This window comes from Bos javanicus, chromosome 20 (genome assembly GCF_032452875.1).
Source record: "Bos javanicus breed banteng chromosome 20, ARS-OSU_banteng_1.0, whole genome shotgun sequence".
In the NCBI taxonomy this organism is placed as follows: domain Eukaryota; kingdom Metazoa; phylum Chordata; class Mammalia; order Artiodactyla; family Bovidae; genus Bos; species Bos javanicus.
The window spans coordinates 2658154-3234869 of record NC_083887.1 but is presented as its reverse complement, the minus strand read 5'-3'; the positions used below and the strand labels follow the sequence as shown (position 1 = coordinate 3234869).

The 576716-nt window shown below is 41.3% G+C and overlaps 5 protein-coding genes and 1 non-coding gene across 7 annotated transcripts; 1 reads left to right on the top strand and 5 right to left on the bottom strand.

Annotated features, from left to right (window-relative positions):
- Positions 1–62453: 62453 nt before the first annotated feature.
- Positions 62454–98100, bottom strand: FGF18 (fibroblast growth factor 18). The gene is made up of 5 exons (XM_061393201.1): positions 97977–98100; positions 97769–97805; positions 82756–82936; positions 70007–70113; positions 62454–63129 (listed from the first exon to the last, which is right to left on the bottom strand). Exons 1-5 carry the CDS (start codon positions 98006–98008, stop codon positions 62863–62865), a joined length of 624 nt encoding a protein of 207 aa, XP_061249185.1. The 5' UTR covers positions 98009–98100; the 3' UTR covers positions 62454–62862.
- Positions 72267–72742, top strand: LOC133233413 (small ribosomal subunit protein uS8-like). Its single transcript, XM_061393202.1, has one exon. The coding sequence runs from the start codon at positions 72309–72311 to the stop codon at positions 72699–72701; it is 393 nt and encodes a 130-aa protein (XP_061249186.1). The 5' UTR covers positions 72267–72308; the 3' UTR covers positions 72702–72742.
- An 8665-nt stretch (positions 98101–106765) lies between the features above and the next one.
- On the bottom strand, positions 106766–119677 carry NPM1 (nucleophosmin 1). Of its 2 annotated transcripts, XM_061393199.1 has the most exons (11): positions 119490–119677; positions 117633–117712; positions 116957–117076; positions 116571–116664; positions 116264–116370; positions 116098–116168; positions 112581–112635; positions 112145–112228; positions 111303–111404; positions 109467–109541; positions 106766–107138 (listed from the first exon to the last, which is right to left on the bottom strand). In XM_061393199.1, exons 1-11 carry the CDS (start codon positions 119545–119547, stop codon positions 107100–107102), a joined length of 885 nt encoding a protein of 294 aa, XP_061249183.1. In that variant the 5' UTR covers positions 119548–119677; the 3' UTR covers positions 106766–107099. The 2 variants fall into 2 exon arrangements, with proteins under 2 accessions (XP_061249183.1, XP_061249184.1); XM_061393200.1 differs by lacking the exons at positions 106766–107138; positions 109467–109541 and adding an exon at positions 109974–110297 and having other exon boundaries at positions 119490–119644.
- Positions 119678–163589: 43912 nt separating this feature from the next.
- On the bottom strand, positions 163590–166810 carry TLX3 (T cell leukemia homeobox 3). Its single transcript, XM_061393139.1, has 3 exons — positions 166004–166810; positions 165404–165647; positions 163590–164468 (listed from the first exon to the last, which is right to left on the bottom strand). The coding sequence occupies exons 1-3, from the start codon at positions 166563–166565 to the stop codon at positions 164258–164260; spliced, it is 1017 nt and encodes a 338-aa protein (XP_061249123.1). The 5' UTR covers positions 166566–166810; the 3' UTR covers positions 163590–164257.
- A 9249-nt stretch (positions 166811–176059) lies between these two features.
- Positions 176060–541998, bottom strand: RANBP17 (RAN binding protein 17). Its single transcript, XM_061393198.1, has 28 exons — positions 541813–541998; positions 527611–527757; positions 524014–524104; positions 515204–515370; positions 510595–510660; positions 504791–504895; positions 503845–504010; positions 500607–500680; positions 498293–498412; positions 496793–496939; positions 496101–496273; positions 493702–493895; positions 454100–454205; positions 433720–433855; positions 286257–286330; positions 285153–285233; positions 275902–275965; positions 275701–275809; positions 258353–258456; positions 252594–252682; positions 242856–242963; positions 240628–240710; positions 228825–229039; positions 224780–224918; positions 207630–207796; positions 180449–180547; positions 178451–178578; positions 176060–176477 (listed from the first exon to the last, which is right to left on the bottom strand). Exons 1-28 carry the CDS (start codon positions 541828–541830, stop codon positions 176387–176389), a joined length of 3261 nt encoding a protein of 1086 aa, XP_061249182.1. The 5' UTR covers positions 541831–541998; the 3' UTR covers positions 176060–176386.
- Positions 432323–432395, bottom strand: TRNAC-GCA (transfer RNA cysteine (anticodon GCA)). Its single transcript has one exon. It is a non-coding gene; the product is annotated as a tRNA-Cys (tRNA).
- Positions 541999–576716: the final 34718 nt, after the last annotated feature.

Here is a 576716-nt window from a genome sequence, read left to right as displayed (position 1 = left end):
AGTCTCTCCCCGGGCCCAGCGTGCCAGCTGTCCTCCGTTTAGAGCCTTTTTGGGGTGCCCTCCAGATCGAGCGCTCCATTAGCAGCGCACTCCCTCACACCCGGAGAGCCTCAGGCCCCTCACTCCGGCAGAGCTGGCCCTTCCTTGAGGGTGTCCTCCCACCACGCCCCCCAGGGGAGGCTGGGTTTCCTTTCACACCTCAGAGAAAGGAAGTGGAGGTGGCGCGCCGCCTTGCTCCCCATGGCCACTTTCTGAACTTCCTGCTCCCTCCTTCCTCAATCACCCACTCCTTGGGGTTCAGGCCGATAGGTTACACCTCACCCCCATCACGATAGTCCACCAGCCTCTCCTTTGCTCTTCACTCACTGAGGGCTCCCTTCTCAACCTGTGTCTTGCTCCTGCCCTGGTCCCTTGGACACCCCCACAGACGTCCCAACCGAGTCCTTGGCCTCCCTGACCATGGACATCCTCGTCACCAATGCCCCTCTGCTCCAAATCAGCTGTCATAATTTGTTACCAGAAATACAAGAAGTCAAACCTTGCATTCTCCAACTACATCCATCTGTCTTTGAGGTTCATTTGCCCCCCGTCTGCTCCCTCTGAGCAGTTCTCAACTCATCCATTGATTCTAGCAGCTCTGTCCCCCACTTAGCTGAGTTCCTGCACCTCTTCTCCAGCCCAGATCCCACGGCACATCTGTGTCATCACGACATACTCTCCCCTTCCAGCCTTCTCCGCCTCCATCACCCTGAGCCATGAGCCTGGATTAGGTCCACCCACCCTACACACCCCACTGCTCCTGCTTTGAACTCATCTGAAGGAGCTCACCCAGCCAGGCAGATGGTCTCTGGAGCCACAGTCCCTCCCCTGCACCAGGTGCCCCGCTGCCAGCAGGCTGACCCTCCACTCCAGCCTGCTTGCCCTCCCTCCTTCCACAACAGCTATTTCATCGCTCCTTCCTGCTCCTCCACCCTCTGATCACCCTTCCTCCTTCAGCCTCACCCTTGCCCAAGCCCTATCCTGTTTCCCGTAAGATATGAGAGTGTCTTGATCTTCATAAGGGAGATGGAAGCCTACAGATGGGAGTCCCTGCCTCCCCCAGCCACGCCCCTGTATTCCCCACTCTCCTTTCCCCTCACCATGGAGATGATGGTCCAGCTGCTCCCAAAGGCTGGTCTCCCCAGCTGGGCTCTCCCATCCCGTCTCCCCTGGTGATCTGACACCCATCAATGCACTGTGTCCTGAATCTCTATTTTCTCCTTTGCTGGGTTCTTTGTTGTCAGCATTTTTAAATGTTCCTGTCTTGGATTTCATTCCCTTTCTCAACTAACTGTTTCAGAAATTTTCAGTTGTCTATCCTCTCACCTCCACACCATGCTTTCACTCTCAACTTGCTTCAACCAAACTTTCAGCCCTGGCTTCCCAGCAGCTGCTCTCATTTAGTCCCCTGATGATGACTGCGTCACCGAATCCAGGGGGCTCACAGCATAAGTGCTGGTCACCCATCTCCCTCTCACTGTCCTAGTTTTCTCCTACCTCTGGCCACAGCTTCGGTCTCCTCTGGGGCTAGGGTGACCAGATGTCCTAGTTTGCCTGCAACTGCAGGATAGTTGGTCATTTTATTTGGGGTGCTGTCTTCTCTGCCTGGATTGAACTCCATGAGCTTGATCATCCACAACTTTTCTTCCTACTCTGCTCTCTTGTCCCAAGTGTTGTCTCACATCCGTGTAAATTAAATAGAATCCACCTGCCAGGGCTCCTCAGTGGTAAAGAATCTGCCTGTTATTGCAGGAGACACGGGTTCAAACCCTGATATAGAAAGATCCCACATGTTGTGAAGCAACTGAGCCTATGTGCCACAACCACTGAGCCTGTGCTCTAGAGCCCAGGAGCCACAACCACTGAGCCTCTCTCTAGAGCCCAGGAACCACAACCACTGAGCCTCTGTTCTAGAGCCCAGGAGCCACAACCACTGAGCCTCTGTTCTAGAGCCCAGGAGCCACAACCACTGAGCCTCTCTCTAGAGCCCAGGAGCCTCAACTACTGAGCCTCTGCTCTAGAGCCCAGGAGCCTCAACCACTGAGCCTCTGCTCTAGAGCCCAGGAGCCTCAACCACTGAGCCCACGTGTTGCCATTACTGAAGCCTGTGCACCTGAAAGCCTGTGCTCTACAGCACTAGAAGCCACCACAGTGAGAAACTTGATGTGGCAACTGGAGAGTAGCCCCGGATCTCTGCAACTAGAGAAAAGCCCAAGCAGCAATGAAGGCCCAGCACAGCCAAAAATAAATACATAAATAAATAAAAATTTTAAAGAAAAGCACACCTGCCATTGACTCCTAAAGGTGGGTCCTCCACTTCTCTGAGCTGTTGTTCCTGTCCCCTGAGCTCCTCCAGGGCAGGGTCACATGTTATTCCATCCTGTGTCCATGCTGTCTGATGCCCACATGGGATCTGGGGCTCTGCAATGATAAGTGAAGTGAAAGTCATTCAGTCGTGTCCGACTCTTGGCGACCCCATGGACTATACAGTCCACGGAATTCTCCAGGCAGGAATACTGGAGGAGGTAGCCTTTCCCTTCTCCAGGAGATCTTTCCTACTCAGAGATCAAACCCAGGTCTCCCGGATTGCAGGCAGATTCTTTACCAGCTGAGCCACCAGGAAGCCTATAATGATAAAGTTTGCTATAAGAACAGCTAGCATACCCTGAGGGCTCACCACGTGCCCTGACTGCTCCAAGTGCCTTATATGAGCCAACTCACTTAATCCCCCATTGTGGAGGAGGGGAAACCGAGGCTACAGAGGATCAGTGGCAAGCCCAGGGCCACACTGCCAGGAAGCATGGAGCCAGGGTGGGAACACAAGCAGCCTGGCTGTACCGCTTACCTGTCTTCCCAGTGCAAGGCCGCCCAGTGGAGCAGGGAACGACTCTTGTTTATTGAGTTGAGCTGAGCAGAGGTAGCTCCCCACCAGAGTAAATGCAGAGATCCCAGAGTTCAGCCAACCTCCTCCTGTTCTTAGAACTGGAGCCAGAGATGCCATTTGCCAAATGCTAAAGAAATATGTAAGGGAGCGGTTAAAGCTTAACCAGGGGGCAGGGGAGGGGGCAGACACTCCTTGGTTTTAAATGCCCGCATTTCACCTACCAGCTCTTGGACCTTGTTCAAGCAACGTGTTTATTTCATACCTCAATTTCCTCATCTTTAAAATGGGAGATAGTCAAAGTAAAGATTTTTAAAGTGAGGTTTTTGTTCATTTGAAATAGTTATTTTAAATAGTTTTAACTTATTTATTTGACTGTGCGGGGTCTTAGTTGCAGTGTGTGGGATCTCCCAGTTTGAGGCATGCAGGGTTTTTTTTTTAAGTTGCAGCAAAAGGGATCTTTCATTGCAGCATGAAGGATCTTTCGTTGAGGCATGTGAACTCTTAGTTGCAGCATGGGGGATCTAGTTTCCTGACAAGGGATCGAACCGGGGGTCCCTGCATTGGGAGTGCAGAATCTTAGCCACCGGACCACCAGGGATGTCCCCGAAGTAAAGATTAAATGAGAAGAATACACACGATGCCCTTAACACAGCAGCAAGTACAAAGCCGACGAGCAGTAAGTATTTGCTGCACACATCCTATATACCAGGTGCTGCGTCGCCTGCTGGGGCACCCATTGGAGAAGGCCAGGCAGGGGGAGGCCCATCTGCAGCCGTGGGCGGAGGAGAATCTCTGCAGAAACCGATCTCTGCGGGATTTGGTTGCTTTGGTAACAGAGTTGCTGAGCTGTGTCTAAACAGCTTGTGCCTGGGGTGAAACAACTTGCTCGGTTGCTGTCACACCTCTGTGCCTTTGCACAGGCTACTCTGCTGGCATTCTTTCCCTCACCCTTGTTTAACTGGAAAACTCCTGCCCAACCTGTGATACCCAGCCTGCACACTACCTTCGCTGTGAGGCTGCCTCTGATTCCTGCTAAATAGAATCAGTCTGCCTTTCACTGGGCTTCCCCAAATGTGTTGTGTACACTCTTGCATTCACTTACAAATTAAGTAAATAGAAGATCAATCGATCCATAGATAGATAGACCAATCAAACAAACATTTGCTGAGTACCTACTTGGGGCACTAATGTTACAAATTATTCCCAAATACTAGCATCTATTGAGTATTTATTATTAGTCGGGCAGTTTTTAGTGCTCTATGTATAATTTTCACAACAACACTAAGAGATAGGAACTGTAATTATCTCCATTGTACAGATGGATGCACTGAGGAACTGTTAGCCAGGTCTCACAGCTAGGAATCGCTGACGTCAGGGCTGCGGCTGGGCTCTTAGTCACTCTCATACTGCCTCTTCTGGGCTGAGTAAGTCAGTCCTTGCCCTTGACTTTCAGCCGCATCCACTGTTTATTTCTACGGTGGTTTGCCTGGGACTGAAGGGTTTCACAGGATGTCAGACTCTCAGTGCTATATGTAGGAAAATCCTGCCTAACCCTGGACAAGTCAGTCGCCTTGGTCTTCCCTCAGAAATCTCCTAGAATCAGGTTCACACCATCTGTAGACTCCACACCCACCTTCCCGAGCAGTCTCCGAAGGAAAGAAAAAGCTGTGTCCAAGTGAGATCTTGTCCAAAGACAGGGAAGCCCCCCGCCCTGGCTGCTTGTCCAGACCCTCCCAGTCCCCAAGGCCTGCAGGCTGGCGGAAGCGGACTTGAGGAGGGGCTGGCCCGAGGCCTGTGGGCAGGGCGGTGACCTCAGAGCAGGTGCCGGGCTCGCTTCATCCCCGGAGTGAGGCCGAGTGACCGCAGAGGGGCTCGCTTCCTGCCTCAGCCCATTCCCAGGCCCAGGCCTCCCTCAGCAGGGCCGAGGGGATGCTTTTCCCAGTTCAGCCAGGAGCTGGGGAGACTTGGCCTGCACTCTCCTTGGTGCCAGCAGGCCCTTCCGAGGTGAAGGAGGAGAAAGCCATCCAGGCAAGCGGGGATCTTTCCCCTCTGCCCATCTCCTCTTCTTCCCAGCCCACGCTCTGGCCCTTGGGATCCACTCAGACACCCCTCTCCTCCATATAAAGCAGTTACTTAAAGCTGAGGGAGGGACAACATTCTAGAAAAAATTGAGAAAAATAGGGTATGTAGCATCAGGCCTGAAAAGAAAAAGTCTTCAGTAAATAGCAACTCCATCCATTAGTGTAAAACTATGTCACATAGTCCCTAGCTTAAAAACAATAAACTCGTTGACTCCCACAGCCCCAGCAGCGATCACCCTACTTTCCTTCTCCCCTCCTGGTAGAATGCCTCAAAAGACTGTGCTTACTCTCTCCATTTCCTCGCGTCCCTTTCTCCCAACCCTGCCTGCACCATCCCCACCTTCCATGAGCACTGCATTTCGGTAACACAAAGGCCTCCCGTGGGCAACGTGGGCAACGTGCAGCCCCCCTTTCCTCCACCTCTTCCCCCTGCTTCTCCTCCCCCTCCTCCTCCACCTCAATCCCCCAGCTGCCCTGTGCCCAAGGGATGCTCTCTCTCCTTCTTCACACCTCCTTTGCACTTAGCTTTTGGACTCACTTTCCCTGGTTCCACTCCTGCCCTCTGGCCACTCTTTGTCTGCTGCCTTGGCTGATTACCCTTCATCTGCTGCCTCTAAATATCAGAGCGCCTCGAGTTTCTGTCTTCTCTCTACAAAACTTTCTTTGGGGTGGATCTCATCAGTGTCCCTCCTCTAAATATGCTCTCTGGATGTCAACTACTTCCAACACCGGTTTTTTGTCCAGACAGTAGATTTGCTTCTCTTTAATATCCCAGATACGTATGTATGCAAACACCTCTGCCCTTCTGACTCCCCTTCTCCATATCCCCAAATCTACAGAGCTGCCTCCAAAGCAGCTGCTCCAACCACTTTACGAAAAGTAGCTCACACCTCCGTAAACACCTGCCTCCAAAACTTGCTTTGTTTCTCTTCATATCGTTTACCACAGCCTGTTGTTTTGTATATTTATTTGCTTATATTAAAAAATATAATCTCCTTCTCTCAGTACAGGTCCTCTCTGCTGTAGCTCCAATTCTTCTAATAAATATACATTGTAATTATAAGTATATATAATAGATACCTTTAACATAGACACATTCTATTAATATGCTCCCGTGCTATACCAGAGGAACACCTGGCACGGAGTAGGCACACTGTACATATTTGTGGAATGAATTAATGTATGAATGGACAAAGTAGTAGTAATAAATAAGCATTTGAATGAGTGAGTAAATTAATTAAACATTAAGTAATTAAAACATTAACATAATTAAAACATTATGTTAATGACAAATAAAAAGTGGCATACTATGGAGAACAAGTCAACAATGTAAAGGAATGGATTACTGATATATGCAACTACGTGGACACACCCCCAAATCATTAATCAAAGTGAAAGGAGTCAGACATACAGAGGGCACATGTGGGGTTCCATTTATATAAAATTCTAGAGAATGCAAGTTAATCCACAGAAGCAGAAAGCAGACCCGCGGTTGCCTGGGAATGGAGCTGGGGGAGGCACGGGCTGCAGAGGCAGTTATGAAGGTGTTTCGTGTTTTGATTGTGGCGAAGGTTTCACTTGTGCATGTGTGTGTGCTAAGTCGCTCGGTCGTGTCTGGCTCTTTGTGACCTTGTGGACTGTAGCCCTCCAGGCTCCTCTGTCCATGGGATTCTCTAGGCAAGAGTACTGGAGCGGGTTGCCATGCCCTCGTCCAGGGGATCTTCCCGACCCAGGGATTGAACCTGTGTCTCTTAAGTCTCCTGCATTGGCAAGTGGGTTATTTGCCACTAGCACCACCTGGGAAGGCCTCACTGGTGCACATATTTGTCAAAACTCAAATTATTCACTTTAAATGGATGCAGTTTATGGTACATAAATTACACCTAGGGCTCTAAATACACAGATGGAACTCAAATTGGCACAACTTAGGTCTTTCTTTCCCAACCAGGCTTTTCCCAGTGAGGATGGAAATGGGAACTTGTGTTTATGTAATGCTTATTATATTCCAGACAACTTGTCATAATTATTTCACTGCTTTACACAAAGGACTTGAGCAATATTATTCCCATTTTATAGAGAAGGGCTCTGAGTTTCAATAAAGGAAAGTGACATCTCCAAAATCATACAGCCCAAAAGATGGCAGAGCCAAGATTCAAACCTGGGTTTCTCAGACTCCCAAGCTATATCATGAACTTCATCCCACCCCGATAGAAACTTGGTGTGTTTGTGTGTGCGTGTGTGTGACTGTGTGTGTGGCCTTGGACATGCCTCTCATCTGTCCTGAAGAAAGCATGGATTGCCACTGCAAGGGGACCAAATGTGTTTCTCATCATTTTTAAGTATCATGAGAAGATTCAGGGAGAAGCAGTAGCCAGGCCCAGATGTTGTCTTGGTCCATTGAGGACAAAGAAATCATTCCAGTTGGAGCAAGAGACTCAGCCAGGGGTGTCCCTTTTGAGCTGAGAGAGGTCGAAGTCTATTCAGTGCCTCAGTGTGGGGCTCAGGGGGTCACATCAGCAGTGTCAGGGAGGTGTGTATGTTGAAGCTGGGGTGGGAGGATTCAGAAGAGACCCCAGTATGAATCTGCTCTGTAAATCATAACCTACCACCCATAAGGGAGAAAGACGGGGAGAAGCAGAGGAATGCATTAAACTGACACATTTGAAAGCTTAACAATATTCAGGGCACTGTGCCAGACACTTGCACACACACCTCACTTGAGCCTCACAGCACCCTGCCAGGTAGATAGAATTTTATTTCTCTTTTTTAAGATAAAGAAACAGAGGCTCAGAGGAATGAAGGAGCTCGTATAAATCACACAAATGGTACGTGATATGTTGCTTTCCTCCTACCAAGTCTTTCTTCCATAATAAAGGTCTTGTCACCTCTAGATTTTCCCAATTTAACATTTGCCCAAAGAACCCTACTGTCCAATACATCTATTCACATATACATCCACTCACTTATCCACCCTTCCACCCATTTATACTTATATCTAATCTATATACTTTACCATTCAATTATCCGTTAATTCAATCATCCGTTCATACATGCATTCACCCAGCCGTCCATCAGTGCATGTATATATGCGTCCAGCAACAGATTCACTATAAAACGTCCAACTAGTCAATCAACCATTTGACCACCTATGGCCCACACCCAGACTCAGTCAATTACACATCCACCTGTCTGTCTGTCCCCTACCTATTAATTTAACCAACCATCCCATTATTCATTCATTAATTCATCCTCCCATCCAAACACATAACAAACCACATACTATCCATCATCTCATCCACATGTCCAATCACCCACTCTCAGCCACCCACTTTCCACATATTCAAAACTATATACATGCTGCCATGGTTAATTTCATGTGTCAAGTTGGCTAGGCCATGGTGCCCAGGTATTTTGTCAAACGGTAGTCAAGATGCAGTGTGAAGATGTTTTTAAATGAGATTAACATTTAGATTAATGGTAAATTTTCAGTAAAGCAGGTTACCTTCCATAATATGGGTGAGCCTCATCCAATGAGTTCCTTAAGAGGAAAAAATGTTGAGCTCCCTGAGGAAGAGGGGATTCTGAAGCTTATGGATTTGAGAGATGTTTTAAAGCAGCATTGGCAGAACTTGGTGACTGAAAGATAATGGCATCAGAGAGAACCCCATGTTTCTGGCTTGAGAGCAGAGATAAGCGGAGGTATCACGGCTGAGAACAAGGAGATGGGAGACGGGGAAGGGAAGGCGACAGTTCAAGCTTGGTTACCGTGGCTTGGTGGTTCCGGGGGCCTCTGTGGGGCACAGTGAGAAGAAGGGGAGATAGGATCAGCTGAAGATTAAGAAACCAAAAACCGAGGGTAGATGATTGAGTCGGAAGGACTGAGCAGGTGACAATCGCTTTGAACTGAGGGGTCTCAGGGCCATTAACAGACTTCTATCAGGGAACAGCAAGGGGATCCCAAAAGACTCGTTTCTCCCCTGGCTGGGATCCTGACCTCCCCCTACTCTGAGCTCCTGGGTGGAGTTTGGCTCTGACCAGGGGACCCTCCAAGCCGCTCCTTCTTTCCCTGGGGTTCATGGAGGGTTCACAGGAGCAGACAGACCCCGTAGGGCTCCTGCACAGATGGGAAATGGGGCCATCTCAGGCTCCAGCCCAGGGGTGGGCCCCAGAGCTCCAGCTGGAAACCCCATTTGGGGGCTGCAGGGATGTGTGTAAAACTGCTCCCTGGGTGGCTCAGGCTGTGCAGCTCAGAGAACAAACTGTTGTCTCTGCCATAAATCCCCTCAGCCATAAAGCCCCTTCCCCCCTGACCCCTTGGTTGGGGTGAGCAACTGAGGGCAGGGCAGGGCAGGGTGATGACCTCCTGACTCCAGGGCCACTGGCCTCCCGGCCCACCAGGCCGCTCCTTTCAAGGCCTCCTGAGCCCGCACAGGGCCCTGACTCTGTGGGACGCAGGCCTGGCCTGGGAGTCAGAAACGCTGGTTCAAAGCCCGGCTGTACCTTGGCTTCCCCTCAGGTCATTCTCCCCGTTCATATCTCAGTCTCCTCTTAGCAAATTGTCTTTGAGAACCCCAGTCTAGCCTCTGGAGGGGACAGTGGGGACAGATGAAGGGGCAGTTTCATTAGCAAGCTCCACAGCCACTGAACCTCTCTGGGCCTCAGGCTCCCTACCTAGAAAACCGGGGTAATGTTAAGACCTACGTCACGGTGTTGCGTGGACAAAACGAGACACTAAACTAGGTCCTGCCAGCAAAGTACAGAATCCGAGGCTTTTGAGCAAAGTCTTTTGAAAGAAAAGAGTATCCTTTGGTAAAAATATTATAGGAGCTAGAATTGTTATTTAACACTTTGACGACTAGGAAAAATGTGATTCATGATGATTTTGTGAACTGCCTTGGAAATGACATCATATGTTTTGTAGTGCTTCATTTTCCTAGGATTTTTATTAATTTATTTCATAAATGTGTGTACTATATAAAAATTAATGCATGTGGTACAACACTAAGAATGTATACATGAGAAGTCAACCATCTTCACACCCAAATTTCCCAGTGACCTAGATCCCAACCACTATTACAATTTTCTTTATTCTTCCAGAGAACTTCATCTATCTATATCTATATCTATCTATATATATATGGCGGAAGGGGCTTGCCAGGTGGTACTAGTAGTAAAGAACCCACCTGACAATGCAGGAAACATAAAAAGACATGGGTTCGATCTCTGGGTGGGGAAGATCCCCTGGAGGAGGGCATGGCAAACCACTCCAGTATTCTTGCCTGGAGAATCCCATGGACAGAGGAGCCTAGTGGGCTACGGTCTGTGGGGTCACAGAGTCAGACACGACTGAAGTGACTTAGCATGCACATACATATATAGAAAGATAAGGGAGGAAGCCAAACACACCGAGGAATAACGTGAACGGCAGGGACCTTGAGAAGCGTGGAAGGTTGAGAATGCTCAGAGGAATCCGTGATGCACCGTGGAGATCTCCCCCTTCAGCCCCACGGTGCTCACTCCCCAGCTGCCCACAGGGCCACCTGAGGAGGGCACAGAACCGAGCCCCTCCCCAGGACCAGCCCTCAGACTCGCCAAAGGCTACACTCCTCTCGGGGCAGCCCCCATCCAAACACCGGCCTCCTTGGTTCAATTCCAAGTGCCCCAGAGATGGCCATGGGATTGGGAGGCCTTCGAGTCCAGTGCAAGGCCACCCGTTTCCCCTCTGCCCAGGCCCGCTCTCACCCCCTCAGAGGACTCCCAGCCACGCAGCAGTGGGGCGAGCCCAGAAACCTCACTGGTGTTTTGAGAGGTTGGGGAAAGCAGTCACTACAGCAACCCTGATGCAGATGGCGTGGCCAAGCATCAGACCATGGTATCAGAAAGTTACCGGCCATTCATCAGACCAGGCAAAGGAGAAGTGGTGAGTATACTGGAGACTTTGGTGAGAAACCTGCTAAACAGAGAGCGGAAGAGAAAGTGTATGAAGATGTGGGGACCCGCCATGTGAGTGCTAGTTTAAGGGCCCAGTCGTCTGGGAGCATGCTGAGTCAACGCCCTTGAGACTAAAGAACCACTTATGCATCTCACAGCTCCCACCGTGAAGATGGGAGTTCAGCACCTGGTAAGACCCTTTAGGTTCTAGAGGCAGCAGGTTTCACGCTGGGAAATACTGTTCTGATCCATTTACCAAGTGAACACAGAAGCTGGGCTGTGTGGGGGGTGGGCAAGGAAGCAAATTAATTAATACAATTATTTTTTTTAAGTGGGGGAAAGGACAATATAGGTGTAGGGGAGTAAGCGGTACAAACTATTAGGTATAAAATAAGCTACAAGTATGTATTGTGCAACTCGGGGAATATAACCAATATTTTACAATAACCACAAATGGAGTATAACTTTAAAAAATAATGGCTCACTCTATGGTATACCTGTACATGGAATATTGTGTGGCAACTATACTTCAGGAAAAATAATAAAATAAAATTTAAAATAAAAATAACAAATAAAAAGCCCCCAAATGGCCTATGGCTTAACCAAAGACAAACTTATTTCTCATGCACGTCAAGTCCCATGATAGTGAGGGGTTGATGGTTCTGCTTCACGGAGTCACCCAGGGACCCAGGATTTTCCATCCTGTGGCTCTAGCATCTCCTAGGGCTTGAGTCTTTTGAGTCATCTGCAAATGGCCAGGAAATAAAAGAAGCCAGAGACACAAAGGATCCTGCAGGGCGCTGCACGGCTGTGGCCCCGTCTCTCCCACACGCTCCAGGACCTGCACCTCTTCACGGCCTCACTTAGCTGCAAGGGAGGGTGGAAATGTAGTCCAGCTGTGAGTTCGGGGGACAAGAGGAGACAGATTTGGAGCACACTTCACCAGTCTCTGCCCCAGGCTTTGAGCAGGGAGGCCACCACTATGCTTGGCACACAGCTAAGGGCTTGGAAGGCCTCACTGGTGCCTGCCTCCCTGTAGAGCTAATATTTAGCTAGGACTTCCAGTTCAGGGGGCTGTTGGCACACGACGGCTGCTCTGCTAGGCCAGACTCTGTCCTGTCACTCACCGTACTGAACACCGCCCTGCATCCCCTGGCTTAGACTGCTTCCCATAATCGCTCAGCATCTGATGTCGGAATTAGACCCTCAGAGGTGAACCCAGGCTCTGCCCTTCGCTGGGTGACTTTGCTCAAGTCACTTAACCTTGATTTTGTCTTGCTTAGCCAGGCGCTGTGAATCAGTGGAATCCGAGAGGAGACCATGCGTGTTGAGCCAGTGCCTGGTGCGTACCAAGGACTCAATTTGGTGTCATTCTCCCTTTTTTCTACAAAACCAGTGTTTACTCTTGGAGTCTTTCTGAGTTAAGATGTATTTGGATATTAATTTAGTCCTGATATAAGTACACTAGGTTGAATTTCACAATAGGGAGACCAGTAAAAGTCTTCCAGGATATGGACTAGCTCAAAGCTGTGTGTAGAATCACCTGGGGGGCTTTTAACTTGGCATCTCCCTTCTTCTAACTCTGGCCAACCAGTTCAGGCATCCTAACCCAGAAATATCAGCAAAGGAAAGATCTGGAAAGAATCTGAGGCAGAGCTGAGGGGCAGGCAGGGAAATGGGATCTGGAACCATTACCTGTTCTATCAAAGGAGTGAGAGTGTGTTGCTCAAGCCTCAGCAGAGAGAAGGGGGTCAGTAGGGCTTGAGGAAGCTCCCTCTTGACCTCCACTCAGCTCCTCCCAGGCATGGGGCGGGAGGCTTGCTCTGCCCCCTCCTCTGGAAGCCCCACTCCCTAGTTGTCCTGCTTCCAACCAGCCCCCTGTGATCCATTCTTCACAATTCCTGTCCAGGGGGAATCCTTCTAAAGCGCAGCCTTGACTTTCAACCCTACCTGCAGTCCTGCCGTGGCCCTCACCATGTTCGGAGTGGACCTAAGCCCTTGCAGGCCTGCACAATTCACCTTGACCTTGAGCCCTGTCTCCCTCTGTACCCCTCAGTACACTCCTCGCCTCCCACACACACACACCACTCACTGTTTATGCTCCCCTCTGAGCTTCTTTGGGTTTCCAGAAAACACCAGGCATTCGCTTTCTCTCTCACTCTGAGGTTTAGCACATCCTGGTCCTTTGGGCTGAAATGCTGTTTCCCCACCCCCACCCAGTTAATTCCGACTCATTCTGCAGAGCCCGACCTTAAATTTCATCTCTGCCAGGAAGTATATCCATGCTTACCAGAGATTTTGTGTTAAGTGACCTCCACTCATCAACTTCTACAGCCCTCTGTCCCCTTCCCAATGCCACATTCCAGTTTATTCTGAATGAATGCAGTGGTACTATAATGGTACTCTGTGTTATAATTTGAGATGCCTCAACATTCAACTTCGGCCTCAGAATTCAACCCAAATGTACTATTTGGCTTCAGCCTTGGTCTCTGCTTTGTAAAGCCAGTAACCAAATGCCAACTTCACGGTCACTTTTGGCATCCCTAAATTGTGTGTGACAAATGGTCATGTAATCATGTAGGTTTCCCAACGTGTCCAATCACTGTAACGACATCAGTAATACTTAGAAGACACACCATTGTTAATATCTAAACCTTTGCTTCCGAACATAGGCAATGATTCTAAATATAACTCCGAGTGAAAATTGCCTTGGAGGATTAATGTCTTATTGGTCAAAGAGCGATGTATTATTACCAGCTTAAAAGCCTGCAATAACTCGTGACAGTTATGAGCACTGTTCATTTTATGCACAAAAGCAATCATTAGGAAAGCTCACATAGTTAGTTAGGGTTAACAAATTGGCAGCAGATGGGAATCAACTCCCACTTTTCTGCATATCTTGGGAGGCGAGGCTCTGAACTATGTTTTCAGTCCTGGAAGATAGATGGTCCCTCCACAGCAGTGGACGCTTGTCTACTATCCAGTAGAACAAAGAAAATGTCTTCCTCCAGGGCAAAAGTCAGGCAAGATTTCTGCCCACTAAAACAATCTAATTCCCCCTACTTCAGGCTGCTCAGCTGTGGCACAAACCGACTGCATGTACAGCATTCGCCTGGCCTTTCCACATCTGCCCACATCAGTGAAATTCACGCTGCCTGCTGCATCAATGTACTTTGATTGTTCTTTGACCCGGGAGGCCTGTGTCTTCTGCCAGCCTCCATGAAGCCCTGCAGGCCAATCTGTTAACTTACAAGTAGGTAACATCTCAGACCCTTTACAGGTCTTGACAATGGTTTATTTGAATTTTTTTATAATGTCAGATTTTTAAAATTCTATTTATTTATTTATTTTTGGTGGTGCTGAGTCTTCGTTGCTGCACGCAGGCTCTCCTCTCCTTGCAGCGAGTGGGGTCTCCTCTGTCGTGGTGTGTGGGCTTCTCACTGCCTGCTTCTCTTGTCGCACAGGCTCCACAGCTGTGCTGCACAAGCTTAGCTGCTCTGAGGCATGTGCGATCTTTCCAGACCAGAGAGGGGATCTGTGTCCCCCACATTGGCAAGATTCCTACCCACTGTACCGCCAGGGAAGTCCTATTTGAATATGAAGATAGAGTTTGTCTTTGGTCAGTTTCCCTGGGAAACTGGCTCTGAGATGGACACATGGATGGAGAGATGGAGGAAGAAAGGAAGAATTCCTCTCAGGTGTTCAGACAGGAGAGGTGACTTATCTTCCCTGCAGGTCTGGGGAAGAGAGGCAGGTATGAAGCAGTAGACAGTGGATGAACTCTCACATGCGGCTGCCGGACCCAGCACTTCTCCTGTTTCCAATCTGGCACTGGCCCTCTCCAAAGAGGGCTGCGATTAAACCCAGCTGAACCCTAAGCCCCGAGGATGCGAACTTGACAAATTCTGCACCCCAACTGACAGGCAGATGGGGTTGTCAACCATAGAGAAGGAGGGCTGCAAAAAATCAGGGTACAGACCTCCCCCCTGGGCTGAACACTTGAATCAGGGGATTAGGCACATGACTATTTTTGGCCAGGTGAAATTTGTGAAAAGCAGACAGGGCTCAAAATGCAGAAGAAACCTGCTTTGAATTTGCAGAGCAGACCTCCATGAGAGTGGAGGGGGGCTTACTAGGGAGCTCCCTTTCTAAGAGAAGGAGGTGGAGGAAATTTGAGGGAAAAGGTGGGGGAGGGCTCACCCCCACTGGACTCCCACCATGGGTCAGGCAAGATGTCGAGAGGCTCAGAAATGACATCTCCAAACTCCGGTCACCCCTCCACCGCCTCCACATGCAAGGACCACCTGTATGTTGCTCCTGCTGAGGATGCAAACTCTCAATAGGAATAATAACAGCAAAGGGATCAGCAAACTTTCTATAAAGGGGCAGATAATGATGTATGGCAAAACCAATACAATATTGTAAAGTAAAAAAAAAATAATAATAATAAAAAAATTTAAAAATAAATAAATAAATATCTTGGGTTTGTGGCCCTATGGTCTTGTCCCATAGTTCTGCTCTGCCATTGTGGTGTGACAATAGACAATCTGTAAACAAATGCATGGGGGTGTGTGCCAATAAAACTTTATTTGTATAAATAAAATATATTTTATTTTGGACTGGTTTTGGCACACAGGCCGTAGTTTGCCCACCCAAATGTCAACTTAAGTTTACAAAATATTGCGTAGCATGTTTTATTCTTTATGTGTTTTATTGAAGTATAATTGACTTAAATGTGTTAATTTCTGTACAAGAAAGTGATTCAGATATACATATGTTATATGTATGTTACATATGTTCTTTTTCATATTCTTTTGCATTATGGTTTATCACAGCATATTGAATATAGCTCCCTGTTATTCAGTAGGACCTTATTGTTAATCTGTAGGCTGCTTTAAATATAAGCATTGAACAAACTGAAGATTTTTAAGCCCACAAAATGCAAGATAGCCTCAAGATAATTTAAGGACTTTTAAAAATTATCAGTCCATATAGTATTATAGGCAAGGCAGTGTAATAAATGGTGAGATGAAACCTCTTTTCTTTTAATCCCATCAGGGTGGTTCTGGGGCAGTACATAGGGTGACCAGATTGAATACAGGATACCCAGTAAAATTCAAGTTTCAGATAAACAGCAAACAATGTTTTAGTATAGATATATCCAAGCTTAACAGTTAGAAGAAACTAGAATATTTGGAACATATTTACACTAAAAAAATATTTGTTGTGTTTCTTTTTTTGTGTGTGTGTGTGTTTCTAAAGACATCTTTATTTCCTAAATCTGGCAATCCTAACAGTATGTGTAATCATATTTGAAGAGACTGTTGAACCTCTGTCTATGTTTAAGGCCCTACACGATTACGAGGCCAAGGCCAAATGGAACTGATGTCTCCAAATTGCCAGCACCACCCTGCAGAAACTCTGAAGTCAGAATAGAGAAGCCACCTCTGAAGCCAGCAGATCTAGATCTGTGCACAAATTGCCTGGCGCCTAGAAGGGGCCCCATAAACTGTAGTTGCAGTCTCCGCTCATTTGCAGTATCCTGCTGTGTTTTACTCTTCCTTCATAGACAAGATCACAGTTCTGTGATCTTGACCAAGTTCCCCAACTTTTCCTGAGCTTTTGTCTCCCCATCTGTAACATGGGGATAACAAAGGCACCTTTTGCAGGAGTTTGTGATGTGGAATTAAATGAACTTGTCAAATAGTACAAGCTGGAAACTAATATGCTGTCAAGAGATTTTTTAGTAAAATATGATAACAGCTCATTCATTCTCCCATCAAATCCTCAAAAACAGAGAGGTGGCTATTAAGGTCTCCATTTCATAAATCAGGTAAACTGAGGCTCCATGAAGTGAGGTCATTCACAGGAAATAAACACCAGAGATAGATTTGAACCAGTGGCCTGACTCCAGTCATCTCAGCAATAGGCAGGACTAGGCCAGATCCACCAGCCAGGCCATAAGAGGCAGGCCCGACTATGCTTTGGCCTCCATAGACCTCAGACACCAGTCCCCACCCCTGGTCTGCTGAGCAAGCTCCCAGCTGCAGGCAGCTGATGCTTGCCTGTAGAACTGGGACATTTTCAGCTGGGTCAGTTTGAACTTCTAGAACCAGACCACCCAGGGCTTACCTGACTGCTGCAGAGAAGCTGGAGGAGAATCTCTCTGCCCCTCCAGTATCCTCTCTGCTCAACCCTGAGGACTTTTGTAGTGCCCTGGGGCATAGAGACTTCCCGACCTTAGTTGCCCAGGCGTCGTCCTCCTGCATTTCTAGGCCTTACCTGATGCGTTTCTCTGGCAGCACGGGGCACACTTGAAATCATCTCATCAATTATGTGTCGTGATTTGCTTACTGCTTGTCTTCACCACAGACCTCGCAGCTCCAGAAAGCAGCAAGACTTCACCTGTGTGTTTCTGGCTCAGGTAGGAACCCACTCAACACTTGTTGAAGGACTGACAAATTGAGGCAACTATCTTTTGGGCACCCCTTATGTTTTAAATGGGCTTCCCAGGTGGCTCAGTGGTAAAGAATCTGCCTGCCAATGCAAGAGACACAGGTTCAATCCCTGGGTCAGAAAGACCCCCTGGAAAAGAAAATGGCAACCCACATCAGTATTCTTGCATGGGAAATCCCATGGACAGGGGAGCCTGACAGGCTACAGTCCACAGGGTCGCAAAGAGTTGGACACACTTAGCAACTAAACAAAAACAGCAAAATACATATCCTAAACATTTTGCCTTAATTTGCTCATTGCATCATCACACCAGTTCTTTAAGATTGGAATTGGCAGACCCATTTTACAGATGAAGGAACTGAGGCTAAGAGCCAAAGTCCTAGAAAGCACTATGACAGGGCCATTAAGAATGGGGCCTCTGCCACTTGCTGGCTGTGTAATTTGTAATGACAAATCCCAAATCTGTATGATGGGAACAATAATCTTGGCTACTTCAAAGGACCATTTGAGAATTCTCAGAGAGTAGCAGAAAGTATTCAGCCATCTGTGAACATAATAAATATCCTGCAATTACTAGTTATGCTTTTTTCTGAGTTATTAGAGCAATTTTGAGGTTTAGTGGCTTAGTCATGTCCAACTCTTTGTGACCTCATTGGCTGTAGCCTGCCAGGCTCCCCTGTCCATAGGATTTTCCCAGCAAGAATACCATAGTGGGTTGCCATTTCCTTCCCCAGGGGGTCTTCCTGACCCAGGGATTGAACCAGAGTATCTGGCGTATCCTGCATTGGCAGGTAGGCTCTTTACCAAGGAGCCATGAGGAAGCCCTTTAGCACAATACCACGTACTTGTTAGAGTTATAATTGTGCAGCTAGAACACACAGTGCTATGATCTGACTTCACTGTCCATCCCGCTACTTCAGAGAGAAGCCAGACAAGAGGGGCAGAGGCGGGGGCCTGGAGATCAGAGTCCTTTCACGGCTTCAGCTAGGCACGGTTCCACACTGGACCTTTCCCTAAAAAGGGACACCTGGCTTTGCAGTTCCTGACTCAGTAGGCCCTGAGGGGCTGGCAGGCAGCAGGCTGGCTGAAAGCTCCACCTTTAACTGCACGGCTGAGTCATGCCACCACCCCAGGCTGAGGAGGGGGCAGACTGCTAAGGAGAGAATGGGAAAGGGGAGGAAAGGGCCAGCTCAAGGTCTGGGCTTTCCTGCCCTGAGCATAGTCATTCATCTCTATTCTCCCCTGAACCTGGAGTGAAAGCTTGCTCGGCCCCTGGAAAAGGTGAGTCCTCCCGAGCAAGCAGCATTTCCGGGTGCAAGCATCCTGGGAAAGACCCAGGCGCTGGGGCAGGACCCAGCCGAGGTGAAATCCAGGCTCACCCACCCTGGATGTGTGACCTTGGACAGGTAGCTTCAGACATTGGGCCTCAGTTTTATGCACAGAATGAGCACAGAAAACACACCATACTGGGAGGCTGTGGAAATCATCTAAAACTAATGTTAAAAATACTCTTGGTAAACCGTAGGAGCTCCCTAAATGTCAGGTGGCTTTCCCTCCCCTCTCTGCTCCTACATCTGTCTCCCTGCCCCCCATCTCCCTCTAGGTCTCTTTCTCTCTCTTCCCTGCTCATTTCAGGGCAGGAGTTGGAAGGAACTTGAAGACCATCTTGGAGTCAAGCCTTAGGCCCTGCAGAAGGGATCTAGGGCCAAGTATAACATCAGATTATTAAAAATGTGGATTGTAAACACCAGCATAACTGGCCAGAACACAGTGGCCACCAGACCACAGCCCAGCTGCTCCCCATGCCCAAGGCCACACCTCCTGCTGCCCCTGGATCTGGGATGGATCCAGCTCCACAGGCAGCAGCAGAGGCGGGTGTGTTTTCCCTGAGCTGAGCCCAGGGGCCCTGGCCGAACACTGTCCTCCCAGTCAGAAGGCCTGGAGAACAGCTGCAGGGTCTGTCCTCAGAGGGGTGAGGGCCTCCCACCCCGGCCTCTGAGCCTGGCCATCCATCAGGCCTGGAGGAGGTAGCCAGAGACCAGGCCCACGGGGACTCTGCCCAACAGCGTGGTGCTTGGTGCAACCCACAGACCAGGATGGAACCCCATACCCCCACAGAGCAGCTGTGTGAGACTGAGTGGGTCACTTTACTTACTTCTCTGAGCCCCAGGGTCCTCATCTAAAAAACTGAGGACGTTCAGGGTGACCCCATCTCCAAATTGTGGAGTGAAGATTAAATGAGACCGTGCTTCTTAAACTCAGGATCTGGGGACTTCCCTACTGGTCCAGTGGTTAAGGCTCTGCTTTCAACGCAGGGGTGCAGGTTCGATTCCTGATCAGGGGGACTAAGATTCCATATGCCATGTGGCCTGGCCAACACAATAAATAAATAAAGCACAGTGTCTGACAGAATTAAAGCATACCCTTGGTTAAGCCCCAGGCTCAACAAGATTGAGGCTGCAGATAAAGATGCCATCATAACTGGGGGCCCTGTGGTTACTAGAGTGGTCACTTTCATTAGCGTCCAAAGGTGAGCAGCCTGTGTGGGAGTGAGTGAATGGGCTATGGAGCCAAACAGCTGCACTGGAACCCCAGCCCCGTGATATTATGGTTGTCACCGTCCCAGCCGAGCTCCAGGAACCCCACCTACAAATAGCAATACGACCTAGCTTCCTGCCCTCACTTGCTCATTTGGGAAATTACTGAAATGTTTACTGAGTACCTGCTGTGTGTGCACACTTCTAGAGCCCATGGGAGCACCAGGCTGGGTTCTCATCCTCCAGGTTACTGTAAAGACTCAGGGAGATACTGTATGGACAATGCCTGGCCTTCAGCAAATGCCCATCTGTCCTACACTGATGCCTGCCTGCCCCTTCCCTCTTTTTCTCCCTCCTCCCCTCTCCCTCCCTCCTTCCTTCTGTCCTTCCTTCTTTCCCTCCTTCCTACCAGTAAGACGTGAGTCAGACATTGGCCCTCTGGGAATAATTACACCAACTATAGGGGCAGGGGGTCCAACCCTCCCTTCCCCAAACAGGTGCCAAGACCTCCCTGGCAGGTGCAGACCACGGGGGCTGGAAGGAAAAGACAGAGTCGGTGGCTGCACCAGGAGAGAAGGTTTAGGAAAACAACCCACTCGAGTTACTTTCTAAATTATTAAAGCTTTGGCCCGGAGCTTCCTCGTCGTGCAGAAGCTCTCTGACCCTCTGGTCTGGGAGGGAAGGAGAGCGGCACCGGATGCCTCAGCGGCCCTCTCAGCACTCCGGTCCAGCCCAGGCGCCCGGGGAAGCCCCTTTCGGGGAGGAGACGATGTGGCTCATGCACAGGGACTGGCCCGAGGACTCCCACAGTCACGCCAGGGTCGTGACCCCACGGAGAACGGGGCTGCGGGGTCTTCCACGGCCAAGGCCTCGCGGGCCTGTGGGCCTGTCTCATCACCGCCCAGCCTGGCTGAAACCCGAGCCCGAGAGATAGAGCCCCAGCGGAGCCAGCCAGCTCTGTCCTAACGTAATTTAGCTGTAATCGCAGCGTGTTTTCCTTCGCTATAATTAGTAAAATGTGGTTGTTTTCTGTGTTCCTGGAAGATGTCTGAACTGGAGCCAGCTCCCCGTAGTTTTTCTGACAAGCTCTCCCCAACGGGCCCATCAGCACCACCATGGATTTCCTGACACTTTAACCCCTTCACCTGAGTCCTCCTGATTCCTCAGTCGGAGCCTCTCCCTCCTGGGGCCCCCAAGGACAGGCCCCTGGCTCAGCACAGTGCAGGGCACACCGTAGGTACCCAGTAAATGCGAGTGGGCGACCAGGCCATCACACCATCAACAATAACAAAAGGCATGTAGGAATGCATTCCTTGTTTAGGAATTCTACAGGATCCTCAAAGAAGTGTGTGTTGTGTGTGTGCAGCTGTCCACATAGGGGTGTATCCATGACAACCAGCGGAGCCAGCTCTGTGTGGGACACCTGCTGTGATTCTAGGTTCCTGTGCCCACCTGATGGAGCTGGAGCCCCTGTATGTAAATATGAGCCCCCTCTGTCTTGGGGCCACCCAGAGGGTACCAGAACTGATCCTGAACGTTTTGAAGACCATGTGGGAGGTGGGGACAGGCCAAACGTTGTGGCATGCCCAAGTCCTACAGTCCCCCAATCCATTTATCACGTCTTCTGCCTTGGATTATAATTAGGCACAGTCCTCATTTGTCCTTTCCTTCAGGCATCCAGCCAATGTTTATCTGATCCTACTGTGCCTTGTCATCTATCATTCTTGGTGGCTCTCCGTTGGGTCTTCTGTAATTGGGTCTCGGTCCCCCACTTATTCATTCCGTCAACGAACATTTGTTAAATAATTACATGGACTAGACTTTGGGTTTGGGCTTTTGGTTTTTTGGTTTAATTTTTACACAAAGGATTCAGATTCACATTTTCCACCTTTGTCAAAGTCTCTCCCAACAGGAGATGTATTTAGGATAGGTTTGAGATTTTTTTTATTATTATTTGATCAGTCATACAGAAAATGAAGTGGTAAGAGTACCCATCTCATAGAGTTCTTCTGTGCATTTCACATCTAAAGGCTCAATAGGTGGCACACAGGAAGTAATCATTAATTATCAGCGATGATAATTATTATTGCACAGAGTGGTGGAGCAGTCAGGGACACAGACTTAACACTACTTCCTGACCTTAGGCAGGCTACTTAACCTCCCTGAGGGCATTTTGAACCTGACTGATGTGTAAGGGCTCAGTAAATATTAATTATTATGTGAGTAATTATGTGGACTTTACTTTTTCAATTGACTTGTAATTCTTGAAAATTTCCCCCCACCCCATCAACCACTTCTCCAGTCGGACCGCTAAATTTCTGTCACTGGCAGAAATCAACTAGCTGGGCCCCCGGACACTGCATCAGAGAATGCTGCTCCCTGGTTGGCTGAATTAGCCTGGACCCTGAACATTCTGAATGGCTTGAACACTAGTGGGTGTGGCCTATTCTCCATACCGCTGCTGCTGCTGCTAAGTCATTTCAGTCGTGTCCAACTCTGTGCAACCCCATAGACGGCAGCCCACCAGGCTCCCCGTCCCTGGGATTCTCTAGGCAAGAATATTGGAGTGGGTTGCCATTTCCTTCTCTAATGCATGAAAGTGAAAAGTGAAAGTGAAGTCGCTCAGTCGTGTCCGACTCTTAGCGACCCCATGGACTGCAGCCTACCAGGCTCCTCCATCCATGGGATTTTCCAGGCAAGAGTACTGGAGTGGGGTGCCATTGCCTTCTCCATACCGCACCCAGCAGTAATTGGAGAGTAATATCCAACCCAACTCCAGTATTCTTGCCTGGAGAATCCCAGGGACGCGGGAGCCTGGTGGGCTGCCGTCTATGGGGTCACACAGAGTCGGACACGACTGAAGCGACTTAGCAGCAGCAGCAATATCCAAAGGTGGATTTACTTGGGTTATTTTTTTTTTCAAGTTTTATTGAAATGTTATTACATTTACAGTGTGCTGTTAGTTTCTAGTGCACATCAAGTGATACATATATATACCTTTTTAAACATTCTCTTCCATTACAATTTGTTATAAGATATTGAGTGTGTGTGTGTGTGTGTGCCCACTCAGTGTGTCCGACTCTTTGTGACTCATGGACTGTAGCCTGCGGGTCCTCTGTCCATGGAATTTTCCATGAAGTAGGTTGCCATTTCCTACGCCAGGGGATCTTCCCCACCCAGAGACTGAACCCACTGTCTCTTACACCTCCTGCATTGGTAGGCAGATTCTTTACCCCTGAGAAGATATTAGGTATAGTTCCCTATATTAGGAGTTTGGGATTAAAATATACACACTGTGAAAGTCGCTCAGTCATGTCCTACTCTACACAGTCCATAGAATTCTCCAGGCCAGAATACTGGAGTGGGTAGCCTTTCCCTTCTCCAGGGGATCTTCCCAACCCAGGGATCGAATCCAGGTCTCCCACACTGCAGGCGAATTCTTTACCACCTGAGCCACAAGGAAAACCGAAAATATACACACTACTATATATAAAATAGAGCTTCCCAGGTGGCACTAGTGGTAAAGAATCCACCTGCTAATGCAGAGGATGCAAGAGATGTGAATTCAATCCCTGGGTCTGAAAGATCCCCTGCAACCCACTTCACTATTCTTGCCTGGAAAATTCCTGGACCAAGGAGCCTGGTGAGCTACAGTCAATGGGTCCGCAAAGATCTGGACACAGCTGAGCGACTGAGCACACACATGGCAGATATGTAAAATAACCAACAGGAATCTACCCCATAGCACAGGGAGCTATACCTTGGTTATCGTTCTTTATCTTTTTTCATTAAATCTTACCAGTGTCCAGCTCTACGATTTTTGCAGATAAATTCCTCCAAAACACATCCCCCTTATTAAGTGCATAAATGTGGTGTTATTTGCCCCGTCGGACACTTGAATGACTGAAATGGGAGCGTTCTTGCATGAGAAGCTAAGTTCCACATTCTTGCCTTAGGCGGGAGAGTATTCTTGGTCCCAACACCTGGCCCTTGCTCACCTGAGAAAACTCGAGTTCTCCGCTCAATAGGGTATGTCCCTCTGCCAAGACCTCCTCTGGCCAGATGCACAAAGAGATTCCTTTTTGAATCATGGAACCAAATGGAGAATTTCTCCATGCCATGTGCTACCTCTGAGATATGAAGTGGTGGTCTTGCTTCCTCATTCATTCCTCTACTCACTCACTTACTATGCCTTTATTGCTCCCCTGGGCTCCAGGGAGATATTTAGAAGAGATACATCATGAAGAAATGACACGGAGAGAACATGTAATGTGAAATGGCATTTAAAGGCAATACAGAGAACCAAAACTGAATATAAGAAAAAACTCTTCTGGACTTGGCTGGTGGTCCAGCGGTTAAGACTCAGTGCTCCCACTGGAGTGGGCACTGGTTTGATTCCTGGTTGGGAAAAGAAGTTCCCATGTGCTGTGTGATGCATGAAAAAATAAAATTATTTTTTTAAAAAAAGAAAGAATAAAGAAAAATTTTCACCTCACCAGCAATCATGAAATGAAGAAAAATTTAAAATTTGCCTCATCTTTTGATAAAGATTAACAAGGTTGGTATTAGTACTGAGAGTATGAGAAAACAGGCCTTGTCATTTAGTGTTAGTGGGATTGTAAACTGAACTAACATTTTTGGAAGACAATTGAACAAGTTAACATATGGAATTTATCTTAAAGTAAAACTTGGTTACAAAAAAATCCACAAGTTTGATTGAACATATCAAGGTCGATTAAAGGTATATTGTCCCTCTTTTTTTATTTACAAATGCCTACTTTTAAAAACATAAATAAATAAATAAAAAGACAAATCAATGTATGTCTATATGTAACCTCATTCCTTAGTCTCATATTATAGGTATGTTATAAGAATGGATATTTAACTTGGCTTCAGAATGTTTTACAGGAAAAATAATTCTTAACTGATCAAGTCCTTGCTACTAATATGTTTGTGTTTTCATCATGACATCATATGCTTCTAAATTAATAATTTTCATTGTAGAAAAATAGAGTGAATTTATATTAGTCTTTGCAAACTGATAATAGCATTGTAAATTTATGAGATGAGATTAACAGAAAAAATATAGAAGAATATAGTTATTTTAACTGTAATATTACTAACTGTAGGGTGAAAAGGGGGGGGTCCAGTTAGAGTGAACTATGTTATTATAGATTGTTACTCACAATTTCTTTTTGATCATTTCTTTAGTCTATGAGGTGAAACAAGTTATTAATTAAAATTTGAAAATTCAAAAAAAAAAAGTAAAACTTGGGCAAAAACATAAAGAGAGACATTTTGTTATGGCATTTATAGTAAGAAATGTAAAATAATACAAACAACTATCAAACAACATTCATTGAAGACAAAGACAGATGTTTGTGTCAATGAAAGAGATCTAAAACAAAAAATTTACAAAGCAAAGTTGCAGACATAATCAATTCAGTTCAGTCGCTCAGTCGTGTCCGACTCTTTGCGACCCCATGAATCACAGCACGCCAGGCCTCCCTGTCCATCACCAACTCCAGGAGTTCACCCAGACCCACGTCCGTCGAGTCAGTGATGCCATCCAGCCATCTCATCCTCTGTCGTCCCCTTCTCCTCCTGCCCTCAATCCCTCCCAGCATCAGTCTTTTCCAATGAGTCAACTCTTCGCATGAGGTGGCCAAAGTACTGGAGTTTCAGCTTTAGCATCATTCCTTCCAAAGAAATCCCAGGGCTGATCTTCTTCAGAATGGACTGGTTGGATCTCCTTGCAGACATAGTAAATGTATATATAATATAGACAGACATTTTGTAAAATACTCCAAAAGGATATGTTGCTCTTGATAGTTGTTCTTTTCATGGGATGATTTTTTTTTAATCAACAAACTTTATTTTAATAGCAATTTTAGGTTTACAGCAAAACTGAGTGGAAAATACAGAGTTCTTATATGTGCCTGTGCCCACACAGGCACAAGCTCCCCCACTACTAACATCCTACTCTAGAGCCACCAATTTGTTAAAATAACGGACCTATATTGACACATCATTACCACTCAAAGTCCATAATTTACATTAGGTTCACTTTTGGTGAACTCTATGGGTTTGGATGTATAATGACATGTCCTGGAGGAGGGCATGGCAACCCACTCCAGTATTCTTGTCTGGAGAATCCCCATGGACAGAGGAGCCTGGTGGGCTACAGTCCATGGGGTCGAAAAGAGTCAGACACGACTGAGTGACTAAGCACAACACAGCCCATAATGACATGTAGTGGCTCAGCTGGTAAAGAACCCGCCTGCCATTGCAGGAGATGCAAGAGACGTGGGTTCAATCCCTGGGTCGGGAAGACTTGAGGAAGGAAATGGCAACTTGCACCAGTATTCTTGCCTGGAAAATTCCACGGACAGAGGAGCCTGGCGGGCTACAGTCCATGGGGTTGCAAAGAGTTGGACACAACTGATCACAAACACACACACACAATGACACGTATCCACCACTATAGCATCATAAAAAATAGCTTCACTGCCCTGAAAATCCTCTGTGCTCCACCTATTCATCCCTCTCATCCTAACTCATGGAAATCACTAAGTTTTTTATTATTTTATTAGTTTTGCCTTTCCGGTATGCCATATAGTTGGGATAACACAGCGTATAGCCTTTTCAGATTAACTCCTTTCATCTAGTAATATACGTGTAAGGTTCCTCCCTGTCTTTTCATGGCCTGATAGCCCATTTCTCTTTAGAAAGTGTCTGGATGTAGCCCAGTGTATTCATTCATCCATTCACCTACTGAAGGACATCTCGGTCACCTTCAAGTCTCGGCCATCACGAATCAAGTTTCTGTAAACATCCATATGCAGGTTTACACGTGAGCACAGTTTTCCATTCGTTTGGGTAAATATCAAGGAGCAGGACTGCTGGCTCACATGGGAAGAGTACGGTTAGTTTTATAAGAAACTGCCAAACTGTGTCCCACTGCGGCTGTACCAGTTTGCATTCTTACCAGCGATGAAATAGGTTTCCTATTGTGTTACATCCTCACCAGTATTTGGTAATGTCAGCATTTTGGACTCTGCCATTCTCATAGGTGTGTAGCGTTATCTCATTGTCATCTTAATTTGCAATATGTGATGTTGAACATGCATTCATGTTCAACAGCATGTGATGCTGAATATCTTTTCATCTGCTTTCATATGTTTACTTGCCATCTGTATATCCTCCATGGTGAGATGTCTGTTCAGTAGGTCTTTTGCTCATTTTTTAATTAGGTTGTTCATTTTCTTGTCATTGACTTTGAAGAGTCCTTCATTCACTGGGTTGGCCAAAGAGTTCATTTGATTTTTCCAGGAGATGGCTCAAATAGCACTTAGTTATCTTTAACTTCATTCAGAACAATTTTGTTAGATTGTATTGTGGCAGCTGTCATAGCAGCGTGAATTTTTTTAAAAACTTGCCAAAACCAGTAAATTTTTGTATATTGAAGATGGAAGAAAAAAGCAACATTTTCAACATATTATTCTTCATTATTTCAAGAAAGGTAAAAATGCAACTGAAATGCAAAAAAAAAAAAAAAAGATTTGTGTGTTGTGTGGAGAAAGTGCCGTGACTGATTGAACATGTCAAAAGTTTGTGAAGTTCCCTGCTGGAGATTTCTCGCTGGACGATGCGCCACAGTTGGGTAGACCAGCTGAAGCTGATAGCCATCAAATTGAGACATTAATTGAGAACAAACAACATTATACCACATGGGCGATAGCCAACATACCCAAAATATCCAAAGGAAGCACTGAAAATCATTTGCACCAGCTTGGATATGCTAATTGCTTGATGTTTGGGTTTCACATAAGTGAAAAAAAACCTTCTTGACCATATTTCTGTATGTGATTCTCTACTGAAACAAAATAAAAATGTTCTATTTTAAAAACAAATTGTGACAGGCAGTGAAAAGTGGATATGTGCAATAATGTGGAACAGAAGAATTTGTGGGGCAAGTGAATTGAACCACCAGCAACCACACCAAAGGCCAGCTTTCATCCAAAGAAGGTGATGTTGTGTATACAGTGGGATTGGAAGGGAATCCTCTATTATGAGCTCCTTCTGGAAAACAAGTGATCAATTCCAACAAGTACTGCTCCCAATTAGACCAATTGAAGGTAGCACTCGACTGATGAAAAGCATCCAGAATTAGTCAACAGAAAATGTATAATCTTCCATTAGGATAGCGCAAGACTACATGTTTCTTTGATGACCAGGCAAAAACTGCTGCAGCTTGGCTGGGAAGTTCTGATTCATCTACCATATTCACCAGACATTGCACCTTCAGATTTCCATTTATTTTGGTCTTTATAAAATTCTCTTAACGGAAAAAATTTCCATTCTCTAGAAGACTGTAAAAGGCACCTGGAATAGTTCTTTGCTCAAAAAGATAGAACGTTTTGGAAAGAATTATGAAGTTGCCTGAAAAATGGCAGAAGGTAGTGGAACAAAACGATGAATATGTTGTTCAATAAAGTGCTTGGTGGAAATGAAAAATGTGTTTTTATTTCTACTTAAAAACCAAAGGAACTTTTTGACCAACCCGGTATTTTGGCTAACAGTCCTTTATCAGATGTGGTTTTACAAAGATTTTCTCCCAGACTGTGACTTGTCTTCTCATTCTGTTGACATTGTCCCATAGCAGAAGTTCTTAATTTTAATGAAGTTGAACTTAACAATTATTTCTATCATACATCATACATTGGTGTTGTACCTAAAAAGACATCACCCTGTCCAAGGTCATCTATGTATCCTCAAAATCTGCAGGATGGGACAGCAGGCTGGAGGCCCAGATAAGAGCAAATGTCACAGTTCAAGCCCAAAGGCCATTTACTGCAGAATTCCCTCTTGCTCTGGATAGGTCAGTCTTTTCAGACCTATTCAGCCCTTCAAATGATTGAGTGAGGCTCACCTGCATTACGGAGGGCACTCTGCTTTACTCAAAGTCCACCAATTTAAAAGGACAAAGAGGGAAGGACATTCACTACACAATGAAAAAGGGGTCAATACTCCAAAAATAAATAACAATCCTTAATGTGTATGTGCCTCAGAATATAACACCAAAGTATGTGAGACAAAAGCGGATAGGATGGCAAGAGAACTAGATGAATTCACCACTGCAGTTGGGAGCTTTAGCAATCCTCTATCAGCACCACACGGATCCTGCGGGCAGAAAGTCAGAAGGGACAGAGTGGAACTCAAGACCACCATCAATCACCTGGATATAATTTAAATGCTAACCTCCAAAACACCCTCAAAGAAACATCCAAAATAATATTTGGCACTGTGGCCAAACCAAGTTGACAAAATTAACCATCTCATCATCTTTTACAAGTCTGCATTTTCTCAGAATATTTACAGTGTGTCTGTTGTGTTTAAAATCAGAAAAAATAACAATACGAAAAAATAAATGAAGAGCATAAAATGTGGTAAATGGTGAGTAATGATATATTAAAATTCTAGGAGGCACTAGTAATGTGTTGCTTCAAAATGTGATATTAGGAAACTTGGTAAGGAATAATGTTCGAATCATGTGTAAAGGAAGAGCTCAGCACTCAGTGAGCATCCCGAGTGGGCAGAATCACCAGCGTGTAGGGACGATGACCTTGATGACTTCTATTTTAGCTGCTCAGATGTCTTTTGGTTTTGCCTCCATCCAAGTTGTCCTCATGTGTCCAAATACATGAGGTGGTGTTTTTAAGGGAAAATGAAGCTGGAAAATGTTGTTGGTGAAGCTTTGTCAGGACCAGGCAACAGGACCCAAAAGGGGGGTGGGTGGTGTAAACGGGAGGCAGAAAGCAAGAGAAGGAGGGAGGAGGGAGGAGGGGCCGAGGGGAGAAGGAGGCGGAGCAGATGAGCGCCGCATTGAGGACCCCAAGGCTGGTGCGGAAGCGGGCCGCGCCAAAGGGCGTCCAGAGGGAGTTTCCGCAAGGGTCTCCCTAAAGGTCTCGTTTCCCCAACACAGCTCTCACCAGGTGTCAGCCTCCCTCTGTGCCTTTTATGACTTTTTTACTGACTCCCCATTACCCTCAGAATAAGCCCTAAGTCACCTAGCCTGACGCTCCAAGTGTACATGTGTACAGGGGTCCCCAAACTTGTCTTCGGATGCAGCTGCTCTGGCCACGCCCAACTTCTGGAATGCACTCAGCTTTCTCATCACCTCCTTCTGCCTGGAAGTCTTGCCAGCACTCTGGTCACCCTGCAGGGTGTCATCTGTCTGTCTGAACAGACGGAACCTTCTACCAGTCTGTACAGTGACTAGGGTGTTGTGTCCGCCTCCTCCTGACACTGTGGCCCCAGAAATCAGAGACATATGTCATTTATTCTGATGTCCTAGATGGCAGCCTGTGCCACAGACCTGTGCTGTGTAGTCTGGAGTCAGTCACCAGCTCCTGGCTTCTCCAGGTACCACCTGCACACGAGCCCCACCCTCGGCCATCGTCACCACACGTGCACCACAGCAGGCTTGGGCAGGTGGCAGAGGGGAAAGGCCACAGCCGATGACAGGAACGCTAGCTCTCGGCTACTGCATGCTTGCCACGGGCCGGGCGATACTGCCCACGGACTATTTAATCATCAGTAAAAACTGATGAAGTTGGTACCACTGTGAGCCCCATTCACAAATGACGACATGGAGGCTAGACAGGATAAGTCTTTGCCCCAAATCGCCAAGCATGAGGCCAGGATTTGCACCCCAACTGTTAGCTTTCACAGCCCACACACTCTTAAGCATCAGACTCCATAAAAATTATAGAAAAACCGAAGACAATCTTACCTCTTATCACAACTTTATGAAATGATCCTAGAGTTTGTTTGGAAGGGTAATGGTGAGAGAAAAGCCATGAAATAGTTGGCAAAAGAAAAAAATAATCGGGGGAACTTTTATGGCAGTACAGTGGTTAAGACTCCACAGTTCAATACGGGAGGTGCAGGTCCAATCCCTGGTTGGGGAACTAAGAGCTCACACGCAGCATAGCATGAAAAAAAATTAAAAAGAAATGATTAGGATAAGAGAGGTCTTACTCCACCAGATATTAAAATGCATTATAAAGTCACAATACTTAAAACTGGGGAATTGAGTCTAACCTCGTAGACAAGGATTTACGAGAATGAAATCATATAACGAAGAGGTTGTTCCACTTTTACAGCATCTTGCAAGATCCGTAGGGTGGGTGCTGTTACCACTACCCGCATTGCATTGCCCTCTTACAGACGTGGAAGCCAGGTTCCAGAGGGGAGGAAGTCACAGGAGACCATCTGAGCAGAAGTGCCTCAAGCCATGAAGGGAGGGGAACGGAGTCAAGAAAACAAAGATAAGAACTTTTTCTCCTTTGGAAGTGCATGAGCAACAAGCCAGGAATAGAAACTGTTCCCTCTTCTGAACCCTGGACAGGCATCATTAATCTATCTTCGTATTCTTCCTGGCGGAACCAACACAGCCTGAAATTCTTATTAATGCAAAGCCGCAGCCAATCAGTGAGGATTGACTCATGAGATGAAAATATTTGCCATCTTAATCTGGGTCAAACCACTTCCTTGCAGATGTTGGACTGGGGCATAGAGTGGCGCTCTGTTGCAGCACACTGTTTGGAGCCCTTCCAACAGCTTCAACCAAATCCCATTCTCACCGTGTGTGACCTGGGTCAGGGGCGCCCCTCCCCACGATCTCAGATGCCGTCAGCCCAGCCCCACCCCAGGCGCGGCTGCCGGAAACACGGTGCCCTTCCAATGGCTTCAGAGGAGATCCCCCCTCAATGTTTTCTGTCTCCTCCTCCAAAAGCCCGCCGCCGGCTGTCCTGTGGCCCCTCTCCACCCTATTTTCCCCAAGTGTGGACACAGTCCCCTCTCCTTTGTTCCCCAAAGTGCCTCGAATATAGGGCTTCGACCCATGCCTGAAGGATATCCCTTCAAAGAACAAAACTCAGTTTAAATATAAGGACAGGGACTTCCCTGGTGGCCCAGTGGTTAAGACTTCAAGCTCCCAATGCAGGGGACCCGGGTTGGATCCCTGGTTGGGGAACTAAGATCCCTCATGCCACACAGCATGGCCCCCCAAAATAAATAGGATGACAGGAAATCTTGTATCCTTAGGGTTTGTTGACCCTGTGCCCCAATGAAAGTAATCTCTTGCATGCTTCTCCTTCTGCTTTTGGGAGCTGCAGAGATGGCAGCTTCCCTCGGAAGATGTGTGGAGTGGCTCAGCACACGGTGGCGACTCTCGGCATCTCCCTCCTCCACCCTTTCTCGGGCCATCCCACTGCCCAAGTTTCCGTTTCTCCTCGACTGTTACCCTTCCCTGATCTCTCCTCACCCTCAGTTCAGCTTTTCTTTCTGTAGGGGACATCCTGGGCTGACTTAGGGGTCCTGCCTCAAGGATCCCACAGACCCCTCTAACATTTTACCAGGTTGGATTTGATCTCCAGGCTTGTTTGGCCTGCCCAGGTTTTTTTAAAAAACACACACACACACACACACACACACAAACTTTTAACAATCTGATTCATGCTTTCCCCCCGCCCCAGATGTGTAAAAATTAGTTTTAAAACATTTTTCCAAGTTTGAGAAAATGGAAGAATTGACACACATATCAAAATATCTGCTTTGGTTTTAAAAACTAGGGACTGTGACCACATCGGGTCCACATGGCAACAAGTGACTCGTGCTGAGAGCAGCTACCACCACCCCACTCGGGTGTGTCTCTGAAGTTCACCACAGTCCCCACCATTCCCTATTGCCTCACCCTTGGCCCCATCACGGATTAACCCTGCCCATCTGGCCTGCGTGACGTGGATTGGTGACCCCTGCGCTGCTCTGCATTGTTCTTCCCTGATCTGCCTTCGCATCTCTAACTAGACTGAGCTCTACATTCTCATCTGCATAAACGGGGTGAAAGCGCAACTGTTCCTCCCTCCCAGGGTTGCTGTAAGGGTTCACTGTGATCATGCTCAGCACCAGCCTGGACCCCAGCAGTGCACACATGATTAGTTCTGATGCCCACAGCCCCAGCCTGAGCCACCAAACAAGTCCCCCCAGCTGCAGGGAGGTGAGGTCCACACTGCAGCTGAACTTGGTTACTCCAGCATCACGGCAGAAGTCAGAAAGTTCCAAAGGTCCAATTCGTACATGTAATAAGGTGGACCAAGGTGGGGCCTGGTATTGGGAAGTTATCCCATTATGCAGAAAGAAAGCCTCACACACAGCAGGGACCATATCCCACCCTGGTGCTTTTGTGCTGGACAAACTGCTGTGAGACCATTAAGTCAACGCACATGACCACAAGTTGCTCCAGCATCTTACCCAGGAGAACTTCCAGGCTGCACTCAGGTTAGAGGTGGGATGGGGGCTGCTTGTTTGGGATGGCTTAGGGGAAAACTGCTGGAGCTTATAGGGGCCCAGTATCTACCTTACAAGCCACCTCTTGGCTGCCATGACCTATAACAGCCTATGGGACCCAGAGGTCTCTACCAGGGCCGGGGTCTCCTCACCAGGAGGAAGACCCATTGATTGCCCAGTCACTGGGGTCAAGGTCGGAAGCACCACCCCCAGTCATCCCAGGCCTGGACCTACACAGATTCTTCTACTTGTCTTAACGTCAGGGCAGCGCATTGAATGAGAATTGGACTGGGGCCCAGGAGGCCTGAAGTCTTCTCCTCATCTGCCCTTAACCAGCTCTCTGCCCTCAGCCACCCCTGCTCCTCTTTGGGACCAGAAAGGGATCCATCTGACCAGGATCTTCCAGCTGTGACCTGGGGGGCCTCAGGCTTCTGGGTCCTTGCTTCCTCTGTTTCTACTCACTTATATCTCTTAAATATTGAGATTCTGGGTAAAATTCATTCTACACAAATTTCTAAACTACACTTTTACAGCACTGTGTGGAAGCTGAGTCACAAACTCGGCCAAGAGGTCTGAGTTCAAATGAGTAAGCTTGGGCAAGACAGTTGCTTTCATCAAGCCTCAGTTTCCCCATCCATAAAATGGGAATCACACTAGAACACATCCCATGGGATAATTTTAAGTACAGGGCAAGCTTATGTATGTAGAACACTTGACACTTGTGTCTGGCTCATGGCAGACGCTTCAAAGATGTTGTCTCTGCTGCTGCTCCTGCTGCTGCTAAGTCGCTTCAGTGTCCAACTCTGTGTGACCCCACAGACGGCAGCCCACCAGGCTCCCCGTCCCTGGGATTCTTCAGGCAAGAACACTGGAGTGGGTTGCCATTTCCTTCTCCAATGCATAAAAGTGAAAAGTGAAAGTGAAGTCGCTCAGTCGTCTCCAACTCTTCGCGACCCCGTGGACTGCAGCCTACCAGGCTCTTCCGTCCATGGGATTTTCCAGGCAAGAGTACTGGAGTGGGGTGCCATGGCCTTCTCCGTGTTATCTCTAGTACAATTATTAAAAGATCTGCTGGATGTTTTTCTCTTCAAGTTTCTTCAAACCATTCCTTTTGGTGGTCTCTGAGCACCTCATCCTAGCTCCCATCTCTAGTTCCCATCCCAGTCATCATCCTTCACCCTGGACTGACTCTAAGGGTTACTGAGCCTTCAGCTTTGGGCCTGAGATCGATGCCAGTTGGATATGGATACAGGTCCTAGTTTCGTTGGGGCTTCCAAGGTGGTGCAGGGGCAAAGACTCTGCTTGCCAATTCAGGAAATGCAAGAGATGTAGGTTTAATCTCTGGGTCCAAAAGGTTACCAGGAGTAGAGAATGGCCGCCCAGTCCAGTATTCTTGCCTGGAAAATTCCATGGGCAGAGGAGCCTGGCGGGCTACAGTCCACGGGGTCTCAAAGAGTTGGACACAGCTGAGCTGGGTGACCTTGGGTCAGTCACTCTACTTTTCCAGAGCACAGTTCACCATCTGTTAAGTGGTGATGATGGCACTATCCGCCTCCTAGGGGTCTGTCGGGACTGGAGCGACACCTGACACGGGTAAATCCTCAATGAGCATTGGCTGTTATCGTTAGGTTCCATTGGGGTAAGCATTTTGGTTTGGTTTTAATCGGTTTGGGGAGTGGTGGGCGCCCTCTAGCGGTGGAGCCCCACATGGAGGGGTGCCTTAGCCTCTAGCCTGGGGGTTGGAGGGTAAGGAAGGCAGGGCAGTTGGGACCTAGATCTTAGATGTGTACCTTCTTGGGACTGCAGATGAGTCTCAACCCAATGCTGCCATAGCTGGGCCTGGGACCTGTAAGCTACTTTGGTGGGGAGGGCAGAGTAGAGAAGTCCAACTTGGACCCCTGTGTAAACCTCTCTACAAAGAAAGCACAGTGCCCGCCAGGGTGCCAGGGGACAGACAGGGGAGGGCACAAAGGCAGTTCTTCTGTGGCTAGATTCACCCTCACCACCATCCTCCAGGCCCATTTTACAGATGGAAACATTGAGGTTCGCAGAAGGGAAGGGACTCTCCCAAGGCCACACAGGGCAGCCAAGGCAGAACAGACCAGAGCTCAGACTCCAGATCCAGGGCTCTCTACCCTACGAGGTCAACTGGCCAAGCCAGGCAGTGGGGAGCAGAGGACATTTTCACTGAATCAGAGAGGGAAGTTTCGAAGGAGAAGGAAGAAAAAAAGAAGCAGCAGGCAAAGTTTCCAGGGCTGGAGCCCTGCCCAGCCAGTCCCAGGGCTCAGGGAGGGTGGGAATGACGCAGCCTGGGCCCGTGGCAGTCTCAGGAGCACCATTCACCGGGAATCTGCCTGCGGGGGCAGCCAGGACTGCAGAGGCTCCGGGAAGGATGGCTGAGCTGATGGCCCAGGCTGACTCCGCAGGAGCTGTGTGCATGGAGCCAAGCATGAGCTCAGGAGCGGGTCCATCTCAGCACCTGCGAGAACCCGGCCACGTTCACACACAGGCACCCAGGCATGGCAGTTCCTGGGTGGGCAGCAGAGGCGTTCTCAGCCGGGAAGGGGTCAGCCTGGAGCAGGGAAATCCCTCAAGGCCAGTGAGAGGGGGTGGCCACGAGCAGGCGTCCAAGCCCAGCTGCCGGCTGAGGCCAAGGCCCGAGGCTGTGGACCCAGCCAGCTCACTTTCCTGGCTCCGAAGGCCTGCTTCTTGTCCTCCAACCTGGGGAGGCCTCGCCCACTGTGCGTCCTAAAGCCTTTCTCATACATTAGAGCTCAACTGAGACTCATGCTGTCTTGTCACCTGCAGACAGGGACGCTGAGCCCTGGGGAGGGGAAGGGGCCGTGGGGTTTCAGGGTCATTCTACCCCGCATGGCTGTCCATCATTCTTGGAATCCATGAAGTCAGACTAGAGGGATGGAGGAGGAGACTAGCCCCGAGCCCAGCTCTCCCCAGCAACAGGCTCCCAGGGAGCGTGAGACCCCGAGGCACACGGTGACAGAGAGAAAGCAGGCTTTGACACCTGCTGAACCCAAGTTCAGTCCTGGCTACTATCTGTTGTACCTGTTCTCATCCCTTTAGCTGTGTTAACTGAGCGAATCCTTTCCACAGGCCTCTGACACAGTGCTACTGATGGTTCCACTTATGGATGAAGAACCTGAGAGCTGGGAATGGACAGAGTGCAGATTTGCACTCAGCCTGTCTGGGCCCTTAAACACTGAGCTATGATGTCCACTTAGGAAGCATGGAAAGCACATCATGGACATTAGATGTGCTGTGGGGCTGGGAGCTTAGGAGTTGAGTGGAGGTGACATCACCAGAAGGGAAGGAGCTCTCGGGGTGGGGGGCGGGGGGAGATGCTGGAATCTCTTTGGACCACGTGGATAAAGTGGGCCTGGGAGACGCAGAAGAAACTGAGTCAGGGACGGGCCCTAGTGGGCCTCTGGGGTCCCAGCTCACAGCTCCCTTCGCGGAGTCGTCTGCTCCTTACTAATTGCTGAGGCGTTTCTCTGGACCTGGCCCAGGACTGGCTTCAAAGGGCAAGGTAAATGAGGGCCCCAGGCCCCTGGACCCTCAAATGGGAACAGGCCCAGCTGGACGCCATTACAGTGAGGAAGCAGGAAGCCAAGACATCTCTAAGAGGACGTCACTGCCCAAGGGAGGACACTGCGCTCTGACCCCAGGGCTGAGGCCTCCCGTCGACCCTGCCCAGCCCAGCATGCTGCTTTAAGAGATCTGGCCCCTTTAAGAAGAGAGCCGGGGGCAAGGCAATTTCCCACTGTGTGCCCCTCTGGCTACAAGACTCCTGAGTCTCATGCCAAGGCTGAGCTGGGGATAGAGAGCCCCCCTGCTTCCCCCTTGACCTCCAGGCCGCCCACCGCCACCCCCGGCTGCAGCCCCAGGCCCCCTGTGCCTTGGTCCTGGCCCCTCGGCGGCCCCAGCCATCCCCTCCGCTCTTGACCCCGTTCCCTGGCTGGGACTCCTGGCTGGGCTGCCGCAGCTCGGCCCTTCCCATTCCGTGTTTGGCAGAGAGGTGTCTGTTCTCAAGCCGGGGCCCAGGGGGCCAGCCAGGGCCAGTGATGGAGGGGGAGATGGAGGGCAGGGTTGTCTAGAGGGAACCCCCTTTCCGGAGGAGCTGGCTCCACACACCGCAGGGCTGGAGGGCCAAAGCAGGCAGAAGGGAGACCGGCCCAAATGCGTGGGCTGGAGAGCATCTATCTCCATGGAAGACCAAAGACAGTGCTTAAGCTTCTGGAGGAACTGATCGAGCAAGGAGAGTCCAAACCCGCAAGAAGAGAAAGAATCCATCTGCCTGGGCAAGCTTGGCCTTCAGTCACAGGAAAGCATGACGCCAGGAGCTGGGTGAGCCCTGCTCCGGGCCTGGCACTCTGTAGTCCACACCGGTACCTGTCCCCCTTCCCACCTCAAGCTCTCACCCAACCAGGAGCACACGTTAGACCCTGGCTTTGGGGTCTGACAAATGCTGGGTTCAAATCCTGTCTCCACCACTTCCCCCTGCATTATCTGGGACAAGGCATGTCACTTCTATGGCCTTGGTTTCCTCACCTGCAGAATGGTGATAATCATACCCAGGGTGTGTGTGCTGAGTCACTTCAGTCTTGTCTGACTCTTTGCGGCCCTATGGACCATAGCCCGCTAGGATCTTCTGTCCATGGGATTCTCCAGGCAAGAATACTGGAGCAGGTTGCCATTTCCTTCTCCAGGGGATCTTCGCAACCCAGGGATTCAAACCTGTGTCTCTTACATCTCCAGTACTGGCAGGTGGATTCTTTACCACCAGCGCCACCTGGGAAGGCCCACCCAGCATACGGCCTACTATAATAAACGCCTGGCAGGCAGGTCTGCCTGCCCCATGCACCCACCCAGGTCTCATCCATCCTTGTGGAACCCCAGGTGGGATTCCCAGCCCACGTCTCAGTCAGCCCTGCCACCCTCCTGCCTGTGTGGGGCAGACGTTCAGCAGGGATGCCCAGAGCTACGTGGCAGCCTCTTGCAGAGAGAACTGCGGACCCTCAGTGCAGAAGATGCCTAGCACCCAGCCAGCTGACATCGCTGGAATCAAAGTGAGACAGAGATGGCCGCCTGAGAGGGGGATGACTCTCCCCTGAGCTGAGTCATAAGGTCCCAGGTCAAGTCTCCGCAAGCTGCTCTTGATCCTTCTGAGCCTTGCTTTCCCATCTGGGAAGTGGAGCGCATGGGAGGGTCCCCAGAGACTCCAGCGTGGAGGTGGTTTGCGAGCCCGGGCCGAGCGAAGCCAAGGGTTGCAGATTCAGGGCTCAAGGCTGCTCTCGCCTTTGTTTGTTTTATTGAGTAAAAGAAAATACTTTGAACATTTTATGGGGACTTGGGGAGGGGAGGAGGGGCCAGAGAGAGGCTTCATCCAAAAGAAACAGCCTCCAAGGAGGATCTTGCCAAGAAAACACAAGGGCGGGGGCCAGGAGGGTTCTCCTCTGAGCGTGGCCAGGGATGGGAGCCTAAGGGGGCATCACAGCCCGGAGAGAAGACAGAGGGCTGTGCGAGGGGAAGGGACTTCTTGGCCAACTGGGTCCTCCCTGGATACTGAACAGCGGCAGCCCCCTTCCCTGGCCATCAAGGCTTCCTTCCCTGTAACTGCTGCCTCTTCCCCTGGGGTCACGCCAGAAACCCCTAGCTCCCCACTCACTCCCACTGGGGCAAGTTCATTCAGCCCCTGGTGATCTCACTGACTCATTCATTCAGTAGCACAGGCAGCCATTTTCTGTTCATTCATTCATTCCTTTTTTCTCACTCATTCATTCATCCATCCTCACTGATTCATTCATTCACTGATATACTCGCTTGAAGGTGAAGAGTCACAGATGCTGTCTTGAGGCATTCTGGGGTTAGGACAAGACACGCTCCCCACAGGCAGTCGCTGAGAGAGAGCCCACATAAGGCTGTCGGAGGCCGATGGGTCAGCTGCGAGAACCTCACAGACAAGAGGGGGATCTGCAAAGGCGAGTAGAGGGCACCAGGTGGTAAAAGGAAGGCAAATGGCAGAGGTGAGCAAGAGCATGGTGCATCAGACGGGGGAGGGAGACCAGGAAAGGGACTGAGCTCAGCACACACAGCACAGGCTGCCTCTGGCCCTGCAGCCCCCAGGACAGCCGGGGGCCCGCACCCCTGGGGGCCAGGCTCCCCTGGAACTCCTCAGCCTTCCACGTGGGCCTTCTCGCTCCAGCTGGGCCAGGCCGGGCCTCCAGCTGGGGCCCCTCCCGTTCAGCCCGGGGAAACCCTGGCGTGCCCCTCCCCCGCCCCGCCCTCAGGAAACCCCCGCGCTTCCTGCCGTCTGGGTCTCACAGAGCTAAAAACCTTCCTCTGGGCTCCCATCCTCGGAGGCCGCAGGTCTTGAAATTCAAGCTCAGAGACTGCCAAAGCAGCTCGAAAACTGCTGAGTATTTTTCTGGAGGAGGAGAGAGAGAAGTTGAAAGGAGAAGGGCGAGGGGCCTGGAAAATGGAGGAAGCTGGCGGCCGGTCGGCTCCGGAGTAAACCCATGCCTGTCTCTCGCAATAAGGGACGCCCCCAGGTGCACCCCGGCTCCTCCAGTAGGGGCCCTGGTTCCAGGCCACATCTCCATCCTGAGGGGTCTTTCATCCAAGGGCATGATTCTCTCCAGGGAAGTCACTCAGGCCCTTTGCCTGAAGATGTTAAAACCCCCCAGGTCACCACTCCTGTTGGGGACACTGGCTGCCACCCAAGACTTCAGGAGAAAAGCCCAAGATGACAGGCAAGCTCCCCACTTACTCCTCAAAGCATAGCAGAAAGAGGAATGTCTGAATGCAAGGACCATTTCTGCCCCTCACTTGGGTCGCTCAAACCACCTTTCTGAATTTCAGTGTCATTGGGGGTAATAGCTATGATAATACTTACGGCCTGCTTACTACTTGCCAGGCTCTGGCTAAACACATGCCCACATTTAATCCTCATGACAATTCTGTGAAGTAGGTACTAATATTACCACCACTTTACAGATTAGGAAGCTAAGATCCAAGAGGGTATCGCCCAAGGTGATCCAAGCAACAAAAGGGAGGATTCCAACCCAGCCGCTGTGACTCTGGATTCTACAGACTAGACTTATGCTTCATGCAGTCATTGGACAAACAAATCTGGAAACTCTTCTTGTCCTGGGCACTGTGGATGGAGAGGTGAATCTTGTATCTGCTCTCAAGGAGCTTCCAACCCATTCAGTGAGACAGATAAGCAATCGGTTATAAGATAGCATGATTGTTGTCACAAGAGATGAGTTACAGGAGGCTGGGTGAATTAGTCAGGACGTTCAATGCAAGCTGCTTTAACAAACAACCCCTGCATCTTAGTGACTTAAAAAGACATCACATGTTGCAATACATTGGCAGGGGCTTCTGCTCCGTGTAATTATTAGGAGAGCCAGGCCTCCTTGGAGCCTTCTACTGGAATCCTCTACTGGATGTTAGCCAATAAGCAGGAGAGAGGCGTTGTGGAGGACTGCATGGAACATTTTATGACCTGGCCCGGAATTCATGTACCTGGCTTGTCCTTGTTCCATCGGCTAGAACTAGTCACACTGCCCCACTTAACTGCACGAGAGGCTGGAAAGTGAGGAGCCAGGATTGATGTGTATCTAGCGGGTCTCCGCCACAGGGGAGACAAAGGAGAACATCACCCCACGCAGCTGAGCAGAGAAGCTTCCTAGAGAAAATGAGGACCAAACTGGGTCCAGCAATGAAGTGGGCAGTGGGAGGGCATTCCAGGCAGAGAGAACTATGTAAGATCATCTCTCAAAAATGCTTTGCAATGAATTCTATAAATCTCAGTTATGATGATTGAGTAATATCCTAAGAAATGGAGGGAAGGAAGGTATCTGAGGTCAGGTTGCCCAAAGCAGACTTTGAGTTGAGTATTTGAAAGCAAGTGATTTATTAAAGCACTACTTTCAGTCAGAGAGTTGGAGAAGGTCAACAGGGAAGGGAAGGCAGCCAAGCAAGGGTGCAAGCTGGTGCAATGGTGTGGCTGAGGCTTCAGCCTGATCCTGCAGTGAGACTCTGGGGTGGACATTACCCCTCTGAGTTTGCACAGATTTCAAACATGGGCACTGGGCTTTCAGACTGCAATATCAGCCAGTCACTGGTCAAAAGGCAGAGTGGAAGGAGAATGGAAGTCCTCAGGCATGGCCCTCCCTGGGCACCTCTGTGGAGCTTCTCCAGTTCTGGGCAGCCCTCCAGAGAGAGTGCAGACATAGGCCAATAGGCCCAGGGAACACGACGCCAGGAGAGATGGGGAGCTGGGCAGAGCGCCAGCACTGGGTGCACAGACAGAGTGCCCCCCAGGGGAGCCGGACCAGGGTGGGTGCTGGGCCTGGCAAAGCCCCCAAAGGACTACAAATCACACCCTTAGGGCCTCTCCAGCTGGAAGAAGGTGGAACTGGTGAAAGAGCAATGGACACAGAACCTGAGCTCTAATCCTGACTTTGCCACTGGGGGAGTGTGTTACTCTCAGAGATCAGCACTCTTGACTGTAAGATAAGAATGACAATATATTAAAAAAAAAAAATCCAATCAGAAAGTGGGCAGAGGACATTTCTCCATAAAAGACACAGATAATGGCCAATCAGCACATGAAAAAATTCTTAACATGGCTAATTATTAAAGAAATGCAAATCAAAACCACAGTAAGGTATCATGTCACACAATGGTCAGAATGGCCCATCATCACAAAGTCTACAAACAAAGAAAGGATGTGGATTCCCACCTACGTTGTTGGTGATTGGTGCAGCCACTATGGAGAATAATAGCATCAAGGGCCCTTAAAAAACTAAAAACAGACCTACCATATGATCCTACACTCCAAATTCTGGGCATTTATCTGGAGAAAAGCTCTAATTTGAAAATATACACACACCTTAATGTTCATAGCAACACTATTTACAATGGCTAAGACATGGAAACAACCCAAGCGCCCATCAACAGAAGAGTGACCTAAGAAGATGTGGGATGCAACGTTCCTCAGTCCAAAAAAGAATAAACTAGGGCCATTTGCAGCAACACAGATGGGCCTAAAGAATATTATACTTAGTGAAGCAAGTCAGACAAATGTTATATGACATATAAATCGATCTAAACAACACAAATCAATCCATTTATAAAACAAAGGGCTCACCACCACAGATACAAACTACTATACATAACATAGATAAGCACGACGATTTACTCTATAATACAGGGAACAATATTCAGTATCTTGTAAAAACCTATAATGGAAATAATCTGAAAAAAAAATGAATTGCTTTGCTGTACACCTGAAACAAACACAGCATTGTAGATCAACTACACGCTAGTAAAAACTAAAATAAAAAAGAGGGATAACATTAACTCGGAAGGCTGTGCTGGAAATTAGAGGTGGGGCCAGGAATACACAGTAGGTGCTCAATAAATGGTGACCATCCTTGCCGATTTGCTCCTTGACTCCACATCCCTGAGTCTCAGGTGTTCTCCAGCAGCATTACATGCATCGACCGTGAGGGAAATCTTTAGTCTGTGTCCCAGCACATGATATGATTCTCACCCGCTTCTCAGTCCTGAAGGTGCCAGGAGGATGAGGAAAGAGAGGGGCGAACTTCACCTGGAGCCTGGAGGCCTGCCCTATGGAAATGACTCCCCACTGGGAAGAACTCCCACCCCTCGTTGTCAGAATCGGGAGGCACCTGACAGTCATTGAAACAGATGGGGAAACTGAGGCGCCGGGAAAGGGATTTTCCCGAGGTCCCATAGTCTCCAAAACAGGACTGGCAGATAGGTGTCACCACATGACTCTGGTCAGTTGGTTGTGGGTACAGTAAGATTCCTGGGGTTTATCTAGCTAGGCTCAGTGAGAAAGAATGCCAGGCTCAATTAGTCATGTCTGCCTTGGGTTGAGAAAGTACATAGGAGGTATTTACATTACGGCAGAAGAAGATTTTAAAAATGCATTGGCCCTGCTCACCAACCTCTACCTTCTCCCTACAGGGCTTAACAACACTTTTATTCATAGAAGATGGTTCCAAAATAAGTCAAAAGAACTTAAGGGGAAAAAAACCCTAGTGTCCCAAATTGGGAAATCACTTACTAAAAGCCAGGACATGGCAATGGTAACTCTTGACCATCACTCAGGCACCTTGGAATCCAGTGACTCAAGCATCCTGAATTTTAGCGGACATTTCTTGTTCCTATTTCCCCTTCCTTTTAGTGTCTCAGTTTTCTCTTGCAGAATCGCCTGTTCCCCATTGTACACAGTCTATTGTGTCTCTTCTACCCGACTCCATCTAAGCCTGGAGTTTGAACTTTACCCAGGGAAACAAAGAGATTGGATATGATAGAGGCTTGTCCCCTCCAGTGGTGGCTTGTTGATCAGCCATTCAGGCTCAGAATAGAGAGGTGCCCCATCACAGATCACTGCTACCGTCTGTGTCTCTTGCTAGTCAGGAAGTTCCTCAAGGACAAGGACCCTGTCTCATTCACTGGTGTATTTCCAAAGTCTAGCACAATCTCTGACATAGTCATTTTTGATCTGATGTCTGGCATTCAGTGATTTTTGTTGTTCTTGAATGAATGAATGAATGAATGTACAGGTATAAGAAAACATGCAAGTTCTGAATCAGCGGACAAGATTTTAAAGCTAGCCCTGCTTCTCACTAACCATGTGAGCTTGGGCGAGCCTGTTACTTCTCTGAACCTCAGTTCTCTCATCTGTAAATTGGATACATATGGTAAACAATCTGCCTGCCATGCAGGAGACCCAGGTTCAGTCCCCATGTTGGGAAGATCCCCTGGAGAAGGGAATGGCTACCCATTCCAGTATTCTTGCCTGTAAAATCCCATGGACAGAGGAGCCTGGCAGGCTGCAGTTCAAGGGGTCGCAAAGAGTCGGACATGACTGAGTGATTAACACTTTCTTTCACTCTCACACACATACCTCCCAGGATCGTGGGCATGTTTAAATGAGACAATGGACGTGAAAATGCTTTACAAACTGTAAGTGATGTGCAGAGGGTAATCACACCAAGGAAGAAAAGAGACTGATAATAGGCCTGGCTAATACAAAGTCCACCTAGCAAATAATGAGAGTCGGGATGAAGCAGGCATCGTCCCGTCCAAAAATAGCTTGTAATTCAATGTCTGTGTCAAGTTGAAAGCTACGGAAATTTTGATTCAAATATAAGGAGAATCTGTTGACTAAAAAACTAAGAGCGGAATTCCCCTGTGGTCCAGTGGTTGGGAATCAGCACTTTCACTGTCTGGCCTGAGTTCAATCCCTGGTGTGGGAACTAAGATCCTGCAAGCTGCATGGCATGGCCAAAACAAAACAAAAACAAAACTGGGAAATGTTTGGCACCGGCTTCAGGTCAGGTTCAATCCAGTAGTTTAAATGATGTCATTAAAAATTTAGTTGCTAAATACCAATCAGAGGCCCAGTTACGGAGCACATGGTAAGGACAGAGAACATTTTTGTTGAAAAAATATTAACAAAATTGCCCTTCATCTGACATACAGAACAAATATAAACTTTGATGATTCAGGAGTCCTGGTCTGTGGTTGCGTACAGAAGAAATTAACTTAGGCCAAAAAAAGCTTACTGGAAGAACTTTAGAGAGGCTGGAGAATAAGGCTTGAAAATAGTCAGGAGTCAGTGATTGGCAGGGCCAGGTCAGGAAAGGCCTTGTAAGCCATCACAAAGAATCCCAAGGTCAATGAGAAGCGTGGAGGAATGGGAACAGAGGAGTGATATGCTATGTACATCATAGAAACTCCCTCTGGCTGCAGCCTGCAGTAAAGATGGAAGCAAGAGACAGGGGAAAAGGAAGCAGAGACAGGGCTGTTGCTGTGGTCCCAATGAGAGGTGATGGGAGCCCAGATGGAGTGGTGGTGAGATAGTGCTGAAGCCCAGGGACCTGAGAAGGGGAATAAAGGGAATGAACAGGATGTGGGGGGAGACTGGATATGGCAGAAGAGTCAGGAATTATCTGCAAGTTCTGAGCCTGGCAGCTGGCACTTGCTGAAATGGGGGACATGGAGAAAGGACATCTTCCCCCACCATGCCTTAAGTGGGGGTGGTATGCCCGGTACCCTTTGTCCTGCAGAAGGCTTAGCGCAGGCAGCCTGCCTAGAGAACTGGCCAGAGAGGGGTGGGCTAGCAGAGGGTGCCCAATCTGGTATCGGACATCAGGGTAATACCAGACTCCTTTTGGGTACAGAGATGGGCCTCCAGAGCCAAGTTCTGGGATGCTCTCTGCCTCTGGCTTCCCGCCATGGGCATCATCTGCAGAGAATATTCAAAGATGTAAACATGATGATTTCATCAAGGTCCGCGTGTCAGGGGACACATGTGCAGGCGATGGCAGCCCATCAAACCGTGGAAATTCTGACCCGGGAGGTTCAGACACAACAATGTGGAGGCCTCCCTCCCCCGCATCCCCTCTGGCCTGTGCCCAGTTCTCAAACGTGGTTAATTAATGTAATGAATTATGACAAACGTGTATGGCGCCTCTGATTTGCTGACAGCTGATACAAACAGAGGCTGTGGCCAAGAATCCCAATGCGTACATTATACACACACACACACACACACACCACAACTCCACCAAAAATAGCTTGCAACTGGGTTTGTAATTCGGTGACTTTTCCATCTGTACTGGAACATGGCAAGAAGTGACTGCTGCTGGTAGGGATAAAGGGAAGAGTTGGAAATATGTCACTCTCAATTTTTTGTTATTATTATAAAGCCTTTTTTTCTTAACCACTGTTGCTCCCTACGACATACACTCATTGGTTACCTTTAGTCAACCCTGTATTCCATGAGGGAAGGACTCACATTCACTGAGGACCTACTATGTGCCAAGAGCTTTATATACTAACTCTGAACTCTTGGTTGGAAGCAACAGAACTCCAACTGCATCAGCTTCGGTTAAAACAAAAAGGGGGGGTGGGGAGGATATAGAAAGGATCCCGAAATATCTCATTGTTATTACTGCTGCTGTTTAGTCACTAAGTCATGCCTGAATCTTTTGTGACCCCATGGACTGTAGCCCACCAAGCTCCTCTGTCCATGGGATTTCCCAGGCAAGAATACTGGAATGGGTTGCCATTTCCTTCTCCAAGGGATCTTCATGACCAAGGGATCAAATTCATGTCTCCTGCATTGGCAGGCGGGTTCTTTACCCCTGAACCACCAGGGAAGCTTGAAATATCTCACACAAACAAAACTGAACATTCAAACCATAAGAAGAGCAGAGAAGGAGCTAAAGCCTGTGACTCAAATCCCAGCAGAGAAAGAAAAGCAGTCTCTCTCTCCCCCACTCTCCCTCCCCCTCTCTCTCATCTCTGTCTCTCTCTGTCTCTCTCTCTCTCTCTGTGTTATAGTAAATCTCATTTTTCATGGATTCTGTGTTTGAAAATTTGTTTACTTGTTAAATTTATTTGCAACCCAGATCAATATTTGTAGCATTTCATAGTCATTTGTGGACATGCACAGAGTGGTGAGAAATTTGAGTCATGTGTTCCTAAGGTTTGCTAAGGTCAAACTAGATGACATTCTGCCTTCTGGTCTCAGCTCTCATATTATGAAAAATCATCTTTCTTTTAAGTCTATTTAATGCCATATTTTTTCTCATTTTAGTGATTTTTGTTGACGATTTCACTGTTGAAAATGACTCCAAGCACATGAAGTGCTCTCTAGGGATCCTAAGTGCAAGAACGCTGTGATGTGTCTTATGGAGAAAACATGTGTGTTAGATAAGGTTCCTTCAGAAGTGAGTTAGAGCGTTGCTGGCTGTGAGCTTAATGTTAGTGAGTCAACAATGTACGTTAAGTAAATTGTCTTTAAACAGGAACACAAGTAACACAAGGTCCAGATCACCTTATCTGTCTCCTCAGAAACCTGCATACAGGACAAGAAGCAACAGTTAGACCTTATGTGGAACAATGGACCGGTTCCAGATTGGGAAAGGCGTACGTCAAGGCTGTGTACTGTCATCCTGCTTATTTAACTTACATGCAGAATATATCATGTGAAATACAGGGGTGGTGAATCACAAGCTGGAATCAAGATTGTTGGGAGAAATATCAACAACCTCAGATACATAGATGATACCACCCTAAAAGCAGAAAGTGAAGAAGAACTAAAGAGTCTCTTGATGAAGGTGAAAGAGGAGAGTGAAATAGTTGGCTTAAAACTCAACATTCAAAAAACTAAGATCATGGCATCCAGGTCCATCACTTTCATAGCAAATAGATGAGGAAAAAGTGGAATGAGTGACAAGTTTACTTCCTTGGCTCCAAACACTGCAGATGGTGCCTGCAGCCATGAAATTAGAGGACACCTGCTCCTTGGAAGAAAAGCTATGACCAACCTAGACAGCATATTCAAAAGCAGAGACATTACTTTGCCAACAAAGGTCCATCTAGTCAAAGCTATGTTTTTTCCAGTAGTCATGTACGGATGTGAGAATTGGACCGTAAAGAAGGCTGAGTGTGAAGAATTGATGCTTTTGAACTGTGGTGCTGGAGAAGACTCTTGAGAGTCCCTTGGACTGCAAAGAGATCCAACCAGTCCATCCTAAAGGAAATCAGTCCTGACTGTTCATTGGAGGGACTGATGCTGAAGCTGAATCTCTAATACTCTGGCCGCCTGATTCGAAGAGATGACTCATTGGAAAAGACCGTGATGCTGGGAAACATTGAGGGCAGGAGGAGAAGGGGATGACAGAGAATCAGATGGTTGGCTGGCATTACTGACTCAATGGACATGAATTTGATCCAACTCCAGGAGATGGTGAGGGGCAGCAAAGCCTGGCATGCCTCAGTTCATGGGATCTCAAAGACTTGGACATGACTGAGTGACTGAACAACAACACTGCATTGATCAGTTGATGAGAATGTGACCAGGGGCTCACAGGAGCCTAAACCTGTATTTCCCCGAGGAGCAATAGTTGGATATTTACTAGTTCAGTTTGTGGTCACTTACAGAACATAACTACCATGAACAATAAGAATGAACTGTATCTCCTATTTCTCCTTCTCTTTGCCTGCCTCCCTCACTCCAGGTCAGGGTCCTTGGCAGGGCAAGGAATAGCCAACAGTTCTCAAGTCACACGCCTCATAACTTCTGCCACTATAGAGAGGCTTTTCTTGCTTTGACAAATTCTCAGAGAAGATACTGGACTAATTGAATATGGTATGGTACAAATAGGGATACATGTCATACATGTATATGGCATCTCCCAGTAGAACTACATAAATTACAGAAACAGAAGTTTCTGAAAGAATAAAAGTCTATTCTCAAATGACTGGGGAAAAAACTGAGCAGACGAACACATGCACATGCACACACACATACAGGTTTTATCACTGCACAAGTTTTATCAGAGGCACGTACCACCTATAACATCACCAACTAGCTTTCCTTAAATGAACTCTTTTTCCCTATGCTTAGATACATTTGAAAGGAAAATGTAAATTTCTGCCATGTATAGAATTTGATCATTAAAATAAACTCATAGCTGTTCAAATAAAAAACAAACATTAGCCCACAAATCATCTAAAACTAACCACATGTTTAGAAACAGGTTTACATTTTTGTCTCTATCCCAAGACTAGATACCTGTTTCAGAGGGAACCATTCAGCCCAGCACAAAGTCTGGGGCAGAGTGAATACTCAGTAAACTTTATATATAGGCTAAGATTACAGCTACCTGCATCTCACTCCTATGTACGTTTGGAGAGAAGACTAGCTGAAGAAGAGGAAGGAAGCATGAGGGACCAGAGGGAGGCAGAGAGAGGGAAATGTGCTGCTGCCTAACCTGGCTAAACCCTATCTGACTTTACCTCTCAGAACTGGGCCATCCGTGCACTTACAATGTACATTTCCTATTTTCTCAGTATCTTTGTCTGGGCAGTGTCACCTTCCTGAAATGCTTTTTTCTTTCTCATGACTCGTTCTTCAAATTCTACCTTCTCTTCTGTGTTATTAGTTGGGAAACTTTCAGCAACACATAACAGAAGACCCAACTGAAAGAGACTTATATGTAAGAAAATTTTGTTATCTCAGACAGTGAGAATCTCAAGGCAGAAAGGCCTCATGTTGCTTTATTTAGGAGCTTAACTGGCATTGAGGATCCAGGTTCCTTTCTTCTTTGTTCTATTGCCCTCAGTATAACAACTGGTTCTCCTCATGGTTGCAAAAAGGCTACAATTGCTCCAACCATCACGTCCTCACCAAAATCTAGACCCAGAGAGGGGATTATGATTTCCCTGTGTCCGTTTTTAAGGTTAAGAAACTTCCATAGAAATATGTCCAACCACCACCACCACCGCCGCCACCGCCACAGACCATCCCTCATAGCTCATTGGTCAGAATAGAATCATATACCCCTGTCTTAAGCCAATCACTGGCTAGGGGAATATGATTAGTATGACAAGCACTGATGAATCAAGACTCACCCCATTGAGGATAAGACTGGCATAAAACTTCTGTGAAGTACGTGACCCCATAGGCAAGCAGGGAACCCAAACCAAATCTGTGATCTGTAATGAGAAATCTGCCACATTCTATTAAATAACTAGCTTCAAATCACTTGGATAAAATCCCTCTTGGGTCCATGGAAGCCTCATGTCTAATGATTCAGATGTCTCTAGTCTCGTCTCCCTTCTCAACTCTTCTGCACAAGGTCCCCTCCACATCATCTATCTTCCTTGTCTAGACTTGCTGAATTAATTTAAAGTTACCATACCAGAGTATAATTTATAATTTATCTGTTTATGTGTCTGTCTTTGCCAACAGGCTGTCAGATCCATCTGGGGTGGCCCAGACCCGGACTGAGATCTAAGGGCCTGGCCTGTCTAATGCCTAAATCTAAGTGTGAATGCTAGTTACATTGAATTTACTCAATTGAATTGTGAGGGACAAGGGGAGGAGCAGGGGAGAGAAGCAAGAAAGCAGGAGGAAAGAAGACAAAGCCATCAGTGAAATACAGGCTTTGGTTGCAGACAAAACATAGGCTGCCTAGAAGAGCCAATTCACTAACTAGCATGGAGGTTCTATTGTGGGAAATAATCATTTGTTAGCTTAAATAAGCCCCTTCGCCTCAATTACGTGTAATGGAATACAAAGGTATTGACTCAGCCTGAGGAGGGAGGCAGAAGTTCAAACCTACCACCACTCTCTTGCAGGCACTAATTGCCCCAAGGCTTAGGTCAAAGGTTATGGCAGGATTACAATTGACAGTGAAAACAAAAGCCAGGCCTTGACTCCTTGAATTAGCTAATTTGCCCCTCTCTTCTGCCCATTTGCCCTAGCTTCTAATCGACGTGCTCTCTTGGCTGGCAAGTCCCTCTGCCCAACAAAGCCACTGTTTGCAACCCTCTCTGGCTAACCTGAATCTTCATCACACTCAGGACCTGCCCCAAACTGCCTGGAGGTACAGAAAGCAAGTGTTAGAAATCACTGGGGGTTGTGAGGAAGCAATTTGGAGGAACTGATTTCTGTCCTTACAATAATCACTGAGCTAGATGAACACTCACAAGTCCCAGACACTGTTCTAAGAACTTTAAAATGTACGAGATAACCCAGGGACACCTTGTCATACCCAGAAGCAAAACAGCGATCAGAACAGTAAGGCAATGACAGAAAGACGCATGAGTCACCCCAAGGAGTCCTCACTGGCCAAAGATGAAGGGATCTGCCCTTCACAAAGACTGATCATGGCCATGCATTGAAAGACATTCAGTTTCTTGGGACTTCCCTGGTGATGCAGTGGCTAAGACTCCATGCTCCCAATGCAGGGGGTCTGGGTTCGATCCCCGGTCAGGAAACTAGATCCCACATGCTGCAACTGAGTTCACATGTTGCAACTAAGACACAGCACAGCCAAATAATAAATATTTTTTAAAAACAAGGAAAGAAAGACATTAAGTTTCTTAAAATTCTCACAGCGGTACTAAAAAAAAATGCTTTGGTCATCTTTGGAGAATGCTAGTTAATGAAGTATTCTGAAAGCTGGTAAATAAAAAATCAGGTACTTGTCTTTCTGTGTGAATCTCTTGGGGTAACTGAATAGCTGATGGAGAAAAGTTCCTGTTTACAGAAGAATCCCAGTCAATCACTGCAGAAGAATTGATAGCACTAGAAAAATAACCATTTTGCCACTTTGCTGAAAAAAATGGATCTGGGCCAAGGTTTTCCAATCTCAGTACAACTGACACTTTGTCCAGATGACTCTTCGTTGTGGGGTCTGTTCTGTACATTGTATGATGTTTAGCAACATCCTTGGTCTCTACCCACTAGAGGCCCATAGCTGCCGTCCAATTGTGACAACCAAAAGTGTCCCGACACACTTGTCCTGAAGTCACCCTGGTTGGGAATGATCCTCAATGACTGCTTTCCCATGAGGAACAGAATCACATGTGAATCTAAAGCAGCCCCCTGGGGGTTCTTGAGGAAGGTGTGGTACCCAACACCTTCATCCTTGTCCATCAGCCCAGGGCCCCGCCTCCCCAGCAAAACAGAAACCTGAGGAGAGTCCTGGAGTAACATCCCCTCCCCCATTTTTTCCAACCAAGTTGAAATAACGAATCCTCCCTGGGCACCCTCTCTGTGTTTTCCTGGAGGCTTTGCTCTCTTAGCCAGATCTTTGCACATGCTGCTTCTTCTACCTAGAAGGTTCCACCCCTCCCACCCCCTTCTATTCTTGCCGGCGCTTCCTCCTTTTTTCAGCTCTCAGCTTCCAGGCCTCCTCCTCCAGGACATCCTCGCTGACTGACTCCCTCTTTGTACTCTCCTCGCCTGTTGTGTCCTAACCACAGTGTGTGGTCACTGTTAACTGTCTCCTCAATAAGACTGGGGGCAGAGATCACAGTTCTCATCTCCAAGGAGCCCAGTATAGAGTAGGTACTCAGAAAAGGAAGGAAGCGGGAAGGAAGAAGCGGGGAAGGCAGCAGGGAGGCATGGCCTTGTGCCAACTTAGTGGTGTGCATTTGGCAGAGTGTTGGAGTGTGACTGTTCCTGTGTGTACAGACCAGGGTATGTGTGAACTTGGAGATACACGCACCGTGCAAGAGTGCTGTGCCAAATGGGGGCTGTGGGGCTGTCCCCGGTGATCCAGTGGTTAAGAATCTGCCTGCCAATGCAGGGGACACCAGCTCAGCCCCCGTCGGGGATCTAAGATTCCACAAGCCACGGACAACTAAGTCCCCACACCACAGCTAAGGAGCTCTTGCGCCACAACCAAAGATCCTGCAGGATGCAACTGAGACCCGAGGCAGCCAAATAGAGAAACCTTTTATATATATACATATATATGCACACACATATACACGCACGTGTATATATACATAGATACACACACAGATACATATATATACACATGTACATATATATAGCTTCCCAGATGGTGCTAGTGGTAAAGAACCCACCTGCCGATGCAGGAGACACAAAAGTCATGGGTTCAATCCCTGGGTCCGGAAGAGCACAGCAACCCACTCCAGTTTCCTTGCTGGCAGAATCCTATTGACAGAGGAGCTTGGTGGGCTACAGTCAATAGAGTTGCAAAGAGTCGGACACAACTGAAGTGCCTTAGTATACATGCATATATGTGTGTATATATATATGAGTGGACATTTTTTTTAATGGGGGCTATGAAAGCCATGGCCTTGACTGTCTCTCCCCTTCCCAGCTGCATCTCCCATCACTCTACCTCACACTCCCTAGTTTCGGCCAGGTTATATTCCATATATCTTTATATCTTTTTGCTTCTCTCTGCTGTCACATTGATGTTCCTTTTGCCTGGACTGCCCTTCCCCACTTTCTCCTTGCAGTTAAATCTCCATTTACTGTTTTAGAGTCCAGCTGTTCACTTCAACTGTGAGCTCCCCAAAGGTTGCCTGTTGAGGTCCCCCCTCATGAGACCATGCTGAGGCACCTTTGTGCTCCCAGCTGCAGAAGGCAAGCAGGCAACCAGTGTCCTGGGGAGTTTTCAGAATGAGACTATACACCTATGCCTCAGTATAGCAAGCACAGATGCACAAATTGAACTGGATCAGGGTCTTCACACTTTTTTGTTACGAATTCCCTTAAATAACTTTGAGAAGATATCTTTTCGGTAAAAACCATGTCTTACAAATTACATTCATCTAATTCTAATAAATACACAAGAAGAATGAATAAATGAGTAGTGACAAGTGACAGCAAATAGAAGATTTACACCCAAGTGAACAAGTGAAAAATGATGGGTTTATGGTAGCCAGTCATCTTTATTCAAAAGTTAAATGAAAATATTTCCCCTGCAAGTCTTAGTAAATGTTCAAGAAAGACAAAACACTAACTTTCCTCTGCTGCATTTTACTCAGATATGACCTGTAGGAAGTAATTTTGGAACATTTCGGCTACTTCGTCTTGAAATTGGCAAAACATCCCACAGAAACGTGAACCAAAGGAGAAGATGAGAAACGTTCCTGGCTCCTTCTCATCTCAGAGAATGGTGACGATGCAGCAGGACCCAGACTGGCATTTCAAAGAACATTCTTTTCAAAGACTTGAATATTGCCATTCCAAGACGGTTTGATAGGTAGGTAGGTAGGTAGACAGATGGAGAGGTAAAGCACGGAATTTAGCTGTGAGCTGGTGTCCCTTAAGTCAAATAAATTACTCTCACCACCACTGATACATCTTTTGTTTTCATAAGACCATCGCTTAGTAGTGAATGCATTATAGATAATATTTGGGGAATAAAAGAAGCAAGGTAATTGAAGAAAATTGTCAGTACTCCCACCACCCCACAGTACCTGAATTCAGAATAATCCAATCTGGACCAAAACAGGATACACATTTTGCCCTTACAGAATAGGGCAAAGACAAGGGAAAGCCGGAGGCTTAGATTCACGGCACCATGATTAAGGGGAGCTCCCCACACTGAGGGCATCCCTTCATTCCATGAGCTGGAACTTTCTACACCCCAGGCAACGCCTGCAATGCCGGGAGGGTGAGAGGTGCACCTCTCTACAGTAAAGTTGAGGAGGGGCAGGAAGGGAGCCAGGGACCATGGGGAAGTTCTCCGGCAGATCAGTTTAGGAAAGAGCACTTGGGAAAGTTGCGTGTTGTGTGTGCTAAGCTGCGTCAGTCGTGTCTGACTCTGTGCGACCCCATGGACTGTAGCCCGCCAGGCTCCTCTGACCAGGGATTCTCCAGGCGAGAATACTGGAGCGGGTTGCCATTTCCTCCTCCAGGGGAGATGCCAACTCAGGGATCGAACCTTCACTTCCTCCATCTCTGCATTGGTAGGTGGGTTGTTTACCACTAGCTCCACCTGGGAGAGTCGATTCCCATAAGATTATTGTACCCATGGGCCTCTCAGAAAGCCTTCACATAGCACAGTTGTATACATCCCCATTCTGAAGGCCTGGATGGGTACACACGCCCTTACGCACTCGGATAAGACGGGATCAGAGCGAGGGTAAGAGAAAGGTGCAGACCAGTGATTCCCTAAGTGCAGCTCCCAGACCAGCAGCAGTGCCAGCTGGGAACTTGCCAGTTCTTGGGCCTACCCCGCACCTCTCACAGCAGAACACGTAGGGGTGAAGACTGGCTGAACAAGCCCTTCTGCGGACTCTGATGCACACCCAAACAGAGAACACTGGAGCAAACCATTCTTGCTTTTGCCCCTTTCTTCTGATATTAATAATAACATTTCCATATTCCTTTGGGAAACCACCCCTCTGCTCCTTTCAGATGATACTGTTGATAGAACTGGCCAATGGCTTCCCCACCCCAGGTCCAAGGACTTGCCCATGACTAGACCTTGTCACTCAAATATTCTCTCTCCCTGATCACAGTGGTTGGTTCAAGAACATGCAAGAGAGAGAACTGATCCAGAATCAACCCTGGGACTTTTACAAAGCCCCTGAAAAAGGTAGGGCTTCCCAGGTGGCTCAGCGGTAAAGAACCTGCCTGCAACGGAGCAGACACAGAGTTCGATCCCTGGTTACTGTGTGGACTGGAAGGGCTGGAGTGAAGCAGGGAGAGGAACCTGGAGGGGGACGTGGCAATCAACTCCAGTATTTTCGCCTGGCGAACCCCATGGACTGAGGGGCCTGGAGGGCTACAGTCAATAGGGTAGCAAAGAGTCAGACATGACTGAGTGACTGAGCATGCACACACACAAAAAGGTATGTTCCCTCTTCCCTGAAGTCATTAAGCCAATTAGATATAAGTAACTACAGGAAAAATCTTCTTGAGAATGAAGCCAACGTTGCAGAAACTGGGAAAGGAGACTGAGCACCAGCTTTACCTGAAGCCAGTCCCTGTGCATTTTTCTGTTACACCAGCCAAGAAATTTCCTTATAAGCTTAAGTCAGATTTCATGTGTTTCTGTCAGTTCTAGCCAAAGAACCCAGAATAACACAGAGACGGAAGTAGAGATTCAGCAGGAGAGAGAGGTAAGATTCTAAAACCCAGTGGACCTACTTTCAAACCCTGGCTTCACTGCTTAATAACTGAGTGACTTTGAGCATGTCACTTTGCCTCTTTGATTTGCTGTCTGTGGATAGAACAGGTTAAGACCAACTCCCTGGGGGACTGTTATATGGTAACAAGAGTCATGTGCAGGATTCCAGCAGTCTGATGGATGACCTTAACCAAGCTTTGACTTCCTGACCTTGACCTTCTCAGGGCCTCAGTTTTCTCATCTGTAGGAAGCAGATAAAATTAACTATCTCAGAGGACTCGGATGAGACTTAAGAGAATTGGGGTAATCAATAGGTGATCAATATTGGTGATCAGTAGGTGACAATCAGCCCCATATGATTGAAACATCAGTCTATGAGAGTCATTTAAAATCAGCAGCACCTCTGATCCACCCTAGGGGCCACAGTGGGGCCTGCAGCTGCAGTGGTCAGTCTGGTAGATTGGAATATTCACTGAGTGGAGGAGCTGGGGAGAAATTCTTACAGGTGCTCATTAGGTCCGTGAAGCTGCCCTCAGGAGGGGAGGAATGCCTGGTTCATTACTGGCCCACTCTGCAGGAGGCCAGTCACCAGCAGGCTACCTGCCATCTCCTCTCCTTGCCAGAGCTGGGAGTTTCAGCCAGGGGCCAGGCTGTCCCGGGGAAGGGTGGCAAGGGTGAGCCTCGCCGCCGTCTGGTCCCCAACTCCTCACCAGACCCACTGCTAATTGCATGGTTGGGGGGCAGCCTTCACATCTTTGGCATTAGACTCACTATTGTTTCTTTGGAAGCCCCAATCTTGGGGCTGTGCAGGAAGGGCTCTGCCTGTTCATGGGGCTTTCGAGCCCCCAGCATCCTAGCCCAGGTTTGTTAGGCTCCATCCTGGACAGGTAGTCAGGAGAGCATCTCATTCCTGTGCTCAGCTGGGGCTTCACCCCCCGCCCCCTCCTCAGCCCACCTGGGCGGCAGGAAGACTCCAGACCCAGCCTCTCCTGTGTTCATGTCGTCCCCACTCACCCAGTAGGAACACTTTACTTTTCTTGCCCCAAGTTTTGGTGCCTTATTCCCCTCTCCATCCCCAACAAAAGCAAGGAGAGGAGGAATGGTGGGGAAGTGGAAAGTAGGAACAGAGAAGCCTGGATTCAAATCTGGCTCTGTCACTTTCTACCATTAAACTTGAGGCCAATGGCATTTTTCTAGGGGCCTCAGTTTCCCTATCTACAAAAGGGGCCTCCTAATATCTGTCTTGCAAGGTCTTTGTGCCAGTCAAATGTGATGATAGTAACAGCTAAGGTACCAAGAGCTTACTCTGCACCAGGAACCATCCTGAACAGTCTGTGTGCACGTCACTGTGATCATAAGCATTGGTCCAGAGTAGGTGTCTGACAGACAACACTTCCTCCTCCCATCCCAGTAGTCAGGGGAGGGGTGGCCACAGGGGGAGGAGACTGAATTCAAACAATGCCTAGCGTGGTTTTTCCAGCAGTCATGCATGGATGGAGAGTTGGACCATACAGAAAGCTGAGCACCAAAGAACTGATGCATTCAAATGGTGATGCTGGAGAGGACTCTTGACTGTCCCTTGGACTGCAACAAGATCAAACCAGTCAATCCTAAAGGAAATCAGTCCTGAATATTCATTGGAAGGACTGATGCTAAAGTTGAAGCTCCAATACTTTGGCCACCTGATGCAAAGAGCTGACTCACTGGAAAAGACCCTGATGCTAGGAAAAGATTGAAGGCAAAAGGAGAAGAGGGCAGCAGAGGATGGGATGGTTAAGATAGCATCACCGACTCAATGGGCATGAATTTGAGCAAACTCTGGGAGACAGTGGAGGACAGAGGAGCCTGGTGTGCTACATCCATGGGGTTGCAAAGAGCTGGACATGACTTCAGAGACTGAACAACAACAAAAATCAAAGGGTGGGGCGGGCAGGCGGAGAGCACACTGCCATCCCCAAACCCGCTTCTCTCCCTATGTGGGGACTGAGCCCACTGTTACTGCCCCTACCAGCCTCCTGAAACACCAGGCAAGGGTCCATCTGTATTCACTTCTGGTGCTCAGGCGCACAGTACCACTGGAGGGGTGAGGACCAGAGGGTGAGGGTCTGGGATCAAGAGACCTCAGCCCTTTCCTTCTGCCCTCTTCTTCTCTGGGTCAGAGAAGCAAATTTTGAAAGGATGCTAAGGGGGACCTGACTGGCCACTGAAGGAGCCCTTGAGCGTCAAGCTCCCTGGAAGAGCTCTGACTCACGTCCCTTTGCTACAACTCATGAGGTTCACCATCAGCATCATCACTATTCTAATGGGCTCTCTCATTAACTTGTTGGGTGCTCTGGAGCAAGTCACTTCCTCTGCCTGAGTCATGGTTCTTTCCTCTCTAAAGTGATGAGGTTGGGACTTTGCAGACGGTTCAGTGGTTAAAACTCCATCCTTCCACTGGGGGCACAGGTTTGATTCCCGGTCAGGGAACTAAGATCCCACATATTCCCTGGGTCTTGACCAAAGGGAAAAACAGTGGTGATGAGGCTGAAGAGAGACAGAGAGAAAAGACTGAGGATAAAGCACTTGCATGGGTGCCTTCCAGCTCTTATTACAGGAATAATCCCCAATTATTTGCTCTCCTATCTCTTTTGAACATCACATGGGCCCTGCCAGGTAAGAATGGTTGGATTAATGAAGGACACTGCTCATGGAAGACATGACATGCCCAGGATCACACAGCTGGCAAAGTAGCCAAGTGAAAACCAACTCTGGTACCTTAGGTCCCCCACCCTCGTGACCTCTGTGACACTGGCATCCTGGGGAGGATCCAGAGGGCCAGGGACAGGCTGTCATTAGGCACCTGAAAATGTTGTTTATATTTGCCTCCACCCTCTGGGAGCTGGAAGATGATGGACACCCAGGCAGGATCAGGGAGCTGAGAGGAGAGTGCTCCAGCCACTCAGGCTGTCATCAAACCATAGAAACAGACGGCCCTGGGTTCAAATCCTAGCTCCTCTACTTACTGTCTGTGTGCCCTCAGGCAAGTGACTTCACCTCTCTGAGCCTGCTTTATAAAGTGAGGCTAAAAATGCCCACCCCAAAGGCTTGTTGGGTAGATTCAATAAGCTCGTGCTTGGTACATAGAAGATGCTTCAGAAGTGGTGGTTATTATTACTCAGAAGTGGTGGGCTCTGTGCAGCTGGACTGTGGAAATACTCATTCAACGCTTTCCTCAGGGAAGCATCCTAAGACATCCTCTTTGGCTGAGGAATCTTCTCAGCAGCCCTCTGCACTGATTAGCATGTTTCTCACAGCTCGGGAAATATCCAGAAATCTCTGTCTGCATCTTCCAAAGTCAGGCCCAGACAGGGGGCGTGACTCAATCCAGGGCTCCAGATCCTCCAAGTCTCTGGAGGACTAAGGAGGGGAAATCACCACCAGCCCTGGGCACCTGGGATGGAGTCAAGGCAAGTTGGTGGATGTGGGTGGTGTGGGCAGCCTGTGGGATGAGGATGGAGGCCTGAGGATGCGCTGGGAGGGCAGGCAGGCCACAGTCAGCAGCAGAAGGATGCGCTTGGGGGGAGGCAGGCCACAGTCAGCAGCAGAAGGCAGTGCAGTGCAGGTTCATCCTGGCTTCAGGCACCCCCGGCTGCAGTCTGCCCGTCCTTCCCCACACAGGAGCCAGAGCAGACCCTTGACAGTGTCAGACACATCACACGTGGCTCCCCATCTCACGCCAAATAAAAAAGCTCAAGGGGCGGTTTTGTTGTTGCTGTTCAGTTGCTAAGTCATGTCCGACTCTTTTGTGACCTGCAGTCCACCAGACTCCTCTGTCCATGGGATTTCCCAGGCAAGAATACTGGAGTGGGATCTTCCCAACCTAGAGATCGAACCCAGGTCTCCTGCATTGGCAGGCAGATTCTTCATTGCTGAGCCACCAGGGAAGGAGTGGTGGTTTAGCCCCTGCAACACTCAGCTTCTCCCCTCCATTGATTCTGCAATGAGCCCACGGGCCCCTCAAATTATTTCCCTGACAGGCTTCTAGCCCTGCGTCCTCCCTGTTGCCTCTGCCTGGCTCGCTCTTACCCTCGGTGCCTGCACGGGACTCCTCCGCCAGAGCCCTTCCCTTCCCTTCCCTTTCTATCTAAAATAGCAGCTCCATCACCTCTATCTCCTCGCCCTATTTTCTTTTTCCTTATGTTTTACTATCACCTGAAATCGTTTATACTTATTCAGTTTGCTGTATCTTCCCCCAAGGGACCGTAAGCTCTGTGAGGCGGGGACTCTGCTCAGCTAACTACGGTATCTCCAGACCCTGAGACAGCATCTGGCTCACAGTAAACAGTATGTATTTATCAGATGCATGAGTGATTGATTCAATGGACTGATTGAATACCCATGGCACTATTTTCTAGCTTGGATTGCTTTGGGCAGGTCATTTCACTTCTCTGAAACTTCCGACACAAAAGACAGGACATGTTCAACTCACAGGGTTATGGCTTCAGTGAAATAAAATAGTAGAGGGTGAAGGGAACTGGCACATAATAGGTGCCCAATAAATGACCACCACAGTCACCATTATTATCATCAAGGATCTCAGATTCATCACTTGCTCACGGAGGCCTTGGGCATGTCAAGAGTTCTCTCTGAGCCCCAGTCTGTTCATCAGTCCAACTGTCCAACACAAGATTTTGCTGGATGCCAGGGAAGTGGACACGAAGCACCCAGCAGGGGGTCTGACATCCAGTAAGCTCTCACCAAGTAGGAAGTACTGCAATCGAAGAGTGTCTAGGGTTTGGATACCCACTCCACCACTTATTCTGTGACCTTGGGAAAGCAGCTAAACTTCTCTGAGTCTCCTCACCCGTACCCTGAGGATAATGATAGTCCCTTCCTCACAAATCATCCTGAAGTCACAGTGCAATAAGGCCCCTGAAAGGGCTTCACAAAGCCCTCAGGAAGATGCACTGCGAAGGGCAGGAAGGCGAGGGCGCAGGGGTGAAGAGACAGAACCAAGAGCGGTGTTTGGCCTCAGTTCTGAGGGGGTCACAGAGGGAGCTAAAAGAAGCCTGGCTCCCTCTGTCCAGGAGGCCTCTGCAGGTGGTGCTGCCCGCACCCACCTCACCCCCTGCCCCTGCCCCTGCCCTCTCCGTAGGGCCTCACTGGGGACCTCTTCTGGCCGTTCCTGGCAAGGGGCATTTTCAACGGAGGCAGGTGACAGCAGCAGGACCCTAGAAGAGACCCTCAGTCAACCTGAAGCCCAATCCACTTTCCACCCCAGGACCAAGGCGGCCTCTCCCCCACATCCTAGGGCAGGCCCTAGGGAAAAAAGACCTTGAAGCCAAAGTCCCCAGAGGTTTCTTAGGCCAGACACACTCCTCATGCTCTAGCCCGTGAGGGTCTGCGGAAGAAACACCAGGTCCCCTCCCAACCTGGGCATCTGACCCCCTCCACCACCGAAAGGAGAGTGGGGACCACCCGTGCCTTGTTTAGTCTCTGCCTGGCAAAACCCAGGGGTCAGCTCCCCAAATGACTCAATCAATAAGCCTTACTGCATATTCATGATTTTTTTTTTTTTTTTTTGGATCTGTTTTGATGAATTCTCAGTACCTAAGAGTGGCTGGCACTTAGTAAGGGTTTAATAAATATATGTTGAATCAGTGATTCAATTAATCAATGCATGAAGCAATGAATCGTTGCTATCAAGAGAATTACTGTAAGTGAAGTTACCAGCAGGCTGTGATTTTTTTATGTTTTTTTATAAATCCCCAGGGCCTTGAAAAAAGACCCTGATGCTGGGGAAGATTGAGGGCAGGAGGAGAAGGGGGTGACAGAGGATGAGATGGTTGAATGGCATCACCAATTCAATGGTCATGAGTTTGCACAAACTCTGGGAGACAGGGAAGGACAGGGAAGTCTGGCATGCTGCAGTCCATGGGTCGCAAAGAGTCCAACATGACTTAGTGCCTGAACAACAACAAGGCCTTGAATACCCTTGGGACATAAATGTGCGTGACAGCACATGTATGTGAACGTATGACTGAGTCAACCACTGAATCATGACTCACTAGAATGTAATCTTTCTGGAAGCAAGGGTTACCATCTGCTTTGTTTAAGGCTGCATCCTCAGTGCTTAGACCAGTGCCTGGAGCACGGCCGTGTGGAATGAATGAATGATAAATGAATGAGCGAGGCCCCAGCTCTCAGCCCAACGACCTCAGACCAAGAACAAACATGGAAGGGCACCTGAGCCCTGCCCCCGGCCACCACTCGCCTCTTGATTTTTTAAATAATTTGTCAATTGTTTTTAATTGTTGAGGCAGTAATACTTGGTTCATGAAACTGCAATATACAGAGAGGTGAAATAAATAGCTTATATATATATAATATATATAATATAGCTGGTTTTAAAATATTCCCTTATTCATTGGTGTACTAGGTCACGTGAGTCACGGAAGGTCGATAGCAGCATCCTCCAGAACTGTGAGTAATGCAGGGTCACCGTGATTGGACGAGGCCGTCTGTCGTCGAAAGTCGAGGCGCCGAGAATTCTGAGGGGCACGCCTTCCCTGCGCGGTGTCTCAGGGCAGCTTGCAGCGGACAATAAATAAATGACTGCAAACCAGAGAGCGATTTTTGTTGGACTCTGGGGCAGGGACAGGGGATTGGGAAAGAGGGGGAGTTGGCTGGGTGGGGGGAACACTACTTTCTCTTTGTTTTTCTTTTTTGTGTTTTTGCCTTTTTTTTTTTTTTTTTTTTTGCTTTAAGAACCTTTGGGAAAAAGGACTTTGGTTTCTCAGAGTGTCGTTTTCCTCATTCAAGTCCTCCTCTGGGGACGAGTTTCGAGTTGTCTGTTCCTAGAGAGACACAAGCACCTGTGCATTGACAACAGTCCCTTGGCGTGAGTCTTTTGTCAGCGGGTTTCAAGTCAACAATAAAATCCTTATCGCTCCCCTTCCCCCAAGAATTTTGGTTCAGTTTTTGTCTTCTCTTAAACACAATGTACAAAAATAGAAATTCTTCCTTATTTTTCATGTAAAAATATTCCTCTGATTGCAGTTCTCCGTGAGTGTGAGTGTGGGCTGGGGCGGCCTGGGGGGGCGCGGCAGGGCCGCCTAGCCGGGGTGCGTGGGGCGGATCCGCCGGGACCGCTTGGTCACCGTGGTGTACTTGAAGGGCTTCTGCAGTTCGGCCTGTCCCTTGGGGTAGCGTTTCATGAAGTGCACATCCTGCTGGTTCTCGCGGGTCTTGGGGCCCTTCCGCGGCCGCCCCTTCTTGGTGAAGCCCACGTACCAGCCGGAGTACTTGGCCGACATCAGGGCTGTGTAGTTGTTCTCCAGGACCTTCTCAATGAACACACACTCTTTGCTGGTGCCATCAGGCTGCAGGAAGAGAGGGAAGGAGCAGGTGAGAGAGGAAGGGCAGATGCAAGGGGCAGAGCTGTGTAGAGAAGGCAGGGACGGGGGCCAAGGCTTGAGACGGCAAAGTAGAAAGGGCCTGGCCCCAGGCATTGGCCTCAGCAGTTTCACTCCCCGGATCCCTAGAGTGGACTTGACTTGGCGGCCCCTGCATCCTTCCCTGCTCACCAATTAGGTACCAGCCTCCCATTACCATTCAGGGATCCCTTTCTTTTCCACTCCCACGATGGAGCCAGGGGCTTCCACCTCAGCTCTACTAGAACAAAAGATTCAGATCTGACCAATCAAAATATAATTTCCTGTGATTGGTGCAGAGCACAGCACGTGGCCTGAGTCATCCAATCAGCAGCCCTCAAGATCCTGTTATAAATAATCCCCCCAAACATAGGCCAGTTTAAACTTGGGAAATAGGTAAGGCTGAAGCAAAGGCAGTCACTGTACCCCCATGAGGGGAAATGCTGCCTAACAACAAGGTCAGCTTGGAGGAAGAAAGCCAAGAGGAAGAGAATGAAAGAAACCAAGTCCTCCTCACATCTTTCAGTTTTTGGACCTACCCAGCTATATCTGAAGCTCAAGTTACCTCACTGTTATGTGGGCCAATAATATCTCATTTCCTTTAAAACAGTTGAGACTGTGTTCTATCACATGCAATAGAAAGAAGTCCCAACTCATGTGCACGAAACCGGGGACCAAGTTAACTGCCTACTCAACAGCCATTCAACTCCACTGTTACAGAGTTAAACATAAATTACATTTAATGTGGTACATCTTAATGTTTGTTGTGAAGAGGGGTGGAAGCCTCTGAAAATAAGGGCTTTGGCATGACCAAACTTCAAAGCCTATACCCATGGTTCTAAGATTTTAGGGTCCCAGGTGAACTCCCTGGGAGACTATGCCAGGCAAGGAGCACTAGATTCATAGTCAGACGCTGAATCAACTCACACTTCCTTATGTGACCTCAGGCTAGTTAATTTCATTCTCTAAACTTTGGATTCCTTGCCTGGACCAAACACGGAAAATGACTCCTGCGTCATAGAGATGTTATGAGGAATGATGCTTATAAATGAGCCAGGCACACAGTAGGAACTTTTCACATTATTTCTGAAGAGCAGGTGGTTCCGAAGGTCTGACCTCCCTCCTTGGATCTGAACAAAAGGTGGTGGAAAGCAGACTTTGAATCTCCTCCTTGAAAAAGCCGAATTGCTCGGTGTGGCAGAGTGGGAAACACACAGAGTTGGAAGGCCTGAATTAGCAGCACTCGAGTTTCCAACTAACATCTCCAAATTTAGGCCGGGCCCACTCCTCGTTACAGACGGGTGCCCAGCCAAGTTGGAAGCCCAGCGGTCTGGCTGTGTGTGGAGACTGAGGTGCAAGTTCCAGCCTTTTGTTTGAAGTGGAAAACGGGCTGGAGCTTCCAGGAACGTTCACCTTTGAGCGGAGGGCAAGCTTGGGCCCTGCAGACAAAGTGCTGAACTTTGCAGAAAGGGACAGGCAGGGTAAGAAAACATTCTCTGGAGGAGAGATCTTTCGAGGAGGCTGCAGAGTTTACAGGGGGTGGGCCTGGGAGAAGCACGCAGGACCCAGAGGACATTATGGGTTGAGTGAGCAGAGAGGGCCTATTGTGAGGGAAGCTGGGGCATATGTGCAAGGGAGATAAAAAGGAGTGGGCTCTGGGCTCCCCATGGATAATTCTAGAAGCTGCCTATCCAACTTGAGTCCAGGTCCCTTGGATGGTTTTGATGGAACAGTCAGAGAAAACTGAATAAAGCCTATACCATGGCTGGTTCCCCATCTTAGAATATCTGCCTAGAAAACTGCTTTCAACATTCAAGAGTCAGTTCAGTAACCACCTCCTCCAGGAAGCCTTCCCTGACTGCCGTCTAGCTCCCTGGGTATTTCCTCCTCTTCCTTCAAGACTCCATTTGAGCATTGTGTGTGTTCGTTGCTCAGTTGTGTCCAACTCTTTGCGACCCCATGTAGCCTACCAGGCTGCTCTGTCCATGGGATTTTCCAGGCAAGAATACTGGAGAGGGTTGCCATTCCTTTCTCCCATTTAGCAGCATGCTTTATTCAACTCACATACTCCATCTTCTGAATCCCCTCCACACCCACTCCTTCTCCTGCCTGCCCAACAGAGTAGTTCTGTATCTGCCTGCTCCTCATCAGCCCAGGAGCTTCAGGAGGTCAAGACTGCTTCTCGCTTGCTCTCATGGCTTCGACATAGGTCTTAGCCCAGGACAGGGGCACCCGGAGAATTTGTGGTTAAATGGATGAGAGTTCTGCTGGGACACAGATGGAGGGAGTGACACATTAATTGGTTTTCCTCCAAAAGAAAATGGACTCTGCCTCCTGGATCCCTTACGAATGTCCCAGAGGCAGCTGTGAGTTGTGAGAGGCCCCTCCTGGGAGATGTGCTGAGAACAGTGAGGGCCCAAGCTCTCAGCCTGCCCACCTTGGTGTCCCTACTCATCCATTTACTCATTCATTCAGCATTTACTGATTGCCAACTAGAGCCCACATATTTCCACATCCACTGTCTCATTTAATCCTCTTAACTTGCCAAGGGAGACTCTACCTGGTAGGAGAAAACAATTCAAATACACAAGAATGGCTTTCCCAAGATCATGGAGCTGTTAGGCGGCAAAGCCAGGATTTGAAGCTGCACTTGCCACTGCAGCTCACTTCTCTGCTGTCTAATCCCAGACAGGCCCATGGGAGAAAGGGTATGGAAGAGTGGGTGCTGCCCATCAAAACACCTCAGGTCCCCCAGGACCACAGAGCTGCCATGCTCAGGAAGCAGTGATTGGAGGTTCAAGGGCCAGCACAGGGCCTGGCACATATGCTCTTGCCTGGGTTGAGGATCTGGGGTTCAGGCTGAGGTTCTGACACCCCAGAGGTCAGGAGCCCTTGGGAGGAGCCATAGGCCCTATAACCATCACGAGTTCCCACCTGAACTCAGACTCAGTGGATAAGAAGCTCACAGGTAGGCCACCCTGGAGCCTGACCCTTGCCTTTCTCCTCACCACCTCTATGACCCTGCTTATGGCCTGCAGAGATTTTTTAAAAAACACATGTGCATGGGCCTCACCCCCCAAAATGCTGACTCAATTGGTTCAGGCAAGGCAGATCACCAATATTTAGAGAGTAACGGAACAGCCCATCCCAGAACCTTGGTGATTTAGTAGAATTTGATCATCTCTGGAAATCTACCACCTCCAACCTCCTTCTTTCCAAACTGGAGTCCTATTCCTTCTGTTTGATCTGAAGACTGAATCCTGATGACATCACTTGGCCCCTAGATCTAGTCTTCCTTGAAATCAGAACTACCCCCTGGATGTTTTTAGTGACCTAGACAAAAAAAAAAAAAAACAAGACTTTTGCTTAAAGGCATTTTGAATTAGGTTTCAGTCACATTCAACCAAAGCAGTCTTCATAAACATGCAGTGTACAAGGGACCCCCTGCTCTGAATGGGTTTGGGGCCCCATGTTGCCCCAAAGGGGACACACCAATGATCACACAGGAGGAGACAGATGAGAAAAATCCACCTGGGTTGAATCTCCAGAGATGGGGAACAACTGCTTAGCACACAGTGCTTGACATTCAACAACTCTTTTATGGAATGAAAGGAAGTACTATCTCCTGGGTCGGGTGGAGGTGGGGTCCAGAGAGGTGGCAAGGAGAAGGGGGCTTCTCCTCTCTCGGGGGCTTGGGAGAAGAGCTCTGGCATGCGATCAGTACGATGCAGCAGAGAGGAGCAAGGCCCAGGGTCTGGAGCATCGGCAGAGGCTCTCTTGGGGGTTCAGTGACGTGTCCAGCTGTGGCCAGATACGTAGAAGATTGACACCCAGGGTCAAAGCCATCCAAGTAAGCTATCCTGTTGAGCCAAAGGAGCCAGAGCCTGAACTGAGGTCAAGGGTTCCCACAGGTGAAGAACCTGACTTTCAAGGGGAATGTAGCTCATGTTTAACAAGTAAGTGCCTACTCAGTGTCAGGATTATCTTCCCATTTTACAGGAGAGGACACTGAGGCTCAGTGTGGTCACAGCACTTAAGATTCCCAGGCCTGACGTGGCTAATTCTGGCTGTAGGTTGAGTCAATTCTCAAAAGGTAAGCACCACATTTCTGTTTCTTTGGTATCCTTTGAGCAGGTATAAGAAGCATGATGGATGGATCCAGAATTGGCCCTCAGAGCCATTAGCCTGGTGGGGGATGCAAGCAGGAAAACAGCCAGTGCCAACCCAGGTGAGCAGACTGCAGAGAGAGGGCTGTGTGAGTAGCCGTGGGCTCCAGGGTGGGTGTGCTGACTGGGCAGTCAGGGAAGCCAGAGATCATGAAGGGAGGAGCCAAGACTCAGGGTGGATGGTCGAGGGAAAGGGTGTCCTGGCAGAGGGAACCGCATGCACACAGCCTGAAGGCCGCATCCAAGGAGTGGAGGCTGGCAGTGCCGTGTGTCTGGGACATAGCAACACGAGGGCAGGCAGGCTCTCTCCAAGGAGTGTAGCCTTTCTTGGGTAGAAGGTGAGGGCCTGAGGACTGGTTCTGGTTGAGCTGCCGGTGGAGAGGAGGGGCGAGCTTTAGAAAAAGCTGAGAGTGGGCAGAGGGGAAAGGCCTGGAGGTGGAGCCTGAGGCAGCGGAGGAGCACTATTCTGGAGAAGGTACGAGGGCAGAACAGAGGCAGGAGTTAGGGCAGGACCAGACACAGACCAGCCATCAAGAGTAACCCCAGGTCGGGGTCTGATCGGCTGCCGACCTGTGACAGAACTGCCAGCCAAGGACCCGGGGCTCCCAACTGCAGGACCCAGAGAGTGGGCGCTGGGCTGGGTAGGGGCCAAGAGGGGGACCCGCCCGGCCGAGTCGGGATAGGTGGATGGGTAGCCGGATGCCCGTGGAGCCTCCGTGGCCAGCCCGGGAGCCGGGAGGGGAAACTTGGGGGTGGGGGGTGGTGGGGGGGACCCTGCAGCAAGGTGGAGGGGCACCTTGCCTGTAGCAAGGGTGGAGGGAAGTGGAGCGCGGGGCGGGCCTCGCCGCCAGCTGAACCGTCCCCAATATTAATGACGGGAGAGAGGGCGAGGGGGCAGGAAATCGGAGCCGGCTCCTGTGGAAGCGGTGACTCAGCGGCCAGCCGGCGGGCGGGCGGCGGGCAGCGGCCCGAGGGGACGGGGCTGTTCTTTTGACCCCAGGACGGCCCTCCTGGGGTCAAGATGCCGGGAACCACGCAGACGGGGAGGGAGGGGCACGCGGGCACTGGGCACGGCCCCTCCTTTAAACAGGGGAAAAAAGGGGGGTGAGGGGAGAAAGGCTAGCCCACAACTGCAAGCAGGTTCGGCCTGGGAGGCGGCCCAGGCGGGCAGGAGAACAAAGCGCCCGACGCGGGGCTGGCCGCGCCGCCGCAGGAAACGCACAGCCAGGCCAGGGGACCCGGCGCCCGGCCCGCCTGCCGCCCCTGCCCCGGACCCCTCGCTGGCCGGCCGCGGACAGACGCGGTGAGTGAGTCCGCGGAAAGTGAATCACTAATTAAAACCACTCCTAGGCATCCCGGGGCGCGCTACGGATTACTATTCTGTTGCTCTTTGAGAAGCTCCAGCTGGAACCCTTGCCTTCTAAATTGGGCTTCGAAGCCCGCCAAGCTCTAGCCCGTGACCTGGGAAGAGTGCCCGGACACGGCCAAGCCTCAGCTTTTTCATCTATGAAATGGGAATGGTGGAAGTCTGTTCTTCCCCGACCCACCTTATGGTATTATTTTGAAGCATTTTTTGCTTAGTGCCTGGCAGAAAGTAGGTGCTCAATTAACAGAGGCTATTGGTACCCTTGTTATTAACAAATAATCAGAGACACTCTCCTGGCTCAGGTCTCTGGCCTGTCATCCTCTCCCCAGGATATGGAGGGGAGGGGGGAAGAGGGATAAGAATTGGGGGATTCTGGGAGTCAAAGCCATGGCTTAAACAGAAACTGAAGTCATGCTTCCTTCCCCCACCCTAACAAGGTGTAATAAATGCAGGTCGTCACAGAGGGCCTTGCCTCAAGGAGAAGAAGCCATCCTCTTTGGAATCTGGGTCTACCCTCTACCCTCCACTCCAACTGACCAGCAGAAGCCACCCCCTCATTATACAAGTTGGACAGGGGGTGAGTAGGGTCCCTGCAGAGAGAAGGGAACTTGGAGCATGAATCCACTATAGAGCTACTGCCTGTAACACCTTCCACAGGAGCACCCAAAGGAAGCAAGTGTGTGAACTTCACAAACAAGGACACTCCGGCCAAAAGGGGCAGCAGCATCAAAATGCAGCATCAGTGGAGGCTCAGAATCCCTGGCACGTGGGTCCACCCCACCCATATCCTACCCCCGCCCTAATATGTTACATGCCTGTTCCAAAGTAATAAAACCTTTCTGAAATGCTAGAATCACAAGGCCGAAGAGGCTGCTGGGTTCCAGAGGTGTGGCTGTGGGGAGTCATAAACCCCCTGTGATTATTAAAACAGCGCTGCAGCCCCAGGCCCTGGCCCGCTGGTTCCCTGCTGCCAGACGTCAGGTACATTCAGACTGGGAGCCTCAGACCCCCTGGGGGCTCTCCCACTGCCAAGCAAGCCAGAGCTCCACGTCCACTAGGAGAGATCGGGGCCCCATGTGCTCCCCAAAGTCACAGCCGCAATCTGGCAGGCTACAGGTGAGGGGACAGAGACGTGGGGGTGATGAAGAGATCTCACAATGGGGATCTCTGTCTCACACACACATACACATTCATGGGACCTCTTTCCCGTTTAGGGCTGATGGGGCCCAGGAGGCGCTGCTCCAGCTGCCCTGGGTTGCTGGGGGACCCACCCAAGTCCCAGACCACCACTTACCTTCCCCACAAGCTTGCCTTTCCGGTTCATACACAGGTAGAACTCCGTCTCCTTGCCCTTGATCCGGACTTGACTACCGAAGGTATCTGTCTCCACTAGGAGCTGGGCTTCGAAAGGCAGAAGGAGAACAAGACACATTTTTTTACCAGGGCAGTGGCTGGCCTGAAGACTCAGCAACATGATCCCTGACCCTGACCTTGCCCTTGAACCTCCCACTGCCCCCAGAATCAAGTATGGGGGCGGGGGGTGCTTCCCACAGGTCTCTCTGGAGCATGTGCCCCTCAGGCAGGGAGAAAGGCTGACACCTGTTCCCAACTTCTGGACTCTCTGGACTCCACTGGGGACCCAGATCGCTCCTGGTGCTAAATACCAGTGTGACTTCTCCTGCCCTCATCACCCACCTTCCCCTGCCCCTCAATTCCCTTCCCCAATTCAGGACACACAACCACACAAATAACCCCAAAGAAGAGCAGTCTCTGGACTGAAGGGTCAGACATTCAGATGCCTATGAGCTCACACAGGCATTACAATGTGCACGTGCGCGCGCGCGCACACACACACACACACACACACACACACAATACATACACATGCGTCTTGCCTTGTGGAATGCTAAGCTACTTCCTCCAAAATTTAGGTCAGAAGCCCCTTCCTCCAGGGCAAACATCTGGGTGTCCCCTTCCTGATGGGGATATGAGAGAGGGAGTGCCCTGGCCACTTGAAATGGGGAAACGTCTGGAAAGGGTAATTCAAGGCCCCAGGGAAAAGAGGCTATCAATATAATATTTCACTTTCCTCAGTCAAAGCCATTAAGACTTGGGGACTTCCCTAGCGGTTCGGTGGTTAACACTCCATGCTTCCAATGAGGGGGCTACGGGTTCAATCCCTGGTTGGGGAACTAAGATCCCACATGTCACATGCCACACAGTGTGGATAGAAAAAAAAGGCCGCCAAGGCTAAAGGATAACTAACTCTCAGGAGCCCGGAAGTCCCAATCAGAACCCAGTACCCTCTGGTCTGGAATGGGAGACCTCATGTTAAATCCCCATACTCCACAAAAACATGGGGTGTCCAGATGATCCTGGATGGGGTAGTCAGAGCTGACCCCCAAAGCCTGACTGAACAAGAACATCTAGTGGCCGAAGGGTGACTGTCTCTTGATTAGGCATACTGTAAGACCCCTCCCTGTCCCTTGGCCACTTCACATTTTCTCCCTGGTAGGATGCTGTGTGACTTTGGCAGGTCACATGCCCTCTCTGAATTTGAATCCCAGAGCCTGGATTTCCCTACCACCTCCATCCCCCTTCTTTGCCTCTGACTCCCCATTCTCACCCTCCCTCCCCTGACCCTTTGCTTCCCAACACCTGCCCCTCCCTCACCCACAAAATTTTAATTTCAGTGACAAGGGACTTGCTTCTCCATAACAAAATCATAGTTCTAAATACAGTATCCTTGGAGCCACAAACAGTGTACCTCAGTGCCCCTAAAATACAAGAGGTATGATTTTAATAAAAAAAATTTTTAAATATATACCCTGGTGCCCTGCTGTGAAAATTAAAACCATCTGGAACTCAGGATTTCCAATAATTAATCTAGCCCTCCTTTGACACCACTACTAATTAAAATGTGATACCCACCTTTCCAAGGAAAAAAAGAAGAATTTACATAAAATTTAAAGATCTAACAAGAATTTAGTAATTCTAGGAACAAAGGTGGGGGCACATTCTTCTCTCTACCTTCCCCCATCCCTAGTAAACACTGAGTTGAGAATATTAGTGAACACTCTTCATGCTCCCTGCTTCCCTAAATCCAAACTCCCTGTAACTCTCTTGTTAGCTTAGTCCCTGGGAACCAAGGGTCAATCACCACAGCACTTCTGAGACTTGCTTTCAGCATCTCCTCACAAACTCAGGCCCCACCTGGGATGGGGGTTGTTAGGGGTCAGGAGAGTCCCCGACCCCCAGGAGCTTCTGACAAAGGCAGCGTGTGTAAGGGGAAAGGTGAGAGCTTTGAAATGCACATGTATGGATAGGACTCCCTAGCTCCACTTGCCAGTGTGTGACCCTGGGCCTCAGTTTCTTTATCTGTAAAATGGGGGTGGTTGCCCCTCATCTTTAACAGCCAATGTGAGGGTTAAATAAAATGATGCTGTTCTCAGAGGCTGGGTAGGAGAAACTCAGTAACTGTTCCTTAAGTTTCTTGATAACTGCAAAATAAACCCATTTACCCAAAAAAAACCCCCAAAAAGTAGTGGAAAAGAAATCTGGTATGGCTCTTTCCGCCATCTTTCCGTGCCGCCAGAATGGTGCGCATGAATGTCCTGGCCGATGCTCTCAAGAGTATCAACAATGCCGAAAAGAGAGGCAAACGCCAGGTCCTTATTAGGCCGTGCTCCAAAGTCATCGTCAGGTTTCTAACAGTGATGATGAAGCATGGTTACATTGGCGAATTTGAAATCATTGATGATCACAGGGCTGGGAAAATTGTTGTGAACCTCACAGGCAGGCTAAATAATTGTGGAGTGATCAGCCCTAGATTTGATGTGCAACTCAAAGATCTAGAAAAATGGCAGAATAACCTGCTCCCATCCCGTCAGTTTGGTTTCATTGTACTGACAACCTCAGCTGGCATCATGGACCATGAAGAAGCAAGACGAAAACATACAGGAGGGAAAATCCTTGGATTCTTTTTCTAGGGATGTAATACATACAAATAAAATGCCTCAGAGGACTCTGATGCTTCCTTAAAAAAAAAAGAAAGAAAGAAAGAAAGAAATCTGGTATGTATAAAAGGGCAGAGGGGAAGCAGAACTTACTTCCCCAAGGCAGGCCTTCTGTCCTGAACTTTCTCAGCATCCTCCAGGGTCTCCGGTACCCCACACTGTGAGTGCATCAGAAAATGCCTTAGGCAGGGATTTACAGAGCCTTACCATCCTGGAGGGGTGACCTGGAGTAAGCCACACACCCTATCTGAGCCCCTAGTTTCCTTACCTATGCAATAGGAGTGGGGCCTGACTGTTCTGATTGTCTCTGGGATTGGAGAGGGGTAGGGATTGGAAATCATAAAAAGCGGGTGAGGCCACAGGGCTGAGGCCAGGCAGCCCCAAGCACATCCGAGAGGACTCTGTCTGCCCTCTCCCGGCTCCAGCCTGGGGCCCTGTCTTCAGAACACCTCTGCACCCTGGATCCAACTCCCCTGTGACCCTGCCAAAGTCACACATCCCCCGTAAGGTTAGGTACCTTCATCCCCCTTTTACAGGGTAGGAAACTGAGGTTCAGAGAAGCAACCCTTCCCAGATTGGGGGGGTGGGGGCGGGCTGACATCCAGTCTGGCTGGCTCTCTTCCTGTTGGGGCCTGGGTCCCAGAGGAGGGCCCCCAGCTCCAGGGAGACTTGGCTTAAAACACAGCCCCCGCTTCTCATTAGCCACAGCCCATCTGAGGAAGCCCTGGCCTCTGCGTGAGCCATCCAGGGGCCTGGGGCTGGGGCTGGACGGCACCCCACCCCCGCCAGCCCAGCTGCCCCCACCCCAGCAAGGGGATGGTCTGCACCAGCCGCTGCGCCCTGGGGAGCCAGAAGTCTGTTCTTCCCCGACCACAGCAAGCCACGGAGTGACCTAGACTCCACTCAGCACATGACATAATGAGGAGGGAGCCGGGCCAAGATTATGTAAAGTCTTTGGGGAGTAATAGCAGCAGCAGTTCTCAGAAAAAGAGAAAGAGAGACTCCACCCACCCAGACCAGGTTTGCCCCAGAGCCTGCCTGGTCCTCAGCATCACACTTCCCCGTCTCATGACCCAAGACCTAAGCCCACAAGACGCACCTCTCAGGAGCCAGAAAACTCGTCTCCACTCAGTTTGATTCTCAGGTCGGTCCCAGGCCAGGCAGGAGGCATCAATGATATCATCTTGCCACTCACCAGCCTGGCATCCCCTCCTCCACTCTCTGCTACGCTTGCCCCCAGCAGTCTCTCCTCTACAGATCAGCCAGAAGGATACTTACAAAATGCACAGAGAACTGTGCCTCTCCCCTGCTAAAGCCTCCTATGGAACTCCATGCGTGCGTGCTCAGTCGTGTCCCACTCTTTGCAGCCCCAGGGACTGCAGCCCACCAGGCTCCTCTCTCCATGGGATTTTCCAGGCAAGAATACTAGAATGGATTGTCATTTCCTCCTCCAGGGGCTCTTCCCGACCCAGGGATCAAAACCGTGTCTCTCGCATTGCCAGGCGGATTCTTCACCACTGTGCCACCTCACTAACAATCCAGACTCTGCAAGGGGACCCCTAAGAGGCACCCGGTCTGGCCGCTACTGTCCGCCCCCATCTCCCACTCTCCCTCACAGTCCTCCAGCCACAAAAGCCTCCTTGCTCCTCCTGCTCTGACTCACCCAGCACACTCCTGCCTCAGGGCCTTCTGCCTGGCGATCGCTTTGCCCAGAGTTTCCCACAGCGGCTCCTCATCTCCTAGATTGACATCTCAACTCAGATGTCACCTCCTCAGAGAGGAGGCTACAGTCCATGGGGTCACAAAAAGCCAGACATGACTGAGCGACTAACACTCTCACACACTATTCATACTTACCTCATCAAGCCCTTTATATACTTACTAAAGTTAACTTATTGGTCATTTACCATAAGCCAAGTGTAGGCTAGGTGCCGGAAACCACAGTGGTGGATGAGACTGGTAAGGGCCTGCCCTCATGGAGCTTACCTTCTGGTGGACAGAGACAGACACAGAAAAGGTAGCAAATATGAGGAGACCACTTGGAGGAGAGCTTGGAGGAGAATGGAGCAGGGGATGGCAGGAGCTGGACTGGGAGGGTGGTGTGACCAGGGAAGGAGGTGACATCTCAGGTCCCGTGCAGTGCAGGCAGATTCTTTACCATCTGGGCCCCAGGGAAGCCCCAAGTATGCATAATGCCATTTAAAAGTTAAAGCAAACAAGATTCAGGGCGGTAAAGAGACTTGCTCAAGGGCATACAGCTGGTAAAAGCAGAGTAGAAGTTCAAATTCAGTGTTTGATCCCACGATCAATGCCTTTAGCAACTCTGCTCCCCACCAGTGTTACTCCTGCCTCTCACTAGAACTCTGAGCTCCCCCACTCACCCACCCCCAGCCTCAGAGTTACTATCAGATATTCTGACAAAGGGAGAACGTCCTATCCCTCTCTGGGCCAGGACTGGATGACTTCCTTTCAGTACTGCCCCTCTGGGAAGCAACGGTAACTTATATTTATTTACAGCCTATCAGATGTTGGTCACCATTCTACCCTATACACGTTATCTCAGTCCTTATGACAATCCCAGGAGATTAGAACTATTTTTTTTATTTCCCCATTTTACAGGTGAGAAAATGGAGCCCCAAAATCACACAGTGGTGGAGTTAAAACCCAGGCAGGCTAACCTAGAAGTCTGGGTCTTAGCCTGTCTCCCCCTTAGGTCAAACTTTTCCTCCATGCCAGTCCCTTTCCTGGGGAAGTTAGTGAACGAACAAGGAGGGTCTCTGCCTTGACTTCACCTTCCTGGGGCAGAAGTCTGTGGGTCGAGACGCCCAAAGAGCCAAAGGTTGGGGCCCATCCCTCGGCAGCTCCATTTCCAAATGACCTCGAGGCAGGGAAGGGTACCAGCAGTCACCCTGAGGAAGATAGCTTCTAGCTGATTCTGGGAGATGGCCCATAGGAGCACCCAAGTCTGGGTTCAAGCCACAGCCAGAGAGGCAGCAAATGGCTTCTGATCTCATTCTGACCAGAAGGAGAGTCTGTATGCGCCAGGAGCCAAGCGACTGAGGGATCTCTCCTGCAGAGGAGGCCACAGAGTCAGTCTCGGCTCAGAGCAGGAGCCCAGCGCCTGCCCATACAGGCCAGGAGCTTGAAGAGCCCAATCCCTTCTCCAGCATCCAGATAGGAACGTAGAAAAGGAAAAAGAGAAAGTGGAAGATAAAGGAGCTAGAGAGAAAGCCCTTTCTATTAAAAAAAAAAAAAAAAGCTGTCTTTTTCTCCCAGTTTTGTTGAAATGCATGGAGTAACAATGATGGTTTTAAAAAGCTAATACTTATTTGAGCATTTACCATCCATCAGGCACTGTGCTTAGAGTCTGAATATGGAAAGTCTCATTAGATCCTCACAACAACCTTATGAGGTAGGAACTATTACGCCCATTTTACTGACGAAGAAACTGAGGCCCTGAGCAGAGCTTCAGAGGTTACTTGCCAAAGTCATTCAGTAGGACCAGGATTTGAACACAGGCAGAGTAACTCCAGAGCTGGTCTGACACAGAGAGAGAAATTCTGATTCAGGCAGAGCAGGACAGACACCAGGCAGGCTGGCGACGGCAGAGAGATGAGAAGTGACTTTGGTAGGTGGATGGATTGACTGATTCCAGAGTGATTTCCCAGCTGGGCTTCCCTGCGGGTGATCAGGACCTCTTTTGGAAGCCTTTTGTTTGGAAGGGTTGGAAACAGCAGGGAAAGACAGAGATCCAGAGAGACATACACAGAGGGACACAGGAGACCCAGAAAAACGGAACTGGAGGACACCAGGCAGGAGACTGGGTTTCCTTCCCCCTCTCCCACAGGTTTCAGAGTTAAACCTCCAAGACCTGAGAAAGCAAGCAGGGAGCCGGGAGCCGATGAGAGGCTGGGCAGAGGAGCACCCCCGGGCCTGCACAGGGTGACCCGCCGCCGCTGGCTGCTGCAGTGCCAGGGCAGGTGCCGCGGGCCCCTCTCCAGGAATCACCCTCCGGCAAGGAAACATCCTTGCCACAGAAGGCGCTGGGAGGTCACACTGAACCAGTACCCCCTTCCTCCCCTCTGAACCAGGTGGAGGGGAAGGGAAAGAAGCGGGGCAGGAGGAAGGATTCCTCTCTGGAGAGGTTTCAGTATCGCTATTCACACACACACACACACACACACACACGCACACACGTTATGGTTTTTCTCCAAAGGTGCCCATGGCTCCCCTTCTCCTAAAGTCACCCAAGGAGGCTCGCAGGCCATGTGGGTTTGCCAGAAAGGAAGAGGGAGAGAATCAATAGGATCGATCAGGAGCTATATTTAATCCTAGCTGTAGCTCTCATGTGGCTGGTTGAGATGCAGAGTCACCAAGGTGTGGGTGGCCACTCCTCACTGAGGACAGAAGTCGTGGGACATAAGCTCAGAGGGCAGGGGTATTAGACAGATATATTAATGCTCCTTCCAGCTGGGAACATCTCTCAGAAAAGCTGGTTCTGTTGCTCATGGTATCCTGGCTGCAAGATGCAAGGCTGGCTGGAAGGGAGGACAGGAGAGGAGAATGAGGGGACCACCGATTCCCCAAGTACCTACACTGTGCCAGGCGCTTGCCCCAGAGGAGTGGTCTCATCCACACTCCTGGAGGCTCACGGGTCACCCATGTACTCACTGGCTCAAACATGTATTGCACACTGGTTTGTGGTTGGCTGTGTGCAAGGGGGATGCTTCCCAGGTGGCTCTGTGGTAAAGCATCCGCCTGCAATGTGGGAGACGTGGCTTCCATTCCTGGGTCGGGAAGATCCCCTGGAGAAGGAAATGGCAACCCACTCCAGTATTCTTGCCTGGAGAATCCCATGGACAGAGGAGCCTGGCGGGCTACAGTCCATGGGGTTGCAAAGAGTCTGATACGACGGAGCGACTAACACAGTTTCACTGCGCAAGGGGATACAGTGAGGACAGTAGACAGAAGCCACCTGGCCTCAGAGTGTGCACTGGAGCAGGAGACACGGAGAGCGAATAACTACACACGCAGCAGAACCACGGGCAGCAATAAGTGCTAGGAAGAGAAACACAGGCACACGAGGACACAGACAGGAATTCTCTGATAAGGTGACGACTGAATGAACGAGGTGAGGGAGCAAATGCCATGGGAACATCTGGAAGAAGGGCAGCCCCAGGCTGAGGGCCCAGCAAAGGCCCTTAACTGCAGACACGCGTGGCACATGCGAGGGGCAGCAGAAAGCTGGGGCTGGAGCGGAGCCAGCAAGGACTGGGGTGATAGAGCCTGCGGTCAGGGAGGAGCCAGGTCAGGCCTTCCTGCTGAGGGTGTGGATTTCTAAACAACATGACCACCTTTGAATGAGTGACCGAGGCTCACATTTTGGACCACAGTATGGAGAATGGACTATGAGGTGTCAAATTCAGAGAGAAGGGGGTCACTGCTGCCTTGCCCACACCAGCCAGCCCAAAGGACCTGGCTCCTCGCTCAAGCCCAGCCCTGCAGCAGGTACCAGGAGGAGGGAAACGGGGACCAGAGGGCCCCCGCCCACTTCCATCACCCACTCGGCAAAAGTCCTGCAAGACCCCACATGCTTTCCCAGATGAGTCACGCATGTCAGCCCCTGACTGGGCTCTGTGCTGCCCCGTAATTATTTTAGTCACTCATCCAGGAACCTTTAAAGGGGGCCTGCTTTCTGCCAGGCCATGTAGTAGACACGAGGACAGGAAGAAAGGTCACTGCTTTCAAGGAGCTCACATTCTTGGAGGGGAGTAGGGGAACTCAGGAAGGCTGCCCAGTGGGGCAGAGCCCGTGCTGAGCAGGCTGACTCCCCGTGACCCTGGGCAGCGGTGACACAGCTGGAAGCACTGATCCCTGCCAAGCTGGAGCCAATCCACAGCGTACCAACTCCATGCCCTGCCCTCTGCCACCCTGCAATGCAGGGAGTGGGTGGGAAGGGCCCGAGGGACACAGAGAGCAAGAGGCCCCGGCTCTTAGAGTCAGCCCCTAGGAAGGAGCAGGGGCTTTGGAGCTCGTTGAAGGCTAAGACCAGGCAGTCTCACTCACGGCCGTACTGCCGCCCGAGTGAGGGAGGGACCCAGGTGTGAACCGAGAGACCGGACCACACCCAACAGAAGGGTCCAAATATGCTTCCACCTGAGACAACCAGCAGAGCACCGCCAGCCCCCGCTGCTGCTTGGAGCCACACTGCGGGAGCCTCTTCTGTCTGCAGCAGACATGCCAGGGCCCACTGAGGGGAGAGAGGCAGCACCCCTTCCGGAAGCCCATGAACCGTTCCCCGGAGGGGAGCCTTCACCCGAGCCCACAACGGCATCCCCCTGCCCCCAGACAACCATACTGAGTGTTCTGGCTTAAATAATCGTAACATCTTTGAGCAGAAGATACCCTTTCATTTCAACAACCCCATTTTACAAAAGAATAAATGGGCTCAGAAAGGCTTACTCCCACCTAATGCCTCCAGCTCCTAAGTGGTGGTGCTGAGATTCCAGTTCCCTCCGATTCCAGAGTCCACATGCTCACCCTCTCAGAAGACCACCTCCCTGGCTTTCACAGGCCCTCCAGAGGCCTTCTCAGGGCTGCTCTGAGTACTGTCTGTCCTGGGAGTCCGGTCTCCTGCAAAGCCTACGGCTGATTCGTGGTGATGTAAAGCAATTAACCTCCAATTAAAAACAAATTTTAAAAAAGAAAACTTGGGCGTTTGAGGTGTTTTTTCTTAATCAGGTGGAAAAGCCACCTTTATCACATGAAAGTAGGCAACCACAAGCCTTACAGAAGCAGAGTGGCTCCTACACCACCGTAACCAACGCTGGGGCTCCTACCCTTCCCTGCGGGCTGGCTCAGCTGACCCCGGGTGCTCCTCTGCGAAGTCTCAGGTCGCACCACCCAGCAGTCCTGCTTCCTGCAGCTAGTGTGCCTTGACGCCTCCACGTTCCAGCTTAAGGGCATCGACCTTGGAGGCAGCAGGGCCTTCTCATCTTTGCTTGGCTGGTGAAGGAACTCAGCCCAGAGCCAGCCAGACATGCTTGCCCCAGGCACTGGAGGCTGCTCAGTGACAGAGCTGCCACTAGAACCCAGGGGTCCTGTCTCCTGACGACTGGCCTGACTGAGGTGACCAGGACCAAAGGCAGGAAGGGTTGGGACTGACACAATAACCCTAGGTGGGCAGGACGGCGCTTGCCCAGTTCCTGGCTGGCCAGGCGTCACCACACGACCTATGTCACTAGCCCCCGGCCCACATACTTCTCCCTCCAGAGCGGAACCCAAAGCTATGAAAGCCCCGCATTCCTGGAACAGCCATGCTTGGGGCCTCCGGTGCTCTGGGAGAGTTTCAGGGAGCCATGGGGAGACCCTCCTGCAGAACAGCCTGGTGTAGAAGCCCGGCTCATCTGTGAGGATTTCACCAAAGACTGCTCACTGCGGTAAAGCTGCCCAAGAGCTCTGGGGTAGGCGTCCACGCAAAGGGAGGCCAGCGTCTTGCACCTGCCTAAGGGGTCTAGCACCTCAGGATGCCATCGAATCTGAGATTCTGAGTGTTTCAGAGACTCCAATCTGAGATTCCAAGGATCTGCAGGGATCCCAGATTCCACGCATTTATAGGGATTGTTTATAATTGGTGTTTGCTGGAACTCCCAGACTCTATTCTAACTGTGTATGAATGCAAGTCTCAGAAGACACCATCCTTTCAGCTGGATGGAGCCCTGAGGAGGAGAGAGCAGGTTCTGTGACATCCTGGGCCGCCTGGCCTGACTGAGGACCACTGGCTACCCCTCCCCCACAGGCAGGACAGGCTAATGTAGCCCCATCCTCCTCCTCGACCTGGCCACATAAATCACCCTCCCAATAATATTTGTATTGATTATCTAGATTGGAAGCCTCAATTGGCTCCATTGTCTCACTTCCTCTCTCAGGGCTCACAGATGGGGTCCCAGCCCCTCATCTGCGTTACAAATGCGACATTTAAATGGAGCAGTCTCGGCGGCCAGCAAGGCCCCTTGCTGCCCTGGGTGCTGGGAGACTGCAGGAGTGATAAACATGTTCCTTGACAGAATCATTAAATCTAGACTTTGTGGAGCTGGAGGAGAAGCCAGGATGGGCAAGGCCCTGTGTGCACCAGGTGTGGCCCCCCAGCACCTCCAGGCTACTTGTCAGACACCCAGAGTTCAGGCCAGACCCTCCACATCAACACGAGCCTTTCAACAAGACCTCTCAGCGATTCGGGTGCACACGAATGTTTAAGAGGCGAGGCGAGTCCATCCCTTGTAATGCACAGAAGGGAGACCGCTGAGCCCCACAGATGCTCAGGCCACACTGGTGAGACCACTGAGCCTCAGGTTCAGGCGGAGGAAACAAGAGGGCAAGTGGCTTCTGGAGAGAGGGGCCGGCCATTGCCTACCTCCTGTCCCTCCCGAGCTCCGGACCCCGATCTCAGAGCCTGGACAGATGGCTCAGACCAGAGTCTGACCCCCCTGTACTCTCCCAGCCTGGAGGGGCCAGAGAGAACTCCGGGGACTCCCCAGGAGGACACCTCCCTCCCGCCCCAGCCAGCCAGCTGCCCCTTCCCTGGCAGCAACTGGACGGCAGATCCCAGGGAAAACCAGCACCTGGGTCTGCCCAGCACAGCCAGGCGTCCACAGAGTGGGGGGAGCAGAGAGCCGAGGCTGCAGAGAGGCGGCCAGCAGAGGGCCTGGGAGAGGTGGGGAGGAGGGCGAGGACCCTGGTCAGAGGGAGGGAAGCAGGGAGAGAGCCTGAGATGGTGGGGATGGGGGAGACAGAGTGATGGACAGGAGCAGCCAGGGGGAGGGGGGTGGACTCAAGAGACAGAGATGCCAGATGAAAGGAGAAGCAGCCAGACCGAGAAAGGAAGCAGGGGGAAGAGAGAGAAGGGAGACGAGGCAGTAACGAGCGATGGGGCAGGAGAGGGAGGAGGCAGCTGGCCTGGAGGAGCCGGAGCCCAGCACGGCCCAGCTCGGCCGGCCAGCCCAGCCCCCAGTGACAGCGCAGCTGCCAGACTCGGGCCCACCACGAGGTCAGTCCTGCCCCGGGGCACAGGGAGAATAAATGGTGTCCAAGATAAAGAGATCCAAGAAATTATTTGTCTTGTTGTCATGTCTTGACTGCAATGGGCAGGGACCGGCGGGCAGGCAGAGCCTCGTCTCAGAACAGCCCAGGCTGGCAGGCGCGGCCGCCCACAGCCCCCGGGCCCGTGGCTGGGACCTGGGACACCTTCCAGAACCCAGGCCCGGGAAGGTAGGAAGCGGTGAGGACGCGGTCGGCACTCGCTCAGGGGCCGGGTGGGAGGAGTCTTGGGTGCCTCCCTCACGACTGAGGATCTCTGCGGGCTAGGGGCCTGTGGACGGAAGGGAGTCGGGGTGCTTCACTCCTTCCGGCCCCCTGCAGAGGCAGAGGTGACGGTTTCTGAACACCTCAGGGGAGCTGGGTCGTTCCAGGGTCAAAGGCAGGTCAAGGGCAGCCCCAGGTGTTATGAGCATCCATGTTTCATAAGAGAGCAAACTTGAGCCCACAGAGCACACACGCACATACCTCTCCACGCAAATACGTACACTCTCACACACATATGCACGCATGCACACACACGCTCGCACCAGGCCGATGTCCATCACCACCACAAACCTCCAAAAAGCATTCCCCAGAGGCTCCCACCCAAGCAACTGAACGTGGACAGGTGAAATGACACTTGGGGAGCAGCAGCAACCTGTTAGACGCCAGCCCCAGGCAAGCCACAGTCACCCATGACAGCTCATATCTATGGGGCATTGACCAGCAAGAGTAGGCTTTACTCATGTCTTCAGTTACTACTCCCAACAAGGCTCTCAGGGATGTGCTTCTGCATCCCTGTTCCACAGATGAGAAAACTGAGGCCCAGAAAGACTCAGCACTGGGGGCAGGACCACACAGCCAGGATCTGGGAGCGCTGGGATTCGAACCTGAGGTCTCGGCGAGCAGGAAGGATGTGCACACAGTGGGACAGGAAGGGGCCGACACTTACCATACTTGTCCCCGTCCTCGCCGCGGGCACTGATCCTGCGGCCCAGGACCTGGATGTGCTTCCCGCTGGTCCGGCTGTAGAGCTGGTACAGCCGCAGCTGCTTGCGGCTCACATCGTCCCGAGCCCGCGTCTGGTTCTCCACGTGGATGCGGAAGTCCACGTTCTCCTCGGCCGCCAGCACCTGGGCGGGGAAAGGGGTGACAGTGAGCCACCCTGGAAGCCCAGACCCCCTGCGTTGCAGGAGCCAGTTCACAGCAGAGAGCAAGGGCCTCCGTGATGGCAGCTCTGGGCCAAGCGCCAGCACATGCTCGTAACTGCCCTGTTTGTCGTTGCTCCGTCGCTCCGTCGTGGCTGACTCTTTGCGACCCCAAGGACTATAATCCATCAGGCTCCTCTGTCCATGGGATTTCCCAGGCAGGAATAGTGGAGTGGGTTGCCATTTCCTTCTCCAGGGGATCTTCCTGACCCAGGAAATCAAACCTGTGACTCCTACGTTGGCAGGTGGATTCTTTATTGCTGAGCCACCAGGGAAGCTCAGTTGCCCTGTTATCCCCCATTTCATAGATGGGGCAACTGAGGCTCAGAGAGCTGAGGCAAGTTGTCCGAGGTGGCCCAGCCAGGAAGCTGCAAACCTAAGAATCAGGTCTAGGTCTATTTGAAAACACATTTGTTTGACAGCAAGCAAAGTTTGCTTTCTTTCTGCCACAGCCCCAAATTAAAGTAAGAAATATTGACCAGAGTTGCCCATGTGACCTTGAGAACACAGTTTGTTCTGCCTCAGATATCTCCCCAGTAAAAGAGTGGAGCAGAGCCCCCATCCTGACTGCAACCCAGGATGGCCGTGAGGGTAAAGTGAGCCAACGGGAAGAAAAGTACCAAAATGACCACAGAGATGGGACAGGGATTAGGGGCATGTCATTGCTGTTTAGGTCCTGAGTGGGAAAGGAGAGAGACCTGGCAAGTTGCTTCCCGGGAATGAATGAGCTACACCCCACTGCCACTTCTCCCCCCAGGAGCTGATGTGGGAGGGGTTCTCCTCTTCATACTGTAATGGTCCTTATGCTCGGCCCTACCACCAAGCATTTGCCCACACCCCAAACCCCCCGTAGAGAAGCTTTTGCTTAGCATCTCCCATCAAATTCCCTGTACCCTAGAAGTTTAGGGCTTCCCTGTTAGCTCAGATGATAAAGAATCTGCCTGCAATGCAGGAGACCCCAGTTTGATCCTTGGGTCGGGAAGATCCCCAGGAGAAGCAAATGGCAACCCACTCCAGAAGTCTTGCCTGGAGAATTCCATGGACAGACCATGGGGTCACAGAGTCAGACAAGACTGAACGACTAATACTTTGCAGAGATAACCTATGCATACACACACACATAAAAAAATCCATCCACTTTTATAGGCTTCCCTGGTGGCTCAGTGGTAAAGAATGCTCCTGCCAATGCAGGAGACATGCATTCGATCCCTGGGTCGGGAAGATCTCCTGGAAGAGAAAATGGCCACCCACTCCAGAATTCTTGCCTGAGAAATACGATAGACAGAGGAGCCCAGTGGGTTGCAAACAGTCAGACATGATTTAGCAACTAAACAACAACTAGAAGTTTAGTTCACGTCTGACCACACTCTCCAGGAATCCACCTCTGGCTAAGCCAACAGTGTCTCTCCCGTCTTCCTTTCCTGAACGTGGTCCAGGTGAGACCTGAACAACTTGCACCCACCTCCTCACCAGCTTTCTGCTTCCACTCTCTCCCACCTGAAGTCCATCTCCCAGCAAATCCAATCACCTTGTGTAATCCTCTCCTAAACTCTCCAGGGCTTCCCATCAAGCTTAGATTTTTTTTTTGGACTATTTTTTAAAAGCCTTTCATTGAATTTGTTATAATATTGCTTCTGTTTTATGTTTTTATTTTTTTGGCTATGAGGCATAGAGGATCTTAGCTCCCTAACTAGGGATGGAACGCTCACCCTCTGCCTTGGAAGGCAAAGCCTTAACCACTGGGCTGCCAGGGAAGTCCCTTCCCATCACATTTTTATAAAGGTCCCCATCGTGGCCTCAAGGCCCTGCAAGATGAGCCCCTGACCACTTTTCCACCTCCATCATCCCCCCAGTTACACTGGCTGCCTGAGTTTGCCTCTGAGCATTCCACACAGAAAACCCAACAGGTGCCTCAGAGCCTTTGCACTTGCTCTTCCCTCTGCTTCACTGCTCTCGCCCAGATTTTTGTCCTCTGGTTCCTCTAATTCACTGGAGTCTCTGCTCAAATGTCACAGCCTGAGACAGGACTTCCGTGACTGCTTCTGGGGCAGCCCCCACTTTAGCCGCTCTTCATCTTTCTACCATGCTTCGTTTTTCTTTCTATTCATCAACCTGACATGACATCTACTTCTCTGGTTTTTATCTGTCTCCCTGACTTGTTTGCTGCCATATCCCCAGCACTCAGCACAGTAGAAACTCAAACATTTGTCAAATGAATGAATGAATGAACAAGTTAACACTGAAAAGATCTGGGGTCCTGTCATCCCACGTAACATTGAATGAGGTTTCCGTGCGTGCGTGCTAAGTGACTTCAGCCATGTCCGACTCTTTGTGACCCTATGAACTGTAGCCCATCAGGCTCCCCTGTCCACGGGATTCTCCGGGCAAGAATACTGGAATGGGTTGCCATGCCCTTCTCCAGGGATTTTCCCAACCCAGGGATCAAGCTCACATTCTCTTACATCTGCATCGGCAGGCAGGTTTTTTTTACCACCAGCGCCACTAGATTTCCCTGTGCCCTGATAATTGTATGCCTGTCCCAGCCCATTAACCAGAAAGCTGAGTAATTCTTGAAGTCCAGACAGCATTCCAGGTTTGTTCTAGGCATGCTAGGCTTTCAGGATCCCATTCCTATGTGAGCAGGACGCCATTCAGCCCATGGAAGAGCTCTTGGAGTCAGGACTGCATGAGCGTGTCCTCAGCTGTGGAGCTCCTCAGGGCAGGAGCTGGGTTTTCCTTATCTCTACACCCCAGCCCAGGCTCCCCAGGTGGCTCAGATGGTAAAGAATTTGTCTGCAATGCAGGAAACCTGGGTTCAATCGCTGAGTCAGGAAGATGCCTGGAGAAGGGAATGGCTACCCACTCCAGTATTCTTGCCTGGAGAACTCCATGGACAGAGGAGTTCTGTGGGCTACATTCCATGGGGTCGCAAAGAGTCAGACGCGACTGAGTGACTAACACCCTTACTTGCTCATGCCCAAGCCAAGGTCTCTGTGCCCTGGCTGACCTGTACGCGTCCTCCCACCCCAGCCTGAGCCTCGCAGGCACTTCAACTGAACCACGTCATTTAACCTTCACTATCCTCCTCATGGTGGAAACACTATCCCACATGACACGTGAGGACACTGAGGCTCTGAAGCTGGGCCAACACGGGCACAGAGCAGGCCTTGGCAGAGGCAGCCCCAAGTTGTACGGTCCCCAGACTGCTGCTTTCAGCTCCCCTTACTGGGCCCCGCCTGCCCCACCAGTGCCGTCGGGAGCAGGACCCAGGTTCAAAAGGCAGGGCTAGCCACTCCTGAGCTAGGGGTCCCCAGGCAAGTTACTGAGAGGTGCCAACGATACCCACCTCATGGGTTGCCATGAATAGTTGCCTGGCACAGAGTCAAGTGCTCAGCAGGCATAGATAATTACTGAGGGGGCCTCCCTGGTGGCCTAGTGGCTGAGACTCACGTTCCCAATACAGGAGGCCTGAGTTTGATCCCTGCTCAGGGAACTAGACCCCACAAGCCGTAACTAAAGATGCCATATGCTGCAGTGAAGACCAAAGATCACCTGTGCCACAACTAAGACCCAGCATAGCCCAGGAAATAGATATTAGAATAAAAAACTACTGGGAGGATACCAGGGATACCTTCAAGAGGCTCTTGGTGAAACCCCACAGACACAAGAAGGTCACACTCTCACGTCCTTAGGGACAAGGCACTTGAGCTGCTCAGATGATGGGAAGATGTCAGTGCTTTTGATCGTCCCTTCAGCCCCAGGACACGGGAATGCTTATCACCCCATTTAGCACATGTGGAAACCAAGGCTCAGAAAACATGAGTTGGTTGCTCTGAACTGCACTGCCCAGGGGCACAGGGTCTGTTCGCCGGCACACCACGCGTGCACACGATTCACTTGCACGACCTTCAGTGGCCAGCCCACTCAGAGCCAGTTCTCATACCTGGGACCCACTTCCTGTGACACCCTGGTGCTCAGGGAGGACAGAGCTTGTGTGCCCCCGAGGCCCACACCTGAGGGGCCTGCGGAATGACGTTCCAAGGTGGGCCGGCCCTGTCCCCTCCCCCAGGGCCAGGCCTCCTCCCCTCTTCTCCAGATCTCCTCCTGCTCACAGGAGACCTTATTGACCAGAGGTCAAACCAATCTCCTCACCCCCGGTCCCTGAGGGGCGCTGTCCCGCCCGGAAGCAGCCTCCAGTTAACGATTTTCCTCCTGGCCCACTGGGCAGAGGCGGCCGGCTGACCCAGGGTCAGCAAGGCTATGCGGGGGCCATTCCCAGGGTGTGGGGACAATCCATCTTGCCCAGCTCCCACCATTTGCACCGCACTCTGGGGCCAGGTCAATCCCGAGGGAGGTCACCGGGTGGCCTCCGACATGGAGACAGAGTCCGTCCGTTTGGAAAGGTGGGGAGCGCCCTGGGCTTCCTGGGTGGGACCTCTGGGGGCTGCAGGGCTTTGCACGGGCCAGATCCTTCATGGCTGAGTCCCTTTGCTGTCCACCCGAAACTATCACAGCGCTGTCATCAGATACACTCCAACACAAAACAAAAGCCCTGGATAAAGCCTTGCGTGTGCGCTCAGTCGTGTCCGACTCTTTCGAGATCCCATGGACTGTAGCCCACCAGGCTCTTCTGTCCATGGGATTCTCCAGGCAAGAATACTAGAGGGGGTTGCCATTTCCTTTTCCAGAGGATCTTCCCGACCCATGGATCCAATCTGTGTCTCCTGCATTGCAGGCAGATTCTCTACCGCTGTGCCACCTGGGTCTACAATACAAAATAAAAAGTTAAAAAAAAAAAAAGGCACCCAGTGCCCTCTGCCTGGCTGGCCCCTGCCCTCAGGTACCTCCTCTGGAAGGTACCGGTTTCCTCTCCTCTGGCCTCAGGCTGGGTTATGGCCTGTGGGCACTACTATAACGCACTGTTCATCGTCCCCACAGTCCAGTTTACCTGGAGTACCCCTGAATCTCCACCTTTGCACCTGGCAAACGTTTGCCATACAACTGCGGCTAGGATGAGGGGGTCCTGGCAGCCAAAATCAGCCCACCACTTACTAACCAGATGAGCTGAGTGCCAAGAGAAGGTTTTTGAAGCCATCAATTGCTAAGCTCTCCTCTGTTCCAGGCTCTTTGCTAAGAAGACCTCAAGACACGGTACCTCATCACACTTCTTCAGCCTCCTGTGGAGGAGGGCCCAGCACCTGTCCACCTCTCCGGGTCTCCCTGGGAGCTCAGCAGAGCAGCATCGCTCAGGAGCGTCCTCTCCCTCCCCTTTCCTGCTACTTGGCCTCACTGCCCAAGGGGGGCCCATCTTCCAGGCCTTCCTAGAGCAGTCCGAGCTGCTCTCTGCCTGGCTAACACCTGTCCAGGTGCATAACCGCCAGGGGTGCTGAAAGGCTGCAGTGTGACAGGAATCAAAAGGCCACAGCTCTCACGAGGGAGCAGGGCTGGACAGGCAGGGGTCTCCTGGAGCAGAGAATGGTGCCTTACAAGAGACTCTCCTTCTCCCGCCCACCACATACCTGCCTTCTGGGTCAAGGCGGCTTTTCCCACAACAGGGGAGCCTGCGGTGGGGGTCCCCCTGAAGCCTGACCGAGACCACGATTGCCTCCTGGGGGCCCCCTCCCTCACCTGAGGGCTTGGGCTGTGATGGGAATACTCACGCCCAGACCCAAGAACTGCATGGGGCAGCAATGGCCAAATGGGTTCAATTGTCCCCCCGCAGCTGTGCCCCAGAACCTGGCATGGACACGGTGGTGCTTGGTGGAACAGAGCTTGCTGTCTGTGCCTGCAGTCTCACGGTGGGCAGCTCCCCTATTCCAGAATCCACCTGGCTCCCCCCTACCCATAGCACAGCACCCACACGTAGTCCTTCACCATCCAGCCCCCACCCACCTTCCAAGCCTCCTCCCTTAGGCACCTTGGAGGGAAAGTAACATGCGTGAACAGATGTTGGCGTGAGCCCCCCACGCCAGGCCAGCTTCCGGGTTTCCATCTCCCCAATCCCTCACGGCTCTGAAGGCATGTTTGCAGGAATGTCCTGTTTTTTCCTGGGCCCACTTCCCACCCATATCGGCCACGTCTCCTATATACACATGTGACATCTGGACACCCACACCATACACGTTTACCAAGGAAACTAACACTCACTGACCTCAAGTGTGACCTGGCTCCATCGCAAATCACCAACTTATTCCATTTCTTTAACCCTCAGTTTTCTCATCAGCAGAATGAGACTGCTTATAATTATTTATCTCAGAAAAACACCAGTAATCATTAGGTACCTTTTTTCTTTTTCTTTTGTCTAAACAGCCACAACTTATGGAGCATGTCCTCTGTGCTAAGAACAACTTTAAGTAAATTATCTCATGTTGTCCCCAGAGCAGCCCTATGAGTTGGTATGATCATTATCCCCATTTCCCAGATTAGGAAACTGAGGCTCAGATAGGTTACATTGCACAGAATTGGTGCAAAAAAGGATCAAGATTTGGATCCAGCTCAGCTTAGGATGCACGCTCCCCTCCTCTTCAGCCTGGCCTGCTTCTCTCTGCTTTTCCCTTCTCTCTGTCACCCACCTCTCCCCCATTCAGGAAAGCAGTTGACTCTTGCCACAAGCCAGTGGGGCAGGGACTGAGGTGGAGGATTAAACATGAAAGCACCGAAGGCCTTGAGCTCCCCATCCTACCTAAGAGAGGAGGATGGGCTCAGACTGCCCCCTCCCGCCCAGGTCCCCATTCCTGAGGCCTCACAAAACCCATGCCCCTGTCTCCAGGCAGCCTGCCCAGAAAGGGAGGGTCTCCCCGGTCCCAGGAGAGGCAGCCCCCAGACTTCCGGCCACATTCCACCACCGCCTGCCTCCTGCTCTAGGAGCAGCGTCGGGCCGGCCGTGCTGAGGGCTTTCAGAGCTTCTCCAAATTCTGGATTATACCCCAAGCCCTGCACTCCCCTCCAGGAGTGGTCCCTGGTAGAGTCAGCACCCTCTCCAAGCTGAAAGGCAGCTCCCAAACTCTTCCTCGAGAGCAAGCCAGGCCTCCTGCCCAGGATCTGATGCCAGTCATAGAGCTCTGTGGATTATTGTTGTCCTTGAGAGCGAAGCAAATGCTGGCACCCACCTAGTGGGCACGTGCCCAGGGCCAGGGCCTGAGCTAAGCACTTTGCAGGTCCCGCTTCCTCACTGCTCACAGGACCTGAGCAGGTTAGCGTGATCACCATCCCCATGATGCAGGGAGACACAGAGAGGCCGAGGGATCTGCCCAAGGTGGACTAACACGGACGCACCAAGACCAGGTCCTGTCTCTGCTTCAGAGCCCATCAGGTTCCCCGGTGGCCACCCCTGGACAGGAAGCGGAGGAGAAAGGCCGGGCCACCCCTGAAGCTCAGCGTGGCTCACTCAGACCCAGGCCCCACCCACCCTGCAGCTCTGGGCTCCTCCCTCTCTGCCGTCACACTCACCACATCCATCCCAGTCAGGACAGAGTGACCCTCCAAAGGGTACTTCCCCACCCCCAGCCTGTCCATTAAGCTCCCGGGGTTGTCAATGTATTGATTGGCAGGGCTGAGCATCACCACGGGAGGGGGTGCTGCCACCCAAGGCGCTGACCGGGGGCGCCTCCTCCCCATACATCAGCCTCTCTGTACAGATCGTCAATATGGGTGCCACAGCCGGTCAACCCTGGAGCCAGCTTGTGGGAGGGCGCAGGACTCCTACGGACCCACGCTCTCTTCTTTCCTCCCTTTCTCGTTCCTTCCAGTCCCTTTTCCTGGAAGCCCTTGGGTGGGGAGAATGGTCCTGCATGTCAAAGAGGTAATAAGTAAGCCCTTTATTCCGGCATTCAAGGCCCATCATGGCCTTTTCCATCAGCCCCATTCCTGAACTTGATGCACCAGCCACTCCAACCAGTGTGGAGTCCCCTGAGCACAGCAGGCTGTTCCCTGCCCCTTGCAGAAATGCTCCACGTTCCTGCAAAGGCTGTTCTGTGCGTACACGGATGCACATACACACACACACACACACACACACACACACAGGCAGGCTCAGACTCTTCACCCAGCTTGTTCTTTTTTCAAGATTCAAATGGAATTCCTTCCCTGGCCAGATTATCCCTTTACCCTGAGTCTAGTTTCAAGGCCCTTCATCAGAACACCCTCTGCACAGATTTCGCTCAAGTCCCTGAGTGTTGGGACAGGTCCTGAATACCCTGTGGCCCCCAGCTGGTACAGGGTTGAGGGGTTCAATCCAGGTGCCCGGCCCTCAGGGAAGCTGCTCCCCACAGCCCTCTACTCGCTGACCTGACTTAGTGCCACATGGTCGGTCTGTGCCAGGCCTCCTCTGCCTTCAGGAACCAGGGGCTGGCAGACAGGCAGGACTTGGGGCACACCAGAGTCAAACGCGTCACTGCAGCTCACAGTCACTGAGCGCTGGCAACGAGCCGGGTGCTGCAGCAAGAGCTTCCCCCAGGGGACCACAATGCACCCGACAGCAACCCCAGGGAGACTCCCACCCTGATGCTCATATTAAAGCTGAGCCACAAAGAAGCCAAGAATTCCCTCAATCATGCAACTTCCAAGTGGCCAAGGTGGGGTGTGACCCAGGTAGGTTGAGTCCAGAGCCTGAGCTCCTATTCATCCCTGTGAGCCCCAGCAGAGAATGCACTGGTCATAGAGCAGGGACAAAGCGCAAAGGGGTTCTGGGGCAGAGGTGGGACGGCGAGAGTGGTAAAAAGCCACTCTGCCCAAGGCACCTGCCGTCTCTTCACAGAGAACATTCAGGAAAAATGCCGAAGCCTTAGATATCTTCTTCATCCTGCTCAAAACCCAGTCCAGGGTCAGCCATGATTGCTAATGAGAAGCACCATAATTGAATGCCCACTGCATACCAGGTTCATGATATGGCTTCAATGACTATTCCCAAGGAGTGGTATTACTATTCCTATTTCTCAACTGATGAGGAGATAAGAGCCTCCAGTGAGTGATGCAATGAGGATTCAATTCAGACCTAAACAAGAGGGGGCCTGATATCACCGATGCAAGGAGCAGGTCCTTCTGGCTTTCTCCAGCACTGTGCAGCATGTCAGCACACACAGAGCATATAATCCATGGAACAATTACAATGACTCAGTTATTTACTGAGTGTAGCTGCTCTGTGTGCACTGTCCTAGTTAGTCCTCCTCACCATGACCCTTAGGAAGCAGGTACCTTCCATGGCTCCATTACACAGATGGGGAAAACTGAGTGCCAAGGGTGGAAGGCTAAGAAATTCGCCAAAGAGCTGCTCAGCAGCACAGATAGGATTCAAACCAAGACTTCTCCTATGTCAAGGCCCACATATTCAAGCTTCACAGAAGCTGCCTAGCTCAGTTCACTGACACCCAGGTGGATAAACTGAGGCACAGTGAGGGAGGTCCGCCAGTGAGCCAGGGACGGAGCCAGGACTGCAATCCAAGCATCCTCAGCACGTTTCTGCTCTGTGGCCCATGGGGGGCTTTTCTCTGGTCCCATCCTCAGCAAAGCAGTATTTTAAATGGACTTGAGGCCTTATGCCATTTGGATGTCAGAGCAAACAAAAGCCAGTCACCTCCCAGCCACAATCAGCAAGTCTGCCTAAAGCCTGAGTGCCCGCTTACCCTTCGATGTTCCCGAACAAATCCCAGTGCTCAGACCCAAGGAGCCAACAGCAGGCGCCGGCCCTGCCTGAGGCCCGGTGGCTCTCCTCAGCCTCACTGGCAGGGCCTGTGGCATTACCCTCCTCTAAGTGCTTGGCCACGGGTTCCTGTGAGTGAGGGGCAAGCGCAACCCAGCACAAGATAGGGAGCACACAGATGTCCATCAGACAACTCCTGCCCTCAGAAAGAAAACAATCAACCCCTTCCTTCTCCCCAGTCACCAGGAGCTAGAGTGACGTGGGCAAGTGGAGCTTACGCCACTCACAGGGTGGTGGAGGGAGTCCTCCAGAGCAAAGTTGTGAAATGCAGGTAAGATTTCAGAGCCCTGGGCTCTGCACTACCCCCTGCTCCACATCCTTAGGGAGGAGGGACTGTTTTACTGGTTGTTTCCTTCCCATTTTATCCACGCAAAAGCTGAGACCCAGAGAGGTTAAGTAACTTGCCCAAGAGCACACAGCAAAGACAAGGCAGAGCGACCCCCTGAACCTGGCAGACTCGGAGCCTCTGAAGTGCTGTTTCATAAGCCTGGGTCCTAGAGTGGCCAAGCCAGAGGTGAATCCCACTCTGCCTCACTCTCCTGCCATGCAACCGAGGGCAGGTTACTTCATGCCCCTGAGCCTCACTCCCTTCATCTGAGAATTCCTAATCTCAGGCTGCCTGTGAGGCACAGCCTAGGTGCTGTGAGAAACCGTCCTTCACATAACGAGTCCGTAGCTCCCAGTCAGGTGTCAGCCTGACGTGCCTGCACCCTGCTTTCCCACACCAAGAACATCTCTGATCAGGGCCAGCTGAGGGCAGAAAGTCTCCTCCCTGTCCCCTCCCACCTCCTTCTGGGGCCCCACTGTGCCCTCACAGTCTCCAGGGCAGGGAAGAGGCAATGCTGTGGCCCTGACATGCTACCCAGAGCTTGCTGGACCCTGGCGGTGCCAACCACAGGAAATTTTAAAAATCCACCTCCTTGCCTCAGAGCAGGTGACACTCCTGGGCTGCAGGAAGGCTGGCAGGGTGCCCCTCTCCCCTTCCATGTGGGGAAAGGGCTGAACCCACCAGCCCTGTGCCCCCTACAAAACTCCCACCTCTATCTTGGAAACCCTTTCAGACCAGAACATTCCAGGACAAACAGGGCCTGAAGACACCAGATCAGATGCCCTCAACCACAGACAGCCCCCAGGCCCCCACCAGCTCTGATCCCAACTACAGGGATCCTATCGTGGAGATCCAACCCATCACCAGATCTCTCATTAAGGACCCCTAGCATGTCTTTGGAGACTCAGTGTCCCCATCAGCATTCTTTCAGTATTTCTCGAAAAGTCTGCCTGGTATGCTGGGAAGAATATGAGATCCTGATTTCAGAGAGCTGAAGTTTAGCCATGGCCTTGAACAAACTGCTTCCCCACTCTGGGCCTCAGTTTCTCCATCTGGGAGATGGGAATATCATTCTCACCTACTTCGGTCTCCCTTGTCACATGGTAGCAAGAATGAAACAAACTTCCTGATGCAAGGGCCACTTGGAAATTCTTATAAGCAAAACTTGCTCAACAAAGGCAGGTCATTTCTCCCCCGCCTTGGTTTCCCCCTCTGTCAGCCAGGAGGCCACTCCCTGACTCTCAGCACTTCACATCCTAGAAAGGAGGGCGCTGAAGGAGCTCCTATGAATCTGGTACACTCCCTCTCTAGACCAGGGGCTCCATGAGGCCAGGAAGCGACTGGTCTTGCTGAAGCCAGCAAGAACCAGGCTTGCGGCCAACATGTGAGGAAGGGACACCTGACTGGTCAGACGAACGGATGCATGAGGCTGCTTCTTGAGAAATTGAAAGTGCAACCCAACAGGACTGCTTTCCATTCTTTCGAGGTTCCAGAGAACTCTGTCTCTGGCTTCGCCATCCTAGTGAACTGGAAGAAAGCTTCTAAACCGCACTGAGGGGGCCAGGTGTAGGGGTGGTCAGGCCAAGGCCTGGAAGGACACTTCCAGACTTGAACGAGCGTGGTGAGGGAGGAAGCAGCGCTGTGGGAGGCGGGACCGGGGGCTCCGGCCTCACGGCCTGTCTGGGGAAGGCCAGGACCTAGCGGAGCCCAGCGGCAGGAACAATGTCAGGCAGGTGCCAGCCGAGCTGCGTGAAAGGCCCAGCCCGGTGTCATTGTCAGCGCTCAGCCAAGTGCAGAAAAGCAATTTACTGGTCACGCCGCTTGCTCCCCTTGGAAATTTTTAAAATTCTTCCGATTTGAGCTATCCATGGTGTCCCAAGTCGTGTGGAGAAAGGATTTTATTAAATTCCCAGCTTCTAGCTCCTGGGGGTTGCCGGTGGGGGAGGGTGGGGCTCACCACGTCGCAGGGTGGGGGCAGTGTCTGGCATTGACTGTGCTCACGGAAATGTGGCTGGGGGCAGGGGGCCCGCTGGGGGCTTGGTGGCTAATAGATGGGAAGAGGCAGGAGCCCAGAAACTCCATTGCTAATAAAGGACCAGTTCTCCAAAACACTAGGGCTGGGAGGGAAGGGCGTTAAGTATATAGAGTTTCCGACAGAGCCACGTGCCCTCCTGGGTGATGAGAATTTGCAAAACCTCTTCCACGCCTTATCATAGGCCATCTCATCCTCAGGGCCCCCCATGATAAAACTAAGTCTCACAAAGGTCCATGTATAGGGAAAGATGGAGCTGGGGTTCAGGCCCATCCACAGGGTGGCAGATTCCTGAGCCTTCCCACCATGCGGGGAGCCTCACTGGGTCCTGCTCACCAAGGGTACACTCACAACCACCCTCCAAATGCCCACTGTCCAGGAAATAGCTGCTCTCTTGGTGGTGGCCAACACTGCAGCGGGGAGCAGCCTCCAGACTCCTGCAGGCTCCTGTGGGGGACCCACCCTCAACTTCACCTCTAAGACCACTCCATCTTGGCCCTAGAGCATACAGGAGGATTTGCACCTGCCAACCTTGTCTGTAACTCCCTAGGGTAGTGTTGCTTTATCTTTCAGCCATCATGGGTGCTTTCCAAAATCCATGGGGAACTGAGAACACTCTCTCAGACACTGCATATTTGGGCACCATTTTGAACACTGTTTCAAACCCCTTCCCCATAATCCCATCCTTAGACATCCCAAGGGTACATGGACCACGAGTTAAAAACATTAGTCAGACCTAAGGCAGTTTAGAAAGGGAAAGACTGCAAAGGGGAGAGGTAGGGCAGTGAGGGGAGGGGAGAGGAGGAAGGCTCCCTCACCTGCTTGAAGACTTAACCCAGACGGGCCACCCCAGCTTCTTCCCCGCAAAGGCTGGCTCTAGCTCTAGCCAGGACGTGAAGGCGGGATGCAGAGTGCAGCTTCCCTCCCTTACATTCTCCCAGCAAACACAAAGACCACAGAGCATCCCCTCCTGGACCCCGCTTCAAGGACCAAGAGGCAGCAGACAAGAGGCTTGGGCAACAAGGTCTGAAACCATCTCTCTCTACTTCATGCCCATTTCATTGTCCCCGCCCCCAGGCTCAGGACACTGGGGAAGGGCTCTCACCCAGGTCGGACAAGCAGTTCCCTGTAGTGACCCTGGGGCTTGCCCTCTGCCTGGGGACTCAGCTGCAAACCAGGCAGGCCATGCCAGGCGCTGGCCTCTCTCTCTGACACCAGCTATTCCCCACCCCGCCCCCGCCACCACATAGGGTCACATCTGCTTGGCAAACAGCCAGTCTTAAGTTACTGACTCCAGTTGTATTGATTCAAAGAGTCACCGGGGACCCCAGCCTGGCCAACAGAAGGAAAGAACCCATCAGTCTGTCCATCCATGCTTCCTGCCTGCAGTCCCAACTAGCTGCCCGCAGCTCAAAGTCCATCTTGATGGTAACAACTCTCTCCTGGGGGGGAGGGAGACAAGCAGACCCTTCACCACAGCCACTACAGCTACAGCCACCACCCTCTGCAAGAGACCGCTGGCCCAACGGCACAAAACACCCACACCTGGAAGAACCACCGTTTTCCCTGCTCGGGGCTTCCCCAGGGCACCTCAAGAATCCAGAAAACCATGGCCTAAGCATACTCTCTAGCCCTAGGAGGACACCTGCCTTCAGGCCAGAGGGGACAGGGGCAGACAGTCTCTTCTGGCCCCAGGCCAGCTCCTTCGAGGGCCCCTCCCTCAGAGCTCAGGTGGGTGGGGGGCTAGGGCAGCTGGCACTTCCTAGTCCCTTTTCCTCTGCGCACCCCCCACCCCAAGCTAAAGCAGCCTGGTCTGGTTCTAATCGGCTGAAGTCGGCTCCTTCAGTCCCTCTTCTCTTTCCCTCCCGCCACCGCCCCCCCACCCCAACCCTCTTCCTTCATTTCCACGGCTTTGGAAGCACCAGCGTTCCAACTGTCTGCGTGCCAAGACCTTCCCGAGTCTGAAAGCTGCTGAAGTAACAGATCAGATTTTAGCAAGTGCTTTCCAGGCTGAGCGCCAAGCCCTCTTCTGATTCAGGAGAGTGAGCGAGCGGGGAGCGAGGCGAGGAAGCAGCCGAGGGCTGCACCACCTTGGGCGAGGGTGTGCGAAGCGCGGCCCGTTCCGGAGCCGCCTAGCAGGCAAGGGTCCCTCGGCTCAGGTGCCCCGCTCTGCGCCCTCTCCCCCGTCTCCCCTCCTAGCTCCACATCTCTCTCTCTCTCAATGCTGCAAACGCCTCTGAAACCACAGAGTAATTTACAACTGAAGCCTTCTCCCTGGACTCGGAATCTACTCGGTTGAAAGGAGCCTTTTTGTTTGGAAGAGCGAGCGGAGATGGTGAAGGGACGGTTGGCAGAGAAAATCCCTCCGTCCTAACTCCTCACCGGGGCCGAGGGGCTCGGAGCCCGGCACACTGTGGCGACTAAGCCCTCCGGCTACGAGGGTCTCCTCCCAGCCGAAGCGGACTGGGTCCGCGCCAGCCTGAGTCCAGCAACAGAACCCCTTGCCCTTGGCCGGTTCCCCGCCCGCGCTGGGCGCACGCGGAGCCGCCCTTCGGGGCCCTGGGAACAGGTGCACCGTTCCACGCCCAGGAGGGGTGGGGCCCAGGGAGGGGGCGCGGCCCGGGGGAAGGGGACCGACGCGTACCGAGAGGCAGGGGCAGGTGGGTGCAGAGGGAAGGTCAGAGTCAGGAGCCCACGTACCTGTACCTGGAAGCACAGCAGCAGGAAGTGTAAACACCTGCGGGGGAGAGAGAGGGAGAGGAGGTCATTGGGACTGGAGGGAGGGAAACGCGCGCACAGACAGACAGATACGCAGCCGCAAAGTCAAAAGAACGGCGGGGCGGGCAGAGCCACAGGCACACGGACAGACGTCCGGTCAGGGTGGGCAGCCCCGAGCGCGGGCGCTTACAGGCAAGTGCAGGCGGAGGGCGCTGAATACATCGCTGGGCGGGGGGGGAGGCGGCGGCTCCTAGCCCAGCCTGCACATGTCCCCTTCGCGCGGCCGGGACCGGGCGCCTCCGCCGCCGCCGCCGCCGCCGCCGCCGCTGCTGCTGCTCCCTCCTCGCCGGCTGCTGCTGCTGCAGACTCTGCTGCTCCGGGGCGCTCCGCGGCGCGCCCTGCGGCATCAGCGCCCCGCGCGGCTCCTCCCGAGCGCTGCGCCCTCCGGGCTGGCGCGGGGGCTGCGAGGCGGCCGCCGCTGGGCAGGAGGCACCCGCCGGTGCGAGGAACCTGGCTCTCTGCCGGCCGGCCGGCCGTCCGGGCGTCCGCGGGAGGCTGGCTGCCCGACTCACTCCGGGGGCAGCATGCGCGGAGGGTCTGGAAGCTGGGGCGCACTCTCCAGGCGGGGCGTGGGGCTGCGCGGGGCCAGGGGTCAGCGCTCCGGGGCCGGGGCGCGCGGCGGCAGCACGAACGCGTCACGGCCGCTCCGTCTGGGCGCCTGCCGGCTCATGTCTCCTCCTCCGCGTCTCTCCGGCCGTGCGCATCGCCGCCTCCCACCACTGGCGGCGGCCGGGGCGTTTTCTACGCGCGGGCGGCGAGGGGGCGGGGGGCCGGGGGCGGGCCCGGGCCCGAGCCGGCACAATGAGGATGCGGGGCCCAGGGGCTCCCCCCTCGGGGCGCGGCCGGACGGGCGCTCAGCTCGCCTGGGTGCGCCGCGCCCACATCAAAGGCGGCCCTGCCGGCTTGCGGGCCTGCCGCGGCCTCTCCACTGCCGCCTCCTCTTCTCCTGGCGCTCCGGCTTGGAGGGAGGCGCTCAGACTCTCGGCGACGGCACCAGCAGCTCCGAAGGGGCAGAGCCCGCGAGGCTGGAGCTGATGAGCGCTGGGAGCCGTCGAAATTCCGCGTCTGGGCGCAATGACCCGCGCCACGGCGCAAAGGCTGCCAGAACTGCCAGGGCTGCGGTCCCCCAGAACTCAGTTAGGTGCAGAATGTCCTTCCTCACCCACATTCGTCCTCGCACTCAAACCCACCAGCGCCTGAGTGGGGAGCAGGGAGAGGGCGGGTCAGGCCCAACCCTCGGGGTGGCTCCACGTAAGGGGGGGTCTCTTTTACCCACCCTGTGAGTCCACAGAGGATCGTGGCGTGTCCCAGATCCCTCTGGGAAGGCTGGCCATCCTGAGTGAACTCCCTTCTAATCTCCGTCCCTGCCGTTGAAAGGGAGGGGGCACTGAGGGTTTCTCTTACGCCCCCCACCCACCCCCTTCCAGGGCTCCGGGGTTGGTTCGGAGCTGGGCTCTCTGATGGGCGAGCCACCTTTGGAAACGCACGGCTGCCACCTAGCGTCCCCAAGGTTTCACTGCAGCCCAGCCCGGGCAGGCTATACAGGCCCGGGAGGAGCCAGCAGGACTCTGGTCAGCGACCACTCCAGGCCCTCTTCTGGCCTCTAGGCTGAGATTTGCTATTCTTTGCATACTAAGCAGTTTGACTCTCTTAACCAGGTCCCTTCTGAGAGCATCTCTTCTTAGCCCCTCTGCTTCCTCAGAGGCATCACTCATGTCCTTCCCAACCTCAGAACGTAGATGTTCTTATCACACACAAGTGCCTCGCACGGTCTGAAGCTCCGGACAGCCAGGCTCTACTAAGTCATAGTAGGAAAGCAACTGAATAAGCCCCAAAATCCAGACTATTTGGTTAAAAATTTTCTTGTGTCATTGATTATGAGCCATGGTTGTGCCATGGTTGATGGTTTTCTATGTTCACTGTGGTTTTCACTTACAGTGAAACTGAGGTGTGCTAATCACTCAGTAATGTCCTACTCTTTGCAACCCCATGGACTGTAGCCTGCCAAGCTCCTCTGTCCAAGGGATTCTCCAGGCAATAACACTGGAGGGGGTTGCCACAGGCGCTGTCCAACAGTAATACTTCCTATATAAATATCAACCGTTGTTCTGGCTATCAGGCCTCCCTGCCTCCCTGCAAGCTGTTTTAAGTTCCCTTTCAAAGCTGAGGCTTTTTTTTTTTAAGATACTCTGTTTTTTTTTAAGTTTAAGTTCCCTTTAAGTTGCTGCTTTAAGTTCCCTTTCAAAGCTGAGGCTTTTTTTTTTTTTTTTTAAGATACTCTGTTTTTTTTTATATGGGTTTCTTTTTGGCTCAGCTGGGTCTTTGCTGCTGCTGCGGCTTTCTCTTGTAGCAGCACACAGGGGCTACTCTCTAGTTGAGGTGTGCAGGCTCCTCACAGCAGTGTCTTCTCTTGTTGCGGAGCTCAGGGTCTAGGCACACAGGCTCAGCAGCTGCAGCTCCCCAGCTCTAGAGCACAGGCTCAGTCGTTGTGGCACAAGGGCTTAATTGCTCCAAAACATCTGGGATCTTCCCAGATCAGGGATCAAACCCGTGTCTCCTACACTGGCAGGCGGATTCTTCACCACTGAGCCACCAGGGAAGCCCAAAGCTGAGGCTATCTTAAACAGCCTCTGCTTCAGCACTGAACACAAGTGCAGAAAACCCTTTCAAAGCCAGATGATGAGTGATGCAGAAAGTTCTTGTTTGAAGCACCGGGCTGAATTTACTTAAGACATTCTCATTGCTAGAGCTGGTAAATCCCAAGATAGCATGCGATGACCAACCACAAAAGAGATGGACAGAAATGGGTCCTGTGACATCACCATGTGCTTGATCTTACTTTATTAAGACCTCTGAGAGACCAGTTAAGAGGTAGTTTTGGCCTACTGCCTGCTGAAGTGGGGTGTTTGAAGCATCTCCTGGCTAAGAATCGACACTTCGATACTATTTTCTATTACTTTTGAATGAAATGAGTACATCATCACTCATATTCTAAAATGCTTGCAGTTTTTTTTTAAGGCTCACATAGTGTTTGTTGATTTCACAAAGTTGTCACCCAAATAGGACTGGGCTTCCCTTGTGGCTCAGTCAGTAAAGAATCTGCCTGCAGTGCAGATCTGGGTTCGATCCCTGGGTTGGGACGATCCCCTGGAGGAAATGGAAACCCACCCCAGTATGTCCTTACCTGGAAAATCTCATGGACAGAGGAGCCTGGTGGGCTGCAGTCCATGGGGTCGGAAAGAGCCAGGCACGACTGAGCAACTAACACTTACAAATAGGACTGACTTGAAGAGACGTTCTGAGTAAGAGCATAAACTCAAGAGTTAGAGGTCCTGGCCTTGAGTATTGCCTCCAACACTTATAAATTCCTACAAGCTTCCTCATCTACAAGCCACATCTTCCACATCTAAGAACAGCAACAAGTGTTGGGTTGCTGTGAGTTACCAAATGAGATCACTTGGTCTGGCTCACAATGAAGGTTTCAAAGGTTTTAGTTATTATTTAATAATCCTGATCAGGGTTTTCAGGTTACTATCTCATTATTTTTTGTTCACGAAGCAGGAAAGCAGGATCATTCTCAATTTATTGAAAAGAATTTTCCTACTCCAGTTCATATTTTTACATTCTTCCCTTTCCCCATCATTCACACCTTCAAACCTACTGATTTACCATACAAATGAATCTTAAATGAGCTTTTTCTATTCAAATTTGACATGTTCATGTAGCAATATGGGTCACTAGTTAGGTAGTCACTTCTCTCCAATTTATTCAATCACTATTTATTGCATCAGGCCCTGGGAGAAGGCAGACAAAGCCTTTGCTTTAAAAAGGACTTCACTTCTACCAAGACAAGCAATAAGCAAATAAGCCAAGAGATAAATTCAAGCTTAACAGCACTTTGAAGGAAAACAATGGGATAGAGAGCACCAATTAGCAATACTTCGGCTAAGACCCAAAGGTGGGAAAGCCAGCCATGCAAAGTATTCCAGGGAAACTTCAAGTGGGAAAAGGATGGGTGCAAGTTAGCCAAGAGTTCCAAGAGGGTGAAAAGGGGGTAGGTACCTATCAGAAGCCTGAGAAGTGGAGTATTTCCTGCCCGATCAGTAAACCAGGATGTCACAGTGATGAGCGACTTTGGCCCTCCAAATGTGAATTTGAGCCCCTTAAGCAACCACAAAGAACAACACTTACGATCCAGCAGCCATCAGGCTGTAGCCAACTCCCTACAGTGAGCTTGAAAAAGGCAGGTTACTGGCCCCAGATAGCCCAGATGTGTATGTAAGGCATGATTTCAATGAGCCCAGACTCTTGCATTTCCCCATATATAGAAAAGCGCTAAATTCCTTGAGGTATCTGGTTTTAATTCACAGAAACACTTTTGACTTTCAGACTACCTGCTTTGTTGCAAACTTCTGTATAACCTGACTCCTCCACCCACCTCCTCCGAACAGTTCTGTCACTTGAGACGCTGTCTCCCAGGCTTGAAGTCCTAAAAATTCCCAACGAATGTAACATCTCTCAACTTTTAGGCAGTGGCTTTAAGTCGACAAGCCTTCAAAAGGCCTTTTAAGGCACTATTTATGTACAACTTTTAAATGCTTGGAGTTCAACAGATGTTTACACATCTGTAAACACCTTTCTTGAGCAATCCCCCCACACCCATCCCTAGTCTCAAGTTACCATTCATCTGCTGGCACTAGATTCCAGTTTCACATAAATGCATCCATACACAGTACCTGCTCTTCTGTGTCTGGCTGTCTGGCTTCTTTTGCTCAGCATGCCTGAGATTCATCCTCACTCCTGTCTTTTTTGGCTGCACCGTGCAGCTGTGGTACCCCAGTTCCCTGACCAGTCATCAAACCCGGGCCCTCTGCATTGCAAAGTAGAGTCTTAGCCTCTGAACTACCTGCAAGTCCCATCTGGTCGCTGTTATTAGTACTGTTCCTTTTTATTGCCAGCTAGGACTCAGTGGCTTCCCTGGTGGCTCAGATGGTAAAGAATCTGCCTGCAATGCGGGGGACCAGGGTTCAATCCCTGGGTCAGTAAGATCCCCTGGAGAAGAAAAGGGCATCCCACTCCAGTTTCTTGCCTGGAGAACTCCATGGACAGAGAAGCCTGGCAGGCTACAGTCCATAAAGTTGCAGAGTTGGACACAACTAACATTTTCAGTACTCAATGTGGATATGCCCATTTGTTTGTCAATTTAACAAAGGCTTGGTAAGTAAGGGCCAAAGTCCAGTCTGTTCTTAACAAGCTTAATGCAGCACGGATATATCGTAATGACAGTGGCCTTAAGGAGGCCAATGAAAGTGCTGTTACTAGTCCAGCTAGTTACGGTAGCTGAGACCAGGTGGCCGTGTGCTGGTTTGGTGTTGGGGAGTTGGACACACACACGTACATTCAAATTCCCAGCTCTAGGCTAGCAAGTTTGCAACTTTCTGAGCAGATCTCATCGGCAAAACTTCACTGGTTGTCTCAAGGGTAGTTGAGAATGTATGTAGGCTGCTCGCCCAATGGAAAGGAACCCCTGGAGGGCAGTTAAGTGTTCTGCCTGCTGTTTAATCGTAAGCACTTAGATGCTTTGGGACGGAGAATTCATTTTCCACCTTTCCAAACCTAAGAATCAAAAAATTCAGGGAGTCTATAGAATATATTTTGGAGACAAAGATGAGAGAACTTTCAGCCTAAGAAAATAGGACAAATACAGCCTCAAGTCTTCAAGAGGATCAAGTAGCTCAGTGAGAAAAGTAGACCCTTAGCACAGATGCAGCTGTAAAATTTTCTCTAGATCAGCTCTTGGAACTTTCACAGCATTAAAATGGGATGTCTACTGCCAAGTTCATGAGTCAGGGAGCAACTGGTTCTTTTGTTAAGATCTGGCTAGAAGGTAGCCTTAGACTTTCTGCAGTAACTTTAACCCTGTATCTCCACAGCCCAGACCACTAACCTTTAATTTTGTGACTCTTAACCTTTTCTTAGATAATTTCAAACAAAAACAGCCCTATCCTGACAATGTATACACAACCCCCTCCCCATTAACGAAATAGCTTTTGTAAGTTTTACACAGGACTATAAACCTCATTTTATTATCATATGTATGATCCAGTAATTTGGACAGGTCTTGAATAGCCTCCCTTATTAACCTATTTTGTCCTCTGGTTCAGGTTTGAAGGTAACTGTAGAGTTCTCACCCATGACCTAAAGATATAAAAATGAAAAGGTATCAAAAAGAGAAGCTTCCTGCAGACAAGTGTTATCTTTGCCCTCCTAATACTCAAAAATGTTCTTTTTGCAAAGGGTCTGATCTGATCATCCAGGTTAGGTCTGCTATACAGTATCAGCTCAGTATTAATGAACCATCAACTCCCACCCAGGCTGTGATCTCTAAATGCCACTTTTAAGATAAGGAACCAAAGCTCTGTGGAAGAGATAAAGGTCTGAGATAAAGAAAAAGTATTTAAACCTGAATTCAGTAGACATCATTAAAGTCTATAAACACTGGAGAGGGTGAGGAGAGAATTGGGCATTACTCAGCCATTTAAAAAAAAGAATGAAATAATGCCATTTGCACCAACATGGACCCAACTACAGATTACCATACTAAGTCAGAAAGAGAAAGACAAATGCCATGTAGCACTTCTATGTGGAATCTAAAATACAGCACAAATGGTCCTATCTGTGAAACAGAAGCAGAACAGCCGTGGTTGCTTGGAAGGCAGGTAGGGGAGGGATGGACTAGGAATTTGGTGTTAGAAAATGCAAAATACACATAGAATGTATAAACAAGGTCCTATATTTACTATATTCCTGGGATTAATCATAATGGAAACATGTTTTAAAAGAATTGTCTATATGTGTATAAACGCAATCATTCTGCTGTACAGCAGAGTAACAACATTCTAAATCAACTATACGTCAACAAAACATTTTTTTAAAGTTTTTCAAAATACTCAAGTTACAAAAAATTTGAATTCAGAACACTTGTTACTTTCAGGTACACTAAGACATCAACCATCATTCTCCAAATTGATAAATGAAAACATTAAATGTTTTTCAAAATTAGGTAGAGGCAGTACAATAGAGATTTAAAAGTAAAAAAATTAAGTTGTTTTCTATAGTTGGCTGCATGTACTCAGCTGTGTCTGACTCTGCGACCCCATGGACAAAGGAGCCCACCAAACTCTTGTCCATAGGATTTCCCTCAACTATACTTATTTTTAGCATTTATACCAATGATGATTTATGACCAATTTCACTGAGTAGTTTATACAGAACAAAGGGAAGTCAGTGTCTTTAAAAGAGATTTTCTAAGCCTGGGAGGAGCAGTAATTTAACTTCCAGATTACTATTATGTTTAATTGGCTGATATCTAATAGCACTATCAGACTTCTGAGGCACAGGGAATCTTTAATTCCTGTCCTTTCAAAAAAAAGCAGCCTTCTAGATCTGATTAGCTGTATTTAATAAGCTAAGAACAGAACAATAAGGCCAACTGCTTTCCCTCAGAATAAGCTAAGAACAGAACAATCAGTAAGGCCAATCGCTTTCCCTCAGAATGGGGGAAGTTCTTTAGGTTCCCTGCCACAGAAGTGCCCATCAGGTAAACCAAATGTTTAACTTCTACACAACATAACTCAATAAAAATTTCAGACATTACTATCAGCAAGCATACTTCTACTTCTGAACATGTTAACTAATAATACCAGTAATTACCTAACACTCCTATAAACAGTAATAAAAAAACACTACACCAGCAATTTTTCAACATAGGATGGCTAAGTGATTTGGGATTTTACTATCAATGTAAAGCAGACCATCTTTTAAATCTGAAGTACCTAAACATCTTTTAAAATGGATGTGACTTCAATAGAGAACACTGAACACTTACCATCTCATGCCTCCATTAAAATAAAGACAGAGAGGAGCTACAAGGGCAGACACGGCTTATTTGGATATAATTGAATAACTGATGAAGAAAATCACAACGTAAATGACTAGAAGAGAAACCTAACACTTGGAAACAGATTAGACAAGACAGTACTACCCCAGTATTTTTTCCCACCCTCCAAAATTAATCTACTCTGGAAAACTACCAAAAGCTAGTATCTTCAGACCTCCACCAAAATAATCTGGAACTAGAACCCAGTCATCAAGTACCACCCTTCTAATCAATATAAAATACAAAATTAATAGGCTGGGAGTGAGCGGGGTAATGAGTAAACAGTGCATGGATAAGAAAGGTCTTTTTCAGACTCTAGATACTACATCGCAAGAACCAAGGAAGAACATTTGGAAATTAAAAAAAGAAAACACAAATTTGAAGACAGAAAATAAAGTCTCTCTCCAAGTTTAAACAAAAAGGAATGAGGATAAACAAAGAATCATACGGAAGGCCTAAGAATGGATGGGAGTTTAGTAGGAGGCTTAAACCTCCCAAGAAAACACCTGAGTCTCGAGACTAGACCCACAGTCCACCCAGGGTCCAGAAGACTGCAAGACATAAAACTCCAGAACAGCATCAATAAAGCAATCTTAGAAGCTATTGGAGGATAGACAACGGCAAAACAGGTAGAAGGGGAATCCCGCCCTGTCATGCAACTGAATCTTGCTAAGACAGTTAAAGGGGTTCTAAGGATTAGTCCCAAAATGCTCTAGTGTAACCACTACATGCAATAAAGTATCCTCACCCAAGAATCTCAAATATGTTATGTACTATTTTGGATAAACTGAAAAGATAGCCACAGAAAGCATTTTCTGTTCCGGTTCACACAGGAGAAGCCAGGCTGAGAAGGCCGCTGCAGGCTATTTAACATGCCAGATTTTCTTTGGGAGTGAAAGGCTAGGTTGGGTGGTAGGAAGGTCTGAGGAACATTTGATTATGTAAATGTATTTCTTTAACAAAGTATAAAGAGGATAATAGAAAGAGAAACAGGGCTACTTTATTAAAATACTGAGTTTATTTCACATGTATATTTTTGTCTCCCCACCATTTCCATCTGTCTGACCACCACTACTACTATTCCTATCATAACATTCCATACATACTTAAAACCAAGCAAAGGGTGGAGTTCCATCTTTAAAAACTAAACAGGCATTTTGGACAACACATTCTTGGCAATGGAACGTGGACAACATTTATCAGACACGGTAGGGAAAGTTCTCACTCTGCATTATAAAAAGGACAGCCAGATATCAACTGTTACAGAAATGAAATAAGACGGAAAATTTTTAACAAACTGTTTAAACTATTTTCTTAAAGAGACTTCCTCCACTGCCAGAGATCTTGAATAGCCTGGAAAAAAAAAAAAAGAAATGTGGTTGAAAAACCACAACACTTCATAGACACCAATAAATTAAACCTCGTCTCTTTGTACAATTCAAAATACCTATTTTTCATTCCACCACCAAAAAGGTTCACTCTAGTTAATTAATAACTGATTTCAAGGAAACTTATAATTTAATTTCAAATACTTCAATTTGAACATAAAATCTTATGATTCTTGTAGGCAAACTCACTTTCATACTAATATACACTTAACAGCTTAGACATTTAGCTAAGGAAATCGAGACTAGTTTGGTCAATGTTGCCTCAATGCCACCTGCTTTAGAGCCAAATTCAGAGAAAAACATGCACCCGTACATGGGACACATACTAAAAAATTACATTTACCTGAAATAAGCTATATAAATATACCAGTTATAGCCTCCTTTATCTCTATGTATCTTAATAGTTCCTTGTTTTACAGAATTTGCTTACAAATTCCTTAGTTAGGCTTTTATCTTGGTACACTGGAAGTTTCTAGAGTGGTCACATCCAATTTTATTAATGAGAAGGCATATGAGGCAGTATATATAACATGTTCTGTTAGTTACTCAGACAAGCTCTTCCAGTTTAAACACATAAAACCATCTTCCATGACTTGTCTTTCCATTCCTAAAAACTAATACTGCAGTGCTTCAAATCAACAGGAACTGAATATCATGTCATTCTCTAATCATTAAGTTAAATACAAATATCAAACTATTTCATAGTATTTGAAAAAGTCAAAAGGTTATCAGATGTTCCTTGACCTGCTTTATAGAGAATACTGACCTCTGAATAATTCATGCTTCAACTTTGACCAAACATTGTTTGCACCTTTATACAAACATTCAGCAAAACTTTTATCTGCAATTATTTCCTCAAAAGGTAGTACATTTTCTTAAGTCTAATTCAAGAGTTTCTGCAAAAGGTTGCTATTTCTCAGGTCCCATCTAGATTTTATTAGCTTAATTCTCACAAACCAACTCGAAAGAAAACCTGCACAAGCAATGGAAGGTATTTTATACACTGATTATTCGTATCTGCAACTATGCAATAAAAATGTGATGCCATCAGTGTTTTGGTAATTTCCATTAATAGTGAAGTGAGTTATATTTTTCATTATTACAGGATTTCATCTTGGCACTTCAAAATATGCTTTCAGTTTTGAAGTCAGAAAATACTTCTGATAGCAGTGAGTTCAGTCATTTCAGCTACAAGACTGGTATTATACTATTTGGAAGGCCTTTGCGATTTCAATTCTTATCTTCATGTGCATTTTTCTTAATCAAAAATTGTATTTTACCACTTCCTTTGGTATTAGCTTAAATTATGTATTTCTTATGCTTACCAGTTACAGATGATAATTTATATATCTCACTTGCCATTATTTTCAACACTGAATTAATAATTATCTACTGCACCATTTTAAAAGGGCTTTTATTTTTACTAAAATGCCCGCTATTCAGAATATACACTGGCATTCTGGAATTCAAATATACATAAAGACAGAATAGCAACCAAAAGAATCAAAAAGATTCAATCTGATTATCTCAAGGCCATGGCAATGAAGGCTCAACTCACGTAAAGTGTTGCCATTAAGTGATCTAAGTACTAAATATTATGGCAGAAAAAGAGCTCTAATAACAAATTTCTTAATTTACTGAATAAAGCTGAACACAGGAGATTTAGGGAGTCCTGACAAAAACAACACAGACCATGTCCTGTATGTACACAATGCCTAGCAACCCTAACAGCTTTTACATTTTCCTTTACAACCTGAGTCGTCAACCAGAAGACAGTAAAAATAAATGCATGATTTTTCTTTTACTGACAAAATACCTTCATATTAAGAAATACAAAATCTAAATCAATATATTGAGTACAATTTGGTTCCCTGCTTCCAGATTTTACACTTAGGTCTATTTCAGCAACATGTACTTCCCATAACATCTATGGAGAAAATCATCTCTGCCAACTCGTAAGAAAGCAAAAAGACCAGACTGCCCCAAGGAGCCAAATGGAGCAGCAAGGAAAACCACAGCTCATTCCTTAGCCAACACAGTACCAAAAGCAAACTGAGTTCAGTAACCAAGAAATAATTTACCAACTATATAAAAGCTGGGAAAAATGTACTAAAAAAGTTATCTTCTCAGTTTTTGCCAACTAAATTCTTAAGAGTTTCCATGTATTTAATCTGAAGTGTTGTCTGTGGTTAGGAACCTTTTAAAAGAAGCCAATACCTAAAGAGACTAAACAACCATAATAAATCACAATAAAAATTCTGGATTTGGTCATGTCTCCAGAAAATTCAGTTACCTCCTGGTCAGTCATCCGGAAACAATTCTTCACATAATTGATAAACTTGGCTTCCACTTTGGGAAGGGAACCACCCTATGGAGACAAAAGCATTAAGGCTAAGTATAGAAGCATTTTTTGAGGGAGATCATTATGAAATTCCTCAAAGATTTGCGTGCTATTTATTACATGGGATTATTTGTGATCATTCCTTGTCCTTTCAAATCTTTTAATACTGAATAAATCCTTTTTTAAAAAAGCCTAGAAAGACACTTGCAGAGTGTATTAGGACCTAGGTCTTCCATACAGAATAAGTTTCTGACTTCCACCCACCCACTCCCAGCCACTCTAAAAAACATACAGCCCCTGTGAGTATCATATACACAAGTGGCAACAACTGTTAACCTGAAATCTTCCATGCAGTTTAGAAAGATAAAGGAGTTTCAGGTGCAGTGAGTTCTTAACTGCCTCATCACCTATAAAATAAACCTCACTTTAATTTACACTTTTAAATTACTGCCACATCTGTTATTTGATTCAAATATTTATTGAGCAGCTAGGGAAATACATGGTCAGAGGTGAGGCAACTGCACAAATAGAAAGCAAAGTATAAGGTTCACTGAATCACAGCAGGCAAAGTGTTTTAGGAGATCAATTGATTGCTTCCAGCCTGGAAGGGGTGTTGGAAGGGGTGTGGGTGGGCGGCCAATCAGGAAAGGGGATTGAGATTAAAATAGAAGACTTCAGTCTGGATTGTTGATGATACTCAGTTTGGACTATATGTGTCTCTCCTTTTCCTCTCCCCATCTTTGGGCTTAATTTATCAGTAGTGCCCAGGGCTGTTCAATGAGCCTGCAATTAAACCAAGGAGATAGGACCATATTAAAATTGAGGGGGAGGATATCTAAATTGTCAGTCTAGCACTGTATGCAAAGGATAAAAACACAGCAGTGATACCAGGAAGGCTAAAAGGTTTACAGCAGTACTGAAACAAAGTCAAGAAATACATTCTGGTTCTAAAATGTTAGTTTTCCAACTGACTCATAACTGCATAAGGAAAGGAAATCTACCGAAGCCTTGCAGAACCTAGAAGGCATAGAGAAATCAAGGGAAAAGGAGTCATTAACTTTTCCTCTCAATTCTACATTTATTTTCAATAATTGAGGTCTAAGAATATTAATATTGTTCATAGAATTTTAAAGGTTCCTCTCAAATGTTTCAAGGCATTTAAATCAATTACGCCATACTCCAGAGTTCACTAAAGTCCATGAAATGTAGATTCGCCCAACTCCAAATCAAGCAAGTAGAACAAAAGCTAATCTTTTTCTCACATGTGGCCACTATTTAAGACAAAAGATAACTAAATGTAAACATGTTTGTCATTCAAATATTCAAGTATCATATGTACTGACTGGTGACACCTTGGTGCAAAAGGCAAAAAGAAATAATTCATTTGTTGAAGAATGTTTCTGACTAGTCAAAAGTGAGTAATTGAAAAAAAAAAAAACAGTAACAGCCAGACTACATTCCCAGCTGTTCGCAATTTTAGAAGACTCATACGCCCTCTGCTGGTACTGTGGCATGTTATGAACAGAGAACAGGCAATGGGACATGGTCTAATTTAACATCTAAAGTCAGAATATATCTTACAATCAACTTACTTGTATTTCTTTTATAATGGAAAATAAAGCATATGTAAATTTAAATATACAAAAAAAAAATCACCAGAGATTATAAACTAGTAAGCCATTTTTTAGAAAATTTCACACCACAAAAGGGCAGGTATATTAGGATTAAAAAATGAGAAACAGTCGTGTTCCAATCCCCAGAAAGTTTAAGGAATATTATTTTACTCACTTTTTCTATACTTGCTTGCATTTTTGCTTTAATGTCTTCTACAGAGCTAGGTCCTTTAGGTGTTTTCGGTGTTTTTTCCTGTTTTTTGAAGGATTCTTGACCCTGGAAGAAAAAGTAAATTTCAACACAGTATCTGGATTTTCTCAATAAATAAAATTCTTAAATCCTTTACTGTAAAAAAGTGTGTATACACCAGAGTTGAGTTACCAGTATAAATTATTTCATCTGAACAATTATTTTTGCCCTTAAATTATTCCTTACGAAACGAATAAGAAACTAGAAGGCACCCAAGAATGAATAGAAGGTATTACAGTTTTATGCCTGGGGCCCATTCCACAGAACTTAAGAGAAAATCTCCCAATATGCAGCCAGCTGTGAGAAACTGCCTTATGTGATAAATACACCTTTTATATATAAGCAAGAACCCTTAAAAAACACAGTATCACAGAAATCTTTGTTGGCTTTCTCCCTTCTGAGAAAGCCAGCCGCAGTATACAGCTGACCTGTGAATGTCAACAGATGACCCCAGCACTCACCACGGTCAGAAATATGCGTATTACTAGCTTACTGTCAGCCCTCCACACCTGCGATCCCTCTGCGTCCAGGCTGAACCAACCACGGGTGTGCATTACCACTTAAATCCGTGATAAATGGACCCATGCGGTTTAAAACTGTTGTTCAAGGGTCAACTGTCCAGTATAGGATGAATGCCAACAAAATAAGCACATTTTAGCTCTCTTGACACCCTAAAGTCCTTCTCCAAAGACCTACCAAATTTCATGAGAGCAGTAGAACCTAACTACTTCAATGAAGCTTGCATCAGTATGTATGTTACCACTTACTTTTGATCTTGGTGTTGACGGTTTTGAGTCTTTTCCATTTTGGTTCGATTTTTGTGCATTTTTGGCTGGAGTATCTCGTACAGACTGCAATTAATTAAATTCATCACATTAATCTTAATCAATGCCCCTCCCTACAGAACAGACTTACTGCAAATTAAACTGCCCAAACCATGTAAAAGCAGCAGTCGGGTTAAGATAAAATAATCATTTTCACAAAAGGGCTAATGGGGAGAAGGCTACTATTACACAAAGAAAACAAGTTAATTCTTCACTATTAGGAATGTTTCCAAAATAGCCCTACTCAAGAGCAATTTTAAGTAGGAGATCAGCATCTTCTATGACAACTTTTGATAACCATCAAACAATGGCATCAAAAAATCCCCACCTTTTGTTATTAACTATTTCAAACAATCTTAAATTACTGTATCTTACTTACTTTCTTTACTGGAGCTTTTTCTTCAACTTCCTCATCAAAATCGTCATCATCATCACTACAAATGAAGTAAGTGCTTATTACTTATTCAATGTACTCAACAAATCTAGAAAGCTTATCTAGAAAAGTGGATGAACCTACAAGTTTAGTCAATCAAAGCAAATCAAACTTTTGAGGGTCGACAAAAGAACTAAAAGCACAATCCTTAAGGGAAATCCTGTCAAACGCAGCACATGGATGAACCTTACGGACATTACACTCAGTGAGACAGTCAAGACAGTCACAAGACAAATACTCTGTGATTCCACTAATTTGAGGTTTACCTAAAGCAATCACTCTACAGAAACCAGAAGATGGGTGGCTGCCAGGGGAAAGGTGGAAATGGGGACTTTTTATTCAGCGGTTACAGTTTTTAGTATTACAAGATGAGCTGAAGCTGTTAAACAAAATGTCATTATGATTAAAACTACTAAACTGCACACTTAAAATAGTTAAGATGGTAGAGTGTTATTTTTTACAACTGAAAATAGATTTTGAAAAATGTAAATAGGGTTAAAGAAATTAAAATAGCAACATCCCACATTCATGGACCAGTAAATACTAAGATGGCAACTCCCCAAATTAATTTACAGATTTAACACAATCCCTAAAAGAATCCTAGGTGGCTTCTCCATAGAAACTGATCTTAAAACTAACATTGAAGCTCAAGGAAGCCAAAATGAACCTGAGAAAGAACAATGTTGAAGCATTCATGTTAAGTAATTACAAACTAAGGTATAAAAAGTACAAAGCAACAGAAATCAGAATGTTTTACTAGTGGTAGGACAGACATGGAGCTGAAGGGTCCAGAAGCAAAACTATGTAAGCACAGTTAACTATTTTCAAAAAGGGGGGAAAGACCAGTCAGTGGGGTAAGACCTTTCACGAATGGTGCTAGGACTGCTGGGTATTCACAGTAACTGGCCCCTGCCTCACAGTACATACAAAATTCAAAATGGATAAAAGATCAAACATGGGCCAAAACTATAAAACTGGAATGGTTTCTTAGGTTTGACACCAAAATCACAAATAATAAAATTAACTGGACTTTATGAAAGTAAAAAACTTGTCTGTAAAGGACTGTCACACAGAGAAGACAATACATGGGATGGGAGAAAACATTTGTAAATTCTAAGGGATTGTTTCCAAAACATACAAAAGTTCTTATAGCTCAATAATATAAAACAAGTACTGGCACAGCTACAAAGGTGAATCTTAAAAACACTGAGGCTCAGTGAAACCAACCAGCAGAAAAGGGCACATATTATGATTCTACTTATATGAAATATCCAAAACAGACAAATCTAAAAAAAAAAAGTGTATTAGTGGTTGACTAGAGCTGGAGAAAATGAGGGGTTATACCATCCTGAGATGATGAAATGTTCTGAAACTGGCTGCCCAACTGGGCATATACCATAAACTACCGAATTGTACATTCTAAATGTGCAAGCTAGGGGGTGGGGGGTGGAATCCAATTATTAGAGAAGTCCACAAGTCTGAAACAGGAAATAGTGGAATTGCTTGAAATTTTAATTACCTCACAAACTGCGTATTATATATATAGTCTCAAAAATAAGACTACTTTATCTACGTTCAACCAAAGAAACACCTCTTTTCCAATACCAGAGAAAAACATCTGCTGTGTTAATTGCATGAAGTACCATTTTACACTAAAAGCATATAAAATCTTTTAAGTGACTTTTATCAATTTAGGCCCTAGCACACAAAAACTACATGTGCTACCCCATAATGAAAACTAAGATGACAATGATTTGTCTACAGCTACTACCAGTACTGTAAGCAGTTTCACTTATCAGAATATTGCCTAATAAAACAGGTGGAGACAGTGTTTTTTTCTGGAGAACCCCACTTTTCCCATTGCCACCTCAATGCAGAACCAGAACAGTCTCCACCACCCGCTCACTTGACCTGGCTCCTGTGGGAAAACCCAAAACTTGGAAGTACAGCCCAAGGAGCATCAGGACCCCGCCCTAAGCACGGGCCACTTGGAGAATGGCCACTCTTGCCCAACCTGGGCCCCTGGTTGACCAGGGGCCCAGGTCAACCAGGCTTGAGTACCTAACACTTTCCGGGCCCCAAAAACTGTCCTTAGAGTAGTGTTACCCGTTACAGTTCCCTGGGCCCCTCAGAGTAACAATAGTCTACCAAGGCCGCATTTGTAAACCGTAACTTTTAAACTTTTTATACTGGAATATAGTTAACAGTGTTGTGTTGGCCATATTAAACTTTCAATGTACTAAATGGTCTTTAGCTTTTCTTGCTTACATCAACAGCAAGTCAACCAACCCCACACCATACCCTTTCCACCCCCAAAACAGGACCCATTGATCACTGTCTCCTAACCAACAGAATCTAAAACTTGGTACCCTCAATGGATCTATTAACTGCCTCTACTTACTCATGTATCTGACTATATACTTTTTCCCCCTTTTACTAAAAATCTTCCTGATTTGGACCCGGTTACCATCTACACTATTCATTCCTCCCTGATCAACTAACTAAGGAAAACTTAAAGGAGACATGGAAGACAAGAAGACCAACTACTTACACGGTAGTTACATCAGGAATTACCCCTTTTAAAGACAGGAAGTCCTGAAAGCCCAAGAATAATCAAGTAACAACAAACACCAACTATACTGTGTTTGTTGTGTGATATGCAGGTAACTTAGAACTTAAGCATTTAATTTAAAATTTCCTATTTTCTGCTTTCATTATCATGCTCAAAGACCTTTTTAAATAACTACCAGCTTGGCTAGTTGAGGTTACTGAAAATCTGATTTGCAGATATAATTTTTCATTAGTGCATGTTCTCTCAGAGTCTATCTTCGATTCCAATTTCAGTTGGTTTCAGTATATATGCACCAACATGAGAACTCAAGAACAAAGCTGACAGGCAATTAAACATACAATAGTAACAAGTTTTTATATTGCTATTAGGAAAGACTGATTATGACTAGCATTTTATTCCATAGCATGTTTGTAACTTTACCATAGTCCAACCTAGTTAACAAACATATCAAATCTTGTTTACAATCATTAAACTCTCCAATAAAACCCTTCTCCCTTTTAGAATCTAATTCTCTCCTAAGGACCAGACAACCATGGGCCAAAATACTTTATGGAGAAAAAAATCATCATGTGACAACTTACAAAATGTATACAGCTGGAGCTATTCAGATTCTTTTTAGGCCTAACCCATTTATTACTGTACAATAATAAAATACAGCAGACTCAGCATACAGTAATGTATCCACTAAATCCTCCTCAGGGAAAAAAAAGGAACCTAGTCAAATGTATTTAGAAAATGCTACATACCTCATCCTTTAACACAAACTGACAACCACTGACCATTCACCTCTTGTGTAAAACAGTTACTTAATCCCACATGATGATTTTGATAAATGGTTTTCATAACCACTCCCATACGACTAGGTCAAGTTTCTAAGGGCTTACTACTTACTCTTCATCATCATCATCATCGTCATCGTCATCATCATCTTCATCTTCATCAGCAGCAAGCTTCACTTTTTTCTTTAAAAAACAATTGGACATACACTCATAAGTGTTCATCCAAACTACTGAACTAAAGGAAAGAATACATTCTGTGTAGTAAATTACATCCATACCTGGGGAACCTTGCTACCACTTCCAGGGGCAGAACGCTTTCCAGATATACTCAGGAGTTTCACCTCCTCCTCCTCCTCCTCTTCTGACTCTGCATCTTCCTCCACGGCTAAAATAAATTTCTTTATTAGCCACTACTAAAACTCAACAGCAAGAACTCAGGGAAAAAAACACTGCTTTTCTAGTTATAAATTACTAGGTTCCCACTTGAACCTATTACAGACAGTAGCACCAGAACTAAACATACTTTATAAAGTCCAAATTGGGAACAAAGCAACTGCATTAAAAAGAATAAATAGTGTAACATACCTACTAAGTGCTGTCCACTGATATGCACAGGCCCTGAACCACACTTCAACCGTAAGACCACAGGTGGTGTAATTTCAAAGCCCCCAAGAGAAACCTAAAAAGAAATTATAAACCATTAAATATTGTGGAAAAAAAATAAAAGGTTACATGTTTGGTATGAAATCTGTTCATAACTTTAAAATGTTTCTGAACAAGCAAACCCATCAGCCAAATGAACAAATCAGTGAGCCTGTTTTTTCATGAACAAGCAGCTACCATCATGTTCAAGAGTTATCAGTCACCCCAGTGACAGAAGAGTAACCTAAATGATATCCACCTTAATGCGGCAGAATTGGAATAAAATCTAATCAGACAAAATTAGACTAAAAGTCCTAACGCGCCCTTACCGTTGGCTGTACAGACATTTTCAAAGTTGCCAGTGTTACTTTAATTGGACTGCCTTCATAATTCATCGCCTCTGCTTCAACAACATGTAACTCATCCTTTGCTCCAGCCCCTAAACTGACCTGTAAAGAGAAAAACAGTGCTTCAACTTTCTATAAGCCCCTCAAGCTAGTTGTTTTTAAAAGCAGACAATTACAACCTTTCATTATTACCACTGACCAGAGAAACTGACTTGGGCACAATGCTGTCTTCAAGTTTTATGTGACTAAGATTCAGTAAATCTAAACAGAAAAACACATTTGATAACACAGATGTTTATGTCATCACACATGCAAAGTATAAGTCACCTAACACTTACTAGACACTTACAAGTTAGGTTTAGGCTGTCTGTGGGGAACAAAGTAATATCTGTATCTATCACTCTCTTAAAAGGCTTTTTAATCCAACTGAAGAAGCGAAGTACACAAATAAGCAAAGCTGAACAGTGTGACTGGACTTTACAATTGCCAAGTAAGTGGTAAAGAGGCCAAGTTTCCTGTCACACACATTTAGAAAATCAAGTATGTACAATAACTCAGAAAAACACTACTATAAAGTATTAAGGCACACTTAAGTAATAACAACTAAGAGGCTGAAATCAAGAAAGGTTATGTAATTTATTTTTAAAAGTTTAAGTACCGTTCTTAAAGATAACTGGTGCTCATTTTCATCATTATCCACCTTGAAGTGATAATCTCTGTCAGCCTTTAGTTCACAACCTGTAAATTAAGAACAAAACCAACTGTAACAAGGAGAAAAATAACACTGAAACTTCAGTGTGTTTAACTAAAGAATTAACTCATAAAGGAATTTTTACTATTCTAGCTACCAAAAGGGAAAAGGTACCACTCCCTGGATTTCTTGAACACAAGTTTATCAACATCAAATAAAATCCATACAGAGCGTTATAAATTTCACTTTCCCCCTACACTATTTAATTCTCAACTACATAGTCTCAGAAATAGGATCAAAAATTTAGTAAAGCTGGAATTGAAACCCATCCTAACAATGCTGATAAAATCCCACTATTTAAAAAAGTTGATTACCTACCAAAATTCCCAAGAAAAGTGCCAACCAAATTTAGAAGTGCCAAGAGTTACACAAACACCTACATCCACAGCTTGTATTTGTAGCATAAAAACTACAAGTGTAGATTAAACTCCTTATAGGGGTCAACATTCCACTTTTGAGGTGTCAGAAATTATGTACATTAAATTCTGCTTAGCAATTAAAACATGGAAATATGTTAAGGATATTTCCAATAGAGTTAACATAAAAATTTTGATAGAAATAGATCCGAAAAGCTAGTTTTTCAAAATGCTAGGAATAAAAGCCTTAACGTATATAGTGCATGTTACTACTACCATTCATGAATAGGCAGTTATTTGAAATACCATCAGAATTAAATAATTACCATCTAATAGTTACTGGAAGAGATGCCTCAAAGCCTGACACAAGGAAATGGCTTCAACAATTAAGTTTAGTGAGACTGAAAAACCAAGACCTTTAGTATGCTACACTGTGCATGAGAGGGAAATACCCAAAACCTTACAGAAGGCTGCCTTCGCTGGTCTCCCTCTACCGCCCCAAATCATTTGTAATGCAATAGTTCTGGAAGCAAGCGTCGTCTAATTTTCCTTAAGCCGCTTCTAAGTTCAGTACCACATCTGTAAAGTGGGCGCGGTGAAATTAGAAAAATGATTCTCTAAACGAGTACTACCAACATAGATGTTAAGCACTGAACAAAGACTTCCAGAGTCCTGGCGGTACCAACCACTTCACCTAACATTTCCCGCCCACCAGCCTCAATTAAGCCCTGAGTCGCCGGGCTCGGGGGCGACAAGACACCAGAAAGCCCCGGATGTAGCTCCCACACCCCCTCCTCCCAACCACGTGGCAACCACGTGCTCCCCGCGGTCGCGGCCTCCTCAAGCCCGGCCGGGCCGCGCCTCCCCTCCCCGTGCAACCGGCCGAGGCAACGGGACCGAGTCTTGGCCCCACAGCTCCTGACCCTGAGGCCCGATGACAACGCCATGCTCAATCCATCTTCTCGTTAGGAAAGGAGGCTCAGGCCTCACACCCCGAAACCATACAACCTCCTGCACCACAAACCCGGAGACCAGCATCAGGCACCCGCCCGGAATCAGAAGCCTATCAACTCACAAAGCCCCCAGAATAACTGTAGCCGGAGTTCTACCATGCCAGCTAACGCCAAACTCTCAACCGGTCGCTCCCAAGTTACTTCAGGCCCTAGGCCCCGACCGCTCATGCCCCAGCCTTCAGGCCGCTCCTCCTTCCCACCCTCTCCGTGCTGCCGGCTCGACTCTCCTGGATCCCCATCCCTCAGGCTGAAGGATCCTGGCAGCTCGCTTCCGACTCCCTCAGACCTCCAGCCTGCTTAATTTTCTCCGCCAACCCGGGCCTCAACATGATTCCACCCCCCCCATCGAAGCCTCCAGGCCCTCCGCGGCCTCGCTCCAAGCCCCCAGCAGTTACCGAAAAGATAGTTCTGGGGCCTCAAGGGGCTCATGTCCATGTCCATTGAATCCTCCATGGGTTGGCTGCACGCACTTATGTGGGAGAGAAGCCGGACGGAATTAAACGACTACTATTGAGACCAGCAGCCGCGCAGGACGGAATCACACCAGGGAAAGGACGCGGGCTCCCCGCGTCCATATATAGCACCCAGGAGATCTCGCGAGAGTTCCTCAAGTCCCGTTTCCGCGCGCGTGCTCCGATGCACCCGCCCCTCCCGGTCGCTCTCGCGCGCAAGCGCTCTTCAACCTCACTCCTTTCTACCTCGCCCCCCACCTCCTTCAGGTACTCCGCGGGCTCCCACCGAGCAGGCGCACTTGTACCCCGGCCCCACCCCTCCGCAGCAGCTGTGGCCGGTGCGCAGGCGTGCTTCCCCGGGTAGTGCGCGATCCCCTCCTTCAAGCCTTCCACGTCCTCTCCCGCTCTGGTGCGCGGGCCTTGCGCCAAAAGCCTGCGCAGCCCACCCAGCAAAATGGCGCCGGCAACGCTGAGCTGTGTTAGGTACTGGAGGGCGAGAAGTATTGGACGGCGAGCTGGTTGTGGGTCGGAGAGCGGCTCCATTCACCTTTCTCCATCCCCTCGTGCCTCGTAGGCCTCCACACAGGCATAACCACTGCGGGTTTTTATTTGACTTGCCTGAAGACCTGGGCTCAGAATTCATTGTTTCCCCAAAGTTAAAGCTTGCGGTTCCACATACAGTAAACTATGGAATATTATCTGTTGGAGAGAAAAGATGTAGCTGCTGGTCACTCTTATTCAACTGTTTTTAACCGCCCTGTCCTTTCTGAAGAAACATATCCTTAGTTGTCCTTCCTCATTATGTCCTTTGGAGGCAAAAAGGGACAAATCGGCCTATTCCTCACGAGCAGGGCAGGAACCAAGCCTGAGTGATTTCTCCAGATGGAAGGTTTTAAACTGCTATTCCCCGAAGGCTCAGGGTTAAGAATCTGCCTGCAACTCAGGAGACGCCGGGACGATCCCTTGGCGTAGGAAATGGAAACCCATTCTAGTGCTTTTCTGTGGGAAATCCCAGGGATAAAGGAGCCTGGCGAGCTGCAGTCCAAAGGGTCGCAAAGACTCGGACACGTCGAGTCTGTAAGGTTCTGTGAGATATGTGTGACTATCCCCACTTCTCAAGGAAACCAGCCGGTGCCCAAACAAGTGAGGGTTCTCTAGCTCCAAGTTCAATAGTAACATCCATCTAAAACAGCTCGCAAGATTATATGAGGGTGCATATATGAGACCCTCATTGTATGAGGGTCTGAGGCAGTGCACTTGTTAGTCTTTAACATTCCTGAGAAGATTCTGACCTGTAAAGAACGCATCAGACTTGTAAGAAATGCCTATTAATTCGTCTCTTTGGAAGTAAGCCTGGATATGAGCATCTCAAGCTACGCTTTGACAAACTGAGGACCACCGCTCCCGCAACCGCAGCCCCTGGACACTTGCCTAGGATTCCCCTAGTTGTCTTTTTTATGTCAACAGATCAAATAATAAAGAAGTGCTGTAAGGAATAAAAGCAGTGGCAGTACAGCCAAAGAGGCAGTACCCTCTTTTTTTCTGAATACAATCTACTTGAGATAAACTATGATGCACATAAACCAATTACTAACAGAAGAACATTTCTAAATTTGGAGAAATCAATGCTTACACTATGTGAATGGACTAAGCTGTTCCCCTCCTTTTCCCTGCCCCCACTTGAAGAAAAGTCTTTGCCAGCCTGCTTCTTGGGTCTTTTAAAATGCAGAGTGTGAGCAATTGCTAGAGAAAAAACTGAGAAAGGCTGATAAAAGAGAGGACAGGCCTGTGACTTAGGAGGATTTAGACGTTTAGAATGAGGACTTCTCAAAAGAGGAGCTACAGGATGGTGGAGAAGGGATTAATGTCTTCTAAGCCTTCGAAAATAAAAGTTGGAACCACTTCGTAATTTCTTTCTGGATTCTGGACCATGATTATTCAATACAACTCTGGACAGAGCCCATACATTTGGGAGCCATAGCTCATGTTATATAAATACATTTTCTCTTTCAATATTGTAGGCACTTAGTCTAGATATGATCTCATGGAATCAACTGAATTTAAAAAAAAAAACGCTTTTTGCATTTCTCAGACTTAAAAATGTAACGAATACTCATCTTTTAAATAAATTAGAAGTATTTAAACTTAAGCAAGTGAAAAACTAAACTGCCCTTCTTCTCATATCCCCATTCCTAGTCCCTAAGGGTTAATCAGTGTTAGTAGTTGAGTGACTGTACTTCCAGACTATATCTGGGGAGAAGGGAAGGATTACATAGTTGTGTGTGTGGGGGGGGGGGGGTGGATTTGGTATATTTTAACATATATGATCCATATATTGCTCAACTTGGTTTTTTTAATATTTATTTTTGGCTGTGCTGGGTCTTTGTAACTGTGCTGACTTCTCTCTCTTGTGGCGAGTGGGAGACACTCTAGCTGAGATGCATGGTCTTACTGCCGTGACTTCTCTTGTTGCAAGGAATGGGCTCTTAGGGCACAGGGGCTTCTGTAGTTGCAGCCCGTGGGCTTGGTAGTTTTGGATCCCAGGTTCTAGAACACAGGCTTAATAGAGTGCGTGGGCTTAGTTGCTCCATAGCACATGGGCTGTTTGCAGGTGTATTCTTTACCACTGAGCCACCAGGGGTTTCCCATATATATTCTTACAGATATCTGAAAAGAACATGGGGTGGATACTGGGGAGGCCACTGCAGAGTACGTCTTGTCTCAGTGCACGTGTGCATGCTAAATTGCTTTAATCGTGTCTGACTCTTTGCAACCCTATGGATCGTTGCCTGCCAGGCTCCTCTGTCCATGGGATTCTCCAGGCAAGAATACTGGAGTGGGTTGCCATGCCCTCCTCCTGGGGATCTTCCCTACCCAGGAACCTGCATCTATTAAGATACACTCATTGTTGGTTGAATCTATTAATCTAAACAATAACAATAGCAACCAGTTTTTAAGTACTTTGTATGTTCCAATCACCATATTAAACACTTTCTGTGCATCATATAATGCATATGATCTTACAGTTCTTTGAGGCTGTAACTATTTTAATCTATGTATTCGTTTGTAAGGAGTGCTTTAACAATACAACGCAGACTGGGTGCTTCAACAAGAAAAATTCAGTGTCTCAAGGTTCTGGAGGCTGAGATCAGGGTGTTGGCAGAGCTGGTCCCTTGGTTTTTATAAGCATCATTCTGATCTCTGCCTTCATCTTCACATGGTATTCTCCCTTTGTATTCTCTTTTGTTTCTATGTCCAAATTTCCCCTTTTAATAAGACTACTGGTTGTAGTGGATTAGAGACCCACCCTACTCCAGTATGACCTCATTTTAACTTAATTTACTATATCTGCAACAATTATATTCCCAAACAAGGTCCCATTCTGAAGTACTGGGGGCTAACACTTGGACATGTGAGTTCTGGGAGGACACAATTCAACTCATAACTCTTCTCATTTTGCAGATGTGAAAACAGGGTTAAATATGTTAAGTAACTTTTCCAAAACCCAAAACTAATGAAAGGGAGAGAGAAACCTCTGCTTGCCTCCTATGTCTGTGTGTTTACCTCTCCACTGGACAAATAATCATCGCCCAAGAGACCATGCTTTCTATGTAGGAAGTGGGACTGTTTAACTCAGCACATATTTCTTTATACATTCACCTGTTAGACATGAAGACAGATGATTTCTTATAAATTCACAGAGTAGAGATACATATAATTGAGTTACTGGCATTCACTGCCTCTCTCCCACCTTCCTCCTATGGTCCTAGTCCACCTGCCCAAAGATTTTGAGAAATTTGTCTTTGAACTAAGAAATTTACTTCTTACTATGTCACTCTAGCATTATCTGAAAACTTAATAAAGATTTGACTTCCCTGGTGGCTCAGATGGTAAAGCGTCTGTCTACAATGCAGGAGACCTGGGTTCGATCCCTGGGTCGGGAAGATTCCCTGGAGAAGGAAATGGCAACCCACTCCAGTACTCTTGCCCAGAAAATCCCATGGACGGAGGAGCCTGGTGCACCTACTGTCCATGGGATCTCAAAGAGTCGGACACGACTGAGCGACTTCACTTTCATTTATATATTTTGTTGAACTGCTGCTGCTGCTGCTGCTGCTGCTAAGTCGCTTCAGTCGTGTTCAACTCTGTGCGACCCCAGAGATGGCAGCCCACCAGGCTCCCCCGTACCTGGGATTCTCCAGGCAAGAACACTGGAATGGGTTGTCATTTCCTTCTCCAATGCATGAAAGTGAAAAGTGAAAAGTGAAAGTGAAGTCACTCAGTCGTTTCCAGCTCTTTGGGACCCCATAGTCTGCAGCCTACCAGGCTCCTCCATCCATGGGATTTTCCAGGCAAGAGTACTGGAGTGGGGTGCCATTGCCTTCTCCATTTGTTGAACTATATTTCATCAAAAAAGACACCATGCAAAAACTGCAATATAAAATTGGAGACTGATCTAGGAATGAGCCTAAACTGCCATCTCTCCCTCTAACTTTCTATTATCAGATATTTTAAATCCATCCTCTCATTATGTCCTCAGAGAAGGCAATGGCACCCCACTCCAGTACTCTTGCCTGGAAAATCCCATGGACGGAGGAGCCATGGGGTCGCACAGAGTCAGACACAACTGAAGCGACTTAGCAGCAGTAGCAGCAGCATTATGTCCTTACTTGAAACACCCACCTTTGGAGAGGAGAGGGGCAGAGTTTCATCATAGATAATGTAAGAACCGTTCCAGGTAGGGATGATGATAGCACCAAACTGTGCTACGGGTTTCAAGATGTGCCCAAACAGTCCTGAATGAGGAAATTTTGCTGCAGCCGAGGCTCACGTGCTTTAGAAGAAGGGATTTTCCTTTCACTGACTGCCACTATTAAACGTTACCATGTTTCATTGTGTTTACATGTGAGTTCCTTGTAGGTAGGGAATTAATTTTAATTTTGTGTGCACCCCCAATCTAATGGCTAAAATGAAGTAAGGGAAGAAAGGACTAGGAAATATTAATGCCGCTACCCTAAGGTTGCCCTAAAGCAGCTCATGATATTTGAGTCCTCTATCTGTTTCCTAGGTATGATTATTTTTTCCTGTTTTTTTTTTTCCTTTTTCCTGGCATATCATATGACAATAATTAGAATTATTAATAATAACATCCACAAACTAATCCCTTTTCAAGAATGTTGTTGTTGTTGAGTCACTAAGTCCTTCCTGTCCAACTCTTATCAGATCTTCCTGTCTCTGATCTTTTAATCCTGTTCCTTCTAGTTCCTGGGCAATCAGCCTGTGAGTATTTGTATTTCCTTGCATGAGACCTTTTTGTTGTCCACATAAATTGGGTGACTAAAAGCACCATCCAGAGATCTGCCCATTGGGAGGATTCTCCCTCCCCACTGTCTTTCAGGGTCACCTCTGAGTGGAGGTGTTGTGTGACAGCCATCCATTTCCAGCTTGCACTAACATGCTGACTTGACCCATCTATAAACCAGCCCAGGGTTTTCTCTCTTAGTCAGCTGGTTTTAGGGAGCCTCCCAAGAAGCCACAGTTACAAGCACTGGTGCACTGGAAGTAGGTGGTATGGAGTCTGGGCCATCTGTTCAAATAACTTGCTTGTGCGCCTTGAACCCACTTCACCCCAATCCTGGATGTATTAACTTTCATTGTGCAGTGGAGTGCGGTGGCTCAGATGATAAAAAATCCACCTGCAATGCAGGATGCCTGGGTTCGATCCCTGGGTTGGGAAGATCCCCTGGAGGAGGGCATGGCAACCCACTCCAGTATTCTTGCCTGGAGAATCCCCATGGACAGTGGAGCCTGGTGGGCTACAGTCCATGGGGTCGCAAAGAGTCAGACACGACTGAATGACTAAGCACACAGCAAGCTGTGTCTCCCAAGTTTTATGATTTAGTGGGTCTAACAGTGATTTGACCCTGCAATCAGATGTTGTTCAGACACTCAGTTGTGTCTCACTCTTTGCAACCCCATGGACTGCAACACAACAGGCTTCCCTATCCTTCACCATGTTCCCATAATGGGACTTCACCATCATGGGAATTTGCTTAAATTCATGTCCATTGGTTCAGTGATGCCACCCAGCCATCCCATCCTCTGTCATCGCCTCTCCTCCTGCCTTCAATCTTTCCCAGCATCAAGGGCTTTTCCAATGAGTCAGTTCTTCACATCAGGTGCCCAAAGTATTGGAGCTTCAGCTTCAGCATCAGTCCTTCAAATGAATATTCAGAACTGATTTCCTTTAGGGCCGATTAGTTTGATCTCCTTGCAGTCCAAGGGACTCTCAAGAGTCTTCTCCAACACCACAGTTCAAAAGCATCAGTTCTTCAGCCCTCAGCTTTCTTTATAGCCCAACTCTCACATCCATACATGACGACTGGAAAAACCATAGGTTGACTATGTACACCTTTGTCGGCCAAGTAATGTCTCTGCTTTTTAATACCCTGTCTAGTTTGATCATAGCTTTTCTTCCGAGGAATAAGCGTCTTTTAATTTCATGGCTGCTGTCACCATCTGCAGTGATATTGGAGCCCAAGAAAAGAAAGTCTGTCACTGTTTCCATTGTTTCCCCATCTATTTGCCACAATGATGGTGAAAAAGGATAGTGAAAAAGCTGGCTTAAAACTCAACATTCAGGACACAGTAACACTGCAGATGCCATTCTTTGAGTGGTTCTCTACTGCAGACTGCTTGCCCTTGCTCCAGCACCCTAGGGGTCTGCACCATGGTTCTCCCATAAACCTTGTCAGAAACTTCTCATCTGTACCACAGATGATACTCCGGGCTTAGTGCCCATTCGGGTAATTCCATCCACCTTGCCTTTGCATCACCACCTGGTCCAGGATAAGAGCCAGTCCTGAGCTTCTTAGTGATTACAATGTCTCCCTTACTAATACATCTGTGTCACTTAATGAAAGGAAGAACCTCTGCCCTCCCTTTCATCTGATCATCTGGTGTCTTACATAATGAGTTTTGCTATCTCTTCCTCAGTATCATCCTTTAACACAACTGCATTTATGTAAGCCATAATTTTTCCCCCCAAAGTTTCAGGAGTCACCCCAGCTGGAGCTGTTCCAGGAACCTTGCTGAGGTACTGATTTCTAGGCTGTGAAAAGATCCTCTTTATCAACAAACTTTATATTCACCTCTCATTCCTTAAAATCCATTGTCAGTGCATTTTTCTTCCCAGTTCTAGGCCATGTAACTTCTTCAGTGAGTAATCCCTTTTCTTTCCTATCAGATCTGGACCATGCTGTGACTTGACTCTAGTCACTGGCCTATTAGCCAGTGGGGCAGCTGGGGACAGATGTTGGGGAGGGCAAGTATCACCTTGAAAGGCATCCACCTTGGTCAGAATCCATGTAATCTTCAGGCAAGGGGATTCCAGCAAGGGGCAGTGGGCTACTCCTGCACACCCATGGCTTCAGAGGAAGCTGGAGTTCCTATGAGGTCAAACATAGTCCCCTCAGATATCACCACTCCAGGTCTTGGAGGCCCATTTCCTCCCTCTCATGACTCAAGAGATTTAGAGAGTCTACAAATATAGGCTCCTCATAGTTCTGTTACTACTAAGGCCTAGACCCAGTTTTTTAGCATGGTATGCCCATGGTTGAAGTTGCATTTAAACCTCACCATGAAGGCTTCTGGCTCTCCCTATGTCCTTAATTGGTAATTGGCCAACCTGAGGTTGTCATTTTCTTCCTTCAGAGTGCATAACTGGCATAGACATATTCATCAGCTGACAGAGTCCCCTGACTGGTTCTCTAACCTGTGGAACGAAAGCTATTATGGAAGAAAAAGCCAAGTGGAAGTCACCAAAACTGCCTCTACTTAGGGTGACCTACAAAAATAGCAAACCAAAAGCAAAACCACGTTCCTGGAGGGATTGTAGAGATTAGTGCCACTATCAAGGACTTGGAAGAAGATGAAGAGGTGGTGATTCCTACCCCATCCCCCTTCATCTTGCCTTTTGGGACTTGCAGAAGACAGATGGGTCTTGGACAATGACAGTGGGTTATCATAAACTTATTCAGTAGCGACTTCTATTGCATTACTGTTCCAGATAGAGTTTAATTCTAGAGTAAATCAACACAGCCCCAGGACCTGCTATTAAGCTGTTGATCTAGAGAATGCTTCTTCCTCCCCATGTCTATTAATTAGGATCATCAGACACAGTTTATTTTCAGCTGATAAGGCACCTTCAGTGTCCTACCTCAGGGCTATATCAACTTTCAGGACCTCTGTCATGATCTAGTCTGAAAGGACCTTGATTACCTTTCCACAGGATATTAAGCTGATTTGTTACATTTGGTGATATCATGCTAACTGGGTCTGGTGAATAGGAAATAGAAACTACTATAGATATTTTGGTGAAATTTTTAGGGGTCCAGTGGTCTGGGACATCTTGATATGTACATTCCAGGATGAAAGACACGTTTCAGTCCCTTTCTACCATTAAGAAAGAAGCACAGTGCTTAGTGAGCCTCTTTGGATCTGGGAGGCAAGGTATATCTCATTTGGCCATGAGTTACCAGTTAACTCTAGCAACTAGTGTTCTAACTTATTTACTGAGTGACCCAAAAGGCTACCAGGTTTCAGTAGGTCCTGGAAAAGTGAAAGCTCTGAAGGAAGTCCAGGTACCGATGCTGTTCCACCATTTGGGCCATGTGACCCAGAAGATCCAGTGGGTCTTGACGTGTCTGTGGAACATAGGGATCTATGTGGAGACTTTGGCAGGCCCCCACAGATGATTCTCTGCTCAAATAGGATCTAAGTTATATCATCCTCTGCTGATATAACTCCTCTTGAGTCTCCTTTTGAGTATGACTCCTTTTGAGTCTCCCTTTGAGATGACTTCCTAATGGACACAGGTGGTAACTACACACCTGACTATGGGTCATCAAGTTACTGTGTGAATTGAGCGGCCATCATGAGCTGAATGTTGTCCTACTCATCCAGTGATAAAGTTAGGCATGCACAGCAGCACTTTGTTTTCAGGTGGAAGTGATCTATATCTGAAATTAGGTTCAGATAAATCCAGAAGACACAAGTAAGTCTCTTGGGCAAGGGGCTTGGGTGCCTATGGTCCCTAACGCCACTTTCTTGTTCCTTTCTCTCAATCTGCTTTATGGACACTATATTTCTGAAGAAGACCACAGTCATATCTCTTGCCCCATCTGTTCTTCTATAACCTTGACACTCCCTCATGAAGAAGCAGAATCTATGTACTCTGCCCCTTTTTGAACCTTGACCAATAGAGTAAGGCAGAGTGATGTTATGTGACTTCCAAGGCTCTTGAGGCTCTCACTCTTGGAATCTGCCACCTTACTTTGGGAAAGCTCAAGGGCCTGTGGAATGGCCTACATGGAGAAGAGCAGAGAACTGGGTATGCTCCAGCCAACAGCCAGCACCAACTTGCCAGCCATGTGAATGAACCAAACTGAAAGTTCCTCCTTCAGGCCCCAGTCAAGTTTCTCAACTGACTCTTCCAACATGAGATGAGCCATTGTTACTGAGCCTGGCCCAAAGAGTAAATCATGAGCAAAATAAAGTTATTGTTATTCTAAGCCATGAAGTTTTGGTGTGGTTAGTTACATAGCAGTAGATAACTGCTCTACTCATCCATGGCCCTGAAGGGTCATGGAGAAGAGACATCCTCTTAGCACGCTCAAGTCTAAGTAGTGTACCTGGTTGTACATTCTGCCTAGAAAAAGAAATGGTCAGGAGTACAGACCTGCAATGATTCGTGATTTGGACTTGGAGTGGGGGCAACTAGAAAATTGGTGCTAAGGAAATCTGAGGAATAGATATGTGGTCAGCCCTCTCTGAACAGGCACAGGATATGACGATAATTGTATTTTAGGTGAATACTTACTACCGAGCAACCTAAGGAAGAAAGAATCTTAATTATCATATGAGTCTGCCAAAGTCAGTCAGCCTCTTTCTCCAGTGACCCCATCCCTGCCGAAAAAGCTCATTAAAAAAACAAAAAAGGCCAAACTGGCAGAAACAGAGTCTGTGCCTGGGCTTGGCTACATGGAATTCTGCACCCCAAACTGCCAATAGCAAAGATCAGCAATGAGCTTCTTACAACTTATTCCCCAGAGGAATGAACAAGACATATGATGTTAGAAATAATTTACATTGTTTTTATGGGTCACTCCATATTGCAAGGGATAGCACTTTTTTCTCCCTGGACTGGACTCTTAACTTTCTATGTAGATTTGCCTTCCTTGCCCACAATGCTTCTGCCCCAATCAAACTCGGACTTACCCCAATCAAATTAGGACTTCCCTGGTGGCTCAGACAGTAAAGCATCAGCCTACAATGTGGGAGACCAGGGTTCAATCCCTGGGTCAGGAAGATCTCCTGGAGAAGGAAATGGCAACCCACTCCAGTAGTCTTGCCTGGGAAATCCCATGGACAGAGGAGCCTGGTAGGCTACAGTCCATGGGGTTGCAAAGAGTTGGACACGACTGAGTGACTTCACTTGCCTTCCCTGCCCACAATGCTTCTGCCCCAATCAAATTCAATAAATGTAATAGACATTTTCACTGTCATAGCATTCCACAGTGCATTGCTTCAGACCAAGGAACTTACATTATAGCAAATGAAGTGTGACAGTCGATTCATGTACCTAGAAATCACTGGTCACTCATCTGGTCTTGTGAAGATTCAGTTACATCCTCAGTAGATGGTAACATCTTGTGGGGCTGGAGTAGTGTCCTCCATGATGTGTCCAATGAGTGGTTAACGTGTAGCCAGGATTCATGGAAATCCAGAGTGAAAATGATAATCACAAGAAAAGCTACTGCCTGGACTTCCCTTGTAGTCCAGTGGCTAAGACTCTGGTCTCTGAAGGCAGGGGGCCTGGGTTCGATCCCTGATCAGGGAACTAGATTCCACACGCTGCAACTGTGCATTTGCAAGCTGCAGCTAGAAGATCGTCCATGCCACGAGGAAGAGCGAAGGGCCCAAGTGCTGCAATGAAGACCGGTGCGGTCAAATAAATAAATATTTTTAAACATTATAAAAGATTTAAAGAAAAGAAAAAACCACTCCTATTTCTACCCCTAGGCCTTCCCTGGTAGCTCGATGGTAATGAATCCGACTGCAAATGCAGGAGATGCAGATTCAATCCTGGGTCAGGAAGATCACCTGAAGAAGGAAATGGCAACCCACGCTAGTATTCTTGCCTGGGAAATGCCATGAAGAGAGGAACCTGGCGTGCTGCAGTCTATGAGGCTGCAAAAGTGTTGGACATGACTTAGTGATTGAACAACAACAAATTTCTACCCCTAGTGATCTCTAATAATAAAGGACAGAAATGGTATGGATCTAACAGAAGCAGAAGATATTAAGAAAAGGTGGAAAGAATACACAGAAGAATTATACAAAAAAAAAATCTTCATGACCTGGATAATCACAATGGTATGATCACTCACCTAGAGCCAGAAATCTTGAAGTCTGAAGTCAAGTGGGGTTAGAAAGCATCACCACGAACAAAGCTAGAGGGGGTGATGGAATTCCTGTTGAGCTATTTCAAATCCTGAAAGATGATGCTGTGAAAGTGCTGCACTCAATATGCCTGCAAATTTGGAAAACTCAGCAGTGGCCACAGAACTGGAAAAGGTCAGTGTTCATTCCAATCCCAAAGAAAGACAATGCCAAAGAATGTTCAAACTACTGCACAATTGCACTCATCTCACACGCTAGCAAAGTAATGCTCAAAATTCTCCAAGAGAGGCTTCAACAGTACGTGAACTGAGAACGTCCAGATGTTCAAGCTGGATTCAGAAAAGGCAGAGGAACCAGAGGTCAAATTGCCAACATCCATTGGATCATAGAAAAAGCAAGAGAGTTCCAGAAAAACATCTACTTCTGCTTTATTGACTATACCAAAGCCTTTGACTGTGTGGATGACAATAAACTGTGGAAAATTCTTCAAGAGATAGGAATACCAGACCACCTGACCTGCCTCCTGAGAAATCTGTCTGCAGGTCAAGAAGCAACATTTAGAGCTGGACATGGAACAACAGAATGGTTTCAAATTGGGGAAAGAAGTACATCAAGGATGTATATTGTTACCCTGCTTATTTAACTTATATGCTTATTTAACTTAACTTATATGTGAAATGCTATGTTGGATGAAGTACAAGCTGGAATCAAGATTGCAGAGAGAAATATCAATAACCTCAGATACGCAGATGACACCGCCCTTACGGCAGAAAGTGAAGAACTAAAAAGCCTCTTGATAAGAGTGAAAGAGGAAAGTGAAAAGGCTGGCTTAAAATTTAACATTCAAAAAACTAAGATCATGGCATCCAGTCCCATTACTTCATGGCAAATAGATGGGGAAACAATGGAAACAGTGACAGGCTTTCTTTTCTTGGGCTCCAAAATCACTGCAGATGGTGACAGCAGCCATGAAATAAAAAGACGCTTGTTCCTTGGAAGACAGGTTATGACCAACCTAGACAGCATATCAAAAAGCAGAGACATAACTTTGCCAACAAGGGTCCATCTAGTCAAAGCTATGATTTTTCCATTAGTCATGTATGGATGTGAGAGTTGGGCTATAAAGAAAGCTGAGCACCGAAGAATTGATGCTTTTAAACTGTGGTGTTGGAAAAGACTCTTGAGAGTCCTTTGGACTTCGAGAAGATCAAACCAATCAGTCCTAAAGGAAATCAGTTCTGAATATTCATTTGAAGGACTGATGCTGAAGCTGAATCTCCAACACTTTGGCCACTTGATGCAAAGAACTGACTCATTGGAAAAGCCAATGCTGGGAAACATTGAAGGCAGGAGGAGAAGGGGATGACAAAGGATGAGATGATTGGATGGCATCACAGACTTGATGGACATGAGTTTGAGAAAGCTCTGGGAGTTAGTGATGGACAGGGAAGCCCATTGGCTACAGTCCATGGGGTCTCAAAGAGTCGGACATGACTGAGTGACTGAACTGAACTGAACTGAGTGATCCCTAACAAATTTTTTGCTTCTCATTCCCTTAACTTTGGGTTTTGCTGGTCTAGAGTTCTCAGTTCCTAAGGAAGGAATGCTTCCCCCAGGGTTTATAGCAGTGATTCCATTAAACTGGAAATTGAGACTGCTGCCTGGCCACTGAGGGCTCTTCAGGCAAAACAGGATTTTCTGTACTGGCTAGGGTGATTGATCTGGACTATGAAAGTGAAATCGGGTTGCTGGTACACAATAAAGTAAAGAGGACTATGTCTGGAATGCAGTCATTCCCCTGGGAAGCATCTTAGTTCTCTCATGTCCTGTGAAAACTACCTCAACTCAGGAACTCAGTACCTACATTACAGGATGTCAAAGGCAGAGCATGACTTAGCTGGTAACCCAAAATATGGGCCTTGGTATCTCCTTTTTGATGGAGGGTTGCTGCTGCTGCCGCTAAGTCGCTTCAGTCGTGTCCGACTCTGTGCGACCCCATAGACGGCAGCCCACCAGGCCCCAACGTCCCTGGGATTCTCCAGGCAAGAACACTGGAGTGGGTTGCCATTTCCTCCTCCAATGCATGAAAGTGAAAAGTGAAAGTGAAGTCGCCCAGTAGTGTCCGACTCTTAGCGACCCCATGGACTGCAGCCTACCAGGCTCCTCCATCCATGGGATTTTCTAGGCAAGAGTACTGGAGTGGGGTGCCATTGCCTTCTCCAGATTGAGGGTTACCGTGCTTTTATTGTCTAAGGGGTAATTGCGATATGTTAGCCAGAAGTATGGTTTTACTGCTGTCTTTACTCGGATGGTGAATATGGTTAATAGACATCGGTGAGCTGCAGTAGTTTTTAATATGATTCAGTTTATCTTTTACTATTTCAAGCACACACATTAAAAAATTTATTTAGTGTTTCTGAAATTTAAATTTAACTGGATGTCCTGGAAATTCCCCTGGCAGTCCATTGGTTAGAACTCTGTGTTCCCATTACCCGGGGCCTGGGTTCAATCCCTGGTCAGGGAACAAAGATCCCATAAACCACAAGGGATGGCCTAAAAAACAACCAAGAAACCAAAACCAAAGAAAAAAAATGTATTTCCTGTATTTTTATTTGCAAAATCTGGCAGTTTTAATTGAGGAATAACAAATAGTGATGTCAATTAGATTAGATATTGTAAGTAACTGGTCGTTCATCCTGCCTAGAGAAAGACATGACCTGGGATACAGACCTACAGGGATTCGTGGATAGCTAATTGTTTAGTAGAATTAGAAAAGTCATCAATTTTGATCTCTAATGAAATAACAGGTCCAGATCATGATCTCAAGGGCCGCTTAAATCATTAGGTGAAATGTTAGTGAGAATCTTTATAACGGAGGGACCAGGGCTGCACCACCTGAATGCACTGATCTATCTTAGACTCTCTGAAAGTAGATAGCGGACGCTCGATGCATCACCATGTGATGCAACAGGAAGTGCATGAAGAGGCCCATGAGCTCCCTCCCGTTGCCAGCACACAAGCAGAACCTGAATCTAACCAGGTCTTTAGAATACCTACAGGTTTTCAGGAAATACTGGATAGGGAATAATAGGACAAGTCAGAGAATTTCAAAGGAAAGCAATCAAGCAAATCCATAATGTGAAGCATTTTACGCTTAAAAAATAATTTGGTTTCTCCAATAAATCAAAGCATGAAAAAGAAAAGTAGGGGCTGTATTGAAATAAAATAAGAGACTTGTGAGACCAAAAAACCAAACATGTGGGCTTTGTTTGGATTCTCAATCAAATAAACCAGCTCTAAAAGAGCATCTCCGACTGATTAGTATTGGCTACCTGATGACCAATTGAAGAAATAAGGTCTGTAATCACAAATTTTATGCATATTACTATTTCTTTTTTTCTCCTTCTCTTTTTTACTTACTATATTATATACAGCAAGTTAAGATATCTGATACAGAGCTATCGTAAACTTTATAATTTAGCACTTAGCTAACAGGATACCAATACATGGTTATACCAGAAGAAGAATAAACATCACTTAGAGATGAATGCAGTGAGATTTGACTTTTCTTTTTAGGATAAGCTGAGTTTTGTTTGTATGGGTGTAAGTCCATTGGGAGAGTATATTGGTTTTCATTATTATTTTTGTTTGGATGCTGTATTACCAAAGGGGTGGACTGTAGCAGGTATTAGAGTTTGGCCCATTCAGCTCCATTCCAATCACTTTGTGTTATGTCTTGCTGCCGGGTGAAAGCTGGAAAGTAAAACACTACATTTCCCAGACTCCCTGACAATTGGAATGTTTCAGATGACCAATCTTCTATCTAGCAGCATGTCCATATGAAATTTGAACTGTAGAAATATTATGAGGCACAAGTCATAATTCTGCTGTTTCTGCTAGCAAGCAAGGTCATAGAGGCATTGGAGTTTCCATGGCATTTGTAGTACAAGACCAGGATCCAGTCCCAGTTTCCTGGGGAGTAGGAGGCATCCATTTTGGCAGTGTAAGTCACGAAAAAGGCACTGTGAGCTTAGAGCATGTAATTATGGTGGCAGCTTTCTTATTTCCAGCTTTCCCACTGTGCCAGAGGCTGCTCCCTTTGTGAGCCAGCTCTGAAGTGTGTTCAGAATTCATTCCTGGGAGCTCAAACAGCTCTTTCAAATATTCTAGTGGTTTCATAATCAGTTCAGTTCAGTTCAGTCGCTCAGTTGTGTCCCACTCTTTGCGACCCCATGAATCACAGAACGCCAGGCCTCCCTGTCCATCACCACCTCCCAGAGTTCACTCAGAGTCATGTCCATCGAGTCAGTGATGCCATCCAGCCATCTCATCCTCTGTCGTCCCCTTCTCCTCCTGCCCTCAATCCTTCCCAGCATCAGAGTCTTTTCCAATGAGTCATAATAACTGGTAATAAATCTGCTGCTTCCAGCTAGAGTAGATTCTGTTATCTGCAATGGAAGCTTGACCCATACAATTGGTAATACCCAGAGTCAGTGAAGTTTCAAAGAAACAGACCCTTTCACATCCTCCTGATGGAGTATAAATAGATTAATGATTCATGATTGTTTTTGTATCTTTAAAATTCTTATCCTTTGATCCTATAATTTACTTCTAGAGATGTTTCCTAAGGAAATAATCAGAGATGCACTCAGGGGGTTATAGTAAACATAAACAATGACAATATTTGGCAGTTGTTAAAAACAATGTTTCAAACCATAGTGAATGATATGGAAAGTATTCATAATGTCATGTTAATTGAAAAAGTCAGCTTATATGCATGCATATTTCTGTATTATTGATGAAAAGACATGATACCTTGAATTTGTTGAAGATACTTCAGCCAAAAAAAAAAAAAGAGTAGTTGGAGGAGGTAGATGATGAAACACAATTGGCAAAAATGTTGGTAATTACTGAAGCCAGATGTTGGGTACATGGAGATTCATTATAGTTTTCTCTCTACTTCTTATGTATATTTGAGAATTTCTGTAAAATGAACATTTTAATCTTTAAAAAGAAAAGAAAACAAAATTATGTGTATAGTATGTTCCCAGTTTTATAATATTAATATACATATACATAGACTAGAGACTAAGAAATACATCAGTATGAAAAGATTAGTGGTTTCTAGGCATTAGTAGGGAGGCAGGGATCACTAGGCTGACCACAGAGGGTTTTAGGGTAGTGAAACCATTCTGTCTGGGATAGAATAATGGCAGACACTTGGCATTATACATTTGTCCAAACTTATACAAGGTACGACACCAAGAGTGAACCATAATGTAAATTGTGGATGTGCCAGTGTAGGGTCATTGATTATAGAAATACCCAACTCTGGATGTGATGATGGGGGAGGCTGTGGTGTTGGACTGGGTATATTGGGGGCAGGGTATACACAGGACGTCTCTACATTTCTCAATTTTGCTGTGAACCTAAAACTTTTCAAAAAAATAAATTCTAGTTTACTTATTTATTTGGCTGTGCCATGTAGCATGTGGAATCTCAGTTCCCTGACCAGAGATCAAACCTGTGCTCCCTGTGGTGAAAGTGCAGAGTCTTAACCATTAGACTGACAGGGATATCCCAATAAACGTTATTTTAAAAATACATCTAAATGTTAATAGAAGATACTTCTGGACTGCGGTATTAGCCTGATGTTAATTTTTTTTTTTTTTTGTACTTCTTTTTTTTTTTTTTTATTTCAGGTATACACTTGCTCCCCATCCTGAACCCTCCTCCCTCCCCCTCCCCATACCATCCCCCTGGGCCGTCCCAGCGCACCAGCCCCAAGCATCCAACATCGTGCACTGAACCTGGACTGGCATCTCGTTTCATACATGACATTTCACATGTTTCAATGCCATTCTCCCAAATCTTCCCACCCTCTCCCTCTCCCACAGAGTCCATAAGACTGTTCTATACATCAGTGTCTCTTTTGCTGTCTTGTATACAGGGTTATCGTTACCATCTTTCTAAATTCCATATATATGCGTTAGTATACTGTATTTATGTTTTTCCTTCTGGCTTACTTCACTCTGTATAATAGGCTCCAGTTTCATCCACCTCATTAGAACTGATTCAAATGTATTCTTTTTAATGGCTGAGTAATACTCCATTGTGTATATGTACCACAGCTTTCTTATCCATTCATCTGCTGATGGACATCTAGGTTGCTTCCATGTCCTGGCTATTATAAACAGTGCTGCGATGAACATTGGGGTACACGTGTCTCTTTCCGATGTTAATTTTTTGAATTGTATGAAGGTGAAAGTCGCTCCGTCATGTCTGACTCTTTGCAACCCCATGGTAGCCTACCAGGCTCCTCTGTCCATGGGATTCTCCAGGCCAGTATACTGGAGTGGGTAGCCATTCCCTTCTCCAGGGGATCTTCCCAACCCAGAGATCGAACCTCGGTCTTCGGCATTGCTGGTGGATTTTCTACTGTCTGAGCCACCAGGGAAGTCTTATGTGTTATTAAATTGTGTATTATGAGTGTATTTTTTTAAAATAAAAGGTGTCAATTTAAATCCAACTAACTAACTTGGTTGCTTCTAGGAAGGAAAGCTACAACAAACCTGGATAGTGTATTGAAAAGCAAAGACATCACTTTGCCGACAAAGGTCCATATAGTCAAAGCTATGGTCTTTCCAGTAATCGTGTACAGATGTGAGAGTTGAACAATAAGCAGAACACTGAAGAACTAATACTTTTAAACTGTGGTGCTGGAGGAGACTCTCAAGCGTCCCTTGGACAGCAAGGAGATCAAACCCGTCAATCCTAAAGGAAATCAATCCTGAAAACTCATTGGAAGGACAGATGATGAAGCTGAAGCTCCAATATTTTGGCCACCTGATGAGAAGAGCTGACTCATTGGAAAAGATGCTGGTGCTGGAAAAGACTGAAGGCAGAAGAAGGGAGTGACAGAGGATGAAATGTGTGGATGGCACCACTGATTCAGTGGATATAAACTTGGGCAAACTCCGGGAGATGGTGGGGGACAGGGAGGCCTGGCGTGCTGCCGTCCATGGTGTTGCAAAGAGGTGGACACAACTTAGCAACTGAACAATAACAACAACTAAGATAATTTAGAAAATTGACTGATAAAGATCAGTGGTCAAAGGAGCCACACCAGGTGTCCAGAACAAAAAAAAAGTTATTCTCAGCAAGTGATTCCACACATCATGGTGCAGATGAGTTATCTAAGGATGAGAAACCCATGAAATAGAGTGTTAACAGATTGGCAGATTTAGCAGCAATCCAGTTCCACTCTGATGAAACTATAACCTTATTCAGAGAATAAGGAAGGAATGTGATTATAACCTAGAGACGTAAAGTCAGATCCTTTGTTCCCTGCCCTACCTGATGGGTGCTGTGGGAATCAAAAAGTGTCTTATCATGGCCACGTAGGGATGACCAGGACATATAAACTGGCGTCAGCCTCTCTCCATATAGGGAGACCAGGAAATAACATGTTGATCCTATTCCTGTTTTCACAGATGCTTTTCTCTAAATTAATATGTTGAAATTTTGCTTCCTTATTCAATTAATTCAGCAGATATTTATGAAGGGCTTACTATGGGCTATGTGCTGGGTGAGAAGGAGAGAGAAATAACAGACAACTCCTATGTTTGAGGGCTGAGTGACTTGTGGTCCACAGACAGAGATGAGAAGATCTGGGGGTAAGTCACGTTTTGACTGAGAGTGCTGCAACAAGAGCTCTGTTTGGAGGTGCAAAATGTGCAATGCCTATTCGATGTTGTCCAGAGGCAACCAGATAAAGGAGCCTCGGAGCTTGGGGGAGAAGATGGGGATGCAAAGAGAATTCCTGGGGGTTCAGGAATTGCTAGGGCACATTAGTCCCCCACGTTTGCTTGGATTTGGGTTCACCATCAATATACACTTTTTAAAACCCAAAGACTGAGGCTATGACTCGGACCTGCAATGACCCTTCTCTGAGGAGGGCTCCTCTCCTCACTGCTCTCAGTGAGTTAGAAGACTGATAAACTCACAGTAACAGCAGAGGGTGCTGTGAAATTAAACTGCTCCCTAAGCCCAGGAAACGCTTATCCACCGGGTCAATTTCAGCTTACGACATATTAACATAACTGAGAAAGGGTCTCTGCCATTTCTTGGCTTGTAAACTAAAATAAATCAGAATATGTAATTGTTAACTTTGAAACAGCACCAGCTCTGTCCTGAAATGCAAATACAATTAACAAATATTAAAGAACAAATTGATATACATGATGTAGTTTATCTTAGATTTCTTTAAATTCACCATGATTAGTAAAGAGCTGGTATTTCAGGAAGGATCCATTTTATGCCTAACTGTACACAGAGTAAAATTCTGATCAAGTATTCTGATGAGAGCTGAGAAGAAAATATGGGCACTAATTGCAGTAAACATGTTCATTGACAAGTAATATTAGCAACCTTTCCCTCCCAACCTAGAGGTTAGGTTGTTCTGATGATACAAGTTACATGCAGGGCTTCAGTGACATTAAGCCAAAGGGAAACAAAGGACAAATAGCAAATACATGTGCAATTCAAAATTTAAAAATAAACTTATTTCTCATTCATTGTAGCTTTCGGTAGAATTAAATGAGATAGCCTGCTAATATTTGTGAAACACTTAACACAGAGCCTGGCACACAGCAGGCACTCAGTAAATCCTAGTTCCTTCTTCCTTTGCTCCCTTTATTGATTCTCTTCTCGATGTACTTCTTATAAAAATATTGTTTCCCACATAGATTACTAACATTGAATATACTCTTTATCGATCTGGTATGTTAGGGATGCAAAAGATAAGGTGCGGTGGCTCATGGCAGACAGAAAGGAAAGTCACAGTTGAGAAATCATTCTGCGGGTTTGTTGTTGCTGCGTGTTTTTATAATGTGCAATTTACCAAGACCCTTTCACGCGGGCAATGTCCTGCTTTCAGAGCCAGTTTGCTCAGGCATAGATCAACTCAGAGACTGACTGTCGCCTTGTTATTGAATTAGAGCTATGTTTTTGACAAGTATGGCAGCCACATCATCACTTTAATCACCCGATAATCCACTGTGTCTCTTTATGCTAATAAATAAAACATCTTTCGTTAAATATTTCCTAGTAAGCAATAGCAGACCTGTAATCTCCACTCCTATATGTTACAAAGTAAAATGATAAAACAGTAATCAAATCAAATCCTGTCTAGGAGTTTTATAGACAACTAATAGCTGCAATTGCAAAGTGCACATCAGATAGCATTGCGGTGTGCTTTTTTCTTTAATATAATGGACTATGCATATTTCACTAACTGTCTCATGATATCAAATGAATTTAACAAGATGATTATGTAGGTCAAATTACTTAGTAAGTTCTTTTAAGAATGGCTTTTAGACCCTATTATGACTTTTAATGGTGCAATTTGTTAGATGATTGGAATTTCTAGAATCCTGCCTGCAAGTGCCTGTCACAGACACTTGCTCTGCCCTGGTGATGTATTTTTAAAACCTACTTCTCGCTTGTGGCGATTGAAACAAAAATGACCACCAAAGAGCGACTTCCTACCAGCTCTATTCCTCAATTTCAATTATTTAAACTACTTCCTTATTGCCAACTTATAATTTGAATATTCTACTTTCAAATAGCCTTCTGACCGAATTTCTTTAGACTTCATATGAAGATGTCCTGAGAGTTCTTTTCCCCTTCAAATATTAAATGTGACTCTGCTTAATTTATGTCAGGAACTATAGACCAACTGCCAAGGTTTAAACTTTTTAAAATGGTGGGTTAGTTCTTTAATTGTACATCTGTGATGATAAACTGAAAGGGAAAACTAATAAAATATGATGGAAATATTCAGTCTTTGCACTGGGAGTATTGTCTTTGTAGGTATTTCTATTTTACTCAGTTTAAGAAAGCTTGCTATTCAAGTTAAGTTTTAGAAAATGGCTGACCAGAAGTCACATAGTATTCTTTTAATTTCCTCTCTTTAAAAATTATTTTATAAAATAATTTGAAAATGCCTTCATGTAATAATTAGTCTTAGACGTCACCATCCTTTTAAAACTGGTTTTCCATGTCTGATTCCTTCACACTTTACAATGATATTCCCCTATAACTTCAAGCAGCCTTTAAGACCTTGGTGCTTTCTCATACTTCTGCCCAATATCGGAAGCTTCCACATTCCGAAGTTTGATATTCTTCTTGCTATACAGCAGAGAGTATTCTGGGGTGGAAGAAGTTCCGGATGCAGGTGGAAGATGGCGATTCTGGTCTTTCTCCACCCCTGGACTTGCAAGATGACCCTGTGAGAGTCCCTCAGCCCCTCAGAGCCTCCAGTTGCAGCTTGGAAATGAGGCTAACAACCCTTGATTCCTGCACCTTGGGGTCATTACAAGGCTTAGTGAGCTCAGGGCGCACATTCTCATTTTCTTTTTCATGTTGTCAGTGAGTGCTAGGTAGGGGGCAGAGTAAAAGTGGAATACGGAAGTCTGCTCGTATGTCTGGGTGAAAGTCACTATAGAACAGTGTTATTTAATTTTTCTACTTCTTTCAGTTCAATGGATGCAACATTCACAATCCTCTCTAAGCCCATCAACCACAAAAACTTAATTAGATATTATATCTCCTTGGTTTAAAATAGTATTTAATTTTACATAATGTGTTCAGCCAAAATATTAGGATTCCCTAAACAGAAATGTTCCCTCTATTTTTTCCCCTCGGGCTTTTATTTCAATTTTTTTGTAGCTTTTAAAAAAAAACTATTCTCCTTAAAGTATGATTTCGGCAGTTTCCCTCTGTGAAACATCACAAACTCCCCCGCTAGCACTGCTTAATTGAAGATGTAATCCCCACTTAGTGGCTGTGGAGCCTCGCAGATACCAAGTGCGGCAATGGGTAAATATTAACATTCCGGTTAAGTGTGCGCTGCCTCTTATTCCTTTCCCCCACAAATTGTCTTCCTGCTCCTCTGAGTGTCATCTAAAGTGAGATGATATTAACTGAGACTTACATGGTGCTTGGAGTCCTGGAGTTGAAATTAATGGGCAAATATCCTTCTCGCTTTACAGAGTAAATGAACATTCAATCTTTGGGCCATAGGCAGGTGTTACAGAGAGGCTCAGAAAAGAGGGGGCACCGCCAATGAATAATGCCACATTTCAGGCCAAATTCAAGTCCTTTCCTTGCTTGATGGACACAAAATACAAGTAGAGGGAACTTTTAAATGAATAAACAACCCTCAGAACACAACAGCCTGGGGCCGCGTCATCCGGTGCATATTGGCCCCTTACTGATCCCTCCAAAACTCTTTAGCTCTCTGTCTTACTCCCTGGGAATCCTTGTGTTTGGTCAGTTTGCTTTTCAGGTCCAATTTTGCTTTCCGAGTTCCAGCTTTGGAGTGAACACCCGAGGCTGACGGAATAAGACACCCCGGGCTCCGTGGGGGGCCTCGCCTCCAACGCAAACAACTCTTAGAGTCAAATTCAGGAGGAAACTTTTGACCAGGCAAGAGCAGCTGGTCTTCCTTCCTTGTGGTAGGCATGGATGGCTCCCTGAAGAAACCTTCGTTTCCCGAATGACAGCAGAGGGCACCAGAGTCTACCACAAGGCCGAGTCAGCCTGTCTCACCATCCTGAAGGTGAGAAATCTAGTTAAGAAAAAAAAAAATTTTTTTTATTTTTTAAGAGATTTTTGTTCCCATTTTGTCTGTGAAACCTGGTGCTATGAGGGAGCCTGGCTGGGGGACAGCCCCCTGCATTCTGATCAGTGTGAAGGGAACCTGGGTTTGCGTGTCCCATTAGCACCTGACACATTTGTGTACATGATACACATGTATCATTTTTTAATCAAAACTAGAAGGAAAAATTATTACATAACAGCAACCTCAATTCTACTGAGGGCCCTATCCCGCGATCCTAAGGGGCTTTGTAAACATCTGCTCAGCATCAGTTTCCCACCAAGAAATAATTCTTACGCTCATTCAAAAGACAGGTAAACTAACGGTCAGACTGCCAAGACGACTTACTCCAGATGACAAAAGCAGTCTCCATCAGCTCAATAATACAGCACGGGAGCACACTTAGAAAAGGCTTTCAGAATCAGACAAGCATTCATTTGTTATTCCGAACAGCATTTAAGGGTGACATTAGTTATGAAGGCCAAAAACCGTGGTTAAAAGGCCGCTTCTTTCCTGAAGCACCTGGAAGCTTCCAGGCCATTAACCGTGCTCAGTGGCAGCTCCAGTTCATTCCGAAAGCATTTGTTATGGAGGAAGACATGGGAAGTGAGTCAGATCCCTTCCTGGTCCATCAAAATGTGGGAGATGGATCTAGTTCTGTCCCAAGCATGAAAACTCTATCCTTATCAAAAGGCTCATTCCAGGGCTCCTGACAGTCTGTCCTGGGGTTCCTCTTATAGAAGGGTCTGGAAAGAATTAACTTTAGGATAAGGTTCTTTACTGCTTTCTTCATTTGTTTCTCCTTTGCATTCCACTGAGGGGCTTGGAGTATGGACATTTTGCTAACTCAGGTTTCAAAGGGAAAGTGAAGTCTCTCAGTTGTGTCTGACTTTGCAAGCCCATCGACTGTAGCCTACTAGGCTTCTCTGTCCGTGGGATTCTCCAGGCAAGAATACCAGAGTGGGTTGCCATTTCCTTCTCCAGGGGATCTTCCCGACCCAAGGATCGAACCCGGGTCTCCTGCATTGCAGGCAGACGCTTACCTTCTGAGCCACCAGGGAAGCCCAACTCAGGTTTATAAGATGTATACCTGTTTCTTTATAAGGCAACTCCATTTCTTTTCTAAGCAACATTTTGCCATAAGGCAGAAAGTCCATCTCAGTCAAGTCAAGGTTTCTGTGGGTGGATCTCAATTTGGGGATGCTATAGAGCATCAAGGCAAGGAGGACACTGACCTCAGCCACTGTCCATGCATGCTGGCACCTGCATGATGACCCTCACCTGACTTTAGTCCTGGGTCCATGACGGATGCCACCACAGCATCATTCTCAACCCCAGGCCCCTCGGGATATCTCTCTGAGCTCTGCCAGACGCGCCCCCTCCCGCGGCGTACGGGAGTCATCTTACATGAGTCCTGTGCCCTCTGGGGGCAGCACACTCTGGGAGGTGGTCTCCGGCCCATCTATCTACTACACGGCTGCCGCCGCCACAGGGCTTGTAGTCTCTCTACCCTTTGAACGGGCAGCAGGGCACAAGTTTCCCCCGGGAGTTTTCTCCAGCAATCTGGCTTTTCTGCTGTCCCCTTCTTGTCAATTTCCTCCGGCTCCCTTCTTCTCCGGCCTGAGAACCTTCAGCCAGCTTTGCTCTGTGTGACTGGTCATTGCTTCTCCCAAATTACTACTCAGGCCCATTGTCCCTCAGAGTCTGGGCTCTGAAAGTTGAAAAAGTCTTTTCATCCTTCTACTGTGACATCCCTCCTCTGAGGTGAGGATGCCACCTGGTCTTGTTGACTGAATGAAGGAGACATTGGGGGGAAGACAGGGTACAAAGAAATACAGGGAGGAAGAAAAACCTCAGTTGAAAATTCAAATTATTCAATATTATCTTAGCTCATGTGCAATAAAATCATTAAAATATAGAGAATAAAGGACAAAGAAAATGTAATAGATGTAGAAAATCAAGTCCAGAGGAAAGAAAGAATTTAGCCTGCAGCTCACATGGATAATATATTGTTGAGCTTAGAATTTGTCTCTGAGCTTCCTGGCAGCAAAAGGGGAAAAAAAGAAGACATAGTCACTTTATATATTCTTATTTTCAAAACAGAAACAATATGCAAATTCATCAAGAAAATAAAGAGGTTTTCTGGGACTTCCCTGGTAGTCCAGTGGTTAAGAATCCACCTTCCAACACAGGGGACATGGGTTCGATCTCTGATGGAGGAATTATTAATAAGATCCAATTGCCAAGGGGCAGCCAAGGCCACACGCCACCAACCACTGACCTGCTTGGTCTGGAGCCTGCACTCCGCAGCAGGAGGAGCCTGAATGCCGCAGTGAAGAGGGTCCACGCTCTGCAAGGAAAACCCAGCATGGCCAAGGATTTTTAAAAATACATAAAATAATTTTAAAAAATTTTTTAAAGAAAAGAGGTTTTCTTTTGCTTCAGATTTTAAAAGAATTGTTACTTGGGACTTTGCAATGGTAGCCCGAGGAAAAAGATGAGGAAGTTGACATCTGGGCAATCCAGAGACCAGCTGCAGACTTTTCTGTAGTCCTGGTTGCTCCAGACCTGAAGTTGGAATCAGAGCAGAAGGGCTGCGTGACTAGGTTGGCACTCTGTCAGCTAGCTTGTTCTTCTTCCCTTCCTCCCTCCCTCCCTCCCTCCCTTCTTTTGTTTCTTTCTCTTTCTTCCTTTCTTTCTCTCTACTGATTCCCTTTTAAAGAAATATTTTAAAGTATTAAATGTTTGGAATTGATTTTAAAATATATATATACAGGGGAAGAAAAAAAGTCAAACACCAAAAGAGTATGGCGGTGAGAAACCGTCGCCCCCATCCTCGTCTCAGCTCAGCTCAGCCGCTCAGTCGTGACCGACTCTTTGCAACCCCATGCCCAGCCTCCCTGTCCATCACCAACCATCATCCTTGTCTCCCAACCTCCACCTCCACTCCCTAACTCCAGCTCCCCTCCCTACAGCAGTCTTGAAGTCAGTTCTTCCATTCCCTCTCCCAGAATTCATCTGTGCATAAGTCAAGAGTATTTATACAGAGTGAAGTAAGCCAGAAAGAAAAACACCAATACAGTATACTAACGCATATATATGGAATTTAGAAAGATGGTAACAATAACTCTGTATACGAGACAGCAAAAGAGTCACTGATGTATAGAACAGTCTTTTGGACTCTGTGGGAGAGGGAGAGGGTGGGAAGATTTGGGAGAATGGCATTGAAACATGTGAAATGTCATGTATGAAACGAGTTGCCAGTCCACGTTCGATGCACGATACTGGATACTTGGGGCTGGTGCACTGGGACGACCCAGAGGGATGGTATGGGGAGGGAGGAGGGAGGAGGGTTCAGGATGGGGAACACATGTATACCTGTGGCGGATTCATGTTGATATATGGCAAAACCAATAAAATATTGTAAAGTTAAAAAATAAAATTTTATATATATATATATATATAAACAAAAACAAAAAAAGAGTATTTAGCCCATCTCATTTTTTTTAATTTTATAGAAATGCACCTTGTTTTTCACTTTGCAATCCATATGAAGATTGTTACCTATCAGTCTATTTTTAGTATTCCACGACATAGTTATTCTCTACATTATTGAAGGTCCCCTATTGACTAGGTTATTCATTTAGGTTATTTAAAATTGGTTGTTTTTTTAAGTGGTACTGAAATGAATTACCTTGATGGCAACAGCAGATCATTAAGCCAAGTGCAGGACTCTTGCGAATGTGGGGCCCTGTGCCCCACAAGTTACACACCCACAGACCGGGTCCTACATGTAGATAGAACAGAGCAATGGAATACAGGTGATCACTGAAAAGCAACAAGCCTGAGACATCCATCAGGACAGGGGAGCTTACATGAAAATAAAATATCCAACTGTTCCTGCATGCAGCCTGCCGCTTCAGACATGGATATGCCTGAGTTTACAGAGACCAGAGATATGTTGTTTTGGCATCTTAGGAAATAGAGTTAAACCATATGAACTTGCTCCGGTTATAGATGGCGATTTCATAGGGTTCTGTGCAGCTAAGCCCACCTCGTTCTTTCCAGGTTTCTCCAAACAGCAGACACTGAGACTAGGATTTGGGCAGAAGTGATTATTTGGCAGTGATCCCAGGAGGCAATGGCTTGAGGGTAGGTGAGGGAGACAGGAAGAGAAAGCAGCCAATAAAAGGTGTGTTTCCAAGCTAGTTCCCCTGTGGGCAGCTGGAGTTCATTGTCAAGGAGATGTGAGAACACACCCCCCACCCAGGACCGGAGTGGAGTACTGACCCGCCGCTCCCTGCCCGTCAGGCATCGAGGGCAATGAGCAATACCTCTCTGCTTGGAGGGCAGGGGCATGGGCTGGGAGGCACAGGTGTGGACCGCAGAGGAGGAGCCTGCGGGAGCGCCGCTGTCGGGCTCCCCACGCCATGTCCAGTCTCCTGGGTACTCACCACCCTGCGCCCACAGCCAGTCACCTGCAAGGGTGGGCCACTGTGGGTACAGACGATCTCACACGGGCGACAGCTCCCACGTCAGCACTGACACAAGCAACAGAAGCTATCACGCGTTGTTAATCAACTCCGCTTCAATACAAAAGAAAACGTTCAGTTACGAAAATGAAGAAGCGCAGTGCTGTAAGGCATCACAGTAAGCATCCTAGACCTCTCTGGCTGCAACTACTGAGCCCTTGTGCCCTAGAGGCCGTGCTCCAAAACCAGAGAAGCGCGCTGGCCACAACTGGAGAAAGCCCACTACGGCAGCGAAGACCCAACACAGCCAAAGATAAATAAATAAATAAATTGAAAAAGGGAAGAAACTTACAGAATGAGCATCCTTTGGGTTGGCTGCTCCCGAAGCTAAGTTTATGGTAAACACAGCTGGCCCTGCTTTATGAAGGGAACACTCAGAACGTGCCTGTTGCTGGCTGAGGCAGTAGAAACTCGTGCTGGATGTGACTGTACACAGGACCAAGGAAGGCAGGAGCATCTTGGGGACCGGGGGCTCTGGGCGTCTTGGCCAGATTTCTTGCAGGGTATTTTGCAAGTAGGCCAACACACAACTTGGTAGGTGCAGACAGGAAGGTTTCCCCCTTTCTGTTAAGTTAAAACAAGGTGCCTTAGTCTCTCACTCACTCAGAGCCCCTGTTTCTCAGAGTGTTAGTCAACTGATCTCCCCGTGAGTATTCTGCCCGTAACAGTGGACTCTCCACCGTGCCTGCAGGCTTACCCAGGGGTAGTGTATCAGCCCTCCACAAGCCCCCACAACTCCCCACTTCTGGCAGAAAGCAAGAAATTCTTTGGCTTTTTTCCTCAAAGGAAGTATCAGATTCTGGAATTTTTTTTTTAATTGGGAAAAAATCTTTCTAAGAACCTTTGAACATTGAGCCGTGTTTTAAATAAATCAAATGGAGACACATCTTTAAGGAGTCAGCAGTGCTGCTTAAAAAAATTTTTTTTTAAAGTTTGGATCCACGTTAGCCCTCTTTGTTCTTGGGAGCTGAGAACTTGCTACCTTTCAAGAATGGGTGCCCTTTTCCCGAGTTATCCACTGGCTCCCTCCCCAATGGCGACCTGCTCCTGGTGTCCTGTGGCCTCTCTGGAGTCAGCTGGCAGTATCCAAGCCAAGACGGTACGAAGGAGGCCAGAGGGAGGCAGACAGAGGGAACAGCGGGGGCAGGCGGGCACATACATCTGTGGTCTTGGGTGTTCCTGCCAGGACCCACACTCTGCCATCTTTTTTTTTTTCCTTGACAAGAGTCTGCTTGGAAATGAATGCACCGGCACGGGTCTGTGGCTCGCTTCTCCTTGTTTAAAGGCGTCCTCGTTCGGGGGGCTCAGTGATGAACCCCCAGGGCCCCCGCCCACATCAGCTCTTGTGCCCAGGGGTGTGTGTGGGTGCACCTCCGGGTGGGGTCCTCTTGTGAGGATACTTGTGGACGGCCCATTCCACCCCCAGCTAATCGTCAGCCCCGCTATTACTGAGCAGCTAGGATGTGGAGTGTAGATAAACGAGTGAACCAGGTACCACCATGTCCAAACTGCAGGGACGGCGTCTGTCTCAGAAAGGTTGAGCAACTGACCCAAGGTCAAGGGCTGCCAGCAGGCACACAGGGACTTGAGCTTGCCAGGTCTCATTCTCCCCTCTGCCCCCCGTCAGGGGGTGACCGTGGCATCCTGGGTGGCACAGCAGCCTCTTCAGCCCTCCGGTCTCTGTCACCCAGGCCCGCTGCCCCTCCCTTTTCCCTGCCTTGCTTTGGAGGAGTTTCCTAAAGCCCAGGCCCAGCCTCTCCTCACCCTTCTGGGAGCCCCCTTTTATACCTTGAGTCTTTAGTCCCACTGCTTTCTGTCCCACTCAGGCCCCTCTTCCTTCCTGACCACTGGTGGGCCTCCCGAAAATTCAGCCTCACCCCACCACTGGCTTGTGTAAAGCCTCTCAGTTCCTGGCCTCATCACAGGATGACGGCTGAGCTCCTGGACAAGGAATTGCGCCCTCAGGAAGTGGGCCCTCCTCCACGTGGCTGCTCTGCCATCTGCTGAGCCTCTCATGCGCTGTGCTCCCCGCCACCCCGGCGTCCATCCCTCTCCCCACGCTCCTCCCAGCCCTTACCCAGCCCCGTCTTCAAGTCAGCACAGGCCCCCAACAGGGGCCGTTCCGCCCCGCCCCAGCCCCCAGTGCCCAGGCCCTGCCCCTGCCTCCCTGCTGGTAGGTGCCCAACCCACTCTGTGAGCTCCTCCAGGACGGGCAGCCTTTTACTACAGTGCCCACAGCACCAGCCCTGGAGTAGGGCCCATGGTAGGTGGCGAGGACAAGTCTGCTGAACCCAAAGGTGAGTGAACTGACTCTGAGGTTTGTAAGAAGGTCACCCCACCTGGAAGCATTCCAATGACCCTCTCCCCCGGGCAGGAAAGGCTTCGATAGTTGGTTTTCATCAAGGAAAGAAGCATCCGGGAGATGGTGAAAGACTGAGAGGGCATGAGGGCTGGAAGAAAAGACAAAGGGCACCAAGGATGTCCGGATGCCCAGACTGCCTCCCTATGTTGACCTCTGTGGTTGGCTCACCTATTTGTCTGGGGTCCACCTCGGGGCTTTGGTCCAGGTAACCCCCAGGCTTCTGTCCTTCCTGATCTCTCGTCACCTCCAGTGAGAGAGGCCTGTGTCTCCTGCCAGCCCCCAGTCACCCCATCCACACACTCTGCACTGCAACCTGTCCAGGGGTGGGGGTAGGTTGGTAAATATAGCCTGTACTTAACGTGTATCTAAATTCACTCATTACTGGAAAAGCTATCAGTGTTGACATGTCAGGACATCCATTTTAATTAAGGAAAGGGACCTCCTTATCAATTATTTAGAACCCACAGAAAATAATCCACTGAAAATAAGAAAGAAAAATTATCTCTGTCTTCCACCTTGAAAATTTGACACAGAGCCTATCACAGAACATGCACACTCACACACAAATACAAAATCACATGCACACTCATAAACACACATACACACATACTCAAAAACACTCAGGTCCACTCATCACTTTGATTCCATCCTTCCAGTTCTAAGAATGCTCCCTTTTGAAAAGGGATGCAACAGCAGAAATTTAAATGTTGGCTGTGTTTGAGAAAAACTAACATACAACAAATAAAAATCTCATGGGTTGACATTATGAATTTGAAAGAATATTTAGTTGAAGTAACTGATACCCCTCCTGAACTCAAACCAGTCTGCAGAGCTAGTCAAAACAAAGTGAAAGATTGAGATAATTATCCAGATCATTCAGGCTAAAAATACCTTCCAAAGCATCTCAATAATCGAGATCAAAAAGTTTCCCTGAGCATTAGCCCTCCAGAGTCGCTTAGCCAAAAAGGGCCGTGATAGTTTGCACATAAACAGCCATTTTGTCTGCAAACCTATTAGGTTCAGTGTTTCCACACTGGATACTGAAAACTATAGAAAAATGCAGTAAGTTTAATAATTAATCTGTAAGAAAGTAGGGGTGAAACAGTGTGTGTGCTAAGTTGTTTCACTCCTGCGACCCCATAGACTGCAGCCTGCCAGGCTCCTCTGTCCCTGGGACTCTGAAGGCACAAATACTGGAGTGGGTTGCCATGCCCTCCTCCAGATCTTCCCAACCCAGGGATCGAACTCGCATTTCCTGCATGGGCAGGTAGGTTCTTTATCACTAGCACCAGCTGGGAAACTCTGAAACTTAGTGAGCTCCTGTCATTTTCAAGGTATGGTGCTCAGCATCAGAAGAAACAGAAGGCAGTCCAAGCAAGGACCTGCTTAGTCTAAAGCGTAATCTTTTGATGTCCCTCGGAGTATTTTAGTGTTGTTTCCTTTTAATCTTGCTGTCCAATGTGTTTTAAAAAATTTTTTGAGCCATTTAAACTAAATTGGTGATAGGACTGTGGATCACTACCACTCCCTACCACATCTTAAATGATATTATAACTTTTGACTTAATTCAAAACATATCCATTTATTTTCAAAAGATCTTTAATTTTTGCCAATGACCACACGGCACAGTAAAAAGTGAAAGCCTCCATCCACTCCAGGATTCTTCCGCAGTAGTAACCTGAGCAAGTCATTTGGTTGGTGTCTGTTGTTTCCATGTCTTGTCCTATGACAATACAAGGCACACCTGTGTGTGTGTGTGTGTGTGTTTAAATGGGCTATGATAAATATATATTATTTTGCAAGTAAATTATTTTACTCACTAATGCATCAGGGACATCTTTCCATGTCATTATCTATCAGCTTCCCCCTTTCTTTTTTATTTTCCATATCATGAAGGCAATGGCACCCCACTCCAGTACTCTTGCCTGGAAAATTCCATGAACGGAGGAGCCTGGTGGGCTGCAGTCCATGGGGTCGCGAAGAGTCAGACACGACTGAGCTACCTCACTTTCACTTTTCACTTTCATGCATTGGAGAAGGAAATGGCAACCCACTCCAGTGTTCTTGCCTGGAGAATCCCAGGGACGGGGAGCCTGGTGGGCTGCCGTCTATGAGGTCGCACAGAGTCGGACACGACTGAAGCGACTTAGCAGCAGCAGCACGCAGCTTGAAGGATCTCAGTTCCCTGACCAGGGATTGAACCTGGGAGTCAGCAGTAAAAGTGCTGAGTCATGCCACTGGACCCCCAGGGAATCCCCACCTCCATTCTTTGTATTTATTTATTTTTACTGGAGTATACTTGCTTTACAGTGTCGTGCTAGTCTCTGCTGCGCAGCGCAGTGAATCAGCTGCGTGTACACTATACCCCTCCCTATTGAGCCTCCTGCCACCAGCCCCATCCCGCCCGCCAGGTCATCACAGAGCACTGAGGTGAGTTCCGTGTGCTGCACAGCAACTTCCCGCCTTTCTTTTGATGGTACCTTTCATTCCACTGTATGAATGGTTTTGCTTTCTGTGATCAATCTCTAAATGTTGTTTAGATAATTATTTCCAATTTCTCTTTCTTACACCTACTGCTGTGATGAACACCCGGGTACAGGTAGGTTTGGACACTTATACTTGTATTCCTAAAAGGCCTTTTTAAAAAATTGAGGTGAAATTCACATAACATATAATTAATTAGCTGTTTGTTTTAATGTATACAACTCAGTGACATTCAGTGCATTCATGATGTACAACCACCAGATCTCTCTAGTTTTGAAACTTTTTCATCACCCCAGAAAAACTTCCCCTACTTATTAACTAATCACTCCAAATTCCTCCTTTCCCTTGTTCCTTGGGACCTCTGATCTCTCTTGCATCTCTATAGATTTACCTTTCCTGGATATTTCATATAAATGGAATCAAAACACTCTGTGGCCTTTTGGCCTGGCTCCTCTCACTTAGCATAATGTTTCTGAGGCTCATCCAAGTTGTGTGTAGGTGTGGGTACTTCCTTTTTATGGCTGAGTAATATTCCATTGTATGTACAGACCACAATTTGTTCATCCATTCATCCACTGAAGAACTAAAATTCCTCTGCAGAGGGCATCAGTCAGGAAGAGCACAGTTTTCAGAGAGCCTCAAAGGCGACCCTGGTCTCAGGCTCTACTTTTCTTTAAGAAGCACCCTTGCCATTCTGTCATATCCTGGAGAACTTTGGTCCAAGAACTTTTGTTAGTTTTATTTTCTTTCTTTTATCTTTTAATCAAGGGTAGGATAAAAGAGTCATCAGCCCTCAAGTGCCTCATGATATGGAGTTTCTCAAATTGGAGAGAAATTGAGAAAGTAACTGGCTTGGTCAGTTTTTATTACACATGCCAGGAGAGAATCAACTCATGTTACGAAGGGTTCCTGCTGCTCCTAAGACCTGGCCCTTGGGGGCTAGAAAAGATGGCAACAATAATAACCCTTATACTTTAGCCAGGGTTGTGTAGCCTCGGTGGTGGGGAGGGAGATGACTTCCTACAAACAAAATATACCCACCTAGGGTCAGTATTTCTTGCAAACGCTGCAAATGTAAGCGGTATTTGTCTTTCCTTTTCACTTCCTTTTTCCTTGGCCCTTTAAGTCGTTTCGAAAGGGCCTACTATTTGTCAAGTGGGCTTCCCTCGTGGCTCAGGGGTAAAGACTCTGCCTGCCAATGCAGGCAGATGTGATTTGATCCCTGGTCTGGGAAGATCCCTTGGAAAAGGAAATGGCAACCCACTCCAGTGTTCTTGCCTAGAGAATCCCAAGGACAGGGGAGCCTAGCGGACTATAGTCCATGGGGTAGCAAAGAGTTAGACATGACTTAGCAACAGACCACCACCAACAATGTGCCAAGCACATTATTACATTATTATTACACTATTTCTAAAGAAATAGTCCCTGCCCTTGTGAGCTCATGTCACAGAGGAGAGATGGACACAGAAAGAAAGAACACTGCCCCTTTGGGGCAAGCAGGACAGTGGGAAGGCACCAACCCATCCAGATGAGAATGGAAGCACCCAAAGGCTTGTCTGGAGGCCTACTTGGCTGACATCATGGACAAGGGTGCAGGTCAATAACAGGGTTGCTGGCTTTCTCCCCAAAGTGGATGCCACTTTGTAGGAGACAATGCTCTGAGGTTTCTACAGACCTGGGTTCAAATTCTGCTTCTTTCACTAGCTGCATAACCTCAGGGGAGGGCTTCACCCTCCCAAGGGCTTCACTTCCCAAAAGGAAGATACTGCTAGCTCTCAGCTGTGCAAATTAAAATAAGCGTGTGTAAGCAAAGGGTTTCCCTGGTGGCTCAGTGGTAAAGAATTCGCCTGCTAATGCAGGAGACTTAGGTTCTATCCCTGGCTTGGGAAGATCCCCTGGAGAAGGAAATGGCAACCTACTCCAGTATTCTTGCCTGAAAAGTTCCATGGATAGAGTAGGCTGGAGGTCTACAGTCCATGGGGTCACAAAGAGTTGGACCTGACTTAGTGACTGAGCACGTACACATGTGTAAACAAATGGCACATAATAAATACTCAGTGAATATGCATTCTTTTCCCAGCTCCCTGCCAATTCATTGTCACCATAGCTTTTGAGCTTACAGCAGTGGAGACTCTCAAAAGTCTTGTTCGCAGCTGGGGCTGAAGACTAGTGTTGCCTCCAGAAACATCTTGGGGAGGAGGGGGCCCGTGTTCCTCTCCTACTTTGCAGAAACCTTGCTATCTTTCGAGTTAGATTTGGCATTCTACATCCACGTTCCAAATTCCTCTTCCCTGTTGTGAATGCTCTATTCCCAAACTTCTCCTAGAGGCAGAGCCTCTGACCTCCAGCCTGTGCTCCTCGAGCCCCAGCAGCTCCTGAGAATCACCTCACTCTGGCCTCCCACAAAAGGCACAGCCACGGACGTCCCCTCCTGAAAAACCGAGCCTGAAGCTGTTAAGATCTCTTCTGTTAGAACTTTTTAACGGTGTCATAAATCTTTTATTAACATTCAGTATTATACTAATTAAAACTGTTCTCTGTATGTATTATTAATTTCCCTAGCACTTCTTGCTGGGGTGACGTTTTTAGCCAGCTAAGCAGAATGTAGCACAGTAAATAAGAAGAAACTCATTTCCAGACAATTAGCCTTGCAGAAAAATAAGTTGGTTAATGGAAGGCATGATGATTACAAATTTTACCTAAATAAACAGGGTATCTTAATGGTAACTCTTCAAGCTAAGTAAACAGATTGGGGTGATAATGTCCTAAGCAATACTTAAATGTAACTGTTTAATAAATTGGTAAATTACTCATTTCATCTTAGAACAAAATGGTAATACTGTAGTAATAACCTAGTATATATTCCGTAAATATGAAGCATTATCACTTTAGCTCTGTAGAAATCACCACAGTGATATGTCAGCATTGATCTAAAACTGCAGCATTTTATCTCAAGTTTATTACCCATTTTTGAGAATCGCTGAGATTTTCAGAGCATAATGGCAATAAAAGAAGAATTTAAAAAGCGCTTTAATGTGCATAAGTTAATCAGAGGTATCCTCCGGGGAAAAAGGAAATTTGGTAAAACATGAATTATAAGCATCATTTAAACTTACTTTGGACACTAGAGATAATAAATGGCACCATAATTTAGAAATAGCTTTTAACATCAATGACGGTAAGTACCACTTTACTGTTCATAAGAATTGCAGAGCAATGGTGCTGAGGCCAATTTTATTAGCCATTTTTTTCTTTATAAAAGCAATCCAGCCCTTTCCACAACTGAGGAGACAGGAACAAGAGTTACGTGCTAATATGCAAAATGCATTTAAGTTTTTTGAAATAGAGAATAATAAATTGTGCCAAAAGATAGAGTCTGGAGACAAATGAATGATCATTTAAAAAGAATAAGGCGCTCTCAGACTTTACATATTTGGGGAAACTTGATAAAAAAAAAAAAAAGAAGCCAACAAATCGTTCATACATTTTCTCATTTGCCAGAGCATGCGGATGCGCTTTCAAATCCGAGAGATGAAGCCATAAATCCCAGCGATTGGAAGATGCCGCAACAGAAATATGTTTTTGTAAACTGTCGCCATTGACAAATCATTTATAAACTATACAGAGCACAGGTTCAATCTGCTCTTCAGGGTGTCCAAGCAACCTGCCTACAGAGAAGCCTCAGACTCTGACCTCTACTCGGCGAGCACAGCCCGACAGGCAGGGCGGCTGGCAGCTGCACTGTTCAAGCGGAGCAGCCCAAGCTGTAGGTAGGACCATCGCCAGGACTCACTGAGCCACCTACTAAGCACCCAGCGTGCTGAGCATCACGGGCCCCCGCAGAAGGTTGTCTGGTGCAGCGCGTGGCCAGGCTGGCAAAACCTGGCTTCCGTGGAGGAAACAAATCCAAGACGTCATCCCCCACTCTGCCCTTCAGGATTCAGTAGCTCCAGGTTCAAGGTCTTTTGCTTTTCATCTGATGGATTTGAGGCCAAACCAGACAATCTACCTTACTTCATCTTGACGTCTTCAATGCAGCTGAGTAACACAGAGGTCCACCCTCTTTTATTTTTGAACGTGAATGTATAATAGGCGTAGGGTCTTCGTCTAAAGCACTACCTCTGCCGGTGGGTGGGGACGGACTCACCCAGCCCAGAGGAAGCGAGGGGAGATGTCTCCTGGGCTCTCCAGGGGAGGGAGGCGAGGCTCCTTCCCGTGTGCTTGCCGGCAGGCCTTCGGACCATCTCGACCCTGTTTTTCTCTTTGTGTTCATCTTACCTCCAGTCCCTAAGTATCACTGGTATTCCCTGCCTCACAGAGACCAGGAGCGATCAATGTTGCCTGGCCTACTTGTGGGCAGGTCACACTCTGTGTGAGAACTTACCTCCCGTAACCTGAATGTCCCACTGCCATAGAGCAGCCCCCAGCCCCACCCTGGCTGAAGAGCTCAGCACTGGAGATAGATGGGAGCAGCCGGGGCCGGCAGATTGAGAACTGTTGCCTTCAGGCAGCTAGGCCATCTTGGGCGAATACACTTTAAAGTGGCCAAGGCTTAGTGTTTTCATCTGTAAAATGGGTTTCAAAACAGTTTTATAAGGTGGAGAGGACTGAGTAAGAGAGTATACATAATGTCTCAAGTACCGTGTTCAGCTCCTATAGGTTTTCCCCTCTCTGGAGTCAGAAATCTAGGTTCCAATTCATACTGTGTTGCTATTATTTAACATCCCGAAACCTCAAATTTCTCATCATCAAAATGAGATCTACTTCCTAGGATTGTTTTAGGGTTAAACGCAATCTCTTGAGTAAAATGCTTCGTCCACTGTCACTGTCTAGCCCAGAGCAGCTGTTCCAGGAACACTACTTACCATTATTTTTATTTAATAAGCAGATACTTAGCAGTTGCAGTGTGCAACCAAGGTAAATGGAAGCCCTAGAAGGCAGCAGAGCACCTGGTGCCTTTGACTTAGAAAAATCTAGATTTTCCACAACCAGTCCACAACCAGTTCTAGAAGATTCTGTACTGGGGAGACTTTGCAGACTGAGGTAAGTCAGGACTCTGAACTCTGACATAACTGGGTTTGAATTTCTGCTCCACCGTTTAACGTCTGACCATGAGCAACTTACTCATATTCTCCGGGTTTGCTTCCTACTCTCTCTGAGGAGAACAAGAACAATCTATCTTGTGAGAATTAATCTACCACTAATAACAACATAAACGTATCACAGAGCTTCTCTTGCGTCAGGCTCCTGGTGAAGTGCACGGTGAGTTCTGTCATTAAATCCTTCAACAATCCTGTAGGAAGACCTATCCTTACCGAGTACAAAAGAGGACAGGCTCAGAGAGGCAAAGTGACTTTTCCACGGCCACATAGCTGGTGGGTGGTGCAGCTGGATTTTAACCCAGGCCTCTTTACGCTCCATGCATGCTGCGGGCATTTTGGCAAGGAGACAAGCAGCATTGAGGTACTATTTTCCTTCCCTGGGCTGAAAATACTCAGGGTCCAGCGGCTGAGGGCTGCACGATGGCTCATCAGTACCCACAGGGGCTCACTAACCTACTCGTAAGCTTGGGCTGGGAGAGAGGGCAGTAGAAGACCCCTAAATCCATTAGATATAAGAACACAAGACCGAGTGCCTCCTGACCACCTTCAGGAGGCTCAGAAGAGAAGTAACAGGGGATAGTAAGAGTAGCAGCACCAAGAGCAAGACCGCCGTAAACACAGCCCAGGCTGTTCTGGCTTGTGTGTGAGGTTGTTAGAGAATGACAGTCTCCAGGGTATTCACAAACATGCAAAGACATTGACTTTAATCATAAGGCAGTTCGAGGAGCCGCAGTGGGTAAAAACCCACGAGGGAGTCAGTGCCCTTGGGTTGATATCCTGGTCTTTCAAGTTAGATGGCCTTAGGGATGTTGTGTCACTTCTCAGAGCCTCAGTTTCCTCATCTGTAAGATAGGGGGAAATGCAACGGTACCTGTCTCCGAGCTGTTGGGAGGGTTACATAGATTGTGCAGATGCTCTCAACACCCGGTGGCCAGAGCTGCGCTCCAGACCCCCTGGGAGCTGGGGGCTGGGGGTCCAGCCCCATCCCTGCTCATGAGGCTCCTCCAGCAAACAAACTGGAAACTGTAGGTGCCAATAAGCAGGATACCCTCCCAGGGCCCTCTCCCTCTGGCTTCTCGGGGTTGGGTTCCCCTCCGCTCCCCTCACTCCCCTCCTCCACGGTCCCACTACTTCTGAAGAACAAAAGTGTCCCAGCTGTGGCAGCCCAGACAGCAGATGCACGTGCGCTGTTTAGCATGCAGGCTATTCACCGGCTCCCCTCTGCGCCCAGCACCACCTTCTCTAGCCCCAGGGTCTCAGCGGGCCTCGCCCACTGGTGCCACCGAGGGCAGGCCTTCCTGAGAGAGCGTCTTTTGCTTCAGCACAGCTCAGCGCCTCCTCCAGCAGGCTAAGTTTCCCCGGGGCAGTCTATGCAAGCCGGAGGGAGTGGACTTTTCCTGGATGAGGGATGAAGCAGGGGCAAAGGGTGTGCTGCCAAGCCAGGTTGCAGGCCTTAGAGAGTTTCAGCGCGTCCCAGATAAAACCATCCGTCAATAGGGCTTGATAGCAAAGCCCGGACATTCCAGGTAGCCGACCAGCACAGGAGCTGGGCAGGGTCTGCAGGCTTTTAAAGCCAATCTAAGACTCTGCTCCATTTAAAGATTTGGTTTCTTTGAAATTGGGTGAGTCTGGGTCAGCACAAATCTCTCTAATGACCCAGAGGTCGGTAGAGCTTTTCCAGTCTGCACTGTGGTCAGGTGGGGACACAGCCCAGCTTGGACCCGACGGCCAGCCGAGCCAGCAGACCCGGAGTTTGAGTCGAGCCCTTTTAAGGCATAGGTTGAACCTCGGCAGGTCAGCTGCCTTTTCTGCTCCTCAACCTTGTCATTTAGAACGGGAACGTGAGACTGTTCCGGGATTCAGTGGGACGGGGGACTGTGTGAAAGCCTCTGAACAAAAATTCAGTTTGAATACGGGTTTTCTCTCCCCTGCCCCTTATCTCCTCTCCACACCAGCTGGGAACACATTAAAAGGGTTTAATAAGCAACTCATTAATTGGCAGCCAGTCTGACGCTTCTAAGAAGGACTTTGTCCAATCATTTCAACCACGGATCTCAGGGCAACACCAATATACTGCAGCCTCTGACCAGATCAACCCAGACCCAGTCTACCAGATGACTTCTCCAGGGTCTCTCCACCTTCAGTGACTGCAGGAGAACTGACCTCAGTGGGGGACACTGCCCTGTTCCTGCCCTTTCCTCCCAAAGAGCAATACCTCTGATTGAGCCTCTATGCAATTAGTCATTTAATTAGATTTCTCGTCCATAAGTACATTTTTTAATGCTTCTATTCTCACAATAAATTAAAGATCGGCTGTACCGTAAGCCATACTTTATTTTTCACTTTCCCTGGAAGACTCCTTAATGACTATGTAGCCCTAATTGTATAGATGCAGAAACCAAAGCCACTCTCGCAGGGCCACACGGCAAGAGAGTGACAAAACTGAGCAGAGAACTCCCTGCCACAGCGGGCGGGTGGCACGAGGGAAAGCACGGATCACTGTGGCGATTCCGGGAGGATTTTGCGAGCGTCTGAACCAAGAAAGTGCGTGACCTGTCTAGGCTTCGCTGAGAGGAGACGCTCACAACCTAGCAGGTGCTTGGAAACCTAGGGAGTCTCGCCGCCGCCGCAAGCCCGAAGATTTCGTAAAAGGGAAATCGCCTTCGGCGTTGAGAAACCCTCGCTCTCCAGAAAGCGGGCGCTTGGGCCACGCCGGCCTTTCTCCGGCCTCGTTCAGTTTGCTTTTCAGTTGCGCTGAGGCTGAGACTGGGATTTTGGCGAAAGTCCCCTTTAGAGCTCTGGAAACCTAGGCTCGGCCCGTGGCTCCTTACCCTGGAGGTCTCGACGGACAGTCCGAGGCCACGCTCCTCACCCGGAGCGCCCAGCCGGACGGCGAACAGGTGCGCATCGCTTGCTGCAGCCCGGGCCCGGCCGCTGACAACGCGCAGCTGGTGGCCGGATCTTCCTGGGCCAGGCCGCGCGGCCTTAGGCCGCGAGTCCGAGAGAAGGGCCCCAACTGCTGGACGGACTGCTGAGGCGGCCGGGCTCGGCTGCCCCGCCCGAGGGTGCAGTGTGGCCTCCGAATGAGCTGGAGCGGCGGCTCCTCTTCCCACTCCCGCACCGACGGCAAACGCGGGGAAGCTCTCAAGCCTGGGAAGCAATAGGCGTTGGCGATCTTGGAACTCAGAGCCCGAGTCCACCACCCAAGCTGGAGCAGGAAGGCCCTTCCGCCTCACTCTGACCACCGGCCTGGTGTCAGATGGCTGCAGGTGTCCCCTAGCCTCCTCCCTAGCCTCCCCTAGACAAAGTCCCCCTTTTCTCCCAAGCATTAGAGCGCTTTGCTGGGGCGGTGGGGTGGTGCTGTTAAAGCTGGTCCACTGGTGATGCGCGATTCAGAATTAATTTCTGAATTTTCAACTGCAAAACGAGGAGGGGCATTCAAACCTTGCAGAGACTTGGCGCGAGTCATTATAAACCGCACGCTGCGCGCAAAGCTCGTGGTCCACGGCCGGTTTGTACTGGGAACTGCTGAAGGGGAAATCACTCAAGCGAGCGGCCAGTCCCCTCTCCCCGCCCCCCAAGTTTGTCTCTCTCTCTCTGGCTCCGATCCTCCTGGGTCCCCCCTGCATCGCCCAACCCCGGACTCCCCGGCCGCGGAGCCTGCCAGAAAGAGCTGAGCTTCGGCTTAACTGCGAGGCCTTGGGCGGGGCGCCTCGCCCTTCTCAGGGTAGCCGGGCGCCCAACCTGCACCGGCGGAGCCCAGAAACCAGCGCTCAGGGAGAGCTCCTGAGACCAGTCCGCCTGGGTCACAAGGCTGCCTCTTGCCTCATTGTCCTGAATCTGTAAAATGGGCGCGGCTTCAGACAATCTCCAAACGAGATTAGGGAAGGCCGCGCGGAAGGGCGAGGAGGCGAAATGTTCAGCCCTTGCCCAGAGTTCGGCTGCTGCTTGTTCTCAACTCCGTCTGGAGACTAGGCCTGCTGAGCGTCCACACTCACCTGCCTGCCTCTAGAGCCTCGGCCGTTTCCTAGGGCCGAGGTGGGGCCTAATGGGAGACGATCCAGAGAGAGGAGCCCAGACTACTGCAGATTCTCTTTCCCCTAAATTCAGCTTCAGGGGCGCCCGCCTGATCAGGAAATCTCCACGCCCCAGCTCTGCCTCACAGCCCTCCTGGGGTGGGGACTCAGAGTGTGTTCCTTAACCCGGCGCTCTCGGTTCTCATCCGGCGCAGCCACCGGACAGGGCGGCGGCCTCCAGGCTTTGTACAGCGGGAGGAGGGCGTCAGGCTCTGAATGCCCAGCCGCGGCTCAGCGATCCCCGCCGCCCGCCGAAGGCGCCCACACTGCCTTGGGTGAGCGCGGCTCGGAGAGAGTCGCCACCCGGCCCCACACTAGTGGGTTCAGGCCCCCTAACTTGAAGAGACTTCTAGCAGTTTGGTCTCTGGCTAGACAAGGTTTGACTGGGACAAAGCGCTTAGAGAGAGCAAACAACATGGTGTCACTGGTGGGGGAAAAACTGCCCTCTTTCCCCACCAGTGACTCCGTGGCGTTTGCTCTCTCTAAGCGTTCTTCCCACCGAGGGTCGCAGCGGGACTAGGCCCCTTTCCCTGGGCCTGCCTAAAAGCTCACCCTGGTGGGCTTCTTCTTCAGAGACCTTTTTCACAAAGTGAGACACCAGAAGGGGAAAAAGATGTGTGTGTGTGTCCCTCCAAAAGCCCCGAGAATCGAGGGTCATCCTAACAAAACAACAAAAATCATTTAGAAGAAACAAAAACCATTTAGCCTTGTTATGGAGGAATAGAATAAAAGAGAGAGAAAGCGACCCCAGTGCCCGAGGGAGGAGCTGCTGGGTCATCGAAGGCAAAGAAAGTCACTCTGGTTTTTAGATATTCAAGTTCCCAACCGAAGAGCCCTCATTTCCTATCCCAAGGAGGGCATTCTCTATGCTTTTGTGGCGGAGAAAATAGAAGCATTTCAGGAAAACATCCAAGGAAGAGACCCAAAGCTCTGAGTCACCCTAGTTCTTCTCTGGGATGTCTTTAAATTCCCAGGGCTTGGAGGTGGGGCTGAGGGCACAAATGCTGGAGCTCCAGCTCTTGCTTAGACTCCCTCCCTATCCTAGAGGCCTGCCAGTGCAGCCAATTCCGCATCCCGCCTACAACGAAGGCACCCGAATACACGAGCCGGCAGGGTGGCCGGCGGCAGGCGGGGCTGCTACAGGGCCTCTGGGACCGCGCCCAGAAGGGTTCTCCTTAAGGAGCTCTTGGGAGCCCCACTTGGAGGAGGGAAGAGAGAGACAGAGATCGAGATGGAGAGAAGCGAAGGCTACGAGAATGCAAGAAAGGGAAAACAATAAGGACAAAACCAGAAGAGGAAAGTAGGAGAGAGGGCGGACTGGAGAGAGGAGTCGGAAATGGGCCGAAGAGAATACTACAAAGAAAGACGAGAAAATAAATGCAACAGAGAATGAAGCATATGAGAAACACAGAACTGTACAGGAAGGGATAAAAGGTATATATAACTGCAGGCAGATTCTCTACCATCTGAGATACCTGGGAATCCCCGAAGACAGAGACCCCGAGTTACCAAGAGAGGAAGAAACAGAACATTGTAGAAGAAAGAAATGGAGAGTCTGGAAAATAAGTTTTTAAAAGACTGAAAAGGAGAATGGATTCAAGGGGGAAAAAATCAACCAGCCAGACGAAATGTTCACCGATTCTGCGAGTGTTATCCTAAGGAGCCACTCGCTCCAGAGCTCGTGGTCCTGAAACCTCCAGCTTCTGAGCCGAGGTGAAGCCGGGGGCGGGGGGGCTGGGCCACCCCGCTTCCACACCTGGTCTTGGGGTCCGGGGCCTTCCGGGCGCCCCGCCCCCTCCTATCTAGTGACGACACCTGGGCTGCAGTGAAGTCACGTGACATCACGCTCCGTCCGCGGCCCCACGCGACGCAGAAGGGCGAGGGTGTCCCGGGGCAGTGCGCTACGCTCGCACCCCAGACGCGGAGAGTCTGGAGAACCGGGAAGCGCGCCTGCTCCCTGCTCTGCGCTCACAGCCCGCGCACACTGCGCCCAGACCCCCCGGAGCCAGCTGGAGCGGCCGCCCCGGCCTCTCTGGGGCCTCGCTGGAGGAAGACAGAGGCCTGTGGGTGTGGGCGGAGGGTGAGGGGAGCGAGTTTCGCGTCCCGGGAAGTTCGAGGTCACGGTGCCGCCCGCCCCCTGGGTGGGTTAGACTCGGGACAGCCTAAGTACCCTCCTACGCAGGCCCTTTCACGCCCCCTCCTCTTCCTGGCGCTGCTCTGCGACCTCTGAGCCTAGGGTGCCCTTCCCACGTCCACCCACCCCGCCGGCACCCGGTCTGGGGGCGGCCGGCGCGCACTGACCTGCACCGCGGATCCTCCGCGGGGCCCCTGGCCAGGCTTCGAGCTGAGGCGAATGCCGACGAGGCTCGGAGAAGTGGGCGCTGGCCCGCACGCCGCCGCTCGGCCTCTACTGCCGCAGGGGTGGGGCACAGGGTCGGGGGTCGCCGAGCATTATTGGAAACGAAAACGAAATAAAAGCGGCGTTAAGTGAAATAGCTAACTTTTTATTAAATAAAACGACTTAAATAAACGGAACGGAAAAGGAGAAGGGTGGACCCAGCCTCCAAGCAGGGTGCCCCAGCCCCTGGCGCTTCCCCCAGGCGCCTAGTCGGCCGCCCCTCCTCCAGCGGCCCCCGCGGGGGAAGCAGGTGGCCGGTTTCTAAAGAAAAAAGCCAAAACTTTTATTATGTACACGTTTGGGCAAAAGTACAAAGTATAATACAGGCGCCCGGCCCGGGGGAGGGGGGCTGCGGGCGAGGGGCGGAGAAACGTAAGGCGCTTTCTTTGTCAGGCCCCGGCCTGGGGCGGGACTGGGCGCGGGGCGGGGGCTCGGATTGTCCAGCCGCGCGGAGCCCGGGCCCAGCCCCCTCCGCAGACGGCGGGGATGCAGCCGCGCCCCGGGGCCTACTTGAGCTTGGCCGGCCCTTCCCCTCTCGGCCACGACTCCCCCCCACCCCCAGCCCGGCTGGGGGCCCGGGGCGCCCCGCCGGGTCGGGGCGGAGATGCTCGGCGACGGTGCGCGCTGGTGGTTCACACCAGAGAGGTGACTGCAGGGACCTTGGAGCTATCCTCCTCCCAGGGCTGCAGATTCTGCAGAGCAAAGAGCGACGAGTTGTGCAGACAGAGCGGGTCGGGCTGGATAGAGTCGTTGAGGCTCTTTTGGAAGGCGTCGTGTTGCAGCTGCAGCATGAGCCGGCTCGCCTGCTGCCGCTCCGCCTCCCGCTCCTCCGCCGTCTGCCGCCTGCACCGGGGGAGGGAGAGGGACAGCACCGTCAGGCACCCGGCACCGCGGGGCCGCCGGCGGGGCCCTAACCCGCCCTGGAGCCGAGGCCAGCCGAGAGCCTTGAGGCGCGGAGTCCGTCCGCCTCCCGGCCCGCGCTGTGCGCCAGGCACTCGCGGGTTCGAGGAGTGGGTTGGGATCGCTTGTTTTTGTTATGCGCCAGGAGATCGCCGGGAGGGGACTCCGCCGGCCTCCCACTTGCACACCCGGGTATTGTGGCTTCGCCAACAACAAAGATTGTTTCTTTGTGGGGTAACAAGGACAGGGAGTGTGTGGAACTGACTAGGCCCTGCAGGCAGCCGGGTCACTGGGGTCCGCGGGTGGGCGGGCTGGCTCTGCACCTCGCGGGGTCCCCCGGCCGGGTCAGCCTCATCCACTTCTCCCAGGTTGTCTCAAACCCTTCTTGCAGGAGGCGATCGCTTCGCAGTTAGCGGGTTAGATGGAAACAGGGATCGGATTAAGACAGGGCTGAAGTCGGGATGGGGAACTAGAGGCGGAACCTGGAGCTCCGCGCGCATTGTTGGGAATCCGAGAGAACAGGGGGCAAGCCAGACGGTTTAGGGGAGCGCGAGAGACCCGGGTAGTGTGGGGTGTTGGCGGGGCGGGGGTGGGCAGGTGAGAGGAAACCAAGCAGTGCAGGAGATGGAATAAAACAACGAGAGAGTTGGAGAGGCTCAGGAAAGTGACACAGGGATGGGAATGGAGAAGTCCAGGAAGCGAGGGAGAGTGAGGACAGGCGGACGCGAGGGCGAGCTGGGAGATAAAACCTGGGAAGAAGGGAGAGGCGCAGCCCTAGGAGGGCGGTAGTGGGTAGCACAGGGTAGGGGGAACGCGAGGCTGCGGCACGAGGCGGGCAAAGGGCCGGTGCTAGGTGGGCCGGGCCGGGCCTCTCTCACCGCCACTTGGTCCTCCGGTTTTGGAACCAGGTCTTGACCTGCGCGTCCGTCATTTTGAGGGACTTAGCGAGCGCCGCCCTCTCGGCCGAAGCCAGGTACTTCTGGCGGTGGAAGCGCTTTTCCAGCTCGCAAATCTGCACCCGAGAAAAGGACGTGCGCGGCTTCTTACGCTTGGGCGGCGTCCTGTTCTGGTAAGGGTGGCCGATGCGCCGGGTCACGGTGAAGGGCGTGAGCGCCGCCGCCGCTGCGGAGACACACGAGGCCCCCTGAAGCCCAGCCCAGCTCTACTGCCGTTCAGGCCCCATGCGGACCCCGTGCCGCCCGGTGGGGCGCAGAATACTACGCTATTTTCGTTGGTTCCGCGCGTCCCCAGCAGCACCAAGCCGTTTGGGGGATGCCCCCCTCTTCCCCCGGGCACAGGCTTATTTTCCCCAAACTCCCTGATTTTCCTCCCATCTGTGGTTGCCCGGGGCCCTGGGTACTGAGGCCTCCACCGCACTTGGGCCTCGGAAATCTTTTCCCGGAGTGGAGCACGTAGGGCGCGGCGCCTCTGGCCCCGGGAGGCCCGAGGCCCGGCGCCTGTTTGGACACCCTGCTCACCTGTGAAACGGTCTTTTACGAAGCGGCGGCTGCTCTCCATCCAGGGGAAATTGAGGCCGCCCAGGCTGGAGACCGTGGGCACGGAGGGCATGGCAGGCAGCGCGCTAGGCAGAGGCGGCGGCACGGCCCCGGGCAGCGGCCTGTGCGCTGGCACCCGAATCACGCCGGCGGGCGCCAGGCTCAGGTTGACACTGTAAGATCCTGCGTCCTCGAAGGGCGCGCCGAGGCCAGCAAAGGAGGTGGGCAGAGACGGGTATGTGGCGCCCGGGCGGCCCCCGGGGGGCCCTCCTAGGTAGCTGGCGCCGTCGGGGCCCCGCGGGGCCGATGCGCTGTCCTGGTCGGGGCTGTTGAGGATCTGGTCGATGCCGAAGCTGATGGGCTCGTGCGGGTGCGGGGTCTGCGCGCTGGCGGACGCCTCCATCCTGGGCGGGCGGAAGGGCTGGGCTGGGCTGGGCGGGGAGGCGGCTGGGTCCCCGTTACGGCGCGGCCATGGAGTGCCCGGCGCCTCTCGTCGCACTGAAACTTTGCCAAGAGTGCGCGGGCCCGACAGGCTCTGTGTCATCTTTCTTGAACCGAACCTGGAGTTTCCGCTGCTAATTCCTCTCCCGCTGCAGCCATTGGCTGCGATCAACAAGCCTCTCTCCTCCCATTGGTTCCTGGCTTTCAATAGAGGCCTAATTCATGGAAATAGGAGCTTAGGGACTGTTCCAAGGTGACATCATTTTAACAAACGAACAATAGGTCAAATTTATTAGCCGGGATAATGGGCGGCGGATATTAGCGCCCGAACCGCAGCCTCCCAAACCCGAAATCTAACGAAGCTGCAATTAGCAGACGTTACCCTCTCCTCCCGGCCGGGGCTGCTTCCCTGCAGCCGAGCGGGGCTGTGAGGGTGCGCTGCTGGTGAAACTGTCATTTGCCGAGGGGCTTGGGGGGGGGGGGGGTGGTTCGTTTTCTTCCAAATTTTCTGCGTCTGAACAAAACCCAAACCATGTGAATCCTTTCTGTTACAATGGAGTTGCAACCGCGGAACGAACCTGCGGGATCCTGGACACCCCACCGCCGCGGGAGCAACGAAAGGGGTGCACAGTGGGGCGCAAGCTCTGCGCTACCTGCGCACTGGGTGAGGACAGCACCGGAGCGGACCCCGCGCTCCCAAGAACCCCGACCCGCGTGGGGAGAATCCGCCCCCGCCTGGGCTTCGGCCGCGGCGTCGCGGCCACTTTGGAGACACTCCCTGGCACCGGCCAGAAGGACCGAGGCGCGACTCTCAGGTGCCCATGCGTGCCGGGCCGGGCTGAACGGGACCCGAGGTTGCCCGGTGAGGAGCGAGATCTGGTCCCTCGAAATTCGTTGCAGGATGGACTGGACTGTGGACCCGCGGGGGAACCTGCCCTTGGTGCGGCAGGTGTTGGGATCCTTGCGTTCCCGAGGGCCGAGGGGCGAGGGGCAAGGGCAGAGGGCGTGGGGGGTGGGGTGCGGGTTCATATTTAGAGCAAATAGAGTAACGCTGGGCGCTGAGATCACTGCCTGTTCTGGCTGCGCCCTCGGAGGTTGTGTAGGCGGGCCGAGGGGCACCGATGACAGGACGACTCGAAGGGTGGTCAGCGTCCCCCAAGCCCGCCAGCCTCAGCTGTCTCTCCAGGGAATGCTTACAGATCGTTTTTCACCTGCTGATTCTAAAATCGTTAGGTGCTAACTGACTGCTGCCCCCTTGGCTGGGCCTCTTCCTGGGCTCCCGGTCTTGCCAACGCGGTCGGAGCTGGGACGCTCCATTGGCCAGAAGGGTGTTTCTGTTTGGGCCAGGTCACATCCTAGCTGGGTGACCTTGAGCAAGGGACTCGGTATTTTCAGGCTTTGGTTTCCTTATTTGTAAAAGGGAATGTGTGAATTGCGGGACGGTTGTGCGCTGTGAGTGAAGTGTAGAGAGGGCACGGTGTCAGGGCCTGCAGTGATGTAGGCAAGGAGAAGCCTTGGCTGCCTCGCACACCCGCTCCCCAGCCTGACAGCTGATGTATTATTCTTACGATTCCTGTTTATTTGTTTGCTGTTTTATTTGTGGAGGTTCAGTATCTTGGAGGGAAAGGTGTATTTGTCTACCATAGGGTCAGTCCCAGAGGGCCAGGAAGGGCAGGGGGTGGCAAGTAGGAGATTCTTTCTGGGAGTCTGCCCCCCAGAATGAGAGGCCTCAGGAATTACAATCTTAAGGCCTGGGTCCCTGGGTTAACACCTGCTCTATGACCTTGCAAGTTTCTTGCCCTGGCAGAATCCCAGTGTTGGTGGGGAGAATGAGGTAGGCAGAGAGGGGTGAAGCAAGCAGGATGCCTGGGCCCTGGGCAAGCCCTCCTCCACTGCTCTCTGCAGACCACAACCTTCAGATGGCATATTGCCATTGCTCTGGGCCTGGGGCCTCCTGCTTCTAATTCAGGCTCTGCCATTGGAGGAGGGGGTTGGGGGTTATAGGGTCTCTCATTGCCTCTCCTGGAACCTCATTTTCCTTATTTGTAAAACAGAAAGGGTAATAGCTACCCCCAGGGTGGCTGTGAGAAGTAAATGAGAGAAGGTCTGTGGAATTGCCTATGAGAAACTCTGGTGGTTACATAATAATAACTTTTAACTGCAACAGTGGAGCAACTGTGAGTTGAGAACTTAGTGTGTGCCAGGCAAGGGTGGGGGCATTTATTTATTCCTCACGACAACCCTCTGCAGAAAGAGACTCACACCGACTCAGAGGCTAGCTAAGGCTCTACACCAGCAGCTCCACTTCCTTCCTGGTTTCCAGAGCCCTGGATCCAGGCCTGTCTTCGCCACTTCCTGGCTCTGTTACACTGAGTAGCAAGGTCCACTCTGCACAGATATGTGGGCATGGAGTTAGGGAGGTGTGGGTGATGTGGCCAACATTGCTCCCAGGGCATGGCGAGTGGCCCAGTGCCTAAGAATCGGATTCCCACCTCTGTTTGTCAGCTGTGGACTCATGGAGCCCTCTTTGTGCCTCAGTTTCCTCATCTGGTCAAGCACCCATACCAATCTTGTGTGATTGAATGAGGTTGTCTGGGTAAGCATTCAGCACAGTGCCCCACTGCTTAGGGCCCCGGACTTCTCAGGCAACGGGTGCTTTGGGCCACTGAGCACAAACTCCTTGTCATTCTCAACCCAGACAGAACAGAGCTGGTAGGCAGCTCAAGAAGAGGAGTAAATGGAGAGGGTGGTAGTCCCTGGACAGCGTTCTCCAAGTCTGTTTTCCCCGACCTGCGGCAGCATCAGCATCACCTGGGAATTTGTTAGGAATGTGCATTCTTTGACCCTAGCGCAGACCTGCAGAATTCAAAACCCTGGGGTTGGGTTCAGCATTCTGTGTTTAAGAATCCCTTCAGGTGATTCAGAGGCCTGCTCAAATTCCGAAGCCAGTGTCTAGAGTGTTGCCCAGTTCATCCAAGTTTTCAAAGTCACAGTTACATTAATGACATTATGGGAAGATTCCCGCCTGTTTTGAAGCGCTCATGTTGCATCTGTGTTAACATCCTTTGCGTTTCATCCTCAGTGTTACTCAGTTGTGACTTTTTATCATGTTTGCCATCAGTTTGTCTGAAAGAAAAGGATATTTCATTATCCTTTTTTAAAATGTCATCTCCTTCAGGAATGGTTTGTTTTATTTTTATTAATTCATTTCTGCTTTGATTGTTGAGGTGAAATTTTAGTTCACTTTGGTCAATCTTCCCTTTTTTTATTAAATACATCTAAGGCCAAACATTTTCCTCTGGGCACTGTTTTTGGCCAAATATTGTTTGATGTGTATTTTGTGTTCCTGAAATTGTAATTTTTTTTTTTACTGTCCATTCTTACCTTTTATCAACTGAACAGTGACAGATGGACAGACACACACACACACACACACACACACACACACACACAGAATCTCTAAGAACTGGGAACTGGTGACCTGGACTCCTGAGGCCAGAAAGACTTCCCGGTTGCAGTGCATTCTCTCCTTGTCCTGATGGAGAAGCTGGGAGAAGGCATAGGGCTGCTGGGCCTTGCTGGGTGTTATATAGGAGAGAGAGGGGCTTCAGGGATGAGAGGCAGGATGTTGGTATTTCTAGGGGCCCTTCTATTTCTCATGATGGAAAGCTTTAGACACCTGCCCAAACTTATTCACTCATTCATTAAGTATTTACTGAGCACCTATTCAAATCTTCTGGACCACGTCCGGACTTTGGGCTTCCGTTTCCCCAGCTGATAGTGGGAGTAATGCAGTTTGAGCTCTTCATCACCGCCCTCCCCACTACCCGGCCCCCCTCCATCAATGGGGAGGACTAGGGGAAGAACCTTCCTCAGGAGGCCTGAAAGACCTCTGCCAGCAGGAGGAAGGCAGAAGCCACCTGGTGCTGCTCAGGAACCGTTGAACACCCCCTTGCTTCCCTGTCGTGGGACTTATAAAACATTTGGCTTAGGATATGACATCCCTTGCCCAGGGGCATGTGGGGGGAAGGGCTGGAGCTGGGGTTTGAACCCAGGAGTCTCTTGACTACAAAGCCCTTTCCTGTATACCCCGTGTTTCCTCTGCGAGCAGGTAGTCAAGATTCTAAGCCATAGGAAAGGAATGGGCAGTCTAGGAAAGGAGCCCAGGAGCAGGGTGAGAGCTGCTGTGGTGGCTCACTTCTGTCTCCCCCACTGGCCCGGGAGTGCTTCCACAGCAGAGTGGTGTTGGCGTTCAAGTTCATGTTGCAGGGCTGGCCCAGGGCCCACTGGAGGGTCATGACGAGTTTGTGGTATTAAACCGAATAGCACACTGCAAGGTCAGATGAGGGGTGAGGACGGAGGGGTCAGAGTGTGTGCAGGAGCTCGCATGCACTCAGTTCAGCGCCCTCTCTCCCAGCCCCGCCCACGCCCGCTGCCTTTCCACCTCTGAGGACCCAGGTCCTCTACTGCCTCTCTGCCCATCCTTTAAAGCAGCTCCCTCCCCCAGCCATCATTTATCCGTGCTTATTTTCATCATTGCCTCGTTGTCTTTGGAACTGATCTTATTCACCCTGCTCCCCAGCCTCATTCGCTGCTTTACCTGTGGAAGGTGAATGAGTGAGTGAACGAATGCTCCAGGAGCCTTGTGCTGAGTCAGACTGAGAGCCTGGCAGGGAGGCTGGGCGGCCTGAGGGCGCTGCCGACGTGCGGGGTTGGGAGAGGGGGGTCAGGCCGAGCGGGGGAGGGGAGGGGAGCGTCCTTCCCGCTGCGGGTCCGGCGGCGGGGTGTGCGGCCGGGGGTGAGGGCAGGCGGCGGCGGGAGCCTTCAGAGGCGCCTCCACACCTCCTCTCATGCCCTTGTTTCCTCCCTGCCCCCCGTCAGCCATTTTTCCCATTTTGTGTTTTACAACTTTCCTTTCTTCCTGACAGATTTCTCTACTAAATTTGACTCCGTTTCAACACTTTTGTTGGGCAAATTACATTAAGATGGATGTTGCAGGTACCCTTTATGGTTTATTTATCGTGATACTGTTTGTATCTCACGCTTATAAATAACTTATGTTATAGCTTTTGTTTGTGGAAATGTAACTTACATATTTTATTACGCTTTCTGTAAACCTCAAAGAGAATCTTGTCAGGGAAGCGCTCTTATCAGCAATCCCAACTATGGGACATAAAAACCGACGCTGACATTATTTTTTAATATGCCAAGGAGGCAGGTTACTCTTGCTGTAGTTTGAAAGGTTTGCTGTCATCGTAAACTTACACCTCAATAAAACATTAAAAAGTCTCAAGAATGATTTTATAAAGGAGGGAGGAGGCTGAATTGGTGGCAGAACCCATAGACACAGCACTGGGAGGCCCAGGTATTGGACTGGGCTTTCTTGGGGAGTGACCATCCCATCTGGGGGTCCCAGTGGGTCAGTGTTCACCTCCCCACCCAACTGTCTCCAAAGCCTGGTGGTGAAGAATCTAGCTTAAGGGACATTAGTGGAAAAGAAACATGAGTTTTGGAGTCAGGCTGACCCGACTTCGATCCCGGCTCGTCAACTTTTTGGCTGTGTGGCCAGGTTAGGCTTTTGGTCTCAGTTTTGTCACCTCTAAAATGGGGATAATGCTTACTTGACTCTCTTACCGGAAGGCATTACCTTTAAATGAGATCTTGATTTGCAGCGCGTGGTGGCTGCTCATTAAATGATAGTGGTTCCCCTTATTTAGTGTCCATCTTGCGATCTTCACTCTCTCCCTCGCTGCTCTGCCTCGCTCTGCTCTTCAGGCGCTCTTTCCCTCCTCACCGTAAGGTGCCGGCTCTCTCAAATGCTGCCGCCTGTACGCTGCTGCACTGCTCCGTCTCTCACTTTGCCCAGTTTCTCTCACCGCACCACCCCGCTTTATCCTCGCACTCAGCTCTCCAGCTCACTCCGTCCCTGAGCGCAGCTTGCAGCTATGCCAGCTCAGCTGCATGTGTTGAAAGGGGCTCCCAGCACCGTAACACAAAGGCCCGTCCAGGTTGCAGGGCCAGTGGGAGGCCCTGGGGAGGGGCCAAGAGGGCTTTTCTGGCTGCTCCCATCACCAGACAGTGCAGCACCCGCATCCCCTGTTCTAGAGAAGCCTGATGGGGAAGCACGGAAAAGACAGAACACCTAGAACACAAGCAGGACACAGCTGTCAGGGGGCAGGCTCTCAAGGCAGTGCAGAAAGTGAAAGCCTTGCAGTCATGACAGCGTCAAACTCTTTCCTGCTTGGCTATCAGCTGAAGCTGCTGGCTTGACCTAGCGCCCCACACTGCATGCACAAGACATATTAGCCCCCTAGGAGCTCATCAGAAGGGCCAGGTATGCCGCAGTGGCTCACGCCTTCCTTGCCTCCTCACTCTGGGTGAGGCTGGTTGGATGGTAGACCCTGAGGACCTGCTGGAGTCATTTGTTTTTTTCCTGTTGCTGAGTGTGAGTTAGGTACACCTGTGACCTGATTAGAGCAGGTAACATATCAACTGTAATAGTTCTCTTTTGTGTGGGCTCTGCAAGATGGGGTGTGCCCTTGAGTGCTGGCTTCATGGATGGGATGACCCTGCAGAACTCCCACATGGAACTCCAAGTGGCCTCAAGAGTCCTCCCTATGATCCCTGACCAAGGCTGACTTGGCAAGGCTCGGGGAAGGGGTGGGTGGTGCGGTTCCTGGGGAATGTGTGTGTGGAAACATCTGGAAACGTCCCAGCTTCCCCACTCTCCTTTCCTCCCTCAGAAAGGGCACAGAATGGAACTTAGCCTTCCTAGGAAGATCAGGATTCTGTTCCAGATTTCTGGGGAGAAACCTTTAGCCAAACCTTTCCAGTGAAGGCCAGGTAAGAGCCGAGGCTGGAAGATCCCTGCCTGTGTATAACTCCTCCCCCCGGGCGTGGTCTGGTCCTGGTGACTGGACTTCAATGAAGAGAATACAGAAGTGACTGGTGCCCCTCTGCGGTTAGGTTATGAGAGGCTGTGACTTCCAGGGTGCTGTGTTCTTCCTTGCTCTGGTAAAACAAGATGCTGTGCTGTGAGCCACCCTATGGAGAGGCCATTTGGCTAGGAGCTGAGGCTCAGTCCACCAACCCATGAGGGGCGGACTCCTGCCCACAGCCACGAGGACGTGTGGAAGCAGGTCCTTCCCAGCGAGCCTCGTGGTGAACAGGGCCTATGAGACCCACCACAGCCTGGGAGACCCAGAGGCAGAGCATCCGCAGGAACTGAGAGATAAGCAGTGCTGTTTAAGCCACTGTGAAAGCACTAGTTGCTCAGCTGTGTCTGACTCTTTGCCACCATATGGACTGTCGTCCGCCAGGCTCCTCTTTCCATGGAATTCTCCAGGCAGGAATACTGGAGTGGGTTGCCATTCCCTTCTCCAGGGGATCTTCCCTACCCAGGGATCGAACGTGGGTCTTCTGCATTGCAGGCAGTTTCTTTACCATTTGAGCCACTGGAGAAGCCTCTATGTTTTGGGGTAATTTGTTATCTAGCAATAGAGTTCTGAAAAACATATGGAAATTGATATAAACATTAACTGGTTTCAACTTACCATTCTCAAATATAGGTTTTGGAAGAGATCTCAAGAATGCCTGTGAGGTGACACAGACCTGGGATCAAATATTGCCTGTGTAAGCTGGTACCACCTCTGAGCCTCAGTTTCCTCATCTGACACGGGGGCTGAGGGCACAGTCCCCTAGCTGAGTGTGCCTGCCTGGCACAGGTGCTCTGCACACCCAGCGCTGTGAGCAGGCCCTGCTGAGGTGGGGTGGGCGGGCCTGACAAGTCCTCCTCCCCAGCGGGGCTCCAAGGCTGTGACAGAGCCCCGGGCTGCTGAGAAGCCACCAGGCAGCCTCTGGGGGCGTGGTCAAGAAAAGCAAGCGCACACGGTGATTCTCTTGTGACCGTTTTAATGCAAATGACATGGTGCTTTTAGGTCTTGGAACATTTTATTGTTTATTTATTTAGGCCACGCCCCACAGCTTGTGGGATCACAGCTCCCTGACCAGGGATTGAACCTGGGCCATGGCAGTGGAAGCCCAGAATCCTAACAACTAGGCCACCAGGGAACTCCCAGGTCTTGAACTTAAAAAAAAAAAAAGTCCCAGAATGGGACAGGCTTTCTATGAAGGATTTTTTGGGATGGGTAGTATGCAGTAATTAGCCCCCGAGAAAGAGAAAATTCTCAAATCAGATTTCTCTAAAAAGTTAAGTTTTATGAAGTTCAGAATTTGCCTTCTCATGGAAAATTATTTATCCTACTGATAATGAAACACAGTGTAAGGCTGAGGCTTACTTCTCTCTTAGATACCAGAAATAACCCTACTTAGAACACACTTTTCCCTGACTTCCTGAGTTCACATATGGAAGACAAATTTTTAGATACACTTGGGTAACTTTGCTTTTATGTGACAAGCCTGTTATAAAACTCAACTATCAAGAAAAATTTCAAGAAATAACTAGTCTGAGAAATGAGATTATAAAAGGAGCCTGCGGATTTACCTCTTCAACAGTAAGGCCAACCTTTCATGTCTTATCAGAAATAAAGGGAATAATATTTATTATAAGCCTGAACCATGAAGACAGAGCAGTGAGATACCAAAGCCATCTGACAGTGACAATCTCAAATTAATAGCCTAGTTACCATCCATCACAAGTTGTAAAGGCCTTCTCCTTGTCCTGAGTTTGCGTTGAGTTGCAGTCCCCACAGTAAAAAGAGTTTTTATGGCAAGATGAAAACCAGCTGATCCTCATCCTCTGAAAATCTATAGTTTAGCATCTAGAACCGTTTTGGGTGGCTCAAGAAGGCAAGTGGCTTTGAATCTACATTTTAATTGGATGCCTCTGCTTCTCTTAACGGAGAAGGCAATGGCACCCCACTCCAGTACTTTTGCCTGGAAATCCCATGGATGGAGGAGGCTGGTAGGCTGCAGTCCATGGGGTTGTGAAGAGTTGGAAACGACTGAGAGACTTCACTTTCAGTCTTCACTTTCATGCATTGGAGAAGGAAATGGCAACCCACTCCAGTGTTCTTGCCTGGAGGATCCCAGGGACGGGGGAGCCTGGTGGGCTGCCGTCTATGGGGTCGCACAGAGTCGGACACGACCGAAGCGACTTAGCAGCAGCAGCAGCAGCAGCAGCAGCTTCTCTTAAAAATTAAACGGAGGCAGAAGGACTGGGTGCTAGCAGCGCCCGGAACTGCTTGCTGGGGCTACCTACTCCTTCTGAAGGAATAGCTCTGCAGGCAGTAATTGCACAGCTTAATTCTTCTAGACTAAACCACTTCAGATTTATGCCAGTGAAAAGCAAACGTTGTTTGTAAGTCATTTAATTGTGTTACTGTCTCTCAACTTTATCAGACGCTGCTGAGGCAGAGAGGTCTATGTGCAGTCCTGTGGGATGCTTCACAGAGCTCCCAGGCTCGTTTGAAATGCCCACAGCTCAGAGCTCCAACACTGCTTTTCCAGACAAGACTAATAACAAACTACTAATTTAACAGGTTCAAATGGTATTTGTCTCAATCCAGGATCCACATTGAAGGCTGCATCTCCCACAAATTCACCACCTTGATCGCAGAGCCATTAACTAGTAAACACTGAGCCGCAAACCTGGTTTATTATGTTCTTTGGTTAAATATTGTTTCTACACCCTTTCAGAGCATTATAAGAACAAAGATAATAATATTATATAGAAAGACTGAAAACACACCTTTTGCTTTTTTCAGTGAAAAGGCTGAATTTACATTGTTTGTGCACTATTATAAATTCTTATAATTAGGCCAGACTTATAAAAAGGTAGGGTTTTTGTTGTTGTTTGTTTGTTTTGAAAAATAGATTCTCCGGGGCTAGCCAACATCACTCTCCTGGGATCCAGACCCACGAGTCTCTGGATGAAGGCCTCTCGGCACTTGGGCAGAAGTCCAGTCAGCTCATCATGTCCAGCGGCTCGGTGCTGCCGTCACTACGCAGGGCCTCGGCCATGTCTCTTCTGAAGACGGAGAGGTTCTGGGTGAACCTGTGGGAAGAGGAAGAAGGGCTTGAGTGCAGTGGCAAAGCTGAAGCTGTGTGAGCCCCTGGTGGCGGGGTTCAGGACCCAGGAGGGGCCCTGGCTGAGCTCCCTCCTCCCATGCCACGGCCACTGTAGCTCCTGCCCTTCCCCTTCCAGAGAACCAGGGCTATCAGCAAAGACACTAATCATTCTGAGGGGTGTGTTCTGTGGTTATACCATTTAAGAATTGTTTTTAAAAGTTGAATTACACATAGGTAGTAACGAATATAAAGAAAAGAACCAAAGCTTATGTTGTGTTTACATATAAATTCATTTAATCATCATAAGACTTCCCCAGAGCAAGTGATTAGGATCGTCATTTGTGGGTGAGAAAACCAAACTCAGTGCTGCCAAAAGAGGGGGCACTGGGTAAGACTGCCTGGGTTCAGATCCTGACTCTATTACTTCTTAACTGGGTGGTCTCAGACGAACACTTAACCTCGGTCTTGGTACCCCATGTGACAGCTACCTTATGGGACTGTGAGAAGTAAGAATTGACTGAGTTAAGAGAGACAGTGCCTAAGCACTCAGCATCCTGCCTGGCATGTGGAGAACACCGTCCTTGCTGGCTAGTACTCTCACTAAACAAGGGACTCACAGAGCCGCTCAGGAGGTGGTACTCAAACTCCCAAGCCTCGGGCGAAACAACTTCCCCCTTGGGGCATCTAGCAAGGCACCTCCCCTTCCTTCACTAAGTCTCTTCTCCTCCTAACCTGGAGGCTGCCCCTATTTGCCTGACAGAGGATCTTGGCGCAGAACAAGCAGTGAAGGGAACATGTCCACAGAGTCCATCTGACTTGGCCTTGTATTATCAAAGCCCAGGTTCTGGCCTGTGGCTATGGGGCAATTAATAATTTGCATTTCAATTGCATACCATTTGAATGCTACCACATTTTATAAAAGGATGGGGCAAGAATTTTTTTTTACCCTGAAAACATTTTTCTCTCTCCATCATTCATTATGTCTGTCTCTGCCACTAGAAGCTCCATGAGGGCAAAAAAACCTGGAACTGTTAGTTCCCCACTGGTATCCCCAGTGCCTGGCACATAGCAGATTCGCAACAAACTTTTGTGAACAAATGAATGAATGAATGAATTCAAGCACAGGTGACATCTGTGTTCCTCATCAAGACCTCACGGGCAGCCTACCTGTCTCTGTTCTTGCCAAACCAACCGCATAACTAAAGGTCAGACAGAGGAAGGAACTACTTACTCACTCACTATTTATTCTATGTCCTAGGCACCACGTTGACTATATTCTGTCATTTAAATGTCACAACCAATTATCACCATCTTTCTTTTACTGGTGAGAAAACTGAGGATCAGAGAAGTTGACTGCCTTACTCACTGCCACACAGCTTATAAAGGAATAAAATTTAAATTGGAATCTGTCTGACCTCAAAGTCCATGTTTGTTCAAATGTCAGGAAGCCTTTCTTTGTCCTTCATAGCAGTTATAACTCTTTCTTTCTTTTAACCTTTCAATAAGTTATTTTTTCTGTGGGATTATAAAATGCTTAAGGGCAAAAGTTGCACTTTATTCTCCAGTGGCTCAGTGGTGAAGAATCTGCCTGCAATGCAGGAGACACAGGAGATGTGGTTCAATCCTTTGGTCGGGAGGATTCCCTGGAGGAGGGCATGGCAACCCACTCCAGTATTCTTGCCTGGAGAATCCCATGGACAGAGGAGCCTGGCGGGCTACCGTTCATGGGGTGGCAAAGAGTTGGACACGACTGAAACAACTTAGCACGGACGCGTGCATGCACCCTTTACAGTGCCTAGCATGCTGCTTGGAAGAAAGCAAATACCCATACTGGATGGAACTAAACTGAGCCGAGGATTACAAGGTGTAATAGAAAAGCCACATCAGTGCGTGAGCTGTGTTCAGTGCAATCCTGGAACATCCATCTCCCTGAGACGCTGACTACTGGGCATCGCTCACCTGTCTCTGTTCTTGACAGACAGGTTCTGCTCCACTCCTTCCATCAGGTTCCTGAAGCACTGGGCAAGGACCTCCTGCTTGGGGAGAGGCTGGCTGTTTATCAGACCTGCCCTCAGTTCACCGAAATACTGTTGGGAGACAGAACAAGTGTCAGAGGTCTGGCTCCAAACTGGGCCTGAAGAAAGCTGTGGGGGCGGGGCCAGACCAGCTCTGAAGGGCTCAGGGCTCCTAACTCTCAAACGGGCTTTGGTCTGGGTCCACTGTGAACATTAAGCCTCGAGAGAAAACCAGAGCAATAGAGATGCTCCTGACTATAAACTGTATTATCCCCTCTCATAAAATCTCTTGCTATAATTGTTTTATTGTTACAGAACAATTTAGGCTGATGGAGTCCTCGCCTCCTGGGTGGGGGATCAAGCACATAAAGGCCTTCCTCTTCTCAACACTCAGAAAGGCTGAAAGAGGAACGGCCTCTTAGGGTGAGGAAAGAACTTAGCCAGGGAGCACCTGGGTAGCTGAGGCCAGGCCCCGCGTCCTGTCTCCTGCTTCTCCGCCCCCCAAGGCTTCAGTGAGCTGCCTCTCAAACCGCCTCAGGCTCTGTGCACCCAAGCTTCTGTACTCCTGGGTCAGGGCGGGTCTGTTCGGCTGAGGAAGGGCACCTCAGGCGCTCACTTAGTTCTGGGAGAGCTGTCTGCCACCAAGAAAAACCCGTCACGCCTGGCCACAAAGAACCGCACAGCCCTTTTCTCTCCGCTGACGACTGTGGGCTTTTACACACACGCTCTCACGCTAACAGCAGCCCCTAATCATCGGAAACAGCCTAATTTCAGCACAAAGACGACATTTTGCTAGTCATGTGTTTATCCTTCCAGGCCCAAACAGCATGATATTTAATTTTCATCATACATTAAAACAGCTCACATCAAAAACACACATAATTAATATGTAGTCAGACTAATACTTAAATACTATATATCAGAAGCATTATACTTAAACCACAATGTCTTCCTGAACAAGATTGGGAATGCACAAAACTACTTATTTTTCCCTTTTATAATGATGCAGTGACTCACACCAAATAGAAAATTATTAGTTTTTCATCCCAAACCATGAAATATTGCCTCCATCAGTAAAGTATAATATTGTGATGTCATAAGCTTTTTCTAAACACTGAATTTGCCCTTATTCCCTCTCAATCATTTTAAAAGAACTGCTCTCTTTTATAGAGCTTGGATTTAAATCACAATAACACCGAGGGAAGATGAATGACAGTGCTATTGAATGTGGCTAAAATTGGATACTTCAGCACAGGTGAATGATGAGACAGCTCTTCTCTTTTTGATATATTTTCTTCTTCTATTAGTTTCCTTCCAAGGCTGGGATTTCAGTTTGAATTTTAATGTATGCGGCTGTCTCTAATCTCACTGTCTTTTCCCCAGTACTCTCTGATTGTATAGACAATTCATTCTCCCGAGCAGTAATGCACTGTTCCTACTGACTGCTGGGGAGCCAGGGGTGGGTTCAAGGGGAAGCTGGAGAACCTGGGAGGCAGCCCAGAGTGGTGCGTGCACTCAAGGGCTAGAGACGCACGTCCTGGATAGAGGGTGCTGCCTCTGTATTCGGGGGACTGCTACCATTGAGGGCAGTGGTCAATGGGCATCAGGAAGGAGGCCCAGGAAAGGGCAAAAGAGATTGTTGCCCAGCATCTCCTGGAGCAGGGAAGGGAGTGAGGGTGAGCTGGAAGCACTGCTGAGCTAACCACCTGCCCAGTGTGGGGGCTCTGGGTTCCAGAAAAGCTAGCCTGAGGTGTCCACTTAGCTGAAGGAGATCTGAGGCCCCTGGGGAAGGGCCTTCTGGGGGAATACGGCCTTGTCCTGGGCGCTCAAGGTGCCCGCTCACGCTCAGCTGGCCCCCGTCTCTCTCACAGCCTGGCCTGGTGTCTGGCTGCACCCTCCTCCTGCGGTTGCCTCCTGGGGACCTCCCAGCAGCCACACTCACCTTCTCATTGAGCAGGATGAGCCCCAGGAGAGGCCTGGACACTGACCACTGGTTCCGACAGTCTTCAAAGACAATGGTGTTCATGAGGACGGACATCATCTATAAGACAGAGTCACATGATGACACTGGCGCCCTGGCTTGAGATCGCCCCAACCCCAGGCCTTCTGTGTGCTCACCTGCTGCCCACCACATCCGGCCACCAGCCATGAGGGCACTTGCTGGACAAACAGCTTTGACTCTGGAAGCCTATACTGCTGCCTACGGGAACTCTTGGCAAAGACTCTCAGCTCCCTGAGGAAGAGCTGCCCCTACTGAAACATGTGGTGAGAACCTTCTGGGTGGGAGAAGTCAGAGGCCACAGGCCCAAGGGGATCAGTTCCTGCCTCTCAACCCAGACGTGCTTTCCTCTCTACTGGGTCACCGAGCAAGAAGCTCAGCTCACTGTTGAGGCTCCCATTTCACCAAAGACATGGTCAAATTATAGAGGGGCCACATCTCTCCATGACCCCTTCACGCAGACGGAGAAAGGGAACCCAGCCCATGTCACCCTGGGAGTCACGGTTACTGCTGGCTCAGGCTGTTAAAAATCTTTTCATTCGTTCCTCATACACTGAACTTACTCATTTACTCACTTCACTCCTACATCGCTTATTTTTTAAAAATCTTTATTGAATTTGTTACAATATTATTTGTTTGCTGTTTTGGTTTTAGGCCACAAGGCACGAGGGATTTAGCTCCCCGACCAGGGATTGAACCTACACCCTCTATATTGGAAGGTGAAGTCTTAACCACTGAACCACCAAGAAAGTCCTACTCCTGTATGTCATACTCATCCATTTTCTTAAATTCCAAGTCTGCAAGATGCCTGGGAGGAGGTAAGAGAACACAGACATCTACCACAACCTCTGTTCTTGAGGAGCTAAAAGCTTCCTGGGACAGACTACTCCTTAGAGGTAACAGGAACCAGGGCTGGGCAAAGATGCTGTGGGTCAGCGGCGGGAAGATGGACACTTCTGGGTCCTTGAGAATCAGGGAAGACTCCGCAGAGAAGGCCACAGTTATGGAGTTCATCATAAATGTGTTCTAAGCAGAAACAGCAGCAAAAAGGGAGACTGGGCAAGAACACAGAGGGTTTTGCAATGGTAAGGAATGCAGTGTGGTAGAGAGAAGAGAGGTGGGCCAGAAGCAAGACCTCAGTACAGGCTGGGAGACCTCGATGGAGAATCTGGCCATTTGCACCTAAAGAGAGACATGCTCAGATCTGTACTTAGGAAAGCTCCCTCTGGGACACATGGACTGTGCAGGTGAAAGAACAGGAGGGAGGCCAGAGATGAGGCTGCTGCAGCAGTCCTGGCAGAGAGCGATGAAGCAAGCTCTGGTCGCCCATGTGAAGCGGATGCTACAGGTCCTGCTTCTTGGACACTAGACCCCTCATCTCCAGTCCTTCCTGTTTCACTGCTTCAGAGCTCCTTTCCCTGAAGGAAGGCAGGGGAGACAGCAACTATGTGGCAGAGTCTACTACACACAACACCCCTGACTAGGCTTTGGTGACATCTGGCTTTGTCCTCTGGCCTTTTTGCAACCCAGTTTACCCTGTGATCTTGGGCAAGGCACGGAACCTCTCTCTCTCTGTGTCTTAGTTTCATTACCCATAAAGAGGGAAATGATAATCCAGTACAAGGAAGCTCAGGGAATCAAATGAGATGGTAGATATAAAAAGTGCTGCAAAGAGTGAAAAGTGTTATAAACATTTAAGGTGTGTGTGAGTGTGTGCTCAGTCATGTCTGACTCTTTGTGACTCCATGGACTGTAGCCTGCCAGGCTCCTCTGTCTATAGGGATTCTCCAGGCAAGAATACTGGAGTGGGTTGCCATGCCCTCCTCCAGGGAATCTTCTCAACCCAGGAATCGAACCCAGGAGTCTCCCGCAATACAGGAGGATTCTTTACCGTCTGAGCCACCAGGGAAGCCCATTTAAGGTATATATGTACAAACAACACTGATGGGCTCTAAGCAGCTGCTGTCCCACACGTCATCGTCATCATCCTGACAGGCCGACTGTGAATGAAAGCTGCCATTGCACATTTATGGTGTGTCCAGTGTTCTGACGAGAGGCTGGGTTTTATGCTGGCATGTTGGACATCATTTGCAGATCACGTGTTTCTGTATACAATCTAACAAGCCACCCAAAGTCATAGAGCCACAAATTAAATTGACAAGCAAAACTAACAGATCTGCGGAGACAGCCTAAAATATTATGGGCTTCACAATCTGAAGGCGGAATGGATATGTTAATGGAAAAGATGGAAGTTAGAGGCACCAAAGTCCTCCAGTAACTGACAAAGCATGCTGAAGTGATGTGCCAATTACTTTATACGGTTCTCCCGTGGATTCATTTGTCTGAATGCATGTATTTATGTCTGTAATAAGTAAGGGGATGTTTGAATAAAATACTTTTCTAAAAATAAAGTTGGCTAAAACAGATGACTTTTTTTTCTTTTTTACTCTTCCGGAAAAATGGAAATTAGTGAGCAAATCCACTCAAAGGGTATTGACATGGCAACTCATTTCCACAGTTCTTTTTTCTAATAATCTGAGAGGATATGGGGAAACAATTCAATCAGTGTAGCAAATCCCTTTGGAGAAAGGTCCCCCACCCCCATATGGAAGAGTCCTGGGTGAAATGCTTAAGTACCTGCTCCAGGTACTGTGGAATCTCTCATGGTTATGGATGGAACAAGTCAAGACTGAAAGGACAGAGCTCTTGCCTGCTCTGCCGCAGCCCACCCCAGCCTGCGCTGAGTCCAAAGCACCATCAGGGCTGAGTATGTGGAGGCCGCAGGAGTGGGCCTCACTCTGCCAGCCTCTGCTCACCACCTACAGGCATGGCTGGAATGGCCATCTCAAACTGGCCCATCCCAGGCTACATTCTCCAGAGCCTGTGTCCAAAGGGCATACACATTATCCACTGTATTATCCTAAGCAGCTAGTCTGCCCAACCAGGGAATGGACCACTTGGGAAAAGCAGACAACTCACTGTCTCAGGTGCTGCCCTTCCCAAGAGGCTTGGGCTAAGTTTGTAGAAAATTTCTATCAGTGAAGCAAAACCAACATTGGTTTGGTAGGGACAGACTGGAGCCAGTCAGAACTCAGGCCAAATCTGGCCTGCCACTTATGTAACCTGGGACGCTGGTCAAGTTGTTTGTCTTTTCTGAGGCTTTATTTCTTTACATATAAAACGAGAGATTATGACAACTGCTTTGCAGGGCCACGGTGAAGACTGACTTCCTTCACAGGTTCTCAGTCATCGCTGGTGCTCCTTCACTCCCACCATGGTTGCCCCGCCCGGCCTGACCCAGTGGAATCTCATGGCTCCAGGAAGCACCCAATTTCATGTCTTGATTATGGACAGATAACCCAGATTATATTCTCCTCACAATTATCCAACCTCACTGGGAGTTGCAATAAAAGTAAAAACAATATCCTCTACCTCCTGCAGCCAAAAAAAGCTAAAATAGAAAACAGTACAAAAATCAGTTCTGTTTGGTCTGGCACATGTTTTAGTATGGATTTTGAGTGATAGTGCTTCTGAAAACTTGTAACCTTCTAAATAAAACATGAAGCTACTCGACGAATATCTGACCTGGAAAAATAAAACAAAGCAGCGCTGTGTTACCTGGACCTCTGTTCACTCCTCAGCTCTCCTACGTTTCTGCCCTAAAACGGGAAGTAAAGCACAAGCGCAAGGCACAGTGGACTTGCCTGTTCACACGCGCGGGCCCACTCTCCCCCTCCAGCAGGCTCTCACTGCAGACGCTGACGAGGTGTCAGCACAGATGTGGCTTGTGCTGGACGTACTCTAAGGACATTGGAGGTTCAATGGGTCTAGAAGCTAGGAGGAGAAGGATGGCTGAGAGCTGTGGCTCGAGTGGGTACTGGGTGATGACTGCAAGGGGGTGTTAGGGAGATTGGTCTGCGACCTCCTACCATTCTGGGACCATGGGGGACATTTCTCTGTACCCCTCCTGCTTTGTGTGGCATCTGGCACCTACCAGAAGCTCAGGAAAATAGCTACTGGGTGACAGAATGAATGCACAGATGAATAAATGAAAGAATGGGAAAGGATGAGTGAAATATCAACTAAAATATAAAGAGCTAAAGAGCTGAAAGGGAACTGTACAGAAAACAGAGAAGTTCTGGCCTCAGCCCATGGCTAAAACTGAAATTGGTGAATATCTAAATCAATACACTGTTCGTCTCCAAGGCTCTTGCTTTTGTGTGCAGAGCCTGAGAGTGCTTCTAAGTCACTGTTGCTTCTCTAGCCAGCGGCTGCCTGGACGAGATCTCTAGGGCCTTTTAGGTCACCGAGGCTAAAGGCTGAGGCACCATCTTTCTTACTGACAGCCATTTCCACCTAAGAGTAAGCTGTGCCTGATGAGGTTTCTCTGCCCGACAGGAACAGATATGTTTGCAGAAAGCCCCTGGGTGCTCAGCACTCTGTGAGGCACAGGTACACACTGTCTGCAACCCCCAGCTAACCCTGAGGGAGACATTATCCCCGTTTCATAGTCTAAGGAGCTGAAGTCCCGAGCAAGTCAGGGACTTGCTCCAGGCATCACAGCTATCAGCTGCCGTGATGTGACGTGGAACCAGGGCCCGTGCACAGGTCTGCCCAAGTCCAGAGGCTGCTGCCTGCCACTCTGAGGCTGCCCGTGGGCAGGGCCAGGCCTGTATGAGTGGCCATGGCTCCTTAGCCCACCCTCAGAGGGCCTCCCAGACGTGCTGCCCACGTGTGTGTCCTGTTTGGCCACTCGACCACTTGCTCAGGAGTCAGACAGCTACTGAAGCCCCTGTGATTAGAATCCAGGGAAGGGGTTCCTGGTGAGTCGGCAGGAGACCTTCTTGCCTCCCACCTAGCGTTTTTATAAGTCTGGATACCATAACTTCAGCCTCTCAAGATGAACAGCAGTAGACATAATTAATAGATTGTCTCTGGAAAATGGTCCATTGAACCATTGGTTTCACTCCTATCCAGGTATATAGCAATTTAAATAAACATAGGAGAAAGGATTAGGAAATTAAACTAATTTTCTTCAATTTAAAATACTCTCTATAGAGTGAACATTTTTCATTGTTAATATTCTTTGGGTATATTGATAAAACTAAAAAATATTCCACAAAATCTAAGAAACTCCTCTCAAACTCCTCTCTCTTACTCCCCATCCAATTCAGAAAGACAGCACTGAACGTGCAGTGATGATAGGAACTCTGACCGACAGGGATCAAATCCTTCTGTATTCAGGGAGCCTCAGCTTTCCCCCCTCTCTCTTGGTTCAGGGCTGCATGACATTTTACTTACACTGCAACTTTGCTGCCTGTTGATCAGGGAAATGGGAATGGGACAAGAGTAATTTGTCTTCTCCAAAAGGTGGTGGAAGGAGGGCCTGAGAAGGCAGCTTTGGTTTAGACAAAAGAAAGTGAAAGTGTTGTGTCTGACTCTTTGGGACCCCAAGGACTGTAGCCCTCCGGGCTCTCTGTCCATGGGGATTTCCCAGGCAAGAATGCTCAAGTGGGTTGCCCTTCCCTTCCCAAAGGGATCTTCCCTACCCAGGGATGGAACCCGAGTCTCCCGCATTGCAGGCAGATTCTTTACCATCTGAGCCACCAGGGAAGCCCTTAAGACAAAAGGACAGACCAAAGGAAAGAGAGAGCAAGACGAAGCATCTCTGTACTGAGACTAGGCAGGGCCAGAGAGAGGAGGACAAGGCCAGGCTGATCAGGGCTGTGCCCAGGAGGGTGTGTCTGTAGAACAGGGTGCCTTAATCTGCTGGGTGGGGGGCAATAATAAGCAGGGGGGTAGGATATGAAATTACGTGTACTGCAGGCCAAGCTAGGTTGCCTTTGATTTTGAGGTAATGAGTTGCTGACATTTTGAGGAACACCTGATAAATGCAGCGAACACTTGAGGGAAGCTCCCGACTCTCGGGAATCCTCCGGCACCTGTAACTTCGGGAAGGCCAGGTGGGAGAGGAGGAGGACGGCTGGCCGCAGCAACAGCAATAACCACAGAACAAAAACGACAGTGCAGCAGAACCGGAAAAAGCAGAGAAGCCCTTGGCCTCTCTCCCACAGCCCCATGCCCTGGCTGAAGACCCAGGGTCTGGAAGAATCTGAATGTTCTGAAGGGGCAAACGCTTCCAGGTTTTCAGGGCTTGTGGAAGTAAGGGAGTTGCTGTCATTACCAAGTGCTGTTCTTGAGGCCATGTGCGCAGCAAATATTGAAATGTGATCCTCCTCAAATTAGATACTAGTCATCTTTAGGGAAAAGGAATCAATTGTTTCTTCATTTGCTGTCTACCAATGTGACATTAGTGGAATGTTATGAGAAATGAAAGTAATGGACAAACAAGCAAATGTTCTTCTGCCTGGATTAACGAAGCCCAACCGCCCAAAGATTTACATTAAATCTTTTAGTATGTGTACACATTAAGCATGTTCCTAAGTTCTCTTAGGGTCTTTGCAGCCTCATAATAGAAACAACTGTTGAGCACTTTAAATGAAAAAAAAAAAAAAAGCAAATGAAATGTATGAGCTAAGTCTCTTTTTCAAAGCAACAAGATTGCAATCAATTACATAGGTGACCCATTCTCCTCTGAAAAATCATTTGGGAGTTCTGCCTCTTGGCCTTTGTACAATGCTAGCTTGCCTTTTTTTTTTTTTTTTTTACTACAGGACTGGTTAGCTCAGCTGGCTTTGGTCACATTAGCATTGCATGGTTCTGAATCCAAATGCAGAGCACCTCCTCCTCCACCCCCTCCTTACAGAAAGTTCAGGGATGTATTTTCTCCAAGTGATAAATTGCCTAGAATATTAAAAAACCCCTTCCGTCCACAGTAAAATCTAAGGACATACACAACCTAGTTTTGCTGTTGTTTCCATTTTCCCCATTACCAACATCACCCTTGGTTCTCAAAACATTCGTTTTAATCATAGTTTATTGGGGAAAGAATTATCTGCCAGTCTCCTAGCTTATAAGAAAGAAGATAAAGTTGGAATCAAACTTCAGGATGAATTAATTGAGAGTACTGCCTGCAATGTGTCTATTCTGAATGTTACAGTGCACATCACAATGAAAACAGTTTTATTTTCCATGGTTGAAATAAATTACAATAAATAATTCAGTTCAATGGCAGAGATGTACTGGAGAGCAAGAGCAACAAAATTGACTACACTACACTGTGAGTCTCATTCTTGAATCTTCATTATCCATTTGAAACTTTTTACTGGTAGTAAATCATATTTCAAGTAGCTGCAGATCTCATAAAGCAGCTTGCTGCATTAAAATAAAACCAGAAAACCTGGGGCACTGGGAGGCTGCAGGGTTTGCCACTCAGCACTATTTGGGAAACTCTTTCTCACTCTTCTCTTGCCAACATCAAACAGAAAATTTTTTGATTTGATGTAAAAATTAAGCATCATTTGTCAAAAACATCCTCTAGGTAGGAATGCTTGGAGGATCTGTATGGAGAGGAATAGCTTTCAACTCCAGAGCCATTTTCCTCTAGTTTTTTCCAAGTGCCACTGTCATTTCCAGTTCATGGTATACTGTTTGAATGACTGCCTTACAATCATAGAACCTCAAACGTCCTACACAAGCCTCTGGGGGTCTCCAAATGAGCAAACGTGTAAGCTCAAGAGAGACTAACAAAGGCGTACGTGCTATGTTTCCTGTCTAAAAAGATGAGCCTGTCTTCACAGGAGAGCTAATTATTTAACTGGAATCTTAAAAGATACATATAGCATCATTGGGAAAGAAGGATACCTCAGGAAGAGAAAATAAAACGAGCAAAGGCAGAGGAGACAGGGCTTGGTGTATCTGAGGAATAATCAGGCTCTGGGTAGCAGGCTTTTCAGAGAGACCTTCTTTCGAGTGGAAAGGAACACAACTGAGGGTAGGAGAAGACTGGGCTGAGTCCAGGCTGCGAAAGGCCTTCGGTGTCATGCTGCATGAAGAAGCCAGTTTGGGCCAGTATGAACAGGGTAGCCTTAAAAGGACTTCTGAATAATGCTTAGGTCTGTGATTTAGAACAAAACTGATGGGAAACTGCGGGACAGCAATGATGGGGAGCTGCTGGAGGCAGGGCAACGTGTTTAGACACTACTGCGCAAGCCCAGAGGAGAAAGGAGGAGGGCCTCGGAGATGGAGAGAAGCGGTCAGAATCCTCGACTGCTTATCCCATTTTCTGCCCAGCTAAAGAAATCTTTCCAAGAAATACAACCTGATACTGAAGCCACAGGTTGATTCAGAGCTTTGAGAACATGGCCTCGGATTCCAGACTGCCTGTGAGAGAAGGGGCTGGACACTGGAGTGCCCCGGCAGGGCTGTGTGTGGTGCAGGGTGGCAGACCCATGGTCCCACAGGGAGCTCGTGGGGTTAGGAGCAGTGACACGAACTCCACCCAGCGCCCACACCACACGGCAGAGATGACAACAAGCACGTTTATATTTAATATTCAGTGGGAAAATAAACTCTAACTGAGGCCATGCAAAATCAAAAAAAAGGGAGCGGGAAACAGCATGCTGCTTTATTGAACAGTCATCACAACATTTCCCAATGAATATCATATTTCACAACAGAACAGCATAAGGCATAATGACATGAGGGCATCTCAAGCCGTCCTCCAAGCAGAGTGCAGGGAATATTGTGCTTCATAATGAACACACTGTCCTTACAGGGGGAGGTTCACAGTTGCATTGCCTTTCATCTGCCACTATATCCTCCCTGCCTTCCTGAAGGGATCTGGTTAGATGGACCTAAGAATCTCTATAACCAACAGTGGAGGGTTATTTTACTTAACATGTTCAAATGATTTTGTGTGAGGAGAAAACAGTCTTTTTTGGGAAAATTCACTTGGCCCACAGAAGCATTTTCCATTAGAGTTTAATGTTTAAACCATCAAGGATGGCATGCTGTCTTTCAGATTTGAAGTTTTTATTTATAGATGTTGAACTGGCATAGAGACTGCTGGCCAAGCGTTTGGAGAGATGATTTAGAGATGTTACTGAAATTTGGAAGCTCTTTTATCCTAATAATTACACAGGGAGGCTAAAGGACGACAGTGACTGACAGTGCTGGGAAGAGAACCTCGTTCCTTGACGCAGTCAGACTTCACTGCCACCGGCTTCATGCCAGGCTCTGTCAGACCCTGAGGACACACAGGTGAACGAGGCACAGTCCTAGCCTCCAAAGGGCCCAGGGAGGCGAGGCAACATGCTGTTTGTGACAGCGCAGTATAGCAAGTGCCACAGACAGACGCCTGCACAGGAGGCTCTCAGAGGCCAGAAGAGGGGGCAAACCCTGCTGAGGCAGGGAAGGCTTCACCGAGGACATTTCAACCTGCTGTAGAGAATAAGGTAGTCAAGCGGGAAGAAGGGCGAGCAGGTGCAAAGGCTTGCAGAAGTGTCTGGGGAATGACGAGCAGCTCTGTGGGAGGGCCACTGAGAGGGTGTGTGTGGAGTGGTGGTGGCAGAGGAGGCTGGTGAGGTAGGCAGGGGTCTGATGTGAAGGGCCTTGTCCTGTGTGCTAGAGAATGTGGGCTTTAGCTTGCAGGAAATGGGGTATTCTTTAAGTTGACTGACCCTTCCACGCACTCATGTGGAAGGGAAAATGGCTGGTACAACTATTCTCCACATGGTGCGGCCCTTTAGGAGGCTGAGCCATCTGAGGTCTCCCAAGAAGATGCAGTTCTTTCCTCTGCTAGGATCGGGGGGCCACAGACACAGAAGGCTACCTGCTTGGCCTCAGTAAGGACACATCTCGGCCCCAGTCCTGTTGGCTCTGTTGCCAGCATCCTGAGAAATGGCACTGCCATTACTTCCCTTGGCCCACAGCACATAACTTAATAGTGTCCCCTATCAGGAATGGTTCTCCTTGTCAGGAAGCCGTTTATTGATGTTCAGCCTTCATCTTCTCTTTCTTAATATTATCCCATTATGCCAATACTCCATTGTGCCATGCTAAGTAATTCCCTTTCCTCCTTGGCATTTACATCTTCTGAGTATTTATAGACTTATCAAATGCCGCATTTAGTTGTCACTTAGGCAGGCTATACATATTTAGCTTCTTTAATCTGGCCCCATAAGCCAGACTTTCCATTCTCCTAAATCACTTGAGTTACTTTCCTTCAGGTTTCTGTCAATTTGCTTCCAGCCTCTTGGTAATGCAGGGGGCTTGGGAGGAAGACGGGGTCAGGGAGGGAGGGCTTGCTCCCTTGGTGGGATAAGAACAGTTCACCATCTGCTGAGGGTGGAACTTCTCCCTTAAAGTACAAACTCCAAAACAAGCCAGGCCTCTAGAGAAGCTCTAAATGCCTCGTTATCTGCTTGTTTCACCTGCATACATTTCCAGCCAGGAACATTCTATTATTGACTCTTACTTGCTAGGTGCCCACGTGCAACACATCTGTGAGGGGTACTTATTATGTGTCAGGTACTGTGCTGGAGACCTCTCCTTCCTTCTTTTCTCCCCTCCTCTTCATTTCTTAGACTTATTCATTGCTCAAAGAATTACTGAACTCCTACTGTGTGTCAAGCACTGTGGTACAGAACTGAATAAAACGTGGTCCCTGTGGCCGTAGAGAGCTCATGCAGCCTAAGTATTTATTCATCTCGTATTGCCCACCCATCAAGTTGTTTCCTTCCCATCTTAAGGGCCACAGAGAAATCAGTGCACTCAGCTCTCACCGGCGCTCTTGGTTGCCTGAGAGGATCCTCCTTGTCCCGTCTAAGCGAGCTGCCACATGACACACGGGCGTCAACGGAGCCCCTGCTTAGTGCTCTCCTGTGCTGGGTCTCTCTGGGGCCTAAGAGATTCCTCTTCAGGCCTGGTACTTCTATCACTCCTCCTTCTCGGCATTCGATATTCACGTGACTGCAACTAAATATGTGCTTGAATGTTTTTGTTTTTCCTTTCCATGATACTGATGTTCCAGGTTATGGAGTAACAGATGGCTGAAGGAGCGATGCAGTGGGAGACATCTGAGTTCTGGGGAGTCTGGGGAGTCTGGGCATGAGACCACAGCAAGGAGCACTTCAGCCACTTGATCCAGGGGCTACTCCACACAAGGTATAGAATCCCCCTGGCTGCGGTGCTGCTATCCTCAAAGAGGTGAGGAAGCTATTGCAAGGACACAGTTCAGTTCAGTTCAGTTCAGTCACTCAGTCGTGTCCGACTCCTTGCAACCCCATGAATCGCAGCACACCAGGCCTCCCTGTTCATCACCAACTCCTGGAGTTCACTCAGACTCACGTCCATCGAGTCAGTGATGCCATCCAGCCATCTCATCCTCTGTCGTCCCCTTCTCCTCCTGCCCCCAATCTCTCCCAGCATCAGAGTCTTTTCCAAGACTCTTCGCAAGAGATGGCCAAAGTACTGGAGTTTCAGCTTCAGCATCATTCCTTCCAAAGAAATCCCAGGGCTGATCTCCTTCAGAATGGACTGGCTGGATCTCCTTGCAGTCCAAGGGACTCTCAAGAGTCTTCTCCAACAACACAGTTCAAAAGCATCAATTCTTCAGCGCTCAGCTTTCTTCACAGTCCAACTCTCACATCCATACATGACCACAGGAAAAACCATAGCCTTGACTAGACGAACCCTTGTTGGCAAAGTAATGTCTCTGCTTTTAAATATGCTATCTAGGTTGGTCATAACTTTTCTTCCAAGGAGTAAGCATCTTTTAATTTCATGGCTGCAGTCACCATCTGCAGTGATTTTGGAGCCCCCAAAATAAAATCTGACACTGTTTCCACTGTTTCCCCATCTATTTCCTATGAAGTGATGGGACCAGATGCCATGATCTTCGTTTTCTGAATGTTGAGTTTTAAGCCAACTTTTTCACTCTCTTCTTTCACCTTCATCAAGAGACTTTTTATAGTTCCTCTTCACTTTCTGCCATAAGGGTGGTGTCATCTGCATATCTGAGGTTATTGATATTTCTCCTGGCAATCTTGATTTCAGCTTGTGCTTCTTCCAGCCCAGGATTTCTCATGATATACTCTGCATAGAAGTTGAATAAGCAGGGTGACAATATATAGCCTTGAGGTACTCCTTTTCCTATTTGGAACCAGTCTGTTGTTCCATGTCCAGTTCTAACTGTTGCTTCCTGACCTGCATACAGATTTCTCAAGAGGCAGGTCAGGTGGTCTGGTATTCCCATCTCTTTCAGAATTTTCCACAGTTTATTGTGATCCACACAGTCAAAGGCTTTGGCATAGTAAATAAAGCAGAAATAGATGTTTTTCTGGAACGCTCTTGCTTTTTTTTAGGAAGTAGGAAAACTGATATTCAAAACCAGGTCTACTGACTACAAAATCTTTCTGCTTTGATTGTTGTAAAGTAGAAAGTCCTCAACAAATACAGAATTTACAATTAAACAGCTCTGAAAGGAGGATGGATTTTCATTGGTCTGAAAGCAGTTACATCTGTATTTTCCTAAGCATGGCAAGGGATACAGAATTAACATGCAAGAGTTCTTCTGGGTTGCAAAGCACACAAAGCCACATTATCTCATGAAGGGCCAGAGAAGCAGGTTACCTTTACCTTGTTCTTCAAGTCAACCAAATAAGTCTTCCTTGACATACCATATGAACTCACTGCTGCAAAAATGGCCACTGATAGTTAAAAGTTTCCAAGAGTTAAAGACAAATGAATACGAAGGTTGAAGTCACCGCTCCAGCACATTAATATACTTTGAGAAAATTTCACATAATTTACCCTTCAAGTGCTATGTGAAAAATCGGCAATAACTGTAAAATGAATAAAATATGCCATCATTAAACATCATACTGTGCCATTCTTTCAAGAAATTCAAAAGAGTTTCTCGTAGCATGCACAGTGCCACTAAGAGGAATGAAGGCGGGGGAAGCTCTGTTACCCTTGAATAAGGCTGAAGGAGTAACAAGAAATGCCAGGGATGAGAGGAGGTTAAGGCCCCGGGAGGTTCTCGTACGGCGGAAACCATAAAACCTAGAGACAAAAAACCCTTGTGTTCTGTGTGTGCGTGAGTGCTACGTGGCTTCAGTCAGGGCCAACCCTTTGAGACCCTATAGACTATAGCCCTCCAGGCTCCTCTATCCATGGGGATTCTCCAGGCAAGAATACTGGAGTGGGTTGCCATGCCCTCCTTCAGGGGGTCTTCCTGACCCAGGGATCAAACCTATGTCTCTTACATCTCCTGTATTGGTAGTTGGGTTCTTTACTACCAGAGCCAGTGGGAAGCCCCAAGTTATATTCCAAGCACTGTTATTTAGTGGCTCTGTCTTTGGGCAAGTTATTTTGTCCCTCTGTTTTGTTATGTTCGTACTTTTTGTCCACATCCCATGGCATGTGGGTCCCTGACTAGGGACCAAACCCGTACCCCCTGCATTGAAAGGTGGAGTCTTAACCACTGGACTGATGGGGATGACTCCATTTCACCTCTCTGAACCAATGCATACTTTATCCATACAGGTACTGTGGGACTGAATTTGTTCATGTATCTATCCCTCTCAAATTAAAAAGTATTCGTATTGGCCCTATCTACCCATTAGTCCATCCTAAAGGAAATCAGTCCTGAATACTCACTGGAAGGACTAATGCTGAAGCTGAAACTCCAATACTTTGGCCACCTGATGCGAAGAGCTGACTCAATGGAAAAGACCCTGATGCTGGGAAAGACTGGAGGCGGGAGGAGAAGGGGACGACAGAGGATGAGATGGTTGGATGGCATCACTGATGCGATGGACATGAGTTTGAGCAAACTCTGGGAGTTGGTGATGGACAGGGAAGCCTGGCGTGCTGCTGTCCATGGGGTTGCAAAGAGTCGGACACAACTGAGTGACTGAACTGAACTGAACCCATTAGGGTTGTTGTGAGAATCCGGAGAGACATTAGGTATGAAGACAATATACACATGGAAAGAGTTACGGAGTTTCTTTTCATTCTTGCCATTGCAAGGTAAGGCTTGGAGCTTACAGAAAGAACAAGTGAGAAAAAGTCAGATTGGACCCATGAGTAAAATCCACATCACACCATGCCCCCATCCAGTCCAGTGAGTCTGGAACTCTCATTCACAGAAAGAACTCTAACAAAAGCAGAACACAGATGGGACTAGGAAGATGCAGGTACTCTGGCTTAAGTCATGGCCTTAAAATCAAATCATCTTGTGAAATGAAGTCTTGGGCTTGGGATTTCTTGGAAAGGATATTTTTCACATTTATAATTATGAACACTAGGGAAATGGACAAGGATGGGAACATTAAAAAGTAGTATCTATGTATTATTTTTCAAAATGAAGCTACTTTTACACATTTATTGAATACCTTCTCTGTGCTAGGTGAGTCTGTACTCATGGGTTCATTCTGCCCTCACAACTTCCGAGTCAAGGGCCCTTTCACTATGCAGATAGTGACTACTGCAGATAAAAGGGGTGACTTCCGGGCCCTACACTAGGCAGTGCAGTCAGGCCTCTCAAGGGCTTGGGACTGGGACAAGCACAGTCTTGTTCTCTCTCAGTCTCTCTCTGTGGGCCTGCCTGGCTTCTGCAGATCCTTCCGTCATGTTGGCGGCTCTTTTCTCTTGCTGCAGACTGGCTACCTCCATGAGCATACGGCAAGGAATGGCTGCCCCACGGCTCTTGAATTTTCAAGTTTTCAATTCAGCTGAGGCTGACCATTATCTTTTAAATGCTAGTTTCTAAATCCAGGGAAGATGAGCCAGTTTGGGTCAAGTGTTTCCCTCTCGTCCAATCAGTACTCAAAGAAAGGAGCCCTTGGCTCAGTCAAGAATTTATGAATGAACGTGTGTGCCTCCCCTTGCTTATCCTACATCCCTCTCAAGCCTGTTTCCAGGCCATTTAAAAGTTATATGGTATAGTGGTTAAGAGCAGAGGTTCTGCTACTTATTCGCTGTGTAGTATTGGGTGAACTGCTAGAGCTGCAATTACAGTATTTTGAACATAAAGTGGAGATAAAAATATACGCCTCACAGAGTAATGAGACAAACAGAAACACACACACACACACTGGAATACATATGTGTATATATGTGTGTGTGTATATTAATATATATATAAAGCACTTAACATAAAAACCAAGCATATATATAAAAAAAAAAACCAAGCATATAATAATTATTTCTACTTCTTTTTCATCATAATCATTAAACTTTTCTTTGAATCTGAGGTTGCCCTTCTATGGTGACCTCTCTGGTTCTAGCAACCCTGCAGTAAATAAGACTTCTGTTACATTATGGAGGAGAAGGCTAAATCTTTAAGGAGTGGGTGTAAAGATTCTTCTGCTTTGGAGTGGAAGGATGTGGAAATAATCCTAACCCAATCTTTTTTGGCCAAGGGAGTCTGCTCCTCTGTGATGCCCATACAAGTTTAGGATCCTTCTGGTGAGCCCTGGGTTGGCCTGGATGTGACACAGTAAGACGACCTCAGGTGTCATCTTCACATGTCATAGAAACACAGCTCAGAGCAGGAAGATTGAACTTGTGTCAAAACTTGGGAGTTACAAATGAAATCCAAAATTTCTTCCATTTGTGAAATATGGATAAATGTTACTACCTGTGCTGTATTCGCATAAAAAAGACAGATGTCATCTGCTATGCTTTCTTTTCCTATGAATTCTTCAAAATACAAAACAAAAGAAAAAATCACTGAGAGTTAGAAGAAAAAGAATCATCCTTTTAGAAATAGATTGTTAAACGTTTTTCCAGAGTTAGTGTCAGTATTTAATCTATGAATTAAGAAATTTTCCTTGGAGAGGCTTTAAAAAAGAATGCATTTCAGTGAACTCTTTTTTGTGTTAATTTACAATAAGAGATAATTGTGCCAATCACTATTAATGGAGGGGCTAAAAACTATCTTGTCTGCCATTTGCCATGCCGAGTGAGAGATCTTACAAAGCATATCTAATAATCACTGGGCTAAACCTGTTTTCCTCATGAAATGCTATCTGCTTTCCATGGGTGTGAAGGAAAAGGAATGGTGGTTGTTCATTTTTTACTACATTTCTGCTATTCTGAGAACATTTGCTGCAGAATACTAGTAAAACTGCGCTAAACTGTAGATAAAAGAACACTGACAGATTGCAGTCACTTCAATTCATAAAGAAAACACTCGGAGCCCCTGGGAATGCCAAATCAAGCCACTGGCACCCAATGACTCTATGTTAAGTCACAAAGTACATCATATTTTTTTCAGTTTAAACACAAAGGCTAATGGATGTGTAACTTATTTATTTCAAATTCTTCTTTGTGAAGCTGGCTCTTCTTTTTTTAGCTCCTTGGAAAACACTGTAATTCCCCTATTCTATAAACACACAAATATAATTGTAAAATGACATCGTTCTGTTTTCATTTAATTACCCCTGAAAATGCTTTCTATTTAATATTCATTACTCAAAAGCTAATTTAAAAGAGAAAGAGATGCGACTTATTCAAAAAGATGTACTGTCATTCATAGCAATAGTTATCTAATATACAGAAGTTAATAAAGCAGATTAATCTGCAAGTCCCCTCAAGCCATTCTTGAGTTTTGGGCAACTGCCTCCTTGACCTTTCACCTTCCCGCTGCGCACCAGCAGCAGGTGCCAGCTGTGCAGCAAGCGCGGCCGGCACTGAACGCACAGTCTGCCCTTACTCTGCTTCTGACCAGCAGCTGACCCTGCAGGAGTGATTGTCTCTGGTGCCGGCCTAAAGGCTACATAAACCAGCAGCAGATAAACAAAAGACTACACACACCAGCTGCCTCGCCTAAGGGTACCATCCTGGGCGGACACCTCCACTCCTTCTCCAGCGTACCAAATCGCTCCTTGTTTGTTTCCATACATGCATTTCACCCTTGTTATTTTGTGCAAGAGGCAGGCATAGGAGAAAACCCCCCAAAACAACGACGACAAAAAAACCCCATCCCTTCCCTCGAACTTGACTTTTGAGTACTCCATGTCAAACTGTGCCATTATGATGCTAATCCAGGCCTGATTTAGCAACTTTAATAAGAGGCTAAACCCTCTTGTAATTAGATAATAAAATTTTATTATGTATTTTAATATTAAAAGTCTTAAAATCAAACTCTTCAAATCATACACTGGTACAGAACTAAGGTACTTAAATATCACAGCCCCAGAAAATGGGAGCTTGAAAAAGCACATTGTGGCTAATTTTTCATTCTCAGAAATGTAAACATGGAATTCCTATGTGGTAGCAGTGAAGCTCCAACACTCTTAATTACGTGCAGGGAAGAATGAATCTATTCAAGTATGAAGCACACTGTACCATTTCCAGCAACAGCATGAGATGGTTTTGACAGTTATTTCTTGGATACAAATTACACAAGTATAAAGCAATCCCCATAATGATTAAACGCGGTTATGTACATAGGAGGATACCAGTGCAAACGGTAACATATTTAAATGGCTTTCCTTCATTAAAAAAATTATATATGATATTAAACCATCAATCACTGCTGAAGCACTGGAGTTTAGACGCATTGTCACTGGTTGAAATAAATGACCTGGAGACAGAATTCTGGCTCACTCAATATGGTGTCTTTGCCGTTGCTTAGTCACCCAACTCTCTGCTGGTTTGGCTACATCTGGTGGATTCTATCCTTTTCAATTAATAAGGCAAGTTACGCTATCAGTGGGTTACATCTTTGAACTGTGCTTAGAGGTAGACAAACACATGTCCTAGAGAAAAAAACAAACCCACAAATGCTCTCTGTTCTGTCAGCCATTTAGAACAATATTTGAAGTAACTTTTTTTAAACCCATGTTTAAAATTTTCCTATGTAATTTCAGCAGTTATTATATAGTATACAACAATATACTCTTAGCATTACTATTTATTTTGTTAAGTAGTAGTTTATAACCATATTAGATTTGATGTCTAAAGTCACTGTCTGCAGACTGCACTTCTAAACATATTTTTTTGGGTTTGCTGTGCAGACATTCACTGACCATCACAAGGCTTCAGGCTCTGCCAGGTGTGAGGTCAAGTATCAGGACAGAGGTGATTTGGGGGAAAAAAGGTACTGTGTAAAGGCAACAGGATTATAAGCAGGTTTCTATTTTAAAATACCATTTTTTGTTACAGGTGAAATAGTCATTCAACAAATATTTCTATAACAAAGATTACACAAAAAAGGCAAAGAAATGGTATATAACAAAGGATTTGGACCAGAATTATCCTTTTAAAGATGAACAGAGAAATGAGTTCAGAGTATCAAAGATAAAAGCCATTTTAATTAAAAATTAGGGTTCTATTTTTAAAATCATTAACTTCAACTTTCTAAACCGATCTTTAGGGATAGTGATCACAAATTCATCATTCTTAAAGAGTTTTAGTGCCTTTTGGACTTTTGCTACCTGGCTATTAACTATATACTTCCGTGCAGCCCTGTTCCTCTTTCAGTTCAGTTCAGTTGCTCAGTCGTGTCCAGCTCTTGGCAAGCCCATGGACTACAGCACAGCAGGCTTCCCTGACCATCACCAACCCCCAGAGCTTGCTCAAACTCACATCTGTCGAGTTGGTGATGCCATCCAACCATCTCATCCTCTGTCGTCCCCTTCTCCTCCTGCCTTCACTCTTTCCCAACATCAGGGTCTTTTCCAATGAGTCAGTTCTTCGTATCAGGCAGTCAAAGTATTGGAGTTTCAGTTTCAGCATTAGTCCTTCCAATGAATATTCAGAACTGATTTCTTTTAGGACGGACTGGTTGGATATCCCTGCAGTCCAAGGGACTCGCAAGAGTCTTCTCCAACACCACACAGTTCAAAAGCATCAATTCTTCAGCACTCAGCCTTCTTTATGGTCCAACTCTCACATCCATACATGACTACTGGAAAAATCATAGCTTTGACTAGATGGACCTTTGTTGGCAAAGTAATATCTCTGTTTTTTAATATGCTCTCTAGGTTGGTCATCGCTTTTCTTTCAAGGAGCAAGTACCTTTTAATTTCATGGCTGCAGTCACCATCTGCAGTGATTTTGGAGCCCCCTAAAATAGTCTCTCACTGTTTCCATTGTTTCCCCATCTATTTGCCTTGAAGTGATGGGACCAGATGCCATGATCTTAGTTTTCTGAAAGTTGAGTTATAAGTCAGCTTTTAAACTCTCCTCTTTCACATTCATTAAGAGGCTCTTTAGTTCCTCTTTGCTTTCTGCCATAAGGGTAGCGTCATCCACATATCTGAGGTTACTGATAATTTTTCCTGGCAATCCTGATTTCAGCTTGTGCTTCATCCAGCCCAGCATTTCACATGATGTCTTCTGCATATAAGTTAAACAAACAGGGTGTCAGTATACAGCCTTGATGTACTCCTTCCCCAATTTGGAACCAGTCTATTGTTCCATGTCCAGTTCTAACTGTTGCTTCCTGACCTGCATACAGGTTTCTCAAGAGGCAGGTCAGGTGGTCTGGTATTCCCATCTCTGTAAGAATTTTCCACAGTTTGTTGATATCCACACAGTCAAAGGCTTTGGTATAGTCAATTAAGAAGTAGATGTTTTTCTGGAACTCTCTTGCTTTTTCTGTGATCCAATGGATGTTGGCAATTTGATCTCTGGTTCCTCTGCCTTTTCTAAATCCAGCTTGAACATCTGGAAGTTCATGGTCCATGGTCCATGTTGAAGTCTGGTTTGGAGAATTTTGAGCATTACTTTGCTAGCGTGTGAAATGAGTGCAATTGTGCGGTAGTTTTGGGATTGAAATAAAAACTGACCTTTTCCAGTCTTGTGGCCACTGATGAGTTTTCCAAATTTGCTGGCATGTTGAGTGCAACACTTTAACAATATCATCTTTTAGGATTTGAAATAGCTCAACTGGAATTCCATCACTCCCACTAGCTTTGTTCATAGTGATGCTTCCTAAGGCCTACTTGACTTCACATTCCAGGATGTCTGGCTCTAGGTAAGTAATCTTACCATCATGGTTATCTGGGTCTTGAAGATCTTTTTGTATAGTTCTTCTGTGTATTCTTTTTTTTTTTTTTCATATTTCTTAATGACAAATTTCTTAAGATTTAATTTGTGCTTCTGTGTATTCTTGCCACCTCATCTTAACGTTCTGCTTTGGTTAGGTCCATACCTTTTCTATTCTTTATTGAGCCCATCTTTGCATGAAATGTTCCCTTGGTATTTCTCATTTTCTTGAAGAGATCTCTAGTCTTTCCTATTTTATTGTTTTCCTCTATTTCTTTGCATTGATCACTGAGGAAGGCTTTCTTATCTCTCCTTGCTATTCTTTGGAACTCTGCATTCAGATGGATGTATCTTTCCTTTTCTCCTTTGCCTTTCACTTCTCTTCTTTTCTCAGCTATTTGTAAGACCTCCTCAGACAACCATTTTGCCTTTTTGCATTTCTTTTTCATGGAGATGTCTTGATCACCACCTCCTGTACAATGTCACGAACCTGCATCCATAGTTCTTCAGGCACTCTGTCTATCAGATCTAATCTCTTGAATCTATTTGTCACTTCTACTGTATAATCGTAAGGGATTTGATTTAGGTAATACCTGAGTGGTCTAGTGTGGTTTTCCCTACTTTCTTTTAAGTCTGAATTTTGCAATAAGGAGTTCATGATCTGAGCCACAGTCAGCTCCCAGTCTGTTCCTCTTAGATACTTTGATTTGATCCTAAGTAATTAGATTACACACACACACACACACACTTGACCAAAGTTAACTTTATTTTTGCCTCAAACTATCTTGCTATTTTGAAAATTAAAAAAATATATATTTGGGGGATGTTAGATGAGTTTAATTGCCCCTTATTGAATGCTTTCTACATGCAAAGATACAACTCAAATGTGAAAAAATTTCCTCTTTAAGTTTCAGTAAAGACCTAAGTATAGGGTCATATATAAAAGCAAAATAATGGCATCTTTTTAAAACAACAAATTTTAAAAGTATGCTTTAAGAATTATTAAAACATCAGAGAGAAGCAAAAATATCACTGTTGCAAGGCCTCATAAGAGGGCTGAGAGAAATGTAAGGGGTCGTGCATGAAGAGATCTTAGTTCTGAAATTCTCTAAGATTACAGAATACAGAGGTGAAAAAAATGGAAGCCAAACATACAGTGTTGGCCTGCAGAGTAATATTATTTTTCAATCAGTGACCAACATTTTTAAAACTAGATTTCTGGCTTCTCCTTGGGAGGGAATCTCTATACATCTGGCAACACTGGGTCTTACCACCTTACAGGGCAACAATTAGCTAGAAGCTGTTTGGAGACTGCCCCCTTTAAACAGGGATGTACACTGAACATAGCTTTCATTACTGTCTACCTCCATCAAGTTTCCTACTTGGCTCTATAGCACCTTAGTCTACGGTACCTTATCTTAACACAGTGAAAAGTAGGAGAGGGATGCTCAAAAGAGTCGTTTCAGATGTGCCAGTGTGAGAGACTTTCAGCAGACCTGCTGGTACTCAGTGGTAGAAGCCTCCTTTAGAGAAGAGAGGCTGCTTACAATCAGAAAGAGGTGAAAAATGGCATTCAATACTGATGAATCAGTGGTAAGAGTCAGGACAGAGCCCAGAGATGTGCAGGCGATGCAAAACACTTGTTGCTTCCCCAGCTTCATCTCATAGCTGCCATACTGATTCCACCCTAGAGAAATCGGGTTAGAGTAAACCTCAAGAGCTGCCCCGGAGGCAGTAAAGGAAAGGAACAAAGGGACATCCTGAGACAGTTATGCTGTCAGACTCTGGCCTTCGCAAGGATACACATCTTACTAACTTGTTCACCTTCCGTGTCTGGCTACAGAATTAATGAGTGGGTGTGGGCATGGAGTAAAAGATGAAGCTCTGCCAGCTCTACCTCAGTGAAGGTGAAGCCACAGGACTTCTCTACACCAGCTGGCAAAGCAACTTCCCTCTGTCTTGCCCACTGTCTCTTTGGGTCACTGCCCATCTGTTTCATTTCAGCTGCAGTGCAAAGTTGGGGTATAAGATGACTGCTCTGAATCATTCTACCTTAAGGATGACCCCTGGGACTTATTGGAAGCTCAACTTGCCTCACTGTAAATGCTTAAAACACACATATTACTTCAAGTTAGAAGCTACCAACAAACTATAGCTTTGTGGTTAAGCTGTATGTGAACTGTGAATGAAACATATCAAGGTAAAATTTTAGTTTTTCCATTTATTGACTACATGATCTTATTGACTACTAGTAACTTAGGAAATTACTTAATCTTTTTATGCCTTAGTTATCTATAAAATGGTGCTCATAATATGACAGCTTCACAGATACTGTGGTGATGGAATCAGACTAACTGCTTATATGTAAAAAGCTTAAGCTTGTCTGAAATATTGGCCAGTATTATTATTTTCCTTGTAATAAATACAAAGTACATACATATATTGCTGTGAAGAAGACCATGATTGCAGCAGCATGTGCAAAAAACAATTTTATTATTCTGATTTTTTTACTTGTCATGCCTAATAACTTATCCCTGGCTTCTCTTTAAATCCATGTTATCCTCTGATCCAGTTGTAAATATTCTTTCTGCATGTTTTTTTTGACATCAATCTGCTGTTATATTTTTGATAATAGCTGCAAATTAACCAGACTGAGCTAGTGGGCCATGAACATACTTTCTAATTAGGATTCACTAGGAATGTCTATAACAACATTAGAAAATTTGGTTAATTTTTTAGGAGCATAAGAGACATGAATATATTTCATCTGCTTAAGTATTTCCCACTGTAAGAGTCTTGCTGAGGTTCTATAGGCCAAAATCTCAACATCAGTTAAATATGTGACTGCACTTTCTCCTACTTAGTATTATGGAATGGAATCTTAAGTATGAAAGATGTCTTGTATAGTATGTCAAAATGTTGAGCAATATCGTTTCAATCTAAACACAGAAATGAAAAAAGAGCAGATGATTTCCCTTCTGCTATAATTCACTTTGGGATGTATGTCACGAAGAGCACTATACAAAAGCAATTTTCATTGATTGACTGACTGATTGAGGAAAAGGGTGACTGTTCTCTCCAGCTTACGTCCCTACTGAAGAATCTGAAGTATGATTCTTATAACTCCTGACAGCTCTTCACAATTTGTAGTTAAATGCTAGGTTAGCACAAAGGGGGAGGGAGGGTGAGAAAGAAAGGATTATAATTAGAACTTTTTCTGGTTTTTAGTACAGCTCACTTGAGTCAGATAGTTAAACAGAAGAGGTTAAGATAAATTCAAACCTAAATGTTCTAATTACTCCATTCAGCCTATTTAAATTTTAGAGAACATAATTGCTAAAAATACACTGTTAATAAGTTAATGGTATAATCGAATAATGGTATAATGGTATATATATATACCATTATATATATATATATATATACACTGACCATTATATAATTCTTGTTCTATTTCTACGTAAGTTGCTACTCTTTCTAGAATATTTAGTTTTAAAAGAAGTTCTGATTTAGAGAAGCATTCAACATCAGTGTCCTATTCTTATAATCTGAAAGAGAATGAGTCACATCTTTGAAATGCCTCTCTAATTTGTATAAAACATGCTCTTTCATTTACCTAATTTGGATAGATCTTTCTTTCACTTTGTGATATAACTAAATGAACGCTGACCTCTGAGTTATATATGCAAATACTTAACACGACCAGGGATAAAATTGAAAACACTTCACACAGAAATCTTACATTCCAGATTATTGTAATAGATCCATGTGTAATCCCTGTTACTACTGACCTGTTCTTCAAATTTTAGTTTATCTTTCTAATGACATAAAATCATGGGGAACTTTTTTTGCTAATATACATAAACTAGGTTTTTCTCAGTTGTTAAGGTAAAGCAATGCTGGTTAGACAATAATTCTTACTTGAAATAGATTCACTTAATTATAATAGATCTTTATTCTAATAATGGACTAAATTTAATGCTTGAAAATTTAGATTTGTTTGCAAAATATGGAAGATGGCTTATTTGGAGAATGTTTTTTTAAAAACACTGAAGATCTAAAGCCATGTAGCAGGTCATAATAAACACATTTTCAGGTGAGAGGCACTTAAAATGTCTTTCCCAAGCAGCTGCATACAAATGGAAAGGCCTATAAGAATGTCAGAAAATCCTTTATGTAGGTTCATGCTTCATTTGCTGTGGAAGCTTGAGGAGATAACTTTTGCAATTTAGAATTGACACTCTTCATGCAATTATGCTTCCAGCAACATAGGTCCAGGTTTGGGGGGGAGGGGAAACAGTTCAAACTAGTAAATAATTGCAGTATCATTGCATCAGTTTAGTTTAAAGAGCTGACAAACTCTCTCTAAACTCTAAGCACAATTAGTCATTAGGGTCTAGTTTTTCAGCACTGTTAAGCAATTTGTAACCCATTCCTTTTAATAGGGTTAGGCATTACTTAACCGACACAGATGCCTTGAAAACCGAAACCTTGAGTTATGAAGCAGCAACCTTGTTCATTACCTTCTCTGATAGGCAAATCATCTATAAAAACAGCATTTAATGGGCAACCAATGAATAATCAATGGCTCACTTTTCATCTGAGTGTGAAAATGAGAATAATCTAATATAAATTCCCTCTGGTAAGAGGCTGAATCTTGGATTCTGCTGCTCTTCAGGGTTGATTTATAAGGTCTTGGAAAGCTGATGTAAACAGATGATCAATGGGACCCATCCTTGCTCATAATAACCCCCAACTGGCCCACTCCCTCTTTTCCAAGTCTATCCCTTCAGGCTATTAGCTCTGTCCAGCTAATTCTTCCCACTACTTCTGCCTGCTGCTTTTACTCTGGCCATCCGTTCAGTCCAGCCGACTCAGAAGTAATTTTATACGCAGCAGAGAGCGGGTGGAATTGATTTTTCACTCAGTGCTCAGTTCCCATCTGAATAATTATCAATTTTACTGCCTCATAAAGGGAAGAGTCAAAATTTCAAATCAATTCAAAAGAGCTTTTGAGACGACAGAAACTGTGCATAAGAATAGAGGTCAAAGTTGTCAGTGACCTAAGGAGATGATGTCAGATACTACTATACCCAATAGCTGACATCAGAGGCACTCAAGATGATATAACCTAGTGCTAATGCAAATCATATTTATGCTGACTACCAGAAACCAGTCATTAATATTTAAAATGCTATCTGAGAGCCTACATTCCAAATAAATAGAATGCATTCCACTGTTAATAAAGATATATCACTACTTAGTCAAATGCTGTAAAGTAAAGGATTACCAAGTATTATTAACACATAGGAATTACTTAAACCAACAAACACAGGATAATTCTAAGTAAAGACAAACATGATTGTCCTTTGCACAACAATATTACTTGTTCTGCACAGTCTGATGGCATTTGTCCAGGACCATGGCCTATTGATTTTTGCTAAAATTTTCTACTCACTTAAAAGTTCCTGCCAAAGTTTATGGGACAATATTACGATCATGGTTGAATACTGGCAGGTGGTAGACTTGTCACTTGCCATGGTGGGGTTGGGGGTGGGCTTGATTCCTGGCCAATCCATGGGTATTTATTTTCTCCACTAGCTGGCTACATGCTTTAATTCTGTGGTTCTCAGCCTTCTCATAAAACACCTGAGCACTATGACACACTCCCAGCAGAACCAATGGCTACTGCAGATGGATGGATGAGGAGAGGTGTATCCAAATCTTGATAGGATGTATATTTTGAAGAAGCATTCTGGCTGAATCTGAGATCTTATCCCTACCAACTAGTTCCCTGAGAATAAATGGTGTAAGTAAGTTGTAAGGACTTCGGTTTTTGAGCCAAACAGACCTTGGTTCACATTCCACTTTCCAGTTGATCTCTCTGTGCTTCAATTTATTCAACTGTAAAATGGGGATGATTATATCCACATTTCATGGTTGTTGTGGAGGTCTAAATGAGGAGACGTCCCTGAAAGTACTCTCCTACTGTCATCACTGTACTAATCCAATAGCATATAATTAGTTACTGGTCTCTCCTTCCCATCTGGCAGGAAAAACTTAAGAAGAGAAATTAATGTCTTCTGGATCTTAACAGCTCTTGCACCTTGTACATAGGAGGTCCTCAATAAAGGAGTTACCTTCCTCCTGTTTAATCACCAACATGTTTTGTAACAATTTCAGGATCATACCAAATAGTTGCAGCCCTTTGCTTATTTATGTAAAATCTTCATCCACACTTTCTTGCCAGGAAATTAACTGGTTAACTGAAACATCACCACAGATAAAGTTTACATAACTTCATTTAAGTATTAGCAAAAAATGACAGCTAGGAAGAAAACCTCTTCTTTGGCTTTCTTATTCATTTTCATCATTTATTTACTCAGACTGACATTTTCTGCTGATTGCAGGCGACTTATTTGCTGGCTAATGACCATGTTAAAGTATTTACATTTGCAAACCACAGACTATTATGGAGATAGTTGGGCAAAATAAGACAACTGGAAGCAGTATAAAGATATCATTTCCCAAATTTAGTAGAATGGGAATATATCATAGTGATGCTATCTCCATAGCAAAATGATATTACTCTCTTTGAAATGTTTCTGGCATATATATTATGTTTATCTTTATGCATGCTGTTACTGTGATTTGTAGAAGTGACTTTTTAAAGAACATTAAACTTAGACCTAATTCATATTAGCTAGTCAGAAAACATTTGAAAATTAACAAGTCGTGGCTTTATCACTTATTATGGTTTTGGGAATATGGCCCCTCTGAACCTTGATTTCTCATCTACAAATGGGGAAAATGACGCAGCAGGTCACCTGGCACAGCCGAGGAGCCCAGCAAATGGCAGTTTCTCAGCACACTAGAGTATTTACAAGGCAAACCTAAGATGACGTTATTAGAGGCTCCAGGAAACAAATAGGAGGTTGACTGTTTCTAGTTCCAGCTTTGACTTTTATTCAGTATTTCTCTCGTCTCTGAAAGTGCTATCCTCTTTCCGAATAATAGCTTCACTGCGTGAGATGCATGAGTTAGAGATTTGCTGAGGGCAGGTAATCCTGAGGCCAACTATCCTACTTACATGGAAAATGCTTCTAGAGGAGAACCAGGAAAGGGTCTTGGCAAGACCAGTTGCTCTAAGGTATTCAGAGACTAAACTGGCTTCGGGAAAACTCTTATCTCTTAAGCTCGGTGAACAACCACTATTTACCTGCTGCAGGACCTCTGGATTTTGCTGCATAAAATGTAATAGTCTCTGACCAGCCTGGGTAGCCTCTCGGCATCGAAGTGATTTCTTGCCCTCTTTTGCTATGTGCTTGAAGAGGTAGGTGACGATGTAGTCTAAACTGGTACAGCAGCTGGAGGAGACGACTGTATCTGTGTGAACAACCAATGAGAATTCACTTGATGACTAACGTGTTTGTTTCATCTCACTCTAATGCCTAAATTAAAAAAAAAAACAATTTCTGGTTTCAAAGCACTTTTATCAAACTGTAAATTCTTTGAGGATTTTTGCTTTGCTTATCTCTTTAAACCCAATATCAACTACAGGTCTTCACAGAGAGACACATTAGTAAGTAAATGATTCCTGGATTGCATTGGACAGAATTTTCCATATGTGACCTTAATGACCTTCTGTTCAATTTAAGTGTCTTTATTAAATATCTACATGGCGCAAAGTGCTCTGCTTCAGGGGAAACTGTAAACTTGGCACAAAGTACTTTGCTTCAGGGAAACCCTCGCCCTTGTGTCAAAGAGACCATGATTAGACATAAGCACTGGAGCACAGTGCTGTGTAGAAATGAGGAGCACACTGCTGTGAATATTTTGAGAGAGATATTGCGTTTGGATGAGGATCAAGGAGGGTTTGGTGGAGGCAGCACCTGAGATGGACTGGGGAAAGTTATTTCAGTTAAACATAAGGAAGGATATTTTTCAGATGGAGAGATTAGCACAGTATACATAATATGGTGAGAAGGTATGGATTTTCAAGACAGAATTTCAACCTAGTTTCAAATTCCATCTTTTCCAGCTACTTGCTGTGTGTTATTGTGAAGGAGCCAATTAAGCTTTCTCATCATTTGTAAAATATGTTGCAGAGCTGAATGAGGAGAAAAATAACTAGAAATTCTCACAGTAAAAATAACTGATATTTATTGAGAGCTTACTATGTTTAATTAACAACATGAGTACCTAGAGGGTATTATGCTAAGTGAAATAAGTCAGACAGAGAAAGCTAAATACCATGAGTTCACTTATATGTGAAACCTAAAGGGAAAGAAACCAAATGAACAAACATGACGAAAGAGATACAGAGAGCCAGCAGGCGGCTGCCAGAGGAGAGGGCGCGGGAGGAACGAGAGAAACAGGCGAGGGAGAGTAAGGGGCACAAACTTTGAGTAAAAAAATGAGGCTCGGGTACAAACTGTACAGTGTGGGGAACACAGCCAATAATATCTGGGTAGACTGACAGATGGTAACTAGATTCCTCAGCATTTTACCACCATGTAATGTTTAGAAATATTGAATGACTATGTTGGGCACCAGACACTCTTTACAAACAAAAACAAACTCACAGAAGAAGAAATCAGATCTGTGGTTCTCAGAGGTGGCTGGGCAGCAGGAGGGGGAACTGGATGAAGGTGGTCAAGCGGTATAAATGACACTGCTGTGTATTATATATAAAAGTTAGAGTATATCCTATGAATACCCATCACAAGGATGAGCATTCTTATATTTTTAACTATATGTGATGATAAATGTGATAAATGATAGATGATAAATATCAAACTTATCGTGGTAATCATTTTGGGATGTATATAAGTCAAATCATTATGTTATACACCTTAAATGTGTACAGTGTCAACTATATCTCAAAAAAACTGGAAGGAGAAAAATATGGTAGTTCTTACTAATTTCAGAGTAGGACTTATGGTTTGAGTAAATGAATGTGTAGAAGAATCATAAGAGAGTAGGCTGACAAAATAGTTTGGGATCTTCCTTGAGGGTATCCAGCAGTGAGTCACACATTTACACATAATCTGAAAGGCAACAGAGGTGTTAGTGAAGGTTTATATTTTTTTGGCAAGTAAGTGTCACTATTTAACTTATATGCAGAGTACATCATGAGAAACGCTGGGCTGGAGGAAGCACAAACCGGAATCAAGATTGCTGGGAGAAATATCAATAACCTCAGATATGCAGATGACACCACCCTTATGGCAGAAAGTGAAGAGGAACCAAAAGGGCTCTTGATGAAAGTGAAAGAGGAGAGTGAAAAAGTTGGCTTAGAGCTCAACATTCAGAAAACTAAGATCATGGCATCTAGTCCCATCACTTCATGGGAAATAGATGGGGAAACAGTGGAAACAGTGTCAGAATTTATTTTTTGGGGCTCCAAAATCACTGCAGATAGTGATTGCAGCCATGAAATTAAAAGACGCTTGCTCCTTGGAAGGAAAGTTATGACCAACCTAGATAGCATATTCAAAAGCAGAGACATTACTTTGCCAACAAAGGTCCATCTAGTCAAGGCTATGGTTTTTCCAGTGGTCACGTATGGATGTGAGTGTTGGACTGTGAAGAAAGCTGAGCACCGAAGAATTGATGCTTTTGAACTGCAGTGTTGGAGAAGACTCTTGAGAGTCCCTTGGACTGCCAGGAGGTCCAACCAGTCTATCCTAAAGGGATCAGTCCTAGGTGTTCATTGGAAGGACTGATGCTAAAGCTGAAACTCCAATACTTTGGCCACCTCATGCAAAGAGTTGACTCATTGGAAAAGACTCTGATGCTGGGAGGGATTGGGGGCAGGAGGAGAAGGGGACGACAGAGGATGAGATGGCTGGATGGCATCACTGACTTGATGGACGTGAGTCTGAGTAAACTCCAGGAGTTGGTGATGGACAGGGAGGCCTGGCGTGCTGCGATTCATGCGGTTGCAAGGAGTCGGACATGACTGAGCGACTGAACTGAACTGAACTGAACTGCTGCTGCTACTGCTGCTAAGTTGCTTCAGTCATGTCTGACTCTGTGCGACACCTCAGATGGCAGCCCACAAGGCTCCCCTGTCGCTAGGATTCTCCAGGCCAGAACACTGGAATGGGTTGCCATTTCCTTCTCCAATGCATGAAAGTGAAAAGTGAAAGTGAAGTCACTCAGTCCTGTCCGACTCATAGCGACCCCATGGACTGTGGCCCACCAGGCTCCTCCGTCCATGGGATTTTTCCAGGCAAGAGTGCTGGAGTGCGGTGCCATTGCCTTCTCCCGAACTGAACTGAAGTGTCACTAAATAACACCAAATAACATGTACAGCAAATAACATTTCATATACCTCTAACAACCACCTCTGTATATATATATTTTTTGCAAGTGACACTGCTGCTGCTGCTGCTAAGTCGCTTCAGTCGTGTCTGACTCTGTGCGACCCCACAGACGGCAGCCCACGAGGCTCCCCTGTCCCTGGGATTCTCCAGGCAAGAACACTGGAGTGGGCCGCCATTTCCTTCTCCAATGCATGAAAGTGAAAAGTGAAAGTGAAGTCGCTCAGTCGTTAGTGATCCCATGGACTGCAGCCTACCAGGCTCCTCTGCCCATAGGATTTTCTAGGCAAAAGTACTGGAGTGGGGTGCCATTATGTACACTAAATACCATTTCATATACCTCTAACAACCACCTCTGTATATATATATTTTTTGGCAAGTGACACTAAATAACATTTCATATACTCTAACAACCACTTCTGTATATAGTAGGTACTGTTATTTGCATTTTTCTAATGAGAAAAATGAAGCTCAGAGATAGCTTATCCAAAGGTCATGGTTTTGATTTAGAGCAAGACGCTGCCCAAATTTTTTTTTGGCTAATAGTAATGTATGGACACAATTCTGGGGAGTTTGTGATTAGTAACAAAAACAGCAAGACAAACAATTAAAAACATGATGGGCCTCAAAAAAATGGTAAATATAGTAGATTCAGAATAGAAGTAGATTGGGAGAGTAGGGCTGGAAGTAGCAGATTATAAACTCCTAAGGCATTAGTTACTTTCTTATTCATTTTACTCATCTCTAAAATTCTGAGACACATGTGTGCTTTTCACAGATGAGAAGTGAGACATCAGTTGATTTAACTAAAGAATGGGTAGCAGTAGTACTTGGTCGTGTCCAACTCTGCAACCCCTCAGACTGTAGCCCACCAGGGTCCTCTGTCCATGGAATTCTCCAGGCAAGAATACTGGAGTGGGTTGCTATGCCCTTCTCCAAAGAATGGGTAGACAAAGCTACTCTGAGAAAGCTTTTTGTTTTTAGGTCTTGAGTTCTGTTTAGTAATAATACTAGAATCAATGTAACACTACAGTGTAAAAATTCTTTCACATACATTGTTTTAAGTGAAATGACATAGTAAATAGAGGTAAGTTTGGGGGCAAGTTCTGAAATATAGACAGAAGTACACATTTCAAATAGGACAATGATAGCTGATACAGAATCATGAGGGGTGAATGAAGGTCTAAAAGATGGGCATGGACTATAATTTTGGGAAGCTATGGAGCTATAGGCTTTTAAGAAAGGAGTTTTTATTTCCTCCTATAGTTATGGCATTTGATTGATTGTTTTTCTCTCCCCACTAACTGGGTTACTTTGCAGAAAAGGAAGTTTGGTTTTATTAATATAACCCTGGGAAGTAGTATATAATGTAGTAGAAAATTTTTAGGCCTAAAAGTCAGGCACAGACTTGTTGAACCTGTTTGCTTTTCTCTTTTCCTTCATATTTCTGCCTTTTGAAGTCCCAATCGTGAAAGTAAATGGATTAAGTAACTTAACATCTACAAAAGGAAGCAAGCAGGAAATAGATTTGCTTCCCCTCACCGGTGGAGAGCGATACGCTATCAATCATACAAAAATTATCAAGACTTCACATAGATTTGGTGACCACATGCCATGCAGGTTGCATTAAAAGGTTCCAATCTACTGAGTCAGCTATGAAAAAGCCAGGTAAACACTTCAGACATGAAGGCTGGGGCATATATCCATGCAATAAAAGAAAGAAGAAGAGCTTCCATTATGGCTGATTTATTGTTGGGGGCTTTGAAAAGGATAAATGATTTCAGGGTAGATTGAAAAGTGTGGAATCATAAGGACCATGGACCATTTTATCAAAGAAAGAATGAACAGTGCTGAGGATTATGTATTATTATTGGTCTTCTTTATTTGCAGCTGAAGCTGTTGTGTGAGATTCAAATAATGAAACTCTCATGAAATACAAGAATGGGCAGACGTCATGAATTTTCATATTTCGTCCTAGCTCTTGGTGTTTATAATCCATGATTTAGGCAATTTTGGACAGAATTTTTAAGCCCGACAGGCACTTTGTCCTCTCCAGCAACTTGCTGTCTAGTGCTGAAACCACCACAGGCCCCTTCTCTTTTGCAACTGGCTGCCACAGGAAGAACAGGCATCAGCAGCAGCCCTCCTGATCACCAAGGCCTACCGCAGGGAGCTGCTCTGAAAAGTTAACTAACTCTATAGGAAAGAGTTGCTTAACTGAGAGTCGGAAGAATGATAATGGGGTTGAACTGAAATTTGCCTTTGACTCAAAATTTCTCATCATAGCAGAGCGGGATATGAAGTGAAGTGAAGTGAAGTCGCTCAGTTGTGTCTGACTCTTTCAACCCTGTGGACTGTAGCCCACCATGCTCCTCCATCCATGGGATTCTCCAGGCAAGAATACTGGAGTGGGTTGCCATTTCCTTCTCCAGGGGATCTTCCCAACCCAGGGATTGAACCTGGGTCTCCCGCATTGTAGGCAGACACTTTACCATCTGAGCCACCAGGGAAAATATGGTGTGAGAGGCAAATTCAAAAACAAAAGGTCTACTTCGGTGATGCAGCAGTTTAGAGTTGACTCCACCTTCTAGACTGACGACTGAAGATTCAATTTGACTATATGAAGATTCAATTTCACCTCTGTAAAACGTGCTTACTACCACCTACTTTGTTTTGAGAAATTAAAGATTAGAGAGAGAAAGTGTGTAAAGTCTGTAACATAGTACCCAACTCGAGTAGTTCTCCCTTTTCACTCCCCCTTTATTTTCCTGGCTATTTCAACTCCTGAAACACCAAGCCTGTCATTCGATTTAGCTAATCTGTATCTTTCTTCTCTTTTTAGCATGTTTTTGGTGAGAGAGACTAAAGAACAAGGCCTCTAAGTTTCTAAACATTCTCGGAATGCTTTACTTCTTTATTACATTTATAACATTAACTCCAACTCAAGAACATGCTCGTAACAACATATATTCTTTATTAATAATGAACATTTTAATAATAATCAACTTGATTAAGGTAATTTCTGATGGTTTCTAGTTGGTTTTCGCTTGCCCCCACCTTTTCCTGTTTTGCCTTCTGTGCCATCTTTTGCTTTCTTGGAATGCAACCTCATCCCTGTCACAGCTCATCTTCAGAGGCTTTCCCTGATCACTTCTAAAAAAGCCATAGAATCTTTCCCTATTCACTATTTTAAGTCTTGTTTAGCACTTATGATGATTTGATATTTTACATGTGTGTGTTTACTGTTCTCCCTGATCCCTAGAATATAAACTTCACGTTAGCAGAGACCTTGCCTATCTTATTCTTTTCAGTACTATCAGGCTCTAGAATGGAGCCTGGCACATAGCATGTGCACAGTCGATATTTATTAAATGAATGAGTTGAGAGCCATTATTAAGAGTGGACTTTTGTAAGCCCTGTGCTGGCCTCTATATGTAAGAGTATGGGGGTAGGTAATGGTGGTTTCCCCCGCAGCCAGTCTCTCCCAGCAGGAAGCTTCCATAAGCCTCCTATACTTCTCCATCAGAGGGCAGACAGAATGAAGACCACAATCACAGAAAACTAACCAAACTGATCACACGGACCACATCCTTGTCTAACTCAATGACACTGTGAGCCATGCTGTGTAGGGCCACCCAAGACGGACAGGTCATAGTGGAGAGTTCTGACAAAACATGGTCCGCTGGAGACGGGAATGGCAAACCACTTCAGTTTTCTTGCCTTGAGAACATCATGAACAGTATAAAAAGGCAAAAAACCAGGACACTGAAAGATGAACTCCCCAGCATATAGGTGCCCAAATATGCTACTGGAGAAGAGCAGAGAAATAACTCCAGAAAGAATGAAGAGACGGAGCCAAAGAGAAAACAACACCTAGTTGTGGATGTGATTGATGACGGAAGTAAAGTCCGATGCTGTGAAGAGCAATACTGCATAGGAACCTGGAATGGTAGGTCCAAGAATCAAGGTAAATTGGAAGTGATCAAACAGGAGATGGCAAGAGTGAACATCGGAATTTTAGGAATCAGTGAACTAAAATGGAGTGGAATGGGTGAATTTAATTCTGATGACCATTGTATCTACTACGGTGGGCAAGAATCCCTTAGAAGAAATGGAGCAGCCCTCATAGTCAACAGAGTCGGAAATGCAGTACTTGGGTGCAATCTCAAAAATGACAGAATGATCTCTGTTCGTTTCCAAGGCAAAACATTCAATATCACAGTAATGCAAGCCTATGCCCCAAGAACTAATGCTGAAGAAGTTGAAGTTGAATGGTTCTATGAAGGCCTACAAGGCCTTTTAGAGCTAACACCAAAAAAAGGTGTCCTTTTCATCATCGGGGACTGGAACACAAAAGTAGTAAGTCAGGAAATACCTGGAGTAACACGCAAGTTTGGCCTTGGAGTACAAAATGAAGCAGGGCAAAAGCTAACAGAGTTTTGCCAAGAGAACGCACTGGTCATAGCAAACACCCCTTTCCCACAACACAAGAGACAACTCTACACAAGGACATCACCAAAAGGTCAATACCGAAATCAGACTGATTATATTCTTTGCAGCCGAAGATGGAGAAACTCTATACGGTCAGGAAAAACAAGACTGGGAGCTGATGGTGGCTCAGATCATGAACTCCTTATTGCAAAATTCAGACTTAAATTGAAGAAAGTAGGGAAAACCACACTAGACCATTCACGTATTACCTAATCAAATCCCTTGTGATTATACAGTGGAAGTGACAGATAGACTCAAGGGATTAGATCTGATAGACAGAGTGCCTAAAGAACTATGGATGGAGGTTCGTGACATTGTACTGGAGGTGGTGATCAAGACATCTCCAAGAAAAAGAAATGCAAAAAGGCAAAATGGTTGTCTGAGGAGGCCTTACAAATAGCTGAAAAAAGAAGAGAAGTGAAAGGCAAAGGAGAAAAGGAAAGATATACCCATCTGAATGCAGAGTTCCAAAGAATAGCAAAGAGAGATAAGAAAGCCTTCCTACGTGATTAACGCAAAGAAATGGAGGAAAACAATAAAATGGGAAAGACTAGAGATCTCTTCAAGAAAATTAGAGATACCAAGGGAACATTTCATGCAAAGATGGGCACAGTGAAGGACCAAAATGGTATGGACCTAACAGAAGCAGAACATTAAGATGAGGTGGCAAGAATACACAGAAGAACTGTACAAAAAAGATCTTCATGACCTAGCTAACCATGATGGTGTGATCACTCACCTAGAGCCAGACATCCAGGAATGTGAAGTCAAGTGGGCCTTAGAAAGCATCACTACGAACAAAGCTAGTGGAGAGGATGGAATTCCAGTTGAGCTATTTCAAATTCTAATGATGTTAAAATGTTACACTCAACATGCCAGCAAATTTGGAAAACTCAGCAGTGGCCACAGGACTGGAAAAGGTCAGTTTTCATTCCAATCCCAAAGAAATGCAATGCTAAAGAATGTTCAAACTACCACACAATTACATTCAAGTTACACGATAGCAAAGTAATGCTGAAAATTCTCCAAGTGAGGCTTCAACAATACGTGAACTGTGAACTTCCAGATGTTCAAGCTGGATTTAGAAAAGGCAGAGGAACCCGAGATCAAATTGCCAACATCCATTGGATCACAGAAAAAGCAAGAGAGTTCCAGAAAAACATCTACTTCTGCTTTATTGACTATACCAAAACCTTTGATTGTGTGGATCAAAACAAACTGTGGAAAATTCAATAGACAGGAATACCAGAGCACCTTACCTGCTTCCTGAGAAATCTGTATGCAGGTCAAGAAGCAACAGTTAGAACCAGACATGGAACAACAGATTTGTTCCAAATTGGGAAAGGAGTATGTCAAAGCTGTATACTGACACCCTGCTTACTTAAATTATATGCAGAGCACATCATGTGAAATGCTGGGCTGGATGAAGCACAAGCTGGAATCAAGATTTCCGGGAGAAATATCAATAACCTCAGATATGCAGATGATACCACCCTTATGGTAGAAAGTGAAGAGGAACTAAAGAGCCTTTTGATGAAAATGAAAGAGGAGAGTGAAAAAGTTGGCTTAAAACTCAACATTCAAAAAACTAAGATCATGGCATCTGGTCCCATCACTTCAAGGCAAATAAATGGGGAAGCAATGGAAACAGCAGACTTTCTTTTCTTTGGCTCCAAAATCACTGCAGATGATGACTGCAGCCATGAAATTAAAAGGTGCTTGCTCCTTGGAAGAAAAGCTATGACCAACCTAGAAAGCATATTAAAAAGCAGAGACATTACTTTGCCAACAAAGGTCCATCTAGTCAAAGCCATGGTTTTTCCAATAGTCAAGTATGAATGTGAGAGTTGGATCACAAATAAAGCTGAGCGCTGAAGAATTGATGCTTTTGAACTGTGGTACTGGAGAAGACTCTTGAGGGTCCCTTGGACAGCGGGGAGATCCAACCAGTCCATCCTAAAAGAAATCAGTTCTGAATATTCAATGGAAGGACTGATGCCGAAACGGAAATTCCAATACTTTGGCCATCTGATACAAAGAACTGATTCATTGGAAAAGACCCTGATGCTGGATTGAAGGCAGGAGGAGAAGGGGACGACAGAGGAGGAGATGGTTGGATGGCATCACCGACTCAATGGACATGAGTTTGAGTAAGCTCCAGGAGTTGGTGATGGACAGGGAAGTCTGGTGTGCTGCAGTCTATGGGGTTGCAAAAAGTTGGACACGATTGAGCAACTGAATTGGACTGAACTGAATAGTGGTGGTGGATGGGCAATTTAAAACAGGAAAAATATAATCACTTTTGTCATTTATCTTTCTCTCTTCCCATATGAGAGCTGGCCCCAAACTAAGAATGCTAGTGAATGATTAAGAAAAAAATTTAATACCATGTCAAGCATTTTAGGCAAGTCACTATTCTATCACTGGTTCAACTGTTTTGTACCTCCCTCTCATTTTTCTCACTGAGGCTACAGTGGAACTGAAGTTTGCTTATAACTCAAATAATACCTGTAAATGTCTTTTTGAACATTTTTCACTGTTGGAAAAGAAGAAACACAAGTAATTACTTTCAACAGTCTAATCCTCTTTCTTGAAGACAGAGGGCACAATTCACCTGCCAAACTGTGACCTGTATCAGGCGGACCCAGCAGGGTGGTAAGGTGAAGAGCAATGGGTTTTAAAGACTCCTAGAGCAGGCAGTTACTAGTTGTATGACCTTAGGCAAGTTGTTTTACCTCTCTGGGCAGCAGCTTACTCATCTGTATAGTGAAAACAATATTACCTAATTAATTCATTCAATATATACTTATTGAGCACTTACTATATGTTAGTAACTGGGAAAAAAGTAGTGATCAACACAGTCAAGGAGGAAGCTTACAACAAATAGGAAATAAGGACAAACAATACTATTAACATCTCTGATCTAGTTTTAGTATGCAGAGTGCTTCTAAGAATGAAATGAATGAAGAACACATATGAAAATACTTATGACTGCATCATGTACAGAGTCCACGTCTATGCTCAGTACATTCGTAAGTGGCAGCGCTGGAACTTAAATTCAAGTTCAGTATTCCCTCCATTATGCCACTTTGTCAAGATTCCTTTGAGAGACTTGTTAAAATGCAGATTTCAGGCTGAAGATCACAGTTTGTGAGTACAACATAGCCATCTGCAAGTAATTCAAAACCTTCAAGTACTGCTATGAGATGAGATAAAAGAATGTTAAGACAAACTGTAATAAAAAAAGACAAGACTTCAGTTTCTGTCCATGAAGGATTAACTGCTATGAGAATTTTTTCCTTCTGCCATAAACAACTAGAAAACAGGACAAAATATATGAAACAACATTTTTCAATTACAGCACAAGAAGCAGTATAGGACTATTAAACCAGAGAGGAGGGAGACAAATGAGGTAATACCTACACAACTGCTCAAGCCTATTGCCCAAAGCAGCTTCCAGGCTGCTGGCCAGGAAAGGGGAACCCAAACAAAGCCAAGTGGTCTCAGTGAGTTGAATCTGGGGAGGCTGAGGCAGCTGGAACTTCTGCGACTGAGTATCAGAGAGTGGGAACTATGTGAGAAGAGAGCTCTGAAGATCTGTAGAGGAGTTCTCTCCAGTCTTTGAACAATGTAACAGAGACACATAACACGTGTAATTGGAGTTCCAGAAGGAATAGAGACAGAGAGAGAGGTAGACTGTAATTATTTGAATGCAAACTGATTACATCATTTGATGGTGTAGATTATAAACCTTAGAGTACCACTAAAAATTAAGAAGTATGGCTAATAAGCTCATAGGGGATATAGAATGGAGTCATAAAAAACATTTAATTAATCCAAACTAAAATAAGGGAGGAAAAAGAGACAAAGCAAGAAAAAACAAATAGCAGTATTGTAGATTTAAACTCAAATATACTGGTAGTTATATTACATGTTAATGGCTGAAACACTTTATTAATAGAAGGCAGAGATAGTCAGATTTCATATAAAAATATGACCCAACTATATGCTATATGTTAGGCAAATATGTCCATATCCTAATCCCTGAAACTTGTGAATGTGTTAGGTTACACAGCAGAGAATAAAGTTGCAGATGGGTTAAGGTTGCTAGTCAGTTGAACTAAAAATAGGGGGATTATCCCTGATTATATGGGTAGCTGCTGCTGCTAAGTCACTTCAGTCGTGTCCGACTCTGTGGATCCCCACAGACGGCAGCCCACCAGGCCCCGCCGTCCCTGGGATTCTCCAGGCAAGAACATTGGAGTGGGTCACCATTTCTTCCTCCAATGCATGAAAGTGAAAAGTGAAAGTGAAGTCGCTCAGTCGTTAGTGATCCCATGGACTGCAGCCTACCAGGCTCCTCCGTCCATGGGATTTTCCAGGCAAGAGTACTGGAGTGGGATGCCATTGCCTTCTCCCGATTATATGGGTAGGCCCAAGGTAATTCCAAGGGTCCTTGAAAGTGAAAGAGAGGCAGAAGACATCAGAATCAACTGGAGACGCACCTGTGGGAGAATGCTCAGATATTCAGTGCTGCTGGCTTTGCAGACGGAGGACAGGAGCCAGGACAAGGCATGCAGGCAATCTCTAGAGGCTGAAGAAGGCAGGAAACAGCTCTGCTGACACTTTGATTTTAGTCTGGTGAGACCCACGCCAGATTTATGAAGTAAAGAACTACAGAACAAATTTATGTTGTTTTAAGTCATCAGGTTTGTAAAAAGGTGTTGCAACAGAAAATACCTCATGTCGATAAGAAACCAACTTTAAATACAGAGACACACAGAAAGATTAAAAGTGAAATGATGGAAAAAGAGGCTAACTGTAATCAAAAGAATGCTGGAGAGGCTAGTAATACCAGACAAAGTAGATTTCTGAGGAAAGAATATTGCCAGAAATAAACTGTGTCATTTCATAAGGATAAAGGGGTAAATTAATCAAGGGGACATAACAATCCTAAATATATATACACGCACTTGATAACAGAGCTTCAAAATACTTCATACAAAAACTGATAGCAGTAAAAGGAGAAATGGACAAATTGATAATTATGGTTAGAGGCTTTAGCACTTATCTTTTGGTAACTCAAAGGACAAGTAGAAAACAGACAAACAGACAAAAAAATAACCGGTAAAAATACAGAAAATGTGAACATTATCAAGCAATTAGATCTGACGGTTAGAGAACATTCTTCCCAACAACAATGGAATACACACCCATTTCAAGTGCTCCTGAAACATTCACTGTACTTTGGACCATAAAAAAGATCCAATAACAACAACTGAGTATATTCTATGACTAAAATAAAATTAAACTAGAATTAATAACAGAACTATCAGAAATTAAACAATGTGCTTCTAAGTAATACCTCATTGGTAAAAGAAGAAATCACTAGGGTAATTAGAAAATACTTTTAACTGAATAGAAAAAGTCCCCAAATAAATAAAAATTTTATGAGCAATAGCCACAGCAGTGCTTAAAGCACTAGATCTGTATATGAGAAAAGAAAAAAGGTCTAAGATCAGCAATGTAAGCTTCTACTTGAAAAACTAGAAAAGGAAAAGCAAATAAACTGAAGGAAGGAAATTATAAAGATCATACATGAAGTCAATGAAATAAAAAACAGAACAATAGAGAAATCAGTGAAAAATGAAAACTGGTTCTCTGTACAAAATTAATAAACCTAGAGCCAGTATTCCCAAGAAAAAAAACACACAGATTGCCAATGTTAGGGATTAAAGAGGGAACATTACTAGAGATCTTACAGAAATCAAACTGTATAACAAGAGGATGGTGGTGGTAGTTTAGTCACTAAGTCATGTCCTACTCTTGCAACCCCAGGGACTGTAGCCTGACAGACTACTCCGTCCATGGGATTTCCCAGGCAAGACTACTGGATTGGGTTGCCATTTCCTTCTCTAGGGTGTCTTTCCCACCCAGGGATTGATCTGTCTCCTGCATTGCAGGCGGATTCTTTACCACTGAGCCACCACGGAAGCCATAACAAGAGGGTAACATGAACAATTTTATGCCAATAATGTCAGATAAACTTCAGATGAAATGAATAATTTCCCTTAAAGATATAGGTATCAAATGCTACTCAAGATATAATAGGAGACTGGAATAGTCCTATATCCATTAAAGAAATTTAATTTATAGTTAAAAACCTTCTAACAAAGAAAAATCTAGGCCTAGTGCTTTCAGTAGGGAATTCTATTAAACATTTAAGGAAGAACTGATAACAATTCTACACAAACTCTTTAAGAAAATGAGAGGAGGGGACATTTCTCAATCCATTTCTGAGAGCCCTATATCAATACCAAAACAAGGCAAAGATACGAGAAGAACAGAAAATTATTAACGAAGAACTACAGAAGAATCCATCATAGCTGTCGTGAACCTATTATAGATGTAAAAATATGTATCTAAATTTTAGAAAGTTTTATCTATTAATTTATAAGCAGGACAATATGTCGTAACCCAGTGTGGAATGCAAGGTTGCTTTAACATTCAAATACCCATCAATATGATGGCTAATACCATGCAATGTATTAACAGACACAACGAAAACCCTAAGATTGTCTTAGTATACGCAGGAAAAATGTGATAAAATTCAACACCCATTCATGGTAATACTCTCAGAAAACTACAAAAGAAAGACATTTTCCTAACAAGATAAAGAAGCTCTACAAAAAAACCTAGTAAATGAAGTAAAAGTCTCTCAGTCTTGTCTGACTCTTTGTGGCCCCATGGACTGTATAGTCTATGGAATTCTCCAGGCCAGAAAGCTGGAGTGGGAAGCCGTTCCCTTCTCCAGGGGATCTTCCCACTCAGGAATCGAACCCAGGTCTCCCACACCACAAGTGAATTCTTTACCAGCTGAGCCACAAGGGAAGCCCAAGAATACTGGAGTGGGTAGCCTATCCCTTCTCCAGCGGATCTGCCTGTCCCAGGAATCGAACCTAGAGCTAGCTAATCTTATACTGAATGGTGAAATAATATATCTTTCTCCATAACATTGAAGACAAGGGAAAAGTGTTTGCTACCATCACTTCCATTCAACATTTTACTATAGGCTCTAGCCAGTGTAATAAGGTATGAAGAAAAGCCATACAGATTCAAAGAGGTAAAACTATCTTTATTTGCAGACATAACTATGTAGAAAGACACATCTATCATGAAGAAATCGTAACAGATGCTACCAGAATTAATAAGTCAGTTTAGCAAGGTTACAGAGTACATGGTCAACATATAAAGAAATCAACTGCAATTCTACATGGTAGCAAAAACAACATATTGAAATCAATACCATTTACAAAAGCATAAAAACATAAAATACTTAGTTGGATAAGACTTAATATTCAAAACTTCAAAAATGCTGTTGAGAAAATATAAAGAAGATCCAAATAAATGGAAAGATATGCCATTTTCAAGAACTGAACACTCAATATTGCTAAGACGTCAGTTCTCCCCAAATTGGGCTACAGATTCAATGTAACCCAATAAAAATTCTCCTGCTCATTCTTTAATCTAACAAGAGAAATTGACAAGTTGACTCTAATATTTATTAAAAAAAAAAAAAAAGGCAAAGGCCAGAATAGTCGAGACAATTTATAATGAAAAAAAAAAAAAATTAGAAGGCCACACTATCTGATTTTGAGACTTACTATAAAATTAGGATAGTACAGAAATGGCACAAAGTAATCTAATAGATAAAGAATGTTCTTCAACAATGTGCTAGAACAATTGAATATCCATGTTAAAAAAAGAATTCTAGCTTTTACCTCATAATAGTGAGTGAAAGTTGCTTAGTCGCGTCCAATTCTTTGTGACTGCAAGAATTAATACAATCCATGGAATTCTCCAGGCCAGAATACTGGAGTGGGTAGCCTTTCCGTTCTCCAGGGGATCTTCCCAACCCAGGGATTGAACCCAGGTCTCCCGCATTGCAGGCGGATTCTTTACCAGCTGAGCCACAAGGGAAGCCTCTTACAATATGATGTACAAAAATAAATTGGATGGAACATAGACCTAAACATAAAAGCTAAAACTATAAAACTTTTAGAAGAAAACACAGAAAAAAACCTTTATGGCCTCAGGTTAATAAGCAAAGATTTCTTAGGATAGGACACAAAAGATATGATCTCTAACAGAAAAAAATAATTGGACTTCCTCAAAATTGAAAACATTTACTCTTCAGAAGATACTGTTAAGAAAATAAAAAAAGACAAGACAAAGTTGAAAAAATATTTGCAAAACATGTATTTGAGAAAAGGTTTGTATCCACAATATATAACAAACACTTTCAAGATAAAATAACTCAGAAAAACTGGGTAGAAGATTGGAACAACTACTTTACCAAGAAGACAGATAAATGGCAAATAAGCATGAAAAGATGCCCAAATTAACATCCATTAGTGAGATGCAAAATAAAAACACAAAGAGAGTCCACTTCATGCCCATTAAAATGATTGATAATCGGGACTTCCTTGGCAGTCCAGTGGTTAAGAATCTGCCTTGCAATGCAGGGAACGTGGGTTCAATCCCTGGTTGGGGAACGAAGTTCCTACATGCCATGGAGCAGCTAAGCCCAAGTGCCTCAACTACTTGAGACTGAGCAGGGAAACTACAATGAAAGATCTTGCATGAAACAAAAATGATAGCTCTTGCATGCCGTGTCTAAGATCCAAAGCAGCCTCTGTCTCCTACCCCGCAAAAGACTGAAAATAGCAAGTGTTAGGGAAAGTAGAGGGCAACTGGAGCCCTTATACATTGCTGCAGGGAGCAAAATGGTACAGTCACTTTGGAATAGTTTGGTAGATTTCAACAATGTTAAATATACATCTAGCATACAACCCAGAAATTTCACTTTGGTATTTACTCAAGAGAAATATTTGTCCATAGAAAGACTTGTGCATGAATGTTCATAGTAGCATTATCAAAACAACCAAATAATGGAAATAACCCAAATGTTATCAGTTGGTGAAAATATATTAACAAATTAACAAATGTGGTAACGTATACCATGGAATAATACTGAGCAACAGAAAGATAAAAACTGATTCGCAAAATAAGGCCTTATGCTAAATGGAAGCAGCCAGACACAAAGGACTGTATGTTACATGATTCCACTTATATGAAATTCTGGAAAAAGCAAACTACAGTGAGAGAAAGTAGACAGTAGTTGCTTGGGGCTGGAACTAGGGGGAGGGATTGATTAGAAGGGGTCATGAGGGAGCTTTTGTGGTGATGAAAATGTTCTGTATCTTGGCTGTGGTGGTTCATGACTATGTATAGACATTTGTCAAGATGCACTGAACTGTTCATTTAAAATCAATAATTTTTACATTGTGTAAATTGTACTTTAATAAAGCTGATTAAAAATAAACTGTACATCAAAATATGAAAAAGGGTATTTTCTGTCTTTTAAGTAATAGTTACAATCTTTCACTTTGGTTAAACAGTCTTCCCCCATGATCATCTCAAAAGCACCTACTCTAAGAGACCACAACCAAATTCTTCCTCTGAAAACAATGCTCTCTCTGATACTCACCAAGAGCAGTGAGTCCCTCTGAGATGGATGTGAGGACATACAGGAGTACAGGAGGATCTAAGCTGGTGATGAAGCTCATGTGGTCCTGGGTGAGACATTCCAAGAGTGGATAATACGACTGGCTCAGTTTCCGATATTGCTATAATAGAAATACTAAATGTCAAGCCACAGGGAAGCAAAAGACATGCTACAGTCAGTGAAAACTGACATGTATAAGACTGGAAATTGTGACCTTATTTACATATAAATATATAAATAAACACAAACATAAAGATATATAAAATAATTAGGTTGGTGCAAACATAATTGCAGTTTCAGACTGTGAATTTTAAATAATTATGAAAATGAAAGTGTGAAACTGTTAGTCACCCAATCATGTCTGACTCTTTGTAGTCCCGTGGACTGCAGTCCGCCAGGCTTCTCTGTCCATGGGATTCTCCAGGCAAGAATGCTGGAGTGGGTTGCCATGCCCTTCTTCAGGGGATCTTCCCGACCCAGGGATTGAACCCAGGTCTCCAGCATTGCCGGTAGACTCTTTACCATTTGAGCTAGCCAGGAAGCCTGGGTATAAATCATTTTAAACTAGGCTCAAATGCATTTTTTTAAAATCAAAATAGGAACCATTACAATCGACACATTTTTGCCAATGAGAAATAAGTTTGTTTATTCCTGCAGCATAAAAATCCATGCTTTGGGATTCGATGAACTCATGAAAAGCATTTTCTGCTTCCCGCTGGTTGTGGAAGCATTTTCCCTGAACAAAGTCAATATGCTTGAAGACGTGGTGGTCGGTTGGTGAGAGGTCAGGTGAATATGGCAGACGAGGCAAAACTTCACAGCCCAATTCATTCCATCTTTGAAGCATCGGTCGTGCGATATGCAGTCGGGCGTTGTTGTAGAAAAGAACTGGGCCTTTTCTGTTGATCAATGCTGGCTGCAGGCACTGCAGTTTTTGATGCATCTCTTCAATTTGCTGAGCATACTTCTCAGATGTAATGGTTTCACAGGGATTCAGAAAGCTGGAGTAAGATCAGACCGGCAGCGGACCATCAGTGACCATGACCTTTTTTTGGGTTCAAGTTTGGCTTTGGGAAGTGCTTTAGAGCTTCTTCTTGGTCCAACCACTGAGCTGGCCATCTTCAATTGTATAAAATCCACTTTTCATCACAAGTCACAATCTGATTGAGAAATGGCTCGTTGTTGTTGTTGCGGAGAATAAGAGAAGACGCCACTTCAAAGCGACAGTTTTTAAAATTTTTGGTCAGCTTATGAAACATGTATTTATCAACCTTTTTCACCTTTCCAATTTGCTTCAAATGCCAAATGACTAGAATGGTCGACATTGAGTTCTTCAGCAACTTCTTGTGCAGTTGTAAGAGGACCAGTTTCAATGCCGGCTCTCAGTTGGTCATTGTCAACTTCCAATAGCCAGCTACTGTGCTCATTTTCAAGGCTCTCATCGTCTCCTTTGCAAAACTTCTTGAGCCACTACTGCACTGTACCGTGTGCTGTACCTAGTCACTCAGTTGTGTCTGACTCTGTGCAACTCCATGGATTGTAGCCCGTCAGGCTCCTCTGTCCATGGGGATGCTCTAGGCCAGAACACTGGAGTGGGTTGCCATGCCCTCCTCCAGGGGATCTTCCCAATCCAGGGATTGAACCCAGGTGTCCCACGCCGCAGGTGGATTCTTTACTGTCTCAGCCGCCAGGGAAGCCTGACTGCAATGTTCATTAGCAGTTTCTGGGCCAAATGTGTTGTTGTTATGAGCTGTCTCTGCCGTTTTACAACACATTAGAACTCAAATAAGAAAATTACTCGAATTTGCTTTTTAATATAATTTCCCTAGTCTAAAATAAATATGAAATAAACAGCAAGTAATAAGTCATTAGCAAAAAATATAAAGTGATAAATGTGTATTAAAACGATGTATAACATAACCACATTTATTTAAGAATGTATGGCAAATTCAAAGTGCAAATGGCAAAGTTCAACAGTGCAAAACCACAATTTCTTTTGCACCAACCTAACATGGAACAAATGACGTAATGATTCTCAATTCAGTATTTAAAGGAATTCTAATAAAAATATCTTGATCTCTAGAAGTCCTAATTTGAAGCTATAGTATAGCATAGTACGTAATTTCAATTTGCCTTATATGGTTAACGGTTAAGCGCAAGCAACACTGTTGTAGTATGGAATTTAGAAGACTGAATTATTTTTCTGGGCTGGAATAATATAACACAGAACAGTGCTTAACAGGGGCTAGGGAACCTTTTTTTTAACACAAAGAAATCTGCTGTTATAATAGGATTTGGTATCATCATCTGCTGTATTCACACAATGTCAACCCATATAACTAAATCATAACTGGGTAAATGGCTTAATATTTACCATACACAACAGGCAAAAGATAAGTGCATGAGAAATACACCTGGCAAACCTCAAATGAAACTCAAACCAGTATCAAAGAAGCACAACACTCATAAGAGAAATAAACCATAGCAATATTTATTAAAGTGAGATTAAGACTACCTCCATAAAAATCACATAGGGGTGCTTGTTAAAAACACAGTTTTCTGATCCCCAGATCAGACTTAACAAAATGAAAACCTCTGGAATGAGGTCCTGAAAAGGGCATTTAAGAAGTATATTCTAAGGGAGTCCTCTGCATCCTCAATTTTGAAATTACTGAGATAAAGGTTTGCTTGTCTACTAGAAAAAAGATCAGAGAAAATCCTGGAGCCATATCAGGTTTGCTTCTTCTTCTTCTTTTTTTTTTTTTTTTGGTGGGCTTCAAGTGCTAAATGAAGAGTTCCCTCAATGAGGCTGTAGCACATGGCTGATCTGACTCAAGTCTCTATTCCACAATTTCTGTTGCACAGGCAGCCTTCAATGAGCATTCCATTCTACTGCAAAGAGGCTGGACACCTTTGGCTCAAGATGCATTTTTTTGTTTGGTTTTTGGGTTTTTTGGGCCATGCTGTGTTACTTACAGGATCTTAGTTCCCTGACTAGGGACTGAACCTGGGTCCTTGGCAGTAAAACTGCAGAGTCTTAATCACTGAACTGCTAGGGAATTCCCAAGATGTGGTTTTATGAAGACTAGCTTAGAAAGGTGGAAGAGGGTACCACTAGTCCATTAGAATGTCAAGAAGCATTTCTTGTACAGGCTGACTAACGCAGGCCCCGGGTCTTGTAGTCTTGGGCAGGTGGGAAAGCCTGAGCGTAAGTTTGGCTGTGCTACTGAAGCAACTACTGTAACCACGCTGGGCATATATTAGCTTTTGTGTAATCAGGCAGAGAGATTTAAAAAAAAAACGTCTGATAACGACACAGCTCAGTGGAGGAGCCTGGAAATTTGAATTCCAGCAAGCACCCCAGGTGATTCTGATGGGCTTCAAAGTTTGAAAACTACTGACATAAATCACTAAAACTAGACAGTAGGGTAGAAAAGGGACCTAGAGATCACTTTGTTTAATTTACTCGTTTTAGAGGTGAGGAAATTGAAGCCTGGAGAAATAGAGAAGGTGATTTATTCGAGGTAAATGGCCAGTGAGTGGCAGAGTTGAGACTATATACCAGGTTGCTCAACTTCTAGTTCAGCACTCTGTCCACCATATCAGAGTGTTAAGGGAAAGGAAAGCCAAACAGCATGGGAAGCAGACAGAGTAGAAGTGAAGGAAGGAGAAGATCCTGAAGTCATCCTGCATTTCTGCCCCAGGAAACACAGACCTTTTCTGAATTGTGAGCACAGTTGTAAGCAGTTAGTTGAAATTGCTAATTACACTTTCTGTAGACACAGAACTCAGAACACTCTGGATGACCAATTTGTCAGAAGATGCAGTTTTCAAAGCTACACATTTAATTATATAAAGACAGCCACTAAAGTTGTTCTAATTCTGTAAGCTAAATTAAATGCTGTCCTAAAACATAAAATGATCTAGTGCTGTTCTAACTTCTCGGGCTTCACTGTAACAATTCTAAGCCTGTGGTGGTGTGACTTCACATTTCATACAAAGACTCCCATGATATAGGATTGCTTACGAGCAAGTCACTGTGGGACACCGACAGCAGCATTTTGACAAAGGCTTGGAGTACATTGTCAAAGTGGTTGTCCCCATACAACTTGAAGACGCCAAAGCTGACATAATTTCCACACAAGGCAGATTTGAGAGCTGAATAGCAGATGGAGATGCCCTTGAGTTTCATTGGATAAATCTGATCTTTTGAGAGGCTCCCAAGGGACAGGATCTGAGTCCCTGTTTCAGGGTAAAAGCAGAATGAGAAAGTGGCATAAGCAGATGTAATTCAAAGCAGTTACGAGGCACATGATCGACATTTTCACTATATTACTATTGTTCATTTTCCCCTACTGTTGTTCCAAGAGTCACACCATCATATAATGAAAAATATAAATACACAAGGCAGTTTATATGGGAAGTACAAATGGCCCAGTGAAAATCAATCAAAGGTACTGGAGAAGTTTGATATTTTTGTCTGGATGGTGATTACACGAATATATACGTAGATACATGAAAACTCATTGAGTTGTACTAAAGATTAGTTTATATACTTTAATATTTGCATTATCTCTTCTTCAATAAGAAGTGAAAAAAAGTAGGAATAAATAACCAACTAAGTCAAGAAAAGATAACTTAGATACATAAGTTACTCTAAATTGTGGGGTGAATTTTCGCATTTTCACCTTTTTCACATGAACTTGATACTGAGCTACTTTACTTTTTGGAGGATCACAGGTTTGGTACATGAAGTAAATGAAATAAGACACACAAGTTCTTGGCATAGTACACAATAAATGTTACTTCTCTTTTCTCCTTAGATCCTTTTTCAGAAGACCTAAAGAGATGGTCATTTAGAAACTGTACTTAAATTCTATGTTTGACCATCAAAAACAAAGTAATGTTTATATAATCACCTTACAGTTTTTTTCTAGTTAGCATTTACAACCACAATTTCTCTTTCTGAAATGTGTGCTAGTAAGGCATATTACTAGACAATATCCAAGAATGCTTTGTAAAAAATTATAAAGTCATATATGTTTCTTAGCTCTGCTTTTTCCTGTTCAAGTAAGTAACACTTCTAAAATTGAAACTAAATTCAATTTACAAAATTTAGAGGCATACTGTTGTGGTTCTGTACTGTGTCTATTGGGCTAAATAAGAATTAAGTTTCCCAGAACTCATTTCCCTGTACAGTTGTGGCCTAGAATTGAGCAAAAGAGAAATCTATATGAGATTTGGAAGGTGAAAGTGAGGTAGCAGCTAGGACTCTCTGAAGGTTGTTGTGATTAGAGGCTGTGAGAACAAGATGCAGAAATGCCTTTGAGTTTTAGTTTGTCCTCGCTTTTCCCTGCTCTGTGTGAAGCACTGCAAGCCCTGCTGACCAATGACCCCAAGCCTACCACGTGCTTGGCAGTAAACGTGCAGAGCGGCAGCCACACAGAAGCAACAGCCTTCCACTGCGTCCACACCACTACACCAGTCCCCCTCACTCCGCTGTCTTTCATGGTCTCACCCTAGCAGCTGGGTGTCTCCAGCTTTTAGATATCCTTGCCAGCTCCAACTTGTCCACCATGCCATTATTTCGGGAGGCCTGATTAGTGATTTTTCTCCTGAACTTCCAACTCCCCCCTTGGAGGTCCATTTTGCCATCTTTGCCCAAGATAGTACAACGCCTAATTCCTAAAATAAACTCCCTATTCCATCAGTGTCACAGTGTCTGCTTTTCCCTGTTTGAATCTTGACTGATACGAATATTATGAAAACTGTATGCTTACTAACAGGTTAAGAAGGACCAATCATTCTAGCAGAGTAAGAAACAGGACCAGGCCAAGGTGAAGGTTTCCTGCCCTTTATCTGCCTTTCTGAAACAGTTTCATACACTTTTTTTTTTCTTTTTCTTTCTATGAATCCTTGGAAGCCCAGTGGCTTTGCTTATAATTTATACATTTGAATGATACCACCACTGTGTTGGCTGAAGCATATCTTGGAATTTACTCCATACCACATTCTGTACCCTCTCTCATGATCTCATCCTAACTTCTCTTAGAAAGATATGCTAAGTTTTAACTCAATATGATAGTATTTCCTTAATAGCTACTGGTGGGAGAATAGATTTGTAAACAAATAATTTCATACAATGTGACAAACACTATCAGAGACATATGTCAAGATTTTATGGGAATAGAAGAGACTGGCTTTGCTTGGACACGACAGCAGGGTGGGTAAGGCTTCACAGAACAGGTTGCTTCTCAGTGACCAATCACAAACTCTCAGATGGACTTGAGGGAGAGAAGAGTATTCCAGAGATTATGCGCACGGGCATGAAGGCCTTTAAAAGCAGGGAGCTGCAGGAGAGGGCAGTTCTCAACCACTGGTTTACTACCTTCGCCTCCAATTCAATCTAAATCAACATACACATTCCCTGTCCCCTTCCCTTTCCCAGGAAAGAAAAGCACTGCTTGCATGTGATGGAAAAAGCTGGATAATTTGGTGGTAGTGGTGGTTTACACATTTTGAGTTAAGGAGGCTAGGGCCAAACAGAGAAAAGTAGGCCATCTTCTGGGGACTTCCTATGCTGAGGTCCTTATGGGGAAAGTAAAGATCCTATTTTCTTCAGCGCAAGATGGAATAGGCAGACTAAGAACTGTGTTGGGAGAAAATTTTTGATTCTAAAAGACTGGATAACCTATAATCAAGAAGGATTAATTATTTAGAATCACAACTTTTATCTTGTATTAAAGTTGCAATCTGGCATACATGTCTTTCGGACTATTTCAGACACACCTGTGTGAATTAAAACAGTAACTAGCATACCATTATGACCTTGAAAAAGTAGAATGAGTAATACTTTTGAAAGAGGAAACTATATTTCATCATGCTCCAGTGGTTCTGCATTCCATGGTGGCTATAAATGACTATGGAAGAGAAGGCATGTCCACATCATTTATTCACCCCATCAGCGTTATTCAATTTATATTATTCAACAATCCTTACTGAAATTGGAGTCTCTGCCCTCAAAAAGCTTAAAATCTAGCAGTTAGACTCACACTGCTCTAAACAAAAGTGATCACGTGCAGATTTTGTTTTAATGTTCCTCTATAGGTATGACAAACCTCTTTGCCTTCCCTATTCCACCCCACGCCTATAAAGTCCCATCTCCTTCCTTCCTAAGAGGGAGGTCTTTATTGCACTGATGGACTGCTGGGTGACGAAGGCAGCCACTGAAGCCAGTAACAGTCGCCACTTGTAAAAAAGAAATGATACACTTTCTGTAATGAAATTAGAGACTTCCGAAGTTTAGAATCAAAAGGGAAACCTTTAACTGTTTCCCACTGACCATATCTGTCATAACTGGGAGCAGTTACAATAACAGCACTTATAACTCACAAGGCTCTTATGTGGAGTGAAGGAGACAGCATATATAAAATGCTTACCCCAGTAACCGGCACAGTGCTCATGTAAACTATAGCCAGACACAGTAGTAAGGGCTCTTTTCTCTCTCCAGTCTACTAGCCTGTTAGGTCAGACATGGGGAGCTAAGGCCTGAAAAAGAGGAGGCGGTAAAGCTGAGTGTGTCTGGTGTAGAATAATGTCACTTGCTTCTAATACATAATTCAAAGTAAGGACAATTCTATGTATTTGACCACATTCCCTCTATTCCTTCAAAGAGAACTGGCTGTAGGGTATCACAGTGTGGATCTTTGGCCCACACTCTACCATTTCTCTGTGCCCTCAGAAGAACACATTGTAAAACACTATTCATTTGACTGCATCAGGTCTTGGCTGTGGGACACGCACAGCAGCTCTTCATTCTGTCATCAGGCTTCTATCTAGTTACTGCTTTCGGGCTCAGTAGTAGTGGCGCAGGCTCAGGAGTTGTGGCGCAGGCTCGGTAGTTGTGGTACGGGCTCAGGAGTTGTGGCGCGGGCTCTCTAGCTGCAGTGCAGGCTCAGGAGTTGCGCTGCAGGCTCTCTAGTTGCGGTGCGGGCTCTCTAGTTGCGGTGCGGGCTCAGGAGTTGCGGTGCAGGCTCAGGAGTTGTGGTGTGGGCTCTCTAGTTGTGGCGTGGGCTCTCTAGTTGCGGTGCAGGCTCAGGAGTTGCAGTGCGGGCTCTCTAGTTGTGGTGCAGGCTCAGGAGTTGCGGTGCGGGCTCAGTAGTTGTGGCGTGGGCTCTCTAGTTGTGGTGCAGGCTCAGGAGTTGCGGTGTGGGCTCAGGAGTTGCGGTTCGGGCTCTCTAGTTGCGGTGCAGGCTCGGGAGTTGTGGCGCGGGCTCTAGTTGTGGTGCAGGCTCAGGAGTTGCGGTGCGGGCTCTCTAGTTGCGGTGCAGGCTCAGGAGTTGCGGTGTGGGCTCAGGAGTTGCGGTGCGGGCTCTCTACTTGCGGTGCAGGCTCTCTAGTTGTGGCGCGGGCTCTGTAGTTGTGGTGCAGGCTCAGGAGTTGCAGTGCAGGCTCAGGAGTTGTGGCGCGGGCTCAGTAGTTGTGCTGCGGGCTCAGGAGTTGTGGCGCGGGCTCTCTAGTTGATGTGTGGGCTCTCTAGTTGCCGTGCGGGCTCAGTAGTTGTGGTGTGGGCTCAGTGGTAGAGGCATATGGGCTTAGTTGCCCTGTGGCATGTGGGGTCTTAGTTCCCCAATCAGAGATCAAATCTGCATCCCCTGTGTTGGAAGGCAGATTCTTAACCACTGGACTACTACAGAAGTCCCAATAATAGTTTTAAAAAAAGGTGCAAGGGCTAAGATATATGGTAGTTGTATCTTATACCAGGAAGAACTAACAGTATGAACAATGTTACTTCCTGGTTTATAAAGCAATCTGTTACACTGATTTACTTTTTATTTTTCCCCTTTAATCTCTAAAATTTTAAAGTTAATTTGATACTTAGCTGACAGCTCTATAGGTTGAATGTCTTCATTTAGCATCAGAACAGTTATGTGAGCAAGCTTGCTGACATTATTTCAGGTCGCTCAACCCACTCTGTCTCTGCAAACCAGCCAAATCCCCTGGATATAAGTGGTTTGAGACAGAAACGAGCTGTGGATATGGAAAGGAATATAGTATTTCCCTTTCAGGTTGAAAAAGATTAAAACAATGCAGCATTGATAAGCATGTGGGAAATTAAGAAAATTGTTGGGAATGTGAATTAGTATAACCACTGTAGAGGGCAATTTGGTTAAATTTATTAAAACTGTGTAAATCCACTTTTGGGAATACATTCCAAAATGAATGTTCACTACCATATCTCACCATCTCCTAGCATTTGCACTTATGCACAGTCTCTGTGAAAGCCAGCTTCTCAATCTGTTGAACTAGCTCCCCTCTCCTTTTATGGGCTTGAGAACAAAGCACAGCAATTCCCCCTTTCTCTCCTATGCAGTCTTTCTTTTTTGAAACAAAACCTTCTCTTGGCCCTACTTCCCTGCTTGATATTACTTCCTTCTGTTAATGAAACTCCTTAAAAGAATTGTTTCTTCTTAAAAGAACTGTGTCTTCAGTTTTCCTCTTTTACACCTACTCCTCTAAAAGTGCTCTTTTCAAGGTTCCTAATAACCTTTTCCCTAAATGTAATGATCAACTCTTAGTCCTCACCTTCTTCAATTCACTGGCAGCTTTTGACACAGCTGACTAGACACACTCTCTCCTGATTATTCTCTTACTTCAGTACCTGCTCATTCTCTCCTTTGCTGGTTCCTTCTCTTCTCCCTTCCCTCCTAACACAGAATACTCTAAAACTTAAACCTAAATCTTTTATATTTAAGTCCACACCCCATGCCCTGGCGAACCTCTCCTGTTTTGTAGCTTTAAACACCACCTAGAGAGTTAATGACTCCCATATTTGTTTTTCTAGACCAGACCTCTTCTGATCCTCAGACTTGTATATCCGACTCTGTATTCAACACTTCCACCTGAATGTCTAAATCAACATTTCAAGCTCAATGAAGTCAAAAGGGAACTTCTGATTTCCCCCTCGTACCCAGTTTCGGCCTTTACTCTCTCAGTTAATGGTAACTTCATCCTTCCAGTTGTTTATGACAAAATCCCTTGTCATAAACATATTATGACAAAAATATCCAATCCATCAAGAAATTTGGTTTTACTTTCAGATATATACAGAATCCAACCACTTTTCATTACTCCCACTGCTATCACTGTGGTCAAAGCGAATATAAAATCATGTCAGCCCTCTGCTCAAAACATTCTAAAGTCCTTCTCTTTCACTTGGATTTAAAGTCCTGATAATGTCTACAGGATATGGCATTACATGACATTGCTTTTGTTATTACTCTCTCTTGTTCACTCTGTTCCAGCTACCGATATTCTGTTATTCAGACATGCCAGATACACTTCTGCCTCAGGACCCTAAAACTTGGTGTTCCTTCAGCCTAGAACACTCTTCCCTGAGATATCTGCATAATTAACCCCCTCACTGACTGCAAATCTTGGCTCAAATGTCATTTTTTCAAATGATGCCTATTTTGATCACTGTACTTAATATTGCAACATGTTTCCCAATCCCTAGCACTTCTAACACTTTCTTTGCTTTCTTCTTTTTTTTTTTTTTTCCATAGCACTTACTACTTTCTGACATACTATTTTTTTTTTCAGTTTTACTCACTGAGTCTCAAGCATACCCGCTACTCTCAATACATATACTTACTGAATAGTGATGCTCACGAAGCTGAAGGTACACAGTTGCTTGCTAGTGTGTGATAGTGAAAGATTGCATGTTTATAAAAATTACATTTACCAAAAGGTGAGTAGTTAAATAAATTATAGTATGACCATAAGATGGAATACTTTGCAGCTATTTTAAAAGATAAGGCAGAAAAAATAATGAAAAACCGAAGGAAAAAAGAGATATGGCAGATTTTATATATATGTTAGTATGAAGTAATGGCCATCATATAAGTAAAAAATAGCAAATTACAGATTAGCAAGTATACTATAATAGCACTTCTGGAATAATACATGTATATGTACACATAAAAAAGTATGAAAGACTGCACACTAAATTGTTAAAAGATTTTGACTGATGAGATAATCAGGAATTTTCACTTTCTACTTCATACAGCAATTCTGAGATCCTTCATTTTAGTAATAGACTATTTTAATATTTTACATTTATATGCTTTTATAAAAGCTATCACCTGCTTGAAATGCCCTCCTCAAACTTCTGGGCACTATTCCTATTTCCTTGTCTGGCCCCTCAGTTTGAGTTAGAAACTTCTGGGCTCCCACAGCACTCTGTATGCTTCTTAAGCATAAAAGTGAACACAGTCCGTTATAATCCTTTATGGACTTGACTGAATCCACTGTTGGACTCAACTAGGAGAAGAATCAGTAAGGGTCTTTTTTGTGTATGTCTTCCTCTCTAATTCTCACAATATCAAACATATAGTAAACGCTTGATAAACATTAGCAGCATGGCTGAAAGATCTATTGAACTCTAAGTACTTGTTTGGAGAGCACCCTTACTTAACAACTTGCTTAGCATTTTTTGCTTGTGTGCTGCTGCTGTTGCTGCTACTAAGTCGCTTCAGTCGTGTCCAACTCTGTGCGACCCCAGAGATGGCAGCCCACCAGGCTCCCCGTCCCTGGGATTCTTCAGGTAAGAACACTGGAGTGGGTTGCCATTTCTTTCTCCAGTGCATGAAAGTGAAAAGTGAAAGTGAAGTCGCTCAGTCGTGTCCGACTCTTTGCGATCCCTTGGACTGCAGCCTACCAGGCTCCTCCGCCCATGGGATTTGTCATTGCCATTCTCCTTGCTTGTGTAGGTTGCCATTGCCTTCTCCTTGCTTGTGTCCAGGAGTGGCCAAGTCCAACACACGTGGATTCACTGTGAAATGTACTCCTCAAGGCCTGGCACCCTCAGGGTACTGATCATTCCATCTCCTTCATAAAACTTTGGTGAGCTTATTACTCTACTACTCTGTTCTTCTATGTCCCTGACCATGATTCTGAGAGAACGTAAGGTTATATCCATGTTCCTGGATTATCTGTTTTTCAGAACTGTTATTTCCTGGTAACATTTTATCAAGTCTCTAATTATTTCAAGGCCAATACATCCTTCAGCTAAATTTTTATAATCATTTAAACATAAATATTGGAGAAGGCAATGGCAATCCACTCCAGTACTCTTGCCTGGAAAATCCCATGGACGGAGGAGCCTGGTAGGCTGCAGTCCATGGGGTCGTGAAGAGTCGGGCACGACTGAGCGACTTCACTTTCACGCATTGGAGAAGGAAATGGCAACCCACTCCAGTGTTCTTGCCTGGAGAATCCCAGGGATGGGGGAGCCTGGTGGGCTGCCGTCTCTGGGGTCGAATGGAGTCGGACACGACTGAAGCGACTTAGCAGCAGCAGCAAACATAAATATAAGTCATAACCCTTCTAGTAGTACATACCAGTAATTTTCAAGCTCTTTTTATCAAAAAGTATCTTTAAGCAGGTGACCCCTATTGCAAATAAGTCTAGTGTAACAATAAATAGCTGCAGTTCTGGTTGAAGTGGCAGTAGAGTCCTCTCCTCCTCCACCTCTGCAGGGTCTCTGTGTATTATCACAGATCTCTAGGGCTCTGAAAAACCCAGTTGGAAAACCACTGGCCTGTTTTCTAGGTCACAGCAAATGACAGTGGCTTGTATAACACTTTGCAAATTCAATTTAAGCATAGTATTAAGTCATACCTTAAATGTACCTGCAACATATATTGCTCAAAGAACCCTGATGTAAATTCTTAGGTACAGTGAATAATTATAGCTGTTCTATCCATTTTTTGTTTAGATTTTTTACACATTGAGCTTCCTTAAATCAGGTACCTAAGGAAGGAATGGAGAAGGCAATGGCAACCCACTCCAGTACTCTTGCCTGGAAAATCCCATGGATGGAGGAGCCTGGTAGGCTGCAGTCCATGGGGTTGAGAAGAGTCGGACACGACTGAGCGACTTCACTTTCACTTTTATGCATTGGAGAAGGAAATGGCAACCCACTCCAGTGTTCTTGCCTGGAGAACCCCAGGGACGGCAGAGCCTGGTGGGCTGCCGTCTCTGGGGTCGCACGGAGTCGGACACGACTGAAGCGATTTAGCAGCAGCAGCAGCAGCAAGGAAGGAATAAGAGCAGTTCATTCTTGCCAGTCTTATAAAGACAATCACTATTTTTCCCTTCTGTGCACTCTTCAACCAATAGATGTCACTAAAGATACCATTACCCAGAGGCAAAGGGAAGAAAAGATCGGACAAATGGAAATTGAGCATAAAAAACACCCAGTTCTTAAAACTGAGAAGTAGATTTCCAAAGTAATAACATTTATTACACTGCATGCAACATTTTAACCAAAAATTTAAGAAAGAAATTTCTTTTATTAAGTTGCTCGGGCTGAATGGATCATAGCACTAAATTTTGAAATACATGTTCTTGAAGCAATTTAAAACTCATTAGAAATAATAGGCTTGGGCTAGTAGAAAATGTGGTAAAATCTAATCCTCATCCAAATGTTACCTGGGCTGCACAAACAGGAAATTGTTTTGTGCTACTGTGGCTAACCTCATTGCTGACCCTGAGCTGTAACGGCAAGAGCAGCTGAGAGCTGAAGCAAAATTAAAAACTTACATCAAAGTATATCATGACAGAATGTAGATAAATAAAACAGCATATCGAAAGTATTATTTTTCTGCCAGTCTCATTGAGCAGCGAGGTGGAGGTATTCTACAAAACAGGTAACAAATCAGGCGCATTTGCAAATGAGTCCTTCCCCCCACACTGCCTCAATCACCAACGGCACAGACACTGCCCGCGGCAGGCTAGCAGAGAGGAACCCGGTGAGGACGGGCGGGAGGGACCCAGAGTGTCCTGGCCTCCTTCCTCCATAGGTTTTCCCTTCCTTCACCTTGGCTTACCCAGAAAATAAGTAATGCTGGCTCTTCTGCACCCTTCTAGCCATTTTTTTCCCCCTCACCTTCCAGACTCCTGGATGGCAGCCATAGGATCTCCCTTCAATGAGCATATCAGAATCTCCAGAGGTAAAAGCATGAGTAATAAAACATTACTCAAGATGAAGACAGACAAAATCAGCTTGGCTGATTGGGGCAGGCATGTGGAATCAGTGAAAGCTGAAAAAGATTTTTCTGCTACTCTGTGTAATAAAGTGCCTGGGTCAAAGTCACTGGTAACAAAGTTGAAGGTCATTTTTCTATTGAGCCTTCATTTCCTTTAAGTTTTAGGATAAAAATCACCATACTTTAAAGAATAGCGCTCCATCAAAAATACCCTAGGTACGATCTTCCTGTGGCAACTCCCAAGCAGCAGAAAGGACTATGGGAAGACGACCGTCTGAAGTCACACAGACTGTGAATGAAATCCCCATCTGCCTATTTGCTAACTATGTATTACTTGGCAAACCTTTAACCCCTATGAGCTTCAATTTCTTCATAACAGTAAGCACAGTAGTTAACTTATCTAAGGCCTTTCCATGCACCATGTAACTGAATCCTCAGAAGCACCTTATAGACTTCCCTCGTGGAGCAGACAGTAATGAATCCACCTGCAACGCAGGAGACCAGCATTTGATCCCTGGAACGGGAAGATGCCCTGGAGAAGGGAATGGGCAACCCAGTCCAGTATTCTTGCCTGGAGAATTCAATGGACAGAGGAGCCTGGCAAGCCACAGTCCATGGGGTCACAAAGAGTCGAACGTGACTGACTAATGTAACAATCCTAACTAGACAGAGAAGTCAGTAGGTATTCATTATTTCTAATTTTATATACGAGAAAACTAGGACAAGGAGTGTCTTAGCTGTGTGTCTTAACTGAACGTCATGGAATTATACGTGTTGGTACTAGAACTGGTACTCAGATCTTTTAATCTCCCCAAACTGTGTTTTTTCTAAGATACCATGCTTTTGGAAAAAGGTCCAGGCACATATCTTTGTATGATAAGACACTAAAAGGAATTAGATATACCCTGAAAACACAACAGAAGCTTTACAAAATTCTGTAGAATCTGTTTCTAGGTATTCAAAAAGAAGTATGAGAATCACAGGCAACTTCTGAGGCCGAACATAGAGTTGGCTGTTGATTTGGGAAAGGAAGAACAGACAGGCAAAAAAGAAGAGGACAAAGAAAAGGAGGACCCAGGAAAACATCTCTCAAGGAGAAGAATACTGCAAGGAGTCCAGCTTGTAGTCAGTTTTCAGTCAGTGTGTGGAACGCTAACTGAAGATTCTTATCTATTGTGGCATTTCCTGGCTACATAAAGGTCTCAGAGAGTTGAGAATTCCATTGATGAAGCTGTCAGAGTTGGGAAGCAGAAAAATAATTACCAATTTTTTTTTTTACTATAATTGAATAGGACAATCATTTCTGTAGAAGGCTGATTCTAAGGGTACAGTGCCCTCAAATTCCCTATAATAAAATATTTACTGCTCTTTACCAGGATATTTCCCCCAAATTCAGTGTCAGTGACACACTGGTTTAAGCATTCCTTGACCCAATATACTAAACTCCCTAATCTAAATTTTAGCAATTTTCAATACACTGTAACTTTTCAATATCCTACTTCAATATTATATTTATAGTGTATTCCCTTTGCTTCTGACACTAAAGTTTTAGCTAAAAGAAATTCATCAGGTTTGTCAGGCAAGATCTGTAGTCAAAGGCATACTGCTTATTTTTCCTGATGTCAATATGATAGCTACCCAGCTTTTTGCACCCCTGTTATCTACTTCACAAATTCATACAGATATGAAGTTTCAAAAGAACAAAATAACTAACATCTTTCTTTCCTCCAAAGAGATAAAAGTTATATTGCAGAGACAAATATGGAAAAGGATACTCACCATAAGTGCAAATCATTTTACTAGCTTCTCTGAAGAGAAGAATTCCATTAGGAGATGATACATCAAAATTCAAACGCTGGGATCTGAGAAACACAGCAAAAATTTAGACTACATGTACAGATAAATAAACAAAATATAGGATGAAAATACCCAGAATTCTCATTTATTAGAAGTAGCAACAGTACAATCATCCTTTCTTAAAAGTATCATTCCATTAAACAAGTGGTGACAAAATGTATGTGCTAATTTTTTACTAAAGATACTAGGACAATACAATTATTTTCATTTATTTGCTCATTCAAATAATTCATCTTTTATCTGTCAAAACGATATCCTGACATCCTACATTACAGACCTCGTAGCCCCCTTTCCTTTCATGCAAACGTCTGATAGATAATAATTAAAAAAAAACCAAGTATGTAAGTTTATATAGATACTTGTATAGAGATTTATATTTGAGATCTCCTGTAGTGCCTAATATACATCTTTAAAACAATGACAATATAACAGGAAATCTAAGTACCTTTAATACTGCTCATATTCATAATGGATCATCTGATACTTCAAGCATATTTCAAACACATTAAATTACATACGGGGCTATAGTTTCCACTGCACATAGCTCAAGTAAAGAGAAACAAATCCCAGAAGTTCTAAATGAGAACAATTTTACTTCCCTAGTTTCTGACAGGTCGGGGGACAGTCTGAAAAGGCAAAGGACTGATATGCCATCCTGGCATAATATTTGCTTTTTAAACATCACTTTGACTTTAGTTGGCTCTAATATGCCTTGCTGCTCTGCTTTCAACAAATAACCATATATTTCTAAAAGAATCAGTAAAAATATGAAACACATTATAGCAAAGAAACACCAGGAAGCAAAGATACTTTGCTAAGGAACAGAATACATTGCTGGTTCTCTCTGTGTTTTCAAAATGCTTTAGAATTAAGTGCAGTTATAACTTATTAGAAGTGCTATTAGAAACATTTGATGGCTGACATACAATTCTGATTAAAGAAATGTATGTACACAATTCACATTAGGTTTCAGAGAAATATAAACAAGATAACATCTTCTGATATTATAGATTTTTGCCAAGTAGTTCTGAGAACAATTGTGCTAGATATGAATTATCCATCTATGGCAGATATAAAATATATAATGTAATTATTTTTTTCCTTTAGTATTAAGTGTTTTATCAGTAATGTACTATTAATTATCTTGCTGAAAAACAGTAATTTAATAAAAACTAAATTTCTAATATAAAATATATAGCTACCCTTCCTTTAGTCTTTAAGGTACCTAGAGAACAGTTTTTAAAAACCCTAACAGCTTTCAAAAGAATAATACTCACATTTATTTATTTGCCAGGTCTTTTTCCACCTCTGGTTTTAAAATTTTTAAATTATTGCTGTGAAACACTCAGCACCAGAGATTAGAGATGCAATCCATACTCCTTCCCTGTCTGGATAGCTCCCTTCCAACACGCAGTTTACAAAGAGGAACTGATGAAACAGGATCGCTACGTGACAGGTAATCTGGTGCTAAGCCATATTCATAATGACACATTTAAAGTGGTAAAACCAATTAGCTTATTACAGTGTTTCTCTTTTAGGTACACCTTTGTTAATATTTATATGAGGAGAACCTGAATCTCTGCTTCTCTGTGTAAATCATAGGCTTAACTAGGCTATTCCTGAGAAGTGTTGTAGTTGCTATTTAAATAAAAATTGTGAGTGCATAAATCAACCACATACATGCGTTTTAGCACAAAGGAAGAAGGATACCTTAAAAGTCAAAGCAGGGACAATCCCCAGGGCTTTTTGAGACAAACTGTATGTCCATGAATTGCCCTTGGTGCCTCATCCACAAAATAAAGCATCTCAACTCAGAGACCTCTCAGCTCCTTTTCTCCTCTACAGAAAGCAGTGAAACGGTTAAAACCACCTTTCCTGCATTTCATGCTTTTGAATCTTTTAAATAATGATGGCTGTGGCCTTCCAACTTTTTCCCCAGTTGCCAGAGTCCCCATATACACCTAATTCTTTCTCCGCAAAGGTTTCAACCTTGTATCTCTAATTCTATTGCCTTCACTGATCATCTTAAGTTTTGGTTCCTGGGTTCTTGCTAAGCCTTAAATACACACACACTAGGCAGGAAAGTCTGATCTCTGATGTGTGCTACCAAATAGTAGATTACTTTTCCACCTGCCTAACACACCTCTTACCTGTTTTGCATTAGTTCTGCCATAAGTTTTAAGATGGGAGTTGTACATGCTGGCTCTCCATACCACTGCTCAATAGCCCTCTGAAGAATAGGAAGATATGTTGGGTACCTGTTATGAAGCTTGTTAAAGAATTTAAGGGTCAAAAGAAATACTGTTCCTGAAAATTGGTGCCACTGAAAAAGAAAAAAAAAAGGAATCCGCATTTCTTTTATGTGTAGCATACTTACGAAGTACCATGTAAGCAACGTATGATATTTACAGCATATTATACTTAATATTGTAGGAAAGGAAAATAAATTTAGTTCATGAAGGTAAAAACATTTGAACTGCTATTATCCGAGTTTCTTGCACATCAAATTACTGAAGAAAAAAATAGTGTTTATTATATAACTTTTATCAATAAAATACATAAAATTAAAAAGTGAAAGTGTTAGTAGCTCATTCATATACGACTTTTTGTGACCCCAAGGACTGTAGTCAGCCAGGCTCCTCTGTCCATGGAATTCTCCAGGCAACAATACTGGAGTGGGTTGTTAGTCCCTGCTCCAGGGATCTTCCCAACCCAGGGATGGAACCTGGGTCTCCCACATTGCAGGCAGATTCTTTACCACTGTGCCAGAAGGGCACTGTAAATAGTAAACCCCATGTATTTCTCTCTCGGCTTAGAAATTATCTACATACATTCTTTTCCTTTAAAAAAAACTGTTAACTTAATCAGCTGTTTAGTTTCACTGTAGCCCCAAGGAACATTCGGGATGATAGCTTGAAGAAAAGCTTTCAGTTCAGTTCAGTCACTCAGTCATGTCCAACTCTTTGCAATCCCATGGACTGCAGCACGCCAGGCCTCCCTGTCCATCAGCAACTCCTGGAGCCTACTCAAACTCATGTCCACTGAGTCGGTGATGCCGTCCAACCGTCTCATCCTCTGTCAGCCCCTTGTCCTCCCGCCTTCAATCTTTCCCAGCATCAGGGTCTTTTCAAATGAATCAGTTCTTTGCATCAGGTGGCCAAAGTATTGGCGTTCAGCTTCCGCATCAGTCCTTCCAATGAATATTCAGGACTGATCTCCTTTAGGATGGACTGGTTGGATCTCCCTGCAGTCCAAGGGACTCTCAAGAGTCTTCTCCAACACCACAGTTAAAAAGCATCAATTCTTTAGTGCTCAGCTTTCTTTATAGTCCAACTCTCACATTCATACATGACCACTGGAAAAACCATAGCTTTGACTAGACGTGCCTTTCTTGGTAAAGTAATGTCTCTGCTTTTTAATATGCTGTCTAGGTTGGTCATAATTTTTCTTTCAAGGAGCAAGCATCTTTTAATTTCATGGCTGCAGTCACCATCTGCAGTGATTTTGAAGATCAAAAAATAAAGTCTGTCACTGTTTTCATTATTTTCCCATCTATTTGCCATGACGTAATGCGACCAGATGCAGTGATCTTAAGTTTTCTGAATGTTGAGTTTTAAGTGAACTTTTTCACTCTCCTCTTTCACTTTCATCAAGAAGCTCTTTAGTTCTTCTTCGCTTTCTGCCGTAAGGGTGGTGTCATCTGCATATCTGAGGTTATTGATATTTCTCCCGGCAATCTTGATTCCAGCTTGTGCTTCATCCAGCCCAACATTTCTCATGATGTGCTCTGCATTTAAGTTAAATAAGCAGGGTGACAGTATACAGCTTTGATGTACTCCTTTCCCTCTTTGAAACCAGTCTGTTGTTCCATGACTAGTTCTAACTGTTGCTTCTTGACCTGCATACACATTTCTCAGGAGGCAGGTCAGGTGGTCTGATATTCCCATCTCTTTAAGAATTTTCCACAGTTTGTTGTTGGCATAGTCAATAAAGCAGAAGTAGATGTTTTTCCGGAGCTCTCTTGCTTTTTCGATGATCCAGTGGATGTTGGCAATTTGATCTCTGGTTCCTCTGCCTTTTCTAAATTCAGCTTGAACATTTAGAAGTTCATGGTTCACGTACTGTTGAAAGAAAAGCTTTGGGTAGCTTTAATCTACTCTAGGTCAGTTTGCTAAAAGTAGGCCCATGTACACTAAAGGAGAAATTGTCAAACATCCTCATCAATAATGAGTGCATGCCTTGCATGCCTCTGATAAGTTCATGCCTGAGACCACCAGATTCTGGAAAACTCTGACTCAGCTCCACTGGTCCTTTACCCACAACTGGCCTCCTCTTCACCAAATGCACACAGAATATAAAATTAAGCCCTAAAACTTCAGCAGAAAAAACCCTTCATACGCTACTAGCTTCATTTTTCTTTTCCTATCCCTAACGCTGTCTCTTTCTGATGTTTTCTAATACACTTGTCTTTGTTTCAGATGAAAGTGCTGAACTGAATCACTTCATGTTGTTCCTTTCCTGTGTGTTACGGGTAGTGACCTCCATGGTGAGGAAGACCACGATTTTCTTCCCTGCTCTTGGAATAAATTTCAAGTTCCTTGGCATGGCAAACAAGGTCCTTATCTGGTCCCTGCCTACCTGTGGTCTCATCTCTTAGTGCTCCTGCCCTTATCTATGGTTCAGCCATTCTTAATTCTCAGCAAATCCACTGATGCGGACTCTCCCTTGCCTCCATTCCTCTATATGATGTTTTTTCTGCCTAATACATTCCAAACTGTATTTCAATATCTAACTCAAGTTTTACTTCCCCTGGGATGGTGAAATTTTCTTTTTTTTTGTCAAAGGGCATCAATCTCTTCCTCATCTAAGTTCACTCGAGCACTTTGACCACCACTCTTATAACAAACTGTATTACGGTTGACTGCTTGTATTACATGGAACAACAGACTGGTTCCAAATAGGAAAAGGAGTACGTCAAGGCTGTGTATTGTCACCCTGCTTATTTAACTTATATGCAGAGTACATCAAAAGGAACTCTGGGCTGGAAGAAGCACAAGCTGGGATCAAGATTGCCGGGAGAAATATCAAGAACTTCAGATACGCAGATGACACCACCCTTATGGCAGAAAGTGAAGAGGAACTAAAAAGCCTCTTGATGAAAGTGAAAGTGGAGAGTGAAAAAGTTGGCTTAAAGCTCAACATTCAGAAAACGAAGATCATGGCATCTGGTCCCATCACTTCATGGCAAATAGATGGGTAAACAGTGGAAACAGTGTCAGACTCCAAAATCACTGCAGATGGTGACTGCAGCCATGAAATTAAAAGACACTTACTCCTTGGAAGGAAAGTTATGACCAACCTAGATAGCATATTGAAAAGCAGAGACATTAGGCAATGGTTTTTCCAGTGGTCATGTATGGATGTGAGAGTTGGACTATGAAGAAAGCTGAGTGCTGAAGAATTGATGCTTTTGAACTGTGGTGTTGGAGAAGACTCTTGAGATTCCCTTGGACTGCAAGGAGATCCAACCAGTCCATTCTGAAGGAGATCAGCCCTGGGATTTCTTTGGAAGGAATGATGCTAAAGCTGAAACGCCAGTATTTTGGCCACCTCACGCGAAGAGTTGACTCATTGGAAAAGACTCTGAAGCTAGGAGGGATTAGGGGCAGGAGGAGAAGGGGACGACAGAGGATGAGATGGCTGGATGGCATCACTGAGTTGATGGATTTGAGTCTGAGTGAACTCCGGGAGTTGGTGATGGACAGGGAGGCCTGGTGTGCTGCGATTCATGGGGTCGCAAAGAGTCGGACACGACTGAGTGACTGAACTGAACTGATTACCCATCTGTTCCATTAGACAGTGAATTTCTAAAGAGCAAAGACCTGTGTTTGCCCAGTATGTTCCTGCTGATTGCTGTCTGTCCGTCATATTTCATTAGAGATGTCAATTATTCCAAGAAGCCTCCATGACACCACCCTAACCCCTCCCACCTAAGAGTGTCTCCTGTACATGGCTCTGGTGCCCTAGTACCCTTTGTGCCAGTACTATCTCGGTGCCTCATCTCTCCTATCATACGGTTTTTGAGAGCAGTGCATAGGCAGTTATTGCACACATGTACCTGGCACAAAATGGATTTCAAAAAACATTTGTTGTGATAAATATGAGGTGTAGCGTACTTGATTAGACCTACCTATTCGATTCTTTTAAGCTGTGCATTTCACTTTGAAGCTTCAGGAAATACTTCACATAACATTCAATGAAAATAAGCCCTCAAATACCTTAAGAGTGTCACGCTCCCTAAAAATGCAAAAAGCAATACTTTTGACCCCCTAGATATACCATATTAAGGCTGTATTTGAATATATAGAAACAATTTACTTAAGTATTTATTGAAGTCCTGGTCTATAAATGTCTTATGACTGTTAGACTCTATAGAGACATCAATGAACCAAACATTAGAACAATCCCTGCCCTCATGGAATTTATATTCTAGTAAGATAGAAAATTAAACATATATATGACACATTAAAAAGTACTACAAAGAAAATAAGGCAGAGATGGGAGATGATAAGTGTGTGTGTGTCCGAGATTTCAGTTGGATGAAAATGAAAAATACAAAATTAGTAAACTTGATTATTAACTCTATTTTGGCTACTGTCAGATAACTTAGTTTTATTTTTTCTATGGATTAGAAATCTGTTGCCTTTTTTTTTTTTTTTTTTTACAGATGGTAAATGCTATGTGCTGTGTACTGTGCTAGGGGCCAGGGATCCAGAGATAGTAATACATGGCTTTTATTCCTGTGAATCCACGCTTCAGTATGGGTGGTAAACACGAAATAGGAATGCTCTGAGTACCAAGATTTTGAAGCAGTGCTGGCGGAGTACAAATGAGAAAATGCTCCACCAAGAGTGCTGAGCACAAAGTCAGTGCTCATGAGTGGGAAGGACCTGGAGCCTCATCAGGAGACTGAAAAGGCCCAAATCTCAGAACCTAAGAATATCATAAGCACCAGAAGTCCCTTTGCAAAGCATTCTTAAGACATTAGGGTCATCATATTTTTCAGAGCACACTGTATTCACTATGGGATCAGGCCTGGGGATATGAGAGGATGTTCCCTTTTCTGTGTGGAATGAGAGTGGGGCCAATTCTAATATGCTTCTGACAGAGGTGACTGCCACAGAGAAAATGAGTGATTACTGGAAGGCGGAGTTGAGTTCTACCAAGCAGGGAGGTTAAAGGGCTTCAGAGTGAGGGTCCCAGACTCAGATTATAGGGTGAGAATCAGAACCCATTCGAGGAGATTAATTTTCCAGTGGCCTTGTGAGAACTACATATATATGGATAGGAGGAAGACAGTGGGGAGCCCTTTGGTAGAAGTGGCACTGATCTAATTGCTTTCACCTAGAAAGATCTGTTCAATGAATTCTGAAGGTCAACACCAGATAAATAAAAAATAAAAAAGATTAATGATTTGTTATTGCCTTACAAGATGTTAAACATGAAAAACTGAAAAGCATGAGGTTTGCTTATTGACGACACCCATCCATCCATCCATCCAACCATTCAATAGTTACTTACTATGTGCTGGACCCCAACAAAGCATAAATTAGTAAAAATGTAATTCTTTTTCTCTGAGATTTCACAGTAGAGAAGGCATTCTAGTATACTAGAAGGCAACAAAAGAGCTTTTGTTAAAACTTTTAGGAGATAAGAGTGTGAGGAGGTGGTTCCAGAACAGAAATAGGCTGTCAGTTCAGAGCTTATTGTTAAAGTATTCCCTGAATGTGAACCATCTATATCTTTGTTCAAGGAGGCAAGTGCTGCTGGGACGCCTTCTGGCAGATGCCTATCTATCTTTCAACAGCTAGCTCAACTTTTACCTCCCTGGGGAACCTACTTCTTGCCCCAAACACCAACCTCTTTTTCTTCAAAGTTCATATGGTCCTTGGCATGTGTCTTTGTTACAATACATTGATGGTTTATTAGTTATTTATTACAGCTATTTATTACACTAGATTATGAGCTTCTAATGAGCAATCCACTTTACTCATTCTTATAAAAAGCAAACATTTTATTAATTTCTCATGCTTAGCACAATGTACTAAAAAAATCCTGCGGAATAGCACATTCTCAGGATTACTTTCTTCCCTACTTCAGTTTGTGCAACACACTGCTGACTATTTTCTTCTTGAAATACAATTCTGTTAGTCAATCAAAACTATTAATTACTTTATACCATCTATGGAGTAAGTTTTTCAGTTCCTTAGCCTCATAGTCAAGGGTCCCAGACAACCTGTGTCCAACCATAAAATAAGCAGTATCTTTGACAAAACATCTTTTCCACTACTCTCCTTCCTAAGTCTGTACTTAGACCAACAAAAAACCTCTTGCTTCACAATTCCAATAGTCCAATCCTACTTATTTGCTAAGATTCAGAGAAATATCTTCACCTTTACAGAGCCTTTCCTGATGCCCCAGATAAATGCAATCACTTTTATATCTTTTTTATGGCACTTACCATCTTCTATATTTTATTACAGTCATTTAGATAGTTACCTAACTGATTCTATTAAACCGTAAGCTCATTTTGGGGTAGGATCTAAGAAAAATCCCTCATGAATTTTAGCATAGTTAGAGAAATGTGCTGGATAGGTGAGCAAATCGGATTCCTTTGTCTCATTCCATATTAGGGAAAGGAACTTGCAACAGTGGTGGGGTGTATTTACTTTGTGCCAGACACTGTACTGAGCCCATATATGCACATATATATATATATATGCATATATATGTGTGTGTGTATATATATATATATATATATACACACGTTAGTTCACTCACTTCTTATAACATACCTGAGAAATAAATATTATTTGCCCTGTTTTATGGAGCAGAAAACTGTGATTCTGAGACATTAAGTAATTTACCCCAAACCCCACAGGTTGTTAAGTGGTAAAATCAGGACTGGAACTGTTCTAAGTTGTTTTCTGCCCCCCTTACAAATCTCATGGTCTTGACTTATCTTTGTATAATACGTTATGCATATTAATCAATAGCACTGATTGCATGATTGAAAACAGTGTAATCAAAGATCAGAATTATGACAATTAAAAGAATGAGTGTGAGGAAATCACATCATACACATTCCTTCATTTTTTTTTTTCAATTTCCTGCTGGATTTTTGATACTTCGGTCTGTGTATGATCTGGGAAAAGTTGAAACAAGGCGACTAAGTACAATGCAAGGTGAGATGCTTTTCACTGCTACGCTCTCACTACAGGGGTAAAGAAGCAGCAGCGACTCGTCTTCGGTCCTCTAGTAGTGGCACAGTCTACCAACATGGTTGCTGTGTAGTTCCAGGCGAGCTAGGCTTGGAAGGACACAGTGATAAGCAATGCAGTTTGTGTACCAGTTAATGCAGTCAGTGTTTATAGAAATGCTTTTAAATTAAACAGCTAACCACTAAAATACCATTTTATCAAATAATCACCATAAATAAAATGCATTTGACTCTAAGATGACATGTGCTCTTACAGGATGTTTCTTCTGCATGCTAAGGACTATTCAGAAAATTAAAGAACACACATTTTTTTTGTGGATAAAAGGCAAATAAACTTTCCCCAGCAGTAATGTGAGAACCATCACTGACGGTTTGACATATCAATATTTCAGGAAGAATAAATGACTTTCATATCTATGTTTTTTTAAAATCATATACTTACTCATTTTTATATTACTAGAATACTTTGGAAAGAATCTGTACTTTATCACCTGAAACTGCTTAAAGTATTTCAAAATATTTTAATAAAGCTCTTTGAATTATCAAATAATGTAACTTTTAAACAAATTTTACTATTATTATAAATATTTGCTCTTCATCCCTTGCCCAAAGGAAAACTATAAATCTTGCCTCAACTGAATGAACACCATTTATCATATTCATTTTGTTGTCAATACAATTATGAAAAGCCTTTGGCCTTTTCCCAAGGAAGCTGATTTGCTACTGAAACTCAATTATTATAAGCAAGGCCGGTACCAAGCCACCTCGTGTGGCAATCTAACATAACTTCCTGCATAACTGACACTTCGCCCTCCGCCCCTGACCCTAATAACACCGATGTCTCTGGGCAGAAGGAGTAGACAGTGGTTTCTAGTCCAAAACAAAACAGTAAGTCTCAAGGTTTTCGCGTTTGTTATTTTCTGCCATCTGCTGGACAAAAGTTTCATTTCTGATAGGTGCCCAAAAGAAGGAGCTAAGTGAGGAAATGAAAAGGGCTTAATTAAAAAGTTAAATTATAGTATGTTCTATAAATTTTAGGCAGTACCAATTATGACAGATATTTCTATTCTTTGATGGTTAAGGGGAACATTCTTATCTTAACGCTTGGTTAAGATTGTTGATGAGGAAAATGTGAAGCATTAATTGCTGGATATCCTAGAATTGTAGTTGGTTTCAAGACAATCATCAATTTTAAAGTGCCAAAATGAAGTTTTAGTAATTTTTTAAATAAATTAAGAGTTTTTGCTTTGTGAGCTTCTATTTGTGTTTAGAGAAATGGAAGAGTCATATGTAATACTTTCTATGTTAAAGTCTGCAGTCTGCACGTGTACTTTATACTGGTACAAAGACATATATGATTTCTCAGTGGAAGGAAATTCTTATCTCTAACCCTTCTATGGACACACAAATCTGATTAGGTAGGTTTTAACAGTAAGTAAAAATATAAGTCAGTATTCAAATTAATGTCAAACAATTTCTTTAACATGTGGAGATGTCCCTAAACTGTGCCCAGATCCTGTTATGTTTTTGCCATAAATGTGCCATCAGTTGAAGACTATCTTTAACAAGTTTCTTTTGCAATTTATGAGGGAGGTTTGATAAAAAGGGTTTGAAAAGAGCAACTGAGAAATAATGTAACTTAAAAAGGAAGTTGTTTAAGGTTACAGAATTTCTCTTATGCACTGATGGTTTCCTGTACTGAACACAAAGGCATGATAACATTATGTTACTTATATAACTTGCATAAACTATCACTTTCTGTTAAGATCAAACAGGATTCATGTAATACTGTTAAAACAATATTAATAGTAACATCTATGATTACCTGTTATGTTCCAGACATTATATTAATACAAAGTGCACTGCCTATTTCTATGGTTACAATAAGCCATGATACTGGATGTCTCTTTTTTTAGATGAGGAAATTCAGAGAGGTGAAAAAAATTGCCAAAGTTTACACAGCAAATGGAGACCTAGGAATTCAAGCCAGGTCTGCCTAACACCAAATCCATGCTCTTTTTATTCATAATGATGAGGCATTTCTGTGGGGGGATTTCATTTCCTTAATTTTTTTGCTGTCTGTACTAAGCCTTGGCAGTGGTAAATTCAAATTTTATATCAAGTGAAAAATTCTAACCATTTATTTTCCCCTTTTCTTGTCCATTAATGTTTTCATGATGATGAAACACTATAGCGTGATGAATTAATAAGCCTCAAAGAGAAAAAATGAAATCAGCTCTGCTATTTGAGATACAGTAAAAATCCAAGTCCCTCAGAAAATGCCAAATGGTAGGCTTCATTGATCTTGATTCAAAGATGTTAGCCCAAGAACCCTGCAACCCTCACATAAACAAATCATTTGGGGATGTGATTTTCAAGTTGTCAATATTTAATGGCACCAAAAAAGTGACCTCTCAGAGCTGGGTCTCCAAGTGCTGTGCTCAGTTGTCTGTGCTGCTGCCACTGTGCTGTAATTTTTAGCTGATTACACATTAGTTCATTTAGCTTTGTTTCCTCTTCCCTACTGTGCCATACTATTAAACGAAAGCCAGGGGCCTGGCATCCCTCTGTGCACAGAGCTGGTATTGTCACAGTGTAATAAGGATACATCCAGTCAAACAGCATGGTGTAGCTGGTCTTTGTGTTCAGTGCAAAGGCAATCCCTCGAAGATCTCTTGCCAGCCCGATCAACATACGCTGTCAGTGGGAAAGAGACACAGTAATTGATTTTCACGTTAGCACAGAGCAGATGGAGTAATAATCAGGCAATAATGACCACATATCTGATTTTGATTCATTAGCTAAAATGTCTCGCTCAGATCTCTTTCTATAGAAAGCCATAGACTTTTTAAGCAAACAGACCATCAGATCTGCTGACCAACTCTGCTTCTTATAAATTGAGCTAAGTCATAATTCCAGTGGCATAGAAACATTTAGATTAACATATTTTTTCCTGAATAATGCCAAATTAGAAAAAAAAAGAGGACTGACAATTCCACAAAACAGAAATGTAAAGGATCCAGACATTATAAAAACAATTCTTAACCACAGTGGCTTGTAAGAAATCCGTCCCACTATGCAGTATGGAGTCTAACCTGAAAGCACACTGGCATTTAAAGATCCCTAAGGAATACTCTCAGTAACTTCGGACAACATAAAACTGGCCAGATGACCTACTGGCACTGTGACATACCCAGAATGGAACTCACATTCCCCAAGCAAGGAAAAGAGTTCTTCAATATCAGAAGACTTGCATTTAAACCCAGCTTTACTTCTTAACTGTAAGACTTTAAAGCAAGGCAATTTATCAGTCTCAGTTTTCTCATCTTTAAAAGGGGCTAATAATGTCTTTCTTACAGAAGTAGAGTCAGGAATAAATTTATATAAAAATGCCTAACAAGAGACTGATACATACATAAGTGTTCCATAAATATTTAGCTTTAGAGAAAACAAAACAAAAATTTGACTCTTAAACAAAAGAGATTTGATTTTACTCTGGACTCTTAATTAAGCTGTCATTAGGATGATGGTTGGGCAGAGAGAAAGAAAACCCATGAACAGATGCTAGAATGTCAGAACAAAGAGTACAAATAAACATAACTGCAAAACAAGGGGGTGTGATAACTGAGATATGTAACTGTGACTTCTGAAGATACTGTTTTCAGTGGAAATACTCTGCTAGAAAATGGTCTCTGAACTTTTTTTTAGTCAGATTTTCTTTTCCCTCATACTTTGGTAATAAATGAAAATCTCTACAGGAGGGCATTTAAATTAGCATTAAGGATCTGGAAGCCATTAAATCCTGACCATCATTTAATGGCTAAAAAATTTCAAAATCAGAAATAGTTTATCTGTCACAAAGATCTGTAATTTTTGATTCCCTGCCCTCCCATGCCCCATACCTAAAAGGTGACTCAATATAACTGGAAGTTTTTTTAATAGGAATATTCAGTTTCTATACTGCGTAACAGTTTATAGAATGATGGTGATCTGAATTTCTGAATCTGTAAACCCTGAATGTTTGTTTCTGCTTCTTTAAATAACTTATTCCTTTTCCTTTCATAAGCTTACCAGTACTTATTTTTCTATAATCGGCTAGTCTCTCTGTAGCTGTCTCATATGATTGCTACTTTAAAAACAAAACAAAACATACTTTGCCTCTTATGGAACCCATTTTCATCACCTGGAACCTTTCTTCTCTTTCTCAGCTTTCCATGTTTCTTGCAGCTTCCAGAACAAAATATGTCTTCTAAGAAGTCTTCTTTGAGCAACTCTATTCTAATTCTCTTTGCAGTCTTCCTATCAAAGTGGCCTTTTTGGGTTCTATTTTTATTACAGGTTACAGGCTACTCTTCAAATAATCTTAAGTTTTCACATATACATAAGGTACTCACCATTCAACTCTAAACTGGTCAATAGGAAAAATGAGTTTTAGTTTGTGTCTAGTGTAAAAGGCTCTAAAAATATTTTAGACTATCCTTATTACACAAAAAGGTTAATGTTTATTTTATCACAAATTTTTCTTGCTTAAAAGATCCAAGTTAATAAAAGGGCTCAAATCTATGAAATTATATCAATGTTTAATATTAGAAAACATTACTACAAAGCAAAGAAAGCATATGACAATATAGTAACTATGTTTTCAATAGATTCAATTGAGCAGGAAAATGAAATGTTAATGTAAGAAACAGATTTATTATGCTCAATTTTTTATCTCAAAGCAGCAATAGTACTGAAATAATCTATACAGATGCTCAAACAACACTAAAGAAGTACTTTCTTGATAGTCAAAACATACCCAGTTTTGGTATGAGACAAGGAAAACTGTTAACTAGTTCAACCAGGCTACCAAACAATCTCAGAGAGCAAAGGGTGATCTGGCTGAAATTTAGGGGAGGAAGAGGCACGATTTACCATCTCATTTAAAACAGTGGATAGAGGTTTATTTCAAAAGTTACCTTTCTCCTATAGCTAGTCATACTTGACTAGTCTGAAAAATGAGAGGTCCTTATAAAGTGAGGCTGCTTTGGGGAGTGGGCAGGTCTGGGGTGCCTAATCCTCAGGATCCTTTCTGGGATAGTTCAAGGAGAAACTGCTTGGCGTTTCAGCCTCCTGCATGGTGAACGGTTGTCTGTGTGCCAAGTGTGAGATGGATGGGCTGGGAAACAGCTGAAATGCGACTCCTTCCACCCTGACCCCCAAAACAGGGTTTCTAATGGAAAGTCTGACAGACCCTTTACTGTAGTGGCACTACTGGGGGCAGCTATAATATTATCCTCATAATTCTACTATATAATAACAACAAAGAAAAAGAAGGTGAAGGGTCATTGTGCTTTGTCTTTAGAATTAAGATGGCTGTCTTCATCCTTACAGCATACTCTTAATTCTGGAGACACATCTTAATAACCTCTAAATAGTTCCAACAAAAGAGCCGTGTCAGAGGAATGAGCAGGCCCCAAGGTGTTTCAACTGGAGTGTTTTCATCTGCCTTTATTGCTCTATCCCTCTCCAGAATTAAGGCAATAACCTGTGATAAATTATTCAGGAACTGCTACAGGGATCAAAGCAAAATCATTCTGTTAAAGTGCTGTTTGCAACATTTGGCACTTAGTGCGAAAACTTTTAATGTGCGCATGCTGAAAATCTAGGATTTTAAATAATTTAACATTGTGGAGTTTTTACGAAGGGACTAAAGATAGCAGGTTCCTATTTAACTGCTCCTTTATCCTCCTAGAAGTTTTCATTCATTTTCCTTAAAACCGATGACGTCATGGCCAAATCAAAAATGATGCATGGGAAGTCAGGGTATTGGACTGTATTTTACTAAGGGTACAATTATAGGGGGAAACATTTACTGTGAACTAATGCTTTAGAGCCAGGGTTGTCATGGCAGTTTCTTCCTTTTCCCCTTTACTTGGAAAAGAAAAACCCAAGACAAAAATTCAATGTTCTCTTCAACTTTATTAGGACTAAGTAAGAAAACAAAGCTATAAATTTAGGAGTTTTACAGCATTTCCTCCTCTCACAACCATATTTCAATTTGGCAATGTAGGTCCTTAATGTTTGTGCTCATCCTGAAATCTGCATTTGAAAAATATCTATAAACAGGGAGTTAGAAAATCCTGGTAAGGATTGCAAATTAAATGAATTTGGCAGTCCTGCGGCATTTTCATAGAGATATTTTAACAGCATCACCTCCTGTGGACTGGAATACTAAATACTTTATTGAAGAACAAAACAGTACTGTTTTTATCTTTAGTACTTGCAAAATGAAGTACCTGAAAGCACTTTTGCATGTATTATTTATTCATCATGATAGAAAAATAGCCTTAACCTAATAAATTACATTTAAAAGCATTTAGTGCAAAAGTTTTGTTTATGATAAAGCAACAGATTTACTTCTTTATCGGTAGCTTAAAGCACCAAGTTTTCTTTATACAAATTAGACAGATGGTGCTTACAGTAGAATTTACTAAAGGTCTGTCACAACAAATGCAGCCAAGCTGCATATTTAATCACTGCAGAATCTTGTCTACCTGCAGCTGCCAACTGCTAATCCAATTTCCCTGATAAATGTGGCAAGAGACACGATCAGCAATAAAGAGCATCTAACTCCATTTTCCTGCAGGGCGTCTTTTGATGAACATTTAGGACGGAAGCGCGGAGTGCACTGTGTGGCCTTGGTTCGTGGCAGCTGCATGCATTCTGAGGCACAGTTCTCAGGTTACTCACTTAATTCTGCCACTATCATTACGTTGCTATTGATCTCAGTAGCTGTTGCCTACACAGCATTACTCTAGATGAAGCTGAATCAGGCAGTTATCATGCATCAAACTTGCTCAAAAGCCTGGAGATTTCCCCTTAATTACTTGTGATTTTATTTGCAAATACCGTTAAAGTGTAATCAAGCAGTCACTTTCCAGGGTCGTTAAGAACTTGCTGGTTTAGGGATATATCACTGGAACTCCATTAAAAATGACTCTGGGAAGATGGTTTCTATCAAACTAGATGGGATTACATCAAAATGGGCTTGGAGTATAATGAAATCTTCAAATGAGACAAATGTAATTTTTAAAAAGATACTCTTTTTCAATCTTACTGCTTCTTTTCTGATATAAAGGGCAGCAATAGCCACCTTAAAGTTGCCAAGATTTACTTTCGGTCATTAAAAATATTTGGAAGACAACTGAAAATAAAGCTAACCTGAGTAGAAACTCTGGTGAAGAATTTCAGCAACATTACAAACACACAGAAAATCACTAAGATCTTTTTTTAGTTTTAAAATTCTATGACAATTGCACATTGATAAACATTCATTTCAAAAACTCTACTTCAAAATAAAAGGTACAGTGTTTGGTTAATTATTTCTTAGTAGATGAACTACGCTAAATAATCACCAAAGGCCATCATTCTTCTATTTGGCTTCTTAGTGCTAATATTCTTTTTGGTAGAGAGAAGAGCTGTGCAAAATGATGGTCAGTATTTTCACCGTATCTCAAATAACAGTAAACATGATTCAAGTATCATCAGCAAAGGTGCCTACATTATTGGTATATATTCATTAGTCTTTTAAGAATATTAACCAGTGTCAGTCTATTTAATATAGCCCTGATGCATGAGAATTTCAGAAGGTGTTACTCCTATTTAGCAAATCTCGTGTTCCCCATCCCCCATATTAAAATATGGGGCTGTGTTGTCACAAACAGCTTGCTACACACTTAAGGATTTTACTAATAAAACATAATGTTGTCTTAGATATTATGACTGTTGCCACAGCTGAACTGACTTGTCAAATCAATCCTAATATGGCTCCCACAGGCACATAAAAACCTTATTTAGCTATCAGTTATCCTAATCACTTTGTTCAGTTTAAGAACGCAATACTTCAAGACCAGCTCCTATTTATACATATATGCCTAGCCATTTAATAAAGTCTTGATTTATATAAATTCTTGTTTTAAAAATATTTAGAGATGTGGTATTTTAGCATGTGTACATTTGCGCATTCCTCCATATAAATATGTTGAAACATACAGTGCGGGGTGGATGAGGGAATAGGGACGTTTATTTAAAGTGGTGTACTCATGAGAAATGTTCTTTTAAAAGATACTGCCATGGGAGACAAATATGTCATCTAATCATAAGCTGACTATCTGCAATCATTTGATAACCTCAAAGTCCATTTGTATAAGAAACTAGAAAAGCACTTATATGAAAAGTACACCTCGAAGACACATGTAAGTGGGAAATTAAGACTGATGGGGCACGAAGCACACACAAATATGCAGACCTTTTTCTGAATTTATACCTAGATTTTGTCCTAGAATGAACAAAATCACCTTTTCTCATGTTTGGAAACAAACCCACCTTTACGTCTTCTTGTTTAAAGTTGTTATTGAATATCTGTAATACTGTTTCGAAAGAGACTGTAAGAGGCAGCATGAAATTTTCAAATTCATCCTCATCTTCGCCTATCAGAAAAACAAAAGGTCATCATGGTTTAAAATGCATGCTACTGTCCATTAGCCTTCACAGTGAGCGCTTTATTCAGGCTCAGAAACGTTCTCGAGAAGGGGTCAGCCTGCATTCACATCCGTATCACATTCTGTGCTTTGGCTCATTGAATATTCTGGTGTTTTGCCTTCTCTTTTGCACCAAATGAAATAGCAAAATTACTTACCAGCCATTTTTTTCTCTGGCTCTTTATTGGATCAAACAGACTCATGCCCCAGGCACCTCAGCCTTTCAGCTCTTAGGGCCCCCAGAGCTTCCCTAATGCCTCAAGGAAAGCCCCTTTCAAAGCCTCAGAGAACACGGTCTGTTTTCCTTTTCTCTTTAGGTGCCAAGGCCCTAAAGGACTCACAGACTCAGGTGCCCAGATAGTGCTAAGTTATTATTCTCTTTTATTTATGTTCTTTTTTATTAATTTGTTAAATAGATGTCAGGGAAACAGGATGGGGTCCTGCCAAAACAGGATGAGGTCCCTCATGGGTCATTATGATTTTAAGGACATTCTCCGTGAGTACACTTCTTTTTGCAATAAGCTTCTTTTTCTTTTTATAAAAGTGGGAAGAGACATCTTCTACTGTTTTTCACTATGAAGGTAGAATCTTCACTTAACATATGGATACGCACAATTGACAATTTACATTCTATCCTTCACAAGAGTGGGTTCCTTCAAATGAGAAAGTTTACTCATTCATCCTATGCCACAGGGAATTGTGAGCCCCACTTTACAGATGAAGAAACAAGCAGAGAAATGTTAAGTGACTTGCTCAAGGTAGCATACTTAGCTGGAGGTGGAACTATACTGTCTAGATCTTGTGATTTCTGTGCTATCATTTCTTAAATAGAGAATTAGAGAGGAAACAAGATCTCAGAGAAGAAGCCAGTGGTTCTCAAAGTTTGGTCCCTGCCCTAGCAGCATCAGCATCACCTGGGAATTCGTTAGATATAAAATTTCAGGTTCCGTCCCAGATCCAGCAATTTTTGTTTTAAGCAGCCCTCCAGGTAATTTCAGTTCAGTTCAGTTCAGTCGCTCAGTCATGTCCGACTCTTTGTGACCCCATGAACCACAGCACACCAGGCCTCACTGTCCATCACCAACTCCCGGAGTACACCCAAAACTATGTCCATTGAGTCGGTGATGCCATCCAAACATCTCATCTTCTGTCGTCCCCTTCTCCTCCTGCCCTCAATCTTTCCCAGCATCAGGGTCTCTTTCCCAGCATCAGGGTCTTTTCAAATGAGTCAGCTCTTTGCATCAGGTGGCCAAAGTAACTGGGAGTTTCAGCTTCAAAATCAGTCCTACCAATGAACACCCAGGACTGACCTCCTTTAGGATGGACTGGTTGGATCTCCTTGCAGGTAATTTAGATGCATGCAAATGTTTGAGAAACACTGGCCTACATGTTATTCTACAGATATGGAGGGTGGACATGAGTTTGAGCAAGCTCCGGGAGACAGTGAAGGACAGGGAAGCTTGGCATGCTGCAGTCCATGGAGTTGCAGAGAGCTGGACATGACTGAGTGCCTGAACAACAACAACAGGAGGGTGTGGTCCAAGGCGACATACACAGAAAATCAATGGCAGAATCAGGACCTTTTGACTCTTAAGGAGTGGCTGATCTGGCTTGATCCTGATCTTTGGTGACTTCTCTTTTCCCTTTAAATGTATACACTTTGTTTCTGGAGTCCAACAGATTCAGGGACTTCGCTTTGCTGACAAAGAGATGTCAAAAGGCCAATGATTCTTTCCTAGTATGCTGTTTAACACAAGGATCAGGGTACTAGGTGAAGGGAAACCAAAGTACAGTGACCTCGTGGTGCAATGGCAGCGCGTCTGACTTGAAATTAAAATCTCCGCTCTGCAAAGTTGACTACGCAACCAAGTTACTCCTCCTAGACACACCCTCTGTCAACTGGTGCTAACATTAGAGATCTTTACAGGAGCCAGTTTTATTTTTCAAAGCCTAGGTTAAATGATAGCTTTCCCAATGTCTGAATCAAACTCCCCTTCAAATACTCTCTAAGATTCTACTACAAGCTTTCCCATCTCCCTCTGGGTTTCCACAGCATTTTGTTTGATTCTTTAGATGGCCTTTGTCAGTCTGATGGGAATGGCAGATATTTTGGCAGATAGCTAACCCTAACACTAAAAATACCACCTACATCATTCCACCACTACCAGCATTAGATGAAGGTTATGTGGGGATTAAATGAGATAAAATTTATAACATGTGTATGTAAATGATTACATCTATCAGCCTACAATGACAGTATCTCTGGCTTTGCTCCTGGAGAGCTGAAACTGCATCTTTTTGCTTCTGTGTGAAGGAGAATGATGTAATAAGACCCAGCGATAAACAGACCCAGAGTCTGGCTCCACTATGTATTTTTCAAGTATGGATATTTGCACTTTGAGTCTCAGTTTTCTCATCTATAAAATAAGAAAGAATACCTATCTTTGAAGATTACTGTGTTTATTAAATGTTTTAACACACACACAAAATAGATGATGCACTTAGAACAGTGCCTGGTATGTATTAGGGAAATAGTGTATGTGAATGAAAAGTAGTTGCTCAATTAAAGGTAAATTTTTAAAACATCTTATTTTCTTAACACCAAAGACAGAAAAATTACTAACTGAAGTAAACATCAATTCCTTACATATATAATGCATTATATATGTATATGTATATATGTATACATATGTATATATGTATATTTAAACTATGTAATCTCACTCTTTTAAAGATGGGATTAATGAGAACAGTGATAATGATCACTGCAGGCAGATAGGGTTCTAAAAAGAATGGATGCTTGGAAAGTTCTATCCTGGTTCTGTCAGTATTAGCTGTCTGGTTTTGGGTAAATTCCCTTCACTCATCTGTAATTAAGAGACATAATATTTACTTCTTAAAGGTAGCTGTGAGGATTAAATGACAAAACACCCGTATGCCCTGTTGCTTAGTGTCTGGCACTTAAAAATGATAGCCAGGAACATTTTTGTTGTTTTGAGCGTAACGTGAACTTAAGAGAGGTGATTATGGTGGTCAAATAAAGTGTGACAATGAGGTCGCCAGCCCAATATCTTTCCTCTGGGAGCAAGGTAAGGATGTTTACTCAGAACAAAGATAAACTCAGAACTTGGAACATTTAAACCCTTCACTTAGTAAACTGAGTTACAGATTTAAAAAATTCCTGACTATCTCTTTCCTCAATCAAAGTTTGAGACAAACAAGGACGTTAGGAGCGTAAGAGAAAGCCACCAAATTGTGAAGGGAAAAGTCAAGATGCAAATACTAAAGAAAGCAATGTGAGCAGCAATTCTACTTAATGTCACTTCCTCAGAAAGGATTTCCCAGACCGCTCTACCCAAACAGCACCCCAGGCAGTCCTCCACCCTCACCCACCTTCCAACCGCATAGACTACTTCGCTTTTCTTATGAGACTTACTATGATTGGCTATTAATTTGCTTATTTATTCACTGTCTTTCCTACTAGAATGTAAGCTTCTTGGGGAAGGAACCCAGTCTGTTTTCATCATGACTGTATTTCCAGTGCCTAGAAAAGGGTCAAGAATTTGTGTAGTGACTGGATAACAATAGCTATTTCTTGAGTACGTATCATGTGCAGCCAATGAATCTGGTACTTAATCTACTTAACAAACACCTATGTAGCCTTTACTACCTTCAAAGCACAGTTACACCAATAATGGTCACAACAATCCTATAAAGTGGTATGATTATTTCCTTCAATTTAATGTGAACAGAGAGGTTGAAGGAGTTAAGCAGTTTGTCCAACATCTTCTGGCTGGTAAATGTCAGTGAACCATGGTCTCCAATTAGTTCTGCTTTACTCCCCAACTCTACTTCATGTTCTTCCCTTCTATGTCTCCGACAGGGTGGAAGGGGTCGGAGGTAGGGACTCAAGTCAGGGTCACAAAATCTTAACTTTGCAGTTGCATGAAATTAGAAGAAGGTGAAGAGCAATTAGCTTGGTTCTGGTGAGAAAAAGGGACTCCTCCACAATGACTTGAGTTTAAGGTGGGCAAATGAGGAATATTGGTGCATTATTCCCATAGAAACATTTATGTGCCAATTAGCACTGTTCCTATTACTGCAATGATATGTTGTATCATCTCAGCTGGAAAACTGGTCATTTTTGTTTACTCATGTGAAACACTTTATACATCTATTAAAGATTTTTCCCCATTGTGTTACCGACAAAGGTATCATTTACTGTTGTACATAAGAAAAAAGAAAATGTGTTCTTACAACTTCATATTCAAGTATGTAGTCATATATTCAGTATGCCAAATCTACATGTGAACATTTTATGAATAATAATGGAAGCTGCCAGTTTCTTTTTTCTAACAAGACAAGGGCTCAGACACCAGTATAATGTGAGAGGTTGAAGTGTCAATTTATAGGCTACTATTTTCACTGGCATCAGGAAAAGTAAATATTAACATAACACTCTAAGTTCTCAGTCATGCATAAATAAAAACAATATTCTTCAGGTTTTAGGGAGATACCCAAAGCTAAATTCCCTCTACTGGATTTCCAACGACCTGATTCAACGGAAAGTTACTCATTTTTGAATTTCAATTTTTTTTCCTTTGGCGAAGTCACATTAAAATACAAATAGTAACTATTTTAGTATGTTGGCTCTTAGATATTTTATTTATAGGATATTTCATTTGTTATTTTGTATAATTTAAAATCTAGATTGGTGGGAATGTAAAATGGTGAAGCAAATATAATATGATTTAGTGACTGTGGAAAACAGTTTGGTAAGTACTCAAAAAGTTAAAAACAGAGTTGTTATATGACCCAGCAATTTTATTCCTAGGCATATGCCCTAGAGAACTGAAAGCATATGTCCCTACCAAAACTTAACATATGAATGTTCAGAGCAGCATTATCAAAATAGCCAAAAGGTGGAAACAACCTTACTGCTTATCAACTGATAAATGGATAAACAAAATGTGGTATATCCGCACAATGGAATATTAGCCAAAAAAAGGAATAAAGTGCTATATATGCTAAACATAGATGAGCCTCAAAAACATCATGGTACATGAAAGAAGCCAGATACAAAGGCCACATATATGACTCCACTCATATTAAATGTCTAGAATAGGCAAATCCATAGAGATAGACAGTATATGAGTGGCTCCCAGGAGCCAGGGATAATGAGGGGATGCTATTTTACAGGTACAGGGTTTCTTTCTAGGGTGATGAACATATTCTGGAATCAGATAATGGTAATAGTTGCACACTAAGTGAACATTCTAAATACTACTGAATTATATACTTTAACAGGATGAATTCTGTGGTATGAGAATCTTAACATGCACCACCCCCCCCAAAAAAACTACCACCACCAAATACCTGGGTTCCCCCCTCTTACCTGTAAACAGTGAAACTTCTCATTTCCTCAAATTCAAATAGCAGATAGATTACTGGGGAGCTGAGGGAGTGACCAAGGAGAAGCAAGTAATACGAATACTTATGGTAATAGTAAATGATGGTAGCCAACAGTTACTACCTGTTGTACTACCAGAGGATTTATTGTATAATATGTATTGTCTTGGAGAAGGCAATGGCACCCCACTCCAGTACTCTTGCCTGGAAAATCCCATGGATGGAGGAGCCTGGTAGGCTGCAGTCCATGGGGTCGCTAAGAGTCGGACAGGACTGAGTGACTTCACTTTCAGTTTTCACTTTAATGCATTGGAGAAGGAAATGGCAACCCACTCCAGTGTTCTTCCCTGGAGAATCCCAGGAACCGGGGAGCACGATGGGCTGCCGTCTTTGGGGACTCACAGAGTCAGACACGACTGAAGCGACTTAGCAGCAGCAGCAGCAGCATGTATTGTCTAACTCAATGAAACTAAGCCATGCCCATGGGGCAACCCAAGATGGGCGGGTCATGGTGGAGAGAGTATGAAAAGGCAAAATGATAGGATACTGAAAGAGGAGCTCCCCAGGTCAGTAGGTGCCCAATATGCTACCCAGTTGTGGACGTGACTGGTGATAGGAGCAAGGTCCGATGCTGTAAAGAGCAATATTGCATAGGAACCTGGAATGTCAGGTCCATGAATCAAGCCAAATTGGAAGTGGTCAAACAAGAGATGGCAAGAGTGAATGTCGACATTCTAGGAATCAGCGAACTAAAATGGACTGGAATGGATGAATTTAACTCAGATGACCATTATATCTACTACTGCAGGCAGGAATCCCTCAGAAGAAATGGAGTAGCCATCATGGTCAACAAAAGAGTCTGAAATGCAGTACTTGGATGCAATCTCAAAAACGACAGAATGATCTCTCTTCATTTCCAAGGCAAACCATTCAATATCACAGTAATCCAAGTCTATGCCCCAACCAGTAACGCTGAAGAAGCTGAAGTTGAATGGGTCTATGAAGACCTACAAGACCTTTTAGAAATAACACCCAAAAAAAGATGTCCTTTTCATTATAGGGGACTGGAATGCAAAAGTAGAAGTCAAGAAACACCTGGAGTAACAGGCAAATTTGGCCTTGGAATATGGAATGAAGCAGGGCAAAGACTAATAGAGTTTTATCAAGAAAATGCACTGGTTATAGCAAACACCCTCTTCCAACAACACAAGAGAAGATTCTACACATGGACATCACCAGATGGTCAACACCGAAATCAGATTGATTATATTCTTCGCAGCCAAAGATGGAGAAGCTCTATACAGTCAACAAAAACAAGACCAGGAGTTGACTGTGGCTCAGATCATGAACTCCTTATTGCCAAACTCAGACTGAAATTGAAGAAAGTAGGGAAAACCACTAGACCATTCAGGTATGACCTAAATCAAATCCCTTATGATTATACAGTGGAAGTGAGAAATAGATTTAAGGGACTAGATCTGACAGATAGAGTGCCTGATGAACTATGGACTGAGGTTCGTGACATTGTACAGGAGACAGGGATCAAGACCATCCCCAAGAAAAAGAAATGCAAAAAAGCAAAATGGCTGTCTGGGGAGGCCTTACAAATAGCTGTGAAAAGAAGAGAAGTGAAAAGCAAAGGAGAAAAGGAAAGATATAAGCATCTGAATGCAGAGTTCCAAAGAATAGCAAGAAGAGTTCAGAAAGCCTTCCTCAGAGATCAATGCAAAGAAATAGAGGAAAACACCAGAATGGTAAAGACTAGAGATCTCTTCAAGAAAATTAGAGATACCAAGGGACCATTTCATGCAAAGATGGGCTCGATAAAGGACAGAAATGGTACGGACCTAACAGAAGCAGAAGATATCAAGAAGAGGTGGCAAGAATACACAGAAGAACTGTACAAAAAAGATCTTCACGACCCAGATAATCACGATGGTGTGATCACTCACCTAGAGCCAGACATCCTGAAATGTGAAGTCAAGTGGGCCTTGGAAAGCATCACTACGAACAAAGCTAGTGGAGGTGATGGAATTCCAGTTGAGCTATTTCAAATCCTGAAAGATGATGCTATTGAAAGTGCTGCACTCAATATGCCAGCAGATTTGGAAAACTCAGCAGTGGCCGCAGGACTGGAAAAGGTCAGTTTTCATCCTGATCCCAAAGAAAGGCAATGCCAAAGAATGCTCAAACTACCGCACAATTGCACTCATCTCATATGCTAGTAAAGTAATGCTCAAAATTCTCCAAGCCAGGCTTCAGCAATATGTGAACCGTGAACTTCCTGATGTTCAAGCTGGTTTTAGAAAAGGCAGAAGAACCAGAGATCAAATTGCCAACATCCACTGGATCATCAAAAAAGCAAGAGAGTTCCAGAAAAACATCTATTTCTGCTTTATTGACTATGCCAAAGCCTTTGACTGTGTGCATCACAATAAACTGTGGAAAATTCTTCAAGAGATGGGAATATCAGACCACCTGACCTGCCTCTTGAGAAATCTGTATGCAGGTCAGGAAGCAACAGTTAGAACTGGACATGGCACAACAGACTGGTTCCACATTGGAAAAGGAGTAAGTCAAGGCTGTATATTGTCACCCTGCTTATTTAACTTATATGCAGAGTACATCATGAGAAATGCCGGACTGGAAGAAACACAAGCTGGCATCAAGATTGCTGGGAGAAGTATCAATAACCTCAGATATGCAGATGACGCCACCCTTATGGCAGAAAGTGAAGAGGAACTAAAAAGCCTCCTGATGAAAGTGAAAGAGGAGAGTGAAAAAGCTGGCTTAAAGCTCAACATTCAGAAAACAAAGATCATGGCATCTGGTCCCATCACTTCATGGGAAATAGATGGGGAAACTGGAAACAGTGTCAGACTTTATTTTTGGGGGGCTCCAAAATCACTGCAGATGGTGACTGCAGCCATGAAATTAAAAGACGCTTACTCCTTGGAAGGAAAGTTATGACCAACCTAGATAGCATATTCAAAAGCAGAGATATCACTTTGTCAACAAAGGTCCGTCTAGTCAAGGCTATGGTTTTTCCTGTGGTCATGTATGGATGTGAGAGTTGGACTGTGAAGAAGGCTGAGTGCCGAAGAATTGATGCTTCTGAGCTGTGGTGTTGGAGAAGACTCTTGAGAGTCCCTTGGACTGCAAGGACATCCAACCAGTCCATTCTGAAGGAGATCAGCCCTGGGATTTCTTTGGAAGGAATGATGCTAAAGCTGAAACTCCAGTACTTTGGCCACCTCATGCAAAGAGTTGACTCATTGGAAAAGACTCTGAAGCTGGGAGGGATTGGGGGCAGGAGGAGAAGGGGACGACAGAGGATGAGATGGCTGGATGGCATCACTGACTCGATGGACGTGAGTCTGGGTGAACTCCGGGAGTTGGTGATGGACAGGGAGGCCTGGCGTGCTGCGATTCATGGGGTCACAAAGAGTCAGACACGACTGAGCGACTGATGAACTGATGTATTGTGTGAAATACTTTGGTATTAGTGATAAGTAGGAATGGTAGGCTGAATAATGGCCCTCCAGAGATGTCTACACCCTAATCCTTGGAATCTGTGAGTATGTGACAAAAGAGAATTAAAAGGCTGCTAATCAACTGACTTTAAAATAGAAGATTATCCTGGGTTATCCAGGTGGGTTTCATGTAATTGCAAAGGTCCATAAATGTTTTGGAAGCAGAAGGGGGAAAACCAGAGAGACGACAGAATGAGAAGAATTTGATGGACCTTGGAAAAGGAGATCATGGACCAAGGACTTAGGTAGCCTCTAAGTTGAAAAAGTCAAGGGAACATAATCTTTCTTAGAGCCTACAGAGAGGAACACTGCCCTGCTAACACTGATGGTAGCCCACTGAGACCCATATCGGACTTCTGATCTTCAAAGTTATAAAATAAATTTTTATAATCTTTAAGCCATTAAATTTGTGGTAATTTGTTAAAATCGCCCAGTAGGCTCCTTTGTTCATGGAATTCTCCAGGCCCGAATACTTGAGTAGGTAGCCATTCCCTTCTCCAGGGGATCTTCCCAACCCAGGGATTGAACTTGGGTCTCCTGCATTGCAGATGGATTCTTCCATCTGAGCCACCAGGGAAGCCCCAAAACAGTAATAGGAAACTAATATATCAGTAAAGATCAGGTCTAATGCCATGAAGCTCTTAATAAGGATTAAGAGGAGAGGCACAGAATGAGACACAAAGGCAGTGAGTGAAGAAGAAAACAACTGATCCTCCATATCCATAAGTTCCACATCCTTGGATTCAACCTACCAGAGATTAGGAATATTCAGGAAAAAAAAATTCTACAACGGTCCAAAAAGTAAAACTTGAATCTGCCATGGCTGGCAACTATTTATATAGCATTTAGATCATATTAGGTATTACAAGTAATCTAGAGATGATTTAAAGTATACAGGAGGATGTGTACACATTATTTGCAAAACTATGACAATTTGTTTTAGGGACTTTAGCAAATGCAGATTTTGGTACTGGTGGGGGATGGTAGTCCTGGAACCAAGGCCCTGTGTATACTGAAGGATAACTGCAATCTGTTTAAAACCAAGGACCAGCTTCCCTGGTGGTCCAGTGGTTGAGAATCCGCCTTGAAATGTAGGGTACCACCTGTTGGATCCCTGGCCGGGGAAGATCACACATGCTGTGGGGCAACTAAGCCCGTGTGCTACAGCAGCTAAAGTCAACATGCCTAGAGCCAGTGCTCTGCAACAGCAGAAGCCATGCAATGAGAAACCCCAGTGTAGCAACCAAGATGCATGTGTGCGTGCTCAGTCATGTTCAACTCTTTGCAACCCCATGGACTGTAGCTCAACAAGCTCCTCTGTCCATGGAGAGTGGGCTGCTATTTACTTCTCCAGGGGATCTTCCCAACCCAGGGATCAAACCCACATCTCCTGCATTGGCAGGTGGATTCTTTACCACTGAGCCGCCTGGGAAGCCTGGCAATGAAGACCCAGTGCAGCCAAAAAATAAAAAAATTCAAAACCCCAAGCACCAAGAGTAATATCATAAAAGAGCCAGTGACTTCTACAGATCTAGGCCCACATTTTCTGCTGTTCCCCAGTACTTTATGACGATAGCACTTCTAAAGTTATTAGAAAAAGGCTTGAGAAATGTGCATAGCTAGATTTAACTTGGGCCCAAACTTGGTTTGTCAGTTTCCCTCTAAACTACCAAGGAATTTTAGTTGGCTGTGAGATGACTTAGGGTTTTGGGCAGGATGTTCTAGTATCAGTCAGGAGAAGTCATCAGCTGCACTGATGTAGAACAGCTGAATTACGGGTGTGGATTCGCCTCATTTTGAGGTCCCAGTGTCTGTCCGTGAATGCCCCTAACAGTGCATTCAATAAAATATTTGTCATAATTAATTAATATATACTGAGTGCTTGTTTTGTGAAAGGAATTGTTCCAGGCCCTTTCACACATGCTTATCCTATTTAAACCACATGCCAGTTCTTCAGAGTAGGTATCTCCATTTAATAGATGAGAAAATTGAGGCACACCTTAATTCTTCTCCCTAGGGAACCAGAATGTTTATTTTAGTTCCCAGGAGAAAAATACATTGTCCTACAGAAGATTACTTATTTCTTGTCTAAGAAACCTTTCCTAAAAATTTCTCCCCTGAAGCATCTCATTCCCTGGGGTGCTCTGGACTCTACCCTCAAAACCAGGTAAGTTATTAAAACTGGATCTGAATTTAATGGGCTGCTTTCTGCCTACAGGGCCAGCTAATTAGTCTTAATTATCTCATTATAGATTCTAAGTATTTCCAGCTGCTTTTTTACCCATTATTGCCCACTCCCTCCTCAACCCCAACAAATGTCTATTTCCCAGATAGTCTCTGCCAAGTCGTGGACACAAGTGATAGACATTGAGGTATCCTTCCTATCTGTCAGAACCTGACTATTTCGGATCAAGCTTCTCACTCACTAAATCCTCCTGGGATATCTATCTACTTCTGTGTCCTTTTTTCCATGAGAAGAAATATGCTTTAGCCGATTATTAGACCTAAGAAAAAATTTTAAAACTACATTTGACTTTCACTGACCACAGAACTGTAATATACCAATATAGGACAAATAATAAACATGAATATTATCTGTTTAGATAGAAGTTTGGAAAGTAATCCCTTCTTCCCTCCAGCCTCAAATCATTCATTCAGTCCAAGTAGTTCAAATAAAAATGAAGAAAAAGTTACATTCCCTAATTGATTTGAGAAAGTGATAGGCAAAGGAACAGCAAAAGTGAATATATGGTCAGAGGGCTACAAATTATATGACTGACCTTGGGCAAGTCATTGAATCTCACTTTCTTAACAGATAAACAATGCAATGATACCCATTTCATGTAGGCTGTGGTGAAGATCAAATAGGAAAATGTATGTCAAAGTGGTCTGCAAACTATAAATTTGTAAACAAATGTTAGTTATTATTAATAAAGAAAAGGAGTTTCCTCTGTATTTTCACTTCTTTCTTTAGCAGCTACTTCTAGAATACTCTTCCAATCCCAAAGAAAGGCAATGCCAAAGAACGCTCAAACTACTGCACAATTGCACTCATCTCACACACTAGTAAAGTAATGCTCAAAATTCTCCAAGCCAGGCTTCAGTAATTCGTGAACCGTGAACTTCCAGATGTTCAAGCTGGTTTTAGAAAAGGCAAAGGAACCAGAGATCAAATTGCCAACATCTGCTGGATCACGGAAAAAGCAAGAGAGTTCCAGAAAAACATCTATTTCTGCTTTGTTGACTATGCCAAAGCCTTTGACTGTGTGGATCACAATAAACTGTGGAAAATTCTGAAAGAGATGGGAATACCAGACCACCTGACCTGCCTCTTGAGAAACCTATATGCAGGTCAGGAAGCAACAGTTAGAACTGGACATGGAACAACAGACTGGTTCCAAATAGGAAAAGGAGTATGTCAAGGCTGTATATTGTCACCCTCCTTATTTAACTTATATGCAGAGTAAGTACATCATGAGAAACACTGGACTGGGAGAAACGCTGGACTGGAAGAAACACAAGCTGGAATCAAGATTGCTGGGAGAAGTATCAATAACCTCAGATATGCAGATGACACCACCCTTATGGCAGAAAGTGAAGAGGAACTCAAAAGCCTCTTGATGAAAGTGAAAGTGGAGAGTGAAAAAGTTGGCTTAAAGCTCAACATTCAGAAAACGAAGATCATGGCATCTGGTCCCATCACTTCATGGGAAATAGATGGGGAAACTGTGGAAACAGTGTCAGACTTTATTTTTGGGGCTCCAAAATCACTGCAGATGGTGACTGCAGCCATGAAATTAAAAGACGCTTACTCCTTGGAAGGAAAGTTATGACCACCCTAGATAGCATATTCAAAAGCAGAGACATTACTTTGCCAACAAAGGTCCTTCTAGTCAAGGCTATGGTTTTTCCAGTGGTCATGTATGGATGTGAGAGTTGGACTGTGAAGAAGGCTGAGCGCCGAAGAATTGATGCTTTTGAACTGTGGTGTTGGAGAAGACTCTTGAGAGTCCCTTGGACTGCAATGAGATCCACCAGTCCATTCTAAAGGAGATCGGTCGTGGGTGTTCTTTGGAAGGAGTGATGCTAAACCTGAAACGCCAGTACTTTGGCCACCTCATGCAAAGAGTTGACTCATTGGAAAAGACTCTGAAGCTGGGAGGGATTGGGGGCAGGAGGAGAAGGGGATGACAGAGGATGAGATGGCTGGATGGCATCACCGACTCGACAGACACGAGTTTGGGTAGACTCCGGGAGTTGGTGATGGACAGGGAGGCCTGGCGTGCTGCATGCAATTCATGGGGTCGCAAAGAGTCGGACATGACTGAGCGACTGAACTGAACTGAACTGAACTTCCCTTTTTATTCAAGTCGTTTACTTGCTATTTCAGATTTTTCAAATTTAAGCTAGAGATATCTTCAGGTGCCAATTACCTATTAGAAGCCACAAAGGTACATGGATATTATGCTACCTTCATCCCTAAAGAGAGAACCCTCTCTTAAAGTCCATAAACATCATTTTAATATTAGTACCCCTGTGATCATGAAAAGTATGACTGCTTGTAAGAGTCTGGATATCTAAGGAAAGCACTGCTCACTCAGATCCCATCAACATGCTTCTCATCGGAGTAGTTCAAGATAAAGAACAATCATAAAGTGTCCAAGGAAAATCAACTATGACACTGAGCAATTCTAAATTTGTGGTTGGTAAAAAACTTAATCTGCAACTAACAATATTTAGTTCTCTGCAAAACAAAAAGGTGTATTGTAGCTCGCTCCCACACTTCCCCTCTTTAATATTTGTCAACTGAATTCACCTCCACTCAAATTAAACAAAATAGAAGGTTTTTATTTATTCAAGTATTTTACACTGAACAGCTCCCTGGAGGTTCTCCATTTACTGGCTTGGGTAATATTATCTTTCCTTTAGTTTATTAGATTGACAAAGTTAATTTAAAAATAACCTTGGGAACTTTAAGTGATTCTTGGAAGGGCTAACATGCATGCACATATGGTTGGTCACTATTTTTTTCTGTATGTATGTTGTCTCATGAAGGGTTTTTCTTACATTAATTTTTATAATTTCTTAAAATAAAAAAAAATGTTGCCAACATAAAAATCGTCTTTCTGATGATGAAATGCTTTCAATTCTGTTCTTCATACAAGTGAACATTTTGTCTAGTTTAGCCAAAGAGCAATTTGATAAAGTGGTACAACTGTTTACTGTCAACACCCCACCCCCAACATTTTAATCTGAAATACAACCTGGGGCACATAGCATCTAATTAAATTCATACAAAGTACAAATTACTGAATAGAAACCAAAATGCATTTCAAAGTAAATACCAATTAATGTGACACCCAATTTCTTCCCCCTTTTAAATCACTCCAGTGTGCATGGCTTATACACAAAGACTATTCAGTTTCTTTGTAAGATTCAATTAGAATATGCTTTATATTTCAATCCACGAATCATGTCCAATGCTCTGCAAGCAGGTTGGCTAGGCATTTTTTCTATGCTGTTTTTTTTTAAATCACTGATATAAAATGTTCGTCTTTAATTTTTTTGTTTAATTTGAGAAGAATTCTCATTATCTAATATTTCCCTCATTTAATACATGGATCTTTGAATTTGACAACATCACTATCTCTTTTTTCCTTGTTTTCATGAAAGTGAACACCCAACAGAAAACTATAAAGCCATATATATAGGGATTCTGATAGCAACATCTAGTCAATCTAGCTTGTGAGACAGGCTTCAAATAATAAAACTGTGTTCAACAACACTCAACAAATGCTTGTCTATAAAGTAATAACTTGAACAGAGAGCAACAAGTGACTCATTGAGCACAAAAGTGGCCAAGTGTCGATAAACACTTGCAAAAGCAATCAGCCACTTGATTTGTTTTGTCTTCGAGAGCCCAGTGATCAAACGACTCCCAGAGAGAGACCATGGCAGGCGGAGCTGAACTCAGGAGCCAGGACGATGGCATGGTGTGTCCTTTACTCACCAAATACTAACTGAGCACCTACAATGTAGAGACGCTGAGACTGGTACGAGAAAAGATGAAGAAGGCAATATTTATACTCTAAAGAAGGTCAACACACTTGGGGAAGAAAAGGAACTCTGGTTTGTAACAAGGGAAGGAAGCTCTGGCAATATTTACTACAAATCATCACTTGATGCTTATAATATATGTTTAATTATTTTTAAAAGTGAAAAAACCCTATTAAATAAAAAATTTCTTTTCAAACAATGCACAAGTTCCCTGAGTGCAGCTGATATTGTTTTTAATTTTTATCTACTCTCAGATTTAGTTTACTTACATTGAGTATTGTTTAACTTTGGTCTCCCTGCTTCTTTCAGTCTGTTTGACAGGTCATTAAGAGCATTTTTAAGGCTTAGGAAACAAATTAAGTCTAGACAAGGGTTTCACTATCTCCTTTACTGCTTGGACAATTGGGAAGGCAAGGAGGCTAGCTCCGTGAGGGCAGGGGCCAGTGTGTCTGCCTGGTCCTTGTCTTGTCCTCAGAGCTCAGGACAGGGTGCTCTCAAAATGATTATGGAGGACGGTGACAAAGAGTCTGGACTGCTCTTCTGCTCTCCGAGGCAGCCGCTGAGAGGTAACGCAGGCCAGTGTGCAGTATGCGAGGCTGTCGCTCGGATCTCCCATTTGCCTAAGGTAGCAGATGATTGGGTTTTGCATGCCTGGTTTACACTCTTCAAATATTTATAGACAGTTTTCTTTGCCTCAAGCCCTACTTGTCACTTAGCCAAGTTATACATACATGGTTCTTTTAATCTTTCTTTAGAAATCAATCCCACTAAGCTCCTTAATCATTCCAGTTGCATTTTCCTCAACTTTTGGCTGTTTGTCTTTCTGGTAATATATTCTGTTGAAATGCATGAAAATAACATAGATGTGGAGCAAAGAAGGATTTAGTTATCTTTCTATTACAAAAGGATCAATGCCTTTTATGTGCAAAATGAAATTATTTATCCCTTTTCTTTACATATGATCATGTTTTTAAAAATTCATATTTAAATAGATGGATCAATCAATACATTGCAAGAGAACAGAAGAAAAAGTATCATCAGTATTCTTTTCTCTAAAGGTGACACTGTCATTGATTTAAGTCTCTCATGTGTCTATACACTGATTAATTTAACCTGAAGTATCCAAACATGGGGGAAAATGGGATTCCAGATGACATGGTCAACACAGGGAGGCTTAAGTACCCATTCTAAGGTAGCTATCTACTTGTGGATACTTCTAACTTCTAGCTTTTCAAAGCTAATAGAACAAAATAGAACAAAACCAAGTTAATTCTTCCCATTAGGAAAATAATATAGTAAGGAAAATTTCAAATTACCAGAAAAGAGGAAGTTATTTATAGTACCCTACTCAAAGACAACATTTAACATTTTTGAAGAATTTCAAGACTTTTTTTGAGGCATTGTTTCTTTTCCCTCCTAATGAGCATGCTCAACATCATTTGCACAGCTTAATACCTTACTTTTTTGCTTGATATTGTAACAAAATTTCACATATTACTTTGTCTTCGAATCAAAATTTCTAATGACCACAGACTATTCCATGAAGTTAAGTAGATCTGGCTAACTTTATAATTCCCTGTTGTTGGACATTTACATCATTGCCACATTTCTCTAGATTAAATGCCATTACAAAGAAAATCTTTTTTATTGAGCTTTTCTGTGTTTAAGATTACACTTTGATTTGTATAGCAGTAAAATTAATGGATCAAAGCGAAAGTCTTAGTCACTCAGTCGTGTCTGACTCTGTGCGATCCCATGGACTGTGGCCTGCCATGGTTCCTCTGTCCGTGGAACTGTCCAGGCAAGAATACTGGAGTGGATTGCCATTCCCTTCTCTAGGGGATCTTCCCGACCCAAGGAGAGAATCCAGGTCTCCTGCATTGCAGGCAGATTCTTTACCATCTGAGCTACTAGCAAAGTCCCAAAGGATCAAAGGATACTCAGAAAATAAATTTTGAAGTAAAGAATTAACACAAGTACTAAGTGGAGTGAAAAATACCACCTTCTATACAAAAATTTGTCTTTTGGCTCCAAAGCTAATGAGTCAATGCTCAAATATTAGAAAGCTGTAAAAAATTGTCAAAGATGGCAAATTCCAATTAGTTAAATATGGTACCCACAAGTATGACACTCCTTCATTCACACAAATATACTGTCGATCCCTTATTAATTAAGCTTAAATTCTTAACCTTACCTAGATCTACCATCAGAAGACGAGTGAGGGCTGTGTAGAAGGCTGTTCGGCATCTGAAGTCACTGAGACTGTAACTGCCACTGATGCCAAGAAAGGGGAAGTGTTCACTCTAATGAAAGCAAAAGAGCATCCAAAGTTACTAATGGTTGACCTAAACTACCGAGAAAACTCTAGTCATCAATTCAAGGAAATAAGACTCACCGTGTGATTTTTTAGCATGAATTTCACAGCATCTATCTTCACAAGTTTTTTTAAAAGGATATAGGTAATAGACGTTAAGGCATCTGGGGAAATATGATTGTCTTACCAATAAGTAACAGATCACAAAATAACACTGAACTATAATGGCATCAATTTATATTTATGATGAATAAATATTATTTCTAAAGAGTTTTACTCCTATAGAAATGCCTTCCACTCTGTTAAGAATGATAATCCATTATTAACCAGTGCAATTACTTTTCCTATCTTATACATATTCTAGTTATGGAAAGAAAGAATGAATTTTATAATTAAGACAAAAACTTTTTTTACTATTAGAGCCTTGATGGTGGAAAATTAAAATTGACCCTTTTTACATTTGGGGTATAACTTGAGAACTTCTTTTCACTTAATATTATTTCATAAAAAATAATTATGAAAGACTATATATAGGCTATCAAGAAAGAGAAAATTATTCAATTCTAAGAAACATGAGCTTACTTAGTAGAAACCTAAGGAAATTCTGCTTTAGATGAAGAAAATCAGAATACAATTAGGAGGATGTAGCGACCGCAACTGCAGGTCCTTAAATGTTGAAGTACAGGTTTAAAGGACCTAAAATTTCTTACATTCCTACTAGGTATAAGGCATTATATATCTGTTAACCCACCTAATTTTCATAATTACACTGTTAAATATTATTTATTATGTTTAATCCGTAGATAGATAACAGAAGCTCTGAGAAATTAAGTTACTTGTCCAAGATTACATTGCTATGGACTGAGACTGCTGACATTTGACCTGAGATTTGACTATAAAGGCCACGTACTTTCTACTGTACCACATTATCCCCTGAACAGTTCAACTCAGAATGAGAATAGAGTTGAAAAACATCACAAACATGATCCCAAAGCCTAAATAACTTCTGGTTAATGCCATCATCAAAGAAAGGCTGAAGTGGGGTCTAAGAACACCAATTCAGTACACAAACACCCTCTGCTCTTACTTAGGGTTTATCCTAGTCCTGTGCTTTCCGGTCTAGCTAGGGCACCTGTGGGGCATTCCCTACATACTTACACATACCTTTCTTCAAACCATAATGATCTTATATGCTTCCAAAAAAAATAATAATCTTACATGGTTCCACTTATGTCCCAATGAAAACACTGGCTCTTTTCCTTCACATCATCTCCAAATGCAGACGTCTATTAACTCTATACACTGGCACTGATGAGCCTAATTTTAAATGTTAGTCACTCAAGTGTGGGTATAAGAATAGAAGACAAAAGTTAGGAAACCTGGGCTTTCAGTTTGACTATACCATTCAATCAGCTGGATGAGCCTGAGTATTACACTCTGTGTCTCTCAGCCTTAGTTTTCCTCAACAAATGAGGATACATGCAAGCTATCCTGGGTTGTGAGGATCAGTTGATGCACCTGTCTTTGCCAATTATAAATCATGGAGATGACACAAAGAGGCAGAGCATGAACATTTATAGAATGCTTATGACTTTCAAGGTTAATTCTCTCAATCCCATGAGATAGACTCTAGTTCTCAAATGAGGAAACAAACTATAAAAATGAAGTTAAACTTTCCAAAAGACAGGCAATTAGTATGATTTAGATTCAAGCCCCTCTGACTCAAGGCAGCCCATTCCAGTTGCAGGTTAAGCAACTGCATATTTTGCTTATCTCCAGACTAGACTGTAAGCTTTCTAAGTGTAGTGGCCGCACGTACTGTTTTCCTCAGTACACTGCTCTCAGCGGGTGCTCGACGCACTGTGTGTTTCTGGCAGGATGAAATGAGATCAAGGCTGATAGGCAGCAAGTCTCTCCTTGCTTACAAAGAGGCACACTTGATTTTTTCCAGTGTAAGTCACTGAGCAGAAGAACTGCCACTCAAACTCCACTCAGTTAAACAGGGGTAGGGATCAATAAGCTAAGAAATATCTTAAGTAATTACCAAATGCAATTCTCTTAGAATTGCAAAGTTAAAAGTGACAGTGTCTATGGGTAATAAGAATGCTGCCATTAATAGGAATCTTCCTGTCAGTGCTGCTAATAAACAGCAAGTCATGTTTTGACAATAGAATATTTATGGTAGCAATAAACAGAACATTCACAGGAAGAATCTCATCTGCCAAAGACACATTTTCTGCAGAATTGCATCTGTGCACTTTGTACCCAGGCCAGACTCACTGCCTTTTAATTACATTGTGAAGAAGAAGATTAAGAATGATTTTTAGAAACTTTTTTCAATAAAGAAAAAATGAAAGTTCATCTGAATACTTATATTTCCCTATAGGAATTCAATTCAAAGCTAGCCATGGCCCTTACAAAAATATATAATTTTTTAAAAAAGGTAAATAGATACGTCTTCATAATTTTCATTCTTCCCTAAGAGACTAGGATTCTTGTAAGCTGCACCATTTTGGTTGGGTGGTAGTACCAGGTTAGATTTCAGAGGCCTGTTGACAACAGTTCATAATAGTACATGTGGTTAATGGTGGTTAACAGTAACAGCAGTAGAAGTCTAGAAGAGTAAGAGAATTTAATAAAAGTTACACATGGAATATACAAATGGCAGAACTTCTGGATTCAAATCCAAACTTCAAAGGTCTGTGTGACTTGAAACTATAAGCTCTTCTCACTAGGCTGAATCATATCCATTCGATTTGAAATATGCCAAATGATTCTACAGAGATCACTAGCTTTTTGAGGTACAAGTGAAACTGGAACTAGGCCCCAGAAGGGACAGGGAAACTTCTTTTAGGAGGCATCAATTCATTAATGAGCCTTCATCACAGTCAGGACTGAGCAAACTCCACAGACTGGCTGATATTAACTTAACAAACAAAATGCTCAGAAAACCTGTCTATATCCATGTGGTTACGAAAACACTGATGGCAGTGAAGATGGTCTCACTGATAGTTAGCTTGGGCAAGAAAAAGTTGAAAGAATGGTGTATCTTAGAGATGGTCAAAAGTTTGAAAAAAATCTGTATCTTCAGAAGAGAAGAATAACCTAACTGACAAAGCCCTGGTTTCTTAAGTTACAGGTACCACACACTTTAGCAGCTAGTGGGCAAAGCAGCACCAAGTATTACTTCAATTCATGGCAGCAAGTATTTACTGAGTAATACTGTATTTCATTAATCCTAAAACATCATTGATTATAAAGAAGATCATTATTATATGCACTACTAAGAAAGTTTTAAAATATAAAATTATAAAACTAAGAAGTGTTAAAATGTGATGAAATTTCTCTTTTAAAATCAAAGTAGCGTATTAGATGCATGATATTCACTAAGAACAAGAGGGTGGATAACGGTACTGATCCAGGCAATTATGTAAAAGCCATACATGTTTACAAACATTATAGATAGAATTAGATCCTGATGATAGAAGAAAGTTCACAGATAAAAAATTACCCGATGGAAATTACTGTAGGTGTGATAGGTATATAGTATAATTACTGAAATATTAGTGATTTCAAAAGTAGAATTATGCTCATGAACTGTACTAGACTAAAAAAACCCCAAACAGGTATAACCAAAATGAAGCATCTTAAGGGGTACTAATTACTGCATGTAAGGAATAAGAGTTCAGTCACTTACTGTTTAGTCACACAACAGGAGAGGCAACAATATGGTCTCCTGTCTGCTGTGATGAAGTTCTGAAACTATAGGGAAAGGAAACAAAACAGTCCTAATAGCTAGTAACTTACAGTTTAATAGGAGAGAGAACTAGCTAATACTAGGCTATATTATATTTATCCCCAGAAATACAGAAAAGAACTAGGTGTCCAAGAACACTAAGTTAAAAGAAAAGGAACAAAATTGAAGCATTTAGTAGCATCTACCATGTGACTGGGTCAGTAATACCAGGTGCTTTATTACTGTTAGATAACACAGATATATTGTTACATATTTATTATATTATTTGAAAGTGAAAGTCACTCAGTTGTGTCCGACTCTTTGAGACCCCATGTACTATATGGTCCCTGGAATTTTCCAGGCCAGAATACTGGGGTGGGTAGCCTTTCCCTTCTCCAGGGGATCTTCCCAACCCAGGAATCAAACCAGGGTCTCCTGTACTACAGGTGGATTCTTTACCAACTGAGCTACCAGGGAAGCCCTATTATTTAATCTTTACAAAATCCTAAGAGATAGATGATATTCCCTTTCTACAAATGAAGAAACTGAGCCTTAGAGAAATTAAATGACTCCTTCGAGTTCTTTCAGTTAACACAGTGACTAAGGATTATAATTAATAATTACTTCAGGATGGCTCTACCAAGTTTTTAGCGAAACCTGAAAATTTAAGAGACCTAAGTGAGTTATAATGGGTCAAACGAAGAGAATAGCATATGTGGTGATTCAGTGAAAGATAATGAAGGGTATCAAAAAGAGTGAAAATCGCTCTGTCGTGTCTAGACTCTCTGTGGCGCCATGGACCGTAGGCTGCCAGGTTCCTCTGTTCATGGGATTTTCCAGGCAAGAATACTGAAGTGGGTAGCCACTTCCTTCTCCAGGGGATCTTCCCAACCCAAGGATCGAACCCATGTCTCCCGCATTACAGGAAGACTCTTTATTGTCTGAGCCACCAGGGAAGCCTGAAGGATATCAAGGGGAAGGCAAAACAAATTTCTTTGGCCCAAGTATAAAGTATAAATTGGGGTTGAGTTGTGGATCAGGAAATTAGTTTTGGGAACTCAATAAGTTAGGTACCGTTAAAGAACTCAAGTTTAAATCAATAATTTTACTTTGACCCAAGAAGCATGTGATTCTGGGCTTTTGGGAAGTGAAATGATCAGATCAAAATAATACTCAAGGAAGGTAAGCTTGTAAAGCATGAATCTATAAAGAACTGACAGAAGGCCTGCATAAGTGGGCTACAGAGGAGAAACAGAAGATTCTCACAGTTGATGCTAGTATACAAACAAATAGAGCAGATTAATTATGGGATGACTTTTCCAAAGATGATAGAGACAGCAAACAAAGAAATACATCAACATTTCTTTTGATAAGAAATGTTAATAGAAGTATGCCTGAGGGATGTAGCTGAAACTAGTTTTATTTAACATTCTGAAAACCATCTGAAGATGGTGATATTCATTGAAATAAAATATACATTTTAATACTGTTTCACAAAAGCACAATTACTACTGTTTATTACTAAATATCTCCTGTAACAGACATATCCAGTTTTACTTCCAGCCTTTCCCCTTACTTCATACTAGACTTTCATCTTCTACTCTTTCCTGATGCTCCACCTCATTCAGGATTCACCGAATCCTGGTGTACAGGAACTACGGGAGATAGTCTTAGAAAGTTAGTCTGAAGCCAAATGGAAGGAATTCTTTTTATAGCAGATAACCTGAGCCAGATTCATGGTTTCTCAGTTTAGACTATGCACTTGCACAGAGTTCTGTGGTTATAAAGGCCTCTGCTTGGTTCAGTGTGCTGCTGCTGAAGACTTTAAATTCTTAATCATTTATGAACAACGCACACCACATTTTCATTTTGTACTGGGCCCAGTGGATGATGTATGCGGTCTTGCAATAACATGAAGAAGTTATTAATTCTAAGAATTGTTGAAGTTCACATTATCAATAGGGTAAAATAAGTTTGGATAAATTCATGAATTAATGTAGAATTCTTAATGAGGTCTGTTTTTAAGAAGCTGAAGACTATCTTTTGGGTTTTCTCAAACCTTTGAGGATGATGTAATAAGGGCAGCTACCAACAGAGGGCCTAACAGAAAATGAAATTTCCTTTCTCATTATGATCTATCTGAAACTCAGAGACATGCATGCAACTGCTATAAATCTGAGTAAACAATGAATTACAATAGAAATGTTGATCAACTACTTTTCAAAGGAAGAAAAACTTGAAATAATGATTAAAAACCAAACAGAATTATGAATGAAATGTGACACTTCCCTCTCTCTCAGCATTTAAAAAAGTAAGTTTCTTTGATGGCTCTCTATGACCCTTATTCTCACTCTAGTTTCCCCGGCAGCTTCCTTGTCCTAATCACTTAAACAATCTTACATCTTCCCCAATTAGACAGAAACCAGAATTTACGACTGGAAAACATATCAAAGCAGGAAAAGGATACCCAAGTATTAAAACTAACTGTGAAGGGCTGCGCCAGGACAGAGTCATTTCAATCCTGTGTCTGTTAGAAAAAGCTATTTAGAATCTGGAATTATTGAAATTTAACCTTAGAAAATTAAAAAGTACATTAAAAAGTTACTAGATATGTTTGCTAAATTTGCCGTATATGCCACATATAATGAATCTGCTGGGAGAACAAACTTTCTCTCAAAAAGGCCAATGGATTTTAAAGTTACGATAGACTTGCCAATTTAGAAAGCTTCAAATTTACCAACAGAAACCTTGGAATAAATGCAACAAGGGCTTTCCAGTTAAAATCTGGGGACTTAACACAATGGTAGCCTCCTCACACACATTATTATTATTTAGAAAACTAGACTATTTCTAAAAATGTCAAATCTGCCTTTTCTAAGTGAAGACAAATTTCCTCAGAGAAGATTCTGTAGGAGAAATATTCAGATTTTCTGTTGAGGACATTAAGTTCTATTTTCCAATTAACTTAAGGCAGAAGTCTTCAAAATATGGTCCGTGAGCCACCAGCATCAGCTGAGAACTAATGAAAATGCAAATTCTCAGGCCTCGGTCTAAATTTTAAAATAGAATTTTAAACCTCTTAAAACAGAAGCTCTGGGGGTAGTGGGGCCCAGTAATTTGTATTTTAACAAGAACTCCAGAAATTCTGACTATCACTAAAGTTTGAGATGACTGCCTTAGGTAAATAAACATGAGGCTTTTTAGTACTTCCTAAAAATTAGGACCTTTGTGATTTTAATTCCTAAGCAAGCAGTCAGATAGAAGAACACCAAAATTCAGAGACTGGCTTTGAGGACCATAAATAATAAGTAAGATTCACGCTGAAGAAGATAAAAATACAAAAAACAAAACAATAATTATTTGAAAACATGCATTATAAAAGTAATAAGGGACATTAAAAATTTTACAGTAAGATAACATGCTTTTCATTTATTTGTTACTAGCATTTTCAATATAAATATTTTGAATATTAATATATAAACAGATTTCCATTTATAAAGGTCAGTTGGTGATGATTTTTATCTTGCATAACTGCTTCTATCGCTGAGCCATCTTACTTTTAACACAGAAATAACGTATTGCTTTAAAATCAGGATTTAAAAACACATTACAATAAAGAAATCGATTAGAAACAACAAAACATGCATTAGGTAACCAGCAACTGCACTGAAATAGATACACCACTCACATATTCCATTATGTAAATGAATTCAAAGATGTTTCATGACTGATCAGCTAGAAGGGACATAATGATTTATAATTCAAATAACTGAGCACTGAAATCAAATTGAGTTAATATATATTTCTAAATATGCAAACCTGAAATAATTGTTAAAAAATATAAATCAATGTACCCAAGTTGAAATTATGCCCATCCCTTGGTTTAAAATGTTACAGCTCTTAAACTTTTATCTAATAAGCTTTTGGAAAATATGATTTTTTATTAACTTCAAAAAGGAATGCTCAAAAGCAATAAGTGACTTGTAAAATAAAAGATTATAGTCAGGATTAAAGAATATATAAAAGATGTAAATGATAGGAAAGGATCTTAAATAGCAGATACAAATAAATTAGGCTTTATGTAAATTAAACAAAAAAGAATACAAATCAAATTAATTTTATATTAGATTTCAATTTCAACCTAAAAAATAGGGTAAATCTAAACACAGATATGTGCTATAAAATAACATAGGCTTCTTTTCAGATAATATGTTCTCAAAGTAATACATTGTGAAAAGGCCAGAGTTTGCAATACTAGGAAGTACTTATAAACCACTTCATATGTTAGAAATAAAGAGTATTTCAGCATTATTATTAAAAAAATACAGGTTGAGTTTTTTTTTTAATAAGAAAAAATACATATCTTAAAAAGCCAAAATGACCACTGGAATTGGGTTGTACATCACTTTCCAGTAAAAAGGAAAAACAGCCTGGACAGGTGTAATTTATCATTTTTCTGATTTAATATCAAAGAAATATATTAAAATAATAAAAAGAATCCTGAAATCCTCAAAATTTGTAGTGATAAATAGCCCTCCCTGTCTTTATTGCATTATACCTACTAACAGAAATATTGCATGGTGGATTTTGCCAGACAAGGACGATTATTTTCCAATAAAAAGTTGCATATTAAATTCCAGCACAAAAGTGGGTGTCTAATACTTTGGAAATCTTTTATGGTTTGCCAAGGAACACAATTTTAAACTTAACTAATACAAACATATTCCTGGAGTGAACCCACGTTAAAGATTTCTATCCAGTGCCACCCATTTTCAGAATGCTGTCTTCATATTAAAATATCAGCTAATCTTAGTGGTTAACTAAACTAACACTTATTTTTCACAACTCCTATATATTTGATAGCTAACATATAAAACATAATCAACATGCTTCTCTCTCATTGGTAGAAACACTACAATGCTATCAACTATGATGTAGTAAGAAAGGATGATTCTGGTTTTAGATTTTAAAAATCTGGTAAAGAGAGACCTAACCATTTAATGTGTAATGGGAAATCTTATTCTAGAGTAAACAAGATGTTGATTTGGTAGAGGAAATAATCAAGGAAGTGGTCAAAACCCTTATAATTCTCTTTCTGTTACTCCTTTGTGCCTATTAACTAGAGAAAATAATACTCATTTCAATTGAAATGAACACTGAAGAAATACTGACTCTTAGGAATTCAGTTTTTATAAAATAACAGTTTTTAGAATATACTGACCTTCTTAAGATTAGTTATACGTGTTCTTTTAAAACACCACCATCCTGACAGTTATGAAAAATCATGGATTAAAACATATGTGGTTGCCTACTTTTTTATGTATCCATTTATAAACCTGGGTGGATATAAACGTAACTTTTGCTAGTTAGAAATCTATATATCCATATAAATTCAATTGTGACTCTGAATAAAATGTTTCATATTATGTAGCTAATATAAATCTTTCAAAATTATGCATTTATAGATAAGGCTAAATGAAATGCTTTTTACTTAAGAAAACCACTTGAAAAATTATAAATAAGGAAAATACCTGGCCAACAGAATGCACTTGTTAGGTTTGTTTATATACATTATCAGATACAGTAAAAAGGATATCCAACAGAAAGGTCATTTAGGAACTGCAGCGTCCTTGAAATTACAGGCTCACATCTTCCCCAGTATTTAAGGTTTGTAACACTAAACATGAAAAAAAAGTTTTTAATTATAATTAAGGTATTTGCTTGTGTAGGGAGAACATGGAAATACACATCATTCATGTAAGCTGACCTACATCACAAATACCTCACGAAGTGGGTTTAAATACCAATGGAACATTTTCTCTTCTTTTTATTTCATGTTCAAAATTACACACAATCGATGCACAAGCAACATTATTCTCCAAATGGTCTATTATTCTATAAATTTCTTTTTGTAAATTAAACTTGCCTAAGTGTTTCACAAAAGAAACATTAAGTTTGTATCCAAAACAAACACAGTAGGGAGTGACAATAGGAGTTTCAAAGGAAGTCAAGTAGAGACTTACACTTACTGCCAAGAAATGAACCATCAAATTTGGGGTTCCAAAACTTACTTCTTAGGATCATGTTTGTTTATCTTGCTTTGTTCTCTGCAAATAAGGCAGTGCTACCTATCTTTTACACAGAGGAAGTAAGGTGTCAAGTGGAGGCACAGAACCTTAGGCTAAGTGTACAGCGCTATTTCTTGACCAGAAACTAGTTAATTCTACTAATATTACAAGGATAATTTAAGGACAGGTTCCAAGAACATGTCTCTGATAGCCATAGGTTTCTACTGGAATCAATGAATGCCCTGTTTGAAGGCAACCAAATCTCTCTCAATGATTCCAATTTGTAATAATCTCTTGAGTTGGTCTTTAAAACTGAGCACTTTGTTTTTAATTTAAAAAGGCTGCCCACTGAACTGAAGTTCAGCAAAGTGTGTAAACTTCTCAAAACTACGTTTTGATACTGTATACTGCAGTTGCATGGATACCTTGACAAATAACAATGCCTTTTGGATGGTGAATTTTAAACATGTAAAATTAAATTTCAGATAAGAACAATGCTACCATTCTAAAATTAAAGCATAATTTTAAAAGTCTGTTATTAAAAATTAATATATATGAAGATATTTAAGCACAGTAAGAAGATCAAATCAATACAACAAAAGAAAAATCAAAGAACCAAAGCAGGGACTCACATTTTCGTCATGAATGTTTCTAGAACATGGTTGTCATCTGTTATTCCTAAGACTTCTGACATACGGGCATATACCTGCATGAAAACATTTAATTGTCAAAAACTTTATCATTAATGTATATTTTCTACAGACTATTCAAACTGAATAAATGTAAAGATTTAATATGCTGTTGTATCCACAATGATGCAGGGAACAAGTGGGGAGAACAGAGTAAGAAGTTTTAAAAATTTTTTCTAACTCCTCTTTTTCTTCCAGGAAGCACTTCCCTTATTTGAAATACATATATACCCACAAAAACCCACATTCACCTACTAATTTTAGTCCCAGCATACCACATGATTTCTTTTTTTTCAAAGTGGTAACAAACTCATCTCATAGATGGGCTGGAAAGTAGAGTGCCTCAATAAAAGATTCCAACATTTAAAAAATTTCCATCTATTCCAGGTTTTGGCAAGCCGTCAAATAATTCAGGATTATGTTAGGCACTTATAAAAATAAGAATTAAAAAAATAAGAGGAAGTTAAAGAATTTATAGAAATTTTCCTCAAATCTCTCTCAACAAGTTCCCCCAAATATAGAGATAGGTCTTACTTTCCGTGCTGAGACTGAAATCCCAGACTCAGGGATTCTCTGCTGAATACACCGGGGCCTGAGAATCCACTAAGCTTTCCATTAGGGTGTGCTGGTTGCAGAGTTTGGGGTGTAACATTTCAGTCCCAACCCCAGCCACCTTGAGCTTATAAATACATATCCCATTACAAGTGGGAAAATGCCACTGGCAGCCAATGGAATATTCCCTAATAGCCTGGCAAAGCTGAGAGGTGGGTTGACACCTTCACACTCCCTGATGCTCTGGTGTGATTCCAGGTTATCTCTGCCAGACACCAGCTGTATGGGATTTCTCATCTCTGATTTGATCCCCTGTGATTCTGTTCTCTTACTTTCTCCTGATCTGCCTGTTTCCTATGGTATGGCAACTTAGCTTTCACTTATTCTGCCTTTTGTTTTTCGTATGTAAACACTACCTTGATATAATGCCATTGGTTGTGAAGGTGAGATGGAAATCACAGGATACCACACATCATCCAGAGTCGCATGGTAATAGAGGGGAGAAAAGTGGTCCAATTGCAGAGATCTCATGTTTGGCTTTTAAACATTATTTAAAGAGAAGTTTGTGTTCCAAGCTTTTGACTTAAGTTCTATGACCAGAAGCTCCTCAGGCCAGTAGAGTGAATCAGGGGGAGAAAAAGAGGGAGAGGGGGGAGTCAGAGGGGGCAGAAAGATGGAGAGGAGAAGCTGGGGGAGAGAGAAAGAAAGGAAGATGGAGTTTCAAACCCCTGTTAACTTCTGCTAACTTCTGAGCCTAAATTAAAAAGCATTTCAATAATACTATCTGTGACTTTGCTCATGAGAAAGGCCTTCATCTCTTGTACCATCAAAGCTATCACTGTTTTGAAAGATGTTTGATGGAAAGAGGGAGCTAGGGAGAAAGAACTTACAGAAGTTAGTTACCATCAAATCCTCAATCATCAGAAACCTTTCAGCACATAGAAGGCTCCAAGGAAGAATGGTTGTAAAAAGGGAAGTGTCCCTTATCTCAACGTGATCTAAAATCTCTCATGAATGGGAATAAATTGGGTCCCTTGGAAAATCTGATATCGATATGATTATGGCACACAGGGCCCTTCACAACTTGGCCCCAACCTACTTCATCTTCTATCATTTCCCTCAACTTAAAGTCACAATGAAAAACTTATGAAATGCTGAGGCTTGTCATGCAATTACAGAGCTCTATATGTTCACAAGCTGTTTATTTTTTCTGAATCATCCTTCTTCTTTGTCTTCCTCTGATTCTCACTCAGAAGTCATCTCTGAATCCTCCTTCCATTTCCAGGTTGCACTCTCCTTTATGTTCTTATAGTTTCTGGTCCATTTCTCTAGCATGGTGCTTTTCACACTGTAATTGCTTGGGTGTTCATATCTCCTGCTACTGCTAAGTCGCTTCAGTCGTGTCCAACTCTGTGCGACCCCATAGACGGCAGCCCACCAGGCTCCCCCGTCCCTAGGATTCTCCAGGCAAGAACACTGGAGTGGGTTGCCATTTCCTTCTCCAATGCATGAAGGTGAAAAGTGAAAGTGAAGTCGCTCAGTCATGTCCGACTCTAGCGACCCCATGGACTGCAGCCCGCCAGGCTCCTCCGTCCATGGGATTTTCCAGGCGAGAGCACTGGAGTGATGTGCCATCGCCTTCTCCAGTCCATATCTCCTACTACCCTCTATTTTTGTAAAATAAAATTTTACATTTTCAAGATTTTACAAATGCTATTTTTTATGGCAAAGATCAAATTAATTTGATTTTGCCCCATGCTACACTGAATAATAAAAATAACAAAAATGTGATTTTTAAACATTTAAACATATTAAAAATATTTTTAAATTGATAGTTCCTATAAGGAAGTTTTCTGTTGTGTCTCTGGCATTCAAGAAAGAAAGAATCTAAGCAGGCAGGTCTATTGTGCTCTGTTGTCAAAACAGCTTCTCAAAGCATCAGATATGACCCAATAAGATGCTAAAAAAACAGTCAACATTGACACATGGCAGTGCTTTAATCCACAATTATCCTTGTAACTTGCACCATTCCTTTTATCATCCATTAGCTTTGATTCCCATTATCCCATCTAGAACTGTGTCAACGCTTTTGTCCCTAGGGATTTCTCTCCACTACTAGGATCTGACAGTCAAGCTTGAGTACTAAACAGGATCATTACCTCTTAAATCCACTTATCTGATCTACTGAATAGTAAATTGAAAAGCTCATTAAGAGCAACAATCTGATTTGTTTTCACGTGTGACAGGGTCATTTAAAATCAATGTATGATTACTGCATTTCTGTTAAAAGACCATCTCACATTTTCCAAGGTACCTTATCATGAATTCAGAGAGCATGCAGATAATATGAAAATGTCTTTAAACATTTGAAATGCAGTTATACCATACATACACATAATTTGCGGGTGAGGACTAATTTGTCCAGTGAGCAAATATCTATAAAATTGTTTATCATAAAGCACAATTCAATGAAAGTTTTCTACTGAAAAAATTCTAACACAGTATTTAGGGGTTTTCAACATTTTCTAAAACTTCTATCACTTCACCCAAAATAATTTTTATAACAGCAAGAAGAAACTATATCACAATACATACTCATTATAAGGAAAAATATAGGAGTTGGCATAGGAATGAAAGAAAAGGGAAAAAAGCTCACTTTCAGTTCATAGAGTCCTAATCTTTTCTTTCATTATCAATTAAGATAATTTGATCCTAGTGAAAACTAAGCAAATATCTAAGAAACAAAAGACTAATGAGCCCATTTGTGTTGCTATCTCTCTCCGAAGGACACGGTGAAGCCGCATAAACCGTGGTGCCTTTGGCTGCATGTTTCGCAGAGTCAGAGGCGCACACACTGTCCTCTAGTTTTGCCGTCCATCGTGCCTGCCTTCCTCTCTTCTTTAAACATGCAGGTTTTCCTATTAGACTACAAACTCCCTGAGGACAGAGATGATACTCTTTCATCTTGCATCCCTATTACTCAATAACTGTTGAATGTATAACAAAAATGCACATTTTGGCTGATTCCATTTCATTCATAATTATTTTGACAAAAGGAAAAAACAAAAAAAAAGTGTCTTTTTATACAAAGAACTTTTTTTTGTGTAAAAATAACATATTCCAAATTCCACTCACTCAGGTGACCACTTGCAAAATTTCATTATTTTAAAAGATGTAGTTTTTAAAAATCATTATCATTTTTCAATTGAGGTATACTTGATTTACAGTGCTGTGTTAGTTTCAGGTATACAGCAATGTGATCCAGTTATACACACACACACACACATATATATATATATATATTCTTTTTCAGATTCTTTTATAGATAATTACAAGATATTGAACATGGTTCCCTATGCTATATAGAAGGTCCTTGTTGTTTACTATAGAAAGAAGTAATTTCAGTGCTTACATAATACTTCAGGAAGAAGCCCTCCTTGTAGATTCACTAAGAAGAGCTCTCTCCCCTCCTCTGGATGCTCAGAGCATCCACTGTTGCAGGCCGGTTAGCGGCACTTTTCACATAACAGAACATCATCCTGCTGTACTAATAATTTTCCATGTTAATATGTATTTCCTCCATTACTTCATGCTGCCTGAGGCCAGGGAAAATGTCTGTTTCTTTTTACAGCTCCAGAAGTACTTAGTACACTGTCTTGATAAACTTAGCAACACAGAAAGGCATAGGTTTTGGTCCCAAAGATAACTGGATTTGAGTTCTGCCACTAATTAGGTGTTAAAGTCTCTGAACCTTGGTTTCCTGTTTTTCTGAGAAAACAAGAATGATAAAAAGACCTACCTTATGGGCTTTGGGGAAGATTAAATGATGGTACCTAACAGAGCCTGGCATTGAGTACTATCCAACAAATGCGGCTTCCCTTCCCAACCCCTTTCAGGGACCCCTTCTAATGTAGATGTGCTCAATCGAGTCCGACTCTGTGCAACCCCATGGACTGTAGCCCACCAGGCTCCTCTGTCCATGGAATTTTCCAGGCAAGAATACTGGAGTGGGTGGCCATTTCCTTCTCCAAACCCTTTCTAGTATATGCTAGTACTGCCAGCTACTACCTTTCCAAGAGAAAAGCGATTACATAAAAAGTAGCAGAATGGTTAAGTGCTTACCTTGAAGACTTTCACACAGAAAAAAGGTGAAAACAAACAAAAAAACCCCGTAAAATGTGTATTAACTTTGAAATCTTTGTGTATGTTCAATCAATTAACACACTCTTGTCTTCATATCTATTTATCTGGCTGCTTCAGGTCTTGGTTGCAGCACAGGGCATCTCTGCTGCGGTACACGGGCTTAGTTGCTTCGCAGCATGTGTAATCTTAGTTCCCAGATCAGGGATTGAACCTGGGTCCTCTGCATTGCAAGGCAGATTATTAACCACTGGACCACCAGGGAAGTCCCAATTAACACAATCTAATCATGGTTAGAAATGGCATTTGTTAAGAGCATAAAGCTTCAAATTTTCATGATACAAAACCAAATTCTTTCTACTTCTAGATAGTCATTGTCTTAGAAGCTAGGAATATCACACATTTTAACCAGTCATCCATTTCTCTGGTTCTTGAAATACAGGAAGTCATTAGAAATGTAAGAAATTACCATTATTAAAGACATAAGAAGGTATGCTCCTAAGACACTGTCTTAATATGTTTTATTATCTCTATTCATTTTACTGTAGAGCTTCTTTTAAACTCCAGAAAAGAGCATTGGATACAAGTATAATGCTTCAGTGACCCAATACGTTAATTTCTAAACTAACCAAGTGACAAATATTGCCTGAGCATATGCAGGTACTTGAAATGATCTTAATCTGGTTTTTAAAAAAGAAGCCAGACAAGATAAGAAAACCAGACAAGGGAATACACACACAAACAGCAATAAGATTTTGAGCTATAAATTTAATAAAGAACAAAAGCATGCGCTGTGATAATTTTTTAAATTGCCTTTTTTTCCAATCCTAATCCTTGGTCTTGGGTATCTGCAGTGTTGTCTCTAACATTCTGGTTATAACTTTGAAGAAACTAATTATGTCAATCCTTAAATTTGAAGTAGATTACAGGACTGGGAAACCCAGAATATTAGTTCCTAAAGGTTGTATGGATATATAATGACAGTCACAGAAATTCAATAACAGCCCTCTATGAAATGTACTCAAAAGCACCACATGAAACAAATTAAACAGAACAATGAATCTCTCATTCTGCACAAATAAGAAAATAAGAGAAAACACTGGTTCTATAGGTTTTCATAAGAGTTGTTATAATGAATTAAGATTCTGGATAATGAATCTTCAGAAAATTACAATAAGTTAATACCCCTGGGCCTTCTATAAATGTTTAAGATGTTATAACTTCTCAAAGAGCTTTTATAAGCAGGCTCAGTGTAGAAAATTAGTAGTGCTGTGGAAATCAACAAAATATTTTGCCACCAGATGATATATTTCCTGAACCAATTCAGTATAAAAGAATTCACATCCAATAATACAAAATTGATACCATAAAATTTTAAAAACTCAACAGTTATAAATTTTAAAGTATTGTTTTAATCTACTGAAATGACTTATAAATCAAGATTTTTAACTGAATCTAATTTGGTAAAACAAAATCCGTCACTGGAGAGGATTCAATATAATAAAAACATTAACGTTCCTTAGAAAATAATTTTGGAACTGAGTATGAACTCACTTCTTATGAGTAAGAAACCAATTTCCACATTTTTTCTCAGGCTTCAAAGTGCCCTTGAGGCTAATGCAGTGCTCTCTATATGAGACCCATTAAACAGAAGGGGAAGGGAGGGAATAAAGGGAAAGGTATAAGAGGAAACTAATAGAGTATTTAATGACCTGGACCTAAGCAGTTTGGAACTAAAGATATTGAGCTCTCTTGTTAATGTCTGAAGCAGAATAAAACATAACCATCACAAGTAACTTGTGACCAAGAGAATTAATGGTACAAGAATCACTGCTGTATATTAAATACATACACTTAGTGATACTGAATAGAGCCACATTAATCTTGGCTAATTTTTCCATATCATTTAAGCAACAGCACAAAATACAGGACCAAAATTAAGTAAAGCAATCTTTTGCCAAAAGTTAATTTTAAAACCATACTTTATATTGGAAACCAAGCAGTAAAAGATTAGGAATCTGCTTGTCTCATTCAGTTTGAATACAGAATGACATCTGATAAACAAAAGCTGGTTATGGAAAAATAAAATAAATATGAATGTTAAGAATTTATTTCAGTTAGAATATCTGAACCTACCATCTGTGGTGGCCATCTTGCTAAGGGGACATGTACCTAACAAATCTCTTAAGAGGCGTTCCCAATCTGCTTGAATAAGCTATTGTATAAGAAAACTTGGAGCGATCACTTTGGCCTCACATTTCCTTCGCTCCACATCCTGTAGCACAAAGCATGAACCCAGCAGGCTGGGGTGCAGGGCTGCCTGCTGCCCTGTGATAATCCCCTCTCCCAGTAGGGGCCTCCACTGATGCATGGCTAAGAACATGCTTCCTCTTTTGCTTGCACCCCAGTGGGGTTTCCATTCCTAACTTGGGCCCAAATCCAGACAGCTAAGGAAGGGCTCCAGATGCTGCCAGAGAGCATTTTGGATTAGTTTCTAAACATTCATTTATTACAAGGAGGGGTTCAGGTACAGTGCGAAAGCCAGTTAATACTGGTAATTTTGGAGAGATTCTTTTCTTCCCACCCATGACCAGATCTAAGGTCTAACTACCACCTGTTCAGCAGAAGCTGGCTGTTTGCCTCATTTTCCTTCAGGGAGCCACTGACTAAGGATCTCCACCAGCATGAACCTAATGTCTCCCGACAGGCCTTCACTAGCCAAGAGGGAGCTGGGTCGAGAGCACCAGCTATTGGTCACAGGACACACAGTCCACAGAAAGGCTCCTGTGGTGCAACCAGCTGAAAGCCAACTAGAGAAGATGGGGAGTGTACATTTGTCCTGACACAGCTTTGCTCCTGCTGGCTGCCAACTCACTCCATATCTGGGGCCAAGCTTCTGTTAAACTAGTCTTCTGTGGCTAAAGCCATGGTAAAGTCTAGGGTAAATATATTATCTTTCCAAGTTCATACAATAAGAGGCTAACTATGCCTATGGCACAAGGCTATGAGAAGAAAGCTTGATTAATTTTGGTAGAAGGTTCTGAGATCATAGTTTAAAGGGAGCATTTCAGGTATTTGATTTATAATTCTTGGCAATAGCAAATTTATAAGATGACATGATTACATTTTGGAGCAAAGAACTGATGCTAGATAAAGTCTGTTAGAGGGTGGGGAATTGGGAAGTAAATGATTTTGTTTAGTCCTTTATACCTTTCAAAGGTGGTGTTCAGAAACATATTCTGGCACGGCAGATACATATGCTCTAATTACCATTCAATTAAGAGATACTATTCAGTGTAAACTAGTACAACTTTCTCCTTTCAGGTATGAATAGAAAGTGTGTCTTAGTTGCTTAGTCGTGTCCGATTCTTTGTGACCCCATGGACTGTAGCTGACCAGGCTCCTCTGTCCATGGATAACTGGTTAGAATTGGCCACTTGAGAAGTGTTATAATCAAGAAACCTAGGCTGCTTTCACACTATACAATCACCCCAAACAGAGGTATCACAGTTAATACTGCTTATTACCTGACTATTGAACATTTGGTTATAAAACATGCACACTGTAGGATTACACAGTGCAAAAAAAAAAAAAAAGGAATCAAGAAAATGTTCCCTTACACTTGTCACTGTGAAGGTGCCTATTTTAATAGTAAGAATCTAGGGCTGTGGTGAGATAAGCATAAAGACTGGTGATCCACCACAATAACCAGCAGCTCAACTCACCTTAACTACTTTCCAAGCCTTCTCTGGAACTCTGGACACATCACTCCTCAGGCGTACAACCTAAAAAGCACAGAGTTTAGGGACCTGCCACCTGATTTCAGGGATAAGGGAAGAGCAGAAGGCCTTCCCAACTTTAGATACAAGGAGAATGTGGCTCAGGATCTTTGTGGCTGTCACTTAAAATATTCATGGGACTTTGATTTTATTCTGGAGGCTATGAGCAGAGGCATAGAGCTGTTCAAAGCCTGGATGTGGTTATATGGATTACAATGGATTTGCTTCTATGAAATAATTCAAGAAACCAATTATTAAAGCATAGCCCTAAAGAAGAACAAATTATAAATAATAACTGACAGAACTATTTTTAAGGATCTCTTAGTACTGTTGTTTCCCACAAGGCACTCTCATTATGCAAGTGTGGCAATGGGGCTAATGATGTAAGTAGGCCAAGTCACCTTCTGATGGGTAAAAGTACATGTTTAATAAATGAAACTCATTTCAGTAGTCATTTAAATCATACTGAGTTTTCTACCACTAATCCAACTCTTGCACACACACACACTGCTTCCATATTGCCTCTCTGAAACATGTCCCATTTCCTACATTCAGAACAACTTCTGTACTTTCCTCCCACTCAGCTCTCTATCCCTCAGGAAGGACAACTGACACAAAGAGTAAAGGAGTAACAGCTCAAAGAATAAAAAAGGCTACCAATGACTGTACTTTTTATTATTCTTCAAATCAGCCATTTTCATCTTTTTATTACATTCTCAAACTTTACTCAGAAACATTGATCCTATTGTCATTTGTATCTTTTACTTTCTGTCTCTCTCACTAGCCTAGTTAGTGAAAACTTTAGCTTACCCTAAATGCAACGGATCAGAGTTCACCTTCTGATGGACTTCTGATGTCTTCAAACACTAATATCGGGGTTTCCCTGAAGAGGCAGTATCTGCAGCAACAGGCTAACTACTGCTTTCATCCTAGCCTTCCTACTGAATACTTTTATGTTGAAAATTAGCTACAGTGTATGCAGAAGTCTAACTGGTGAACCAAGAACCAACCAACCAAGCAGCTGCCCAGGAAGAATATTATTCTCTCAGTAAGAAGACAGAAATGAACATGCTAACCCAGTACATATTTTAGGTAACTTCAACCAGGAGGAAACACAGAATGCACATGTAGTGCAATGCATGTGGGATTCTGCATGAGACTGCTCCTTGCGAGTCTAGCACAGTGCCTGGCAGGTAAAAGGCATTCAATAAATATTTTGATTTAATGAATCAAGTCTATGATTCTAGTAAAATTAGTTAGTCTCTAAGAGTCTGTTTCTTTATCTATAAACGGAAAGAATATCACAATGAAAATATCACAAATTAGAAAGCAGTCCAATAAAGTGGTTAAAGAGCGATTCTGAAGGCCAAGACTAGTTGGAGTCTACCAATTACTGAATGATTTTGAACAAGTTGCTTACCCTCTACACCTCAGTTTTCTCAAATATAAAAAAAGGATGATACAGTAGGACCTAATTTACAGAATTTTTGAGAGAGTTTAAGTACTTAACTTATGTAAAGCACTTACAACAGTGTGGGCACATGGTAAAATTTCCATAAAGAAGTGGCCATTATTACTATTGTCACCAAATGCTATATCATATATAGCACTGGCAGTGCATTGGCAGGAGCACTTAGAAAATTTTTAGCACACAGTACACACCAAATAAACATTAGCTACTAGCCATCAGACTAGGTGGTCAGTAAACGGCCGCTACTATTAAATAAGATACAGTCAGACATTAGTTTAACATTAAGGTTATGAGCCATACACCAAGATGACAGTCCCTTTTATTTGTGCTTTATCTAGACTAGCTGCTGGAAAATAGATATTTGTTCTAAACTAGTACATGAGCAGCTTTAGTAGTGTATAAAGAAGAGGGATTACAGGGAAGAGAGTCCCAGTGAAAGACAGCCTAACTCCTACTCTTGTGTCTTCTCCCTATAACGTCTACTTTACAGAGAAGGAAAAGGAAATGTGACGAGAAAGGAGACAGGAGGAAAACAGAATGCTCTGTGGCAGCAGGTGATGTTCTGTCCCAAGGGTTCATCTGTGCAACTTAGGCTCCTAATTTCAAAGCCCATATCTTCCTTTTTTGAATCATTACAAGTTCCTGTTTGCTGTCTCCAGGGTAAGTTCCCATCTAAAGGGCTAAGTGATGATTTACATCCCTGTGCCCAATAAATTATCAAAGTCTTCCCAATTCAGGTAAACAAATTCATCCAATTCTCTGAGTTTTCTTTGTTAAATTAAATGTACACAGACAAGGGGTTCCAGAACATCATCATTAGTTTTAAATTAGCAAAAAAGTTTTTGTGTGATAGGCCCAGTAAGAACAGAAAGGGTCTGCCATTCATATATGAATATAATATTGACCTCTCACACTAGACTATGGATTGAATTGCTGATGGACGGCTAGCCAGAACTAGAGGTACAATCTGTGGTTGTCGAGATGAGATTTTTCCTTGGGAAGTAAAACAGCAAATATGGGGATGAAATTTCTGATAATGGTCTCATCAATCATTACACTTAAATCTGATCATGCCTAGTGCATGCATGCTAAGTCACTTCAGTCGTGTCCGACTCTTTGCGACCCTATGGACTGTAGCCCACCAGGCTCCTCTGTCCATGGGATTCTCCAGACAAGAATACTGGAGTGGGTTGCCATGCCCTCCTCCAGGGGATCTTCCCAATCCAGGGATGGAACCTGCATCTCTTACATCTCCCGCACTGGCAGGCGAGCTCTTTACCACTAGCGCCTCCTCACGCCTAAAGGCAATGGGATGCACTGGAGAGCAAACTTGAGTCTAGAGTATAATGATTTGCTTGAAAACTCAGGATCTGACACAGAACAAGTTTTTAACCTTTCTGAAACCTTTTTTAAATTCTGTAAAATGAAGATAATCCTACCTATTAAAGGGAATTTTGCTGAGAAGACTAAAGGAGAAAATGTAACAAATAATGCCACATAGTGGAGTTAAGCAGAAAGCAGAAAACCCAATAAAGGTTAGATTAAGGTTGGAGATAAACAAAGAAAACTCAGATAAACTCAAATGCTATTTCCTAGGTATTTCTCAGTCTACTTTACCTGAAAATACAGGTATTATCAGGGTAATGTTTTAATACCCAGTGTCATGATCTTTAGGAACCTCAGCAATGTAAAGGTTGGAGGGTATTGTGTAAGGATGCAGCTGTATCTGCTGGAGACCGTGGTATTAGAGTGTTTTGTCTGTGTCTCAGAAATGCAAATAACCAGGAAAAAATAGATGGCTGGGAATTGGGACCGTCAGGCATGAAAACATTTCTAACGAATCATGGAAGTGGGCTAAGTGGTAGCTTGGAAGGAAGTGGTCGTGTGGGGACAGGAGACGACAACAAGTAGTTGAAGGCTTAAAAAAAAGGATTCAAACAAAAACTGAGAACTGTAATTTCTCAGTAAAGACACCAGGGCACTAAGGTATTTTTGTACATTTCAGCACTGTCTATCCTTTTGCAATTCTTATCAAAAGGTGTGGGAGATTGTCCATAGAAATGTATTTCCAATTTTGTAAAGGGAGTCAGTTAAAAAAATGTAATTCACATTGGAGAAAGTTGTTCAAAACCAACTTTGCTTAAACAAATCTATTCAGCAAAGCAAGGGATACTGGCACTTGGGAGATACAGAGGCCTAAGGGAAAACAAAATCCCAATAAGTAGCCAAATGTGCTTCTGTTATTTCAAGATTCCTTCAACAGAAACATTATGGGAAGATAAAAATTAGGAAAACACTGAACTGAACTAATTCAAAATGTTAAAAAAATATTTTCCATTTACGTTTTATAACCAAGTGCTTTTCCCACATTTGTCCCAAGGCAGCAGATGAAGCGCTATATTCACCATTTCTAATACTAGCAATTGGAACATGCTCTTTGGCAAGGCAGAAATAAGATAATTGTTCAACATAGGCTGGCTTTTCAGAAATACTGGAAGCATTGCCTGTAATTATAGACATCTGTCACTGCTAGCCACTCAGTACTAACCCTGACATCAATATACAACCATAGCACTAAACTGCCTGCAGGCATAGCAATGCAGACCAGATACGCTAGGCAGGCAATCATCTGCTTCATCCAAACGATCTGTCAAAGGTTCCCGACCACAAATAGCTCTTACATTTTGTATCCTTAGGATAATATGTTGATTTATTTTAGATTCTCTAATATTTACAGCCTAGGCCATCTACTAAAATAAAGAAACAAAACTTATGGCTAATGGAGGCAGTTACTGTTCACAGTCATCATAAAAGGTCATAGCTCAACCCTCAAATGTTAAAAATTGATGGCAGCTTTAACCACGTGCTATCATACAGATGTTTCCTTTTGTAGAGGCAATTATTTTCAATAGCAATTCAAAATGGTAACTACAATCTTTCATCAGCAAGTATGTTGCCACATTGATCTAATAGAAATGCTCATATTTTAAAACCTTTTTTGAGAAGTAAAGTAAGTTTTAGTGATGAGTACTGAAGAATCCAGACTGTCAGTTTGGGTTTAGCTGTACACATAATATCATCGTATCTGAAAACACTTGTTTCTACATACACAAATGATGTAATGTCTAAAAACTAGGAAATGATATTGAAGGATAAAATACTTGGTTAATGAATGAGTCAACTGACATATAATTTTGCTGAGAGTAAAGCTTATTGAAACATACATGCACACCTACATTCATATTTTTAAAAGCCCAAAGACACACTGTAGCTTTAAAAGTCACTCTCTTTTTTTAAGCAGCCAGAGACACAAGCTGAAAATTATTAGACATTTAGACTAATTAGGAATAAACACTCACAATTATCATAATGTATTACTAAAAACTCAGATATTTCTTGGTTTGATCACAACAGCCTATGCTGAAGAAAAACTATTAATTACTGACAGACAGTGAGCTTACAAGTGAGCTGCATCTTAAAAACCTCTTTTAAAATACAATTGCTAAATGCCTTACAGTGCTGTAATGTGAGACAGGTTCAAATCTTATTACTTCACTGAAATTAAAACCTAAGTTTTAATACTGTTCAAGTCGAACAATGATTCCACACTTTATTGCTTTTGAAATCCCTTGATGATCATAGGAAAAAATGCCCCCGAGAAAAAAAGACTGTTTTCGATAAACAGAAAATACAGTTTGCACTCTTAGCCTCTTTGTCATCACAAAAAAAGGATTTAATGCCAATTCTTTAAAAAAAGACTTTTTTTCCCCACAAAATGTGCACCTTGTGTGCCATTTGTAAAATCAGTTCACTTTCTTTTATTTATTACTGCAGCGCGGCAAGGCAATAAAGAAGCTACCGATAGCTAATAAATTACGTGCCTTTTAAAACAATTCTCTTGCTACAAAAACATGTAACTACAAAGGTGTACATTTACATGGTACATCACATGGAATGTCTATATTTGTGTCCTATTAACCATTTTGGCAAATCGTGGACTTTTACCAAATAGCTGATAGGAAAAAACAGTGACTCACAAATGTTGACTTGATATAAAATAAAAGCCTACCCAGTAAACTACTCTTTTGCTATTTATACTTTCTAAAAATTCTCCAAAATTTATTTTAAAATGTTTAGATACACTATTTTATGCATCAAAAAGGTATTCAAAGATGTTCTAATTAAAGTTAACTTAAATCTTACTGAATATGAATAGAGAGACCTATTTAAAGTACCCTCCCCTCCCCTCCAATCTATGTACCCAGTGATCATGCAGTTTTAAAAATCATAGCTCCTATGAGTTACTTAGGACAAGTTATAAAAAGCAAGATCAAGATCACTGGATATAAGGCAAAAATGCCCCCAATCTCTTTGTTCCTTAATATATTTTCTTAAAAAAAGATACAGAAACTTGGTTATTTAAGAAATATTCACATCAAATATGTCTTGCTAAGTAATAATTTTTAAGAGAATATTATCTTCGTATACCTACAAGAACTGCATAAAAACCCTACTTTATGAAAGTAAAGCTGTTTTCTGGTTGGTACAAATGAATTTTGAACTATCTGTACTCTAATTTCAGGATTAAATTGTTAAATTAATCAGGGTATTAGCTTAATGCTTTCACCCTCTAAATCTCATGATGAGCATGTATTTATGAGATAGTGTATTGTCTTTTATTATTAATTTCCTCCATTTCCTGTAATAGCTATCATAGCTGTGGCTTTTTTTTCTGGTTTGTTTCATACCTACAAAATTTCAACTTTGTTCAATTATGTATGATGAACAGTTTCAGTTTTCAAAGCACAAACAACTTTGATCCATTTCATATATACTTCAAGATGATGCTCTACTATACAAATGAAGTAAAATTCTATATTTTCTAGCACTCATTTCTCCATTCAAATCTACTTTTTCTCCCTTTCTTTTGAAATTTGATAATGATGATTAACAATTAGGAATCCATGGAAGATACCTTTTCTGAAAGGTTCAATGAGATAATTTTATCTCATTTCATAGGCATTTTAGAGGGGAATCATTATCACCATAAATAACAGTATTCTCTAAACCATATTATCTTTACAGGGAGAGAACCTAGGTATAACACAGGTATGGACAGAAATGGTATGGACCTAACAGAAGCAGAAGATATTAAGAAGAGGTGGCAAGAATCCACAGAAGAACTATATAAAATAGATCTTCACTACCCAAATAATCATGATGGTGCGATCACTCACTTAGAGCCAGACATACTGGAATGTGAAGTCAAGTGGGGCTTAGGAAGCAAAACTACGAATAAAGCTAGTGGAGGTGATGGAATTCCAGTTGAGCTATCTCAAATCCTAAAAGATGATGCTGTGAACGTGCTGCACTCAATATGCCAGCAAATTTGGAAAACTCAGCAGTGGCCACAGGACTGGAAAAGGTGAGTTTTCATTCCAATCCCAAAGAAAGGCAATGCCAAACAATAAACTACTGCACAACTGCATTCATCTCACACTCTAGTAGAGTAATGCTCAAAATTCTCCAAGCCAGGCTTCAACAATACATGAACCATGAACTTCCAGATGTTCAAGCTGGATTTAGAAAAGGCAGAGGACCAGAGATCAAATTGCCAACATCTGTTGGAACACCCAAAAAGCAAGAGAGTTCTAGAAAAACACCTACTTCTGTTTTACTAACTACGCCAAAGCCTTTGACTGTGTGGATCACAACAAACTATGGAAAATTCTTAAAGAGATGGGAATACCAGACCGTTTTACCTGCCTCCTGAGAAATCTGTATGCAGGTCAAGAAGCAACAGTTAGAACTGGACTTGGAACAATAGACTGGTTCCAAATCGGACAAAGGCTGTATATTGTCACCCTGCTTATTTAACTTCTATGCAGAGTACATCGTGAAAAATGCTGGGCTGGAAGAAGCACAAGCTGGAATCAAGATTGTCGGGAGAAATATCAATAACCTCAGATATGCAGATGACACCACACTTATGGCAGAAAGTGAAGAACTAAAGAGCCTCTTGATCAAAGTGAAAGAGGAAAATGAAAAAGTTGGCTTAAAGCTCAACATTCAGAAAACTAAGATCATGGCATCTGGTCCCATTACTTCATGGCAAATAAATGGGGAAACAGTGGAAACAGTGGCAGACTTCATTTTTGGGGGCTCCAAAATCACTGCAGATGGTGACTTCAGCCATGAAATAAAAAGATGCTTGCTTCTTGGAAGAAAAGTTATGACCAGCCTAGACAGCATATTAAAAAGCAGAGATATTACTTTGCCAACAAAGGTCTGTCTAGTCAAAGCTATGGTTTTTCCACTAGCCATATGTGGATGTGAGAGTTGGACTATAAAGAAAGCTGAGCATTGAAGAACTGATGCTTTTGAACTGTGGTGTTGGAGAAGACTCTTGAGAGTCCCTTGGACAGCAAGGAGATCCAACCAGTCCATCCTATACGAAATCAGTCCTGAATATTCATTGGAAGGACTGATGCTGAAGCTGAAACTCCAATATTTTGGCTACCTGATGCGAAGAACTGATCGTTGGAAAAGACCCTGACGTTGGGAAAGATTGAAGGCGGGAGGAGAAAGGGCCGACAGATGATGAGATGGTTGGAAGGCATCACCAACTCAATGGACATGAGTCTGATTAAACTCCGGGAGGTGGTGATGGACAGGGAGGCCTGGCGTGTTGCTGTCCATGGAGTCGCAAAGAGTTGGACGTGACTGAGTGACTGAACTGGACTGAACTGAACCTAGGTATATTTCCTAATTTACCTTTTGCTTCTTTTTAGTAGTAGTATTCACATTTACTGAAATCATGAGCTTTCTCCACACTGTAGCTGACTTAAAATGATAAAATCCTTAATTAGCAACCAAGAAAAATAGCTGACAAAATTGAACTTTATTTCTCTATGGCCCTATTCTCTCCCTCCTATATCTCACTGACAATATTTTATTTTTAATCTTTAGTTACTTGAATTGCTTCCGTTAGATCACTAAAATTGTGCATTCAAAGAAGGTAGCACAGGTGTATCATGAATTCCATTTCTTTTAGATGGAGTTTAGAAGACTGCTCAAGATTACACAGTCAAATGGTTTACCAATCACAGTTTTCACTATTTGACAACACTGCTTCCTAGCCACTAGGAAAAAAAATATGTATTAACAGACATTTATTATAGAATATCCAAATTAAGCTTTCTCTCAGGTGCTATTTTATTCAATGCATGGAAAATAACCTTGCCTTATATCTGGCACCTATCTGACAAGAGTAGGAGTGGTCAGTGTTTAATGGCGCCAATTGAGAGGGGTAGAGGAATTCATTTGTTTTACTAGCTACCATCTTATAAAGGATGGAACATTCATAGTGTCACCAATTTGTTAAACAAACTGCAGTGTACTGATACTTAGATTTCTTGGTTTTGTTATGCAGTCTTGAACAGGAAAGTGGAAAATACAAAGTTGGACACTTCTGGCCTCTTTTTGTACCAGGATTTTGAAGCTGAAACTCCAATACTTTGGCCACCTGATGTGACGAGCTGGCTCATTTGAAAAGACCCTGAGGCTGGGAAAGATTTGAGGGCAGGAAGAGAAGGGGATGATAGAGGATGAGATGGTTTAATGGCATCACCGCCTCAATGGACATGAGTTTGGGTGGACTCCGGGAGTTGGTGATAGACAGGGAGGCCTGGCGTGCTGCGGTTCATGGGGTCACAAAGAGTTAGATACGACTGAGCGACTGAACTGAATTGAACTGATGCAACTCCTAGTTCTAGTTTACTGACCTGCTTATGTAATACACAGTACTGAATGACACTGAAGTAAATCCCAAGTACCCCAAGCCCCACCCTCAAGAATCCTTCCTGGACTTGCCCAAGATTACACCAGGTGTCTTCCTATATGTTCCCACTGTTGTTCTGCATACCAAACATGGCTTTATCATATCAAATGACGATGCATGTCTGCCTTCTCTGTGCTATCTACCTGACTATGATGGCAGGACTATCTTTCTTTTAGTCAATATTATGTCCCATTGTTTAGCACACAGTGGGCAGCTACATGTGTTTCTAATGTCTACATGTTTTTTCCCAATACCACCAAGCAATTCTCAGCTCAGATCAGTTCAGTTGCTCAGTGTGTCCAACTCTTGATGACCCCGTGGACTGCAGCATGACAGGACTTCCCTGTCCATCACCAACTCCCGGAGTTTACTCAAACTCATGTCCATCAAGTTGATGATGCCAGCCAACCATCTTATCCTCTGTCGGCCCCTTCTCCTCCTGCCTTCCATCTTTCCCAGCATCAGGGTCTTTTTCAAGTTCTTCGCATCAAGTGGACAAAGTACTGGAGCTTCAGCTTCAGCATCAGTCCTTCCAATGACTATTCAGGACTGATCTCATTTAGGATGGACTGGTTGGATCTCCTTGTAGTCCAAGGGACTTTCAAGAGTCTTCTCCAACAGTTCAAAAGCATCAACTCTTCGGGGCTCAGCTTTCTTTATGGTCCAGCTCTCACATCCATACATGACTACTGGAAAAACTATAGCTTTGACTATATGGCCCTTTGTCGGCAAAGTAATGGCTCTGTTATCTTCTCAGGGGACACTAATTGGATGTCTCACATCCAATTAAGGGCCTAGTCACTAAAGCCTGCCCCTAATTTCAAACACCAATTGAAAGACCCCCTCAAAAAGCAAGTCAATTCAGGCTGTCACCTGTGCTTCTGACCAACCAGCTATAGATGGAAGGTTCCAGTGGCCTTTCTCTTTGGGTTTAATTTGCTAGAGTGGCTCACAGAACTCAGAGAAACATTTTACTTTCTAGATTACTGGTATAGTTTAAAGGAAGTAACTCAGGAAAATCCAGGTGGAAAGTGATGCTTAGAGCAAGGTATGTGGGTAGGGGTGCATATCCTTTTCTAATTCAGTCTTTAAAAAGTGACCATTAGCTAGTTACAATGCACTCTCTCTTTAGAAAACCCTGCTCTAATGAACAATTCTACCTGAAAAATATGACTAGAATCAGAATAGAATTTCTCTGTTTTTTTCACCATGAAATCGGATCATCTCACTCTACCTAGCCCGTATTCAATCAATAGTGACAGATAGACGACACATATAGCTAGGATAGTGATTCTGTCCTAAAGAATCTCTAATTGTGTTAAGAAAATAAGTGGACAGAGCAGAACAACACTTAGGATCAAGACTAGGAATTAAGGTTAGCCATTTAGCGAATTTAGACAGATTTAAAGGTCAAATCTTGTGCAAGTCACTTCCTACCACTCACTGTGTTCTTAGCCAAGTTACTTTATGGCAGAACAGGTTAAGAACACTTTTATCATAAGAGTATTTTGAGGCCTATAAGATATAATGTATTGTAAATGCATATTATCACAGTGCATGGCATAAAATAAACAATGAATGAGTGTTAGAATTGCCATTATCCTTATTATTTAACTAGGTTTTAATGAATATGATCCAGGTATTAAGAACTGTAAGAGTGCAAACTGGAATAGAATACTGAAGGATGGAGATTGCTGCAGGGGTAGGGGAGGAGGGGGAACCAGCAAAGGAAAAAGAGAACAATGTAACCTAAGACAAAGATGGAGAGAGATCTCTTGATAGAGGGGGTCTGTAGAGACTAAAGTTGGCTAGTAGGTGGAGCTAGAGCCTGGGGGACCTGAGGAGCTGAGGACTGTGGCTGGATGAAGGCAACAGAGAGGTCTCTGAATGGGCAGGGCCCTATGAAGAAAGGGGTATTGAAGATCCGCCTGACTGCAGTCTGTGTGATGGACCGCAGCCAGGGAAGTAAAGCTTTTACTCTTCTTTAACTTTTCTGTTGTGTTGTTGTGTTCCCTCTTCTTGATATTTTTACCTTCATGGGCACAGTATTCTTGGGTTTCTCAGTTTTTCAATTCTTTATTTTCAGTCAGAAATTTTTATTTCCAACATCTTTGAGCTGAGAATATCCTTCATCCTTATACACCTAGTTCCTTGGGGGAGGTCCATATGCTCATAAGATTTCAATTAAACATGTATCCCTCAAAACTAAATCCATAGTTCCAAAAGTATAGCTATATTACTAAAAAATGTAGCCAGGGTTGGGAATTGAAAAGAAATGCCAAGACGGCAAAATTGTGACAGTTTAGGCTCCATTTCCTTGAACAAGATGAAAGTCTGAGGTAGGCCAGAAAGGAGATTACTGCCTTTGTTAATTATATAAGAACACAACATGTCAGCTGAAAGCTCATTTTGTTCCCTACTGATTATGACTCCAATGACCTACCCTCCAATCTTGACCATTAACCTCAAATGGTTAGAGATGTAGCTCAGATATTTCTATCTTTCCTTAAGTACTTGAGAATCTTTCATTCATGGACTTATCAATTTATTTGTATTCTCATTTTGTGGCACTTCTTAGAAAAATAAGACCCATAAGTTTCATTATCCACCAAAGAAAGCAGAATTTGTTCTTATTTTCCCTGAACTTAATGTAAGGCTAAAGGTACTCCTGAATTTAAATATTCAAGACATTTTCAAGCTCTACCAATATCCTGATTTAAAAACCCCAAAATATGATCTTTTCTCTTAAGTGTTTAACTTTCTTGGATGAAGAGGCCAAATATCCATACTGATGATTTCTACTGTGTAGATCTGAGCTGTGGTCTAAAAAAATTGAAACATAAACAGAGATTATATCTATTAACTGTGCTTTTAAATCATTTGAACTATTGCATCTTTGGGGTCTGTTATACACAGACCACATTTTTGGGTAGTGACAAAGGTCGAAAAACATGTAAAGACATAGCCATTCAGTTCTGACCGCCTTCTTGAAAGGCTACTAGACGACGTAGTGTTGACAGGCAGAAAGCTCAAGGAAAAAACAAGTGAGCTATTGTAAATTTTTAGAAACAGGCTATGCTTGTTTCTTTTCTTTCTAAGTAAAAATATTTTTCATTTCAATCCCAAAGAAAGGCAACGCCAAAGAATGCTCAAACTACTGCACAATTGCACTCATCTCACACGCTAGTCAAGTAATGCTCAAAATTCACCAAGCCAGGCCTCAGCAACACGTGAACCGTGAACTTCCAGATGTTCAAGCTGGTTTTAGAAAAGGCAGAGGAACCAGAGATCAAATTGCCAACATCGACAAGATCATCGAAAAAGCAAGAGAGTTCCAGAAAAACATCTATTTCTGCTTTGTTGACTATGCCAAAGCCTTTGACTGTGTGGATATCAACAAACTGTGGAAAATTCTTCAAGAGATGGGAATACCAGACCACCTGACCTGCCTCTTGAGAAATCTGTATGCAGGTCAAGAAGCAACAGTTAGAACTGGACATGGAACAACAGACTGGTTCCAAATAGGAAAAGGAGTACGTCAAGGCTGTATGTTGTCACCTTGCTTATTTAACTTATATGCAGAGTACATCATGAGAAACGCTGGGCTGGAAGAAGCACAAGCTGGAATCAAGATTGTCGGGAGAAATATCAATAACCTCCGATATGCAGATGGCACCACCCTTATGGCAGAAGAGGAACTAAAGAGCCTCTTGATGAAAGTGAAATACAGTGAAAAAGTCGGCTTAAAGCTCAACATTCAGAAAACTAAGATCATGGCATCTGGTCCCATCATTTCATGGCAAATAGATGGGGAAATAGTGGAAACAGTGGCAGACTTCATTTCTTTGGGCTCCAAAATCACTGCAGATGGTAATTGCAGCCATGAAATTAAGACACTTGCTTCTTGGAAGAAAAGTTATGACCAACCTAGACAGCATATTAAAAGGCAGAGACATTACCAACAAAGATACGTCTAGTCAAAGCTATGGTTTTTCCAATGGTCATGTATGGATGTGAGAGTTGGACTATAAAGAAAGCTGAGAGCCAAAGAATTGATGCTTTTGAACTGCAGTGTTGGAGAAGACTCTTGAGAGTCCCTTGCACTGCAAGGAGATCCAACCAGTCCATCCTAAAGGAGATCAGTCCTGAGTATTCATTGGAGGGATTATGCTGAAGCTGAAACTCCAATACTTTGGCTACCTGATGTGAAGAACTGACTCACTGGAAAAGACTCCGATGCTGGGAAAGATTGAGGGCAGGAGGAGAAGGAGTCGACAGAGGATCAGATGGTTGGATGGCATCACCGACTCAATGGACATGAGTCTGAGTAAACTCCAGGAGTTGGTGATGGACAGGGAAGCCTGCTGTGCTGCAATCCATGGGGTCACAAAGAGTCAGACACGACTGAGGGACTGAACTACCCTGAAAAGCATTTTTAAACGATGTTAAAAAAAGAACAGCAGAAGTGGAGGACCCAGTGCCAATAGTACTTCTTAATGACTGGAGAAGAAAATAAAATCCCTACAGACTATCAGAGGCTGGAAGGAGCTTCTAAACTTCACAAACCAAATGCAGTATGCTCACCTGAGGCTAAACAAAATGTGCCACCTATGATTTCTTATGCAGAGACCCTCTGTCACAAACTGCATCACCTCTCCGATAGAACATTTTTGAAAAACGCTGCAGAAGAGTAGAGAAACTAGAGCTCAAACCCCCAGTCTCAAGTATGACCCTAAAGACTTTTCTAAACTTCTCTAAGAATCAATTTCTTCATTCACAAAATGAAGGTAATAATATTTATCTTGTAAGGTTGTTGAGAGGATTAGCACTAATATGAACAAAATGCCTAGCACAGTATCTGGTGCACAATAGGTCCTCTCTAAGTCCTATTTCTAGTGAGAACATTAGTTGCATATTTGAAAACAGCTAATCTTATAAAGAATTATGAATTTTCATTAAATTGCATAATACTTTTTTTTAACGAGAAGGGCTAAGTAAGAATCATTTACATTCAGTTAGTACGCATCTGTTGTTGATATGATGGTCAACTATCTGCCTAAAGTAATTTGAATTCTGATGTCTGAGAATAAGTAACTGGGAAGGGAGAAAAACATTTTAATTAGATAACATACTAACACACTTGTACCTAAATTAAAAAGCAACTACTGTCTTCAGAATTAAATAGAAATATCCTAAAAGCACAAGTTTTTAAAAGAGTGGTATGGATTCCAGCTTGCTGTGAAAAATTCCCAGTCACTTTTAAAGCTTTTTAAAAAACTCCAAAATGCTTGACAGTAAGTAAACAGAATATAAAAGCAGATGGTTTGGATAGTCTGAATACAAAAAAGCAGGTGCTTAGCAAAACAGAAGCGCTTGCCCGTTTGCCAGCACTGCTGGCTCCCGCTCCCACATCCCGCTCGCGTTCCTCCCCACATCTGCTCACTGGTGTGATACATTCTATTGAGTAAGAGGATAAAGAGCAGCAACTTGTGAATCAAGAGACTACTGAGATCTGTTACATGAAAATGTAATTTCCTTTTCTTAGTAGGTAGGTTTATCTGTTTTAAACTTAGGTGGAAAATTTATCTTTCTTCAAAACAAAGACACATAGATTTAGGAAAATTCTTTTAACAACAGCACAATAAAGAGGTAGTAAAACCTAGCTTATGGAGCACATTAATATAGATATATGCAATTTAACTCAAATCTTAAACCATGCTTGCAGACTATACTTTCTGCTGCCCAAGTACACTAAAAGAAGAAACTGCCATAAATTAGCTTGTAGAAACAGAAAGAAAGCAATCAAAATGTCTTTTTATCACATGCAGACCCAAACTACACATTATTTTTCAGAAAATGTCACTTTGTGCTTTGCTTCTAAACAAACTAGAAACTTCAAAGAAGAATATAATTTAGAAGAAGGCTAAAAACACAGTAAGTTAAAAGAATAAAATGAACAGTCATACTGTGAGAGGACCAAGACAAGAAATACAGTCCTCTCCTTTCAGATTTCCTTAATGGTGTGATGTGGGGTTTGGGATTAAAAAAAACCCTCAAAACTATGTAACTATTTGGCAGTTTAATAGATACTTGTGAAAAATATTACAATTCAGACGTAAATAAAAAGGAGTAAAGATTCAGAGTATCTCCAAAAGCGGCTAGGGATGCTGGGAATGGAGGTTGGCAGGAATCAGACTAGGAAGGAGACCTCGTTGAGTGGTGAGGGAAATTGAGGGTAATTTTATGGAACTGTTAAAGACAGCAGGTTAAGTTAGATGGCTTGTACATGCTAGTTACGGAAGCCACGGTCACGTTTTCTTTGCTAACAGCCTCCTAGTTGGTCACTCTAGTTTTTACCTCACCACTGGTAGGTACTAAAGTTCCAGGGAGAGGGTTAATGTCAGTGATGATGAAAACAGTATGAGCAGCTGTCACTTACTGAGTGCTTATCATTTATTAGGTACTATGCCAAGTACTTTACATGCTTTATCTCATTTAATCAATAATGATAACTCAATGAAGCTGGTAGTATTAATATCATAATTTCACCAAAGAAGTTAGATGATGTGTCTATTGAGTCAGACAGTTTGTTTATGACAGAGGTGGGATTTGAACCCAAGTAAGAATAATACTAGGAGAAGGCAATGGCACCCCACTCCAGTACTCTTGCCTGGAAAATCCCATGGATGGAGGAGCCTAGTAGGCTGCGGTCCATGGTGTCGCTAAGAGTCAGACATGACTGAGCGACTTCACTTTCACTTTTCACTTTCATGCACTGGAGAAGGAAATGGCAACCCACGCCAGTGTTCTTGCCTGGAGAGTCCCAGGGACGGGGGAGCCTGGTGGGCTTCCGTCTCTGGGGTCGCACAGGGTCAGACACGACTGAAGTGACTTAGCAGCAAGAATAATACTAAAGAGGACACTCTTAACCAGTTACTTTTTATACATGATCATGAAATGTGCTAAAAATAGTTACATCAATACCAAATACTAAACTATAAAACTTTTTACACAGAACACATGAGAGCCTCCTACATGTCTTCATATTCACCTATGTTATCATAAAATCACATTCTTTAAGTGGTTTTATCCATATAATACTGAGTTTATGATTGTTAATTGGATAAGATAGTTTATTACCTGACATTAATTTTTTACTTTTCTTTAGCTGCTCAGAAAAGGTGAATGGATCATAATTTCACTTGTTCTTCCATGTTTTTCTTAGATGTTAAAACAAAGTAAGAGCAAATATGAATATTTACGGAAATGTATACGTCAGTCACTGTGCTCACTAGGGTTTCTCAACCTCAGCACTACTGACATTTTTGTTGTGGGGACTGGCTTGTGCAGGGTGAAATGTTTAGCAGCATCTCTGGCCTCTGTTTACTAGGTGCCAGTAGCACCTCTCCCGCAAATCGTGACAACATGTTAAAAATGTCTTTAACACTGTCAAACATCCTCTGGGAGATTTTCTAGAGGAACCACTGTGCTAACAAACACTTAATATATTATTTAGTAATTTAATTCTCCCACTTACCATGAAGTAGGTATACTTGTACTAAATATTCCAGTTTTCCAATGTGAAATTGAGAAATGATAGAGTTAGTTTAAATTTAAGCAATGTGACTCCAGAACCTGTACTCTTGCCCAGTACCCTATACTACTTCTCTAGCAAAATAGGTTTCTCAGCCCTAAAGAACTGTGAAGCTTTTTTCCTTCTGGTTTAACTTACTACTATCACCTGGGACAATGTTTAAATGGGGAATATATATAAAACAAGGCTCACACAGCTCCAATTTCCTCAATCTGCTCTTTAAGGTGGCATAATTTAGAATAAGTTCTCAACTTGGGGAGAGGGGTATGAATTCCTTTAGGAATCTGTTAAAGATACTGACCATCTCCCAGGAAAATGTACCTGTACAACATTTTACATACTTTATAGTGTTAGAGGACTTTACATATAGAACCTGAGTTTAATCCCTGTCCCAAATTTACTAGCTATATGGTCTGAATGAAGTTATTTAACCATGCTGCTCCTGAGGTTTCCTTCTGTAAAATGAGGAAAAGATCACTTACCCTACATGATTGTTGTGAGGCTTAAGCTGATGATCTGATTGAAGCAGCCAGCAGAGTACTAGCACCTAGAAGCTATATAATACATGGCATTCCTCCTCTTGATGATTCTAGTTTCTTGTCGCGCTCTATCAAAGAAAGCCTCATCCACTTTTCAATATGCTCTAGATTTTGACGTGCATATTGCTCATCATCTATGTCTTCCTTCAATTATTTTACACACATCATACAAATCTCGTCTTTGGTCTTATTTGTTCTTACTGCTTTTTCACCTCACCCCAATGCCCAGGATACAAGTGCTGTGTGTGTGTGTGTGTGTGTGTGTGTGTGTGTGTGTGTGCTTTACTCACTCAGTTGTGTCTGACACTGTGTGACCCATGGATTGTACCCTGCCAGGCTCCTCCATCCATGGGATTTTCCAGCCAAGAATACTGGAATGCATTGCCATTTTTTTCTCCAGGGGATCTTCCCAACCCAGGGATTGGACCTGGATCTCCAGCATTGCAGGCAGACTCTTTACCATCTGAGCCACCAGGGAACAAGGGAAGAAACAGAAGGAAATCTCTTTGGATGCATTTCCTTACTAATCTTAGAGGCAGAATCTCCTAAGATTGTTGCAAGAAATAAAGACAATCTTTGTGAAATGTTTGGCACTGAATACTACAGGTGACTGATAAATTCTTCCACGTGGGGCCTATTAGACAGTATATGAAGGCTCCTCTGAAATGTCCTTTGAGTACCTAAAAATCCACCTTAGTAACTAAAATAATGCTTTCCCCTACTTTTTTGGTGTTAGTTTCAGTCTAGAAACACCATTTCTAGGGAATGAAGTAGAGTCCACCATGTGGCTTTCAGAAGAATAAATATGAAAGGCACTTTGGGCCCATCCCTTTACAATTGCATTACTATCATGGGCTTCGCTGTTGGCTCAGACAGTAAAGAATCCGCCTGCAATGCAGCAGACCCTGGTATTTAATGTCCAGCCTTCACAGTACATGCTGAAGCACTTCTTGATAAAACAATAGCCCCTCTGATTTAATACTATGCAAGCACAACAAAAATCACTTAATAGTGTATTTAGTCACAGAAAAGTCAAGTGAAACATGAAGTGTTCTCCCAACAGGCTGCTTCTCCATCTAAGCCTGGAGCCAAAATCCATCACAAGTGAGAATACTCAAGAGAAGTAATAATATAAAAATCATGTGTTCTTCTCATTCTCAGTTTCTATGAACCAACACAGCACTCCATGGTCTGTGACATCCAAAAAAGAAGATGACAAAGAAAACTACCAACTATCCTGTCTCACAGTAAGTCATAATGTCATTTCGAAGTGAAGCAAAAACATAAAAAGTGATTTCACAGAGAGTCAAACACTCAGAAAAGGTCTTCCAAATCTGATCTGTGCTGTGTTGTGGCAGATAGATACTCTAAAGGATAAAACACCTTTAACAAAACATATAATGAACTCTTGTTGTCACTGGGGAAGGCCAGGGGCACCATTTGTAGACACCAGTAAGTTAAAGAGTCTGAGATGGTTGAAGGGTAACACATAGTTTGTATCTGTTTCTCTCAAGAATTAAGAAACAGCCACGAGAATAACTTTTTTGAAATACATAAACGATCAATCACTCCTATTACCTAATTAAAAGTTTTCAATGGGACATCCTTGTGGCTTGCCAAGGCAGGAGATACAGGTTTGATCCCTGATCCGGGAAGATGCCACATGTTGTGGAACAACTAAGCCCCTGCACCACACCTACTGAGCCCACGGGCTCTAGAGCCTAGGAGCCGCAACTACCAAGCGCATGAGCCCACGTGCCCTGGAACCCACACTCTGCAACAAAAAGAAACTACCACAGTGAGAAGCCCTCACACTGCAACGAGCAGGAGCCCCCACTTGCTGCAACTAGAAAAGAGCCCACCTAGCAACAAAGACCCAGTACAGCCAAAAATAAATAGGTAAATAAAATTATAAACAAGTCTTCAATGGCACCCTTTCCTACAAGAAAAAACTTTCTTTTCTTAACTTGCTGTGGGGCACTCTTCCTCATCTGGCCCTTCCCAACTACAGTAATAACCCTTCCCCTTACTTCACCTATAGGGCTTCCCTGCTGGCTGAGTGGTAAAGAATCTGCCTACCAATGCAGGAGATGTGGGTTTGATCCCTGGATCAGGAAGATTCCCTGGAGAAGGAAATGGCAACCTACTCCAGTATTCATGCAAAGATGGCCACAATATAGGACAGAAACAGCAAGGACCTAAGAGAAACAGAAGAGATTAAGAAGAGGTGGCAAGAAATCACAGAAGAACTATATAAAAAGGGTCTTAACGACCCAGACAACCACGATGGTGTGGTCTCCTACAGCTGGTCAAGTGGCTTAGGAAGCATCACTATGAACAAAGCTAGTGAAGGTGATGGAATTCCAGTTGAGCTATTTAAAATTCTAAAAGATGATGCTTTTAAAGTTCTGCACTCAATATGTCAGCAAATTTGGAAAACTCGACAGTGGCCATAGTACTGGAAAAGGACCATTTTCACTTCAAGTCCAAAGAAGGGCGATGCCAAACTGTGGTGCTGGAGAAGACTCTTGAAGAGTCCCTTGGACAGCAGGGAGATCAAACCAGTCAATTCTAAGGGAAATCAATCCTGAATAATCACTGGAAGGACTGATGCTGAAGCTCCAATACTTTGGCCACCTGATGGGCAGAGCTGACTCACTGGAAAAGACCTTGATGCTGGGCAAGATTGAAGGCAAAAGGAGAAGAGGGCGGCAGAGGATGAGTTGGTTACACAGCATCAAAGACTCAATGAACATGAATTTGAGGACAGAGGAGCCTGGTATGCTGCAGTCCACTTGATCACAAAGAATTGGACACGACTTAAGAGACTGAACAACAACAACAACCAGCATTCTTGCCTAGGAAATCCCGTGGACAGAAGAGCCTGGTGATCTTCAGTCCATGGGATCGCAAAGTGAAAGTGAAGTGAAGTCGCTCAGTCGAGTCCGACTCTTTGCAATCCCATGGACTGTAGCCCACCAGGCTCCTCAGTCCATGGAATTTTCCAGGCAAGAGTACTGGAGTGGGCTGCCATTTCCTTCTCCAGGGGATCTTCCCAACCCAGGGATCAAACCCGGGTCTCCCGCACTGCAGGCAGCCGCTTTACTGTCTGAGCCACCAGGGGATCGTAAAAGAGTCAGACATAACTTAGTGACGGAAAACAACAAAAACAACAGAACCACTTCTACTATACAGCACAAGGTTTTACCCCACCAAGCCTCACGAAACGGGCCGAACATGCCATGCTCTCATACCTCTGTGGCTTTGGACACACTGTTGCCTCAGTGATCAACAGTCATCTTCCCCCTTTTCAACCTGGTAAAATTATCTCCACCTTGAAGACCCAGTCCAAATGTAATTTCTCATGGGATGCCTCCCTTGACTTCTTTCATAGACTTCTTTTGTCACACTGTGCTGTTAATTATTTGTCTATCTCTTTCTTCCACTGTTCTGTGAGTTCTAAGGATAGTGACTGGAATACAGAAGATATTCAATAAATGATTACTGAAGGAATGAATAAACTAGTCTAGCAAGGGAGATTACCTTGGAAAGACAATTTGCACTTCTGGGCCTTAAATTGCCATCTGTAAAATTAGCAAAAGGCAAGAAAAAAAAAAAAGACGTGAAATAAGAGTCTCCCTAGAAGACTACCATGAGAGACAGACTAAAGCAGAGTACTGCTCACGGAAGGGGAAGATGACTTGCCAAGCCTCCCCTACCCTTGCTAGAACAGAAACCACAGAGCAAGCTGGAAAACTTAGGGACTACACACTTTACATTCTCTTCCAGTTTTAATATGCTATAATTCTATGATGTTATTCAGTATAGCAAAGCACTGTATACAAAGATTATTAAGTGGAAAAACTCCATTGTTCTATTCTCCTTTAGCAACAAAACCCAAAATTTGGAACCATATTTTCCCATAGCGAATTATTCTGTAGGTGTATCAAATCTGGACTCACTAGCTGTGCTAAAAAACTGCATTGATTATGGACTCATTTACTCTACTTGGAGAAATAAATGGCAACCAACTCCAGTATTCTTGCCTGGAGAATCCCATGGACAGAAGAGTCTGGTGAACCCCCGTCCATGGGGTGCAAAGAGTAGGACATGGCTGAGCAATAAGACTTTACTTCACTTACTCTATTAGCTTATCAGATAAAATCACATTACTTGTGACAATCATCCATTTTAAACCCAAAATGTTGCAACTGATCAAATAGACTTTAAAAATAAACTGTATAATAATGACTGGACATGGAACAACAGACTGGTTCCAAATAGGAAAAGGAGTATGTCAAGGCTGTATACTGTCACCCTGCTTATTTAACTTACATGCAGAGTACATCATGAGAAATGCTGGGCTGGAGGAAGCACAAGCTGGAATCAAGATTGCTGGGAGAAATATCAAGAACCTCAGATATGCAGATGACACCACCCTTATGGCAAAAAGTGAAGAAGAACTATGGCAGAAGTGAAAGAGGAGAGTGAAAAAGTTGGCTTAAAGCTCAACATTCAGAAAACTAAGATCATGGCATCTGGTCCCATCACTTCATGGCAAATAGATGGGGAAACAGTGGAAACAGTGGCTGACTTTATTTTTCTGGGCTCCAAAATCACTGCAGATGGTGATTACAGCCATGAAATTAAAAGACGCTTGCTCCTTGTAAGGAAAGTTTTGACCAATCTAGACAGCACCTTAAAAAGCAGAGACATTACTTTGCCAACAAAGGTCCGTCTAGTCAAGGCTATGGTTTTTCCAGTAGTCATGTATGGATGTGAGAGTTGCACTATAAAGAAGGCTGAGTGCCAAAGAATTGATGTTTTTGAACTGTGGTGTTGGAGAAGACTCTTGAGAGTCCTTTGCACTGCAAGATCCAACCAGTCCATCCTAAAGGAGATCAGTCCTGGGTGTTCATTGGCAGGACTGACATTGAAGCTGAAACTCCAATACTTTGGCCACCTGATGTGAAGAGCTGACTCATTTGAAAAGACCCTGATGTTGGGAAAGATTGAAGGCAGGAGAAGAAGGGGACGATAGAGGATGAGATGTTTGGATGGCATCATTGACTCAATGGACATGAGCAAACTCTGGGAGTTGGTGATGGACAGGGATGCCTGGCATGCTGCAGTTCATGGGGGTGCAAAGAGTCGGATACGACTGAGCGACTGAACTGAAGTGAATGCAGATGACACCACAGTTATGGCAGAAAGTGAAGAACTAAAGAGCCTCTTGATCAAAGTGAAAGAGGAGAGTGAAAAAGTTGGCTTAAAACTCAACATTCATCTTCATACTTTACATATTTTCAAAGAGTAGCTCTACAGACTCAGACATTTTAACTTTGGTATGGCATGCAGTATTTCTTCTAGAAGGTAACTTACATAGAAACCCCATGTTTGGAGTGAGTGTATGCTGAAAGGGAAACTGTTAGTCAATCAGTCATGTCCGATTATTTGCAACCCCATGGATTGTAGCCTGCCGGGCTCCTCTGTCCTTGGGATTCTCCAGGCAAGAATACTGGAGTGGGTAGCCATTCCCTTCTCTAGGACTGAACCCAGGTCTTCCACACTGCAGGCAGATTCTTTACCATCTGAGCCACCAGGGAAGCCCAAGTGTATGGTAGCTCTTCCTTCATCTCCTGCGCTTAGTATAAAACACTCCAGAAGTGATATGAAGATGTGTGTGTGTGTGTGTGTGTGTATATGCATGTATATGAAAACTCTTCTGTAATGAAAGATAAATGGGCCCTTATAACCTAATAGCTTAAACAACTTTCAAAGAAAAAATGCCTATTAAATTTGAATTATGATGTTTAAAAAAAAAAACACAAAAAAACTCAACATTCAGAAATCTAAGACCATGGCATCCGGTCCCATCACTTCATGGCAAATAGATGAGGAAACAATGGAAACAGTGAGAGACTTTATTTTTTTTGGGCTCCAAAATCACTGCAGATGGTGACCGCAGCCATGAAATTAAAAGACACTTGCTCCTTGGAAGAAAAGTTATGACCAACCTAGACAGCACATATTAAAAGGCAGAGACATTACTTTACCAACAAAGGTCTATCTAGTCAAAGCTATGGTTTTTCCAGTAGTCATGTATGGATGTGAGAGTTGGACTATAAAGAAAGCTGAGTGCTGAAGAATTGATGCTTTTGAACTGTGGTGTCGGAGAAGACTCTTGAGAGTCCCTTGGACTGCAAGGAGATCCAGCCAGTCATCCGAAAGGAAATCAGTCCTGAATATTCATTGGAAGGACTGATGCTGAAGCTGAAACTCCAATACTTTGGCCACTTGATGCGAAGAACTAACTCACTAGAAAAGACCCTGATGCTGGGAAAGACTGAAGGTGGGAGAAGGGACCAACAGAGGATGAGATGATTGGATGGCATCACCGACTCAATGGACATGAGTTTGAGTAAACTCCAGGAGGTGGCAATCGATAGGGAGGCCTGGTGACTGAACTGAACTGAATAATCTTTTAAGAAAGATTTTATTTATACTTTATTACTTATGCATGGAAAGAAAAGGTAAACACCTTTGAAAATTTCAGTCATGGCCCTATTTGTAGTTAAGACACTAGGCCTGAAACACTGCTGTATGGTTCATTAGCTCAGTTCAGTTCAGTCGCTCAGTCGTGTCTGACTCTTTGCGATTCATTAGCTATCAGTCATTTATTCTGAGCCCTAATTTCCCCATCTCTGACACTGGTACAAGACTTGCTTCACCTACTTACTAGAAGGGCCAAAGTAAATAACGTATCCAGCACACTGACTGGCGCATGGCAGCCTCTAGAAACAGCCTATATTTCATTTCCTAATGAATTCTAATAAACTAAAAAAAGGACAAGTATTTCTAGAGTATTACTAAGAAAAAAGGTCACTTATTTGGTCACACTCAGAACCACCCATCTTGTCACTGGCAATTTATTAATATTAAAAGACTATAACTGAATATACCCACAATTTGCATTATAACTGCAAAAGCAAATTCAAAATAATTCCATATCCATGTGAACATAAAACATTATCCTTTTCTATAAAGGACAGATAGAGTATTTGGTTCTGATTCCACCAACAGCAATCATGATTTGGACTCCAAGCCCTTATCACATAATAGAAGCACATATTTGCTAGACATTCAGTTAGTGAATGTATGGCTGACCTCTAACAATATTTTTCCTCAATTACAGTTTGAACACTGGAAACTACTTTTTAACAAAGAATTATATGAAAAAAGAGATCAATCTTAATTTCAAGAATCACCTATTGCCTTAAAAGAGAGTCTCTACAAACATTCTAAGAGAGAGATAGAACAAAGAAACCCAAAATGGAACTTCTATTATCATTAAAAAACAGAAACAAACTAATGGCCATATCAGGGAGGAATTCATCAACTCTATTTCCAATATCAATATGCAAGAAAGATTCTGTACTAATAGTAAGACCTTGTATATTTCAAACAATTTACATTCTTTTGATATTTCACTAATTAATTAGAAACTTTTAGTCTTGATTTTACTTCAAAGCAAAATATATTATACATTTTTACACAATGAATACTAGACAGAAAAGAAACTAAAGAGTTAGCAAAAAAATGGAAGTATATACCTTTGGTTGGCCAAAAAGTTAGTTCAGGTTTTTCTGTAACTTTTGGACCAACCCATTAAAATATGATGAATACACCAACTATTTATGACCAGATATTATTCAGCACTAGGTCTTCATTCATAATTAAAACAAATTCTTGAATGAGCAATCTTTAAAAAATTGGGTAACTGGATTCAAGGGTGGCAGTAGCAAAGTTGAAATAGATATTCCTTGCAAATCAGTTCTGCAAAACAATCATTTTGAGTTTAGTCTTCTCTAAATTAATTAAACCAAATCCAAGGTTAGACTTTTTACTAGATCAAAAGATATATCTTTGCACTTTTTGCCTTTATCCTTGATAAATCACCTTTAAACACAACCTTTCTTAGTTGAACTGTGTCTGAATATCTCTTTTCACTGGGAAGGGATCTTGTCTTGGCCTTCATTAAGGAAAACATCAATAAAAGGGACTCTCTGATATACTCATTTTCAGTAAGTAGCTGTTCCAAAAGAGAAAATAAGAGGGAAAGAAAAGAAACACCTTTGGGAGACTCTGCAAATATTTCTTACATGAATGATAGAACGAAGAATCAAGTTGAGATGAGCAAAGACAGTCTGGCATGGGAAGAGAATGGCATCAGAGCTGCCCTAATACAACCAAGTCAAAGTGAAGTTGCTCAGTTGTGTCCGACTCTTTGCAACCCTGTGAACTGTAGCCTACCAGGCTCCTCTGTCCATGGGATTCTCCAGGCAAGAATATCGGAGTGGGTTGCCATTTCCATCTCCAGGGGATCTTCCTGACCCAGGGATTGAACCCGGGTCTCCCACATTGCAGGCAGATGCCAAGTAGCAACAGTAATTTCTGCTTTTCATTCATTCATTCAGTTTTTATCAAACTAGACTGGGATAGAAGGCAGGGGGAAGACACAGGCAGTGAGGAACATTCTGGACTTGGGTTTTTGTGTCTTTGTGACACAGAATGCAACTTCCACAGTAAGGTAAAGATATGATGAAGAGGTTCTTTTGTACAGAGCAGATACTTTCCTCAAAACAGTCAGGAATTTTTTTCAATGGTGTTTTTTTCAACATAGTTTTATGAATTTTGACAAATGCGACAAACAGTTGCATAACTGCTATCTCAATTGATATGTGTGTGTGTGTGTGTGTGTGTGTGTGTATGTGTATAGATATATATCAGTATATCTATGTCAATCATTTCCATCACTCCAAAAAATTCTTCTGGCCCTCACTGTAGTCAACCTCCCGCTAACACCTCTGCTGAGGGAGTGTTGAGTCCAACAGGACCTGTATCCAATAGAGGAACAGAGGACTGATCATCAAAAGGGATTTGGATTAGAGTTTCTTAACCGAGGACATATGAATCTGCTCTTTATAGCCCACACTCTGCTCACAAAAGAAATAAGTAATATAAAGTTGGCACATGTATTCAGCTACAGTTCCAGTTCCATTACTTAGCATAGCACACATAGCTTATTCTTTTATTCATTTAATAAATGTTCAACTAAATTTGGCAAATATGAGCTTGATAAATATTCCAACATGTGTCAGGCACTGTGCTAGATGCTGGCATAAACAAAATCAAACAGCCCCATCCTCATTGAGGTTACAGTTCTACTGAAAGAGTCACACAATAATTAAATAATCATACATGTAAACATTATTACAAAATGTAAGAGCTGCTTCAATGGAAGTGTAAGATGTTCTGTCAGTACATAAAAAGGTTAAAGAGCTGGTCTTGGAGATGAGGGAGGATTTACATGATGAAGTGATATTTAAGGTGAGAGCTGACGAGTGAGTAAGCATTAACTGGGTGAAAATGAGGTTGGGACAAACAGAGAAGTGTTTCAGAGAAAAGAAGTGACATGTGCAAAGGCTTGGAGTTATATGAGAGTACAGAACTTCTGAGGATCTAAAGAAGGCTATTAGGCTGTCTAGGAAAGTAGGGATTACATGAAGTTAAAAAGGTAGGTTGAATTTCCATGTTGGCTCAGATGGTAAAGAATCTGTCTGCAATGCGGGAAACCTGGGCTTGATCCCTGGGTTGGGAAGATCCTTTGGAGGAGGGCATGGCAATCCGCTCCAGTATTCTTGCCTGGAGAATCCCCATGGACAGAGGAGCCTGGCAGACTGCAGTCCATGGGGTCGCAGAGTCAGGCATGACTTAGCAACTAAGCACAAGCAAAGGTAGGCTGGGGCTAGATTAATAAAAGCTTGTAGCAATGTGAAGTTGGTTTTTATCCTGAAAACAATGTGTGTGTGCTCTAAGTCGTGTCAGTCATGTCCAACCCTTTGAGGCCCTATGGACTATAGCCTGCCAGGCTCCTCCATCCATGGGATTCTCCAGCCAAGAATACTGGAGTGGGCTGCCAAGCCCTTCCTCAGGAGATCGTCCCGACCCAGGGATTGAACCCACGTCTCTTATGTCTTCTGCACTGGAAGGCAGGTTCTTTACCACTAGCACCCAGTATGAAGCTATTTGAATAGATGGAAAGATAGAATTTATTTTTTGGAAAAGATTACTCTGGATACAATGTATAAAAAGGGCTGAAAGCATTGGGTGGGAGAACAAGAACAGAGTGAGGATTCAAGTTAGGAGGGTAATGTAAGAGCCCAAGTAAACAGATAGATAATAACTTGGATGAAGGCTGCAGGAGACAGAAATGGATAGACTGGTGAGAGATTTATGAGGTTAAAAAAATCAGAATTTGGTGAGAGTGAGTGAGAAAGAAATGAAATAAAAATAATTCCTAACTTTCTGACTTACGGCAGAATGGTGCCAATCACCAAAAAAGTCTAACAGTGGAAGAAATCAGGTTTATTTCCATAAATATTATTGGATGTCTACCAGGGACGAAGATTCCAATTCAAGATAAGCATGCAAATGAATCTCATACAATGGGATGAAACACCATGACATGGGTAAGCACGGAGAGAAAGGATGCCCAAGTCAACAGTGGGAAGGGTAGGGAAGAGATGACTGGAGACTTTCTGTAGTCAGCAACCACACAAGATTCTTTTAATAAGAATTTTATCTTTCATGCTTTAGCGCTCTAGTATTGCAGTGTTTTGGGCTTCCCTGGCAACTCAGCTGGTAAAGAATCTGTCTGCAATGCAGGAGACCCCAGTTTGATCTCTGGGTGGGGAGGTTCCCCTGGAGAAGGGGTAGGCTACTCACTCCAGTATTCTTGGGCTTCCATGGTGGCTCACCTGGTAAAGAATCAGCCTGCAATGCAGGAGACCTGGGTTTGATCCTTGGGTTGGGAAGATCCCCTGGAGGAGGACATGACAATCCACTCCAGTATTCTTGCCTGGACAGGGGAGACTGACGGGCTGCAAACCATGGGGAAGCAAAGAGATGGACACAACTTGAGTGACTAAGCACTGCACACTGCAGTTTTTCATATAGTTGAGTTTTAAGACTTCTTTATATTTTTTAGATATAAATCATTAGAAATGTAATTTGCAAATTTTTTCCCAATCTGTTACTTGCCTTTGATTTCATTTTGAGTTAACTGTTTAACTCAAAATTTTTGAGTTAAACATAATTTTTGTTTAAGGTGTTAGGTATGGAGAAAAATTCACATTTGACCTAGAACTGTTTGTTGAAAAAGACAAATCTCTTTCTCCAGTGATCTTCCTTTACATCTTTGTAAAAATCAGTGACATACATGATGTAATATGTGTGGTTCTATTTCTGATTTTCCATTATGTTCCACTGATTTTACAGAAGTCTATATTTTTGCCTGATCATTGGAGCTTTATGGTAAGTCTTGAAATCGGGTGAGTGCGTCCTCCAATTCTGTTCTTTCCCCAAATTGTTTTCACCATTCTTCCTGAGCATTCCCAGATTTTTAGAGTCACTTTGCTGATATTTACAACAAATTCTGATAGATTACTGACTGGAAATATAAGAAATCTACAGATTAATCTGGGAGAGAATTAACATCTTAATAATATTGAATCTTCTTATCATGAATGCTGTGTGTTTCCCTTATCAATGCTTCATAGTTTTACAATATAGATTCTACATATATGTTGTTAGTTTTTTGGGGGGTATTTTTTAATACAATACTTTTAAAAAATCAAATTTTAATTGTTCACTGCTAGTATATAAAAATGCAATTGAGTTTTGTACACTAACTTTGCTAAACTCATTTTTTAGTTTCAGGACCTTTTTCATAGATTTCTGGGCATTTTTTCCATAACCATGTCATCTGGGAATAGAGACAGTTGTATTTCTTCCTTTCCAATATATGCATTTAAAATTTCCCTGTCTCACTGAACTGGACAATACCTCTGGTATGATTTTGATAAGGAGCAGTGAGAAGGACATCCTTGCTTGTTACTGATCTTAGAGGGAAAGGTAGTCTTTTGTTGTTTAGTTACTAAGTGGTGTCCGACTCTTTCTGACCCCATGGATTGCAGCATGCCAGGCTCCTGTGTCCTCCACTATCTCCTGGAGTTTGCTCAAACTCATGTCTATTGAGTTGGTGATGCTATCTAACCATCTCATTCTTTGTTTCCCAGCATCAGGGTTTTTTCCAATGAGTCAGCTCTTTGCATCAGGAGGCCAAAGTACTGGAGTGTCAGCTTCAGCATCAGTCCTTGCAATGAAAATTCAGGATTGATTTCCTTTAGGATTGACTGATTTGATCTTTTTGCAGTCCAAGGGACACTCAAGGTTTTCTCTAGCACCACAATTTGAAGGCATCAATTCTTGGGCGCTCAGCCTTCTTCATGGTACAACTCTCAGATCTGTACATGACTACTGGAAAAATTCAGTCTTTTAGTATTGAGTATGATATTGGTTTTTCATAGGCTGCCTTAATCAGATTAAGAAAGCTCTCCACTATTCCTGGATTACTGAATTTTCACTAAGAATGAGTGTTAAAAACTTCTTCTGCATCTGCTGAGATGATCATATGGTTTAAGAAGGTGAATTACCTTGACTGATTTTTAAATATTGAACCAGCCGTGAACTCCTGGGATGATTCCATTTAGATATGCTGTATTAACTTTTTAATATACTTTATATATACTATATATATACTTTATATATTGATTTACAAATATTTTGTTGAGAATTTTTGCATTTATGAAGAATATTATTTTCTTTTTTGTAATATCTTACTTAGTCTGATTTTGGAATTGGGCCTCATAAAATACGTTGGTAAATACTTCTTTCCCTTCTATTTTCTGGAAGAGATGCTGTAGAATTATTTTTTTCCTTACATGTTTAGGTAGAATTCTCCAGTAAAACAATCTGTGTTTGGAGTTTTATTTATCAGAAGGTTTTAAGCAATTAATTTAGTTTCTTTAATAGATATAATACTATTCTGGTTATCTATTTCTCCTTGAGTAAATTTCGGTAGCTTATGTGTTTCACAGAAATGGCCCGTTTAATGTAAGTTGTCAAACTGTTTTACTTTATTACTCTTTAAATATCTGTGGAATCTGCATTGATATTCATGCCTTTTTTTTTTTTTTTTTGCCATGCCTTTCACTTGTGGGATCTTAGTTCCCCAACCAGGGATTGAACCTGGGCCACAACAGTTAAAGTGTCAAGTCCGGACCACCGGACCCTCAGGGCATTTGCTCATGCTTTCATTCTTGATGTGAATTTGTCTTTTTTGCCATCCCCTCAGCCAGCCAGTTTAGATATTTATTAACTTTACCTTTTCAACTAGATTTTGGTTTCAGTGACTTTTCTCTATTGTTTTCAATTTAACTGATTCAAGCTCTTTATTATTTTCTTTCTCCTCCTTGCTTTGAATTTAATTTCCTCATTTTCTAAATCACAGGTATATAATCTATGGTCCAAGGGCCAAATCTAGCCTGTGATCTTTTTTCTTAATGGCCCTCAAACTAAGAATGGCTTTCACATTTTTAAAAAGTTGTAAAAACAAAATAAGAACAAAAAAGAACTTGTGTCATAGATCCTATATCAAAGCCTAAAATATTTACTATCTGGATTTCATAGAAAATGTGCTAACCCTTATTCTAGATTACTGATTTGAACCCTTTCTTCTCTTTTTAATGTGATCATTTAGCACTATGAATTTCAGTCCAAGTACTTCTTTAGCAGTACTGTACAAGTTAGAGTATTTTGGACTATATTTTCATTTTTATTCAGTTCAAAATATTTTTTACATTGAGAGTTCCTCTTTGACCTATGGACTACTTAGAAGTGGCTATTTTATTTCTAAATATTTGGTAATCTTCCAGATACCTTTCTGTTATTAACTTCAAGTTTAGTTTTGTTTTATGGTCTGAAAACATACTTTGAGGATTCCAGTGGTCATGTATGGATGTGAAAGTTGGACTGTGAAGAAAGCTGAGTGCCAAAGAATTGATGCTTTTGAACTGTGTGGTGTTGGAGAAGACTCTTGAGAGTCCCTTGGACTTCAAGGAGATCCAACCAGTCCATTCTGAAGGAGATCAGTCCTGGGTGTTCATTGGAAGGACTGATGCTAAAGCTGAAACTCCAATACTTTGGCACCTCACACGAAGAGTTGACTCACTGGAAAAGACTGTGATGCTGGGAGGGATTGGGGGCAGGAGGAGAAGGTGACGACCGAGGATGAGATGGCTGGATGGCATCATTGACTCAATGGATGTGAGTCTGAGTGAACTCCGGGAGTTGGTGATGGACAGGGAGGCCTGGCATGCTGCAATTCATGGGGTGGCAAAGAGTCAGACATGACTGAGCGACTGAACTGAATCCTTTAAAAGTGTTAACATTTGTTTAATGGCCCCAAATACAATGTTTTGGCAAATGTATCATGTGTAAGTGAAGAGAATGTATAATCAACTGCTGTTAGATGAAGTGTTTTATAAATACGAATTAGGTCAGGTTGGTTGACAGTATTTTTTTTTTTTTTTTAATTTAAATTTATTTATTTTAATTGGAGGCTAATTACTTTACAATATTGTATTGGTTCTGCCATACATCAACATGAATCCGCCACGGGTGTACACGTGTTCCCCATCCTGAACCCCCCCTCCCACCTCCCTCCCCATACCATCCCTCTGGGTCATGCCAGTGCACCAGCCCCAAGCATCCTGTATCGAACCTGGACTGGCGATTCGTTACTTATATGATATTATATGTGTTTCCATGACATTCCCCCAAATCATCCCACCCTCTCCCTCTCCCACAGAGTCCAAAAGACTGTTCTATACATCTGTGTCTCTTTTGCTGTCTCGCATATAGGGTTATCGTTACCATCTTTCTAAATTCCATATATATGCGTTAGTATACTGTATTGGTGTTTTTCTTTCTGGCTTACTTCACTCTGTATAATCGGCTCCAGTTTTATCCACCTCATTAGAACTGATTCAAATGTATTCTTTTTAATGGCTGAGTAATACTCCATTGTGTATATGTACCACAGCTTTCTTATCCATTCGTCTGCTGATGGACATCTAGGTTGCTTCCACGTCCTGGCTATTATAAGCAGTGCTGTGATGAATATTGGGGTACACGTGTCTCTTTCAATTCTGGTTTCCTCAGTGTGTATGCCCAGCAGTGGGACTGCTGGGTCATATGGCAGTTCTATTTCCAGTTTTTTAAGGAATCTCCACACTGTTCTCCATAGTGAATGTACTAGTTTGCATTCCCACCAACAGTGTAAGAGGGTTCCCTTTTCTCCACACCTTCTCCAGCATTCACTGCTTGTAGACTTTTGGATAGCAGCCATTCTGACTGGTGTGAAATGGTACCTCATTGTGGTTTTGATTTGCATTTCTCTGATAATGAGTGATGTTGAGCATCTTTTCATGTGTTTGTTGGCCATCTGTATGTCTTCTTTGGAGAAATGTCTGTTTAGTTCTTTGGCCCATTTTTTTATTGGGTTGTTTATTTTTCTGGAATTGAGCTGCAGGAGTTGCTTGTATATTTTTGAGATTAGTTGTTTGTCAGTTGCTTCATTTGCTATTATTTTCTCCCATTCTGAAGGCCGTCTTTTCATCTTGCTTATAGTTTCCTTTGCTGTGCAGAAGCTTTTAAGTTTAATTAGGTCCCATTTGTTTATTTTTGCTTTTATTTCCAATATTCTGGGAGGTGGGTCATAGAGGATCCTGCTGTGATTTATGTCAGACAGTGTTTTGCCTATGTTCTCCTCTAGGAGTTTTATAGTTTCTGGCCTTACGTTTAGTTATTATTCATGAAAAATTTTTTTAAAACACCCACTCAAAAGCTATGACTCATTCTTTTAATTTTTCCCCACTCTTTTTTCTATCTGTGTTTCAGTTTGGGTTATGTCTCTTGACCAGTCTTCATGTTCACTGATTCTTTCCTCCATTGTGTCAAGTATGTTGATGAGGCCTTTGAAGACATTCTTTATCTCTGTTAAAGATTTTTTTCCATTTTTAGCATTTATATTTTTAATTCTTTCTTAAAATTTTTCAGCTCTTCTGAAATTATCCATCTGATCTTGCATGTTGTTCATTTTATCATAGAAACTTTAACACATTAAAAGAACAAGTCATAGCTTTTGAATGGTTGTTCTTTAAATTTTTTGTCATGAATAATACTGTCAACAAACTTGACCTAATTATTTATAGAACACTTCAGTTAACAACAGCAGAAAATACATTCTCTTCACATGCACATGATATGTTTCTTAAGCAAACAGAATCATACCCTAATGCTAAATTTTAAAAGAAACTTCTCTCATGCGCTTTCATACAGGAGCCACTGAGAAATATGATCCTTCATTTCAACAGCACCCCTAAAGCAAATACAGTTATCAACTTTTATACAAATGCTGAAGTTAGACCATAGCTAACTGTATTCAGTCTTCAAATCTAAACGTTTCTCTTTTTCCATGAAAGACGAGGCTTGTGGGATCTTAGTTCCCCAATAAGGGATCAAACCCCTACTCTTGATAATGAAAGCATGGAGTCTTAACCATTGAACCACTGGGAAATTCACTAAACCTATTTTTACTCTGCTATGGAGTTTATTCTATAGGAATTCACTAGCAGAGTATTATTATACAAACTATTAATGATCATCAGTGACTTAGTTAACATGAAAATAGGTATGTCCTGGGTTACAAAATTCTTTCAAATTAGAAGGGTCCTTGTTACCTTGTCCCATTCTCATTTTAGATATAAAATAGGTCATGATAAATACTTTCTCATAAAAAATCTTAAGTATAGGCAAGTTAAATTCCTACTGAGTTTAAAAAGAAGTTTCAATACTGCTGTATGGCAGAAATCAACACAACACTGTAGAGCAATCATCTTCTAATTACATTTTTTGTTTTAAAAAAGTTTTAAGAAACCCCAATAAGCTGATGAGGTTTTTCTCTTTAGGATACTATTGATATAAAAAAGGAAACTTTATAAATATTTTAAAACAATTCCTAGGAATCAGAAACCAAAGAAAAGAAAAACAAGTTCATTAGTCCCCTTGCACCACCAAGAGTTCATTGGAGTGAAAAAGAATTGAAATTTAGACAGAAAGACTGGGAGAAACCATAAGGAAAAAAAAAATGAAGAGTCATATCAAGAATAAGATTTCCTACAACTGCTCAAATGATGTAACTTCACAGATTCAAGTTTCAAGTCTATTTTACATTTCTATGTTATATACATCAAAAGGAAAATTAATAATTTCTTAATTTCTGATTAGTCACTGAACACAGAGTAAGTAGAAAAGATCCAAGGTAGAAAGTGATACTAATATATATCTATTAATACATACACCAAGCTTTAAAGTGACTCCAATTGAACATGACTGTAACTTCTAAAATGATACTCTGAGTCTCACTTTAAGAAGAGTCCTGACAGCCTCTAAATAAAACACAAGATTGGTTTTGGATACCATTCAAAATGCGTTTGCTGAAAGTGCTGGGAAGACCACCTCGTTAATACAATCTTACCTAAAATGGATCCTACATTATGGACCCAGGGGTCAGAATTAAAGAGAGACTCCAGCTCTTTCTCTCTCTCTTTAAAAAAGAAAAGAAAAGGGTGCAGAGATTTGAGCAAAATGAAAATTCTATATAAGTATATAGATATGTTACATACAGATATCTATTATGAACACTCATTAATATTCTTAGGCATCTTGACAAGAAGAATATAATTTCACTTCCCATTTGGCATTAGTTAACTCATGTTTGAAAAAAGTAAACATTTATTAATACTCCTCAGGAGAAAATATTTACACAAATTAAAGAAAAAGAATGTTATTTTGATCTATAATCCTGTGGCCTTTCAGTTGGAATGCAAGTTGATCTTAATGAGAGAAATTATTTGATGCAAGAGTCAACTAAATAGAAATTAAAATGAACATAAAGGCACAAGAACAAAATTAACTGTTTATGGCAAATGCATGCCTCATAGCACCTGTCCTCACATGTAGAAAAGAACATCAGCCTTTGAGTGATTATTTCTTTTTGACATGATTTATCACCCGGTATTCTTTAAACTTGATAAAGCAAATTAATCTTTGATTGCAGGCGGCACTGGAGGTTGCCATTAGTCATGTAGTTTGGTGAGGTTCCTTGTGTTTCATTTACCAGGCACACAGAAAGAGAGCCCAGAAGCAATTGCCTCAGCTTTGACTCCTTTCCCTATCCACCCAGGAGAAATGATCAAAGAATTCAATATACGGTATTTTAAATTACTTCTATAGAACTGACCAACAAGGGGAGGAAAGCAGTTTTCTCTTTACCCGATTTTTATAATTATTTTTTAACCAAGGACAAAGAAACAGTTACAACTTACAATTTTAACATTAACAACTCAAGCAGACTTTTTTGTTGTTTGTCATGGGGACATGGGGTGGGGGTGGGGAGTGATTAAGAATTATAATTTTAAAAACCAGAATCTTAAAGAAAGGACAAACATCAGGGATACAGAAAGAGCAAACAGATATTCAATTTGTATTAGTGAACTGAATATATTCAATTCAATAAAAAGAATCTTATATCAAAACCATTATGCTTTTACTGAAAAAGAAATACATTCTAAATTAGTAAATGATCCACCATAAATATTATCCAATTTATGCTTTTTAAAAAAAATAAGTACAAAGTGATGGGAAACCTATCATGACTTTTAAAGCCCATTCTCCTTGGGCTTATTATTTTATTAAAGAACATTTCATTGGCCTAATATACTTACCATTATTCATCCTAACACTTCAGTGTGTAGAAGAAAAAGAGATTTATCTGATGAAATAGCTACTAGGGAAGATCATCTGAGTTGGAAAGAATTTTGGACTTTCTACTTTTGGTCCTTTACTTAAATGTCTATCAGAGACATTTTCCACAACTTCAAAAACACAGATTCCTGTATTATACGAACATTAACAAACCATCTAGCCTTGTTCTTAGTATCTTCTGCTTCTGTTAGGTACATACCATTCCTCTCCTTTATTGTGTCCATCTTTGCATGAAATGTTCCCTTGGTATCTCTAATTTTCTTGAAGAGATCTCTAGTCTTTCCCATTCTATTGTTTTCCTCTATTTCCTTGCACTGATCACTTAGGAAGGCTTTCTTATCTCTCCTTGCTATGCTTCAGAACTCTGCATAAAGATAGGTATAGCTTTCCTTTCCTCCCTTGCCTTTTGCTTCACAGAATCAAAAATTTGATCTTTAAAGGTGATCATCTCTATTAGACTAAATATTAAATCTTCTAAAATTGAGGGAAAACCAATATGAATAGATGGCTAGAGAACTTAATAAATGCCCAATATTTATGATAGCCTCAATTTCCAATTAGTCTTCATAGAAGCCATTTCTATACCTGAAGGGGAGGAAAGGTTCACTGTTTGGCCAAAATCTACCTTTTAAAAATCATTTATTCTTTTAAAAAGGAATCCAAAGAATACATTACTAATCATTAAAGATATCAAACTCCATTGAAGAAGTATACAATGTCTTTATTTTCAAAAAATAATATTCTATTAAAATTAACTCACTGAAGGAGGCTTAACATCAGTGTTTTAGGAATTTAATTTTAGATGATACCATTTGTTCATAAAATGAAATTCTGCAGATGATCTAAACGTGTAGGCATTAAGTGTATGGATGCTTAAAAGACCTTTTTCTTAAGTGAATTATAAGAATGTTGTTAAAGCACTTCAGGGCATGAGAACATGCTGAAAGCTCAAGAACAACAATGTTCTTTTTAAAAAGAGAACGGTTAATGTTCTTTTCCAATGTATGATAAATCACAGTCCAATCAGATTGTGGTCATACATGGAAGCACAAACTATTAAATGTAATAACTAGGTTTCCTACCATCTGTATATGAACTGAAGATTAGAGGTAGCCTATGCACACAGATATTCACAGATTAAGCAGTTCTACGATGTTTTAAAGCATTTATGAAAATAGTGTCACAAAATATAATTTCCTAAAAACAAATTCTCTTAGTACATTTGAAAGTTTGTTGGAACTATCATTTTGTAAATGAGTTGTAAAGAGTTAGGAATAATTTTTGCAAATTATTATATTAAAATGCATGAATCTGGCATGTACTGTCTCTAATTACAAACAAAGTATCAGTTGGCTTGGCATTATCTACAGAAACTTTAAAAGCTGGTAGGATTAATAACTTATGATAATCAGTGTTATGAACACTATACAGCTCCTTACAGTAAATATTGTCAGATATAAACAATTAATATATAACTGTATATTGTCTTTCAAAATACATATGTAACTCCACATTATAGCTTAAATTTATTAAAAGGCAAAATCTGATTAATCCCCTGAGTTATTTAATGAACAATTTAGTTGAGCCATTTTCTTCTAAAATCATTATGGATAATTAGAGTTTAGACAATCAGAGTATGAGAGAAGAGCTGAAAAACTGTCAGAATCGTGTGATTTAAAGAACTTCATATATATTACATTAAAACAAACTTCAGTCTTGCCCCTGCATATATCTCAAACAAAGGAAAAGTTAGAAACAACTTGCTTTGTAACAAAGTTAAATTTAAGCCTGTTTTCTTCTCTCTTCTTTGTTTTTTTTTTGGAATAAAGAAAGAATTTCAGTAAAAGTAAACTCGGTACAACAATGAAGGTATCTTTTCCTTTTCTAGTTGTATCTTGCATGCTGATTTAAAGCAAGTTCACATGTAACCATTTACTATTTATATATGAATATACACTTACTGCTTGGCTCCACTGAGAAACTATAAATTTCATCTATTGAACATTAGCAAAAAATTACATGTGTTTATCATCTGGGTTATTCTCAGATTAATAGAGATAAATGACAAAACATAATCAGTAGCAGCTCTGCAACTTAATCATTGCATCTGAGCTATAGGAAGCACTTAATTACTCTCATTTACTAGGTTCAATCTAATGAGAAAGCATTAGCCAAATGAAAAGAATGCAGTACAAACAAACAAAATAGTTATACCATCATTAAAAAGAAACTCTGACAGTGCAGGTGACAGCACAGGCAGGATAAATCACCATAATGTTCCAAATGCTGAGCTGTCAGCATGCTAATGCTGTGATCAGACACCCTGGGAATCTCAGCACTACAGTTGTCAGAAACAGGTATCATAAATCACCTCTCTCTACTGTACTGCTCATTATCACAGCTATGGTATACATGCTTTTCAGCATACTTCGGTATAAATTTGAAGGCAACACTTATAGGTCTGTTTACTCTTGCACACACTGTAGACAATTCTTGCCTAATAAATGGATGCTTTATTTTGCAATAATTAGAGAATCTGAGAACATAACAGACCTCTGTTTTTGATTCATAAACCATCTGAATGAACAGACTGCAAAACCAGCACATTTTCCCAAGGTGTACATGTACAATATATTTAATAGTAGCAATGAGCTAGATAAATTAACATCATTCCACTTAAAGGAGTATTGTTTGAAAGCCATTCCTGGATCTAAAATACAAAAGCATGAGAGACAAATCAGAATCACTTCAAATGCCTAGCGACGTTTAAGGAAGCCATCTACAAAATGCAAAGGCAACATACAGAATGGGAGAAATTATTTCCTATTCATATATCTGATGAGGGGTTAATATGCAATATACATAAAGAATTTAGACAAATCCGTAGAAAATAAAATGAAAAATGGCAGAGGATCTAAATAGACATTTTTCCTATATGAAGACATAAAAGTGCTCAACAGGTACAGGAAAAGGTACTCAACATCACTAATCAACAGGCAAGTGCAAACTAAAACTACACTGAGGTATCACTTCATACTTGTTAGAATTACTATTATCAATAAGACTAGAAACAAGCAGCCGTGGTGAGGATGCGGGAAAAAGCTGCACTGCGGTGTTCGTTGTGCACTATGTGGAAACGTAAACTGGCGCAGCCAGCGTGGAAAGCAGTACAGAGGTTCCTCAAAAATCAAGAACAGCACCACCACGTGACCCAGAAACCCAGGTATCTCTCTGAAGGAAAAAAACTACTATATATGTTCACTGTAGCATTATTCACAATAGCTAAGACATGGAATGGGGAAGGCAATGGCACCCCACTCCAGTACTCTTGCCTGGAAAATCCCATGGACGGAGGAGCCTGGTAGGCTGCGGTCCATGGCGTCGCTAAGAGTCAGACATGACTGAGCGACTTCACTTTTCACTTTCATGCACTGGAGAAGGAAATGGCAACCCACTCCAGTGTTCTTGCCTGGAGAATCCCAGGGACGGGGGAGCCTGGTGGGCTGCCGTCTATGCGGTCACACAGAGTCGGACACTACTGAAGCGACTTAGCAGCAGTAGCAGCAGCAAGACATAGAAACAAGCTAAATGTTCATACAGATGAATGGATAAAGAAAATGTGGTATATACACACAGTGAAATATTCAGTCATAAAGAGAATGAAATTTTGCCATTTGCAGCAACACGGGTGGATCTTGAGGGCACTATGCTAAGTGAAGTAAGTAAAACAGCAAAAGACAAACGCTGTATGCCAGCTCTCACATACATGTAAAATCTAAAACAAAAATCAAAGATGCAGAAAACAAGCTGGTGGCTGCCAGAGGTGGGGGAGAGGATGAAGGTGGGCAAAATGGGTGAGGGTGGCCAAGAAAAGAAAAGGACACAATCTTGATATTTTTTAGGGGAATGTTTTGTTTTATAGGGAAGAGATCTAATTTTTTGAAAGCTTATTACATGTAATCTCCTTGAATCTTTACAATAGTCTTACAAATTACCTATCATTATTCTAACTTCAGAGCCAAGAAAGCTGAAGGAGGGTCTAAGAGTGTGAGAAATTTGCCCAAAGACCACTAAATGGTAGATCCCAAGACTATATAGCTGAAAATTGCATGCCCTTATAACCAGAAAAGGAAGAGAAACCACAGATCAAAATTGTCAATGTTCGTTGGATCATAGAAAAAGCAAGGGAATTAGAAAAAAATCACCTGCTTCATTTACTATGATAAAGCCTTGACTGTGTGGATCACAAGAAACTGGAAAATTCTTCAACAGATGGGAATACCAGACCACCTTACCTGTCTCCAGAGAAACCTCTATGCAGGACAAGAAGCAACAGTTAGAACCGGACACGGAACAACAGACTGGTTCCAAATTGGGAAAGGAGTACGTCAAGGCTGTATACTGTTACTCTGCTTATTTAACTTATATACAGAGTCACACTTTCACACTTGCAGAGTCCGAAAGGTTGGACTGAATGAATCACAAACTGAAATCAAGATTGCTGGGAGAAATATCGATAACCTCAGATATGCAAATGATAGATACCACCCTACTGACAGAAAGCAGAGAGGAACTAAAGAGCTTATTGAGGGTGAAAGAAGAGAGTGAAAAAGCTTGCTTAAAACTCAACATTCAAAAAACTAAGATCATGGCATCCAGTCCCATCACTTCATGGCAGATAGATGGGAAAAAGTGGAAACAGTGACAGATTTTATTTTCTTGGGCTCCAAGATCACTGTGGATGGTGACTGCAGCCATGAGATGAAAAGATTTCACTCCTTGGAAGAAAAGCTATGACAAACCAGTGCTGTGCTGTGCGCTTAGTCACTAAGCGTACTAAAAAGCAGATATATCACGTTGTTGACAAAGGTTCATATAGTCAAAGCTATGGCTTTTCAGTAGTCATGCATGAATGTGAGAGTTGGACCATAAAGAAGGCTGAGTGCCAAAGAATTGATGCTTTCAAACTGTGGTGCTGGAGAAGACTCTTAAGAGTCCATTGGACAGCAAGGTCAAACCAGTCAATCTTAAAGGAAATGAACCCTGAATATTCATTGGAAGGACTGATGCTGAAGCTCCAATACTTTGGCCACCTGATGCAAAGAGCTGACTCACTGGAAAAGACCCTGATGCTGGGAAAGACTAAGGGCAGGAGAAGAAGGAGTGACAGAGGATGAGATGGTTAGATGGCATCACCGACTCAATGGGAAGAGTTTGAGCAAGCTCCAGGAGATAGCAGAAGACAGAGGAGCCTGTCTCTGCTGCAGTGCATGGAGTCACAAAGAGTTGGACATGACTTAGTGACTGAACAATAACTAGTAGAGTTAGGAAAAATATTTTTGAGATAAAAGTCTAAAAACATACGAAACATTATAGATTTCTCAAAAAAGTTGTATGCATAAAAATATGTATACTGTATCTCCAGAGTAAATAAAATGGTTGTTGCTGTTGCTGTTTAGTTGCTAAGTCATGTCTGAGTCTTTGCAACCCCATGGACTATAGCTTGCCAGGCTCCTTCTGTCCACGGGATTTTCCAGGCAAGAATACTAGACTGGGTTGTCATTTACTTCTCCAGGGAATCTTTCCAACTCAGGGATGACACCTGCATCTCCTGTATTGGCAGGTGGATTCTTTACTCCTGAGCCTTATCAAATTGCAAATTTCCATTCATCAAAAGAAATGGCTAGTAGGGAAACTAGGTTTTCAACTTCACAACATCATTGTAATAAAACTGTGCCAAGGTAACAGTTGCTTATGTTAATGTATCTGTTCTCCCCAACTGGGAATACACAAGATATGTTTAAGTATAAATAAAATGTTTTTTTTTTAAAAAAAAAACAACAACAAACAACAAAAAACAGCATTTTAAAGTATTTTGATTGAGCATAAAAATGCAAGGAAAGCAAAAAAAATTATGGTATATTCAGGAAGAAAAGCACAATTTCTAAAGAAAATGAAAAAGATGAATGATATTTTCCTGTAATTTGTTTGCAGGTTCTCTTGTATTTACTGCAAAAAGGGAATGATGTTTCTTATTGGCTTCTTGTGTTTTGGTGAAAGACAGATGATGAAGAAGTGGAATGTTACAAGAACTGTTGGTTTAATGCTCTTGTGCAAAGGGCAATTTAATTACATATTAAAGCCTCAGTTAGTTTTACTTTGATGAGAATATAGTTCTACTATGTTGTAACCAGAATACTCATTAAGTGATTTGATGATTTAAATATACACCATACACTTTTCCTGATTTAAATATACACTATAACCTGTGATCCTTTTTTTTAAAAATTAGAACCCTGACACAAAATACATTTGCTTAATGTTCATTTTCTTTCCTTATGTTGCATAAAATAGTTTATTTTTGTAGAGCTTGATCTTTCTTTGTGGCTAAATCTAATTCCATTCATATGATTCTGAAACATAATAATATGACTCACTTTTAGGGACCTACTAGATACCAACCACTTTATACATTCTAACGGAAAAAACCTTACAAGACCAGATGGTGGATCTGAACTCAAGGCAGTTTGGAATAAAGCTTGTATGATACTATTCGTGGTATAATACTGTCTTCTGGCATGTGTGTAAACTTTTTTCTTAGGCTGCCATGGGGAGAAAACTCTATAAATCTCATCTATTTCAGAGACAATTTTACAGAATTTCTAACTGGAAATGGGGAGAAGACCTCTGAAAGTGCTAAAGCTGTAAGCTTTGGGGAATGCTTCCCTGATGGCTCAGTGGTAAAGAATCTGCCTGCCAATGCAGGAAACGCAGGTTCGATCCCTGGGTCAGGAAGATCCCCTGGTAAAGGAAATGGCAATCCACTCCAGTATTCCTGCCTGGGAAATCCCATAGACAGAGAGCCTGGGTGGGGCAATAGTCCAAGGGGTCTCAAAAGAGTAGGACATAGTGACCAATGCACAGAAACGTTGCTCTCCATCACCTCACCTGACCCCTAGATGGTGCTACGGGCTCAACAGCAGTGCCAGGCTGAAGTAAATGGTGGAGACAGGTCTGGGGCAAGAGGAGGTTGAAGTAGAAGGGAGAGCAACTCTCCTTGAGGTTAAAAGTCCACACAGCTTTCCTTAATTATAATCCAGCTATATAACCCAGGCACAAGCAGAGCTATATCTCATTTTTTCCAGAAATGTGTGGCAAGAGAATTATGAATTGATTTCTACTGACTGATATTGTCATTTCAAAGATGAGATAGATAAAACTCCATTTTCGCTTTATTTTTCAGAAACAAGGACTGCTAGGCTTGTAGCTTTATGTTTCTCTACCGATTCTGCCCTCGTCCCTCTTTCCATCACCATGTGATTAAAAACACACACACTTCAATAACACAGAATAGGTTCTGTGCTAGACAAGAGGGATAAAGAGATAGACACATCTGCTTTTGAGACTTCATTCACTTGCGTAAGAATCTAATCTCTTCAAACTAGGTTATAAAGTCACTGAAGGCAGGGCCAGGGCTAATTAATATAAAGATCTAATAAATATATGTTAAGAGACTAAGTCAGCAAATATATTCCCTGTTACATTTATGATTTCAGAATGCAGAGTTCTCATTATTATAGTTCACTTTCAACGTTTTTCTTGAAATTCATAGGTTAATGTTTAGGAATAGAATCCACCCTCACCAGTATATTAATGTTATTTTATCAAAACTATATAACCTGAATGATAACTGCCAGGGTTCAGATGGTGTCCTATGTTAGCTGGACATTTATATGTCAAAAGACGTTAGCTAGTCTTAGCTCTCATTTCACTGGATTTCATACCTGTGAAAAATAGGAAAGGACTCCATTGGGGCTGGTCCTCTCATGCTTGTCCCCAAATACTGGAAAAAGCCCTCATGCACCTGTCGCTGGGCACTAGGAAAGGATCCCATCAGGGCTGACCCATGAGTGCCTGGTGGCCAAATGCTAGGGAAGACCCTTGCTGGGGCTGGTCCATGTGCCTGCCACCAGGCCAATAAGAAAGGCCATGGCCATGGCTGACCATTTCTTGAGAGTGGCCAGGAGCTATGAAAAGCTCCCACCAAGGCTGGATCTCTCCCACTCATGGCCACTTCTCTGCAGACCTCATCACCTGACTTCAGTGGATCTACTCTGGTGGCCTGGTGAAAGCAATGTCTAGGAGATACCAGGGCCAATTGCTGACCTACTCACAGTTGAGGTGGGGCCAAGAGCAGTACCAACTTCAGCATAATCTGAAAATTATGCTGATGTGCACCAGGTGAAAGGAGACACAAGAGAGCACACCCAGAGGTGAACAGCTCCGAAGAAGGAATACCAGTAGCTTCCCTCCAGCGGGAGTGCCCCAACCCTACCTGCCTCGAATCACAGATCAAGAACACAGCTAAGAAGCAGATCTGGGGGCCCTTAATCCAACAAGATTGGAGAAGGAAATGACAACACACTCCAGTATTCTTGCCTGGAAAATTCCATGGACAGAGGAGCCTGGTTGGCTACAGTCTATGGGGTTGCAAAGAGTTGGACATAATTTAGCAACTGAACAACAAATCCAACAACTAGGGAGCAGACCCTGCCCCTGACAGGGCAGTGACTACACAGAGCAAAGCAGAGGCCCTGGTGACTCTCCAGGGCAGGCTCTGGTCACTACAATACCAGACAAACACCCTATCACAAGTCTGGTTTTAGTAGCTGTGGGCTCTGTGCGGATGTACAAGTAGGGGTAGGGCCAGACCAGAGTTCAAGCTGCCTACATAGTTACCACAGAGGGTGCAGGTGGACAATTACTGCATTACTGGGACCTAAGCTCAGTGCACTGGGACTGGTGATCGGATGATAACAATATCTGAGAGTCACCAAGGCCAACTGCTGGCATCTTTACAGTTAAGGCAGAACTGAGAACAGTTCCAACAGCAGTATACGTTATGAGCCCACACAATGGGCAAGAGAGGACACAATGGAACACAACCACAGGTGAACAGCTCCAATGGAGGAAAACTCAGTGGCTGATCTCCAAGTGGGAGTGCTCCAATCTCACCTCACAGTACAGACCAGAATCTCAGCTAAGTAACAGATCTGGGGGCCTCAACTGCAACAACTAGGGAGCAGATCCTGCCCCTGACCACGTAGCAATAAGCAGACAGCAAAGGTGAGGCCCCGCTCAATAGCTAGGGCAGGCTCTGATCAACACAACACCAATCAAACTGCCTATCAAGGGGATGACAGCACAAGCCTCTGGACTAACCTCACCCACCAGCGGGCAGACCCTATAAGCAAGAGGAACTAAGATCTTGCAGCCGGTGGAAAGAAGGCCACGAACTCAAAAAGTTTGACAAAATGAGATGACAAAGAAATACATTTCAGACAAAGGAACAAGATAAAAACCTATAAGAACAACTAAATGAAGAGGAGATATGCAATCTATCTGAAAAAGAATTCGAAGTAATGCTAGAAAAGATGACCTAAGATCTCCGAAACAGAATAAAGGCATGCATTGAGAAGATACAAGAAAAAGTTAGCAAAGACCTAAAAGAACTAAAGAACAAACAAACAGAAAAGAATAACAACTAAAATGAAAAAATATACTATAAGGAGTCAATAGTAGGATAACTGAGGCAGAAGAATGGATAAGTGACCCGGAGGACACAATGGTGGAAATCTCTGCTGCAGAACAGAATAAAGCAAAAAGAATGAAAAGAAATGAGAACAGTTTCAGAGATATATGGGACAACATCAAACATGCCAACATTCAAATTACAGGGGTTCTAGAAAAAAGAAAAAAGGAAAGGGACTGAAAAATATTTGAAGAGATCATAATTGAGAACTTCCCTAACATGGGAAAGGAAATAGTCACCAAGGTCCAGGAAGTACAGAGAGTCCCATAGAGGATAAATCCAAGGAGAAATACACAAAGGTACATATTAGTCAAACTAACAAAAGTTAAATACAAAGAAAAAATATTAAAAACAACAAGGGGAAAGCAACAAACAACATACAAGGGAAACCTCATAAAGTTACCAGCTGATTTTTCAGCATAAACTCTGCAGGCCAGAAGGAAGTGGCAGGAAAGTGATGAAAGGGAAAAATCTACAACCAAGAACACTCTACTCAGCAAGGGTCTCATTCAGATTCAGCAGAGAAATCAAAAGTTTTACAGATAAGCAAAAGCTAAGAGAATTTATTTAGCACAATCAAACCAGCTTTCAGCAATTACTAAAGGAACTTCTCTAGGCACAAAACACAAGAAAAGAGAACAAAAGACAAAGGGAAGGAAACAAAACAAAACAATACATACAAAAACAAACCTTCCAAAATTAAGAAGATGGCAATAGGAACATATATCGATAATTATCTTAAATGTAAATGGATTAAATGTTCCAACCAAAAGATACAGACTGACTGAATGGATACAAAAACAAGACTTGTATATATATGTTGTCTACAAGAGACCATCTTCAGACCTATGGATACATACAGATTGAAAGTGAGGGGATGGAAAGATATTCCATGCAAACAGAAATCAAAAGAAAGCTGGAGTAGCTATACTCTTCAGACTTTTAAGAGTAGCTATACGCTTTTTTTTTTCTTTTCTATTTTATTTTTTAAATTATGAAAGTATGATAACACATTTACAGGAGACTTAAAAATACAGAACAAGGTTACATATAGTTTCATGATATATTTATAATACAATTATTTTTACAGTAGATAAATTAAGATTTTTAGATGGAGTCTCAATATCAAATTCTCAAAAATTAATAGAATGAACATACAGAGAAGCAGAACAATCTAGCAGACCTGAAAAACACTGTGAACCAATTCAATATAATTAAGATTTGTACAGTTTTCATACAACAGTAGGATACAAATTCTATTCAAGTTCCCACAGACCGTAAACTAAGACACTGGAATATATCCAGAGACATAAAACAAGGTGCAAACATTTTATTGTCTAAAAGTATTAAAATCATACAGAGTCTGTTCTATCACTGCAATTATGTTAGAAACCAATATCAAAAGATTTTTGAAAATCATCTACATATTTTCAAGTGTAATGTGACATTTACTAAGAGAGATCTTTGATTTGGCCATCAAAAGCCTCAGCAAAGTTAGACTAAAAAACAGAGGGTGATTGCAGAGAAGAAGGAATTTAAATGAGAAATTAGTATATCAAAATGAGAAGTTGATATTAAAGACATCTTAAAATAAAATTCCATGTATTTGGAAATTAAATGTCCATTTTTAAATGATGAATGTATCTAAGAAGCCATAACAAAGAAAATTTAAAAAGATCTGTAATAGAATAAATATGAAAAGAGAATTTTCGAGAATTTGTTGCATGTAGCTGAAGTTGATCAATGCAAGTAAATAGAATGTGGAGTCTTGAATAACGTATGAAAACAAATAATGGATGCTAGCATAAAATTTTGTGAAATTTGAACAAAATCTGTACTTTAGTTAATAATACTATGAAGTGAAGTGAAGTCAGTCGTGTCCGACTCTTTGCGACCCCATAGACTGTAGCCTATCAGGCTCCTCTGTCCATGGGATTTTCCGGGCAATAGTACTGGAGTGGATTCCCATTTCCTTCTCCAGGGGATCTTCCTAACCCAGGGCTCAAACCCGGGTCTCCCGCATTGTAGACAGATGCTTTTACTGTCTAAGCCACCAGGGAAGTCCAATAATACTATATCACTTGTTAATTTCCTATTTTTTTAAATAACATGGCATTTCTAATTTATATTCACTCAAAACTTTGATATAGTTTCATGTATTCTGGCATCTAGTATTACTGATAAAAATCTAGAAAATTTATTATCTTAGTGATTTTTAAAAAATTTGAACGAGGCTTGAAACTTCTAATCCAATTCTGAGAATATACAGAAATACAAAATAGACTTTAAAATAAAGACTGCTAAAAGAGACAGGAAGGACACTACATCAAGGGACCAATCCAAGAAGATTTAACAATTGTAAATATTTATGCACCCAACATAGGAGTACTTCAATACACAAAGCAAATGCTAACAGCCATAAAAGGGAATATCAAAAGTAACACAGTTAATAGTGGGGGATTTAACACCCTACTTATACCAATGGCTAGATTATCAAGACAGAAAATAGTAAGGAAATACAAGCTTTAAATGAAATATCAGACCAGACAGACTTAATTGATATTTATAGGACATGCCCCGTGAAAGCAGCAGAATACATTTTCTTCTCAAGTTTATACAAAATAGTCTCTAGTATAGATCACATTCTGGGTCACAAATCAAGCCTTAGTAAATTTAAGAAAACTGAAATCGTATCAAGCATCTTTTCTTCCACAATGCTATGAGATTTGAAATCAATTACCAGGAAAAACTGTAAAAAACACAAACACAGGGAGGCTAAACAATATGCTACTAAATAACCAATGGATCACTGAAAAAAATCAAAGAGGAAATCAAAAATACCTAGACACGAATGGCAATGCAACCACGGTGAACCAAACCTATGGGATGCAGAAAAAACATTTCTAAGAGGGAAATGTATAGCAATACAACCTTACCTCATGAAACAAGAAAAATCCCAAATAAAATCCCCCAAATAATCCCCAATCTAACTTTAGACCTACAGCAACTAGAGAAAGAATAAACAAAACCCAAAGTTAGTACAAAAAAAGAAATCATAAAAATCATAAGAGCAGAAATAAATGAATACAAAGAAAACAATAAAAAAGATCAATGAAATTAAAAGCTGATTCTTTGAGAAGATAAACAAAATTGATAAACTTTTACCCAGACTCATAAACAAAAAAAAGGGAGAGGACTCATTAATAAAATTAGAAATGAAAAAGGAGAAGTTACAACTGACATCACAGAAATAAAAAAGGATCTTAAGAGACTACTACAAGCCAATAGTATGCCAATAAAATGGACAACCTGGAAGAAATTGACAAATTCTTAGAAAGGTACAGCCTATCAAGACTGAACCAGGATGAAATAGAAAATATGAACAAACCAATCACAAGTCATGAAATTGAAACTGTGATTAAAAATCTTCCAGAAAATAAAAGTCCAGGACCAAATTGCTTCACAGACAAATTTTATGAAGCATTTAGAGAAGAGCTAACATCTACCCTTCTCAAACTCTTCCAAAATACTGCAAAGAGAGGAAAACACCTAAGCTACTTTGCGAGGCCACCACCACCTTGATACCAAAACTAGGCAAAGATGTCATTAAAAAAAAAAAAATTACAAGCTGATAGAAGCAAAAATCCTCAACAAAATAATAGCAAATAGAATCCAACAATACATCAAAAGAATCATACATCATGATCAAGTGGGATTTACGCCAGGAATGCAAAGATTCTTCAATGCACGCAAATCAATCAATGTGATATACCATACTAACAAACTAAAGGATAAAAACCATATGACCATCTCAATAGATGCAGAAAAAGTTTCTGACAAAATTAAACACTTATTTATGAAAAAAACTTTCCAGAAAGTAGGCCTAGACAGAACGAACCTACCTCAACTTAATAAAGATCATCTGTGACAAATCCACAGCAAACATCATTCTCCGTGGTGAAGAACCAAAACATTTCCCCTAAGATCAGGAACAAGAAAAGGATGTCCTCTCTTATCACTATTATTCACCATAGTTTTGGAAGTCCTAGCCATGGCAATCATAGAAGAGAAAGAAATAAAAAGAATACAAATTGGAAAAGTAAAATTGTCACTGCTTGCAGATGACATGATACAAAGAAACGGAAAGAGGCCACCAGAAAACTACTGGTGCTCATCAGTGAATCCGGTACAGCTCCAGAATACAAAATTAATGCACAGGGAAAAAAATTAATGCGCATAGATCTCTTGCATTCCTATACATTAACAACAGAGGAGCAGAAGGAGAAATTAAGGAAACAATCTCATCTACCAGTGCAACAAAAAAATAAAGAACCTAGGAATAAACCTACTTAAGGAGGCAAAAGATCTGGACTCAGAAAACTATAGGATACTGATGAAAGAAATCAATGGCAATACACATAGATGGAGATACATATCAAGTTCTTGGACTGGAAGAATCAATATTGTGTGAAAATTACTATACTACCCAAAGCAATCTACAGATTCAATACAATCCCTATCAAATTACCAATGCATTTTTCATGGAATTGGAACAAAAATTTTTAGTTTGTATGGAAGCACAAAAGACCCTGAATGGCCAAAGCAATCCGGAGAAAGAAAAATGGAGCTAGAGGAATCAGGTTCCCTGACTTCAGGCTATACTACAAAGCTACAGGAATCAAGACAGTATGGTACTGGCACAAAAACATAAATATAGATCAAGAGAATAGGAGAGAAATCCCAGAGATAATAAACCCAGTCATCTATGGTAACCTAATCTATGACAAAGGAGGCAAGAATATACAATGGAGAAAAGACAGTCTTTTCAATAAAGACTGAGAAAACTGGACAGTTACTTGCAGAAGAATGAAATTAGGGCACTTCCTAACAACATAAACAAAATAAACTCAAAATGGATTAAAGACCTAAATGTAAGGCTATATACTATAAAACTCTTTAGAGGAAAACACAGGCAGAACACTCTCTGACATAAATTGCAATAAGATCTTTTTTGACCTCCTAATGAAAATGAAAACAAACAAATGGTACCTAAGTAAACTTAAAAGTTTTTGTACAGCAAAGGAAACCATAAACAAAATGACAATCCTTAGAATGGAAAAAATATTTGCAAATGAAGCAGGTGACAAGGGACTGATCTCTAAAATACATAAACAGCTAATGCAGCTCAATATTTAAAAGCAAACAACCCAGTGAAAAATGGGTGAAAGCTCTAAATAGACATTTGTCCAAAGAAGACATATACATGCCCAACAAACGCATGAAAAGATGCTCAACATCACTGATTATTAGAGAAATGCAAATCAAAACTAAAATGAATTAACACTTCACACTGACCAGTATGGCCATCATCAAAAAAATCTACAAACAATAAAAATGCTGGAGAGGATGTAGACAAAAGGGATCTCTCCTACACTGTTGGTGGGAATGTAAACTAATAGAGCCACTATGGAGAACACCATGGAGAATCCGTAAAATACTAGGAATAAAATTACCATATGACCCAGCAATCCCACTACTGGATATATACCCTGAAAAACCATAAATGAAAAAGACATATGTATCCCATATTCACCACTGTAAACAATAGCCAGGACGAGCAAGCAATTGAAGCGTTGATCAAGAGGAATGGATAAAGAAGATATGCTACACATGTACAATGGAATATTACTCAGTTATAAAGAGGAATGAAATAGTGCCATCTGTAGAGATGTGGATGGACCTAGAGACTGTCATACAGAGTCAAGCAAGTCAGAAAAAGAAAAACAAATTTTTCATAATATGGCTTACATGTGGAATCTAGAAAAATGGTATAGATGAATATATTTGCAAAGCAGAAATTGAGACACAGATATAGAGAACAAACTACGGATACCAAGGAAGGAAGAGGGGGTAGGATGAAATGGGATTGACACATACATATATATACTACTATATGTATATATACATAGTAGTATAGGAGTGCATCAAGGCTGTATATTGTCACCCTGCCTATTTAACTTATATGCAGAGTACACCATGAGAAATTCTGGGCTGGATGAAGCACAAGCTGGAATCAAGGATGCCGGGAGAAGTATCAATAACCTCAGATATGCAGATGACACCACCCTTTTGGCAGAAAGCAAAGAAGAACTAAAGAACCTCTTGATGAAAGTGAAAGAAAAGAGTGAAAAGGCTAGCTTAAAATTCAACACTCAGAAAATTAAGATCATGGCATCTCGTCCCATCACTTCATGGGAAATAGATGGGGAAACAGTGGAAACAGTGACAGACTTTTTATATTTTTGGGCTCCAAAATCACTGCAGATGGTGACTGCAGCCATGAAATTAAAAGATGCCTGCTCCTTGGAAGAAAAGTTATGACTAACCTAGATAGCATATTAAAAAGCAGAGATATTACTTTGCCAACAAAGGTCCATCTAGTCAAGGCTATGGTTTTTCCAGTGGTCATGTATGGATGTGAGAGTTGGACTATAAAGAAAGCTGAGCACTGAAGAATTGATGGTTTTGAATTCTGGTTGGAGAAGACTCTTGAGAGTCCCTTGGACTGCAAGAAGATTCAACCTGTTAATTGTAAAGGAAATCAGTCCTGAATATTCATTGGAACGACTGATGCTGAAGCTGAAACTCCAATACTTTGGCCACCTGATGCAAAGAACTGACTCATTGGAAAAGGCCCTGATGCTGGGAAAGATTGAAGGCGGGAGGAGAAGGGGTCGACAGAGGATGAGATGTTTGGATGGCATCACCAAAGCAATGGACATGAGTTTCAGCAAGCTCCGCGAGTTGGTGATAGGGAAGCCTGGCGTGCTGCAGTCCATGGGGTCGCAAAGAGTCGGACACGACTGATGTATGTACATATATATATACACACACTTATGTATATGTATGTATATACTCTTGAGAGTCCATTGGGCAATAAGATCAAACCAGTCAATCTTAAAGGAAATCAACCCTGAATACTCATTGGAAGCACTGATGCTGAAGCTGAAGCTCCAATACTTTGGCCACCTGATGCAAAGAGCCAACTCAATGGAAAAGGCCCTGATGCTGGGAAAGACTGAAGACAGAAGGAAAAGAGGACACAGAGGATGAGATGGTTGGGCGGCATCACCGACTCGATGGACATGGATGTGGGCAAACTCTGGGAAATGGTGAGGGACAGGGAGGCCTGGCATGCTTCAGTTCATGGACACGACTTGGCAAGTGAACAACAACAGTGTATAACATGGATAACTAACGAGAACCTAGTGTATAGCACAAGAAACTCTACTCAGTGGTCTGTGGTGATCTGAATGGGAAGCAAATCTAAAAGAGAGAGGAAATATGTATATATATATAACTGATTCACTTTGCTGTACAGCAGAAATTAACACAACACTGTGAAGCAACTATATTCTAATAAAAATTAAAAATATAAAAATAAACTTTTTAATTAAAACATTCAGCAATTAGAAAAAAGAAGGATATTTGCCTTTTGTGGTTGGATAACCTTCCAGAGGTGATGACATATTAGCTGTAATATCAGTCATATATTAAAATGAAATGGTTAACATTAAAATACAATCTATTTAATGTAATTATTCTATGTATTTCATAAAAGTTAACTCTGTAAATCTGATTCAAATATATCAGAATCATGATATCTTGTTATCTTGTTCTGTAAGCTGTTTGAGAAGGCAAACAGGGACAAAGAATAACAAAAGGTCAAAGAAATATTACTGCTAGCAATTTTGACAATTTATAAGTATTATTCTTTTAAAAAATTTCTTTCATCCTTTGATTTCTGGATGTGCTGGGTCTCTGTTGCTGTGCAGGCTTCTCTCTAGTTGTCGAGAGTGGAGGCTGCTCTCTGCTCCTGGGGTGAGGGCTGCTCACTGCAGTGGCTCCTCTGGCTGTGGAGCCTGGGCACCGGGGTGTGTGGGCTCAGCAGCTGCAGCACGAGGGCTCAGCAGCCGTGGCTCTGGGCTCTGCAGCACAGGCTCAATAGCTGCGGCATGTGGGCTTAGTTGCTCCATGGCTTGGGAGATATTCCTGGATCAGGGATTGAACCCATGTACACTGCATTGGCAGGCAGATTCTTTACCAGTAAGCTGCCAGAAAAGTTCCTATTCTTTCTTTTAAGTAAATATTAAAATTTTTTAAAATTATGTAAGTATGATAACATATCTACAGGAGGGGGCCGGGTGCCATGCCGGGGTCACATGGTGGTGGGCACCTGGCACCTCCCATGGGCCCCCGGCGAGGGGTGGTGGGCCAGCCCCTGGCGTGCCCAATGCCCAGTAGGGAGTGGAAAATATAGAACAAAGTTACATATAGTTCTACTATATATTACAATTTTTAAGTAGGTAAATCAAGATTTTTAGTTGGAGTTGCAATATCAAGCTCTCAAAAATTGATAGAATGAATAGACAGAAAAGTAGAAGGATACAGTAGGTCTGAAAGCACTATGAATGAATTCAACACAATTAAGATTCATACAATTTCACACAACAGTAGGATATAAATTCTATTCAAGTTCCCATAAACTAAGAAATTATTCTTCTTGACCAGAATTGCAGGATTCTCTGAAACTGGAAGATCAACTTAAACAACTCAAAATATACACTAAAAAGAAGGTCCTGAAAAATGCAGATAATAGGGTAGGATAATAGTTCTCAAACTTTTTTATAGAAACAACTTCTCAAACATATTAGCATCATGTAACTTTAATAGAAAATTGTTAAAAAAATTATACAATACTGACAACATACAGTGCTTGTCTGGTGGCTCAGTGATAAAGAATCTGACTGCCTATGCAGAAGACAGGTTTGACACCTGATCTGGGAAGATCGCACATGCCGTGAAGCAACAAAGACCATGTACCACAACTATTGAGCCTGTGCTCTAGAGCCTGGGAACCGTGACTACCAAAACCCGCATTCCCTAGAGCCCATGCTTCTCAACAAGAGAAACCATTGCAGTGAGAAGTTCTCACGCCGCAACTAGAGAATAGCACCTGTTCTCCACAAGTAGAGAAAAATCCGCACAGCAACATGACTCAGCACAGCCAACAATAAATACAGAAACAAACATTTTAAAAGTTAAGTCAAAGAAAATATTTTTTAAACGATAATATATAATCAACATAAATGTAGCTAAAAAGCAAACAGCTTTTTAATATGAGCAGTTACCTTTAACCTGTAATAGACAATTTGAAAAACATTAAAATAGTAATGTTTCCTTGATTTGGATTGGCAAATATTATTTTCAGTTTTATTTGATTAACAAATATTCTGTTTAGTTTTTCCAAAGTAAGTGAAACTCTGTCTTTCTGATAATACTATATGACTTGAGTGAAATATTGAAAAAGTATAAGACACAAAATACTTAACATGATTGTACCTGAAATTTTAATCTTTTAAACCTACTTAGCATGATGATAAGCTACCTGAATATTTTCTATTACAATTTGATATACCATGTAATTTTAAAAGTCCCCCTCAGCAGTTACACAGCTTATACTCAAGAAACTAAAAACAATACTGAAAATTGAGACCAAAAAACAAATCAAAACCAAGAAAATTCAAACAGTTACTAATATAATTGCTTATTTGGCACAGCATCTGGCTTATAAAAATTCCTCTCTCCAAAAGTAAAAAAATGGAACACTCTGCCATGTAAATTTTATTTTTTAGTCAAACAATGGGAAATTGGTAGATTATAATATCCATCACCAGTAAGCCTTCTTTGAGTAAGTATCAATTGACTCTGACCATAATTGATAACCTAAGCCAATAGTACATTCTGTTACAATTCCAGGTTCAAAAGGCTAATTATGGCCTGGCCACAGGCTCATCTGGAAATTTGAAACTGATTGCTGTACGTCTTCCTAATGAAGATGTACTGCATGGATTATAGCAGCATACTGACAAGTGACTAGAACCTCCAACATCAATGTTGCAAGCAAGCATTAACCTTCACGTCAATTTAGCTGTCATTCTCACAGTTTATATCCTGCCAGGTCCTTTTATTCTCTGAGAAAGAAAGTGTCTGATAACTGTATTTCCCTTGCAAAGGCAAGATCTCTCTTTTCATTCTAATGAATACAGAAATCAATAGTGGTAAGTCAATTCAAACTATGTTATGAATTAACAATACCCAGGAAAGTTAAGAGATTAGAGTAATGATGAGAGTTATCATTTGTCACCAAAATCTTTAATTTGCATGTAGATTTACTGCCCTAGCACATGGGGCATTAGAAAAATATCAGCATCTCTTCTTTGCAAGAGGTACTTACACTGTCCTTGTATTTGCAGGCAAAGAAAATGGCAGGCTGAATTATGAGCCCCTGCTCACAAATAAAGCCAATTCAGCAACCTTCGTTGCCTGCATCCAATATTCACTGCCAGTCTGAAGAAGAACTAGTTCTAGTTCTAAAACAGAGTGTAGGGACTAAGATATCTCTCTATAGCATAGGTTCTGAACAGATCATATGACAACTACTAGGCAAGGAAATCATTCCTTTGATGGGCAATGTAGAAGCAGAGGGCTATAATAAAATGAGCACTAGAATATATGAGGCTGACAGTGCAGTTGTTGTATTCTTTACTATCTATGTGGCCTTTTAACAAAACGTTTAGCTTTTCTGGGTCTCAATTTCTCCTCCTGTAAAATAAGAACAATAATTCCTGCTTAGTTTATCTCATAAAGCAGAGGTTTTTCAACCACAGTTATATACTAGAATCATATTGAACTTAAAAAAACAAAAGAACAAAAGAATGGCATTTGCAGCATCAGGGATGGACTTAAGAGACTTACTATATTAAGGAAGTCAGATAGAGAAAACCGAACATGATATCACTTAAAAGGGGAATTAAAAAGAAACAGTACAAATGAACTTACAAAACAGAAACAGACTCACAGACACAGGAAACAAACTTACGCTTTCCAAAGGGGAGGTAGAGAGAGGGGTAAATTGGGAATGTGGGGTTAACAGGCATACACTGCTATATATAAAATAGATACATACAAAGAATCTAATGCATAGCACATGGAACTATATTCAATATTGTGTGATAAATCTATAACAAAAGAATAAAAAAGGACATAGATATATAATATATACGTATAACTGAAGCACTTTGCTAAACCTGAAACTAACATTGTAAATCAACTATATTTCAGTTAAAAAAAAAAGATATCTTAGTCCTATCCCAATTAATTCTTATTTAATTAGTTTAGGGAGGGGCCCAGGCATGAGTATTTTCTAGTACTAGTTGTGAGAAAAGCTTCTTCTAAATTTACTTTTAAAACCTTTTAGTATGGAAATATTCAAACCAACATAATGAATACTTTAATGAACCCCAGTTACCCATCACCAAGCTTTAATGATTATCAGTACTTTGCTAGTCTTGGATAATCTATTTTCCTATCCCCCAACACTAAAAAATTTCTGTTGGAATCTTCTACGACAAATCTACGTGCTATGTGCTAGGTTGCTTCTGTCGTGTCTGACTCTGCAACGCCATGGACTGTAGCCCACCAAGCTCCTCTGTCTATGGGATTCTCCAGGCAAGAATACTGGAGTGAGTTGTCACGCCCTGCTCCAGAGGATCTTCCTGACCCAGGGATCATACATCTCTTACATCACCTCCATTGGCAGGTGGGTTCTTTACCATTAGCGCCACCTGGGAAGCCCACAACAAATCTACAAAATTCCCATATTGTACAGCCAGTATTGAGAACTACATGAAAATTCTGAAAATACTTTTCATAATATAAAAGAATGACAATAAAAACAAATCCATGCCCAAATGGGTTGTATTAGGCTCAAGAATTTTTTACTGAAGCTGACTAACTCAACAGTTAGTGAATACCATTTTAATCATTTTCTTCTTTGAACTGACTAGTTCTTTCATAAAACAAACCCTCCAAGGCCACAGCAGAAATGTCTCATTTGTCCCTTCATGCCCTGTATTTTCATCTTTATTCCACCATGTAATATTTCCCCAAACGGGAAATTTACCCTCTCCTGGCCTTTCAGCACCTTCTTACCCAGTCACCTCCCATTTGGCCTCAAAGCCCAAATATAACCATCATGAAGTCTTCCGGCTCCTCTCTTCTGTGTCCTGCCCTCCTCAAGCCCAAGGAAGGTGTCCCTTCAGCCCTGTCTTTACCTCAGTCACAGGTTTATCTCCACGTACCATTTCTTACCAGTCTCATCACTAAACACATGATTCTTAAGGGTTATGATGACCTCTTAACAGATCTGGTCCTCGGCAGGCATTCAATATGTGAATGCTCGAGGATTCAAAACTGCTGGTCAGTCATTTTCTCTAGGAGCCCAATTAGATATGCTCACAGTTTGCTCACCCAACTTCTAATGCACCTCAACCGACTGCCTAAAGGGCAACAAGCAGGGTGACCACTTAACAGTCAAAATACTGAAAACATAAGAATTTGTGATGAATCCTAATTACATTTTTTCCAACAATACCTCCAACCTTGGAATGGCTTGCTGCAGAGAACCTAGTTTCTGAATCACGCTATCATTTAGACAGAATGATTCTAAAAAGTACATACAGGTTTTTTGCTATTCTAAGATGTAAAACAGAGGGATGTTTTCAAATAAAGAAAATCGTTCTTTCCTCTCTAAATGTTCTAGTTTAAAGATATTCACAACATGCTAAGAAGCAAAGCTTACTAACCTATAAAATGAATACCTGGCCACCACTTTTATAAACATATATTATTTCTCAATGATTTTTCTTTGACTTAGTAGACCACTAAAAATGACTGTAAAAAATAATTGTATTCAACAATGAAAATAAGAACAGTTGTAAAAATTGTAGCAATAACACCACCAACAATAGAAACATCTAATTCTCAACAAATACTTTCTATGTGTCAGCTATCATGCTAAGAATATTATCTCAATCCTCACACCAACTCTATAAAGTAGGTATTATTATCCACATTTTGTGACAAAACTCAAGCTCAGAGAGCTCAGAAACCTGCCTAAAGAAAAAGCGCTAGGAAATAGTGGTGTAGGAACTTAGTTTCTTGGGTAAGTTTGAGAGGAAAGAAACAAACTTAAAAAGGAGTTAACATGATTCAGTAGCGACTTGAAGAAGAGGGCAATAAACTCTTTTATAAAACATCAGTTTACAAAACAAGATATGAGGTCAAGAATCATAATCACAATTAATGTTTCAAAAAATTATTCAAAACCATCATAATACCCTTTGTACAGTACTAGGGTATGAACTTCAAAAAGTTCAACCACATATTTAGAATTTTTAGTAGCTCTCAGAAATTATAATTATTCCTCTTCTCTCTCCTCCACCAGTAACTTTTTTTTGTTGGTAAACTAGCCTTTTAAGATAGACACTGGCCTTGAAAAATTAATTAAGAACTTAGCCTCTTCTTTACAGATCCAGGTCCTATCTTGGTTACATTATTATTTTCCTAAAATTACTCTTTCCCTGTAAGTCAAAATATTTTCTCTAAGTACTCAAAGTGAAATTAATTTATAATTTCTCATCTAATCTGTACCTCTTCTTTTTAAGATTTTACCATTTTACAGAAAATATCTCTCCAGATGTATAGAGTATCACTTCTCTTTTAAAAGTCACTCCTACCTGCCAACAACAACAATCCAATTTATATATTTTATTCTATCTCTGAGGATGTGCTTCCTAAATATTTATTGCCTATGCAGCAAACTAAGTCAACAAATTTATAAAACATTTTCCTCCTCAGATTTCCTTTCATTTCATTCCTCATGCCAATAATAGTATCTTCAATTCAATGACTTTATTAGTGACCTCTGTTTCAAATCCTTTTTGGAAGAAGAGAGGCAAAAACAAGCTAATAAATATATCAACACTTAGTCTATTGCCTCAAAGTATTAAAGGCACTAACACTGTATAGTCATATAGAGTTTAACTTATCATGGATGACCAAATCCTTTCACATGCATTTCACATTATTTCATCTGATCTTTACACAATCTGCTGAAACAGAAAGGACAATTAACATGTCCATTTTGGACTGGAGAAAACTAAGGTTTAGAAAGCTTATGACTAGTCAAAGTAACTGGACTACCAAATCCCTTCTATATTTCTATGTATTTCTTTATAACTGGACTACTGAAACCCATCTCAATTTCTACGTATTTCTTTATCAGCATCAACAATGGATTTCCTTTGATGGACTATAAACATACTGGATGAAAAGGACAGTACATTTTATTTACAGCTAGCAATGTCTTAAGTAAACTCAGCTGCAAGATGATAAAATAGAAAAGGCTCACACAAGCATATAAATAAGGTCTATGGTCAGTTCCATTCACAGTCCTCTCTTTTCCATGAACCATTCTAAACATGATTAAGGTCATCAAAACAAGCACATCAAGAGGATATAAAGAACACAAGATGGAGTAAATAACAAACCTCCACAGCATTATAAACTTAGTGAGATTTGGAATTCACACAACTGATCTTAATAGGTGTTAATGAATTTTGAAAAAAATAATAAAGGAACATGAAATTAAATGAAATTATTATGAGGAAAGTAGAGGCAGAATACAAGAAAAAATCACTGAGTAAAATAGAATTGATAATCACATAAAAATTGCACAAACTAAATGTATTTCTCTTTGGTAAATCACAGATTTATACCAGCATCAGCCAGATAGTAAACTTCCATAATTCATCTACAATCAAGACAGCATAGTTCTGAAAGATCAGAAGAATCACTGTTGGAACACAGGCTTAGGCAGAATGGTATAAAGTTCAGAGTCTACAAAATCTAAACTATTTTTACTCTCAGATACCTAGACTAATTAAAGGATTAGTTTCTAAGAAAGAGACTGATAAATTAAAGGATTAGTTTCTAAGAAAGAGAAATATTAGGAGGATCCACAAAGGTACACGCCACTTTAAACATATAGATCACTACATAAAGATGACAATGACGTCAATAGCGACGTCTGCGATAATGAGAAAAAAGTGGTCATTTTGGAGAAAAATTTACACAGTGCCAGACACTTGGACTAGTTATTGTTTAGATATAATCACTAATCCTCATCATAACTTTGCAACATAGTCATTATTGGCCTTATTTTCACTAGAGAAAATTTAACAGAAGCTGAATTCAAAAACAAGACTGGGAGCTGACAGTGGCTCAGACCATGAACTCCTTCTTGCCAAATTCAGACTTTAATTGAAGAAAGTAGGGAAAGCCACTAGATCATTCAGGTATGACCTAAATCAAATCCCTTACGATTATACAGTGGAAGTAACAAATAGGTTCAAAGGACTAGATCTCATAGAGTGTCTGAAGAACTATGGACGGCGGTTCCTGACATTGTACTGGAGGCAGTGATCAAGAATGAAAAATGGAAAAATGGTTCTCTGAGGAGGCCTTACAAATACCTGTGAAAAGATGAGAAGCAAAAGGCAAAGGAGAAAAGGAAAGATATACCCATGTAAATGCAGAGTTCCAAAGAATAGCAAGGAGAGACAAGAAAGCCTTCCTCAGTGATCAGTGCAAAGAGATAGAGGAAAACCACAGAATGGGAAAGACCAGAGAGCTCTTCAAGAAAATTAGAGATACCTAGTGAACATGAAAAATGCAAAATGGGTATGGTATGGACCCAACAGAAGCAGAAAATATTAAGAAGAGGTGGCAAGAATCCACAGAAGAATTATACAAAAAAGATCTTCATGACCCAGATAATCACGATGGTGTGATCACTGACCTAGAGCTAGACATCCAGGAATGAGAAGTCAAGTGGGCCTTAGGAAGCATCATTAGGGACAAACCTAGTGGAGAGGATGCAATTCCAGCTGAGCTATTTCAAATCCTCAAAGATGATGCCATGAAAGCGCTGAACTCAAAGTGCCAGCAAATTTGGAAAACTCAGCAGTGGCCACAGGACTGGAAAAGGTCAGTTTTCATTCCAATCCCAAAGAAAGGCAATGCTAAAGAATGCTCGAACTACCGCACATTTGCACTCACCTCACATGCTAGCATGGAGAAGGCAATGGCACCCCACTCCAGTACTCTTGCCTGGAAAATCCCATGGACGGAGGAGTCTGGTAGGCTGCAGTCCATAGGGTCGCCAACTTCCATGAGAGTTGGACACGACTCAGTGACTTCACTTTCACTTTTCACTTTCATGCATTGGAGAAGGAAATGGCAACCCACTCCAGTGTTCTTGCCTGGAGAATCCCAGGGATGGCAGAGCCTGGTAGACTGCCATCTATGGGGTTGCACAGAGTCGGACACGACTGAAGCGACTTAGCAGCAGCAGCACACGCTAGCAAAGTAATGCTCAAAATTCTCCAAGCCAGGCTTCAACAGTATGTGAACTGTGAACTTTCAGATGTTCAAGCTGGATTTAGAAAAGGCAAAGGAACCAGAGATCAAAGTGCCAACATCCGCTGGATCACTGAAAAAACAAGAGAGTTCCAGAAAAACATCTACTTCTGCTTTATTGGCTATGCCAAGGCCTTTGACTGTGTGGATCACAACGAACTGTGGAAAATTCTTCAAGAGATGAGAATTCTTAAAGAGATGACCACCAGGACTTACCTCCTGAGAAATCTGTATGCAGGTAAAGAAGCAACAGTTAGAACCAGACATGGAACAACAGACTGGTTCCAAATTGGGAAAGAAGTACGTCAAGGCTGCATACTGTCACCCTGCTTATTTAGCTTACATGCAGAATACATCATGAGAAATGCTGGGCTGGATGAAGCACAAGCTAGAATCAAGGTTGCTGGGAGAGATATCAATAGCCTCAGATATGCAGATGACACCACCCTTATGGCAGAAAGCAAAGAAGAACTAAAGAGCCTCTTGATGAAAGTGAAAGAGGAGAGTGAAAAAGCTGGCTTAACATTCAGAAAACATTCAACATTCAGAAAACGAAGATCATGGCATCTGGTCTCATCACTTCATGGCAAATGATGGGAAAACAGTGGAAACAGTACAGACTATAATTTTCGGCTCCCAAATCACTGAAGATGGTGACTGAAGCCATTAAGTTAAAAGGCGCTTGCTCCTTGGAAGACAAGTTATGGCCAACCTTGACAGCACATTAAAAAACAGAGATATTACTTTGCCAACAAAGGTCCGTCTAGTCAAAGCTATGGTTTTTCCACTAGCCATGTATGGATGTATGAGTTGGATGGTGAAGAAAGCTGAGCACTGAAGAATTGATGCTTTTGAACTGTGGTGTTGGAGAAGACTCTTGAGAGTCCCTTGGACTGCAAGGAGATCCAACCAGTTCATCCTAAAGGAAATCAGTCCTGAATATTCATTGGAAGGACTGATGTTGAAGCTGAAACTCCAATACTTTGGCCACTTGATGCAAAGAACTGACTCATTGGAAAAGACCCTGGTGTTGGGAAACTTTTAATGCAGAAGGACAAGGGGATGACAGAGGAAGAACGGTTGGATGGCATCACCAACTCAACGGACAGGAGTTTGAGTAAACTCCAGGAGTTGGTGATGGACAGGGAGGCCTGGCGAGCTGTAGTCCATGGGGTCAGAAAGAGTGAAACACGACTGAGCTACTGAACTAAACTGAATTCATCTAGTACTCAGTGATCACCTAAGGCAGAATCTCTCATCACCTAATACACACTATTAAAAACTACATACATACTGGTTGCCACCATCTAGATGGGCAACTGCTGATTATCATCTCCCACTTAATAAAAAAGCATAAGGCCTTGCAATAAAGTTGGTCTCTTTCAGAACCTACTATGGAACAAACATATGTCAAGATACACTGCACCCTGTGCTGCGCTTAGTCGCTCAGTGTGCCTGACTCTTTGTGACTGCATGGACTATAGTCTGTCAGGTTCCTCTATCCATGGGGAGTCTCCAGGCAGATACTGGAGTAAGTCGCCATGACCTCTGCCAGGGGGTCTTGCCAACATAAGGACTGAACCCAGGCCTCTCACATTGCAGGTAGATTCTTTCCTGTTTGAGTCACCAAGGAAGCACAAGAATACTGAAGTGGGTAGCCTATCCCTTCTCCATGGGATCTTCCTGACCCAGAAATCCAACCAGGGTCTCCTGCTTGCAGGCAGATTCTTTACCAGCAGAGATACCAGGGAAGCCCCCAAGATACACTGAAGTGAAGTCGCTCAGTCATGTCTGACTCTTTGTGATCACATGGACTGCAGCCTACCAGGCTCCTCCATCCATGGGATTTTCCAGGCAAGAGTACTGGAGTGGGTTGCCATTTCCTTCTCACTAGTAATCTGTACTTTGAAGGCAGTGAACTTCACATCTTTAAAATAGTTGTCACATCTAATGACTATTTTTAACAATATACTTTTTAAACTAAAATAACATTAGCTATCATTTATGGAGCAACTTATTATGATCCAGTACCATGTTTAGTGTTTTATGCATGGTATACCTCAATACTTCTCAAAATGGAGAAGGAAATGGCAACCCACTCCAGTGTTCTTGCCTGGAGAATCCCAGGGGCGGCAGAGCCTGGTGGGCTGCCGTCTGTGGGGTGGCACAGAGTCGGACATGACTGAAGTGACTTAGCAGCAGTAGCAGCAGCAGCAGCATACCTCAATTAGGGGAGATTCAGGTCTATATGATTTGAAACCAGGAATCATCTTGGCTCAAGCCCAGCTTTGATTTAGTCTGCATTACTTCATTGCCCAAAGCACTAAATTAGACTGATGCAGATAGGTGATTATTGCTACAAGTGAAAAAGTGCATGACACAGACACTTAATCTTATTACATTGCTAGACTGGATAAAAACTAAACTGAAAATAACAAAATAATTTCTATAGTCATATAAAAAATGTAGAACTGTTTAGGCTTCATGAAAAGTATAGCAGCAATTATAACTGTCCTTTATCCCTGAAATAACATAATAGACAATGACAATCAGCAGATGCTTTTCCAGAAGTTCCCCTCTTACATAAGCTATCACACAAAACTGAGTTCTTGGTGTTCCTTTTTGTTGAGAGGGGTCATTACAAAGGCCATGAATTCTTTTCTTCAGTAATAATTCTGAAAATTGTGTATAATTCTGCAATTCTGTACAATCATCAAATTAGTAAACATAATTGACCAGTATGTGCTAAATAGTAATAAACTCTAGAAGGAGATAAAAAAAAAATTAATAAAGTAGAGCTTCTGACCTCAAGTAGCTTAATAGTCCTTCGTGGACAAGGCCATATATAAATACCTACTGACTGTTTATGATGTTATTAAAAATGTGTTTACATCATTTATAACAAATTTTGGAGATTAAACCTCAGTGGCAAGGACTTAGATGGTGCTTGTGATTAGGGATGGCAGGAAGCTGACATTACAATACACTTGCTTTCCCACTAACTCAAAGACAGAAGTTCAGATATTAAATATAGATGAGTTGCTATTGTTCAGTTGCTCAATCGTGTCTGACTCTTTGCAACCCCATGGACTGCAGCACACCAGGGTCCTCTGTCCTTCACCATCACCTGGAGCTTGCTCAAACTCATGTCTATTGAGTTGGTGATAGCATCCAACCATCTCATCCTTTGTCATCCCCTTCTCCTCCTGCCTTCAATCTTCCCCAGCATCAGAGTCTTTTCTAATGAGTCAGCTCTTCCCATCAGATGGCCAAAGTATTGAAGCTTCAGCTTTAGTATCATTGTCCTTCCAATGACTAGTCAGGATTGATTTGCTTTAGGATTGACTGGTTGGATCTCCTTGCAGTCCAAGCAACTCTCAAGAGTCTTCTCCAACACCACAGTTCAAAAGTATCAGTTCTTTGATGCTCAGCCTTCTTTCTGGTCCAACTCTCACATCCATACAGGACTACCAGAAAAACTGTAGCTTTGACTAAATGGGCCTTTGTTGGCAAAGTAATGTCTCTCTGCTTTTTAGATGAATACTTTCCATTTTATGGAACCAAACCAAACTAACCATTAGTAGGCATTCACTGAGTTTAAGGACTGAGATTAAAAGTGAATAATAGTTTTTCTCAGGATATAAGAAGCATCTGGTAGTACACAGTTCAGGTTCCTCAAGTACTCCTAGTAAGAACAAGCTTGGCTTCCTAGGTTTTTGGGAAGCTGGATGAGTTTCAGAATAATTGTGTCACTATTTTGGTAAAAAATCTCCTAGCAAAAATAAATGTAGGTGACTGTTAATACTGTTAAGCTCTTCTGGTTTAGAATTTCTTCAGCTAGTCAGACTTTAGCAATAAACTAGTATAAGCTGTTGTTTTATAAATAAACCTTAACAGGAGAAGGTCACATAGCTAAGAAAAGTAAAACCTTATACATGGTTTATTTTAACGGTTGGGAGAAATTTTTAAATTTTTATTATGGCGACACGAACATGAAAGATGACTATTTATTTTGGAAGTAAATATGACATTACTCATATTTACCATCAGTCACACATTTGGAACATTTTTGTTTTAAGAATCATGGTAACATAACTTGTTTATGCAGTCAGAGATCAATCTGGATAAGTATTTTTGGATCTTTAACAAAATTTGAAGTATCATTCAATATATTATTATTGGGAGTTCACTAAATATCCAACACACAGATTAATGACTAGAAATTAAATATAAATTAGATTTCACAAGGTAAGAAACTCCTGATTGTGTTTGGGTCAGATATATAAATATGTAATTGTTGCAATAACAGAATGTACAACGAATCGTGAAGAGAGAAAAAAGTGATACTAATTCTGGGGATAATACCTTTTGTTTTGATGATAGAAATTTATGATTGTTATTAAGTCATTTAATAAAGGGATGAAAACTATTTTTACATAACTTAAGACTGAAATATTAGAAAAGAGGAAACATATATGTTCTTTAAAAGGAACAAATGTATGTAGGCAACGGCACCCCACTCCAGTACTCTTGCCTGGAAAATCCCATGGACAGAGGGGCCTGGTGGGCTTGCGGTCCATGGGGTCGCTAGGAGTCGGACACGACTGAGCGACTTCACTTTTACTTTTCACTTTCATGCACTGGAGCAGGAAATGGCAACTCACTCCAGTGTTCTTGCCTGGAGAAACCTAGGGACGGGGGAGCCTGATGGGCTGCCATCTATGGGGTCGCACAGAGTTGGACACAACTGAAGTGACTTAGCAGTAGGACCAACATAGACGTAATCATGGTTGACCAGTACTAAATATTAAGTAAGACTTTGGAGCAAAAAAATTGGTTTTGCTTTACTTTTTTAGGTAACAAATTATACCTTCCCCACTGACTTCAATAAATTTAAAGCATGTTCTCTTCTTTGGAAAATTTCTGGTCCCCAAAACAAATGTTAAAAAAAAATGACCTCATCAAAATAAAATATTTAAACATAAAAGCCCATAGTAACCAACGTAAACTATCAATGCAAAGTAAATGACTTTAACGAGACGATTAAAAGTTCAAAGACAAACAAGAAAAGGCGGGGGACAAACAGAACACCCTGCACTGAAAAGCCCTCCCTTCATTTGTTTACTCTGTGCTCCTTATCATGTTAAGGAAGTTTTAGGCTTTTAAAAAATGGACATGTTTACTTGATAACAGGGGCAAAGATAAAAACTGTCAGACAGTAAAGTTAAAAATAAACTCAGCAGTAGTTTTTTTTTCTTTTAAAAGTTACATCTATCTGGTCATGCCCCCAAAATTGAAATATAAGAATTTGAGGTTATATATCAAACCCAGGTAATAAGAACTTATATTAGCAAGACACTTAAATGACTGTCCAATAAAGCAGCAACTATTAGGAGTTTAAATGCTCCTGTATATGTTAATTCAAATAATTCCCACATTAATCCTGTTTAGTAGGTCCTTTTATCCCCATGTTGCAGACAAGAAAACTGAGAACTGCAGAATTTATGTGACCAAAAAACTGGGGACAAGAGTCAGACTAGAATGAAGGGTTCCTAATTTCTATTAACAATCTTTTTTGAGATCCCAAATCAGTGTCAACTTGAGCAAAGGGATACACAACCACAACTTTGATTCTGAGATGTATTTGTTTAATACAGACTTTTCAATACTGAGACTGCCTGAGAATCATCCTTTCGTCACTAATTCCTACAAGCTCAGCAGTTACCCAATTAAATTGATCTACCGAACACAGAATTAATCACCACGTACCCAAAATCTTTAGGCTCCCAGAGAACACAAGAAAATAGTTGATCAGTTATTTCTTGATTAGCACCTTTAGGATGCCTGGAATAACAACATTTTATGTTTTTTTCATACGAGAAATAAAGGTTTTAAGTCACTTGGCTTGAGGTAAGCACAAGCCAGGTGAGCAACACAGCATACCAATTCAGAGAAGATCACTGGGTACTAGAAAAAGCTCAGCTTCTAAGGGATGGGAGGTAGAACATTTTAAAATGCCACAGCAAAAATTACTTTTAGGATTGTTAACATCATATATTACTTTAAAATATGTGATAGAAAAAAAAGACTTTAAATCTGTATTTAAACCTAAGGAGTTACAGAACTTTAGAGTTAGATGGATCCTTGAAATTTTTAGTTTATTTCAGCTTCTAAATGAGGAAATGTAGGATTCTAAAAGTTAAGACTGCTGCTTGAAAGTCTAATAAAAGAGTAGAGAATACACACTTCATATGATAGTGTTTGCATTCAATATATCTAACATGCATTACAATAAACTGGTAAAGAGCGATCTCATCTTTTCTTTTTAAAATTCCAGTTAACTAAAGTAGTGTGTCTTTTGGAGAAGGCAATGGCACCCCACTCCAGTACTCTTGCCTGGAAAATCCCATGGACGGAGGAGCCTGGTAGGCTGCAGTCCATGGGGTCTCTAGGAGTCGGACACGACTGAGTGACTTCACTTTCACTTTTCACTTTCATGCATTGGAGAAGGAAATGGCAACCCACTCCAGTGTTCTTGCCTGGAGAATTCCAGGGACAGGGGGGACCTCGTGGGCTGCCGTCTATGGGGTTGCACAGAGTCGGACACGACTGAAGCGACTTAGCAGCAGCAGCAGCAGCAGCAGCAGTGTGTCTTTAAATCTAAATTCAGATCAAATCAGGGAATTTTATGTGAAAATTTTTATTTACTGATATATATTTCATGATTACTTAGTATTAAAAAACTGAGTTGATATTCTGAGTCTGCATTAGAATATTTTCAAATTATAAAATAAATATCTTACTTTCCTGAATACCTGGAAAGTCAACTGTTCTATGATGGCAAGTTTCCCATGTTTTAAAGTATTTAGAATAAAAATATTTAAAAAGTGAAGTTCATAATTCAATACCTTAAAAGAAAGGCTACTGCATATCACGTTTGGTTTATATTTGAACACTTGCATTGGATTCTGTTTATTGTGAATATACTGCTAAATGCTACATCAATCTAATATCTTATAAATCATTCATGAAAAACAAATCTACAGAGTATATTGGGAAGCAGTTCTCAACCCATATCTCTTTATTCAATGACCATCGTGTAGCTCTTATCCTCTTATTAAATGATGTGGAGATCTGTCACCTATGTCAGTTTTACTGACTGAAGGAAAAGATGAAAGAAATAAATAAGAGATACCACTGCTAAAGAAATAGAGTCAAAGGTGAGAACACCTACTGAGTGCCTATTCTCAGAGATGCACTTCAAAGAGTGGTAAAAGCATAAGCTTCAAATGCTATGGGCCAGGGCTGTCAATACCAGTTATAACACCAGTTAGATGACCTTAGGCAGAACCTCTGCACCTCAATTTCATCATTTATAAAATGGAATATCATCTACCTTAATACATCACACAGTTAATGCCCAGCAGAATGTAGGTGCTCAATAAGTAAAAACTGTTATTATTGTGTTGAGGAAAAAGTTTGGAGTATAAATTACACATAAGACAAAAACCAAAATGGTGAGAAATGGCCCTCTTTTTTCATACAAAAATGCCCCCAAAGGCTCTATATTACCATGGGCAGTCATATACAATTTTTTCCTTATAATAATGATGAAGAGTATGCTATGCAGAATGTTCTATTTGTAGCAGTGATTCATAGTGTACATGGAAAAAATTGCTGACATGTTGAGAAGATATTTTCCCGTAAAAGGTTGAAGTCCTTAAGCAGCAAAAAACACCAACGTCTATCATCTTTAAACCCTATTGATTTCTGGTGAAGATTTAAAAGGCTGTTTACTTATTTCCCATCATTTCTGTCAGAGCTGTAACAGTTCTCTTCCCACTGAATAAACCTCTCATGATCCTCCTGGTGATTAAGGTCAGACAAAATGTCAAACTCCTAATGCTAAGTGCTTTTACATTAAAAATTCATATCAAATCACCAAGTAAAATTCAAACAAGAAGTCAGACATGTAAACAGTTTAAAAAAGGGGTTGCAGTGACCATTACAGAATATAGGTGCAATGTAGACATGAGAAAAAAAGATCTGGCAACAGGTCAGAATACTCCCTCTTCCTCGTGGCATATCCATTGTCATTTCCTATTTGAGAATTAGTGGGCAAGCTGGACATAGCTCTGTGTGTGTGTGTGTGTGTGTGTGTGTGTGTGTGTGAGAGAGAGAGAGACACACACACACACACACACAAACAGCAGAGACAGAGAAGGTGGGAGGGAGGGAGAAAGGGATAGGAAGGAGGGGCAAGAAGGAGGGAGAGTGGAGAGCAGAAGAGAGATGGGGAGAAGAGAGGTGAAGGGTGTGAGAGAGAGAGAAAGGGAAGGGGAGGGAGAGAGGGAAAAGAGAGACAGAGAAAGAACATTATCAATATCAGATCACTTCAAATCATTAGGAACTAATTGGTTCTGCGTTTCAGCACAGTTGGATTCCTGGATTCAGGGGTTAAAAGAGACAGTGTCAGAATCTGGTCTCTCTCCATCTCTCAGTGTTTCTTTTCACTCCTTTCATTCACTCTCAAATTGGTTTTTTGAACACAGCAGCTCTTAACAGCTTAAGACTTACATTTTCCTAGCTACAAATTCAGTGGAAAGTGAATTTCTCTTTCCAAATAGTTTCAAAAGTTCTCAGAAATTAAACCTCATTGATTTTGGATGGGCCTTGATTCAATATGCTCATATTAAACCCATAATTGTGGCCAGGGGAATAGGGTGATCTGACTGGCCAGGACTATGTCAAGTCTGCATTCCTGAGGCCAGGAAATCAGATCAGCTCCCCATGGACTAAGAGTAGCAGAGACAGCATGGAATTTACTTGATAAAAGAAGCCAGTGTATAACCCTAAAGTTTCTGATGGGAGCAACAGGAGGCTTTAGTTGTCATCTAGCAGTTACTTTGGCAAGATATTTTACTTCTTGGAGCCTCAAGATTCTTCAACTTTAAAGTACGGATGACAGGACCTATTTTCAGAGATTTAAATACTGACAACTACAAATTGGCACTTACCAAGTGGAGTACGTCAAGGCTGTATATTGTCACCCTGCTTATTTAACTTATATGCAGAGTACATCATGAGAAATGCTGGGCTGGATGAAGCACAACCTGGAATCAAGATTGTCGGGAGAAATACCAATAACCTCAGATCCAACTGGGAGATCCAGCCAGTCCATCCTAAAGGAAATCAGTCCTGAATATTCATTGGAAGGACTCATGCTGAAGCTGAAACTCCAATATTTTGGTCACCTGATGCAAAGAAGTGACTCATTGGAAAAGACCCTGATGCTGGGAAAGATTGAAGGCAGGAGGAGAAGGGGATGACAGAGGATGAGATGGTTGGAGGGCATCACCGACTCAATGGACATGAGTTTGAGTAAGCTCCGGGAGTTGGTGATGGACAGGGAAGCCTGGTGTGCTGCAGTCCATGGGGTTGGAAAGAGTCAGACACAACTGAGCGACTGAACTGAACTGAACTCAAGAGCACTGTCAAAGACTGAACAACGAAGGCGTTTGCCATCTGCCTCTATGGAAACTGAACTCCATGCTGCTATAGCCGCTATAACTTCAACAACCCCTGAGGGAGTTCAGGGTGGAGTGAGGCAAACAAAAAGTCAGTAGAGGTGAGTGATGGATTGCAGTATCACAAAATAACCAACGGCACCATTTCAGAAAAATGTACATATACTGACATTTACATATAACATATTGTCAGACATTTAGAACTAAAGTGAAGACAAATTTTATCCTCACAGCATAAAAAGTGATGGTATATCAAATATCCCCTTTTGTAGGGACAGGTCTTTGAAGGAAAAGTTCATTTAGAGAGATGAAATTCCCAGATTTCTTTGATATGTGTTCCACCAACCAAAACTGTTTGCTTACTCAATTGCTAGGTTGCCATAAATTTCCCTTAAACCATATCCTTTTGGGTTAAACAACATTTTACTTTAAAATATAAACACCATCAAGGAAACAGGATATATTGTTTTAAAAAACCATCATAAACAAAGTCAAGACACAAACAAACTAGGAAAAACTGTAACATATGACAAAGAGCTCTTATAAATCAGTACGAAAAAGGACAAAAATCAGATAAAGAAATGGGCAAAGGATACAAATGAGGTAATTTACATAATTTACATATAAAGACAACTACATGGAAAATAAAGATATGAAAGAATATTCATAATTACAGAAGTACAATTAAGTTATCTGTGACATAATATTTTTCACCTGCTTAAGACTGGCAAAATAAACATGACCTGATATTTGGAAGTTGTTTGGGAACAAAAACTGTTGGTGATCATCAACTGTTACATAAATAAACTAAACAGATGAAAGTCTCTAGAATGACATATGAAAAACAGTCCTTAAGTGCTATATTAGGGATAGAAAGGCCAATGTTGGTGAGATTTAATACAATATTTTGGAGAGCAACGTGGCAATTTCTATCAAAATTTTAATTGTACATACTGTTTGACATAGCAATTCCTCTTAAGTAATAGTTATCTTACAGCATGTATGTAATGAGCAAATAGCATAAATATATAAATATAAGGGTGTTTATGCAGAAATATCGGTAAGCAAAAAGAAATAAAGAAACAACTTGATTATCCATTACCCATTAATTAAATGGATAATTAAATATAACTGGTTAAACAGTTTATCTGTACAATGGGAAATAAGTATAGTATATATATACTATTTGACAATTAAGCCAGAATTTGATGGCTGAGAGGCACAGGGAAAAGGGAAATTACTTGCCACCTGAAAACACTATAATGACATATTTAAAATATAGATGCAAACTTTTATTCTGTACTATATGTTAATCAAATCCTACTCTTCCACCCTTGCCTTGATACCAGAGGGCTCAAGGTAATATGTAGGTTCCCTGAAGGAAAAAAAAGTGGGAGGAAAAACTCAGATCTGCTAGAGTGATAGAGGTGGGAAAGAAAAACTACAAACTTGCCCCTTGTATAATTTTGTTTAATGCTAATATGACTTATAATTAAATTTAATCATTTAACAAATATATATTCATTGCCTACTTGGAAATGACAGTATTCTGGGAAATAAACTCTAGCACACACACAAAAAAGCACAATTTCTGCTCTCTATTGGTTTGCAAGCTTTTAGGGACACAGATGCATGAAAAAAGCAATTGTTAGTCAAAATGATAAGTGCCCAATCCATAGCAAAAGGTTCAAAGAAGGCACATAAAAGGGAAGCTGAACCAACCCGGGCACAGAAAGTAGTCAAGGCAGGCTTAATGTAAAATGTCACAGGCCACTGAAAATCTACTTTGGTCAAAAGCAGAATGGAAAGCAGCACTCTGTGATCCTGCATTAGCGGCATATTAGACAAGGAACTCACATACACAACCGGCCTCCATATGCCCGTTATGGCATTTAAATCTCTGCCTTTTAAGAGAAACCTTCTGATCATGTAATAATGACATATACACCTCAGAGGTGTCAGGCCTGTTTATCAAGTAATTATATCAACAGATGAATCAATAAACTCCCATCTAAAGCATCCTGGAGAAGGAAATGGCAACCCACTCCAGTATACTTGCCTAGAGAATTCCATGGACAGAGGAGCCTGGTGGGCTATAGTCCATGCGTCACAGATACGACTGAGAGGCTAACACTGTCACTTTCAACTAAAGCATGATGGGTGACACAGGAAGAGTAGGGAGAGGGGAAGAGAATTTATAGTTTGAGCATTTTTGTTCAACTGTTTTGAAGTTGTTTACAAGTACTTTGGTTTACTTTTAGCCATATTTCATTTAAGTTGAAATTTCAAAATAATGTGGAAAACAGACAGGAACTTTTTTTTTTAATCAAAGGAGGGTCATGGATTTTTTTTTTTTTTTCTTTTTAAAATTTTTTTATTCCTTTATTTCTCATGTCATGGATTTTTAAAAGCCTAAGAAACACTAGTACATAATCCTTCTCTCCCAGGTTCCCCTGGTAAACTAGGCTTTGAAGATGCAAATTATCATTTGTTAAAGCTTTCCCCACCTCCTCCAAGTTGTCTAGCAGCACTTCCTGAACTCTTGGTATTGAAGCGTTAGAAATTCAATGCCTTGGGTTAGGCCTCACAGACTTTTAAAATAAAATACTACCTAAAGGCTCTTCTCAGATAATATTGTAACCTTTTATGTATTTTCTCTTCCTCACTAGACTGTTAGGTCTGGAGGTGCAGCACTGTGTAACTAACAGAGTGTGTAGGTAGTACATGCTGAGTGAATGAACCCTCAATCACAGTAACGCCTTCATAGTCATGAAGCAGAAAATCATCCACAGGTGAGCTTTATGGACCACATGGGTAATGTTGCTTAGATATATCTCATCAGCCATATTTTCACAGAGATAGCATCACTATCAGTAGGATTACTTTCAAGGAAAGAAGATTGCTACTTACAAAAATAATAAAAATATAATTTTTATACAATGACTACAATTTACAAAACATGAAATGTTATGCTGGATAGTAAAAGACACAGAGTCTCCTGAGGTACACAGCAATAATAATTATTCTAATATTTTCTTACATTATTATTCAGACAGTCAGCTCTAAAATGGGCTTGAGTGTTTTCATTAGTGCAATATTATCTCAGCTGGGTCCTTAGAGCAACCTGCAATTTATTTTTTAATCCACTGTAAAGTTGTAAATATAGTAGAATTCCTAGATATCCTTCATCCAGCTTCAAATGGTAGCATCCGATATAACCAAGATACATTTGTCAAAATTAAAAACTTATCACTGTTACAGTAACACTATCAACTAAGCTACAGACTTGATTTCATGAGTGTTCCCACTAATGACAAAAATAATCTGCTACAGGAACCACTCCACGACTCCACTTGCACTGACTTGCCATATTTCCTTGGTCTCTCCAGCGTGTGACAGTTTCTCACACTTCCTTTGTTGTTCATGTTGTTGACACTTTTGAAGAGCATTAGTCAGGTATTTTGTAAACTGCCTTCATTTGGGGTTTATCTGATGTTTTCTCATGATTAGACAGGGGTTATGGGCTTTGACAAGAACACCGGAAATGTACTATGACTTGCTTATCACTGTTGATTTCAACCTTGATCATCTGAGTAAGGTAGAGTTGACCCAGTTTTTTAACTGTAAATAAAGTTCACCGGAAAGTATCCATTCTATTCTGGGATCCTCTGACACCTTGGTTGATGTTTTAAATTTATATCAGTTAAACTTCAGTGACTTTTAACAAATGCATCGTCACAAATCCAACATCTTTAGTACCACATACAACAGTTCCATCACTTGAAAAATTCCTCTGTGTATCCCTTTTGTAGTCAACCATCCCTCCTTTTCCATGCCTCTTGGTATTCCTCTGATCTATTTTATATCTTATTAGCTTTACCTTTTTCAGAATGTCATATAAATAGAATCATATTACACAGTCTTTAAGTTCTGGCTTTGTTCTCAGCAAAATGCATGTAATATTCATCCATGTTGCTTCAAGAATAAGCAGTTCATTCCATTTTATTGTTGAGTAAAAAGCAGAGACATTACTTTGTCAACAAAGGTCAGTCTAGTCAGTTCAGTTCAGTTCAGTTGCTCAGTCGTGTCCGACTCTTTGCGACCCATGAACTGTAGAACGCCAGGCCTCCCTGTCCATCACCTACTCCCAGAGCGCACCCAAACTCATGTCCATCGAGTCGGTGATGCCATCCAGCCATCTCATCCTCTGTTGTCCCCTTCTCCTGCCCCCAATCCCTCCCAGCATCAGAGTCTTTTCCAATGAGTCAACTCTTCGCATGAGGTGGCCAAAGTACTGGAGTTTCAGCCTTAGCATCATTCCTTCCAAAGAAATCACAGGGCTGATCGCCTTCAGAATGGCTATAGTTTTTCCAGTGGTCATGTATGGATGTGAGAGTTGGACTGTGAAGAAAGCTGAGCACTGAAGAATTGATGCTTTTGAACTGTGGTGTTGGAGAACTCTTGAGAGTCCCTTGGACTGCAAGGAGATCCAACCAATCCATTCTAAAGGAGATCAGTCCTGGGTGTTCTTTGGAAGGACTGATGCTAAAGCTGAAACTCCAGTACTTTGGCCACCTCATGCGAAGAGTTGACTCATTGGAAAAGACTCTGATGCTGGGAGGGATTGGGGGCAGGAGGAGAAGGGGATGACAGAGGATGAGATGGCTGGATGGCATCACCGACTCGATGGACATGAGTTTGGGTGAACTCTGGAAGTTGGTGATGGACAGGGAGGCCTGGCGTGCTGCAATTCATGGGTTGCAAAGAGTCGGACACGACTGAGTGACTGAACTGAACTGAACTGAACTGAAAGTTGAGTACCATTCCACTGTGGGCTTTCCAGGTGGCAATAGTCTAGGTAAAAAAGTGAAAAGTGAAAGTCGCTCAGATGTGTCCGACTCTTTGTGACCCCATGGACTAGTCCATGGAATTCTCCAGGGCAGAATACTGGAGTGGGTAGCCTTTCCCTTTTCCAGGGGATCTTCCCAACCCAGGGATCAAACCCAGGTCTCCTGCATTGCAGGGGGATTCTTTACCAGCTGAGCCACAAGGGAAGCCCAGTGGTAAAGAACCTGCCTGCCAATTCAGGAGACATAAGAGACAGGTGTTCAATCCCTGGGTCAGGAAGGTTTTCTGGAGGAGGGCATGGCAACCCACTCCAGTATTCTCGCCTGGAGAATCCCATGGATAGAGGAGCCTGGTGGGCTACAGTTCATGGTGTTGCAAAGAGTCAGACACCACTGAAGTGACTTAGCACATACACATGCACCATTCCATCATATGAAATCATATATCATATCACTTATGTGTTGTTTATTCATTTACCTAATGAAGAATATCTTGGTCATTCTCAGTTTATAGTGATTATGAAAAAAGCTGCTATAAACATAAGCATACTGGTTTCTACATGAACATAAGTTTTCAGTCTACTTGGATAAAAACCTGGGAGTGATAAATAAGAAATTGTTGAACTATCTTCCAAAGTGGCTATACCATTTTGCATTTCCACTGGCAATGAATGAGAGTTTCTTTTGCTCCAGATCCTTGCCATTTAGTATTATCTTTGTATTTAGTATTATCAATTTTTTGTTTATTTTTAATAATTCTAATAAGTTTGTAGTAGTATCTTATTATGGTTTCAATCTGCTTTCTCTAATGATAAATGATGTTGAGTATCTTTTCATATCCTTATTTGCCATCCATGTATCTTCTCTGGTGAATTATCTATTCAGATCTATTTTTTAACTGATTTTTAAAACTGTATTTGTTTTCTACTGCTGTATCAAAATATCCACACTTGATGGCTTAAATTTCTGTAGAAGTCTAATACAGGTCTCACTGGGCTAAAGTCAAGGAATCACTAGTCCTACATTCCTTTCTGAAGATTCTAGAGAAAAAATTATTTCCTTGCCTCCTGTATATTCTAAGGACCTCATCCCTCATTTTCAAAAGCAGCACCAATGAATTGAGTCCTTTACACATCACATCACTCTATTTCTTCTGCATTATCATTTCACTTTTAAGAACCCAAGAACCCTTATGATTACATTGGGCCCACACAGATAATCTAGGGTCTTCTCCCTATCTTACAGGAGATGATCAAACTTATTTCCATCTGCAATCTTAATTCTCTGTCATATAAAATAATATATTCAAAGGTTTCAGGGATTAGGAATGTAGATCATAGTCGGGGTGGCCATTATTGTCTCCTACACTTATGGTTGAATTTTTAGAGCTCTATATTCTGCATATAAGTCCTTTGTCTGATGTGCAATTTCCAGATATTTTCTATCCTGTGGCTCTCTCTGTATCCTTATAACAGTGTCTTTCACAGAGCAAACATTTTAAAGTACAATTTATTGACTTTCTCTTCTTCTACGGACTGCGTTTTTGGCATCAATTTTAAGCATTCATCACCTAATTCAATGTTACACAAATTTTCTCTGATGTTTTCTTCTAGAAGTTTTATAGTTTAACATTTTACTTTTAGGCCCATGATCGATTCTGAATTAATTATTGTATAAGGTGCGAGGTACATGTCAAGGTTCTTTTTGCATATGGATGTCCAACTGTTCCAGCACCATTTATTGAAAAGACCATCCTTCTGGTATTAAGTTTCTTTTTAAACTGACAAAAAATCAGCTGGCAATATTTATGTGGGTCAATCTCTGGACGCTCTGCTCTATCCCACTGAACTATGTGTTTGTCCTTTAGCCAATATACGCACGCTGGCTTGCCATCTGCAGCTTTACATTAAGTCTTAAAACTGGGTAGCATGAACTCTCAACTTTTTCTCTTAAATTTTTTTGAAACTGAAACAGTTCATTTGCCTTTCCACAAAACTTTAGAATCAGTTTGTCAATAACTACAAAAAACCTTGGGAAGATTTTGACCATGACAGCATTGAATCTAAATGTCACACTGAGGTGTCTGACATATATTGAGTTCCACTGCATTAATAATTAATAAAATATTTATAAGTCAAATATTTTCAATTACTAGATTTGCAAAGATTACAAAGAAGTATAAAAATGGTAGCATTATAGAAAAACAGTCACTGTTTATTTTTTTTGGTGAGGTACAAACTGAAAATATCTTTTTGGAAGGCAAACTGTAGTCCATACAAATTTTTTCATGCTTATTCTTTCATTCAGCAATTTAACATCTAGAAATTGTTAAAGAAATACTTATAGAACAGATAGGCACAAGATTGTTCATTGCAGCAGTGAATGCAATAATAAAAAATTTACCTGTCTATATTAGAGACAGTTGCATGATGTATCCATAAACTAGAATACAACGTATCCATTAAAAAGGCAGAAGTACATGTATTAATAAGAGTGAAAATCAAGTTTTACTTAGGATGGTGATATTCTGAAGAAGTAACTAACTCTCCAAATAGGTACAATAGCATTTGTATGTTCAATTTGTGGGCGGAGATGGGAGACAAAAAGGAAAGAAACTACTATTTCATTAACTTATTACAATTTGAAGAACTTAACTGTGAAAGTGAAGTGAAAGTCACTCAGTCATGTCCAACTCTTTGCGATCCCGTGGACTATACAGTCCATGGAATTCTCCAAGTCAGAATGCTGGAGTAGCCTTTCCCTTCTCCAGGGGATCTTCCCAACCCAGGGATCAAACCCAGGTCTCCTGCACTGCAGGCAGATTCTTTATCAGCTGAGCCACAAGGGAAGCCCAAGAATATTGGAGTGGGTAGCCTATCCCTTCTCTGGCAAATCTTCCTGACCCAGGAATCAAACTGGGGTCTCCAGCATTGCAGGCGGATTCTTTGCCAACTGAGCTATAAGAGAAGCTGATCACTTAACTGTTAGGGGTAATAAATGAGTGGAACATATGAATTTTATCTGCTACTGGCCACTTTGGGATCTTCAAAAAAAATCACCCTGCTTCTGAATCTTGGGTTTCTCCATCTATGTTAGGAATCATTTACACATCTAAGTCCAAGGGCAATGAAGGGATGAATTTTATCCAATATTCAAAATGATTTTTGCTTCTCAAAAGTTTAAGAATAGTTGATCTTTATAACTTTTCCCAGCTTTAACATTATATTTGTCCAGACTACAGATAAAAACAAACAGTAGAGGTAATCCCAAAGAAGAGACTATACTTGGCCTTAATAGGCTTCTTTTGAAATATCCAAGAGAGAGGGATGGTGAGTACATTGAAAAAAGAGCAAAACTGGCAATCAGATTGGTTTTAATTAATCTCTTTGAATCTTGGTTTATTCACCTGCAAAATAAGACTGAACTAGCCAAATTTCATTTAAAGTCACCTACAAATATGAATTTTATAACAATCTATCTTATTGAAATTTGGTTTTCTAATAAATAGAATTTGCCTGCTTTGGCAAGGGCTAAGAAGGGCTAAGTTTTTTTTTTTTTTTGTAAAGACAAAAAGGAGAAATACCAATATGCTTCAGCTTTTCAAGTGATCTTTTAGAAATTTTACCAAGTTGTAAGATTTTTCCTCTTTTATTTAATATCCCTGACAAAAATGTTGTCACTTATCTCTTATAAGGAGGCACAGATACAGGTTCAGCAGGCCCTTTTTGAAAGCTTAAGCTTCAACAGCATCATAGTAAATCTGCCTAGTCTTATCTCTTTTTCTCTCTAATCACTCTATCACCTTAATACTTTTTCAAAATTACTTTATATTTGGCTTTATTTCCATTTTCTTCTGTGGCTTTTCAGAATTTAATTCACAAATCCAAATTTCTACAATTTCCATTTTTTAAATCAACAGAACTTCAGTATTTATATAGCCTTCTCCTAATTTCTCTTAATTTTTTTATCCATGCTTTCTTTTAGTTCTTTGAACATATTTAAGACAGTTAATTTAAGTCTTTATCAAATAAGCCCAAAGAATGGGCTTCCCTCAGGGACTGTTTCTGTCAAGAGAGACAGGGTCAGATTTTTCTGTAATAACTTATGGAAAAACCTGGATGAACTTCTTACCCAACCCAATATTTTAAAAATATTGGGGGGAAAAAAGCTGTCAATCAAGAATTCTATATCCAGCAAAACTGTCTTTCAAAAATTCAGGAAGAATTAAAACATTCCCAGATTTAAAAAAAAAAAATTAAAGCTAAAAGGGTCCATCACTAGACCTGACCTACAATAAAGACTAAAGGAATTTCTCCAGGCTTAAATGAAAGGATACTAGACCACAATTTAAAGAGATTTAAAGAAATAGAGATCCCTGGTAAAGATAATCACATAGGTATAAGTAAAAGCTACTATTACTTTATTTTCAGTTTGCAACTCTTCTTTTTGTTGCCTATATAAAAGACAAAATCTGAAAAATAATTATAAATCTACATGAATGGGCATATTCTATACAGGTTTTGTGTATTTTATGACAATAACAACATAAAAGGCTGGAACTGATGAACAGGAGAAGAGTTCATGTACTATACTGAAGTTAAAACTTGGTATCAGTTCATACCGATCAGTTCATACATTGTTATAAATTCAGGATGTTAACTATAATCCTCATGGCAATCACTAAGAAAATAAAAATCTTACAGAAAAATAATTGAAGAGAAAGTAAAAATTGACAGTAGAAAAAAATCTGTCAAATGTACAAGAAGGCAGTGTGTAAGGAACTGAGGAACCACAAGAAAAAAATATTTAAGATATGTGGAAAATAAACAGCAAAGTGCCAGAACTAATTCTTTCATTATTAGTAACAACTTTAAATATCAATAGATTAAACTCACCTAAATGACAGATATTGCCAGAATCAGTTTTAAAAACTGATACAACTACATGCTGCTTACAGGTGATTCACTTCAGACACAAAGACACACAGTGAAAGTGAGAGGATGGAAAAAGGTGTTCCACACCAAATAACCAAGAGAGCACTGGGGTGGCTGTGCCAATATCAGACCACACAGACTTTAATCAAAACACTTACAAGAGACAGAGAGAGACTGTGTACTGATTAAAGAGGTCAAATCAACAAAAAGATATAAAAACCATAAACACATACCTACCATAACAAGAGCTTGAAAATATATAAAGTAAACACTGACAGAATCAAAGGGGAAAATAGTTAACATACTCAATGGCAAAAGGCTAAAATCTTTTGCCCTAAGATCAGGAAAGACTGAAGGATCACAGTTTTACCACTGCTATTGACCACTGTTCCCCACGTCCGAGGTCAGCGGCAGCAGCCAAGAGTGCCAGGCTGCAATGGCGCAGAATGGCCGAGAGGAGCTACCCCGCGTCTGAGGTCAGGGGCAGCGGCCAGGAGGAGCTAACCCGTATCCGAGGTCAGAGGTGGCGGCCAGGAGGAGCTACCCCTCATCGGAGGTCAGGGGCAGTGGCCGAGAGTGCCAGGCTGCGACAGCACAGGAGCAGCCGAGAGGAGCTACCCACGCCTGAGGCCAGGGGTGGCGGCCGGAAGGAGCAACCCCACTTCCAAGGAGCAGTGGTTGCATGGGCGCAGGAGGTCCTAGAGGAGCTATTCCACGTTCAAGGTCAGCAGGGGCAGAGGTGAGGAGATACCCCTCATCCAACGTAAGGAGCAATGGCTGCGCTTTGCTGGAGTAGCCATGAAGAGATACCCCATGTCCAAGGTAAGAGAAACCCAAGTAAGATGGTAGGTGTTGCAAGAGGGCATCAGAGGGCAGACACACTGAAACCATACTCACAGAAAACTAGTCAATCTAATCACACTAGGACCACAGCCTTGTCTAACTCAATGAAACTAAGCCATGCCCGTGGGGCCACGGGTCATAGTGGAGAGGGCTGACAGAATGTGGTCCACTGGAGAAGGGAATGGCAAACCACTTCAGTATTCTTGCCTTGAGAACTCCATGAGCAGTATGAAAAGGCAAAATGATAGGATACTGAAAGAGGAACTCCCCAGGTCAGTAGGTGCCCAGTATGCTACTGGAGATCAGTGGAGAAATAACTCCAGAAAGAATGAAGGGATGGAGCCAGAGCAAAACAATACTTAGTTGTGGATGTGACTGGTGATAGAAGCAAGGTCCAATCCTGTAAAGAGCAATATTGCATAGGAACCTGGAATGTCAGGTCCATGAATCAAGGCAAATTGGAAGCGGTCAAACAGGAGATGCCAAGAGTGAACGTTGACATTCTAGGAATCAGAGAACTAAAATGGACTGGAATGGGTGAATTTAACACAGATAACCATTATATCTACTACTGTGGGCAGGAATCCCTTAGAAGAAATGGAGTAGCCATCATGGTCAACAAAAGAGTCCAAAACGCAGTACTTGGATGCAATCTCAAACACAACAGAATGATCTCTCTTCGTTTCCAAGGCAAACCATTCAATATCACAGTAATCCAAGTCTATGGCCCAACCAGTAATGCTGAAGAAACTGAAGCTGAATGGTTCTATGAAGACCTACAAGGCCTTTTAGAACTAACACCCAAAAAAGATGTCCTTTCATTATAGGGGACTGGAATGCAAAAGTAGGAAGTCAACAACACCTGGAGTAACAGGCAAATTTGGCCTTGGAAAACGGAAAGAAGCAGGGCAAAGACTATAGAGTTTTGCCAAGAAAATGCACTGGTCATAGCAAACACCCTCTTCCAACAACACAAGAGAAGACTCCACACATGGACATCACCAGACGGTCAACACCAAAATCAGATTGATTATATCCTTTGCAGTCAAAGATGGAGAAGCTCTATACAGTCAACAAAAACAAGACCAGGAGTTGACTGTGGCTCAGATCATGAACTCCTTATTGCCAAATTCAGACTGAAATTGAAGAAAGTAGGGAAAACCACTAGACCATTCAGGTATGACCTAAATCAAATCCCTTATGATTATACAGTGGAAGTGAGAAATAGATTTAAGGGACTAGATCTGATAGAGTGCCTGATGAACTATGCACGGAGGTTCGTGACATTGTACAGGAGACAGGGATCAAGACCATCCCCATGAAAAAGAAATGCAAAAAAGAAAATGGCTGTCTGAGGAGGCCTTACAAATAGCTGTGAAAAGAAGAGAAGTGAAAGCAAAGGAGAAAAGGTAAGATATAAGCATCTGAATGCAGAGTTCCAAAGAATAGCAAGAAGAGATAAGAAAGCCTTCCTCAGCGATCAAAGCAAAGAAATAGAGGAAAACAACAGAATGGGAAAGACTAGAGATCTCTTCAAGAAAATTAGAGATACCAAGGGAACATTTCATGCAAAGATGGGCTCGATAAAGGACAGAAATGGTATGGACCTAACAGAAGCAGAAGATATCAAGAAGAGGTGGCAAGAATACACAGAAGAACTGTACAGAAAAGATCTTCACGACCAGATAATCACGATGGTGTGATCACTCACCTAGAGCCAGACATCCTGGAATGTGAAGTCAAGTGGGCCTTAGAAAGCATCACTACGAACAAAGCTAGTGGAGGTGATGGAATTCCAGTTGAGCTATTTCAAATCCTGAAAGATGATGCTGTGAAAGTGCTGCACTCAATATACCAGCAAATTTGGAAAACTCAGCAGTGGCCTCAGGACTGGAAAAGGTCAGTGTTCATTCCAATCCCAAAGAAGGCAATGCCAAAGAATGCTCAAACTACTGCACAATTGCACTCATCTGACACGCTAGTAAAGTAATGCTCAAAATTCTCCAAGCCAGGCTTCAGCAATACGTGAACTGTGAACTTCCTGATGTTTAAGCTGGTTTTAGAAAAGGCAGAGGAACCAGAGATCAAATTGCCAACATCTGCTGGACCATGGAAAAAGCAAGAGAGTTCCAGAAAAACATCTATTTCTGCTTTATTGACTATGCCAAAGCATTTGACTGTGTGGATCACAATAAACTGTGGAAAATTCTGAAAGAGATGGGAATACCAGACCACCTGACCTGCCTCTTGAGAAACCTATATGCAGGTCAGGAAGCAACAGTTAGAACTGGACAACAGATTGGTTCCAAATAGGAAAAGGAGTATGTCAAGGCTGTATATTGTCACCCTGCCTATTTAACTTATATGCAGAGTACATCATGAGAAACGCTGGGCTGGAAGAAGCACAGCTGGCATCAAGATTGCTGGGAGAAATATCAATAACCTCAGATCTGCAGATGACACCACCTTTATGGCAGAAAGTGAAGAGGAACTCAAAAGCCTCTTGATGAAAGTAAAAGTGGAGAGTGAAAAAGTTGGCTTAAAGCTCAACATTCAGAAAACGAAGATCATGGCATCTGGTCCCATCAGTTCATGGGAAATAGATGGGGAAACAATGGAAACAGTGACAGACTTTATTTTCTTGGACTCCAAAATCACTGCAGATGGTGACTGCATCCATGAAATTAAAAGACGCTTACTCCTTGGAAGAAAAGTTATGAGCAACCTAGATAGCATATTGAAAATCAGAGACATACTTTGCCAGCAATGGTCCATCTAGTCAAGGCTATGGTTTTTCCTGTGGTCATGTATGGATGTGAGAGTTGGACTGTGAAGAAAGCTGAGCGTTGAAGAATTGATGCTTTTGAACTGTGGTGTTGGAGAAGACTCTTGAGAGTCCCTTGGACTTCAAGGATATCCAACCAGTCCATTCTGAAGGAGATCAGCCCTGGGATTTCTTTGGAAGGAATGATGCTAAGGCTGAAACTCCAGTACTTTGGGCATGCAAAGAGCTGACTCATTGGAAAAGACTCTGATGCTGGGAGGGATACGGGGCAAGAGGAGAAGGGGATGACAGAGGATGAGATGGGTGGATGGCATCACTGACTCGATGGACGTGAGTCTGAGTGAACTCTGGGAGTTGGTGATGGACAGGGAGGCCTGGCATGCTGCGATTCATGGGGTTGCAAAGAGTCGGACACGAGTAAGCGACTGAACTGAACTGATTGACCACTGTACTACTAAAAGGTCTACCTAGAGAAATTAGGTGAGAGAAAAAAATATAAAATATACAAATTGCAAAGGAAAAAAATTAAACTATCTCTATAGATGACATGATTCTACACAGAGAATATATTAAAAAGTCCAGAAAACATGCAGTAGCTACAAACAAATTCAGCAATGTTGTGGGGTACGGAATCAACACACAAAAATCAGTTAAGTTTCTATACACCAAGAATGAACAATGCAAGGAGGAAATAAAGATAATGAGTCCATTTACAAAACAATATAATGTCTCGGAATAAATTTAACCAAGGAAGTGAAAGATGTGGACACTGAAAATTAGAAGATAATGCTGAAAGAAATTAGGTACCTAATTCAAGCACCACCAACTCAATGGACATGAGTTTGGGTAAACTCTGGGAGTTGGTGATGGACAGGGAGGCCTGGCGTGCTGCGGTTCATGGGGTCGCAAAGAGTCGGACACAACTGAGCGACTGAACTGAATTGAACTGAATTCAATGGAAAGACACTCCATACTAACGGATTCAAAGACTTAATACTGTTATGATGGCAATATTTCCCTCAATGATCTACAGATTCAATACAGTTTTCAATAGCTTTCTTTTGCAGAAATAGAAGATAACTTTTAAATTCATATGATATTGCAGAGGACTCTGAATAGCCAAAACAATACTGAAAAACAAATTTGGAGGACTCACACTTCCTGATTTAAAACTTACCCCAAAGCTACAGTAATCAAAACAGTTTGGTACTGCCATAGAGACTTACTGATGGTCAAAGTTTGTGGGCTTTCACCACAGGTTGGGTAGCTTATAATCAACAGAACTTTATTTTCCCCAGTTCTGGAGGCTTCCAGGTAGGACCCCAAGATCAGTGGGAAAGAAAGGGTTGGTGAGGCTTCTCTCCCAGATCCTCATTTAGCAGAAGGGACAAAGGGTCTCTGTGGAGGTTGTTTTAGAATCCCATTCATGATGGCTCTGCTTTCATAACCTCAGTACTTTGCAAAAGTCCCACCCACCAAAACTATCACCTTTGGAGATGAGGATTTCAATATATGAAATTGGGAGAGACAAATATTTGGATCATAGCATAGAGCAATGGAATAGAATTTGGAGTCACGAATATAGCCAAAATTCTAAGGATAGGTGATTTTTTGACATGAGTGCTAAGATCATTCAAAGGAGAAAAAATAATACGTGCAACAAATAGTGCTGGGATAAATGATTAATCAACTGCCATTGGACTCCCTACTTCACACCATTAAGTCAAAATGGAGCAACAAGCTAAATATAAGAGCTAAAACTATAAAAGTATTAGAAGAAAATATGGAAATAAATATTCATGACCTCAGAATTTGGCAATGAATTGTTAGATTTCACACAAAAGAAACAACAAAAGAACAAATAAACTGAACGTCAACAAAACTAAGAACTTGTACTTCAAAGGACATCATCAAGAATTTGAAAAGACAATCTACATAAAGAGAAAATATTTGCAAATCATATATTTGATAAGAATTTAGTATCTAAAGAATTTTCACAACTCAACAAGATAAATTAAAAAATAGGCAAAGACTTGAATATTCTTTTCCAAAGAAAATATACAAGCACATTATATCCAATGTGATTTGTCACTAAGAAACTGAAAATCAAAACCACGATGAGATGTCACTTCACACATACTAGGATGGCTATAATTACACACACACACACACACACACACACACACACACATATATATGTAATCCAAATATTCATGTCTAAAAAAAAAACACCCCAGAAAGTTAAAAATGTTAATAAGTATAAGTATATGGAGAAATAGAAACTCTTGTACATTGCTATTGGAAATATAAAATGGTACAGCCATTGTGCAATATAGTTTGGTGGTAAATCAACATTAAACATAAAATTACCATATGACTTAGCAACTCCACATACATATTTATTTTATATTATATATATATATATTTTTTAATACTTTATTTCTCTGAGATATCCACAAAAAATGTGTACATTTTGTTTATACTAGTGCTATTCAGAAGAGTCAAAAGGAGGACACAATGCAAATGCTTGTCAACTAATAAAAAGATAAATAAAATACAGTATATATATACGTGTGTGTGTGTTATCTCTCCACAAAATGGAATATTATTTAGCCATAAAAAGAAATAAAGTACTGATACTTCCTACAGCTTGGAAGAACCTTGAAAACATTAAGTGAAAGAAGCCAGCTATAAAAGGCTCTTTTCATATGAAATAATCAGAATAGTCAAATCCAGAGACAGAAACCAGATTAGAGCTATCCCCATGGGATGGGAGAGGGGAGAATGCAGAATGATTACTTAAAGGGTACACAGTATTCTTCTAAAGTAATGAAAAATATTTGAAATTACACAAAGTTGGTATTTGCACAACATGGCTCAGATGGTAAAAAATCTGCCTGCAAAGCAGGAGACCTGGGGTCAGTCCCTGGGTTGGGAAGATCCCATGGAGAGGGGAATGGCAACCCACTCCAGTATTCTTGCCTGGAGAATTCCATGGACAGAGGAGCCTGGTGGGTTACAATCCATAAAGTTGTGAAGAGTTGGATATGAATGAGCAACTAACATTTTCTACATTTGAATGCACTAAATGTCACTGAACTGTACACTTTAAAATGCTCAATTCTGAGTCATGTGAATTTTACTTCCATGAAAAAAACAAAGAAAAAAACAAAATAATGGTTGACAACTTCCCAAATTTGGCAAATAACACAGACCTACAGATTCACAAAGAATAAACATAAAGACACCCATGCCTATACATTATAACCAAACTGCAAAAACTGAAGGCCAAGAACAAAATCTTGAAAGCAATCAAAGAAAAAAATAGCACCATAAAATGATGGAAAATGGCAATTTAAATAACTGTGGAATTTTCCTCAGAAATCATGTGGTCTGATGAAAGTGAAACATTTTTAAAATGCTAAAACCATCAACCTAGAATTCTATGTCCAGAAAAAAAAGGTCCTTCATGAATAAAGGTGAAAATGATAGAAAACTAAGAGAATTTATTGTCAGTAGAACTACTCTGTAAGAAAAAGTTAATGTAAGTTCCTCAGATTAAAGGGAAATGATATGAAAGAAACGTGGAGCCTCAAGGACAAAAGAAGAGAAACAGTAAATATCTGGATAAATTAAATTTTCCTCTTCTATTCTATAAAATATATATAATGGTTCAAAGCAAAAATTGTATATTTTCTGAGGGGTTTTTCATGTATACAGATGTAATACATAGTGTAACTACACATAAACAGTGGAGGATAAAAGAATCTGTGTTCAACTTTAAACAATAAAATATTAATTCTAAACAGACTGTGAACTTAAATATGCATATATTATAATCCCTAGAGTAATCATGAAAAAATTTGATAACATACAGTAGAAAACTCATTTTTAGTAAATGTAGTAAAAAAACTATGTTTTCATAATAAAAAAAATAAAATGGAATACTATAATATTTAAATAATCTGAAACGAGGTAGGAAAGAAGAAAGAAAGTAAAAGTAGAGGTGTAGACCTAAATCCAAATATCAATCATAATTAAATGTACATGGTTTAAATATACCTATTAGAAGACAGAGCTTCAGAGAATGGGCCAAAAAAAAAAATCAAGATTCAAAGATGTTATCTACCAGAAACCCATATTAAGGTAAAATACATTTACATATAGGGTAAAGTAAAAGGATGGAAAAAAGATAGCCTCAAAGACATACAAAGCTATATAACTTCTGGGAGACTATCTTCATGTCCTGGAATTAGGCAAAGAATTCTTACACAAAGCTTACTTAGCGATGCATGACACCAAAAACATAATCTGTAAGAAAATGGTAATTTAGATTTCACCAAAATTTAAAATGTGTGCTCTTTAACGGACAGTTAAAATATGAAAAACAAGCTATATACTAAGACAGAACATTTGTTAATCACATTTCCAACAAAGGACATGTATCCAAAATTTATAAAGTCCCCTCAAAACTTAATAGTATGAAAACAAATAACCCATTTGTTGTAAACGGGCAGAGAGCCTGGACAGACATTTTTCCAAAAAGGACATAGTTCAGTTCAGTTCAGTCGCTCAGTCGCATCTGACTCTGTGACCCCATGAACTGCAGCACTCCAGGCCTCCCTGTCCATCACCAACTCCCCGGAGTTCACTCAAACTCACATCCATCGAGTCAGTGATGCCATCCAGCCATCTCATCCTCTGTCATCCCCTTCTCCTCCTGCCCCCAATCCCTCCCAGCATCAGTCTTTCCCAATGAGTCAACTCTTCACATGAGGTGGCCAAAGTACTATGGAAGACAATAAAGTACAAGAAGTAATTTCAGCATCACTACCGACTAAGGAAACACAAACTGAAACTACAAGGAGGCGCCTCCACGATCCTATTAAAGTGGCAACAATAATACAGACCCTAAAAAACACTATAACCCCAGACAAAAACTACCAAAAACATTTTGCTTAATGTATAGCACAGGGAACTCTACTCAATATTCTATAACTTATACGGGAAAAGAATCTGAAAAACAATGGATATGCATAACTGAATCATCTTGCTGCACACCTGAAACATAACACTGTAAATCAATATACTCCAATATAAAATTAAATTAAAAAGCATATTGTTTTTCATATCCATAATGAGTTATTAGTATAAATCTTTCTGAGAATGTGGATAGAGTTCTTCTATGGTAAGATCATGAAGAACATGCTTTTACTTCGTAAAACAATAATCAATCAAATCTCTTACTCTATATTATATCTTCAAGTGCCAAACTAATACCATCTTAAGATAAACTGAGTCACTGGATTCACTGGTTTTATCTTCTCCTGAATGAAATATGCTACTCTTCTCATACATACAATGATGTCAATCACTATATTGGAAATTGAGGGTTTTTTATTCTCTATTTACACATAAACTGCCATTCTTTTGGTCTACATTCGTGCTAAACCCTTATCATCATGTAAACTAGAAATAATGTTTTCTCTTACACAAGAGAAGAGAACATTATAAGCATTACAAAACTGTTCAAATTGTTAAGTTATACATTATAATTAGTTTGGCAGAGCTAATACAAATCACATTTACAGACTAACAATAATAAAATTGAAGTACCAGTTAAATATCCAAAATAATTAAAGGAATCATTTTTAGCCTGGTATAATTAGCTAATTCACTTTACAAGCATTTATTAAAATGAATTCACATGTTATTATTCCATAGGTAGTTACACAATAGTGTTTATACAGGAAAAAATAATGAACCAAACTCTTTGTATCCAGCCCTCCACAATTAAAACGAAGACTCCCCAAGTAATATCAATCTAGGATAGACTAATTAAGTTTGGTTTGATAACCATTCATTTCTTCTATTGCCTCTGAGCAAATTGTTTATTAGAGAAAGTTATTTTACACAAATCAAATCAAACTGGGTAAACCATTATATTTGAAGGAAACTTTAGCCATCAGTCAATTAATCCATCATTTTCTCCAGACACTATTGTTTAACGAGCAGATCATATTATCAACAATTTAGATATCATATGATTCAATTATAACAGTAAATTTATTGACAGTTTCTCTAATACTTTTATTATGAGTAAATTTGGATTTCTCTCTACCTTTGTGAGCAAAGCAAAACCAATTTGGATATTATAGTCAAATATTAAATATAAGAGTCTCTACAAATTTTATAATGGTTTGGAAATACATTATTATTGCAAGGAAAAGTAAACCTTAATGAATTAAAACTTCTAGTAAAGTAAAATAAAATTTCAACATAAAAATTACTAAAATATTTCTTTAATATGCTGAAATATCTCTATGTGATCTTGTAAGAAAAATACATTTTAAGAATAGACTTAGGAAAATACTAATTTATACTCACAATTAGGAAAATTTGTCACTCTAACCTTGATGTTCAAGTCAGATGCCAATCGAATTTATATAAGCTATTTTTTTTAATTTTATTTTATTTTTAAACTTTACATAATTGTATTAGTTTTGCCAAATATCAAAATGAATCCACCACAGGTATACATGTGTTCCCCATCCTAAACCCTCCTCCCTCCTCCCTCCCCATACCATCCTTCTGGGTTGTCCCAGTGCACTAGCCCCAAGCATCCAGTATCGTGTATCCGAATTTATATAAGCTACTGACGCTATAGTTTGGACTATACCAGGACTTCCCTGGTGGCTCAGACAGTAAAGCATCTGCCTACCATGCAGGAGACCCAGGTTCAATCCCTGAGTCGAGAAGATTTCCTGGAGAAAGAAAGGGCAACCCACTCTATTACTCTTGCTTGGAAAATCCCACAGACAGAGGAGCCTGGGAGGCTACAGTCCATGGGTCGAAAAGAGACACGACTTCACTTTCACTTTTGGCTCATTAAAGTCTAAGAATATAGGCTCCTGCTGCTGCTAAGTCGCTTCAGTCGTGTCCAACTCTGTGCGACCCCATAGACGGCAGCCCATTAGGCTCCTCTGTCCCTGGGATTCTCCAGGCAAGAATACTTGAGTGGGTTGCCATTTCCTTCTCCAGTGCATGAAAGTAAAAAGGGAAAGTGAAGTCGTTCATTCGTGTCCGACTCCTAGCAACCCCATGGACTGCAGCCTACCAGGCTCCTCCGTCCATGGATTTTCCAGGCAAGAGTACTGGAGTGGGGTGCCATTGCCTTCTCCGATAGGTTCCAGAGGAGGCATTAAAGTAAAAGTGTCATAATATTCATAGACAGTATGAGAAAAAAATAACACCTTTTACACCTGCTTGGAAGACCATATTTAAGATCATAATAGAGAAGTAACATTGATTTCTTAGTAGGCAATTCCTAAGTGTATAATTTGCTAGTTTACCTAAATTATATGAAATCTGAATCAAGCAGAACTTTTTTAATCTACGAATTTTAAAATAGACCTTTTCTACACACATTTGTCTCTATAATTTTGGCTTTTAAAATCCAAAACAATTTATTAACACTTTGTTAACAGATGTCCCTAATTATTGGGATGGATTCACCAGCTCCATGGACATGAGTTTGAGCAAACTCTGGGAGACAGTGAAGGACAGGGAAGCCTGGTGTGCTGCAGTCCACGGGGTCGCAACAGTCGAACATGACTTAGCGACTTAGTGATTGAACAATAACAACAATCATTTTATGTCGCAGTTTTCTCTCACCAATCTAAGTTTAAATCTCTCAGAGGTATGGTCTATGGCTAAGATGTATTTTGTACCTCATGTAAGGGAAGCTCTAGGCTCTCTATCAAATTATAGAAGGGTAGGTGCTTGAAAGGAGCTTCTGATGTGTCCTAATCCAGTTTTCTCTCACTACATACTTGGAAGAAAAGTTATGACCAACCTAGATAGCATATTGAAAAGCAGAGACATTACTTTGCCAACAAAGGTCCCTCTAGTGAAGGCTATGGTTTTTCCAGTGGTCATGTATGGATGTGAGAGTTGGACTGTGAAGAAAGCTGAGCGACGAAGAATTGATGCTTTTGAACTGTGGTGTTGGAGAAGACTCTTGAGTGTCCCTTGGACTGCAAGGAGATCCAACCAGTCCATTCTGAAGGAGATCAGCCCTGGGATTTCTTTGGAAGGAATGATGCTAAAGCTGAAACTCCAGTACTTTGGCCACCTCATGCGAAGAGTTGACTCACTGGAAAAGACTCTGATGCTGGGAGGGATTGGGGTCAGGAGGAGAAGGGGACGACAGAGGATGAGATGGTTGGATGGCATCACTGACTCGATGGACGTGAGTTTGAGTGAACTCCAGGAGATGGTGGTGGACAGGGAGGCCTGGCGTGCTGCGATTCATGGGGTTGCAAAGAGTCAGACACGACTGAGCGACTGAACTGAACTGAACATACATATAAAGAAACTGAGAATCAGAAATGTCTGATCCCATATGACATACCTAATTATTAGTACTAATTAAGACAAACCTGCTAACAATAACTTGTTTATGCAATATACATATTCTTGTTGAACAATTACAGCTGATAGTTGCTAGCCCATGTAATCTACTAGGTGACACTGAGGTAGAGTCGTTCAGTAACCAGAGGGATAACACATGGCCTATGAATTACAAAGTCCTACGTATGTCTATGCTATGCTATGCTAAGTTACTTCAGTCGTGTCCGACTCTGTGTGACCCCATAGACGGCAGCCACCAGGCTCCCCCATTCCTGGGATTCTCCAGGCAAGAACACTGGAGTGGGTTGCCATTTCCTTCTTCAATGCATGAAAGTGAAAAGTGAAAGTGAAGTCGCTCAGTCATGTCCGACTCTTAGCAACCCCATGGACTGCAGCCTACCAGGCTCCTCCATCCATGGGATTTTCCAGGCAAAAGTACCGGAGTGGGGTGCCATTTACATATGTCTACAGTTCTCAAAATGTACTCCTTAGGGGCTCAGAATGTCAGAGAGACTCTTCAGGGTCACCACAGACAGAGTAAGAACTGAGCCACTGGAACATCTGGCTCCCTGCAATCACCGTGTTCTCATTTCAGTCCCATTTGCTTCTATGTAAGATTTAAAGAACAGTTGATTATAATGCAGTTTGAAACCATTATCTTATCCTATGTATATTCCTGAAATCTTCAGAATAAAATGTTTTAAGTAAGAAAAGAGTGACTTTAGGATTTTTTTTAAGGAAGAGCAGTATTTTTATATATTTGTTTCAAAAAGATCTACTTATTCCAAAATAATTATAGGAATATCTGCATGAAAAAATTGCAGTCACTCATATGACAGAGGTCAATATTTGCACGGTACAAACTGTTTAATGCTAAGTACAGGAAAGTAGCCATCAGTCAATACATAACATCAGCTACATCTCTTTCTTGCAGTCATCCCATATTCATCCACTTGTACATCCATTAAGTACTGTCTTATTATTAGTTTATTTTAAGCAAAGTACTATATCCTCTTTTAAATACTGCAGAAAACACTTTATGTAACTATTTCTCCAAATAGCTTAATATATACTCCCTTCAAAGTACAAATTTAAGAGTAGGAATCTTTCTGTGACTTTGGTTTCCCTGACAAAATACGATGCCTCCCTCTAGAGTGGATTATTAGAATCATTAAATGGTTCTTAGAAAACATTTCGCTCTCTATAATTTTATGTTTGTGATTTATAGTTATAATTAAGAAAAGCAATGCAAAAAAGGCACTAGTTAGAATCTTTTAATCCAAAGATGACTCAAATGTGAGTGCTACTGAAGTAAAACCATTCCTGATGTTCCTGTTCATCCTCAAAGTATCAGCAATGGGAGAACTCCTTTTTGATCCAAACAACTCACGAGCATTAATTAACCATCTCTTTTACCATAGATATATCAATAATACTTAAAACAACAAATATTTTTAAGCATAGCATCTGTCTGTAATGATGTACTTCAAAAATGATTTCAATTGGGATATACAGGACTTCCTTCAACAATTAAAAATATATTCTCATATTTTAACATAAGTTTAATTATAAAGGAGAGGTGCTAGTTTGGCTTCTTTGTTTTTGGGAAATGCCATACAAAAAATATTAATGGTATTAAATTTATTATTATAAATCTTAAAATTAATAAGCCATTATTTTTAATTTCTCAAGATTTGTTCCTGACTTCGCTGAGCCACACTGGCCTTGCTGTTCTGTAAACAGAGCAAACATGCTTCTATCTTAGAATTTCTGTACTCACTGTCTTGGTGCATTTTATCACATATACCATTATGGCTAGTTCTGTACTTTCCTGAGATTTTGGCCAAAATGTCACCTCATTAGAAAGAAAGAAAAGAAAGAAAGTGAAGTCTGACTCTTTGTGACCCCATGGATTGTAGCTTGCCAGGCTCTCCGTCCATGGGACTTCCAGGCAAGACTACTGGAGTGGGTTGCCTTTTCCCTCTCCAGGGGATCTACCCAACACAGGCATCGAACCTGGGTCTCCTGCACTTCAGGCAGACTCTTTACCGTCTACTGTCCTACCAGGGAAAGGAGGCCTTCTATAAATATTCCATTTTATTAAAACAATCCCACTAGCACCCCTATCCTCCATATCTCACTTTTTCTTCTTAACACTTATTGCTTATTTTTATTGTTTATCATTATTTTTGTAATTGTTAATTTATTAGTATCTCACCAACTAGACAACAAAAAAATAATTTATTTTATTCATGCACCCCCATATTCTCCAAAATATTCTGAAGCAGGTAACAAATTTAATACAACTTCAAATCTTGTTTGAAATTATATTAAGTGTAAAATGAGTCATGGGTAGATGATTTTAAAGATTTGAAACACATCTAACATCTCTAAACTTTACCTCTATTATTTCTGGAGTTTTGTCTTGCTTCTTCTCTTTGTTTTTAACATGGAAAGTGCTCCCAAGAAGTGAAAACATGAATCAATAGAAAGGCACAAAAATATTTATGTAGTTCAAAGTGGCTGTGTAATCTGGCAAGCATGGAATAAAGTCAGTCAGTTAGGAGACTTTACAATTTCTCACATTTTAAGAATGTAGTAGAGTTTAGGTGAGGCACAGTTTAGGTGAATGTCTCCTTAGCCAATTCTGAACTTTCATGCAGCATCTCTCATTTTGTTAAGACACGCTTTTAAGTGGTCTGGTTTTCTACCACTGCAACCATTGTATGTCTTAAATAAAAACTATGATTTATGAAGAGATAGTAATTACAGCATTATAGGCATAAGAGCAGTGCCTCAATGGCTAGTAAGAATATTGTAACCTGAGAGCAGTTAGCTCTCTTGAAAGAATGTGTTGTCTTTTCTAACTCTGAAGGTAGTTATTATTGCTTCAGTTAAGACTTTATATATATATACAGCCCTTTATAATGATGAATATATTTATACCAGCTTTTTTTGTTTTATATTATAATTTGCTATTTAGATTGTCACAGTGCCAAAGCACAATGAAGCTGAGATCAGAAAGCCACTCTGCACTGAGCAGAGCTTTCAATCCAAGCAATGATCTTAGCTCAAAAGTCAATGCACTGGGCTTTTTATTGTTCTAAATAATGCTCTCAATGTTATAACTCATAAACAAGATTCAACAGAGAGAGGATGAACATATGCACAATTTAACTAACAAGTTTTAGTGTCGTGGGATTTTTTTCCTTTAATACAGAGGCAATATATTTCTTCCATTTCCCTCTTTGAGACATCAAAAGTCTTTTACAATCAGGCCCCAGGCAATTGTTCCGTATTTTACCTCTCTTCATGGCTTAGAATATTGTTGCATTCATACATTTATTATTTCAACTGAAGAGCCAGAAGACTGTTGACCTATTCACACTGTTAATATATAGAGTACTGAAAAATAGCCTGAAGTTTAAAGGTATTACCCACCCACAAAAACGTCAAGCTTAGCAGCAGTAAAGTGTCTAATCTCACAAGTGGCAAAATACAGATTCCAAATCCAGCCCTGAGCACTGAAAGTGCATTAGACCACAGACTTCGAAAAGATACATTTGGAAAAAAAAACTTTACAAAATGTTTAACAACTATGATTCATGTAGCATATAAACAATAACATGAGCATAACAAATATATTTGACCTTTAAAGTAATAAAAAATGCAAAAAGAGTCTCCAGTTTTCTATTACTGCTAAGTTTATTTTCCTCATAAGTTTCATCCATTTATTGTACAATAATCCCTCATTACTATAGCACAATAATGCATAGTGTATATCCACCTATAGTTGTCTTGTGTCTATTTAGTTTTATAGCAAGCAAGCAATTTGAGAATATGGTAATAAAGCCTCAATCACAGTAATGATGTATGATGGGCTGTAATTTCTCTGTGCTAATGGGTTACAAACAATATTACAGTGATGACGGGAATCTCATTGATTCATTATATGACTGCAATAATATCAAAATGACTTAATATAGATCACTATTAAGTCATGCACATGCTACTAACAACCTCTATATTTCACTGTATAGATATATAGGGAAATAAAATTAATACTAGTCTTTCTGTGTAAAAGTTCACACAGCACAAAACATTTTGTGTTACATACCCTAAATCAACGTTTAAAGTTGGAATTACTGCATTGAACTGGTTCTTTGAAAAGAAAACCATTGATTTTAATCTGCTTGAAGCAATCAATTACTCCCTGTCCTCTTTATTCCAAACTGTAATGAAAACTAAACTGCGTTGTCTTGAAAACTAAATGTGAAGATGATCATAAACAGAATTTAAACTCCATGGATTATTCATATCTACCCATTTAGATTTGCCATTTCCATTATGAGTACATTTGCCATGAGCATTTAATGGACATCTAAAAGGGAATTCATTAAAGCAGGAGCTGTTGGCAGCACTTATGGGCTTCAGACTGCTTTATGCTTGCCTTTAATAGCTCACTATTATAAAAGTGATATATTGTGTTCATCCCATTAGTAGTTTGCAGAAAGGTCTGCAAGAGATAACAAACCCTTCTGAATATTTTCAGAACTAAAAGTAAATCATAGTTTGTTTGTTTGAAGTATCATATTCTAACAATATACAAATCCAGAGTCTACTAAATTTAGCTGTTTCAAGCCAAATACGATTTTAGCAACCACTGACATTTTATGAAGCAGGCACCACCTATCTGAAATATTCTCTGGTTATTATTATGAGATACTAGTAGCTGACAAGCAATCCAATCAATTACTCGAAGGTACAGTAGAAATAATAGTAAAATATATATTTCTATGAGTTAATAGCAAGATATCACCAAAAGAAAAGCCAGATAGAACATGTGTACATAATTGCATTCTGTCACTCTTAGGAGGCACGAAAGGACTGTTTTTGGCATCTTGGATGTAGTAAAAGGGTTTCTTAGAAGAAAGACATTCATTGGCTTTGCTTGTTTTATTTGTTTTTGTTTTTTGGCCCTACACAGGACACAGAAAATGGAAACAAAGAAACACAAAACATAATTTTAACATAAAATATGAGTAATGCAATCAGATCTTGACTGGGAAGGGAGAATGAGGAAAAGAACCCCGATTTCAGTATGTAATCTTTATAATGCTTAGGTCTAAGATATTTTTATTTCAAATTTAACGTACTTTACTTAAAAGATAACTTGAAGCTTATGGTGGAGTCTAGCATGTCTTTTTCTCAGAAACGGCAGAATAACCCTATCAATAATGCATGGAAGAGTTCAAAAGTCACATATATGGTTTTGGAATTCATCAATTACTTATTTTTCATAGCAAGTCTGCCTTTCTGACTTTGTCTTGCTTATAAATGGGAAACTGGCTAACATGTGCCTTATTACACAAACCAAGTGTTTCTGAAATACGTTAACTGGTGTAGATAATGGAAACACTATCACAGGTAATCTAAATATATACACTTAATTCTTTAAATCTCTGTGTAGATAATTAAGAGTTGATCCTACTATGATATTTTGAGGACTAAAAAATCTAATCTTTTAAATCTCTAAATTTCAGATCATTTATTAAAACATGTTACAATGATTTCACTGCTATAAAAATGAAAATGTCTAAAATTTACATATTCATCTACATAAAAAACTACTGGTGACAGAAGAGAGTATCAGAAGGATAAACATAGGAGATATTCAAGTTTGCTTATATCTTCAAAATTATAATCCCGCAACAACACAGTTCATTACCCCAGCCCAAGAGCATGATGAGAAATCTGTGCTACTTCCTAAGCCTTTGAAATACGGCCACTGAATTCATTACAATGCAGATTGTAATATTTAATAAATATTTTAATGTGCATGACATTCCTGGGTAAGCAATGTAATTCAGACTTCTAAACATGTAAGCTACTTTACAGATTTGTATCTGTACAGATTTATATGCTTGGGTAAGGACATGTTCACAGACTCATATAGTATGCATACAGGAACCTAATCATATTAAAATAGTTATGATCTAGTGGGAAATAACTTTCTATTACAGTCTGAAGCAGAGTTAAATAAATATCTTTCCTATTCAAGAGAAAGTATCTTTGAAATATTTTTTAGTACCAAATGAACATTTTCAGTTTTTCTATACATGTTACACTAAACATAAGGGAATTAAAAAACAGGATCTATATTCAACAAATTCTGTGTCTAAGTCCATACTAATTTAATTGCACTGATATAGAATCAAGTAAACAACTACTTTATTTTGGTTCTAGTGGTAAAATATCAGGTGATTTCAAATAATAAACGCTTGAAAAAGTTGCTTTCCAAGCCAAAACAAGTTCTCTTGCTCAGAACTAATACTGACATTTTTGAATAATAAACACCAAAAAAAAAAATGCATCTCTAAAAGCCAATACTAAAGTGGAAAATACAACCTTAGCTCTATGGTTGGCAAAATTTCAGAAAGAAAGACAACTGCTTTTTCCCATAAGTAGGAGTCATTCTTTACTATAGCAAACTTAAGTATATTAACTTGACTGAAGTATATTAACTTTGGTTCACAACTTATGAGTCATCTGGAGAATTAGCCAATGGAAGGAAATAAAAGCCCAATTTATTCCTATCTATGTGTTGGCAAATGGCAGAGACAAAGTATATCAGAGCAGAACTACTTTTGTTTTCCTCACAATTAAATGCATACACTGTCATTATCAAGATGAAACAAATTAAAGTTTTATAAGATTGATAACTAATTTATTATGGTATACAAAGGATCACCTATAAAGCAAATTACATGTAATGTACAACTGCATTTTAAAGGATAGATTATCAATGTCAGAATATAGGTAAGATTTTTCTCCAACTGAAAAAAGCTTTTGAAAAATAAGTCGTCTTGAAAATAGTCCCATAGCCACAGACCTAATTCACCTAACTTAAAAGGATAGCATCAAAGTATAAAGGCAGACTTCAAATAGCTAAGATGACTTGCTTGAGGAGCAATCATAAATTTCCTCTTATAACTAGCTTATGGAAATTGGGTACAGAACAATTTTGTTGTCTAATCTTGTCTAATCATTGTGACATTAGATGAGATCCAGAGCATTCAGAGTGCTATGGCCATAGACTCACTGTGACATTAAATAAATGAATCCATGGCAAACCAACAAGGACCTTCATGATGACCATGCATGTAAATATTATTAGCTCTAATATTCTGAATCTACCTTTGATTTCAAGACGTCTACAAACACAGCTGCTGCTGCTGCTGCTAAGTCGCTTCAGTCGTGTCCAACTCTGTGCGACCCCATAGATGGCAGGCCACCAGGCTCCCCCGTCCCTGGGATTCTGCAGGCAAGAACACTGGAGTGGGTTGCCATTTCCTTCTCCAGTGCATGAAAGTGAAAAGGGAAAGTGAAGTCGCTCAGTCATATCCGACTCTTCACGACCCCATGGACTGCAGTCTACCAGGCTCCTCCATCTCTGGGATTTTCCAGGCAAGAATACAGGTGTGGGGTGCCATTGCCTTCTCCGACAAACACAGTTAAAACCTATTAAAACTAAAAGGGTACAAGATTATATCTGCTTGATTGATTTTAAGTTGCTCTAAACTCTTACAGGGGATTTTCTGGTGGCTCAAGTAAAGAACCTGCCTGCAATGTGGGAGACCTGGGTTCGATCTGTGGGTTGGGAAGATATGCTGGAGAAGGAAATGGCAACCCACTCCAGTATTCTTATTTGGAAAATTTCATGGACAGAAGAGCCTGGTGGGCTATAGTCCACGAGGTCACAAAAAGTCAGACACAACTGAGCAACTGAACACTTTTACTTTCAAACTCTTACAAGTTCAACAAAAATAAAAACAAGTATCAGCACCAAAATTGTAACTATAAATACCTATCTATCTGTTTCAATGTCTTTCTCTCTTACCATAGACACATACTCCTTTCAAGATTTCTAGAATTTAAAATGATTACATTATTTAGCAAAGAGAATTTTTAAATGATGTGATCAATCATTAATAGTTTATGTGGGTTCTAGAATGAGTGGATAGAGGAATCGCATCTCTCTCTGGGGACTATGAAGCTTTAGAAAACGACGGCCGACTGATACTGTGTGATTCATGCCTGAGTGTGACTTACCTGACCAGAAAAGAAACTGGCTTAACATTGAGACTGACTTGCCCTCACCTGGACCCTTAGAGTGGTTCAGATGATGATGGATCAGATCGTTCTCAAGGAGGAGGAAACCCGAGTTGGACAGGTTTGCCACAAGCCCTTCACAGGAAGATGTCAGTCTTCTGTGCAAGACAAAAAAGAAAAGAAAAAAAAGGTACAGTGGCAGTGGATGAATTCTCCTTTCTTAGGAGAGGAAAAAAAAATCAGGTATGCATATTCTCTATTTAGCTACCTCGTTTCTGTACACAAGGCAAAGAAAGTCTCTGCAGAAGCTGGGAGAGACAAACATATCAAAAGTCTAAATTTTTGGAATGGCTATTCGAGTAATAAAGATGCTAGTTACTACTGATCATTTTCATGGTCATGTTGAGTTTGATTTTGGGAAGATTAATGATCAAAAGTTTGTTCTTGTGGGCAAAGTACTTAGTTCTAGAATATTTCTTTTTAAAAATGCTTTTTGTTGTTTGGTTGCTAAGTTGTGTCCAACTCTTTTGCGACCCCACGGGCTGCAACCACCCAGGTCTCTCTGTCCGCGGACTTCCCAGGCAAGAATATTGGAATGGGTTGCATTTCCTTCTCCAGGGGATCTTCCTGACCCAGGGACTAAACCCACATTTTCTGCATTGGCAGGTGGGTTCTTAACCACTGAGCCACAAAGGAAGTCCCTAAAAATGCTTAGGAGTAGATAAGAAAGATGTCAACAATGCGGTGTCAATCCAAATGATTAAATTACCTTTAGATATTATATTCTAATGGTGATTTAAAAGAAAATAGCTTTCTAGAGTTCAAATTATCTGGCATTCCAAAGACCAGGATTTGATATGTCTCTAACATGTATGGATGTGACAGTTGGACTGTGAAGAAAGCTGAGCGCCGAAGAATTGATGCTTTTGAACTGTGGTGTTGGAGAAGACTCTTGAGTGTCCCTTGGACTGCAAGGAGATCCAACCAGTCCATTCTGAAGGAGATCAGCCCTGGGATTTCTTTGGAAGGAATGATGCTAAAGCTGAAACTCCAGTACTTTGGCCACCTCATGCGAAGAGTTGACTTATTGGAAAAGACTCTGGTGCTGGGAGGGATTGGGGGCAGGAGGAGAAGGGGATGGCAGAGGATGAGATGGTTGGATGGCATCAATGATTCAATGGACATGAGTTTGAGTGAACTCCGGGAGATAGTGACGGACAGGGAGGCCTGGTGTGCTGCAATTCATGGGGTCACAAAGAGACGGACACGACTGAGCGACTAAACTGAACTGAACATGTTCCAATTAGGTTTTCCATAGATATAAAAATCTTTATTGAAGTTTTCAAAAAAGAATTCTAAAAATACTGTTTTTTTTCCTCCAAAACTAATGATTTACTTCTTTTAAAAATCTATAGTTAGAAATATCATGTTAGTCTTTTTTATAGATATAAAAAATTTTATTTTAGATAATTAGCAAACTCAGGATTTTACATCTATTTTGCCCTACTAAACACAGTAAATTTTTATTTTTTATTTACAAAAGTTTAGTATTTTTCCCATATATATCTATAATATATGCACCATATATGTATGTACCATATACATAATATATGTAGCATATATGTCTAATAATAATTTAACTATCTTTCTTCATGGGAAACTCTAGAATTTCAATATTCTCCATGTATGGATATCACTTAGGTTTTATTTTAATGAAATTAATATGTAAAAAATTTCATTTCATATGAAGGAAATGATATGGTGAGATGATACAGAAGCTAATTAATGCTACCTTAATAAAGTACTCAGAATAAGACTGTTTGTAAAAGTTCAATAGCTACTATAAAAATCTAATAGATTAACTAATTAATAGCTGATAAATTTATACGAAATAAAAATCCCTTCCTCAATTCTAGTTCTCACCTCCCATTCTATAAAACAAACAGGAATTACTTAGTAGGTCTAGTAGTCTATACTTCTATATAGTTCAAAAGGTTGATATCTGTAATGAAAATCACTATATGAAGCTACAAAGTTTAGGATTTAAACTTAAGTGTGAAAGAAATTATTATGAAGCAAGGCTTGATGACTAAAACATTATTATTATTAGTCATAATATGATCTTACTGGGATTAGTTCAAATGCTTTAGATTCATTTTTATTTCAGATTCCAAAGGGTTTTTTCTGCTTTTTAATGTTTTATTTAAAAAATCCTTTATTAAAGTACAGTTGATTTACAAAGTCATGTTAGTTTCAGGTGTACAGCAGTGATTCAGCTACATATATATATATATATATATTCTTTTTTAGATTCTTTTCCTTTATAGGTTATTACAAAGTATTGAGTATATTTCCCTGTGCAATACAGTAGGTCCTTGTCAGTTATCTATTTAATGAATACTAGTGGTGTATGTACTAATCCCAACCTACTAATTTATCCCTCCCTCCCTTTCCCCTTTGGTAACCATACATTTGTTTTCTATGTCTGTGGGTCTATTTCTGTTTTGTAAATACGCTATTTGTATATTGTTTCTTAGATCCCATAAATAATTGATGTGATTTTTGTTTTTCTCTGTTATAGACTCATACTGAATGTACAAACAGATGAGTTTTTTTATAAAGGGAATTTTTAAAACATAGAAAATTCCAGAAAAGAGGTACAGTATTTTACAGATGCTTGCTAATCTAAGAAGTACCTGTATTTTCACAATTATCCTGCAAATATTAACTAATAATGAATATATGAGCTAGTATGTATAGATACTAACTTGAATCTCTTAGGAGTAAAAGGGAAAAATCAGTTGGAGGCCTGTGATAAAGTTAGAAATTGCAGTTTTCCCAGTAATAATCTGGAGAGTACAACACAAAGTGTAAGAATATAACAGCCTCTAGAGAAAGATTAATTGGGTTTGAATCATGGCTCTTCCACATACTAGCTGTATGACTCTTGGCAAGTGAAGTAGCCCTCATGAGCCTCAATTTCCCCACATAAAATTAGGATAAGGCTAAAGACATTGTAGGGTTGCTGTGAGGGTTAAAGTAAGATTGTACATGTAGCACAGTGAGTAGCAAGCACGTGGAAGTTGCTCAATAAATGGTAACTATTATCATTATTCTTTACTAAATTTTTCTCAAGGAATTTAATAGCCTCCCAAAGAGAAATTATGTATTTCAGGGGGTTTGTGATAACTGAAATATACTATACACTCATTTATTATTTCATTTCATTCCACAAACACTGACTGTCAGAAAATATGCCTGGTGCTGGGGACACAATGGTGAACAAGACAGATACATAATTACATTAATTATATTGATAGTTGTGAATAATCACAGTATGATAAGTGCTTTGAAGACTAAAGACTAAATAATATGACTTCATACAACTGGACGCCCTAAGATAGGAAGCAAGGCCATCCACCAAAAACAGTATAGGAATTAGTGAGCCAAAAAAAAGAGAAAGATCATTTCATGTAGAAGAAACAATACTTGCAGAGGCCCTGGTAAAGTATTTGAAGAATTCAGGAACTGAGAATGTACCTAAAGAAAAGGAAAAAAAAAAAAAAAAAGGGCATAGGATAGGGCTGGAGAGGGAGACAAAAGAGTTTCTTCAGCAGAAGCTATACCATGGAAAAGACATGGTCTTTATCCAAACAGCAATGGGAATCACTCATTTTCACTGTAAAACAATCACTTTAGCTGTGATCTGTGATAAACAATTTTGAGAGGTGCAAGAATGGATATGGGCAGACTTATAGGCCAACTACTCAGCTTTGTCACTGTTGTCCAAAAGGACCTACAGACAACACATAAAGGAATAGGTGTGGCTGTTTGCCAATAAAGCTTTATTTACAAAACATGCAGTGGCCCTCAGACCACAGTATGACAATTCTTTTATCAGTCAAGTTTCACATCAAATATTGATGACCTCAATAAGGCCTTTCATGACCTTTCAATTTAGACTCTTCTTTCCATCTCTCTATCATACCAGCCTGCATGACTATTTTCACAGCACTTAAATTATCTTTTGGATTTGCTTAGTTGTTTATTTCTCTCTGCTTCCTCTGGATTGTAAGTTTCATGAAAATAGAGACCAAGACTGTACAGTTCATGTTTTAAAATCTTTAGTATTCAAAGCAGAGATGTTGTTCTCAATAATTCAATGAACATTTATGTTTTATTTTCTTGGTCTTTCACCTATGATGCAGTAACACACACCCTGCTCACCTTTCTACCTTAAGCAACAAGAGAATTGGATACAATATAGTAAGCAACGGTTTTGAGAAAATGGAAAACAGGCATGCAGGACTGAGATTCCTATAAGAAGGAAACAAACGAGGTAAATATTCTGGACTGTAGAGAAGGAGGGTGTACCCTAAGTATAGTATAGCATTCTCACTGAGTTTAGGAGACAAATATAAGAATTCAGAACCTGAGGTAATCTGAACTTTCAAGGCAGACTTCCAGAAGGAGTTTCAGAATGTTTACAGACTTTATGTCAGAAACCACAATAGCCAGAAGACAATGAAACATATTTTTAAAATGATGTCAAACCAGAATTCTATACCCAGTAAAAATATCTTTCAAAGGCAAAAGCAAAAAAGAAGAATATTTCAACCAAAAGAAAAGAAGCTGAGAGAATTAGTTTCCACCAGACTTGAGCTATAAGAAATGTTAACCAAAAAAGAAAAAGTTTTCATATGGAAAATAAAGATACCATAAAGAAATCTATAACTACACACAAAAAATGAAGTAACAAATAGCATATGTAGGTACATGTAAAAACTTTCCCCTTCATTCTTCAATTCCTCTAAAAGACAACTGACAACTAAAAACCAATAACAATGTATTGAGAGGTTTATAAAACGTAGAAGTTAAATCTATGAAAACGAGGTTTTCATAAAGAACAGAGATTCAAAATATAAGAATATTGTTATAAAGTTCTTATATAACATATGAAGGGCTATAATATCATTTCAGAGTAGAAAAGTTGGAGATGCATTTTATAAACCACAGGAAAAACTGTTAACAAATAAACAAAGAAGTACAGCTAACACACCAACAGTAAAGATAAAGTGGAATAATTAAAAATAATCTAAAACTGTTGGGAAAGGGGAAGAAACAAATAAAAGATGGGACAAATAGAAAACAAACAGCAAGATGGCTGCAATATCAATAAATATATTAAAGAGAAATGGTCTAAACTAGGGTCAGTGATCTACAGACCAGAGGCCAAGTCCAGCTTGCCATCTATTGTTTCATGTGAGCTAGGAATGGCATTTACACTTATAAATGGTTGAAAAACATTTTTATTAATAGTATTTCATGACACATGACAATTTTTTAAAATACTAATTTCAATATTCACAAACAGCTTTACTGGAACACAACCATGTCAAATCATTTATATACTGCCTATGGCTGCTTTTGCACTAAATAACATAGTGGAGTAGTTGTGACACAAATTCCCTTCAAGGCCTGAAATATTTACTGTCTGGTGCCTTACAGAAAAGGTTTACTGGTATCTGGTCTAAATGTATCATTATAATGCAATGATTGTGTGACAGGATACTGTCTGTGAGAAAATCACTTTAAATATAAAGAAGTAAGTAGATTAAAAGAAAAAAAAAAGCTGAAAAAAGAAAACCCAGGACTTCTGCCAAAGCAAAGTTATAGGGATTATATTTACCTTCCTACCTGAAATAACTAAAAATCCAGACAATTTAAACATATGGAACAATAACTTTCAAGATATTAGAGTCAGGAAACAAAAAACAGGGATCCCTGGGTCTGGCCCAGGGAGGTGGAAGCTTGGTGAAACCCAGAAGACTCCTCAATTTGAAGGAGAAAATCATAGTCCAGAGCCGAGAGCAGCTATAGTTTGCAGGAAAGAGTACTGGAAAAGAAAAAATTATAAAGAGACAGAATTTCAGAGATATATAGAGGACTGAATCTTCAGCGGAGTACTTATCAATCCTTACATGCATTTGAGGAAACTATCTAATGTAAAAAGAAAAAAAAGCACTTAAAAGGACTAGAGAGAACAGTACTTTGGGTTCACAGAGGGCCACCAAGTATTTCCTGTACTCAATAGCCACAGTTGAAAACTTTATAATTCATGCCACATTGAGCAGAATACTCAGAAAGCTTTTGTTTTAGCACTGAGGCAAAATTTGTCCTCGACAACCTTCTTTTCTGACTCCACAGAGCAAAGCTTAAAAGCAATATCTGAAAGAATCACATTGTTTCCAAGTACTTTAATTGCTTCCCAGAACAAAACCCAAGAGTATTCATTGAAATACCAAAAAAAAAAAAAAATTGGCCATGCAATTAAAAATTATTAGGAATGTAAACAAGAAAATTCTATAAATGACAGAATCAGCAAAGACAAAGTGTGTTATGATAACATGAACTCCGTATGTTCAAAGAGATAAAGATAAGTAGAGACAAAAAAAAATACACAAAGGGCCCAACCCAGACAGAGAAGAAGACTGAAATGTCTAAGCTGAAAAATACACTGGCTGTGATTAATAACAGATCAGACATTGTGGAAGGAAATATTAGTAAACTTGAAGACAGTAACAGAAATCATTCAAAATAAAATAGAGGGATAAAAGACATCAGTCAAAGCTGTTGGACAACTTTTGGGAACTCTAAGTTCCCAAAAGAGAGAAAGGGGAGAGACAGAAAAATATATCTGAAGAAATAAAAGCTAAAAGTTTTCCCAATTCTAAAAAATTAAAACTTCACAAGTTTAAGATGCTCAATAAATCCCCCAAAACATGAAGAAACAACAGCAAGGCACATAATAATCAAACCAGTGATAAAGATAAAATCTTAAAAGAAGGCAGAGAAAAAGGGCATTGCATACACAGAATAGAGAAAAGGATCACAAATTATTCCTTACTACAAACACAACTGAGATGGCAGTGGTACAACTTCAATGTATTAAAAATAAAAAACTATCAACCTAAAATGATACCTCCAGTGGAAATACCTTTCAAAACAGAAAACAAATAAATGCTTTTTCAAAAATACAAAGGGCTAAAAGAATCTGTAATCATGATTTCTGTGCTACATAAACTTTTATGAGAAATCTTTCAAACAAAAAGAAAACGATGTCACATGGAAATTTGGATTAACACAAAGAAATCAAAAGCACTGAAAACGGCAACTACATGGATAAATACAGAAGACTTTTTTCTTATTATTTAAATCTCTTTAAAAGATAATTTATTGGTTAAAGCAAAGATAATATCGAGGTATTGTGGGGCTTGTAATTTAAGCAGAGGTAAAATGTACGGCAGGGCTTTCCTGGTGGCTCAGTGTAAAGAATCGCCTGCTAATGCAGGGGGTACAGGCTCGATCCCTGGGTTGGAAAGATCCCTGAAGAAGGAAATGGCAACCAACTCCAGTATTCCTGTCTGGGAAATTTCCTGGACAGAGGATCCTGGAGGGCTACAGTCCACAGGGTTGCAGAAGAGTTGAACTGACTTAGCAAGTAAACAACACCAAAACTCTATGACAAACAGCACAAGGCCAAAAGGGGGAGAATGCAAGTACACTGTTGTGTGATAGAACCTGAACGGGGATTACAATGACTAAAGTGTATACTATGTGTACTGTAAAGCCCCAATGAATTACTATCAATAAACAGAAGTTATAGCTAACAAGTCAAAAAAGGAGATAACATGGAATAATAAAAAAGGACTCAATCCAAAACAAGGCCAAAAGAGTAAAACAAAGAAAAAACAAAAGGGGTGAAAAAAATCAGTTGAAGCAAACAGGAAAAACAGCAAGATAACTCAGTAAATCCAAACACATCAACAGTTACATTAAATGTAAATGGTCTTACTATCTGGGATTAAAAAAAAAATTGAACCATATGCTCCCTACAATCCTATTTATATATAAATAAAGACATCATTGTTGTTCTTCAGTTGCTAAGTTGTGTCCCACTCTTTGTGAACCCATGAACTACAGCACATCAGGCTTCCCTGTCCTTCACTATCTCCTGGAGTTTGCTCAAACTCATGTCCACTGAGTCAGTGATGGCATTCAACCATCTCATCCTCTGCTGCCCTCTTCTGTTGCCCTCAGTCTTTATTAGTATCAAGGTCCTTCCCAATGACTCGGCTCTTTGCATCAGGTGGCCAAAGTATTGGTAGCTTCAGCTTGAGCATCAGTTCTTTCAATGAATATTTAGGCTTAAATTTCCTCTAGGATTGACTGGTTTGATCTCCCTGCTGTCCAGGGGACTCTCAAGAGTCTTCTCTAACACCACAGTTGGAAGCATCAATTCTTGAGCATTCAGCTTTCTTTATAGTCCAACTTTCACATCCATACATGAATACTGGAAAAACCATAGCTTTGACTAGATGGACTTTTGTTGGCAAAGTAATGTCTTTGCTCTTTAATGTTCTTTAGGTTTTTCATAGCTTTTCTTCCAAGAAGCAAACGCCTTTTGATTTTGTGGCTGCAGTCACCGTCCACAGTGATTTTGGAGGCCAAGAAAATAAAATCTGTCACTGTTTCCACTTTTCCCCCATCAATCTGGCATGAGGTGACGGGACTGGATGCCATGATCTTAGTTTTTTGAATGCTGAATTTCAAACCAGCTTTTTCACTCTCTTCTTTCACCTTCATCAAGAGGCTCTTTGGTTCCTCTTCGCTTTCTGCCATAAAGGTGGTGTCATCTGCATATCTGAGGTTGTTGATTTTTCTCCCAACAATCTTGATTCCAGCTTGTGCTTCATCCAGGCTGGCATTTCACCTAATATTCTCTGTATGTAAGTTAAATAAGCAGAATGACATACTCCTTTCCCAATTTTGAATCAATCCTTTATTCTATGTCCAGTTCTAACTGTTGCTTCTTGTCCTGCTACAGATTTTTCAGGAGGCAGGTAAGGTGGTCTGGTATTCCCATCTCTTTAAGAATTTTCCACGGGTTGTTGTGATCCACACAGTCAAAGGCTTTAGCGTACTCAATGAAGCAAAAGTGGATGCTCTATCTGGAATTACCTTGCTTTTTCTATGATCCAGCAGATGTTGGCAATTTGATTTCTGGTTCTAGTGGCTCTTCTAAATCCAGCTTGTACATTGTGAAGTTCTCAGTCCACGTACTACTGAAGCCTACTTGAAAGAGCACGAACCTAATCTTGTTAGCATGTGAAATGAGTATAATTGCATGTTAGTTTGAATTCTTTGGTATTGCTTTTCTTTCCTCTATTCAAATAAAGACATAGTAAGGTTAAAAGTAAAAGAACAGTGTTAGTAATCAAAAGAAAGTGAAAGTAACAATATTAATATCAAACTAATTAGATTTCAAAACAATATTTCAATGAACAAAGAGGTCAATAATGAAAAAGGGGTAGTCAATTCATTAATACAACATTACAATTCTAGAAGTTTACAGACTAAATAACAGAATTTCAAAATACATGAAGCCAAAACAGATAGAACTGTAAAAGGAAACAGATATTATGCCAGAGATTTCAACACTTCTCTCTCAATAACCAATAAAACCAAGGAACCAGAAAACCAGGAAGAATATAGAAAATCTTAATATTATTAAAATGTTAGTTTCCTTTGAAAAGATCTATACATGTTATGTAACTGCAATAGTCTAGTATTTTTTACAATGATAGATAAGCTGATTGTAAAATTTGTAAAGAGAGACAAAAACCAGAACAGCCAAGGTAATTTTTTTAAAGAATATAAAATTTAGAGTACTTACACTATATGATTTTAAGACAATAAAAATAACAGTAATCAAAACACTATAATAATGGCATATAATAGTCTTACAGATCACCACAGGACAGAATAGAGATTTCAGAAATAGATGTTACACATATTTTTAGTTTTCTAAAGGGGACAGGAAAATTCGTTTTTCTACTAAGGGAACAAGATTATTCAATGGAAGAAAAGGACAGTCTTTTCAGCAACTGGTGCTGAAATGATCTAATGTCCACATGGGGGAAACAAATGAATCACTATCTCACATCACAGACAAAAATTAACTTAAAATGGATCAGAGATACAAATGCAAAAAACTAAAAATATAGTACTTCTAAAAGAAGACACAGGAGAAAAGAGTTGTGACCTTGCAAAGGTAAAGATTTCTTAGGACACAAAAAGAAACAAAAAATAAAAAAAAGAAAGATAGACCGAACTTCACCAGAGTTAAAAAATTTTATTCTTCAAAGAACACCATTAAGAAAATAAATAGTAAATCACAAACACAAATCACAGATAGGAAGAAAATGCAATAAATACATCTGACAAAGGACTGGAATACAGAATTTATACCAGCTATCAGGGAAGCCACACAGAATTTATAAAGAACCCTGTGAAGTTCCAGATGTTCAAGCTAGTTTTAGAAAAGGCAGAGGTACCAGAGATCAAATTGCCAACATCCGCTGGATCATGGAAAAAGCAAGCGAGTTCCAGAACACCTATTTCTGCTTTATTGACTATGCCAAAGCCTTTGACTATGTGGATCACAATAAACTGTGGAAAATTCTGAAAGAGATGGGAATACCAGACCACCTGACCTGACTCTTGAGAAACCTGTATGCAGGTCAGGAAGCAACAGTTAGAACTGGACATGGAACAGCAGACTGGTTCCAAATAGGAAAAGAAGTATGTCAAGGCTGTATATTGTCACCCTGCTTATTTAACTTCTATGCAGAGTACATCATGAGAAACGCTGGGCTGGAGGAAGCACAAGCTGGCATCAAGATTGCCGGGAGAAATATCAATAACCTCAGATATGCAGATGACACCACCCTTATGGCAGAAAGTGAAGAAGAACTAAAGAGCCTCTTGATGAAAGTGAAAGAGGAGAGCAGAAAAGTTGGCTTAAAGCTCAACATTCAGAAAACTAAGATCATGGCATCCAGTCCCATTACTTCATGGCAGATAGATGGGGAAACAGCGGAAGCAGTGGCTGACTTTATTTTTCTGGGCTCCAAAATCACTGCAGATGGTGACTGAGCCATGAAATTAAAAGAAGCTTACTCCTTGGAAGGAAAGTTATGACTAACCTAGACAGCATATTAAAAAGCAGAGATATTACTTTGCCAACAAAGATCTGTCTAGTCAAGGCTATGGTTTTTCCAGTGTCATGTATGGATGTGAGAGTTGGACTATAAAGAAAGCTGAGCACAGAAGAATTGATGGTTTTGAACTGTGGTGTTGGAGAAGACTCTTGAGAGTCCCTTGGACTGCAAAGAGATCCAACTAGTCTATCCTAAAAGAGATCAGTCCTGGATGTTCACTGGAAGGACTGATGTTGAAGCTGAAACCCCAATACTTTGGCCACCTGATGCAAAGAGCTGAATCACTGGAAAAGACCCTGATGCTGGGAAAGATTGAGGGCAGGAGGAGAAGGGGACGACAGAGGATGAGATGGTCGGATGGCATCATTGACTCGATGGACATGAGTTTAGGTGGACTCCAGGAGTTGGTGATGGACAGGGAGGCCTAGCGTGCTGTGGTTCATGGGGTTGCAAAGAGTCGGACACGACTGAGCGACTGAACTGAACTGATAATAAAAAATAAATATCTCAAATAGATATATGCAAAAGAGGTAAAAAAATACTTTACAAAGTGAGATACATGAAAGGCCAACAAGTCCATGAAAAGATGCTCCAAATCATTAGCCATTAGGAAAATACAAATTACTACCATAGTAAAATCTCACCATACATTACAATGACTAAAATTTTAAAGGTTGACAATACCAGATTGACTATGTTGGCAAAGATGTGGAGTAAATGGGATATTTATAAGGTAAGTGAAGGTAGGCCAAAACACTCTTAATGAACAATTGGTATCTGCAGAAAAATCTTGGAAACTTTGCTGTTTCTATCATTTTATCTATTTGCTCCACAATTCACTGTTGGTCTAACATGCTCTTTTTGCAAATATTCTACTAAGAACTATATTTCTTCAGTTATGCAATATTCTTGGCAATATTATTTAAACAAATCTAAGGCAATAATACGGAGAAGGCAATTGCACCCCACTCCAGTACTCTTGCCTGGAAAATCCCATGGACGGAGGAGCCTGGTAGGCTGCAGTCCATGGGGTCCCTAAGAGTTGGACACGACTGAGCGACTTCACTTTCACTTTTCACTTTCATGCATTGGAGAAGGAAATGGCAACCCACTCCAGTGTTCTTGCCTGGAGAATCCCAGGGGCGGGGGAGCCTGGTAGGCTGCCGTCTATGGGGTCACAGAGAGTCAGACACGACTGAAGTGACAGCATAGAACAGCATAAGGCAATAATAAGAAATATACAAATTACAGGACTTTCTAAAAAACAGCTGGCTTGAAGTTATCAAAAATGTCAATATCATGAAAAAAGATGGTAGAAAGATTTTATGTTAAAGAGAAATAAGGAAATTCAATATATGATCATTATTTCTAGCATTAAAAAATTTATTAATATATAGGAAATTATTGGGACAACTGGAAAAACTTAAAATATGGACCATATATTAAATAATTTTCTTGTGATGTTCAAATATATTTTGACTGTTATAATGATATTTTTATATATAAGAACATTTGTGTTCTTAGGAGATACCTGAAAAGTATTCTTAAGGGTTAATCATCATGATGTGTGTAATATTCAAATGGTTCAGCAAAACATCTATATGTAATACATACGTGTAAATGTATTATATGGAAAGAATGAGAGATGAAACAAACGTGACAAAGTGTATGGTACAGAGGTACCTGTTACAGTATCCTTAAAACTTTTTTGTAGATTTGAAATTTTTTAATGTGCAATTAAAAAATAATTTTCCATAATTATCATGAAAAAAATCTGTTGAAATTAAATTCCTTCTTGATGAATTATATAAAAAGAAACAGGAGTCTAACTGCCTATTAGAACAGTAGTAAGGGAGACAACAGAGGCCATAATCTGTACTAAGTAGCTATCCTAATATAACACCCTGGTCATTTCTGATTACAAACTGGATAATAATATCAACAGTTATTCACATTCCTATGTAGTGGCAAATAAAAGAAACAAACATAAGCAGTATATTATCTACTATTTGAATTAACTTTAAACTGATTAAACTCTTTTCTTTCAGGTATAGTAATTGATATGAAGTTTGAAATTACTGGGGGTCTTGTATCCATATTCATGATGCATGCTGGCCAGCGATCTTTTTCTGAAATTTCCTTGTTGGATTTTGAAATTAGAAGTCACAGAAGAAATGGGGAATTTATTCTCCTTCTCTCTTTCTTGAAAGTTTGTGTTTTATTTCCTTCCCCAATGTTTGACAAAGGTCATCATCTGTGCCTGAAATTTCCTTTGTGAATAGATTTTTAATTATAAATTTACTTTATTAGATATTAAGCTATTTAAAATTTACATGTCTTATGTTAGTTTTCTCTCAGCTGTCAATTTTATTGGTGTAAACTTACTTGTAAGGTTTCCTAATTTTCCTTTTTTTAAAAAAACTAGAGTACAATGCTTTACAAGGTTGTGTTAGTTTCTGCTGTAAAACAGTTTATCTGCTGTGAATCAGTTACATACGTATCCCCTCCCTCCTGAGCCTCCCTCCCATCCACCCCTTATTAGCTCCCCTCTGGGTCATCAGAGAGCACCTATTTGTTCTTTTAATGTGTGTAGGCTCTGTGATGATGCTTCTTTTTTCATTTCTGATGTTAATATTTTACAGGGTTTTTCTCTTTTTTATACCCATCTGTCTTGCATAATTTACTAATCTTTTCAAATAACCATGTTGTCACGTGACTGGAGACTCACACTGATTATTTTATATTTCAGTGATTTCTACTCACATTTTAACGATTTCTTCTACTTACTTTGGGTATAATTTGCTAACCTAAGGTAAACAAAAATGTTTATCTCTGACAACAAAGGTCTTGAGTAAAAAATTTTTTTCAGAAAGAATTTCCCTAACTCTGGCCACACTGAGGTTGAGTGTGTAGCATATAATCAAAATTTCATCACTAGGAAATAATTTGGAACTCACTTATTTTAATATTTATCCTTTTGGGAGATTCATAAACCACTTTAATAACCTGGTGAATACTATGAACGTTTTCACAAGAGTATACAAAATGAAAATATTAGCATATTATTTCAAGGATCTTATATCTTTGGACTCATTTCTCTTAATCTAGTTCAAATCCTTTCATTATAAATGGGCTAAGTTTTAGATTTAGACTGTAAATAACTTACCCAACTACACCAACATTAATAGGTATGACTTCACGTTCACTTTTCACTTTCATGCACTGGAGAAGGAAATGGCAACCCACTCCAGTATTCTTGCCTGGAGAATTCCAGGGACAGAGGAGCCTGGTGGGCTGCCGTCTATGGGGTCGCATAGAGTCAGACACGACTGAAGCGACTTAGCAGCAGCAGCAGCAGCAACAGGGAACACCCCTGATGGCTCAGTGGTAAAGAATCCACCTGTCAATGCAGGAGATGCAGGTTTGATCCCTGGGTTGGGAAGATTCCCCTGGAGAAAGAAATGGCAACCCACTCCAATTGATTGGGAAATCTCATGAAGACAGAAGAGCCTGGCAGGCTACAGTCCATGGGGTCACAAAAGAGTCGGACATGACTTAGCAACTTAAACAACAAATTCTGTGTGAACCTCTATTCTTTATCTCTAACCTTCAAAACAACCCTGCAGAATGCTTTCCAGAGTTTTATTTAGGAAAACTGGTATCCAAAGAAGTTAGTAAATTGCTTAAAGGCCACAGACCTCCTAAATGATTAAGACAGGAACAGAAACCAAGTTAATCACATTCTAAAACTATTTTTTACCACAAAATGTGGCATTAATGGTAGAAACAAAACTAGACAGCAAGTCTCTCAACTCCGTCTTCCACACTGTATGACATGACATGAGATTGACATGAGAACTTAGTAGGGCCAAATAAATTATGTTATATTGAAACATACTAATTATACAATTGTAAAGGTACATTGTAGGAAATTGTGAAGCATCTATATGTAACAGCTGTCAAAACACCTTTCTATTAATAAATGTGTTAACAGTAAAGAAAAGTGGTACTTATTATTGTAGATACAACTCCAGGCAGATTTCAACAGTAAACATAAATATTCAAATTTAAAAGCAATTTTGCAATGATAAGCTCCCAAAGCACTTCTGAGTTAAAAAGCTTGATTATATAGACATTTCAGTTTTACTATGAATACACTATATAAATTTTTTAATTTCATATGAATAAAAGACTTCAATTAAAAAAAAATAACTAATGTTGGCAAAGATATGGAGAAACTGAAACCCTTGTGCACTGGTGCCAGGACTGTGAGATGGCTGTCAGTCTATGGCCATACCACCCTGAATGCATCCTATCTCATATAAAACGGTAGAGTCCCTGTGGAAAACAGAAGGGCAGTTCCTCGAAAAATTAAAGTAGAATTATCATCTGACCCAGCCATTGCACTTCTGAGTATATACTCAACAGAACTGAAGCAGGTCTAGAAGAGGCATTCGTATACCCATGTGCATAGCAGCAATCTTCAAAACAGCTGAAATGTGGAGCCAATCCAAGTGTCCATTGATAGATGAATACATAAGGAAAATATGATACATAATAATACTCAAATGCCATAGTATTCTGGAGAAGGAAATGGCAACCCACTCCAGTGTTCTTGCCTGGAGAATCCCATGGACGGAGAAGCCTGGTAGGCTGCAGTACGTGGGGTCGCACAGAGTCGGACACGACTGAAGCGACTTAGCAGCAGCAGCAGCAGCCATATTATTCAGCCTTAAAAACTAAGGAAATCCTGACACATGCTGTAACATTGATGAACACTGAGGACATTAAGTAAAAATACAGAGGATGAGATGGTTGGATGGCATCACTGAATCAAAGGACATGAATGTGAGCAAACTTCAGGAGATAGTGAAGGACAGAGAAGCCTGGTGTGCTGCAGTCCATGGGGTCATAAAGAATCAGACATGACTTAGCAACTGAAGAACAAGAAGTAAAAATAAGCCAGTTACCCACCCCCCCAAAAAAAATGCTGTATGACTCCACTTATTTGAATAATTAGAACAGCTAAAATGACATGGACAGAAAGTGGAAAAGTTGTTGCCAGGGGTAGGGGTAGAGGATAATGAAAAGTTAGTTTAATGGGTACAGAATTTCAGTTCTGCAAGCTGAGAAAAGATCTGGAGATAGTCTGTTGTGATGTTTGCACAATAATATGAATGTATTTAATATCACTGTACACTTAAAATGGTTAAAATAGTAATTTTATGTTATGTATATTTACTACAAAAAAAAAAACCCTGGGAAAAAGACTATTTTCAGGTTACTATAATTATATTAAAATTCACCTATCTAAAGTCACATATTTCAGTCATCTTTAACAATACCCATATTTTCCTAAACACACAAGAAACCAATCAAGCTGAATATATATGGTATTCATTTTTATGTTTACAAAAGATGGTATCAATTCTGAATCATTTAAATATTAGTTTACAAATATTGCTTATAGCTTAATAGCATTGTGTAGATGCAGCTTCAGAGATATTGGCTCTAGACAGTAATTATATACTCAGCCTAATGTTTTGGTTAATGGATGTGCATTTCAGTGATAATTGCAATGCCTGAACGTAATGTGCCTTTACTAGCAGTATAAAATAAAGCCGGCTTATTCAACTGAAAAAAATAGGCTATTTATTTTTGTAATTGCTTATTTTTTTATTGAAAAATATTATCAAATGGTAAAAAGTAAACCTACAACAAATACTACCATTTTATTTACAATTATAGAAGTGTATTTAAAAACTTAATTACGGTGAACAATGACATAAGTTAAAGTCATGAAAATGCATCGCTATGCTAGTTATGAGAACTTGGGTAAGTCATTTACTCTCACAGGTCCTCACTATTAAAATAGGGTTAAAAAAAATTAACTGCTTCAAGATGATGCTTCAGATGATTTATCAAGAACCTTTTCAGTTCTAAACTTTACAGTGCTGTTCAGTTCAGTTGCTCAGTCGTGTCCGACTCTTTGTGACCCCATGAATCACAGCACACCAGGCCTCCCTGTCCATCACCAACTCCTGGAGTTCACTCAGACTCACGTCCATCGAGTCAGTGATGCCATCCAGCCATCTCATCCTCTGGCGTCCCCTTCTCCTCCTGCCCCCAATCCCTCCCAGCATCAGAGTCTTTTCCAGTGAGTCAACTCTTCACATGAGGTGGCCAAAGTACTGGAGTTTCAGCTTTAGCATCATTCCTTCCAAAGAAATCCCAGGGCTTATCTCCTTCAGAATGACTGGTTGGATCTCCTTGCAGTCCAAGGGACTCTCAAGAGTCTTCTCCAACACCACAGTTCAAAAGCATCAATTCTTCGGTGCTCAGCTTTCTTCACAGTCCAACTCTCACATCCATACATGACCACCGAAAAAGCCATAGCCTTGACTAGATGGACCTTTGTTGGCAAAGTAATGTCTCTGCTTTTGAATATGCTATCCAGGTTGGTTGTAACTTTCCTTCCAAGGAGTAAGCGTCTTTTAATTTCATGGCTGCAGTCACCATCTGCAGTGATTTTGGAGCCCCCCAAAAATAAAGTCTGACACTGTTTCCAGTTTCCCCATATATTTCCCATGAAGTGATGGGACCGGATGCCATGATCTTCGTTTTCTGAATGTTGAGCTTTAAGCCAGCTTTTTCACTCTCCTCTTTCACTTTCATCAGGAGGCTTTTTAGTTCCTCTTCACTTTCTGCCATAAGGGTGGTGTCATCTGCATATCTGAGGTTATTGATATTTCTCCCGGCAATCTTGATTCCAGCTTGTGCTTCTTCCAGCCCAGCATTTCTCATGATATACTCTGCATGTAAGTTAAATAAGCAGGGTGACAATATACAGCCTTGACGTACTCCTTTTCCTATTTGGAACCAGTCTGTTGTGCCATGTCCAGTTCTAACTGTTGCTTCCTGACCTGCCGTACAGATTTCTCAAGAGGCAGGTCAGGTGGTCTGGTATTCCCATCTCTTTCAGAATTTTCCACAGTTTATTGTGATCCACACAGTCAAAAGCTTTGGCATAGTCAATAAAGCAGAAATAGATGTTTTTCTGGAACTCTCTTGCTTTTTCCATGATCCAGCAAATGTTGGCAATTTGATATCTGGTTCCTCTGCCTTTTCTAAAACCAGCTTGAACATGAGGAAGTTCACGGTTCACGTATTGCTGAAGTCTGGCTTGGAGAACTTTGAGCATTACTTTACTAGCATGTGAGATGAGTGCAATTGTGCAGTAGTTTGAGCATTCTTTGGCATTGCCTTTCTTTGGGATCAGAATGAAAACTGACCTTTTCCAGTCCTGTGGCCACTGCTGAGTTTTCCAAATGTGCTGGCATATTGAGGGCAGCACTTTCACAGCATCATCTTTCAGGATTTGAAATAGCTCAACTGGAATTCCATCACCTCCACTAGCTTTGTTCGTAGTGATGCTTTCTAAGGCCCACTTGACTTCACATTCCAGGATGTCTGGCTCTAGGTCAGTGATCACGTCATCATGATTATCTGGGTCGTGAAGATCTTTTTTGTACAGTTCTTCTGTGTATTCTTAATATCTTCTGCTTCTGTTAGGTCCATACCATTTCTGTCCTTTATCAAGCCCATCTTTGCATGAAATGTTCCCTTGGTATCTCTAATTTTCTTGAAGAGATCTCTAGTCTTTCTCAGTGCTGTTACAAGTATATAAATATAAAATAGAAATATGAAAGTGAAGTATTTTAAAATATTATATTCTATCAAGGTTGATAAACATTTCTATATTTGAAAAAATACAAATGATAAATTAAAAAAAAGCCTGGCATGTCCAATCCTAAATAAAAAATATTTTATTCAAATTAAAAACCACAACCCAAATACCTGTGCCCCTCTGACACTATTTTTTCATTAAAACTGTAATAGATGATTTAATTTCCCATCAGCAAAAGCATCTGGATAGACATCCAAGACACAAGTAAAAGCACAATAAAACAGACCAGTCAGTAGGTCCACATTTAATTAGTAGCGGTTAAAATGCCTCAAGGACCTCAACAAGACTATTAAACTGTTGAACGAGAAGGGCTTAACACTAAATTAATAATGCTATCAAATGCCTGTACTACTTTTAGTACTGATGCTATTTTTATGTGAATACACACTTTTTACATTATGTGAACACACATACAACATTTAAATACCATGACAATGTAAAGACCAATCATAATCATTTTGGTAATTTTACAAAGATATGCCTAACATAAAAAGGCAAAAAGCTCATGGTTTATACATGGGCTCCATCCCAAAATGGTCTGAGAGTTCCTAATTGTTTGAAATGGCAATTTCTCCAACCTGACAACTATGTTCAAAATTCTATATTCAAAAATATATGCCACAGAGCAATAAAATTCTCCAAAGTAAATGAGGAACGAGGAAATGATAAGCGGAATTAACTTAGCCAAACAGACAAACTGGCAATCTAAATCAAACAAAGTAGGACTTCTCTAGAGGTCCAGTGGTAAAGAATATGCCTGCTGGTGCAGGAGACGACCCCTGCAGGGTTTGATTCCTGGTCAGAGAGGACTCTACATGCCACAGGGCATCTAAGCCCCATGCCACAACTACTGGACCTGAGCACCACAGCTACTGAGCCCGTGTGCCTTAGAGCCTGTGCTCCCTAACAAGAAGCCACCTCAACGAGAAGCCTTCGCACTCCCAGAGAGTAGCCCCCATTCACCATGACTAAAGAAAGACTACATGCAGCAATGAAGACCCAGCACAGCCAAAAATAAATGAATAAAATTAATTTAAAAAAACACTTAAAAAAATCACGCACGGCAGAAACATGTCTGTGAGAAGTAATCAAGCAAGCTAGAAATACTTGTGTGTGAAGAGTCATTCCTCACTCTTTGATATTATATCCAGTATATGGACGAGGAGGTAGAACTTTTCGATGAGAGTTGTTTAAAGTGTAGTTCAGGATCACCAACATCAAGATTAGCAGGAGTACTTATTAAAATAGAGATTTCTGGATTCTGCCCCAAGTCTGCTGTATCACAATCTATAAAAGGCAGAGGAATCTACATTTAACAAACTCCTGCAACAGGATTCTTATGTACACCAGAGTCTGAGGAATCACCTTTCCAGAAACATCACATTGAGTATTTGCAGCCATCATAAAGCTTTCTGGACTCAAATGAAATCTTTTTTCTTATGCTTAGCAATTCACTTTTCAGTATTTTTTTTTTTTTAACAAACCATTGCATTCCAAATAGGAACACAGAGAAATCTTACTCCGTTTAGTAAAGCTAGCAAAAGATAAATTCTCCCTTTCCAATCAGAAAAGTAGTAATAAAGACAAAGTAATTTGATATACATCTTTTAGTTCCACAATCAGACAGTATGTCTAGGTGGGAATTAGGCTCCTGAACATGATGCTTTTATAGAAAAAGTAATCTGAAGTTAGACCAACCTAGGTCTGAATTCTGTTTTACCACTTTCTATTTGTGAAAACCTTTGACATGTTATAATCATGACATCAAAATCCTCTAGAAATTTTTCTTCATATTCACTTAGTACAGTGGTTGAAAGCTGTTTAGAAGAGCATCAATGGAATAAGTTCCTGATTTCAAATGTTCAAAATAACCAATGTCATGAAACATTCTTTTCTTTTTTTGAAGAAACAGAAAAACTGTTTCTCTTTCCGAAGTCAAGTTCAGGTATTATTACAATCATTCCATCAATTCACATTTCCATAAACAATTTTTCCACTTATCTTTCTTTCATTGTCATCACAACTGCCAGTGATATTCTTTCATTCATTGCCTTGCTTTATAGGAGAAAATAGCTTCAACTAATCAGAAACTCCAGTACTTTGGCCACCTCATGCGAAGAGTTGACTCATTGGAAAAGACCCTGATGCTGGGAAGGATTGGGGGCAGGAGGAAAAGGGGACAACAGAGGATGAGATGGCTGGATGGCATCACCGACTCAATGGACATGAGTTTGAGTGAACTCTGGGAGTTGGTGATGGACAGGGGGGTCTTGCATGCTGTAATTCATGGGGTCACAAAGAGTCGGACACGACTGAGCAACTGAACTGAACTGAACATTTAAATTCAGTAAGAATAAGAAAGAGGATCCTTCAAGCATCCTATCTTTCTGAATTTTAGAGTTTCAGCCATTTGAGATAGAAATATTATCCTTTTTTAAAATTTTATTTATTTTAATTAGAGGCTAATTACTTTACAATATTGTGGTGGTTTTGGCATAGATTGACATGAATCAGCCATGGGTGTACATGTGTGCCCCCATCCCAAACCCCTCTTCCACCGCCCTCCCCATTCCATCCCTCTGGGTTGTCCCAGGGCACTGGCTCTGAATGCCCTGTTTCATGCATCGAACATGGACTGGTCATCTATTTCACATATGGTAATACATAAAAGATTATCCTTTACCCATAAGTTTTAAAAAATTACTTGAGGGGCTTTGGAAGGTAATTGAAAATATAAGATAGACCCAGAGATAAGCAAGGTTCATTAACATTCTTATATCTTTTTCTATACTTCTGGATGAATTTTTTAAATATTTATAATTTGTTGTCTTTTAAAAAATGTAACATTTTATCTAAAGCATCATACCATGTCAATAAAATTTTTCAGAAAAGAAAAAAGTATGGAATGATATGCAGCAGCTATGCCTAGAAAGAGGGAATACAACAGTCTACAAAAACTTTTTACTGTCAGCCTAAATAATTCCATTGTCTGCCCAATAATTTCATCAAATGCCATATCATAACTTATTTAATTAATCTTTGACTCTTTTAAACATTATTTAGATGAACACCTTGTACACAGAATTCTCCCAGCATTTCAAATTGTTTCCTCAATTTCTGTAAGTCCTTAGAGTAATGACTACTAGAGAGTATTTAAAGGAAAAGAACAAATAAACCAGTAACATTCTTCTCAAACAGACACAATGTTAAGATGTAAGGGGTACACATGTGTTCCACACGTATACCTGCGGCGGATTCATTTTGATATTTGGCAAAACTAATACAATTATGTAAAGTTTAAAAATAAAATAAAATTAAAAAAAATAAAATTACAATCTTTTTCCTGATGATAAAAAAAAAAAAGATGTAAGGGGGACATGAAATGAGGTTTATGTGCCTTTCTTGTCATAGAATCTGGTCTATTTTTAATCGTCTTTCTGCCAATATAGAAAGATAACACTTAGAATTGGAAGATTCTTACAAATCTGTAAATTTTCATGTCTGGAAATCTTAAATCTATTAATACATGACCTAGCAATGATAACCTACCTCATACCTATAAATCAAAATGCCCAGGAGTATGAGAATCTATATTTTAACAACTATCCTGAATTCCCTTAAAATCAGAGACAAATAGAATTAAGTCTCATTCCTCTTGCCTTGCCACCCTACATAATAGAATCATCTCCAATCTTCTACTCAAAATATGTTCCTTTCCACATCAGAATCTGGTTAGAAAAACAAGTGAAAATGACTAGAAAGAGCTTTGGATTCCAAACTCAATCTATAGCTGTGTGACCTTAGGTAAGTCACCAATTCCTATGAAATGGGGTTGAGGAGATGCTTCTTTGTAAATGATCTAGAAAGCATTTCCCAGATTGTATTTTGTAAAACCTAACTAAGTATTCTCCATAGAAAAGGGTTCTATGGTTTAGTAACTCTGATAAATGCTGAGGATTATTTAAGACAAGGCCTTCATAAAACTTTTAATATGCTAACATGCATTATAAATTTCCAAGAGAGAAATATATAGTACATGGGTTTTTCCAAATTTCTAAATTTATACGGCAAAAATCCTTTGAAGTGCTATTAACTTGTTAAGGTCTATTACCAAGAGCCTTGTGATCTGCAGAAAACATCTTAGAAAGTACTCCTTTAAATTTTATCTGTAGTCTCTTTCAGACTCTTAACATTTTGTAACTCTAAAAAAACTATGTACTGTCTCAATTGAAGCAGAAAATGAGAGTCATCCTGTTGTTACAGGTGTCATCAGCAGCATCGTCACAGCAGTTACTGTTTACTATTCACTGGGCACTATGTGTTAGGCACCACGCACTTTCATTTAATCTCAAAACTTTACTAAGACATAAGTACTACTATCATTTTCTAGATGAAGAAAGAATGACTTAAATTTTATGTATTCAACAAAAATCACAAGAATATTATGAGACAGGACTGGGAATTAAATCCAAACTATGTGATTCTAGAAGCAGAAAAGACTGTGACTTCTGATCTAATCTTGCTACAGTATCTGAAGAACATTTCTTAAAATTAATGAGCCTGTAGATCACCAACAATATAATACATATAAAATGCCAAGAAGAGGGAAGAGTCACAACACTTGAAAGAACTATGTCCAAGCCATTAATTCAGATTGTAGTTTTCTTCTTTTAAAAAAATAAGTATATTAAGAGAAATTTTATTTAAAAATAACTTTATCTTTAAAAATATATCCTTTAAGAAAAATGTTCATTTTAGCACTAATTATAATATTAAAAGAAATGCTGAAAATAGGAATAAGATTAGGAATACTCATAGTTTATTACATAAGTACTTTGTATAACAAAGTATACATTTTAGTTCTTAGGAGAGGAGAAAGTAGGTCCTATTGACTTACACACTCCCCTAGATTATTTTAGCACAATGTGTAACAGATAATGGACTAGCGGCCATTTTCCCCTTACCCTTCTTTAGAGCTTGGGTTAAAATAAAAGCAAGAAAAGAGTACATATTTAGGATGAAAGGGGCTGGGATGGGGATGAGTCACAATCTAGGTCCTTATGAAGATAGAAAAATTAGCATCTGTCTTCAAGCAAAGAAGTTCGAGTGGTTCTCAAACTTCAGTGAACATCAGAATCACCCGAAGAGCCTTTGACAACAAAGATTGCTGGAGTCCACCCCCAGAGCGCCACATTCAGTAGGTCAGGCACAGAAAGGCCCCCAAATTTGCATTTCCAACAGGTTTTCAGGTAGACTATTGCTCTTGATTTGGGGTCTCAGTTTGAGACCACTGCTTAATTCCCTATTTTTAACCTCTAAAATTCTTTCCTCTCCTGATGAACATAAAAATCTTACCTCCTTTCTTTCCTTCTGACATTCTTTCTCACTCTCTTAAACCCTGCATGAAAACAAAGCCATCTATTTTCCTCCTCATCACAATCACACTTGAATTTTTTTTTTTTTGGTTAGTTTGAAAGCAGGTAAGCAGGCGAAAAGGAGCCTGCTGGACTCCAATCCATGGGGTTGCAAACAGTCAGACATAACTGAGCAAGTGAAAGGTAGTACTGTCATTTTTCATGCAATATGGTGATATATACAATGCTTCACAGTTTACAACTTACTTTCACATATAGTCATTTAGTGACCATTCATAATTCTAAAATATAGGCTGACAGTTCTTAGGTTTTAAGGTAGCACTAGAATCCATATCTTAATCAACTGTAAAATGCTCCTCTTGTTCTTTTCCGGTGATCCATTCTTTTATTCCTATTTGAATTATCTGATTTTTTTTAACAAAAGAGACAAATAATTGATATTGGCATAACATATTGATATAATTCGTTACCCAAAAGACCAATGAATATTATTTTTTCATTTTACTTACAATGAAAACAAAATTGGAGTTTAGCATCACAGACCTACTTAATGGTCAGTGTACTGAATGACTATGACCCAAAAAGAGGAAAAGCAAAAGAGGGAGGAGGAAACACAAATCCAACACAAGAACAAAAGCAAGAAGATAGAAAATAGAGACTTTTGAACAAATTATAGATTTGATTTAGGCCACAAGTCACACTTTTGTCTTCTTCTAGAGGGTTTCAGAATCAGACCGCTTGGTTTTAGTTCCCAGTTCTGCCCAGCATTAGAAAAAACCATAAACTTAGATTATCTGCCAATATTATAATGACTGTAACAATGTGCCCCAAAGCCAAACTATTTCCAAATCCTCCACACACACAAAATCAATCTGTGATAAATCAGTCGAATTCCAAAAAAAGATCAGAAATTATATATTCTAAAGACTTGATTACATTTAATTCTTTCAAGGAGAATTTTCCCATTACATAGATTTATAGAGATAGCTCTTTAAAAATTTAGTCCTATCTTCTTATATATTACAATAGACATTTTTTCTTTCAAGTATCTGCACTGTATTAAATTCTATCCAAATTCTTCTCACGTATCTTACTTCATCCTCATGATTAGGTGAGGAAACTGATAGGTAGAAAAGTTAATGTGTTTTTCAAGGTAGTAGGAGGGGCACAGATCAGGCTCAAGGTCTATTTGACTAAAATTCTAAGCTGCTTCCCACTACAACACTGCATCTTTATTCTAAATAGAAAAATCCATTCTCGACTGGATTGTTTGATAGCTACCTTATTTTGGGTAAGAAAACAAATCGTAAGTCAAGTTTCTAAAATACATTTAGCTCTATTTCTCTAACACTGACTACCAGAAATAAATAAGGTGACTGACTACCTTATAATTTCGAATTGAGTTGCTTTTTAAAAATTCAAAATAAATAATCATCTTTATCTTATTACAACATGTGACAGAGGACGTATATAGTTCTCATTATGATGCTTTCTTAAACTCTAACTGCTAAACTGAAATGAGAGGCATTTGGTACAATGTGAAAAATATTCAGTTCAATTAAAAGTAATTGATGCATAGTGAAATAATTCTTCCCAAAGCTGCTGTAAAATCTTCAAAAAAATAAAGCTACTTAATAATTTTCATCTCCTACAGGCTAGAGAGAAGCATTATTGCATATTAAAAATTGGAGTGTAGTTTTCCCAGCGGTAAAAGAAAGTTATTAAAACAACCTATTTATTGTTGATATAACTATCCATTTGTGCCACACAAAAAGTAACAAATTTCAGTACATTAAAAGAAAAGCTAATTAAGGTATAATTAGTATTTTCTGTATTTTGATAATTAGGGGTTAGTTGGCTATTCCTTTTCAAATTTCTATTTGATGCACCCCGACAATGCCTTTAATGAGCAACTAACACTATTGAATCCCTCATGGCAGAGGAGTTTAGTGACCACTACTACATTACTTTCATTTATCACTGCCTCTTTACCTATAAATTAATCTAGCCCTGTAGCTATGTTGATCTACTTTATATCAATTTCTTCATCCATATCAGCTGAATATGTATGGCATTAACCTCATTTGCTAGTTGAGAAAAGCAGAATTAAAATGAGATCTAATTTCTTGTGCACAGCACAATTTCAAAACTGCCTGCTAATTTCCACCACCTGTCAGTGTGAAGAGCCTTTACTTTCTTGTAATTAAATAAAACAGTATATTTTTTTAGCAGCTCTGAAAAATGCTAATCTTTCAAAAGTGTTCAGTGATCATTAATCATGAGGACAGTAAAGGAGCCTTATTCAGAATGCTCATTTATCCTTTGTTTAAGCTAAAAAAATTTTTTTTGGCCTTTCCACAGAAAGAAAAAATAAATGTACCAGATGAAATATAAACATTAACTTTTATAATCCATGCTTCTGATGTTTCTATTTATCTGTTTTACTGCCACACAGTAGTAAAAGGCTTAACATTACATAACTTGGAGGTAGCTAGTTTGACAGAATTAAGCAGGAATATAAGCACACATATTCTCTAAAATTAGTAGGAATCTAGTAAATGCACACTCCATCCATCTATATATAGAAGAAACTAAATTTATATGACTTAGAATATATAGAGAGAATAATTTTTGACAAGACATTTAAATAAATTCATCCTATAAACTGCCTATAATGCTCTGCATTAAATTGCTGCCTAAAACTATCATTTGAAAAAAGACAGTGTCATTCAGACATAGACAAGCATATTTAAGCATGTTCAACTGAACTTTACAAGATTTCCCAAATATATATAATACAACCAGTAGGAAAAATCTGAAACTATTAAAAAAAAATTTTTCCTGTTATTTAAATATTAATAGACAGCCATTTTATTATATTTCTTCTATCTTTTCTAATATTTATTTTTTATTGTTTTACATTATTTTAATCACACTATACATGTATAAATTAATAAACAGCCTGAAATTCTGGCTTATCATTCATGTATGTTTTTTAATAAGCCTTCCTTGTAAATTTCCCATCCTGTTTATCATATAAGAACATAAATTAGCAGAAACAATATATTTGAGGAAGAAAAATATAAACCACATGTGAATATATTATTAAAAGGCTTAACCACTTAATATTAGGCTCATTCTCAGGCTAAAAATATGTATTCTTCAAATACTAACATGTCTTCAAAATACTTTCTCAGATTTATGCTACCAAAAAAGCATAACATGTCATTAAATAAATGACTAAGTAGTTACTATAAAGAACTTTAAAAAAATTATTAAATAAATGATCAAAAATAATTCACAGTATTCCTCATTTAAATTTGTAGAAAACATCTGACAATATAGAATCACCATCTTAAAGCCTAAGACTCTTTTGGAAATATTTTAAACCATATTTATTTACAAACTTGTAGCTAAGATGACTTTTTTTTATCGTTCCAGTTATCAAGTCATCATATAAAACGTGCTAAGCATTCCTTGGATCTGAAGTTCTGTGTCTCTATAGGAGGTTTTCTGAGAGACTATATTCTTGTATTTAAGGGCTTCCCTGGTGGTACAGAGGTTAAAGCGTCTGCCTGCAATGTGGGAGACCTAGGTTCGATCCCTGGGTCGGGAAGATCCCCTGGAGAAGGAAATGGCAACCCACTCCAGTATTCTTGCCTGGAGAATCCCATGGACGGAGGAGCTTGGTGGGCTACAGTCCACGGGTCGCAAAGAGTCAGACACGACTGAGCGACTTCACTTTCACTTTCAAGCATTCCTTGAAGGTAAAAGAAACAAAGATGTGGGATGGATGATTTACAAATATTACACAGCTTCAGAATTTATGCATCAGGAGTAGGATGGATCCCCTCTCATTCGGATTCCCTTTAAGCAAGCTGCTGCTGCTGCTGCTAAGTCACTTCAGTCGTGTCCGACTCTGTGCGATCTCATAGATAGCAGCCCACCAGGCTCCCCCGTCCCTGGGATCCTCCAGGCAAGAGTACTGGAGTGGGTTGCCATTGCCTTCTCCATTTAAGCAAGCTACCTGAAGCAATTATCAACAGAAGAAAAGAAGATACTTTCTGGAATGAAGAGGAGATTCCCATTGATAACTACTTTGACACTAAATAATAAAGAACATAACCAATTTTAGCAATATTATCCCAGGTCAATACATTTCTAATATAAATGCAGTAGACTGGCACACCTCACCTTTTGATTTGTAGGAAAAGATCATCTCATGTATGATTTCCACAAGACCTAACGCCTACTTAGAAAAACTACAGACCGATGTGGGGAGAAGAGAAATTTTTGAGTTGTAAAATTTAAAAACTAAAACATTTTAAACCGAGTGTTCTTTAGTGCTGAAAACTCTTCAAAGATACATCTTAATCACATCCACATATTTCATGTTATTTTTATCACAACAATTTCTTAGAATCACTAGAAGAATTTCAAACATCAAAAGATGAGAGGATAAATGTATCTGAGGCAGAAAAATCAACACCAAAAGAAAGTATTATCTTTTGCCTTACTTGTAAAAATTAATGAGGCGAACAAGCCAAAATAATCTAATTCATAATCCAAATGCACATGGAATCTAACTTTGTGCATTTTGTCCACAAATGTTAAATTCTATAAATGCTTCAGAATTTATAACCATTTAAAATAAATGGAAAAAATAAAGATTTAAGATACTCTGTGTATAACTACATACTTTTAATAAGTTTTTACAAATAATCATTGTCTTTGTATTACAGGATGTTGCATAATATACAGCACATAGAAGACAATAAGGATTTATGGAATGTATGTATAAAGAATTACATGATTATATATGTCAAATAATGGTATATTTGATCAGGTATGATAAATAATACATGGCGTGCTAAGTTGCTTCAGTCATGTCTGACCCTTTGCAACCCTATGGACTGTAGCCCGCCAGGCACCTCTGTCCATGGATTCTCCAGGCAAGAATACTGGAGTGGGTTGCCATTTCCTCCTCCAGGGGATCTTCCTGACCCAGGGGCTGAACCCGCGTCTCTTAAATCTCCTGCACTGGCAGTGGGTTCTTTACCACTAGCACCACCCGGGAAGCCTTAAAATAACACACAGGAGTCAGTTTAAAAATAATAAACCAAGCCCATTATTTTTCCAACTTAAATCCTATACTTCTCCAAATTACATCATAATTTCAATTATTAACAGCTGCTAAGATTTTAACTTCAGATTTTTGTGCTGCAAACTTCCTTGTCTGGTACTTAACGCTCTTGAATCAACACTTAAATGCACTTAGGGAGTAGAGTGCCAAGTATAGCTTGGCAAACCCATTTACAAAGCAAAAACATTAAAAAAAATTAAGTAGGCCTTAGGCTACTTTGCTCAACTTTCTGTTAAGCAGAGACACAGGACGTGTTTTTCAATAGTTAAAAAATATTATCATGTAAGTTTAATTAAGTAGAAATGGATGTAGAGAAACCATATTTTTTTAAAGTGTCCATCTGAATTGATATGCACGTATTAGACGTATATGACAATTGAAAGAACAAACCCGTGAGTAGTAAAACAGTCCAGTGGTATAAGCACTAACTATGACTGTAAGTACTAACCATTATCCAAGAAGGAAAGTGTAGCTAGCTCTAATAACACTCTATCACAAGGACAAATTATGATATGTTTATACAGGAAACGTGGAAGTAGCTCAAAATTAAAGTTCAAAAACTTTTTTTAAAGTCTTTTAAAACACTTAACAGAAAAAAAGAGTCCCTTAAGTCAGTGATCATTATTCTCTAACATTCAAACTTCAAAAGACAATCTTAACTTTTGAAGGTACTTTCTCTCCCCTATAACCAGCATGATGATATATCTGATACACTAGAGAATACTTTTTAATGTTAAATGCCTACTATCTAAATGTTTTAAAGCTGCTTCTTATTTTTCACCAAAGTGAAAATCCTATATACAAAACAGTTTTCTGTGATTTCTTAAATACCTTTCCTTAAAATTGTGTTGTTAAATATAAACACAAACACTTTTACAAAAAACTGAAAAATATATCCAAGTTACCTGGAAAAGCAGCAAGTACATTATTTCAACACTGGATTACACTTACAGCAGTCAACTTAACTTACTATTACGATATGTTTTTCTGTTTCATTATTCAAGTGCTTTCCTACTCAATTTACCCTTAGCTGTTAGTAACATTCTACACAGAAGGATCTAACAATTGTAGAGAGAGAATGCCATCTGCTGCTTCATGTGGTACTCAACAGGAAAAAAGCTTGATAACAGGTAGAGCAATTACAAAAAATAATTTCAAAATCCAAAAAGAAAGATAATACCTGAAAGTTGAAATGTTCTTATTTCTATTTTAGATAACTTGAAAATACATCAATAGGTACTTACTGTCTTAGTGCAAATTCCAAATTATTCCATAGAATTACAAGGAGGCAATGTGCTTATATATCACAATGATTATAAAAAAGGCTTTTACTCAGGTATGGACAGTGAGAGGATCAAAAGAAGAGGATCACTTGCCTGGCCTTAATGAAGTTATTTCCCACTTATGAATTAGTACAATATCTTATCTATGAACATATGACTTATAAATAAAAGTGATCACATAACTTATCCAAACAGGGACACTATCAGTTATGCGAGTGCAACAAGTGTGAGCATTTCTCAGATGGCGACAGTGGTAAAGAATCTGCTTGCTAATGCAGTGAGACATAAGAGAGGGGTTCGATCCCTGGGTCGGGAAGATCCCCTCGAGAAAGGCATGGCAACGCACTTCAGTATTCTTGCCTGGAGAATTCCACGGACAGAGGAGCCTGGCAGGCCACACTCCATAGGGTTGCAAAGAGTCAGACACAACTAAAGCAACTTAGCATGCACACAAGTGTGAACTGGGACAATCCTAGGCAAACCCGAAGTATGGTCACCTATTTATAAATTACTATGCTGCCCTCATTCCCTTTAGCTTCATAACAATGCCCTAAGAACCTTCCTGAAAAGCAATTTGAATTTTAGTAAACCGCTAATTCAGGAGGATGAAGCCAAAAAAGGGAGATGGAGGTAGAGATAACAAGAAAGTGTATTCCAGACCATTTAATGCCTCAGTCTAAGTAACTACCTCAAACAGCCTGATTTTTCACTTACTTCACTTTGTTATACTACTAGAAATTCTTCAGCACTAATAAATATCTTCTTTAGAAATGGCAAATCCTTTCAAGGATAATTCACCCATACAATTGAGATTCTTCCCTCTTGACACCTAGCAGATGCCAAATATCTGGGGAAAAAGCAAATTTGTGAGGTGTGTGCTTGTGTGTTCCTGTGTGCATGTGTGTTGCTGCATGTAGTGTGGTGACGGAGAAAAGAGAGGTACAGATCATTTTAGAGAAGAATATCCCTCTGGTGGTGACTGACTGTATAGGATGTCAAAACTGGGAGTAACAAAAGGGAGAGAAAAACTCTTAAGACTAACTTGCCAATTTGAAAATTTAAATCCAAAGAGGGAAAGGGAACTTGCTCCCTCCTCACTTTCTGGTGTCTTAGTTTAGGAGGCCAGAATTCAGGACTTTTCTATCAAAAATAGAGCTTATCAGTGTCATTGGTTAAATAATAATTCTTTGTAGATCTATTTTTAAAGGAAAATACATTCCAAGATTAAATGACCACATTTTAACTAACATTCTGAATTCAACTTTTGGTGCAATTTTGTAACCAACAAAAGTAAAATTGATGTTTTGGATAGGGATGGCTTGAATAAACTGTTGTTCAGTCACTAAGTCATGTCTGACTCTCTGCAACCTCATGAACTACAGCATGCCAGCCTTCCCTGCCTTCACTATCTCATGGAGTTTGCTTAAACTCATATGTATTGAATCAGTGATACCATACAACCGTCTCATCCTCTGTCGTCCCCTTCTCTTCCTGCCCTCAATCTTTCCCAGCATCAGGGCTTTTCCAATGAGTCGGCTCTTTGCATCACGTGGCCAAAGTATTGGAGCTTCAGCCTCACCATCAGTCCCTCCAATGGATATTCAAGGTTCATTTCCTTTAGGATTGACGGCTTTGATCTCCTTGCTGTCTACGGGGCTCTCAAGAGTCTTCTCCAGCACCACAGTTTGAAAGCATCAATTCTTTGGCACTTAGCCTTCTTTATGGTCCAACTCTCAATCCATACAAGACTGCCTGAAAAACAATAGCTTTGACTATATGGACCCTTGTCAGCAAAGTGATGTCTTTGCTTTTTAAAACGCTGTCTAGGTTTGTCATGGCTTTTCTTCCAAGGAGCGTCTCTTACTTTCATGGATACAATCACTATCCACAGTGATTCTGGAGCCCAAGAAAATAAAATCTGTCACTGCTTCCACTTCTTCTCCCCTCTATTTGCCAGGAAGTGATGGGACCAGATGCCATGATCATAGTTTTCTGAATGTTGAGTTTTAAGCCAGTTTTTTCATTCTCTCATTCACCCTTATCAAGAGGCTCTCTAGTTACTCTTCACTATCTGCCATTGGAGTGGTATCATCTGCACATCTGAGGATGTTGGTATTTCTCCTGGCAATCTTGATTCCAGCTTGTGCTTCATCCAGCCCAGCATTTCGCATAATGTACTGTGCATATAAGTTAAATAAGCAGAGTGACTGTATATAGCCTTGTCACTTCTTTTCCCAATTTGGAAACAGTCCGCTGTTCCACATCTGGTTTTAACTGATGAATCTTGATTGCATACAGATTTCTCAGGAGGCAGGTAAGGAGGTCTGGCATTCCCATCTCTTTTAAGGATTTTCCACAGTTTGTTGTGATCCACACAGTCAAAGGCTTTAACGTAGTCAATGAAGCAGAAGTGGGTGTTTTTTTGAATTGCCTTGCAACCACTCTTGCCTGGAGAACCCCATGGACAGAAAAGCCTGGTAGGCTACAGTCCATGGGGTCGCAAAGAGGCGGACATGACTGAGCGACTTCACTTCACTTCACTTCACTTCTTCTATGATCCGATGGATTTTGGCAATTTGATCTTTGGTTCCTCTATCTATTCTAAAACCAGTTTGTACGTGTGAAGTTCTCAGTTCATGTACTGCTGAAACCTAGCTTGAAAGATTTTGAGCATAATCTTCCTAGCATGCGAAATGAGCACAAATGTATGGTAGTTTGAACATTCTTTGGCACTGTTCTTCTTTGGCATTGGAATGAAAACTGACCTTTTCCAGCCCTGTGGCCACTGATGAGTTTTCCAAATTTGCTGACTTATCGAGTATGGCTCTTTAACAGCATCACCTTTTAGGACTTTAAATAAATAGCTCAAATGGAATTCCATCACCTCAACTAGCTTTGTTTGCAGTAATGCCTCCTAAGGTCCTCTTGACTTCAAACTCTAGAAATGTCTGCTCTAGTTGAGTGACTACACCAGTCATTAAGACCTCGTTTCTATAGTTCTGTGTATTCTTGCCATATCTTCTTAATTTCTTCTGTTTCTGTTAGGTCTTTACCATTTCTGTCCCTTATTGTGTCCATCCTTGCATGAAATGTTCCCTTGATATCTCCAGTTTTCTTGAAGAGATCTTTTTTCTTTCCCATTTTATTATTTTCCTCTACTTCTTTGCATTGTTCATTTAAAAAGGCCTTATCTCTCCTTGCTATTCTCTGGAACTCTGCATTCAGTTATTAATATTCTTTGGATAATTAAAATATACGGGTGGAAAATATTCAGCAGCACACATACACCATGCATAGAAGAGAATGTATTATCAAAAAAAAAAGTTGCAAAGGTAAGTGAAGTTTGACCATAGAATAAATTTATTTTGTAAATAATGGAAAATCATTCATTTTAAGCAGAGAAATGGCACATGAAGAAATATATTTTGTAATGACTGGCAAAATTTAAAGACTGACAAGAGCAAGTATTATGACAATATAGAGCAACATATACCTACTCTGCTGGGGGAGGAAGAATAAACTGTTACGACACTTAGGAGGACGACTTGACATTATCTTGTAAAGCTGAAGATAATGAGCATTCCACAACCTAGCAATTCCACCCCTAGTATTTTTACCTTTGAGAAACTTACACATATGCATGAGGAAACAGGTATTAAGAGTACATACTGCAGTTTTTTGGTAAACATTAAAACTGGAAACACCCAACATATAGTAACAGAAAAAATGAATATATAATGGCATAGTAATATATTACAGTACTATATTTAATTATTACAGTAATATATCACAGTACTATACTTAATTATTAATTAAAATAATTAAAACTGTATATATCATCATAGATAAATTTCAAAAACAATGTTGATCAAAAAAGGCAAGTTATTACCTAACAATTTTCCATAAAGTTAATAATACTATGTTTTATTAATAAATATATAGAAATATGGGAAAGAACAAAATCATGCATGAAAGTAACACTAAGTTTAAGGTAGTGGTTATTTCTGAGCAAGAAGTAAGAAGAACAGAATCAGACCAATATGTTTTTAATGTTTAATTTTGAAATATATAGATCTGAAGCAAATGTGACAAAGCATTCATATTTGACAAAACTGGAAGACTCATTACACTATTCTCTCTGTCTTTCTACCAAAGAAAAGATTACTCTGGTGGCAGTATAGAAAATGGACTGGAAGGAGGCAAAAAGGAAACACAGAGTAAAACCAAAAGACTTCTGAAATCTAGTGAGAAATGACAAGCAGTAATAACAAGGATAAAAAATAAGGGGCTTGAGAAAGGAGTGGAGCTGAGAGATATTTAGAAAATAAAACCAGTAAGATTAGGAAACAGAACAAACATAGGAAGTAAGAGCAAAGTAGAAACTTATGAGTTCAAAGTCAGTTTTCCTCAAAATAGAAAAGCAGGTAGAGAGCATTTTAGAAGACAGTTATTCAGTCGCTAAGTTGTGCCTGACTCTTACGCGACCCCATGGACTGTAGCCCAGCAGGCTCCTCTGTCCATGATTCTCCAGGAAGGAGCACTGAGGTGGGTTGCCATTTTCTTCTCCAAGGGATCTACTTGACTCAGGGACTGAACCAGTGTCCCCTGCTTGGCAGGCAGATTCTTTACTACTGAATTACCTAGGATGCCCCACAGTTTAAATAAGTGCAGTTTATTCCAATTATAAACCAGTAAAGCTGTTAAGAGATAAAATGGTTCTACATAAAAATCTAGATCTCCCATTTCTTTGGGAAAATCAATCAACTGTATATCAACACAACCATCTCCCACTTTTCATGTCTTGCTAAGGTCAATCCTGCCACAGTAGCAGCAAACACTGCAGAACAATTAAGACTGTGCCCACCTAAACACTGGCTGGGTCACAAGACATCCAGGACTACAGAGAGTCTCTCCTCTCTGCCCTGGACTTCCTGACTGTACAGCAGTGGCCACAAAGTTAACAGCCCAGGGAGGTACAGGAATCCAGGAAACTTTCAGATTATTTGTTTTGACACTGACCTTGGTCACAGGACCTTGGTCTGGAGGTCCTGAGAATTCCTGTATGCCTTTAACCCATAAAGCTACAGTCACATGAAATCTGTGTATGCCCTACAGAATCCAGTGAACCAGTGAAGTTGCTCAGTCGTGTCTGACTCTTTGCCATCCCATTGACTGTAGCCTACCAGGCTTCTTCATCCATGGAATTTTCCAGACAAGAGTACTGGAGTGGGTTGCCATTTCCTTCTCCAGGGGATCTTCCCTGACCCAGGGATCGAACCCAGGTCTCCTGCATTGCAGGCAGACGCTTTACCGTCTGAGCCACCAGGGAAGCCCCACAATTATTACAAGGCTTTTCCACTCTATATTACACTGTTTTGATTTAAAACCCAGACCAAATAGATATTGGATAAGTAATATTTCCAGTGTATTCACTTCTGCAAAAGCAAAATACAAACTCTCTGGGTACATTTAAAACCTGACAATTTATCATAATTCCATGTGTATAAATTTCATACCATGTAATTTTTGTCTGATCCTCCTTTGTCTTTTTGTCTGATCCTCCTTTGTCTTATTGTCAACCTGAAACAGTTATATCTAGCTACTCCTTTTTCTCCCTAGTGGTCTCATTCAGTATTAGCTTAATTCTAAGAAAATTTTATTAATATTAATCCTGAACAAAAAAAAATCCTGAAACAGCAATAAAATATCACAGTATATTTGACAAAGAAAGTATCAAGCTACATCACTTTTTTGAAAAACGAAGAAAACTTTACCTGAAATAAACTAAAGGATGATCTTAACAAAATCAAATACTTTTCAAACTATTATACAACCACTATTAAGAGAAAACCATAAATGAACTGAAGGTTTAGCTAAATTTTCCAAGAACAAAAAAGCTCAGTCCAATATAAAAAGCTTTTTCTAGAACTTAATCCCTCTACATTACTAATACAAACTACAAATACAAAGGTTACAGGTAAGAATATTCTTAGGACTTGCTACAGAGAAGGATATGGGGAAGAAAAAAAAAAAAAACCTCATGAATCTTACTCAAGTGTCACAGTACTACTAAATATCTGGTTAGGTTCACATAAACGCCTTCAATAACACCTTACTGCCTTAAGATCAATTTATCCAAATATCAAGCTAAAACTTTCAACTAGCAGAGTACAAGTGTTCCCTTCACTAAGGTGGGTTAATTGTGGCCTCTCAAAGGCTTGTTTTCTTACTCTTCTTGTCCTCATCATTTATCATGTACAAATGCTGAGGAATGAGTGGAAAATATGCTAGAAATCACATAAATAAATATCAAAACAAATACCTCTCAGAACTACTAAAAGAGTAAATTTATGTTTTAAACCTTGAAATACAACACAATAAGGCAAAATTCAGTACAGTGTTTTACCCTTAACTATTTGATGACTAACTACATAACAAATATTCACTAACTGCCAATCAATCTTCAAAGACAACGGTAAATCTAAGCATAAGGCGAGCAATCTCACATTGCCTTTACTAACAATTAATCGACTTCAATTGATCAATTAATTTTTTATGTAGAAACTGCTCAAATATATCATTCAGCTTAAAGGTGTTACATGTGAACATCTTTTCTTCAATAATACTAGTTTTAATCTCTAGTAAAAACCTACCTTTGAGGTTCTTTGAAGTTGATCACCAACATATGTTTTACGAAACTGATCCAAGAACCACAGAATTGCAAGTTCTATTTTCTCATTAGAACACTGAGGCAATCCGGTATCCATTAAAGATATAAGCTGAAAAACTCTTTTCATGAAGGAAAAAAAAGGCTTCAGTAAAAGTTCTTAGAGAAATAATATTAAAACATTTATCAACAATTTTATATAATATAAAAAGTGAAAAAATACAAATGCTTATAAAGAAAATATTTCAAAAATCATCTGAAATCCCACACTAAGAGATACTACAATCTGGTCAAATTCCTTCTATCCTTTTTTCCTAACACATACATATACATGCCTAGACACCTACATGGACATAACATAACTTACTAAATTTTATATATAAATACATGTGATATACGTATAAATATATAACATCTATATGGTAAATACCTACCATTATATATCATATAAACATAGATATCAACTTTAAAATGTATAAAAATATATATTTATAAAACATTTTAGTAAACGAGAGTGATATTGAATGTGTAATTTTGTATTTTTTCATTACAACACATTTTCATCAAACCATCTATTTTGAGCTCACATGGTTCAAAGTACCAAAAAAAAAAAAAAATTAAGAGGTACATCCATTAAGCTGTATCGCTTTCTTAATGAGTAATAAAAATTTTACCTGAAATAAATTACAAGATGATCTTAACAAAATCAAACATTTTTAATATAAGTGTGCAATTATATCAAAAATCATAAATGAACTAAAGGCTAAGTTAAAATTTCTAAAGAAAAACTTACTAGAATAAAAAGCTTAGCCTAGGATTTTCCCCCACCCTTCCCCCGAAAAAAAAAAAAAATCCTTCTATTATCTATTTTCATTAAAATTTTCCAAAGAACGGCTGCCAAACGGCTGGTGCTAACAAAATCAGCATACCATAATAAAATTTTTAAGAGACAGAAATAGAACTTCCGGAGGAAATAGTACCTACTTTTCTTTCTCATTGTACAAAGGCAACTGGACCCAGCCCTAACCCGTCCACGTCCATCCACGCATGCACACAAGGACATACACACATGCACTGTCAACAGCGCGTGTCGTTCAGAGACTTGGTGAATGTGTGTGCAGGGGAATACGACTCATGATTCTCCTCCCAACTCTTCACACATACGAAGCACACTATGCTGTTATACTGTTAAACCTAGCTTTCTTCATTTACCTTATAGATTTTTCATGTCAGATATAAAGAACTTCCTTATTCTCTTTTTACAGCTGTTTAACATTCCATTATATGACCATGTGTGCTCAGTCACTAAGTCATGTCTGACTCTTTAATGACCCCATAGATTGTAACCCGCCAGGCTCCTCTGTCCATGGGATTTTTCCAGGCAAGAATACTGGAGTGTGCTGCCATTAACCATATTATTTTCAACGTTCCCCTACTGATGGACACTAAAGTTGCTTATGATATTTTGCTGTTACAAAAACACTGCAATTCACATCCTTTAACACATCATTCCACACACTTACAGTTATAATATAAACCTTATAGTAAAAGTCAAATTATTGGCTTCAAGAATATGAATTTATAATTCTGATAGCTATTCCAATGAAGTTGCCTTCCAATGAAATTGAAATAACTTATACTCCTGTCACCAGTAAAGGAGAGTGTCTATATACATAGATAATTCAGAGTGATACTAAACTTTAGAACTTACTGGAATCTGAAAAAATGGTATCTCTAATATTTATTATTTTTTAATCTCATAACAACTAATGTTCTGCATAACAGGAGACCTCCTTGTGTCCATCATCTGTGGTCCTCCTTCAATCCCTTTTATTCCTTAGGGTTTCACTAAGGTGTCTTTTATTAATAATTCATTATAATTTTTAATTACTAAAAGATTACATGCAGAAAACTTCTAAAACTCTAGCCATCAATCACCTTGTTTCCTTTCAGCTAATAAATGAAAAACCTACTGCTCAGACAACTCTTATGGATTTTGCATAAGAACAACATCTTACCCAAATCTGAGGTGCTTTTATATTTCATCTTTTTATATATACTGCTATGATACACTGGAACTTAATCTTGAACATCTCTTGTGAGATATGGCTCAACATTTTTTGCAGATGACTACCCAGCTGCTTCAACACTTCATTTGTTTCTCATATAGTCTATTTTTGCCCACCATTTTGAATTACCCCTTATTATATACATTAGGTCCATTTGTGAATTTGTATTACTTTCTGGATATTTTATTTAATTCCACTGATCTGTCTCACTAAACATCTTGCCCAATTATTTTTTTCATATTATTAATTTTCTAAAACACAGTATAAAATTAAGGCTATGTTAAGTTTTAATAATCTCATTTTGAATATAAACATATTTCATTGAAATACAACTACTGTCCTTTATCCTACTAGCAAAGAGTTCTAGGAAGAAAATATCTTGTTTACAGCAAATGAACTTCTTTATAAATCTTGATATTTACTGCCAAAGTGTTATGAAATAATATTTTGGCAACCATTTTTATAGTTAAATAGCTAAATTAAGCTACTTATTTAAAAGTAACTTCACTCACTAAATATCTTTAATGCTATTAAAATTTATGAAGGAAAGCTTAATAAAGATCAAATTTAAAAATCATATTATCAACCACGTTTGTTTTTCTAAAGAAGTATTTATTCTTTGATTTGAAAGGAGGAACAAAGCTAGCTTTTAAAGTCTACGTATTGTTCAACGCATAGACTGCTGAAGTAGTTTTAGTTAAATAAATACAGACACCAAGCCTCATCTCTGGATTCAGGTGATTTTAAGTAATGCATATCCTGCTTTTAAATTCTTTATGAGTAGAACCTCCCTTTTCCTACTTTAGTTCTTTGCTGATTCTATGCAATTGCTTGTTTACTTTCATTTCCTTTAAATAGCATACATTCCAAAAATCTGAAGAAGACATGAAACCAAAAGACAAGTTTGCTGGGGTGCCTTTACAACTCATATTAAGCTGGTGATTTGCATTTGCTTAAGAGGCAATGCTATCCCAAGCAGGAGAGTAGGAAAAAGTTCCCAGGGGGGGTACATGACCCTTTTGTCAAATACGCTTTGATAGTTGCATTAATACAGGAAGTTCGGCTGCAAGTAACTGAAATCCAAAACAACAATTGCTTGAACAATACAGATGTTGATTTCTCTCTCAAGCAAAAATCCAAGGCAACGCTCTAGGACTAGCTGGTGAGCCATGGTGTATCCAGACGCAGGTTCCCTCCATCTTGTTGTTATACTTGCCTTCACTCGCCCAGTCACTTCATGGTTTAGGATAGATTCTTCAGATAAACCCATGTGCATATATGTTACACACACCACGTTTACTTACATTCAACTGCCCAGAATATAGTCACTTAACCATACCCAGATGTAAGAAATTATAGTAAATCTAGTCTTTATTCAGGTGGCCAATGCCCAGCAAAACATTTCAGGTATTCTATTACTGCAGAAGAAGGAAAGAAGAGATACAAGACAACTAGTAGTCTCTGCCATAGGACTCTTCAAAGATTTGTGGCCACCTCTAACGAACGCTTAACACCAGAGTTTGTATTGTATATAGGTTAGGTTAGGTTATTGAATATTCACTTGCAGTTTAAATTTAGTGGCCTACATTTATTTTTACCTTTATCTGAAATTATCTTTGGAGCATGAAGGGAATACAAATACAAAATACATTAAATAACTTTGATTCAAGTATATGCACACCATTACAAGTATAAAGAAATGAATTTTTGGATAATTAACTCTTTTATCTCTTTTACATTCTCCTTATATCCAATTACATAAGTAGTTTTTCAGTCAATAAACACTTGAAGGCCTACTATAATGGTAGGTATATGTTAGGAGTTCAGAAAATAACACTGAGCAAAACATATATTCCCAGTCCTCCAGAAATCTATAATCTATGCTGGGAAAGACAATAAAACAAATAATTAGAATAAGGAATGACAAGTGCTATAATAAACACTATGAAGAAATTAGCAAGAACTCCTGACATTCTTGGATGTAACAGAGCAAAGAGAGCATTGAGAGAAAATGGCAAGTGTGTGTAGTTATCTAGACAGGGGGAAAAAAAAGGCATGACTCACTGAAGAGCTGAAAAAAAGTCCAGGATGGCTATAAAGCAGTTAGTGGCAGGAGATAAGGCTAATGAGACAGGTAGGACCCTGATTATGAAGAGCCTGACAAGCCACATTAATTTTAATCCCAATAGCAATGAAAGTCATTGCAGAGTTTAAGCAAAGCACAGATATAATCAGATCTTTGTTTCTGAAAGCCAGAAAGGAAACAGTGTCGATTTCAAATTACAGCATGACTCTAGGTAAATGATGACAGGCGTTAAAACAGCAGGGTGACAGAAATAATTGAAACTAGCTAGGATAAGTAGAAGGTAGAAGTTGATAGACTTTGATGACCATATGGATGCTGGTGAGAGAAAAAAGAAAAAGTTAAGGAGAAGTCCCAGGATTTAGGCCTTGGCAACTGAGTGGACAGTGATGAGACACATGAAGAAAGTCAGGGTTGGGAGTGGATGGAAGAGATGAGTTTAATTTTAGTCACTGAATTAGAGGTACATGTGGGATAAAACTTGCAAGAGAACCAGTTCGATAAGTGTTTGGTAATCAGAAGATAGGAATTACTAAAACAACACAGAATTACTGAGCCATGCTGAGGGCTCAGTTAAGGTTAAAAAAAAAAATGTATCTTAGGAGGTTAATACAGTTCATGGGGTCACAAAGAGTCAGCCATGATTGAGCAACTGAGCACACACACACACACACACACACACATACACACACACCGGTACCTATCCACAGAAGAGTGTAATATTTTCATACTGCTCAAGAGATTAAGAGAAAACTCTGAGTTTAGGCTCTGCCACACAGAGGAGATAAAAATACAGGGGCAAACAAAGCAGATAAAGCTTATTCCTTCCCTATTCTAGTGAAATAAACAACTAAACATTAAGAGATAGTAAGTACTGAGAAGAAAAAATAGAGTAGGATAAGGATGTTATTTCAGAAAGGGAGGTCAAAGAGGTAGAGACATCTGGATACAGACCTGACTGAAGTGACAGAGTACTATATAAAATCTGGGAGAAAGCATTCCAAGCACAAGGGAAGCACAAAGCCCCTACCGTGAAAATATATTAGTAATACTCAAAGAATACCAAGGAAGCCAGCGTATGTAGTTGAGCTGAATGACAAAGTATAGGAAATAAGGTCAGAGAAGTAGCACTGTACACTCTGGGCCATGGCCAAGATTTTGGAATTTCTCTCATGTGGGACAGAAAAAGCCACCAGAAGTTTCTGAGTAGAGAAGAGGAAGCAACACGACTGAATGGGAAAGAAGTGACACTTATCTATACCACAGCAGGGTTTGGGACAGAGAGCAAAACACAGCTAGTTGCAAAAGCCTTCAGTGAATAATGAGGAATGAGTGGGAGGCCAGTACATGAGAACGGCATGGAGAAACAGAGGGTGCTCTAATCGAGAGGAGTGTGCCCAAAGGAAGCAATCACTAGCAAAGTAAAGAGGACACAGGGGAAGACAAATCCCTAGGAAATCTCTCAAAATGTTTATATTCTGTTCATGAGTGAAACTAAAATCACTATTAAATTATCTTTATTTAATTAGAATTGTGTGGCATGAGCACAAATATTCTTATTTGCTAAGTCAAAGTAACATATTTTGAAATTTTAAACATGTCTTAAATGTCGTTATCATAATATTGAAAGTTTTTATGAATATCAACCTTTTCCTGATAAAATAACATAAATTTTTGGCAAGAACTTCTGAACTTCTAATTTTGTAGTGTTTTCCCAGGAGTTACAATGGTTATCACCTAACAATAATACACAGAAGGCGAATAATATTACAGTTCTAGTTACTTGGAATTTCTTCATATGAAATTGCTATGTTAAATTTTTACATAAAACATAGTTCTTATCTAATTTAAAATCTATGTATGTTAGAACACATACTTATGTCTTTTTTATAGACAAAATATGTAAGTCCTGGTACATACCCCACCTTGAATCTGCTTGGCTTAAACACTCACCATCCCCACCACCACCTCTTCTCATCCCTGGGCTCAACTACTTGCCTTGTAGCCCAGGAAAGATTCATACAGTTCCTGAAGTTATAACTCCTCACTCAGGGGAGAGGAAAGGCCTACCATAGCTCCAGCCAGCCCCCACCTCCAACCAATAGAACCAACAGAAGCTCTGGCACACGCAGCATCTCCTCAAAGGGCCAAGGAACAAACCTAAGAAGCACAGAAAGTTACCCACTCCAGGAGTAGATTTCAGCCACTAAAGAGTGGGCCACAGAAGTAAGTGATGAGAGAAACTGCTTGCCCTTAGTCCCCATCGCCCTGCCACCACCAAGACGGACTGTTTTGAAACATAGCTGTTCCATGTGGTCTCTGGGGAAATCTGTAAAAGTGTGCAACCAGGTGTGGAATGCACCACCTTTTGTAATTGACTCTCATTATTTATGGCAGTTATGTGCTATAAAATTGCTGTGAAAACTGAATTAGCAAATACTAACCCACTGCTCCTAGAGGAAATAAAGGAATAGGTTCCTGAGGAACTCTGGTCACAATATTTTCATCAGCTACTCAACACATAACCTGTTTTATGTGTTTCTGTTTAAAGACACCTTATTTAATATATATTTTTGATTCATTAACTTTGAGCTCACAGCCAAGAGCATTAAAATTTGCTCCTGAAGAAAGCCTGCCTAGCAAATGTACTTTCTCTGTAAGGCACATTACAGTCTTCTTGTGCTTAGGGACACCAAAGAGCACCTCAGCACTATAATGGAGGGACATCTTAAACAGTGAGACCACCAACAGAAAGAACAAGGCATGAAAAATATGACACTAAATCAGAAGGCAAAAAGGACATGTTTATGGTATGAGTGCTGAAACAAGACGACATACCATCTGTTCAACCTCAGCTGTGAAAATGTACACTGGGCAACTCAAATTTTTAGCCACTTTGTACGGAACCAAGAATGACTACAATTTGTTGTTGTTCAGTCACTAAGTCATGTCCGGTTCCTTGCAACCCCATGGACTGCAGCACACCAGGCTTCCCCATCCTTCACTATCTCTTGGGGTTTGCTCAAAACTATGTCCATTGAGTCAGTGATGCCATCCAACAGTTTTATCATCTGTCACCCCCTTTTCCTCCTGCCCACAATCTTTCCCCTCTGATGTAAAAACTGTGGGTAGAACACAAAATGCTGTTCCTGTCATTATCAAGCTCAAAGACCCTCACCTATTTCCACATCAAAAGCAGTACCCACTAAAGCCCTGGGTTAAGGAAGTTTTAAAACCCATCATGGAAAATTTAAAGGAACAAGGGCTATTAATTCCCTATAATAATCCTATATAGTCCATGAACACTCCTATTTTGGGTGTAAAAAGAGTCAAATGATAAATGGAGACTTGTTCAAGATGTATGAATAATAAGTGCCTTATCCTTATACTTTATCGTCTGAAAACCCTGAACGAGCCAAATATTTTTCAGTCATTGATTTGAAGGTTGCTCAGAGGTTAAAGTGTCCTGCCTCCAATGCAGGAGACCCGGGTTCAATCCCAGGGTCGGGAAGAGCCCCTGGAGAAGGAAATGGCAACCCACTCCAGTATTCTTGCCTGGAGAATCCCATGGACAGAGGAGCCTGGTAGGCTAAAGTCCACAGGATCGCAAAGACTCAGACATGACAGAGTGACTTCACTTTCACTTTTCACTTTCTTTCTAGAGTTAAACCTATATTAAATCATCCTTTACCTATGACTTTAAAACAATTGAGAGGATTCTTGGGCATAACAGGCTATTGACACATTTGGATTCTGGGTTATGGGGAACTTGCCCGGCCTTTATATAAACTTATAACTGAGAATCAGCAGGCCCAAACTAACAAGCGGGTTTGGTCCCCACAGACTCAAAAGGCTTTTTAAGGCTCTTCAAGCTGCTCTTCTGCAGGCAACAACTTTGAGCTTGCCCACAGGATTAGAGTTTAGTTCCTTACTGAAAAAAAGGTTAAGGCCACATGCCTTAAGAGTAATTGCTACTATTGTTTCTCTAATGCCTAAAGCTCATAAGTTTACTAATGGGCAAAATCTTACTATATCGACTTCGCATCATGTAAGTGGGATCTTAAACTCTAAAGTTCAGAGTGACAATGGCTCTGTCTTTAAAGCTGCTGTAATTCAAGGGGTGTTGAAAGCTCTAGGAATAGAATATCACTTACACTGTTCCTGGAGACCCTAATCTTCAGAAAAGGGAGAAAAGACTAATGACATTATTAAGAGACATCTGTGTAAGCTAATTCAAGAAATACAAGACAGCTGGTTTAAAGTTTAACCCATACTTAAATGAGGGCTTGAACTGGCCCCTCAAAAATGGGATTATCTCAATGACAGACAGTTTTTGTGCAGAGATATCATCATAGATCTTGAAGCCTTAGAATTAACTATGTGACTCAGCTCTGAGCTTTTCAACTTCCTCATCAATTGAAGGCTTAACATGGTGGCTTTCTCCACTTCAAGGAAAGGACTTTCTTCAATTCTGCGAATGCCTTCACCAACAATATGTGACGTCTCTTCTTTATCTGATGACATCTAACGATCCTAAGATGGACTGCTGTAACTATTGACATAACGTAACTTTTAATTTTGATTATGATTTAACTTGGTTTAATGACTATCTTGCCTTACATCTGTAACTATATAATGGGGATTTGTTTCTAATCGTCTGAAAGCTTTTAGGTTATAAATGGTTGTTCAAGCTCCTACGAGTGCCACAGCCTCCTCCAACTATTACTTGGGGCCCCTGGATCAGAGACCCTCAATATGAGAGTTAGGACAATTTAGGGACAACGCCCAATCACAGCAGGAAGTAGTTATGGAATGAAAATGACACCTCTTTCCCTTGACAACATAATTCTCCTAAAAGAAAAGGGAGAAATGAGAGTCAATTCCTAGGCAGGTTGATAAGAAGTCCAGAATCCCCAAGGAGGAGAAAGGGGTCTGGGGCTATCAAGGAGGAGATAAGGGGTTGGGAATTCTCAAGGAGAAGGAAAGGACAAACATTTTTTTCCTACATTCCTTAGTCTTAGTCACATAAAACATTTTTTTCTTTATGCCCAGAGCTAATGATTACATAACAAAAACAACTCAGCTTAAACTCTGTTCAGTTCAGTTCAGTTCAGTCACTCAGTCGTGTCCGACTCTTTGCAACCCCATGAATCGCAGCACGCCAGGCCTCCCTGTGCATCACCAACTCCCGGAGTTCACTCAGACTCATGTCCATCGAGTCAGTGATGCCATCCAGCCATCTCATCCTCTGTCGTCCCCTTCTCCTCCTGCCCCCAATCCCTCCCAGCATCAGAGTCTTTTCCAATGAGTCAACTCTTCGCATGAGGTGGCCAAAGTACTGGAGTTTCAGCTTTAGCATCAGTCCTTCCAAAGACCACCCAGGACTGATCTCCTTTAGAATGGACTGGTTGGATCTCCGTGCAGTCCAAGGGACTCTCAAGAGTTCTCCAACACCACAGTTCAAAAGCATCAATTCTTCGGTGCTCAGCTTTCTTCACAGTCCAACTCTCACATCCCTATATGACCACTGGAAAAACCATAGCTTTGACTAGACGGACCTTTGTTGTCCAAGTAATATCTCTGCTTTTGAATATGCTATCTAGGTTGGTCATAACTTTCCTTCCAAGGAGAAAGTGTCTTTTAATTTCATGGCTGCAATCAGCATCTGCAGTGATTTTGGAGCACCAGAAAATAAACTCTGAAACTGTTTCCACTGTTTCCCCATCTATTTCCCATGAAGTGATGGGACCAGATGCCATGATCTTCGTTTTCTGAATGTTGAGTTTTAAGCCAACTTTTTCACTCTCTTCTTTCACCTTCATCAAGAAGATTTTTATAGTTCCTCTTCACTTTGTGCCATAAGGGTGGTGTCATCTGCATATCTGAGGTTACTGATATTTCTCCCAGCAATCTTGATGCCAGCTTGTGCTTCTTCCAGGCCAGCGTTTCTCATGATGTACTCTGCATATAAGTTAAATAAGCAGGGTGACAATATACAGCCTTGACGTACTCCTTTTCCTATTTAGAACCAGTCTGTTGTGCCATGTCCAGTTCTAACTGTTGCTTCCTGACCTGCATAAAAGTTTCTCAAGAGGAAGGTCAGGTGGTCTGGTATTCCCATCTCTTTCAGAATTTTCCACAGTTTATTGTGATCCACACAGTCAAAGCCTTTGGCACAGTCAATAAAGCAGAAATAGATGTTTTTCTGGAACTCTCTTGCTTTTTCCATGATCCAGCGGATGTTGGCAATTTGGTCTATGGTTCCTCTGCCTTTTCTAAAACCAGCTTGAACAACTGGAAGTTCATGGTTCATGTATTGCTGAAGCCTGGCATGGAGAATTTTGAGCATTACTTTGCTAGCATGTGAGATGAGTGCAATTGTGCGGTAGTTTGAGCGTTCTTTGGCATTGCCTTTCTTTGGGATTGGAATGAAAACTGACCTTTTCCAGTCCTGTGGCCACTGCTGAGTTTTCCAAATTTGCTGGCATACTGAGTGCAGCACTTTCACAGCATCATCTTTCAGGATTTGAAATGGCTCAACTGAAATTCTATCACCTCCACTAGCTTTGTTCGTAGTGATGCTTTCTTTTTTTTTTTTTCTTTCAGATGGTTTAAATTTTTATTGTAGTATAATTGGTATACACTATATAAGTTTCAGATGCACAATGTTATAATTTAATGGTTATATACATTAAAAAGTGATCACCACAATAACTCTAGTTACCATCTGTCACCATACAGTTTACCCTGTGCTTTCCAAGGCCCACTTGACTTCACATTCCAGGATGTCTGGCTCTAGGTCAGTGATCACACCATTGTGATTATCTGGGTCGTGAAGATCTTTTTGTACAGTTCTTCTGTGTATTCTTGCCACCTCTTCTTGATATCTTCTGCTTCTGTTAGGTCCGTACCATTTCTGTCCTTTATCGAGCCCATCTTTGCATGAAATGTTCCCTTGGTATCTCTAATTTTCTTGAAGAGATCTCTAGTCTTTACCATTCTGGTGTTTTCCTCTATTTCTTTGCATTGATCTCTGAGGAAGGCTTTCTTATCTCTTCTTGCTATTCTTTGGAACTCTGCATTCAGATGCTTATATCTTTCCTTTTCTCCTTTGCTTTTCACTTCTCTTCTTTTCACAGCTATTTGTAAGGCCTCCCCAGACAGCCATTTTGCTTTTTTCATTTCTTTTTCTTGGGGATGGTCTTGATCCCTGTCTCCTGTACAATGTCACGAACCTCAGTCCATAGTTCATCAGGTACTCTATCTATCAGATCTAGGCCCTTAAATCTCACTTCCACTGTATAATCATAAGGGATTTGATTTAGGTCATACCTCAATGGTCTAGTGGTTTTCCCTACTTTCTTCAATTTAAGTCTGAATTTGGCAATAAGGAGTTCATGATCTGAGCCAGTCAGCTCCTGGTCTTGTTTTTGTTGACTGTATAGAACTTCTCCATCTTTGGCTGCAAAGAATATAATCAGTCTGATTTCAGTGTTGACCATCTGGTGATGTCCATGTGTAGAGTCTTCTCTTGTGTTGTTGGAAGAGGGTGTTTGCTATGACCAGTGCATTTTCTTGGCAAAACTCTATTAGTCTTTGCCCTGCTTCATTCCATATTCCAAAGCCAAATTTGCCTGTTACTCCAGGTGTTTCTTGACTTCCTACTTTTGCATTCCAGTCCCCTATAATGAAAAGGACATCTTTTTTGGGTGTTAGTTCTAAAAGGTCTTGTAGGTCTTCATAGAACCGTTCAACTTCAGCTTCTTCAGCGTTACTGGTTGGGGCATAGACTTGGATTACTGTGATATTGAATGGTTTGCCTTGGAAACGAACAGAGATCATTCTGTCATTTTTGAGACTGCATCCAAGTACTGCATTTCGAACTCTTTTGTTGACCATGATGGCTACTCCATTTCTTCTGAGGGATTCCTGCCCGTAGTAGTAGATATAATGGTCATCTGAGTTAAATTCACCCATTCCAGTCCATTTTAGTTTGCTGATTCCTAGAATGTCAACGTTCACTCTTGCTATCTCTTGTCTGACCACTTCCAATTTAGTAAACTCTGTACTAAGGATTATATAACAACAATGTATCCTGCTTGAGGACACGATTCTCCTTCTTGGGAACCTTCTGACTACTTATATTATCTTAAAATGTATATTGTGGGAATGGGTCTGATATGACCTTTACAACCTTGAGACATTCTTTTGGTTTACTGTAATAACCAATTGAAAAAGTATATAGCTCCCTTGCTTAGACTAGCAAGGGGGCTAGTCCACGTCCCCCCTCTGATGTCTATGTCAGAAGTTTCCACTGTCCCTTTCATACTTTAATAAAACTCTGCTACACGAAAGCTCTTGAGTGACCAAGCCTGGTCCCTGGTCCCTGGTCCCAAAGCTAAATCTTCTTCTTTGGAGATTACAAATCTGACACCGTTTACTGTAAGCTATTACCAGCATCAGGGTCTTTTCCAGTGAGAAGAGTTGGCTCTTTGCATCAGTTGGCCAAAGTACTGGAGTCCTCTCAATGAACATCCAGAGTTGATTTCCTTTAGGATGGACTGGTTTGATGTTCTTGCTGTCCAAGGGACTCTCAAGAGTCTTCTCCAGGACCACATTCGAAAGCACCAATTTTTCGGTGCTCATCTTTCTTTATGGTCCAACTCTCATATCCATACACGACTACTAGAAAAACCACAGCTTTGACTATATGGATCTTTGTCAGCAAACTGACATCTCAGCTTTTTAATACACTGTCCAGGTTTGTCATAGCCTTCCTTCCAATGAGCAAGCGCCTTTTAATTTCATAGCTGCAGTCACTGCCATGAGTATTGATTGGTGGTTAACAAACAAATTTTAGCAAATACACAAATCTGCAAAAATGGAATCTGTGAAAAATGAGTACTAATTCTATTTGTTTTCTCTCATTTTCTCACTCACTTTTCCTTCCTTCTTTCTTCCCTGAAAATGTAGCCTTTTCCCCATTCACCCCAAAACATTAGCTGATAAAACTTCACCTAAGGCTTTGTTTTCTAGAGAATATACACTAAACACAAAACAAATCTTATTTAAAGCTAAATAAATATGTTTGCTGCCTAAAGAAAAAAATTAAAAATTTATACTTGGCAAATACACACCACTTTTGTTTATTTCCTGTTATATATATATAGTTAGGGAAATAGTACCACTAGGTAACTTTCTGTTTGATGATGAAAACTTTAAAAAATAATCAAAATAATTATGCCAAAATTATACTTAATTCCCACTTTACTAAATATGTTGTGTATACACTAAAAGATGGTACAGAAGCAAATTATTCACTTGGTTTAAAATTAAACAAATCATTTTGAGAATGTCCCTATTCATATTTTAAAGTGGTTTCATATTGGAAATAATGAATCTTAGGAAAAACTTACTTTCTATTCAGATTCAAATTGAGATAGTTTCAAATGAGATAGCTTAAAGGTTATAAATGGTATGAAATGAGAAATTTCTATTCAAAGTGGCAACAAAGGTATTAAAAACTTAAGAATATATAATAAATAATAATGAGAGAGAATATCACATTAAAGACTTCAGTAGGGTAATAATGATATACTATGCAGATGACACCACCCTATGGCAGAAAGTGAAGAGGAGCTAAAGAGCCTCTTGATGAAGGAGAAAGAGGAGAGTGAAAAAGCTGGCTTAAAACTCTACATTCAAAAAACGAAGATCATGGCATCTGGTCCCTTCACGTCGTGGCAAATAGATGGGGAAACAGTGGAAACAGTGTCAGTGTTTCATAAAAGTGACTTTATTTTTTGGGGCTCCAAAATCACTGCAGATGGTGACTGCAGCCATGAAATTAAAAGTTGCTTACTCCTTGGAAGGAAAGTTATGACCAACCTAGATAGCATGTTCAAAAGCAGAGACATTACTTTGCCAACAAAGGTCCGTCTAGTCAAGGCTATGGTTTTTCCAGTGGTCATGTATGGATGTGAGAGTTGGACTATGAAGAAAGCTGAGTGCCAAAGAATTGATGCTTTTGAATTGTGGTGTTGGAGAAGACTCTTGAGAGTCCCTTGGACTGCAAGAAGATCCAACCAGTCCATTTTAAAGATCAGACCTGGGATTTCTTTGGAAGGAATGATGCTAAAGCTGAAACTCCAGTACTTTGGCCACCTCATGCGAAGAGTTGACTCATTGGAAAAGACCCTGATGCTGGGAGGGATTGGGGGCAGGAGGAGAAGGGGATGACAGAGGATGAGATGGCTGGATGGCATCACCGACTAGATGGACGTGAGTCTGAGTGAACTCCGGGAGTTGGTGATGGACAGGGAGGCCTGGCGTGCTGTGATTCATGGGGTCACAAAGAGTCGGACACGACTGAGCGACCGAACTGAACTGAAGGTCAGTGGAAAAGAATGAAACACCTAGAAAGAGACATAAGAATTCTGAGTAACATTTAAGTGGCATTTTAAATTGGTAGAGAGTGGAGTTGACACTGACTAGTTAATACCTTGGAAACATTCAAAAAAGCATATAAAATAAAATATATGTTGAATATATTAAAAATTAAATATAAAAAGCTGAAATTGTAAAAGAACCAGGAAAAAATATAGGTGAATATTTTTATTATCCAGGCATGGAATAACCTTCCTAAATATAAGCATTAAAACTATATGATAGGGACTTCTTTAGTGGCCCAGTGGCCAAGATTCCATGCTTCCAATACAGGGTCTGGGTTTGATCCCTGGTCAGGGAACTTAGACCCCACATGCTACAACTAAGAGTTCGCACGATGCAACTAAAAGTCCCTTATGCCACAACTAAGACCTGACACAGCCAAATTAATGAATTAATGTTTTAAAAATATGAAAGAAAAAAATTCACATTTGAATATATAAATATTTTGTGTACTTAGTCGCTCAGTCGTGTCCAACTCTTTGCGATCCGATGGACTATATCCCACCAGGCTCTCTCTCCTCTGTCCATGGATTCTCTAGGTAAGAATACTGGAGTGGGTAGCCACTGCCTTCTCCAGGAATATAAATATTTTAAAGCCAGTAAAAAAGAAATTTCTAAGACATAAAATATATACAGAAGACATATTCAAAATGAATAGCAAAATATTACAATCTTTGATATATACTGATATATATTGAGTAATTATGAATAAACTAGGAAAGAATCATAAAAGAAAACCAAATGATACAATCTACATATAATAAAAAAGCACAAAGAAAAATAGAAATGACAAGAAAAGGAATGGAAAATAATGTTTGATACCACTTCTAAACAAGGAAATACAAATAAAAATGAGACATTAGTTGGAAAAGATAATAATCCTACTACCTAGTGTTCAACTGCAGAAAAAAATCATAATTTCTCATAGCCTTTGGGTTCAGAGGAGAAACTGGTACTTTTCCAGAAGGCCCTGTGGTGATGTGTACTAAGCCTTTAAAGTGCTATATATATACTATTCAACCAGCTACTCAGCTTTTAGGATATGACTCCAATAAAATTATCTTGATCTACGTAAAGATACAGCTAAAAGAATATTCACCTTTGTAATAAGGAAAAACTGAGAAACAACCTAAAATTCCCAAAGCAAAGATACTTAAATTACAGTATAGCTTGAACATTGAGCAACTAACAATTTCTTCTTCATTTTTTACTTAACGTCCAAGTAAAATGTTCATAACATAATGTTTGATTTTTAAAAAAATAATTGTTCTGGAGTTTCTTTTGGTAATACAGTGCTTACTATTTCCCATGTATTGTCCTAAGCACTTTAAAATTATTAACTCATTTAATCCTTCCAATGGCCCAAAATGAATTAGATACTATCATTAGTACTCAGTTCAGTTCAGTGTCTGACTCTTTGCTACCCCACAGACCGTAGCACACCAGGCTTCCCTGTCCATCACCAACTCCCAGAGCCTGCTCAAATTCACGTCCATCGAGTCGGTGATGCCATCCAACCATCTCATCCTCTCGTCCTCTTCTTCTACCTTCAATCTTTGAGCATTACTTTGCTAGCATGTGAGATGGGTGCAATTGTGTGGTAGTTTGAGCATTCTTTGGCATTGGCTTTCTTTGGGATTGGAATGAAAACTGACCTTTTCCAGTCCTGTGGCCACTGCTGTGTTTTCCAGATTTCCTGGTATATTGTGCAGTACTTTCACAGCATCATCTTTTAGGATTTGAAATAGCTCAGCTGGAATTCCATTACCTCCACTAGCTTTCTTCTTAGTGATGCTTCCTAAGGCCCACTTGACTTCACAATCCAGGATATCTGGCTCAAGGTGAGCGATCACACCATCGTGGTTATCTGGGTCATGAAGATCATTTTTGTATAGTTCTGTGTATTCTTGCCACCTCTTCTTAATATCTTCTGCTTCTGTTAGGTGCATATCGTTTCTGTCCTTTATTGAGCCCATCTTTGCGTGAAATGCTCCCTTGGTATCTCTTAATTTTCTTGAAGAGATCTCTAGTCTTTCCCATTCTGTTGTTTTCCTCTATTTCTTTGCACTGATCACTGAGGAAGGCTTTCTTATCTCTCCTTGCTATTCTTTGCAACTCGGCATTCAAATGGGTGTATCTTTCCTTTTCTCCTTTGCCTTTAGCTTCTCTTCTTTTCTCAGCTATTTGTAAGGCCTCCTCAGACAACCATTTTGCCTTTTTGCATTTCTTTTTCTTGGGGATGGTCTTGATCCCTGTCTTCTGTACAATGTCATGAACCTCCATCCATAGTTCATCAGGCACTCTATCAGATCTAGTCCCTTAAATCTATTTCTCACTTTCACTGTACAGTCATAAGGGATTTGATTTAGGTCATACCTGAATGGTCTAGTTTCCCTACTTTCTTCAATTTAAGTCTGAATTTGGCAATAAGGAGTTCATGATCTGAGCCACAGTCAGCTCCCGGTCTTGTTTTTGCTGACTGTATACAGCTTCTCCATCTTTGGCTACAAAGAATATAATCAATCTGATTTTAGTATTGACCATCTGGTGATGTCCATATGTAGAGTCATCTCTTGTGTTGTTGGAAGAGGGTGTTTGCTATGACTAGTGCGTTCTCTTGGCAAAACTCTTGTTAGACTTTGCCCTGCTTAATTTAGTACTCTTAGGCCAAATCTGCCCGTTACTCCAGGTATCTCTTGACTTCCTACTTTTGCACTTCTGTCCTCTATGATGAATAGAACATTTTCTTTGGTTGTTAATTCTAGAAGGTCTCGTAGATTTTCATAGAACCATTTAATTTCAGCTTCTTTTTTTTTTTTTATAACATTTTATATAACTCATTAAACAGTGCTTGTATAAAAATTCACACAGTTGCTAGAGGGCATACAATTTCCAAAAAATGTCCTGGGTTTTTGTTACATTCAGTTTTCTAAGGGTGCAGTCAAATCAATGGTAAAATGCAGACATTATGCAGTGTTTCATTATCTTTGGTAAAACTATTCTCATTATTTTGTCTCCTCACAGTATTAACTCTGATATCCACTTTGCGCAGGGTCTGCTATCACTAGGATGTCAGAAAAACATTAAGGCTGGATCTACAAGAGACAAGTATCTCTGAACGACATTAAGAGTCCCTTGGCCCAGGGGCCCCACTTCCCTTTTGGCCCTATAGCATGTGAGATCTTAGTTCCTTGACCAGGGATAGAAACCGTGCCCCCTGCAGTGGAAGCAGGGAGTGGTAACCACTGGACTACCAGGGAAGTCCCACCACTTCATAGCATCTCTCTCCATGGTGAGGCAGGGTTAAAAGCTCAATGGCCTCCAATCTGAGGCCTTGAGACCCTCCTCCTCAATCAGGCAAGAAGTAAACATTTGGGGCAAAGGTGGAAAATGAAGCCATGTCTGCAGGAACCCAAGTAGCCATACTATGGTGTGGTCAAGCCATAATTTCAGCTTCTTTAGGATTACTGGTTGGGGCATAGACTTGGGATTACTCTGATACTGAATCATTTGACTTGGAAATGAACAGAGATCATTCTGTCATTTTTGAGATTGCAACCAAGTACTGCATTTCGGACTCTCTTGACTGTGAGCGCTACTCCATTTCTTCTAAGGGATTCTAGCCCATAGTAGTAGATATAATGATCAACTGAATTAAATTCACCCATTCCAGTCCATTTTAGTTCACTGATTTCCTAAAATGTCGATGTTCACTCTTGCTGTCTCCTGTTTGACCACTTCCAATTTACCTTGATTCAAGGACCTAACAGTCCAGGTTCCTATGCAGTTTGCTCTTGTATCGGAGTATCGGAGCTTACTTCCATCACCAGTCACACCCACAACTGGGCACTGTTTTCACTTTTGCTCTGTCTGTTTGTTTTTTCTGGAGTTACTTCTCCACTCAATATCCAGTAGCATATTGGGCACCTACCAACCTGGGGAGTTTACCTTTCAGTGAGTGTCGTTATCTTTTTGCCTCGTGGGGTTCTCAAGGCAAGAATACTGAAGTGGTTTCCCATTCCCTTGTCTACTGGACCACATTTCATCAGAACTCTCCACCATGACCCGTCTGTCTTGGGTGGTCCTATATGGCATGGCTCATAGTTTCACTGAGTGAGACAAGGCTGTGGTCCTTGTGATCAATTTGATTAGTTTCCTGTGATTGTGGTTTTAGAGTGCCTGAAGAACTATGGACAGAGGTTCGTGTGATTGTGTGCCATCTGATGGATAATGGTAAGAGGCTTATGGAAGCTTCCTGATGGGAGAGACTGACTGAGGGGGAAACTGGGTCTTGTTCTAATGGGCGGGGCCATGCTCAGTAAATCTTTAATCCAAATTTCTCTTCATGAGTGGGGCTCTGTTCCCTCCCTTTTGTTTGACCTGAGACCACACTATGGTGGAGGTAATGAAGTCCCTTGAACTGCAAGGAGATCAAACTAGTCAATCCTAAAGGAAATCAGTCCTGAACATTCACTGGAAGGACTGATCTGAAGCTGAAACTCCAATGCTTTGGCCACCTGATGCAAAGAACTGACTCACTGGACAAGACCCTGATGCTGGGAAAAGACTGCAGGAAGAAGGAGAAGGGGACGACAGAGGATGAGATGATTGGATAGCATCACCGACTACATGGACATGAGTTTGAGCAAGCTCCGGGAGCTGGTGAAGGATAGGGAAGCCTGGTGCGCTACAGTCCATGGGGTCGCAGAGTTGAACACAACTGAGCAACTGAACTGAACTGAACTGAATGAAGATAACAGCGATCTCCTTCAAAATGTCCCGTGCACGTACTCCTGCACTCAGCACCCCCGACCCTACAGCAGGCCACCGCCAGCCCACGCCTCTGCTGGAGACTCCTAGACACTCACAGCAACATGGGTCAGTCTCTTGTGGGGTCACTACTCCTTTCTCCTGGGTTATTATTAACTATCAGTACTAGTATCCCCATTTTAGTTTACAATATTTAAGTATAATACAATTTTTGTTAAAAAAAAGTTGAAAAATACACATGTAGTATATATAACTTTCAAATATCAATTAAAAAGACTCAAAGATCTTTACCAAATGACAGTAGTTATCTTCAAATTAATATGTAACTTTTTATTTGAAACTATTTTATAAAGCGTTCAGAAAAATACATATTATTTTGTTATACAGAAAGATATTGGGGCTTCCCTGTGGCTCAGTGGTAAAGAATCTGCTTGCCAATGCAGGAGACACAGGTTCAATTCCTGATCCAGGAAGATCCTACATGCTGCAGACCAACTAAGTCTGTGTGCCACAACTATTGAGCCTGTGCTCTAGAGCCAGGAGCTGCAATTGGCCACGTGCCACAATGACTGAAGCGTGTGCACCCCAGAGCCTGTGCTCTGCGGCAAGAGGGGCCACCACCGTGAGAACCCACCCACCACAACTAAAGAGTAGCCCCCTTTTCTGTGACTAGAAACAAGTCCATGCAGCAACAAGCCAAAAACACACAAGTACATCAATTCTAAAAGAAATACATTATTAAAGATGAAGTACAATATATGGAAAACCAGCTCACTCATATTATTCATATGAATATATTTGACTGTACTATTTATCATTGATATGACTCCTACAAATCACTTAAGCTCTAAGCCCTGGTTCTCTCATCAACAGAAAGGAAAATAATACGTTCCCTAAAAGGCCAAGTCCAAAATGCTTGAGCTCATAGTACTAGCTCAATAACTAAATTTCTAAGTACTTAGGAAACTTCTGTAAATTATATGGCTACTACTTACCGACAGGATAATTCTCCATCCATAGCATCATGTTCGTCTGTACTGGTATATGTTAATCTTCCTCCAACAACTGTTCCAACTAAGTATACCAGCCAGGCAAGACGTCCTAATACATAAAAAGAAGAGTTTAGAAAGAAACAAAGGTTAGATAGAAACAAAGCTTATTTTTCAGAATATTCTAAAATGAGCAAAATTTCTTCCAAACTAGTGATAAACTGTGAACTTAGCTCCTAACACAGAGTGAAGAGCTGGTTTTCATCAAGTTCATCAAGGCAGTAGAAGAGTTCAAATGAGATTTAAGAACCTGAAACAAATATGAATCCCAGCTCTACCAATATGCGACGTGATTTTACATAAACTACTTACCTCTTTAAGTTTTAGGATTTTCATTTGCAAAATGCAGAAAGTAATATCTACCATGAAGACTTGATGAACATAAATTTGATAACAAAACACCATATGTAAAGTCAACATCAAGGGCTGTTAGTAAGTGTAACTATAATCCAATGACCAGTGGTTTTTTTGAACAGTCTATGCCATGATAGTACCAGTCTCATAATTTTTAATACTGCCCAGGCTTGGAAGATAACAGATGGTAATAAATTTACTCCTTTTGTATTTTAAAAATCCAAAATTTTTACTATGCAAATTACATTGTTTAATGACCAAATTAACTTCATGAGGAGTAGCAGCAAAGGACTAAATAACTTTACAAGATTGGCACAAACGGCAACACCTACAGCTTTCACAAATCTCTGGGGTAGCCAAAACTGACTTTAGAAATGAAGGTATTTATTGAGTACTTCTTATTTAGACACATTACATCTTTAGAGTCACTCATCTATGTCTCAAATTCTCCAAGATTTTTGAAATCTTTATGAGCAATTAACAACGAATCAATTATTTTTCAAAAAGAAATTAAAAAAAAAATCTTACCTAGTAAGATAAGTATCCATATCCCCTTAATCTATCAAAAAACCATGAAATCATAATTGGCTAAGTATGCAGCCTTTATATTAGCAATGTAAAAACAGAACACTACCCTGATCAAGTAATTTATAAAACAAACTCAAGCTTCAAGCAACGTAAAATTACTGGGCAAAAAAAGTTAACAGAAAAAAGGCCCATGTAGGAAACTGACAACAAGTTACCAATATGCAGTTGAGATGTGTTTTATGAACAGTATTAAAGCCTATTAACAACATAATGCTCTCCTTTGATGACCTCACTTCTGTGGACCCTCTCAAGTGGCAGCTGATTTTTTTTGCACCTCTGGTAACTTGGGCCTCAAATCCAGCTGTTAGGTTGATGTTCCTCATTTTTACCTTTAGAACATTCTCCCTCTCCATTGTAAAAGCACTCAGCTTTACATCTTGTGTCATCATCAGATCAGATCAGATCAGATCAGTCACTCAGTCGTGTCCAACTCTTTGCGACCCCAAGAATCACAGCACGCCAGGCCTCCCTGTCCATCACCAACTCCCGGAGTTCACTCAGACCCACCTCCATCAAGTCAGTGATGCCATCCAGCCATCTCATCCTCTGTCGTCCCCTTCTCCTCTTGCCCCCAATCCCTCCCAGCATCACAGTCTTTTCCAATGAGTCAACTCTTGGCATGAGGTGGCCAAAGTACTGGAGTTTCAGCTTTAGCATCATTCTTTCCAAAGAAATCCCAGGGCTGATCTCCTTTAAAATGGACTGGTTGGATCTCCTTGCAGTCCAAGGGACTCTCAAGAGTTCTCCAACACCACAGTTCAAAAGCATCAATTCTTTGTCACACAGCCTTCTTCACAGTCCAACTCTCACATCTATATATGACCACAGGAAAAACCATAGCCTTGACTAGATGAACCTTTGTTGGCAAAGTAATGTCTCTGCTTTTGAATATTCTATCCAGGTTGGTCATAACTTTCCTTCCAAGGAGAAAACGTCTTTTAATTTCATGGGTGCAGTCACCATCCGCAGTGATTTTGGAGCCCAGAAAAATAAAGTCTGACACTGTTTCCACATCTATTTCCCATGAAGTGATGGGACCGGATGCCATGATCTTCGTTTTCTGAATGTTGAGTTTTAAGCCAACTTTTTCACTCTCCACTTTCACCTTCATCAAGAGGCTTTTTAGTTCCTCTTCACTTTGTGCCATAAGGGTGGTGTCATCTGCATATCTGAGGTTATTGATATTTCTCCCAGCAATCTTGATTCCAGCTTGTGCTTCTTTCAGTCCAGAGTTTCTCATGATGTACTCTGCATAGAAGTTAAATAAGCAGGGTGACAATATACAGCCTTGACGTACTCCCTTTCCTATCTGGAACCAGTCTGTTGTTCCATGTCCAGTACTAACTGTTGCTTCCTGACCTGCATATAGGTTTCTCAAGAGGCAGGTCAGGTGGTCTGGTATTCCCATCTCTTTCAGAATTTTCCACAGTTTATTGTGATCCACACAGTCAAAAACGCTTTGGCATAGTCAATAAAGCAGAAATAGATGTTTTTCTGGAACTCTCTTGCTTTTTCCATGGTCCAGCAGATGTTGGCAATTTGATCTCTGATTCCTCTGCCTTTTCTAAAACCAGCTTGAACATCAGGAAGTTCACGATTCACATATTGCTGAAGCCTGGCTTGGAGAATTTTGAGCATTACTTTACTAGCGTGTGAGATGAGTGTAATTGTGCGGTAGTTTGAGCATTCTTTGGCATTGCCTTTCTTTGGGATTGGAATGAAAACTGACCTTTTCCAGTCCTGAGGCCACTGCTGAGTTTTCCAAATTTCCTGGTATATTGAGTGCAGCACTTTCACAGCATCATCTTTCAGGATTTGGAATAGCTCAACTGGAATTCTATCACCTCCACTAGCTTTGTTCGTAGTGATGCTTTCTAAGGCCCACTTGACTTCACATTCCAGGATGTCTGGCTCTAGGTCAGTGATCACACCTTCATGATTATCTGGGTCGTGAAGATCTTTTTTGTACAGTTCTTCTGTGTATTCTTGCCATCTCTTCTTAATATCTTCTGCTTCTGTTAGGTCCGTACCATTTCTGTCCTTTATCGAGCCCATCTTTGCATGAAATGTTCCTTTGGTATCTCTGATTTTCTTGAAGAGATCTCTAGTCTTTCTTGTTCTATTGTTTTCCTCTATTTCTTTGCATTGATCGCTAAAGAAGGCTTTCTTATCTCTTCTTGCTATTCTTTGGAACTCTGCATTCAGATGCCTATACCTTTTTTCTCCTTTGCTTTTCACTTCTCTTCTTTTCACAGCTATTTGTAAGGCCTCCCCTGACAGCCATTTTGCTTTTTTGCATTTCTTTTCCATGGGGATGGTCTTGAATCCTGTCTCCTGTACAATGTCACAAACCTCATTCCATAGCTTATCAGGCACTCTATCTATCAGATCTAGGCCCTTAAATCTACTTCTCATTTCCACTGTAAAATCATAAGGGATTTGATTTAGGTCATACCTCAATGGTCTAATGGTTTTCCCTACTTTTTTCAATTTAAGTCTGAATTTGGCAATAAGGAGTTCATGGTCTGAGCCACAGTCAGCTCCTGGTCTTGTTTTTGCTGACTGTATAGAGCTTCTCCATCTTTGGCTGCAAAGAATATAATCAATCTGATTTCAGTGTTGACCATCTGGTGATGTCCATGTGTAGAGTCTTCTCTTGTGTTGTTGGAAGAGGGTGTTTGCTATGACCAGTGCATTTTCTTGGCAAAACTCTATTAGTCTTTGCCCTACTTCATTCCGTATTCCAAGGCCAAATTTGCCTGTTACTCCAGGTGTTTCTTGACTTCCTACTTTTGCATTCCAGTCCCCTATAATGAAAAGGACATCTTTTTTGGGTGTTAGTTCTAAAAGGTCTTGTAGGTCTTCATAGAACCGTTCAACTTCAGCTTCTTCAGCGTTACTGGTTGGGGCATAGACTTGGATTACTGTGATATTGAATGGTTTGCCTTGGAAACGAACAGAGATCATTCGGTCATTTTTGAGACTGCATCCAAGTACTGCATTTCGAACTCTTTTGTTGACCATGATGGCTACTCCGTTTCTTCTGAGGGATTCCTGCCCGTAGTAGTAGATATAATGGTCATCTGAGTTAAATTCACCCATTCCAGTCCATTTCAGTTCGCTGATTCCTAGAGTGTCACCATAGTACCAAATTAGCTTTCTTATTGCAACTATCTACTCTGCTTTGAGTTACTTCTTATCTTTTGAATATGTTAGTTGCTGGTCCATTGTCACTCTTTCCAACATTATTTTTATCGTAACTGGTAACAATTCTAATTATCTACAAAGATGAATCTTCCAACTCCCAACAATCCTTTGTTCTATTAGGAAACTACAATCACTTGAACACCTAAACAACTTTACTGAAATATAATTCACATACCACTTAAAGTATATGATTCCATGTTTTTGAATGAATTCACAGGGTCATACAATCACCACCACATTCTAGCTTTAGAACCTATCCATCCCTTTAGAAATCTTATTCTGTACCACTCCGCACCCCCGCAGCCCTAAGGAACCAAGCAACCACTAATCTACTTTATGTCTCCTTAGATTTTTCCCATTCTATTTCATACAAATGAAGTCATACAGTGTGATCTTTGTGACTATCTTCTTTGACTTAATATAACGTGTAAGGATCAACCATATTATGGCTTCCTGTATTGGGATTTCAATCGTTTTCATGTTCAAATAACATTCCATTTTTGGGGTATATCACATTTTGTTTATCCATTCAAAAGTTGATAGACACCTGGGCTGTTTTCACATTTTTGGCTTTGTAAATAATGCTTCTATGAACATTTGCATAGAGTTTTTAATGTAGATATGTTTTCATTTCTCTTCATATCAAGAGTTGGGATTCATATCAAGAATTGGAATTGGTGGATCATATGAAACCTGTATTTTAACATTTTGAGGAACTACCAAACTACTTTCCAAAGCAACTGTATCATTTTACATTCCCACCAGCAAAGTATGAAAGCCCAACTTCTCCAAATCCTTGCCAATACTTGGTATTATCTATCTTTTTATTGTATCTCTCCTGCTGCTGCTGCTGCTAAGTCGCGTCAGTCATGTCCATCTCTGTGCAACCCCAGAGACGGCAGCCCAGGAGGCTCCCCCGTCCCTGGGATTCTCCAGGCAAGAACACTGGAGTGGGTTGCCATTTCCTTCTCCAATGCATGAAAGTGAAAAGTGAAAGTGAAAGTCGCTCAGTCGTGTCTGACTCTTAGTGACCCCATGGACTGCAGCCTACCAGGCTCCTCCATCCATGGGATTTTCCAGGCAAGTACTGGAGTGGGGTGCCATGCCTTCTCCCATATCTCTCCTAGTGGGTATATAAAGTGGTTATCTTGTAATTCTGATGTGCCTTCCCCTAATGACCAACAATGCTGAGCCTTTCCCATGTGCTTACTGGCCTTTTTTATGTCTTCTTTGAAGAAATGTCTATTTAAATTCTTTGCTCATTTTAAAATTGGGCTATTTATCTTTTTATTTAATGAGTTGCAAGAGTTCTTTACATATTCTTGATACAAGTTCCTTGTCAGATATGTGATTAACAAACATGTTCTCCCATTCTGTGGGTTGTTTTCATTTTCTTGATGGCGTCCTTGGAAGCACAGAAATGTTTAATTTTCATGTGGTACAAAACTGCTAGTTTTTCTTTCAATATTTCAGCTTTTGATATCAAATCTAAAGAACCACTGCCCAATCCAAAGTCATAAAGATTTAGTTCTACGTTTTCTTCCAAGAGTTTCATAGCTTTAACTCTTACATTTAGGTCTATGATTCATTTCGATTTGTGTACTGTGGGACATAGGGGTCCAACTTCATTCTTTTGCGTGTGGACATTCAGCTATCCCTGCATCATTTGCTGAAAAGACAATCCCTTTGTTATTGAATTGTCTTCTCATCCCAATCAAAAGTCACCTGATTACAAACTGGAGCATTTATTACCTGAACTCTCAATTATGTATCATTGATCTAGTGTCTACCTTTATACCAATACCACATTGTCTTGATTACTGCTGCTCTGTAGTAAATTTTGAAATAACTAAGTATGAGTCTTTCAACTTCATTTATTTTTTTCCAAAATTATTTTGGATATACTGGGTCTCCTGGATTTCCACATCAACTTAAAGATCAGCTTGTCAATTCCTGCAAAAAAGCCAGCTGGGATTTTGACAGAGATTACATTGACTCTAGGTCAATTTGAGGGATGGTTCTAAACAATACCATCTTCTGAATGAACCATGACCATGGATGTCTTCCAACTTATTTAGATCTTTGATTTACTTTAATAACATTTTACAGGGTATAAGATTTAACACTTTTGCAAAGTTTTTACCAAAGTATTTTATTCTTTTTAATGCTATTTTAAGTAGGCTTCACTTAATTTTGATTGTTCACTGTTAATATATAAACCCACTGTTGATTTTTACTTACTGATCTTGTATTCTGCAACTCTGCTACTCTTGTATTAGTTGTAATAGTTTTTTGGGATTTTTTTCACTTTCTTATACCCTTCATGTCTTCTCTAACCTGCTTACCTATATTCAGTTCTGTTGTCAGTCATTATAATCTGTTCTGCATAGGTCAGTTTTTCTCTTCCTCCACATTTTCATCTTACAAAACCATAATTGTTTAAATCCAATTCCCTACCTACTCTCTGTCTATCCGCATACAGTTTAATATAACTGGAAAAAGACACAACCATGTTGACTAGTTTAACTTAGGAGTCACCTTTTCAGTCAGGCCTTACACAGCTATCCTATAAATCTGCAATACCTGGAGTATGATAGCATGCCTTCAAGATGCTGCTAGTGCTGCTTAGTTGCTCAGTCATGTCCAAATCTTATGTGACCACATCGATTGTAGCCCACCAGGCTCCTCTGCCCACAGGATTTCCCAAGCAAGAATGCTGAAGTGGGTTGCCATTTCCTCCAGGGGATCTTCCAGACCCAGGGATCAAATCCAGGTCTCCTGCTTGGCAGGCAGATTCTTTACTACTGCACCACCTGGGAAGCCCATGACTTCAAGATACCCATCATCAATTCCTTCCCTCCATGTATGCAATTGCCATTAAGAAGTGGGTCTATTTTGCTAATCCTTTGTAAGTCTGGGCTGGACTTTAACTAAAAGAATATTGCAGAAGTGACACTTATTCCAGTACTAGGCTTAGTCTTTTGAGAATTGGCAGCTTCCTCCAGGCTCTCAGGGAATTTTCCCTGAGAGGAAGCCATTTACCATGTAAAAAGACCATATACCCTGAGACTGTCATACTATTAAAAGCCTAGCGATGTATAGAGACTTCATGGAGACAGAAATGCCCAACTATAGCTCATTCATCAAACATCCCAGCAAAGACAGAAGACTTTAGAATAAAGAGTCATTTAGGTGATGCCGGCCATAGCTGTGACCCAATTACAGAACATAATCTGCTGACATTTCATATTCCCTTTTCCTGATTTAATATTTTTAAAAAATTTTAGCACTTACCAGTTTCTAACAAAATATATTTTATTATTTATTTTGCTTTGTTATCTGTCTATTCCAGTAGAAAATAAATTGCATGGTTTCTGTTTGGTTGTCTATTGCAGGCTGCTGCTGCTGCCAAGTCACTTCAGTCGTGTCTGACTCTGTACGACCCAATGGACGGCAGCCCACCAGGCTCCCCCGTCCCTGGGATTCTCCAGGCAAGAACACTGGAGTGGGTTGCCATTTTCTTCTCCAATGCATGAAAGTGAAAAGTGAAAGTGAAGTCGCTCAGTCGTGTCCGACCCTCAGCGACCCCATGGACTGCAGCCTTCCAGGGTCCTCCGTCCATGGGATTTTCCAGGCAAGAGCATTGGAGTGGGGTGCCATTGCCTTATCCAGGGCCTAAAACAGTGCCTGGCATATATAACTTACTAAATAGATATGCGTTATTGAACTAAGACATGACTGAGCATGCATACACATCGAATTAAGAAATCATTACCTAGAAACTATAGCATGAAGCAAGCAAAAAAAAGTTAACAGCTTATTTATCAATTTAAGTAAACATTAAAATGTAGAGTCATTATTAAAAATGAATGTTAATTGTATTTCCATTTCTATTGCTTAAATAAAAGCAACTTTTCAACACACATTCAATACAAGGTATGATCCATGATCTAGTCTATCCGGTTATTTGCAAATTCATCTTCTTGATAAAATTTACACATTTGTAATTACCCAAATTAATACTTGTGGATCATTCATGGCCAAATGCAGAACAGCAAATAATTTGAGTTGCCCAATGAGCACATTCCAAGATTAGGTAAAACAAAGCAACAATCTGCTTTCTTGTTTCATTCCTTCATTTTCTGAGTATCTGCTCTATGTCATGTTCTGCCCACTGGAATATAAATATGAAGCAGGGTGAAAAGGGACAGAGAGACCCTATCTCCAGCAGACTGAATTTAGTAAGAGGGGAAAAAAAATGAAAAAATGATTTTTTTCAATGCAGTGTGATAAGTGTTGTTGTTGTTCAGTCGCTCAGTCATTTCTGACTCTTTGATACCCCATGGACTGCAGCATGCCAGGCTTCTCTGTCCTTCATTATCTCCTGGAGTCTGTTCAAGCTCATGTCCATTGAATTGGTGGTACCATCCAACCATCTCATCCTCTATCATTCCCTTCTCCTCATGTGATATTCATGCGATGAGTATCATTGTCTAATAATAAATACTAATTATAGGACATGAATTTATCAAATTTTAACTTTTTACTCTTCATTTACTCTGTGACCTTGAAATTCAGACTTGATATCAAAAAATGGCATGCAAAGATAGCATATGATCAAGTGTGAACATTCTTTTCTAAAATTATGGTAAATTTTGAATGGAAGTTTGTATACAGAAAAGTAGAATGTACAGTTATTCTTTCCATGTTTTAGCAGTGATTTTTTATTGTATAAGACAGAAAAGAAGATATTTTTAACCCTAAAAATAGACAACTACTAATAAATTAGCATCAGTGTTAGACAGGAACAATGAAATATAAAGGTACTTTTATTAATCTATCAAATAAAATTTTCACATTTCACAGACTGGGGAATGATATTTCTCATACACATTAATCCTTCCCTAAAGCTCTAGAATTTTTAGAGGGATGGTCTTTAAATAGATGTTAAAAATTTACACTGGTTATGTAATTATACCCAGAAAGTTTAAAGAACCAAGTAAAACTATAAATCTAAACTGTATTTAGAAATTTAAATATCCTATAGGTAAGTTTCATATCTATAATTTTTTTTTAAAATCTGATCTGAGATTATATTTCCATTATAGCTTTCCATTTTTGTATTTACTCTGAAATGTTCAGGGCACTTGTTTCCACAGCTGTTCAAGAACAGAACATTTTTTCCTCTCACAAAATAATTATTGCTGTAATAATCTGTAATTATGGTTTATAACCTCAATAATCCCAAAGAAATCAGTCATTACCATAGATCACAAGTAATCGTTAACTACTGTTAATGACCTATTTCTTAGGGATTATTGTTTTCCTAAACCATGACCATATCACCACAAATATGGAGGAGCAAGACAATATTATACAAATGAGATCATAATATAATAAAAACTTATTTTGTAACATTAAAAGCCATTAAGCATCTAAATTAAAGCACACATAACAAGAGCATATAATTTTCTTTGTTCAACACTAACTGAAGTCTTTATACAACAGAAATTGAACACTACTACATATAGCAGTACAAACTAGAACTGCATTACGCACTTTTCATAATATAAAACGATTATTTTCGAGCAGACTACAGATATTTTTAAAGAGCAGACAGACTTCTCACTAACCTTTCAAATAGAAGGAAAATACAAATACTAAACATTTTCTATGGAACAGGCAGTATATTAGAAACTCTGAAATGATGTTTTATTAACACTGTAAAAAACTTTGAATTGTATTTATCAAGAATCACATCTGACTTATTTTACTCAAAAGACAGATCTACTTAATACCAATAAACTATTACATTTCAGTTAATTTTATTAATGTATTGTAGAACAGCTATACTTCCATTCAATATCCTTTTGTAGGAAAACAAGTCTGATTTTACAAATGAATCTTTTTACATTGTAACGTAATATGATACCTATAAAAGAATATATGTAATGTATACGAAGTATAGTCTTCTCTCTCAGTATCCAAAGGGATTATTTCTAGAACCCCCCTGGATAACAAAATCTACAGATCTTCAAGTGAAACTGAAAGAAAGTTAAGTCACTCAGTCGTGTCTGACTCTTTGCGTCCCCATGGACTGTTTGTAGCCTACCAGGCTTCTCTGTCCATCGGATTTTCCAGGCAAGGGTACTGGAGTGGGCTGCCATTTCCTTCTCCAGGAAATCTTCCCGATCCAGGGATTGAACCCGGGTCTCCCGCATTGTAGGCAGACGCTTTACCGTCTGAGCCACCAGGGAAGTCACAGATGCTCAATACCCTTATATAAAATGGCACACACAGTGTTTGCATATAACCTATAACACTCATAGGCTTTAAATCATTTCCAGATTACTTATAAACCTAATAAAATGTAAAGCCTAGGTAAACAGTGGTAAATACAATATAAATGCTAGGTGAATAGTTGTTGCTGCTGCTGCTGCTAAGTCACCTCAGTCGCATCCAACTCCGTGCGACCCCACAGACGGCAGTCCACCAGGCACATGGCTAATTCAAATCTGGCTTTTTGGAACATTCTCGAAGTCTTTTGGAGGGGGGAGGGTATTTTCTGTGGTTGGTTGAATTACTAACTGTGGTAACCTCAGATATACGTGGATGACTACAGAGTAAAACAAATCCAATGAACTCCCTATCCAATTTAACCACAGCTTTACCAATACTGTCACGTCTATCGCCACACCCCTCCCCTAGCTTGTCCCCTTACCTTGTACCCTAGAAGTTACCATGAATCTGAATTTGGTGCTTAATATTTTGACATTTTTTGTTTTATCACTATTACATATATTCCTACCAATATATTTTTAGTCTCACTTGTTTTGGGGTTCTATTAAGTGTTTCACACAATATATATGTGCGTGCTCAGTTGCATCTGACTCTTTGCACCCCCATAGACCGTAGCCACCAGACTCTTCCGTCCATGGACTATTTCCAGGCAAGATTACTAGATCAGGTTGCCATTTCTTAATCCAGGGGAAGACCTCATACTATTAATATATATAGTTTTCTGAAACTGCTTTTTTTTTCACTAAATATATCTGAAATTAATTTTTAAGTATACTTAAAGTACATTCATTTTTACTATTATATAATATTCTACTGTATTATGTATTATGCATATTATGATCTGTTTATCCATTTTCATGTTGATGGGCATTTGAACTTTTAACATTTTTTGCCTTTAATAACATTTAGGCTACGAACATTCTCAAACATGTCCTCTTGTTTAGAAGAGATTTTCTAAAAGACATACCTAAGAGTAGAAGCTCCAGGTCAGCAGGAATTCAAATGTTTACTTTCCAAGATAACACCAAACTGATTTCCATTCTGTTTCCAACTGACTATACTTTATACTCCTACCAGTAGTATATAAGAATTTTTGATCGACATTCTCCTTTAAGATTTACTTTTGCCAATCTACTGGAAGTAAAATGGTATCTCATGTGCCTTAATTTCCATTTCTCTTATAAGTAGTAACATGTTTGTTTCTGTTTTTCATTTCCCTAAAGAACTACTTGCTTTATTGATTTTTACAGACTCTTCTAGATGGTGAACCTTGCCTGGGTTAGTGTGTGTATATGTGTTCCAAATATCTTCTCCCACTACTGGTGTTTTTTCTTTTTTTTTTTTTAATCTTGAGTTGACTTTAGGTTATTTTTCTAGGAATTTATTCATCTCAAGTTTTTTAACTTGTTGACCTTAAAAAAATACTATGTATAACTTTTATCTTTTAAAACTTTGTTATATCTGTATTTCCCTTCTTGATCCTAATGTTACTTGTGAATTCACTTTCCTTCTTATCTCATGAGAGTCTTGATCCTAATGTTACTTGTGAATTCACTTTCCTTCTTATCTCATGAGAGGTCTGTCAATTTTATTAGTATTTTTAGAGAATCAATTTTTCATTTTTTTATTTCACTGAATCTTTATCTTTTGGTTCATTAATTTCTGTTGTTTCCTTCTTTCTTCTTTCTCTGGGTTTGATCTGTTGCTTCCTTCTAACATTCAACTAGGAGGCTTAAGTTACAAAATTATGGCCTTTCTTCTTTTTGTGAAATAAATCTCCAGCTGAGTTCCAAACATGTTATATTTCCATTTTCTTCTCTCTTTTTAAATTTTCCCCAAGACGACTTATTTTACTCCATAGTTACTTAGAAGTATGTTTATAAAATTACCAACTACATGTAATTTATACTTTTTGCAGTTCAGTTCAGTCACTCAGTCGTGTCCGACTCTTTGTGACCCCATGAATCGCAGCACGCCAGGCCTCCCTGTCCATCACCAACTCCCAGAGTTTACCCAAACTCATGTCCATCAAGTTGGTGATGCCATCCAGCCGTCTCATCCTCTGTTGTCCCCTTCTCCTCCTGCCCCCAATCCCTCCCAGCATCAGGGTCTTTTCCAATGAGTCAAGTCTTTGCATGAGGTGGCCAAAGTACTGGAGTTTCAGCTTCATTATCAGTCCTTCCAATGAATATCCAGGACTGATCTCCTTTAGTATACAGACTGATTGGATCTCCTTGCAGTTCAAGGGACTCTCAAGAGTCTTCTCCAACACCACAGTTCAAAAGCGGGTTAGTTTTAATTGCAAATTGGAAAGAAAATGTGGGCTCAATGATTATTGAATTTAGTTGAGACTTGTTTTATGAATTTAATAAATTTTAAAAACTGAGATATAATTGAAGTAACATATGTATTAGTTTCAGGTGTACAATACAATGATTTGGTATTTGTATACACTGTGAAATGATCACCACAGTAAGTCTAGCTAACATTTATCACCAGAGAGTCACAAATTTTATTTTCCTGTGGTGAAAATTTTTAAACTCTACTCTCTCAGAACTTCTCAAATATGCAATACAGTATTATTAACTATAGCTGGTGTGCTGTGTATTACATCTTCATGATTTATTTTATAACTGTAAGTTTATAACTTTTGACTATCTCTACTCATTTCAACCATTCCCGAAGTCCCACCTCTAACAACTACCAATCTCTGCTCTGTATCTATGAGTTTGGCTTGTTATTCAGATTTCACATATAATGAGATCATACAGTATCTGTCTTTCTCTGAGTTCATTTAAAATGCCCTCAAGGTCACTACATATTGCTACAAAGGGCAAGACGTCATTCTTTATATATGGTCAAAAAATATTCCTTTTATACATATAATGTATAATTTTACATACATATGTTTATGTATATACACACACAATCACATTTTCTTTACTCACTCCTCACCATCAAAGGTTGCTTCAATGTCTTGAGTACTATAAACAAGGCTTCAATGAACATGTGGGTGTAGACATTCTTTCAAATTAGTTTTTGTTTTCTTCAAATAAAAACTCAGAAATGGAACTGCTAAGTCATACGGTATTGTTACGTTTTTAACTTTTTGAGGCCCCTCCATATTGTTGTTGTTTAGTCGCTCAGTCATGTAGGGTTCTACATGACCTCACAGACTACATCACACCAGTGTTCCCTGTCTTTCACTATCTCCTGGAGTTTGCTCAAAGTTATGTCTATTGAGTCAGTGATGCCATCCAACCAGCTCATCCTTTGTCACCTTTCTCCTGCCCTCAATCTTGCCCAGCATCAGGGTCTTTTCCAACGAGTCGGCTCTTTGCATCAGGTGGTCAAAGTATTGGAGCTTCAGTTTTAACATCAGTCCTTCCAATGAATAGTTTGGGTTCATTTCCTTTAGGATTAAATGATTTGTCTCCTTGCTGTCCAAGGGACTCTTCAGGCTCTTCTCTAGGACCACAGTTTGAGAGCATCAGTTCTTCGGTGCTCAGCCTTCTTTATGTTCCAACTCTGACATCTGTACATGACTCTGGAAAAAACACAGCTTGGACTATACGTTGGAAAAGTGATGTCACTTCTTTTGAATAGAAATAAGTTTGTTGTTGCTTTTCTTCCAAGGAGCAAGCATCTTTTAATTTCATGGTTGCAGTCATCATCCACAGTGATTTGGGAGTCCAAGAAAGAAAACATGTCACTGCTTTCAATTTTTCCCTTTCTATTTGCCATGAAGTAATGGAACCGGATACTGTGATTTTTGTTTTTTGAATGTTGAGTTTTAAGCCAGCTTTTTCACTCTCCTCTTTCACTTTCATTAAGAGGCTCTTTAGTTCTTCTTCACTTTCTGCTATAAGGGTGGTATCATCTGCATATCTGAGGTTATTGATATTTCTCCCAGCAATCTTGATTCCAGCTTGTGTTTCTTCCAGCGCAGCGTTTCTCATGATGGACTCTGCATATAAGTTAAATAAGCAGGTGACAGTATACAACCTTAATGTGCTCCTTTCCCGATTTTCAATCAGTCCATTCTTTCATGATTGGTTCTAACTGCTGCTTCTGCACACAAGTTTCTCAGGAGGCAGGTAAGGTGGTCTGGTATTCCCATCTCTTTAAACGTTTTCCAGTGTGTCGTGATCCACACAGTTTCCCACATGGGCTACAACAATTTACATCCCCACATTCTTGCAAACAATTATTATACTTTGTCTTTAAGATAACAGCCATTCTAACAGGTGTGAGGTGATAGCTCATTGTGATTTTCATTTGCATTTTCCTGACATCAATGACACTGAGCACCTTTTCTCGTACCTAATATCCATTAGTATGTCTTCTTTTGAAATATCTATTCAAATCCTCTGCTCATTTTTACACTGGTTTTTTTTTTTTTTTTTTGCTAATTAGTTCTATGAGTTCTTTACATATTTTCGATATTAGCCCCTTATCAGATATGTTTACAAATATTTTCTCCCATTCAGTACGCTGTCTTTTCATTTTGTTGATGGTTTCCTGTGCTGTGCAGAAACTTTTTAGTTTGACTCAGTCCCACTTGTTTATTTTTGCTTTTGTTGCCTTTTAGTGTCAATCCAAAAATTCATAGTGAAGATCAACGTCAAGGAGCTTATTACCTCTGTTTTCCTCTAGGTGTTTTATGGCTTCAGGTCTTATGTTGAAGTCTTTAATTTATTTTGAGTCACTTTTTGTGTATTGTGAAAGATAGGGGTCCAGTTTCAGTCTTTTGCATGTGACTATACAATTTTGTCAACACCACTTATTGAAGAGACTGTCCTTTCCCCACTGTATATTCTTAGCCTGACAAAATATATTAAATGATTGTGTAAACATGCATTTATTTCCAGCCTTTATATACTATTCCACTAATCTATGTATCTGTTTCTATGCTAAGGCCATACTGCTTTGATCACTATAGCTCTATAATACAGCTCAGGAGCAAGAAGCATGATGCCTCTAGCTTTGTTCTCCTTGGCCAATTTTTTTTAAAACCATGAAATGTGTCTTATTATACTGGAGTACGGAGAAGGCAATGGCACCCCACTCCAGTACTCTTGCCTGGAAAATTCCATGGACGGAGGAGCCTGGTAGGCTGCAGTCCATGGGGTCACTAAGAGTTGGGCATGACTGAGCGACTTCACTTTCACTTTTCACTTTTATGTATTGGAGAAGGAAATGGCAACCCACTCCAGTATTCTTGCCTGGAGAATCCCAGGGACAGAGGAGCCTAGTGGGCTGCAGTCTGTGGGGTCGCACAGAGTCGGACACGACTGAAGCGACTTAGCAGCAGCAGCATATTGGAGTAGGTAGTTAGCTGTTCCCTTCTCCAGGGGATCTTCCCAATCCAGGGATCAAACTCAGGTCTCCTGCACTGCAGGTGGATTTTTACATTTCTGAGTCACCAGGGAAGCCCTAAGTCTTTGCTGCTACTGCTACTGCTGCTAAGTTGCTCAGTTGTGTCTGACTCTGTGCGACCCCATAGATGGCAGCCCACCAGGCTCCCCCATCCCTGGGATTCTCCAGACAAGAACACTGGAGTGGGTTGCCATTTCCTTCTCCAATGCATGAAAGTAAAAAGTGAAAGTGAAGTCGCTCAGTCATGTCCAACTCTTTGCGACCGCATGGACTGCAGCCTACCAGGCTCCTCTGTCCATGGGATTTTCCAGGCAAGAGTACTGGAGTGGGGTGCCATTGCCTTTCTGCTATGTCCTTGAGGAGATCTAAATCAAATAAACAATTCATTGTTTTTGTTAGTAATCAGTCAATTTATCTTGTTTTCTTATTTGTCTGCTCATTGCTTTTAAAATCATGAAGAATTCTTTGACTGCTCTTAATCTGCAGTATTCTCAAGGCCCTAAAGTATGCTATTCTTTAGAGAAATTTTTAATTTACTTTTCAGCTGGAAGCCAAGGGGATCTACCAGTTTCAGAGTACCATATCACTACTCAAGGTTCCAACTTAATATAAGAATCCCAAGTTCGGTACACTGACTTTGTTACTAGCCTAAAGCTTTGTAACCAATTTAACCATTGATTCTTTGCTACCCACCACTTCATTCTGCTTAACATTCATCTTCTGAGATGGGATAATCAGAGAAGGAGGAACAGAGACATGAAGGGTAGAAGACTGGAGGAGAAAGAACCACAGATTTTTCCCGAACCTATATCAAGCCAAACAATGCAGGATTTGACTGCAGTTCAAAACAAAGGCCTTTCAGAGCATGCAGTTGACCAAACTGAAGTGAAAGTTACTATCAGTTCTTTACTTTGAAAGAACTAAACACTAATTGTGATATAAAAACCAAAACCGTGATTTCATACACAGGTGGATAAACATGAACCAAATTATAACATAATCTGAATTAATGTAAAATCAAATCTGAAATGATATAAGGCTGCCAATATGATGAGGACAAAAAAAAAAAAAAAAACACTGTAATACAGGATTACAGGGCAACCATATATCTAAAAAAAAGATACCTAACTGAAGGGACTAACAGGGTCTGAAATCCAACCTGTACTCTGTTCACCATACTAGGCTGCTAGAGAAGGGAACAGCAAACCACTTAAGTATTCTTGCCTTGAGAATCCCATGAACAGTATGAAAGTCAAAAAGATACACCACTGAAAGATGAACTTCCCAAGTAGGTAGGTGTACAATAAGCTACTGGAGAAGAATAAAAAAATAACTCCAGAAAGAATAAAGAGACGGAGCCAAAGTGAAAACAACTCCCAGTTGTAACTGTGACTGGTGATGGAAGTAAAGTCCAATACCATAAGACCAATATTTATTGCATGGGAACCTGGAATGTTTGGTTCATGAATAAAGGTAAATTCAAAGTGCTCAAACAGTAGATGGCAAGAATGAACATCAACATTTTAGGAATCAGTTAACTAAAATGGACTGGAATGGGCGAGTTTAATTCAGATGACCATTATACCTACTACTGTGGGCAAGAATCCCTTAAAAGAAATGGAGTAGCCCTCATAGTCAATAAGAGAGTCCAAAATGCACTTCAGTTCAGTTCAGTCGCTCAGTCGTGTCCGACTCTTTGTGACCCCATGAATCCCAGCACGCCAGGCCTCCCTGTCCATCACCAACTCCCAGAGTTCACTCAGACCTACGTCCATAGAGTCAGTGATGCCATCCAGCCATCTCATCCTCTGTCGTCCCCTTCTCCTCCTGCCCCCAATCCCTCCCAGCATCACAGTCTTTTCCAATGAGTCAACTCTTCGCATGAGGTGGCCAAAGTACTGGAGTTTCAGCTTTAGCATCATTCCTTCCAAAGAAATCCCAGGGCTGATCTCCTTCAGAATGGACTGGTTGGATCTCCTTGCAGTCCAAGGGACTCTCAAGAGTCTTCTCCAACACCACAGTTCAAAAGCATCAATTCTTCAGCGCTCAGCTTTCTTCACAGTCCAACTCTCACATCCATACGTGACCACTGGAAAAACCATAGCCTTGACTAGACAGACCTTTGTTGGCAAAGTAATGTCTCTGCTTTACAATATGCTATCTAGACTGGTCATAACTTTCCTTCCAGGGAGTAAATGTCTTTTAATTTCATGGCTGCAGTCACCATCTGCAGTGATTTTGGAGCCCCCCAAAATAAAATCTGACACTGTTTCCACTGTTTCCATCTATTTCCCATGCCAAAATGAAGTACTTGGGTGCAATCACAAAAATGACAGAATGATCTCTATTCATTTCCAAGGCAAAGCATTGAATATCACAATAATCCAAGTCTATGCCCCAACCACTAATCCCGAAGAAGTTGAAGTTGAATGGTCCTATGATGACCTACAAGACCTTCCAGAACACCCAAAAAAGATGTTCTTTTCATCATAGGGGACTGGAACCCAAAAGTAGGAAGTCCAGAGATACCTGGAGTAACAGGCAAGCTTGGTCTTTCAGTACAAAAGAAGCACGGCAAAGGTTAACAGAGTTTTACTAAGAAAACACTACAAGAGATGACTCTACACATGGACATCACCAGATGGTCTATACCAAAATCAGACTGAGTATATTCTTTGTAGCCAAAGATGAAAAAGTTCTATACAGTCAACAAAAACAAGACCAGGATCTGATTGTGGCTCAGATTATGAACTCCTTATTGCCAAATTCAGTCGTAAATTGAAGAAAATAGGGAAAACCACTAGACCATTCAGGTATGACCTAAATCAAATCCCTTAGGATTATACAGTGGAAGTGACAATAGAGTCAAGGGATTAAGTGATATTAAGATAGATAGAGTGCCTGAAGAACCATGAACAGAGGCTTGTGACATTGCACAGGAGCAGTGATCAAGACCATTACCAAGAAAAACAAAGGCAAAAAGGCAAAACGGTTGTCTGAGGAGGCCTTACAAATAGTTGAGAAAAGAAGAGAAGCCAAAGGCAAAGGAGAAATTTAACCATCTGAATTCAGAGTTCCAAACTAGCATGGAGAGATAAGAAAGTCTTCCTTGGTGATCAGTGCAAAGAAATAGAAAACAATAGAATGGGAAAGACTAGAGATCTCTTCAAGAAAATTAGAGGGGCAGTCCTAAGACAGCAGAGGAATAGGACAGGCTGACCACTTTCTCCCCCACAAATTCATCGAAAGAACATTTGAACGCTGAGCAAATTCCACAAAACAACTTCTGAATGCTGGCAGAGGACATCAGGCACCCAGAAAGGCAGTTACTGTCTTCGAAAGGAGATAGGACAAAATATAAATGATAAAAAGAGAGACAAAAGAGGTAGGGACAGAGATCGTCCCGTGAAGGGAGTCTTAAAAAAGAAAAAAAGTTTCCAAACACTAGGAAACACTCTCCTGCAGGTCTGTGGCAAGTCTTGGAATCCCAGAGGGCAACATAACCGGAAAAGTAAATAAACAAATAATTAAAACCCAGAGATTACGTGCCTAAAGGCAACTCCCAGCAGAGAAGCAGCCCAGAGGCTCGCATTTGCCACTAGCAAGCAGGAGCTGGACAGGGAGGAACAGGCTGCATTGCTTAGGGTAAGGACAAGGCCTGAATGCCCCGAGGGCAATCTGAGGGAACTAACGTGAGACACCAACCCAGACTGTGGAACAGCCAGAAAGAGAGAGAGAGAGAGAGAAAAGAGAGAGAACTATCCAGCGAAGAGCCCTAACCTAAGACACTGCCAGGCCTGCTCACAGAACAAAGGACTGAGCAGAGCTAGCAGATGCGGACCGGCCCATCCCCCCTGGCGGGGGCAGCCAGAGCCCAAAAGGGGCAATCACGGTCCCAGAGAGGCATCCTCTACCAAACTGCAAGGAGGCGTCGTTGCTAACCAACACTTCTTGGGATTCTGGATGGTCAACATCCGCCGGGAGTGTCGCAGCCAGAGATCAGCCCCCCAGAAGAGACACACGACAAACCTGAGAAGGCGCACCCGCTGTACACCCAGAAAACCAAGCGGCTGGGATGGGGGAGGCAATAAGACACACACCCCCACCTGGGGGTGACTGTGCTCACCAACTACCTGGTCACCTGAGCTGCTCGGACCTGGGAAGAGCACAAAACGCAGGCCCAACTGAGTCTGTGCCTTTGTGGAGTACCCAAGAACCTGAACCTGAGCGACTTAGACCTGGGAAGTGCATACAACTCAGGGTCTGCCTCAGACAGTTCCCGGCAGAGCAACCTAGAGCCTGAGAAGTGTAGACCATGAAAGCACACACGCCATGAGAGGGGGAAAACCCAGTGCGGCTGAAACACTGTGAGCACTCCCCACACACGCCAGTGATATTTGTTTGCAGTGTTCCTCCCTCCCCATAGCACGACTGAACAAGTGAGCTAGAAAAGTGACCACCACTGCCGCCTTGTGTCAAGGCGGAAATTAGACACTGAAGAGACCAGGAAAGAGAAGCTAAAATAAACAGAGGGAACCAATTTGGAAATGACAGATGCAACAGATTAACACTCTGTAGTTAGAACCAACTACACAGGAAGGGGCCTATAGATCCTGAGAAGAAGTATAAGTCGGATCAAGAAACTATCTGAAAATGAACTGACCCCACACTGTCGGCAATGGCTCCAGAGAAATTCCTAGACATATTTTTACTATTATCATTTATTTAATTAAAAAAAATTTTAAGTCCTCTATTACTCATTTTTCATTTTCATAACCTACTATTACCCTGCAAAAAAAAAAAGTCCCTATTTTGAAAGTAAACTTCATATATATATTTTATAATTTTTGTGACTTGGTTTTGTTTTTTTAATATTGTATTTTTGAGAATCTAACCTTTACTCTAGATTTTTAATCTTTGCTTTTTGGTATTTGTTATCAATTTTGTACCTTTAAGAACCCAATCTTCAGTACCCATTTTTACTTGGGAGTGAGATTACTGGCCTGACTGCTCACTCCCTCTTTGGACTCTCCTTTTTCTCCACCAGGTCGCCTCTATCTCCTCCCTCCCTCTTCTCTTCTCTACCCAACTCTGTGAATCTCTTTGTGAGTTCTGGACAGTGGAGACCACTTAGGGAACTGATTACTGGCTGGATCTGTCTCTCTCCTTTTCATTCCCCCCTTTATCCTCCTGGCCACCTCTGTCTCCTTCCTCCCTCTTCTCTTCTCTGTATAACTCAGTGAACATCTCTGAGTGGCCCAGACCGTGGAGCACACATAAGGAAGTGATTACTGGCTAGCTTGCTCTCTCCTCTTTTGATTCCCCCTCTTCTCCTCCTGGTCACCTCTATCTCCCTCCTCCCTCTTCTCTTCTCCATGTAACTCTGTGAACCTCTCCAGGTGTCCCGCACTGTGAAGAAACTTTTCATCATTAACCTAGATGTTTTATCATCGGTGCTGTATAGATGGAGAAGTCTTGAGGCTACTGTAAGAATAAGACTGAAAACCAGAGGCAGGAGGCTTAAGTCTAAAACCTGAGAATACCAGAGAACTCCTGACTCCAGGAAACATTAATCGATAAGAGCTCATCAAAAGCCTCCAAGCCTCCACTGAAACCAAGCACCACCCAAGAGCCAACAAGTTCCAGAGCAAGACATACCATGCAAATTCTCCAGCAAAGCAGGAACATAGGCCTGAGCTTCAATATACAGGCTGCCTGAAGTCACACCAAACCCACTGACATCTCAATACTCACTACTGGACACTTCATTGCACTCCAGAGAAGAAATCCAGCTCCACCCACCAGAACACCAACACAAGCTTCCCTAACCAGGAAACCTTGACAAGCCACCCATCCAACTCCACCCACAGAGAGAAACCTCCACAATAAAGAGGAACGACAAACTGCCAGAATACAGAAAGGCCACCCCAAACACAGCAATATAAACAAGATGAAAAGGCAGAGAAATACTCAGCAGGTAAAGGAACAGGATAAATGCCCACCAAACCAAACAAAAGAGGAAGAGATAAAGAATTCAGAATAATCATAGTGAAAATGATCCAAAATCTTGAAAACAAACTGGAGTTACAGATAAATAGCCTGGAGACAAAGACTGAGAAGATGTAAGAAACGTTTAACAAGGACCTAGAAGAATTTAAAAAGAGTCAATATATAATGAATAAAGCAATAAATGAAATCAAAAACACTCTGGAGGGAACCAACAGTAGAATAACAGAGGCAGAAGGTAGGATAAGTGAGGTAGAAGATAGAACGTTAGAAATAAATGAAGCAGAGAGGAAAAAAAGAAAAAAGAATTAAAAGAAATGAAGACAACCTCAGAGACCTCTGGGACAATGTTAAATGCCCCAACATTTGAATCATAGGAATCCCAGAAGAAGAAGACAAAAAGAAAGTCCATGAGACAATACTTGAAGAGATAACAGGGAAGGAAATAGTCACCCAAGTCCAAGAAATCCAGAGAGTTCCAAACAGGATAAACCCAAGGCGAAACACCCCAAGACACATATTAATCAAATTAACAAAGGTCAAACACAAAGAACAAACATTAAAAGCAGCAAGGGAAAAACAACAAATAACACACAAGGGGATTCCCATAATGATAACAGCTGATCTTTCAAAAGAAACTCTTTAGGCCAGAAGGGAATGGCAGGACATACTTAAAGTGATGAAATAGAAATACCTACAGCCCAGATTACTTGCCGGGGTCCAGCCCCGGTGGATCCAGGGAATTCGAAGCAGGGACGGTGTCGGCGAGGATCAGGAAACAACTGCTTAATTAAACGTTAATTAAGGATATAAAAAGTAATAGAATAAGGATAGCTCAGTGAGGAAATTCAGTGGAGAAAAGAGGCTGAAATAAGGATAGCTCAGTGAGGAAATTCAGTGGAGAAAAGAGGCTGAATAATTCAGCCAGAAGGTGAGAGAAAGAATGACATGGGGAGATCAAGTTTTGGTGAACAAGGCCTGCACTTTATTTTCCAAAATAGTTTTTATACCTTAAGTTATGCATAGAGGATAACGGGGGAAGGGGTAGAGTCATGCAATAAGCCAGGCTTTCTTCCTGCAAACTTATCATATGCAAAAGTTTAGGTGATTTGCATCATCTTCTGGCCCAGAGGCCTGTTAACATTTTAAGACCCTTTCTTCAGAAAACTTATTTTTCTCTAAAGGTGATTTAGTCAAGTGCCACCGTCCAAAAGCATTAAAGTTGCATTCTTATAGGGCAAAGGTGTGGTGGGCTATAACAAGAAAAAGAATTAACTCAAGGATCCAAGGTTACAAATACTGCCAGGGACACAGCAGGTAAGCGATATGGAGACTTAGCAGCAAACATTGGCCCAACAAGTGAAAAACCCTTCACCAATACAATTTCTAATCAATCTTTTAACTGCTCAAAGGAATCTGTATTTAGACAGTTAAGAACATCTCATGCCTCTCACGGTTGGGAGGCTGTGAACAATCAATCACATGTGGCCGGGAGAACCTGTTTAGGCAGGCTAGAGGACTTCCAAAGGAGTTTGTAGGTTGAAACACTATCACACCCAGAAACTTTATTAACTGGAGCTATAAGTTAACTCTTTTTTCAGAGAGAGGTAGTGGGGGACAGCCCCCCCCATAAAGTCAGAGGTGTAGGTGAGAGCACAAAGCAGAAAGTAGGCAGACTCTGGTTTTGGGGGTAGATGCTTGAGAATTTCCAGGGGGACTCCTGAGGCTCGATCCCCACTTTGCGTATGCCGAGCCTCCTTCCTCATGACCTTTGCCATGGGCGGAGCTCCTGCTCCGGGCAATTACTGTACACAGTAAGGATCTCATTCAAATATGAAGGAGAAATCAAAAGCTTTACAGACAAGCAAAAGCTGAGAGAATTCAGCACTATCAAACCAGCTCTCCAACAAATGCTAAAGGATCTTCTCCAGACAGGAAACACAGAAAGGGTGTATAAACTCGAACCCAAAACAACAAAGTAATGGCAACAGGATCATCAGTCAGTCAGTTCAGTCACTCAGTCATGTCCGACTCTTTGCAACCCCATGAATCGCAGCACGCCAGAACTCCCTGTCCATCACCAACTCCTATAGTTCACTCAAACTCATATGCATCGAGTCGGTGATGCCATCCAGCCATCTCATCCTCTGTCATCCCCTTCTCCTCCTGCCCCCAATCCCTCCCAGCATCAGAGTCTTTTCCAATGAGTCAACTCTTCACATGAGGTGGCCGAAGTACTAGAGTTTCAGCCTCAGCATCAGTCCTTTCAATGAACACCCAGGACTGATCTCCTTTAGGATGGGCTGGTTGGATATCCTTGTAGTCCAAGGGACTTATCAATAATTACCTTAAATATAAATGGGTTGAATGCCCCAACCAAAAGACAAAGACTGGCTGAATGGATACAAAAACAAGACCCCTATATATATTGTCTACAAGAGACCCACCTCATAACAAGGGACACATAGAGACTGAAAGTGAAAGCCTGGAAAAAGATACTCCACGCAAATAGAGACTCAAAGAAAGAAGGAGCAGCAACACTTATATCAGATAAAATAGACTTTAAAATAAAGGCTGTGAAAAGAGACAAAGAAGGATACTACATAATGATCAAAGGATAAATCCAAGAAGAAGATATAACAATTATAAATATATATGCACCCAACATAGGAGCACCGCAATATGTAAGGCAAATGCTAACAAGTAAGAAAGGGGAAATTAACAATAACACAATAATAGTGGGAGACTTTAATATCCCACTCACACCTATGGATAGATAAGCTAAACAGAAATTTAACAAGGAAACACAAACTTTAAATTATACAGTAGACCAGTTAGACCTAATAGATATCTATAGGACATTTCACCCCAAAACAATGAATTTCACCTTTTTCTCAAGTGCACATGGAACCTACTCCAGGATAGATCACATCCGGGGCCATAAATCTAGCCTTGGTAAATTCAAAAAAAATTGAAATCATTCCAAGCATCTTTTCTGATCACAATGCAGTAAGATTAGATGTCTACAGGAGAAAATTCCAAATGTTCAAGCTGGTTTTAGAAAAGGCAGAGGATCCAGAGATCAAATTGCCAACATCCATTGGATCATCAATAAAGCAAGAGAGGTCCAGAAAAACATCTATTTCTGCTCTATTGACTATTAAAAGCCTTTGACTGTGTGGATCACAATAAACTATGGCAAATTCTGAAAGATGGGAATACCAAAACACCTGACTTAAGAAACCTATATGCAGGTCAGGAAGCAACAGTTAGAACTGGACATGGAACGACTGGTTCCAAATTGGAAAAGGAGTATGCCAAGGCTGTATATTGTCACTCTGCTTATTTAACTTATATGCAGAGTATATCATGAGAAACAGTGGGCTGGAAGAAACACAAGCCGGAATCAAGATTGCCGGGAGAAATATCAATAACCTCAGATATGCAGATGACACCACCTTTATGGCAGAAAATGAAGAGGAACTAAAAAGCCTCTTGATGAAAGTGAAAGAGGAGAGTGAAAACGTTGGCTTAAAGCTCAACATTCAGAAAACTAGGATCATGGCATCTGGTCCCATCACTTCATGGGAAATAGATGGGGAAACAGTGGAAACAGTGTCAGACTTTATTTTGTGGGGCTCCAAAATCACTTCAGATGGTGATTGCAGCCATGAAATTAAAAGACACTTAGTCCTTGGAAGGAAAGTTATGACCAACCTAGACAGCATATGAAAAAATAGAGATATTACTTGGACAACAAAGGTCCATCTAGTCAAGGCTATGGTTTTTCCTGTGGTCATGTATGGATGTGAAAGTTGGACTGTGAAGAAAGCTGAGCACCGAAGAATTGATGCTTTTGAACTGTGGTGTTGGAGAAGACTCTTGAGAGTCCCCTGGACTGCCAGGAGATCCAACCAGTCCATCCTAAAGGAGATCAGTCCTGGGTGTTCAATGGAAGGACTGATGCTAAAGCTGAAACTCCAGTACTTTGGCCACCTCATGCGAAGAGGTGACTCACTGGAAAAGACTCTGATGCTGGAAGGGATTGGGGGCAGGAGGAGAAGGGGACAACAGAAGATGAGAGGGCTGGATGGCATCACTGACTCGATGGACATGAGTTTGGATAGACTCCGGGAGTTGGTGATGGACAGGGAGGCCTGGCGTGCTGCGATTCATGGGGTCGCAAAGAGTCAGACATGACTGAGCGACTGAACTGAACCGAACTGAACAGGAGAAAAACTATTAAAAATTCCAACACATGGAGGCTGAACAACACGCTGTTGAATAACCAACAAATCACAGAAGAAATCACATAAGAAATCAAAATATGCATAGAAACAAATGAAAATGAAAACACAACAACCCAAAACCTATGGGACACTGTAAAAGCAGTGCTAAGGAGGAAAGTTCAATAGTAATACAGGCTTACCTCAAGAAACAAGAAAAAAGTTAAATAAATAACCTAACTCTACCCCTAAGCAACTAGAAAAGGAAGAAATGAAGAACCCCAGGGTTAGGAGAAGGAAAGAAATCTTAAAAATTAGGACAGATATAAATGCAAAAGAAACAAAAGAGACCATAGCAAAAATCAACAAAACCAAAAGCTGATTTTTGAGAAGATAAATAAAATTGACAAACCATTAGCCAGACTTATCAAGAAACAAAGGGAGAATAATCAAATCAAAAAAATTAGAAATAAAAGTGGAGAAATCACAACAGACAACACAGAAATACAAAGGAACAAAAGATACTACTATCAGCAACTTTATGCCAATAAAATGGACAACTTGGAAGAAATAGAAAATCTTAACAGACCCATCACAAGCACCGAAATTGAAACTGTAATCAGAAATCTTCCAACAAACAAAAGCCCAGGACCAGATGGCTTCACAGCTGAATTCTACCAAACTTTAGAGAAGAGATAACACCTATTCTATTCAAACTCTTCCAGAAAATTGCAGAGGAAGGTAAACTTCCAAACTCATTCTATGAGGCCACCATCACCTTAATACCAAAACCTGACAAAGATGCCACAAAAAAAGAAAACTACAGGCCAATATCACTGATGAACATAGATGCAAAAATCCTTAACAAAATTCTAGCAATCAGAATCCAACAACACATTAAAAAGATCATACATCATGTCCAAGTGGGCTTTATCCCAGGGATGCAAAGATTCTTCAATATTTGCAAATCAATCAATGTAATACACCACATTAACAAATCAAAATATAAAAAACCATATGATTATCTCAATAGATGCAGAGAAAGCCTTTGACAAAATTCAACATCCACTTATGATAAAAAACCTCCAGAAAGTAGGAATAGAATAAACATACCTCAACATAATAAAAGCTATATATGATAACCCCACAACAAACATTATCCTCAATGGTGAAAATTTGAAAGCATTTCCCCTAAAGTCAGGAACAAGACAAAGATACCCACTCTCACCACTACTATTCAACATAGTTTTGGAAGTTTTGGCCACAGCAATCAGCAGAAAAAGAAATAAAAGGAATCCAGATTGGAAAAGAAGAAGTAAAACTCTCACTGTTTGCAGATGACATGATCCTCTACACAGAAAACCCTAAATACTCCACCAGAAGATTATTAGAGCTAATCAATGAATATAGTCAAGTTGAAGGATATAAAATTAACACGCAGAAATCCCTTGCATTCCTATACACTAACAATAAGAAAACTGAAAGAGGAATTAAGGAAACAATCCCATTCACCATTGCAACGAAAAGAATAAAATACTTAGGAATATATCTACCTAAAGAAACAAAAGACCTATATATAGAAAATTACAAAAGAATGATGAAAGAAATCAAAGAGGACACAAAGAGACAGAGAAATATACCATGTTCATGTATTGGAAGAATCAATATAGTGAAAATAAGTATACCACCCAAAGCAATCTATAGATTCAATGCAATCCCTATCAGGCTACCAACAGTATTTTTCACAGAGCTAGAACAAATAATTTCACAATTTGTCTGGAAATACAAAAAACCTCGAATGGCCAAAGCGACCTTGAGAAAGAAGAATGGAAGTGGAGGAATCAACTTGCCTGACCTCAAAGCTACAGTCATCAAGACAGTATGGTACACAGAAGTATAGATCAATGGAACAAAGCAGAAAGCCCAGAGATAAATCCACACGCATCTATGGACACCTTATCTTTGACAAAGGAGGCAAGAATATACAATGGAGAAAAGCCAATTGCTTTAACAAGTAGTGCTGGGAAAACTGGTCAACCACTTGTAAAAGAATGAAACTTGAACTCTTTCTAACACCATACACAAAAATAAACTCAAAATGGATTAAAGATCTAAATGTAAGATCAGAAACTATAAAATTCCTAGAGGAAAACATAGGCAAAACACTCTGACATAAATCACAGCAGGATCCTCTATGACCCACCTCCCAAAGTAATGGAAATAAAAGCAAAAATAAACAAATGGGACCTAATTAAAGTTAAAAGCTTTTGCACAAGAAAGGAAACTATAAGCAAGGTGAAAAGACAGCCTTCAGAATGGGAGAAAATAATAGCAAATGAAGCAAGTAACAAAGAATTAATCTCAAAAATATACAAGCAACACCTGCAGCTCAATTCCAGAAAAATAAACAACCCAATCAAAAAATGGGCCAAAGAACTAAACCGACATTTCTCTAAAGAAGACATGAACAAATACATGAAAAGATGCTCAACATCACTCATTATCAGAGAAATGCAAATCAAAACCACAATGAAGTACCATTTCACGCCAGTCAGAATGGCTGCTATCCAAAAGTCTACAAGCAATAAATGCTGAAGAGGGTGTGGAGAAAAGGAAACCCTCTTACAGGAAATGCAAACTAGTACAGGCACTATGGAGAACAGTGTGGAGATTCCTTAAAAAACTGGAAATAGAACTGCCTTATGACCCAGCAATCCCACTGCTTGGCATACACACTAGGAAACCAGAACTGAAAGAGACACATGTACCCCAATGTTCATACAACACTGTTTATAATAGCCAGGACATGGAAGCAACCTAGATGTCATCAGCAGACAAATGGAGAAGAAAGCTGTGGTACATATACACAATGGAATATTAAAGAATACATCTGAATCAGTTCTAATGAGGTGGATGAAACTGGAGCCTATTATACAGAGTGAAGTGAGCCAGAAAGAAAAACAGCAACGCAGTATACTAACACATATATATGGAATTTAGAAATGTGGTAACAATAGCCCTACATCAAGACAGCAAAAGAGACACAGAAGTACAGAACAGTCTTTTGGACTCTGTGGGAGAGGGCGAGGGTGGAATGATTTGGGAGAATGGCATTGAAACATGTATATTATCATATGTGAAAGAGATTGCCAGTCCACGTTCGATGCATGAGACAGGGTGCTCAGGGCTGGTGCACTGGGATGACCCAGACGGATGGGATGGGGGAGCGAGGTGGGAGGGGGGTTCAAGATGGGGAACACATGTACACCCATAGCTGATTCATGTCAATTTATGGCAAAAACCACTACAATATTGTAAAGGAATTAGCTTTCAATTAAAATAAATAAATTTATATTGAAAAAATAAAGCACTATCTCGAAATAGGATAAAAAAAAAAAAGAAAGAAAAGAAAATTAGAGATACCAAGGGAACATTTCATCCAAAGATGGGCACAATAAAGGACAGATATGGTATGAAACTAACAGAAGCAGAAGATATTAAGAAGAGGTGGCAAGAATACACAGAAGAGGGTGTGTTCGTGTGTTCACTCACCTAGAGTCAGACATCCTGGAGTGCAAAGTCAAGTGGTCCTTAGGAAGCATCACTACAAACAAAGCTAGTGGAGGTGATGGATTCCCGCTGAGCTAATTCAAATCCTAAAAGATGATGCTGTTAAAGTGCTGTACTCAATATGCCAGCAAATTAGGAAAACTCAGCAGTGGCTAGGACTGGAAAAAGTCAGTGTTCATTCCAATCCCAAAGAAAGGCAATGCCAAAGAATGCTAAAACTACCATACAATTGCACTCATCTCACATTCTAGTAAAGTAATGCTCAAAATTCTCCAAACCAGGCTTTAATAGTACATGAACTGAGAATTTGCAGATATTTAAGCTGGATTTAGAAAGGCAGAGGAACCAGAGATCAAATTGCCAACATGTTAGATCATAGAAAAACCAAGATAGTTACAGAAACATTTCTGCTCCTGCTTTACTGACTACACCAAAGTCTTTGACTGTGTGGACCACAATAACTGTGGAACATGCTTAAAAGATAGGAATACCAGACCACCTTACCTGCCTCCTGAGAAATCTGTATGTAGGTTAAGAAGCAACAGTTAGAACCAGACATGGAACAATGGACTGGTTCCAAATTGAGAAAGGAGTACGTCAAGGCTGCATATTGTTACACTGCTTATTCAACATCAAGCAAAATGCTGGGCTGGATGAAGCACAAGCTGGAATCAAGACTTCGGGGAGAAATATCAATAACCTCAGATATGCAGATGACACCACCCTTATGGCAGAAAGCAAAAAGGAACTAAACAGCCTCTTGATGAAAGTGAAAGAGTTGAGTGAAAAATCTGGCTTAAAACTCAACATTCATAAAACTAAGATCATGGCACCCAGTCATGCCTTGATACCAACACTTGATCCCTTGATCCATCTGGTCCCATCACTTCATGGCAAAGAGATGGGGAAATAATGGAAACAATGACAGACTTCATTTTCTCGGGCTCCGAAATTACTGGAGCTAGTGAGTGACTGCTGCCATGAAATTAAAAGACGCTTGCTCCTTGAAGAAAAGCTACGACCAACCAAGACAGCATATTAAAAACCAGAAACATTAGTTTGTTGACTAAAGTCCGTCTAGTAAAAGCGATGGTTTTTTCCAGTAGTCATGTATGGATGTGAGAGTTGGACCATAAAGAATGCTGAGCACCGAAGAACTGGTGCTTTTGAACTGTGGTGTTGGAGAAGACTCTTGAGAGTCCCCTGGACTGCAAGATCAAACTAGTCAATCCTAAAGGAAATCAGTCCTCAATATTCATTGGAAGGACTGTTGCTGATGCTGAAACTCCAATACTTTGGCCACCTGATGAGAAGAACTCACTCACTGGAAAAGATCCTGATGCTGGGAAAGATTGAAGGCAGGAGGAGTAGAGGACAACAAAGGATGAGCTGGCTGGGTGGCATCACCAACTCAATGGACATGATTTTGAGCAAGCTCCGGGAGTTGGTGACAAACAGGGAAGCCTGGCTGCATGCAGTCCATAGGGTCGCAAAGAGTCAGACATGACTGAGCGACTGAACTCAACTAAACCAAGGGTGCTACACTTGCATAGAAGAAAAGCTATTTTGTTTTTTTTTCTACTTTGCACAAAGGCACCAAATATATTACTGAATTGGTAAGAGAGAAACATAAATCCACAAAGGTCAAAAAAGATGTCTAGGCCGAAAATGAAAGACATTCAGACTGACAACTAGAGAACCTGAGCTTATTTTGAAGGACCAAGCCTATGATATACCCAATATGAGGACTCCAATAAGAAACTCTTACACCCTTAGAGATAAATTGAACTGGAGGGATTAAAAAAAACAAAAAACAAAAAACCCTGCTCTAGACAAAGAAAGACCAAACAGGAAGTTGTCTAACTTGACTTCAACGTTAGTCACAGGATAGGGGGAAAACCCTCAAGTCAGACCTCCGATGGTTTGTGGCCTAAATATAGACTACCAGTGTGATATGAAAAACTTCATTCTAAAGAAGCAGTTTAAATGGTATTGAGGTGACAGTCCTCCTCCACTTCATTTTGTAAATGAACTAAACATTTAAATCAAAAGACAGAGATGGTCAGAAGTCATTTTTTTTTTTAAAGGAATAACTATACCATAATGGCAGAAAGCAAAGAGGGACTAAAGAGCCTCTTGATGAAGGTGAAACAGCAGAGTGAAAAGCTGGCTTAAAACTCCACATTCAAAAAACTAAGATCATGGTATCTGGTTCTACCACTTCATGGCAAATAGATGGAATCTGGTTCTACCACTTCATGGCAAAAGAATGGAAATGGTGACAGAATTTACTTTCTTGGGCTTCAAAATCACTGGATGGTGAGTGACTGCAGCCATGAAATTACAAGATGCTTGCTCCTTGGAAGAAAAGCTATGACAAACCTAGACAGCATATTAAAAAGCAGAACATCTCTTTGCCAACAAAGGTCCATCTGGTCAAGGCTATGGTTTTTCCAGCGGTCATGTATGGATGTGAGAGTTGGACTGTGAAGAAAGCTGAGTGCTGAAGAACTGATGCTTTTGAACTGTGGTATTGGAGAAGATTCTTGAGAGTCCCTTGGACTGCAAGGAGATCCAACCAGTCCATCCTAAAGGAAATCGGTCCTGAATATTCCTTGGAAGGACTGATGCTGAAGTTGAAACTCCAATACTTTAGCCACCTGATACAAAGAACTGACTCATTGGAAAAAACCCTGATGCTTGGAAAGATCAAAGGCAGGAGGAAAAGGGGATGACAGAAGATGAGGTGGTTGGATGGCACCACTGACTCAATGGATATAAGTTTGAACAAAGTCTGGGAGACAGTGAAGGACCAGGAAGCTTCGTGTGCTGCAGTCCATGGGGTCACAGTCAGACATGACTGAGCAACTGAACAAGAACAACAAATACACCATCTACAAGAGATACACTCTAAAAATAAAGACACAGACAGACTGAAAGTAAATGGATGGTGAAGGATAGACCATATAAACAGAAAGCATGAGACAGTACTGGATAAAAGGATCAATTAGTAAGGAAGACAATAAAAGTCTAAACGAAGCAAAAATTGAAAATTAAAAGTAATATGGACTATTCCTGGAGAAAGAAATAGCAACCCATTCCAGTATTCCTGCCTGGGAAATCCCTTGGACAGAGGAGCCTGCCAGGCTATAGTTCCTGGGGTCACAAAGAGTCAGACATGACTTAGTGATTAAAAACAATTGACTATTCCACAATCGTATTTGGAGGTTTAATACTTCTCTATAAATAAAAGAAATAAACACAAAGAAAAATGAAAACAAAGAATACCTGCATAATACTATTAATCGTCTTGACTTAATTTCTATTTACTGCTACTGTACCCAATTATGGTAAAGTGTATATGCTTTTCAAGTGTACATGGTATGTTTGCCATGATAGACCATATGCTTCATCATAAAACAAGTCTTAATAAACTTAATATCTGAAATCATATAAAATTATTTTGCCCAAAAAAGAATTAAATTTGAAATCAGGAACAATAAGATAACTAGGAAGATCCAAATATTTTATTTAGAATATAAAAGCATACTTCTAATAATCCATAAAGTAACAAAGAAATAAGAGACTAGAAAATATCTTAACTAAATGATAATGAAAATAAAAGATCAAAATTCATGATATACAGCTAAAGCAATGCTTAAACCAGAATTTATAGCTTTAAATGTTTTTAATTAGAAAATTACAAAAAGTCTAAAAATTAAAGAGGTGACACTTCCGTCCAAAATTTGAAAAGATGAAGTAAAATCAAAAGTATAGGGTAGAAAATAAGAAATCTTCCTCCCAAAAAACTCAAGAAATAAAAAATAAACAAAAAAAATTTTTTTAATCAGTGAAACTAAGAGCTGATTTCTGGAAATAATTAAGAAAATTGATAAATATCCAGTCAGTCTATCAGGGAAAAAGAGAAAAAGCAAAAATTATCAAATGGATGAAGTTGGGGAAAAGGTACAAACTTTCAGTTATAAAAATAAATGTCATGAGGATATAATATATAGCATGGTAACACTGTATTGCATATTCAAAAGCTGCTAAAACAGTAGATCTTGCCACAAGTTCTCATCACACACACAAAAAATGTGTAATCATGTACAGTGATGGATGTTAACTAGACTTTTTCTGGTGATTATTTCCCAATATATACAATACCGAATCATTACATGGTACATCTCAAACTAGTATGTGGCAAGTGTACCTCAATTTTTAAAATAGGAAGAATGGAAGAAAGTACATCACTTCAGATCCCATAGACATTAAAATAATAATAATGGAGTATTAGAAATAACTTTATTCCAGTAAATTTAAAATTAGAGTCATCCTTGAAAGACATAAATGATTAGATTTGATCCCAAGTGCAAGAGGAAATAGGAACATTTCCATATCAATTAACAAAATTTCATTCATAATGATAAATCTTCCAGGCCCACTGGTTTCGCTGATGAATTCTATCAAACTCTAAAGAAATAACACCAGTATTACACAGACTCTTTCAGAAAATAAAGGAGGCAGAAACACTTCTTGACTCAATTTATATTTTATGAGGCCAGTATTACCCTGTTACCAAAACCAAAGTCATCATAAAAAAAAAAAGAAAACTAAAGACAAATATCCTTCATGAACATCAACATAAGATAAAATTTTTGCAAACTAAATCTAACACTCTATAAGAGAACAATATCATAACCAAGTAGGATTTATCCTAGGAATATAAAGTCTGTTTAACAGGAAAATCAATTAATGTAATTTATTACATTAGTAAAATGAAAAAGAAAACAAAGTTCATTTGAGTAGGTACAAAAAAAGCATTCAAAGAAATGTATGCCCCATTCATTATAAATAATCTAAGAAACAGAAGAGAACTTCACCAAATTTATTATCAATGATAAGAGGGATTAATGCTGTCTTTATGTACAAACAGAAACAAGGCCAGAATATCCATTCTTATCACTTTTGTTCAATACTCTACTAAAGGTCCTACCAGTGGAAGGAATAAGGAAAGAAACAGAAATAAACAGCATGAAGATAAGACATAAAACTGTCTTTAGGTGACATTATCATATAAAATAATCCTAGCAAGTCTACCAAAAAAAGCTATTTAAACTATTAAGTAAATTTAGTAGTCACAGGACACAAAGACAAAAATCAATTCTGGACTTACATAGGTATGATAGTAGAGAATAATCAAAATTTATAATAGCATCAAAAATATACAGGAATAAATTCAATAAAAGATTTTTAACAGCTGTGAACTGAATACAGTAAAACAAAAAATTAAAACACCTACATGAGTGTAGCAAGATACCATGTCCATGAACTGGATATTAAGATGGCCCAAACTGATACACAGATTGAGGCAACCTCAATCAAACTGGTGAGTTTTTTAAAGAAATTGACAAGTTGATGCTAAAATTAAGACAATAGCAAAAGATGCAGAACACAAAACTATTCTGAAAAAGAAGAACAAGACTGAAAGACTTAAATTACCTGATTTGAAGACTTATAAAGTTATAGTAAGCAAGACAGCATAATATTGGCATAAGGATAGACATTTAGATCTATGGTACAGAATAGAGTCCAGTAACAGACCCTAGATTTCTATGGTCAACTGATTTTTGACAAAGGCACAGAATAATACAAAAGGGAAAAAAGTCTTTTCAGCAAATGTTGCTAGAATTTGATAGCTATATGTGTTGGGGAGGAGGCCTTATTCTTCTTACCTCACATCATTCACAAAAATTAATTCAAAGTGGATCACAGACCTGAACATAATAGCTAAAATTATTAAACTTTTAGAAGAAAAATATAAAACCTATTTGTAACTTCAGTTACACAGATTTCTTCAATACAAAAACCATAAAGCCATAAATAAAAAACTGAAAATGCAGATAATCAAAATTTACAACTTCTGCTCTCTGAAACAGTTAAAAAGTTTTAACAGTTAAAACTTAACTCTTTAAAAGTTTAACTCTTAAGAGTTAAAAAGACAAATGACAGATAGGAAGAAAATATTTGTAAACATGTATGTGAAAAATGGACTGTATACAGAATATAAAAACACTTAGAATTTCAATAAGACTATGTACAAAAGAACAAACAACCCAATATAAAGAGGGGGAAAAATGTGAACAGACATTTCACAAAGGAAGATATAAGAATGGCCTAAAAAAGCACAACTTCATTAATTATCAAGGAAATTCAAAATACAACCACAGTGAGATACTATTCCTATATACCCAGTAGAATGGCTGAAAGTAAGAAGACAATATCAAATGATGATGAAGATGTGAAGCAATCTTAATGGAAATGAAAAATGGTACACTTCATAAAATAGCATAGCAGTATCTTATATTAAACACACATTTCTCACATGACCCCACAATTTGTCTCAGGTATTTACCCAAGAGAAAGGAAAAGTTAGGTACAAAGACTTGTCTGCAAGTGGTCATAGCACCATTATTCATAAGTCAATAAAAACTGGAAGTGTAACTTAAGAGGTAAACAGCTGAACAAAGTAAAAAGAAAACCATACTACACAATACTACACAGCAATAGAAAGGAACAAAATATTTACATATACAAAATATTTGAATCTCAAAAGCATTATCCTAAGGAAACAAAGTCAAACACAAAAGACCTCCTACTGTATAATTTCATTTATATAGAAATCTAAAAGAAATGAACCATAGTGACAAAAACCAGTGGTTATCTGGACCAAGCATTACGGAATGGAATTGAAGGGCATATGAAAATTATTTACAGAGTGAAAGAAGTGTTTTCAATCTTGAATGTGCTGTTAGTTACATGGCTATGTATCTGCTAAATTCATCAAACTGTACACTCAGGAAAAAAAAAAGGAAAAAGATATTAAAAACTCTTAATACAGACAAGCAAGGGGTTCATTTTTCTAAAATATAAAGAGCTGTGAAAAATCAATTTTAAAAAAACTAACAAAACAAATGAGCCAAAAAATGAGTAATTCTTTTTACAGAAAAAGACCAAACAGTTCTTAAATAATGTTTAACATCACTAATATGAGAATGGTAAATTAGACTGAGAAATCATTTTTCACCTGTAAGACTGCCAGAAATTCAAAAGTTTAGTAATAACTGTTCTGGGAAGACAATAAAATGGAACTCTCATAGACTGCTGATGGACAAGTAAATTGGTATAGTCCTTACAGAGAATAATTTGGAAATATTTGTAAAAATTACAAATACATTATTCCTATCTCCCAGAAGTAGTTTTGCTCTTGGAAATTATCCTACAGACACACTTGCATAAATATAAACTGACAAGTACAAAGTTAATCTGTACAAGTACAGGTTAACTTTAGTATACTTTAGTGTGCTGCTGCTGCTGCTAAGTTGCTTCAGTCGTGTCTGACTCTGTACGACCCCACAGACGGCAGCCCGCCAGGCTCCCCCGTCCCTGGGATTCTCCAGGCAAGAACACTGGAGTGGGTTGCCATTTCCTTCTCCACCGCATGAAAGTGAAAAGTGAAAGTGAAGTCGCGCAGCCGTGTACGACTCTTCGCGACCCCATGGACTACAGCCTACCAGGCTCCTCCGTCCATGGGATTTTCCAGGCAAGAGTACTGGAGTGGGGTGCCATTGCCTTCTCCGACACTTCAGTATGCTTTAGTATTAACTTTAGTATTACTATAAAGTAATTTGTAAAAGTACAAAGTTAAAACTAATAGCATTAGTTTTAATAGCAGAAGATGACAAACAATTCAAATGACTCTCAGCAGTGGAGAGAACAGTTAATTAAATTATGATACATTAAAAAAATAAAATATTGTTCATCTTTAAAAAAGTATTCTCCATTTGAGAATAACTATAAAATACATTGTTAAATGAGAAAAAGCAAGGAGTAGAACATGAGTGTGGTATGCCACATTCCATGTAAGACTGGATAAGAATTCACATATTTATTAACTGTATATGCAAACAGAAAATTTTGAAAGATGCAAAACTAGCAAGAATCATAATTTGTTAGAGTGAAGAATAGGAAGACATTACAATACTGAAACAGAACACATTTTAATTTCTTTTTTTCTGGACAATGTAAATATAACATCTCTTCAAAAGTTAGGTGAGTTAATCAAAATCTGATATGAAAACTAAGAGAACAGACACATTAGTTATATGTAAAGACAGGTGACAAACTTGAGGCAATATTCACAATTTAAACAACTAAAAGATTAGTGTTAAAACATTGTAAAGCACTCCATCAGCAAGAGAGAAACCAATAAACCAAATGATGAGGAGAATGAAAAGTCATGAACATATATATCACTGATGATGACAGCAAACAGTCAATAAACATAAAACACTAAACATCATTAATAACCATAGGAGTGAAAAGTAAAATATGTGTGAGGTATATTACCTCAACTAGCCTGACAAAAAGTTTAACATTATGAGCTGTTGGTGAGGAACTGGATCAAAATGGGTGGGATATAAAGTAGTATAATCACTGTTTGTAAAATATAGTTTGGCATGATCTACTGAAGCTATGTAATGAATACATATAACAAGCTTTACCCATTGACAAGAAATGCATCAATAAATTGCAGCACTACAGCAGTACAAATGAAGGAACTATATCTATAGCACCAATATAAACTCTCATACACAACACAGAAAAAATGAAGCAAGTTGTAAAAGAATAAATACATTTTGATTCTATTTGTATAAAGTTCAAAAATATGCAAAACTATGCATTATTTTCAGATTATATATCTATATGCGACTTAGCAGCAGCAGCAGCAGCAGTAAAACTATGAAGAAAAGGCATCAACTGATAAACAGCAAGCATTTTCTGCTGGCAGAAAAAAGGCAACAGCGAAGGTTGGTATTGACCTGCTGTTTAAGTCATGTGAAGGTGTTTTTACTGCTACTATATCAATACTTAGATGTATTTGATATTTAATACTTTTCAAAACTCTACTAAAGAAAGAAATCAATCATGAAGATGAAATGCTATGAAACAACATGCTAGTTATCCCTCGTTTAATTCATAACAAGAGGTATGGAAGAGAACATTTAAAGAAGGCTAACTATTTCTCTATCCAGACCCTCAGCAGTACTATATGATTCAAAAAGCAAAACAGAAAATGAACAAAAGGCATTTTAAGATGACATCTTGTAAACATATATAGGATAATTTTCAAAGAATTTTTTTAAAGAGTTTAGATGGAAAAATCACTGAAAGTTTGACTATCATCACTTACTACTCACTTTCCAAACAAGATAAAATCAACAAACATGAAAGAAAAAGAAAAACATCCTTGAACTATAATTAAACTGCCTTCTATTAGAAATATATACAGCCAGTTCCATTCTCATAAGTCATCTCATATAAAAATCTGAAAAGTGTATTTAATTTCCTATTTTCCAGAAAGGATTTAAGGACATACACAGAAATAAATCTTTCTTCAGTAAAGAATGAAAAATAAAGAGGAAATTGTAAAACTAAAATATAGTAATAAAAAAAAGCCATGATGAAGGCTAATAAACAAATATAAAACCACGATCAGGTCTTAGGTAACTTTTAACTGGCCAACATTGGGCTCAAAATTTTTAGTCAGCTATAGCTAAGAAGGAAACATAATTACTTAAAAGACAGTTATAAGTTAATAAACTCTACTCAAAGATCATCATCAGCTTTTTTTAATACTGATTCCAGAGAGAAATATTCCCTGCAAATCTTATAAGAATTAAAATCATCAAGCCACCAAAATACCCAGAAGGTTAATAAAACTAATTGATTACTAGAAGAACAGAAATTGGGGAAATAAATAAAAATAAATTACAATAAAATTATTAAATAAATTGATTAATGAAGCTACTTAAAATTCAACATAATACCCTAAATAGTCATATAAAATGTACTGACCTTCCTGAATTGCCATGTCCACAGTTACTCTGGAAGCTGAATGCAGAAGTTTTTGGTAATTCTGTGCATTCTGATCAAACAACTGTACAAGAAGAGTACATGTCTTTTCGTATTCACATCTGCTAACAGTGCACAACTGCTCCAGCTGCTGAAATACAGTGGTGGTGTCATCCAGCGGGTCATCTAAATTATCTCTGCAAATACATAATAGGAAGACAGACAACATTAGAATGAGACATACTTCTACTCACCACAAATAAATTCTATTTAAGTTAAATCAAAATTCTATCATGGATAAAGAAACAAAAGACACTGAAGGTAAGATGTAAAATGTCTATAACTGAAAACATGATTATGTATATAAAAGTACCTAAGAAACTATATGAAAGCTACTCGTATTAACAGGTGAGTTTACAAAGTTGCTAACATACAGATCAATATACAGAACTCATTACCATATACTAACATAAACAAATGGAAATGTAAATCTGAAAAATATTACCTTCGAAAGGCACCAGAAAACTTAAAATACTAATTAAATCTTAATTAAAGATATGTAAAGATTTAAAGACTGAATACTATAAAACCCTGACGAAAGAAATAAGAGCTAAATAAAAGATAAACACGCTTATTGCCTGAAGACTCAATATTGCTGAGATGTCAATTCTTCCACCAAATTAATAAATTATACAAATTCAGTGAAATCATAGTCAAAATTCCAGAAGGACATTTTCTGTAGATACTGACAAGATGATCCTAAAATTTAAGCAAAAGAAGAGCCAAAATAATTTTTAAAAGGGAAAAGCAAGGTGGAAGACTCACACTACCTGATCTCAAAGCTTCTTATAAGGCTACAGTACTCAAGGCAGGGTATTAGCAGGAGAAACATATAGATTAATGAGAATAGAGTCCAGAAATAGAACCATACATATGTGATCAATTAATTTTTGGAAACAACGTAAAGACAATTCAATGGAGAAAGGAGAGTCTTTTCCACAAATGGTGTTAGAGATAACCAGTTTTCAATATACATAAAGGAAAAAAAGGGAAAAAAAGAACATGGAGACTTACCCTGTATCATATACAAAAGTTAACTCAAAATGGATTATGGACCTGAATTTAAATTCTAAAAGTATAAAACTTCTAGAAGAAAAAAATTAAGGATAAATTGGACTTCATCAAACTTTAAAACTCTTGCTCTTCGAAAGGCTCTGTTAAGGAAATGAAGAGGCAAGCAATGGACTGGAAAAAATATTTGCAAAACACATATGATAAAAAGACTTGTGACCAAAGTGGACCAACCTCTCAAATCTCAATGTAAGAAAACAAACAACCCAATCAAAAAATGGGCAACAGATTTGACAGGTATTTTACCAGAGTATATAGAAATGGTAAATAAGCACAAAAAGATGCTCACCGTTATTAGTCATTGAAAGTGAAGTCGCTTAGTCGTGTCCGACTCTTTGCAACCCCAGGGACTGTGGCCCACCAGGCTCCTCCGTCCGTGGGATTCTCCAGGCAAGAGTACTGGAGTGGGTTGCCATTTCCTTCTCCAGGAGATCTTCCCAACCCAGGGATCGAACCCAGGTCTCCCGTATTGCAGGCAGATGCTTTACCATCTGAGCCACCAGGGAAGCTCTATTAGTCATTAAGGGAATGCAATTTAAACCAACAATGAGGCATCCCATCTATCAGAATGACTAAAAGTTTTTAAAACTGACTGTCAAGTGCTGATGAGGATGCAAAGCAACTGGATCTTTCATAAACTGCTGGTAGGAATGCTGAACGAAATGGGCACTTTTGAAAATGGTTTGGCAATTTTTTTTAAAGTGAAATACACATTTACCTAGCAATCCAGATCTCACACCTAGGTATTTACCCAGGAGAAATAAAAACTTACATTCATACAAAAATCTGTATAGAAACACTTAAACACAAAGAATCCAAAAGATGAATGGATTAATAAGCTATGATATATTCATAAAATGAAATACTATTCAGAATAAAAAGTAAAGAACTACCGACATAAAATGGAAAAATTTCAAATGCATTATGCTAAGGGACAGAAGCCAGACTAAAGGGCTACACACTGTATGATTTCATCTACGAAGCATTCAAAAGAGGCAAAAATTTTAGGGAAACAAAACAGATTAATAATTGCTAGAGGCTAAGGATCGGGAAAGGTCTGACTACAAAGGAACCTAAAAAAACTTTCTAGGGTGACGGAACTATTTTATATTTCGATTGTATCATTAGTTAAACACAAATGTATACATTTGTCAGAATTCACAAAACTGAAAAAGGTCAAATTTTACCACAGGTAAATTATACTTCCATTTGAAAAAAAATTCCAAGATGCAGAAGATGAAAATTCAACAAAAACATTTAGTTTTCAATACCTCACAACTACAGCAACAGATTCCAAGCGAGAAGTGATAAAGGCCTTCGTGATTTCTGGCGCATAAGTGTCTAATAAGTGGGGTTCAGTTGATTTCACAAAAGGAACTGATGCTACCATCCTTTGCCACAGAGTTAATAAATAATGAACACTGTTGGGAGCAAATTCCCAATGCTACAAAAAAATAAAGCAAATGTTATTTAAACTGATATCATATCTTCCTAGAATAAGAACTCCAGAGGCAAAATAACTAAACATACATTTAAAACTAAACTTATTCTGATTATAACACTAATGAACATTTAACATAGCAAATTTTAAATCTTTGTGAACATCCTTCTAATCTTCTTTCCATGAATATTTTTTAAGAGCTGATATCATGCGGAAAATATGGTTTTAAAACTTCTCCCCAAACTTATAAAAAGAATTTTTCCAAAACCTAATCTGTAAAACTTTATTTTATTTCTCCACATAGATTTTTCCACAGTTTCTCAATTCACTCTTTAATTATTAGATAATCAGATGGCCTCTAAATTATTATTATAAAATTTGTTACAAAGAACTTTTTCCTAAAATCTTGCAATGAATATTTTTAGCAAAGTGCTTTAATAGACTTTTTTTTAAATCCCTACCAAATCTTATCAAGAAAGTATTCTATTTACAGTTTAGCATCAACAATGTATTTTTACTTACCTGTAGACTAGTAATGGTAAAATTGGCAATCAATCTGATAACTTCAGGATATTCTTTCACCGTAACTAATTCTCCTAGCTGATAATTTGTCTTTAAACGAGCCAAAAATCGACAAAATTCATGATAATTACCTGGATCAGACAAACCCTAAATTATGAGACAAAAAGAAAGGCTATTTTAAAAACTTAAAAATAAACCAAACTAATCACCATCAATAAAATTCCAAGAGTATTTTACTAAGTTTCAGTGTTTTCATGGGTACTTACTGCACTTTGCATCAACTGGGTAGGTATCAATTTAAAAAAAAATGATTCCCACTGGGCTTAATGTTGTCATAAATGATTAGTAATAAGGAATTCATAGTAGAGGCTTCGGAGGAAGCTTTGACCATGATGACTAAGTCAAATGTTTGGTAACCATTATATCACCCAAAAACTTTGCATGAGAGAGAACTGAGAGACAGACAGAGCAAATGTGTATGTGTGTATTGTGGGTTAGACAGAAGTCAGTACAAGAGCTGAAAAATATGTAAGATGGAAAACAAGAATGGCTCTTGAAATCCTAGAAAAGAGCAATACCACTACACTTAGATTAAATGTGTACACATAAATAACAGAAATATATTTTAATTCAACAAGTATTTATTGAGTACCCACAGGCATGATGTTCTCAAGCAACTCCCTGTCTCTAAATCATTCATATAAACTGCTGCAATGTACAGCAGAAAGTTTAACAAAAGTACTATAATATATAGACGGAACTCTGGGAGAAGGACAGGTTAAAACGAAAGACCAAGAAAGGTGTCCCCAGGGAGCCCCTTGAAGACAGGATGTGTATTATTATCTTTATAGTTTGAGAAGTTTGTCTCTCCCAAAAGTTATTAACAGCCAAAAGACTTAGATAAACCTCCTTAAATCATCATTTAATCTTTTAAAATCTGTACTCTCACTACAGATATAAACTAAAGTGAAACAAATTTTATCCAGACACCCAAAATCACTAATTAAATAATGGCTTTGCAATTCTCTGAAATGAATATTGCCACTGAAGATTTGCAGTTAACATAGAGAGTAGATTTAAAAATCTACAAACTCTTACTGCCCACAAGAGGACAAAAAGATATTATTTCATAATTTAAAGCCACTTATTTCAATATTAACATCCAGATTTATACTGTCTTCTAGTTTAGAATACAGATATAACTCTAATCGCTTCAGTAATTTAAGAAGTACAAGCAAAACACAATGGTAAAAAAGCAGAAACATAATAAAATATGCAACTTCTATTCCTATGGGAAAAATAAAAACAACACAGACATCAGTCAGGAAAACATGTACTTTTAAAAACTGCCCATTTATACTACAGACGCAAGCTAAGAAAGAAGACTGTGATATGTATTTTCTTCCAGAATCATAACCATGTCATAAGTTTATTATGCACCTTTCAGCAGAAAAACTGTATTTATATATGCTAATGTTAATTAAATTACTTCATAAATACCTGAGGGTTTTCAAGTATCCTTTTTACTCCCTTAATTAAATTACCAAGGTACTTGGCACGTTCAGGACTGCTAAATAAGGACCTTCTTGTAGAAGCAAACTGAACTAAACACGAAAGTGCCTGAAAACAGGAACAACAATTCATTTCAACTTTAAAAGTAACTGTGGCCACACGAAAGGAACACTAGTTTTTACATTAAAATTTTTAAAATTTTAATGATGAAAAAGCATTATAGAATCCAAAAAACAATATAAACTAAATATCATTGATCATTACCACCATCCATAAATCTTCAATCCCACCATTAGAATTTCTGTTTGTATATAAAATTCCTCTAATATTTTTGTATATTTTTGTATATATTAGATATATTAGATACACCAGAGCAGAGCCAGGATCTGAATACACTCAAAAGCTCCCAATTGCTGTTGCTGCCTAAACCTTTTCAAACTGATGAACCAGGTGCTTCACCAAAATGAAAAAATGAAAACATCGTGTTGTTGCAGAATATGTTTAGGAAATACTACAAAATGCTCTGCAGTAGCCTATAAGTAGGAAAAAATCTGTAACTTTATTTAATCTAGCATGTCCCAAATATATCTGGTGACAGACCATCTTGCCCACACCATTTATTAATATCTTGAGAACAATTTGGAAAATGTTCCTGAAACAGTTAGATAGCCTATAAAAATTCTCACAGATTATCTATCCCTGGCCTAGTTATCTTCTTTAAGTTAATACTTTATTAGACAATTTCACTACTCAGGTTCTTAATTATCCTACTGGAATTCACTGAAGCCTTTCATTTATTAATTGAGAGGCCCCAAACTGGCCCACATATGTTTTGTTTTGGTCCACATATGTGTATCTGCCCACTTATAAAAAAATAGAATTATCTGTCAATATCTAAATATTTCAGTTAGGAGATTTCACACAAAATGTCTGGGTCTCAAGGCAAGGATGAGAATATGGGCAAAAAAATCAGTTTAGATGTTACTCGGTTTGTCACCGTCCTTAATGTTAAAAGCAAAAAAACACAAGCAAACAAACATCCCAAAAAACAAAACTTCTTTCCAATGTGTAGAATTAGGAACGACTAATACAGTTAAAAACATGTAGAGGTTTGGGGCCAAAACCACTGAGTTTGAACCTCAGCTCTAAAATCTAGAAAGTCACTTAGGCCATTCTGGGTCTGTTGACTTGTTTACATAGTGCGGATAACAATACTCACCTTGCAGGGCCACTGTGAGAATGAAGTGAGGTAAGAATCGTATGATAGGGCATGCACAGTAAATGGTAGCAACACTCTCTTAAAGCAGTTTTCCATTCTACTTTTTAAGCACCAGTAGCTTGTTTGTTTTATCCCTAAACATAACTGTAAACATAGCATGAAACCATGGTTTTTTTAAACTACAGAAGGCTGAAGTTCTATGGTACCATCTAGAAACATGAGTGTCCTGTGAAAACCAGTTTAAAAACCATCCCCTTAATAAAACCCTCGTTTCAAGAGCAAGCATGTTTTTAAGAAGGAGAGGGGGCAGTGTTTTTGTCAACCTATTCCTCCCTTCTAGGCAATGACATATCTAAACAAACATACCGCTCATATTTAAATCAAACTTTTTTTTTTTTCAGGAAATGACAATATAAGAATCCTCCAATTTTACTTCTACAAGCTTAGATATTAAAGTGACAACTTTTTCTTTTTTTTTCAATCTTGCCTGGTCTCTTTTTTAGATTCCACAAAGATGGAATCCAGAATCTCAAATTTCTATGTAACCAAAGAGTCTGAATTTTTTAGCATACAATAGAACTTGATTCAAAAAAGAAAATGAACAACTGGAGTGATGAACATAAAACCAAGTGAGCAGATACCCCTGGTTTCTCATTTGGAGACATCTGATGGGGGCTGCATGGCAAGCCTGACATGGAGCCACGCAGTGAAGAAAGAGCTGGAGAGAGGTTAAGAGAAGGGAAGGTACCAGGTGGTGTGGCAAACTGCTGGACTGAGTACCAGAAGAAGAGCTGGGGACTGAGTAGGAAAAAAGATCTTTAGAGGTTGATAGGTTGTCTTGGCTATGGGCATGAACTAAATCACCAGTTATGGGTTTTGGGCTCACCAGTGAAATGGCAGGAACTATGGACTATAAGTAGAAATTGACAAATAGGTTAAGCAATACATATCCCAGATAGATGGTGTTAAGAATTTCTTATGAGAGGTAAACTCAATCAAGAATATAAATAAAGTAAATATGTACCACCCTGAGATAAATATCACAGGTACTTTTAAATGAAATAATGAATGAGTTTTACTTACTAACTGAGATAGGAGTGGTGGAAGTGAATGATACAAATTAAAGAAAAGATCCAATGTTTCTGGTTCCAGGAAAACTGAAAAAAAAAAAAAAAATCTAACACCATTACTTTTCATTCAGTGATATTTAGCACAGTAAGACATTATCATACAAACCAAGAACTCTAAGACCTCAGCATGTAGCCAATCTTTATTTCTAGTTAGGCTAATTCCTTTTAAATTTCTAGCTATTTCCCTTTGAAAGATGGAAATAATACGAAGATAGAATTAGATCAGATGCTCCTTATTTCTATGTAGCATTTACAGTTCTCACTGAGAGAACCTTCTCACTGTTTTCATTTATATTAAAATAACATAAACATTTAAAAATTCAAACAATATCAAAAAGTAAACAGTACTAAAAAGTACACAGTAAAAAAGAGCAGTCCCCTACTCCATTCTGACTACTTTTCAACTCTTAGCTATATTTACGGAGAAGGCAATGGCACTCCACTCCAGTACTCCTGCCTGGAAAATCCCATGGATGGAGGAGCCTAGTAGGCTGCAGTCCATGGGGTCGCTAAGAGTCGGACATGACTGAGCGACTTCACTTTCACTTTCATGCATTGGAGAAGGAAATGGCAACCCACTCCAGTGTTCTTGCCTGGAGAATCCCAGGGACGGGGGAGCCTGGTGGGCTGCCATCTATGGGGTTGCACAGAGTCAAACACGACTGAAGCGACTTAGCAGCGGCAGCTATATTTAAATATGTTTCCAAATGACATGCTGTATGTACTGCTGCTGCTGCTAAGTCGCTTCAGTCATGTCCGACTCTTCCTGACCCCGTGGACTGCAGCCCACCAGGCTCCTCAGTCCATAGGACTTTCCAGGCAAGAGTACTGGAGTGCGTTGCCATTGTCTTCTCTGGCTGTATGTACTACATGTTTTTATTTGACTGTTTTTAGATATCAAATGAACTTGTTACAGAGTATGTCTAATCACTCACCCCTCTACTCCCACCACTCTTCCTACAAACCATCTTCTCTCAAAAATACATCTACTATTATAACAATTTGAGATTAAGTCAATTCTATGCATTTATTATGACTACGTAAATAATTCTAACAGCTGAGCCAAGTAAACTATGATTATATCACATTTCTAACACTCCCTGGATTTAATCATACCATCTTTTTTGTACTTAGTTGTATAGACAGATATCTGTCACTAATTCTTTCCAAATGCTCTGACAGATGTGTAAAATGTTCTTCATGCTATTTTCCACATAGTCAATAACATTAAAAAACTTTCATTTCCATTTTCCCACCCTTCCTCCCAGAGCCTTCTTCAACTTAGAATGACTGTTCCCAAATGTGTTACATAATTATCTTATGTCTGCTGACTGTTTTCTTGTGTTAAAGCTTTCCAAAACCCCATATCCTCTATTTTCTTGGCCTGTGTATCAAGTAGATTCCTAAGAGCAGGCACATAAAGGATAAATTTCAGAATAATTTACATGTCTGAAAATATTTTTATTCTCTTATACTTGATAATTTCAGTCTAGTTTGAAAATTATTTTCCCTCAGAAATCTGGGGATATTATTACTCCATTGCCCTCTTGCTTCCAGTGCTACTGTTGAGAAGTCTAATACTATTCTTGATCCCAGTCCGTTATAGGTGACTTTGTTTCTGGTAGATTTTAGGATCTTTATCACTTTTATTCTGAAATGTCATGATTATGAAGTTTAGTATATATTTTTCTCATTCATTATGAAATGATGTAACTGGGTACTTATTGGATCTTTCAATCTGAATATTTATGTGTCTCAGTGCTGAGAAATTTTGGTATTGTTTGCAAATTTCCTTCTGCTTTTCCTGTCCTTTCCTGAACTCCTAATAAATGCCAAGCCTCCTAGTTTCATACTCTAATATTCTTATATTTTTTTCCTCCTATAAATCTCCTCCTGCTTTTTTTCATTCTACTTTCTAGGATATTTCTTTAACTTTATCTTCCAACTCTTCTACTGAATGTTTTATTTTGGCAACTTTTACATTTGGAACAGTCTCTGAACTTCTGTTTTTGAAACAATATTCTATTCATGTTTCAGGAATGCATTACTTTTTCTTAATCTCTCTGAGGATATTAATTAACCCTTTTGGAAATTTATTTCTACTCTTCACTTTGTTTCTACTAACTCTCCCCTTTAAAAATGTTTCTTGAGATAATTAGATTCATATGCAATTGCAAGAAATAATACAGAGAGATCTTATGTTTTATTCACCCAGTTTCCCCAAATGGTAAGTTGCTACAAAACTAAAGCACAATATTACAATCAAGAAAGCACATTGATAAAATCCACCAATCTTATTTGGCTTTCCCAATATTACATGTATTTGTGTGGGTGTTCGTGTGTGTTGGTATCTGTGTATTTAGTCTGTGCAATTTTTACAACATATGTTGGTTCATGCATTCATCACCACTATCAAGATACTAAGTTCCTTTTAATTGTTTTAGTCTCTGATTTCCATATTAGAAGTTTTTACCAAATGTATGGTCCTTCTCTACTGTATCTGATACCCTGGAATATGAAACCTCTCCAGTTTAATTTCTCAAGGAAAAAAAGCTCTGGTCTTGGGAACTGAGAGGGAAGTGCACTTAAAGAAGGGAAAAGGGCAGTCACAGAGCAGCACAGATGGTACAGAAGGCCCCGGGGGTGTCTGTGCAGAACACAGGCTCTTCACCGAGCCTATCAGCCCCACTCCCCGATCTGACTTCAACAGGAAAACCCTACTGTCACCATCTTTCCAGGATGAGTAAGAGCATATGCGTTTGCTCCTTTTTGGTATCCCTCTCTGTAAAAAAGTAAATTGCAATTCTGCTTTGCTAAGTTAGCTACTCTAATTCACTCTCTTCATAACTTTGAAAAAATGATGATATCTCTTGCCAAGTGTTATACCCTCTCCTACTCTGTCTGTTTATCTGAAAATTTGAAAACAGAACTCTTCATTTCCCTACCTAAACTTATTTTCCTCCAACAATAGAGCTGTCCTCTCTTTTTTCCAAAATCAAAATATGAGGTAACTATGAATTAAATTGAGGAAAACAGATTTCAACACTGGGTATCAGCAGCTACTTTGGGTTACAATTTTTTAAACTTTTTGATTGCCAAGTAAAAAACAGATAATTGCACATAATGCAACAATATTGCTTAATCCTATGTCTTTTATGTTGACCATTCCTTATACTAAACTTTCTTCTTACTTGCTCTCCAAGTCGTTGGAATCTGTACTGTGCAAAGATCATCGGCAGATTCATCTGCTGAACTGCCAATGAAGTCAAAGTTAAGGCAGTTGAGGACCAGTTTCAAGACTTGCATTACTAGATTTTGTTGATCCTGATCCTGAAGGTTTAAAGGCTTGGCCAATATCTGAAAAAGGTTCAAAGTCAAATAAAATATTATGAAATATATCAATTAAAAATTTTTACTCAATCTAATTTAAATAACTTCAGTGCCAAATTAAAATTAGTTTAAAAAAAGAAATAAATAAAAAAGAAAAGAAATTGCAAAGGGATGTTGCGGTAATAGACTATTCTCAAACTTAATATTGTAAAATGGGGATAACAACCTTTCATTATTTAAATGCAAAATGGAGGTCACCTTTTACAGTTGTGAGAAGCAACTTTAGGACAAATACTTTACTCAGCACAAATGTATAAATGTACAGGATTCATTAGCTTAAAGGAGCAATTGGAACAAACTGAAAATACAATATTCTTCAAGAAAAAGTGGGGGGACTTCATGAATAAACGATACACGTTCAGCTAACAAAGGTTCTCAGAGGCTGTTTGAATATGGAGGGACAGTCGTAAGCTTCTGGAGAATAATCCCGACCCCTCTCAAAAGTCTCAATTAGTTTCTGCAATAACGTACAGTAAGAAAACAAAGAAACTACTACCCAAAGACAAGTTATCAAACTACCTTTGGATCCTACTTTATTATATCCCTATTAAATAAAAGTGAATTTTTTGGAACTGTTTAGATTTGTGCATACCTACTCTTCATGGGGTTGCAGAGTCAGACACAACTTAGCAACTGAACAACAACTGTACTTAAAAGTATCCACAATAACTCCTCAAAAGGCAGAATGGGGTACCAGGGAATTCATCTGAAATTCTTCTGAAACAGGGTGCTCAATTATTAACTTACCTCTTTTAGAAGAGAGCATGCTAGCACTAAAATGTCCTTGAGAGAAGTATCACGAAATGAGGTAGCTATTTTCCTGTGTTTTGCTGAAGGTCTAGAATAATCAACCTAAAAAGTTCAAGATGAATTTATTTAACCAGACTTACCAAACAGCAAAGAAAAAGTTCACTATGTAAGAAAGAGTGACATCAATGATCAAATAATCATAAAGTATAGGGCTAGAAGAGCTTTAAAAATCTGCTAGGGTAAGTTATTTGTTCAAGGTTACTCAAAGAGCTAATAATGGCAGAGCCACAATTAGCATCCCATGTTTCTGGATTGTTTTAGTTCAGTGCTTTTTCTGCAAACTATACTGATCCTAAAATTAAAAACAAGAATAAATAATATTTCAGAGGCATTATAAACACACATTATAAAATAATAGATAGATACTATCAACTCCTGAGACATGCATATTTTGCATTGGGGAAGAAACAACCTCCCTGGTCCTCAGACTCCATCTATAAAAAGAAAAATTTCTAAGATAATCTTAAAATTTTTATCTTCTGTGAATCAGTAAACTGAATCAGCTACAGAAAATTCTTGCATATGAAAGTGATATTCCTATATATACCAGATGCGTATGTCACTGATTCATATATTTTGATATTCTTTAAAAAAATCCCAAGGCATAAATTATAAATAATCAGAAATTTGATTTATTACATAAGCCACAATATATTCCTTCTGAATATTTTACTAGTTAATAATAAGTAATTTTTAAGAATAACTTTACCAAGAATAGTTGTTGAGCCTCTAATCTAAAATATAATATGGCAAAAAGTATGATATTAATACCATTAATATTTCCATTTATCACCAGGAAACAGCAAATAAAACTGAAGTCTGATACTCTAATGATTTGTTAATACCACAGGCAACAGGTGCTATAGCGTTCCTTTTGCTATCTGAAAAATGAAAATAAACCATTTTCCTTACTGATGTTTATATTTGAAAAAAGCAGTGGGATCAAAATTGATTATCTGATACTTCCTAAGCTCCATCATACTATACTTAGATGCCACACTTACTCACAGGAACATGAAACATAACAGAAGTCCAAAGTGACTACAGAAAGCAGTTACTGGGATCTCTATCCATTACGCAATATTTAAATTAGCATTTGCAGCATTTCTCCCTTTTTTAAAATCAAACGTCCATCTGTCTTTTAATAGGTATGTTTCTTCAGTTTCCCTCAATATATAAAAAAATTTCTCAATACAAATTAGTAATAACATATACCATTATTACAATCTCAACTTATGTACCCTTCACATATTATTTCACTAAATCCTCAAAACTAACTTATATTCACATATGAGAAAATTAAAGTTCATAGGCACACCATATCTGTAAATGGGCTTCCCAGTGGCCCAGTGGTCAAGAATCCACCTGCAATGCAGGAGACACAGGAGATCCAGGTTCGATCCCTGGGTCGGGAAGAGCCCCACTCCAGTATTCTTGCCTGGAGAATCCCATGGACAGAGGATCCTGGAGGACAACAGTCAATAAGTTGCAAAGAGTCAAGCATGACTTGAAGCGACTTAGCACAGCATGCACATCTATAATACAGAGGGAAGAACCCTGGGTTTACTGAGCACTTGTACATACTAGGACTTGTGCTACTAATTTACCTAACTAATCATAGTGCGACCTTCAGAAAGTGTCATTCTCACTTTACAGATAATGATACATAAGTTTAAACACACTGAACAAAGTAGTAGGCAACAGAGCTAAACTACAAATCCAGGTCTTATTTCAGAGTTACCTTCTAGGCACATGACTTAGCAGCTACAACAACTATAGCAACAACAACAAATACATTCTACGTGGCTTACTCATTTATAGATGTTCAATGTTTTTGAGAAGAGGGATTATGTATCCATTTTCTACTGTATAACTATGTTTCAAGAATACTGGAATACTGGAGTGGGTTGCCACATCCTCCTCCAGGGGCTCTTCCCGACCCAGGGATTGAACCTGGGTCTCCTGCATCTCCTGCATTGCAGGCAGATTCTTTACCACTGAGCCACTGGGAAGCCCATTTACAGATATGGTGTGCCTATAAACTTTAATTTTCTCATATGTGAATATAGGTTAGTTTTGAGAATTTAGTGAAATAAGTAGTCTTAGCTGTTAAAAAAGCAAGACAACATAAAATTCTAAATTTTTTGGAAGTCTCAAGTTTAGATCTTTTTCTTAAAAGACACATGTTACTGATCCTGCATGAATTTACCTGGCTGACATTTGACAACTATAATATTTTATCTTCATTATGGATTGTAGATCTCCCTATTGCCTGGTTCAGAAGTACTTAAGAAATGATAGTTAAAATTGTTAATGCTCTAAAACTAGGCTGAGTAAAATGTCTCTGCAGAAGCCATGTATTTTTTATCAGAAAACCCAATTGCACTTCAGAACTTGAAGCTTCTTCTGAAAAGGAATGTACTTGGTTCTACACAAGATAAGCCTGGAACACCTTGTAACAGGAAGTAAGGAAATGTCCAAAGGACGGTGCTGCTGCTGCTGCTAAGTTGCTTCAGTTGTGTCCGACTCTGTGAGACCTCATAGACGGCAGCCCACCAGGCTCTGCCATCCCTGGGATTCTCCAGGCAAGAACACTGGAGTGGGTTGCCATTTCCTTCTCCAATGCATGAAAGTGAAAAGTAAAAGTGAAGTCGCTCAGTCGTGTCTGACTCTTAGCGACTCCATGGACTGTGCAGCCTACCAGGCTCCTCCGTCCATGGGATTTTCCAGGCAAGAGTGCTGGAATGGGGTGCCATTGCCTTTTCCTAAAGGATGGTGAGTAAAGGTCAAATGAAGAGAGATGCCAGTTTGAAAGGGCTTCTAACAGCCAAATTCGGGAAAATTTGGACGTCAAAATATAATGTTACTAACAAACTATAACACATTAAACAAAGTTGGAAACCAGGAATCTGTGCTGATAGAAATAACAAATGAATAAATTAAAAATTTAATGAGGTATTAATAAGGTATTTTCAGAGTATAAGGTACCTCCCCACATAATATTTATTACTTACAAAGGAAAAAAGAATAAATTTACAATTGAAGAAGCCTGGTAGAGGCTATCTTAGTCAAATGACCAAATGTAAATCAGATCACATGCTCCCTGAGAGGAAACAATGAGAAAACCACAGTATCAGCACATCAGCCTACCTACAGCACTCAAAGCCAGCCCTCTCAGCCAGCTGGGTCAGGACCAGCCCCAAAGCCAGCACCCCCGCGGCAATCCCAGCTCAGCCACAAGAGGAGGGCACATGCAGCCCACACAGGGGAGACAGAGCGCCCAGAGCAACTGACTCCAGTGACCAGGGAGACTGTGCCAGAGGGCTCCACAAAACACCTTTTATCTAAGACCAATGTTTCAAAACCAGGAGATGTAGCTGATATATCTACTACATAGAAACAAACACAGACAGAATGAGAAGATGAGGGATTACCTTCCAAATGAAAGAATCAGACAAAACCCCAGAAAAAGAACTAAACAAAATGGAGATAAGCACTTAGCAGATAAAGAGTTCAAAGTAACAGTCAAAAAGATGCTCACCAAAATTAGGAGACAAATGGATGAACTCAGTGAGAGTTTCAACAAAGAAATAGAAAATATAAAAAAACAACCAATCAGAACTGAAGAATACCATATCTGAAATGAAAAATACACTAGAGTGAATCAACAGCAGATTAGAGGAAGCAAAAGAATGGATGAGCAATCTGGAAGTCAGAGTAGTGGAAACAACCCAAGTGGAAGAGTTAAAAGAAAAAAGAATTTTTTAAAAAATGAAATAGTTTAAGGGACCTCTAAGACAACCACAACTATATTAACATTTGCATTATTATAGGGGCCCCAGATGGAGAAGACAGAAATAAAAGAGCACATAACACACTTGAAGCCATAATTGCTAAAAACTTCCCTACCTTCAGTACCAAAAAACAATCTGAATAAAAAATAGGCTGAGTACATGAAAAGATATTTTTCCAAGGAAGACATACAGATGGCCAACAGACATATGAGAAGATGTTCAACATCACTAATCTTCAGGGAAATGCAAGTCAAAACCACAATGAGATATCACCTCACATTTCTCAGAATGGCTATTATTAAATAGACAACAGATAACAAGTGTTGGCAAGGATGTGAAAAAAGGGAACCCTTGTGTTATTGGTGGGAATGTTAACTAACACGGCCACTATGGAAAACAATATGGAGGGTCCTCAAAAAATTAAAAATAGAACTACCATATGATCCAGCAATTCCACTTCTGGGTATTTATCCAAAGAAAACATGAGTTACAATAGCCAAGATATGGAAGTGTTTATTAATAGATCAATGAATAAATAGTATGTGGCATATATACATCACAATGGAATATTACCCAGCCATTTAAAAAGAATGAAATCATGTTGTATGCAGTAACATGGGTAGACCTAGAGGGTATTATGCTAAGTGAAATAAGTCAGACAGAGAAAGACAAATATTCTATGATTCCACTTACATGGGGAATTTAGAAAACAAAGCAGAAAGACTCATAGACACAGAGAACAAAGTGGTGGTTGCCAGAGATGGGGTATGGGAGTTGGATAAATAGGTAAAGAGGATTAAGAGGTACAAACTTCGAGTAATTAAAAAAGTCTCAGGGATATAATGTACAGCATGAGGAATAGTCAATAATATTTTAATAGCTTTGTATGGCAACAGATGCTTACCAGACTTAAGTGGTGATCAGCAATTCATATATATATATATACACACACATACATCAAATTACTGTATTTTACACCTGAAACTAACATAATGTATGCCAGCTGTACTTCTTAAATATAAACACTTATATAAATTCTTAAATATAAACACTACATTTCCCTCTATTATAACATTATTCCATATAAAACTCATCTTCTCCTTTTGTTCTGTTTGGAACCATGTTAAATACAAAAGCAAACAAAAACAGGTGAGGATGTGCTCAACTGCTGAGCTCATAAAGGCACTGGTGGGGGAAGTGTAGCTTCTGCAAATTCTGCTTTTACAGGGTGAAAACTGAAGCTAGTAAGTGAGTGCCAAGTAGCCTGTTTTTTGATGAGTCCTGCTGTGTATCCTGGAGAAGGCAATGGCACCCCACTCCAGTACTCTTGCCTGGAAAATCCCATGGATGGAGGAGCCTGGTGGGCTGCAGTCCACGGGGTCACAAAGAGTCAGACACGACTGAGCGACTTCACTTTCACTTTTCACTTTCGTGCATTGGAGAAGGAAAAGGCAACCCACTCCAGTGTTCTTGCCTGGAAAATCCCAAAGACGGGGAGCCTGGTGGGCTGCTGTCTATGGGGTTGCACAGAGTCGGACACGACTGAAGTGATTTAGCAGCAGCAGCAGCAGCTGTGTATCCATTATTGAGAAATCAATTCACCAAACTGCTTGTCTTTTATTTGTAAGGGAATAAAGGCTTGTTTTACTTTTGCATACAATTTATTTGTATGATTAATATATTACTATATACATGGAATATAAAAGAACAATTATCCAACTGCCATAGAGGACCATGTCTAATTTCCTGTTCTTTGTAGTACTTTACTTGTTGTTATTATTTTCAATAACAATAAAAGTGTTCCAACACTTAATTATCCCAACAAGAAAATACACCCCCCCAAAAAAAAGACTTGCTTATTCAGAGTTTTATACAATACAAAGTTTTACATCAAAGAAACAGCATTACTTAGCAAACTTCATGTCACCATTAGATGGAAAGGCTTACCAGGTTCATTTCCTGAGTCAATTCTGAAAGGATTATTACTCCTATTATGCAGTGTTCCATAGCACCCTTTGGGAAAAAAAAAAAACAAGTTTAGCCTAAATGGAGACACATGATTGGTTCTTAATGCATAAACCAGTTAATATTTACAAGTAATTAAATTATGAAACATCACATTTTCTTATTTATTAAAATATACAGAAAAATCAATATGAGGTCCACAGATAAAAATAATTTCATGTTCATTCTTTGAAGGATACATGTAGATATATAGCTGAGTGGGAAAAAACTTAGAATTGCATACATTCTATAAAATATCTTCAGCATGCGTGACTTACAATAAACTAAACCTCAAAATATTAATACAAGAGTTTCATTTTCCTAAGACTACAAATAAGGAACAAAAAACCATTTTTAGCTCTATAAATTTGCTTGAAGGTTACTGAGATAGATGCATTCAATAAATAATTAATAAATAGCTTAGAAATTAATTTAAATCCCTTGACCTAATATCAGGTAAGGTCACTTAGGCCCTTTTAATTTTATTTAATAGTGTACATGTATTCATTTACATACGGATCTATAATGAAGGCATGTGAACTGTCCAAAGCACTCGGTAAATAAATACATGACTTTCAATATAGTATGATGTTTTAATATAATCAGTTTCCAATTTAATTTCAATAACTTCCTTCAAATCAAAATTCAGATTTTATATGGATATTACTAACAAATTACCCAACTGCAAAATCATACTGGAGTATGAGAATAACAATGTAACATCCAATTACTGTGTAATAATTTTAAAAAGCAATACAGATCCTTTTCAAGTCTTAATTTTATAGCTGGTCATTCCTTCTATTACAGAATTTCACTAACACTGGGTAGGTATAATTAAATTCAAATTATCTCAGAATAAGAAAATAAAGGAAACATCTTTAATTTTTGCATTAATTCTTTATGGCCCTTTAGGACAATCTTAACTCTATGAACTAAACTACAGATCTCACTACAGAAGCATCCATCTCCTGTGTAAACCAGGCCACTGCTCCTTAAAGTGTCATTCCCTAACCAACTGTTGGCCCATGAATCTACCGGTAGTCTGCAAACTAGATTCTGATCTGAGAATGGTTTGATACTGGTTCATGACAAAAGAATTTGCACCAGAATATAAAACAGATAGTCACTAAGTACACTGTGTAGTTCAGCTGGCACTTTTTTCATAGCAAGTCTCTCTCAATGAGGTAAGGACCATGTTGATTTACTGACATATTTATTCTGACATAAACTCCTTATCTCACTGTGGACCAGCAATCTGAATAGCACTGTCCTAGACGACAGTATTATCTCCTGGATACACATGTAGAACGGAGGGACAGAAGTGTTAAAAGTATGGCAGCAAGAAGGTTACAACAGAGAAAAAAGACGTACAAAATTTCAGGCCATTAAAAATTTCACAAACCTAAAATAATTTTTAGTACAAAATTCAAAGAAGCTGTTAATACCCAAAGGAACCATGGGGTATCATTTTGGAGTATCAAAACATTAAGTCAATTGTCTTTCTCATGACTCCAGGTTAAGTGAGGTCATAATACCCAGAAAGCAAGTGTTTTTTTGGTGATACTATAATAAACTTTGAAGATAAAACATTTTCTGTTTCTTCTGGCCTTCCAAAACTGATAAAAGCACACTAAAGCCCAATGCAATAAGCTCAACTTACCAGCCACTGAAAAGGGCGCTTAAAAATTGCTAGCCAGCAAGAATGATTTAATTTCATTCAGTTCATTCTTTATTTTAAAAGAAATGTAAAGTCTATTCTTGTTTACACTAATGACTGCTGAAGAACTGTGTACAATCTTAGTAAATGACAAGAGAGGGGTGCTACTGCATTAGTCAAAATTATATGTACAACTATGAAGTGAGAAACACATGTGTTACTGAATAAACTATTCCTCTGTCCTAGAGCAGATCTCCTCAGGGCTAAAAATACACTTACTCCACTGATGTTTTAGATAATCAAATATTTGTTAACCAGGACTTCAACAACATGAATAAAAGAGAAGCAGTACAGTCTAGAGTTTGATATTCTGGGGTTTCTAGTATTGCAATGTACGATGGAATTACACCTTACATAGTGACTAAATTTGACAGTTACTGTATAAGCAATAACATCTCGTAAAGTCCAAATTGCCTCTAATTGCCAATAAGCCAACACCAAACATCTCTCAATCCAAACTGCCAGTTTTTCCTTGAGATTTATAACAGACCACTTCTTCAGTAACACCAGCTAAAGTACTTTTCTTGCGATCAGGGATAAAATTTACATGAAAAAGTGTGTGTGTGCTAGGTTACCTCAGCCATGTCTGACTCTTTGCAACCTTATGGACTGTACCCCATCAGGCACCTCTGTCCATGGGATTCTCCAGGCCAGAATAATGGAGTGGGTCGCCATGTCCTTCTCCAGGCAATTTTACTGACCCAGGGATCAAACCCATGTCTCTTATGTCTCCTGAATTGGCAGGCAGGATCTTTATCACTAGTGCCACCTAGGAAACCCACACATTTAAAAGTATGTTATCTTTAAATCACAACAAACACTGGGAAATTCTTCAAGAGATGGGAATACCAGACCACCTGACCTGCCTCTTAAGAAACCTGTATGCATGTCAGGAAGCAACAGTTAGAAATGGACATGGAATAACAGACTGGTTCCAAATTGGGAAAGGAGTACGTCAAGGCTGTATATTGTCACCCTGCTTATTTAAGTTACATTCAGAGCACATCATGAGAAATGCTGGGCTGGATGAAGCACAAGCTGGAATTAAGACTGCTGGGAGAAATCCCAATAACGTCAGATATGCAGATGACACCACCCTTATGGCAGAAAGCAAAGAAGAACTAAAGAGCCTCTTGATGAAAGTGAAAGAGGACAGTGAAAGAGTTGGCTTAAAACTCAACTTTCAGAAAATGAACATCATGGCATGTGGTCCCATCACTTCATGGCAAATAGATGGGGAAACAGTGGAAACAGTGTCAGATTTTATTTTTTGGGGCTCCAAAAATCACTGCAGATGGTGACTGCAGCCATGAAATTAAAAGACGCTTACTCCTTGGAAGAAAAGTTATGACCAACCTAGACAGCACATTAAAAAGCAGAGACATTACTTTGCCAACAAAGGTCTGTCTAGTCAAGGCTATGGTTTTTCCAGTATGTATGGATGTGAGAGTTGGACTATAAAGCAAACTGAGTGCTGAAGAATTGATGCTTTTGAACTATGGTGTTGGAGAAGACTCTTGAGAGTTTCTTGGACTGCAAGGAGATCCAACCAGTCAATCCTAAAGGAAATCAGTCCTGAATATACATTGGAAGGACTGATGTTGAAGCTGAAACTCCAATACTTTGGCCACCTGATGCAAAGAACTGACTCATTGGAAAAGGCCCTGATGCTAGGAAAAATTGAAGGCGAGAGGAGAAGGGGACAACAGAGGATGATATGGTTGGATGGCATCACTGACTCAAAGGACATGAGTTTGAGTAAACTCTGAGATTGATGATGGACAGGGAGGCCTGGCATGCTGCAGTCCATGTGGTCGCAGAGTCGGACACGACTGAGCAACTGAACTGAACAAACTATCTTTAAGTATCTGAATCATACCAAACAAGGCATGATGGTCATCCTAAGAGGCACAGAGGAACACAAAAGAGCAGATTTAAGTTCCCCATATCAAACCCTGGAACATACTGTGTGGAATGGCAAATGGAATCACTGGAACAATTTAAATTAGTGTTCCCTAGCTTTTATTTGGGCTTCCCTGATAGCTCAGCTGGTAAAGAATCCAACTGCAATGCAGGAGACCCTGGTTCAATTCCTGGGTTGGGAAGATCCCCTGCAGAAGGGATAGGCTACACACTCCAGTATTCTTGCCTGGAGAATCCCCATGGACAGAGGAGCCTAGTGGGCTACAGTCCACGGGGTCACAAAGAATCAGACACGACTGAGCCACTAAGCACAACACAGCACGGCTTTTCTTTCCTTTTTTTTTTCAGCCCAAATACCTGAACTTGTGTATGTTATAATTTCAGTCATTTAGGTTAAAAACATTCTTGAGAAACTAGTATGACTCAACATGGTATAAGATAAAAAAATTTTTAATGTGTCTTAAGTCAGAAAACCTGCTGAAGTACTATCACCATGCTTTACAAGGTCACTATGCAACCCTATACAAATTAACTAACTTTTCTAAGCCTCAGTTTCTCATTTATAAAATGTAATTCCCTTCAAAGAGATGTAATAAGCATTAAGTTAGATAAAATACATGAAAATATACACGTGTGCATATATGCAATACACAGACTCACACAGTTAGAAATGACAACATGTATTTTTGAAACTACAAAACATAATTTGCATTCTTCAGGTTTGGAAGTTAATACGACATGATCCTCTTTTCCTGGCAATAAAAAATACAGGCTCCAGAGGATAAATAATAAATCATAATTAATATCATTCTAGTAGCCACAAAACAAACTACACAGCTTTAAGAAAAGCAGTTTTTCAAACAAACAAACAAAAATTACTTTTGTTCTTATAATGTAATAAGGCCTTCTTACCTGAAGAAACGTCTTCACATCAGCAATAATTTCTCTGAAGACAAATCGGTCTTTCTGAACTTCAAACCACCCTGATTTAGTGATTTTAGCTATGACTTGAATTAAAGCTTGGATAACAAACGGAGCCAGCTTGGGTTGTGATGCCACATAATTAAGAATGTAGTTTCCTGTAAAAATAAAAAAAATATTCTTTCATCATTTGGACTTTTCAGTAACATATTATGAATCATCTAAAAACAGGCAGTGATGACCCTTGCTTTGACAAAAAGTTAATTCCTTTCTCTAAGATATGTACTTGCTCACATAGTCAGTTTTCCTATAAGGCTTATCTGTATAAAGCAAATTTGTTCCAATTCAACTGATATATTAGGAGACAGTATGAGTATAATGCAGATGTCATTTTTGTTTTTGCATAATTTCATTTAGAAAAAAAAAAAACACTAGATGAATATAGAAGACTGCAACCAAGTCAAATAAACCAAGCCATACTCAAAATGCATGTATCTACTAGCTTTCTCAGTTCATCTCGTGTGTTACCAAATTCACTCATCCCTCTTGGTTTCATAATTTTCCATCCTATATCAGATCACCTTCCTTCTACCACTTTGTAATAACTCACAAATTGCAACCCTTTGAAAGCCCACTTCGACAAACTTCAGTCTTCTTCAAGATAAAACCCCATCTTTATTCTACTATTTAGTATTTCTTAGTCTTTAACATGTGTAAACTCTACTATGCCTTTTGACTTCTATCCTTTTTTATGTGTCACTGACAAAATGTTCCAATTTTATTTCTATAACCCCATTTCTTTAATAAGCTCAGTGGTTTTTACTATATGACACTGCACGGCAGTCACTTTTAGGAATACGTATGTCATGTTATAGCAAGACTGACCACACACTATCCGGCTGTTTAAGTGGCAGAAAAAGTACATATAAAACAATGCAATAAAATAAGTATGTAAGTTAAAGAATGTATGAACAGAATAATAAAGCCTAGAATAAAGTTTATACACCAAAATAATTAACAGTGGGTAGCAAATTCCAGCTACGATGGAGGAGTAACTTAGGCAAAAATAGGCCATAAAGTCTAACAGAAAAACAGAAGAAAAAAATGTTATAAAAGGAAAAGATTCCACTTCTTCTTTGGCCTCAAAGGCCAGCATACAATTTGGGAAAAGAGTGAAGAAAAAGTAAATACTTCACTATTTAACTAAAAATAGCTTTAATGGAAACAACTCCAAAATTTGAGAACACTTTCAACAGCTGTTCTTGACAATTATGATGAGAATCGTGACATAAGAAAAAAAAGTTCTCACAACTGGCACATTTCAACCTTAATTTTTATTAACATTAAAATCACACACTTACACAAATTAGATTAAAAGACAGATTTTCCTAGCATTAAACTGTTTCTCCTATGGATTAAAACAATATGGTTCTTTTAAACTTCATTACATATAATTTTTTATTTCCACGACAAAACTTGAGAAAATGATACTGCCATCTGAATATAAAAGAAAATCAATTTATTTACTTCTATTAGTTTTATTTTTAATATCCTGAAAAATTTTAACCTGGAAGGGACATAAGGAAACCACATGTTAGTAGCAGTAACCACTGGCAAGGTAATTTCAAAAATAATAAAACCAAATGGGAGACAAACCAAGTTTCACATTTAAGGTAGGTATCAACAAGCACCACTCCCAAACACCTTGAGAAAAGATAGCAGCTAATACGTTTACTATCCAAGGCAAAAAAAAAAAAAAATTTAATAGACTCTATTTCTGTTATGTTAGTTGAATGTTTCACATATTCTCATGTTATGCTTATTATTGGAAAAGTCTGTTTGATTTGAAGTAAAAATAAAAGATACGTTTTTCATTATCACCAAGAACTATAGTGAATAACTAACTGAATGAACTTTTTGGCCAACCCAATACATGATTTATAATAGTATTCCAGTTTAATAAGCAAGTGCCAATGATAACAATCAAGCAAAACAACAGCAATCTCATCAGCAGCAGCCGAAGATAATAAGGAAAAGTCATACCAAGAAGAAAATGAAATGTTCAGAAATACACATGGGAGAATGAAACAAACAGCTGGAAAAATTCCCAGACAAAAGTTAATAGAAAGTTGGAAAGCTATGCACTAGAGGCTCTTTGCATGTCAAATGCCCATATGATAATAACAACAACACTTAGCATTTATGAAACAAGTTAAAATTAAAAGAGCTGAAAAAAGCTTTATGTAGCTCTCACAACAACGTGAAGATATTGCTATTATTATTCTGTTTCTTAGCAAAAAATATGAAAGTCAAAGAGGTGAAACAACTTGTCATAGAGGCCAGGTTGTTCTGGTTTGAGTTTCTGTTTGTTGTTTTCAAATACCAGCCAAATCATATAGACATGTACACCCATGGCTGATTCACGTCAATGTATGGCAAAACCACCACAAAACTGTAAAGTAATTAGACTCCAATTAAAATAAATAAATAAATTAAAAAAAAAACTCTACTAAGTCCAAACTTGTAGTCACACTTTATGATCATTCAGCTGATACTTTCAGTATTACATATTATAGAAATTTAATATGAAATATTTTTGACTGATTAATTGAAGTCAAGTAAAAAATATGCCACAAAGTCTATTAAAAAACACGCAAAAAGATTATAAAAGAAAGGGGAAAGACTCAATCTCTTGATACTTTGGACTTTGAGATTCAGAATCTCTTTGGACTTTGGTCCAAAAGGCTAGCATGTTATTTCAGGGAAAAGGTGAAGAGAATATAAATACCTCAATATTAACTCCAAATGCTTTAAGAGAACAATTCCAGATACTGTGAACACAAACATTTGAGCTCAAGAGCTAGCTTAAGAAGTATTTTGAGAGAGAATACACACAGAAAGAAACTATGAAGAGAGGATCAAGATAAGATTTAGGAGGTGAAGAGGTGGGAAAACTGCAACCTTCACACACTGCTGGTAAAAACACGAAATGGTACAGGCACTTTGAACCACAGTAGTGCAGGTTCTTTAAAAGCTAAGAATAAACTTACCTACGACCCAGCAATTGCACTCCCAGGTATCTATTCAAGAGAAATGAAAACATGTCCACACACAAAACGAGTGTCAATGTTCATGGTAGCATTACTCATTGTGGTCAAAAAAGCAAAAACTACCCAAATGTCCATCAAATGGCGAAACGATAACAGGACATCACATATCTATACAAGAGAATATTATTCTATAATTAAAAATGAAATATCAACACATACTACAACATGGATGAACCTCAAAAACATTTTGTTAAGTGAAAGAAGTCAGATGTAAAAAAACTACACATGGTAAGATTTACATGAAATATCCACAAAAGGTGAACGTTATACAGGCAGAAAACATCTTAGAGGTTGGTGGTATGGGAGCAGGACTAACTGTCAATGAGTATGGGCATTTTGGGGGTATGATGGAAATGTTTACACAAATCTGTAAATTTACCAAAAATAAAAAATTGTACACTTAAATCAACTTTATGATATGTAAATTATACTTCAATAAAGCTGTTTGAAGGGAAGTTAGCAAGGAAGAAAAGAGGGAGGTAGGGATTGAATAAAGGAGGGAGAAAGAGAACTGATTGATTTATATAGGTAATTAAACTAAGCTACATTTTTATTTAAGGATTGACCTGGTGGCTCAGATGGTAAAGGACATGTCTGCCAGGCAGGTTCTATCCCCAGGTTGGGAAGATCCCCTGGAGAAGGGAATAGTTACCCACTCCAGTATTATTGCCCGGAGAAACCCACTGACAGAGAAGTCTATGGGGTCGCAAAGAGTCAGACATGAATGAGCAACTAACATTTTTGGGGGAGGCTTTCCTGGTGGTTTAGATGGTAAAGAATCTGCCTGCAGTGCAGGAAACTTGGGTTCAATCCCTGGGTCAGGAAGATCCCCTGAGGAAGCGATCACAAAGAGTCAGACATGACTGAGGGACTAATAGTTTTATTTGAAAAGAAGATTAAAAGGATAACATTCCAGGCTAGAGAAAACTAAGAAAACGCACCAAGGCAGAAATAACATGGTTCTGGAAAAATACCTCTGGTACACCTAACAGGCTAATACCAACGAAGACACAAGACTATGAGGATGATCCACCAGTGTCAAGCTCAAGAAACGACTTTGTGGCCAAGCTGAGAAGAAACGGTATTTTAATTGATGAGCAATAGTAAGATATTGTAAATTATACTGATAAAGGCAGAAAATAGTGTCCTGAACACAGAGAACAGGCAATAGAGTTAAACAATGGAAGTCTGGGACCATATCATGAAAGACTGAAAATTTTGGAGCTGATGTAAGAAAGGCAATGTGACTTTGAGGCAACCTTCACATTTTCCATTTTAACTGACATGCCAATTATTCTACTACACATGTCAGACCGGTCATAACATTCCAATCTACTTGAGGGAGCAGGAGTAGTTAAGTCAAACCAAGAAACTCATAAAGGAAACACATCATTTGTTGCTTGAAACTGTGTTACAGGTTTCTACTTTTCTCTTTTTTCCAAATTTCTTTTGAGTACACTCATTCTTAATAAGTACACTTTTAAGTATCCACTTAAAAAATATAAGTGAAAGAAACAATTTGAATAGGCCCATATCTATTAAATTGAGTCAATAATTAATAACCTTCCAAAACAGAAAACACCAGGCCTGGATGGGTTCACTGATGAATTCTACCAAATATTTAAGAAAGAAATTCTACTAATTCTCTACAATTTCTTCCAGGACAAAAAGAAGCAGAGGGAATTCCTTCTAACTCATTCTATAAGGCCAACATTACCTTAATACCAAAAGTAGACAAAAACAAGACAAGAAAACTTATAGTTGAGCAAAATATCTCTTATCAATATAGAAATAAAAATCCTCAACAAATTACTGGCAAAGCAATTCAACAATGCATAAAAAGAGTTTTATAATAACAACCAAGTGGCATGTATCCTACGTATGCAAGCATTGTTCAACATCTGAAAATCAATTAATGTAATCCATCATATCAATGGGCTAAAGAAGAAATATCACATGATCATAATAGATATAAAAAAAGATTTTAAAAAAATCCAACAGACATTCATGATAAAAAAAAAAACTTTCAGCAAACAGGAGGAACAGAGGGGGAACTTTCTCAACTTCATAAAGAACATTTATAGAAAAAAAACACAGCTAATGAATAAAATGAAAGAACTAAATAAATGAAGAAATATCCCATGTTCATGAATAGGAAGACTCAATGCTGTCAAGATGTCAGTTCTTCCCAAACTGATCTATAGATTCAATTGCAATTCCAATAAAAATCCAAGCAATTTGGATATTGACAAATTGATTCTAATGTTTATATAAGAGGCAAAAGACCCAGAAGAGCCAACACAATACTAAAGGAGAAAAACAAATGGAGGTCTGACACTACCTAACTTTAAGACTTATTTTTATAAAGCTACAGTAATCAAGACTGTGTGGTACTTGTGAAAGAACAAATAGATCAATAGAGCAGAAGAGAGAACCCAGAAATAGACCCACATACATTCAACTGATCTTTGACAAAGGAGCAAAGGTGATAAAATGGAGTAAAGAGAGTCTTTTCAACAAATGGTAGCAGAAATGGACCTCCACATGCGAAAAAAAAAAAATCTAAACACAAAACCTTCACTTTTCACAAAAATTAATTAAAAATAGATCACAACTCTAAACATAAAATGCAAAACTATAAAAACTCCTAAAAGATAAAAGGAATAAAATATAGGTGACCTTAGGTTTAGTGATGACATTTTACAAATAACATTAAAAAATAATTGATAATGTGGACTTCATTAAAATTAAAAGCTTCTGACCAAAGGAATGAGAAGACAACCCACAAACTGGGGGGAAATCTTTGCAAAAGACCTGATAAAGGACTATTTACAAGAAAGAAAAACACCAATACAGTATACTAACGCATATATATGGAATTTAGAAAGATGGTAACAATAACCCTGTGTACGAGACAGCAAAAGAGACACTGATGTATAGATCAGTCTTATGGACTCTGTGGGAGAGGGAGAGGGTGGAGAGATTTGGGAGAATGGCATTGAAACATGTATAATATCATGTATCAAACGAGTCGCCAGTCCAGGTTCGATGCACGATACTGGATGCTTGGGGCTGGTGCACTGGGACGACCCAGAGGGAGGGTATGGGGAGGGAGAAGGGAGGAGGGTTCAGGATGGGGAACACAGGTATACCTGTGGCGGATTCATTTTGATATTTGGCAAAACTAATACAATACCTGTGGCGGATTCATTTTGATATTTGGCAAAACTAATACAATTATGTAAAGTTTAAAAATAAAATAAAATTAAAAACAAAAAACAAAAAAAATAAATAAATAAAATTTAAAAAAATATACAAGGAACTCTTAAAACTCAACAATAAGAAAGCAACCTGACTTAAAAATAGGCAAAAGATTAGACACCTCATCAAAGAAAATATACAGATGACAAAAAAGCATATGAAAAGACATTCAACATGACATTTTATTAGCAAGCCATATAAGAATGGTCAAAATCCACAACACTGAAAACGCCAAATGTAGCAAGTATGTGGGAGCATGGAATTCTCACCACTAATAAGAATGTAAAACTGGTACAGCCCCTTTGGAAGGCAGTTTGGTGATTTCTTATAAATCTAAACATACTCTTATCATACATACAATCCAGCACTCTTCTTAGTATTTACCCAAATGAGGTGAGAACTTATATATACACAAAAACCTGCTTTATAGCAGCTTTATTCATAATTGCCAAAACTTGGAAGAAATCAAGGTGTACTTCAACAGGTGAACTGATAAACTGTGGTAGGTGAGCAGATAATCCATGGTGCATTCAGACAATGACATGTCAGTCAGTATTAAAAAGAAATGATCTACTAAGCCATGAGAAAACATGGAGAACCTTAAATGCATATTAATAAGTAAAAGATGCCAATCTGAAAAGGTTACACACATAATTTCAACTATATGACATTCTAAAAAGGCAAAACTATGGAAAGAATAAAATCAGTGGTTGCCAGGAGTTAGAAGGAAGGGAGAGATGAATAGTTGGAACACAGGCGTTTTAGGGTAGTAAAATACTATATATAATACAGTAATGGAGGCTATGTGTCATTTACATATTTATCCAACCCCACAGACGATACAACACCAACAATGAACTCTAATGTAAACTACGGAATTTGGGTGATAATGATGTATCAATGTAGGTTATAGCAGCTGTAACGAAGGTACCCACTCTGGTGCAGGATGCTAATAATGGTGGATGCTAATACTGAGGGAGGCTATACAGGTACAGGACCAAAGAGGTATATAGGAATTCTTTGTACTTTTTGCTCAATTTTTCTGTGACGCTAACAGTGCTCCAAAAGAAAGTCTACCTAAAATATGTTTGTGTATGTGTATAAAGTTAAACAAAATCACGTTATGACAGGTTTATAACATTTGACTTATTTTTTAAATTGCACATTTCTCTTTTGCTTTCTTAAACACACAACTCCATGAGAGAATGGATAAATTCTCTAGACAGTCTTCAGCCCATAGGTTTTTGGGTAGATGTTCTTTATCAAGTTGAAGAAGTTCCCCTCTGTTCTTAGGTACTTAAAGAGAAATATCAAACATATAAGACAAATGATGAATCATTGTGGGATTTGATCATTCAAAAACTGAGCTTAAAAGAACCATCATACATAATACTATAATTTTTCTGTTACACAAACATGAACTATGTGAACCTTGAGGCTAGAGAGTAGAATGAGTCAACAGTCTACTTCCAATATGAAAAAGATAACCAAAAAAAAAACCCCCATACCTCAACTATTAGAGCTTTGTCCATACAAAAAACAAACACACACTTAAAATCTTTTTAATATCTTAACTTTGAAAAACATATTGGTATATCATAGAATCAATTTTCCAACTACACTAAGTTTCAAGCACTGTTCTCCCTAAACACATTATTTCCCTAGTAAGAAGGAAACGTCTTTCAATTTTATATGCATCCCACATGATTTTGATACAGTATTCTGAGAATAGAGAGTAGGCTTTTCCCATCATCTAGTTGTATATGAAGTTAAGACAATCGCTAAGAGCATGGACTCCACACAAACTGTGTAAGTTTGAATCAGCTCTATTTCTTCTAGCTGTGTGATCTTGGGTACATTATAGAGCCTATCAAATGAAATTTCCTCATTTATAAAATGAGGATAACAATAGTGCCCATCTCAGAAGTTTGGTAAATAAAACGAGATAGTGCAAATCTTAGTATATGGTACAGACGATTGATCCCCATCCTTTGTCACCAGGGACCAGTTTCATGGAAGACAATTTTTCCACGGTGTGCTGGTGGTGAGAAGGATGGTTCAGGCAGTAATCCAAGTGGGGAGCAGCAGGTGAAGCTTTGCTTGCCTGTCTGCCATTCACCTCCTGCTGTGTGACTGGGTTCCTAACAGGTTGAGAATCAGTGCGGATCTGCAATCCAGGGCTTTGGGGCCCCTGGCACAGACAATAAAATGCTACTTCTTATTATTTATTATCAAACTAAACAGATGCTTTTTTGATGACACATTTTTGTATTACACATCATCATTCATCACCACATGTGTAAAGGAGACTTGACTACTCATCTTTAAAAATGACAGAATAACTTGCAAGTCTGTTAACAGTTGAGTATATTTAGAAGAAGTTATTTTTAAAGTGCAATATGATTTTAAAAAGCATAATAAACCACTTACTGATATCTATTCTCTGTTCAACTGGCAAAGGACTGACTCGGCTAACAAGTTTTGAAAGACAAGTTGCTGCAAGGAGTTGAGCATAGGATGTCTGTAAAGAAATATATTTTATTTATTATTATCATATACTATGATAGGAACTTTTCCTAAGCATACTGGTTATTTTTATGGTTTTCCAAATTGGCAGATCTACAAGAGATAAAATATACACAGACATACATACACACACGAACAAAAAATCCCTCATAAGGGTAGCTGAGGAAGCCTTTGCAAACAGCAAGCAGTTTAGAGGGGAAAAAAAAAGATAATGAGCAAGTTCAAACAAAATACACTTATCATGTCTACACAGTACTGCATAATCTGGCCTCTGATTATCTCTTCAAATTCATCTGGTTCTTCTCTTCACTATCCTCTGTCCAGAACAACCCTCTTACACTTCCTTTCAACATCTTTCCTATCCTGACCTCTCCCCTCCTTCAGATCCATATCGGCTGTATTCACTCTGGCCACCAATTGCGTGCACTCAAGCTTTCAAAAGCCTGTTCAGTTATTCACTATACCCGCAGCAATCTCTTGTAAAGACAGTCCTTTCTTTTTTATTCTCTAGACCAGAGGTCAGCAAACTAAGCCCTGTGGATCAAATCCTGTCTGTTCTTGCAAGGCCCATGAGCTATGAATGGTTTTTACTATTTTAAACAGTTGGCAAAAAATAAAAATAATAATATTCATACTATTTTGTGACATATGAAAATTACATGACATCTAAATTTCAATCCATAAACAAAATTCAATAGAACATAGCCACACTCACTCATGTACATATTGTCTATGTCTGCTTTCAGACTATGACAGCAGAGTCAAATATGCGGGAGTGTATGTGCCATATAAAACAGTATATGGCACTCGTTGCCTTCTACTGCTGCTCATTGCACTATAAACTTCTATGATGTACTTACTAACTCTCACAAAATATAAAGTACCATGAGTATCAGCACGACATGACATGTACCTTTTATTATTACCAGCACATATCTGTCATGTCAAAACAAGAAAAGATAGGAGTAGACTTCAAATGTCTAACTTTTAAGGCACAGCGAAATGTGGATTATTTTGTTATTGAATTAGAGAGCAAAGCAATGTGCTTTTTATGCAATGGGACTATAGCTGTCCTAAAAGAATACAATATATGCTGACAATATCAGACTGGGTACTCCTGCCAATATTCCTAACTCACAGGGAATCAAGTCAGAAAAAGGAGAAAATTTTAAACAGAATATATATAACACTGAAATTTCTCCACAAAAATATAAAGACTACAACCAAAGTTAGGTTTTGAAATGGCTTGTTAGCCAAGTAAGAAAAGCCACTTACCGTCAAAGAGTTAATTAAATCACCATTATTTTCAGTAGCCAAAGTTACATATGCAGAAAAAATGAATTTCAGACTACTTGCCTTTCAATGAGAATAAGGCCCGGACAGTTGAAAACAACAGAGCAACATCAAAATTCAATTTCAAACCAGGTGAAAGATTTGGAGGCTCTCCTTAGCTCTTTATGAGTTAACAGATGTTATCAACATGTGCAGCTCATACTGTTACCAATATGATCTGCTTATTCCAGAACCCAATGCTAAGTTTGAAGGGACTAAAGAATTAACCTTCATGAAGACTCTGCATGAAACTACTGGGCAGAATATTTTCAAAGAAGCTGAGAAAATACTAATTTGTACAACCTAAAGTGGTTGCTAAAATGTGTCACAACCAGTGGTAAAAATATATGGAACAGAAAAGGCTTAGTTGGACAAATTTACAAAGCTTGTAAAAACGTAAGCGTCTAGAGTCTGGTTATTCATCTTATTGTCATCGGCAGATATTTTGTAGTAAAGACTTAGCAGCAGCAGCAGTAAAGATTTGAATCTATCATGTGTTAATGAATCAATGGTAGTAACAGCGGATTTAACTCACTTTCATGAATTCATCTTCAGTTCTGACAATTTCTATCGGAAACAGAAGCTTAAAATTCTGACTTGCCCTACATACAGTAGTTGAGTAGCCTGGCAGTGGTGAAGTCTTACTGCAATTTTTTTTTTTTTGGCTCAGGACTAAGACTGAAAATTTTCTGAATGAGAAGAACCATCTTAATCCACTACTGTTAAACATTAAATGGCTTTTGCAATTAGTTTTCGCTGCAAACTTGATAAAAGTCTCTTAATGAATTCAACCTAACATTACAAAATTGTATAAAAGGCAAATAGTGCTTAGTACTAATATGAAACTTAAAATGCAAGAGTCATTCTAATAACAACTAACACTGATTAAATCACAAATAATATCAAGCTGTTTTATACACTTTCCACACTGTCAAATGTTAAAACAAGTAGCCAAATCTCTATTCCTGAGTATATTTTCTGAGTTCAAACTATGTTTGAAACAGCACATTTTTCAGGCCTTGATATAAGTGCAAAGCAAATTTCAAAATCCATTTAACTGAGCAATTCAGGCACCTTCACCTAACCTTCAACTGCAAGTGATTAACTTAGAATATAATCACATCCTAAAAGGCAAATATCAAGAGAAATTTTAATGCAGTTTTATACATGCCATCTAAGTGATGAATATGCTTAATTAAAATCATATGCTCATAAAGTGATATCAATACTTGGCAGTATCTATCTGTGTGAAAAGACATTTTTAAAGATGAAATTTGTAAAATCTCTTTACAAATAAGTATTAACATATGAACATTTAAAATCAATGCTAATGACAGGAAATATCAACTCTGAACATCAATTAAGCAAAATGTTATGGCTAAAAGAATAATTCAATTCTTTTCATCAGTAGACTTATACTACAAAAAACTGTACTCAATTATAATTATTTTAAATTTCATCAATAAAACTTCATGGAAATTTTTTTCTCTCTTCTGATAGGCATATTTACAAAACATCCTTGATTTTTCATCTTGGTCCACAAAGACTAAAATATTTACAATCTGGCCCTTTACAGAAAAAGTCTGCTTTTTTCCAACCTCTGCTCTACAACCTCTTATTATAGTGCTTATCATATCACTCCACAGCTCTTTATTTAAATATCTATGCCTTCTCAGATAAACTATGAGTTACTTTAATGCATGTGGATAAAGCAAGTAGGTAGTACAATGCCTGCTTTTACAATTAAATATTTGCTAAATGATGCTGAATGAATGGATATGAAACTGCATAATACAGGAAGACAAGAAGTAATCAGCATTCCTCTGAATCATTCTTTCACATTTCAGAGTTAATTACAATCTGCTTCTTCCACCTAGACTTTTTTTAATTCCAACTTTTTAAAATATAACTTTTACCACTGATAGAAGACTTAAAAGGGGACCAAGAGGAATCAAGCAAGTATTTCAATTCATGCTATTTCTACCTCCTGGGATCTTTCTTAAATATTCTTTCTAGGCATTCCAATTCTTTGACAGTCAAATAAACCATAGTAAAAAGACATGTAGTAATACCTATCAGTTAACCGACACTGCTAACCTACATGCATTGATTAACACTGACATATACCTACCGATCTTTCATTGTTAATTGCTACTATCAAATACTTACTGTTCCTTGTTCTAATAAAAGTTGACACTTGCTGAGACATTCTGGGCTGTCAATAAGTTCCAGGAGTGCTTTCTCAGCCTCTATTCTTTGTGTAAGATCAGTCCCTATGTAGAGATGAGTACACAATGCTTCCAATTCAGCCAAACTCTTGAGAAGAAAAAAAATTAGCATTTTACTTAAGTGGGAAAAAAATAAGACAAATATGTTAATCACAGGAAATAAGAGATGCAAATATCATGCATGTACTCATCAAGTCAATAAATGCTTACTGAGTTACTTCTACTTACTAGGGGTTACAGTGTTGAAAAAAAGGCAAATCTCCTAGCTCTAAATTATTTAAATTTAAATTGATTGTTCTGTGATGGAAAAGAAGTACAGAGGGGGACTTGCCTAATTCAAGGAGTTTAAGAAGGCATGCTTAAAGTGGTAATATCTACAGTGACCAGAAAGGACCAGTCATATGAAACAGAAAACAGTCCAGAAAAAGAAAACAGCATTTCCTGGGGTCCAGAAGAGAGAGTAATCATCTCAAGGCACTAAAAGATCAGTATGACTGGTAAATGGACAGCAAGGAGGAGATGCCAAATGAAGGTAAAGAGATGGGTGAGGGGAACTACCAGGTGCAAGCTGCAGACATTATGTCAATTTACATTATTTTTCAGACTGTAACAATTTCAATGGCTCCATCTATATAAAAAAGATATAAATACACACTGGTGTGGGTCTTCTAAACTAATGACTCATTGAGCTGCAGGTGAACCCTGGCATGATTCTCAGGAACTATGACTTAACCCCATGTTACTTATAGCCAGCTATCATGTTGCAGATTCTATGTTACAGATACAAGGAATAATTCATTGTGCTTAGCATCAGAAAGAACACAAATAACAAATATTGGCAAAAATGTGGAGAAAAGGGAGGCCTCATACACTGTTGGTGGTAAAGTAGTGTAGCCACTTTGGTAACAGTAGGGAGGTTCCTCAAAAAACTAAAATAGAACCATATGACCCAGCAAAAACCAGGATACATATCCAAAAAACCTATAAACACTAATTTGAAAAGCTACATGAACCGCAATGTTCACAGCATGATTTACAACTGCCAAGATATGGAATAAACTTAAGTGTTCACCAACAGAAGAATGAATCAAGAAGATGTGGTACACACACAAACACATGCATCAGTTCAGCCACTCTGTTATGTCCGACTCCTTGCAACCCCATGGACTGCAGCACTCCAGGCTTCCCTGTCCATCACCAAATCCTGGAGCTTGCTCAAACTCATGTCCATTGAGTAACCATCTTATTCTCTGTTGTCCTGTTCTCCTCCCGCCTTCAATCTTTCCCAGTGTCAGGGTCTTTTCCAATGAGTCAGTTCTTTGCATCAGGTGGCCAAAGTATTGGAGTTTCAGCTTCAACATCAGTCCTTCCAATGAATATTCAGGATTGATTTCCTTTAGGATCGACTGGTTGGATCTCCTTGAAGTTCAACTCTCAAGTCTTCTCCAACACCACAGTTCAAAAGGCATCAATTCTTCAGCACTCAGCTTTCTTTATAGTCCAACTCTTACTTCCATACATGACTACTGGAAGAGCCATAGCTTCGACTAGACGGACCTTGGTTGGCAAAGTAATGTCTCTGCTTTTTAATGTGCTGTCTAGGTTGATCATAACTTTCCTTCCAAGGAGTAAGCGTCTTTTAATTTCATGGCTGAAGTTACCATCTGCAGTGATTTTTGGAGCCCCCCAAAATAAACACTGTCACTGTTTCCACTGTTTCCCCATCTATTTGCCATAAAGTGATGAGACCAGAAGCCATGATCTTAGTTTTCTGAATGCTGAGTTTTAAGTCAGATTTCTCATTCTCCTTTTTCACCTTCATCAAGAGGCTCTTTAGTTCTTCGCTTTCTGCCATAAGGGTGGTATCATCTGCATATCTGAGGTTATTGATACTTGTCCCGGAAAATTGATTCCAGCTTGTGCTTCATCCAGCCCAGCATTTTGCATGATGCACTCTGCATAGAAGTTAAATAAGCAGGGTGACAACATACAGCCTTGACATATCCTTTGCTGATTTGGAACCAGTCTGTTGTTCCATGTCCAGTTCTGTTGCTTCTTGACCTGCATATAGATTTCTTAGGAGTCAGGTCAGGTGCTCTGGTATTCCCATCTCTTTAAGAATTTTCCAGTTTGTTGTGATCCACAGAGTCAAAGGCGTTGGCATAGTCAATAAAGCAGAAGTAGATGTTTTTTTGGAACTCTTGCTTTTTTGATGATCCAAAGTATGTTGGCAATTTGATCTCTGGTTCCTCTGCCTTTTCTAAATCCAGTTTGAAGATCTGGAAGTTTACGGTTCACATACTGTTGAAGCCTGGCTTGGAGAATTTTGAGCATTGCTTTGCTAGTGTGTGAGATGAGTGCAATCATGCGGTAGTTTGAGCATTCTTTGGCATTGCCTTTCTTTGAGATTGGAATGAAAACTGACCTTTTCCAGTCCTGGCCACTGCTGAGTTTTCCAAATTTGCTGGCATATTGAGTGCAGCGTTTTCACAGCATCATCTTTTAGGATTTGAAATAGCTCAGCTGGAATTCCATCACCTACACTAGTTTTGGTCATAGTGATGCTTCCTAAGGCCCACTTGACTTTGCATTCCAAAATGTCTGGCTCCTGGTGAGTGAATATACCATTGTGATTATCTGGGTCATAAAGATCTTTTTTGTACAGTTCTTCTGTGTATTCTTGCCACCTCTTTAATATCTTCTGCTTCTGTTAGGTCCATACCGTTTTGGTCCTTTATTGTGTGTATCTTTCCATGAAATGTTCCCTTGGTATCTCTAATTTTCTTGAAGAGATCTCTAGTCTTTCCATTCTATTGTTTTCTTCTACTTCTTTGCACTGATCACCAAGGAAGGCTTTCTTATCTCTCCCTGCTAATCTCTGGAACTCTGCATTCAAATGGGTATACCTTTCCTTTTCTCTTTTGCCTTTAGCTTCTCCTCTTTTCTCAGCTATTTGTAAGGCCTCCTCAGACAACCATTTTGCCTTTTTGCATTTCTTTTTCTTGGGGATGGTCTTGAACCTCTGTCCATAGTTCTTCAGGCACTCTGTCTATCAGATCTAATCCCTGGAATTTGTCACTTCTACTGTATAATCGTATGGGATTTGATTTAGATCGTACCTGTATGGTCTAGTGGTTTTCCCTACTTCCTTGAAATCTGAATTTTGCAATAAGGAGTTCATGATCTGAGCCATAGTCAGCTCCTGGTCTTGTTTTTGCTGACTGTATAGGGCTTCTCCATCTTTGGCTACAAAGAATATAATCATTCTGATTCTGATTTTGACCATCTGGTGATATCCATGTGTAGAGTCTTCTCTTGTGTTGTTGGAAGAGGGTGTTTGCTATGACCAGTGCATTCTCTTGGCAAAACTCTATTAGTCTTTGCCCTGCTTCATGTTGTACTCCAAAGCCAAATTTGCCTGTTATTCCAGGTATCTCTATCTTTTGCATTCCAGTTCCCTATAACTAAGAAGACAACCTTTTGGGGTGTTAGTTCTAGGTCTTGTAGGTCTTCACAGAACCATTCAACTTCAGATTCTTCAGCATTACTGATTGGGATACAGACTTGGATTACTGTGATACTGAATGGTTTGCCTTGGAAACGAACAGAGATCATTCTGTCATTTTTGAGACTGCATCCAAGTACTGTATTTCAGACTCTTTTGTTGACTATGAGGGCTACTCCATTTCTCCTAAGGGATTCTTGCCCACAGTAGTAGATATAATGGTCATCTGAGTTAAATTTGCCCATTCCAGTCCACTTCAGTTCACTCATTCCTAAAATGTCGATGTTACTCTTGCCATCATCTTCTGTTTGACTTCCAATTTACCATGATTCATGGACCTAACATTCCAGGTTCCTATGTAATATTGTTCTTTACAGCATCAGACTTTACTTCCATCACCAGTCACATCCACAACTGGGTGCTGTTTTTGCTTTGGCTCCATCTCTCCATTCTTTCTGGAATTATTTTTCTACTCTTCTCCAGGAGCATACTGGGCACCTACTGACCTGGGGACCATCTTTCAGTGGCATATCGTTTTGACTTTTCATACTGTTCATGGGATTCTCAAGGCAAGAATACTAAAGTGGTTTGCCATACCAACAGAATATCTCAACCACAAAAAAGAATGAAATTGTGCCATTTACAGCAACATGGATGGACCTGGAAGCTGCTCAGTCGTGTCCGACTCTTTGCGACCCCATGGACTATACAGTCCCTGGAATTCCCAGGCCAGAATACTGGAGTGGGTAGCCTTTCCCTTCTCCATGGGATCTTCCTAACCCAGGGATTGAACCCAAGTCTCCCACATTGCAGGCAGATTCTTTACCAGCTGAGCTACAAGGGAAGCCCAAGAACACTGGAGTCAGTAGCCTATTCCCTCTCCAGCAGATCTTCCCAACCCAGGAATCGAACTGGGTCTCCTGCATTACCGGATTCTTTTACCAAATTGGGGGGCATTATGCTAAGTGAAATTAGTCAGAGGAGAGGAAGACAAATAGTGAATGATATCACTTATATATGCAGAATCTAAAAAACACAACAAACTAGTTAATATAACAAAAAAGAAACAGATTCACAGATACAGAAAACAAACTTGTGGTTACCTGTGGAGGGAATGTGGAAAGAGGCAATACAGGGCTTGGGGAGGGGGAGGCACAAACCACCGGGTGTAAGACAGGCTACGACATACTGTAAAACAGAGGCAATACCGGCAACATTTTGTGGTGACTTTAACCTTTAAAAACTGTATAAAAATATAGGTGGAGGATAAACAAGTACATTTTAAAAATAAAAAAAGAACAATTCATTCTGTAATCATTCATTTATAAATATAATCTCATCAGAAGATACAGGATACATGGATAAAATCTGAAAGAAAACTTTTTAAATGAGTTTGGTATTCCTCTCAGCTGTAGAGAATTTTTGCTAAAGGCATCTTACTAAAACTACTTCAGTTTGAACTTAGAGAATTATTCTTTGGAGGTCAAGAAAAATTGGCACAGATTTTAATGTCAGGTAGGCATATCAAAGTAATGGGATATTCAAAAGTAATGCCATTTTTTTATGCTTTCTGGCCTGAATTCTTATGTAGCAGTTTACAGCTACACTAGTCTAAGCATTCTCTCAGATGCATATACCTTTGCCAAAGAACAGAAGAGGGCTACAGAGGATGAGAAAGTTGAATAGCGTCACCAACTCAGTGAACATGAATTTGAGCAAATTCTGAGAGATGGTGAAGAACAGAGAAGCCTGGCGCACTGCAGTCCATGGGGTCACGGAGTCAGACACAACTAACTGTAACTTAGTGACTAAACAACAACAAATAGGAATACATAAGAAACACTGAAAGGAAACCTCCTCTAACTCCCTTTATTCTTTACAGTTCTCGCTCCTTGTTTTTTTACAGCATTTTCCACTTCTTTATACAGGCCAGAGCACAACATCCCAGACTAGAGAATTTTTTGCTATAGTGAAAATAAAAGTACAAAAGAAAGGTTTTAAAAGGATAATTAAGATAAAGGACCTCAAATGAACCACATTTTAAACATTTCCTCTACCTGGATTGTCCCAACAAGCCCTAATAGTGCTACTACATACTGTTTTTAACATTAAAATGTGTAGAAAACGTATGGTGCATGAATACATATGAATTCTCATGTTTCCTCCAAGGGTAAGAAACAAACATGAAAAGAGCTACCACTTTCCCTCTTGTGACTCATGATCAACCTCAGAAGTATTTTCCTTCATCTAATAAATTTAAAGGGCTGAATTTTCGAGCTGATAATGCCCAGAATAATTTAATGATAAACTGATCCTGCTATCATGCATTCAACTATACATCAATAGGTCTAGACTCCGATGAAGTAGACTCTGAGTGTAAAAAAGTGAAGCCAGAAATAGTGACAAAATCTAACTACTGAAAAACAAAAGGCAGCAATAACTGAGACTAATAATAGCATATACCTTAAAGGTTTGCTGGGAGGATTAAATGAGCTAGGGCCACATAACTTCTAGCACACTTTACACCCTATAAAGATTAGTTGTTTATTACTAGTATTACCTAATAATAGTATTGTAATGGATGGAACTGTATCCTCCTAAAAGATATATCCAAGTCCTAACCCCCAATACCTTTGAAATATTTGAAAATAAAGTCTTTGTAAATCCTTAAATTAAGGATGGAGGGATGAGATCAAACCGAGGGATTTAGGGCAGGCTCTAAATCCAGTCATTCATAAAAGAGACAGGGACATTTGAGGTGCAGAGACACAAGTAAATAGGTCTCAGGAAGGATGAGGCAAAGACTGGGGTGATATATCTACAAGCCAAGGACCACCAAGAACTGCAAGCAGCTATCAGAACTTAGGGGCAAAGTATGGAACAGTTTCTCCCTCAAGAGCTCCAAGAAGAGACCAATCCTGTCAACACATTAATTTCAGACTTCTGGCTTCCATACCTATAAAAGAAAAAAATTGCATTTTTTTAACTCACCCAGTTTGTGGTAATTTGTCACAACAGCCCCAGGAAACATAAACATTAATATTAACCAATTCAAGAATATCTAAGTAAATATAGAAAAGTTCTGGAATTTTGTCCTTTTTGCTATATTGATTTAGAGAACTCCAACACAGGCTTGTTTACATCAACAATGTTATCAATGACCCTTTTTTCCCAAATGCCTTTCAAATTATTAACCACTGAAGGGCAGTGCAAGATATAAAGGTAAAGATTTGAACTATCTCCTAAGACTTAAACAAAGGGCAAAAAAAAAAATCAAGTTATTCTTTCTCTGTAATGATAACAATTAAATGCCTGGCAAATGAAATCATTTTTAGAGAAAAGGATACATACACAAAAATCCTTACCCTGTTGGAAAAGCATTATGTGAACATTTCATAGAGTTAAACTCATAATGTGATGATCGCTGAGCGACTAAGCAATCTTCTGATTAGCATTTGATTTCACAGGGATTCTGTCTATAGAGACTTTACTTTTCACGGTGAACTGATAAACTGCATCTTAGTTTTATAGTGATGTCTGAGAATATGGTTAACATAAGCATGCCTCAGAGAAATGGATCCCTTCTAAATGTGTTGACAAATTGGGTTTGAGTTATTAAATTTTCTACTGGGCTTCGTATCAACATTAGAAGCCCATACAAATAAATAACAAGTAGCACTGGACATCACCTAACTCCCATAGATTTACTATCAAGCATTCAAGGACAGTACCCAATTTCCATAGCCTAGGAGACAATGATATAATCCTGCCTACAGTCTAAATAAGGATCTTCAAGTTATTCTGGACTGATTTCTGCCCTTTGTACCTGACATACAATTAACCCCTAGATGATGCAACTTCTTTCTATACAGTAACTCTCATCGTGTATCCATCAAGAGGTAAAAGAAGCAAGACCAAAAAAAGAGTATATATTGTATGATTCTATAGTAAAAGAAAGCAGATCAGTGGTTTCAGGCTGGGGAGGGAGCAGAATGGGAAGAAAGGGAAGGATAGGGAAGCAGCAAGGGGGGATTAAGCAAGGGGGATATAAGGAAACTTGGGGAGTGATAGATATGTTCATTATCTTAATTTCAGTGATGGTTTCACAGTTATAAACTATGTCAAAATTCATCCAATATGTGTGGTTTATTATTTGTCAATTAAACTTCAAGAAGGAGAAGGAAATGGTATTCTTGCCTGGGAAATCCCACGGACAGAGAAGCCTATGAGTTACAGTCCACGGAGTCACAAAAGAGTTGGACACAACTTAGCCACTAAACAATAGCAAGAAAACCTCAAGAAAGCTGAAAAAATGAAGGGTTTTTTCTTTTGTTCTAGAGAAAAATGTTCCCTCATAATGAAACAATAAATTGATGAACTACAAAAATCCCACCTCAATTAAATTTAAATTCTTTTCAATTACTTCCCTGTATCTTTCCTGCCTTCTGGAATTAAACCTCTTAACTGCCATTAATAAAGTGCCTTTATCTTACAATTACTCATTTCCCACAAACTCTTTGTTTTTTCCTCCCTTTATTAACTTTTCCTAAGCACCCGAAGGTTTATTTCTGGGCCTCTTAGAACTTCTCCTTCTACAATGAATTGGGTCATATTTGTTTTAGTGCTTTACAGTTTACAAAAGTATTTCCATCTTCTATTTTTTAAACGAATCCAAAAAGTAGACTCCTGTAAATTACATATTTTAGCATATCCATTTTACAGACAAAAAAAAAACCAACCCTGAGGCTGAGCAATCAAATACATATGTGTGTGTGTGCGCACGTGTGTGTATATACACACATATAGCTCAAATAGAGCAAATGGTCAATTCTGAGCCACATACAAATCTATAGACCCCAACACATGTTGTCTCAACACCCTGGACTGGTTGGATCTCCTTGCAGTCCAAGGGACTCTCAAGAGTCTTCTCCAACACCGCAGTTCAAAAGCATCAATTCTTTGGCGCTCAGCTTTCTTTATAGTTCAACTCTCACATCCATACATGACAACTGGAAAAACCATAGCCTTGACGAGACGGGCCTTTGTCAGCAAAGTAATGTCTCTGCTTTTTAATATGCTGTCTAGGTTGGTCATAGTGTCTTTAAATTCCTTCCAAGGAGTAAGCATCTTTTAATTTCATGGCTGCAGTCACCATCTGCAGTGGCCATAGGACTGGAAAAGGTCAGTTTTCATTCCAATCCCAAAGAAAGGCAATGCCAAAGACTGCTCAAACTACCGCACAATTGCACTCATCTCACATGCCAGTAAAGTAATGCTCAAAATTCTCCAAGCCAGGCTTCAGCAATAAGTGAACCATGAACTTCCAGATGTTCAAGCTGGTTTTAGAAAAAGCAGAGGTACCAGAGATCAAATTGCCAACACCCGATGGATCATCGAAAAAGCAAAAACAGAAAAACATCTATTTCTGCTTTACTGACTATGCCAAAGCCTTTGACTGTGTTGATCACAACAAACTGTGGAAAATTCTTAAAGAGATGGGAATACCAGTCCACCTGACCTGCCTCTTGAGAAATCTGTATGCAGGTCAGGAAGCAACAGTGAGAACTGGACATGGAATAACAGACTGGTTCCAAATAGGAAAAGGAGTACCTCAAGGCTGTATATTGTCACCCAGCTTATTTAACGTATATGCAGAGCACATCATGAGAAACACTGAGGGGGAAGAAGCACAAGCTGGAATCGAGATTGCCAGGAGAAATCCCAATAACCTCAGATATGCAGATGACACCACCCTTATGGCAGCAAGTGAAGAAGAACTAAAGAGCCTCTTGATGAAAGTGAAAGAGAAAAGTGAAAAAGCTGGCTTAAAGCTCAACATTCAGAAAACTAAGATCATGGTATCTGGTCCCACCACTTCATGGCAAATAGATGGGGAAACAGTGGAAACAGAGGCTGACCTTTTACTTTAGTCATCATCAACCTGCAGATGATATCCTAGTCCATACTTTCAACCTTGTCTGTTCACCATCTTTATATTTACCTATAAATTTCTTCTTCTTGGCTTTAGCAGTTGTGGCACATGGGCTCAGTAGCTACACTTCCGGGGCTCTTGTGTACAGCCTCAATAGCTGTGGCACACTGGCTTAGCTGCTCCATCACATGGGGATCCCGGACCAGGGATCCAACCTGCATCTCCGGCACTGGCAGGCAGGTTCTTTACCACTCAGCCACCATGGCATGGTTTCATTTGACCTAAACGCTCAGGTCAATCATGTGGCACCCAACCAATCACAACTACAAAAAGAAGCCCCAAGAAAAGTTCCAGAACTCAAAGCTCAGGTTGTGCTTCCCTGGTTTGCAATATTCAGTGCTTACTGCCACACAAATATGATAGGAGAGTAACATGCCCTGAGGACCAAAAAGCTTTGTTTCAGAATGCGCCCAGATTCTGCTCTATGCACCTCTCTTTCAATCAATCAATCAATTTAGTACGTGTACTTTCCCAATGAGAAACTTGAGTATGATAGCTTTCAGTGAATTGTGTGAGTCCTTCTGTTAATCCTGAGAATGGCACTGGGAAACTCTCAAATATGCAAGTGGCGTCAGTAGTGAGGGTAGTCTTGCAAACTGTGCCCTCAAACATTGCAGTTTAGCTGATGCCAAGTATATAACAATTTATCATAGAGTCCTACCAATTCCTTTAAAATAAAGACTCATACTCAACACCTCTACATGATATTCATAGACAGCAGACCAACAGAACAGTATTTTACAACTGTGGCCTACAGTGCCCTGGATTTCTTTAGGGGTTTCTTCTGGAATCATTGTGGAAGCCTAGAATTTGTCCAGCTATTTAAAAAGTCACTATTATTAAAGTGATCTCAAGCAAATTATCTAACCTTTCTAAACCTCACTTTTGAAACTGCAGGTTTCAAAACCACCTTCCAAAATAATTATGAAGATTAAGATAGAAACGACAAGAGAAAGCTTGATCTAGCTCCTGGCAAATAGCAGATCTACACAAACTGTAAATAGTTTCTTCAGTTAACTATAAAACACCACGTTGCTCTTTTGTCTATAGTTTCACCCATTCAACTCCACAACCCCAGGACCATCTTTGCCAAACCCCTTTCTCCTCATGATTCTAACTGTTAATAATCATATCTAGATCAAATCAGGTATAGTAGCCTGGCTGGGTATTAAGAAGCACATAGTTCCAGGTTCTGGGAAGCTAAAAAGATCAACTAACTGCATCTCCTAAAGTTTTCCTGATGTTACCTCTTAATTCTCTCCAAGATTCCTCTGTGAAATCTAAAGTGCCTACCTCTTCCTTGATCCTAGAAACCTCTTTCCTCTCTTCCTTGCCCACTAACTGGACTGTCTCCTCTAAGACAATCCAGATTCATTTCTTCCTTTGGGACAGAGTATCCTAACTCACAACTTCCTAATCAGAATGCACGTGCCTTGAATGGATTATAGGAATGTCTAGGATATTGATCCCCTTGCCCTTCAGGCAGCCAGGCTTTTAGTTATGAGTAGTTTACGTCAATGGACCACCCAATTACCATTCTTTATGTGTGCCATAATTTGAAAAAGATTGTGAAGTAGTAACCTAATCTCACACAAATCCACTTATGCCAAAATGGCATAATTTTTTACTAACTACCTGTTTGGGTAGATGACTGCAAGATATTGGTATGAAAGAATATGGAATATGAATTACTAGGGTTACTCTCGGAGAAGGCAATGGCAACCCACTCCAGTACTCTTGCCTGGAAAATCCCATGGATGGAGGAGCCTGGTAGGCTGCAGTAAATGGGGTCGCAAAGACTTGGACACGACTGAGGGACTTCACTTTCACTTTTCACTTCCATGCATTGGAGAAGGATATGGCAACCCATTCCAGTGTTCTTGCCTGGAGAATCCCAGGGACAGGGGAGCCTGGTGGGCTGCCGTCTATGGGGTCGCACAGAGTCGGACACAACTGAAGCGACTTAGCAGCAGCAGTAGCAGCAGGGTTACTCTAGTTCTGTAGACTTGGGCAAGTCACAATTGTTCTAAGACTCAGTGTCTTCAGGAATAAAATGTATGTGTGCACATAAAGTAGGGGGACTGGTTCCAGGCCACCCTGCAGATAACCAAAACCCAAAGATGCTCATTCCTTATATAAAATGGCACAGTATTTGCATATAATCTCTATCAATTTAAATAATCTCATACTTTTACTACCTAATACACGTGTGTGCGTGCTCAGCTGCTCAGTCACGTTCTACTCTTTGCGACCCTATAGACTATAGGCCACCAGGCACCTCTGTCCATGGGATTTTCCAAGAACGAATACTAGAGTAGGTTGCCATTTCCTCCTCCAGGGGACCTTCCCCATCCAGGGATTGAACCCAGTGTCTCCTGCAGCTCCTGTGTTGGCAGGCAGATTCTTTACCACTGCTCCACCTGGGGAGCCCATACCTAATACAATATAAATGCTATATAAATAGTTGTAAATTCAATGTAAATGATATGTAAATAGTTGCCAGGGTGTGGCAAATTCAAGTTTTTTTAAACTTTCTGGAATTGTTTAATATGTTCAATCCACAGTTGGTTAAATCCACTGATGCAAAACTCACAGATACAACAAGCCAACTGTATACACACACCTCTCAAGCTAGTTGTACGATTCAAAATCTACAAGCATGGAAAAATTCCAAATGCTAGGTACCAGTTATTACTAGTAATAAATGTTCCTTGAGTTAACTGGGTAACAATATGATCCATATACTGAACACAATTCAAACTGAAAAGGTTCAGAGCTTTTTTCAGGCCCCTCAAACTGTCACGTCTTTCATTTGTCCAACTTCACTTTTAAGCTGCCCAGAGCTGTTGTGACATAGAGTCTGAAGAAACTAATTTCGGTAGTTCTGCCATTAGGAGCTAATTTTTCCACCATTACCTAAAGTATGAAGAAATCTTCCCGACTGGGTGATTTACTATTATGCATATCTTTCCAATTCTGAAACCGTTCCAAACTTCCACCATAGTTTTTAATTGCCCTCAAGATTTACACCTGAACTATGAACAACTGTTCATCTATTTACAATCCCAAAGCCCTCCCTGTGAGATTCTGCCAGTGAAGATTTCCCAAAGGGCATTTTTACTAAAGTGGCAATAAATAACATTATTTTGACCTGGAGACCCTTAGCAATGGCAAGGAATCAAAACAATGTGTCAGGCTTACTATCTCCTGAGCTGTCAATTACCTGATAGGAGAGTGGATGGTTGAAAAGAAAGTACCCTTTGGAAGAATCAATAATTAGGTAATGAATCATTGTAGTCTCAGGGGGCCCAAAGAAGTCTACAAAGGGTTGGGACACTTAGATACACTATCACCATGTTATGAAATTGCCTATCTCTCCAAGGTCATTTCCTGCCTCCACAGCCTCCCCTCCTCCCTTCCCTTTCATAGGAACCTAAGCTCCAGTCAGACTGAACTACCCCAGTGCGCCATGTTCTTCCACAATTCTTTGACTTGACTCACACTGTCCTTTCGCCTCTACCCTTCCCTTTCTCTTTGCTCGGTTCTTTCAAGATCCAGTAGACTGCAAGTTCCCTGACTGTACAAATCATAAAGTTTTGAGAGAGTTTTATCTTAAGTACCTAGCAAAGTAGGAACTCAATTAACAAGTGGATGAACGGAAGCTCAAAAAAGCTTGCCTGACAAGCACAGCATCTGTGCCTCACTGCTTCCCAACATACGCACCCAGAGTTGAGTGCCCCTTTCAATATTCCCATGATATCCTGTGATTAATTCTATCACATCATTTTTCACATTTATTGTAATTATCTGTGAATTTCATGAGGGCAAGGATGCTAATAAGATGATGTAATTCTTTATCCCACAACTCTGCACAGTGCTTGAGACCCGGGGGTGGGGATGGGGGTGGGGGGGTACCGGGGTGGGTGCCGAGGAGGCTCTACAATGTTTGTTGAATAAATAACTGGATGCATATGCCAAAGTGCCCGAGAATATCTGAATATTTGAGCCTTCCTCCAGCCCGCATCCCACCCTGACCGTTTCTGCGCTCCTAGTGCGCGTCCTGCCCCGGTTTCCTCCTCCAATGAGGCTGCTGCAGAGCCCTCCTTCTCAACTCCCCACAAACAGAGCCCCTGCCGACTCCAGCCAATTCAAGTCCAAATGCAGAGCCGCTCCTTCGGCGGACCCAGGCCCCTCTCGAGCTCCCTCCGAACTGTGTGGAGGCTGACGATGGAGCCGCGGCCGGAGACGCGGCGGGAAAGCTGATCCGGTACTGCCGGTCTCCCACCTGCTCGGGCGCCGCCGAACCTCGGTGCGCGTCGTGCGGCGGCACCCGGGAGGGCGGGCTCCCGCGCGGCCGGTCCTCAGCATCCGCACCTCTCTCTCGAGGGGCGACCTCCAGCCTAGCCCCTGCCCCTCCAACCCGCCATCCCCGAGCTCGGGCCGCCCCTTCCTCGGGCCCGGGCCTGGGGTGGGCAGCCCAGACCAGTGCCTGGTCCCTGGCCAGGAACGGGGCCTAGGGCTCCGACGCACCGGCCGGCGGCCCCGCGGCCTCCGTCGCCGGACTCGGCCCTCAGTCTCCAGACCCCAGCCTCCCGCCAGATTCCCGGAGCGGCGGGGCGGGGATCCGCGGCGCAGAGCGCACTGACCTGGAAGTGCAGCGCCATCTTCCCGGGAGGCGGCGCCGGTCAGCGCCCCGAGCGCCCGAGGGGAGGGAGCGTAGGCGGGTGCCACCGAAGCCCCAGCCGGCCGCGGGGTCCCTGCGCCGCTCGCTCGCTCTTCGCTTCAACCTCGCGACTGTCGCGCTCGAAGCTCCGGACGGGGCGGGGCCGGCGGGGCGGGGCGAGCGCGTGCGGGCGGGCCCGACGGGGCGGGGACCGGGGGCCAGGAATCTAAACTGCCCCTCCCCCACCGCGCTCACGTTTCAACGGCCGCTGCCTCAGGTGGGTGGCGATGTCAGACCTCTGCCTCTTGACACAACCCCCCAGCGCAACTGCCAGCCGAGGGTCCTGACTACATCTCCCACAGACTCTTTGACCCGTAACTCCTAGAGCACAGCTATTGCCTGCAGCTTCTGACTCCCCCATTTTCACAAGTTTTCTTGTCTCCTAACACTCACTTGTTAATTGACTCCTACAGGTCAACTGCTCTCCTTGGTCCCTGACTCCCAGAACCCAGGTTTCAGGTTTTTTAAACTTTTGGTTAAAATTAAACTGACAGTATCTATATATTGTCAAGTTGTAAAATTCTAGTTCACTTACTTGTTGTCTCTATTTCATTTAACATGAACTTACATTTCACACTAAAAAATTCCATTGAAATGAGAATTTATTTGAGAAGTAGGTCAGAGTCACTCCTTTCCAGTGCTTTTCATTTCCTCTTGAAGTTTGATACTTCCAGTTAGGGTCATTGTACTTTAGAGTGAAAAATTCCTATAATACCTCATATAGTTCAGGTTTACTAGTGGCAAATTCAGTTTTAACATGAAAATGTCTTTATTTCACATACATTTTTTAAAGGATAGTTTTGCTGGGTATAGAACTCTATTTTGACATTAAAATTTTTTTCTGCACTTATAAAATGCCTTTCTCTTGATTACTGATTGCCATTATTTCTATTCAGAAATTAGCTGTCAGTCTGATTTTTGCTCCTTTGAAGGTAATATGTCTCCTCCCACCCCTGGCTGCTTTAAAATTTTTCCTCTTTCTTTTTGGTCTTCAGCATTTTGAGTGTGATGTAACTGTGAGTGTGGTGTGTGTGGGGGGGGGGGGCGGTGTTCCTGCTTGGGATTCATAAAGCTTCTTAAATGTGATATCTGATTTTTTCTTTCTAATTTCTTAAAATTCTTGGTCAGTATGTCTTTAAATAACTGCTTCTGTCCCATTTTTCTCTTTCTGGCACTCCAATTACATGTATATTAAACCTTTTATAGAGTTTTCCATGTCTCTTATACTCTTTTTTGTATTTTTGTCTTCTTTTCTTGTCATGGTTTCATCTGCATATTTTTTACTGACCTTTCACCCAAGTCAATAGAAACTCTCTATTCTGCTGTGTCTGAGCTGGTATACAACCCCTCTATTGAATTCTTAATTTTAGTTATAATATTTTCAGTTCCAGAATTTTCATTAGACACCTCCTCTTCAATTCTTTGAATAGATTCAAAGGTTCTGGTGAAATGTATCATTCCTTTATTTTCTTGAGTATTTTAATGATATTATTTAAAGCCCTTATCTGATATCTGGAGAAGGCAATGGCAACCCAATCCAGTACTCTTGCCTGGAAAATCCCATGGACAGAGGAGCCTGGTAGGCTGCAGTCCGTGGGTCGCTAAGAGTCGGATATGACTGAGCAACTTCACTTTTACTTTTCACTTTTATGCATTGAAGAAGGAAATGGCAACCCACTCCAGTGTTCTTGCCTGGAGAATCCCAGGGACGGGGGAGCCTGGTGGGCTGCCGTCTATGGGGTTGCACAGAGTCGGACACAACTGAAGTGACTTAGCATCTGATATCTACAGTATCTGAGTCAATATGTGGGTCCTTCTGTCTTCCATAATTTGGTCCTATTTTTTCAAGCTTGTCTCATGATTTCTTATTGAATGTTAGTGTGGAAGAAAAACTGTAGAAGTTCTGGATGATATGAACTTTCTCCATGGAAGGTTTTTTTATTTTTATTGTAGTAGGCAGATAGAATACCAGGGGATCACTTCAATCCTATTGACTTGGCTTTAGGCTTTTATTTCTTTAAATTTTATTTTTTAACTTTACAATATTGTATTGGTTTTGCCATATATCAAAATAAATCCACCACAGGTATACATGTGTTCCCCATCCTGAACCCTCCTCCCTCCTCCCTCCCCATACCATCCCTCTGGATCATCCCAGTGCACCAGCCCCAAGCATCCAGTATCGTGCATTGAACCTGGACTGGTGACTCGTTTCATATATGATATTATACATATTTCACTGCCATTCTCCCAAATCATCCCACCCTCTCCCTCTCCCACAGAGTCCATAAGACTGTTCTATACACCAGTGTCTCTTTTGCTGTCTCGTATACAGGGTTATTGTTACCATCTTTCTAAATTCCATATATATGCGTTAGTATACTGTATAGGTGTTTTTCTTTCTGGCTTACTTCACTCTGTATAATAGGCTCCAGTTTCATCCACCTCATTAGAACTGATTCAAATGTATTCTTTTTAATGGCTGAGTAATACTCCATTGTGTATATGTACCACAGCTTTCTTTATCCATTCATCTGCTGATGGACATCTAGGTTGCTTCCATGTCCTGGCTATTATAAACAGTGCTGCAATGAACATTGGGGTACACGTGTCTCTTTCCCTTCTGGTTTCCTCAGTGTGTATGCCCAGCAGTGGGATTGCTGGATCATAAGGCAGTTCTGTTTCCAGTTTTTTAAGGAATCTCCACACTGTTCTCCATAGTGGCTGTACTAGTTTGCATTCCCACCAACAGTGTAAGAGGGTTCCCTTTTCTCCACACCCTCTGCAGCATTTATTGCTTGTAGACTTTTGGATCACAGCCATTCTGACTGGCGTGAAGTGGTACCTCATAGTGGTTTTGATTTGCATTTTTCTGATAATGAGTGATGTTGAGCATCTTTTCATGTGTTTGTTAGCCATCTGTATGTCTTCTTTGGAGAAATGTCTATTTAGTTCTTTAGCCCATTTTTTGATTGGGTCATTTATTTTTCTGGAGTTGAGCTGTAGGAGTTGCTTGTATATTTTTGAGATTAGTTGTTTGTCAGTTGCTTCATTTGCTATTATTTTCTCCCATTCTGAAGGCTGTCTTTTCACCTTGATTATAATTTCCTTTGTTGTGCAGAAGCTTTTAAGTTTAATTAGGTCCCATTTGTTTATTTTTGCTTTTATTTCCAATATTCTGGGAGGTGGGTCATAGAGGATCCTGCTGTGATGTATGGCAGAGAGTGTTTTGCCTATGTTCTCCTCTAGGAGTTTTATAGTTTCTGGTGTTACATTTAGATCTTTAATCCATTTTGAGTTTATTTTTGTGTATGGTGTTAGAAAGTGCTCCAGTTTCATTCTTTTACAAGTGGTTGACCAGTTTTCCCAGCACCACTTGTTAAAGAGATTGTCTTTAATCCATTGTATATTCTTGCCTCCTTTGTCAAATATAAGGTGTCCATATGTGTGTGGATTTATCTCTGGGCTTTCTATTTTGTTCCATTGATCTATATTTCTGTCTTTGTGCCAGTACCATACTGTCTTGATAACTGTGGCTTTGTAGTAGAGCCTGAAGTCAGGCAAGTTGATTCCTCCAGTTCCATTTTTCTTTCTCAAGCTAGCTTTGGCTATTCGAGGTTTTTTGTATTTCCATACAAATTGTGAAATTATTTGTTCTAGCTCTGTGAAAAATACCGTTGGTAGCTTGATAGGGATTGCATTGAATCTATAAATTGCTTTGGGTAGTATACTCATTTTCACTATATTGATTCTTCCAATCCATGAACATGCTATATTTCTTCATCTATTAGTGTCCTCTGATTTCTTTCACCAGTGTTTTATAGTTTTCTATATATAGGTCTTTAGTTTCTTTAGGTAGATATATTCCTAAGAATTTTATTCTTTTCATTGCAATGGTGAATGGAATTGTTTCCTTAATTTCTCTTTCTGTTTTCTCATTATTAGTGTATAGGAATGCAAGGGATTTCTGTGTGTTGATTTTATATCCTGCAACTTTACTGTATTCACTGATTAGTTCTAGTAATTTTCTGGTGGAGTCTTTAAGGTTTTCTATGTAGAGCATCATGTCATCTGCAAACAGTGAGAGTTTTACTTCTTCTTTTCCAATTTGGATTCCTTTTATTTCTTTTTCTGCTCTGATTGCTGTGGCCAAAACTTCCAAAACTATGTTGAATAGTAATGGTGAAAGTGGGCACCCTTGTCTTGTTCCTGACTTTAGAGGAAATGCTTTCAATTTTTCACCATTGAGGATAATGTTTGCTGTGGGTTTGTCATATATAGCTTTTATTATGTTGAGGTATGTTCCTTCTATTCCTGCTTTCTGGAGAGTTTTTATCATAAATAGATGTTGAATTTTGTCAAAGGCTTTCTCTGCATCTATTGAGATAATCATATGGTTTTTATTTTTCAATTTGTTAATGTGGTGTATTACATTGATTGATTTGTGGATATTGAAGAATCCTTGCATCCCTGGGATAAAGCCCACTTGGTTATGGTGTATGATCTTTTTAATGTGTTGTTGGATTCTGATTGCTAGAATTTTGTTAAGGATTTTTGCATCTATGTTCATCAGTGATATTGGCCTGTAGTTTTCTTTTTTTGTGGCATCTTTGTGAGGTTTTGGTATTAGGGTGATGGTGGTCTCATAGAATGATTTTGGAAGTTTACCTTCCTCTGCAATTTTCTGGAAGAGTTTGAGTAGGATAGGTGTTAGCTCTTCTATAAAGTTTTGGTAGAATTCAGCTGTGAAGCCATCTGGTCCTGGGCTTTTGTTTGTTGCAAGATTTCTGATTACAGTTTCAATTTCAGTGCTTGTGATGGGTCTGTTAAGATTTTCTATTTCTTCCTGGTCCAGTTTTGGAAAGTTGTACTTTTCTAAGAATTTGTCCATTTCTTCCACGTTGTCCAATTTATTGGCATATAATTGCTGATAGTAGTTTCTTATGATCCTTTGTATTTCTGTGTTGTCTGTTGTGATCTCTCCATTTTCATTTCTAATTTTATTGATTTGATTTTTCTCCCTTTGTTTCTTGATGAGTCTGGCTAATGGTTTCTCAATTTTATTTATCCTTTCAAAGAACCAGCTTTTGGCTTTGTTGATTTTTGCTATGGTCTCTTTGTTTCTTTTGCATTTATTTCTGCCCTAATTTTTAAGATTTCTTTCCTTCTACTAACCCTGGGGTTCTTCATTTCTTCCTTTTCTAGTTACTTTAGGTGTAGAGTTAGGTGATTTATTTGACTTTTTTCTTGTTTCTTGAGGTATGCCTCTATTGCTATGAACTTTCCCCTTAGGACTGCATTTACAGTGTCCCACAGGTTTTGGGTTGTTGTGTTTTCATTTTCATTCATTTCTATGCAAATTTTGATTTCTTTTTTGATTTCTTCTGTGATTTGTTGGTTATTCAGCAGCGTGTTGTTCAGCCTCCATATGTTGGAATTTTTAATAGTTTTTCTCCTGTAATTGAGATCTAATCTTACTGCATTGTGGTCAGAAAAGATGCTTGGAATGATTTCAATTTTTTTGAATTTACCAAGGCTAGATTTATGGCCCAGGATGTGATCTATCCTGGAGAAGGTTCTGTGTGTGCTTGAGAAAAAGGTGAAATTCATTGTTTTGGGATGAAATGTCCTATAGATATCAATTAGGTCTAACTCGTCTATTATATCATTTAAAGTTTGTGTTTCCTTGTTAATTTTCTGTTTAGTTGATCTATCCATAGGTGTGAGTGGGGTATTAAAGTCTCCTACTATTATTGTGTTATTGTTAATTTCCCCTTTCATACTTGTTAGCATTTGTCTTACATATTGCAGTGCTCCTATGTTGGATGCATATATATTTATAATTGTTATATCTTCTTCTTGGATTGATCCTTTGATCATTATGTAGTGACCGTCTTTGTCTCTTTTCACAGCCTTTGTTTTAAAGTCTATTTTATCTGATATGAGTATTGCTACTCCTGCTTTCTTTTGGTCCCTATTTGCATGAAAAATCTTTTTCCAGCCCTTCACTTTCAGTGTGTATGTGTCCCCTGTTTTGAGGTGGGTCTCTTTTAGACAACATATGTAGGGGTCTTGTTTTTGTATCCATTCAGCCAGTCTTTGTCTTTTGGTTGGGGCATTCAACCCATTTACGTTTAAGGTAATTATTGATAAGTATGATCCTGTTGCCATTTACTTTATTGTTTTGGGTTCGAATTTATACACCCTTTTTGTGTTTCCTGTCTAGAGAATATCTTTTAGTATTTGTTGGAGAGCTGGCTTGGTGGTGCTGAATTCTCTCAGCTTTTGCTTGTCTGTAAAGCTTTTGATTTCTCCTTCATATTTGAATGAGATCCTTGCTGGGTACAATAATCTGGGCTGTAGGTTATTTTCTTTCATCACTTTAAGTATGTCTTGCCATTCCCTCCTGGCTTGAAGAGTTTCTATTGAAAGATCCATTGTTATCCTTATGGGAATTCCCTTGTGTGTTATTTGTTGTTTTTCCCTTGCTGCTTTTAATGTTTGTTCTTTGTGTTTGATCTTTGTTAATTTGATTAATATGTGTCTTGGGGTGTTTCGCCTTGGGTTTATCCTGTTTGGGACTCTCTGGGTTTCTTAGACTTGAGTAATTATTTCCTTCCCCATTATAGGGAAGTTTTCAACTATTATCTCCTCAAGTATTTTCTCATGGTCTTTCTTTTTGTCTTCTTCTTCTGGGACCCCTATGATTCGAATGTTGTAGCATTTAATATTGTCCTGGAGGTCTCTGAGATTGTCCTCATTTCTTTTAATTCGTTTTTGTTTTTTCCTCTCTGATTCATTTATTTCTACCATTCTATCTTCTAATTCACTAATCCTATCTTCTGCCTCTGTTATTCTACTATTTGTTGCCTCCAGAGTGTTTTTGATCTCATTCATTGCATTATTAATTATATATTGACTCTTTTTTATTTCTTCTAGGTCCCTGTTAAACCTCTCTTGCATCTTCTCAATCCTTGTCTCCAGGGTATTTATCTGTGATTCCATTTTGATTTCAAGATTTTGGATCAATTTCACTATCATTATTTGGAATTCTTTATCAGGTAGATTCCCTATCTCTTCCTCTTTTGTTTGGTTTGATGGGCATTTATCCTGTTCCTTTACCTGCTGGGTATTCCTCTGTCTCTTCATCTTGTTTAAATTGCTGAGTTTGGGGTGTCCTTTCTCTATTCTGGCTGTTTGTGGAGTTCTCTTTATTGTGGCGTTTTCTCGCTGTGTGTGGGCTTGTACAGGTGGCTTGTCAAGGTTACTTGGTTAGGGAAGCTTGTGTTCTGGTGGGTAGAGCTGGATTTCTTCTCTCTGGAGTGCAATGAAGTGTCCAGTAATGAGTTATGAGATGTCTATGGTTTTGGGGTGACTTTGGGCAGCCTGTATCTTGGAGCTCAGGGCTGTGTTCCTGTGTTGCTGGAGAATTTGCTTGGTATGTCTTGCCTTGGAACTTGTTTGCCCTTGTGTGGTGCTTGGTTTCAGTGTAGGTATGGAGGCATTTGATGAGCTCCTGTCAATTAATGTTCCCTGGAGTCAGGAGTTCCCTGGAGTCAGGGTTTGGACTTAAGCCTCCTGCTTCCAGTTATTGGTCTTATTTTTACAGTAGTCTCAACACTTCTCCTTGTATACAGCACCATTGATAAAACATCTAGGTTAAAGATGAAAAGTTTCTCCAACGTGAGGGTCACCCAGAGAGGTTCACAGCGTTACATGGAGAAGAGAAGAGGGAGGAGGGAGTTAGAGGTGACCCAAATGAGATGAGGTGGAATCAATAGAGGAGAGAGCAGGCTAGCCAGTAATCACTTCCTTATGTGCACTCCACAACTGGACCGCTCAGAGATGTTCACAGAGTTATACAGAGAAGAGAAGAAGGAGGAAGGTGGCAGAGATGGCCAGGAGGATAAATGGGGGGAATGAAAAGGAGAGAGACAGATCCAGCCAGTAATCAGTTCCCTAAGTGTTCTCCACCATCTGGAACACACAGAAATTCACAGAGTTGGGTAGAGTAGAGAGGGGTTAGGGAGGAGACACAGGTGACCTGGTGTAGGAAAAGGAGAGTCCAAAGGGGGAGAGAGCAGTCAAGCCAGTAATCTCGCTCCCTAGTAAAAAATGGGTACTGAAGATTGGGTTCTTAAAGGTACAGAATTGGTAACAAATACCTAAAAGCAAAAATTAAAAATCTAGAGTAGAGTTTGGAATTTCAAAAATACAATGTTAAAGAAAAGAAGAAGGAAAAGAAAGAGAGAAAAAGAAAAAACAAAAACAAAAAAGTCACAAAAATTATAAAGAAAATATAGGTACAAAATGGATAACAAATACCAAAAAGCAAAAGTTAAAAATCTAGAGTAGAGTTTGGAATTTCAGAAATACAAGAAGAGAAAGAAAGAGAGAAAAAAAAAGTCACAAAAATTATTTTAAAAAGTATAGGTACAAAATTGATAACAAATACCAAAAAGCTAAAATTAAACATCTAGAGATTTTGGAATTTCAAAAATACAATGTTAAAGAAAAGAAGAAAAAAAAACAAAAAACAAGAAAGAAAGAAAGAGAAAAAGAAAAAAAAAAACAAGGTCACAAAATTATAAAAAATATATATATGAAGTTTGCTTTTTTAAAAAAATAGGGTATTTTTTTTGCAAAGTAATAGCAGGTTATAAAAGTGAAAATTAAAGGAGTAATAGAGAGCTTAAGAATTTTTAAAACATTAAAAAAAAAAGAATAATCGTAAAAATAGTAAAAATATATCTAGGACTTTCTCTGGTGTTGTTGTGGGTATTGTGGGGTCAGTTCATTTTCAGCTAGTTCCTTGGTCTGGCTTATATTTCTCAAGATCTATAGGCCCCTTCCTATGTAGTCAGTACTAACGACAGGGTTTTAATCTATTGCCTGTCGCTTCCAAGGCGGTTCCCTCTGTTATAGCTTCTTCTGTTTGCTGGTCTCTTCAGTGTCTGATTTCTGCCCTGATACAAAGGGGGCGGTGGTGGACACTTTTTTCTTTTTTAGGCTCACTTGTTCAGTCGCGCTCTGGGGAGGGATGGACGCTGCAATAAAATAACACTGGCGTGTGCTCGCAGTGCCTCAGCCACACTGGGCCTGCCCCCGCTCACCACGCGTGTAGCCTTCCTGTCCACACTGCTCAAGCTCTAGGTTGCTCCGCTGGGAACCATCCAGGGCCGGCCCTGGGCTGCTTGCAGCTCCCAGGTCTAAGCCGCTCAGGTTCAGGCACTCGGGTAGTCCTCAGAGGCGCAGACTCGGTTGGGCCTGCGTTTTGTGCCCTTCCCAGGTCCGAGCAGCTCAGGTGATGAGGTGTTTGGCGAGCGCGGTTGCTGCAACTTATCGCCTCCCCGCTGCTCATCTGGGTGTACAACTGGCACACCTTCTCAGGCAGATATTGACCGTCCAGAACCCCAAGAAGTTTTAGTTAGCAAAGAAGCCTGCTTACAGTTTTTAGATAATGTCTCTCTGGGGCTGCGATTGCCCACTTCCGGCTCTGGCTGCCTGTCACCGGAGGGGGATGGTCTGTAGCCGGCTATCTCTGTTCAGTCCTTTGTTCCGTGCGCAGGCCTGGTGGTGTCTTACGTTAGGGCTGGCTTTTCGCGTGGTAGATATCCCACAGTCTGGTTTGCTAGCCCAAATTATTTCGCTCAAATAGCGCTCAGGGTATTCAGGCCAGATCCTTACTCTAAGCGATGCAACCCGCGCTGCGTCTCCCTGCCCAGCCCCCGCTTGCTAGTGGCTGGTGCAGGCATCTGCGCTGCTTCTCCGCTGGGGGAGTTACCGTTGGGCTCGTAATCTGTGGGTTTTAATTGTTTATTTATTTTTCTTCCCTGTTATGTTGCCCTCTGTGCTTCCAAGGCTCAGCACAGACTCGGCAGTGAGAATGTTTCCTGGTGTTTGGAAACTTCTCTCTTTTAAGACTCCCTTCCCGGGACGGAGCTCCGTCCCTCCCTCTTTGTCTCTTTTTTTGTCTTTTATATATTTTCCTACCTCCTTTCGAAGACAATGGGTTGCTTTTCTGGGTGCCTGATGTCCTCTGCCGGCATTCAGAAGTTGTTTTGTGGAATTTACTTGGCGTTTAAATGTTCTTTTGATGAATTTGTGGGGGAGAAAGTGTTCTCCCCGTCCTATTCCTCCGCCATCTTCTCTATTGAGCGGCTTTAGGCTTTTAATTCAGATTTATTTCAGTTTTACCCTTATTCCTAGGTCATGGTACTCAATTGATCTTAAAGCCTGGGATATTTACTAAGACACCTTCATCCTATGGGCTTGAACTCCTAATCCCTGTCTCCCCAGTTCTGTGCTAAATCTCTGTTCAACTCTTTAGATGCTGCTGTTCTGCTAAGCTTCTTAAAGTCTCTCCCAACAGGTATACATCTTAAGAACTGACTGATGGTTTGAGGGAAATCTGTACACAGATTTTGGGGCTCACATCTCTGTAGTTTGCTCCTCTCTAGAAATTTGTCCCTCAAATCTCAGCCCCTTTTGTTCTCAGACTCCCATGTCTGCTCCTAGCCTGCTGAGATTGCTGCTGTCCATTTAGCTCTGTTAATCCTCATGCATTGCGAGTGTGATGTAACTGAAAAATTGTTTGGAGGGGGAGGAAGGGATGAAAAGAGCCGAGTTAAATCTGGATCTTGTCCTTTGTACTTTAATGCTCTCAAGGACTGAACCAAGTCCTGCCTTTTTTGGTTGTTCTCTAGTATCTTCAAACTATATATCAGTGTATAGTTGTTAGTATATGTCAAATTATTGTTAAATATTGTTAAATAACTTAAATATATATTTGTTTCTTTATAGTTGTTGTGTATGTAATATGAGTGTTAAATATATATGTGCTGCTGCTAAGTCGCTTCAGTTGTGTCCGACTCTGTGTGACCCCATGGATGGCAGCCCACCAGGCTCCCCCGTCCCTGGGATTCTCCAGGCAAGAACACTGGAGTGGGTTGCCATTTCCTTCTCCAATGCATGAAAGTGAAAAGTGAAAGTGAAGTCGCTCAGTCATGTCTGACTCTTAGCGACCCCGTGTTCTGCAGCCTACCAGGCTCCTCCATCCATGGGATTTTCCAGGCAAGAGTACTGGAGTGGGGTGCCATTGCTTTCTCCGAATATGTATGTATATTTCTGTATATTTGTCCTATTTTTTTAATTGTTTTCTATGGGAGGTCTAATCCAGCATAAGCTAATTCATTATGACTAGGCTATTTGCATCTTCCATACTTCACACTTGATTTTCATAGCTCATCCAGAACCCACACATCCTCATCCCCACAGCTCAACTCATAAATGTTAAAATCTTTGATACCTTCATCATTCCCTTTTGTGCTAATTCCTAAAGGTTTTGATTCCTATATTTTAACTTTTACTTCCATGTCCCAAGACTTTTGACATCAAATCCTATCTGTGATTCCCACATTTCAACATTTCTGACTGTCACAACCCAAGCACCAATGATGATTTCTGACCTTCCTATTGCACATGCCACACAATAAATACCCCATTATTTTAACTGCTTATAGCCTTTGCCTAACTTCTAGATCTCAACCACATTTTAAAGCTATTTTTTAAAGTAACAGTTCTGTTACTTCAATTTTCAGGTCATTAGGAGACGGAAAATTAGATTTGATCATTTGTCTTTTTTCTCACTCCAAAATATCCTTGGCACAAGTATAAGGCTGTGGTAAAAACAGCACCTGACTGTTCTGTGGATTCACCAGGTAATTCTGGAAATAAGAAATCAATTATTTTTTTTCCTTTTAGATTTGAGTGACCACAGAAGATTTCTGTTTAATTATCACTCTCTTCCATGATTTTCTATCAACAAAATATGCACATAACTCCATATCTTTTCATCAATTAACAAAATTTAAGATAGAATTGTGTCACTGCAGCTATTAAAATTAGCACAGAAGATGCTCTTGGATGTCAAATAATTCATTTCTATCACAAAACTCAATTAAAGGAGGGACATTTAGAGCCCTTAGGAATTACAAAATTATCTTCCTTTATGGCAACTAGCCTTCTAAAAAAGACAGATAGATCTTTAATCTTTGTATCTTTTTAGAGGATTCAATTAGCATATGTAATTCTGGTGCTTTAGGAAATTCACCTAACAACTCTTACTTTTGACTTATTATTTCTAAGGTCAGGATAACAGTAAGTCTATAATTCAAAAATTTTGCAAAAAGTAATATTGAGATGAGACAGTCAAGCACAGTGGTTAGGAAAAGAACATGGAGCCAAACAGCCTGGATTAGGACACCAGCTCCACCACTTACTAGCTGGTAAACTTGTGGAAGTTACTTAACCTCTCCAGGTCTTCATTTCCTCAGCTATAAAATGGAGACTACTAGTACATATCTCATAGGTTACTGTGATGATTCATGAGTTTATATATAATAAGTGCTACATTTTCAGGCTTCCCAGGTGGCTCAGAAGTAAAGAATCCAGTTGCCAAGGCAAGAAAATGCAGGAGATGTGGGTTTGATCCCATCATCAGGAAGAACCCCTGGAGGAAGAAATGGCAACCCACTCCATTGTTCTTGCCTGGAAAATCCCATGGAGAGAGGAGCCTGGCAAGCTGCAGCCCACAGGGACACAACTAAGCATGCACACGCAAATACTAATTTTATTAGCAAGTGAATCCATATGCTTTGAATATTATATTTAAGTCAGTATTTTAATGGAATGGTATTATGAATTTAATCAGAGTTAATTATTCTATACTTTTTTACTTCGTAAATTTACTATCCAATTGGATATTACCTCATTGTCCCTCCTACCCCACCCACCTTCTCAATCCTGAAAATTTTTGAAAGGCTATGACATTACCGACATGAACATTTCTTTTTCTCATGTTTTTGTATGTGGTAGGACTGAAACTTCAAAATGATTCAACTAAAATTCTCACTTTATGAATACTTAAAATGTAAAACCTATAATCAATCGTTTACTTTAGTAACACATATAAGCAAAATATAGAAAGAATTAGTACATATTTCCCTTAAATGTATTCTGCAAATATAATTTTATTAAATACACTTAGTAAAATTGCTTAATACATCAGTAAGTTTGGGGAATCCAGCAGAGGGCAGGCAGGTAAGAGAAATAGGAGAATACATCCAATAAATTCAAATTTACATAAAATCCCTCCAAAACACAAAAATCCTGTGAAATATTTACCTGTGAGAATTTCTTTCATGTTAGTTGATTTCAACTATATTTTTGTTTTGTCAAGTCATTAAACTCCATTTATTTAAATATCTAGTGTGAAACCAGAGTAAAAAAATTTTTTTCTTCACTAATGATATGGGCTTTGCCAGTGGCTCAGCAGTAAAGAATCCACCTGCAATGCAGGAGATGGAGGCAAGAGACATGGGTTTGATCCCTGCATCAGGTAAATCTAGAGAAAGGAAATAGCAACTCATTCCAATATTCTTGCCTGGAAAATCCCAATCCATGGGTTGCAGAAGAGTCAGACACGACTGGGTGATTAAACAACAGCAAAATGATATGGATATGGATGAGAATTATTTCACAATCTTGATTAGTATATATATACTAAAATCTATTTATACTTTTTCTTTGAATGACTTATTTTAACTCAGTGGTAATAATAAGGGTATACTGCTGTGTATTAATAATGCCATTTTTGACAAATAAAAATTAATATTTCTCATTCTGTACATTGATTTCTATACTGACAAACCTAGACAGCATTCTGGACATTGCCTTATATTACTTTCATATCACAAGCTGGAATCAAAATTGCTGGGAGAAATATCAATAACCTCAGATATGCAGATGATACCACTCTAACAGCAGAAAGTGAAGAGGAACTAAAGAACCTTTTGATAAGGGTGAAAGATGAGAGTGAAAAAGATGGCTTGAAATTCAACACTAAAAAAACTTAAGATCATGGCACCCAGTCCCATTGCTTCATGGCAAATGGAAGGGGAAAAAGTGGAAGCAGGGATAGATTTTATTTTCTTGGGCTCCAAAATCACTGCAGATGGTGACTGCAGCCATGAAACTAAAAGACACTTGCTCATGGGAAGGAAAGCTATGACAAACCTAGACAGCATATTAAAAAGTGGAGACATCACTTTGCCAACAAAGGTCTATTTAGTCAAAGCTATGGTTTTTCCAGTAGTCCTGTATGGATGTGAGAGTTGGATCATATAAAAGGCTGAGTGCCAAAGAATTGATACTTTCGAATTGTAGTGCTGGAAAAGGCTCTTGAGAGTCCCTTGGACAGCAAGGGGATCAAACCAGTCCATTCTAGAGGAAACCAACCCTGAATATACATTGGAAGAACTAATGCTGAAGCTGAAACTCCAATACTTTGGCCACCTGATGCAAAGATTCTTTGGAAAAGACCCTGATGCTGGGAAAGATTGAAGGCAGTGGGGAGAAGGGGATGACAAAGGACAAAATGATTGGATGGCATCACCAACTCAATGGACATGATTTGAGCAAACTCCAAGATATGTTGGAGGACAGAGGAGCCTAGTGTGCTGCAGTCCATGAGGTCGCAAAAAGTCGAGCATGGCTTAGTAACAGCAACTTGCATATTAGTTTCTCCACATAATAAGAGTTTAAGGCACTGATTACATAAGCATTATGTCGATATGCATCTTAAATTACTGCTAAGAAGGGTCATGATAATATGTGACCTGATATACAGTGCTATTTTGAAAAGCTATTTTGCAATTTATATAAATAAGCTTAAAAACGTTCATTATCTTCACCCAACTTCCAGAAAGTGATTCTAACAAAATAGCCTAATTTTTTAAAAGTTTTATATGCCAAGATATTTATTACAGCATGATTTTCAATTGGAATAATCAGAAATGCTTAAGTAAATTATGGTACAACATATGGCAGAATCCTCTATCAGATCAGATCAAATCAGATCAGTCGCTCAGTCGTGTCCAACTCTTTGCGACCCCATGAATCGCAGCACGCCAGGCCTCCCTGTCCATCACCAACTCCCGGAGTTCACTTAGACTCACGTCCATCGAGTCAGTGATACCATCCAGCCATCTCATCCTCTGTCGTGCCCTTCTCCTCCTGCCCCCAATCCCTCCCAGCATCAGAGTCTTTTCCAATGAATCAACTCTTCGCATGAGGTGGCCAAAGTACTGGAGTTTCAGCTTTAGCATCATTCCTTCCAAAGAAATCCCAGGGCTGATCTCCTTCAGAATGGATTGGTTGGATCTCCTTGCAGTCCAAGGAACTCTCAACAGTCTTCTCCAACACCACAGTTCAAAAGCATCAATTCTTCCACACTCAGCCTTCTTCACAGTCATTAAGAATTATATTTATGGAGAGTTTTGTAAAAAAAAATATGGAAATGTTGTGTTATAAGGTTAAGTGTAAAAGGAAAAAAGGATCAATATATCATTTCAATCAAATGATAAAAGCATAGAAAACATGAGTGGAACAGAATACAAACAAATATTAACAAGGCTGTCTTATGAATGGTGGAATTAAGTTTTTTTTTTCTCTTCTTCATCATGTTTCTGTGTTTTCAAGATTTTCTAAAATATACATTATTCACTTTTATAATGAGAGAAAAACTTGTAGCAAAAAGTGATCCTGAAATAGATTCCCATTAATCTTATTAATGTACTTAATATTAACAAAGTACTAATGGCAGGTGTATATATTTGAAGGAAAGACCAATTAGAAAAACTGAACTTTACCATACAGGCACTACTGCCACAAATCTCTTTTGGAACAAAGCAAAATGTGGATATGATGTGTGTGTATGTAAATTTTTTAAATAATGTAATCTTAAATTGAAACGGAAAATATAAAATGTGTAAACTCTAGGGGAACAGGGCAGAAGAGACCAATTGATAGTTATATCCCATTTTATGCACAGAGCTACTTACCAGAAATAGGCATGTCCCCATTTCAAGTGCTTTCTTTTAAAAGATTTCCATAAAATACATTTAAAGCCTTATCAATGATAGCAATACTGTTTAACTGTTTTTAGAGTAAAATTAATTTGAACTAAAATATAAAATTAGGTCCTTCACATACTAATAGTACTTTGTACAGGCAAAATCTATACTATTTCTTAGAACCCTGGAGAAGGAAATGGCAGCCCACTCCAGTACTCTTGCCTGGAAAATCCCATGGACAGAGAAGCCTGGTTGGCTACTGTCCTTGGGGTCGCAAAGAGTCAGACATGACTGAGCGACTTCACTTTCACTTTCTTAGAACCCAAGTCCCTTCCTTAGAGGTCAACATTTTCTTTTTGCTAAGAGTTATGTTTTAAATTTACTGTGAGGATACCCAGCTAACCATGCAACTCTCCTACTATAAGGAAAAATGAGAGCACCTACGAATATCTCAAGGAAAACCAAGTTGTGAACTCTCTTCCATCTCCTTTCCTTTCCTGTCTCCCATCTCCCCTTCCGCAACACACATTAACACTATTCCCACAATTAGGTTACATCATACTCAGGAGCTTAGGAGAGACGATACCCACATTAAATCCTTTCAAATTGCAGCAATTTATTTTAAAAGAGTATTTCTATCATTTTCTCCTGATTATAGAAGAAATCCATGATTTTTATATAAAATTGCATGATACAGAATTTATAAAATCAAAAGTAAAAATTACCAAGAATGGCAGCCTCTCAAAAATAACCTATTTTAATATAGCAGCATGTCTTACCATTCCTCTGTCTCTGCACGTACATATATTGGCAAAAAAATTTTGATAGGAATGAGATCATTCTATAAAACTGTTTTGTACCTTGATTTTTCTAACAGAATATGCATTTTAGATGTATTTCAATGTCAGTATTATAAATCTACCTCATTTCTTTTTTAATAACTCCATATTCCTCCATGCGTGTATACTATGATTTATTTAATCAATCCTGTACTGAGAGAAATTTACTTCTTTTTACTTCATAACTAAAGCTTATAGTAGCAATGTTAGGTGAACTAACATATTCTCTATAACTAGGAGAGGCAGAAAAGACAAAATTTTGCCCTCAGGGCATCTACAAACACTGCTCCAAAAAAGCATTCCCAGGTTAACTGGTACATAAGTTGATTACACATATACTCTTATGTTGTATGTTGACTTATACATACAGTTTATTGTTCTCCAAGAACACTTCATCTTGTGTATTGTCACCCTGTATATTTAAAATTATATGCAGAGCACATCATGAGAAACACTGGGCTGGATGAGGCACAAGCTGGAATCAAGATTGCTGGGAGAAACATCAATAACCTCAGAAATGCAGATGACACCAACCTTATGGCAGAAAGAGAAGAAGAACTAAAGAAGTCACTTGATGAAAGTGAAAGAAGAGAGTGAAAAAGTTGGCTTAAAGTGCAACATTCAGAAAACTAAGATCATAGCATCTGGTCCCATCACTTCATGGCAAATAGATGGGGAAACAGTGTGAGACTTTATATTTTGGGGCTCCAAAATCACTGCAGATGGTGATTGCAGCCATGAAATTAAAAGACGCTTATTCCTTGGAAGGAAAGTTATGACCAACCTAGATAGCATATTAAAAAGCAAAGACGTTACTTTGCCAACAAAGGTCCATCTAGTCAAGGCTATGGTTTTTCCAGTAGTCATGTATGGATGTGAGAGTTGGACTATGAAGAAAGCTGAATGCCAAAGAATTGATGCTTTTGAACTGTGGTGTTGGAGAAGACTCTTGAGAGTCCCTTGGACTGCAAGGAGATCCAACCAGTCCATCCTAAAGGAGATCAGTCCTGAGTGTTCATTGGAAGGACTGATGCTGATGCTGAAACTCCAATACTTTGTCCACCTGATGCAAAGATTTTTTGGAAAAGACCCTGATGCTGGGAAGTATTGAAGGCAGGAGGAGAAGGGGACGACAGAGGATGAGATGGTTGGATGGCATCACTGACTCAATGAACATGAGTTTGAGTAAGCTCCGGAAGCTGGTGATGGACAGGGAAGTCTGGCGTGCTGCAGTCCATGGGGTTGCAAAGAGTCGGACACGACTGAGTGACTGAACTGAACTGAAGAACACTTCTGATAATTGAAGGGGGAGATATTAATGCATATTCTGGGCTAATCATGAAGCCATCCTGTAGGGTGGAGCTAGGGTTTATACCGGCTGTGAGAAAAGAAGTTGGGGGAGTCACTGTGGGCAAGCATGGTGAAGGGGACTTCTGTGTAGAGGGCTGGTTGGCAAGCCTGTCAGATTCTAAATGGGGTAAGGAGAGCATTCCATCATGAGAGTGGTCCTTGGAGCGTCAGAAACTAGCAGAGGAGAGTATCCACACAAGAGTTTTGGCCAATTGTGGCATTTTGGAGACCAGGTGATATGAAGAGAGTATGTGTGCCTTGAGGGCATGTTGGGGGCATAGTGCAGGATTTTGATGCTCAACAGGCCTGATAAAGGCGTCTATGCATGTGTGGTAGGGGCCAGCTAGGAATGGGGAATCAGACGAGCCTGGGAAGAGTGAGGAGAGTGTTTACGTGGAGTGGTGTCCTATAAGAGGTGTCAGAGCCTAAGCAGAGAAAGAAGATATCAATGCAGGGGAGAAATTGACAATGGAGTTGGAAAACTGATTGGGAAATTGATGAAATAAATATGTAACAATAATGGAAGTCAGATTTTTCACTGCGGAAAAAGGAAATTACAAATATGCAAAGGGGGAAAACTAGGATCAACCTTGTGGTGTTGGATTTGGATTAGAAATTTCAGTGAAAATTCATGGTTTTCAATATGTAGAGATAAATACAGAAATAAATTTAGGTGCATATATATATACCTACATATATGCCTACTGAGAGTTCCCGAGGTCAGCAATACCCCAACAGGACTGAGCACACCTAACATCCAGAACTTGGCCTCTGAAAATTATTTTCTACTTACAGGAATCAGTCCCATGGAGAAATAGCAGATTCTAAGTTGGGCACATAAGTACAAAATGTGTTTAGAATGTTTTTTTGGATGTCAAAAACTAAGGAAATCTTCAAAGAATGAAGGGGGCCTATCAAAAGGCTATAAGAGCCAGCTTGAAGGGGCTCCCACTGGCCAAATCTAGGAAAAAATAGGCATCAAAGTAAGTTATAGTGACGGATTATAACATTTGATGAAGAATGGATTATTTACATGCTCTCATTGCAGTTCCTCGCAAAATATGTACTAAAGAAAGCAGAAAAGGGTAACTTTTCAGTGCAAAAATCTCATTCACCACCTTAATTTAGTGATTAACGTAGAACATATTAGTAATGAGACAAATGTACATCATGTGCCTCTTGACAGGATGCAGTAGTAACACGGCATCATCTCTGTGATAGTCTCACAAAAGATGCATGTTCTGAATCTACTCTTGAAACATTATGATTAACATCAAGCTCAAATTGAGAGATATTCTACAAAATAACTGGCCTATAATCTTCACAAATTCCAGGGTAATGAGCATCAGTGAAAGGCTGATCCACTGAGAAAACTAAAAGAGAAGCAATGTAAATGCAATGTGGGAGTTCCCTGGCCATTCAGTGGTTAAAACTCCATGCTTGCAACGCAGGGGGCACAGGTTTGATCTTTGGCCAGGGAACTAAGATCCCACAAGCTGCAACATGGCCAAAGATTTTTTTTTTTTTAATGCAATGCATGATTTGAACTGGACAATTTTATAATAAAGGACACATTGGGAATACTTGGCAAACTTGAGTGCGATCGAAGAATTAGAAGGCAATAATGTATCAATGTTAATTTCTTGATTGCATAATTGCAGTTATGTAAAAGAATGTCCTAGTTTACAGAAAATAAACACTGACATATTAGGGGACAAGATAATTGTGCTTCTTAAAATTGGTATGTAACTTAGGTTTGAAGAAATTCAGTCAATGACAAGTTTTATTATCCTTGAAACAACATCACTTAAATAGTTGGGTGTTCCGTCCATACAGACAATAATCTAAAATATTCCGAGACCCCTAGGACTGGTTCTTTGTAATGGCAGAATTCATTTTAAGAAAATAAATCCTCTGAGAGATGGTCTTTACCTAGAAGGCCTAAAGCAGAGCCCAACATGTCTGCTTTAGGAATATACTTGGATTACTGTTTTACAAAGGAAAAAATGAAGATACATTCCAGGTACATGCAAGTAACACTTGCCATTAATTCACTGATAAGATCTCATTGGGTGATAATCTGAGAAGTCAAAATGTTGGCCTCAGGAGTCCAGGGGAACCTGTCTGAATGATGAATGTGCAACCAAATTTTAGAGTGTTAAAAGGAGACAGTGGTTGGGTAAAGCATCTGTCACCCTGCCGAAGAAGAGAGGCCATGTAATCATAGTGCTAAAAGCAACCCTGGACCACTTTCAGGGCTGTCACTCTACAGAGTGACACTAAAAACCATCTCTGGAGATGCCCACTTACAGAGTGATCACAGGATATGTTTGGTTGGTGGTTTCTCTTTCAAGATGATTTTCAAGAATTAGCATATTTGAAAATGGAAAATAGTATATGACATTTCCAAAGGCCCAACTTGAAACCAGATAATTTGAACATGGGTTGTACCAGAGACACTTCACAAAGGGATTGCCACAGGTTAGCTCCTTCTGCACTGGCCCAGCATTAGCCATTTGTAAACAAGCCCTCTGTGTGTTCCTAGTGTTGGACATTTCATACACAGGCCCTCTTGGACTGCCTCACCTGCAGATAGCCTGATGATGACCGTTTTCAAGAGACACCAGAATTTTGATGGGAGGAGAGTTTGGGAAAGAATGAATATACATATATGTATGTATGTATGTCTGAGTCCCTTTGCTTGAAACGATCACAACATCGGAGAAGGCAATGGCACCCCACTCCAGTACTCTTGCCTGGAAAATCCCACGGATGGAGGAGCCTGGTAGGCTGCAGTCCATGGGGTCGTGAAGAGTCGGACACGGCTGAGCAACTTCACTTTCACTTTTCACTTTCATGCATTGGAGAAGGAAATGGCAACCCACTCCAGTGTTCTTGCCTGGAGAATTCCAGGGATGGGGGAGCCTGGTGGGCTGCTGTCTATGGGGTTGTCCAGAGTCAGACACGACATCATTAATGGGCTATACTCCAATATAAAATAAAAAGTTTTTTTTCTAAAAGAGACACCAGAATTTTAAAAATGGACCAAGCCAAGATATTTCTTAAATGAGCTATCCTAATCAAGCTTTCTTCCTTCATCTTTCTACTGCTCTACATTCATCCTCAAACATATACTTAGACAATCTGTTTAAAACTGGGATGATGTATGTCATTTTATACCTGTATCTACTGCAATGCAATTGTAGATGGATCAGCCTTAGTCATTTCTCAAACTGGTTCACCAACTCCAGACTTTTTGCTTATCTGTATGGCAAATAACAGATTGCCTTGATGATTACCTATCAGCAATTTTTTGCAAGTAGTATCCAATTGCACCTGCAATTTGAGAGACCTGGGTTCAATTCATGGGTTGGGAAGATCAGTGAGAGGAGGGCATGGCAATCCACTCCAGTATTCTTGCCTGGAGAATCCACGTGGACAGAGGAGCAGGGAGGGCTGCAATCCATGAGGTAACATAGAATCAGACATGACTGAGCTACAAAACACAGCACAGTATCCAATTGCAAGTAATTTTATTGATTCTTAGAATATATAAGGAATGTTATGCTAAGTTACCTCTTTGCGAAATAGAAGGTTACATTCATTTAAAACGTTAATTTTCTTCATTTCAGCCTTTTTCACTTCCTCCATGATGCCTATCAAAAAATTTAGCACAGAGAAACACTTAATTTATCATTTGATTATTCTTTCTTATCAGCTGAGATGATATTTTGGTCATCATATGGATAAAATAGGCTCTTAAATGAGGAGAATACTGTTTTAAAAAACTAGATCCTAACTTGCCTAGTTTTTGGAAATTTGGAAAGAGCGATTCGTTCTATCTGAAATTTTTACAGAAAATTTGACTTTCAAAAATGCATTGTTATTATACAAGTAAATCTAGGTGGCATTTTATGTGGAACGTCTATATTCTCATACAAATGTGTTTCCTCTCTCATAGTCACTGGCTTCATCTTTTTTCTCTTCTTCAGTGAAGTCTCCATAATTTGTATTTTCCTTTGTGATTTGGTTCCCTGCAGGAATTTGATATGTAAGTGAAGAATCTATACAGACAGCAAGTTAGAGATTATATAAGTGAAAAATACACTGTATTTAAATAACTATTGGCCAGAGAGTAGACCTTTCCAGTGCTATAGTTACCCACACCCACCCTATCTCTTTACAGATATGCAGATGACACCACCCTTATGGCACAAAGTGAAGAGGAACTAAAAAGCCTCTTGATGAAAGTGAAAGAGGAGAGTGAAAAAGTTGGCTTAAAGCTCAACATTCAGAAAACGAAGATCATGGCATCCGGTCCCATCACTTCATGGGAAATAGATGAGGAAACAGTGGAAACAGTGTCAGACTTTATTTTTGGGGGCTCCAAAATCACTGCAGATGGTGACTGCAGCCATGAAATTAAAAGACGCTTACTCCTTGAAAAGAAAGTTATGACCAACCTAGATAGCATATTCAAAAGCAGAGACATTACTTTGCCAACAAAGGTCCATCTAGTCAAGGCTATGGTTTTTCCAGTGGTCATATATGGATGTGAGAATTGGACTGTGAAGAAAGCTGAGCACCGAAGAATTGATGCTTTTGAACTGTGGTGTTGGAGAAAACTCTTGAGAGTCCCTTGGACTGCAAGGAGATCCAACCAGTCCATTCTGAAGGAGATCAGCCCTGGGATTTCTTTGGAAGGAATGATGCTAAAGCTGAAACTCCAATACTTTGGCCACCTCATGCGAAGAGTTGAGTCATTGGAAAAGACTCTGATGCTGGGAGGGATTGGGGGCAGGAGGAGAAGGGGACGACAGAGGCTGAGAGGGCTGGATGGCATCACTGACTCGATGGATGTGAGTCTGAGTGAACTCCGGGAGTTGGTGGTGGACAGGGAGGCCTGGCGTGCTGCGATTCATGGGGTCGCAAAGAATCAGACACGACTGAGCGATTGAATTGAACTGAACTGAACTGATAGACTAAGGGTTTGGGTTCCACCAAAATTGATCTGTTGAAACACTAATCTCCAACATAACTACATTTGGAACAGGGCCTGTCAGGAGGTGATAAAGGTTAAATGAAGTCATAAGGGTAGGGCCCTAATGTAATAGGGCCGGTATCCTCCTGAGAAAAGGACGAGATACCATAACTCTCTTCTCAACCATGTGAGGACACAGTGAGAAAAGGGCCATTTGCAAACCAGGAAGAGAGTACTAATTCAGAAGCTGTACCCTGCCAGACCTTCATCTTGGACTTTCCAGCCTCCAGAGCTGTGAGAAAGCACATTTCTGTTATTTAAGCCATATTATCTATGGTATTTTGTTATGACAGCCCCAGCAAACTTAGACTTCCCTATTCTTCTCTTCCTCCCAGTGCACACGCCTCTCTCCATACATACTGGTATTCATCTAGCCCCAGAATTCAACTATATGCATATTTGGATTACTTTATTTTATTACCATATCTCACAGAGTATTTGAATTGAATATCACCACACATAATCATGTTATTTATTTTTATTTGATGTACAAAGAACTGTGTTCTTAAGTGGCCAAGTTCTACTCTGCCTTTTCAGCTTTAGAATCTATTAAGGGCTCTATTCATCTTGCAGCTCGGAGAGCGTGTATCCTTTTACCAGCTGCTTCCTATTTCTTCCACACCACAAGCCCCTGGTAATCTCTCTGTTTGTCAGTTTGACTTTTTAAAAGACTCCACAGATAAGTAATACCATGCAGTGTTTGTCTCTATGTGGCTTACGTAACAGCAAAATGCCCTCAAGGTCCACCCGTGCCACAAATGACAGGGTTTTTTTCTTTCTTGTGGTTGAATAATATTCGTATATATTATATTCATGTGTATATATATATATCTCATTTATCCATTGATGGATACTGAAGTTGTTTCCATAGCTCAATGAACGTAGGAGGGCAGATATATCTTCAAGAAAGTAATTTTCTTTCCTTTGGATATGTATCCAGAAGTGGGATTGCTGGATCACATAATAGTTCTCTCTCTCTCTCTCTTTTTTTTTTTTTTTTTTGAGGACTCTCCATACCGTTTTCCAAGGTGATGGCATCAACTTCCATTCCCACCAACATTGCCCTTTTCTCCACATTCTTCCCAGCATTTACTTCTTGTCTTTTTAATGACAGCCATTGTAACCATTGTAAGGTGATATCGCATTGTGCTTTTGATTTGCATTGGCCTGATTATTAGTGGTGCTGAGCATCTTTAATATACTAGTTGTCCACCTGTATGCCTTCTTTGGAAAGATGCCCATACAGATCTTCTGACCATTAACTGGATTGTTTGGGGGGTTTGCTACTGAGTTGTATGAATTCCTTATATATTTTGTATATTAACTGCCTTATCACATATGTGATTTGCAAATATTTTCTCTCATTCTGTGGGTTGCCTTTTCATTTTGTCGGTGGTTTCCTTTGCTGTGTAGAGGCCTTTTAGCCTCTATAGTACAGTACAGTATAGTCCCATTTGTTTATTTTTCTTTTGTTATCTTTGCTTTTGGTGTCAAATTCAAAACAACCTTGTTAAGACTGAAGTCAAGGAACTTACTCCCTACGTTTTCTAGGAATTTTACAGTTTCAGGTCTTAAATTTGAGTCTGTAATCTGTTTTGAATTGATCTTTGTATATGCAGAAAATAAGTGTTCAGTTTCATTTGTTTGTGGATATCCATTTTCCCTAGCATCATTTATTGAAGAAACTGTCATTTCTCCACTTAATATTCTTAGTTTTTCAAAAATTAATTGATCATCAATGTGTCACTTTATTTCCAGGCTCTCTATTCTGCTCCATTGATCTATGTGTCTGGTTTTGTGTCAATACTATGCTGCTTCGATTATATTTTTGTAATATAGTTTGAATCAGGATGTGTGACGCTTCCAGCTTTGTTCTCATTTCTCAAAATTGCTTTGGTTAATTTGGGATATTTTGTGGCTCCATACAAGTTTTAGGATTTTTTTTTTCTATTTCTGTGAAAAAGTCCATTGAAATTTTGGTAAGGATTGTATTGCATCTGTAGATCGCTTTGGTTAGTTTGGATATATAAACAATTTAAGTCTTCCAATCCATTAACATGGAATATTTTCCTTCTTTGAGTCTTCTTAAGTTTCTTTCATAAGTATTTTAGAGTTGTCAGTGTATAGATCTTTCACCTCCTTGGTTAGATTTATTTCTAACTATTTTATTCTTTTTGATGCTATTGTTAGTGGGATTGTTTCTGTAATATTTTTTATAGTTTGTTGTTATTACAGAAATAAAACTTATTTTTGTATATGGACTTTGAATTCTGCAATTTTGTTGAGTTTATTGATTAGTTCTAACAGAAAGCCTTTGACTGTGTGGATCACAATAAACTGTGGAAAATTCTGAAAGAGATGGAAATACCAGAGCACCTGACCTGCCTCTTGAGAAACCTATATGCAGCTCAGGAAGCAACAGTTAGAACTGGACATGGAACAACAGACTGGTTCCAAATAGGAAAAGGAGTACGTCAAGGCTGTATATTGTCACCCTGCTTATTTAACTTATATGCAGAGTACATCATGAGAAACCCTGGGCTGGAAGAAGCACAAGCTGGAATCAAGATTACTGGGAGAAATATCAATAACCTCAGATATGCAGATGACACCACCCTTATGGCAGAAAGTGAAGAGGAACTAAAAAGCCTCTTGATGAAAGTGAAAGAGGAGAGTGAAAAAGTCGGCTTAAAGCTCAACATTCAGAAAACTAAGATCATGGCATCTGGTCCCATCATGTCATGGAAAATAGATGAGGAAACAGTGGAAACAATGTCAGACTTAATTTTTTTGGGTTCCAAAATCACTGCAGATGGTGATTGCAGCCATGAAATTAAAAGATGCTTACTCCTTGGAAGGAAAGTTATGACCAACCTAGAGCACATATTAAAAAGCAAAGACATTACTTGGCCAGCAAAGGTCCATCTAGTCAAGGCTATGGTTTTTCCAGTGGTCATGTATGGATGTGAGAGTTGAACTGTGAAGAAAGCTGAGTGCCAAAGAATTGATGCTTTTGAACTGTGGTGTTGGAGAAAACTCTTGAGAGTCCCTTGGACTGCAAGGAGATCCAACCAGTCAGTCCTGGGTGTTCATTGGAAGGACTGATGCTGAGGCTGAAACTCCAATACTTTGGCCACCTCATGCAAAGAGTTGACTCATTGGAAAAGACCCTGATGCTGGGAGGGATTGGGGGCGGGAGGAGAAGGGGATGACAGAGGATGAGATGGCTGGATGGCATCACCAACTTGATGCACATGAGTTTGGGTAAACTCTGGGAGTTGGTGATGGACAGGGAGGCCTGGCATGCTGCGATTCATGGGGTTGCAAAGAGTCAGACACAACTGAGCGAGTGAACTGAACTGAACTGAACAGTTTTTTGGTAGAGTCTTTAGGGTTTTCTGTATAAAGTATCGTGTCATCTGCAAATAAAGACGGTTTTACTTCTTCCTTTCCAATTTGGATGTCTTTTATTTCTTTTCTTGCCTAACTGTCTGACTAGGACTTCTAATACTATGTTGAATAAAAGTGGTGAGAATGGACATTTTTTTTATTCCTAATCTTATGGGAAAAGCTTTCAACTTTTCACCATTAAGTATAATGTTACCTGTGGGTTTGTCATCTATAACCTTTATTATGTTGATGTACATTCCTTCTATATCTAGTATGTAATTTTTCTCTATCACCATGTTCAAGCCTCTAAGTTATATTGATGAGATCATACACATGAAGTAGTTTTGTAGATCTTCTAACACCTTAAATATGTAAAGTGTAATATTATTGTATTGCCTGACATGATTATAATGGAAATGTTTTAATATTTCAAACCTGCACTTCAAAATGCAATCTGGAGGACAGAATTCATTAACATGGTCAACAGATATATTGACTGTGTGAGCTGTACAAATAATTCACGTGCCTGCATTGACAGAAACCTATTATCACCAGAAAGGAACATTTTGTCTGCCTTTTTCTTTCACTCCAGATGTGCTATTGGATGGACTGAAACTGCACAAGCAAAAGTGACATCATTTCAAGTGAAGTTCTGTGTATTTTAAGGAGCAAAGAAATAATAGGACCTACAAGAAAAAAATAATTAAGTTAAAAATGGCTCTGGTGTCTAAAGAAATATTTTTATAAATAATTTGTGCATGTGTAAATTCAATTGGCACAAATAATTGAGGGCTTTTGAAATTCATATAAGTAGTCAGATTTTCAGCCAGAATTGCTACAACATGTGGTGTACTTGTGGTCAATTAATCCATGACAAGGAGGCAAGAATATACAATGGAGAAAAGACAATCTCTTCAAATAAATGGTGCTGGGAAAACTGGATAGCTACATGTAAAAAAATGAAATGAGAACATTCTCTAACACCATATAAAAAAATAAACTCAAAATGGATTAAAGACCTAAATGTACATTGGATACTCTAAAATCCCTAGAGGAAATCATAAGTGGAACAGCGTTTGACATAAATCACAGCAATTTTTTTTTTTAGATCTGTCTCTGAGAGTAATGGAAATAAAACCAAAAATTCGCAATGGGGCCTAATTAAACTTAGAGGTTTTGCATGGCAAAATAAACAAAACAAAAAGACAACCTATCGAATGGGAAAAAATATTTGCAAATGATGTGACTGACAAGGGCTTAGTTTTCAAAATATACAAACAGCTCATACAGCTCAATGTCAAAAAGACAAACAACCCAATCAAAGATGGGCGGTGGATCTAAATAGACGTATCTCCACAAAAGACATGCAGATGCAACCATTTGCAGCAACATGGATGAACTGAGGGGCTTCCCAGGTCGTGCGAGTGGTAAAGAACTTACCTGCCAGTGCAGGAGGCATAAGAGACTTGAGTTCTATCCCTGGGTCAGGAAGATCCCCTGGCAAAGAGCATGGCAACCCACTCCAGTATTCTTGCCTGGAGAATCCCCATGGACAGAGGAGCCTGGCTAACTGCAGTCCATGGGGCCGCAAAGAGTCAGACACAACTGAGCAACTAAGCACAGCACAGAATAAGAAAGCCTATAGAGATAGAAAGGAGATTGCTAATGCCAAGTCACTTCAGTCGTGTCTGACTCTGTGCGACCCCATAGACGGCAGCCCACCAGGCTCCCCGTCCCTGGGATTCTCCAGGCAAGAACACTGGAGTGGGGTGCCATTTCCTTCTCCAATGCATGAAAGTGAAAAGTGAAAGTGAAGTCGCTCAGTCGTGTCTTGACTCTTAGCGACCTCATGGACTGAAGCCTACCAGGATCCTCCAGCCATGGGACTCTCCAGTCAAGAGCACTGGAGTGGGGTGCCATTGCCTTCTCCTAGAAAGGAGATTAGCAATTGTCTATGTCTGGACAGGATGGCTAGAGGGATGACTAAGAGGAGTGGGGTTTCTTTATTGGGGTAATGAAAATAAAAAACTGAGTGTGGTGAATGAAATTTTGGTGCTGGATGCATAGCTCTGTGAATATCCTAAAAACCATTACATTGTACGCTTTAGATGGGTGAATTTTATGGTATGGGAATTATATCTCAAAACTATTTTAAGAAAAGGAACATATCAAAAAATACAAAAAATGTTTTTTATAATATAAGGGATAAAAATAGTCATTACTGCAGGATCTCATTTTCAGTTTGTGATTGGGAGAAGAAAAAATATATATATTTGAACACTTACATACCAAGCTTTGTATAATTCTCATTTAACACAACCTATTGGCAAAATAGGTATTTTTTCAGTCTATACATAACTTCAAGGATGTTAATCATCTTGCCAAGGTCAGTCACATAGTTAAGTGGTAGAGCCCAGAGTTAAATAAGCTTTGTCTGTCTGCAAAGTACATATTTTTGCTATTGTACTGTTTTTCCCCTTACCCCATAACTAGCTTTATAATTTTATTTCAATAATGGAGCAAAATCTAAAAAGACTCTTTATTCATAAATGAAATACAGTATCTAAGATTATAATAAATTCTATTGTGGTTGTTATTTTTATTTTTTAAAAATCACATTAAAGTATCCTAAACTTCTATGAGTTGCCTCAGAGGACATTTTTATCCATTTAGAGAATAAAATTAAAAATATATGCACATGTTTAATTAATATTTGTATTACTAAATTATGTATACTAAGAATTCTCTCTGAAGCATAATTAAATATCATTGTTGTGTGAGTGATACAACATCTTGGAAACTGACTTACAGCCCAGAATACAAAACTTGAGTCATCTTTAATCCAGCTATGTGAATTTTCTTATCCTTTTAACTATTTGTTGCAATCTATGTATCACTTGATACAAGCCAACATTGTATGGTTATTTAATGGCTGATATGATTCTATTAAGGCAGATAGCTTTTATAAATTTTATTTTCTATAGTTTCTATCTCTTAATATGAAGTATTTTTTCATTAGCAGTAATCTCAAGGAAACAAAATGGTCTATCAGTCAATTTAACATTAAAGTAGATTTTCTTTTTTGTTCTGAGAAAGCAGGAATGTTGATGCCAAGAGCACTAAATGAAAAAACCAGAAATCACGTAAGTTCCCTTTACACAGGCGAAACTACACTATGTGGCCCTCGGAAGCATTAGCCTGTGAACATCCAATCAAAAATAAATGGGATAAGAAATAAAACAAAAAGTTAACTTGTGTTAAATTGTTGCTTCTCAACATTAGGGAGTACGTTTTATATCAAGAAATTCATGAAGAACAGATGATTTAACTTAGCTCTCCTAAGCACCAAAATTTCTGTCCTAGCTTGTGCTGAAAGCTTCCAATATTCGGTAATATTTCCTTTTTTCTTTTTTTCTCTTTTGGGAGTATTTTATGATTGATTACAATAGTAACCTTTTCTTGGACTTAAGATGAATCAAACCTATCTAGATTTAATCCTGAATTGTCCACAAATCACTTACTCTATTATTGGCTAAAGGAAACTGATATGACTTCATTCTTCCAGCTAATGCTGCATGTTAATCTGCGAAGTTGGCCCTTTAGTTTTCCTGTATGTTACAAAGCTTAATCTACTAACAATAACCTGTGCTAATACCGTACATGATAAATGTACCTGTCTTGTCTGCAAAAGGTCTCACAGGCTTTCCATTGCTTAAGCATGATCAAAGTCTGGTATCATATTATCTGCCAAAACCCCAAAGAAAAGTGTATCCAGTAGAGTGTGTGTGTGTGTGTGTGTGTGTGTTAATCATTCAGTCATATCCAACTCTTTGGGACCTCATGAACTGTAGCCCGCCAGGCTCTTATTGTCCATGAGATTCTCCAGGCAAGAATACGGGAGTGGGTTGCCATTTCCTTCTGCAGGGGATCTTCCTGACCCAGGGATCAAACCCAGTTCTCTTGCATTGGCAGTCAGAGTCTTTATCATCTGAGCCACCAGGGAAACCTGCTAAAACATATTCAGTTCAGTTCAGTCGCTCAGTCATGTCCGACTCTTTGCGACCCCATGAATCGCAGCACGCCAGGCCTCCCTGTCTATCAGCAACTCCCGGAGTTCACCCAAACTCATGTGCATTGAGTCGGTGATGCCATCCAGCCATCTCATCCTGTCGTCCCCTTCTCCTCCTGCCCCCAACCCTCCCATCATCAGGGTCTTTTCCAATGAGTCAACTCTTCGCATGAGGTGGTTAAACCATATTAGGTTTGTATTATTTAGCTCAAGAACACTAAAGAGTTAAGTAAAATGCAGCTTTGAATGTATTTTAAATGAGTTAAGCTTGTTTGTAGTTAAGTGTATATGTGTGTAAATATTTTAAAATAAGTGCAAATGATTTCTTATGACTGTAGAAAAATCATAATTATGTTGGCAAATTGGTCATTTTGCAAAGTGTGTGAAGTCAGACCATTCCAGGAAGGTATTGACATAAATTAACAGGGTAATGGTTAACTCTATTTTTGTAAATGTGGTGAATTTTTAAAGGCTTGTCACAAAATTCTGAAAGAATCCTCCTTGTTGAATGAATTTTCTTACACTTTAACTTCAAATGGTGCTCTTATTCATGTAAAATTAAAATGGGGAGGGACTAACCAAATCAAGAATGGTAAGATTTTATTTGCGCAAACCACTGACATTACCAGTCTTTTTAGACTCATCTTCTCAGCCTCAGGAACTCACAGATTACACTGAAAAATTGTGAGTCAGTGATTAGAAATGATGTAGAAGATTTCTGAAAACTAGCTTTGATGATCTGAAAAATGATACTAGACGAGCTAGTAAAAAAAATTTTTTTTAAGTGGACTCTGGAAAACTAGTTTTAAGAATACCCATTAATAAATACGATAATGATACCAGGATCAGAGTTGCTGTGGTTCTAGGACTCTGAAGAAAAGAACTATTTTCTCTGATTTACAATAGAATATTTTCACAATAATTTATTAAAGCTAATTGGAGATATTATTTTGAACATGTGGATCTGAGGCAAAAATATTCTCTTTGCTAGCTATGTATTTCTCAGGAGTTCTGAGTTTCAGCAAATTTGGTGCTCTGCAAACTGCACTGTATCTGTAGTTCTTATACTCTGTTAGAATGGGTTGATATTATTATCGTGGGAACATTGCTTTTGAAGTTTTATCTCATTTGGAGAAGGCAATGGCACCCCACTCCAGTAGTCTTGCCTGGAAAATCCCATGGACAGAGAAGCCTGGTGGGCTGCAGTTCATGAGGTCGCTAGGAGTTGGACACGACTGAGCAACTTCACTTTCACTTTTCACTTTCATGCATTGGAGAAGGAAATGGCAACCCACTCCAGTGTTCTTGCCTGGAGAATCCCAGGGACGGGGGAGCCTGGTGGGCTGTCATCTCTGGGGTCGCACAGAGTCGGACATGACTGAAGCAACTTAGCAGCAGCAGCAGGAATCTTCTTCTCGAGATCTCAAGGTTTTATTTGTTAGAAACAAATGTATTAAGGAAAACTGTACCTATGGACTTTTGAAAACTAAGTGGAATGACCATATTCTGAAATGCAAATATTTGTACTATGAGCATATGATAACACAGTAGATTCTAGGTGCTGAACTTTCCCTATTTTATTAATAGTTATTTCTAGAACTATATTTTGAAGTGCTTGGTGAGCAATTTAGAGCTCTGGAGAACGTATATTACGACATTTGAAAATCTATAAGAATGGCTCATTTTCGAAGAATCTGCAAGAATAGCTCATATCTGAAGAATGAATTATATTAATATGGGCTGCAAAACTATCTCTGTGAAAGTTGTTGTAATAGCTTTATTTGTCTTTATCTTTTCCTATGAACATAGTAGTTTTAGGTTTACGCTTGCTTCTTTATCCTATCAAGGAAAATGCAGCCTCAGAGAAATTCATTTTGTCTTGTTATGGCTCTTAAGAGCACTAAAGTAAATGCAAATGATTTCCCATTGACATAGGAAGTCTTTTCTACTACTTATCAAGTAACGTAGATTTACAGTCTAAATACATGTGGTTCTTTCAAATGACATGTTTTGACTTTCACACCAAAATGAAATTTTGTCTGACTGAATATATGCCATGTCCATACTTTTAAAAAATGTTGAATCCAGAACAGATATGATTTGTATTTATCAAGGCATTTACCTTTTTGCATCTTATTATTTTTAATTCTATCTGCTGCTGCTGCTAAGTCACTTCAGTCATGTCCAGCTCTGTGCAACCCCATAGACGGCAGCCCACTAGGCTCCCCAGTCCCTGGGATTCTCCAGGCAAGAACACTGGAGTGGGTTGCCATCTCCTTCTCCAATGCATGAAAGTGAAAAGTAAAAGTGAAGTCGCTCAGTCGTGTCTGACTCTTAGCGACCCCATGGACTGCAGCCTACCAGGCTCCTCCATCCATGGGCTTTTCCAGGCAAGAGTGCTGGAGTGGGTTGTCATTGCCTTCTCTGTTAATTCTATCTAGGTATCACCAAATTAAAATTTAGTTGATTTTGCATAACTGTAGAAGAAATAAAATTCTGTTATTATTGTTATGAAATGTATTAATATAAAGAGAAATATTTGCTATTACTTGGTGAAGTCACATAACTGAACTCTATTATAGTTAATTTTTTGACTCTTGTATAATTTTACCTATGGAGCACCACTAAATGAAGCACTGGACAACTAACTCCACATACCTGAGATTTTTAGATCTGCTGGAAGTCAAACTACCCAGAAATTAGGTCAGATTATGACCACAAATAGATATAGGCTCTTACATCATTTCAGTACACATAGTCAATGTTAGAAACAGAAAAACACATGCAGATCCTATATTATCTATTGTTTGAAAATACTACTGAATGGTGTGTGTGCCTGCTAAGTCGCTTTCAATTCAGTTCAGTTCAGTTCAGTCGTTCAGTCGTTCAGTCGTGTGCGACTCTTTGCGACCCCATGAATCGCAGCACGCCAGGCCTCCCTGTCCATCACCAACTCCTGGAGTTCACTCAGACTCACGTCCAATGAGTCAGTGATGCCATCCAGCCATCTCGTCCTCTGTCGTCCCCTTCTCCTCCTGCTCCCAACCCCTCCCAGCATCAGGGTCTTTTCCAATGAGTCAACTCTTCACATGAGGTGGCCAAAGTATTGGAGTTTCAGCATCAGTCCTTCCAATGAACACCCAGGACTGGTCTCCTTTAGGATAGACTGGTTGGATCTCCTTGCAGTCCAAGGGACTCTGAAGAGTCTTCCCCAACACCACAGTTCAAAAGCATCAGTTCTTCGGTGCTCAGCCTTCTTCACAGTCCAACTCTCACATCCATACATGACCACAGGAAAAACCATAGTCTTGACTAGACGGACCTTTGTTGGCAAAGTAACGTCTCTGCTTTTGAATATGGTATCTAGGTTGGTCATAACTTTCCTTCCAAGTCTAACTCTGTGACTCTATGGACTGTAGCCCTCCAGGCTCCTCTGTCCATGGGATTCTCCAGACAGGAATACTGGAGTGGGTTGCCATGCCCTCCTCCAGGGGATCTTCCCGACTCAGATACTGAACCTGTGTCTTCTGAGACTCCTGCATTGCAGGTGAATACTTTACTGCTGAGCCACCAGGGAAGCCCCACTGATTGGTATGGGGGTCCTATATTACCTGATTCGTGAATTCCTTTGTGTTTTGTGCTAATATTGGTGTTCTGCTGAGAGTTTTTCTCCTTGATCTGGCAGACATTCTCATAGGTCTTTCCTTTTGGCCTGCGAGTGCTTTCCTGGGTCACATAGATGCACTGTGGCTTGGGGATTTCTCCATCTACCAGCACCTCTTCATCCAAGCCATATGCCAGGTAGTGTCTACACTGACCTTAGAGGTTATTATTTCTGTCCAAGTCACAGAGCTGACCTTCCATAGTCTCACTTTCTAAGCAACAGCCACATCGATCTAACACAGTCCCAAACAAGCAGATTGCAAGCTAGGAGCACAGTTCTAAGTCATATTTTCCTTAGTCACCATCTACCCTGAATAATCTCAGCCAGCTCTCATAATGCAAAGTGGGGAGGCTTTGCAAAACATGTAGTCAGGCTGCAGAGACCACTGTGCTTATTGGAGGCCTCATTCCAAGCAGCGAACAGGAGTCTTGAATGTTTAGTTTTAAGTCAAGAGGGGGTAAAGTCTCCATTTCTTATTTTTCCTCTTTCCCCTCAAAAAAAAAAAAATCACAAATTTGCCATCAATGATTTCAAGCCAATATTGACATCAGATTCCAAGT

What these genes read in the sequence shown, in the direction of transcription:
- RANBP17 (XM_061393198.1), bottom strand. An exon ending in GAAACATTCATGACGAAAAT is followed by an intron (nt 285,234 to 286,256) that starts GTGAGTCCCTGC and finishes TTTCATGTTTAG; the next exon opens with TGTTACAAACCTTAAATACT. An exon ending in TCATCCTGCTCAATGAGAAG is followed by an intron (nt 178,579 to 180,448) that starts GTGAGTGTGGCT and finishes GTCTCCCAACAG; the next exon opens with TATTTCGGTGAACTGAGGGC.
- TLX3 (XM_061393139.1), bottom strand. Translation starts at nt 166,565, where the DNA reads ATGACACAGAGCCTGTCGGGCCCGCGCACTCTTGGCAAAGTTTCAGTG. An exon ending in CGTAAAAGACCGTTTCACAG is followed by an intron (nt 165,648 to 166,003) that starts GTGAGCAGGGTG and finishes GTGTCTCCGCAG; the next exon opens with CGGCGGCGGCGCTCACGCCC. An exon ending in AACCGGAGGACCAAGTGGCG is followed by an intron (nt 164,469 to 165,403) that starts GTGAGAGAGGCC and finishes CCCCCGGTGCAG; the next exon opens with GCGGCAGACGGCGGAGGAGC.
- LOC133233413 (XM_061393202.1), top strand. Translation starts at nt 72,309, where the DNA reads ATGGTGCGCATGAATGTCCTGGCCGATGCTCTCAAGAGTATCAACAAT.
- FGF18 (XM_061393201.1), bottom strand. Translation starts at nt 98,008, where the DNA reads ATGTATTCAGCGCCCTCCGCCTGCACTTGCCT. An exon ending in CCCTCCGCCTGCACTTGCCT is followed by an intron (nt 97,806 to 97,976) that starts GTAAGCGCCCGC and finishes TCTCCCCCGCAG; the next exon opens with GTGTTTACACTTCCTGCTGC. An exon ending in AAGGCAAGCTTGTGGGGAAG is followed by an intron (nt 63,130 to 70,006) that starts GTAAGTGGTGGT and finishes CTCTTCCTGCAG; the next exon opens with CCTGATGGCACCAGCAAAGA.
- NPM1 (XM_061393199.1), bottom strand. Translation starts at nt 119,547, where the DNA reads ATGGAGGATTCAATGGACATGGACATGAGCCCCTTGAGGCCCCAGAAC. An exon ending in GTGGTAGCAAGGTTCCCCAG is followed by an intron (nt 116,169 to 116,263) that starts GTATGGATGTAA and finishes TGTTTTTTAAAG; the next exon opens with AAAAAAGTGAAGCTTGCTGC. An exon ending in TCCGGATGACTGACCAGGAG is followed by an intron (nt 107,139 to 109,466) that starts GTAACTGAATTT and finishes TTTTTTTTCCAG; the next exon opens with GCTATTCAAGATCTCTGGCA.